General features: G+C 38.5%; 6 protein-coding genes, 1 long non-coding RNA gene and 3 pseudogenes across 8 annotated transcripts; 5 read left to right on the top strand and 5 right to left on the bottom strand.

The window, feature by feature from the left end:
• Positions 1-46,195: 46,195 nt before the first annotated feature.
• On the top strand, positions 46,196-47,672 carry LOC115932783 (sperm protein associated with the nucleus on the X chromosome A-like). Its single transcript, XM_031006350.3, has 2 exons — positions 46,196-46,745; positions 47,397-47,672. The coding sequence occupies exons 1-2, from the start codon at positions 46,674-46,676 to the stop codon at positions 47,616-47,618; spliced, it is 294 nt and encodes a 97-aa protein (XP_030862210.1). The 5' UTR covers positions 46,196-46,673; the 3' UTR covers positions 47,619-47,672.
• A 70,855-nt stretch (positions 47,673-118,527) lies between these two features.
• Positions 118,528-119,581, bottom strand: LOC101136669 (uncharacterized). The gene is made up of 2 exons (XM_004064964.3): positions 119,031-119,581; positions 118,528-118,841 (listed from the first exon to the last, which is right to left on the bottom strand). The coding sequence occupies exons 1-2, from the start codon at positions 119,328-119,330 to the stop codon at positions 118,686-118,688; spliced, it is 456 nt and encodes a 151-aa protein (XP_004065012.1). The 5' UTR covers positions 119,331-119,581; the 3' UTR covers positions 118,528-118,685.
• A 9,293-nt stretch (positions 119,582-128,874) lies between these two features.
• Positions 128,875-545,930, bottom strand: LOC129529681 (uncharacterized). 2 transcript variants are annotated; one of them, XR_010132549.1, is made up of 9 exons: positions 545,875-545,930; positions 539,961-540,068; positions 535,391-535,461; positions 236,622-238,720; positions 225,070-225,187; positions 219,380-219,427; positions 132,442-132,541; positions 130,735-130,873; positions 128,875-130,577 (listed from the first exon to the last, which is right to left on the bottom strand). It is a non-coding gene; the product is annotated as an uncharacterized lncRNA (long non-coding RNA). The 2 variants fall into 2 exon arrangements; XR_008675225.2 differs by having other exon boundaries at positions 545,765-545,929.
• On the bottom strand, positions 154,670-156,161 carry LOC115932784 (sperm protein associated with the nucleus on the X chromosome A-like). Its single transcript, XM_055375413.2, has 2 exons — positions 155,597-156,161; positions 154,670-154,945 (listed from the first exon to the last, which is right to left on the bottom strand). Exons 1-2 carry the CDS (start codon positions 155,666-155,668, stop codon positions 154,724-154,726), a joined length of 294 nt encoding a protein of 97 aa, XP_055231388.1. The 5' UTR covers positions 155,669-156,161; the 3' UTR covers positions 154,670-154,723.
• Positions 160,271-161,765, top strand: LOC129529678 (sperm protein associated with the nucleus on the X chromosome A-like). The gene is made up of 2 exons (XM_055375412.2): positions 160,271-160,838; positions 161,490-161,765. Exons 1-2 carry the CDS (start codon positions 160,767-160,769, stop codon positions 161,709-161,711), a joined length of 294 nt encoding a protein of 97 aa, XP_055231387.1. The 5' UTR covers positions 160,271-160,766; the 3' UTR covers positions 161,712-161,765.
• Positions 363,011-363,307, bottom strand: LOC109024723 (NADH dehydrogenase [ubiquinone] 1 beta subcomplex subunit 3-like; annotated as a pseudogene).
• Positions 479,515-480,398, top strand: LOC101135930 (RNA-binding motif protein, X-linked 2-like; annotated as a pseudogene).
• LOC115932385 (UAP56-interacting factor-like) lies at positions 500,789-504,196 on the bottom strand. Its single transcript, XM_055375411.2, has one exon. It carries the CDS (start codon positions 504,115-504,117, stop codon positions 503,161-503,163), a length of 957 nt encoding a protein of 318 aa, XP_055231386.1. The 5' UTR covers positions 504,118-504,196; the 3' UTR covers positions 500,789-503,160.
• LOC129530173 (uncharacterized) lies at positions 513,343-513,449 on the top strand (annotated as a pseudogene).
• A 94-nt stretch (positions 545,931-546,024) lies between the features above and the next one.
• Positions 546,025-547,477, top strand: LDOC1 (LDOC1 regulator of NFKB signaling). Its single transcript, XM_019019835.2, has one exon. The coding sequence runs from the start codon at positions 546,205-546,207 to the stop codon at positions 546,640-546,642; it is 438 nt and encodes a 145-aa protein (XP_018875380.1). The 5' UTR covers positions 546,025-546,204; the 3' UTR covers positions 546,643-547,477.
• The last annotated feature ends 29,239 nt before the right edge of the window (positions 547,478-576,716 follow it).

The following is a 576,716-nucleotide window of genomic DNA, read 5'->3' as shown; positions in this document are numbered from 1 at the left end:
ATGTCCTTTGTAGGGACATGGATGAAATTGGAAACCATCATTCTCAGTAAACTATCGCAAGGACAAAAAACCAAACACCGCATATTCTCACTCATAGGTGGGAACTGAACAATGAGAACACACGGACACAGGAAGGGGAACATCACACTCTGGGGACTGTTGTGGGGTGGGGGGAGGGGGGAGGGATAGCATTAGGAGATATAACTAATGCTAAATGACGAGTTAATGGGTGCAGCACACCAGCATGGCACATGTATACACATGTAACTAACCTGCACATTGTGCACATATACCCTAAAACTTAAAGTATAATAATAATAAAATAAAAAAATAAAATAAAAAAAGTAAAAAAAGAGAAAACAGTATCTAAACTACATAGATTAAAAAAAAGAAGTGTCTGTTCATATCTTTTGTCCACTTTTAATGAGGTTGTTTGTTTTTTCTTGTAAATTTGTTTAACTTTCTTGCAGTCTCTGGATATTAGACCACTGTCAGATGGATAAGTTGCAAAAATTTTCTCTCATTCTGTGGGCTGTATGTTCACTCTGATGATAGTTTCTTTTGCTGTGCAGAAGCTCTCTAGTTTAATTAGATCCCATTTGTCAATTTTTGCTTTTGTTGCAATTGCTTTTGGCGTTTTCATCATGAAATCTTTGCCCGTGCCTATGTCCTGAATGGTATTACCTAGATATTCTTGTAGGGTTGTCATAGTTTTGAGTTTTACATTTAAGCCTTTAATCCATCTTAATTTTTGCATGAGGTATAAGGAAGAAGTCCAGTTTTAATTTTCTGCATATGGCTGCCCACTTCTCCCAGCAACATTTATTAAATCCTTTCCCCATTGCTTGTTTTTGTCAGGTTTGTCAAAGATCAGATGGTTGTAGGTGTGCAGTCTTATTGGTGAGTTCTCTATTCTATTCCATTGATCTAATGTGTCTGTTTTTTGACCAGTACCATGCTGTTTTGTTTACTATAGCCTTGTAGTATATTTTGAAGTCCCATAGAGTGATACCTCCAGCTTTTTTCTTTTTGAGTAGCAGAAAAATATCGAGGCCCTGCCTATCTCCTTGGGTTAAGGGGATCAAATGGGCAAAAATGTGAAAGCGCTTTATAAATTAGAAAGTACTTACCAAATATTGTATTACTTTAAGTTTGATGTATTTGTTTTGACAAAGCATATTATTTCAGTAATTAAATTGTTGTCTCTTCTTTCCCCCTGTGTTTTGATGAAAAATCTGAATAATCATAACCACTGGTAATTATTTGTAGAGTTAGATATAATGATCAAATTAAAATCATAGTCTTATAATTAAGACTATTAACTGAATATTACAAGGAAGTTTTAAAAAATAAGTTTTAGATTAGATAAATGTCACTGCTCTAAGAACTTATACTATATACCACTAAATCTTTGTGCCACAAATTAAAACGGTTAAGTTTTATATATTTTTAAAATGTTAAGAACTTTTTATTTTAGCACAAATGTTGAAGAAAAAAAGGATTTTTGAAATCTACAAATTAAATTTAACTGTTTTTTAAAAACAGAAGACATTAAGAAAGATTAGTGTGAAATTGTTTTACCTATGATAGAGCTGCCCTTTCATTATTTACAACCTGGGGATTTCTTCTTAGAAGAGGTTGATGATATATATGGCATTCCAAAAGTTCCATGTCTTTGCCAAGGATATCCAACTATTTTTATTGGACAAGTGTCGCTTTTAAACTTGATGAATAGCAAACGTGGAGTAGTAATATCTAATACTGAAAAATGAAGCTACCCAAGGAGCAAGAAATGATAGATAACTTGGTGCTTTTTTAATATCATAAAAAGTTCATAAATGAGAAATATTTTTGATGATGCCTCAGTTTTGATTTGTGGCCTGTAACTCCACCACACCATTTCAGATTGACCCTTCTTTATAGTAGAATAAAAATAAAACATCTCATTTTCTCCTGAAAATACCCAATATGGCTACTTAAGTATATTTTTGTGGGTAATTGAAACACATTCCCTACTAATACACCATAACATTCTGCAGGGGTCTGCTGGGACCTGGGATTTTGCCTACAGAAATCTGCAATAGCAATTTTAAGCAGTTGTAGGATAATGAGAAAATTTAGGCATTTTCAATAATATCATCCAATGCAGTGTATCTTCATTTCTTTAATAATAAAGGAAAGTCCTGCTGATCCAGTATTACACAGCTTAAGGCTCATTCGGGGGCAAGTAATGGCAAAGCCTAATTTATGCCTTTAGGGTTCATCTCAATATTAACCTTTTATGATTCCAGTGGGGTTAGAGCTTAATAGAATGAGGTGAAGTTATTAAAACATATAACTCTATAATATACATTTTTTTCACTGTTCCCTCCAGAGTCTAAATGTTTCTCTCAATCTGAATGAGGCAGGCAACGATTTATCCATACAGTCTTCGTGGTTCACATTTATCCTTAATGAGAACTTTGCCAGTTAATTTATTTTTGTAATTAATAATACTGTGCTCCAGAAAGAAATGGATGTCAATCAATATTAACTAAAAGAGAGCCCATATAAGCTTAATTTATGTATACACACACACACACACACACACATATTTATATAAAGTCCTTTTATTTTTATATATAAAATATATAAGGAATCTGGATTGCTGACACACACACACACACACACATATATATATATATAAGTATTATTAAAATCTGTATGATCTTGAGAAAGTTACTTAAATTGAATTGCAATATCCTCACATGATTAAATGGAAAAATTCATTTCAGCAAATATTTGTTGAGCATCTACTATGTGTCAGTGTTTACAACAGATACTTTGCATACATCAGTCATCCTTATACCAGTACTATATAATAAGAGTGATTATAGCTCATATCTAAGGTGATGTGTGTGTGTGTGTGTGTGTGTGCAATCCAGAGTCCTCGGATATGTGTGTGTGAACTTTGTATGTAGTTTTAGAATCACAAAGTATAAGCTTCTTTTCCAATATTCCTTACTAAAGGAAGTTTTGCCAAAATGCTGCCTGATGCTTTCTGAAGGACAATTGAAAGTGAGTCTGTGGCATGGTCAGATAAGGGAACACTACCTGGAGCCATGCTATCCACATCATTAATCAGAAAGTGAAGAATTTAGAATGAGCCTGGAAATATGAGTTATGTGGGCTAGAGAAGAATGTATAATCCCGTTCAATAGAGTGTGAAAGTTTCCATATATCTGCTACTCCTAAATCCTTAATAGCTGAGGATGAAGCTTTATGAGCTTTTTAAACAAAATGCTATTCTTGATAATATATGCCAAATCTCTGAAGCAGTATGCAAGGACATAGTAAGTCACCACTCCAAATTTTTTTAGTAAGGGCATTATTTTGAATTTTGAGAGAACTGTATGTGTTATCATGTACTTTTTAAAGTTGGATAATTCATGAAAGAAGTACAATACCACCAAATATTTTATGTTCTTCTGACTTCTCAGACGTTAACTACTTAGGGTGTTGGGATGGTTTGGCAGGGACCAGAGACTAAGTAAAAATATACTGAAGTCCTAGTATATTCCACGTTGCTTTGTATATTATTTGATTTGCTCAGTACATGCACAGATGCACACACATATGAACTATTGAGGTAGGAGTTTTCATCATTTCCACTTTACAGTTGGAAAAACTGGGACTTGAAGTATAATAAATTGTCCCAGGTCAAAAAATATTTAGGTCACACAGTTGGGTCCATATTAGTGTGAAATTAATGTTCTTTTCCTTACACCATGAGGCCTCCCTTAGACTACACTAAGAAAATGTATGCTGTGCTATATTTTACTTTTGTAATATATATGTATTTATCTTAGTGAAATCTTTATCTCCTGTAGGGCATAAACTTCAACTAGTTAATCTTTGCTGCCTCACAACACTTGACTCAATGCTGTGCAACTATCTGGTGCTCAATGGAGGGGGATTAGTGAAATGAACTAGTGAATAATGACCTCAAGAATTGGCAATAAAAATCTAAATGTTTGCTGAGAATGATGGTTTCCAGCTTCATCCACATCCCTACATATGTAACAAACCTGCACTTTGTGCACATGTACCCTAAAACTTAAAGTATAATAAAAAAAATTAAATGTAATGTGAGCAATCAATGTATTTTGGAAAATTGATCTTAAGGTACAAATATGAAGATACTGATCCTCCCCTCAGTATTCTATACTCTGAACTATGTGTCTCTTGTAGTTGGAAGGAACCTGCAGTTGGTGTCTCATTCTAGCACCACTGGCAATATGAATAACAAGAAACAGAGATATGACCCTTACTACGGAAACTGAACTAAACTTACTGGCTGATGTGAGCATCACATAAAGTAGACACTGGTGGGAAAAATAAAATTATTATCTTCACACTCTACCTGTGCTTTTAATGACAGGAACATTATTATCTCTATATTCCTGGTACCTGGCACAGTTTAGGGTTCTATTTTTTCCTAAGGGTAAAGTGAAAGAGTTATATAATCTTTAAGATCACCTTTGGCTTTCACCAGACATCATGAATTTGAACAGGTTTTTCCCTGCACCTGCAATGTCTTTCTTGCTCTCCCCTTCTCTGTCTACCTTGGTTATTTTCATACGTCGAATGTTACATCCTCTGAGTAACTTTCCCTGACTCCTCTAGTGACACTGAAGTTCTCCTTTCCCTATACTCCCAGTGTGCTTTAATTATACCTCCAAATGATGTAGGAAAATGTTTCTACATGTGTAGGGAACAACTGAACTGGCTTTGAATTCTGGTTCCACGATTACCATTCAGAAAGTCTTATGACTTTCTATTAATATATTTCAGCATTCTCAATTGTAAAGGAGGGTTTGGGTAAGATACAATGTTGCTCAGCTGAGAACTGGGGTAATGGCTCATATCTACGGTGGGAACCATTGAAAGCTCTGGTCAGAGAATGACTTGCACTGGGTTCTGCTGGTGCACTTTCTGCCTTTTTTCTAGTTCATTCTCGTTCTACTGAGGGGTGATGCTTTTAATGATAGAAGATTCTCATAACCAATTTCCACGTTAGTAACTCTAACACTTTATTATCATCAACCCAGAGAACACACCCAGTTCACAGGAGAGAGAAAAATAATGGACAAAGCAAAACCATACAGCTATGATAAGGGTTGTCCTTCCCCATCTCTGGTCAGAGCACTATAGCTTTAAATTAGTGGTTAAGTAAAAGAAGCCATAAGATAAATTTGGAAGGCCTATAGTACCAGCAACCTTTTCTCTACTTTGTCAGGCTGCCCTACTTGCTCCAGAGGTTGTAGTGTCTATACTGATTTTATATAACTTACTCTTGAGAACAGGTATCTAAAAGTTCCTTCCCCCTCCCCTGCACAACTGCCTTCTAAGTTGTAGTCAGGTTTGGCATGACCTCTGAGTTTCAACATTCCATGAAGAAACCTACATAAGATACAGGCAATGTTTAAGACAAAAGTTTTAATTTTTTTAATAAAAGCTTTTGTAAGAGGAAAGATACAAGCTTATGGCAAAAGAGATTTCTTAACTATTTTACAGGCCAATCATAGAAAACTTCATTTTTATTGTTTGTTATATATTTTATACAGTATGAGAAAAAGAAATAGGCAATATATGAAATCTAGACTGAGAGAAAGAGGATCCACCTTTCTGGCCTTGGTTTTCCATATGTTCCACCATGCCAGAAAATATATGTACATGTCAGTGTGTGTACTCACCCAAGTAGCCTAAATACAAAAAGGGAAAAGTGCACATTAATAGCTATAACTGGTGTTTTTTTCATTCCTAGCTATATATTAAAATCATTTGTGGGGCTATATAAAACATTCTAATGTATGGACCCTACTCCTTACCAGTCGATGTATCTGAATTTACAGACACCAAGCTCTGATCATTAGTTTTTTGGTGGATCTTTTCAATCTGAAGTCCTGAGTCCCTAATCTCTGTACTACTCTCTCTTCGATAATTCCCGTCTCCCTATATTCTCTGTCTGCTCTTTCAATGTTTTTCCTACACTGTCTTGGGATTTCTGAAATGTCTGATCATCTCAGGGTTGCTTATTCACATTTAAGATTAAATCAGGCTGGGTGTGGTGGCTCATGCCTGTAATCCCAGCACTTTGGGAGGCCCAGGTGGGTGGATCATGAGGTCAGGAGTTCAAGACCAGCCTGGCCAATATGGTGAAACCCTGTCTCTACTGAAAATACGAAAATTAGCTGGTCCTGGTGGCACAAGCCTGTAGTCCCAGCTGCTCGGGAGGCTGAGGTAGGATAATTGCTTGAACTGCAGAGGTGGAGGTTGCAGTGAGCTGAGATTGAGCCACTGCACTGCAGCCTGGGTGACAGAGCGAGATTCCGTCTCAAAAAAAAAAAAAAAAAAGATTACATCAAACACATACTCGTTGAGAGCTCTGTTTGACTCTTCTTATTGAGGGACCACTGAATGTCAGTAACTGGAAATAATTTTTATGAGGTCAGTCAGTTTCTCAATAGAAAAATCCACCAATGTCATCTCAGGGTGCCATAACCTAGTGTTCTGGGAAGAAGAAATTGATAGACACATAGGAATCTCAGTATGCACGTCTTCACTTCATCCTTTTTTTTTTGTAATCCACTCTGGATCTTGCCACTGCCAGCCAATGTTAGGTGTCTCAAAGCCTAGAACTTCACAAGTTCAACTTTCAGAAAGAAAACATTTAGTCTCTTATCTGAGAGGAGCAGAAAGTGGAGGGCAGCAGGGGGAGACCTGGAACTCTACCACCTATAAACACAGACTTTCAACAACTCTCTCTGTTTTAATTCCAGCTTTCCATACCTGTCTTCTGCAGTATCTGATGCCTCAAGACCTGACCTATCCTGGGTTCTGTGTGGCAAATTGTCTCACCTCCTTTTATGTCTGCCCCATGTTGACATTTTTAACTTCCTCTACTTTGCTAAATCAATCGCTATCCTTCCATCACTTTCAGGCTCCTTTTGAAAATGTACTCTGGCCGCTAGAACATTGGATACATGATGGCAGGAATTTTTGTCTGTTCAGCTTACTGATTTGTTGTCAGTGTTGAGAAGAGTACCTGGCGCATAGCAAGGCATTCTGGACACAGTTTCAAAAATGAATGAATGTTGAAATCTCTTTTGGGTCAGTGACTTCTCTTATTTTCTTTATCCTTGGGTTTTACACAATTTTTATTCCTTTACAATCATTTAAACAATGTTTTTGAAGAGAAATGGTAAACATGAGAAGTTAATCCACCATATGAATAAGAAATAGAACTTTTTTTTTCATGGTAACTAAATCAGACCTTCTGAGTATCCTCTTAGAAGACATCAAAGGAGTTCATTTTCCTGACTCCTTAGGAGTTACATCCTTAGCCCAATCTGGCCCTTGCTGCTTTCCAGCCATTCCAGCTTCTATTCTTAATACTGTATTCATTCATTTATTTATTAACTTACCCATTCATTTACTCATTCCTTTACAGTTACTTACTCTTCTATTTTAGAAATACTTACTGAGCACCTACCTTGTCAAATATCTTTGCCAGGTGCCAGGTATATAATGATAGGTCCAGTAGAGGCCACACCATTGAAGTGTTCAAACTTCCAGAAAGGAAGCCAGCAAAGGGTTGAGAGGCCCTCCAACTCTGTATTTTTAGTGAGCCTGTGCTCTAAGGATAAAATTGAGATTGTGTCCAGGTCCTTGTTCGCAAGAGGACTCTCGGTGGTTAAATGGAAAGGATCTCTTCTAAATAAATGCACACACACACACACACACACACACAACCAAAACAACCTTCTTCCACCAGTATCGTTGACATACACTATTTTTAGACCAAGAACATACTGTTCCTCAACTTACTATACATTCTGATGGAAAAACAGCAAACAGAGACCATGCCAAGAAAACCAATTTGGTACAAAATAATGGATTGAAATTCTGGCAATTTACTTTAGAGAAAGAAAATAATAATGAGTGGTTCTTCCTAGTCATACACCCAAATAATCTCCTGCCTGTTCCCTTCAGGAGCCCATGAAGTTGAAATTTCCAGCAAAGTGAAAAAACTAACAGACTGTTTGGAAAACATCCTTGCTGCTGGAAGAATTAGAGAATAATGTGTAGAGAAATGAAAAAGGAAACGAGAGCAGTGCCTCTACAACAGTAGCTTTGTTTAAGGTATCTGTCTATTTGCAAGGCTGCTCGAAAAGACTCACAACCACAACAAACCACAGATTTTCTAGACCTTGTGCTGAGTATAGAATAGGTTCCGTGGAAAGAAGATGTTTAATATGAGAACGAAACCTGCTTAGGTAGCTCCACCCTAAATCTTGCACCACACAAATAAGAAGAACATCCAACAAAGTCACTAACACTGAAGCCAAAAACTCTGAGTACCTGTATCATCAATTATTCATTAATTTATTCATTATCAAACCATTATGTTTCATTTTAGTGAGACAGTGTGGAAAAATGAAAAAAGAAGGAATTTGGAGTCAAACAGAGTCAAATCGTCTCCCACCACTTGATGGTGTGTGATTTGTAGCTAATTATTTGAACTCTTTGAACCTTGATTCTTCCCTAAGTTAAAATGGAGATTATAGTAGCTTTGCTGTTTTCCTGGTTTGTTATGAAGTTTAAATGTGATAATGCATGTAAAAGTGGGCCAGTAGTACATATATTTGTAACTGACATTTTATATACATGGCTAGTACAATCAATCTGCAATAATAGTTCCCAAATGATTAAAATCCTAATAACTTAGGCCCTGCATTTGTCAGAGTTCTCCAGAAAAACAAAACAAATAAAAAACATATATAATAATATAAGATTCTTATATATGTAATATATATGTATTCTTATATATGTAATATAAGATATTTATATATCAGCCTCCAAAATCACATGAGTCAATTCCATATTTTATTGTAAGAAGTCTCACAATCTGCTCTCTGCAAGCTAGAAAACAAGGAGAACCAATGGTGTAAATTCGAGTCCATGTTTAAGATCTGAGAACCAGGAGTGCTGACTATGTAAGTCCCAGTACAAGGGCAGGAGAAGACTGATGCCCCAGCCCAATCAGCAAGGTGGAGAAACAATTCTCTTATTCTGTCTTTTTGTTTTATTCAGGCCCTCAATTGATTGGATGATGCCCATCCACATCAGGGAGGGCAATCTGCTTTACTCAGTCTACCCACTCAAATCCATCCAAAAACACCTTCACAGACAAACCAGCATAATATTAAACTAAATATATGGACACCCAGTGGCCCAGTCAAGTTGGCAATTAAAATGGACTATCATAGACCCCATCTAAGCTTCAGGTATAAACCTCAAGAATGGAATTGCTGTCTTTATAGTGTAGGTGCTTTGCAGGATGTATTAATTTGGAAAAGATGATCATTACTTTCTTATTACATCATTTATCATATTAGTGTTATAGGTCTGCTTAGCATTCACCTTGGCTCTGAACTCTGCTCATTGCTACTCATAGGAACTCCTCAGACTTCCTGTCATTGATGTCTTATGTCCTCCAGGCTCCCAAGCTTTATCTCTTCATTAGGGCTTTATTCCATGCTTTTTTTTTCCAACTGGTAGAATTCATGCAGTAAATTGAGCTTAGCAGTCAGTGAAAGTAGAAAGCTAAGGAAAGTAGCACTGACTAAGGAATGAGGTCAAAGATATGAAGGTAAAAAGAGATGTTTGTTACTTTGTAATAAAGTGAATCAAAATAAAGAACAGAGAGTCAATAAAATAAGGTAAATGATCAGTACTAGGATGTGCAAGGAGATTATAGAATATGTGTTAGGTGTAAGGAATGTGAGAGGCATTTACAGCCACTATCTAACTTAAAACTCACAATTGACCTATGAGGGATGTACTGGCATTATGTAGCTGCAGTCTTCCTACTTAGGAAATAACCTTCCATAACACAGTGTCAGTCTCTAGATAACTCAAAGGCAGGGCACAGACAGAGGCAGTGTAATAAAATGGAACAATGAACTTGCCTTGAGACCTGAGTTTTATTCCCAGGTGCATCATATTTGCTGCTAAGGGGTTATTTTGGACAATTTTCTAACCTCTCTGAATTTTCGGTTCCTCATGTGGAGAACCTGGATGCTATGTCATGCTTACCTTACACGGCTGCTGTCGATCTCACATGAGGTGACACGCTGCTATCATGGTTAAAGCTGTGAGCTCTATGGAATAGGGCTTGGCTTCCAACCTGGAGAACTAATTGTGTGACTTTGAGCAAATGTCAGCCACCTACGTCTTTCAGTCCCCTTTTCTCTAATATTACGATAATAATGGAAACTTCCACTAGATTGTGGAAGAATTAAATTAGATAATTTATGTAAAAGTGCTTCTGACAGGGCCTAGTTAACACTTTTCTATGAGTTCTTTTTTTTTTTTTTTTTTTTTGAGACAGAGTCTTGCTCTGTCACCCAGGCTGGAGTGCAGTGGCTCGATCTCAGCTCTCTGCATCCTCCACCTCTCGGGTTCAAGTGGTTCTCATGCCTCAGCCTCCCAAGCAGCTGGGATTACAGGTGCCTGCCATGACACTTGGCTAATTTTTTTTTTTTGTATTTTTACTAGAGACGGGGGGGTTACTAGAGACAAGACCAGGCTGGTCTTGAACTCCCGACCTCAGGTGATCCACCCACCTCAGCCTCCCAAAGTGCTGGGATTACAGGCGTGAGTCACCGCACCTGGCCCACTCTTCCTGTAATAACTCATTTAGCTAGTAGAGAAAGAACATTTTAAACAGGACACTATCCACTATACCAGTGTAAGAAATTATTCTTACTAAAACAATCTAACTTTTATGTATTTCGTTAATGGGTTGTATTCTTTACAGTAGTAGCTTATAAAGAAGGTTTATATACACAATGTTAATTAATTGGTTTACTAAGTGACCTAGCTTCCAAATTTCTATTGATGAGAAACCACTCACACAAATATGAATTTATTTAAATGTGTCATTACATAGATGTAGTTGACACTATCCCAAAGTCATTTCTGCCAAGCTGAATCTTGCCCATTATTTGGGACTGAATGGTGTACTGGTTAGCAGGGCAATTGAAAAAGACTAATCAAGGCCTCAAAACCTTCTCTAGAACTTCTGAGAAAGGAAGTGGCATAACTGCACACCAACAATGCTTCCTCTCTAACAGCCACCAAAACAAACAAAATAAATATACCTCCACAAAGACCAGGAAACGTCACAAGGACATACTAGAATCTCCAGATAATATTACTGGTCAAGAACAATACAGTTAGACCAAAAGGAGAGTGGATACAACAATTCAGACTCTGCAGGTTTTGAATGCCATATATTATAACTGATTTTCTTCAGTAAGTAAGTGGAAGAAGTTATTAATATTTCCAGTGATAGGTCTCAGCTTAGAAGGCTAGGGACAGGAAGCAAAAGCAAATCATAAGAAATAGCACACCCCGCTTGCTTTGTACTCCTTGACCTCAGCTCTCTACAGGGAAGGGAGGGCTAGAGGAACAGCCACATGACTAAATGCATCACCATGTTTTTCCTGGCCCAGCTTCCTAAACAGAGTCTTGAGGCAACTCTTTTAGAGCTACGAGTCAGGGGTTACTGTGTAGAAAACAATGTACTGACCCATAAAGCAACTGATGATTATAGAATATATGTACACACACACACACACCCTTGAAAAATGAGCAAAATAGTTTATAAATAATTACAATGTAATATGTTATAAATAATTACAGCATAATGGGGCCAATATCCCCAAAATTTCAGATAGAAAATGAGGAGACTGGGTATGAACACAGAGGAACAACTATGAATATCTGTGTAAGGGCAGCTATTCTTTCATCTTTTCTTCAGGTTATAATAGAAAAAACGGCCTTTCTTAAGCATGCACCGAATTCCTTTCATCTTTCATCTTCTAAGGGAATTAACTTTTTAAACATTCACCCTTTTTTATCTCCAGTTATGTCATTGATCTGTCACATCTCCATATAAATATGCTAACATATTTTTCATCTTAACCTTTGCTTCTCTCCAAATCCCACCAGCTACTGCCCTATATCTTTCCTCTGTCTTAACTGAAAATTGCTTCACAGACAACTTCCCACTGTAATTGGAATTCTGTTCCTTCCAGTCCTCTGAAACTATTCTCATAAGTTCATTAATAATATTTCTATATTTCTCAGTCTTTTGATCTATGGCCACTTCTCATTGGGCTATGAGCAAACTCAGCCACTCCAATGGATTCAGTTACCATTGATGAAATGTTCCAATAAAAGCCCATAGAGGAATTATCAAAGTATCTAGAAGTGCATGATAGGGGAGAATACGTAGTTTGAAAAACACATATTACAAGTAGCAATCATTTTTAATATAGAATATTGAATATAAACAGTAAAAATATGAGATAGTAGATAAATAAAGTAGATTAAGGAAGAGCGCAAGAGTTACTTATTTAGAAAGGGTGAAAAACAATAATACTAATGAAAAGAAGTTCCAAATCCAAATTACCATTTGGACCAATTTCTTAATCTCCAACTCTTATACTGAACTGCCTCGCAGACATCCACTTGAAAATCTCACTAGCACTTCCAACTCAACTGTTAAACACGAATTTATCTTCTCCCATGGATCTGGTTTCTCCTCCTGTGTTCGTCAATATAGTGAATTTCAAGACTGTAATCCCTGTTACTCAATCCAGAGCCTTGGGTATTATGGCAAAGTGTTTTCATTCCCCATTCTGTCACATGAAATCACCAAATCTATCGTTTCTTAATATTACTTGCATAAACTGTTTTCTATACTTTCTTGACTTTAACAGCTTTACTGAGGAATAACTGACATACCATAAAGGTTATGAATTATAAATTATGCAATTTAACGATATTTAGTTCATTTATGCAGTTGTGCAATCATCATAAGAATCCAGTTACAGAACATTTTCATTGCCCAAAAAGAGCCCTAAGTCAGTTGGGCTTAAGAGCCCTTAAATCATGGCTGGGGAGACCTCACAATCACGGCAGAAGGCGAAAGACACGTCTTACATGGTGTCAGACAAGAGAGAATATGAGAACCAAGAGAAAGGGGTTTCCCCTTATAAAACCATCAGCTCTCATGAGACTTATTCACTACCACAGGAACAGTATGGGGGAAACAACCCCTACGTTTCAATTGTCTCCCACCAGGACCCTCCCACAAGACACGGGAATTATGGGGGCTACAATCCAAGATGAGATATGGGTAGAGACACAGCCAAATCGTATCAATTATTATAACCATTTTATAAATGTAAAAACAAAGAGTAGGTAGAAGAGTAGGTAAATCCAGATTTTGAATCTTCGCCTCTCTCTCTCTCTCTCTCTCTCTCTCTCTCTCCCTCCCTCTCTCCCATTCTCTGGCTAGAGAGGTCATTCCTTTAACCAGTATAATTGCTACATATTTTAAACTGTTTCAGTGTGGAAAACAACAAAACTTTTGTAATTGTTTCATTAAAGAAGGATAATACTAATACCCAAATGAACCTAACGGCAATAATGAATGCAGAGAAATCTACTGAAAAATATATCTTAACACAAAAGTCTGAAATAAAGTATTTGAAAATATTTGTAAAAATAATCCAACAGTATATCAATAAAATAATATATAATGATGAAGTGGGAGACATTCTAAGAATGAAAAGCATTCAAAATCAGGAATCCTGTAAAGAATTACATAAATATAATTTACCATATTAATAAGCCAAAGGAGGGAAGAAATATGGTCATTCTGGTAGATGTCAATGAGGGAATTTATAAAGTTAAACCTTCATTTAAATATAAGTGCTTTCTTAAAATGTGTAACATATGACTCAAATTAAAAGCCTTATGTTTAATTGTAAAAATAATTGAAAAATTTAAAATTTATATATGAACAAAATTAGGATGTGGCTTTTGACAGTTATATAAAATTGCTTTAAAATTGATAGATTTTATGCTGTATATGTGTATCTTATAACATCACATTTTATACCTTGAATATATACAAAAAATACTTTTTAACAATTGCTACATAATACATTTAGAAAAGAAAAGAAAAAGCCCAGGCACAGTGGCTCGTGCCTGTAATCCCAGCACTTTGGGGGGCCGAGGTGGGTGGATCAGCTGAGGCCAGGGGTTCAAGACCTGCCTGGCCAACATAGTGAAATCCCGTCTCTACTAAAAATTACAAAAATTAGTTGGGCATGGTGATGTGTGCCTGTAATCCCAGCTACTTGGGAGGCTGAGGCACAAGGATCACTTGAACCTGGGAGGTAGAGGTTGCAGTGAGCTGAGATTACGCCACTGCACTCCAGCCTGGGCAACAGAGTGAGAGTGTGTCTCAAAAAAGAAAAAAAAAAAGAAAAGGGTAGAAAAATTTTACATGTTTGATATGGAAGTGACTGTAAAATTAATATATAATATCTAATATCTTCCTTTCATACCAACAAAAAGCTAAAATGAAATGAAAAAGCCCATTCACACAAGCAGTCAAAAGTAAAATGAAAAAACAAATAACAAGGAATAAATTAAATAAGGGATGCATGAGTACTAAATGAAGAAAACTACCATATAAAACTTTACTGGGAGAGATTAAAAGAAAAAGGCCTGAATCAAAGTAGAGAAACATAGAAAAGGCAGTGATTTAAAGATATCAGTTCTTCCTGTGTCTATAAAGAGATTAAAATGAGATATTTGACCTTTCAAATTGATAACAAAAACATTAGCAAAAAGGAAAGAACATAAGCAAATCTGCTGTCAGGGATGTCATGGAATGTGGGCATATTTATGCACACTGTTGCAAATGCAAATTTTTCTAGCTTTTTGGATGGGCAATTAGCATTGTGCTTTCTTAACAACTTAAATATGACTCAAACTAAAAACAGCATATTTAATCATAAAAAATAAAGAAAGTTCAAAATTAATTCCAGAAACAAGTGAAGGATGCTTACTGTTATTGAAAATTCTTTCAGTTGGGCGCGGTGGCTCACGTCTGTAATCCCAGCACTTTGGGAGGCCGAGGCGGGCGGATCACGAGGGCAGGAGATCGAGACCATCCTGGCTAACACGGTGAAACCCCATCTCTACAAAAAATACAAAAAATTAGCTGTAGTCCCAGCTACTCAGGAGGCTGAGGCAGGAGAATCGCTTGAACCGGGGAGGCAGAGGTTGCAGTGAGCCAAGATTGCACCACAGCACTCCAGCCTGGGCGACAGAGCAAGACTCCAACTCAAAAAACAACAAAAAAAAATATTTTGAGAGTACTCTAATGTTTTTGGAAAAGACAACATCATTTTTTTTACACATCAGAAATGAATGCAACTGACAGCAAAATTAATATATAATTATAATATCGTTCTTTCATTTAAAAAACAAGTTAAAAATATTACTGAATGGGATTCTATGTGTGTGTGAATCTCAACCCAATAGTTCCAAAGTGTACCTGGAGGGAAATAATATGGAAGAATATCTATACAAAGACCAAGTAAAGTAGAGTAATGGCAGGGACCTTGCCCACTAGACATTAAAAACCACCCTAAATGCTATTGTAATTGAAAAGACGTTACCCAGATGCACAGGCAGAACAACATAGCAGATTAGAGGGTTTAGACATTTAGACATATATCTAATCGTATATTGTAATTAAGTGTGTATTGAAGATAACATTTTCAATCTTTAGGTAAAAGGTAGACTAATCGATAAATCATTTGGGGAAAACTGTTTACTTACTTGGAATAGTAATAATAACAAGACAAAGTCCAGCTAACATTAATAATATGCTTAATATGTTCCAACATTTGCTCTAAATTCTGTGAACTATCATTTTCATCACAAACCTGTGAGTTAGGGAGTATGATTGTCCCTTTTCACAGATAAAAAAAAAAAAACAGGCTTCAAAAGGTTAAGTGATTTTTTTCAAGGTCACTTGGCAATTAAGTGATGGAGCTCAGACCTTAATACAAGTCTTTCTTATTATATAGCCTAACCACTAGTTACTAAGCTTGATTACAGTACCTCACTCCAAAGCTCTCAAATCAATTCCAGATAGATCAAATATTTAAATGTTAAAAATTAAATTATAGTTGACGGAGTTATGTATGAATGCTTTTTATAATCTTGATGTAGGTCATGGCTTTCTAAACCTCACTAGCATACCAAGAACTTCTAAAAAATGATAAATATGATGACATAAAAATGTAAGTTTCTTTTTAGCTAAAAAATACCATAATGAGAGTTAAAAGGCAATCTGGGAAACATATGTGTAATACATTTGACAGATTAATTTTCTTAATATTCAAAGAGCTTGTATAAATTAAAACTAAAAAGATGAGTAACATTTTTTAAAACTGAGCAACAAACATGAAAAGCCAATTAAGAATTGAAAATGCCAAAATAAGAATTGAATAAGCCAAAATAAGAACTGAAAATTGTTAGTAAAAATGAAAAGATGTTCACCTTCACTATTTATCAACAATTTAGATGAAAATGAAGGTTTTTTTACCTTTCATAGTGATAATTAACAAAATATTAACAAAGATGGAGGAGCCTGAGGTCTCCCGCTTTCAGGAAAGGTGTATGATGTGGGCATATCTGTGCACTGGTGGGAATGCAACTTGTCCCAGCCTTTCCAGAAGGTGAATTAGCATTGTGCTTCAAAACTGTTTAAATTAAATATTATTTGGCTTAACAGATCTTGCAGAAATATTTCTGAAGATGATAGCAAAAAATGCGTAAAGAGTTTGCACAAGCATGATCACTCCAGCATTGTTTTATCAGGGAACCTATGTTAACAAACCACCTAAATTCCAATCAAGAAAAGCATAGCTTAGTAAAGAACTGTAAAGCCATGAACCATTCATCAGCTATGAAAATAGTGATGTAAGTGGAAATAAAAAGGCATTTACGAGACATTCATGAGTAAAAGTAGCAAAGTAGCAGATAACATATACATTAATCTGTGTAAAGGCGTGTGTGTGCACTCCTGTGCACATATATGAATGTATGGCTAAAATAATCTTGACCCTCATGTTCTCTCATTAAAGTCTATTTCCAGTGTTTCTCATTCAAAGAAACAACAGTCGGCTGGGCACAGTGGCTCACACCTGTAATCCCAACAGTTCGGGAGGCCGAGGCAGGCGGATCACCTGAGGTCGGGAGTTCGAGACCAGCCTGACCAACACGGTGAAACCCCATCTTTACTAAAAAATACAAAAATAAGCCGGGCATAGGAGACTGAGGCAGGAGAATCGCTAGAACCCGGGAGGCGGAGGTTGCGGTGAGCCGAGATGGCGCCATTGCATTCCAGCCTGGGCAACAAGAGCGAAACTCCATCTCAAAAAAAAAAAAGAAAGAAAGAAAGAAAGACACAACAGTCTATCATTGCCAATATGCACAAAGCAACTTTATTTTTTATTTCCTACTTTTGAAAATGTGCCAGAGTGGAAAATACATTCATAATGCACAGAAGAGCTTATTACACAACTTCTTCCTCTTTTTGTTTATCTCTGTCTCCCTCTAGATCTTCAGTGCTTCTTCAATTCATGTAATCAAAAGTACGGCCTTAGAAATATCTGGTACATTGTGTATTATAGGTTTAGTCACCATAGGGAAAGAAAGAGAGAGTAGATTCTCACTCCCAATGTCTTTCCCCAAATTTCCAGGGTCAAAGCTTATATTGAATTAACATGGCAGCTCCTCTATTACTCAAGTATGGGTAGCAAAGAAACGGAATAGAATGACTGACAGCAATTAATAGAAAAAAAATGTTCTGTGCAGATATAACTACGAAGATAACTACAAACAAAAATATATATTCTTAATCAAATCCTCCTGGTCATTTCTCAAGGAAAAATATATTAATTTGGGTGCATTGTAAGACTCTCTACTTCGCAATTTTCTTAATATAAGAGTAGATTGAATACCATCAGAAATAAAGCTTCTAGCACTTTCCTGTAAAACTTTCCCATATGTACTTACTTATGGCATGTTAAAGATTTGTGCTATGATATAGAATTGCTTGAATTATCTGTGTACATTTTTACATGCTTTTAGACCAGACCTGAATTTTTTAGACCTGGACACTATTGGTAACTTGAACTGGATATTTTTTTTTTCCTTATTGGGGATGAGGGTCTGGACTGTGCATAGCAAGACTATTGGCAAAATCCCTGACATGTACCCATTAGATGCAACTAGTATCTCTCCCTGTCTCCTCTCACCCCAGGTTGTGAGAGCCACAAATGTCTCCAAACATTTCCAAATGTGTGACATGGGATAAAACTGCAACTCACTGAGAACCAGTGGAATTGACAGATTCTTTACACGGCACCAGGTTGTAATAACAAAATGGATCATGTCAAAAGTAAGCACAATAATGTTGAAGCTCATACAATAAATACATATGTATTTATAAAATTCATGAAAGGTTGATCAGATAAAAAATCATGAGAAAAATGTCATTATCAGAAAAAAAACAAACACGGATAAAAATGTTATCCAGAACTGAAAAATGCAGCTATCGGGGTAAGGAACTGACAGAATTCAATTAAATCTAATTAGAAATATTCTACAGGGCAAATAGAAGACTACTCAAATTTATGTTTTAATCATTTTTGGTGCGTTTTTTTTTTCATTCTTCAAGGCAGAATATGCTTAAGCTCATACTGGGCTTATTTCTGTATAATTCTAGAATGATGAAATGAATCAGAGAATTGCATAAACTCCCTGGTGAATTCACCATCTGCCCATGCCCTCTGAATATTTTCTATGACTGAAGTCACTGAGCAAGTGAAGTTGAAGGTATAGCAGAACAGAAAGAAACAATGAGAATAGAAAATAAAGAGAACATGCAAATATCAAAACACTTGCTGATTTAGGAGTCCATACTGCAGTCTTGCTTTGGGGATATTTGTCAATGTGCCCAAAGCTTCCTCCAGCTTCAGAAGTACTTCTTGCTGTGATGAAAACCTTTGGTGATACACATTGCCATCAGATTCATCTTTAGCACAAAGAGCTAGCTGAACTAAACAAAAGCAAAAGAAAAAGAAAGTTCTAAAGTAATGCTACCATTGTTGAACTGGCCAAGCCATACATAAAGAAAAACTTAGAGTACAGAGACCTAAAGTTATATTAATGTTCAAATGCTGGCTTTGACAGTGATTTCCAAGTCACTTTCCTGTGATGGTTGCTTAACCTAATCAAATACCTTTAACAGGCCATTTGTCCATCTACCATCTTCAGAAATACATGAAAATTCTTAATTCCCCTCTGTTCCCCATCCTTTGTGAAACATTCTCTTATAGCTAAGAAGCCTCATTAAAGATCTCTGTGCATTTCATAAAAGCAATATGTTTGATAACTTAAAATGCAATCCAATGTGTATTTTGATTGGTGTCAATATACTGGCTAGGATGCTGTGATAATGTAATCACACATAAAAATTGGAACAAATAGGTGAGAGTAGGATCTTAAATCTATCCAAATTCATAACTATCATATAACTTTTATTCATTAATGTTTTCTTCATTTCTGTCATGTTCATATGTAGAACATGATAGTATTCATGTATGCTTAAGATAGCCAATGCTGTTCTTAATAAGCTACAGCCAAAAACCTGTCTATTTACTTCTCAAAATTCTCAGCTTAATTCTGACTGAAACAAAAAAGATTGAAGCACATAAGTAAACTCCACTTCAACAGAGAGACACCTTTAGGCGAGGCATGAACAAAATTAGTTCTGACTATATTGATACAAACAGAAAAAGGAAGAGTGGAATTGGTCACACACAAAATTCTTCATTGCTCCATGGACCAGGGCTCATCAAACTAAGTTCTCTGGGCTAAATTCAGGCCACAATCTGTTTTGTAAGTAGAGTTTTACTCTAATGTAATCATGCCAATTAATTTACATATTATCTACAGCTGTCTTTGTTCTGTACAGATAGAGTTGAGTAGTTTTGACAGAGACATTATGGTCTGCAAAGCCTAAAATATTTACTATCTGGCCCTTTGTAGAAGATAGTTGCCAATTCCTGGCATAGAATATCAAAGGGAAGGGTTTGTAGAAATAATCCAATCCTCTCATTTTAAGAAGGCGGCAGAAAGTGAGCCCTAATGGGAGCACATAGCTTGTCTAAAGTCACACATCTTATCAACAACAAAGTAGTTACTAGATGCCAGGTTTCCTGATGTCCTTTGGGAGAAATGGATATTGCCTCTCAGAATTATAGCTAAGGTTCACAGTTATTCAGAGTTCATATTTCAGCCTCTTCTATTATTATAATTCACAAAAGTTTTTGGTTTTTTAGATAGAAGAGTGAAAAGACAAGTCTGTGCACTAATGGTTCTTTGCTTTTTTCTGGAGATTAGATGAGACAATGTACATACGTCTGTAGCCCAGCTACCAACCCAAGTTAATTTCCTTTCTACATTCATTTTTCCAGATGAGGAAACAGGTTTGACAGGTGGAGTGACTTGTACTGAGGACATATATGCAATAAGAGTTAAAGGTAGAATTCACCTTCCATGTTTAAGATTCCAAGTTCAGTCTTCATTCTATAATGCTAAATAAACAATTTGAATACAGATTATTAGGATTTAGGAATAAGTTGGATTAATGGTTTTTCTTTTTGCTGCTTATGAATGGTTTCTTAACTAGGAATGTCAAAAGTCCTCTCTCTTGCACTATAATGTCCCGTGATGAGAACAGGAAGCAGAGAAGCACCCACATAACTGTAAGTTGGGGTGAGCATCCACATTCCTGTGCTTTGCACTTGTTGTAGTTTCTAAAAGTAAAGTATCCTGTCTGTAAGCAATAGAAAGAGTCAGTTAATGCATAATGAATGATCTAAATAAAACAAATCTCACATGGAAACGGGGTAAAAAACCAACTTCCTTCATGCTGGTGGCTCTCGCTAAAGCACCTCTCTTCTACTTCTACATACTCCCCTGTGTCATTGCATGCATTTTAGAATGATGGATCACTTTGCACAAATGTGGACGAAGGCTTAAGTGTAGAAGGCAAGAAAACTAGCAAAGATAATACCACAAATATTCAGTGGAGAGAAAATGAGGTACTGAATTAAACGAAAATAAAGCTAGAAAAGATGAACTTTTTTGAAGATATTAACCCAGTAAGAACATTAAATCCTTTCTAAGACAACACGGTGGTGAGGGAGTGATAAACCAACAAAAATTAAAGATAAAATCCACACAAATTTTCATTATGACTTTGATAGAAATGGTGGAGAGGTACAAAGAAAAGTTAACGATGACTATCAGTTTCCTAGTGTTGCTGTAACAAATTACCACAAACTTAGTGGCTTAAAATAGCAACAACGTATTATCATACAATTCTGGGAGTCAGAAGTATTAATGGATCCCATTGGACAAAAATCAAAGTACACAGAGCTATATTCCTTTTGAAGACTGTAGGGGAAAATCTGGATTATTTGCCTTTTCCAACTTCCAGAGGCCACCCACATTTCCTGGCTCATGGCCCCATTTTCCATCTTCAAGCCAGCAATGTCGGACCATGGCCTCTCACAGTGCCATCTCTTTAATTATCTTTTATTCTGCATGCTTATTTCACTTTTAAGAACGCTTCTGATTACTTTGGCCATACCCAGATAATTTTCTGATCTATTGATTAGCAACATTAATTCCATCTGTAACCCTAATTCCTCTTTGCCATGTAACATAACAGATTTATAGATTACAGGGATTAGGACATAGATATCTGCAGGCAGGGTCCACTTTTCTGCCTACCAGAGTGACTTCTCAAATTCTTACTTGGGCAATTGAGATATCATTGTAGTATAAAATATACATTTCATGCTGAATCAAATCTAGAGTTCTGATAATGTTCTATATGGCTCTCTATGTAGTTAAGGACTATGACCCTGAATATAGACTGAATTTGAGTAATGTTACTGCCACTTAATAGTTTGGTAAATACAGATATATGTGTATACATATATATATATATACACATATATGTGTGTGTGTGTGTGTGTGTGTGTGTGTGTGTATATATATATATATCTCACAGCTTCGATTTCCTCATCTGTAAAATGTGAAAACCAGCTGTCTCTAACAAATAAGAGTTATGGTGAAGATCAAATATGATAATGATACAGTGCTTAGCCTAGTGTCCTACTCAAAGAATTTTAGATACTAATTAGCACCGAATAGTAATGTAGGTGAAGGAAAGTTGGGATTTAATTTTTAGTATATAGATTTCAGTTATATGAAAGACATCCAATCCCATCTCCTGTATCATTCCATTCGCACACTGCTATGAATAACTACCTGAGACAGGGTAATTTATAAAGAAAAGAGATGTAATTGACTCACAGTTCCGCATGGCTGGGGAGGCCTCAGGAAACTTATAATCATGGTGGGAGGCACCTCTTCACAGGGAGGCAGGACAGAGAATGAGTACAAATAGGGGAAATGCCAGACACTGATAAAACCATCAGATCCTGTGAGACTCACTCACTATCATGAGAACAGTACGAGGGAAACCTCCCCCATGATCCTATTACTTCCGCCTGGTCCTGCCCTTGACACATGTGGATTATGGAGATTACAATTCAAGATGAGATTTTGGGTGGGGACACAGCCAAACCATATCATCTCCCTAGAACATACTTTTCCACTCACCTAGAGGGCCATATTATACTTTCTTTTCTCTTTTCCATCTTTTAAAAGCTCTTTGCCCATGCTCATCCTCTGCAAAAGATAGAAACAGCCAAAATTTTCCAAAGCTCTTACTTCTTCATCTAGACACCCACCTGTGACTATGGCCATGTATTCTACCTTCTTTCTTGTTGCTATGTGTAATTGTCCATGATCCTGACTAACTACAGAGCTCACTGCCATTTACACGCTAGATTCCGTGCCTTATTGCCTATTCAAGCAATATCCCCTTTCTCGTCTGCATCATCAAATTCTTCCCTGCTGTCATTTGAATGTGTTCCCAAAGTTCATACGTGGAAAACTTGGTTCCCAGTGCAATAGTGTTGGGCGGTGGGGTGTAATAAGAGGTGATTGAGTCAGGAGGGCTCTGCTTTTATGAATAAATTAATGTCATTATTACTGGAGTCAGTTAGTTATCATGAGAGTGGCTTAACCTCACCTTATCTTGCCTTTCTGCCTTTCACCAGGAGATGACACAGCATGAAGCTCCCTGCCTAGATGCCAGGGCCATGGTCTTGGTCTTCCTAGCCTGCAGAACTGTAACACAAATACATTTTTATTATACATTTTCCAATCTATGGAAATTTATTATGGCAACATAAAACAGACCAAAAACAACACCTCTCTGCTAGATCATTGCCTTTAGCATACAAACATTTCAATATTGCTCTCATTGTGTTCACAAAAAAGCTCCAACTGTACCTCATTTTAACCTGCAACAAATGCCCCATTTTCTTTTTCTCTTTACAGAAAAACTCCTTGAAACAGCTGTCTGTATTCCTTGCCAAAATTGTATCTCTTCTTGTTTTCTGTTGAACTACCCAAATAAGCTTTTTACCACACCACTCCACTGAAACTGCTCTTATCCCAGGTTGCCAAATAGTATTTCTATTGCTAGATGCAGTGATTATTTCTGTCTTCATCTTATTTGAGCCATCAGCAGGATATGACACAGTGGATGACTCCTGATTTCTTAAAATACTCTTCTCACCTGGCTTCTAAGACATCACACTCATTTTGTTTTCCCTGCGTTTTTGACCAGTCTTGCATGTTTCTTTTCCTAGTTCTTCTTCATACTCTGCCCCCTACACATTAGAATATTTCAGTTCCAGTACTTGAATTATTTTGCTTTTCTGTCTAGTTTTACACACAAGCTGATTTTATTCAGTCACATGACTTTAGACATTTATCTGTTGATGACTTCCAGATTTATGTCTATAGTCTAAACTGAAACGCACATTCTTATATCCAACTACCTAATCAACACCACCACTTAAAGGTTTAACAAGCACCTTAAAACATCCAAAAATGAGTTTTTGACAATCTCCTCTAATCTGAGGATTAATGTAATGCAAGTATCAATCAAAATTTAGTCTGTTAGTCTTCCCTATCTACTCTTAGTCTTTTCTACAGTGGATGGTAATTCCAAATTTCCTGTTGCTTAGGCCGAAAACCTTGGACTATTTTTTTTTTTGAAATGGAGTCTCGCTCTGTTGCCCAAGCTGGAGTGCAGTGGCACGATCTCGGCTCACCACGACCTCCGCCTCCCTGGTTCAAGCGATTCTCCTGCCTCAGCCTTCCGAGTAGCTGGGACTACAGGTGTGCACCACCATGCCTGGCTACTTTTTTGTATTTTTAGTAGAGACGGGGTTTCACTATGTTGATCAGGCTGGTCTTGAACTCCTGACCTCATGATCCACCAACATCAGCCTCCCAAAGTGCTGGGATTACAGACTTGAGTCACAGTGCCCAGCCTGGACTAATTTTTAATTCCACTTTTCTTTTCAAAATGTACATTTAATCCATCAACAATCCTGTGGATTCTAACTTCAAAATATATGCAAGAGCTGACAACTTCTCGCTATCCCTACTCATACTATCCTGGTTTCAGCCACGATAGTCTATGACCTGGAATATTGCCAGTAGCCTCCTAGGTATTCCTATGCCTACAATTGTGCTCTCAGTCTGTCCTTAGCATGCAAGCTATAGTGATCCTGTTACATCCTGTTAAATCATAAGTTAAATTATGTTATTTCCTCTCCTAAAAACCCCCTCCATGCCTTCCTATCTCACAATAATTAAAATCCAGAATGTCACATAGGTTCTATGTCAATAGTGCACCAGCAATTCCTTAACAGCCAGTTTTATATTAAAACAAAAATACTGCATATGGGTGTGAGTGGTGTGACACCCACCAGTACACATATTTATATTTAAGGTTTATTGTTTTAAAGAAGTACTAGCATATAATTTACAAATATTACTCAAATATACAACACTTTTTTGAAAATATCGAAGAACCTATTGATTCTTACGAAATGCTTTTATTGAATTTTGCCAAACTCTTGTTTCCATAACCAAACTATGGCTGCAGCTGATGAATGTGTTTAGTTTCTTTTCTTTTCTTTTCTTTTCTTTTTTTTTTTTTTTATTTTTGGAGATGGAATCTTCTCACTCTGTCGCCCAGGCTGAAGTGTGGTGGCGGGATCTTCGCTCTCTGCAACCTGTGCCTCCCGGGTTCAAGCGATTCTTCTGCCTCAGCCTCCCGATAAGCTGGGATTGGATTACAGGCATGCACCACCAAGCCCAGCTAACTTTTGTATTTTCAGTAGAGATGGGGTTTCACCATGTTGACCAGGCTGGTCTCGAACTCCCGGCCTCAAATGATCCGCCCGCTTCGGCCTCCCAAAGTGCTGGGATTACAGACATGAGCCACCACGCCCAGCCATGTGTTTAGTTTCCACATAAATGTTGGTTGATATTTGTATGTGTTTTAATGAGTAAGATGAAAGTGAAACAACAAAGATACATGTTGGAACATCACTGGTTCATCAATGACAGGAATAGCTTCTTCATTGAATCAGATAGTAGTTTTCAAATAGTGGAAGGGTATTTTCTCAGTTTTTTACTATTCACAATGCAATGCCTACAGCCATGACACCCTTTTAGGTTTAATCTGCATTCTTAACATTTTCTCCATCATATTTTTAAGTGTAGATGATCAACAAAACAATAAACTAGCCCTTATTTGAAGCATTTTTAAATTTCCCTAGTGTAAATATTCCCACCATGGTTGATTTCAATGTGATGTCACTAAATGCAGAAATATTACTAGATTTTTTAAATGCTGCACTGCCATCACACAGATACAATAAATCTATACAAGCTGGAGTCATGGTTACCTGTTATAAGACACATGTTCAAGGTCATTCTTCTGTAGAGGAGTTGAACTGCTCCCTGAAAAATGGTAGCTGGGTAATACTAAGAGATTACAGATATAATTGCAAGGTGTCAGAATCAACCTAAGAACTTCCTGTGACTTTGATTGAAAGGTTTGAGGCTTAGGGGTATTAGAATATCTATAACTACAACACAATTTTACATATCTGGAATTTGAAACTTTTATGTTTTCTCCAAGCCTTTGTTAAAGTCTGGTTCAATTGTTTCAACACAGCCTCATCTTACGCTGTAGAGAACTGAAGAAAAGGCCTTTTTCTATACTTCTGGAAAAACAGTAAAGGGAAGAATGGCAGCTGAGCAATGGAAGCAAGTTAGGAGCTGGCAGTAAGGAGATAACAAGCTGGAATCAGACAACTGGTTGAGATAAAAAATGAGAACAAGCTGGATGCGTGAAACATGGACAGATTCCTTTGGGATTTCTAGAGTTACATGAGGAAAGGAACTTGGTAGAAGACAGAGCTAGTAAAATGTTGATAAATATTAACTGTATCATCTTGTGATGATAATGGTGCAGAGAAACTGGTACCTTTGAATACTGCTGGTAAATTTTCACAGGATTTTTTGAGAGGAAAATGATAATATTTATTAAAAGCTTAAGGAATTTATACCTCTGGACTCAGTAATTTCACTTATAAGAATTTATTTTAAGGAAATGTTCAGAGAGACACAGACTTCTGTACAATATTGTTGATAATAGCATTATTTATGAGCAAAAAACCATGAAAACAGCCAGGTGCGGTGGCTCACGACTATAATCCCAGCACTTTGGCATGCCAAGGCGGACGGATCACTTGAGGTCAGGAGTTTGAGACCAGCCTGGCCAACATGGTGAAACCCTGTCTCTACTAAAAATACAAAAAATAGTCGGGCATGGTGGTGCACATTTGTAATCCCAGCTACTTGAGAGGCTGAGGTGGGAGAATCGCTTGAACCCAGGAGGTGGAGGTCGCAGTGAGCCGAGATGGCGCCACTGCACTCCAGCCTGGGCGACAGAGCCAGACTCCATCTCAAAAAAAAAACACAAAACCAAGAAAACAACTTAAATTCTATGCAGATGAGACTAGTAAAATAAGATATGGCATATCCATATAATGCAATACTACATCGGTATTATAAATCATATTTTCAAAACATATTTCATGACATTCAGAATTTACGAAAAATAATATAAAGTATCAAAAGTAGGATACAATCCACATGTACCATGACTCTAGTTTTGTTTAAAACGAGTAATAATAGCAGAATAATAAAATAAAATGCCAGCACTGGCTATAATTTGGAGATAGAATTTTGGGTAATTTTTAGTTCTCTTTCTTTTTTCAACTATTCTAAAAAATATGTAATTATAATGTTTTTGCCATGATCCTGTATTTAAAAGTTTGTATTTAATATAGTACATATACAGAGAATCAAACACATTAGGAGGATTTATCTTGCTGAATTTTCACAAATTGAATGAACCCCATGTAACTTGCACCATGATTAAGAATAAGATATCACCATCACTGGTCCTCTTCATGCACCCCAGAGGTTTTCACTCACTAACCCTCCCAACACATACACGAACGTGCGCACACACACACACACACACACACACACATACACGCACACATACACAGCCTTTTCCACCTAGGGTCACAATTATTCTGACTCTAACAGATCATATTAGCTTTACCTGTTTATACAGTTTACACAAATACAATTATATAGCATGTAGTCTTCTTTTTCCCAACAATTTAAGTTGCATTTCTCTATCTATATTTCAATACCTGCTATGATTTGAGTATGTCCCTTCCAAAATTTTGGTGTTGCCAGTGTGATGGTTTTAAGAGGTGGAGCCTTTAAGATATAATTAGGCCTTGAGGGCTCCTCTCTCACGAATGGGACTAGGTGCCCTTTTAAAGGGGCTTGACAGAGGAAGTTCTTCCTCTCTTGCCCTTCTGCCTTCCACTATTGAGGACACAGCAAGAAGGTCCCCATCAGATGTTGGTGCCTTCATCTGGAATTTCCCAGCCTCCAGACCTGTGAGAAATAAATTTCTGTTCTTTATACATTACCCCGTCTCAGGTATTCTGTTATAGTAGCCCAGACAAAGACAATGAACTAAAAGGAAAGCATGAGGCTGGAAATAACAATGAACACTTCTTGTCTCATGCAATGTCCTTTGTGAATGAGTAGCTCACAACACAGCTACTCTTTCTGAAATGTCAGGGTTGTTTAGTTTCTGGACAATTCTCCAAATCATCATAAACTGACCAATTAAAATACTACTGTGGCACTATTCACAATAGCAAAGACTTGGAACCAACCCAAATGTCCATCAGTGATAGACTGGATTAAGAAAATGTGGCACATATACACCATGGAATACTATACAGCCATAAAAAAGGACGAGTTCATGTCCTTTGTAGGGACATGGATGAAGCTGGACACCATCATTCTCAGCAGACTATCGCAAGGACAAAAAACCGAACACCGCATGTTCTCACTCATAGGTGGAAATTGAACAATGAGAACACTTGGACACAGGAAGGGGAACATCACACACCGGGGCCTGTTGCGGGGTGAGGGGAGAGGGGAGGGATAACATTAGGAGATATACCTAATGTAAATGATGAGTTAATGGGTGCAGCACACCAACATGGCACATGGATACATATATAACAAACCTGCATGTTGTGCACATGTACCCTAGAACTTCAGGTATAATAAAAATAAATAAATTGTTAAAATAAAAAAGAAATAATAATTGTGATAGTAAAAATAATAAAACGTAAATTCGCAAGAGGAAAAGACAATCTGTGGGAATTTATTTTAAATTTATAGATTAGATTCTACATGAAGATAAATTAGTTGAGAATAAGGCAAATCAATAAATTTTATATAGTAGCTACTATTTGCATGTACCTGTTATATGCTAGGCATTTTACATATATTGTCTCATTGTTTAACCTTTACAATAAACTAAAGAATTAGAAGATAATATTCCTATACTACAAATAAGTAAGTCTCTGAGAGGTTTTCTGCTCAAGATTGCTAAAATGCAGAGAACAGTATTATAATCCAGGTTTCTCTGATTTTAGAGCCTGGACTATTTCTACTGTGATGCTTACTGGTAGTTATTTCAGGAAATTGTGTTTTTATTTCACTTCCTTTTGAGTTCACATAGTAGCATCTGATTTTGATTCAGAGTGTGATTAACCCAGGGAACTTTGAGCAGTAACAAAGTGCTGATTGTCAGGAAGGCCTGTTTATACCTTACCTGTTTTACTTTAATCAGCAATACACTTATAAATTATGCATCAATTTATACTGATGATAAAATTTGAATTTTTTAAACATCCTGGATTCCATAGAAACTGAATGCATTGTTGCTTTTCAGTTAGATGTGGCAAAAAAAATGCTCAGAATTATTGAAATGACTCTTTATTTCATCAGAAACCACCTTTCAATGTTCAATGAATAACACACCATTTCAGCTTTGTCATGCTCCCGGCATGCTGTGCAGGTCTGCTTGTTTCCTGAGGGCGTGGGGTAGCCATGCAGTTTTGGATGTCAAGGTCTCAGTCATTCAGTCTGGCCTAGGCTCTGGGCAGCTGGGGTCGTGATGCTGCAGGCAACCATATGCACCTGGTGCACGATGGTGGGACCTCTGAGATGAAGAGAGTCCGTTGCTACTGGTCCCCAGAGCAGGATGCACTGTATTAGTGGGTCCATTTCAAGATGGTGCTGAGTCATAGCAGTTTGGGTCGCTGGTGCGCAGGGTGCTCATGTTGAGCTCCTACTCTGAGGCAATGCAGCTACACAAACTCCTAGCTACTCTCCAAACTGGATTCAGAGACTGTGAGGACTGGGGGACTCTCTTGTAGCAAGGATTGTTAATGTTTGTGGCATAAATGAGGAGTACTGTGGATCTCTAGCTTACCTTTTAACTGTAAGATTAATTTCCTCCTGACTCTGAGCTGATCCCAATGGGGGAGACAGTGTTGCAAAGGCAGGCTTCCTCATTCCCCTCTCTATGGTGCTGTCCTGGATTTCATTGCTCTGTGGGGTTTTCACCACTCCCCTGGTGCTCTCCAGAGTGCTTCCTCGGTCACTGTACTCAAAATATAGTTGTTTATTTGTTTTTTGTCCCTTTTTATGGAGAAGATGGGCACCAGGTAACTCTTGTTAGCCATCTTGGTGACGTCACTCTGTACCCTGGTCTTTTAAGTGGCCATAGTTTGCCCATTTCTATTATGGAGGGAGAGAAATAACCCCAACTGTGTAACATTATTTATTCACATAATTATTTTGCTTTTTTTTCCTAGATTAGCCAACTGTCTTTATAGCCACTGCTTGTTCTACCACCCGGGTCAGGCTGGCAGAACAAGCAGGAACATTTCTCAGCAGACTGCCTGCCTTCTGACTTCCTCATTCACCAGAAGCCAGGAGACTCGCTTGTCCTACAATTTCACTTTGCTTCCCTAATAACCATCTCATTGAATCCTTTAGACATCTAAGTCATAGGACCACTAGTTATCTTTCCTTGTCACCAGCAGTCTTAAATCAACACTGTTAAAACCTACCTTTAGTGACAAATAGCAAATTCAATGTGCTTTCCAGAGGTGAGCTGATAAAACCACTCATGTAGGTATATAAATGACTGGCAGAGTTTAATTTATAAGCTTTCATAAGGGTTTACTCCCCCAAAATGTATATGTGGTGTGTGTGTGTGTGTGTGTGTGTGTGTGCGCGTGTTTCAGTGTTATTTTGGAGAATCATTTCATAGATGACTAACCCTGTCTCTGTTAGGTAATCATCCATTTTTAATACATTTTTTATATCGTAGAAGACTCGGACCTCTTCACCAATAGATATTCATTGTGTGAAATTAAGCTTTTAACATTATTTTTCTCATGAGGCCAAATGAGTGTGGTTTTAGAGGCAGGTTTACTGCACCTCCTGGGACAGATCAGGCACCTATGCACGGGCTTCCCAGTGGACTGCATTTTAGCTTCCTGGTTAATCAGAAATCTGCAGCTTGTTTTGTCCTGCCACCGCACTTTCCCACCACGAGAAGATGACTGATGCCTTGATCTCAACAGATGTAAGACTGTATAAGTGATGAGACACTTTCATATTCACTTAACATTGAAACTATAACATAGACAGCACCAACTTGATTTTAGTAGAGAAGGAAGGGAAAAGGGACAAGTTAAAAAAATCCTGTTTCTCAGAGAGAAAGAAGTAAAAGAAAAAGAAACTTTAAGGCAGGTGCCATTAATTGCCTCTTTCCCGGAAGGAAGTGTTTAGAGAGCTTGAAGCTAACAGGAGAGAAGATAGCTAGATAATGGCTACACATCTGTGGCTTCTTATTTAAAAAAATAATTGTTATGATATGTTGTAATCATTTTCTCACCAGCAACATTTTCTCATTGGCTACTATTGCACCAGGTGACTATTCCTTCACATTTCGGCATCCTCTCTTTCCCTAGCAATAATGGAAAAGACAAGGGAAATGGATTCTGCTGAGTTCTTCTTCAGCCAATCACCTTCTGACTGTCCCGGCCTTTAACATCTTTCCAATAGCCCCAACTATTCCCATTCAGATTTCTGTGTGTCCTACAAGCTCTGAGGTAATCTGTCCTACCCCAATAGCCCAACCTAAACTAAGACAAGGAAGGCTTCATCCTACACCAGAGTTTTCATCGTCAGCACTATTGTTTTAAGCCTGATAATTCTTTGCACAGAGACTCTCCTGTGCATTGCAGGATATTCAGAAGCATCTCTGGCCTTCACCCACTGTCAGTAGCACTCACCTCCCACCAGTTATAGCAACCAAAAATGTCTCCAGACATGGACGAATGTTCCCAGAAACAGGGAGGTGGAAATCACTCCCAGTTTGATAATGACACTGATGGGAAAACATAATTGTAGGAGAGCTTGGTGTGAGACAGTGGGTCTTTTGTCCTCCCCTTACATGGCACCAGGACATGCTCTGTGTCCAGGTGTGAGTGTACACTATGGATACAGCATGCCCAGAGCACTCAGCAATGGCTGTAGCTCCTATGAGCTTCTGAGAAGAGGCTAAGCCAAGGCCTGAGCTTTCTTGAGTGGTTGGCCCCACAGAACACAGATAAAACATAAAGGAGCAGCTGCTGATAAACACAGGTTGACTGACCTCCTCTGATCACTCCATGTCTCTCAATTAATATCTGCTCACTCATCAAAACTATGAAATAATTCCCCAATGTGGCATTCCAGCAAACAACAAAATTTCCACATTAATTTCATTTTGGTTGACAAATCGTGTTATACCCTTTTAGGCAAAATAAGCACATGCCTATGTATGGATGAAATGGAAAGCCTATTTTTTTAAAAATATGGCTAATTAAGAAATTGTCTATTGACTATCTCTCTGTAGAACACTACTGGAGTTTGGGGGGGCTTCTAACATCCTGCACAGGGAAAAGAGTCAATGTTTGGGGTAGCAGGTCTCTCCCTGGGCCTCTTAGCACCACTCCTGCTCTTGGCTGCTGAGCTCACAAAAACACTGGCCTCCTTTATTCTCACGGATCCCAGACCCTGGCCCTAACATTCTTTCAAAGCATCCATCCATCATGCAGTACTTAAAATCATGAACTCTGTAGCTGCACTGTCTCGGTTTGAATCTTGGATCCACTATTTACTAGCTGCATGGCATGGGCTAAGCTAGTTAACCTCTCTGTGCCTCAATTAGTAAATATTGAGTACTCATGTGTTCCAGGAATTATTTCGTCATTGTTTCTAAAAACTAAATTAGCTAATGCTTATTTAAAAGTTTACTAGTGTTGAATATGTATTAAGTGCAAATGCATTAGCTATTATTATTATTATGCTCAACTCCTCTCCTTTTTTTACCCCAAGTCCAACTCATCAGCAAATCCTGTATGCTCTTTTAAAATACTTTTCAAACTGGCCCACTTCTCACCATCTCTAACATTACAACTCTCAACCAAATCATCATTATCCCTCATCTGGATTACTGGAATAGACTCCTACTTGGTATTTCTGCGCCATCCTTATCAATCTATAGTTTATTCTGCACACAGCTTCTAGAAGGATCTTTTAAAAATTCATCACATCACTCCTTCACTCAAAACTGGCAATGGCTTTCCAGCTCACTCAAAGCAAAAAAAAAACAAAACACACTTTATGTCATTTGGAACCTGCTACCTCTGTGACTTTAGCCTCCATTATTGTGCCTGTTTCTTATTCTTCTTTGGTCAATATGACCTCCCCATGATTCTCTATATATGCCAAGCACATTTCTGCTTCAAGAATTCAGCCTTTGTTCTGAATGAAAAACAGTTCATTATTGTTTTGAACTGCTTTTCCTCAAATATCTACATTACTTGCTCCCTCATTTTCTCGTGGTTTTTTCTCAAATATCACCTTTTCAGTGAGGTTTTACTTGAACTCCCTATTTAAAACAACATCCCCTCAGCATTCCCTGAACTCCCATGTTCTACATTATTTCCTCCATTTCAATGTATACTATCTCAAATAGTATATATTTAGCATATTTATTTTCGCTTATTGCCTGGCCCCTCTCCCCAGAATATAAGCCACGTGAAGGAAAAAAAAATAAATGTTTGTTCACTACCATATCTCTAATATCTAAAGCAGTGCTTGATTCAAAATATGTGCTCAATCAATTAAAGTATGTATTGAACATAATAAATAATTATAAGCTAATTGATTGGTTTTCTTTCTGAGATGGAGTCTCGCTCTGTTGCCCAGGCTGGAATGCAGTGGCATGATCTCAGTTCACTGCAACCTCCACCTCCTGGGTTCAAGCGATTCTCCTGCCTCAGCCTCCCAAGTAGCTGGGATTACAAGCATGCACCACCATGCCCCAGCTAATTTTTGTATTTTTAGTAGAGACGGGGTTTCACCATGTTGGTCAGGCTGGTCTTGAACTCCTGACCTCGTGATCTGCCCGCCTTGGCCTCCCAAAGTGCTGGCATTACAGGCATGAGCCACCGTGCCCGGCCAGCTAATAGAATTATTGGTAACAGTGATGTTAATGTAGCTGGAGCATGTGATACAGGGCTAAGTAAATATAAAGATTTTATATGAGATGTGATCTTTGGAAATGCTCACGAATGTTTATTGAAAGCTTACCTATTATCTCATTTAATCCTTGAAGCAACCATATAAAATTGATAATCTAATTATTATTTCACAGACGCAGAAAATAAGGCCAAGGTGGTTAGGGTCACACAGTAAGTGGCTTAGAGAGGATTTTAACTCCAGGTGTTTGGCTTCAGAGCCCTTGTGCGTAACAACTAAGTGTTTTATTGTCCCTAAAATGCAGTTTGGGTAATAGTTTGAAAGATGAATATTTAATCAGAGAGCAAGAGAGTAGAGAAACTGGCTTTGAAACTACACTTCATTGAGGAATTATGTACTCATTCTTTTGAACAGCTAATATTGATCAAGCTCTGTACTAATCATGAATAATGTACAGAAGAAATAGCATATTTGCAGTCTTCCTAACCCACAGTTAAATGAGGAAACAAACACATAAATAATTTGTGAAAAAACATAAGATAAGCACTGTTCTACACATACACATGAGGATTTACAGAAATTTAGAGAAAGAATCAGTCAACCAGTCTCCAGGTAAGTGAAGGTGAGTTTACTAGAGGAGATGATATTTAAGTTATCTTTATAGTATAATTAAGAGTTCACATTGACCACGATGGAAAGAATATTCCAAGCAAAGGAACCCACAGCATGTGGAAGTATTAGAAATGACAAAGATCATAGCCCACTCAAAAACTCAGAGAAATTCAAATTTGCAATTAAGGTTTTCTGAGGGGAAAACGTAGCAGGTGAAGACATGAAGGAGAATGGGTTGCAAATCCTAAATAATTTATATATTTTTAAAAGCTTCAGAATTTTTGTGCAGATCATAAAAACTCTTGTTCCCCTTCTCCTCTATCCTCTCACGCATTTTTCCCAATAAATCTTTTGCACTTCTAATTATGCCTCGACATCTGCTTCCCATACGTCCAGAAATGACACATAATGTAGTATAGGGTGCTCTTTCACAAAATATTTTTAACTGTAATCCAATCAAGCCTTCAGATTGAACTACCAGTTTATAGAAAATACAATAGCTATCAAAAGAAAGTAAATTACACCATGAGTAAATAAGCACACAATTTCAGAATCCTGGGATCAAGATATCCGCCCATCTTGGTATTGCAAATGTTGAGATTACGGGCATGAGCCACTGTGCCTGGCCTTAGAAGATATTACTTTTGTTTACTATCTTAATAGTATTGCAGTTTATTTTTTTAATGTTGCTTTTTAGAGATACATACTAATATGGTTTGGCTGTGTTCCCACCCAAATCTCATCTTGAATTGTAGTTCCCATAATCCCCATGTGTCATGGAAAAAATAGGTGGAGATAATTGAATTATGGGGACAGATTCCCCTATATTGTTCTCATGATAGTGAGTTAGTTCTCACAAGATCTGGTGGTTTTATAAGGGGCTTCCCCCTTTGCTGGACACTGACATGGTTTGGCTGTGTCCCCACCCAAATCTCATCTTAAATTCCCACATGCTGTGGGAGGTACCCTGTGAGAGGTAATTAAATCATGAGGGCAGGTTTTTCCCATGCTGTTCTCTTAATAGTGAATAAGTCTCACGAGATCTGATGGCTTTATAAGGCAGAGTTTCCCTGCACAAGCTCTCTGTTTGCCTGCCACCATTCATGTAAGATGTCACGAACTCTCCCTTGCCTTCCGCCATGACTGTGAGGCCTCCCCAGCCACTTGGAACTGTAAGTCCAATAGGCTTCTTTCTTTTGTAAAATTGCCCAGATTCAGGTATGTCTTTATCAGTTGCCTGAAAACAAATGAATACAGTAAGTTGGTGCCAGGGGCATTGCTGAAATTATACCCAAAAATGTGGAAGTGACTTTGGAACTGAGTAACAGGAAGAGGTTGGAACAGTTTGGAGGGCTCAGAAGAAGACAGGAAAATATGGGAAAGTTTGGAACTCCACAGAGACTTCCTGAATGGCTTTACTAAAATGCTGATAATGATATGGACAATGAAATCCAGGCTGAGGTGGTCTCACATGGAGATGAGGAACTTGTTGGGAAATGGAGCAAAGGTGACTCTTGTTATGTTTTAGCAAAGAGACTGGTGACATTTTGCCCCTGCCCTAGAGATTTGTGGAACTTTGAACTTGAGAGAGATGATTTCGGGTATCTGGCAGAAGACATTTCTAAGCAGCAACACATTCAAGAGGTGACTTGGGTGCTGATAAAGGCATTCAGTTTTATAAGGGAAGCACAGCATAAAATTTTGGAAAATTTGTAGCCTGACAATCCAATAGAAGAGAAAATCCCATTTTCTGAAGAGTAATTCAAGTCAGTTGCAGAAATGTGCATGAGTAACCAGGAGCCAAATGTTAATCCCCAAGACAATGGGGAAAATGTCTCCAGAACATGTCAGAGGTCTTCACAGCAGCCCCTCCCAACACAGACCTGGAGGCCTAGAAGGAAAACATGGTTTCATGGGCCAGATCCAGGGCCCCTGTGCTGTGTGCAGTCTAGGGACTTGGTGTCCTGCATCCCAGCTACTCCAGCCATGACTAAAAGGGGTCAAGATGCAGCTCAGGCTGTGGCTTCAGAGGGTGCAAGCTCTAAGCCTTGGCAGCTTCCACATGGTGTTGAGCCTGTGGGTGCACAGAAGTCAAGAATAGAGGTTTGGGAACCTGTACCTAGATTTCAGAAGATGTAAGGAAATGCCTGGGTGTCCAGGCAGAAGTTTGCTGCAGGGGTGGGGCTCTCATGGAGAACCTCTACTAGGGCAGTGTGGAAGGGAAATGTGGGGTTGGAGCCCCCACACAGAGTCCCTATTGGGGCACCGCTTCGTGGAGCCGTGAAAGAAGGGGCACCATCTGCCAGACCCAAGAATGGCAGATCCACCGACAGCTTGCACCGTGTGCCTGGAAAAGCCACAGACACCCAACACCAGCCTGTGAAAGCAGCCGGGAGGGAGGCTGTACACCGCAAAGCCACAGGGGTGGAGCTGCCCAAGACCATGGGAACCCATCTCTTGCATCACCGTGACCCAGACGTGAGACATGGAGTAAAAGGAGATCATTTTGGAGCTTTAATATGTGACTCCCCTACTTGATTTTGGACTTTCATGGGGCCTGTAGCCCCTTGTTTTGGCTAATTTCTCCCCTTTAGAGTGACTATATTTACCCAATTCCTGTACTCCCATTGTGTCTAGGAAGTAACTAACTTGCTTTTGATTTTACAGGCTCATAGGTGAAAGAGACTTGCCTTGTCTCAGATGAGACTTTGGACTGTGGACTTTGAGTTTATGTTGAAATGAGTTAAGACTCTGGGGGACTGTTGGGAAGGCATGATTGGTTTTGACATCTGAAGACATGAGATTTGGAAGGGCCAGGGGCATAATGATACAGTTTGGCTGTGTTCCCACCCAAATCTCAACTTGAATTTCCACATACTGTGGGAGGCGCCTGGTGGGAGGTAATTGAATCATGGGGGCAGGTCTTTCCCATGCTGTTCTTTTGATAGTGAATAAGTCTCAAGAGATTTGAAGGCTTTATAAGGCAGAGTTTCCCTGCACAAGCTCTCTTTTTGTCTGCCGCCATTCACATAAGATGTGATTTGCTCCTCCTTGCCCTCTGCCATGATTGTGAGGCCTCCCCAGCCATGTGGAACTGTAAGTCCAACAAACCTCTTTTTTTAGTAAAATTGCGCAGTCTCAGGTATGTCTTTATCAGCAGCATGAAGATGGACTAACGCAACACTCATTTTTCTCCCTGCTGCCATGTGAAGAAGGATGTGTTTGCTTCCTCTTCTGTCATCATTTGTAAGTTTCCTGGGGCCTCTGCAGCCATGCTGAACTGGGAGTCAATTAAACCTCTTTCCTTTATAAATAACTCAGTCTTGGGTATGTCTTTATTAGCAGCATGAGAACGGACTAATACACATACCAATAAATTAAGTTACAAAACGTCAAAATGTCTATAAGTTTAAATACTTCATAATGTAAAAATATAGATGAAATAAACATGTAAAAGAAATCTCTAAAGGCTATCGTCCCTAAGATAAAGAGCAAAATAAAGATGTTTACTTACACCACTATTATTTCTCTTTTCTTTTGAAGTTGCGGCCAATAAAATAATATTAATAATGGCATCAGCAACAAAAAACCCTTTATAATGCTTATTATGTGATAGGCATTGTTCTAAGCATTTTGTCTAAATGAACTCATGTGATCCTTTGATGGTCCAAATCACCTTGTGTGGTAACTGTCCCTCGGTTTTAAAGAAAGTTGAGGTTAAGAGATGTAAAGCATCACAGCTGGTAAGTGGTGAAGCCATATTAAAATATATGAGCTCTAGTTCCTATAAATAAATAAACAAATGAATATACACATATGTGTAATAACAATGTGTAATTCCTTATAAGATATGTAATTATCTGTAGATTACATTCTTATATACCGAGAAAATCTGAGAAAATTCATTCTATATCTTTTTAGAACTAATTAGAGGTTCAGTATGGTAAAAAGTGGGCATATTTATTATAGTAAACAACAACAGAATGTATTTAGGAATAATCAAAGTAAAAATTTCTATTTTATGTAAATGTAATTATAATTTTTATTCTGTTCCAATCAAAATATTAATTAAAAATAAACTGGCAAAAGGACTCAAAGATATACCTGGAATAACAGGTGATACTAAGATACTTTTGATAAAGACGAATGAGGGAAGACCGGTCCCAACATCAATGCCATTATAAAGACAGAAAAAACAAAACAGTTGGTATTGGCAAAGAGCAATAGCTAAAAGGAACACAGTACAAAGTCTGGATTTAGACTCAAGAATATATAATTTAGTATATGATAAGGCAGCATTTAAAATAAACACAGTCATATCAAATTGGCATGTAATGTACCCCATCTTGAAACTTGCTACTATCTTGTCTTGTGTGTGGATAGCATATTATATTAACGCCGAACAAATTAGTAACGCCGAAGTAGCTGGTGCCTAAATGGCTTAAACGCGGAGAAACCACTTACTGATGATGGAACAAAAACTGACCAATCAGATTATAGAGCGGGCTTTTTAAAATTGAAGAAGCTTCTTTGTAGCTAAACCAACAAGAACAAAGACACAACATACCCGAATGTCTGAGACACATTCAAAGCAGTGCGTAGAGGGAAATTTATAGCACTAAATGCCTACAAGAGAAAGCAGGAAAGATCTAAAATTGACACCCTAACATTACAATTAAAAGAACTAGAGAAGCAAGAGCAAACACATTCAAAAGCTAGCAGAAGACAAGAAATTACTAAGATCAGAGCAGAACTGAAGGAGATAGAGACACAAAAAACGCTCCAAAAAACCAATGAATCCAGGAGCTGGTTTTCTTAAAAGATCAACACAATTGATAGACTGCTAGCAAGACTAATAAAAAAGAAAAGAGAGAAGAATCAAATACACGCAATAAAAAATGATAAAGAGGATATCACCACTGATGCCACAGAAATACAAACTACCATCAGAGAATACTATAAACACCTCTATGCAAATGAACTAGAAAATCTAGAAGAAATGGATAAATTCCTCGACACATACACCCTACGAAGACTAAACCAGGAAGAAGTTGAATCCCTGAATAGACCAATAACAGGCTCTGAAATTGAGGCAATAATTAATAGTGTACCAACCAAAAAAAGTCCAGGAATAGAAGGATTCACAGCCAAATTCTACCAGAGTTATAAGGAGGAGCTGGTACCATTCCTTCTGAAAATATTCCAATCAACAGAAAAAGAGGGAATCCTCCCTAACTCATTTGATGAGGCCAGCATCATCCTGATACCAAAGCCTGGCAGGGACACAACAAAAAAACAGAATTTTAGACCAATATCCCTGATGAACATAGATGCAAAAATCCTCAATAAAATACTGGCAAATGGAATCCAGCAGCACATCAAAAAGATTATCCACCATGATCAAGTTGGCTTCATTCCTGGAATGCAAGGCTGCTTCAACATACACAAATCAATAAACGTAATCCAGCATATAAACATTACCAAAGCCAAAAACCACATGATTATCTCAATAGATGCAGAAAAGGCCTTTGACAAAATTCAACAGCCCTTCATGCTAAAAACTCTCAATAAATTAGGTACTATTGGGATGTATCTCAAAATAATAAGAGCTATCTATGACAAACCCACAGCCAATATCCTGCTGAATGGGCAAAACCTGGAAGCATTCCCTTTGAAAACTGGCACAAGACAGGGATGCCCTCTCTCACCACTCCTATTCAACGTATTGTTGGAAGTTCTGGCCAGGGCAATCAGGCAGGAGAAAGAAATAAAGGGTATTCAATTAGGAAAAGAGGAAGTCAAATTGTCCCTGTTTGCAGATGACATGATTGTATATCTAGAATACCCCATCGTCTCAGCCCAAAATCTCCTTAAGCTGATAGGCAACTTCAGCAAAGTCTCAGGATACAAAATAAATGTGCAAAAATCACAAGCATTCCTATACACCAATAACAGACAGAGAGCCAAATCATGACTGAACTCCCATTCACAATTGCTTCAAAGAGAATAAAATACCTAGGAATCCAACTTCCAAGGGACGTGAAGGACCTCTTCAAGGAGAACTACAAACCACTGCTCAACGAAATAAAAGAGGACACAAACAAATGGAAGAACAGTCCATACTCATGGATAGGAAGAATCAATATTGTGAAAATGGCCATACTGCCCAAGGTAATTTATAGATTCAATGTCATCCCCATCAAGCTACCAATGACTTTCTTCACAGAATTGGAAAAAACTACTTTAAAGTTCAAATGGCACCAAAAAAGAGCCCGCATCGCCAAGTCAATCCTAAGCCAAAAGAATAAAGCTGGAGGCATCACGCTACCTGACTTCAAACTATACTACAAGGCTACAGTAACCAAAACACAGATATAGCATGGTACTGGTACCAAAACAGAGATATAGACCAATGGAACAGAACAGAGCCCTCAGAAATAATACCACACATCTACAACTATCTGATCTTTCACAAATCTGACAAAAACAAGAAATGGGGAAACGATTCCCTATTTAATAAATGGTGCTGGGAAAACTGGCTAGCCATATGGAGAAAGCTGAAACTGGATCCCTTCCTTACACCTTATACAAAAATTAATTCAAGATGGATTAAAGACGTAAATGTTACACCTAAAACAATAAAAACCCTAGAAGAAAACCTAGGCAATACCATTCAGGACATAGGCATGGGCAAGGACTTCATGTCTAAAACACCAAAAGCAATGGCAACAAAAGATAAAATTGACAAATGGGATCTAATTAAACTAAAGAGCTTCTGCACAGCAAAAGACACTACCCTCAGAGTGAACAGGCAACCTACAGAACAGGAGAAAATTTTTGCAACCTACTCATCTGACAAAGGGCTAATATCCAGAATCTACAATGAACTCAAACAAATTTACAAGAAAAAAACAAACAACCCCATCAAAAAGTAGGCGAAGGACATGAACAGACACTTCTCAAAAGAAGACATTTATGCAGCCAAAAGACACATGAAAAAATGCTCATCATCACTGGCCATCAGAGAAATGCAAATCAAAACCACAATGAGATACCATCTCACACCAGTTAGAATGGTGATCATTAAAAAGTCAGGAAACAACAGGTGCTGGAGAGGATGTGGAGAAATAGGAACATTTTCACACTGTTGGTGGGACTGAAAACTAGTTCAACCATTGTGGAAGTCAGTGTGGTGATTCCTCAGGGATCTAGAACTAGAAATACGATTTGACTCAGCCATCCCATTACTGGGTATATACGCAAAGGATTATGAATCATGCTGCTATAAAAACACATGCACACATATGTTTATTGTGGCACTATTCACAACAGCAAAGACTTGGAACCAACTCAAATGTCCAACAGTGATAGACTGGATTAAGAAAATGTGGCACATATACACCATGGAATACTATGCAGCCATAAAAATTGATGAATTCATGTCCTTTGTAGGGATATGGATGAAGCTGGACACCATCATTCTCAGCACACTACCGCAAGGACAAAAAACCAAACACCGCATGTTCTCACTCATAGGTGGGAATTGAACAATGAGAACACTTGCACACAGGAAGGGGAACATCACACACCGGGGCCTGTTGTGGAGTAGGGGGAGTGGGGAGGGATAGCATTAGGAGATACACCTAATGTAAATGACGAGTTAATGGGTGCAGCACACCAACATGGCACATGTATACATATGTAACAAACCTGCACGTTGTGCACATGTACCCTAGAACTTAAAATATAATAAAAAAAACTGTAAAAAAAAAGTAAAAAAATAAAATAAAATAAAATAAGCAGCAAGAATGTCAATTATTTAATTTCTTTGTGATTACTAGTTAACCATTTGTTAAAAACTAAAACGGTTTCTCAACTCAAATAAATGCAAGGATATATCAAATACTTTAAAACATTAAAGATGAAGTGTTAATATAAATAATTACTAGTGACTTAACTACTAAATATCTTTAGGTAGAGTGGTTATTTCTAAGCATATAATGAAAGCTAAGAAACATAAAAAAGGTTAATAGAATTAAATATAATATATAACCTTCATTTAAAAAAAGAACAAAATTTGTCAATGTATAAATAATAACTAAATGGGAGAGTATTTGCAATACCAGTAACAAAGGGCTAATATCTTGAAGGCAAAAAATCCCTTTCTACTAAAATATGATTACCCTCATAGAAAATTGCAAATATCAGTTAAAATATAGATGGACACTAAATAAGAAAATACTTTAAAATTGTAAGGTAATTAAAGATAATTCCTCATTTATCAAAAATTGTCGAGCACCTCATTGTATACAGATGCTGTTTCCTCTATCTGGGATGCTCTCTTCATAAATCCACTTGGCCAGCTCTTTCTCAAGATTAAATATCATCTCCTCATTGAAGTAGTTCCTGATCAAAAGCTTAATTTAAATATCTCCCTGAACAGTTTTCATTATAGCAACCATTACCATCTGACCTTATCTCACTCATTTAGTTGTGTTTTATTTGCCCCCTGAGGTTTCCCAAGGGTATGTGTAAATCCTCAGTGCCTAAAATAGAGCCTGATCCACAACAGACATTCAATAAACCTGTAAAAAATTGCCAAATGAATAATAGCTACCACGATTCCTTCCACCTTCAAGATGTGATAGTGATCATAAGTAGAAATAGGGAAGCCAGGAAAGGTAAACTTGGGTAAGATTTGCCCAATTGTCTATTATACACACAATTGCAGAGTACCCACAAAACCAAGAGCATTGGAAATCTCTTTGCAAAAGGAATTATTTTTCCAAAATGAGTAAAATATTAGAGAAAAGTAAATATTTTCAAATGATATATGTCATTTTTCTTATGTATTAGCCCCTCCTATGTGTCTAATTTAGCCTAATATTTATTATCTAAGCAACAATTCTGAACACTTGGTGGGAAATTTTTAGCAATATCTACAAACTCAGACCTACTCGACAGCTTAGGAAACAGAAGTTTCCATGGTTTTATAGGTGATCGTGTGGCTGCATTTTGCTATTTAAATTTAAAAAATGTCTTGGTGATAAACAGACACCTAGAGCTTTTGTCTGATCAACTGGAATAAAATGTGAAAACTTTCTATGGAAACCTCAGGGGAACGAAGGTGAGGTTCGTGATTTCACTGTGTTAGCAAATGGAAATGCACTCGGAGTGATGACGAATGTTATTGTCTGTGTTCCTGGGAGATAACACAATTGCATTCCAGTGGCTTTGAATGAGTTTTCACTTGAGATACACTGAGTACATTTGCATGTCAACCACAGAGACCAAAAATATATTTCTTGTCATCACTGCAGGAGGAGAAATCATTTCAGTGCTGTATAAAGTAGAAGGAAAGTAGGTTCACGTACTGCCTTTTGTATTAATGATAAATAATTGAGTTCACTTAGCTTGTTCTTACACAATCTGAGGAAGAAGAACTGAGTACAGTGGCTCCCATTTTGTAACAGTTTGTTATTTTTTTCTGGGATGACCTGAAGCTAAGAAGCTAAGAACATGGGGGTAGAGACATGTCTCATAATTTTTTTTTTTTTTTTTTTTTTTTTTTGAGACAGGGTCTTGCTCTGTCACCCAGGCTGAGAGTGCAGTGGCACAATATTGGCTCACTGCAACCTCCCCCTTCCAGGTTCAAGCAATTCTCCTGCCACCACGCCCGGCTAATTTTTGTATTTGTAGTAGAGACAGGGTTTCACCGTGTGGGCCAGGCTGGTCTCGAACTTCTGACCTCAAGTGATCCACCTGCTTCAGCCTCCCAAAATGCTGGGATAACAGGCATGAGCCACAATGACAGGCCCAAAATTTTTTCTTAAAGGTCTAAAAAAGTGTTTTCTTCCAACATAATATTCCGTACACTGCAGATGGTCTTTTATTTTGCTTATTGGTAACTGGCCTAAGAGATTTTACATTTTATTGAAATAAATCCTATGTCATTATTACAAACTTGTGGATTGCTTAGAAAAAAAAACATTAAAAATTTTTTACTTAAGCTTATTACATCTGTGTAACTTTCTGTATGTGCTTTTAAAGTCCTTGTGCCATTGAGCTATAGGGCTTTAACTTCTGGGTCTAAAAAGGACACCAAGTTCTGCTGTATCTTAAACACTGACAGCAATTACAGCCTTATCTTCAGGCCCAGTAGAAGATGCTAATCAAAGTAAACTGCGTTCATGAGATGCAGGGCCAGAAATTAAAACTATTCAACTCCTCAAGGCCCAAGGACTATTGTGGAAGAGGTGGGCACGTGAGATTGTAAGGGCTGATATTAAGAGAAAAGTAGCTCAGTTTCTCTAGGAATTAACCATTCATATCAAAGGCACACTAAAGCAAAACCAGTATCTAGGTTGCTGTGTCAGTTTAACAAGGCTTTCTTGGAGCATTAACTCACTCCTTCATGCAAAATGATAAAGGTTACAAGGTTTATAGAAATTATATTTTACAGTCAAGATGATTAAACTTTTATTATAAAATTTCAAAAAAACAAATTTAATTTGCCGCATCCCGTTTTTAATTAGGGCTTATTGTTTGGGATATTAAGTCTCCTCTCTCAAAGAATAAAGATTTTCACTTTTTTTTTTTTTTTTTCAAATCTTTGAGTTACTGCTTTGGTTAAATGAATGACTTATTTTACAATGACCCATGACCCTATTTCATGATATCAAGCATTTTAAACTTTTTATCTTTGATGAAATTTCCAAAGTCAAATTCTAACTTGATTCTTCATTAATTTTTTGATATGAGTCCTCTGAAGTCCAAAAGAGACATATTTGTCTTATTTGGTATAAAAATCATACAAGAAGCATCGTCAAATATAAAATGGTGTTTGACTTTCTTTGGGCTGTATTTATAGAAATGTTATTGATATGTGCTCCAAAATTATGGGAAACTCTTATAATTCTGAAATAACTTCTGTATGTTATTAATTATAAATTTTATGTTAAATTGTTGTATGCTACAGAAGTAACCAAAATTTACTTGTCAATGGTGGTTTTAATAATGGCCGTCCTGGCTGGGTGTGGTGGCTCACGCCTGTAATCCCAGCACTCTGGAGGCCAAGGCGGCTGGATCACGAGGTCAGGAGTTCAAGACCAGCTTGGCCAAGATGGTGAAACCCCGTCTCTCCTAAAAATACAAAAATTAGCCGGCCGTGGTGGCACAGGCCTGTAATCCCAGCTACTCAGGAGGCTGAGCCAGAGAATCACTTAAACCCAGGAGGCAGAGGTTGCAGTGAGCTGAGATCATGCCGTTGCACTCCAGCCTGGGCAACAAGAGTGAAACTCCATTTCAAAAAAAGAAAAAAATATACACCCCTGATTTGAAACAAGACTAGGATACACGGTAAAGAATGTTTATTCACTAAAGTTTTGACAGACTGAAGGCCATTATTTCAGATTGGAAATAGGAAACTTAAAAGAACTACATGGACATTGGGTAAAAGAACATGGGTTGAAATTTGCCTGGCAGTAGCCCAAAAGTAAATGGTCTTCGAGGTGCATGTGAAGGAAGTGTAGGAGGGAAATGGGATAATTCACATCTCCGCCAATAAATAAATGTAGCCACACTAGCTTGGGGGATTTGAGGTGAGACATCGAAAATACTAAGTCATGGTGAGGGCTGGAAGACAAAAGAATGAATCACTTCATAGGAATGGCTGTGGGGAAGTGCTTGAAGGAATCATCCTCTGACTTCCACGTGAACCATGAACATTAAACATGGAGAAATGAGGAGCGGCAGCAGATCGGTTTGGGATGCATCTTCAGGGGATGCTGAAACAACAACAGCATTTGGTTTGCTCTACACCCCTGTCACCCCTCGCCCGCAAGCCCAGGGAGTGGTCAGCAGTGGTGCTTTGTGATGTCGAAGCCACCCTAGGGCTGCCATTGGCTGGGACACTGCCTGTATGATCAAACAAAGCTCAAGGGTGTGGCCTTGCCTTGTCACCAGGAGGGTATATATAGGGAGGGCAAGAGCTCTGGACCACTGGGAAGATTCAAAACCTACACAAGCCCACTGCAGCCATTGAAGAACCAATATATACAATGAACGAACAACCCAGTGCCAGCGGGGTGAAGAGGAGCGTCCCCTGTGATTCCAACGAGGCCGACGAGACGGTAAGATTGTTAGGTTTTGAAGGGAAGGCGAGGGTGAAAGAAAGACACACAGAGCGGGGGCGGCTCAAACAACAACACAGGAATATTGCAGACAATTGTGGAAGTGGGGGACCCGCTTAATGCCAGAGCCCACCGCCGCTTACAGGCTGGGGTGCTTGTAGGTAGGGGTGGGAGGGGCCTGGGCAGTATGGCTTGCTGCCCGGCAGGATATTGGTAAGATGTTCTTATGATCAGGTGGTTTGGCCCTTTTTCTGGTGGAATATCATTGTGGTGTTCCTTAGAACGTTGCCAAGCAAGATATGATAGGGATCTTTCTTTAGTTGGGCCTTTGTCCGCCTTGCGGACAGGTGGTTAGGCAGGATGTTTCTCATGGCCTGAACCCCCATGGGATGTTTCACTTTGACCAAGGTCTGCAAAATAGCAAAGAACTTACAAAATGGTGCAGTTTGGACTAACAGATGACCCTACCCACGCTCCTCTTCTTCTTCTTCCCCATAGATCCCTACTCTGTGGTTCAACCTTGTTCTTCTCTGGATCAAACCCCTTCCTCAACCTGCATTCCTTCTTCTCATGAAGCCCCCCGTGCTATCCAGTCTCTATCCTGTTCACCCAAAATAATGTCCTCCTGGCCTCTCCCTGTTTTCTTAACAGATGCCGGAGACCCCAAATGGGGACTCAGACCCTCAACCTGCTCCTAACAAAAGGAAAACATCTGAGGCCTCCACCACAGTAGTGGTCCGCTACAGGAGGAACGTTAAAAGAACATCTCCAGGGGAATTGGTGAATGACCACTCCCGAGAGAACGGAATCAACCCCCTCCAAATGGAGGAGAAGGAATTCATGGAAATAAGGGTTGAAACACCTGCAAAGTAGCAAGAAGCTACATGCGTCAACCTTGGCCAATGAAAATAAAGTTTGAGAAGCTGATGGCTGTGTACATCTCTGCCTGTTTTCTGATGGTGGGGGGGGAAGGGAAGGGAAGAGGTAGGCATTTGAGAAGGGAGGGATATGAGGTCCTGTAGGGTTGGTGGACAGACCCACAGGTTGACAGTAAGCCAGACATCGTACATAAGGCCTGGGGGAGGACTGATTCCTAAAGAAAATTTTCTTCTTAAAATTTTATCTCACAGGAAGTGGAGATGTGTATATGTTCACGCAACTGTACCCGGCAGCACATAGTTCTGCTGAATGGACATATCAAACGTATTCCCATCCCCTTTCCATTGGATATTTTCCTAGGCTAGAAATATATGCTTTATAAAGAGTAAATGTTCTGTAAAACACAAAGCACAATACAAAAGAAGATAGTAGATGTAGGAGTAAGTAAACGGCAGGAAAGCCTTGCTTGTAATGAAATGATTGAAAAGCCAATTCTAAAACAAAATGTTCAATGCATCTTAAATATTTATGTCACTGTTTTAATGACCTCAGCAGTCTTTAATCAAGATAAGTATGCTTTAGAAATGTGTTGATATCCGCAAGTGTCAATAGTCAAAATCGCCGTGACTTGGGAAAAGGAAAGTAAAACACTCTTAAGTATGAGGAGCTTTTTTCCACGGAATGTGAACTGCAAGGTGGTGAGAAGGGTTAGGTGTGATGTGGTGAGATCATTTTTAGGAGAGTGTGTCTATTATCGGCTTCCTAACACTTCCATTTTGCATGATAATTTCCTGAAATTCATCATTTAATTAAGGCTATAGATTTTGATTACGATGTGTCTTAAAATGTCAAACAGTATAATATTTATAGTGAAAAAGAAAACTGCTTGGTGGATACACATCGGTTAGCGGGAAAAGACACCACAGGGATTCACCATGGAGTCACCCGTGGATGGGGTTTTAGTTTCTGTCTTTGAATTGACCTTCACATAGTGTCTACCTCTTGAGAGTTCAGGGGATGTTGGAGAGATAATTAGGTAAAACAAGAAGGTCTTCTCAGGATACATGAGGGAGTTAAATAAAAATGCAGGAGCGATTACAATTTTAGTTATTTGTAACTGTTGTTTGCTAAGTCATAACACTGTCATGGATAACATGAAAAAATAAAATATACTAAATATCAATAGACAAAAACCAGTTTGCTTTTCTCCAACCAAATACCTACATACCTAGCACTGATTTCCAGAACAAAATCCCCCACGTACCATCTTTGGAATAAAAGAATATTCTTTCAAGTTGTCGGACCACAAGGTAAAAACAAAAACTCCCAATGCTTTTTTTCTTACTCTTTGATAGGTACAATTGAAGGTATTCCTCATTGCAAACTAATATTTCCATCCAGCACGTGACATTAAAGAAGTTTTCATATTTAGGATAGTAATACGGGATCACATTCTTTAGCCTTAGGCATTGCAGAGGAAAAACAAACAAACAAAAACAAACCAAAACTAAGCTGAGAGAGGCGGAGCAAGAAAAGCAGAATAGAAGGCTGCACAGATCAGCCCCCTCGCAAGGACACAAATTTAACAGCTATCCACACAGTAGAAAACACCTCCATAAGAACCCAAAATCAGGGGAACTCTCATAGTACCTGGTGGTATCACTGAAAGAGGCACTGAAGAGTTAGAAGAAACAGTCTTAAATCGCTGACCCCACCCCTTCCCTATCCTAGGCAGTGGCAGTGTGGTGTAAAGAGCATCTCTGGAAGCTGGATAGAGCAAGAGCAAGAGCAGAGCAGTTGTGGGTCACTGAACTCAGTGCTGTCTCTTACAGGAGAAAGGAAAACCAGACCAAACTTAGCTGACTCCCATCTGGGAAGGGAGCATTGAAACCACCTCTAGCCAGAGGGAAATTACCCATCCCAGCAATCAGAACTTGAGTTTCTGCAAACCTTGCCACCAAGGGCTAAAAAACGGTTCCAGGTTTCTCAGACAACCTTAAAGGCAGTCTAGGCCATAAGACCTGTAACTCGTAGGTGAGTTCTAGCGTAGAATTGGGCCCAGAGGCAGTGGATTGTGGCGGGTATGTGGAGGGGTGCACATGACCTCCTGAGATACCAGCTGGGGCAGCCGAGTGAGTGCTGGTGTCACCCCTGCCCTAGCCCCAGACTGCCCGGCTAGCGGCTCCATAAAAGGCCCCCTCCTTCCACTTGAGGAGATGGAATAGTGAGGAGCGTTTTTTTTCTTGCATCTTGAATACCAGCTCAACTACAGCGGGACAGGGCACCGGTCGGGGTTGTGAAGCCCCTGCTCCAGGCACTAGCTCCTGGATAACATTTCTAGACACACCCTAGGCCAGAAAGAAACCTGCTGCCTTGAAAGAAAAGAAAAGAGAACACCTATACACTGTTTATGGGAATGTAACTTAGTTCAGCCATTGGAGAAAGCAGTTTGGTGATTTCTGCAAGAACTTAGAATTACCATTCATCTCAGCAATCACATTACTGGATATATACCCAAAGGATATATATCATTCTGCCATTAAGACATATGCATGCGTATGTTCTTGACGGCACTATTCACAATAGCAAAGATACTGAATCAACCTAAAGGCCCATCAGCAGCAGACAGGGTAAAGACGATGTGGTACATAAACAGCACGGAATACTATGCAGCCATAAAAAAACGAGATCATGTCTTTTGCAGCAACATGGATGGAGCTGGAGGCCATTACTCTAAGCGAACTCACGTGGGAACAGAAAATGGAATACCACCTTTTTCCATTTATAAGAAAGAGCTAAACATCGGTACGCATGGACACAAAGAAGGGAACAACAGACACCCGTGTCTACTTGGGGGTAAAGGATGGGGAGGAGGGTGAGGATTGAAAAGCTTCCTATCAGCTATTATGCTGATTACCTGGGTGATGAAATAATCTGTACACCAAACCCGTGTGACACACAATTTCCCTATATAACGAGCCTCCACATGTACCCCTGAACCTAAAATAAAAGTTAACAAAAATTTAAAAATAAAATAATAAAAAATTAAGAAGTCTCACAGAGGTAGAGAGTAGAATGGTGGTGACTAGGGGCTCGGTGGTGGTGGCTGGAAAGACATTGCTCAAAGGATACCAAATGTCCATTAGACCGAAGGAATAAGCTCCAGAGATACACTGTACAACACGGTGACTACAGGTGATCATAATATGTTGTATTATTGATAAATGCTAAGAGAGTAGATGGTAAGTGTTCTCAATACAAAATGATAACTTTGTGGGATGATGCATATGTTAATTAGCTATATTTATTCATTCTACAATGTATATACTTCAAACATTAGATACATGATAGATACATTCCATTTTATCTGTTCAGTTTAAAATAATAAAAATAAAGAAGAAAGACATGTCCAAGTGTTCTGCCTGGGAAGATGGGCCTGAGAGAGTCTTACATAGTTAATCATGTACTATGTTTTTCTGTGCAGTACAGCAGAGGGAGTGGGGCTACCTGAGAGCAGCACATAGTCAGTAAATGGCCTATAACAGCTCCACTTCCTTTCTTGAAGAATCAGAATGGTGAAAGAAACCATTTTAATGTTTCTCATGCCCCTAAGAAGGACACTAAAGTGTTTTAAAGAGAGTTGGATCTGAAGGTGCCCTGTGGTTGGGCTTGAGGGATGACATGAAAATGTTCTGCATGAATCAGCCATTTAGGGCCAGATGGGACGACACGCATCTCAGGAGATGTTCGATGGATACAACATTGGGAAATTCTGAGATTCTGAATTGATTAAGTGTGAGACTCATGCATATTAAGTGCAATTACATAAAATGGCATTGCATTTCTCATTCGGCCAAGCATTGTAACCAGGTATATTCATGTGCCAGCTATTTCAATAAAAAGTGGTATCTCTCACAACCGTTTGCACTCCAATACAATTTTCTGAATGTCAGAGAAAGAGATATAGTTACAAGCAAGGTGTTAATCCATGAGAATAGTTTGCATCTCATCTTCTCTATTCTGCAGAAAGGCCCTTGAAGAGCATATTGCATCATTTTCTTCATGGCCAAGAAAATCAAGAATCACTGATCTGGCCAGGCGCAGTGGCTCATGCCTGTAATCCCAGCACTTTGGGAGGCTGACGCGGGCGGATCACCTGAGGTCAGGAGTTTGAGACGAGCCTGGCCAACATGGTGAAACCCTGTCTCTGCTAAAATACAAAAAAGAATTAGCTGGGCGTGGTGGCGGGCGCCTGTAATCCCAGCTACTGGGGAGGCTGAGGCAGGAGAATTGCTTGAATCCAGGCAGTGGAGGTTGCAGTGAGCCGAGATCGTGCCACTGCACTCCGGCTTGGGTGACAGAGCCAGACTCTGTCTCAAAACAACAAAAACAAAAACAAGAAATCACCGATCCATTTGAAAGTCAGCAAACATTTTGTCATTGACTAAATATAGACCCTAGAGACTGATCCCCATACACCACACTACAACTTAAGACTGATTCTGTTTCTTAATCATCCTTTGCAGGTCATCACGTTTTTGAACTCTTGTAATAACAGGGGACTTGAACTCATTTCAGACAGCAAACCTCGTCCTGTGTTATCTTATGCTCTGGGAGGAATCTAAAAGACAAGGAAGTAAGGAAGAAAGAAAGGAAGGAAGGGAGGGAGGGAGGAAGGAAGGGAGGGAGGGAAGGAAGGAGGGAGGGAGGGAAGGAGGGAGGGAGGGAGGGAGGAAAGGAGAAGAGGAGAGAAGAGAGGAGACGATCTCTAAACCTAAATTGGTAGAAAAGTTCACAAGTCTGAATACTTAACAAGTTAAATTAAGTAGCTAAAGATGTTTTTGAAAAGCATCTGAGCAAACAACAAAATGATTCTGAAAAATATTTGGTAATGTAATAATGACAATGGGTTATTTCTTCTATCCTTGATCTCCTACAATATATTTTAAGCCAGATCATGTTTTTCCTTTGATGAAAACTCCACAGAGTTTTCATCTTGATTAAAATAAAATCCAAATTCCTAATAAGGCTGTACATGATGTGGGCACCTATTACCTCTCTGACATTAATACTTATTCTTCTCATGAATCACTCTGCTTCTATCACACTCCCCAATCTGTGACTCTTGTAACTCACCATGCATGTGATTCCTCTAACCTGCCATCCATATCAGGGTCTTTGCATACTTCTGCCTGGAAGGTTCTTCTCTAAAATATCCACTATGTATCCTAATTTTCTTTTCTTTTCTTCTTCTTTCCCTTTTTCTTTTTTTTTTTTTTTTTTTTTTTTTTTTTCAGATGGAGCCTTGCTTTGTCGGCTAGCCTGGAGTGCAGTGGTGCATTCTCGGCTCTCTGCAACTTCCGCCTCCTGGTTTCAAGCAATTCTCCTGCCTCAGCCTCGTGAGTAGCTGAGATTACAGGCGCCTGCTACCACGCCTGGCTAATGTTTGTATTTTTAGTATAGATGGGGTTTCATTGGTTGGCCAGGCTGGTCTTGAACTCCTGACCTCGTGATCCGCCTGCCTTCGCCTCCCAAAGTGCTGAGATTACAATCGTGAGCCACCACGCCCGGCCTGTGTATCCGAATTTTCTTAAGGTCACTAGTCAGAAGTCACTTTATTGGAAAGGCTATCCTCCATTTAACGGTGAAGACGTTAAACGGTACTTGTACTTCTTTCAAAAAAAATGATACTTTTATCAGTTATTTTACTACAGTACCTGGAACATGTAAACTTGCAAGAAATATTTGGTGAATGAATGCATGTTAATCTGAATTTAGTATTGCAGTCTTCATTGCTAGAAAGCATTTACATGTTTTAACTGTCAGGGAGCAACACTGGTAAGTGATTAATTCGCTATCAACAAAATGGATAGAGTACTATTCATGCTACATGTTCTCACAGTTGTGGCAAGGGGTATTAAATTGCCAACTGTAGTACTAAACTTATATTAATGTTGTACTCGTTAGTATTACTCTTGTTATGTTCAGAGGAAATATGGAATAAAAGTAAGATCATGGGCCTGGTTCAAATCTGAAATTCTGCTACGTCCTAGTTGGGTGATCTAGGTCAAGTTTCTTAACTCCTCTGAGTCTTAGATTCTTCGCATGAAAAATGGAAAAAATGCTAGCACCTACTTCTCAGGATTGTTTTGAAAAACAAATTAATATATTTAAGCTTTTAGCACAGAGCCTAGTACATACTGTGTGTGCAGTAATTACAAACTATTACTAGTGAGTATAATAGGATGTGAAAATTAATGACATCAAACAACTAGAACCGAGATTGATATACACACACACACACACACACGCAGACATATGTATACACACACACACACACGCAGACATATGTATACACACACACACACACACACACACATATTTTTGCAACAGAGTCTAGCTCTGTCACCCAGGCTGGAGTGCAGTGGCGTGATCTCGGCTCACTGCAACCTCTGTCTCCCGGGTTCAAGCAATTCTTCTGTCTCAGCCTCCTGAGCAGCTGGGACTACAGGCGCCTGCCACCATGCCCGGGTAATTTTTTGTGTTTTTAGTAGAGATGGGGTTTCACCATGTTCGCCAGGACGGTCTTGATCTCCTGACCGTGTGATCCACCTGCCTCACCCTCCCAAAGTGCTGGGATTACAGTGTGAGCCACCACGTCTGGCCAGATTTTTGCAATAGAGAAAGCATTGGACATCATTTTATCATAGAATATTCAAGCTGGAAGAGACCATAGGATCATAGGAACCCACAGTCTCTTGCAAGAATCCAGGTCTCCAAACTCAGAAACATGCTGATTGTTCCTTCCTGAAAATGCACATTCGGCATGGCACAGCTTTTGCAATCAGTGACGATACCAAGGCATCAGGGGCTAGAGGCTTAGGACATCACCGACAAAGCAGGAGTATTGCCATCTTGAACAAGCTCTGTCATTTTAAAATTCACCTTAATCAAAAACCGCCAAAAGCCAAAGGGCATCAGCCTAATGGCTAAGGTCAGCATGACCATAAACCACAAATAACATCTCCAACCAGAAACATTCCAGACTCCTCCCCGACCAGGGACAAGCTAGCCCCAAGATAACCCCACCCTGGCCAGGAAGATGCCAGCCCCAAGATAACCTCCTCCCCTCCACCCAGAGGCGTGGTCTCGGCTCACTGCAACCTCTGCCTCCTGGGTTCAAGCCATTCTCCTGTCTCAGCCTGCCAAGTAGCTGGGACTACAGGCGCTTGCCTCCGCACCCGGCTAATTTTTGTGTTTTTAGTAGAGGCAGGGTTTCACTATGTTGGCCCAGCTGGTCTCGGAACTCCTGACCTCAAGATCCGCCCACCTCGGCCTCCCAAAGTGCTGGGATTACAGGCGTGAGCCACCGTGCCCAGCCGCGTTTATGTTTTTCTCTTCAGAAATTTTGTTTTCCTGGAAAAGGTTTTTTCCTGGTCGACTAAATTACTTTTCTCCACTCTGTCTTGCCACTCTTGGTGCATGTATGAAAGACCCTGAAATGACTCCTGGTGGCCTGGGACTCCTTGGGAAAACAAAAAAGGTGCCGCAAATCCCGTTTTGGGAAAAACCTCTGTTTTCCTTATGAAACCCCTAGACTTAAAGATAAATAAGTACCTCTCAAAGATCTGTCTTTGTCTTCCAACTGTACTTGTTCATTAGGCCCTAGAAACTGTTTTCTTAGCCCTGTTCTTAAAAGGCCTCACCCGAAGGCCAATAATCCAATTGGAAAATTAGCAGAAAAAAAATCTTATAACTACTAAATCTTCTTCTGATTGTCTGTGGGGCTATATATGTTTTATGTGTGCGATGTCTATTAAAAGAACTCTTAATTAACTGGCCAAAAAAATAAGCACTTAAATATTTTTAAGGGAAAAGTAAAAGCTGTGGGACCTTTCAGTTCTCGTAATTTTAATCTTTAGAACTTGCTGGTACAGCAAAGTTAAAAGTTGAGTTGAAAGTCGTTAAGAGTTGCCAGCGTACGTTTTTATTTGCATTTATTAATCAAGCAATTTCATACTTATGGCTGCAAAATACTATAAGGTGTCAACATTTGGCACAGAGGCTACAAAACGACAACTCAGCCCAAACAAAATAATCTTTGCTTGTGTAATGTTTTAAATAAATAAAGCATGAATATTGGTTTAATGAAGATAGCTATATCTTAAACTATTTGGTAAAATATGCTAACTTCCAACCTTGTGGCCTTAGGCAGTCTAGTCCACAGACATGAAGGAAATTTGTTTTGGGAAAGAACTGTTATCATCTTTAATATTAAAGAAAAGATAATTGGTATAAGAAAGAATCTTACATGGTAAATTTTTGTCCTAAAGTAAATTAACTGTTGTTTTAAAAAAGGGATGACTTTACAACAAGTCAGAAAGGTAAGGCATGTCAGAAATTGTCTGTGAAAGTCGTGAAAAATTTTATACAAGGGAATCTGTGCAAGAAATGTCGCACAATTTAAAAGTAATTCGGCCTCCTGAATGCTGTATACAATTTCACTCTAACTCTTAGCTGTATAACTTGCCTGCTTTGCAGCTGAATAAAACCTAGGACACATGGAGTTAAATGCTGGAAGAAGCCAGACCTTCTCCGCACTTCCGTCTCGGTCCTAGGCCCTACACCTAGTGCGTAATTAGATTCCCAGACTTACCAAGGTTTTCATCAAAAGTAAAGGTTGCTAAAAGTTAGCCGTGTAACATGTATTTAAAACTACCGAAGAAATAGTTTATGAGCAAGGTGTGTAAGGAAAGTAAAATATACTTTTGGTAAAAAGATTATAAGGAGGCCTAAGAATGTGGATTTTTGCCTACATTAAAAGGTTAAAAAATTGTTTTAAAGGTTTAAGCAAGTTTTGGAAGGTTAATTGTAAAGAAAATTTCGTGTGTGTACATACTGGCTAAAGTTAAAGGGGTATCATTCAGGTTTTCTGTAAATGGAGCATTAAAATAAAAGCACAATGGGTTTCTGTTAAAGCACTAACCTGCTCTTTAACAAAAAGTATAAACGGTTAAAAAGGGTCTATAACACGCTTACCTTCTGGTCAAACATGAAAATTGGGTAAATGCATCTACAAGGTTTTATTAAAAATGGAGTTTAACATTAATAGCACACTAATACAATGGTAAAATTTGGCTGATTTGATATAAAATCATACAGGAAGCATTGTCAAATATGAAATGGTATTTGGCTTTCTTTGGGCTATAGTTGTATAAATATGCTATTGGGATGTGTTCCAAAGTTATGGCAGATTCCTATCATTCTAATATATCTTAGTGTACGTTATCAGTAATAAGTATAATTGTTTTGTTAAAATTATTGTGTGCCACAGAGGTAACGGATATCTTTGTCAGCTGTGTCTTTAACTATGGCTACCCTCAAACTTCTTGTCATCCATAAACAATTGTTGTCTTGTTTTAGTCTTCTTCAAAGGGTGGTTTTCTAATCAGCTATAAAGCTCTGAATGCAGGTTTCTGATAAAAAGCAGGACAGGAATTAACTGCATAAACCAAACTAATGGGAAGCTAATCTGTTTAACGTTTTGCTTAAAATATTGCTAACCCTTTGTTTTGCCTTTCAAAGTCAAAGAAACTCTTTTTAAGCGATTAACGGCTTTTAACTGTTAACTGTGAAGTGCTGACTCCCATATGTATGGGAGTTAACTGTTCACTTTTAACTGTTTAACTTTTAACTGTTAACTCCCATCAACAACATTTGGAGGATACTTGTTTCTCTCTACCTGATTCTCTCCAAAATTTGGAAACTATCTATGAGTATCCTTAAGTTATGGCAATATAGTTATTTGCATAAATACAGCAAGAATCTGTTTTCTTTTGTAACGGGACACGATTGGAAAAACTGGTTATTCTTACCAAGGCTTTAACTGGAATGGTCTGCTTCTCCTTTAAGGAATCCAGCTTTAACTTATAAAGCCAATAAAGCCCTTGAAAAACTGGCCTCATATTTTGTGTACACAGTCCCCGTACAGGGTTTGTGATCTGTGGTAAATAAAACATGTCACTTTCTAACAGGCCAGGAACCCTAAGTTATCTTGAAACATCAAGAGGAGAGGAATTCACCCAACTCATAGGTATTTAATGGTACAAATCCATGGCTGGGCTTGGCTTTAAAAAGTCTTTTATCTCAGATTGCTTCTACAAAACCAAATTCCACCAAAGCCCATTTAAAAGGCCTATGTAACAAATAATTATTCTTGCAGCACTGTATGCAAATAAGTAAGCCAAGTATCCTAAAGCAAACCTACCATAATTTGTCTTTTAATAAAAATGGGAAAGTGGAGAGAGGAAATTATATTTCCAAAACGATCACACACCTCTTGTTAAATCCTAGAGTTGCCTGATGTTTTTCAGTTATTATTTTCTACTGTTTAAATTCAATTCTGATTTTTCTGACTACAAGTCTTCAAAATAAGCTGTGCTTTCTTAAAGCCCCTATAAACTGGAAACTAGATGTTTGAGCAGGCACTGCCTCTAAGCCCCCTAACCCTCACAGGAGCAAATAAAGAAATAGGAAATCTTAAGCTAAAAATCATAAAAAATAAATAACCGAGAAAGAATTGCTCGTCTTACTCAGTCTCACCCCTACCTCACCAAACACTTTTGTCATTCCCACCTCTCCTTTCAAGCCAAATATTACAACTTTTTAATGGAAATTATTTACTACACCACCCTTGTGGAAACTGCTTTACTCACTCTACTATTTGCAGTAAAACTATATACTGTAGCACCCTCAGGGTAAAATGTCAGACAAAAACAATCTCAATTACTGTAGCATTTTGCTTAATTATTAGCCTCTTAGCAGGAATAACGCTTACTAACAGAAACTAACACATGGGCCTTTCCAAACATGTGCTTCTGCCTCTCATTAGGTAAGGAATATTGTTTCTTTATCAACCAATCAAGCCTAGTAAAAAAACGCTGCTAAAAAAAAAAACAAAGAAAAGGCTAAAAAGCTAAGGGAGTACCAAAACAACCAAATAAGTTCTTGGTTTGGGAACAAAATCATAGCATGGGTCATCCTATTTCTGGGCCCTCTCCTAATAATATGCCTGGGACTAATTTTCTTACCCTGCCTAATTAACCTTTTTCAGAAAATTTTAACTAACAGGATCACGGCCATTTCACAGACAACTACCCAAAAACATCTACAGACGGCATTGCTCCTACTGTCAACCCAAAGCCAAAAAACTCTCCGTCCCCTCGTCAGCAGGAAGTAATTTTCATTTCAGGGAGATTTTCCAATTTATTGACATACAGTTTCCCACGGTCACCACAATAGCCCTTTGAATTTTTGCAGCCTTAGCCTGTAATGTCTCCTTTTAATTTTGGAGTTTATTTATCTCGATCTTCTCTCCTTTTTCTTCCTTATTTAGATTGGTTACAGGTTTATCAATTTTGTATAGCTTTTTAAAAAAACCCAACTTTTTGTTTCCTTGATATTGTTTTGACTTTCTTCATTTTACTTTCATTTATTTCTGCTCTGGTCTTTTATTATTTCTTGTCTTCTACTGATTTGGGGTTCACTTTGAGCTTATTTTTCTGTTTTTTTAAGATGCGTCATGAATTATTTGCAGGTGTTCCCCTTTTCTCATGTAGGCACTTATAGCTATAAACTTCCCTCTTAATACTGCTTTTGCTGTATCCCATAGGTTGTAGTATGTTGTGTTTCCATGATGATTTATTTTCAGAAATTTTACAATTTAGTTTTTAATTTCTTCATTGACCTGTGGGTCATTCAGGAGCATATTTTTTTTAATTCTATGGATTTGTTTAATTTTCAAAGTTCCCCTTGTTATTTTCACGATTTTCTTTTTTTGTTTTTTGGTGGTCAGAGAAGGAGCTTGATATTATTTCAATTTATTTGAATGTTGATGTTTTAAGACTTGTTTTATGACCTAACATATATTCTAACCTTGAGAATGATCCACGTGCTGGGTAAAAGAAGCTGTATTTTGCAGTCCTTGGAAGAAGTGTTTTGTAAATGTCCGTTACATCCATTTGGTCTGTAATGTACATTAAGTGTGATCTTTCTGCGTTGATTTTATGTCTGGAAGAACTGTCCAATGCTGAAAGTAGGGTGTTGAAGCCCCCAGCCATTATGCTATTGGGACCTATCTCTCCCATTAGTTGTAATAATATTTCCTTTATATACCTTGGTGCTACAGGGTTGGGTGCACATATATGTAAAGTTCTTATAGCCTTTTGTTGAACTGATCCCTTCATTATTATATAGTGACTTTTTTTCCTCTTACATTTTTTGTCTTGAAATCTATTTTGTTTGCTAGGAATATAGCTAATCCTGCTTCTTTTTGGTTCCATTCGCATGGAGCATCTCTTTCTATCCCTTTATTTTCAGTCTATGTGTGTCTTTAGAAGTGAAGTGTGTTTCTGGAAGGCAACAGATCAATGTGTCTTGTTTTTTTCATACATTCAGCCAGTCTATGTCTTTTCATGGAAGAGTTTAGCCCATTTACATTCAATGTTACTGTTGATAAGTAGGAACTTACTCCTGTCATTTTGATTTTTATGTTCAGATGTTTTTGTGATCTTATCTTCCTTCTTTCTTTCCTTTCTGTCTTTTCTTAGTGAGGATGATTTTTCTGTGGGTAGATGATTTAGTTCCTTGCCTTTGAATTTTTGTGTATATATTGCATGTTCTTTAGTTTCAGGTTACCTTGAGGCTTGCAAATAATATCTTATAAACCATTATTTTTAATCTGATATTTACTTAAGACGATTTAGACAAACAAACAGCAAACAAAAATAAAATTAATAAAGCTGCATCTTAACTTTGTCCCGCCGCTTTCTAATTTTTTGTCATTTCTTTTTGTATCTCATTGTGTTGACTATGTCTTGAAAAGTTGTGCTTTTCCATTTTGATTGGTTTATACTTTAGTCTTTCTACTTAGAATAAGAGCGGTTTACACACTACAGTTACTTTTTTATAATATTCTCTTTTTCTGTGTACTTACAATGACCACTGAGTTTTGTACCTTCAGTTGATTACTTATTGTTCAGTACCATCCTTTTCTTTCTGATTGAAATACTCCTTCTAACATTTCTTGTAGGACAGGGCTAGTGATGATGAAATCCCTCAGGTTTTGATTCTCTGGGCCCATTTTTATTTCTCCTTCATGTTTGAAGGATAGTTGTTTCAGATATATCATTCTAAGGTTAAAATTTTTTTCTTTTGGCACTTTAAATATGTCATGCCACTCTCTCTGGGCCTGTAAGGTTTCCACTGAAAAGTCTGCTGCCAGACATATTGGAGCTCCATTGGATGTTATTTGTTTCTCTTCTCTTGCTGCTTTAAGAAAAATTCTTTATCCTTGATTTTTGGGAGTTTCATTACTGAATAACTTGAAGTACCCCTCTTTCAGTTAAGTCTCCTTGGTGTTCTATAACATTCTTGTACTTGGATATGTGTATCTTTCTCTAGGTTTGGGAAGTTCCCTATTATAATCTCTTTGGAGAAACTTTCTACTCATATGTGTTTCTGTACCTCCTCCTTAAGGCCAATAACTCTTAGATTTCTCCTTTTGAAGCTATCTTCTAGATCCTGTAGACATGCTTCATTGCTTTCTACTTGGTTTTTCTTTTCTCTTTTCTGACAAAAGACTATTTTCAAATAGCCTTTCTTCAAGCTTATTAATTCCATCTTCTGTTGATTGATTCTGCTATTAACAGAATTGGAGAGATTCTGCAGCCTATCACTTGCATTTTTCAGCTCTACAATCTCTGCTTGATTCATTTTAATTCTTTGAAACTTATTGTTAATTTTCTGTCTCGTTGATCTGTCTAATGTTGACAGTGGGTTGTTAAAGTCTCCCATTATTATTGTGTGGGAGTCTAGGTCCCTTTGTAGGTCTCTTAAGGACTTCCTTTATGAATCTGGGTGCTCCTCTATTGGGTGCGTATATATTTAGGATAGTTAGCTCTTCTTGTTGAACTGATCCCTTTACCATTATGTAATGGCCTTCTCTGTCTCCTTTGATCTTTATTGGTTTAAAGTCTGTTTTATCAGACACTAGGATTGCAACCCCTGCCTTGTTTTCTTTTCCACTGGCTTGGTAGATCTTCCTCCATCCCTTTATTTTGAGCCTATGTGTGTCTCTGCACGTGAGATGGGTTTCCTGAATACAGCACACTGATGGGTCGTGACTCTTTATCCAATTTGCCTGTCTGTGTCTTTTAATTGGAGCATTTAGCCCATTTACATTTAAGGTTAATATTGTTATGTGTGAATTTGATCCCGTCATTATGATGTTAGCTGGTTATTGTGCTCCTTAGTTGATGCAGTTTCTTCCTAGCCTCGATGGTCTTTACAATTTGGCATGTTTTTGCAGTGGCTGGTACTGGTTGTTCCTTTCCATGTTCAGTGCTTCCTTCAAGAGCTCTTTCAGGGCAGGCCTGGTGGTGACAAAATCTCTCAGCATTTGCTTGTCTATAAAGGATTTTATGTCTCCTTCACTTATGAAGCTTAGTTTGGCTGGATATGAAATTCTGGTGAAAATTCTTTTCTTTAAGAATGTTGAATATTGGCCCCCACTCTCTTCTGGCTTGTAGAGTTCCTGCCGAGAGATCCGCTGTTAGTCTGATGGGCTTCCCTTTGTGGGTAACCCGACCTTTCTCTCTGGCTGTCCTTTACATTTTTTCCTTCATTTCAACTTTGGTGAATCTGGCAATTATATGTCTTGGAGTTGCTCTTCTCGAGGAGTATCTTTGTGGCGTTCTCTGCATTTCCTGAATTTGAATGTCGGCGTGCCTTGCTAGATTGGGGAAGTTCTCCTGGATAATATCCTGCAGAGTGTTTTCCAGCTTGGTTCCATTCTCCCCATCACTTTCAGATACACCAATCAGACGCAGATTTGGTCTTTTCACATAATCCCGTATTTCGAGGAGGCTTTGTTCATTTCTTTTCATTCTTTTTCTCTAAACTGCTCTCCTCGCTTCAATTCACTCATTTGATCTTCCATCACTGATACCCTTTCTTCCAGTTGATCGAGTTGGCTACTTAGGCTTCTGCATTCGTCATGTAGTTCTTGTGCCTTGGTTTTCAGCTCCATCAGGTCCTTTAAGGACTTCTCTGCATTGGTTATTCTAGTTAGCCATTCATCTATTTTTTTTTTCAAGGATTTTAACTTCTCTGCCATTGGTTCGAACTTCCTCCTTTAGCTTGGAGTAGTTTGATCGTCTGAAGCATTCTTCCTTCAACTCGTCAAAGTCATTCTCCGTGCAGCTTTGTTCTGTTGCTGGTGAGGAGCAGCGTTCCTTTGGAGGAGGAGAGGCACTCTGATTTTCAGAGTTTCCAGTTTTTCTGCTCTGTTTTTTCCCCATCTTTGTGGTTTTATCTACCTTTGGTCTTTGATGATGGTGACAAACAGAAGGTGTTTGCGGGGGATGTCCTTTCTGTTTGTTAGTTTTCCTTCTGGAATTGAACTCAGCTCTGCACCAAGCGGACCTAATAGACATCTACAGAACTCTCCACCCCAAATCAACAGGATATACATTCTTCTCAGCACCACATCACTCTTATTCCAAAATTGACCACATAGTTGGAAGTCAAGCACTCCTCAGCAAATGGAAAAGAACAGAAATTATAACAAACTGTCTCTCAGACCACAGTGCAATCAAACTAGAACTCAGGATTAAGAAACTCACTCAAAACCGCTCAACTACATGGAAACTGAACAACCTGCTCCTGAATGACTACTGGGTACATAACGAAATGAAGTCAGAAAAAAAGATGTTCTTTGAAATCAACGAGAACAAAGACACAACATACCAGAATCTCTGGAACACATTCAAAGCAGTGTGTAGAGGGAAATTTATAGCACTAAATGCCCACAAGAGAAAGCAGGAAAGATCTAAAATTGACACCCTAATATCACAATTAAAAGCACTAGAGAAGCAACAGCAAACACATTCAAAAGCTAGCAGAAGGCAAGAAATAACTAAGATCAGAGCAGAACTGAAGGAAATAGACATACAAAAAACCCTTCAAAAAAACCAATGAATCCAGGAGCTGGTTTTTTGAAAAGATCAACAAAATTCATAGACCGCTAGCAAGATAAATAAGGAAGAAAAGAAAGAAGAATCAAATAGACACAATAAAAAATAATAAAGGGGATATCACCACCGATCCCACAGAAATACAAACTACCATCAGAGAATACTATAAACACCTCTATGCAAATAAACTAGAAAATCTAGAAGAAATGGATAAATTATTCGACACATACAGCATCCCAAGACTAAACCACGAAGTTGAATCTCTGAACAGACAAATAAAAGGATCTGAAATTGAGGCAATAATTAATAGCTTACAAACCAAAAAAAGTCCAGGACCAGATGGATTCACAACCGAACTCTACCTGAGGTACAAGAAGGAGCTGGTACCATTCCTTCTGAAACGATCCCAATCAACAGAAAAAGAGGGAATCCTCCCTAACTCATTTGATGAGGCCAGCATCATCCTGATACCAAAGCCGGGCAGACACACAACAAAAAAAGAGAATTTTAGACCAGTATCCCTGATGAACATCGATGCAAAAATCCTCAATAAAATACTAGCAAACCGAATCCCGCAGCACATCAAAAACCTTATCCACCATGATCAAGCGGGCTTCATCCCACAGATGCAAGGCCGCTTCAACATACGCAAATCAATAAATGTAATCCAGCATATAAACAGAACCAAAGACAAAAACCATATGATTATCTCAATAGATGCAGAAAAGGCCTTTGACAAAACTCAACAACCCTGCATGCTAAAAACTCTCAATAAATTAGGTATTGATGGGACATATCTCAAAATAGTAAGAGCTATCTATGACGAACCCACAGCCAATATCATACTGAATGGGCAAAAACCGGAAGCATTCCCTTTGAAAACTGGCACAAGACAGGGATGCCCTCTCTCACCACTCCTATTCAATATAGTGTTGGAAGTTCTGGCCAGGGCAATCAGGCAGAAGAAAGAAATAAAGGGTATTCAATTCGGAAAAGAGGAAGCCAAATCGTCCCTGTTTGCAGATGACATGATTGTATATCTAGAAAACCCCATCGTCTCAGCCCAAAATCTCCTTAAGCTGATAAGCAACTTCAGCAAAGTCTCAGGATACAAAATCAATGTGCAAAAACCACAAGCATTCTTATAACACCAATAACAGACAAACAGAGATCCAAATCATGAGTGAACTCCCATTCACAACTGCTTCAAAGAGAATAAAGTACCTAGGAATCCAACTCACAAGGGATGTGAACGACCTCTTCAGGGAGAACTACAAACCACTGCTCAATGAAATAAAAGAGGACACAAACAAATGGAAAAACATTACAGGCTCATGGATAGGAAGAATCAACATCGAGAAAATGGCCATACTGCCCAAGGTAATTTATAGATTCAATGCCATCCCCATCAAGCTACCAATGACTTTCTTCACAGAATTGGAAAAAACTACTTTAAAGTTCACATGGAACCAAAAAAGAGCCCGCATTGCCAAGTCAATCCTAAGTCAAAAGAACAAAGCTGGAGGCATCACGCTACCTGACTTCAAACTATACTACAAGATTACAGTAACCAAAATAGCATGGTATAGGTACCAAAACAGAGATATAGACCAATGGAACAGAACAGAGCCCTCAGAAATAATACCACACATCTACAACCATCTGATCTTTGACAAACCTGACAAAAAAGAAGAAATGGGGAAAGGATTCCCTATTTAATAAATGGTGCTGGGAAAACTGGCTAGCCATATGGAGAAAGCTGAAACTGGATCCCTTTCTTACACCGAATATGAAAATTAATTCAAGATGGATTAAAGACTTAAATGTTAGACCCAAAACCATAAAAACCCTAGAAGAAAACCTAGGCAATACCATTCAGGACATAGGTATGGGCGAAGACTTCATGACTAAAATACCAAAAGCAATGGCAACAAAAGCCAAACTTGACAAATGGGATCTAATTAAACTAAAGAGCTTCTCTTCTGCACAACAGAAGAAACTACCATCAGAGTGAACAGGCAACCTACAGAATGGGAGAAAATTTTTACAATCTACCCATCTGACAAAGGCCTAATATCCAGAATCTACAAAGAACTTAAACAAATTTACAATAAAAAAAGCAAACAACCCCATCAAAAAGGGGGCAATGGATATGAACAGACACTTCTCAAAAGAAGACATTTATGCAGCCAAAAGACACACAAAAAAATGCTCATCATCACTGGCCATCAGAGAAATGCAAATCAAAACCACAATGAGATACCATCTCACACCAGTTAGAATGGCGATCATTAAAAAGTCAGGGAACAACAGGTGCTGGAGAGGATGTGGAGAAATAGGAACACTTTTACACTGTTGGTGGGACTGTAAACTAGTTCAACCATTGTGGAAGACAGTGTGGCTATTCCTCAAGGATCTAGAACTAGAAATACCATTTGACCCAGCCATCCCATTACTGGGTGCATACCCAAAGGATTATAAATCATGCTATAAAGACACATGCACACGTATGTTTATTGCGGCATTATTCACAATAGCAAAGACTTGGAACCAACCCGAATGTCCATCGATGATAGACTGCATTAAGAAAATGTGGCACATATACACCATGGAATACTATGCAGCCATAAAAAACGATGCGTTCACGTCCTTTGTAGGGACATGGATGAAGCTCGAAACCATCATTCTCAGCAAACTGTCGCAAGGACAGAAAACCAAACACCACATGTTCTCACTCATAGGTGGGAACTGAACAATGAGAACACTTGGACACAGGATGGGGAACATCACACACTGGGGCCTGTCAGGGGGTGGGGAGAGGGGGAAGGGATAGCATTAGCAGATATACCTAATGTAAATGACGAGTTAATGGGTACAGCACACCAACATGGCTCATATATACATATGTAACACACTTGCACGTTGTGCACATGTACCCTAGAACTTAAAGTATAAGAAAATAATAATAATAAGTAGAGGAAGACACAAACACACACACAAAAAGAAAAAAAAACAAATACTAGTTGTTAATACCTTCAAAACACATTTCCTGTTTTTTTTTTTTTTTTTGAGACGGAGTTTCGCTCCTGTTGCCCAGGCTGGAGTGCAATGGCGCGATCTTGGCTCACCGCAACCTCTGCCTCCCGGGTTCACGTGTTTCTCCTGCCTCAGCCCCCTGAGTAGCTGGGATTACAGGCATGTGCCACCATGGCCGGCTAATTTTCTATTTTTAGTAGAGACGAGGTTTTTCCATGTTGGTCAGGCTGGTCTCAACTCCTGACCTCAGGTGATCCACCCGCCTCAGCCTCCCAAAGTGCTGGGATTACAGGCGTGAGCCACCACGCCCAGCCCAGAATACATTTTCAAATCAAATAATGTCCAATATCATTTTTTTTAAACAAGGTCTCCCTCTGTTGCTCACGCTGGCGTGCAGTGGTGCGATCTCAGCTCACTGCGGCCTCACCTCCAGGGCTTATGAAATCCTTCCACCTCAGTCTCTGAGCAGCTGAGGCTACAGGTGCATGCCACCATGCCCAGCTAATTATGTGTAGTGGTTATTATTATTATTATTATTATTTTTGTAGAAACAAGGTCTCACTATGTTGCCTAGGATCTTCTGGAACTTCTTAGCTCAAGAGATCCTCCTGCCTCAGCCTCCCAAAGTGCTGGGATTACAGGTGTGTGCCACCATCTCCAACCTAAGATAATTTTAGAAGAAGATTAATGAGAGGAAGTTATATCCTACCAGATATTAATACCTTATAATCATGTATTTAACGAGGTAATTACACAAGTATATGTAGATGTAAAGATGTGCCATAGGGAGTGATCACAAAGATTCGATGTGTTTCCCTATATTTTATAGCCTGTTTTATAATCAGATTGAGATGGTTTCAAAATTGACTAGCTCTGGGCCCTGAACCGGGTGCAGAAAACATACACATCATTTTAAGGTTGAGGCAGTTATGCCCTCATGTGGCTTTTTCATTCTTTTCTTCTGTCACAGTGACCTTGACAACCATGAGTTGACAAGGAAATGAACAAGATGGAGGAAGCCTGGCTCCATAAGGTATTGGATGGAAGAGTCTCTGCTCACCCACATAGAAGTTTCATTCATCAGAAAACAAACCTTTGTTATGTTAAATCACTGAGATTTTATTTTGTGATTGTCGTGGAGTCAGCACAGCCTAGCATTACTCTTACGAATACAAACGCCAATAAAAAGATATTAGTATTTATCTACTGTTAAAAATAAACTAGTAGAAAGAGAATGTACTATTCACTAAATGGAAAACTATTTTAACCATTTCCACAACAAATTGTAGGCAAACTAGGAAAATGTATAATTTTTAAAGTATGCATAAAAGAGCTATCAAAACTAGTAACTATATCGGAAAGATTTCTTTTTTAGTTCACTTTCTTTTTCTTCTAGCAACTTTGTGTCTTTTTCTTCTTTCCTTTTCTTTTTTCTTTTTGAGACGAATGCTCGCTCTGTCACCAGGCTGGAGTGCAGTGGTGCGATCTCAGCTCACTGCAACCTCTGCCTTCTGATTTCAAGCAATTCTCCTGCCTCAGCCTCCCGAGTAGCTGGGATTACAGGCACATGCCACCACGCCCAGCTAATTTTTGTATTTTCAGTAGAGACAGGGTTTCAGCATGTTGGCCAGGTTGGTCCCGAACTCTTGACCTCAGGTGATCCACCCGCCTCGGCATCCCAAAGTGCTAGGATTACAGGCGTGAGCCACCGTTATATCTTTTTATGCAATGATTGCTAATTCCTATGCACTTATGCAATGCCTTCCTATGGTAGATAGCAATGATGGCCATATTATTTTACCCCTTCCTGAATCTACCCTTACATGATTTTGCTTTCTAAAGAAAAATGTAAACTTTCTAAAGAAAAAGCACAAGGTCATCACAATTTTAATATAAACCTGATATTTGCTAATACTCTCTGTCATGCCATAGAATTCAGAATAAGATGGGCTCTTGGATTTAATCTAAGAGGATTTACTTTTTCAAGCATTACAAGGCCTTTTACTTGTTGTTTTCTTCCACCTGTGTGATGATATTTCAACAGGAATCCCAAAGTTACTGCTAAAGTTAGACTCTGGTATATTATGAGAACATAGCTGTGTCATCTTTGGGTTTCTCTTCAAATATTGAACATGTCCAGCAATGCACTTCAGCTACGTAGTCAGCTGTCGTCAGATTTACACGTTTGGCCCAAACAAGCAAGTAGCCCTTGGTGGAGACAAATGGAAATACTTCTGGGGAAAATATAATGACGTTTTATTACAAATAGAATTCCATATTATATTGTACCAGAAGAGATCTCAATTTCAAGGAAATCTGTTTCCTTAAAATGAAATATTATTGACTTGTTTTTTGTATTTAATTTTTGTTTGCATTGGGTTCATTAGAATTTTCTGAAACAAGGCCTCGATAGAATGTTACAAACAGCCTTCCATTCCACAACTTGTAATTATGCTTGATAGTTACGTTTAAGCAATTATGCAACAGCTCTGATTGAATCTCTTCGTTTCCCTCCCCCGATCCCCTGCATTACCTTCACTTATGAGGTAATACCAAATCCCTACGATCATTCCTGACCTCGTGCTTGCACACTTTTATGGCCTTATCTCGTGCCACTTTCTCCCTTGAAGCTACACACATACCAGCCAAACCAAGCTACTGCCCAATCCTTAGGTACTTCCCAAGTGTTTTTTTTTTCATGCCTCCCTTCATTTGCATAAACTTTCTCTTCTGCTTAGAGATCCAGTTCAAATGTTATCTCCTCAGCGAAAACCTTCCTAACCAACTATCCACCTGCACTTTGCAACAGGCAGTACTAGTTATTTTTCCTTCTGATGTCTCTAAATACTTTCCACATGTCTCAGCACTGCATTGCTCAAATTGTACTTTTAAGTTGTTAGCATATCTGTCTCTTCAAGCAAAATGTATGCACCTTAAATTTCAGGCAAAAATATATCTTAGCTATATTTTGATTCCCTAATGTGGCTGGCACACAACTGACACCAAATAGGAGCCCACTAACTGACAGACTGAATGAATAACTGCTGTTACATAACCCACTTGAATCCTGAGAGTAGGTCCTGGGGGTGGGGCCAAATGAGGAATTGTCTCTGGAAATTTACAAACATAATGGGATTTCATTTATCAAGAGGCAGAAAAGGGAAGGAAAAAAGTGTCTTGAAAAAAAAAAAAAAGAAAGCATACACTCATTCACCTGCAAACTATATGCCCCCTGACTCTAGAATAACTTCCTCATCATACACCCAGGCCTACTTTGGAAAACTATGGTGTTAATGCCTTAAACCAACGGTTTTCTCAACTGTTCTCATCAAATTTTTAACCATCTCAAGTTTTTGCCTTTGTTCAGTCTCATTCAGAGTTAATATCTTCTGCATTTCCAGAGCACTTCGGGATGGCTCTATCTTATTGCTCACATTCGCCTATATGTTATGAGCTTGGGATCCTCTTGAATGCAAGAATCATTCTTTCATCTTCTTTCGGTGTTCAAGACAGATGATTACACAATGTAAGGATGTATCACAGAAATGCTAATTACAATGAATAGTGTGATCTTCTTAGTATGTTAAGTAACAGTTTTGTTCAATTCCTTTGTGCTAAATTCCACTTTGCTGTGCTATCGACAGAAAAATGAGAGACTGCATGGATGAAGGTGAACTGTGGGTATGGGAACTACAATGGAAGAACCAAATTACATAGATCAATAACAAGGAACCATCTCCTTGGGAATAAGTGTGTACAGCTTACTAGTGACATACTAGATATTTGCATGTTACTCAGGATGCATGTCAATATGTGCATCATTTTTCTCTGGCCAAAGTGATTAATACAGAGGTGAGCACCTAACCTAACTTGATACAATCACATGAATCTTGCAACATTAAGATGGGAATGCTTGAATAAACATTTTTGTTTTTTCCCCACCAGATAAACATGTTGGAGTATGTAGATGTGGGAACTGATGAAAGCTACCTTGAAACTCCTTGATAATGGAGTCAACAAAGAGAAGCAGGGCACGTGGTGGGGGTGATTCTGAAGATATCATTTAATAGCCTTTATTTAGGTACACCAGAAGCAAGATATATCCCTTCATTGTTAAATTACTTGAGCCAGTAAGTCCTCATCTTTACTTAAATTTGAGACCAGATTTCAGTCACTCTTAGGAAAAGTGAATCCTAAGATGCAACTGAAAATAATTACAATATAAGCTACCATTGATTGTCTGCATATGTGACACATACTATGCTGAATACTTTGCTTTTAATATTTCATTTAATACCGATGACAACCCTATGAGTCAAATTCTAGTCTTCCTGTTTTACACATTAACAAATAATTTTATAAATGTTGCTGTTGCTCATAATAATAACAAGGCTATCACTTATTGAGCACATAGAGTTTTCCAGGCATTATACTAAGATTGATATACACGTTTATATATTCATTATCAAATAATATATTGAGGTAGGCACTGTCATTAGCCTTAAGGAAATGGAAACTCAGAGATTATAGGACTTGTCCAAGGTCACATATGTAGTAAGCAACAGATAGAATATTGAAATAATAACTTATTGACCTTTATTTGAAAGATATATTCATATTAAGGAGAATTGGATTCCATCCCTGCATCCAGCTCTTATTAAATTGGCAAGTCTATTTTCTTTGAGCCCTACTTTCTTCAAAGTAAAACGAAGACAGTAACTCCACACATTCTCTACCTTCCAGAGATATTAAGAGACTCAAATGGGAAAGTGAATATAAAAGTAAGGCATAATGCCCCACATAAATGTAAGTTACTATAATTATTATAATTCAGTAATAAAAATGGGGCCCACATTGTGATTATTAAACATATCAAATCAAGAATTGTATCTTAACACTGACATTTATTATTGTATGGATGTCTTAACTATTCAGCTACAAATTCAATTTCAAAAACCAGAAATTTATAGAGTATACCTTTTCTCATACTGCCATGTTGGTTATCAATAAGGGACTCCCATTCCATTACTTTCATTTTAGTGATATGTACAAATTTAAATTAGTGTTATTAAATTTATCACAGAAGGGTACTATATTATGTCACTTAGTGTCAATTATTTTCACCTTCAACATTTTTGTTGCACGATTTTTTAGTTCACTATCGCTACCAGGTTAGAATGCATTAGGACCTAGAAGCAAGATCATTGCTAAGAAAATTTGAAGCCTGAGCGCACTTAGTTATATCACTTATAAGCTGTGATCTTGATCAAAGTACAGAAAAATGATCAGCTCTTGTATACACTTTTAAATTTGACAATTGATGATAATGCATACTAAAGAGAAATCGGAGATTTTGCTAGAAAAAAAAAGTCTAATAGCCATAAATATGCTCTGAAGAAACAGAAGCAATGGAAGACATCCCATAGGAGACAGCTCAGAGGCCTGTCTCTGATTGCAGTTCTAATGGGTAGGGATAGAACTTGAACAACATTTACCTTGCATAAGAACAGAAAATGCAGAATCCTGGCTAGAGCAAAGATGCAGCAAGAATCATCTTGTAACAGTAATAGTCAAATGGGCAGTTGCCTCCCATGAAGGACAGACCTCTGATGTCAGCAGCTTTGGGGAGGAAGATGGGTAAGAAGATTACTCATTGCCTCGATGTTATAAAGCAGAAGTTCTAAGGGAAAGGAAACCATCTCCCAGCTTGTCTGTGCCTTCTATTCAACCCCTTTCTCTCTATTCAAGGGCAGAAAGGCCTCAGAGAGGTCAATGGGAAAACAAAGAACTGGACATGAAACAAAGGATGGGTTCAGTTGCCTATAGAGTAAGCAGATGACTGTCAGCCATCTATATTCATTATTAGGGCGATTTTTCTGAATCTGGACCAGAATGCCCTCAGCTATTCTCATGGCGCACTTTCTCACCTCCATTCCAAGCATTAACTCAAATGTCACCTTCTTAGTGAGGCCTGCCCTGACTGCCCTATATAAAACTGCAATTTTCCTCCCCTATACATTCTCCACTTCCTATCCTTTTGCAGTGCTCCATTATCTTTTATCCTTTCCCATAGCATTTTAATACACTATATAATTTACTTACTAAGTTTATTAATTTTTTTGTATCCCCTTCTCCCAATGAGAATGGATATATTGCCATCTGCTTTGTTTTCTAATGCTTCCACTGACGCACCACAATTGTCCAGCAGTGAGAAGGAGAAGAGCAGCCCTGACATCAGAGAGCTGACCTGGTCCCATCAGCTTGGCCTGGGTGTTGCCAGGAGCTGGCCTGTTGCTCATGGCAAGGTCTTGGTGTTCTCCTGTTGAACATGAACAATTTCACACAGTATCAACATCAAATAAGGCCACTCTGTTACCATGATGGATCAAGACAAAAACAAGACCACTCCATAATCACATCTAAACCCGTACATAATGGAAACATTGTTCAAGTCAGAAAAAAATGACCAAATATCCAACTATCCTGGCTAATGTGAATGATGACTTCTTCTTCACCAACTGCCACTTCAACGTTGCTCTATTTTCCCCTCCTTCTGCATAAGACTTATTGAAATACCCAGTCATAAAATATCTCCTGCTTCCGACACTGCCTTGCTTCCTTAAACCTTCCCCCAAATCTCCTAATATAAACCCAAATCCGATATTTTCTTTTATCTTACTAAGACATCTCATGGTGTGCATTCTCCTTTCTTGCTTCAGTGAGCAATAAACCCAAGTGGTTCAACCACAGAAGTGTTTCTGGTGGTCTTTGAATGGAGGGAATGGGAAGTGGGTAGAAAAATAATTTTCATTGAATCAGTATTCTGGATATCCCGCCTAAACACCAGTGGTTTAAAGTTATGGCTACTCCAGATATATGCAAAGTTCCAACTTTATGCTTTCGTGCACAAAGCAATGTTACAGCTCTCCTGCTTTGCAGATTACATTTCCTTATCTAGTGAATAAAGCAAATTAATGACAACGATCCTTTCCACTGTCTTAGGAGGATTTTTCAACTCTCCTGTGGTTGATACGTGAATCTCTAAGCCACGGTATGTGCCAGCTGACATACTGATTCTGGATATGAAAAAAAGATCCAAGCATCAAGCTGTCTTGTGGGCCAGGAGCCTTCAAGGCCTATGGGAAATGCTGAAGATCATAAACTCAGAAGGGCAAAGAAGAGGAAAATTGATGGAACAGGGAGAGTGTGGTTCAAAGGACAAAGAAGGATAGTTGCAATGGCAAAAGTGTTATTTCGATCTTTTAAAATAATTTTCTCCTCTACCTCCATTTTTTAAACATGGATTATTTAAGTACACAGTTGGGAGAGGGCTGATATGAAGAGAATATTGTAAAATATTATGCTGAAATACTTTTTGTGTCATAAAAATTATATCAAATATTTACAACTTGGAGTGAATGGATGAATGAATGAATGAACATTTGTACACAGATCTTATATTTTTCTAAAACTGTTATGATCTGATTTTTATTCCACCCCCTCACAAATTTATATGTTAAAAAACTAATCACTTACGTGGTGGTATCAGGATGTAAAGTCTGTAGAGGGTGATTAGGTCATGGAGGTGGAGCCCTCATAAATGAGATAAGTGTTCTTATAGAAGAAGCCCCAGAGAGCTGCCTTTCCCCTTCTACCATCTGAGGACACAGCTAGAAGACACCATGTATGAACCAGAAGGTGGGACCTCACCAGACATCTACTCCTCTGCCACCTTGTTCTTGAACTTCCCAGACTCCAGAGCTAGGAGAAATACATTTCTGTTTTATTATAAGCCACCGGTTTATGGCATTTTGTTATAACAGCCTGAATGAACTGAGACAAACATCAACTGTGATTCCCTCAAACAATACATTATGGAGTGGCTTCTGCAGACATGCAATGGGTTCCCAAATCTGAAAGTTCTTTAAGGGTATAGTAAATACCAAAAACAAATGCATCAGTGAGTCCACATTATCTGGATACTTACCTCAATATAAAAATATTAATTAGCTTATAATTGTCGCCAGGTGGAGAAAGAAAAACATCTGTGGAGGACGGGATGTGAGAACTTCCTTCCAGTAATAGATTGACTCTTATTTCACAAGAAAGAGGACACTAGTTCTATAAGGCCTCAAGAGGCAAGGTTAGGACATTAGCAAAGAAGATGTGAAGACAGATGTTGGCTCATCAAAGAAAAAGTTTTCTCACAGATACGTCTGTCTCAAACTGGTCTAGGCAGCTCTCTGGATATTGTGGGCTTCCTTACCCTGAAAGACATCAACTGAGACTGGATGACCACCTGGCAGGAGTTATCTAGAGGCCATTCAAACACTAGAACTCAAGTAGGAGAATATGGCATTTCCTATCCTCTCCCAGGCCCAGCAATCTGTGAGACTATTAAAAAGAACAAAATGAAAAGTGGCACCAATTGAACAGAAGTAAAGTGATTACACTTTACACTTGACCTCATGCAATTAAAAAGAATGACTTCAGGCAGAACAGCCAGTTTTTCAGTTTTTCTGGCAGTCCTCAAGCATCTTACGGCCAGAAGGCAAGGGCTATTACAATGTCCACTTCACTGTGGAGTTAAAAGAAACTTCTTAAAAATGAGTCACCACTCTAATGTCTTTTTGCCTGAGAACACAGCTGCTACTTGACAACTTTCCTTTTTACATTTTTTTTTTCATTTTTTGGGACTTAATTCAAAACCAGCACTTTAAAGTTAGTTTTAGAATTGTAGTATAGTAGTCAATACAGAAAAGCAAAAATATATGAGGAAAAGGACTCTTCAAATGAAGCAAGGAGGCATGGAAAGGGAGGAGTGATTTGGTGCAGAATGGGACTATTTACTGAATGTCTGTTTTATGCCAGACCCTGCGTTAGGCATTCTGCCTACATGATCTAGTTTTCATGGCAGCCCTGTGAAATCAATAAGCTTGACTCTATCTAACAGAAACATACATTGGGGTGATAATAATATAGCTCACATTTATGGCATTCTTATTACCTGCTCAACCCTATTCTGCGCACTTTGCATGCCTTATCATTTTTCATTCTCATTGCAACTCAGAGTTGGTAGATGCTTTCAATTATCTCATTCTACAGATGAGGAGACTAAGATCCAGAGAGACGTGGCAACCTGCTCATAAGCAGTGGAGCCAGGGTTTAAATCCAGACATTTTGATTCTCAACCATATTGAGCACTTAAAGACAATGGAATCGGAAGTTTAAATACTGCTATTTTAACGATTGCTATGTACGTGGTAAGAGGGGTCAGAAGGTGATAGGGAGGATAAAGTGGTGAATCAGAACTAAAGTACAAAGGCCAGTGCAGAAGGAAAGATGTTTTCAAATATACTCAGATTACCCACAGGCAAAAAGCAGACATGTGCCTGAGAATGATATCTTACATCTGGGTCCAAAGTGAACTTCAGAAAACATTTGTAAAGAGCACTTGAGCAATTGCAGTTTCTTTTTGATGACAGCTTGAGAACCAGAGAAAACTATTGAAAGACAAAGAGCAAATGGTAGAATTGAGGATGAAAAAGAGTCTGGTGAGGCCAGATTCCTTTCTGCCTCAGCGTTCAGGGAGGTAGACATAAGACATTAGGAAGGACCCAGTTCCCTGTCTTTGGTAGTGCCCAGATTACAGTTGGGAAGAAAATCCCACTCTGTACATTTGAAAAGCATGCGATCCTGTTCTTACATTGTTCTTTTAAAAATAGTCATAATAGAAATAATTCTGAATGATAACCTAGATTTAAAAGCTGGCTTTCTCAATTATATGGAAATTTGCGCACAGAGTAATCCTTATAACAACCATAGCTACAGATGGCAGGGCAGGAGAGGGGTTTTTAAGAGGCAGTGATCCAGCATGTGCTGTTAGTTGGCTAGAGAGTTTCTCCCACAGGTCACGTCCTGTGGGCGTGTAAGATATCTTCAGTAAAACCACGTGAACCACGTGGGGTTCTTGCTCCAGCACTTTCTCTACTGAAAAACAAAGGGACTTCAGTATAGTTAAGGTTCCAAGTAGAACAGTGAAAATTACAAAGGTTTCCATGGCTAAAGTGTCAAGATTCAAGCAGAGCTTTGATGTCCCAGCTCTCAAACAGCAGGAACAGTTGGAAAAAGCAAATCAAAATTTCAGGAGCCTTGTTGAACTGCAAATAAACAGGCTCCCAGGGACCAGAAAAGAGAACACAAGATAAGACAAGCCACAAAATTGAGTGAGCTACCTTGTCATTATAATCAGAAATAGAAACAGATTGTACTAGGTGAGGTTTTGACCTCAGGCTACACATTCCCATCTCTGGGCCTTGGTTTTATTATCAGTAAAATGATAATAACAACTCCCCTATATAGGATAATTGTCAGGCACAAATGAAAATGTGTGGTAAAACCCTTTAGAAATTTTAAAGTATGTTAACATGCCAATGAAAACACTTGATCCTTACATTTGGTCTGTTGATTTTTTCTCATAATAGTTAGAAGTCTTTGTTTCCCTTTTATATGCAGTAATATTTAAAGAAGAGCTAAAATTAATTGTTTGGATTATTTCTTTAATGTTGGGTTCCATAAATTCAGTAGTGGAGTGGTTAAATTTGTATTTGGAGGATTGCTCAGTAAAACTTCTGTCCTTGAATGCCAAGAGAGGGTAAGAGAAGAGCTGAAACATGGAGCAGATACTGAGATACTCAGGTTGACAATTGTGTTGCTTACTGAGGAGATTAGAAAAGTTGGTGAGAGAATTCAGGAAGTTTGATCCCTATGAAGGGATCAAAGCAATGGAGTGAGGGGAAAGGATTCTTACTAACCAAATCTGCATACCAACCGGTTCAACCTAACAAGAAGGAAGAAAGCTAAGATCTATGAGAAGCTATAAGTCAAAGAATATGTGACATTTTCATCGATCAGTACAAAAAGACCAATAGATCCAGAGTTATCAATCTATTCACAACTGAGCCCAGTATCAAGATCCCTGGAATAGATCTATACTAGTAATTCAATATGATAGGGTCAGAAGCAAGATGCAGTATCCAATTAACTAAAAATCATTTATAACACTTCCTTAGAAAAGTATTTCCTGAATTCTCACTCCCAACCAATCAGGTTCCCTTATAATCTTTCCTTGCAGCCTTTAGTATTTCTTCATATTGTCAATGAGTTGTAATGATATTTTCATGTAACTGTTTATTTAATATCTGCCCTCTTTCCCCATTAACCTATAAGCTCTTTAGAAGGCAGGAACTATAGAGCATGCTAGATGAATAAATGGAGTAATATAAAAAATAAAATATCAAGTGATGAGCAAGGGCTTTTTTTTTTTTTTTTTAGTCTTTGCATGTCTTTATTCTCTCTTCATATTTGATTTGGCTCGATAATTTCCTCTCAGAATTTTGGTAGGTTTTTTTCCACTTTTAGCTTCTGGTGTTGGTGTTAAGAAGCTCAATGCTATTTTGGTTTCTATTTCTGTTTTCTTTCCTTTCTTGAAAGATTTTAGGATTTTCTCTTTACCCTTCTTATAAAACTTCTCAGAATATGCTGTAGGTTGATGTCTTTCTGCACATTGTGCTGCGCCTTGTGAAACTTACGTCCAACAGATCTGGGAAATTTTTATTTCTTTTTTTTTTTTTTTTTCCTGAGATGGAGTCTCACTCTGTCACCCAGGCTGGAGTACGAGGGCACGATCTCAACTCACTGCAACCTCTGCCTGGGCTATCTTCTCGAACTGACAGTGGATGATTGACTGGTACTCCCCTTAGAAAATAGTTCAGTGCCTAACAATGCTTAAAGAAAGGGTATACAATCATCGAGTGCTGATTATTTGAATTGCAGGCATAGCTCCCCGTTAAACTGAGTATCCAGTCCAAAGTTTCCTAAACTTTTCTGAAGATAAAAATCACCCATGCATATTTACCAAAGTACACTTGCCAGGCCTACAACTCACTGATTTGTCAATCACCCAAGAATACTCTTAGCAGCAAGAAAATTTGAGCAAGCCTGATCTATAACAAAGTACCTTTAAGTCTGTTCCTTAGTTATTCTGCATGAGAATTACCTGGGGCAATTGTGAAGTGCACAGTGTCCTAGGATATACCCCAGGCTGACTAAATTAGAGTCCCTGGGAGGGGTACATAAAATAAATTTACATCAAAACAATATTTCCCCAATAAAATTCGATGGATCAAAATTTGATAAACTTTTTCTGCAAAGGGACAGATAGTAAATATTTTCACCTTTGCAGGCCATACAAATTCTATTACACTAATCAACTCTGTCATATCACTGCAAGGCAGTCAGAGATAATACCAATTAAGAGATGTGGCTAGGTTCCAATAAAATATTATTTAAAAAAGCAGGCATCAGGCTGCATTTAGACTTTGGGCTATAGTTTTCTGACCTCTCATCTAAATCATTTCAAACTTGTTTTATTGATGGTAATGTCTATACTTCCTTGATTCTAAGGCATCATCAATTTTAAGACATAATATCTAATTTTAAAACAGTGTTTACATACCTGGCTAGCCATATGCAGAAGAATTAAACTGGACCCCTCCCTTTGACCATATACAAAAATTAACTCAACCTGAATTAAAGATTTAAACGTACTATTTCAAATTATAAAACTCCTAGAAGAAAACCTAGGAAATACCCTTCTGGAACATTAGCTTTGGCAAAGAATTTCTGGCTAAGTCCCCCAAAGCAATTGCAACAAAAACAAAAATTGATAAATGAGACTTAATGAAACTAAAAAGCTTCTGCACAGCAAACAAAACTATCAATAGAGTAAACAGAAAACCTACAAAATGGGAGAATATATTCTCAAGCTATGCATCAGACAAAGGACTAATAGGTCTAATATACAAAATCTACACGGAAATTAAACAAATCAATAAGCACAAAACAAATAACCCCATTAAATAATGAGCAAAAGACATGAACAGACACTTCTCAAAAGATATGTACAAGTGGCCAACAAACATATGAAAAAAATGTTCAACATCACTAATCATCAGAGAAACACAAATAAAAACCACAACAAAATATCTCACACCAGTTAGAATGGCTGTTATTAAAAAGTCAAAAAACAACAGATGCAGGTTAAGTTACTGAGAAAAGAGAACACTTATACACCATTGGTGGGAATGTAAATTAGTCCATCCACTATTGAAAGTAGTTTGGAGATTTCTCAAAGTACTTATAACAAAACTATCATTTGATCCAGCAATCCCATTACTGAGTATATAACTCAAAGAAAAGAAATCATTCTACAAAAAAGATACATGTACTTGTTTTTTCATCACAGCACTATTCGCAATAGCAAAGACATAGAATCAACCTAGGTGCCCATCAATGGTAGATTGGATAAAGAAACTGTGGTATATAAACACCATGGAATGCTACACAGCCATAAGGAACAACAAAATCATTCCCTTTGCATTGACATAGATACAGCTAGAGGCCATAATCATAAGCAGATGAATGCAGGAAGAGAAAATCAAATACCACATGTTCTCACATGTAATTGGGAGCTAAATATTCAATACACATAGACATAAAGATGGAAACAATAGACACTGCAGACTACTAGATGCGGGAGAGAGGCAGGATGGGTTGAAAAACAAACTATTCGGTACTATCCTCACTACCTGGGTGAGAGGATCTATACCCCAAACTTCAGCATCACACAATATACCCATGTAACAAATGTGCACATGTACCCAATATATCTAAATAAAAGTTGAATTTTTTTAAATAAAGGCCTTTATGAAATGTTATTAAATACATATAAATTCTTACTGATTATAATACATCCTGAAACTTGCACCACAACAGGCCAAGACTCCCAGCTCATCCCCCATCTCCACAGTGTTCTAAGCCCAAAGAATCTTTCACTGTATACTTTGGAACTCACTGTCTATTATGAACCATATCTACTTTATTCTAAATCTCCTTTCATAATGTTTATCTTACATATATGCTCTAACTTGATTTTAGATAACCCTTCAGAACCCTGATTCCCCATTACCACTTAAGTGAAAGTTGTTTACTTTCTTACACTCCTCGTATCAGTAGGCTCAGAGGTTGGAGTGGATGTCTTCCTATTTCTATTGCCATTCGCAAACCATTCATCTCTCACTTCAAAATCCGCAGCTCCTGTGTAGTACAAGCCATCAAATCACACCAATTCTTGTTTTAATTATGGAGACTTCTCTATTCTGCTTACCATTTATTGAACGATTTGTCCCCTAAATGATTTTTATGCCTGTCACCATTTTTAGTGGTTTCAACACCCATATCTTAGACAATTCCTCAAAGAATATGATTTCTCTGATCTAATTTCAGTCCAAATGTCATCCATCTTACCTTAGTGATATGTGCCTATGGCTATTTCTTAGACGTTGTCATTACTTAAAATTTTACCTTCTCCAAAGTATCAATTTTATATGTCATTATCTGCCACCTCGTATTCTTCTAAGTCACTCCCTCTAGTGCCTTTAAAACAATTCTTTGACCACATTGGGACTACCAACACATTGACTTTTTCTATTAATTGCTCATCATGAATGTCCCTCACTCCCATGCATTCAACTCCAACTCTTTTTTTTACTCTATTCCTTCATTCAACCTGTTGCTCTTTAGAAAAAAACCCTTAAAAAAGGGCTGTCTATATTTTTGGTTTCAAATTACCTTTTTAGTCTACTCCAGTTAGACTGTGGATCTCATTATTCCATTTTTAAACAGTTTTTTTCAGGGAGACCATAACCTCCATCTTGCCATGTCCAATGGTCAAGTTTCTTTCCTCATTTTATTCAACTACCAGTCACATTTGACATCACAGATCACACCCTCTTTCTTGAAACACTTCCATCATTTGTCTTCTGGGCCACTACTCTGTTGATTTTCCTCCTACCTCACTGGCAACTCCTTCTAAGACTCTTGTTGGTTTCTTTCATAAACCTCAAAACAACTGGGTGACCCAGGACTCATCCCAGAAGGAATCCTCTTCTCTTTTCAGTTTATATTCACTCTTTAGACTATCTCAACAAGTCACATAGTTTTAAATACCATCTGCATACTAGTAGCTTTCAACTTGCAAATGTACAATTTTAGCCCAGAATTTTCTCCCAAATCTGGACATGTATATCGAGATGATACAAATCTCTATTTGGATGTCTAATAGGCTTCTAAATTCTAACATAATCCAAGCATGATCCTTTTGCAACTCCCCAGCAATACCCTGCTCTTCCCATCATCTTCCTTATCCCATTAAACTTCAACTCCATGCTTGCAAATGCCTCGGCTTAAAACTTGGAATCATTTTTTAGCTTTGTCTTACACTACACAATTAGTCCATCAGCATATGCAGTCTGGCACATTGTCAAAACACATTCATAATTCGATGACTTCCACTGACACCCACGTTCACGTCATCATTGTTTCTTATCTGAATTGCCTACGCTAAGAGCTGCCTGATTTGTCTTTTGGCTTCCACCGCCCCACGCCTCAATATATTCTATACACACTGTAATGAGACTTTTATTTTTAAACAAGTGCCATTATGATTCCCCCAGTGCTTAAAACCATCAAACGATTTCTTATCTTACTAAGAATAAAACTCAAAGTCCTCAATATGGTCTATAAGGTCTTGCATCATCTGGACTCTGGATAAATCCCTAGTTCTCATTTCCTACCACTCTCCTACTCACTTACTTTGTTTCTGTAGCAATAGACTCCCTGCTGTTCATTGAACAAGCCAAGCACATGCCTATATCAGAGACTATGCACTTGCTGTTCCCTCTGCCTGCAACTCCCTTTTCTCCAGATAACTACCTGACTTCCTCACATCACTCAGGCCCTCCCATCATTCAGGTGCCTGCTAAAATGTTATATTTTTAGAAAAACTTTTCCTAATCCCTCTGTATTAAATAGTATCCCACCCACCTTCTATCTTCTTAACTGCTTTATTTTTATTTCATAGCATTTATGGCCACCCAATCTAGTATTTTTTTTTTTTGCTTGTTTATTGTCTGTCAACTCTAAAAGAATGTAAACTCCATGAAGGCAGACATTTCTACCTACCTTGTTCACTGCTAGGTTCCCAATCCTTAGCAGCCATTCAATAAATGTTAATTAAATAAATGTGTAAGTAATCATTAAAAGGTCAAATAAGATTCCTTATAAGTCAGAAAATAGCTTCAGAAAAGGATTTAAATAAATAATAAAGCAGGGCGGGAGGCCAAGGTGGGCGAATTCCCTGAGGTCAGGAGTTCGAGAACAGCCTGGCCTACATGGTGAAACCTAGTCTATACAAAAATTACAAAAATTAGATGGGCGTGGTTGTGGTCACCTGTACTCCCAGCTACTCGGGAGGCTGAGGCAGGAGAATCGCTTGAACTCGGGAGTGCAGGTTGCAGTGAGCTGAGATCACGCCACTATACTCCAGCCTGGGCAACAGAGTGAGACTCCGTCTCAAATAATAATAATAATAAAATTATAGTACCTTAAAGATTTAAATAATAAATTAAATTAAATGCATCAAAAATTTTAAAAGAATCCAAGGGTGGCATTGTGGAGCTATTAGTCAAAAAATGTAAATAGTCATTAAAAATGCTAAAAGGATGATAGTTGGCATCTATAAGAAGAGTTTTCATGGAGATTCTAAAGCCAAAGAATGACAAATTTTACCCGCATATGGGGCAAGTTACTGTGACATTGACATCCCACTATATATAAGTTAACTGCTTTATTCAAGAAGACATAATATATTCATGAAAAGGGAATTTGCTTTACGTTAAGCTGATTAACATGACTGAGCTCTTCATAAATGTGAATAATTAATAATATGAACAATATATAACAAGCAGATATGTTATTTTCATTTTCAAAGTACCTTTACATAATCTTCAACTGGAGTTACCACGAAGTTGAGAAGCTGTTTTTGCCATGAATAGAGAATTGCCTTATAAAACAAGAAACGAAGACTAAGGGAAAATTGCTCTGGACAGAAAGTACAAATGGAGAAATCTCCCAGGGTTCAGCCTAAGCCGACAGTTTTTATAAGTGATTTGAAGGAAAGAATGCAATTGACACTAAGCTCTTCTGGAGACAGTGAGATGCCAAACTGCCAGGGACAGAATGCAAGAAAATTACATAAGGCTACATCAAAAAGAAACAAAATTATAGACAAGTTTCATTACTGACAAGGGCAAGAAAAAAATTCTCACGATTCTATTTCAAGCTATGAGCTATTACATTTTTACTCTAAGAAAACTTATATGTCTTTGGGCCCTGTTTTTTAGAAACAAAAAGTTCTAGAAAATATTAAGCTTTATTAGAAAATATATTGGAATAAGCCAAAATGCAGCATCCAATTGACATACAGGATTGTGGTGAGTGCATGCCAGGAGCATAGTGTTATCACATCTCAAATAAGATATAAATGAGATGAAAATTCAGAGGAAGGCAACAGAAATGATCAGTGAAAAGAAAGAAGTGCCTTCTAAGAATCAAAAGACTGTGTGTCTTCAACCTGAAAGATAAAAATACTGAACATATGTTATTGAAGTCTGAAAGATGTTAAACGGGGGTGGAGAAACAGGATGTAGCCATGTCCACCACATTGTATTATATCAAAACTAGTAGACCTCTCTTTAAGTATGAAAAAAAGTAATTTGAGGGCACAAAGAGGGGAATTCCACTATAGATAGCAAACCTATTCATCTATTTGCAGATTTCATGAGTGCCTTCCATGCACCAGATACTCCAAATTATGGAAAAATATTTTTCATTGAATATGCGTAGATGGGAATGAAAATTCAGTGATTAATATAACATAGATTATCCCTAAATGGGCGCCAGACTGAAAGGGAAGAAAGACAAGTAAACATATAATTATAATATTACCCAACCAGATATACCTGAAAATATCTCTTCAATTACTTCATTTAAATTTCTACCACCACTACTCTAAGCCACCTCCACATTTCTTGCTTGAACTACTTAAATATATCTTTATATTTAAAAACATCTTCCTTCTCCAACTCCTTCTCTTGAATTCATTCTCCTTACAATATTCAGAATAATTTTAAGAATCAAATCATATCATTACACACTTCTGCATAAAAGCTTTCACTATCATTCCACTTCTATGTCCTGAACTATAACAACCTGCATGAGCTAGGCTATTTCTCTCAAACTTCATCTCACGCCCATACCAATATCCCCTTTTTTTCCTGACATTGATCTTTTTATCTGCTCCTGTAACATACCAATAAGTGATTTGCACATGCTTTTTTGTTTGGTTTTGTTTGTTTTTTGAGATGGAGGCTCGCTCTGTCACCAGGCTGGAGTGCAGTGGCGTGATCTTGGCTCACTGCAACCTCTGCCTCCCAGGCTCAGAAAATTCTCCTACCTCAGCCTCCCGAGTAGCTGGGACTACAGGCGTGCACCACCACGCCCAGCTAATTTTTGTATTTTTCATAGAGACGGGGTTTCACCATGTTGGATAGGATGGTCTCGATCTCTTGACCTCGTGATCTGCCCGCCTCGGCCTCCCAAAGGGCTAGGATTACAGGGTGAGCCACCGCGCCCGGCCGTTGTTTCTTTTTATCTGGCATATTCTTGTGTGTGCTTTTTGAGTGACTAGCTCCTTCTCATCCTTCAGATCTCAGCTTAAGTTTCACCTCTTCGAAGAACACTTCTCTGTCCACTAATCTAAACTACTGTCCTGCCCCATGGGCTCTATTACCAAATACTATTTCCTTCCTTCATTGTTCTCAAAACAATCTACATGTTTATCTATTTGTAATTAGTCTATAAGTTTCACTGGGGCAGATACCATATCTGTCTTGCTTGTCTTTTTGTCTCCAATATACAGTTCCAGTACCTTGTACATAGAACTTCATAAATTGGAATTAAAAAACAAATACATGAATATGATAACTTCTACAAAAATGAGGTCAAATTTTTCAGCTACTTAGGAAAGATAGCATAATTCACACTATATTTCTATGTGTTCATGCATTAGGAATAGCATTTCACATAAATTAACCTTGAAGAGAGAAATACAAAAGAAGAAGGAAATTTTCCACCTTACAAAACTACATTACTTTAAGAGGTAATGGATACTGAAAAGATGCTTAACTAAGTTCACGGATAAGTCACTATGATGTGTTATTAATGAAAACTAAGATGTTTGGAATGACACTGTAGCCTCTGAGGTCTGTATTATTGAGACAGTCATACCCTTAAACATCATTCTTTTAGTTCTCCACGGGTCTGACCCAGGCAGAAACGGATGTTTATTTAAGATCTCATACTCTTATTATATTTGCTATTTTTCTTTTCAATTTTCCATAATTCCTGACATATACCCTTAAATATTTACATCCACAGCAAAGAACATGCTTATTTCAAAATAACTGTCAAGTCTAAGACTTTAAAGAGTTATACTTTCCATCAATATTTTTAATGAATTGAGTCATATTAAATTTTTATTTTTTATAATTTCGACTTTTATTATAGATAAAACGGTGTGTGTGCACAATTTTACCATAGATAAAATGGTGTGCGTGCAGCGGTGTACTTACATGGGTACATTGTGTGATGCTGAGGATTGGAGTACAAGTGATCCTGTCACCCAGGTAGTGAGTATAATACCCAACAGATGTTTTTATAGCTTATGCCCCCCTCCCTCCTTTCCCCATCTAGTAGTCCCCACTGTCTATGGTTCCCATCTTTATGTCTATGTGTATACGATGTTTACAATGTATACACACTATTATATACACATAGACATAAAGATGGGAAGAATAGACAGTGGACACTACTAGATGGGTCCAGTTTCACTCTTCTGCATATGGATCACCCGTTTATCCCAACACCATTTATTGAATAGGAAGTCAATTCCTCCTTGCTTATATTTATCGATTTTTTCAAAGATCAGATGCTTAATCAGATAGAATGCGTGGTATTTGGTTTTCTGTTCCTGCATTAATTTGCTTAAGACAATGGCCTTAAGAAAATGGCCTTCAGTCGCATCCATGTTGCTGGAAATGATGTGATTTTGTTCTTTGTTATGGCTGTGTATTATTCCATCGTGTAGGTGTACCACATTTTCTTTATCCACTCCACCATTAGTGGGCACCTAGGTTGATTCCATGTCTTTTTCTATTGTGAATAGTGCTGCAATCAACATGCCAGTGCATGTGTCTTTTCGGTAGAACAATTTGGTTTCTTTTAGGTATATACTCTGTATGAAACTGCTGAGTTGAATGGCAGTTTTGTTTTAAGTACTTTGAAAAATCTCAAAACTGCTTTCCACAGTGACTTAACTAATTTGTATTCCTACCAACATTGCATAAGCGTTCCCTTTTTCACTACAACCTCGCCAGCATGTGTTATCTTTTGATTTTTTAATAACAGCCATTCTGACTGGTGTGAGATCGTATCTCATTGTGAATTTGATTTCTATTTCTCTAATGCTTAGTGATCCTGAGCATTTTTTCTTATGTTTGTTGGCCACTTGTATGTCTCCTTTGAGAAGTGTTTGTTCATGTCTATTGCCTATTTTTAACTGGATTTTTTATTTTTTACTTTTTGACTTGTTTCTTTTAGTTTCTGGATATTAGACCCTTCTCAGATGTATAGTGTTTGTTTATGCTATTGACAGTTTATTTTGCTGTACAGAGGCTCATTAGTTTAATTATGTCCCTCTTGTCCATTTTTGGTTTTGTTGCAATTGCTTTTGGGGACCTAGCCAAAAATTATTTGCCAAAGCTGATGTCGAGAAGGGTATTTTCTAGGTTTTCTAGAATTTTTATACTTTGAGGTCTTACATTTAAATCTTTAATCCATCTTTAGTTACATTTTGTGTATAAGAAAGGAATCCAGTTTTACTCTTCTGAATATTGCTCACCAGTTTATCTCAGCACAATTTATTGAATAGGGAGTGATTTCCTCATTGCATATATATATATATATATACACACACACATGTATGCATATATATATACACATGTATGCATATATATACACACATGTATGCATATATATACATATATATACACATGTATGCATATATACACACATGTATATATACACATATATACACGTGTATATATATACACACATACATATGTATATATACATATATATACATACATACATATATATACACGTGTATATATACGTATATATATACGTGTGTGTATATATATACACGTATATATATACATGTGTGTGTATATATAGATAGATAGATAGATAGATTTTGTCAAAGATCTGATGCTTGTAGCTTTGTAGGTTTATTTCTGGGTTCTCTAACCTATTCTGTTAGTGTATATGTCTCTTTTTGTACCAGTACCATGCTGTTTTTCTTACTGTAGCCTTATAGTATAGTTTGAAGTCATGTAATGTGATGCCTCTGACTTTGTTCTTTTTGCTTAGGATTGCTTTGGCTATTTGGGCTCTTTTGTGGTTACATATGAATTTTAGAATAGATTTTTCTAATTCTATGAAAAATATTGTTGGTATTTTGACAGGGATAACATTGAATCTGTAAATTACTTTAGGCTGTGTGGACATTTTAACAATAATGATTTTTCCAATCCAAGAGCATAGAATGTTTTTTCTTTCATTTATGTCATCTCTCATTTCTTTCAGCAGTGTTTTGTAGTTCTCCTTGTAGAAGAACTATCCACCTTTTTGGTCAGATGAATTCCTAGGTGTTTTTTTTCTTTTTTTTTTTTCAGGTTATTGTAAATGGGATTGTTTTCTTGATTTGGTTCTCAGCATGAACATTATTGGTGTATAGAAATGCTACTAATTTTTATACATTGACTTTGTTTTCTGAAGCTTTACTGAAGTTGTTTAATAGTTCCAGGAGCCTTTTGGTGGAGTCTTTAGAGTTTTCTATGTATAGAATCATTATCACCACTAAAGAGAGATAGTTTGACTTCTCATCTTCCCATTTGAATGTCTTTATTTTTTCTTCCTTTGCATTGATTGCTCTGGCAAGGATTTCCAGAACTACCTATAATAGGAGTGGTAAGAGAGGGCATCCTTGTCTTGTGCCAGTTCCCAAGAGGAATGGTTCCATTTTTGCCTATTCAGTATGGTGTTGGCTGGGGGTTTGTCGTATATGGCTGTTATTATTTTGCATGTTGTTTCAACATTACACTAAAGAAGATAAGCTTTCCACAAAATTCAAGCCACAAGCTCTCTAAGTTAGATGCAAGTTCTTATTTTTTTGACTTCTCAATACATTTGCATATTCCTCTATTATATGAAGTACATTTGTTCATTTCTTCAGAAAGTGTTTATTAAGTCTATTTAACAAATAGATCTAATGTATCTACCATGTCCAGTTCTAACTTATATCATTACTGTGTAGATAACACCTTAGACCAATACTATGTAGACAGTCTAATGCTGAAGCCATCTTCCTTGAGACCAGAGTATGTAGCTAATTTTTTCTGCATATCTTCCTGGCAGATCTCCTAACTCAGTGATTGACACATATGAAATGCATGTTAATGAGAACTGATTGAATCAAAGCAGTCCCTCTAAGAAATCTCCCATGGATTTTGATTTCTACACATTGGCTCTAGACTTAAACTATAAAAAACACATAAAATCACTTCTGGTGAGCATCCTGTCTCACATTCAGCTCAATAAAATGAATGTAGAAGCAAATTTAATGAATATGGAATCTTCACACTAACATTTCAAGTTGGGGATTCAGCCAAGAAAACCATTATGATACCTTATAAAACTGTTATTCCAGAGAAGCAAAATTGCTATTCTGAATAACTGCTCTTAATCTAGGAGATGTGCTGGATCTAATTAGACTATATTAGCAAGATGAAATGGCAGAAAAAAGAAGAAACTTTTAAAGGTTCCTAATACATATTTGCATAATAGTTGTTAATGGCTCCTCAGATACTGTTAGAAACTTTCAAACACACTTTTATGCTTAAAATGACCCAAAAAGTGTATCTACATGATAAACTTAATGGATCATGTGGGGAAACTAAAATCCTATAGGTAAATAATGAGCAGTTGTAAAAGCCTCTTGTTACATGTTCATTAAATGCCAGAAAGGCATTTTAATTGCTGACATGGTGACTTGGACAACCATGTACTTTTTAACAAGTGCGGCTTAATTGTTCAATCTCTGCTATAATTTTTTAAATTTTAATATAAAAAAGATAATTTTAAAAATATTCTAAAGCTACTGAGTGCTCCCTGTTTTAGTAAATTAGATGAACAATTTCCAGTTACAGAGACACTGCGTTATGAAAGGAAACAAATACTTTTTTCTTTATCATTTAAAAAATATTATGTATATTCACCTATTTTCAGAAACAATTTTATGTAAATTAAGGTGACCAGATAATTAGGTATACCGAGATTTGATTCATTGACATTGTCTATAGAAAGCTGGTTTTTATTTAGGGGGTTATCTATCTTTCTCTTAACAATCTTGCTCGTTTTTTATTATCTTGGATGCTTTATCACAGCTGTAAAGTGAGTCTTTATACTTTCCCTCTCAAGAGCTACTAGTTCTCTTTTTAAAATAAAATCACCAGAACTTAGCTGTGTAGAAAAGACAGCATACTTTATCTTATATTTCCTGTTTTAAGGGTTATTATTCAAAATTTATTTACCTACTTTGAATGAAATTTACAGTCAATCAACCAGAGTAATGAGGTGAAGCATCCTTCTGTTTTAAGTACACAATCTCTGGTTACTTAATATTAAGCCACTTAAATTCACTGCGAACCAGGGCACCCAACTCTACCTAGAGATATCTTGTTTAGAAACATTAAATATCCAAAAGCTTTAACACAAGACTTGCACTTTAAAGCATTCTGTAAGATCAATTTGGAAACTCTGCTTTGTAAATAGAATTTCTTTGTGATAAGAAAAATTAGCATGAGATCTACCCTCTTAACAAGTCTGTACGTGTAAAATACAGAATTGTCAACTATAGGCACAATGTTGCACAGTGGATCTCTAAATGTATTCATCCTCAGTAACTGAAACTTTACACCCATTGATTAGCAGCTCCACATTTTCCCCTTCCCCTACCCGCTGGCAACCACCATTCTATAATCTGTTTCTATGAGTGTGACCATTTTATATTTCTCATGTAAGTAGAATCATGCAGTATTTCTTCTTCTGTAACTGGCTAATTTCATTTAGCATACTGATTTTGCTTCATTTTTAAAATACAAGTTGTAATAGATGTAGTATTGCATTTTGGAAGCCATTGAGCAAATAATAAGCTAGCCCAGGATTTTAATTGTAGACTAGGGAAGATATCCTTTTGTAAGATTCATGCTGAGGCTGGTTAAAATTCACTTTCCCTCTTTAAAGAAGCTACACAAACAAAACTCTGTCAACTACTCGAACAATTTTTCTGTGGGAAAAAAAAAAATTTAGACACTGTGGGAACTCTAAAAAACGTTCTCTGATAAGCATGCTGATTGGGCCAAAACATTATGAGACTGCATTCCTAACCAGTCCTGATTACTTCCTGAGAACAAAATATAAATAAGGAAATTGGTCATCACCTCATAGAAAGTCATTTTCATCTGTCTTCTCTTCAATTTTCACATCCCGAGGGATGTATTATGGGACACATAGAGGCTTGTCTCCTTCCAGTGTTCCGTTTGTGGTTTTGATAATTGTGATTTCAAAATGACGTCCAAACAAATGACTCTGTTCTGCCTTTAGCAATCTATCACTATCAGCGGTCCTTTCCTTCTACCTCTTCAAGTTTGTCTTATTTTCTTCTCCTTGCTCTTCCCTCTAGCCACTGTTGCTTTTCTCATGTCAACCAAACTTCCTTGGGCTTTGGAAAGAGTCACTCGTTCTCCAGGCATAGATGAAATAATCATGCTCTAAGGGCAGTAAGGGACAGTAGCACACTTGCTCCTGTAACGTGCCCGTGTAATGTAGACATCCGAAACTCATGCACTTGGCTCATGGGGCTCACCTCTTACCACAACTGCAAAGGCAAGTCCGTATCAGAAGAGACCAATTTAATAGCCTGCAAGTAAGCAGTTACACGACACAGAGCCGCTCACAAATATGGGAAGCAAGATAAATCAAATAATTTAATAATGCATGAAATTTCTACAGGAATCAGCCCAATTATGAAGAGACTGAAAATAAAAGAACACCAGGGAATTACAGTGAGTCAAAATGAGAAATGACTTTTAATAAATTGCACTCAGGATTACTTTAAAGTCATATATTGTGAAAGCTTGGGCTAAATAAATGCTGAGTTCCCTTTCATTTTTGTCATTTTGCAGATGAGGTCTTCAGTGGTGATTTCACCAAAGTTTGAGTTGTGTGATCCTGATCAAATAATTTAATCTCTCTAGGACTCTGGTTCCACATCTATAAGTGGGGAGAACTTTTGGGAAAAATAAAAGTGACAAATTGCAGTGCTTGACAGGTCATGTCGTGGGGTTGGTGACTGAATAGTCTATAAACAGGAAAAGGTTTAATGCTTTAGTAAAATATTGCTGAGTGACATTCAAGGGTAATAGTAATTAATTATTAATTCAATAAATAAGTGAATTTAAAATTATGCATGCTAGCTGTCTTCTAAATGCTAGTCACTTTGCAGCATTATAGAAATATGAAGATGGATAAAATAAAATCACAGGCCTCATCTGCCTCATTCACAGCCCTATTTTCATCCTAATTAACATATTTCCTACCTTCTTCTCACCTATTTCTTGTTATTTTGTTGTATAGCCTTTTAGTTGTCTTAAATTCTTGCCAAAATAAGGTCCAGCATAAAAAAAAAAGGAAAGTATTTAGTTCATTTATACATACATACACACATAAACCAGTCCTTACCCTTGTAGAACGCTTTTAGGAAGACACACCCATTAACAATTGCAACATAATGTGATACATAGTGCAATTGAGATGTGTGCCATAAAGCATATAGAGGAGGTTTAACTCACTTTGGAATTAGGGGGTGTCCATTGGAGATTTCCTAAAAGAGGTGACATTTGAATGGAGCCTTGATGAATGAGTAAGCATTAATCATGGGAAAGAAGGCACGCTGCCCTCAGGAAACAAAAAGAGGCAGGAATACGCCTAGGGAATGAAGAACTGTATCGTATAGCTAAAGCACAAAGGAGCAGGGCAGGGCACTAAAGTGTGGTATTCTGGTGGCTAGGACATGGTAAGCGGTGGGAGAAGACAATGCAAAATAAAACCATTAATCAAAGCACAGCACAACACTGTTTCAAGACAGTAAACTCAGAGCCATTTATCTTCAGTTGTCATTAGGTATACTGCAATGGCTTTCCCATGTCCACCTGAAACTGTGCACTAAGCAAGTACATTCTTTATCAAAGTAATTATCTAAAATGCCAAGTCCTTTTGTTGTTTAGGCATTAAACACTCAGATTTCCAGCAAGAATTTAGAGATTTCCCACTGAAATCTTTTCATAGTAAAATAGATAAAAGTTTTGCTTTATTGACCTTAAACAAGGACATTTTAAAGGAGCCTAAGCATGGTTAGAAGCACTTATGCTCTGACACCTTTCAGTCAGTTAAAATATAAGGGCTTCCTCTCACCACACAAAGCTGAACAAAAGGCTGTCGTAGTTGCTATTGTGGAAAAACTTGCTTAATCACACAAATGTTTATTTTTATTTCAAATAAAAATGACCTTTTAGTCCCTCAAATATCCATGTCAAAGTCAATCACAGAAGCATGCCATATTTTTCCTTTCCTGAATTTTTTAACAACCCTCTATCCCAAATTCCTCCTAAAAAGGTATTACAGTGATAAGGAGGTGCCTATTGACTCCTCCCCAGCATTAGGTTATCAGTGGCCTGCACTCTGACTTCACACAACCAAAAGTATGGCTCATCTCCAGTGGCTTACATTTGAAGGGAAATTCAAATTAACACCAGAAGAATTTCTGGTTCACCTTACACACTACAGAAATTGCCTGCCAAAATGATGATCAGTGCATTATTATGTAACTTTGGGGCTCTGAATAGCCAGTAAGAATGTCTTGGAATGCAAATGGATACATCTTTTGTTTAACTAACCTACGTAGGAATGAATGTGCTTCTCCAGTGAAAAATTATATATGAAAAAATATTATGGGGCTATGTAACCAGGTAACCAGTGGCGATTAAATTCCCATTTGCATGAACTTAAGTAAGTCACTTGCCTTATCTTTGTTTCAGTCTTCTCATCTATAAAATGGATGTTATAATAAATTCGGGGAATATTTTGTACAGTAGTTAAGGAAAGCACTTAACACTATGCTTGACACTTTGCCTGTGTCATCATAGATAATACATATTATTATTATTGTTATTATTTCTCTAGAGTGATCCTATAGAATCATCAATACTAAGGCCACTAGAATTCCTTAAAAATAAGTACTCAGTCACCATATACTGAAGTTTTTTGAACTGAGGTATTTTGAACATTACTTAACTCAATAAGCATCTACTGTTATTTTACAATATTCAGGGATCTGTGGTAATGACAGATAATTTAGACAGGTTTTATTCCCAAAGAGCTTCCAATTTAAGAGTAAATATAAATGCACGTGTGGACAATTTGGTACAGAATTGTCTGTGAAGGCAGCTATATTAGATGTGGAGAGGAGATTATAAGAATTTAGAAGCCATAGGACTTGTCTCTATTGGGCAGTGAGGGGGGTGGTGGTAAGATGTTGCCTCAGAACAAACATTTATTGAAAATCTTCTATAGGTCAGACTCCATAGGAGGCACCAATTATACACAGTAAGAGTAAGATATACATTATCCCTGCCCTCATGGGATTTACTCTAAAGTAAAAAATACGGGAGGATTTGGTTTGGTAGGGGGAGAGGAAGTCAGTTTTAAACACTTTGAGTTTGAGATCACTATGGAACATTGAGGCATAAATATTCATTTGGCACGTAGGATGATGGAAATGGAGCTCAAAAGAAAGCTAAAGACTGTAACCTCCTTGAGAGGAGGAACTTTGTCGTACTCACCATTTTACTCACAGCACCAAAAGGGCTTTGGCATGTAGCAGGCACTTGGTCAAATTTGTTGAATGAATTGATACACAAAGACAAAAAGTCACTATTCTTCCTATTATTATTCCTATCATTATCATTTTAATTATCATTCTTATTTCTGTATATTGACCAGACAAAATCACCCAGAAACAAAGCTACTAAAATTGGCCTTGGTAAAATCTTGAGATTCAATGAGATCATTGGGGATGTTCAATGCTTTGTGTATGTAAATCTATATAGCTACTGTTGGATTTGAAATTTTCTGGATAAAATATAGACATTCTTGGGGAATCATTTTAACCTATATTTTCTTCTTTATAGATTTAACTAACATTTCTTGAATACCTTCCTTTACCAGACGTCATGCTAACCGCTGGGAACACAAGCATAAACTAGTTATCTGTCTTCAAGAAGCTTGCAATTCTCAAATGGCATCGCTCACATCAAGAAAACAGTGGCAGAAAAGTGTAATCAAAATATATTATGTTGGTGCAAAAGTAATTGCACCAATCCAATAAAAAGAAGAAACAACATTGGGCAGTAGGATATCATACCAGAATTGTTAGATTACTGTTTATTTCCAAGAGCTGTGCTAGCGTATTTTCAAATACCAAGTATGAAATGTCTCTCTTTTTAAAATAAATCCCCAGTCTAATTTTTCCATCCAGATATCTAGATATAATAGAAAAGCATATTCCAATATGTCTTGGTATAACTTTGGGGAGGGCTGCTTTTCATCTTCCAGAACACAGCTTAATTCTTGAGGGGAGACTCAAGATTCATCACAATGAGGCTCAAGGAAATAGAACAATTCTTTCAGAAAAGGTAACAGCTTTGATTAATAAAAATGATGGCATGGTCTTATGTATTCAAACTATTTTGTTAAATGAGGAAAAGTGTCTATCCTCCAAAGTGGCCATGTATGCAAGCTTTTCCATTATCTGTAACATAGCAAAAATAAAGAATTTGTTCTATTCTAACAAAAGATTCCTGTTCATATAACTGGGGACATGAACAGAGGGTGGGAGAAATGAACACTTGCTATAATGAGTCCCATGAAATGGGCTAAACTTGTGGCTGCTCAAGATATTCAGGTAGTTAGCCTTAACAAATGAGGTCCTAAATATGGTATGATGATATATGGTCCAAAATATATTAAAATAGCATTTCATAATTACTTTTGTTTCTAGAATTTTTTTTAGAAATAGATGGTAATTACATAGATTTTGGAGTATAAACATATGTGTATCATGGGATTTAACACACCTGATTTCTAGTATAAATATGGTATGTAAATTATGATATGAATTAGCATACATAAAAATATGCATATATACACATCCTCATGGATAGTGTGACCAACTTGTCCCAGTTTGCTGGGGCTGTCCTGTTTTTAAAACTAAAATTTTCTTGTCCCAGAAACTCCTTTAGTCCTGAGGAAATGAGGAGAGTTGGTATCTATACTCAGGAAATACATCAGTGGAAATGACAATGCTATACTAAGTTGAAAGTCTAGCATGCTTTTGAAGTGTAAGCAGAACAAAGTACTATAGAAATCTCACAGAACTGCACAGATTTTCATCTTGATTCTCTTCTTGGGTGTCCAACAATTCAGGATTACTGGATGAACATCCCCTTGACACTGGTTCTTGCCAAGATCTGGGCTAAGGGATCGCTTTCTTTGGTGAACATATCAGAAGAGATTGCCAAAAAAAAAAAAAAATACACAGAGAAAATTATCGTCAAAAATTTGCTCAACAGTACCTAACACAGAGTTTAGGCTCTCAATAAATATTTTTGAATACAATAACTTAATATTCCCACTTCCAAGGATTCAATTTGTGACAACACTAACTTGCAAGATCACAGATTGGCTGATGTAACATAATCTTATTTATGATAAAAAATGCATTTTCCAATAGCTAGCATTAAGCTTTCTGTGTTAAAGCTTTCCTGATTATCCTTGGCATTTTGGTAATGCCAAGAATTACCACATTAATGGTAATAATTTTCTTCTTTAAGCACTTATAACACTATACAATATGTTTGAACTTTTCCATATACTCTTTAATTCATACAGAAACTCTGAGAGGATAAGTACTGTTATTATCCCAATTTTCCAAATGAGGAAACTGAGGTTCAGAAAAGTAACTTGTTCAAGTTCACTTAGAAGTTAAATTTATGTCAGCTATAATTACCTAACCACTTAGATATACTATCTCTTTAATGTATTTCTTAGATCCAATTACTCATTCATTCTATAAATATTGGTTGAGTACCTATGAAATTCCTAGCACTGTTATAAGCTGTGGGAATATAACATCGAGTCAAATAAAATGTCTCTATTCTAATGGAGACAACACTTTGGTAGGGAGACACAAGAAATTATTATTCCATATAATATCAGCAAATAATAGGGGTCACTGAGTGTTTTAAAGTGAGAGTTCTGGAAAAGAGGGGGGCTATTATAGATTAGGTGGTCAAGGAAAGCCTTTCAGTGAAAGTAATATTTGAACATAAGAGAGAGTTGAACAAACAAGGGAGTTAAAAGCATCCCAGGCACAGAGAAGGGCAAGTGTACAGTCCCAAAATATACACTGCAAAATGTACATCCAAAATGATCATGCTTCTCAAGCTCCAAGAAAAGGCCAGTGTAGCTAAAGCAAAGGGGTAGCGGGCAAAGTAAAAGGAGACAGAGTCAGAATATACATGGCAAAGCTAAAACAATGCTCTTCTTGGTAATGATATATTCCATTGGCACATACAGGCAATTTTACCCAGTAATGTGGACATGTGATAATTTAAATCAATTAATGTGTTCATTTGAACTACCTTATTTATGGGCACAAATGAGAATAATAAAAGAGGGGATATACAAGTGAGTTTGGAAGATACACATAAAATTTAACAAGATATGAATACTGGCCACTGAAGGTGGATGGAATTCTATCAGACAATGTAGATTAACAGTTTTTTGAGGGGATCACCAAACTTTTTTGTAAAAAGCCAGATAGTAATTTTTCTTTAGCTTTGTGGGCCATATAGTCTCTGTGCCAACTACTCATTTCCACTATCATAGCACAAAAGCAACCACAGAAAATACATAAATTAATGGGCGTATCTTCATGCTCAAAAAAGCTTTATTGACAAAAGCTGGTAGCAGACAAGATTTGGCCAATAGGCTATGGTTTGCTAACCACTGCTATAAGTAAAAGATATATTTTATTTCTTTCTGTGCTACATCAGATTTTTAATGTTCCCTCCTGAAAAAAAAAAAAAAGGAGAGAAGCATGCATGAAGATGAAAACGTAAAAGTGAAGGGCACCAAGAACGTCTTTTATGAGATCTTCCCAGGGGGGCAAAAATGTGTTCTCACCAAGTCTTGCACCCTCCCATTCAGCACAGAGCTTGCAGCCCAGTATGTATTCAGTCAATATTAGTGGAATTTGGCTGTTTCTGTCTTTAACTGGTCACTTGGTGATATTTCACTTTGTCTGGATCATCCCTACCATTATCACTATTGTCAAAAAAGGATTTAATGAGTGCGTGTCAAAGTACCGTACTATATGCTGTGCAAAGAATGATAATTTGAGAATTTTTGCCCTGGCTATTATATTAATTGTGAGAAGTCAAAGTCTTTTAATAAAGGGACTATTGATTATCTAGACTCTTTATCAGGTGGTCTCCCATTCTTAATCTTGCAGATATACACTACTGTTTTCTCCACAATTTCCTATGAGAAAAATATTATCTAATTTGTTAAAGTGTAACTATTCATCTGGGTTTGACCCACACCACTGAGGCTTTCCCCTTGCGGAGATTTATCTGAACAGCCTGGGTCTGAATAAAGTGGATTTCTCACTCACTCTACCTATTTATCACTAAGATAATCCCTTGAAAAATGGTATATTCCTACACCTAAATTCAGTTTCTTCTACCCTATAACATAATATTATCATTTCTTGAGGGTTGGAAGAAACAAAAAATTAAACAGTACATTCAGATTCTATGTATATAGTATAAAACTATGTTGATAAACATATTAAAGAAACATAAATTAAACTCAAAGCATTTCAGCTAATGATAGAAGTTATAATTAGTAGTTTAGCTTGAAGTTAGTCTGCATCCATTACTAGGAATTAAGACAAGTGACAGTTATGGTGATAAAACAGAAAATAGACTAAAGAGACATTAATATACTTATTTTATACAACGGCATTACTTATTGGCAGAAATAAGAGGGTAAAGTTTTGCTTTATTAATACAATTTTTTGAAAAGACTATGAAATAAGAAGTAAAGATAAGTCAAAACACTGAGAAGTACAAGGAGCCTCCAGTTGGTTAAATAAAAAAATGAACAAAAACTATTTAAAAACAACATCAAATTTTAATGGCAAAATGAAAACCTTTGCTTGAAGCAATAAAGAGACAAAATAAAAACATCACCAGTCAAGCTAGCAATGAGACTGACAAGCTTAAGAAACTTCACCACAATGTAGAGACAGAGAATGAAGAAATGAAAATGATGAGAGAGGATTGTAGATATGGACAGATCCAGGTATGCAGTGTCCAGAAGAAGAAACAAGAAGTCATGGAACTGAAGCTATCTAATCCAAGGCATCATTGTTTCTGAACTGGTGGAAAAGCTGAATAAATACTTTGAAGAGTATCATCATGTGATAAGAAAAGTCAATGAAAAGACAACCAGGGTTGGCCATAAACTGGCAAACTGTTTTTGAGGTATAAGCACAAAAATTTACAACCATCTGAGCAGGAATACAAGTTATCTTCGAAGGAAAATAAATTGGGCTTTTCTCAAATGTTTCATCTGGAACACAAAATGGAGACTGTAAATCATGATTTCAAGACCTGGTCTTAGCTTCCCTCTCTTTTCTCTGTACATTTTCTCCCTATATGATCTTGTCTATAATCACATTTTCCATACATTCAAAACAATTGCTAAAAGAAAACAATAATAAATTTTACTACATTACATATAAGAACTTCTTTTCTTGAAAAGACTTAATAAAGTGAAGAGGCAAATCACTAACTAGGAAAATATATTTTCAATGCATATACTAGACAAAGGATTACTATCCAGCATATAAAAATCTTCAATAAATCATTAAGAAAATGATAGACTACTCAATAAATGAGAAAACGGGTGAAAATTTTAACAAAAAAATAGAAATTAGCAAAGGGCTATGAATAATAAAATGATACATGCAACAATAAAATAATATATCCATAATGTGGAAGAATATGCAGAAAGTTGTTCAAGAATAAAGTCATATATACTAACATGGTTTGTTACTCAAGATTGAGAAGACATATAATATATTGTGGGTGTTCCGTAAAAAGAACCCACAAAACATAAAACATTATGTACTTTTTACATTGTGTGTTTGTGTGTAACAACTTTGTCCTTCTCTTCCTAATCATCATCCACAATGGCCTAAATTTATTCCTTAAACAAACCAATAAAACCATTTTTGTTATTCTTGTTTCCTGGAATATCTTTATTTCATTTACTCATCTTTCAGCTCTTATCTCAAAACTCACCTCCTCAGAAGGTCTTTCCTGGTAACCTAAAATAAAGTAACAACTCTCTTACTGCTATCATTTTCTAGCCCTTTGTTTTTCTGCCTTTACAGCACTCACACTTAAGACTCTTAACGATTGTGTTTTTTTATGTTTTACCCCTGAGTGGAAGACAACAGAATGGCAGAACATTATTCTTATGTTTTAAATGTCGAACAATCACACACATAACTGATCTTCAGAGAACAGGTGCCCTGTCCCTCCTTAGTCGTCCCTCTCCAGGTTAGATAGCCTCAGTTCCTTCCATCATGTTGGAAAATCATTCTACTCTGAATAGTCTTCATTTCTTATTATTCACTTTAAAAATTTTAACACCTCTCCAAACTGAATAGACTGTTAATTACTATTGGACAAAGTGAAGTTAAGTGTCTCTCTCATTTTAGTCACTATACTTTCATTTATGCAGTCTAAGATAGCATTCATTCATGCAGTCTAAGATAGCATTCATTCTTTTGGAAAATGACACAAATTATACTGTGATTCACACTGAGTTTACCACTGACACTAAACCGTCTTCTACAAGTGCTGCTATGAAATGATGCCCCCAAACACGAATATGTGTATTAGATTTTTGATCTCAAGGGTGTAGATTTATATCAATTTTTATTAAATTTCATTCTGATATATTTTATCTATCATCCCAGCTTGTCAATATGTTTTCAGATTCTAATTCCCTCATCAAAACTATTTGTTCTCCCTTACAACTTTGTCCATGAATTTGATGAGCAAACACTTAACTGCTTTATCTAACTCACTGAAAATAACCATAATCAAGACAAGGTTTGGGCTAGTGTCCTGTGGTATACAATTATAAATCTCTCTCTAGTTGTATTACAGCACAATCAGCTATAATGCGGCCAGTTAGAAACACAATCATGCTTATATTTCTTCATATTGTCTATATTATGAGAAATAGTTTCTAAATGAGCTGCCGAGGTCCATATGTATTTTATTACCTGCATAAACCTTATCTAATAAGCCACTAAACTACCTAATAATAATAAATATACCAAAATGACAGTACTAACAGTTAATATTTATTGAGTGATTATTACGCACTATACAGTATAAGAATTTTATATGAAAGAGCTCCTCTAATCCTCCCTATGAAACCAGAAATATATGCACTATGTTCACATTCTGAAGATGAAAAACTGAAGTCCAGAGAAATTAAGTTAGAAAAAAATATAATTACTCAGAAATAAGTTATTTTTGTACACTCAAAGAAGTTTTTATTTTTTTGTAAGCGAAGAGTGCACTTATTTTCTTCAAGGTATAGTATTTTGCCATGTAGCATATTCTCAAAATAATTTGAAAACATAATACTTTCTGAAACAACAGTATTAATCACATTTAAATATCAAATTGCTGAGGTATAAGAGAATGAAACACACAGACATTGTTAAATATGAGATATAACATTTCCTCATCCGGGAAGAAATTACTTGCCATTTGTAAAATCCCATAAAAAATTTGCTACCCAACTACCTCGGGAATTCTACAAAATAATCAATTGCCCATTCTAATTTGATGTTTATAATTCCACAAAACAGACGTTCTCTTCCCATGAGACTTCAGTGCAAATCTTAACTCCTCTTACCCATTTACTGTCACTGGCTAAGAATACTTAAAGGGCTTCATCTCTCTTCTCAGCTATCAGAATTGGGAGCTCTATCCACAGTTTATTGGTCCATGCAAAGCAGGAAGTAGGGACACGCTCCAGTTGAAATATGAGAAGAGTATGAGAACTCAGCCATGTGGAGCTAATGAGAACCGTCCTTTAAGAGCATAAAAAATGTACAAACGCTGCCCTCCTAAAACCTTGTTTTATTAACCTTTATCAACTGCTGAGAAACTGGAACATGATGGAATTTTTGAACTATCTTGTCAGCAGCAAAAGGGTAATGCTTTTTTGATTGCTGTTTGGCAAAAAACTGGCTTCTCATTCCAAAAGGTCTCAAATTAACTTCATTCTCAACTGATTAGAGAGCACAAGGATTACATGGTTTTATTTTTTCACTTTTGCCACCACTGTGTAATATGCAGGTGAGGAACATTTGTTGCTCTTGATGTAGAACAATTTATTAACATTTGTCAATAGCTGGCAAACTATTTACTACCACTGAGTTAATGCAGAAAGTTGCAGGGAAGTCACTGAGAATGTATTCGAGTTGAAATGAAAATGATGAAATTCCACTTTTTTCTTGTTTTACTCAATGGAAATTAAAAGCAGTTCTTATTAATAGTTGCTGGTTGCCAGGCACAGTGGCTCACGCCTGTAATCCCAGCACTTTGGGAGGCCAAGCCGGGCGGATTATCTGAGGTTGGGAGTTCGAGACCAGCCTGACCAACATGGAGAAACCCTGTCTCTACTAAAAATACAAAATTAGCCAGGCGTGGTGGTGCATGCCTGTAATCCCAGCTACTCAGGGAGGCTGAGGCAGGAGAATCGCTTGAACCCGGGAGGCAAAAGTTGCAGTGAGCCGAGATGGCACCATTGCGCTCCAGCCTGGGCAACAAAAGCGAAACTCTGTCAAAAAAAAAAAAAAAAAAAAAAAAAACAGTTTCTGGCATTTCCCTACAGTAGGATCACTTATCATTTGTTTTTCAATCCTGTCAATAAGAGCTGTTGTTTTCTCCCAATGATAACACACCCTAATATGTGACAGTGCAGAATAACATACTTGTCTGTGCCTATGCCTGAAAAAATATTTTTTTTAAAAGGTCAAAGACAAATTTCTATTTTACACTCTGAATCTCCCCAAGCAGCAGGTTTTAGCTTTTTGCATTTTAGTGTGGATTATGGCTGTGGACTTTGGAGTCAGTCTTCCAGGATTGAAATTTTTATTCTACTGACTGCTATTTATGCGCTCTCTGCCTCTATTTTCTCATCTGCCAAATGGAGATAATAGTCATATATCAACTACGTAATAAGCCTGTTGTAGAATTAAATTCATTAATTCATATTAAGTGTTTAGAACAGAGTCTACTACCTACTGAATGTATTTGCTGTTGCTGTCACTAATGAGAGACCACAGAAGTGTGTGATCTAGATCCAGGATCTGGCTCAGATTTACTATTTGTAACCTATATGACTTTAAGCAGTACATCCTACCTAACCTCACTGGTTCTCAGATTCCCCATCTGTAGCTTGGGGTTAAGGATGTGTATCTCAAAATGCTGTTTCACAATAACATGAAATAATTCAGGTAAAGTGTTTAGCATAGTATCTAGCACCAAACAAGTCAGGAGTGTCATTTACCGCTAATATTTCTTGCATGAGAATCATTTGTATATTTACAAACATGAATAAGAAAAACTTTGCATTTCCCAGGATACAAATGCAATTAACCTTTCTGTGTGTTTACTAGTTATCTGTATGCTTATCCTCTGAATCATTTCTTATTAAAGTTATTAAACACTTGCGTGATTTTTTATTAGCTCGTTTCTGTTTCTGTTTTCATCTCGATTTGTAGGAATCTGTACATATACGATGATGCATCACTTAACTATGGGAATGTGTTTTGAGAAATGTGTTGTTAGGCAGCTTTCATCATTGTGTAAACATCATAGAGTGTACATACACAAACCTAGATGGTATAGCATACTATACACCTAAGCTATACGGTACAGCCTATTTCTCCCAGGCCACGACGTGTACAGCATTTTACTGTACTAAATACTTAGGCAATTGTAAGACAATGGAAAGTATTTGTGTACCTAAACATAGAAAACTTAAAGTAAATGTATGGTATAAAAGATAAATATGGCACACTTGTATAGGGCACTTACCATGAATGGAGCTTACAGGACTGGAAATTAGTCTGGGTGAGTCTGTGAGCGAGTGGTGAATGGATGTGAAGGCCTTACTGTGAACTACTACAGACTTTATAACAATTGAACACTTAGACTACACTAAATATATTAAAACAGTTGTCTTCCTTCAATAATAACCTTATCTTGCTGTAACGTTTTTACGTTATACACTTTTAACTTTTTAAATCCTTCATAATAACATTTAGCTTAAAAACTAAACACATTACACAGCTGTACAAACATATCTTAATTATTTATATCCTTATTCTATAAGCTTTCCTCTATTTTTAAATTTATTGCACTTTTTAAACTTTTTCTTTAAAGACATAAACACACATTTGCCTAGGGCTACACAGGGTCAGGACTGTCAATATCACTGTTGTCCACCTCCACAACTTGTCCCACTGTAAGTTTTTCAGTGGCAATAACAGGAATGGAGCTGTCATCTTTTATGATAACAATGACTTCTTCTGAAATACCTCCTGAAGGACTGACCTCAGACTGTTTTATAGTTAACATTATTCCAGAAGAAGTACATTCTAAAACTGTGATGAAAATTACGGATAGCATGGTGAATACTGTGAACCCCAAATATCTGAAACAGGTCTCAGACAATTAGGAAGTTTATTTTGCCAAAGTTAAGGATGCACACCCATGACACAGCCTCAGGAGGTCCTGATGACATGTGCCTGAGGTGGTCGGGGTACAGTTGGTTTTATACATTTTAGGGAAACACAAAACATCCATCAATATATGTAAGATGAACAATGGTTCAGTTCAGAAAGGTGGGACAACTCAAAGCAAAGGAAGGGGCTTCCATGTCACAGGTAGATGAGACAAATTGTTGCATTCTTTTGAGTTTCTGATTAGCCTTTCCAAAGGAGGCAATCAGATACACATTTATCTCAGTGAGCAGAAAAATGACTTTGAATCGAATGGGAGGCAGTTTTGCCCTAAGCAGTTCCCAGCTTAACTTTTTTCTGTAGCTTAGTAATTTTGGGGTCCCAAGATTTATTTTCCTTTCACAATATACAACCAGCAACATATTTGTTTGTTGTCATCATCAAATATTATTTACTACACATAATTGTATGAGCTACACATTTATATTACTGGTAGTAGAGTAGGTTTGTTTATACCAGAATTATCACAAACATATGAGTATTGCATTCTGCTACAATGTTCCTAGGCAAAAGGAACTTTTCAGCTCTATTATAATCTTAGGGAAACACCATAGTATATGCAGTGCATCATTGACTGAAATATTGGTATGCAGCACATGACTCAGTATGCAGCACGGGAGATACAGACTATATATTTATGTCTTCCCAAAATCCATATGTGGAAGCCCTAATCCCCCTGATATGGTTTGGCTCTGTATCCCCACCCAAATACCATCTCGAATTGTAATCCGCAGATGTTGAGAGGGGAATCTGGTGGGGGATGATTTGGATAATGGGGGTGGTTTCTCTCATGCTGTTATCATGATAATGAGTGAATTCTCACGAGATCCGATGGTATTGTAAGTGTTTGGTAAGTTTCTCATTCGCTTGCTGGCTCTCTCAACTGCCACCATGTAAGATGTGCCTGCTTTCCCTTCCACCATGATTGTAAGTTTCCTGAGGTGTCCCGAGACATGCAGAACTGTGAGTTGATTAAACTTCCTTTGTTCATGAATTACCTAGTCTTCAGAATATCTTTATAGCAGTGTGAAAACGGACTAATTCAGTAAATGGATAGCACAGAGTGGGGCGCTGCTATAAAGATACTTGAAAATGTGAAAGTGACTTTGGAACTGGGTAATGGGCAGAGGTTGGAACAGTTTGGAGGGCTCAGAAGAAGGCAGGAAAATGTGAGAAAGTTCGGAGCTTCCTAGAGACTCGCTGTATGGTTTTGACCAAAATGTGGATAGTGATGTGAACAGTGAAGCCCAGGCTGAGGTGGTCTCGGGTGGAGATGAGAAACTTATTGGGAACTAAAGTAAAAATAACTCTTGCTATGTTTAGCAAAGAGACTGGTAGCATTTTGCCCCTGCCCTGGAGATCTGTGGAACTTTTAACTTGACAGAGATGATTTATGGTATCTGCCAGAAGAAATTTCTAAGTGGCAAAGTGTTCAAGAGGAAGCAGAGCATAGAAGTTTAGATTATTTGCAACCTGACAATGCAATAGAAAAAAAAAAACCCATTTTCCTGGGAGAAATTTAAGCCAGTTGCAGAAATTTGCATAAGTAATGAAAAGCCTATTGTTAATCACCAAGACAATGGGGAAAATGTCTCCATGGCATTTCAGAGATCTTGCTGGCAGCCCCTCCCATCACAGGCCCAGAGGCCAAGAAGAAAAAACTGGTTCACTGGGCAGGGGCCATGGCCCCCTGCTGTGTGCAGCATCAAGAATTGATGCCCTGTGTCCCAGCTGCTCCAGCTCCAGCCTTGGCTAAAAGGAGCCAAGGTACAGCTTGGGCCGTTGTTTCAGAGGGTGCAAGACCCAAGCTTTGGTGGCTTCCATGTGGTGTTGGGTCTGTGGGAGCACAGAACTCAAAAATTGAGGTTTAGGGACCTCTGCCTAGATTACAGAGGATTTATGGAAATACCTGATTGTCCAGGCAGAAATTTGCTGCACGGGTGGAGCCCACATGGAGAACCTCTGCTAGGGCAGTGCAGAAGGGAAATGTGGGGTTGGAGCCCCCACACAGAGTCCTCACTGAGGCACTGTCTACTAGAATGTAAGAAGGCGGCTACCATCCTCCAGACCCAAAAATGATAGATCCACAGACAGCTTGCACTGTGCACCTGGAAAAGCCACAGATACTCAATGCTAGCCTGTGAAAGCAGCTGAGAGTGGGGCTATACCCTGCAAAGCCACAGGGGCAGAGCTGCCCAAGATCATGGGAACCCACCTCTTGCGCCAGAGTGACCTGGATGTGAAACATGGATTCAAAGGAGATCATTTTGGAGCTTTAAAATATCATGACTGCCCTGTTGGATTCCGGACTTGTGTGGGGCCTGTAGCCACTTAGTTTTGGCCAATTTCTCCAATTTGCAATTAGAACATTTATCCAATGGCTTTACCCCCTTTGTGTCTTGGAAGTAACTAGCTTGCTTTTGATTTTGCAGGCTCATAGGTAGAAGGGACTTGCCTTGTCTCAGATGTGAGTTTGGACTGTGGACTTTTGAGTTACTGTTGAAATGAGTTAAGACTTTGGGGGGCTGTTGGAAAGGCATAATTTGTTTTGAAATGTGACAAGACATGAGATTTGGGAGGGACCAGTGGCAGAATGAAATGGTTTGTCTCTATGTCTCCACCCAAATCCCATCTCATATTGTAATTCCCAGGTGTTGAGGGAGGAAGCTGGTGAGAGATGATTAAATCAGTGGGGCAGTTTCACCCATGCTGTTCTCACGATTGTGAGTGAGTTCTCATGAGATCTGATGGTTTTGCAAGTTATTAGCAAGTTCCTTCTTCGCTCTCTGGCTCTCTCGCCTGCCGCCACGTAAGATGTGCCTGCTTCCACTTCTGCCATGATTGTAATTTTCCTAAAGCCTCCCCAGCCATGAGGAAATGTGAGTCACTTAAATCTCCTTAGTTTATGAATTATGTAGTCTCAGGTGGTATCTTTATAGCAGTATGAAAACTAATACACCCTCCATGGTTGTATTTGGAGATGGGGCCTCTAAGGAAGTAATTAAGATTAGACGAGTTCGTAAGGGTGGGGCCTTTATCTGATAGAATTAGTGCCCTTTTAACAGACACTAGAGAGCTTGCTCTCCCTTCCATGTGAGGATGCAATGAGAAGGCCACTGTCTATAACTAGGAAAAAAATCATCACCAGAACGCATCATACTGGCATGCTAATCTCAGATTTCTGGTCTCCAGACAATGAGAAATAAATTTCTGTTGTTTGAACAACCCATTCTGTGGTATCGTGTTATAGCAGCCAAAAAAGACCAATAAAGTGCAGTGGCCAAAAACTGGAATCAACCTGAATGCCTGCAATAGAGAAATGGCTTAATAAGTTTCATTTAAGCCATCCTCATTCACATGACTACATTTAAAAGTATGATAATTCTATACCAGAAAATGTGGATAGATTTTTATGTAGTGTTTCTAAGTTATATAACCAAGATGCATTAAAGAGTAAAATAGTGCTTCTATACAGGTGTACGTATATGTATATATGCTATATTACTATATGAAATTGGCAAAGATATGGAAAAATGCACAATCACCTTTTAACATTGGTTATCCAATTGGAGGAGAGAGTAAAGAAATGCAAAATTTTATAGAGATGGTCTTTCTAAACATTAAATATATACATATATGTATATATGTGTATACATAACTCTTACATAAATTCACATATGAGCGTTTATACGTATAAATCTATGTATATATGAAAAGACAGTTGCCAATATTGTACATATTGCTGGATATTTTTGGTTTTCAGTGTTTTATGTATTTTTAAACTTTCTTGTAACTTGAATTTTTTTTTTTTTTTTTTTTTTAGATGGAGGCTTGCTCTGTCACCCAGGCTGGAGTGCAGTGGTGCGATCTCGGTTCACTGCAACCTCCACCTCCCGAGTTCAAGCGATTCTCCTGCCTCAGCCTCCCGAGTAGTTGGGACTACATGCATGCACCACCACATCCAGGTAATTTTTGTATTTTTAGTAGAGATGGGGTTTCACCATATTGGTCAGGCTGGTCTTGAACTCCTGATCTCGTGATCCATTCGCCTCGGCCTGCCACAATGCTAGGATTACAAGCGAGAGCCACCACGCCCCACCCTGAATTTTTTTTAAATAAAATTTTTAAATGATTTTAAGCTTTAACCTTTGTCTTAATCCATTGTATCTTACTAAAATGTAATACTACATACCGGCTAAATTAAAAACAATAGGACTTTATGGCTGGGCGTGGTGGCTCACGCCTGTAATCCCACCACATTGGGAGACCAAGGTGGGCAGATCACAAGGTCAGGAGATTGAGACCATCCTGGCTAACATGGTGAAACCTCATCTCTACTAAAAATACAAAAAAAAAAAAAATTGCTGGGCATTGTGGCAGGAGCCTGTAGTCTCAGCTCCTCAGGAGACTGAGGCAGAAAAATTGCTTGAACCCCAGGAGGAGGTTGCAGTCAGCCAAGATCACAACACTGCACTACAGCCTGGGTGACAGAGCGAGAATCCATCTCAAAAACAAAAGCCAAAACAAAACAAAAAGTTTATTTAGCTCATTTTTCTAGAACTGGGAAGTCCAAGGGCATGGTGTTAGCATCTGGTGAGGGCCTTCTTCCTACATCATAAGATGAGAGATGGCATCACATGGTGAGAGGGCAACAGCATTGGAGTCAGCCCAGGTATCTCTACCTCTTCCTATAAAGCTACTATTCCCATATCATAGGGGCTCCATCCTGATGAACTTACCCAATCCAAATTACTTCCCAAATACCTCACCTCCTATTGACATATGAATCTGAGGATTATATTTTCAATACATGCAATTTTGGGGACACATTCAAACCATAGCAACATTTCTAAATAAAACATTATACAGCAGATTGAGAAAATAACCTAACATGTATAAAATTGATGATTGTTTTGTCATCCATTTATTCATCAAACATACATTGAGCAGCCACCATGATGTTGTGATAAGTGTACTAAGGTGGTTGCAATTACAAAAATGAATGAAATATGCTTCTTCCTGGTGTATATTGTATAATGAGGGTGACAAAGTTGTAAATCAATGATTTTAATACAACATGGTAAGTGCTCTAATACAAGTAGTAGTAGGACAACAGGAGCCACTAACTCTGCTGGGGTTGGTGGTGGGGAGACATCAGAGTGGGAGCAACATTTGATCTTAGCCTTGAAGAATGATTAAGCTTTCATCACTCATCAGACATAGGTGGGGAAGAGAAAGCAATTAATTCAAAGAGGAAGGAAAAACACGTAGCACTATTTTACTTGCTCATCAGTGACATGTAAGGAGCAGTAAAAAGCTTGGTTTTTTGTTTGTTTATTTGTGTCTGTGTGTGTGTTTTTGAGATGGAGTCTCACTCTGTCGCCCAGGCTGGAGTGCAGTGGCATGGTCTCGGCTCACTGCAATCTCCGCCTCCTGGATTCAAAAGAGTTCTTCTGCCTCAGCCTCCCGAATAGCTGAAACTACAGGTGCATGCCACCACGCCCAGCTAATTTTCGTATTTTTATTAGAGATTCGGTGTCACCATATTGGCCAGGCTGGTCTCGAACTCCTGACCTCGTGATCTGCCCACCACACCTTCCAAAGTGCTGGAATAATAGGCGTGAGCCACCATGCCCAGCCTACAGCTTGTTAATTATAGTTCTAAATGACAATAATGTGGAAAGATAGTGTATTAGTTTGTTCTTATACTACTAATAAAGACATAACTGAGACTGGGTAATTTATGAAGGAAAGAGGTTTAATGGACTCACAATTCCACATGACTGGGGAGGCCTCACAATCATTGCAGAAGGCAAATGAGCAGCAAAGTCACATCTTACGTGGCAGCAGGCAAGAGAGCTTGCGCAGGTTAATTCCCATTTATAAAACCATCAGATCTCCTGAGATGTATTCACTACCATGGCAACAGTAGGGCAGAAGTCACCACCATCATTCAATTATCTCCACCTGGCCCAACCCTTGACATGGGAATTATTACAATTCGAGGTGAGATTTGGATGGGGACACAGCCAATCATATCATTCTGCCACCGGCCCCTCCCAAATCTCATGTCCTCACATTTCAAAACCAATCATGCCTTCCCAAAAGTCCCCCAAAGGCTTAAATCATTTCAGCATTAACTCAAAAGTCCACAGGACAAGGTCTCATCTGAGACAAGGTAAGTCCCTTCTGCCTATGAGCCTGTAAAATCAAAAGCAAGTTAGTTACTTCCGAGACACAATGCAAGTATAGGCACTGGGTAAAGACGCCCATTCCACATGGGAGAAATTGGCCAAAACAAAGGGGCTACAGGCCCCATTCAAGTCCAAAATCCAACAGGGCAGTCATTAAACCTTAAAGTTCCAACATGATCTCCTTTGACTCCATGTATCACATCCAGTTCACGCTGATGCAAGTAGTGGACTCCCATGGCCTTGGGCAGCTCTGCCCCTGTGGCTTTGCAGGGTACAGCCCCTCTCCCAGCTGTTTTCACAGGCTGGCATTGAGTGTCTGCAGCTTTTTTAGGTGCACGGTGCAAGCTGTCAGTGGATCTACCTTTCTGGGGTCTGGAGGACAGTGGCCCTCTTCCCACAGCTACACTAGGCAGTGCCCCAGTGGGGACTCTGTGTGGGGTTTCTGACCCCACATTTCCCTTCCACACAGGCCAAGCAGAGGTTCTCCATGAGGGGTCCACCCCTGCAGCACACCTCTGCCTGGACAGCCATGTGTTTCTATATATCCCCTGAAATCTAGTAGTAAGAGGTTCCCAAATCTCAATTTTTGTCTTCCACATACCCACGGGACCAACATCATGTGGAAGCTACCAAGGATTAGGACTTGAATCCTCTGAAGCAATGGCCTGAGATACACCTTGGCCACTTTTAACCTTAGACTGAAGTGCCTAGGAAGCAGGCACCAAGTCAAGAGGCTACACACAGCAGAGGGTCCCTGGATCTGGCACAAGAAACCGTTTTTCTCTTCTAGGCCTCCAGGCCTGTGATGGAAGGGGCTGCAATGAAGGTCTCTGACATGCCCTGGAGTCATTTTCCCCATTGTTTTAACAATTAGTATTTGGTTCCTCATTACTTATGCAAATTTTTGGAGCTGGCTTGAAGGTCTCCCCAGAAAATAGGTTTTTCTTTTCTATTGCATTATCAGGCTGCAAACTTTTCGAAGTTTTATGCTCTGTTTCCTCTTGAACACTTTGCTGCTTAGAAATTTCTTCTGCCAGATACCCTAAATTATCTCTCTCAAGTTCAAAGTTCCACAGATCTCTAGGGCAGAGGCAAAATGCCATAAGTCTCTTTCTATGGCAAGAATGACCTTTACTCCAGTTCCCAAGTTCCTCATCTCCATCTGAGACCACCTCAGCCTGGACTTTATTGTCTATGTCACTATCGGCCTTTTGGTCAAGGCCATTCAACAAGTCTCTAGGAAGTTCCAAAGTTCTCCATATCTTCCTGTCCTCTCCTGAGACCTCCAAACCTCTGTTCCAACCTATGCCTGTTACCCAGGTCCAAAGACGCTTCCACATGTTTGGATATCTTTACAGCAGTGCTCCACTCTCTGCGGTACCAATTTGCTGTATTAGTCTGTTGCTGTATTAGTTTGCTGCTAATAAAGACAAACCCAAGACTGGGTAATTTATAAAGGAAAGAGTTTAATTGACTCATAGTTCCACATTGCTGGAGATGCCTCACAATCATGGCAAAAGGCAAATGAGGAGCAAAATCACATGTTACATGGAGGCAGGCAAGAAATCTTATGCAGGGGAACTCCCATTTATAAAACCATCATATCTCATGAGGTATCAGATGTCCAGGATAAAAGCATGGGGGAAACAACTAAAAGCACCAAGGGATAAAGATATTTAGAGAAAGTTCTGGTTTGAAAGTAATAAAATGAGAACTGGCTTCAAAAAAATGCAAACATTGTTTTCCGGATGAAGAAACACTCAAATATGCATTTAACAGAAAAAAAAAAAAACACCAAAGAAATCTGGCTAAGTTAAGCAACTTGTCTGCAGTTAGGTTAGAAATATGGGTTGCTGCTCATTTACGCCTGTGGAAAGAGGTTGGAGAGGAGAGATGTTCAAATGATGACTCATCAGGTACAAAGAGAAAATGTCATAGATCAGCCACTACCACAACTTCATTTTATAAATTAATCATAAGCCATATATGACCAGTTATTATGAAGTATCTAAGGTGATATGGATTGGCTGTGTCCCCACCCAAATCTCTTTTTAAATTGTAGTTCCCATAATCCCCACATGTTGTGGGAGGGACCTGCTTGGAAGTAATTGAATCATGGGGTCAGTTATCCTCATGCTGTTCTCATGATAGTGAGTTCTCAGGAGAGCTGATGGTTTTATAAGGGACTTTTTTCCCTTTTGCTCAGTACCTCTCTCTTGTTGCCTTGTGAAGAAGGATGTGTTTGCTTTCCCTTCCACCACGATTGAAAATTTCCTGAGACTTTCCCAGCCATGCGGAACTGTGAGTCAATTAACACTTGTTTCTTTACAAATTACCCAGTCTTGGGTATTTCTTCATAGCAGCGTGAGAATGAACTAATACATAAGAGTACCAGAATGCCTAGCTATTGAGCACAGGTGACCAAAGATAATTGTGTCTTCAATAAAAACAAATAAGGGCTCAGTAATCATGAGTTAACAGCAGCTTATACATGACATGCTAGCACTTGGAGAGTTGGCAAAGAAAAGCAAGAAGTAGCTTGCTTTTATTTATGTATTTATTTATATTATGGTTGTTAATAACAGTAGCCATTTTATCAAATGCCTATTATGTGTCTAATATAGTACCAGGTTTTTTACATAAATTACTTCATTCAATTCCAGAGTGACCCTAGGACAAAGAGGCATACCATTATCATCTCATTTTACACATCAGGGAATTAATCCTTACAGAGTTTAAGGAACTTGCTCAGGGACAAATAGCCTTTAGGTGGTGATACTTTAAAATGAGGTCAAACTTCAAAGCCTATCCTCTAAACTGCTATGTTAGATACTAAGTTATATTCTTCCTGCTACAAGCCTAGTCTTAGCCAATATTATCTTATACATGCATTGTTGCTACAATCTGTCACATCTGTGGTCTTATCAAATCCGCAACATCCAGTGATCTTTCTAAAAATTAAATCAATCTACATCACTGTCATGCATCAAAGCCAAAATGGCTTCCACTACATGTAAAATAAAACCCAAGTTCTTAACACTACGAGTCTCTACGTGTCTTTATCTTTGCCAAGCTCTCTAGTCTCAGTTGTCTATTTCCATTCTTCCTCCTCTCACTCTACTCCAGGCATACTTGCCTATTTGCTGCTCCTCAACACTTTGTCCTTATTCTTACTTCATGACATGGCTACTTGCTCTTCTTTATATCTAAGATGTTGTTTATAAAGTCTTCACACAGCAGATTCTATCTCATTGTTTAGTTCTGAATTCAAAAGTCAACACCTCAGAGATTTTCCCACATCTCCTAAGTAAAATGTTGGCCTCTGTCCAACTACCACCATTCTCACCCTTCCCTTTGACCATGTAAATATAAATTAAACAACTGCATAACTATAGACTATACATTCTTAACTGTAAGCCCAGGACCTAGAACAGGTCTGACACATATCAGGCACTCCATAAAATATTTGTTTCCTGAGACATTGGTACAATAAAATGTCATATTCATATGACCACTAATGCATATATTAGATAAATGCATAATATGCATAAATATATATGCATATATATATATATATATATAGTATGCAGTATATGAGCTTCTTATAGTCATCCTGAAGAAGTGGAATTTATACCCAACACTCAAAATTTGGTTTCAAAGTCAAGACTAATGGTGCCACACATGCACCAAGAGGGTACAATAAGGATTATTATTTACATGAGTCAAACAACAAAAATGGAGTAAGACTGTATGAAACTTCAGCCCTGATGCTTGACTGACAACTGAAATTTGCCATGTTGTATTTATTTTGAACTAGTTTAAATAACATTCTATGAGGCCTCCTACCTAAAATCAACAAGGAAGGTAAAAGTTCCATTGCCTTATTCAAGAGCTGAATGTTGTTTATTTTAAGAAGTGAAATGAGTATCTTGGTCACTATCAATGATGTCTGGAACTCAAAAGTCTACAACACCAAACACAAAGGAGTGCCTTGGTAAGAACATGGTATTGAGGTTTTCATATGTACAGAGAAATGCATAATCTTAATTTATATTTGGGGCATCTATGAGTCAAAATAACTCAAGAGTTCTTTAACTCAAATGGGGCAAACTTGGATAAAGAATTGTTTTCTCAATGGCCAGACTAATAGGTAATCTGCCCCAATATTCACGTAGGTTCTTTTCTATTTTCCTCAAGCGTCGGCCAGCTTGAGAAATAAAGGGACAGAGTACAAAAGAGAGAAATTTTAAAGCTGGGCATCCGGGGGAGACATCACGTGTCTGTAGGTTCTGTGGTGCCCCACAAGCCACAAAAACCAGCAAGTTTTTATTAGGGAGTTTCAAAAGGGGAGGGAGTGTGGAAACAGGTGTGGATCACAGACATCAAGTACTTTACAAGGTAATAGAATATCACAAGGCAAGTGGAGGCAGGGTGAGATGATAGGACCACAGGACCGAGGCGAAATTAAAATTGCTAATGAAGTTTCGGGCACCATTGTCATTGATAACATCTTATCAGGAAACAGGGTTTTGAGATCAACCGGTCTGACCAAAATTTATTAGGTGGGAATTTCCTCTTCCTAATAAGCCTGGGAGCACTATGGGAGACTGGATTCTATTTCACCTCTGCAGTCTCGACCAAAAGAGACAACCACGCCCAGTGGGGGCAGTTCAGAAACCCACCCCCAGGTATGCATTCTCTTTCTCAGGGATGTTCCATGCTGAGAAAAAGAATTCAGCAATATTTCTCCCATTTGCTTTTGAAAGAAGAGAAATATGGCTCTGTTTCAACCGGCTTACCAGCGGTCAGAATTTAAGGTTATCTCTCTTATTCCCTGAACAACTGCTGTTATCCTGTTCTTTTTTTAAGGTGCCCACATTTCATATTGCTCAAACACACATGCTGTACAATTTGTGCAGTTAATGCAATTATTACAGGGTCCTGAGGCGATATACATCCTCATCAGCTGACAGGATTAAGAGATTAAAGTAAAGACGGCATAGGAAATCACAAGGGTATTGATTGGGGAAGTGATAAGTGTCCATGAAATCTTTACAAGTTATGTTTAGAGACTGCAGTAAAGACAGGCATAAGAAATTACAAAAGTATTAATTTGGGGAACTAATAAATGTCCATGAAATCTTCACAATTCATGTTCTTCTGCCATGGCTTCAGCCGTTCCGTCCATTTGGGGTCCCTGACTTCCCACAACACCAGACCAAATAGTCAGACCATTGACAATAGCTCAAAGGTCTCTAAAAACGTTCAGATGAGGTCAATTAATGGCCACGACATCCAGTGTTAAGATGATTGTTTAGTTTGGCCGACTGAATCTTGGGTTTTGTCCTTTATCAGGGAAATCTTGGTTAAGATATGAAAAGCAGCAGTTCCCAAGCAACCTCTATTAGGGGTGAGGGTGGTAATGCCATTGGTAATAGTGAATGATAATCCTTCGGTAGTCACTCTGTTGATTCTAAGGGACTCCCTGGTTATCCAAGGAGTCTGAGAGAGCAATGTCCTCTTACAGAACTGTGGAATCTAGTGAGGGACTGAGAACAGAGGAGTTACTGTCTCCTGTAGGTGGGAACATACAGAAAAATCAGGTGTGGCTCCATGCTGTAGTGAGGAAGTTTCACTAGCCATGATGAGCTAACTGGTTGCTAATTCCAGGACCCAGGCATAATGAACACCTAGATGTTGAGGGTCACAGGTACAGGGCCTGAGAGAACTTATATTTCTGGTCAAAACCCAGTAGGTTGCCACCAGTTGCCACACTAATGGCATATAGCATAAAGGCAAACAGAGCAGTTCCTTGTATCAGAAGCCCATGGGCAACTAAAGGCTATCATCGCGGGTCTGGTGACTTCAGTAAGTATGAAAAGAGGTTGCTAAAATCTCTACAGTGCATAAGTCTCTGGGGAGACCTGACACAAGGGCCTGTTGCATAGCAATTTAGACAAATTCCAGAGCCTTTTGTTGCAGGTGGCTTCATTCAAGATGGACCAATTTACAAGTGACAGAACAAATACACTTAAATAAATTTGTATGTAGGGAATATATTACCTCCAGGATCCAAAAATGTCTAAATGATATTAGACTTGTTTTAAAAATGTGGGTGCTGAGACTAAAAGCTTTTTCTTGACATTGTTGCATTGGAGCAGCCCTCAGATTACCAAATAATTTTCAGAAACTTAACTGATGTAGTGTGGCTTTGTACTATGTGTGAGGGCAATGGCTGATTTCCTTTCTGTGATCTCTTTTGCTAACATTTTTATGTCCTGAAGAAGTGTCTCATAGGAAACTCCTCAGAAGAGGTTGTCATCAGTGTAATGTCATACCTGAGCATCTAGGAAAATCTAGATGTAGTTAATATTCTGCCTGTGAAGATTATATGAGATGACGGAAGTGGAAAGATACCCCACCAAGTACCCTGGTAGAGTTGTATTGTGTCCCTTTGAAGGTGAAGGTAAGTACACTGCAAGTGAGAGGCTGTTGAAACAGGAAGTGAACAGGACATTTAGCAAAATACTTTGCTATTACTGCAAATTATTTACCAGATACGTATTGGACGGAATCAGTAATTTGAATAATATTAGGTATGAAGACCTGATGAGCGGAACCATGGCATTAAGGTTACAGTAATATACACTGAGGCACCATTTATATTTTCCAGATTTAAGAACAATCCAAATTTGGCTGTTAAATGCATAAGCAGTGAGGGTAATCATCTATACAGGTCTAATTCTCTAAATAGGTCTTATATAATGGGTTTCAGTTATTGAAGATTCTATTTTAATTTAGATTGGGCTTTTTTAAAAAGCAATGGAGGAAGATGTTAATTATTAACTTATTTTATCTGCGTGAGGCAGTCCATAGGGTCCCATTTTTCAAGCTGATCACAAGTACCAAAGACTTAATTTTAATTTATTACTCATTAGGTTAGATTGTCCATGATCAGTAGGGGATATTTGGAAAGAATTGATGCCATGGATATGGGGATTTTAGGCAAGGGAATAATTAAAATAGTTGAGGCTGGGCATATCTGTTCATTTCCATTTTAAATTCAGTAACTCTCCAGTTGTTTTTATCAGCTTGATCAGATGTGGGGTAGTAGAAGGGAATGAGATGAAGCTTAAAATCTGGTGGCAGACAAACATCAAAAACGGAATCAAACCCATTGTTGCATACTACCACCCCGCACACATCACAACTCTCCCTATCTACACCCTCCCACACACACAGAAACACCAATTCCTTTTCCTCTTTTACTGTGGAATAAATTATTAAGCAGGAAATTTGTCTTCAGTGCTCGTTCCTCATCTAGTCCTTAATCCCAATGTCTGGCTAACTGTGGCTGCCAGCCTGTCTCACAACCTGGAAGGTTCTCAACTCCCTCCCTCCTCATACACATGCTCTTCCCCTTCTTTCCCTACCTCTCCATTATTAGAAAACACCACAGAGATATACAGAACTTTTCAAAATCTTTTGGTTGAATTTTAATCACCAACATCCAAGAATCTTGGTGCAATATGTAGTTTCTCTGCACAGGAGACCATTTCTAGAGGTTAACCTAGAGATGAGATAGGTCTTGGTCTTCTGATGAGCTCTCAGAATCACTTGAGGTGGGAGATTACTCGTGGCTGTCTTCATCCTCATTTGGCTGATTTTCATCCCTTTTTTTATTACTGTGGTAATAAAAAATTAATACAGTTGACTTTTTCCCCGCTTTACGTCTTTCTGAATTCTGCTGAACAAATGATCTTATCTTCTTTGCTGCCTTCAACAACTGGAAGAAAAACAGAGTGAGCCAAAAGAGACATTAATTTGGAGAAGTGGATGGGGAATGTGTGGAAAGGGAGATTTTGTGATGATGTGTACAGGTTGAGGAAAGATTTTGTGCCAGATAAGGACAAGGTGGGAATCTTGGGTTAGGTATCAATGGGGAGGAAGAGTCACATAATTAGGGATATCTGACCTCCTCAATTTCACCTTCTTCAGCTTCACAAGTAGTTTTCTTTCTCCATTTCATGCTGGGATTTTCTTGGCTTGTGCTTGTGGATGGTTCAGGCATGTCTGAACTAGCTTCTCCTACTTCTTTGGTAACCTTTGGGATAATGTAGCAATGGTGGCCTATATTCCCTTCTGGCTCCTTGTTAATCTCCGCCATCTTAGAGCAAAAGTAGGCTATAGCCTCTTTTATTTCTTCAGGAACATCTTCTATCGTAGAACAACAGTAGCGTACAGTGTCTTCCTCTTCTTCACTAAACTCTGCCATCCTAGATGAACAGTAGCCTACAGCCTCTCCTGATTTTTCCCTAACCTCTGCCACCCTAGAGCAACAGTAGCCTACTCCAGGCCTCCTGATCTCTCTCTATATATACTCCTCAAGACAATGAGATTCCACATTCTTCAGTTTGATTGGCCAGCAAGAAATTATTCTGCCAATGGTAGCCCTGGGGTGGCTTAGACATCACCAGGCAACACTCCTGACAATTTCATGGCTTACACATCACAAAGCACCACTCCTGACAATCCCATGCGGGGAGGGACAGGGTACAGAGGAGTCTAAACGGTCTGGTTAGAGAAAAAGGAGAGCTTCCTCAACACCAATAAGGGTCATTCCAAAGTGACCTCTCACCCTTCTTCATCTCTCCTAGTTTAATAGTGGTGTGTCATATGGCTTAGAAGGGTGTTTCCCCCAAGCCATTCCCCATGGCTACCCCAATCAGTCATTCATTCTGTTGTCTCCCAGCCTTCACCAATACTGGATATTTTGTATGTCTTATCGAAAATCCTTCTGAGCCAGTGTACCCATATTTAAGTCTAAATACAGATGTGAGTTATCTCACTTTTCTCCAACAACACGTGCCTCTACCAGGCAACTTTCCCAAGGGGTGTGTGCGTGTGTGTGTGTGTGTGTGTGGTTACTGCATACAATTCATGGACATTCCTCTCTACCTTATTCATATAAGTTTCTTCTTTCAGAGAACCTCATATCAAGTCAATATCATCAGGATTATGGGACTCCTTCATGAAAATGGTTGAATGAATCCCTTGTTTTTTTCCACAAGGGTGTCATGGATGTTTCTCCCTAAAACTCTGATGATCAAAATCTTTTTTGTGACACTGACCTAAACAGTATCGCAAGAAGCATTTTTAAAGCTCCTAGTGAGTTATCTGCTTTTAGGAGTGTGTTCTCAGCATTTCAAATAGTAACTGCTCTCCCTCCATATGAGTGACCACCCAGTGGGCCTATATATTGAAGAGACTCTCAGTCTTTCTCCTCAACTGTCTAAAGAAAGAATACTAACACCTGGTTTAGAAACAACTAATGGTAAAAACGGAAGAGTTTATCCTTGAGCCTAGTTTCAGTCATATCTTATATTGGAATTGAGACACATGATTCAATCTGAATTCACAGATCCAGGCTGAAACACAAGATTCAGGGCTACATTAAGAAGGGCTCCAACCCAATATTCCTGTCAATAAATGTCAATTAGTTAAACTGCTGACTTACGTTGTTGAAATCTTTAGCATAGGCTTGGTAGAACCCTACCAATGCTGCACAAAGCAGTACAGTTTAAAGTACAAGCTAGGCCGCAGGCAGTAGCTCAAACTGCATGTCACCAGCAGGTAGCAGTGCCAGTTAGGAAGCTAAAGCAAGAGAAAAAAGACCCCTGGTGATAGTGAAGAGTGCCTAGATATCCTGTTCACAGATTCAATGTGACAGGATGGATTCCACACCAAAAATTTGGTTTGGATGTCAAAACTGATGAAACATGCACCAAAAGGGAATGGAAAATTTTATTACTCACATAATGAGGCTTTCTGGGGAGATCAGGACAGGTTTCCAAGCAGGTAAAAGAATGCTTGAGAGAACAGAGAGAAAAAAAAAAAAAACTGGCTTGGCTTTTATGATGGTTAGGGGGTAAAGCTGGTATGAGTGTCCCACACACAGACTAGGGCTTGCAAGGTTTGACCTTCACACTAGCCCTAAAGAAGGAATCACCTGGGCTTTGTCATCAGATCTAGATAAGAAGAGGAAGAGGAAGTGGTGAGTCTTGAAAATTGTTAGCCGTCAAATGCAAAACATGGAGTCAGATTCTATTACAGAGCTATTTTACAGAAGTGTTGTGTAAATGAAAAACGTTCTAGCAAAATTTAGAATTTTCAAAACCACGGTAACCAAGCTTCTCATATTGTTTTTGGTTTAAGCTGCATTTCATTACATTAGCATAACCAAAATTATGGTCCTTTAAATATTCTTTAAGAAAGCTTAGGATTATCTTGGTTCATCAACAGAGAAACTGTGCAGAAAGACAAAGCTGTTACCATCAGCAAGTCTGCTACTCTGTCTACAGGAGTGCAGACCTAATTTCACTATCTGCTGAATTATGTGAGGCTTTTTACCTTCTTCCTATCTCAGATCATTAAAGACTGTAATCATAATTACAGAAGCCAACATTTATTGACCACTAAATATATGCTGAAATTAAGCTAAATAATTGTCATACCTGAGACTGGGTAAGTTAGAAAAATCAGAAATTTATTTCTCACAATTCCAGATGCTGAGAAGTCCAAGATCAAGGTGCCAGCAGGTTTGGTTGTCTGGTAAGGGCTTGCTCTCTGCTTCCAAGATGGTACCTTTTTACTGCATCCTCTGGCGGGGAGGAACACTGTGTCTTCACATGGAAGGTGGTAGAAGGAAAAGCCAGTCTAAAGTTGCAAGAAGACTCTTTTTAAGGGCCCTGATCCTATTCATGAGCAAGGAGCCCTCATACCCTAATCACCTCTTAATGACCCTGCCTCTTAATGCTATCACATTGGCAACATCTGAATTTTGGAGGAGACACATTGAAAGCAGAGCTATGACCACATCCATATTCAATGCTTGTCACAACCCTATTGGGGTAATTTGCAAAATAACACTTTTTGCCACCTCCATTCCAATTGTGGAAGCAGAAAAGATCGTTGAGGAAAGTACATGGGAATATTTATAGGCCAGGTTGAAAGGGACATGTATCACTCCCACTAACATTTCATTGGCAAGAGCTCACATAGCCACATTTAACTGCAAGACAGATGGATAAATGGAATCTACCAAGAAGAGGATTATTTGAGTGTTGGTGATCAGCTAGCTATCTGCTACGACTGTCCCATCATCACTTTATTCCTAGTGCATAGAGTAGGGACTGGTATGTAGTAAGTGGTCACAAATATATCTGTTGAGTGAATGAGTTTGAATATATGGTCAGAGTTACATATAGAAACATATAGAACTAGGTCTGAAACACGTAAAACTTGGTTAGGTAATTTTTTAGATCTGCCACCAAATGCACAAGCAACAAAGAAAGATTAAACTGGACTATATCAAATTTTAAAATCCGCTGCAAAAAATATACAAAAAAATGAAAAGGCAACCCAAAGAAAAGGAGAAACATATTTGCAAATCACGTATTTGGCAAAGATCTAGTAGGCAGAATATTCTTACAACTCAAAAACAAAAAAATAAAACACCCAATTAAAAGTTAGGTAAAGAACTCAAGCTGACATTTATCTAAGGAAGATGTATAAATAACCAACAAATACATGAAAAGATGCTTAATATCATCAGTCATTAGGGAAAATGCAAATCAAAACCACAAGATACCACTTCACACCTACTAAGATAATTATATTAAATATTTTTTTTTTTTTGAGACGGAGTCTTGCTTTGTCACCCAGGCTGGAGTGCAGTAGCCCAAGCTCGGCTCACTGCAACCTCCACCTCCCAGGTTCAAGTGATTCTCCTGCCTCTACCTCACAAGTAGCTGGCACTACAGGCGCGTGCCACCACGCCCAGCTAATTTTTTTTGTATTTTTAGTACAGATGGGGTTTCACCATGTTGGCCAGGCTGGTCTCGCACTCCTGACCTCAGGTGATCCGCTCGCCTTGGCCTCCCAAAGTGCTGGGATTACAGGTGTGAGCCACTGTGCCTGGCCTATATAAATAATTTTTTAGATGGAAAATAACAAGCGTCGGTGAGGATGTGGATAAACTGGAACCCTCATACACTTCTGGAGGAAATGTATAATGGTGCAGTCTCCATGTAAAACAGTTTGGCAATTCCTCAGAAAGTTAAACATAAACTTACTATATGACCCAACATAAGACTCCCAGGTATATAACCAAAATAATTGAAAACAGAAAAAAACAGTTGAGTGGAGCATTACAACAGCCAAAGGCAAATGATGTTTTAAGAAGAAAAAATAGTCAGTTTCATGAAATGCTTCTCACAGGTAATATGGGGCAACACAAGTGACCATTGAACTTGATAGTATGGAAGTTATTGGTAATCTTGAAAAAAAAGGAGAATAAAAGAATGGAAAATATTTAGTGTAAACCTGAATGATGTATATTAAGAACACAATATGAGGTGAGTAAGTGAGAGGTTTGATGCTAAGAAAAGGAAAAACCATGGAGTTGGACATTGATTTGGTGTCCCGAGAGTGGTTTTTTTTGTTTGTGTGGTTTTTTGTTTGTTTGTTTGTTTGAGACAGAGTCTCACTCTGTCGCCTGGCTGGAGTACAGTGGCGTGATCTCAGCTCACTGCAACCTCTGCCTCCCGGGTTCAAGTGTTTCTCCGGCCTCAGCCTCCTGAGTAGCTGAGATTACAGGCATGCACCACCACGCCCAGCTAATTTTTGTATTTTTAGTAGAGACAGAGTTTCACCATGTTGGTCAGCCTGGTCTCGAACTCCTGACATCATGATCGCTTGCCTCAGCCTCCCAAAGTGCTGGGATTACAGGCATGAGCCACAATGCCCAGCCGAGAGTGTATTTTTAAGAGGGTAGATTTAGAGCATACCTTTATGCTGATGTGAATGATTAAGTGAAATCAATGATTGTAAAGAGCAAGAGGATAACTGCAGAAGAAAAAAAAATATTGATAATGCAAGAGGAGTATCAGAGCACTAGTAGATGGGACCTATACTAAAAGTAGAAGATCTGGCCTTACATGAGAACAGGTTATTTTATACATTGTACAGAAGAAAAGGAAAGGATTATGACATGGTTACAAATGCAGGTAAGATGGTGAATTTGGTGGTAAAGATATAAGGGAATAAATCTCTGTTGATTCTTCTATTCTCTCAGTGAAGGAAGAGGAAAGGTCATAAAATGATAGGCATGAGAGGCTGGGTTTCTGAAGAACTCAGAAGAGAATAAGGTGTTGAATAGTCGGTTTTAATAGTAGAAAAGGACACATAACATGGAAAGCTTGCTCATTTGAGATATGCGGTCAAGAATTTCAGGTGACATCAGTCAGTCTACTCTTGAAAATTTCTATACTTCAAATGAGCTCTGGATTTTGAACAAGAAACAGAAATGATTTGTAAGTGACAAAAAGGAGCAAAGTGGCCACTTACTCCACCTCTAGTCTCTGGGGTAGGTGAGGGAAACTGGTGTTCACATGAAACAACAGCTACATTCCAGTTATAACTAGAGGAAGGGAAGAGTTTGAAGCTACTGGGGAGTTTCTTAATGGCAGACTATGAGTTACAGAGGGCAGAAAAGAAGGGCTAATGATGATGGAGAGAGAGCTGGGTTTACTTTTGTTATGTATATAACAATATGTGGATAAGTGACCAGGCAATGAATAATCTGCAGGTAGGTGACTTAAAAGTGATGAGACAAGATGGAATTAATCCTGATGGTCTCAGAAGAAGGACACTAATCAGATAAGCTACAGTCCAGAGTATTTATCCGGAATATGAGATATACTTAAGACTATTCTTTTCTGTACCTTGTATGGCAGTCTGGGAAGTGAGTAAAGACCTGCCTGTTGACTGCTTAATTAAGAGTGACCTAGAGCTCAGAGGAATCCGAAAACATCAATAAAAAAACCTTTCCCTAAATACCATGTATTCTGCTTTCTGATCCAGCCTTCCAAAGATAAACTATTGAGAACATTTGAGAGGGAAGATTTGAAAAGAGAGGAGTGTGTATGTTTAGGAGTGTGGGTGTGAATAACAAAGACCAGCCCTGGGTTGCTATTATAGGCATATGAAGCACTGCATTATTCTTGAACAACCCAACATGCCTGTACATCCAGGGCCCAGATATAGACACCAACACTTACTGGGCACCTGCAAAGCCGAAGCTGGGGATGCAGAGAGGCTGAAGGGAAGCGTATTAGCTCAATGTAGGAATGTATTTACTTGGGCTTTCTAAATGGCAGATGGGAAAAAAAATGAAAGAAAGGTAAGTGAGGTTTTTTATCTAACTTCTCTCCTCAGGAAGCAGCACTTAAAGTTCTATTTCCTACATAAATTCACCTGCTAAAACCCCAGGGAGCTCATCAGTGGGCAGATGTTCTCACATAAGTATAGTTACTAGCAAACATTTAATCAAAATCATGACTGCATCTGGCTCCCATTAAAAGGTTTATCTTTGTTATTGTCTTTTAAGAGAACAATTCCCCATGCTTATAAATCCTGACTCAGAATATGAATTCAACCTGCCTCAAGTGCTTTGTGGTTACACCTTCCTGCTAGAAATCAGCAAAGTCCACAGAGAATAAATTTGGGGAGTATTGCCAAAGTGTTGTTTTTGTATGTTTTTCAATGTGTATACACTGGAATGTCTAGGAGTTACGCACAGTCAGGGGAATGCATTCCTAAGATTTAATTGTTTTTGGTCAAATGCTTACAACGTATGTGAGCATCATGGCAGGAGAAGGGAAGCATTCATTGAATCCCCAACAGAGATATGAGCTCAAACCCAGGAATCCCTTAGTCACATTTTGAGTTAAGTGCTTACCCACTCAGTCTACTTTTGCATTTCTAAAAAAATTTTAAAAGCTGGAGATGAGTGGATAATTCCTTATGAGGCTATTGTAAAGATTAAGGGATCCATAAAAAGAGTGTAGCACCACAATCCACAGATGAGAGAAAATAATTTTAAATTATATACCTGATAAGGGATTTGTATCCAAAATATATAACATACATATACAAATCAATGAAGAAAAGATAAGTAACCCAGTTTAAAATGGGCAAAGGATATGAACAGACATTTCTCCCAAGGAAGATATGCAAATGGCTAACAAACACATTAGAAAATCCTTGACATCATCAGTCATCATGGAATTGCAAATCAAAACCACAAAGATATTACCTCACACTCACGAGGATGACTAGAATCCAAAAGTCAGATATTCACAAGTGTTGATGAGGATGTAGAGAAATAATAGCCCTCATACAGGGATAGTGGGAGTGTAAAATGGTGCGGCTGCTTTGGAAAATAGTTCAGAAGTTCCCAAAAAAGTTAAACATGAAATTAGCATATAGTCCAGAGATTCCTCTCCTAGGTATATATCCAAGAAATTGAAAATATTTTCACACAAAAACTTTTAAATAAATTGTCATAGAAACAATATTTACAATAACCAAAAGGTGAAAACAACCCAAATGCTCATCAACTGATGAATGCATTAAAAAATTGACAATCCATGTAATAGAATATTACTTAACCATCAAAAGGGATGAAGTACTGGTACATACTACAGCATGCATGAGCCTTGAAAACATTATCTTCAGTGAAATAAGCCAGTCACAAAAGACCACATACCATATGATTTCATTTATATCCAATAACAAGAACAGAAAATCAATAGACAGAAAGTACTTTAAGAATTGCTTAGGGCTGGGGATGGGAGTTGGTGGCATGGGGAGTGATAGCTAAAGGGCACAGGGTTTCTTTATAAAGTGATAAAAATGTTCTAAAATTGACCGTTTTGATGATTGCACATACCTCTGAAATAGTAACCAACATTTAATTATACATTTCAAATGGATACATCCTATGGTATGTTAATTATATCTCAATAAAGCTGCTTTTAAAAGCCTGTGTGCTAGCAGGGGATAGCGGAGCAGAGTTTCAGTGACTCAAGAAAGAAATAGTGTGTAGCACAGTAACCCAGAACACAACAAATGCTAATTAAGTATCACCCATTATTATTCTACCATCATTTACTATATTCCTCAGACCAATTCAGTTTGTCTGTCTCAAAATCAATCCATAGCAAATGATTAAGTTAGTAGTAAGAAACTAAATGTGACCCATAGATGATAATTATTGAGAAAATGATCTTTGGAACCAGACAATTATGGATCTACCATCTGTAACATATGAGCATATTAAGTTCCCATTTTCCTCATCTATAAGATGGAGATATTAATGGTGCCCGCCCCGTATAATTATTATTAGAAGTAAATAAAATATGTGCTGAGAGCAATACAGTGACTGGCACTCATCAAAAATTACTTTCCCCTGTTTGGAGCCAACATCCAACATCTTCAAATGCCCACAAAAGATCTTTCCAATCTTTATATGTTAATAATTTTATTTAAAATGTAAAACTTTTCCTGGAAATTGCTTCTAATAACAATGTTTTGCTGCTTAAATATTGTCAGCTGCCGAAATGTAAAGTATACCAAAAGGCTGCATTTTTTTTGTTTGTTTTTTTGAGACGGAGTCTCATTGTCACCCAGGCTGGAGTGCAGTGGCGTGATAGCGGCTCACTGCAACCTCCCCTTCCCGGGTTCAAGCGATTCTCCTGCCTCAGCCTCCTGAGTAGCTGGGACTACAGGCGCCTACCACCATGCCTGGCAAATTTTTTTGTACTTTTAGTAGAGATGAAGTTTCACCATATTGGTCAAGCTGGCCTTGAACTCCTGATCTTGTGATCTGCCCACCTCGGCCTCCCGAAGTGCTGGGATTACAGGCTGGCTAATTTTTTTGTATTTTTAGTAGAGACGGGGTTTCACCATATTGGTTAGGCTGGTCTTGAACTCCTGACCTTGTGATCCGCCCACCTCGGCCTCCCAAAGTGCTGGGATTACAGGCGTGAGCCATGGTGCCCGGCCAAAGCTGCATTTTTATACTCATTGTCCTCTATAGGTAACTAGTAGATAGAAAAAAGTCACTGATGCTCATTGAGTTAGAAGATACTCTTTTTTTTTCTTTTTAATTTTGTGAGTACATAGCAGGTGTATATATTTACGGGGTACATGAGATATTTTGATACAGGCATACAATGTGTAATAATTACATCAGGGTCAATGAGGTAGACATCATCTCAAGCACTTGTCATTTTTTTGTGTTATGAACATTCTGACTGTACTCTTTTAGTCATTTTAAATTGTACAATAAATTATTATTTATTGTAGCCATGCTTTTGGGCTACCAAATACAAGATTTTATTTCTTTGGTTTAATAAGCCACTGGTGTTCCTTTGCTGCACTCTTTGGCTACCTATAAGAAAATCGTTCATTGAAAAGTCAATGAAATAAACGTGATTTAATGAATATGGTTGCTAACATCAGAAGTGAAAACTCTTACGAGCTGATTCAAGATTGTACTATTGTGAAGTCTTTTAGTTTTTGTTTTTGTTTTTTTTTTTGAGACAGAGTTTCACTCCATCGCCCAGGCTGGAGTGCAATGGCGCGAACTCAGCTCACTGCAACCTCCGCCTCCCGGGTTCAAGAGATTCTCCTGCCTGAGCCCCCCAAGTAGCTGTAACTACAGGCACCCGCCACCACGCCCGCCTAATTTTTGTATTTTTAGTAGAGACGGGTTTTCACCATGTTGGTCAGGCTGGTCTCAAACTCCTGACCTCGTGATCCACCCACCTCAGCCTCCCAAAGTGCTGGGATTACAGGTGTGAGCCACCGCGCCCGGCCCAGATGTGTGACTTTTTACAAAATCTATGAAGCCTTCCACATTTCATTCTATACAGTAGAAATACATTCACTGAATTTAAAAATAACCATATGTACTTTTGTAATCAAGCTTAAATTTTTCTACAGTGGAATAAAACACATTTTTATACCTTATAACTTTATTCAGAAATGTAGCAGAAATACATTCACTGAATTTAAAAATAACCATATGTACTTTTGTAATCAAGCTTAAATTTTTCTACAGTGGAATAAAACACATTTTTATACCTTATAACTTTATTCAGAAATGTAGCAAAGAATTGTCTATAAAAGTCTCAGTCTTCATATATAGCTCCAACATTATGCTTTAGCTCTGAAATTTTAGCTGTTTTAAACTAACTTAACAGAAACATTAACAAAAGCAAAACATACATTACAAGCTGTCTGGGGGAAAGTTGTGCCCAGCAGCAAGTCTCTACACCGAGAATGGCATATGTCAAATGTATTGTCTTCTCAAGATGTAAGCAAGTGACAGGCCAATGTGAAAATTTTAATCCTCGGAAGAAATGGCACGATGCTGCTTCTGAGAACAGGATGACCTGAAGGTCACAGAGATTGTCCCTGAGATGAAAATCTCTTTATAGATTCACTGTGGTCTGGTAGCATTATTTATGTTCACTCCTTGCACCTACTGTGTTAATTCATTGGGCTCACTTGTGCTTATGGAATCAGATGCACTTTACTATCTTTTTGGCTTTGTCTCCTCTGAAATGCCTCTTGTCCATACTCTTGCTGGGCCATACCAATGTCACTCCCATGCTGCCAGCTTCACTATCAGATTCCTCAAAGCCACCTCATCTTGCCCTACCACCTTGCCACTATCCTGAACAATTTCTTCACATTAATTAGTAATCATGTCATTAGAGCTAGCATTCAACAAGCTGTTACCATGTCCCAGACACTGTTGTAAGCACTTTACATGCACTGCTTTAACTGATCCTTCTAACAACCCTATGAAGTAGGTTTGATTATTAGTTTTACTTTACCAATAAGGAAACTGAGGCTCAGAGAGGTTACATTGCTTGCTGAAGGACACAAAAGAAGAAGGCAGCAGAATTGGTATTTGTAGCCAAAACTGGTGACTCTAAATGTTATACACTACTGTCTCATTCATTTTTTGTCTTTTGCTAAATTCTAGATGAAAACTATAATATCTTAATTTACATTCCTTGATTTCTACTACAGCACATATAGAATGCCCCAAAATACATAAGGCATGATATATTGTTAATGTTTTCTTTGCTTTGTTATTTTTAAATAATATCAAACCTGGAACCTTAGAAAGTAGAATTTGGGACAACAAAGGTGACGTTATTGGATAATGAAACTGATCTTGACAAATATCATGGCATTTTTTGCTGTCCAGCAGCACCGTTAGATTATAGTTCTCCATAATTTCTAGGAACTGTTGCTTCTGTTGACTATAGAGATCTCCTTCCCAATAATGACTCTCAGGATCTCAGCGGTGTGGCTCCCCCACCAATGTTCTCCAAACCACAGCTGTCCCACCTCCTCCAGTCATTGGCATACAAAGCCCTGCCACCTTGAGGCACAGCTTGTAAAGCCAATATAAATGTCTGACATCAGAACTTACTATTCCTTGTCTTTTCTCCTAGTCTGAGTGTGCCAACCTTTCTTGATGGTATACTTTCTTCTTGAGCTCCTCAAACCATATAGCCTTCAAATCTCCTCAATAAGGGTTGGTCAGATCAATCTCCATTCTTTCTTGGGCCTAGACTAAAGATTGCAAACTTTCGCCCTATGAATCAAATGCAGAGCTACATGTCAAATTTAAGTTCTACAAGACAAATGAAGATGCACTTTTGAAATCCCTCACATGGTTCTTTATATATATATATATATATAAACATTAGTGTCCAACAATTAAGAGCTTTTACTTAAAATTGCACACTTACCAGATCTTTCAGTTGTGGTCTCCATGTCAATGACACACATCCTACCAAATTTTTTCCAAATATCTTTCCCTAAAGTAGAATTAACTTGACCAGGAGATTCTCTACTTCAAATTACTCTTTGAGAGCCAGCAAACTTTTTCTGCAAAGGACCAGACAGTAGTTTAGCCTTTGTGAGCCACAGGGTTTCTGTTACTCCTTCTATTCTTCCTCCTTTTTTTGGTCTTTTTCTTCTTCACCACACATTAAAATTATGTTTAATAAATATTGTTAGCTCAATGGCCATGCAAAAGCAGATCACAGGCCATAAATTGTCAACTTCCACATTTTTAAATTTACTTGTATTTTTTCTTTATGTAATTACATCAGCTTAGAGAATAAAACATGAACAAAAGCATAAACATTATTTCAGTAATAGGCATTTTTTTTTTACCCTAGGACCACCTACCTGTTCACTGCTTTTATAGGCATCCCAGATTAGGCATGATCTGCTGATTCGAACCAGCCTCAGAGAGTTGTTTGTGTATGTCTCTTCATATCATCTTTCCTCTACATGTGTCTGTTTCTTTTCACATGGCATTCTTTTTATAGGGACACCAGTTATATTGGATTAAGGGCTCACCCTACCCCTTTATGACCTCATTTTAACTTAATAATTACATCTGCCATGACTTTATTTCCAAATTCTGAGGTACTGAGGTTGGGACTTCAACATATACATTTTGCATGGTACACAGCTCACCCCTTAACACCAGGGCTTTACTTTTGCAGAGAGCCAGTTGTTAAACATTTACCAGGACACTACTGCACACAACCCTGAGATTGTTCTCTTTCTCAATTAGGATACTGCAGAAGGATGAGAGGCAAGCAATTTCAAGCAGAAAGGCACAGAACTGATGAATATAAGTTACTAGTAAGAACTAGTGGTACTATGACTATGAACCCAGTGTTTCTCTTAACCTAAGATACTTAAGAAATGTAGAACAAGTAGATAAAACTCCCCCACAAGATAAGAAAGTATTACCTAGCAATACATTGTATGTGTCTTGTCATAAGGCTTCAAAAAGGGTGACTACAGTATTTGTGACACTAAAACAGTCAGTGACCTTTCAAACATACCTGACTTCAGTTTAGAAAGTATAATAATTTGGCTGGGTGCAGTGGCTCACGCCTATAATCCCAGCACTTTGGGAGGCCTAGGCAGGTGGATCGCTTGAGGTCAGGAGTTTGATACCAGCCTGGCCAACATAGTGAAACCCTGTGTCTACTAAAAATACAAAAATTAGCCAGGCTTGGTGGCGCATGTCTGTAATCCCAGCTACTCGGGAGGCTGAGGCAAGAGAATCACTTGAACCCTGGAGGCGGAGGTTGCAGTGAGCCGAGATCGTGCACTCCAGCCTGGGTGACAGAGCGAGACTCCATCTCAAAAAAAAAAAAAAGAAAAGAAAAGAAAAGAAAAGAAAAGAAAGTACAATAATTTAATACACATCGTTCAGTTATCCCTAAAACATGATTTTACTAAATGTGAATAGCAACAATACCATTGCAGCAGTATATCCGCCTGAGTCTAAAACAGGTCAATCTATCAATGAATTTAAATGAAGTTTTTGGTACTGTATGATTCTATTTATATAAAATTGTAGAAAACGCAAAACTATAATGACAGAAAGCATATCAGTGGTTGGCGGGGGTAGGGGCTGGGGAACTCACCTTCAAAGGGCAGGAGGAAGATTTCAGGATGAAGGAACTCTTTTATGTCTTGATTGTGGTTACATACTGTATACAATCACCAAATTCATCAAATGCTACCCTTAAAATGAATGAATATTATTATATATAAATAATACCTCGATTTTTTTTTTAAGTGAAAACATGGAGCTAAGAAAAAAGATTTAGGAGGCAGAATCAATGGAACTTGGTATGTGTATACTTTGCTTTACATGGCGGCTGTGTTTCTAGAAAAGATGTATAAAAATGAAATTGAAAATGCCCTAAGGGAACTATCCAAACTAGTATTCAAACTAATTTCTAATAGAGAATTTCAAACATACACTGAAGTTGACAGAATGACTTAATGAAACGCAATATACTGACCATCCAGCTTTAACAACTGTCAATTTATGGCCAATTTTGTTTCATTTATATCTCATTCTATTTTTACCCTGCTACTCAGTTATTCTGAAGCAAATGCTAGACATTATATAATTTTAACCATTAAACTTTTAGTATAAATCTCTAATAGGTAGAGTTTTTTTTAATGTAGCCAAAATACCATTATCACACCTAAAAAATTAATAGTAATTCTTGAATGTCATCTAATATTCAGCCATAGTTCAAATATCTGATTATCTCACAAAGTTATAAATTTTCATTTTTACAGTTTGTTTGAATTAAAATCCAAATAAGGACCATGCATTGCAATTGATATACCTTTTAACTCCATTTAAAAAATTATAATTATGGCCAGGCATGGTGGCTCATGCATGTAATCTCAGCACTTTGGGTAGATTGAGCCTAGGCAACATAGCAAGCCCCCACCTCTACAAAATAATCAGTGAAACTGGTAAATTAATACCTATCAATGGAATTTTCTGCCTTTTAACCAACTAATTATTTTGAAATCACATTGGCCACAAGGTAAAACTCCAAAGCATGCTAGCTTAGTAGACTGAAATAGAGTAAAACTGACAAGGGGCATGAACAGACCCATTCAGAACTACACTGATTTTTATCAGAAATAGGGACTGAGCAAAGGCATGTAAGCTTTCTGTGGCAACAGAGAGCCTAATAACTTTTCTGAATGAAATCACAGTTTCAGTTTGCCCCTCCAGAGTCACAGGGCATTTTTGTTTCTCAAAGCAGCCCCTAAGGTATAAGGCGGGCACACTATGAGAGCTCTGGAGTCATATTTATATAACTATCAACACTTTATCTTTTTCCATTGTATTGTTTAGAAACACATAGTGACTCTGATTTTTTTTCTGTAGTCCCATTTGTTTGGTCCACCAATTCATTAGCATATTTTAGTGAAATTATTTACCTCGTGTTAAAAGCGAAGGCAACAGCATTCATGGTCAAATAGATGTGATGTTTGTCATCATAGTGGGCTGGCCATATTTGATGGTATGACTACACTTGTTAAAATTGGCCCAACTATACTCAATGTGATTTTTGATTATTTTTCTTCTTGGAGGACTGCAAGCCTCACAAAGAAGCAAACCGGGATTATATGATTATGTCTTTTTCCTCTTTCATTTTGCCTTTCTTACCTAGTGCTAAGCAGTTAGTTAATAACCAATACAAAACTTGAAAAAATGAATCAATCAGTGAATCAGGCAATCAGTAATCACAGACTTAATATTTGCTTTGGTCCTGCCATCATGGGAAAGCTCTATTATCTCTGGAGTCATTACTGAGCCCAAGTTCCTTTGATTATATAGAGGAGACAAAAAATAATAATAATAAGGAGGTAGGCATTTTCCATATAATAGGAACATTCAGTATAATAAAGTAAATTATAACATAAACTGAGAATTTTTCCTTATCATAACATATTACGTAAACCAAAATATACAATTAGTTCACCAAAATAAACTTAAATTTTATAGCATTTACAGATAAAGTTAAATGCAATTTATTTCTTTGATAGGATAAATTAATAGGGTAATGTCTTATTCAAATTTTTTCCTGTTTATTCAGGCCTTACTGATAAGCAATTTCAACTTCCATGTCCAAAGAAATTAATCACATTTAATGTGTTCATTGGTGCAATGACATGCCTAAAATAAGTAGGTGGAAACTGATTTTGCCAGTGTCATTGGAATGTGTTTTTCCCCAGCTCTGAATGATCATACTTAATGGCAATGCTAAGACAGATGATACATGCGTTTTTGTTGAAGGAATTTCTTTTACTAAAAATAATTAAATGTGTAGTTAATTCTGTTTCCACATGCATTTAGTAAGTTACTTAAAATCTTATATCTATTCTGAACCAGCTGTGCTTCGCCACATTTTTTTCATAGATATGAGACTTTATAAGTATGTTATATTAATCCCTTTTTAGTGACTATGTAGAGAGAATAATGACTGCCCAAACATTTCTAAACTTTAATGATCAGAAATTGCAAATATATTACCTTACATGGTAAAAGGAACTTTGTAAATATGATTAAAGATCTTGAGATGAAGGGATTATCCCCGCTTATCCAGGTGGGATCAATGTAATTGCAAAGATCCTTCCTTAAATGAGGGGGAGAAAGACAGATGAGTCAGAACTAGAGAGATGGCATCATAAGAAAGACTACACTGGCCATTGCTTGCTTTAAATATGAAAGGGAGCTACAGGTCAAGGAATGTGGGAACCTCTAGAAGCTGGAAAGGGGCAACAGAACAGATTTTCCCCTAGAGCCTCAAGAAAAGAACACAGCCCCAAAGACTCTCTGCAGAATTTAGCCACTTGATATCCATTTTCAACGTCTGATAGCCACAATGGTAAGATAATAAATTTATGTTGTTTTAAGCTGTAAAGTTCATAATCCTTTGTTAAAGCAGCCACAAGACACTAATACAGTTGTTACAGTAGGTAGCTAGTCAGGCATGAACAGGGCAGGAGAGGGCTCCACCTTCCTCCCCCCGCCACACACCAGGAATGTCAAGCGATCATCAGATGATAGTCAGGCAGTTGTTAACTGTCTCTCTAAAATAATAATTGGTTACAGCCAGTGCCAGAGAAAGGCAGTCTCCTGATAGATAGAAAATACCTGAAACTGGTGATCAGCAGCTTCCTGATAAGATCTCAGAAATTGGGCTAGTGGCCTCAAGCATGCACTCTTAGGGTCCCAATTTGTATATCTTAACATTGATAGCGATTAAAATAAATTGAAAAAAGTTACATGCTTCCACTAGCTTCTCTTCCAACTAAGGCAGATACTCACAATGGTTCACTGCACCCTTTTCCCTGAATCCAGATAGTTCACAATCCTAAACCCAACAATCCAGGCAGCTGCTACCAGACTATCAGAGTTAACATGTCAAGGTGAAACTTTTTCATCTTTCTTGGAAATGATCTCTAAAATGGCTTCCAGTTCCAAGAACTTAAGTTTCTGTGTTTTTCCAAATTAGTGATTCTGCCCCAGCTATTTAAAAATGACTTGATAAGAGTGAATCTCCTGCAGTTTCATTGACTCACTTCTGAGAGTTCCTTTACAAGTTTTCATGAAATTGAGGAGGACACAAAGTTTTTGCAGTATAATAAACCTGATTTAGAGAGTTGTTTCTTGTGCTGACAAAAAAAAGACAAGCTACAGAGAATAATAGGACAGGTGATTTATGCTGGTGCATTTGACCTTAATCTGTCCCTGTTGTTCTACTGAAAGTTGATAGCAGTTGAACAGTAAGCATAATGATGACCTGAGAAAGAAACAAAATAAGTCTGGAAGGCTGACATTTAGTTAAACTATAAAGTTAACTAGAAGGAAGAAAGCAACTGCCCCCAAATAAGGAGGCAGTGTTATGTAGTGGAAAGAGCACAGGATTTGTAATCACGCAGGCCTCGATTCAAAAAAGAACTTGAAACCTGTGTGAACTTAGGGAAGTCACTGAACTTCTCGGAATCTGGGTCTTTACATGTAAAAATGAGGCATACCTCAAGGGGTTGTGATGAAAGTCAAATGAGCTGAGTTTATTAAGGTCAGTGAAAACGTCCAGTACATGATTTGATAGGTAGTAAGTGTTTGATACATGTCAGTTTCTTACCTTCTTTCCTTCCTTCCTTCTAAAGGGAAAACATGATCTGAGGCACCTTCCCTTATGGAAAATTCTATCTACAAAGACTGCTGCATGCTTTCTTCCTGAGGTGAATCTTTTAAATTTAGAAATAATTTTAGAAACTATTTTTTGATGTAAAGAAATCACTGTAAGGTTAACTGCTGCCTATAGACCCTTTCTGCATATTTCTCTCAAGGTGGAGATTAAAAACTAGAATAGGAGGACATTTTGTAACTCTGCTCTGAGAAAGTCTGATTGAACTGGGATTTTCTGATTAGGTTGGTAACATAAAAATGTTATTTGGTGGAATATAAAATCACTGGTAGTAATTCTATATAGGGCTGAATTTAAAAGGCAAATATTAGTGTCTGTTAACTGACTGAGCTGGGGAAGAGGTTTGAAAATGTGGCTTGCAGGCCTTATAGGTCAGATGGTCAGAGAAAGTGGACAAAGAAACTGTCCCTAGAAAAACAGCCTTGTCACAGGATACGTTGCAGTGTTGGCCAGCAGGACCACTGGGAGCTTCCAAGAGATACCATGCTGTCTTCAACATCACCATGCAAATACAGGAACACAATTAAAGCATATAAAGTAATGCAAAATCATGAAATCTTTCACCTCTTGAAAAGAATGGGAATGAAAATGTGCAATATTGGGACCTTTGAATTCCACATGCAAGCTGTTTCCAGCACAACATGGACTGTATTGAATTAAGAATCTCATCAAGATACCTAGGGAAGTATGATTGCTATTTGCACCCTTGCTCCCATCTCAATTGGCTTTGTCTGTGGCATCTGTATTTGCACAGCCAAATATTTCAGTGCAATTTGAAGAGCTGAATATATTTGCTGAAAAGTTAATGGGGTTTTTAATCTCTTAGAAACTCGATAGTTTCAAAAAAAATTATTTCTGTTTATGGATAAAGAACAGAGGCTTGTCATTTGAAAGATTTTATATGCATAAATGTAAAGTTCAACAAGGCTTTAAAAAAATCTTTAATGCAATTCATAATGTACAGCAGCTTTCACTAAGTTACACTTGCACAACTTATGAAGAGCTGCAAGTAAAACATGGCTGATGGGGAACACAGGAGTGGTGCTCTTCCAGTTAAAACTTTTTTTTCTTACCCTACATCTAATTAAAGATACTTTCCTGGCACCATTTTATTCCCTTCAAATTGCTACAAGAACTGTGTGAACGAAAGGGAGAAATGTTTCTGGGCTATGAGGCAGGTATACAGCATAAAGTGAACAAAATGTATTTCCCAAAGACACTGATTTCACCTCACCCTGGGGCATAAAACTATATAACCCATATAAAGGTCACCTTCTGGCCTCAAGGTCCAGTCGCACAGAAGACTGCATTCAAAGAAACAATTGTATGTTGATCAAAAAAAGTTAAAAATTGAAATTCTTTTTTTTCTTCTCTTCTTGACTTCAAAAATGCTTATTGGGTCCTTCCCTCCACTTGGGGTGGCTGAGGCCTACAGGGCCTGTGGGCCTGGGGCCACTGGACACTAATGGGCCAGGCCTGAGAAGGTAGTTGGGGTCAATGAGGCAGAGTGGGAAAAAGAGCTGAAAGATAAGGGACAAATAGGAGGTTAAATCCAAGAGGCAGCTAAAGCTAAGGAAGTAATTGGGGCTGAGTTTTTGGCCGGGGCTGAGGGGGCAGCAGGTTACATTGGGGCCCACAGAGCCAGGATGAAAAATGCAGTCAGGGCAAGAGAAGGTACCTGGAGCAGGGTGGAGCTGGGGATGATATTGCAATTAGGGCCTCTAATTGACTACCATTGAACTGGGTCACTCTATTTATGCAGATTTTAGACAGCTTCTTCCTTCCTGGAATAAACGTATTAGAAGTGCTTCCACTTGGCTCTTCTTCAGACAGTCATATTTTTATTCTGTCCCTGCCTTCCAACCTCAGCCCAACAATCCCAACTACCTGTGTTTCTGTGGCCCACAGGTCCTAAACAGGCCTGACTCCACCTGTCCAATCCCTTGGTGCTTAAGCCTGAGTCTAGGTGAGGTCACCAGGAATGTGATGGGAGAGCTTGTCGTGGAGTCGTGGGTCTTTTGTCCTCTACACTCAGGGCAACAGATCTCCTCCGTGTCCAGATGTGAGTGCACAATCTGGAAGCAGTGTGCACAGAGAACTTAGCAATGAATGCATTTCAGGTGAAGGAGGCTAAGCCAATGCCTCGGCTTTCTCGAGTGCTTGGGCCCCACAGAACACAGATGGGACTTAAAAGGGCAGATGATGGTAAAGGCAAAATGCTGAGACATGTTGAGTGGCCCTCTCTGATCACTCCATGTTTCTTAATTAAGATTTGTCCACTTATATCAGAAGGTAACATTCCTACATAAAGTTCATGTCAACTGGCAAATTATGCTATCCTCTTTCAAGCAAAACAACTGTATACACAGGTATGGATGCAATAAGATCTAAAAGGCTTTACTTAATATAACAGATCACAGTTTTAAGTGCTTACATGCATAATATAATAAACTTATAAGGTTTAAAATATAACCAAAAACAAAGGGACAATTCTAGTCTCCCAATGCTATTACTTTAAGATACTTTTTCTAAAACAGGGCCCATTTCTAGCAGGTAATTATTAAGGGATTATGACAATGAAACATTATACATCTCAGTAAATTCCAGAGCATAGTTTAGGCATCCTAGCTTTTGTCTAGAATTGTAATTACTCATTCCAGAAAAGAGAAAATACAGGAGCTGACAATGATAGCACAAAATATTTTTTCCATGTTAAGGCCTGTTGTGGAGATGATGGTCCATTTTGTTATTTCTTCAGGAAACACAGTTCAAAAGGCAATGGGCTATTTCAATACATAGGTAGCCATCTTCTCTTTGTACCCACGTGACCAAACATGCTGGTTATAGCTCTCATTGCATCCTATCGATTTTACTTACTTATTAGACCTACAAGGTTCTATATGCTACTTATCACAGATATAATCAAATCTTCTTTCTTTCCTACTGTCTGTTTTAAAATGTCTACCCTGATCGATTTTAAACTTCATGAAGACAACAAATACATTTGATTTGCCATATTTTCTCTAGTGCCTGGCATAATGCATGACTCCTAGTAAATCCTCCATAAATATGTGGAGAGAGAGAGAGAGGAAAGAAGGAAGGATAAAATGAAGTAAAAATGGAAGGAAGGAAGAAAGGAAAGAAAATGAAGGAAGATACAGATGTAACAAAAGAAGAAAGAAGATGGAGGAAAGGAGATAAATATAAAAGTTTTGTGGCCAGGCACGGTGGCTCACGCCTGTAATCCCAGTACTTTGGGAGGCCGAGGCCAGCAGATCACCTGAGGTCGGGAGTTCAAGACCAGCCTGACCAACATGGAGAAACCCCTTCTCTACTAAAACCACAAAATTAGCCGGGCGTGGTGGCACATGCCTGTAATCCCAGCTACTCGGGAGGCTGAGGCAGGAGAATCACTTGAACCTGGGAGGCGGAGCTTGTGGTGAGCCATATCGCGCCACTGCACTCCAGCCTGGGCAAAAAAAGCGACACTCCATCTCAAAAAAAAAGTTTTTTTCTACAGTGCAATCAACGTGACTTATGAATAAATAGGTTAATAATGATTAACGATTTTAACCTACAAGACAATTCACTTGGCAATGCATGACATTTACAAGATAGCAACATTTTAGTCCTTTCGTACAGCAGATATGTGGACTATAAATTACTTGTAGAATTTTGGAACGGTCTTGGTTTCCTTATACTATGACCTCTGTTTCCAAATGAATTCTGATCCTTTTTTTAAAATAGAAGTGTCCTATCCAGAAGTCTTTAATGTCTCTGTATCATTCCCATTAAGTAGTGCTACTCAAAAACCTCAGTCATTCTTGAAACCTTTTCTTGCCACACATTTCCAATCCATTATCAAGTCTGTCAAGGTTCCCTCCTTGATAATTTTTTAACCTGTCTTTCCCTTTGTCTCCACTGTTACAAGTCTAACCAAAGCTACCATTATTTTTCCCTTAGTCAACTGAAATAACCTCCTAACTGATCTCCTTGCGTCTACTCTGGATACTTCAATCTACTTACCCTCCTGCAACCAGAGTGTTTCAAAACACAAAATTGAGCATGCCAAACTGCATGCATAAAAGTCATCAGTTTCTCACTTCTCATGAACAAATAACTAAAATTCTTAACATGACCTACAAGGCTCTGTATGGTATGACCTCCCCATACATTTCCAGCGATGTCTAGCAGCATTCTCATCCTCACCCTCTACACTCCAGTCCCTCTAGCCTGATTTTGGTGCCTTTAAAGTACCAGTCTCTCCTGCTATACAGTTATTATACATACTGCTTTCTTCTGGCATGTTCTCATACATCTATGCCCTTTACCTAATTAAAGCCTACTGATATTCTCGGTCTCAGCTCAAGTAACGATCCTGCAGAAAATTTCCCCTGGACAACCTTTCTCCCTAGTCTAGGTTAGGGTCCTTTATAATATGTTCCATGTAATCATGTTCTCGGCCTTAATAAAATTTGTTTTAGATTATAATACTTATGTAATTGACTAATTAATATCTATTTTAACAATTATAAGAAGTATGAGAACCACGTCTATTTTGTTCAACATTGTATACATATTTTCTAGCATAATGAGTACCACATAATTGATAATCAATACATATTGCTGAAGAAGTTTATACTCAAATGTGTATGGTTTTTTAAATGATCTCATACACATAGGGGACATTTTTAGAAACCCATTTGTAACCCAAAATGAAAACTCAGATTTGGTATTTTAATAAACCACTTCTATGATTAAAAAGGAACAGTAACATCAATATTGTACTTGGTGACACTTTTTTTATGAAAAAATGTTGAAACATTGGGTTTTCATATAACTTTGTGATGAAACCAAATTAATATGCTGTACATTTCGATCTCATCATCAAATCACCTTGAATTTGAATAATAAAATTTCTCCACTGAGCCAAAGTTTTACTCTCATTTCAAATGTCTGCCTATGAGAGAATGGTACAAGTGTCTATTCAAATGATATCAAAGAATTAGGTGGTATTATGGACTTCTACACAGAAATTTATTCACCGATGTTTTGATAGAAAAATATCCTCAAAGACTTTTTTACATTAAAAGTTTCGAGTCAGTCGTTGCAGCTACAAGTCATCTGAATTGCTATCACTGAAAAATTCCAGGCTCCTTTGGCTAGAACAACAACAACAAAGAAAATAGTTTTCTTTATTTAATTGCACATATTGTATCTTGTTCTTATTCTTAAATGATGGAAAACATGAAGGTTAGATGAGGATTATACAATGAAGGTATGCATACTACTAGTGTTGAATGATTATAGTCTAGGTTTAGGCCAAAAGAGAGCCAAATCAAATTAAATTGCAAGGTAGGATATAAAATTCATACAAGGCACAACATTCATAAGAAAAAAAATAATAATTATGGGAAAATGGTGGACGCTCTGCGTGTAAAGTAAAAGTGTTGACAATAAGAAAAATAAGAAATAAGAACTTTTCTGACACTTTTTGTAACCAAGTGCCCCCATTTTTCTAAGAGATAGTTTAATGGCTTTCTTTTCTCTTTTGCCCTTTCCCTTTACTTCCTACTTAGTGCTTTTTGAAATGCAAAATAAACTCTCACCTCTCCCTCATCAGACATTCTCTGCAGGGCAAGTTCATCTGTGTGCTATGGATCTCTCTTCCAGAGTTTACAGCCTATTTGCAGATCAAAGCATGTCCCCTTGGAACTCCCATCTCCAGGGTTTCACCTCGAGAAGATATGCCAAAAGCATGTCCACATGGACAACTGCACAGTAGATAACTGCCCAGTAGCAGGGAGGCCCCTCCCCTTGCTCATTTCTCCCTTACCTTATAAAAGTGTCTGCTTTTTGACACATGAAAAAATGCTCATCATCACTGGCCATCAGAGAAATGCAAACCAAAACCACAATGAGACACCATCTCACACCAGTTACAATGGCGATCATTCAAAAGTAAGGAAACAACAGGTGCTGGAAAGGATGTGGAGAAATAGGAACACTTTTACACTGCTGGTGGGACTGTAAACTAGTACAACCATTGTGGGAGACAGTGTGGCGATTCCTCAGGGATCTAGAACTAGAAATATAACTACTTTCTCACAGTTATATTTCATTTGACTCAGCGATCCCATTACTGGGTATATACCCAAAGGATTATAAATCATGCTGCTATAAAGACACATGCACACGTAAGTTTATTGCAGCACTATTCACAATAGCAAAGACTTGGAACCAACCCGAATGTCCATCAATGATAGACTGGATTAAGAAAATGTGACACATATACACCATGGAATACTATGCAGCCATAAAAAATGGTAAGTTAATGCCATTTGTAGGGACATGGATGAAGCTGGAAACCATCATTCTCAGCAAACTATCACAAGCACAAAAAACCAAACATCACATTTTCTCATTCATAGGTAGGAATTGAACAATGAGAACACTTCGACACAGGGTGGGGAACATCACACACCGGGACCTGTCGTGGGGTAGGAGCAGGGGCAGGGACAGCATTACGAGATATACCTAATGTAAACGACGACTTAATGGGTGCAGCACACCAACATGTCACATGTATACATATGTAACAAACCCACACGTTGCACAAGTGTACCCTAGAACATAAACTATGAAAAAAAAAGTGTCTGCTTTTTGCTCCAAAAGCCAGACAGCACATTTAAATTTTGGGGCCAGCATATCTCGGGTCGCGGAGGAGTTTGGAATATTTACGATTGGAGATATTATTTGTGGTTTATGCTCATGCTGACCTTAGCCATTAGAGGCTGATGCTCTTTGGATTTAGGCAGTTTTCGATTAAGGTGACTTTTAAAATGACAGTGCTTGTTCAAGATGGCGATACTCCTGCTTTGTCAATCCAGACCATATAGTTATAAAAAGGACAAGGGGCAGCGTGTTTTTTTGGCTACTTCCTGCTGACGAGGGGACGGAGAGTTTTTTGGCTTTGGGTTGACAGTAGGAGCAATGCCGTCTGTAGATGTTTTTGGGTAGTTGTCTGTGAAATGGCCGTGATCCTGTTAGTTAAAATTTTCTGAAAAAGGTTAATTAGCCAGGGTAAGAAAATTAGTCCCAGGCATATTATTAGGAGAGGGCCCAGAAATAGGATGACCCATGCTATGATTTTGTTCCCAAACCAAGAACTTATTTGGTTGTTTTGGTACTCCCTTAGCTTTTTAGCCTTTTCTTAAGTTTTTTTAGCAGTGTTTTTTTTACTAGGCCTGATTGGTTGATAAAGAAACAATATTCCTTACCTAATGAGAGGTAGAAGCACATGTTTGGAAAGGCCCATGTGTTAGTTTCTGTTAGTAAGCGTTATTCCTGCTAAGAGGCTAATAATTAAGCAAAATGCTACAGTAATTGAGATTGTTTTTGTCTGACATTTTACCCTGAGGGTGCTACAGTATATAGTTTTACTGCAAATAGTAGAGTGAGTAAAGCAGTTTCCACAAGGGTGGTGTAGTAAATAATTTCCATTAAAAAGTTGTAATATTTGGCTTGAAAGGAGAGGTGGGAATGACAAAAGTGTTTGGTGAGGTAGGGGTGAGACTGAGTAAGACGAGCAGTTCCTTCTCGGTTATTTATTTTTTATGATTTTTAGCTTAAGATTTCCTATTTCTTTATTTGCTCCTGTGAGGGTTAGGGGGCTTAGAGGCAGTGCCTGCTGAAACATCTAGTTTCCAGTTTATAGGGGCTTTAAGAAAGCACAGCTTATTTTGAAGACTTGTAGTCAGAAAAATTAGAATTGAATTTAAACAGTAGAAAATAATAACTGAAAAACATCAGGCAACTCTAGGATTTAACAAGAGGTGTGTCATCGTTTTGGAAACATAATTTCCTCTCTCCACTTTCCCATTTTTATTAAAAGACAAATTATGGTAGGTTTGCTTTAGGATACTTGGCTTACTTATTTGCATACAGTGCTGCAAGAATAATTATTTGTTACATAGGCCTTTTAAATGGGCTTTGATGGAATTTGGTTTTGTAGAAGCAATCTGAGATAAAAGACTTTTTAAAGCCAAGCCCAGCCATGGATTTGTACCATTAAATACCTATGAGTTGGGTGAATTCCTCTCCTCTTGATGTTTCAAGATAACTTAGGGTTCCTGGCCTGTTAGAAAGTGACATGTTTTATTTACCACAGATCACAAACCCTGTACGGGGACTGTGTACACAAAATATGAGGCCAGTTTTTCAAGGGCTTTATTGGCTTTATAAGTTAAAGCTGGATTCCTTAAAGGAGAAGCAGACCATTCCAGTTAAAGCCTTGGTAAGAATAACCAGTTTTTCCAATCGTGTCCCGTTACAAAAGAAAACAGATTCTTGCTGTATTTATGCAAATAACTATATTGCCATAACTTAAGGATACTCATAGATAGTTTCCAAATTTTGGAGAGAATCAGGTAGAGAGAAACAAGTATCCTCCAAATGTTGTTGATGGGCGTTAACAGTTAAAAGTTAAACAGTTAAAAGTGAACAGTTAACTCCCATACATATGGGAGTCAGCACTTCACAGTTAACAGTTAAAAGCCGTTAATCGCTTAAAAAGAGTTTCTTTGACTTTGAAAGGCAAAACAAAGGGTTAGCAATATTTTAAGCAAAACGTTAAACAGATTAGCTTCCCATTAGTTTGGTTTATGCAGTTAATTCCTGTCCTGCTTTTTATCAGAAACCTGCATTCAGAGCTTTATAGCTGATTAGAAAACCACCCTTTGAAGAAGACTAAAACAAGACAACAATTGTTTATGGATGACAAAAAGTTTGAGGGTAGCCATAGTTAAAGACACAGCTGACAAAGATATCCGTTACCTCTGTGGCACACAATAATTTTAACAAAACAATTATACTTATTACTGATAACGTACACTAAGATATATTAGAATGATAGGAATCTGCCATAACTTTGGAACACATCCCAATAGCATATTTATACAACTATAGCCCAAAGAAAGCCAAATACCATTTCATATTTGACACTGCTTCCTGTATGATTTTATATCAAATAAGCCAAATTTTACCATTGTATTGGTGTGCTATTAATGTTAAGCTCCATTTTTAATAAAACCTTGTAGACGCATTTACCCAATTTTCATGTTTGACCAGAAGGTAAGCGTGTTATAGACCCTTTTTAACCGTTTATACTTTTTGTTAAAGAGCAGGTTAGTGCTTTAACAGAAACCCATTGTGCTTTTATTTTAATGCTCGATTTACAGAAAACCTGAATGATACCCCTTTAACTTTAGCCAGTATGTACACACACGAAATTTTCTTTACAATTAACCTTCCAAAACTTGCTTAAACCTTTAAAATAATTTTTTAACCTTTTAATGTAGGCAAAAATCCACATTCTTAGGCCTCCTTATAATCTTTTTACCAAAAGTATATTTTACTTTCCTTACACACCTTGCTCATAAACTATTTCTTCAGTAGTTTTAAATATATGTTACACGGCTAACTTTTAGCAACCTTTACTTTTGATGAAAACCTTGGTAAGTCTGGGAATCTAATTACGCACTAGGTGTAGGGCCTAGGACCGAGACGGAAGTGCGGAGAAGGTCTGGCTTCTTCCAGCATTTAACTCCATGTGTCCTAGGTTTTATTCAGCTGCAAAGCAGGCAAGTTATACAGCTAAGAGTTAGAGTGAAATTGTATACAGCATTCAGGAGGCCGAATTACTTTTAAATTGTGCGACATTTCTTGCACAAATTCCCTTGTATAAAATTTTTCACGACTTTCACAGACAATTTCTGACACGCCTTACCTTTCTGACTTGTTGTAAAGTCATCCCTTTTTTAAAACAACAGTTAATTTACTTTGGGACAAAAATTTACCATGTAAGATTCTTTCTTATACCAATTATCTTTTCTTTAATATTAAAGATGATAACAGTTCTTTCCCAAAACAAATTTCCTTCATGTCTGTGGACTAGACTGCCTAAGGCCACAAGGTTGGAAGTTAGCATATTTTACCAAATAGTTTAAGATATAGCTATCTTCATTAAACCAATATTCATGCTTTATTTATTTAAAACATTACACAAGCAAAGATTATTTTGTTTGGGCTGAGTTGTCGTTTTGTAGCCTCTGTGCCAAATGTTGACACCTTATAGTATTTTGCAGCCATAAGTATGAAATTGCTTGATTAATAAATGCAAATAAAAACGTACGCTGGCAACTCTTAACGACTTTCAACTCAACTTTTAACTTTGCTGTACCAGCAAGTTCTAAAGATTAAAATAACGAGAACTGAAAGGTCCCACAGCTTTTGCTTTTCCCTTAAAAATATTTGATTTAAGTGCTCATTTTTTTGGCCAGTTAATTAGAGTTCTTTTAATGGACATCGCACACATAAAACATATATAGCCACACAGACAATCAGAAGAAGATTTAGTAGTTATAAGATTTTTTTTCTGCTAATTTTCCAATTGGATTATTGGCCTTCGGGTGAGGCCTTTTAAGAACAGGGCTAAGAAAACAGTTTCTAGGGCCTAATGAACAAGTACAGTTGGAAGACAAAGACAGATCTTTGAGAGGTACTTATTTATCTTTAAGTCTAGGGGTTTCATAAGGAAAACAGAGGTTTTTCCCAAAACGGGATTTGCGGCACCTTTTTTGTTTTCCCAAGGAGTCCCAGGCCACCAGGAGTCATTTCAGGGTCTTTCATACATGCACCAAGAGTGGCAAGACAGAGTGGAGAAAAGTAATTTAGTCGACCAGGAAAAAACCTTTTCCAGGAAAACAAAATTTATGAAGAGAAAAACATAAACGCGGCTGGGCACGGTGGCTCACGCCTGTAATCCCAGCACTTTGGGAGGCCGAGGTGGGCGGATCTTGAGGTCAGGAGTTCCGAGACCAGCTGGGCCAACATAGTGAAACCCTGCCTCTACTAAAAATACAACAATTAGCCGGGTGCGGAGGCAAGCGCCTGTAGTCCCAGCTACTTGGCAGGCTGAGACAGGAGAATGGCTTGAACCCAGGAGGCAGAGGTTGCAGTGAGCCGAGACCACGCCTCTGGGTGGAGGGGAGGAGGTTATCTTGGGGCTGGCATCTTCCTGGCCAGGGTGGGGTTATCTTGGGGCTAGCTTGTCCCTGGTCGGGGAGGAGTCTGGAATGCTTCTGGTTGGAGATGTTATTTGTGGTTTATGGTCATGCTGACCTTAGCCATTAGGCTGATGCCCTTTGGCTTTTGGCGGTTTTTGATTAAGGTGAATTTTAAAATGACAGAGCTTGTTCAAGATGGCAATACTCCTGCTTTGTCGGTGATGTCCTAAGCCTCTAGCCCCTGATGCCTTGGTATCGTCACTGATTGCAAAAGCTGTGCCATGCCGAATGTGCATTTTCAGGAAGGAACAATCAGCATGTTTCTGAGTTTGGAGACCTGGATTCCTGCAAGAGACTGTGGGTTCCTATGATCCTATGGTCTCTTCCAGCTTTAATATTCTATGATAAAATGATGTCCAATGCTTTCTCTATTGCAAAAATCTGGCCAGACGTGGTGGCTCACACTGTAATCCCAGCACTTTGGGAGGGTGAGGCAGGTGGATCACACGGTCAGGAGATCAAGACCGTCCTGGCGAACATGGTGAAACCCCATCTCTACTAAAAACACAAAAAATTACCCGGGCATGGTGGCAGGCGCCTGTAGTCCCAGCTGCTCAGGAGGCTGAGACAGAAGAATTGCTTGAACCCGGGAGACAGAGGTTGCAGTGAGCCGAGATCACGCCACTGCACTCCAGCCTGGGTGACAGAGCTAGACTCTGTTGCAAAAAAAAATGTGTGTGTGTGTGGTGTGTGTGTGTGTTGTGTGTGTGTGTGTGTGTGTGTGTGTATACATATGTCTGTGTGTGTGTGTGTGTGTGTGTATATAAATCTCGGTTCTAGTTGTTTGATGTCATGAATTTTCACATCCTATTATACTCACTAGTAATAGTTTGTAATTACTGCACACCCAGTATGTACTAGGCTCTGTGCTAAAAGCTTAAATATATTAATTTGTTTTTCAAAACAATCCTGAGAAGTAGGTGCTAGCATTTTTTCCATTTTTCATGCGAAGAATCTAAGACTCAGAGGAGTTAAGAAACTTGACCTAGATCACCCAACTAGGACGTAGCAGAATTTCAGATTTGAACCAGGCCCATAATCTTACTTTTATTCCATATTTCCTCTGAACATAACAAGAGTAATACTAACGAGTACAACATTAATATAAGTTTAGTACTACAGTTGGCAATTTAATACCCCTTGCCACAACTGTGAGAACATGTAGCATGAATAGTACTCTATCCATTTTGTTGATAGGGAATTAATCACTTACCAGTGTTGCTCCCTGACAGTTAAAACATGTAAATGCTTTCTGGTAATGAAGACTGCAATACTAAATTCAGATTAACATGCATTCATTCACCAAATATTTCTTGCAAGTTTACATGTTCCAGGTACTGTAGTAAAATAACTGATAAAAGTATCATTTTTTTTGAAAGAAGTACAAGTACCGTTTAACGTCTTCACCATTAAATGGAGGATAGCCTTTCCAATAAAGTGACTTCTGACTAGTGACCTTAAGAAAATTCGGATACACAGGCCGGGCGTGGTGGCTCACGATTGTAATCTCAGCACTTTGGGAGGCGAAGGCAGGCGGATCACGAGGTCAGGAGCTCAAGACCAGCCTGGCCAACCAATGAAACCCCATCTATACTAAAAATACAAACATTAGCCAGGCGTGGTAGCAGGCGCCTGTAATCTCAGCTACTCACGAGGCTGAGGCAGGAGAATTGCTTGAAACCAGGAGGCGGAAGTTGCAGAGAGCCGAGAATGCACCACTGCACTCCAGGCTAGCCGACAAAGCAAGGCTCCATCTCAAAAAAAAAAAGAAAAGAAAGAAGGAAAGAAGAAAAGAAAAGAAAAGAAAATTAGGATACATAGTGGATATTTTAGAGAAGAACCTTCCAGGCGGAAGTATGCAAAGACCCTGATATGGATGGCAGGTTAGAGGAATCACATGCATGCTGAGTTACAAGAGTCACAGATTGGGGAGTGTGATAGAAGCAGAGTGATTCATGAGAAGAATAAGTATTAATGTCAGAGAGGTAATAGGTGCCCACATCATGTACAGCCTTATTAGGAATTTGGATTTTATTTTAATCAAGATGAAAAGTCTGGAGTTTTCATCAAAGGAAAAACATGATCTGGCTTAAAATATATTGTAGGAGATCAAGGATAGAAGAAATAACCCATTGTCATTATTACATTACCAAATATTTTTCAGAATCATGTTTTGTTTGCTCAGATGCTTTTCAAAAACATCTTTAGCTACTTAATTTAACTTGTTAAGTATTCAGACTTGTGAACTTTTCTACCAATTTAGGTTTAGAGATCGTCTCCTCTCTTCTCTCCTCTTCTCCTTTCCTCCCTCCCTCCCTCCCTCCTTCCCTCCCTCCCTCCCTCCTTCCTTCCCTCCCTCCCTTCCTTCCTCCCTCCCTCCCTTCCTTCCTTTCTTTCTTCCTTACTTCCTTGTCTTTTAGATTCCTCCCAGAGCATAAGATAACACAGGACGAGGTTTGCTGTCTGAAATGAGTTCAAGTCCCCTGTTATTACAAGAGTTCAAAAACGTGATGACCTGCAAAGGATGATTAAGAAACAGAATCAGTCTTAAGTTGTAGTGTGGTGTATGGGGATCACTCTCTAGGGTCTATATTTAGTCAATGACAAAATATTTGCTGACTTTCAAATGGATCGGTGATTTCTTGTTTTTGTTTTTGTTGTTTTGAGACAGAGTCTGGCTCTGTCACCTAAGCCGGAGTGCAGTGGCACGATCTCGGCTCACTGCAACCTCCACTGCCTGGATTCAAGCAATTCTCCTGCCTCAGCCTCCCCAGTAGCTGGGATTACAGGCGCCCGCCACCACGCCCAGCTAATTTTTTTTTGTATTTTAGCAGAGACAGGGTTTCACCATGTTGGCCAGGCTCGTCTCAAACTCCTGACCTCGGGTGATCCGCCCGCCTCGGCCTCCCAAAGTGCTGGGATTACAGGCATGAGCCACTGCGCCTGGCCAGATCAGTGATTCTTGGTTTTCTTGGCCATGAAGAAAACGATGCAATATGCTCTTCAAGGGCCTTTCTGCAGAATAGAGAAGATGAGATGCAAACTATTCTCATGGATTAACACCTTGGTTATAACTATATCTCTTTCTCTTACATTCAGAAAATTGTATTGGAATGCAAACGGTTGTGAGAGATACCACTTTTTATTGAAATAGCTGGCACATGATTATACCTGGTTACAATGCTTGGCCGAATGAGAAATGCAATGCCATTTTATGTAATTGCACTTAATATGCATGAGTCTCACACTTAATCAATTCAGAATCTCAGAATTTCCCAATGTTGTATCCATCGAACATCTCCTGAGATGCGTGTCGTCCCATCTGGCCCTAAATGGCTGATTCATGCAGAACATTTTCATGTCATCCCTCAAGCCCAACCACAGGGCACCTTCAGATCCAACTCTCTTTAAAACACTTTAGTGTCCTTCTTAGGGCCATGAGAAACATTAAACTGGTTTCTTTCACCATTCTGATTCTTCAAGAAAGGAAGTGGAGCTGTTATAGGCCATTTACTGACTATGTGCTGCTGTCAGGTAGCCCCACTCCCTCTGCTGTACTGCACAGAAAAACATAGTACGTGATTAACTATGTAAGACTCTCTCAGGCCCATCTTCCCAGGCAGAACACTTGGACATGTCTTTCTTCTTTATTTTTATTATTTTAAACTGAACAGATAAAATGGAATGTATCTATCATGTATCTAATGTTTGAAGTATATACATTGTAGAATGAATAAATATAGCTAATCAACATATGCATCATCCCACAAAGTTATCATTTTGTATTGAGAACACTTACCATCTACTCTCTTAGCATTTATCAATAATACAACATGTTATGATCACCTGTAGTCACCGTGTTGTACAATGTATCTCTGCAGCTTATTCCTTCAGTCTAACAGAAATTTGGTATCCTTTGAGCAATGTCTTTGCAGCCACCACCACCGAGCCCCTAGTCACCACCATTCTACTCTCTACCTCTGTGAGACTTCTTAATTTTTTATTATTTTATTTTTAAATTTTTGTTAACTTTTATTTTAGGTTCAGGAGTACATGTGGAGGCTCGTTATATAGGGAAATTGTGTGTCACACGGGTTTGGTGTACAGATTATTTCATCACCCAGGTAATCAGCATAATAGCTGATAGGTAGCTTTTCAATCCTCACCCTCCTCCCCATCCTTTACCCCCAAGTAGACACGGGTGTCTGTTGTTCCCTTCTTTGTGTCCATGCGTACCGATGTTTAGCTCTTGCTTATAAATGGAAAAAGGTGGTAGTCCATTTTCTGTTCCCACGTGAGTTCGCTTAGAGTAATGGCCTCCAGCTCCATCCATGTTGCTGCAAAAGACATGATCTCGTTTTTTTATGGCTGCATAGTATTCCGTGCTGTTTATGTACCACATCGTCTTTACCCTGTCTGCTGCTGATGGGCCTTTAGGTTGATTCAGTATCTTTGCTATTGTGAATAGTGCCGTCAAGAACATACGCATGCATATGTCTTAATGGCAGAATGATATATATCCTTTGGGTATATATCCAGTAATGTGATTGCTGAGATGAATGGTAATTCTAAGTTCTTGCAGAAATCACCAAACTGCTTTCTCCAATGGCTGAACTAAGTTACATTCCCATAAACAGTGTATAGGTGTTCTCTTTTCATTTCTTTCAAGGCAGCAGGTTTCTTTCTGGCCTAGGGTGTGTCTAGAAATGTTATCCAGGAGCTAGTGCCTGGAGCAGGGGCTTCACAACCCCGACCGGTGCCCTGTCCCGCTGTAGTTGAGCTGGTATTCAAGATGCAAGAAAAAAACGCTCCTCACTATTCCATCTCCTCAAGTGGAAGGAGGGGGCCTTTTATGGAGCCGCTAGCCGGGCAGTCTGGGGCTAGGGCAGGGGTGACACCAGCACTCACTCGGCTGCCCCAGCTGGTATCTCAGGAGGTCATGTGCACCCCTCCACATACCCGCCACAATCCACTGCCTCTGGGCCCAATTCTACGCTAGAACTCACCTACGAGTTACAGGTCTTATGGCCTAGACTGCCTTTAAGGTTGTCTGAGAAACCTGGAACCGTTTTTTAGCCCTTGGTGGCAAGGTTTGCAGAAACTCAAGTTCTGATTGCTGGGATGGGTAATTTCCCTCTGGCTAGAGGTGGTTTCAATGCTCCCTTCCCAGATGGGAGTCAGCTAAGTTTGGTCTGGTTTTCCTTTCTCCTGTAAGAGACAGCACTGAGTTCAGTGACCCACAACTGCTCTGCTCTTGCTCTTGCTCTATCCAGCTTCCAGAGATGCTCTTTACACCACACTGCCACTGCCTAGGATAGGGAAGGGGTGCGGTCAGCGATTTAAGACTGTTTCTTCTAACTCTTCAGTGCCTCTTTCAGTGATACCACCAGGTACTATGAGAGTTCCCCTGATTTTGGGTTCTTATGGAGGTGTTTTCTACTGTGTGGATAGCTGTTAAATTTGTGTCCTTGCGAGGGGGCTGATCTGTGCAGCCTTCTATTCTGCTTTTCTTGCTCCGCCTCTCTCAGCTTAGTTTTGGTTTGTTTTTGTTTGTTTGTTTTTCCTCTGCAATGCCTAAGGCTAAAGAATGTGATCCCGTATTACTATCCTAAATATGAAAACTTCTTTAATGTCACGTGCTGGATGGAAATATTAGTTTGCAATGAGGAATGCCTTCAATTGTACCTATCAAAGAGTAAGAAAAAAAGCATTGGGAGTTTTTGTTTTTACCTTGTGGTCCGACAACTTGAAAGAATATTCTTTTATTCCAAAGATGGTACGTGGGGGATTTTGTTCTGGAAATCAGTGCTAGGTATGTAGGTATTTGGTTGGAGAAAAGCAAACTGGTTTTTGTCTATTGATATTTAGTATATTTTATTTTTTCATGTTATCCATGACAGTGTTATGACTTAGCAAACAACAGTTACAAATAACTAAAATTGTAATCGCTCCTGCATTTTTATTTAACTCCCTCATGTATCCTGAGAAGACCTTCTTGTTTTACCTAATTATCTCTCCAACATCCCCTGAACTCTCAAGAGGTAGACACTATGTGAAGGTCAATTCAAAGACAGAAACTAAAACCCCATCCACGGGTGACTCCATGGTGAATCCCTGTGGTGTCTTTTCCCGCTAACCGATGTGTATCCACCAAGCAGTTTTCTTTTTCACTATAAATATTATACTGTTTGACATTTTAAGACACATCGTAATCAAAATCTATAGCCTTAATTAAATGATGAATTTCAGGAAATTATCATGCAAAATGGAAGTGTTAGGAAGCCGATAATAGACACACTCTCCTAAAAATGATCTCACCACATCACACCTAACCCTTCTCACCACCTTGCAGTTCACATTCCGTGGAAAAAAGCTCCTCATACTTAAGAGTGTTTTACTTTCCTTTTCCCAAGTCACGGCGATTTTGACTATTGACACTTGCGGATATCAACACATTTCTAAAGCATACTTATCTTGATTAAAGACTGCTGAGGTCATTACAACAGTGACATAAATATTTAAGATGCATTGAACATTTTGTTTTAGAATTGGCTTTTCAATCATTTCATTACAAGCAAGGCTTTCCTGCCGTTTACTTACTCCTACATCTACTATCTTCTTTTGTATTGTGCTTTGTGTTTTACAGAACATTTACTCTTTATAAAGCATATATTTCTAGCCTAGGAAAATATCCAATGGAAAGGGGATGGGAATACGTTTGATATGTCCATTCAGCAGAACTATGTGCTGCCGGGTACAGTTGCGTGAACATATACACATCTCCACTTCCTGTGAGATAAAATTTTAAGAAGAAAATTTTCTTTAGGAATCAGTCCTCCCCCAGGCCTTATGTACGATGTCTGGCTTACTGTCAACCTGTGGGTCTGTCCACCAACCCTACAGGACCTCATATCCCTCCCTTCTCAAATGCCTACCTCTTCCCTTCCCTTCCCCCCCCACCATCAGAAAACAGGCAGAGATATACACAGCCATCAGCTTCTCAAACTTTATTTTCATTGGCCAAGGTTGACGCATGTAGCTTCTTGCTACTTTGCAGGTGTTTCAACCCTTATTTCCATGAATTCCTTCTCCTCCATTTGGAGGGGGTTGATTCCGTTCTCTCGGGAGTGGTCATTCACCAATTCCCCTGGAGATGTTCTTTTAACGTTCCTCCTGTAGCGGACCACTACTGTGGTGGAGGCCTCAGATGTTTTCCTTTTGTTAGGAGCAGGTTGAGGGTCTGAGTCCCCATTTGGGGTCTCCGGCATCTGTTAAGAAAACAGGGAGAGGCCAGGAGGACATTATTTTGGGTGAACAGGATAGAGACTGGATAGCACGGGGGGCTTCATGAGAAGAAGGAATGCAGGTTGAGGAAGGGGTTTGATCCAGAGAAGAACAAGGTTGAACCACAGAGTAGGGATCTATGGGGAAGAAGAAGAAGAGGAGCGTGGGTAGGGTCATCTGTTAGTCCAAACTGCACCATTTTGTAAGTTCTTTGCTATTTTGCAGACCTTGGTCAAAGTGAAACATCCCATGGGGGTTCAGGCCATGAGAAACATCCTGCCTAACCACCTGTCCGCAAGGCGGACAAAGGCCCAACTAAAGAAACATCCCTATCATATCTTGCTTGGCAACGTTCTAAGGAACACCACAATGATATTCCACCAGAAAAAGGGCCAAACCACCTGATCATAAGAACATCTTATCAATATCCTGCCGGGCAGCAAGCCATACTGCCCAGGCCCCTCCCACCCCTACCTACAAGCACCCCAGCCTGTAAGCGGCGGTGGGCTCTGGCATTAAGCGGGTCCCCCACTTCCACAATTGTCTGCAATATTCCTGTGTTGTTGTTTGAGCCGCCCCCGCTCTGTGTGTCTTTCTTTCACCCTCGCCTTCGCTTCAAAACCTAACAATCTTACCGTCTCGCCGGCCTCGTTGGAATCACAGGGGACGCTCCTCTTCACCCCGCTGGCACTGGGTTGTTCGTTCATTGTATATATTGGTTCTTCAATGGCTGCAGTGGGCTTGTGTAGGTTTTGAATCTTCCCAGTGGTCCAGAGCTCTTGCCCTCCCTATATATACCCTCCTGGTGACAAGGCAAGGCCACACCCTTGAGCTTTGTTTGATCATACAGGCAGTGTCCCAGCCAATGGCAGCCCTAGGGTGGCTTCGACATCACAAAGCACCACTGCTGACCACTCCCTGGGCTTGCGGGCGAGGGGTGACAGGGGTGTAGAGCAAACCAAATGCTGTTGTTGTTTCAGCATCCCCTGAAGATGCATCCCAAACCGATCTGCTGCCGCTCCTCATTTCTCCATGTTTAATGTTCATGGTTCACGTGGAAGTCAGAGGATGATTCCTTCAAGCACTTCCCCACAGCCATTCCTATGAAGTGATTCATTCTTTTGTCTTCCAGCCCTCACCATGACTTAGTATTTTCGATGTCTCACCTCAAATCCCCCAAGCTAGTGTGGCTACATTTATTTATTGGCGGAGATGTGAATTATCCCATTTCCCTCCTACACTTCCTTCACATGCACCTCGAAGACCATTTACTTTTGGGCTACTGCCAGGCAAATTTCAACCCATGTTCTTTTACCCAATGTCCATGTAGTTCTTTTAAGTTTCCTATTTCCAATCTGAAATAATGGCCTTCAGTCTGTCAAAACTTTAGTGAATAAACATTCTTTACCGTGTATCCTAGTCTTGTTTCAAATCAGGGGTGTATATTTTTTTCTTTTTTTGAAATGGAGTTTCACTCTTGTTGCCCAGGCTGGAGTGCAACGGCATGATCTCAGCTGACTGCAACCTCTGCCTCCTGGGTTTAAGTGATTCTCTGGCTCAGCCTCCTGAGTAGCTGGGATTACAGGCCTGTGCCACCACGGCCGGCTAATTTTTGTATTTTTAGGAGAGACGGGGTTTCACCATCTTGGCCAAGCTGGTGTTGAACTCCTGACCTCGTGATCCAGCCGCCTTGGCCTCCAGAGTGCTGGGATTACAGGCGTGAGCCACCACACCCAGCCAGGACGGCCATTATTAAAACCACCATTGACAAGGAAATTTTGGTTACTTCTGTAGCATACAACAATTTAACATAAAATTTATAATTAATAACATACAGAAGTTATTTCAGAATTATAAGAGTTTCCCATAATTTTGGAGCACATATCAATAACATTTCTATAAATACAGCCCAAAGAAAGTGAAACACCATTTTATATTTGACGATGCTTCTTGTATGATTTTTATACCAAATAAGACAAATATGTCTCTTTTGGACTTCAGAGGACTCATATCAAAAAATTAATGAAGAATCAAGTTAGAATTTGACTTTGGAAATTTCGTCAAAGATAAAAAGTTTAAAATGCGTGATATCATGAAATAGGGTCATGGGTCATTGTAAAATAAGTCATTCATTTAACCAAAGCAGTAACTCAAAGATTTCAAAAAAAAAGAAAAAAAAAAGTGAAAATCTTTATTCTTTGAGAGAGGAGACTTAATATCCCAAACAATAAGCCCTAATTAAAAACAGGATGCGGCAAATTAAATTTGTTTTTTTGAAATTTTATAATACAAGTTTAATCATCTTGACTGTAAAATATAATTTCTATAAACCTTGTAACCTTTATCATTTTGCATGAAGGAGTGAGTTAATGCTCCAAGAAAGCCTTGTTAAACTGGCAGAGCAACGTAGATACTGGTTTTGCTTTAGTGTGCCTTTGATATGAATGGTTAATTCCTAGAGAAACTGAGCTACTTTTCTCTTAATATCAGCCCTTACAATCTCACATGCCCACCTCTTCCACAATAGTCCTTGGGCCTTGAGGAGTTGAATAGTTTTAATTTCTGGCCCTGCATCTCATGAACGCAGTTTACTTTGATTAGCATCTTCTACTGCGCCTGAAGATAAGGCTGTAATTGCTGTCAGTGTTTAAGATACAGCAGAACTTGGTGTCCTTTTTAGACCCAGAAGTTAAAGCCCTATAGCTCAATGGCACAAGGACTTTAAAAGCACATACAGAAAGTTACACAGATGGAAGAAAACACTTTTTTAGACCTTGAAGAAAAAATTTTTGGCCTGTCATAGTGGCTCATGCCTGTAATCCTAGCACTTTGGGAGGCTGAAGCAGGTGGATCACTTGAGGTCAGAAGTTCGAGACCAGCCTGGCCAACACGGTGAAACCCTGTCTCTACTACAAATACAAAAATTAGCCGGGCGTGGTGGCAGGAGAATTGCTTGAACCTGGAAGGGGGAGGTTGCAGTGAGCCAAGATTGTGCCACTGCACTCTCAGCCTGGGTGACAGAGTGAGACCCCACCTCAAAAAAAAAAAAAAAAAAAGAAAAAGAAAAAGAAAACATTTTTAGCATCAGGCCACAACAAACAGAACACAAGAGAAAAAAAGAAAAAACTTATATGAGCTGAAAATGAGTTGAAAGAGAGAGTTATTCTTTTGCACCTTTTAAAAGAGGAGAGTAAACCGAAAATGGTGAGATGTGATAAAAGTTAAACTTTGGGTTTAAAAAATTAAAATCTTTTAATTTATTAAGAGTAAATCAACTCCTTAAGAAAATTTTATTGTTCTGATGAATCTTTTTAGTGTTTTTTTAATATCATAAGCTAAATCTGGAAAGACTATTATAAATAATTTCCCTTTAATTATAGACAACTTTATACAAATCATTTATGACAGCTTGGACTTTCTGTTTTATCCCTTCCTCTTTCTTTATTCCTTTGAGATACAGTCTTGCTCCGTCGCCCAGGCTAGAGTCGTGCAGTGGCGCCATCTCGGCTCCCTGCAACCTCCCCCTCCCGTGTACAAGCAATTCTCCTGCCTCAGCCTCCGGAGTAGCTGGGACTACAGGCACGTGCCACCACACCTGGCTAATTTTTGTATTTTTAGTAGAGACAGGGATTTGCCATGTTGGCCAGGCTGGTCTCGAACTCCTGACCTCAGGTGATCCATCCACCTCGGCTTCTGAAAATGCTGGAATTAACAAGCATGAGCCACCATACCCAGGCTTCCTTTTTCTTAAATAACCAGTTATTTTATTTTAGAACAAAAATTTACCATACAAGATTCTTTCTCAGATAAAATTATTTTCCTTTTAACCTTTTGTGCCAAAAATGCCTGTTCATAACTTCCTTCACATCGTTCTTATTCACTGATTAGCTAATTTCATAAATAACTTTTAAATAAGCTTCAAATTAGACAAAAAGTATTTTCCTTTAAGATCACATTTCTTTTTTACAGAAAAATGTTATCCTATAATTGAAAAAATTGGAAATGACCCAGACGTGTAATATCTTTTAGCTTAATATAAATTTAGATTTTAAATTATATGACAAGATAATCTACAAGAACTTATTCTGTTACATTTGTGTAATTAATTAATTTTCTAATAGTTTACCCAGATTACTTATGAAAACTGTGATAGTTACCATTTAAAGTTATGTCCTTGTTAACCATTTTTATAAGCTGTGAATTTCAGGTTGTCCTGAGTATGAACATTAAGGTTAGATAAAGCGTCGTTTTTTTGTTTGTTTGTTTGTTTGTTTTTGTTTTTTTGGCAATCACTCAGGATTTAGCTATTTTCGTTAACGAAACAATATTAAATTCTTTACTTGCTAAATTTTACATAAACAAAGATAATTCTCATTTGAGCTGCATTCATAGCTTTAGAACCCTCATGCCAAATGTTGACATCTAGCAGAGATAAATAATGTATGTTGGGAATTCCAAAGCCATTTCTAATTCAATTTCACTAAAATTTTTAAAACCAGCTTGTTTATTGAAGATTTGCTTAAGTCACATGAACTTGAAAAAGCATTTGGCTTAAAGTCTATTTTTCTGAAAAGCATTAGATTTAAGTGCGTTTGTTAAGCCAATTAATTAGAGCTCTTTTCTACATTTTTAGTAGTGAAATGTCATATCCATGACACATAAATACATAGATGTATTAGACATGTAGATAGAAGTAGATCTTATAAATTCCTAAGGACTTTATTTTTTCCTTGTATTTTAGATTTACAATTTCTTCATAACCTATTTTATTGCCCTAGGCAATTGTCAGCTAGATAGCCCTAAATGTGCATATTAAAGGAACCCTTAGGTAAAAAAAAATCAGAGAGTGAAATTTGCATCTGAAAGCACAGAGAGAAAGAGTCTGGTGATGTTAGAGGGAGATTAAAGATGGATGCCCAATCAAACACAAAATTGTAGAAATATATTATAGGATTGTATAAGGAGACCGGTTGTATTTAGATAGGGACTACCTGTCTTTTAACTGGATCTCTGAGCTCTGGGCAGAGCCCACACTGAATCCTAGGTCTCCAAAAAGGGAGAATTACTATGAGGCTACACCAGGTGACGGTTTTACAGTGTACTTTTTTTTTTTTTTTAACGAAGACATTTCTAAGTGTCCGAGCTACTTCCTTCCTTAAAAATCCAAGAATACTCTCTGTTGTAATAACTGTTTTAGTCAAAAACTTAGAATTACCATTCATCTCAGCAGTAGCCCAAAAGTAAATGGTCTTCGAGGTGCATGTGAAGGAAGTGTAGGAGGGAAATGGGATAATTCACATCTCCGCCAATAAATAAATGTAGCCACACTAGCTTGGGGGATTTGAGGTGAGACATCGAAAATACTAAGTCATGGTGAGGGCTGGAAGACAAAAGAATGAATCACTTCATAGGAATGGCTGTGGGGAAGTGCTTGAAGGAATCATCCTCTGACTTCCACGTGAACCATGAACATTAAACATGGAGAAATGAGGAGCGGCAGCAGATCGGTTTGGGATGCATCTTCAGGGGATGCTGAAACAACAACAGCATTTGGTTTGCTCTACACCCCTGTCACCCCTCGCCCGCAAGCCCAGGGAGTGGTCAGCAGTGGTGCTTTGTGATGTCGAAGCCACCCTAGGGCTGCCATTGGCTGGGACACTGCCTGTATGATCAAACAAAGCTCAAGGGTGTGGCCTTGCCTTGTCACCAGGAGGGTATATATAGGGAGGGCAAGAGCTCTGGACCACTGGGAAGATTCAAAACCTACACAAGCCCACTGCAGCCATTGAAGAACCAATATATACAATGAACGAACAACCCAGTGCCAGCGGGGTGAAGAGGAGCGTCCCCTGTGATTCCAACGAGGCCGGCGAGACGGTAAGATTGTTAGGTTTTGAAGCGAAGGCGAGGGTGAAAGAAAGACACACAGAGCGGGGGCGGCTCAAACAACAACACAGGAATATTGCAGACAATTGTGGAAGTGGGGGACCCGCTTAATGCCAGAGCCCACCGCCGCTTACAGGCTGGGGTGCTTGTAGGTAGGGGTGGGAGGGGCCTGGGCAGTATGGCTTGCTGCCCGGCAGGATATTGATAAGATGTTCTTATGATCAGGTGGTTTGGCCCTTTTTCTGGTGGAATATCATTGTGGTGTTCCTTAGAACGTTGCCAAGCAAGATATGATAGGGATGTTTCTTTAGTTGGGCCTTTGTCCGCCTTGCGGACAGGTGGTTAGGCAGGATGTTTCTCATGGCCTGAACCCCCATGGGATGTTTCACTTTGACCAAGGTCTGCAAAATAGCAAAGAACTTACAAAATGGTGCAGTTTGGACTAACAGATGACCCTACCCACGCTCCTCTTCTTCTTCTTCCCCATAGATCCCTACTCTGTGGTTCAACCTTGTTCTTCTCTGGATCAAACCCCTTCCTCAACCTGCATTCCTTCTTCTCATGAAGCCCCCCGTGCTATCCAGTCTCTATCCTGTTCACCCAAAATAATGTCCTCCTGGCCTCTCCCTGTTTTCTTAACAGATGCCGGAGACCCCAAATGGGGACTCAGACCCTCAACCTGCTCCTAACAAAAGGAAAACATCTGAGGCCTCCACCACAGTAGTGGTCCGCTACAGGAGGAACGTTAAAAGAACATCTCCAGGGGAATTGGTGAATGACCACTCCCGAGAGAACGGAATCAACCCCCTCCAAATGGAGGAGAAGGAATTCATGGAAATAAGGGTTGAAACACCTGCAAAGTAGCAAGAAGCTACATGCGTCAACCTTGGCCAATGAAAATAAAGTTTGAGAAGCTGATGGCTGTGTATATCTCTGCCTGTTTTCTGATGGTGGGGGGGGAAGGGAAGGGAAGAGGTAGGCATTTGAGAAGGGAGGGATATGAGGTCCTGTAGGGTTGGTGGACAGACCCACAGGTTGACAGTAAGCCAGACATCGTACATAAGGCCTGGGGGAGGACTGATTCCTAAAGAAAATTTTCTTCTTAAAATTTTATCTCACAGGAAGTGGAGATGTGTATATGTTCACGCAACTGTACCCGGCAGCACATAGTTCTGCTGAATGGACATATCAAACGTATTCCCATCCCCTTTCCATTGGATATTTTCCTAGGCTAGAAATATATGCTTTATAAAGAGTAAATGTTCTGTAAAACACAAAGCACAATACAAAAGAAGATAGTAGATGTAGGAGTAAGTAAACGGCAGGAAAGCCTTGCTTGTAATGAAATGATTGAAAAGCCAATTCTAAAACAAAATGTTCAATGCATCTTAAATATTTATGTCACTGTTGTAATGACCTCAGCAGTCTTTAATCAAGATAAGTATGCTTTAGAAATGTGTTGATATCCGCAAGTGTCAATAGTCAAAATCGCCGTGACTTGGGAAAAGGAAAGTAAAACACTCTTAAGTATGAGGAGCTTTTTTCCACGGAATGTGAACTGCAAGGTGGTGAGAAGGGTTAGGTGTGATGTGGTGAGATCATTTTTAGGAGAGTGTGTCTATTATCGGCTTCCTAACACTTCCATTTTGCATGATAATTTCCTGAAATTCATCATTTAATTAAGGCTATAGATTTTGATTACGATGTGTCTTAAAATGTCAAACAGTATAATATTTATAGTGAAAAAGAAAACTGCTTGGTGGATACACATCGGTTAGCGGGAAAAGACACCACAGGGATTCACCATGGAGTCACCCGTGGATGGGGTTTTAGTTTCTGTCTTTGAATTGACCTTCACATAGTGTCTACCTCTTGAGAGTTCAGGGGATGTTGGAGAGATAATTAGGTAAAACAAGAAGGTCTTCTCAGGATACATGAGGGAGTTAAATAAAAATGCAGGAGCGATTACAATTTTAGTTATTTGTAACTGTTGTTTGCTAAGTCATAACACTGTCATGGATAACATGAAAAAATAAAATATACTAAATATCAATAGACAAAAACCAGTTTGCTTTTCTCCAACCAAATACCTACATACCTAGCACTGATTTCCAGAACAAAATCCCCCACGTACCATCTTTGGAATAAAAGAATATTCTTTCAAGTTGTCGGACCACAAGGTAAAAACAAAAACTCCCAATGCTTTTTTTCTTACTCTTTGATAGGTACAATTGAAGGCATTCCTCATTGCAAACTAATATTTCCATCCAGCACGTGACATTAAAGAAGTTTTCATATTTAGGATAGTAATACGGGATCACATTCTTTAGCCTTAGGCATTGCAGAGGAAAAACAAACAAACAAAAACAAACCAAAACTAAGCTGAGAGAGGCGGAGCAAGAAAAGCAGAATAGAAGGCTGCACAGATCAGCCCCCTCGCAAGGACACAAATTTAACAGCTATCCACACAGTAGAAAACACCTCCATAAGAACCCAAAATCAGGGGAACTCTCATAGTACCTGGTGGTATCACTGAAAGAGGCACTGAAGAGTTAGAAGAAACAGTCTTAAATCGCTGACCGCACCCCTTCCCTATCCTAGGCAGTGGCAGTGTGGTGTAAAGAGCATCTCTGGAAGCTGGATAGAGCAAGAGCAAGAGCAGAGCAGTTGTGGGTCACTGAACTCAGTGCTGTCTCTTACAGGAGAAAGGAAAACCAGACCAAACTTAGCTGACTCCCATCTGGGAAGGGAGCATTGAAACCACCTCTAGCCAGAGGGAAATTACCCATCCCAGCAATCAGAACTTGAGTTTCTGCAAACCTTGCCACCAAGGGCTAAAAAACGGTTCCAGGTTTCTCAGACAACCTTAAAGGCAGTCTAGGCCATAAGACCTGTAACTCGTAGGTGAGTTCTAGCGTAGAATTGGGCCCAGAGGCAGTGGATTGTGGCGGGTATGTGGAGGGGTGCACATGACCTCCTGAGATACCAGCTGGGGCAGCCGAGTGAGTGCTGGTGTCACCCCTGCCCTAGCCCCAGACTGCCCGGCTAGCGGCTCCATAAAAGGCCCCCTCCTTCCACTTGAGGAGATGGAATAGTGAGGAGCGTTTTTTTCTTGCATCTTGAATACCAGCTCAACTACAGCGGGACAGGGCACCGGTCGGGGTTGTGAAGCCCCTGCTCCAGGCACTAGCTCCTGGATAACATTTCTAGACACACCCTAGGCCAGAAAGAAACCTGCTGCCTTGAAAGAAATGAAAAGAGAACACCTATACACTGTTTATGGGAATGTAACTTAGTTCAGCCATTGGAGAAAGCAGTTTGGTGATTTCTGCAAGAACTTAGAATTACCATTCATCTCAGCAATCACATTACTGGATATATACCCAAAGGATATATATCATTCTGCCATTAAGACATATGCATGCGTATGTTCTTGACGGCACTATTCACAATAGCAAAGATACTGAATCAACCTAAAGGCCCATCAGCAGCAGACAGGGTAAAGACGATGTGGTACATAAACAGCACGGAATACTATGCAGCCATAAAAAAACGAGATCATGTCTTTTGCAGCAACATGGATGGAGCTGGAGGCCATTACTCTAAGCGAACTCACGTGGGAACAGAAAATGGACTACCACCTTTTTCCATTTATAAGCAAGAGCTAAACATCGGTACGCATGGACACAAAGAAGGGAACAACAGACACCCGTGTCTACTTGGGGGTAAAGGATGGGGAGGAGGGTGAGGATTGAAAAGCTACCTATCAGCTATTATGCTGATTACCTGGGTGATGAAATAATCTGTACACCAAACCCGTGTGACACACAATTTCCCTATATAACGAGCCTCCACATGTACTCCTGAACCTAAAATAAAAGTTAACAAAAATTTAAAAATAAAATAATAAAAAATTAAGAAGTCTCACAGAGGTAGAGAGTAGAATGGTGGTGACTAGGGGCTCGGTGGTGGTGGCTGCAAAGACATTGCTCAAAGGATACCAAATTTCTGTTAGACTGAAGGAATAAGCTGCAGAGATACATTGTACAACACGGTGACTACAGGTGATCATAACATGTTGTATTATTGATAAATGCTAAGAGAGTAGATGGTAAGTGTTCTCAATACAAAATGATAACTTTGTGGGATGATGCATATGTTGATTAGCTATATTTATTCATTCTACAATGTATATACTTCAAACATTAGATACATGATAGATACATTCCATTTTATCTGTTCAGTTTAAAATAATAAAAATAAAGAAGAAAGACATGTCCAAGTGTTCTGCCTGGGAAGATGGGCCTGAGAGAGTCTTACATAGTTAATCACGTACTATGTTTTTCTGTGCAGTACAGCAGAGGGAGTGGGGCTACCTGACAGCAGCACATAGTCAGTAAATGGCCTATAACAGCTCCACTTCCTTTCTTGAAGAATCAGAATGGTGAAAGAAACCAGTTTAATGTTTCTCATGGCCCTAAGAAGGACACTAAAGTGTTTTAAAGAGAGTTGGATCTGAAGGTGCCCTGTGGTTGGGCTTGAGGGATGACATGAAAATGTTCTGCATGAATCAGCCATTTAGGGCCAGATGGGACGACACGCATCTCAGGAGATGTTCGATGGATACAACATTGGGAAATTCTGAGATTCTGAATTGATTAAGTGTGAGACTCATGCATATTAAGTGCAATTACATAAAATGGCATTGCATTTCTCATTCGGCCAAGCATTGTAACCAGGTATAATCATGTGCCAGCTATTTCAATAAAAAGTGGTATCTCTCACAACCGTTTGCATTCCAATACAATTTTCTGAATGTAAGAGAAAGAGATATAGTTATAACCAAGGTGTTAATCCATGAGAATAGTTTGCATCTCATCTTCTCTATTCTGCAGAAAGGCCCTTGAAGAGCATATTGCATCGTTTTCTTCATGGCCAAGAAAACCAAGAATCACTGATCTGGCCAGGCGCAGTGGCTCATGCCTGTAATCCCAGCACTTTGGGAGGCCGAGGCGGGCGGATCACCCGAGGTCAGGAGTTTGAGACGAGCCTGGCCAACATGGTGAAACCCTGTCTCTGCTAAAATACAAAAAAAAATTAGCTGGGCGTGGTGGCGGGCGCCTGTAATCCCAGCTACTGGGGAGGCTGAGGCAGGAGAATTGCTTGAATCCAGGCAGTGGAGGTTGCAGTGAGCCGAGATCGTGCCACTGCACTCCGGCTTAGGTGACAGAGCCAGACTCTGTCTCAAAACAACAAAAACAAAAACAAGAAATCACCGATCCATTTGAAAGTCAGCAAATATTTTGTCATTGACTAAATATAGACCCTAGAGAGTGATCCCCATACACCACACTACAACTTAAGACTGATTCTGTTTCTTAATCATCCTTTGCAGGTCATCACGTTTTTGAACTCTTGTAATAACAGGGGACTTGAACTCATTTCAGACAGCAAACCTCGTCCTGTGTTATCTTATGCTCTGGGAGGAATCTAAAAGACAAGGAAGTAAGGAAGAAAGAAAGGAAGGAAGGGAGGGAGGGAGGAAGGAAGGGAGGGAGGGAAGGAAGGAGGGAGGGAGGGAGGGAAGGAGGGAGGGAGGGAGGGAGGAAAGGAGAAGAGGAGAGAAGAGAGGAGACGATCTCTAAACCTAAATTGGTAGAAAAGTTCACAAGTCTGAATACTTAACAAGTTAAATTAAGTAGCTAAAGATGTTTTTGAAAAGCATCTGAGCAAACAAAACATGATTCTGAAAAATATTTGGTAATGTAATAATGACAATGGGTTATTTCTTCTATCCTTGATCTCCTACAATATATTTTAAGCCAGATCATGTTTTTCCTTTGATGAAAACTCCAGACTTTTCATCTTGATTAAAATAAAATCCAAATTCCTAATAAGGCTGTACATGATGTGGGCACCTATTACCTCTCTGACATTAATACTTATTCTTCTCATGAATCACTCTGCTTCTATCACACTCCCCAATCTGTGACTCTTGTAACTCAGCATGCATGTGATTCCTCTAACCTGCCATCCATATCAGGGTCTTTGCATACTTCCGCCTGGAAGGTTCTTCTCTAAAATATCCACTATGTATCCTAATTTTCTTTTCTTTTCTTTTCTTCTTTCCTTCTTTCTTTTCTTTTTTTTTTTGAGATGGAGCCTTGCTTTGTCGGCTAGCCTGGAGTGCAGTGGTGCATTCTCGGCTCTCTGCAACTTCCGCCTCCTGGTTTCAAGCAATTCTCCTGCCTCAGCCTCGTGAGTAGCTGAGATTACAGGCGCCTGCTACCACGCCTGGCTAATGTTTGTATTTTTAGTATAGATGGGGTTTCATTGGTTGGCCAGGCTGGTCTTGAGCTCCTGACCTCGTGATCCGCCTGCCTTCGCCTCCCAAAGTGCTGAGATTACAATCGTGAGCCACCACGCCCGGCCTGTGTATCCGAATTTTCTTAAGGTCACTAGTCAGAAGTCACTTTATTGGAAAGGCTATCCTCCATTTAATGGTGAAGACGTTAAACGGTACTTGTACTTCTTTCAAAAAAAATGATACTTTTATCAGTTATTTTACTACAGTACCTGGAACATGTAAACTTGCAAGAAATATTTGGTGAATGAATGCATGTTAATCTGAATTTAGTATTGCAGTCTTCATTACCAGAAAGCATTTACATGTTTTAACTGTCAGGGAGCAACACTGGTAAGTGATTAATTCCCTATCAACAAAATGGATAGAGTACTATTCATGCTACATGTTCTCACAGTTGTGGCAAGGGGTATTAAATTGCCAACTGTAGTACTAAACTTATATTAATGTTGTACTCGTTAGTATTACTCTTGTTATGTTCAGAGGAAATATGGAATAAAAGTAAGATTATGGGCCTGGTTCAAATCTGAAATTCTGCTACGTCCTAGTTGGGTGATCTAGGTCAAGTTTCTTAACTCCTCTGAGTCTTAGATTCTTCGCATGAAAAATGGAAAAAATGCTAGCACCTACTTCTCAGGATTGTTTTGAAAAACAAATTAATATATTTAAGCTTTTAGCACAGAGCCTAGTACATACTGGGTGTGCAGTAATTACAAACTATTACTAGTGAGTATAATAGGATGTGAAAATTCATGACATCAAACAACTAGAACCGAGATTTATATACACACACACACACACACACACAGACATATGTATACACACACACACACACACACACACACAACACACACACACACCACACACACACACATTTTTTTTTGCAACAGAGTCTAGCTCTGTCACCCAGGCTGGAGTGCAGTGGCGTGATCTCGGCTCACTGCAACCTCTGTCTCCCGGGTTCAAGCAATTCTTCTGTCTCAGCCTCCTGAGCAGCTGGGACTACAGGCGCCTGCCACCATGCCCGGGTAATTTTTTGTGTTTTTAGTAGAGATGGGGTTTCACCATGTTCGCCAGGACGGTCTTGATCTCCTGACCGTGTGATCCACCTGCCTCACCCTCCCAAAGTGCTGGGATTACAGTGTGAGCCACCACGTCTGGCCAGATTTTTGCAATAGAGAAAGCATTGGACATCATTTTATCATAGAATATTAAAGCTGGAAGAGACCATAGGATCATAGGAACCCACAGTCTCTTGCAGGAATCCAGGTCTCCAAACTCAGAAACATGCTGATTGTTCCTTCCTGAAAATGCACATTCGGCATGGCACAGCTTTTGCAATCAGTGACGATACCAAGGCATCAGGGGCTAGAGGCTTAGGACATCACCGACAAAGCAGGAGTATTGCCATCTTGAACAAGCTCTGTCATTTTAAAATTCACCTTAATCAAAAACCGCCAAAAGCCAAAGGGCATCAGCCTAATGGCTAAGGTCAGCATGACCATAAACCACAAATAACATCTCCAACCAGAAGCATTCCAGACTCCTCCCCGACCAGGGACAAGCTAGCCCCAAGATAACCCCACCCTGGCCAGGAAGATGCCAGCCCCAAGATAACCTCCTCCCCTCCACCCAGAGGCGTGGTCTCGGCTCACTGCAACCTCTGCCTCCTGGGTTCAAGCCATTCTCCTGTCTCAGCCTGCCAAGTAGCTGGGACTACAGGCGCTTGCCTCCGCACCCGGCTAATTGTTGTATTTTTAGTAGAGGCAGGGTTTCACTATGTTGGCCCAGCTGGTCTCGGAACTCCTGACCTCAAGATCCGCCCACCTCGGCCTCCCAAAGTGCTGGGATTACAGGCGTGAGCCACCGTGCCCAGCCGCGTTTATGTTTTTCTCTTCATAAATTTTGTTTTCCTGGAAAAGGTTTTTTCCTGGTCGACTAAATTACTTTTCTCCACTCTGTCTTGCCACTCTTGGTGCATGTATGAAAGACCCTGAAATGACTCCTGGTGGCCTGGGACTCCTTGGGAAAACAAAAAAGGTGCCGCAAATCCCGTTTTGGGAAAAACCTCTGTTTTCCTTATGAAACCCCTAGACTTAAAGATAAATAAGTACCTCTCAAAGATCTGTCTTTGTCTTCCAACTGTACTTGTTCATTAGGCCCTAGAAACTGTTTTCTTAGCCCTGTTCTTAAAAGGCCTCACCCGAAGGCCAATAATCCAATTGGAAAATTAGCAGAAAAAAAATCTTATAACTACTAAATCTTCTTCTGATTGTCTGTGTGGCTATATATGTTTTATGTGTGCGATGTCCATTAAAAGAACTCTAATTAACTGGCCAAAAAAATGAGCACTTAAATCAAATATTTTTAAGGGAAAAGCAAAAGCTGTGGGACCTTTCAGTTCTCGTTATTTTAATCTTTAGAACTTGCTGGTACAGCAAAGTTAAAAGTTGAGTTGAAAGTCGTTAAGAGTTGCCAGCGTACGTTTTTATTTGCATTTATTAATCAAGCAATTTCATACTTATGGCTGCAAAATACTATAAGGTGTCAACATTTGGCACAGAGGCTACAAAACGACAACTCAGCCCAAACAAAATAATCTTTGCTTGTGTAATGTTTTAAATAAATAAAGCATGAATATTGGTTTAATGAAGATAGCTATATCTTAAACTATTTGGTAAAATATGCTAACTTCCAACCTTGTGGCCTTAGGCAGTCTAGTCCACAGACATGAAGGAAATTTGTTTTGGGAAAGAACTGTTATCATCTTTAATATTAAAGAAAAGATAATTGGTATAAGAAAGAATCTTACATGGTAAATTTTTGTCCCAAAGTAAATTAACTGTTGTTTTAAAAAAGGGATGACTTTACAACAAGTCAGAAAGGTAAGGCGTGTCAGAAATTGTCTGTGAAAGTCGTGAAAAATTTTATACAAGGGAATTTGTGCAAGAAATGTCGCACAATTTAAAAGTAATTCGGCCTCCTGAATGCTGTATACAATTTCACTCTAACTCTTAGCTGTATAACTTGCCTGCTTTGCAGCTGAATAAAACCTAGGACACATGGAGTTAAATGCTGGAAGAAGCCAGACCTTCTCCGCACTTCCGTCTCGGTCCTAGGCCCTACACCTAGTGCGTAATTAGATTCCCAGACTTACCAAGGTTTTCATCAAAAGTAAAGGTTGCTAAAAGTTAGCCGTGTAACATGTATTTAAAACTACCGAAGAAATAGTTTATGAGCAAGGTGTGTAAGGAAAGTAAAATATACTTTTGGTAAAAAGATTATAAGGAGGCCTAAGAATGTGGATTTTTGCCTACATTAAAAGGTTAAAAAATTATTTTAAAGGTTTAAGCAAGTTTTGGAAGGTTAATTGTAAAGAAAATTTCGTGTGTGTACATACTGGCTAAAGTTAAAGGGGTATCATTCAGGTTTTCTGTAAATCGAGCATTAAAATAAAAGCACAATGGGTTTCTGTTAAAGCACTAACCTGCTCTTTAACAAAAAGTATAAACGGTTAAAAAGGGTCTATAACACGCTTACCTTCTGGTCAAACATGAAAATTGGGTAAATGCGTCTACAAGGTTTTATTAAAAATGGAGCTTAACATTAATAGCACACCAATACAATGGTAAAATTTGGCTTATTTGATACAAAATCATACAGGAAGCATTGTCAAATATAAAATGGTATTTGGCTTTCTTTGGGCTATAGTTGTATAAATATGCTATTGGGATGTGTTCCAAAGTTATGGCAGATTCCTATCATTCTAATATATCTTAGTGTACGTTATCAGTAATAAGTATAATTGTTTTGTTAAAATTATTGTGTGCCACAGAGGCAACGGATATCTTTGTCAACTGTGTCTTTAACTATGGCTACCCTCAAACTTTTTGTCATCCATAAACAATTGTTGTCTTGTTTTAGTCTTCTTCAAAGGGTGGTTTTCTAATCAGCTATAAAGCTCTGAATGCAGGTTTCTGATAAAAAGCAGGACAGGAATTAACTGCATAAACCAAACTAATGGGAAGCTAATCTGTTTAACGTTTTGCTTAAAATATTGCTAACCCTTTGTTTTGCCTTTCAAAGTCAAAGAAACTCTTTTTAAGCGATTAACGGCTTTTAACTGTTAACTGTGAACTGCTGACTCCCATATGTATGGGAGTTAACTGTTCACTTTTAACTGTTTAACTTTTAACTGTTAACTCCCATCAACAACATTTGGAGGATACTTGTTTCTCTCTACCTGATTCTCTCCAAAATTTGGAAACTATCTATGAGTATCCTTAAGTTATGGCAATATAGTTATTTGCATAAATACAGCAAGAATCTGTTTTCTTTTGTAACGGGACACGATTGGAAAAACTGGTTATTCTTACCAAGGCTTTAACTGGAATGGTCTGCTTCTCCTTTAAGGAATCCAGCTTTAACTTATAAAGCCAATAAAGCCCTTGAAAAACTGGCCTCATATTTTGTGTACACAGTCCCCGTACAGGGTTTGTGATCTGTGGTAAATAAAACATGTCACTTTCTAACAGGCCAGGAACCCTAAGTTATCTTGAAACATCAAGAGGAGAGGAATTCACCCAACTCATAGGTATTTAATGGTACAAATCCATGGCTGGGCTTGGCTTTAAAAAGTCTTTTATCTCAGATTGCTTCTACAAAACCAAATTCCATCAAAGCCCATTTAAAAGGCCTATGTAACAAATAATTATTCTTGCAGCACTGTATGCAAATAAGTAAGCCAAGTATCCTAAAGCAAACCTACCATAATTTGTCTTTTAATAAAAATGGGAAAGTGGAGAGAGGAAATTATGTTTCCAAAACGATCACACACCTCTTGTTAAATCCTAGAGTTGCCTGATGTTTTTCAGTTATTATTTTCTACTGTTTAAATTCAATTCTGATTTTTCTGACTACAAGTCTTCAAAATAAGCTGTGCTTTCTTAAAGTCCTATAAACTGGAAACTAGATGTTTCAGCAGGCACTGCCTCTAAGCCCCCTAACCCTCACAGGAGCAAATAAAGAAATAGGAAATCTTAAGCTAAAAATCATAAAAAATAAATAACCGAGAAGGAACTGCTCGTCTTACTCAGTCTCACCCCTACCTCACCAAACACTTTTGTCATTCCCACCTCTCCTTTCAAGCCAAATATTACAACTTTTTAATGGAAATTATTTACTACACCACCCTTGTGGAAACTGCTTTACTCACTCTACTATTTGCAGTAAAACTATATACTGTAGCACCCTCAGGGTAAAATGTCAGACAAAAACAATCTCAATTACTGTAGCATTTTGCTTAATTATTAGCCTCTTAGCAGGAATAACGCTTACTAACAGAAACTAACACATGGGCCTTTCCAAACATGTGCTTCTAACCTCTCATTAGGTAAGGAATATTGTTTCTTTATCAACCAATCAGGCCTAGTAAAAAAACGCTGCTAAAAAAAACAAAGAAAAGGCTAAAAAGCTAAGGGAGTACCAAAACAACCAAATAAGTTCTTGGTTTGGGAACAAAATCATAGCATGGGTCATCCTATTTCTGGGCCCTCTCCTAATAATATGCCTGGGACTAATTTTCTTACCCTGCCTAATTAACCTTTTTCAGAATATTTTAACTAACAGGATCACGGCCATTTCACAGACAACTACCCAAAAACATCTACAGACGGCATTGCTCCTACTGTCAACCCAAAGCCAAAAAACTCTCCGTCCCCTCGTCAGCAGGAAGTAATTTTCATTTCAGGGAGATTTTCCAATTTATTGACATACAGTTTCCCACGGTCACCACAATAGCCCTTTGAATTTTTGCAGCCTTAGCCTGTAATGTCTCCTTTTAATTTTGGAGTTTATTTATCTCGATCTTCTCTCCTTTTTCTTCCTTAGATTGGCTACAGGTTTATCAATTTTGTATAGCTTTTTAAAAAAACCCAACTTTTTGTTTCCTTGATATTGTTTTGACTTTCTTCATTTTACTTTCATTTATTTCTGCTCTGGTCTTTTATTATTTCTTGTCTTCTACTGATTTGGGGTTCACTTTGAGCTTATTTTTCTGTTTTTTTAAGATGCGTCATGAATTATTTGCAGGTGTTCCTCTTTTCTCATGTAGGCACTTATAGCTATAAACTTCCCTCTTAATACTGCTTTTGCTGTATCCCATAGGTTGTAGTATGTGGTGTTTCCATGATCATTTATTTTCAGAAATTTTACAATTTAGTTTTCAATTTCTTCATTGACCTGTGGGTCATTCAGGAGCATATTTTTTTTAATTCTATGGATTTGTATAATTTTCAAAGTTCCCCTTGTTATTTTCAGGATTTTCTTTTTTTGTTTTTTGGCGGTCAGAGAAGGAGCTTGATATTATTTCAATTTATTTGAATGTTGATGTTGTAAGACTTGTTTTATGACCTAACATATATTCTAACCTTGAGAATGATCCACGTGCTGGGTAAAAGAAGCTGTATTTTGCAGTCCTTGGAAGAAGTGTTTTCTAAATGTCTGTTACATCCATTTGGTCTGTAATGTACATTAAGTGTGATGTTTCTGTGTTGGTTTTATGTCTGGAAGAACTGTCCAATGCTGAAAGTAGGGTGTTGAAGCCCCCAGCCATTATGCTATTGGGACCTATCTCTCCCATTAGTTGTAATAATATTTCCTTTATATACCTTGGTGCTACAGGGTTGGGTGCACATATATGTAAAGTTCTTATAGCCTTTTGTTGAACTGATCCCTTCATTATTATATAGTGACTTTTTTTCCTCTTACATTTTTTGTCTTGAAATCTATTTTGTTTGCTAGGAATATAGCTAATCCTGCTTCTTTTTGGTTCCATTCGCATGGAGCATCTCTTTCTATCCCTTTATTTTCAGTCTATGTGTGTCTTTAGAAGTGAAGTGTGTTTCTGGCAGGCAACAGATCAATGTGTCTTGTTTTTTTCATACATTCAGCCAGTCTATGTCTTTTCATGGAAGAGTTTAGCCCATTTACATTCAATGTTACTATTGATAAATAGGAACTTACTCCTGTCATTTTGATTTTTATGTTCAGATGTTTTTGTGATCTTATCTTCTTTCTTTCCTTTCTGTCTTTTCTTAGTGAGGATGATTTTTCTGTGGGTAGATGATTTAGTTCCTTGCCTTTGAATTTTTGTGTATATATTGCATGTTCTTTAGTTTCAGGTTACCTTGAGGCTTGCAAATAATATCTTATAAACCATTATTTTTAATCTGATATTTACTTAAGACTATTTTGACAAACAAACAGCAAACAAAAATAAAATTAATAAAGCTGCATCTTAACTTTGTCCCGCCGCTTTCTAATTTTTTGTCATTTCTTTTTGTATCTCATTGTGTTGACTATGTCCTGAAAAGTTGTGCTTTTCCATTTTAATTGGTTTATCCTTTAGTCTTTCTACTTAGAATAAGAGCGGTTTACACACTACAGTTTCTTTTTTATAATATTCTGTTTTTCTGTGTACTTACAATGACCACTGAGTTTTGTACCTTCAGTTGATTACTTATTGTTCAGTACCATCCTTTTCTTTCTGATTAAAATACTCCTTGTCACATTTCTTGTAGGACAGGGCTAGTGATGATGAAATCCCTCAGGTTTTGATTCTCTGGGCCCATTTTTATTTCTCCTTCATGTTTGAAGGATAGTTGTTTCAGATATATCATTCTAAGGTTAAAATTTTTTTCTTTTGGCACTTTAAATATGTCATGCCACTCTCTCTGGGCCTGTAAGGTTTCCACTGAAAAGTCTGCTGCCAGACATATTGGAGCTCCATTGGATGTTATTTGTTTCTCTTCTCTTGCTGCTTTAAGAAAAATTCTTTATCCTTGATTTTTGGGAGTTTCATTACTGAATAACTTGAAGTACCCCTCTTTCAGTTAAGTCTCCTTGGTGTTCTATAACATTCTTGTACTTGGATATGTGTATCTTTCTCTAGGTTTGGGAAGTTCCCTATTATAATCTCTTTGGAGAAACTTTCTACTCATATGTGTTTCTGTACCTCCTCCTTAAGGCCAATAACTCTTAGATTTCTCCTTTTGAAGCTATCTTCTAGATCCTGTAGACATGCTTCATTGCTTTCTACTTGGTTTTTCTTTTCTCTTTTCTGACAAAAGACTATTTTCAAATAGCCTTTCTTCAAGCTTATTAATTCCATCTTCTGTTGATTGATTCTGCTATTAACAGAATTGGAGAGATTCTGCAGCCTATCACTTGCATTTTTCAGCTCTACAATCTCTGCTTGATTCATTTTAATTCTTTGAAACTTATTGTTAATTTTCTGTCTCGTTGATCTGTCTAATGTTGACAGTGGGTTGTTAAAGTCTCCCATTATTATTGTGTGGGAGTCTAGGTCCCTTTGTAGGTCTCTTAAGGACTTCCTTTATGAATCTGGGTGCTCCTCTATTGGGTGCGTATATATTTAGGATAGTTAGCTCTTCTTGTTGAACTGATCCCTTTACCATTATGTAATGGCCTTCTCTGTCTCCTTTGATCTTTATTGGTTTAAAGTCTGTTTTATCAGACACTAGGATTGCAACCCCTGCCTTGTTTTCTTTTCCACTGGCTTGGTAGATCTTCCTCCATCCCTTTATTTTGAGCCTATGTGTGTCTCTGCACGTGAGATGGGTTTCCTGAATACAGCACACTGATGGGTCGTGACTCTTTATCCAATTTGCCTGTCTGTGTCTTTTAATTGGAGCATTTAGCCCATTTACATTTAAGGTTAATATTGTTATGTGTGAATTTGATCCCGTCATTATGATGTTAGCTGGTTATTGTGCTCCTTAGTTGATGCAGTTTCTTCCTAGCCTCGATGGTCTTTACACTTTGGCATGTTTTTGCAGTGGCTGGGACCGGTTGTTCCTTTCCATGTTCAGTGCTTCCTTCAAGAGCTCTTTCAGGGCAGGCCTGGTGGTGACAAAATCTCTCAGCATTTGCTTGTCTATAAAGGATTTTATGTCTCCTTCACTTATGAAGCTTAGTTTGGCTGGATATGAAATTCTGGTGAAAATTCTTTTCTTTAAGAATGTTGAATATTGGCCCCCACTCTCTTCTGGCTTGTAGAGTTCCTGCCGAGAGATCCGCTGTTAGTCTGATGGGCTTCCCTTTGTGGGTAACCCGACCTTTCTCTCTGGCTGCCCTTAACATTTTTTCCTTCATTTCAACTTTGGTGAATCTGACAATTATATGTCCTGGAGTTGCTCTTCTCGAGGAGTATCTTTGTGGCGTTCTCTGCATTTCCTGAATTTGAATGTTGGCGTGCCTTGCTAGATTGGGGAAGTTCTCCTGGATAATATCCTGCAGAGTGTTTTCCAGCTTGGTTCCATTCTCCCCATCACTTTCAGGTACACCAATCAGACGCAGATTTGGTCTTTTCACATAATCCCGTATTTCGAGGAGGCTTTGTTCATTTCTTTTCATTCTTTTTCTCTAAACTGCTCTCCTCGCTTCATTTCACTCATTTGATCTTCCATCACTGATACCCTTTCTTCCAGTTGATCGAATTGGCTACTGAGGCTTCTGCATTCGTCATGTAGTTCTTGTGCCTTGGTTTTCAGCTCCATCAGGTCCTTTTCGGACTTCTCTGCATTGGTTATTCTAGTTAGCCATTCATCTATTTTTTTTTCAAGGATTTTAACTTCTCTGCCATTGGTTCGAACTTCCTCCTTTAGCTCAGAGTAGTCTGATCGTCTGAAGCATTCTTCCTTTAACTCGTCAAAGTCATTCTCCGTGCAGCTTTGTTCTGTTGCTGGTGAGGAGCAGCGTTCCTTTGGAGGAGGAGAGGCACTCTGATTTTCAGAGTTTCCAGTTTTTCTGCTCTGTTTTTTCCCCATCTTTGTGGTTTTATCTACCTTTGGTCTTTGATGATGGTGACGAACAGAAGGTGTTTGGGGGGGATGTCCTTTCTGTTTGTTAGTTTTCCTTCTGGAATTGAACTCAGCTCTGCACCAAGCGGACCAAATAGACATCTACAGAACTCTCCACCCCAAATCAACAGGATATACATTCTTCTCAGCACCACATCGCACTTATTCCAAAATTGACCACATAGTTGGAAGTCAAGCACTCCTCAGCAAATGGAAAAGAACAGAAATTATAACAAACTGTCTCTCAGACCACAGTGCAATCAAACTAGAACTCAGGATTAAGAAACTCACTCAAAACCGCTCAACTACAGGGAATCTGAACAACCTGCCCCTGAATGACTACTGGGTACATAACGAAATGAAGTCAGAAATAAAGATGTTCTTTGAAATCAACGAGAACAAAGACACAACATACCAGAATCTCTGGAACACATTCAAAGCAGTGTGTAGAGGGAAATTTATAGCACTAAATGCCCACAAGAGAACGCAGGAAAGATCTAAAATTCACACCCTAACATCACAATTAAAAACACTAGAGAAGCAACAGCAAACACATTCAAAAGCTAGCAGAAGGCAAGAAATAACTAAGATCAGAGCAGAACTGAAGGAAACAGACATGCAAAAAACCCTTCAAAAAAACCAATGAATCCAGGAGCTGGTTTTTTGAAAAGATCAACAAAATTCACAGACCGCTAGCAAGACAAATAAGGAAGGAAAGAAAGAAGAATCAAATAAGACACAATAAAAAATAATAAAGGGGATATCACCACCGATCCCACAGAAATACAAAGTACCATCAGAGAATACTATAAACACCTCTACGCAAATAAACTAGAAAATCTAGAAGAAATGGATAAATTCTTCGACACATACAACATCCCAAGACTAAACCAGGAAGTTGAATCTCTGAATACACAAATAAAAGGATCTGAAATTGAGGCAATAATTAATAGCTTACCAACCAAAGAAAGTCCAGGACCAGATGGATTCACAACCGAATTCTACCAGAGGTACAAGAAGGAGCTGGTACCATTCCTTCTGAAATGATCCAAATCAACAGAAAAACAGTGAATCCTCCCTAACTCATTTGATGAGGGCAGCATAATCCTGATACCAAAGCCTGGCAGACACACAACAAAAAAAGAGAATTTTAGACCAGTATCCCTGATGAAGATCGATGCAAAAATCCTCAATAAAATACTAGCAAACCGAATCCAACAGCACATCAAAAAGCTTATCCACATGATCAAGCGGGCTTCATCCCACGGATGCAAGGCTGCTTCAACATATGCAAATCAAGAAATGTAATCCAGCAGATAAACAGAACTGACGACACAAACCATATGCTTATCTCAAAAGATGCAGAAAAGGCCTTTGACAAAACTCAACAACGCTGCATGCTAAAAACTCTCAATAAATTAGGTATTGATGGGATGTATCTCAAAATAGTAACAGCTATCTATGACAAACCCACAGCCAATATCATACTGAATGGGCAAAAACTGGAAGCATTCCCTTTGAAAAATGGCACAAGACAGGGATGCCCTCTCTCACCACTCTCATTCAATACAGTGTTGGAAGTTCTGGCCAGGGCAATCGGACAGGAGAAAGAAATAAAGGGTATTCAATTCGGAAAAGAGAAAGCCAAATCGTCCCTGTTTGCAGATGACATGATTGTATATCTAGAATACCCCATCGTCTCAGCCCAAAATCTCCTTAAGCTGATAGGCAACTTCAGCAAAGTCTCAGGATACAAAATCAATGTGCAAAAACCACAAGCATTCTTATAACACCACTAAGAGACAAACAGAGAGCGAAATCATGAGTGAACTCCCATTCACAATTGCTTCAAAGAGAATAAAATACTTAGGAATCCAACTTACAAGGGATGTGAAGGACCTCTTCGAAGAGAACTACAAACCACTGCTCAAGGAAATAAAAGAGGATACAAACAAATGGAAGAACATTTCAAGTTCATGGGTAGGAAGAATCAATATCGTCAAAATGGCCATACTGCCCAAGGTAATTTACAGATTCAATGCCATCCCCATCAAGCTACCAATGACTTTCTTCACAGAATTGGAAAAAACTACTTTAAAGTTCATATGGCACCAAAAAAGAGCCCGCATCGCCAAGTCAATCCTAAGTCAAAAGAACAAAGCTGGAGGCATCACGCTACCTGACTTCAAACTATACTACAAGGCTACAGTAACCAAAACAGCATGGTACTGGTACTAAAACAGAGATATAGACCAATGGAACAGAACAGAGCCCTCAGAAATAACGTCACATATCTACAACCATCTGATCTTTGACAAACCTGACAAAAACAAGAAATGGGGAAAGGATTCCCTATTTAATAAATGGTGCTGGGAAAAATGGCTAGCCATATGGAGAAAGCTGAAACTGGATCCCTTCCTTACACCTTATACAAAAATTAATTCAAGATGGATTAAAGACGTAAATGTTAGACCTAAAACAATAAAAACCCTAGAAGAAAACCTAGGCATTACCATTCAGGACATAGGCATGGGCAAGGACTTCACGACTAAAACACCAAAAGCAATGGCAACAAAAGCCAAACTTGACAAATGGGATCTAATTAAACTACAGAGCTTCTGCACAGCAAAAGAAACTACCATCAGAGTGAACAGGCAACCTACAGAATGGGAGAAAATTTTTACAATCTACCCATCTGACAAAGGGCTAATACCCAGAATCTACAATGAACTCAAACGAATTTCCAAGAAAAAAACAAACAACCCCATCAACAAGTGGGCGAAGGATATGAACAGACACTTCTCAAAAGAAGACATTTATGCAGCCAAAAGACACATGAAAAAATGCTCATCATCACTGGCCATCAGAGAAATGCAAATCAAAACTGCAATGAGATACCATCTCACACCAGTTAGAATGGCGATCATTGAAAAGTCAGGAAACAACAGGTGCTGGAGAGGATGTGGAGAAATAGGAACACTTTTACACTGTTGGTGGGACTGTAAACTAGTTCAACCATTATGGAAGTCAGTGTGACGATTCCTCAGGGATCTAGAACTAGAAATACCATTTGACCCAGCCATCCCATTACTGGGTATATACCCAACGGATTATAAATCATGCTGCTATCAAGACACACGCACACGTATGTTTATTGCGGCACTATTCACAAGAGCAAAGACTTGAACCCAAGCCAAATGTCCAACAACGATAGACTGCATTAAGAAAATGTGGCACATATACACCATGGAATACTAGGCAGCCATAAAAAAATGATGAGTTCACGTCCTTTGTAGGGACATGGATGAAGCTGGAAACCATCATTCTCAGCAAACTATCGCAAGGACAGAAAACCAAACACCGCATGTTCCCACTCATACGTGGGAATTGAGCAATGAGAACACATGGACACAGGAAGGGGAACATCACACACCGGGGCCTGTTGTGGGGTGGGGGGGAGGGGGGAGGGACAGCATTTGGAGATATACCTAATGTTAAATGACGAGTTACTGGGTTCAGCTCACCAACATGGCACATATATACATATGTATCTAACCTGCACGTTGTGCACATGTACTCTAAAACTTAAAGTACAATAAGAAAAAAAAAAGGTGAATCTATTTGCACCTAGAAATATGCTTCTTGGGAGTATGACCGATGTCTTGACATTGTGCCCACAAAGGAAGAAATTTAATTAAGCACACTATTTTTTCAGAGTGAATAATATTTATATAATCATAATAACATACACACTCATGGTTTTCTACCCATACAATCAACTAGCTATAGATTTTAAAAAGTACTTGAGAGTTACATAAATTTAGTGCTTACAGAGCCTCGGTGCTAGCAGAAGGCAAGGATGGGTACAGGAAGGACATAAAGAAAGAAGAAGGAAAGAAATCCTGATACTTCATCCTACAAACTAGGGAGTTAAGAAAATCCGTTTCTTGTTGGTAGACAAGAAATGGAAGAAACAGAGCCATACATCAGCAAAATTTTTATATACTTTAAAAACCAAATTGTCACTAATTGAAGCTAGATACTACAAATTAATATGTTCATTGCAATCCCCTGAGATACCACAAATAAAATAATATACGTAAAGAAACATCAAAATGGTACATTATAAAATGTCTATTTAACACAGAAGAAAAAAGTAGTGAATCAAGACAGACACAAAAGAGACACCATGCAAACAGAAAGAAAATTTTTAAAATGGCAGACATAGATTCTATCTTATCAGCAATTTCCTTAAAGGTAAATGGATTAAGTAACTCAATTAAGAGGCAGAGGTTTCTAGAACATATTTTAAATAGTCCAACTATATGCTGTGGACAACAGAGACACCTTAGATTCAAAGACACAAATGGATTGAAAGTAAAAGGATGGAAAATGATATTCCACGCAAACAGTAACACAAGAACCATGAAGTGGCCATTGACAAAACAGATTAAAAGGCAAAATTTGTGGCTAGGGACAAATAAGGACATTTTATAAAGGTAAATGTGTTAATCTGTCAAGAATATGTGACAATTATGAAAATATTTGGACCTGGCCACAGAGCCCAAAAATAAATAAACCAAACACTGACAAAATTGAAGATGGATATAGGACAACTCAGCTGTCATAACTGGAAACTTTAATGTACCACTGTCAATAATGTATAGACAAACAAAAATTTGTTGATTGCCTTCCTTATGTGAAGCACTATTCTAAGCCCTAGGAATACAACAGTAAAAAAAAATCAGAAAAAATAACATTTTTTGCTTTCAAAAAGCTTAAATCCTCATGGTGCTGTGCTATGGTTTTACTATTCATAGCACTTAACATCACTATACCACCTAGCTTAGATTTCATTTCTCTGGTTTGTTTTCTATCGCCCTTCATTGATTTTCTGTTGCTTATAACGTAATACTGAAAACGTGGTAATTTATAACGACAATGACTTTCTTTCTTACAGTTATGGAGGCTTGGAAGTCCGAGTTGAGGGGCACATCTGGTGGGAGCCTTCTTGCTAGTGTGTTCTCTTTAACGAGTCCTGAGATGACCAAGGGCATTGCACGGCAAGAGGACTGAGTATGCTAACATGCTATACTCAGGTCTCTCTTCCTCTTACAAAGCTACCAGTTCCCCTCCCGTGATAAGCCAATCATCCATTAACACATTAATCCATGAATGGATTAATCAATTCATGAGGCCGGAAGCCTCAGAATCCAATCATATTAAAGAGGCCCCACCTCTCACCACCTTTCAATACTGCCACATTGGGGATAAAGTTTCTTTTTTATTTATTTATTTATTTTATTGGGGATAAAGTTTCAACATGGATTTATGGAGGTGACATTCAAACCATATCACAGCACCATGAGAATTTAAGCTTTTTCAAAGGAAAAAATGTTATGTTTTCTTTTTTTTTTTTTACCGTTGTATTGCCAGGGCATAGAATAATGCTTCACGTAAAGAAGGCAATCAACAGATTTTTGTTAACTAAATACTATGGAATGAACTAATAAAACACAAGAAACAATTCCCAAAGTTTTACAGTGTTTTGTTTTTGGAAAACACATCAGTCTATATTAAATAAAGCAATTGAGTATTTTATGATCATAAACATAGGACAAAATACTATTGAGTAAAAAACTAAGAATGAGAATAAAAGAATTAGGAAAACCGGCAATATTTTTTACACATAATGCAAAATATTTATTATAAAGAAGCTGAGGTTATCCATCATACTTTCTGATTCACCAAGATTGTGGAAAGAGAGTCACCTGTTCTGGTAAAAAAAAAAATTTAAAAAAAAATTCTTAAAAAAAATAACTGTGCTGAAAAATAATTTCTAGAGTGCAGCTGTGTATGTTAACGTGCCCTTGAGGCACTTACTTGACTGTTGGACGATTGGATTTCAGGACGCTTGCTTGAAGTCCAGCATGTTTTTATCCTGGCTTTGGCATAAGATAAAAAACAAGAGCTTTAGTCAGGAAAAGCTGACTAAGCTATGCACCTCCTAACTATGCAAAATTGGAAGACTGACTTAATTTTGCTGAGCCTCACTTTCTTATTTATTAAATGGGCCATACTACCTATCCGTGAGAGTTTTGAAAAATAAAGTATCATTTAAAAATCTATGGCTGGGTGCAGTGGCTCACGCCTGTAATTCCAACACTGGGAGGCCGACGTGGGTGGATCACGAGGTCAAGAGATCAAGACCATCCTGGCCAACTTGGTGAAACCCCATCTCTACTAAAAATACAAAAATTAGCTGGGCATACTGGCTCATGCCTGTAGTCCCAGCTACTCAGGAGGCTGAGGCAGGAGAATCACTTGAACCCAGGAGGCGGAGATTGCAGTGAGCTGAGATCGTGCCACTGCACTCCAGCCTGGGCGACACAGCAAGACTCTGTCGCAAAAAACTAAATACATAAATATCGGTCCTAGTTGAGACTCTGTCTCAAAAAATAAACAAACAAAACCTAAATTTAGTAGGTGTCCATTAAACGACAGCCATTATGATTAGTTTTACATGATTATTTCATTGCTCACGATTATACACATGACTGGTTTCGGAGTATGCAGTATTATTCCCTTAATGGATTTGCATCTGTTATAATTAAGAAATGTTAGTTATCTAGCTACCAACACATACAAGTTATTTCATGAATAAGGACTGTTACCACTGTGGGGGAAGGCAGTTTTAAGTTTAAGTCACCAGGTGACAACTTGAACAAGGTAATTATCGTCGTGTCTAGGGATGTGGTATAAGATTTTCAAAAGGACAATTCTGTCTTGCTAAAACTTTTGATAGTCTATTGACAGATTGGCAAAGTTAGTGATCTGAATTTCCTACTTTGTATTTGAATTGAGATGCAGTTTAATTTAAATGTCATCCAAAATAAATTTTTTTTTTTTTTTTGAGACGGAGTCTCACTCTGTTGCTCAGGCCGGAGTGCAGTGGTGCGATCTCGGCTCACTGCGACCTCTGCCTCCCTGGCTCAAGCGATTCTCCTGCCTCAGCCTCCCGAGTAGCTGGAATTACAGGCACCCACCACCACGCCCAGCTAATTTTTGTATTTTTAGTAGAGATTGGGTTTCACCATGTGGGCCAGGCTGGTCTCCAACTCCTGACCTCAGGTGATCTGCCTGACTCGGCTTCCCAACAAAACAAATTCTTAAAAAGAGAACGACTTGCAATGATCCTATTTTGGCACATTATAATTACATCTTTCATATTACTCCTTCATTTCGATCTTCTCTCAGGTAGAAAAGTATAATTTATAAGTTTTCTGTCTTTTAAACGAAGACACAGTAATCACAAAGGGGGAAAAATTTGAATCAAGGAATTAGCCAACTTACACCCCAAATAAAACTTATTTTTACTTTGTCAGACTACTGTCTTACTGCTCCCTTCACAGTAGCTCTCAGAGCAACAGTGTAAATGCAAAATAGGGTGTCATCAAAGAGTGTGGGGTCCTGCTTAGAGTCTTTTACCACATGAGATATAGTGCCATCAAATGCCACGATCTTGCAGAAAAAGTCAATACAATCTGTTCCTCAAACATGCATCTTTTACAACCAAAACCACAGAGGGTATACGTGGTAAACAACCTAATTCTAATGTGGCAAAATGAAGATTTGGGGACAAACACCAGAATAAGCTGTCTTCAGTACTGCTCAGCAGGTTATTTTTATCCTAATTCAAAAAATTTAATTCACTTAACATTGACTGAGTTTGTCATGTACCAGGCAATATGCTAAGTAGGTGCATAGGGAGGATTTGGATAGGACAGAGGTGGGCAGGACTTGACCCTGGTTATCAAGAGACTTTCAGTCTATTCAAAGATAGAAGCTTATCTTTTGGTGAACCGCTAAACATATTTGACATATTCCAAGTTGTGTGTTATGCATTTATTCATAAATTAACTAATCAGACTTTCAAAACAACACCAAGGAGTGGTTACTGCCCACGTTTTGTTTATGAGAAGATTGAGGACCCTGTGGCTAAAGCTTGATGCCACAGGTAACAGATCTAGTAAATGACACAGCTGGAGTGTGCATCCTGACCTTCACATTCTAAGTCCAAAAGCTATTTCCACTTTACCACACTTTCCTCCTTACATTTCATGTGTGAAGTGCTATAGGAGAATGATAACGCAATCTAAGAGTTTAAATAAACCAATCTTTAATCAGAAGTTTGGCCCATCCTTCCTGGGAGAGTTATTTCAACTAGAACTTGTCGGGTAGGCATAATTTCAATAAACAGATGTGAGATGGAACAGAGGGGAGAAAACAGGCCTGTCAACTTGGGAATATCGAAAATCACAGCCGACTTTCGAGCGCAGAGACCCGTAAGGACGATGCCACCATTAACCAGAATGGGAAACCCAACCAGGATAAGGCATAAAGCACTTGATATTTGTCAGGACTGCAGGATACCTGGTCCTCTATTGAAAAGATTAAATAATTCAAAGTCCCGTATTATCACATTTGTGCTAGACCCTACGGTATGGAGCTGGGAAAGAGATGAATAAATAGAACTTGCCTTTTACCTTTTAATTGTGTCTCTATCTTATTTATTAACTTTCAAAAGTAATGCATGCTTACTGTTTTTGAAAAAATAAACATTACAAGATGAGAAAGTTTCAAAAAATTACATTCCTCGACCCCACGTCTACAGCGCAAACGTAATCAAATAGCCTAGTATGCACTCCTGCACTTCATTCGCCACCTCTTACAGACACATGCCAAAATACACACACATACATATGTAAACACTGAAAATCAAGTGCATTGAGTTATACTTTATGTACAATAGAATGGAACTATTTAAGTGTACAGTTTCTCATTTTAACAGATTTTTACACCCATGCATTCACGCTGACAATCAAGATATAGAATATTTTCTTTACCTTAAAAATATTTTTGTGGCCCTTTGCTAGAAGTCCTCGCTATTTTCAGCCATATCATTGATCTATTTTTTCCAATAGATTAGTTTTACTTCTTGTACAATCTCATAAATAGGATTATACTACTTGTATACTTTTTTCCTCTGGCTTCTTTTACTTAGCATAATGTGTTTGATATCCATCTATATGTTGTACATATCAGTAGTTAGTTCCTTTGGATTCCTGAGTTGTACTCTACTGTATGAATATACCCCGATGATCTATTACCAGTTGATGGGCATTTGAGTTTCTTCTAGATTATTAGCTATTGCAAATGAAATTCCTTGGAACATACATGTGCATGTATAGATGTTGCCGTATATTTTCATTTATGTTGGTGAGCCATAAAGTGAATGTATGTTTATTTTAATTTAAAATGCTAAACTTTTCTTAAAGCTATTATAAATTTTTACTTTCTCACCAGCAATTTATGGGCATTCTGGTTTGCTGCATATCCTCACCAATACTTGTAATTTTCTATCATCTGCCAGTTAGCAATACTACCAGGTGTGAAATAGTATCTCATTGCAAGTATAATGTGTATTTCTTCGATGATTAAAGACTGATAATTACACTTAATGTGTGCCTTGGCCATCTGCATATCTTCTTTTGTGAAGTCACAAGTGTTTTCTCAGATAAGTGTATTGTGAATATTTTCTCCCAATGTGCCATTTCATTTTCTTAATAGTGTCTTCTCAAAAGCAGGAACTTTTAATACGGATAAAACTAGTTTAACATTTTTCTTTTCTTGTAGAGTTCACAATGTTGGTGTCCCACATTAGAAATCTTTGCCCTTTACAATGTCATAAACATTTATATTTCCTTCTAGGTCTATTTTTGGACCATCTCTTATCTTCCACTAATTTGTCTATCCTTATGTTAATACCATGCTGTCCTGATTATTTTAGCTTCATATTAAATCTTCAAATCATGTTGTACATGTCCTGAAACTTTTCTTTTTTTCAGAATAATTTTGAATCGTTAAGTTCTTTTTATTTCCATATGAATTTTTTATCTCAGTTTCTCAATTTCAATTAAAAAAAAAAGAACCTGCTGACATCTTAATAGAGATTGTATGGATCAATTTTAAGAAAACTTACATATTAACAATATTGACTTTTTCAATCCATGAACACGGTATAGCTGTCTATGTATTTAGTATTCATAAGTTTATTTCAGCAGTGTTTAATAATTTTACATGTACAGGTCTTACAAGCACATTTTAGTATATTTACCCATATATATATTTCATACTGTTATAAATGGCATTTTAAAATTTCTAATTTCTAATTCTCCATGCCTAGGATACAGGAATACATCTAATCTTACACACGGTGGCCTTTTGTCCTGTCATGTTGGTAAATTTACTTACCAGTTCTAGTAATTTTTTAAAGATAATTTAGGATAATCTATCTATCTATCTATCTATCTGTCTATCTATCTGTCTATCTAGAGAGATGTATTCTGTGAATACAGTTTTAATGTTCCTTTCAAAGCTGTATATATCTTATTTTTTTTCTCTTAACCAGAAGGAATTCAGTGTTAAATCATGAGCATAATGTTAGTTTGTTAGTTGGAGTAGTTTTTTCACAGATACAAGTTATCTGACTGAGAGTTTACTTTTCTGCCCAGTTTTCTGAGAATTTTTATCATGAATATATAGTGAATTTTCTCACAAGCTTTTGCTGCATTTATTGAGATTTTTTTCTTCCTTCATTGGTTAATGAAGTACAAAGTTTGTTTTTCAAATGATAAATCAATCTCACATGACTGAGATAAAAAACATTTTGACAAGATGGATTATTCAGTTTGGAGATATTTTGAAGGACTTTTGTATTTGTGCTCATAAGGGAAGCTGTATTGTGATTTTCTTATCTGGTTATGTTTCTGTTTAGATTGTGTATCATGGTGTATTCGTTTCCTATTGCTGCTTTGAAAAATTACCACAAACTCAATGGCTTAAACCAATAAAATTATATTATTTTACAGTTCTGGAAGTCAGAAATCTAAAATGTGCCTTATAGGGCTAAAGGAGAGGTATCTGAAGGACTGCACTCCTCTGGAGGCTTTAGTGGGGAAGCCTTTTATGGGAGAAAGCTTTTTACAGATTCTAAAGATTGTCTGCAATTTTTGGCTGTGGTCTTCTTCCAGCAATTACATCACTCCGCTCTCTGCTTCAGTTATCACATCTCTTCTGACTCTCCTGCTTCCCTTTTCCCTTTAAAATAACCCTTATGATTACAGCGACCCCACAATCCAGGATAAATATTCCATTATAAGCATCTTAACTAATCACATCAGAAAAATTATTTTGATGTGTAAGGTAACATAGTCACAGGTTCTGGAGGTTAGGGCTTCGAAATTTTTGTGGAAGAAGCAAGCATTATTCTTCATACCACACTGATTGATGCTAGCTGATATGGTTTGGCTGTGTCCCCACCCAAATCTCATCCTGAAGTTCCATGTATTGTGGGAGGGACCTGGTGGGAGGTAACTGAATCATGGGAGCAGGTATTTCCTGTGCTCTTCTTTTGACAGTGAATAAGTCTCATGACATCTCTGATGGTTTTATTTTTTATTTTTTTGACAGAGTCTCACTCTGTCGCCCAGGCTGGGGCGCAGTGGCGCAATCTCGGGTCACTGCAACCTCCGCCTTCCGGGTTCAAGCGATTCTCCTGCCTCAGCCTCCCTAGTAGCTGGAATTACAGGAACCCACCACCATGCCTGCCTAATTTTTATATTTTTAATAGAGACGGGGTTTCACCATGTTGGCCAGGCTGGTCTCGATCTCTTGACCTCGTCATCTGCCCGCCTCAGCCTCCCCAAGTGCTGGGATTATGGGCGTGAGCCACCGTGCCTGGCCTGTTAATATTTAATAAACATTTCAGAATAGTTTCAGATTTACTGCAAAGATATGAATATAGTATAGTAACTTCTCACATCAGAAAATCTCATACCTCGTTTTTTTATTATTAACATCTTACACTAGTATAGTGCATTTCCCAATACTAATAGCCAATATTCATACAATATTATTAACTAAAGTCCTTGTATTACTCAGTATGCCTTAGGTTTTACCTGTTGCTGCTTTCTGATCCTGTGCAAGATACCATATTACATCTACTCCTCAAGTCTCCTTAGGCTCCTCTGGGCTGTGACAGTTTTTCAGATTGTCCTTACTTTTTATGACCCTGACAGCTATGAGAGGTACTAGTGAGGTCTTTTACAGAGCATCCTTCAGTTGGGATATGTCTGGTGATACTCGTATTATTAGACTAACATTATGAGATTTGGGGCAGAATCTCACAGAGGCAAACTATTTTCCTTGTCCTATTATATCAGGGTTACATGATATCGCATGACAAATTGCTGAGGATATTAGGCTTAATCACGTCGTCAAACCAGCGTATGACAGGTTTCTCCACTGTAAAGGTACTCCTTGTTTTCCATACATTGCTTTCTCAAAGCAAATCATTAAGTGAAGCCAATACTAAAAAGAAAGGGGCATTAAACACCACTTGTTGGATTAGGGAGTATCAATATAAAATATCTGAAATTCTTCTATATGGATTTCTCTAGTCTCCATTATTTGTTTTTTTTCCCAATAATTAATTTATATCACTATAAAATCCCAGATACTTATTGTATGCTTTGGAGTAAAATTTAATATTGCCTCATTAATTTTCTTCCTCAAATTATTTCAACTTTGGCCATTGTGTGCTCTTTCAGTTGGCTCCTGTGTCCTTTTGATATGCTCTCATTTTTCTGTCTTTAAAATTTTCTTTACTTTCTGGTACCATAAGAAGCTTCAGGCTCATCTTATGTACTTCCTGCCCTAGTTCTAGAAACAGCCATTTCTTCAGGCATTCCTATTTTGTTTTTCTCTTTAATTAGATAATGATATTAGAAACCTAGACCTGGGTCCTAGCTTTGTTGGTTGTCAATGGGTTGCCATTGTTTTTAGGCTCTCGCAGTTGACAAAGCAAGAAAATATAGGTATGTGTACTAGGCTGTGTGTATCAGCCTATCTATAAATATTTCTGTATGTATGTTACGTTAAACATGACTTTATATTGATGTCTTCAGCTCTAATCCATTACTACATGCATCATTCTAGTTTTCTGCCTCATTTGTCTACAACCTTTCATTCTAACTGTGAGAAACTAGGCTCCCACAGTCCATCATTTATTTGCTCACTTGGTTAGTTGCAGTGTCAATGTATACTGGTTTCAGAATTGTTAACCCATGTTCCCATGGGAAACAATGTCATACTACAGAATGCAGTGTTTATGTGAGCTCCTTTTACATTTAATCTCCTAAGCTCATTTCCACCTTTTCTCCTAACCTCCCCGGTAAGATGATTTAATAGATTTGTAAATCAGTCATATTCTATTGTCACAGTCTGAATTTTCTATCTTTGCTTCAGTTGAAATAATTCCCATATCTTGTATTTTGCAGTGTCTACCGTGATAGTAATTACACACACTTCGCTTTCAGTATCAGATGGCATATGTTTCAGCTCAAAAATCCCATGTTTTGTCTTCCATTACTCTCATTACAGTATTTTAATAACTATTTTAGGCTGGGCCTGGTGGCTCACGCCTGTAATCCCAGCACTTTGAGAGGCCAAGGCAGGTGGATCACCAGAGGTCAAGAGTTGGAGACCAGCCTGCCCAACATGGCAAAACCCCGTCTCTACTAAAAATACAAAAAAATAGCTGGCCTGGTAGCAGGCACCTGCAATCCCAGCTACTTGGGAGACTGAGGCAGGAGACTAGCTTGAACCCGGGAGGCAGAGGTTGCAGTGAGCCGAGATCGGGCCACTGTAGTCCAGCCTGGGTGACCAGAGCCAAACTCCATCTCAAAAACAAAAACAAAAACAAAAAAAAAACTATTTTAAAGCTTTGCCAGCCAATTTAATTATCTCTGATTTCCTCCAGGTTATGGGTCACAATTTGCTGTTGCGCTGGTTGTTTTTTTGTTTGTTTGTTTGTTTTGTTTCGTTGTTGTTGTTGCTAGGCAATAAACTGAAGATCAGCTTAATCTTTTTGGATACTAATTTTAAAGTTTGTTTATAAGCGTCACTAGGCTATACCTAGAATAGCCTTTACTCTTGGGATACTTTAGCCTTCTGGTGCCTACTGAGTGCTTAGAGCATTAAGTGACGTTTCTCTATTTCAATGGTAGGGTATTAAAGATGTTTCAGTCCTATGTGGTAGGAAATTTTGAAAAGCAGTCTTTGACAGCCAGCAACTGGTCAGACACTCATAGCTAGGCCTCAGTGCTATTAGAAGCTGGGCTGCCACTCACAGCTAAGCCATATTATTCTCTTGGTGAAGACGGACAATTTCACAGAACACCAATTTCAGACCATGATAAACTAAGATAAAATAAGGTCATCTCATAATTTTGTCTGAGGACAGACACAAATAAGATCGCTGTGCAATGCAAAAACTGCAAAATATCCCACTTACCTGCTAATTTGAGTGACTGCTACTTGTTTTCCCAATTACAGCTTTATATTTGTTCTAGCCTGCCCTCCTTTTATACAAATTCTACTCAGATACCCAGTTGTAGAATTGCTCCTGTTTCCTGACAGGAGTTGATCTAGACAAAACTCCCTCTTCCTCAGACCCTTTACCAAATTACCCAGCCAAAGCCCAAATCCTATAAGAAGTTCTTTCTAAGACTCTATATCTGAGTTGTCAGGTACTTACACAACTTTTCCTCCCAATATAAACAACCAGAAAACATATTGGAAACAACTTATTTTCTAATCTAGACAAAGGGCAGTGCAGGATTATGATCACTAAAAGAAGGAAAACAAACGAGACGGTGTTTATTCTCCTTCACCGCAACGAGGGAGTAATAAACCCAACTTCTTTAACAACAACTGTGTTCTTGTAGGGCAGTGACAGAGAGCTCTGAAAAATTTTCAATTGATGATTCCCAGGCACTCGTTCTTTCTCTTGCCTCACGGGACTCACCCTGCAAATGTGCTGATTAGTAGTGAAGGATTCAAAGGGCCCACAGAAAGATTTCTGGAGCTTTTTTTCTGCATAGCTCCCTCCTCTCTATTATTCTGCTATAAAATTCCAATTCATTTCAAATACCTAAATTCTGATTTCTATCTTTTCAATTTCGTGAAACAAAAGTCTCTCTTACTTGAATTCTTTCTGTGTCATCGTTCTAAAATTCCTTCCTGATAGGAAGCTGGAGTGATTGTAGAGCTCACCTCTTTGTTTCTCTTAGTGAACACAGTGCTATACTGTCCATTATCCTGATTAATGAAAACATCTGTTTCAAATATTTTTTCTCATTTTCTGGTTGTTCACGTTGGGAGAGAACATGGACAGAAGTGGAAGTTAGTAAACAATAATGTATTACATAGCTTCCAACAACTCAAAAGAGGTCATTGAACGTTCCTAACACAAATAAATGATAAATGTTGGAGATGATGGATATGCTAATTACCCGAATCTGATCACTACACATTGTACCTATCAAAGCATCACTATGTACTGCATAAATACGTACAGGTATTATTTATCAATTACAAAAATTAATTTAAAAATTTAATCATACCATATATATTTCTTTGCTATTTTCAATCCCCACCTCACCCCTTTGTAAACATATCAAAGATATACTATAGATGAAATTCTACTTTACTTTATTTAATATCTGGTTAATATTTTAGAGGTTATATTCACTAATATGTATATAATCGACGCATTTTTAATGAACATTTCTTCCAATATATATGTCTGTGCCTGTGGTATCTTGTTATCCCTATACATAATGTTGCATTATTTTATTAATTCTTATGTCCATATGCTCAACAAAATTATTGAGATGCTACTATATGCTAGGCACTATGTATTAAAATGGTTATGGCTTCTGTTGCTGTAGCTATGAAATGAAAAGAAAAAAAGCAATGACTTTGGCTACTTCTGAGAAATGTACTTTAATTTTCCAGAGTGGAATTTCTTAACGCTTATCAGAATCCTAGTTTATAGAATCAGGTAGATCCACTTTACATATCTGCAAAATATCTTATTTATTTCTCTCACAAATGCATTTTTAAAGTTTATATGCAAGCTGTGATTGTATAAGTGTAATTTTAAATAACTTTTTTGATGACAAGATTATAATCAGGTGAGTCAAAGCCGCTTGCTACATACATTTCATTTTCTAATATGCTATTTAAGGCAGGGTACTGATGTAACCAATGGGCTAGAGATAGTTTTAGGCAGCAGGTGGTATGTGGTTACATTTTAAAAATGAACAAAAACAGAAGTAAAAATCCTTAAAATGTTTGATTGAAGAAATAAAATCATAGAGTTTCTTACTAGTCAATAGCTTCGCACTTTGGGATGAGAACAGGATATAAAGAACCAGAAAAGAGTTATAGCCTTTTCTTCCCTCTTGGTAATTTCTTGTCTGTGCTACCTAAGGAGGGGAGAAGGTAGGCTTGCCGGAAGGGTGTATTAGTCCATTCTCATGCTGCTATAAAGGACTGTCTGAGACTGGGTAATTTATAAAGAAAATAGGTTTCATTGACTCACAGTTCTACGTGGCTGGGGAGGTCTCAGGAACCTGACAATCATGGCAGAAGGGGAAGCGAACATTTCCTTCTTCACATGATGGCAGGAAGAAGTGCCCAACAAAAGGGGGAAACGCCTCTTATAAAACCATCAAATATCATGAGAACTCGCTCACTATCAGGAGAACAGCAGCATGGGGGTAACGGGCACTATGATTAAATTACCTCCCACCGGGTCTCTCCGACAACACATGGGGATTATGGGAACTACTACAATTCACGATGAGATTTCGGTGGGAACTCAGCAAAACCATATCAAAGGGTAACTAAAACCTGTTATTATTGGGAAACATTTTTTTTTCTACCTAGAAAAGGAAGAGCAAAGGCAAAGGTATTTAATGTGAAACTGGTTTTGAATCATGAACAACAATCATAATATAGTGTTTACTGTATTCGAAATGCTACTCTTTATGACTTCTCTTTTCACTCATTATGGTTTTTACTTTTTCTAGTAATAAGAAAATCAGGACTTTAGAAAAAAATGGAAAGAAGAATATTTGAGTAGAACAATATTAGATTTCCTTTTCGGTTAACTTTTTGCAATCCGATTTCCTTTCTAATTTATTAAATCCTTATTATGTACTGTTTGTTATATATTGGGAGTGAAAATATGTTTTAAAATGAAGGGAGGCAACAAGTAGAGAAGAAATTAGTAAAATCCATTCTTGGCTCAGGCATCTTAAAATACCAAGTCAGCAATCCAAATAGGCTTTCATTTTCAAGCATTTACCAAGCTATCCATAGCTTTTTAAGTACTATTATATTTCATCCTAAAGAGGGTTCTATGAGGTTAAGTACTTTCATTATTCCTGATTCACACATGAGGAAATTGAGGCTTAGAGAAGTCAGGTAGCTTGCCTAAGGTTACACAGCTAGTAAAAGGTAAAGCTAAGTTTCAAACCCAGGTCGGTGTGAATACTTCATTTTCATTTTTTCCTATGATTTTCTACTGTTTTAATTATACAGAGTTCTTTGTAAAGTCCTTAACCTTTTCAGAGGTAATTTTTTTTTCTTATGGTTAGCTTCAATTGGACGTTCATAGGTAAGACATTTTACAAAATATGTATGACTTTTGGCCCTATAACAATGCTTTGACTCCATGACTTTAGAGGATGTCTCCCTAGCCTTCCTGTTTTCTCACAAAGTTAATGAGATGAGGTGGGCAAGGCACGTGGTAGGAGCCAGAAGATTTCCCTTAATCTAAGCTCTGCCTCCGATTGCCCTGGTGCTCTTGCTTGATATTCGACTTTACTCTGCCGAGGGGCAAGGAACAAGCACTTATCACACAAAGATAAATGATCAGACGTTTCTCAAAGTCTGACTTTGGATCATTTCCAGACTTCTGAAGAGGTTTGTTTATTCTGACTATTTTTGCCAGTGTTCTTACCGCTTTCACGGAGGAAATGATTTCAAAAGTCCTTGTTTTGCCATTTTACTTAACACAGTTAACAGATTTGTTACTTTTCAAATTTAAAGAAAAAATACTCTCACTTATAAATATTACCGTAACAATGTTAAATAAAATATTAGAAATTGAATTATGCAGAGTTTTAAAATAAATAATACACTAGGGCCATGTAATGTTTGATGAGGAAATTAAAATAATCATCCTATGTTTGAAAATTAAAAATAGAATCAACCATATTCACGTGACTGTGGTAGGTAGTTTTTTAAACGTCCTCCAGTGGTCCCTATCTCTTAGTATCTATGCCCTTGCGTAATCCCCTTCTGCGATAGTTAATTTAAAGGTCAACTTGACTCGGTTAAGGGATGCCCAGAAAGCTGGTAAAACATTATTTCTGAGTATGTCTGCGAGGGTGTTTCCTGAAGTGATTAGTATTTCAATCAGTAGACTGAGTAAAGAAGATCTTCACTCACCGATGTGGGTAGACATCATTTAATATGTTGAGAGATAAAACAGAATCAAAAGGCAGAGGAATGGAGAAGTCTTTCTGCTTGAGCTGAAACATCCATCTTCTCCTACCCTTAGAAATTGGAGCTCCTTGTTCTTGGGCCTTTAGACTCAGACTAAATTACACCACTAGCTTTCCTGGTTCTCCAACTTTCGGACATCAGATGGTGAAACTTAGCCTTCACAAATGCATGACTAAGTTCCCATTCTCCGTCTCCCTCTCTCTCTCCCTCTCTCTCTCTCTCTCTCTCGCTTTCTCTTTCTCTCTCTCAATCTCTGTCTGTCCATCCATCCTACTGGTTCTGTTTCTCTGGAGAACCCTGACTAATTACAAGTCTCTTTCTGTGTGAGCTGAACCCATGGATTTCCTTCTAATAAGTAGAATAAGGCATGAGTGACGGCGTATCAGTTGCAAATCACATGACAAAAGACTTTGCCTGTTATGTTACTGGTACTCTTACTGACACTCTACTTTGCCCTCTCACCTGCACGTACTGATGAAACCAGCTGCCTTGATGTATGCTGAACAATGGAAAAACCCACTTCCCAACAAGCACAGAATTATTTCCTCCCCCAGCTCATCCATAAAATGACTGCAACCTTGACTGGATCCTGTCAAAATCCCTGAGTCAGAGGAACCACATAAGCCACATGCAGATTGTTGACCTACAGAAACTGTTAAGGTAATTCAGGTTTTCCTTTTAAGCCTAAATATTAGAGTAATTGTTTACGCAGCGATATATAATGCAATGATAACTGGAAAATTATATAATGATATTTACTGCTGTCATCACTGCATTGAGTTTTAACTGAAAGAACATAGTAAATTAAGACTAGGATACATACTTCCTCAATGACAATGACAATCCCAAATCAACAGCTGAAACTATATTTAAAAGTAAACTCTATAGGATCCTCAATTGACATCAGGACATGAATTATTCAAGGTACTGGGTGAAATAGAACACCATTTGAAAAGAAAAGAATGTCACATCATGCACCGAAAGAAATAAAAATAGGTTAAATAATTTCTGAAAATAAAATTATAAAAGTGGGAAAAGGAAATACTGGTAAATATTCATACAATCTTGAGTTTGGAAACTCTTTTAAATACAACACCAACCAAAGTCAAAAACCTTAAAGAAAAATATTAATATATCTGGCTACACAAAATTATAAATTTTAGGATGTCATAAAATTACATTAAAATTTTAAGAGAAAATTAATCAATTGTAAAAAATTTGTTGAAAATGCTAGGTGTGAAGGTTCCAAGATGGCCGAATAGGAACAGCTACAGTCTACAGCTCCCAGCACGAGTGACTCAGAAGACGGGTGATTTCTGCATTTCCAACTGAGATATCGGGTTCATCTCTCTGGGGCGTGTCAGACTGTGGGTGCAGCCCACGGAGCATGAGCCCAAGCAGGGCAGGGCATCGCCTCACCCGGGAAGCGCAAGGGGTCGGGGGATTCCCTTTCCTATCCAAGGGATGCCATGACAGACGGTACCTGGAAAACCGGGACACGCTCGCCCTAATACTACGCTTTTCCAACAGTCATAGCAAACAGCACACCAGGAGATTATATCCTACGCCTGGCTTGGAGGGTCCCACGCCCACGGAGCCTCACTCACTCATAGCACAGTAGTCTGAGATCGAACTGCAAGGCAGCAGCGAGGCTAGGGGAAGGGCGTCCACCATTCCTGAGGCTTGAGTAGGTAAACAAAGCAGCTGGGAAGAGCTCGAACTGGGTGGAGCCCACCGCAGCTCAAGGAGGCCTACCTGCCTCTGTAGACTCCACCTCTGGGGGCAGGGCATAGCAGAACAAAAGGCAGCAGAAATTTCTACAGACTTAAACGTCCCTGTCTGACAGCTTTGAAGAGAGTAGTGGTGCTCCCAGCATGGAATTTGAGATCTGAGAATGGACAGACTGCCTCCTCAAGTGGGTCCCTGACCCCCGAGTAGACTAACTGGGACGCACCTCCCAGTAGGGGCCAACTGACACCTCATACGGCTGGGTGCCCCTCTAAGACAAAACTTCCAGGGGAAGGATCAGGCAGCAACATTTGCCGTTCTGCAATATTTGGTGTTCTGCGGCCTCGGCTGGTGATACCCAGGCAAACAGGGTCTGGAGTGGACCTCCAGGAAACTCCAACAGACCTGCAGGTCAGGGTCCTGACTGTTAGAAGGAAAACTAACAAACACAAAGGACATCCACACCAAAACCCCATCTGTACGTCACCATCATCAAAGACCAAACGTAGATAAAACCACAAAGATGGGGAGAAACCAGAGCAGAAAAGCTGAAAATTCTAAAACTCAGAGAGAACCTCTTCTCCTCCAAAGGAATGCAGCTCTTCGCCAGCAACAGAACACGGCTGGACGGAGAATGTGCATGCACAAGCTTCAGTAGCTGATTCGATCAAGTGGAAGAAATGGTGTCAGCGACTGAAGATCAAATGCATGAAAGGAAGCGAGAAGAGAACTTTAGAGAAGAAAGAGTAAAAAGAAACAAACAAAGCCTCCAAGAAATATGGGACTATGTGAAAAGACCAAATCTACGTCTGATTGGTGTACCTGAAAGTGACGGGGAGAATGGAACCAAGTTGGAAAACACTCTGCAGGATATTACCCAGGAGAACCTCCCCAACCTAGCAAGTCAGGCCAACATTCAAATTCAGGAAATACAGAGAACGCCACAAAGATACTCCTCGAGAAGAGCAACTCCAAGACACATAATTGTCAGATTCACCAAAGCTGAAATGAAGGAAAAAATATTAAGGGCAGCCAGAGGGAAAGGTCTGCTTACCCACAAAGGGAAGCCCATCAGACTAACAGCGGATCTCTCGGCAGAAACTCTACAAAAGCCAGAAGAGAGTGGGGGCCGATATTCAACACTCTTAAAGAAAAAATTTTCAACCCAGTATTTCATATCCAGCCAAACTAAGCTTCATAAGTAAAGGAGAAACAAAATCCTTTACAGACAAGGAAATGCTAAGAGATTTTGTCACCACCAGGCCTCCCTTACAAGAGCTCCTGAAGCAAACACTGAACATGGAAAGGAACGACCGGTACCAGCCACTGCAAAAATATGCCAAACTGTAAAGACCTTCGAGGCTAGGAAGAAACTGCATCAACTAACGAGCAAAATAACCAGCTAGCATCATAATGACAGGATCAAATTCACACATAACAATATTAACCTTAAATGGAAACGGGCTAAATGCTGCAATTCAAAGACACAGACTGACAAATTGGATGAAGAGTCAAGACCCATCACTGTGCTGTATGCAGAAGACACACCTCACGTGCAGAGACACACATAGGCTCAAAAGAAAGGGATGGAGGAAGATCTACCAAGAAAATGGAAAGCAAAAAAAAACCAGGGGTTGCAATCCTAGTCTCTGATAAAACAGACTTTAAACCAACAAAGATCAAAAGAGACAAACAAGGCCATTACATAACGGTAAAGGGATCAATTCAACGAGAAGAGCTAACTATCCTAAATATATATGCACCCAATACAAGAACGCCCAGATTCATAAAGCAAGCCCTTAGAGACCTACAAAGAGACTTAGACTCCCACACAATAATAATGGAAGACTTTAATACCCCACTGTCAACATTAGACAGATCAATGAGACAGAAAGTTAACAAGGATATCCAGGAATTGAACTCAGCTCTGCACCAAGCAGACCGAATAGACATCTACAGAACTCTCCACGCCAAATCAACAGGATATACATTCTGCTCAGCACCACATCACACTTATTCCAAAATTGACCACATAGTTAGAAGTCAAGCACTCCTAGGCAAATGTAAAACAACAGAAATTATAACAAACTGTCTCTCAGACCACAGTGCAATCAAACTGGAACTCGGGTTGAGAAACTCACTCAAAACCGCTCAACTACATGGAAACTGAACAACCTGCTCCTGAATGACTACTGGGGGTACATAACGAAATGAAGGCAGAAATAAAGATGTTCTTTGAAATCAACGAGAACAAAGACACAACATACCAGAATCTCTGGGACACATTCAAAGCAGTGTGTAGAGGAAAATTTATAGCACTAAATGCCCACAAGAGAAAGCACGAAAGATCTAAAATTGACACCCTAACATCACAATTACAAGAACTAGAGAAGCAACAGCAAACACATTCAAAAGCTAGCAGGAGGCAAGAAATAACTAAGATCACAGCAGAAGTGAAGGAGATAGAGACACAAAAAACCCTTCAATAAATCAATGAATCCAGCACCTGGTTTTCTGAAAAGATCAACAAAATTGATAGACCGCTAGCAAGACTAATAAAGAAGAAAAGAGACAAGAATCAAATAGACGCAATCAAAAATGATAAAGGGGATATCACCACTGATCCCACAGAAATGCAAACTACCATCAGAGAATACTATAAACACCTCTACACAAATAAACGAGACAATCTAGAAGAAATGGATAAATTACTGGACATATACAACCTCCTAAGACTAGACCAGGAAGAAGTTGAATACCTAAATAGACGAATAACAGGCTGTGAAATTGAGGCAATAATTAACAGCCTACCAGCTAAAAAAGTCCAGAACCAGACAGACTCACAGCTGAATTCTACCAGAGGTACAAAGAGGAGCTGGTACCATTCCTTCTGAAAATATTCCAATTAACAGAAAAAGACGGAATCCTCCCTAACTCATTTTATGAGGCCAGCATCATCCTGATACCAAAGCCGGGCAGAGACTCAACAAAAAAAAAGAGAATTTTAGACCAATATGCCTGAGGAACATAGATGCAAAAATCCTCAATAAAATATTGGCAAATGGAATCCAGCAGCACATCAAAAAGCTTATCCACCATCATCAAGTTGGCTTCGTCCCTGGGATGCAAGGCTGCTTCAATATACCCAAATCAATAAACGTAATCCAAAGACAAAAACCACATGATTATCTCAATAGATGCAGAAAAGGCCTTTGACAAAATTCAGCAACCCTTCATGCTAAAAACTCTCAATAAACTAGGTATTGATGGGACGTATCTCAAAATAATAAGAGCTATTTATGACAAACCCACAGCCAATATAATACTGAATGGGGAAAACCTGGAAGCATTCCCTTTGAAAACTGGCACAAGACAGGGATGCCCTCTCTCACCACTCCTATTCAACATAGTATTGGAAGTTCTGGCCAGGGCGATCAGGCAGCAGATAGAAATAAAGGGTATTCAATTAGGAAAAGAGGAAGTCAAATTGTCCTTGTTTGCAGAGGACATGATTGTATATTTAGAAAACCCCATCGTCTCAGCCTCAAATCTCCCTAAGCTGATAAGCAACTTCAGCAAAATCTCAGGATACAAAATCAATTTGCAAAAATCACAAGCACGCCTATACACCAATAACAGGCAGAGAGCCAAATCATGAGTGAACTCCCATTCACAACTGCTTCAAAGAGAATAAAATACCTACGAATCCAACTTACAAGGGAGGTGAAGGACCTCTTCAAGGAGAACTACAAACCACTGCTCAATGAAATAAAAGAGGACACAAACAAATGGAAAAACATTACAGGCTCATGGATAGGAAGAATCAACATCGAGAAAATGGCCATACTGCCCAAGGTAATTTATAGATTCAATGCCATCCCCATCAAGCTACCAATGACCTTCTTCACAGAATTGGAAAAAACTACTTTAAAGTTCACATGGAACCAAAAAAGAGCCCGCATTGCCAAGTCAATCCTAAGTCAAAAGAACAAAGCTGGAGGCATCACGCTACCTGACTTCAAACTATATTACAAGATTACAGTAACCAAAATAACATGGTACAGGTACCAAAACAGAGATACAGACCAATGGAACAGAACAGAGCCCTCAGAAATAATACCACACATCTACAACCATCTGATCTTTGACAAACCTGACACAAAACAAGAAATGGGGAAAGGATTCCCTATTTAATAAATGGTGCTGGGAAAACTGGCTAGCCATATGGAGAAAGCTGAAACTGGATCCCTTTCTTACACCGAATATGAAAATTAATTCAAGATGGATTAAAGACTTAAATGTCAGACCCAAAAACCATAAAAACCCTAGAAGAAAACCTAGGCTATACCATTCAGGACATAGGTATGGGCAAGGACTTCATGACTAAAATACCAAAAGCAATGGCAACAAAAGACAAACTTGACAAATGGGATCTAATTAAACTAAAGAGCTTCTCTTCTGCACAACAGAAGAAACTACCATCAGAGTGAACAGGCAACCTACAGAATGGGAGAAAATTTTTACAATCTACCCATCTGACAAAGGCCTAATATCCAGAATCTACAAAGAACTTAAACAAATTTACAATAAAAAAAGCAAACAACCCCATCAAAAAGGGGGCAATGGATATGAACAGACACTTCTCAAAAGAAGACATTTATGCAGCCAAAAGACACATGAAAAAATGCTCATCATCACTGGCCATCAGAGAAATGCAAATCAGAACCACAATGAGATACCATCTCACACCAGTTAGCATGGCGATCATTCAAAAGTCAGGGAACAACAGGTGCTGGAGAGGATGTGGAGAAACAGGAACACTTTCACACTGTTGGTGGGACTGTAAACTAGTTCAACCGTTGTGGAAGACAGTGTGGCTATTCCTCAAGGATCTAGAACTAGAAATACCATTTGACCCAGCCATCCCATTACTGGGTGCATACCCAAAGGATTATAAATCATGCTATAAAGACACATGCACACGTATGTTTATTGCGGCATTATTCACAATAGCAAAGACTTGGAACCAACCCCAATGTCCATCGATGATAGACTGCATTAAGAAAATGTGGCACATATACACCATGGAATACTATGCAGCCATAAAAAACGATGCGTTCATGTCCTTTGTAGGGACATGAATGAAGCTGGAAACCATCATTCTCAGCAAACTGTCACAAGAACAGAAAACCAAACACCACATGTTCTCACTCATAGGTGGGAACTGAACAATGAGAACACTTGGACACAGGATGGGGAACATCACACACTGGGGCCTGTCAGGGGGTGGGGAGAGGGGGAAGGGATAGCATTAGCAGATATACCTAATGTAAATGACGAGTTAATGGGTACAGCACACCAACATGGCTCATGTATACATATGTAACACACCTGCACGTTGTGCACATGTACCCTAGAACTTAAAGTATAAGAAAATAATAAGTAGAGGAAGACACAAACACACACACACAAAAAGAAAAAAAAAAACAAATACTAGTTGTTAATACCTTCAAAACACATTTCCTGTTTTTTTTTTTTTTTTTTTTTGAGACGGAGTTTCGCTCCTGTTGCCCAGGCTGGAGTGCAATGGCGGGATCTTGGCTCACCGCAACCTCTGCCTCCCGGGTTCACGTGTTTCTCCTGCCTCAGCCCCGAGTAGCTGGGATTACAGGCATGTGCCACCATGGCAGGCTAATTTTCTATTTTTAGTAGAGATGAGGTTTTTCCATGTTGGTCAGGCTGGTCTCAACTCCTGACCTCAGGTGATCCACCCGCCTCAGCCTCCCAAAGTGCTGGGATTACAGGCGTGAGCCACCACGCCCAGCCCAGAATACATTTTCAAATCAAATAATGTCCAATATCATTTTTTTTAAACAAGGTCTCCCTCTGTTGCTCACGCTGGCGTGCAGTGGTGCGATCTCAGCTCACTGCGGCCTCACCTCCAGGGCTTATGAAATCCTTCCACCTCAGTCTCTGAGCAGCTGAGGCTACAGGTGCATGCCACCATGCCCAGCTAATTATGTGTAGTGGTTATTATTATTATTATTATTATTATTATTATTATTTTTGTAGAAACAAGGTCTCACTATGTTGCCTAGGTTCTTCTGGAACTTCTTAGCTCAAGAGATCCTCCTGCCTCAGCCTCCCAAAGTGCTGGGATCACAGGTGTGTGCCACCATCTCCAACCTAAGATAACTTTAGAAGAAGATTAATGAGAGGAAGTTATATCCTACCAGATATTAATACCTTATAATCATGTATTTAACGAGGTAATTACACAAGTATATGTAGATGTAAAGATGTGCCATAGGGAGTGATCACAAAGATTCTATGTGTTTCCCTATATTTTATAGCCTGTTTTATAATCAGATTGAGATGGTTTCAAAATTGACTAGCTCTGGGCACTGAACCGGGTGCAGAAAACATGCACATCATTTTAAGGTTGAGGCAGTTATGCCCTCATGTGGCTTTTTCATTCTTTTCTTCTGTCACAGTGACCTTGACAACCATGAGTTGACAAGGAAATGAACAAGATGGAGGAAGCCTGGCTCCATAAGGTATTGGATGGAAGAGTCTCTGCTCACCCACATAGAAGTTTCATTCATCAGAAAACAAACCTTTGTTATGTTAAATCACTGAGATTTTATTTTGTGATTGTCGTGGAGTCAGCACAGCCTAGCATTACTCTTACGAATACAAACGCCAATAAAAAGATATTAGTATTTATCTACTGTTAAAAATAAACTAGTAGAAAGAGAATGTACTATTCACTAAATGGAAAACTATTTTAACCATTTCCACAACAAACTGTAGGCAAACTAGGAAAATGTATAATTTTTAAAGTACGCATAAAAGAGCTATCAAAACTAGTAACTATATCGGAAAGATTTCTTTTTTAGTTCACTTTCTTTTTCTTCTAGCAACTTTGTGTCTTTTTCTTCTTTCCTTTTCTTTTTTCTTTTTGAGACGAATGCTCGCTCTGTCACCAGGCTGGAGCGCAGTGGCGCGATCTCGGCTCACTGCAACCTCTGCCTCCCAGGTTCAAGCAATTCTCCTGCCTCAGCCTTCCGAGTAGCTGGGATTACAGGCACATGCCACCACGCCCAACTAATTTTTGCATTTTTAGTAGAGACAGGGTTTCAGCATGTTGGCCAGGTTGGTCCCGAACTCTTGACCTCAGGTGATCCACCCTCCTCGGCATCCCAAAGTGCTAGGATTACAGGCGTGAGCCACCGTTATATCTTTTTATGCAATGATTGCTAATTCCTATGCATTTATGCAATGCCTTCCTATGGTAGATAGCAATGATGGCCATATTATTTTACCCCTGCCTGAATCTACCCTTACATGATTTTGCTTTTCCTCTTATGACTTGCTTTGGACAACAGAATGCAAGAGTTTCAACGTGTCCATTCCAAGCCTAGTTTTCCATGACTCGTTGTGTGCATCCTCTTGCTTGCTGTTGCCCTCTGCTGTTAACTTGAAAACATGCCCAAGCTAACACACTTGTCTCAGAAAAAGAATAAGAGACGAGGAGCAGAGCCCGTCATCAGGTATGTGAGCAAGCTCAGGTAAACCCAGAGTACATCAACTGAACCTCACAGACACATGAGAAATTATTGGGTATTGTTACATGCCACTGGTTTTACAGTAGTTTGTTACACAGCAATATTGTGGAAGTAGATAATTGATACTTATTCCACAAGAAAACCTGGGCACAATGATACTTTATAGGGATTATACTCTTACAATACATGTACAAAGAGATAATTTTATGTGTATTATCCGTTCATTGGAGGAAGGAGGATGTGAGCCAGAGTGAGATTTTATTGCCATAGCCTCTTCAGAATGCAATTTCAGAATATACAGAATCAATTTCTCAGTTTACTGACTGCTGAGTAAGACCTTGGGACAAATTAAGACTAGAAATGAGGGCGGGATAAATATTTCACTTCAGGCTGGTGGGTTTCTCAAGCAGCAAAGTGTTTCAAATCTGCTGCCAATACCAATTTTTTTTCAGTACTGTTAGTAGAAACTCTTCCCATCTTCTGGCAAAAGGTTGGATGTTAGCTTTACTTTGAATTATGTTAAGGATTCCATCCCCTCTCTGAATCTCTCTTGTATTTTGGTGAGAACATAGGAGATGCTGAGAATGCAGGATAACTGCCTTAAATTGGAAGCCTCAGATTATGGCACTCATGAGGAAACGGTTGAATAAAAATAATTTAGATGGGAGGGACTGGGCAAGAATCTTCTCTAGATGGAGGGTGCAAAAACGGGAAGACGGGAATCTACATGGAAACTACAAAGAAAATAAGGGAACAGAAATACATCTGCTCTTCAGGATAAACAACAAATCAAAGAATATGAAATAATACTGTTTTAATCACAAGATATTCATAATGGAGGACCTGAACTCATCCGTATTTGGCTACATCCCAAACTTAGGAACTCAGTCCAAGGAACACCATAGAAATGCAATTAATATAACTGCATTTCTCTATTTTTTAAATTGGTATTCAAAACATTCTTTTCAATGATCCTGCAACTGTGCGATTTTCAATCCCCATGTCTGACCATGCCATGTCCTTGCTCAAAATCATTCGTTTCCTCCAGTGCTTATAAAATAATGCCCACAACTCTTTTTTTTAAATGTTTTCCAGTTTTTTTATATTTTGGTGGGTACACAGTAGTTGTGTATATTTATAGAGTACATGAGATGTTTTGATACAGGCATGCAATGTGAAATCAGCACATCATGGAGAACAGGGCACATCACGGAGACTAGGGTATCGATCGTCTGAAACATTTAGACCTTGAGCTACAAATGATCCAATTACACTCCTTAACTTATTTCAAAATGTGCAATTAAATTATTATTGACTATAGTCATCCTATCACGCTATCAAATAGTAGGTTTTATTTACTTTTCGTCTTTTGTGTACCCATTAACAATCCCAGCCTCCACCATCATCCCCCACTACCCTTTCCAGCCTCTCTTAACCACCTTTCTACTCTCTATGCCCATGATTTTAATTCATTTGACTTTTAGATCCCACAAATCAGTGAGAACATGCAATGTCTGTCTTTCTGTGCCTAGCTTATTTTGCTGAACATAATGATCTCCAGTTCCATCAATGTTGTTCCAAATGACTGGATCTCATTCTTTTTTATGGCTGAATAGTACTCCCCTGTGTCTATGTACCACATTTTCTTTCTCCATTCATCTGTTGATGGACACAGGTTGCTTCCAAATCTTAGCTATTGTAAATAGTGTTGCAACAAACATAGTAGTGCAGATATCTCTTCAATAGACTGATCTCCCTTTTTTTGGGTGTGTATACCCAGCAGTGGGACTGCTGGATCATATGGTACCTCATTTTAGTTTTTTGAGAAACCTCCAAACTGTTCTCCATAGTGATTGTGCTAATTTATATTCCCACCAATAGTGTGGAAGGGTTCCCTTTTCTCCATATCCTCGCCAGCATTTGTTACTGCCTGTCCTTTTGATGTAAGTCATTTTAACTGGGGTGAGAAATCTCACTGTAGATTTGATTTGCATTTCTCTGATGATCAATGATGTTCAGCACCTTTTCAAATGCCTATTTGCCATAGTATGTCTTATGAGAAATGTCTATTCAAATATTTTGCCCATTCTTTGATCAAATTATTACATTTTTTCCCCTATAGAGTTATTTGAGCATCTTACATATTCTGGATATTAATCCCTTGTCAGACGGGTACTTTGAAAATCATTTCTCCCAGTCTGTGGGTTGTTTCTTTACTTTTTTTACTGTATCCATGTTGCCCAGGACAGGTCTGGAAATGCCATTCAAGAGTCAAGTCCCAGGCCAGGCACAGTGGCTCATGCCTATAATCCCAGCACTTTGGAAGGCTGAGGCAGGTGGATTGCTTGAGCTCAGGAGTTCAAGATCAGCCTGGGCAACATGGTGAAACCCCGTCTCTACCAAAAATACAAAAACTTAGCCGGGTGAGGTGGTGCGCATCTGTGGTCCCAGCTACTTGGGAGGCTGAAGTTGGAGGATCGCTTGAGCCCGGGGCAGAGGTTGCAGTAAGCTGAGATCATATCACTACACTCCAGCCTGGGTGATAGAGTGAGACTCTACCTCAAAAAAAAAAAAAAAAAAATTCAAAGATTCAAGTCCTGGAATTGGGGACCCTAGGAGCCCACTTGGCTCTCTAACCCCCTATGATGGTGCTGGTACCTAAAGTGCAAGACAAGGTCCCCTCTGCCTTTCCCTCTGCACTTCTCAAGCAGAAGGAGTTTTGTCCCATAGCCACCACAACTAGTAATATGCTGAGTCTTACCTAAAGCCAGCAAGTCTCAGAGGCTCACCAAGGCCCTAAACATAGTACCTGGGTATCACTGTTCATTATTCAGGGCCCAAGGGCTCTTCAATTAGCAAATAATGAATGCTGTCAGGACCGGGTCCTTCCTTTCAAGGTAGCTTGTTCCCTTCCGGTCCAAGTGTGCTTAGAAATGTCATCTGGGGCTAGAGCCTGGAACAGGGGCCTCTTGATTCTGACCATTGCCCTATCTTGCTGTGGCTGAGCTGGTATCCCAGATGCAAGCCAAAGTCCTACTCACTCTTCCTTATCTTCTCTTCAAGTGGAAGGAAGCGGTCTCTTTCGAAGTTGTGGGCTGTGCAGCCTGGGGTCAGGGGAGTGGCGATGCCAACACCCCCTTGCCTGCCCCAGCTGATGTCTTGGTATGCTGCGTGCCTCTCTAGTCCACAGTCTCTGGGCCTCATTCAAGACTACGACTTGGCTATGAGTTGCAGACCTTATGGATTAGACTGCCTTTCATGTTTACTTAGGGACCAAGAGCAGTTTGGCTTTCAGCGGTGAGGCTTCCGAGCACTCGAGTTCAGATAGCTGGGATTGGCGATTCCCCTCTGGCTAGAGCTAGTTTAAATGCTCCTTCTGGTCTAGTTTTCCTTCCCGATTTAACAGGATGCCACTTAGTTCAATGCCTCACAGTTGCTGTGTTCTCCTTCTCAGCTCCCAGAAAGTCTCTCTGTACCACGCAGCTGCTACCCAGGGTGGAAGAGGGGTCGCGTAGGCGATTCTGGACATTTTTTTCTATCTCTTCATTGCCTCTTTCAGCCATATGAAGTTAAGCCAGGTACTATGAGTGCCCATCTAATTTTTGTTCTTATAAAGGTGTTTTTATCTGTGTAGTAGTGGTTAACCTGATGTCCTTGTGCAGGGGACGAATGGTGGAGCCTTCTGTTCTGCAATCTTGCTCCACCTCTCCCTGTCGACAGCTCTTGCCATCACACTGTGGATCTTTCACATCTGCAGTATTTCCCATTAGAGTTCCCTTGAAACTCTAAAGTAATTTTACAAAGTTCATTTTACTAATCCTGACTGAGTATCAATTCAAATGGGAGTAGCAGCTGTTCCACTAACTTGGCTCCTACTTCTGCCTTATTCCCTTTCTTACATTCTTCCTTCTGCCTTTCATGCTTTACTCGCTTCTCTTTCTTCCCATGTTCAAGTATTTCCTGAAGCTTTCCTTCATGCCTCTAGCCTGTCTTCTCTGAATTCTACTGGCACTTCTTATACGTTCTTTGTTTTGAAGCTCTTATTTGTATCTGTATGTGGCATCTACTCCTGAACTATCAGCTTCTTTCCAGTTTTGCTCTTGTTGCCCGGGCTGGAATATAATGTCACGATCTTGGCTCACCATGACCTCTGCCTCCCGGATTCAAGTGATTCTCCTGCCTCAGCCTCCCGAGTAGCTGGGATTACAGGCGCCCACCACCACACCACGCCCAGCTAATTTTTGTATTTTTAGTAGAGACGGGGTTTCACCATGTTGGCCAGGCTGGTCTCAAACTCCTGACCTCGTGATCCACCCACCTTGGCCTCCCAAAGTTCTGGGATTACAGGCTTGAGCCACCGAGCCCGGCCTATTAGCTTCTTAGTGAAAGGAACTAAGTGTGAAAAAGTCAAAGAATTCGTTAATGTACAGAAACAAGCAATTTGTACTCCTTGAGGAGCTCAAAGTACTCAACGGCGTTTCCAGTCCTCTCCATCGTTACGGGAAATAGATGAGAGAACGTGGCTTTGGGGAACATGCATAGGCGAATAAACATAATGGGGCTTGAAACACGAATGAAGAGGAAAAATAAAGCGTGTTGAACGATCTCCTTAAAAGACTCCTTTCTTTCTTGGTACCTTCTACCCAGCCTAGTTCCTCTTTATCTCCCATTTGAAAGCATGGGTGCCAGATTAGAACTTTCTCTCACATAGGTCAGCAGAAACACATAGAGTATTATTATATGGATTCTATGGAGTAATAAACTAAGGCCCCAAGTTATGACAGGTTCTCCATGTCACCTGGTAATATTGTAACCGAGCGAGTTATAGAGAAATGCCACACTACGAGATTAATTCACGAGTCCTTTATTGCCGGCGACTGAGACACGGCTAGAGCTCAAAATTCTCTCGGCCCCGAAGAAGGAGCTAGATTTCTTTTGATACCTTGGTCTAAATAGGGGAGGGGGAGTTTAGCCGAAGCGATTTTTACAGAAGCAGAACAGGCAAAAAGTTAAAAAGATTAATGGTTACAGAAACAGTTACAGAAAAATAAACAGTTCCAGGTGCAGGGGCTTAAACTCTCACAGAGAGATAATGCAGGGGCTTTGGGTACCACCCACCGAGCGCATCCCCAGGAGCTGCTGGTTCAGTTTGCCTCTATGTCTTATCAGTAAGTGCATTCCCGGACGTGCTTGGAGTCAGCTTGCACTAGTTATGTCCTTGAGGGAGGGGGATAAGGGGGACTGCGAGTGAAGAAACAAAAATGGAGTCTGTCCAGCTCTCTCAGCTAAGAGAGACAATCAGGTTAAAATAAGGTAAGGCATCACAGTAAGCCATCACTATGCCTCAAAGCCCTCATCTTCTCATCTGAACCGAGACTCTTCATGTGAGAAGCTGGGTATATTCTAATGCAAAATCAAAGTTAAAATTCCAAGAAGGGTGATAATCAAAGAGTTTAATTTTGTAGACAGGGGAGAGAGAAAACTGAGAGATGAGAATATTTTATTTATTAGATAAGGATGACAGAAGAGTGGTTCTTTGCAGGTTCCAGAAACCTATGTTAGCATATTCAAGAAAAAGAATAATCAGTATCAGAGGGTAGACACATGCAAAATAAAATCCTGACTAAAGCAGAAGCTTATTTGCCACTTTAGAAATGGACATTCTAACTGCCTAGTAGACCAGCAACACAGAGTCGCATAACACTACCACAGTATGTCTGAGTTGAAAATTATTCAGTCATCACATTAAACCTTCTCATTTTATGATGGAAAAAAAAAATGAGATAAGGAGGCCGAGCGCAGTGCGGTGGCCCACGCCTCTAATCCCAGCACTTTGGGAGGCCGAGGCGGGCAGATCACCTGAGGTCAGGAGTTCGAGATCAGCCTGGCCAACATGGCAAAACCCCATCTCTACTAAAAATACAAAAATTAGCCAGGTGTGGTGGTGGCCGCCTGTAATCTCACCTACTGGGGAGGCTGAGGCAGGGAGAATTGCTTGAACCCGGGAGGCGGAGGTTGCGGTGAGCCGAGACCACACCATTGCACTCCAGCCTGGGCGAGAGAGCAAGATTCTGTCCCCCCCCCACCCCCAAAAAACAACAATGACATAAGGAAAGAGGATGTGTTTTGTGCAAGATCGCAGAGCTAGTTGGGGCGCAGTTGGAAATAAAACTCATTATTTCTGAATCTCAAGCCAATGAATTACAACGGTAAGTCATTACTAATTCAATAAACATTTACGGAGCACTAAATATGAGTCAAACACAATAAGTCACAAATAGTAAAATGTGACCTGGGGCCTGTCTACAGCACACTGACACTGGCATTTTTCTGATGGAGGACCAGCAGCTGACTAGCTTTTCTGGAGTAGCCCAAGTCTTTCTTGAAATCCTCTCTAACAGAGATAATAACAGCAAAAAGCTTCTTATCAACTGGTCCTTTAAATCATTTAAAAATCTATTTTCTCTATCCAAGTGCTGATTAATAGAAATATAACATAAGCTAGTTATTTCATTTAGAGTTTCCTAATAGCCATAATAAAAACATAAAATAGTTGAGATTATTTTAATTCATGTTTGATTTCACCCAATATATCTAACATATTGTCATTTCCTATGTATTTGATATAAAATGTATTAACGTCATATTATCCATTATCTTATTTCTACTAAGTCTTCAAAATCCAGCATGCATTTTACATTTGCAGCACATTCCTATTTCAACTGGCCACATGACAAATGTGCAATCGTTTGTGGCCAGTTGCTACTATAGTGGACGACACAGCTTCATATCATCTATTACGTTAGTCCCTGATGTATTTCTGAACAAGCAATTAAAATGCAACCAAAACATGTTATATTTATAAAACATATTATATTTAACACAGTAAATTACAACAGGTGGAAAATTCCTTTTCAGACAGATTCTTATGAACTTCAATTAAGTGTACTTCTTTCTTTAGTTATTCTATGTCATGCCTGAACATGCTAGGTCACTGGAAAGCTTAAATGAAAAGAAGCAAAAAGAACATTAAAGTAAAATGTTATATTAAACCCCGGAAGTTTTTAGTGATTTGTGGTCTTCACTTATTCCAAGTCTTTAGAATTCAGATTAAACATTATCTTCTCAGTGGTAAGTCAGAACAGAGAACAACAGGAATGGAGCCACTTCTCTGGTAACACATTAGGGAATTATCTGTCCATTTAAATTACGGGTTTTTTTCCATATCACTGTCAAGACCAGATTTTCATAAAAGGAAGATCATTTTACATGGAAGGAATTGCTAAACAGGCTAGAGGTTCGAAATCCATTACCTATTCATCACCTAGTTAATAGATGTTCATCCTCTATAACCTTCAAGAAACTCTGCCACAAAATTCAAAGGCAACATACAGGTCGTATTTCTGAACCTAGTGCTACAAAATATGGCTGGACAATATTACAGAATCCTCCAAATTAAAATTTTCTAGAAAATCCAAAATCTATGGTCACACTAGCTGTAAGTCAATGAAATGCTACAGTAAATTTTGGATCCCAGGAAAAAGCGGCCTAACATTATAGTAGCTACCAGAAGGTACTTTCTGCAAAATTGTTAAACACCGTCCTCCTAGGGGTCCATTTTTCTATCACTCTAAAGAATAAATGCTTTGGGGAAAATGAGCTATTTTTATGGTTTGGCTGTGTCTCCACCCAAATCTCATCTTGAATTGTAGCTCCCACACTTTTTTTTTCTTTTTTTTCTTTGAGATGGAGTCTCGCTCTGTCACCCAGGTTGGAGTGCAGTGGCACAATCTCAGCTCACTGCAACATCCGTCTCCCAGGTTCAAGCGATTCTCCTGCCTCCGCCTACTGAGTAGCTGGGATTACAGGCATGTGCCACCACACCTGGCTAACTTTTGTATTTTTAGTAGAGACGGAATTTTGCCACGTTGGCCAGGCTGGTCTCGAACTCCTGACCTCAGGTGATCCGCCCGCCTTGGCCTCCCAAAGTGCTGGGGTGAGCCACCGCACCCAGCCAGCTTCCATAATTTCTACGTGTTGTGGGAGGGAGCCAGTGGGAGATACCTGAATCACGGGGGCTGTTTCCCCCATACTGTTCCCATAGAGATCTGACGGTTTCATAAGGGGTCTTCCCTTTTGCTTGATTCTCATATGCTCTTTGCCTGCCACCATGGAAGATGTCCCTTTGCTCTTCCTTCATCTTCCACCATGATTGTGAGGCCTCCCCAGCCATGTGGAGCTGTGAGTCCATTCAACCTCTTTCCTTTATAAATTACCAAGTCTCAGGTCTGTCTTTATTAAAAAGATGAGAACAGACTAATACTGGTATGAACACTGGATATTTCATTATTTTTTGTTTTCATTTATGTTGCTTCCTGCATTGACACTTGACAAAGTATCACTTTTCTTTTCCTGAAGAGTTGTAAAATATTTTATTTCATTTCCAGGTCTCTGGGGGTAAAAAAAATATTACTTTACCTCTATTTTGCCTGCAATTTAAAACTTTCCTGCTCTAATTATTAAGAAGATAAACAATCAAAATTTATATGTAATTTAGTTTATGATAACTGAAATCATATGGGTTTTAAGGAAATGTCAGGAAATTTATTTTCTCAGAAGTTTATTTAATTTATTTATTTTTAGATGGAGTCTCCATCTGCTTCCCAGGCTGCAGTGCAGTGGCACAATCTCGGCTCACCACAACCTCCGCTTCCCGGGTTCAAGCGATTCCTGCCTCAGCCTCCCGAGTAGCTGGGATTACAGGCACCCGCCACCATGCCCAACTAATTTTTGTATTTTTAGTAGAGATTAAAATTTCTACTATGTTGTTTCACCATGTTGGCCAGGCTGGTCTCGAACTCCTGACCTCAGGTGATCCGTCCGCCTCGGCTGCCCAAAGTGCTGGGATTACAGGCATGAGCCACCACGCCTGGCCCCAGAAGTTTACTTTCAAATAGAGTTATCTTCAAGTTTCCAAATATGAGTGTCTGCAGTTGTTTGGGGGCAGAAAACTGTCAATCACAAATTCTACAAATACTTACTACTATGACCTGGAGGCATTTACAAATTGGAGGGGTTATGTGAGGAATTGTTGATGGAATCAGGAAAAAGGCTGTGGGAAGATGCCGCCTTTAACATATATCTGTGCAACCCTCACCTCCCAATTCTAATCCAACTACAAGTCTACTCTATTTACGAGATCGCCGCTGAGGCAGAAAGATCTATGAAGCTCCAAGACTATAAAAACTAAGCCCCGTGTGTGCTGGGGTCCTCACAAAATTAGAGGATGACTGTGTAGCTATCTGCTGAGACTAGAGCTTCATGATCTGCCAGTCAGGGGTGAGAAGCTGCTAGAAAGAGTTTAGCCAGAGAATATCTGTGAGTCCTCCTGCAGGATGGGAAGTGGTGTCCCTAGCTCCCACTGTGCTACGGAAGTTTATAAGATGCTTTGAGCCTTCTCTACGCCTAATGGGACAGAGTGGAAATTTTTGCAACTGAGACCAGAGGGCAGAAATACATTATACGAGTATCGCCACAGAGGACTAGTGACCTGCACAGGGATAAAGACTACCATGCCACATGACACAATCATGATTACCAGTGCTTAAGGTACCGTATAGCTTGATCTGAGCTCTGATAATAAATATATCCATGACTAAGCAAAGGAAAGTAAGAATTCCTTTAAGACGACCCATTGTCAAGTAAAGAACGAAAAAGCAAGAGAACAAGTTACAAGTGAAATGAAGCTGCTGGCAGAGATGGATGACAACAAAAATACGTTAATAAAAAAACACTTAAAGAAATTCAGCCAGGCACAGTGGCTCATGCCTGTAATCCCAACACGTTGGGAGGCCGAGGTGGGCGGATCACAAGGTCAGGAGTTCGAGACCAGCCTGGCCAACATGGTGAAACCTCGTCTCTACTAACGAAATGCAAAAATTAGCCCGGCATGGTAGCGTGTGCCTGTAATCCCACCTACTCGGGAGGCTGAGGCAGGAGAATTGCTTGAACCCGGGAGGCAGAGGTTGCAGTGAGCCGAGATCACACCACTGCACTCCAGCCTGGGCAACAGAGCAAGACTCTGTCCCCCCCCCCCCCCCCCAAAAAAAAAACAAAGAAATTCAATTACGGCATTAAAAGATTCTGAAAAATAAAAATATCGGTTGTGAATTAAAACATTTAAATGATCAAATGAGACGGGATAATACTTCCCAAACACAAATTACATCCTTGGAAGATCAAGTAGAAGAAAAATCTCAAAAGATAAATGATGATGGGAAAACTTCATCTCCACATGCAAAAAAATAAGACTAGGTCCCTACATCTCATCATATACAAAAATCAACTCAAAATGGATTAAAGGCTTAAATGCAAGACCTGAAACTATGAAACTACTATAAGAAAACAGTGAAAATGCTTCAGGACATTGGTCTAGGCAAGGATTTTTTGGATAAGAACTCAAAAGCACAGGCAACAACAGCAAAAATAGACTAATGGGATTAAGTCAAACTCAAAAGCTTCTGCACAGGAAAAGAAACAATCAACAGGGCAAAGCTACAACCTACAGAATGGGAGAAATACTTGCAAACAATGTGCTGATAAGGGATATAATGTATATCTGGAATTTATAAGGAATTCAAAGAATTCAATAACAAAAAAATAAATACTTTCATTTAAAAATGGGCAAAATATCTGAATAGACATTTCTCACAAGAAAACATACAAATGACCAACAGGTATATGAAAAAATGCTGAACGTTACACTAATTATTAGGGAAATGCAAATCAAAATCACAATAAGATCATCTCGCACCTTTTAGAATGGCTATTATGAAAAAGACCAAAAAACCCATGAAAAAGACCAAAAAACCCCACAAGTGTTGGTGTCTATGTGGTGAAAGGCGAACTTTTATATGCTGCTGATGAGCGTGTAAATTAGTACAGCCATTACGGCCAATAGTATAAAGGTTCTCCAAAATGTTACAAATGGAACTACTGTATGATCCAGCAATCCCAGTACTGGGTATATATCCAAAGGAGATAGAATCATTATGTCCAAGACATATCTGCATTCTCATGTTTATTGCAGTACCATTTACAGTAGCCAAGATATAGAATCAACCTAAGTGTTCATCAGTGAATGAATGCATAAAGAAAATGTGGTGCATGTACACAATGGAATACTATTCAACCATAACAAATAACAAAAACCTGTCTTTTGCAACAACACGGATGAACCTAGAGGACATTATTTTAAGTGAAATAAGCCAGACACAGATGGACAAATGCTGCATAACCTCACTTATATGTGGAATCTTAAAAACGCTGATCTCATAAAAGTAGAGAGCAGTTACCAGTTGCTGAGGAGGGTACTGGGGAGGAGAGATAGGGTGAGGTTGGTCAGTGAGTATGTCACACTCAGCCAGGAGAAAAACGTTCTGGTACTTTATAGTGCACAATGGTGAATATAGTTAGCAATAACGTGTTGTATATTTCAAAATAGCTAGAAAAGAGGATTTTGAATATTCTTATCACCAAAAAAATGGTTAAGATTACGGATATGCTAATTACCCTGATTTTACTTCTTTTATTTCCTTTTGTCTTTTCTTTTTTTTTTTGAGACAGTCTCTCGCTCTGTCGCCAGGCTGGAGGGCAGTGGTGCAATCTTGGCTGACTGTAACCTCTGCGTCCCGGGTTCAAGTGATTCTCCTGCCTCAGCCTCCCGAGTAACTGGGACTACAGGCGCGTGCCACCACGCCCAGCTGATTTTTGTATTTTCAGTAGAGACGGGGTTTCACCATGTTGGCCAGGATGGTCTCAATCTCTTGACCTCCTGATCTGCCTGCCTTGGCCTCCCAAAATGCTGGGATTACAGGAGTGAGCCACCGGGCTCGGCCCCCGATTTGATTTCTAAATAATGTATACATGTATTGAAACATTACGTTGTACTTCACAAATATGTACAATTATATGTCCATTAAAAATAAAATAAAACTAAAATAAGATACGTAAATCTGGCTAGAAAAGCTGAGCAACTTTGAGCATAGACCCTGAAATTAATACGGGTTCCAGAAAGAGAAAAATCAACAGATGAAGAAGTAATCATTAAGGAAATAATTGAACAGAGTGTACCCATTGAAAATAACATGGGGGTTTCCAGAAGGGACTCATTAAGGAATATACAGCTAGGTATATCCTGATCTTAAAAAAAAATAGAAAATGAGTATAGCATCTGGAGAGGGAAGTAACTTTTTAAAAAGTTAAATTAATACTGGACTTGTCATCTGTAATACCAAAAACTAGAAGTTGTAGGCTAAGGGGCAAACCACTGTGAAAAAAACAAAGTGTGACCCCCAAATCCAGGCAAGATATACATAGTGCCCATAGATCGCTTTGAGTAATATTTTCAAGAAAAGACTAATGGACACCGATCAAACATCTAATAAACTCTGCCGAAGCCTTAACAGAGGAAACAATGATGAAAGGAAAGAAACAGAGGTGACAATAAATACTGAAATATATATAAGTAAATCTAAATGCAATATGCCATTGTGACTGTGAATGTGTAGTATACATGAAAGAGAAAAGATATACTACAAAAGAAATCTAATCACAATCTGGAACTAAAAATATTATCGCAGGAAAGTTGAAGGGAGGATAACAATAGGAGCAAAATCCAAATTCCAAACCAGGTGAAAGATGGGAAAGAAGGAAAAAAATAAACAAAAATAGAAGGATAAATAGAAAACATAGACTATGATGACAGATATAAGTCCCAATATGACACTAACGATAATAAATGTAAATAGATTAAACTCTAGAACCAGTTTCCACAAACTGTGACCTGAGGGCCCAACAGAATATAAAATTTCATAGGGACCCCACCTGTTTACATATTGTCTATAAATGTTTTTATCCTATAATGGCAGAGTTGAGTAGTTGGAAAACATACCATATGGCCCACAATGCTGAAAATATTTCACTATCTGGCCTTGTACAGAGGAAGCTTACAACATCTGTTTTAGAATCATAAAAAGAGATTCAATGATTGGATTATTTTAAGAAACACATATACGCCAAGATATTATCTAGAGCAAATGCATTTAGAGCAAAAAGATATAGTGATTCAAAAATAAAAATACAGGAAAATGTAAACTGAGCAAATGTGAACCAGAAAAAAAAGCAGAGGTAAAAACTTTTCATTTCAAGAAAAGGTCATTATGTACCAGTAAATGGTCGAGAGATCGAGGAAAATATACAATGACTATGAGCACGTATGCACTCAATAATACAGCTTTGAAATAAAGCATGTGGCTGAACTATGCAGCCAAATAATTCAGTTGATAAATGTACTTGGGAGATTTTAATGCACCCCTCTCAGACACTGGTAGTTCAAGCAGATAAAATTTAAACGAGTGTAATCAACTGTAGATTTGTTTACATTTAAAATTTATATTCGGCAAACGAAATACATACTTCATTTTATTTTTTCAATTTTAAGACGGAGTTTCGCTCCTGTTGCCCAGGCTGAAATGCAATGGTGCGATCTCGGCTCACTGAAACCTCCGCCTCCCAGGTTGAAGCGATTCTCCTGCCTCAGCCTCCCAAGTAGCTGGAATTACAGACACGCGCCACCACGGCCGGCTAATTTTTTTATTTTTAGTAGACATGGGGTTTTCACCATGTTGATCAGGCTGGATGGTCTTGAACTCCTGACCTCAGGTCATCCACCCATCTCAGCCTCTCAAAGTTCTGGGATTACAGGTTTGAGCCACCGTGCCCGGTCTCATTTTCAAGCACACAAGGCATATTCTCATTAACTATATTAGGCTGTTTCACAGTATGTATCAAATACCTTAAAATTACACAAATCCTTTAAACCAGCAACTTCTCTTTCAGGCATTTACCTTAGGGGACTAATCAGACTTGCACATAAATATATTTTCACATAACGTTCATTGCAACATTGTTTATATTAGAAATAGATTGGTAATAACCCACGGTCACACAACGGAGCAGTGATTAGATAAATCACTGGTGCACTCACGTGCAGTTGTAACAGCCAGGAATGCCCTTTCTTGGACATGAATAAAAAATTGCTAGTTCCCATATAGGCACAGACAAAGGGCCATTGTATAACCTGATGCACAGACCCAGATGAATGAAAATGCTATGCTTGCGAATCAATGTGAAAGAACAACTATTTTAGGACCCGGAATTGTAACGCTAAGCCTTAGTAATGAACGGTACTTCTTGAGTCGCAAAAGTATTCACTTTTGGGCTAGTATATGATGCTTTGGGGCACTTATGTGACCCTTTAAGCGGAGGCCAAAATAAAAGCCTACAAACTCTTTTGCTCAGGACACCACGGATCTAACAAATTCCTGCCAATGGACAGAAAAGGGACATTCAGAAGCTACCCTACCTCAGATATGTCCTGTGCGTATCTGTTCTCTTACCTTTTTTAGCTTGACAAAACTTAGGAGTAGAAGTCACAGGTATCCATACCTTTCCTTTTCAGCATTCCTCACATCTGGTCTGATCTTTGTCCAGCACCTAAGGCATAATTACACCAAAAATGATAAATCCATTAAGAGTAATGTTAGACAAATCTTGAATTCTTATAGCAAAAGTTTATTATGATATATCCAAAAAGCTATCACTAAATAGCATTACAGAATGAGACACCATTAAATTATAGCTATCCTTTGGACACATACATCGAAAAAATAACTAGAAAATGTATACCAGCCTGTTCACAGTTCTCCAGAACTGAGATTATAATTAGTTCACTTCTTTTTAGTCTTATGTACTTGCTACATGGAGAGCAATTAATATGTATTACTTTGGTAATCAGAAAAATTGATGTTATTTCACAAATTAAACAAAAATGAATGCCATAAAATTAATGTGTAATATTTCATATGGTAGTTCTTAATTAGCCCACTTTTTTCAACAATACGCTGGAAAATTCCCACTGAGTTTGATGGGAATCATAAAGCCCGTGGGCGAGGGGAAGAACTGATTCAATTTCTGTTTCTAATGCTAGTGTAATAGATAACTTCTAATTTTGGATTCTAAAACTAAGATACATTGAATTTATATCTAGGAATGTAATTCATATAAATCTTTACATACATAAAATTAAAACTCTAATTTTAAACACATAAATAATTAACAATAATTTAGGACAGCTCATTTAAAATCCTTAGGATTAAATCTCTGAACTTAAATAAAGAAAATATTATTTCCATGATTATATTGTTTTCCTGGGAAATACAACATAGTTCCTACAATGGGAAAAAACAGGGACCTGGATCTGTTAAATATCTCACTGTGAGTTGGACAAGTCAGATTTATCTCTAAATCCTGCATCTGAATACAATTATGCATTTATATCTTTATATATACATTATCTATTTCTTTATGTTTCTACAGAGCAGTCTTCTAAAATACACCACTATTTCAAACTTTATTCACTGAGCAGGTTCTATTTTCTTCATGTATGACGCGAGACAGTCGGAATAAATGATCTCTCATGATTGCTTAAATGGGGCAATTGTCACCCTACAGACACAGCAGCTCTATGAAGGAATCTGTGTTGATATAAAGCCATCCCGGTTTTATACAGAGATTCACAGATCTAACTTAAGAACAAATTTGTCCCCATAAAGAAACCTTCTTTGCCAATCTGACCCAATGACCACATTGAAACGTCCCGGCAATGATAAAGCACACCCAGGCTTACCCATAGGAATGCCTCCTGCTCCACAGAAACTGAATTCCTTTAAAGAATTCCTATAATCTCCTGCCATTTGTAATCTCTCCAATATGTGAAAGGGTTTCTCAGTCACCATGCAATTAAAGGTCCTCCTACACATCCAGATGTACTCATTCACATCATCATTTCACATTTTGGTTTTATAGGTTAATTTATACAAAGGTCTCACTTGCAAGTAAAGGAATGCATTCTTCTGGTTTTCAGAAGTATCTAAAGGCTGCAACTACTTACCGCTTTCCATAATGCTATCAAAACACACTACGTTTATTTATTATTTCTGCAAAGCAAATCTAAAACTGAAATCCACAAAAATGCAGCCAGTTCATTTAAATAGCATTCAAATTCCTCGTTGTATCTAGGTGAATACTACAATGGTTAATCCTATACTATCACTGTGACAGCAACACAATTAACATTTTTTTCATTTAAAATGTTTTCGAGAACAAAAGATGAATGCTTCCAAGTTAATTAATGCTCAAATAATTATTTTAAAAATTAAATCAGAATTTCTAACACTGCATCTCAGTCACATTATCATTTAGTGAATTCAACATGAGTTACAGCACCCCTATGACTATTCGATGAACTAATAAATGATCATCTACTTTAGTTTTTTTTACCATGAAAGCTAAAATGTATATTTTTATCCCTTTTGCATGTGATTTTTCTTTTAGCTCATTCCAATAAATGAACTCTTTAATCCACCCTTGTTTCACACATAATCTAATTTGGGTAATATAGTTCTCTATTTCTTTATCTTACGACTCATACTACCACATTATTTCTTTAATTGTGTAACTGACTGTAATGCATTTATTACAAGAGTTAAATGTTACTATAATGATAGTTACTGCATTATTAGATGATTTCTAATACTTACGTAAAACATTTCTTGATTGCCAAACATTAATTTTATTAGGAATGTACATTTTTCTAGTGTAATCATTTACTGATACAGCTTTAAAGGCACCAACATGTCTCTGGCAAATATTGGAACACATACGGTCATGGACTTTAGCTATTGGTAAAAGTCAAGTACCACAGAGTACTATAAAATAACCCTTTGAAGCCAAGTCCTTGATGCTGTTTCACGGACTCTATGAAATAACATCAGACTATAGTTAGATATCTTGCTCTGCTATGTAATTTTATGGGTTGATAAGTCTTGCGCCTCGTTCTTTGCGTGTAATTCCTCATGACCTGGCCAGCGACAAAGAAACACTGTAATGCTAAGTCATTATCACTGGCTAGATAGCTTAGATTCAGCCTTCAGTAGGCCAGATGCTGTTGCGATAGCCACCATTACAGGGAAAATCTCTTTAAACCAAAAATCAAAGCTTCATCCAAACCCTACTTGTTTCAAATAATCTGTGTAAAATCAAATATAATATTTATCGAATGCTAGGAGTGTGGCAGACACAAAATCTACTGCCCAGCTCCCACTTCAAGGAAGGACTTGCTGCCCATCTGCAGGAAGTGTGGTTCAGCACACAGCCTCTAGCTGTCAATTCCTTCAGGGTCTGCCTCAGCCGCAGAGTCACCTGGCTCAAGGTAACACCCACAGAAGCCTACATCTGGCATCTGAACAGGTGGCTTTATAGCCATAAAGCCTAGACCATGCCAGGCCAATGCCCGGTATCGCTGATGCACAATGCTTTCTCAAGAACTGCCAGTAAGGCTGAATGAGGCTTTGTTGCGCCTGCATAGAAGTTCGGCCTCTTTCTCTGCCCGATCCTGCTTCAGCCTCCTCCCTCTCACAGCTGTTGATCCTTAATAAATATTTGACACCCCATACACTCAACCTCAACGTCTGTTTTTGAGATCCCAACCTCCAGCAACATATCAGGTGGTATATATTTGTATGTGTTTGTGCATTGTAAATGTCAAATTCTGTTAATGGCATCAAGGCAAACTAAACTTCCCTTCACTGCAAAGCAACTAAAAACCATGTATAACCTATTTTTAAAACTTTTCAAATGTATCACCCATCCAAAAAATGAGGAAAATCCTTAGAGGCCAAAAAATGAAGCTAAAATCTAAGTACTGCTCCACGTAGAGCACCTAATAGGAACTAACATGACTCAGCCAAGGAATTTATAACTGGCCAAGTCCCTGTGTAAAGACGTCAGGAACAGGTACATATACTGTGGTAGCCTCTGTAACTATTCACTAAATGTTCCAGTGTTTCTCCTTTAGTCTTCTTCCCTGTAGAAGGATACATCCCAGTCCAAATGAAATCAGGAGAGCCCATGGGACTCGCTTGGGCTAGTGAAATGTGGAAGTGATATGTGTCTTTTCTGGGCAGAAGGTTTAAGAGAGTGGTTCACTTTGTCTCCTTTCTCTCTGCCATGAAGACTGACAGTATTCCAGAAAGAAGATACTCCCTCAGCTTGTTTTCTGAAGTAAAGATGACATAGCATAGCAGCTGGGCGCGGTGGTTCACGCCTGTAATCCCAGCACTTTGGGTGGCTGAGGTGGGCGGATCACCTGAGGTCAGGAGTTCAAAACCAGCCTGACCAACTTGGTCAAACCCTGTCTGTATTAAAAATACAAAAATTAGCCAGCCATGGTGGTGGGCGTCTGTAATCCCAGCTACTTGGGAGGCTGAGGCAGGAGAATCACTTTAACTACAGCTACTTTAACTTCAGCTACTTGGGAGGCAGAGGTTGTAGTGACCCTAGATCGCACTACTGCACTCCAGCCTGGGCGACAGAACGAGACTTCGTCTCAAAAAAATGACATAGCACCGAGAAATAGCCAATCCACAGTAGACTTGTAGCATGAGTGAAAAGTAGATATTTATAATTAGATGTATCCAAAATGTAGGATACATTTGTTACTCAAGCAAAACCTTGTGAATCTTACATTTAATTTTATTCAGCATCTACTTAAATGTTATCTCATCTAGTCCTCAAATCAACCTTATTAGGCAAATAATTATTCTAGTTGGTGCTTTCATTTGCGAACAACAGACACCAACTCTGGTAATATAAGCAGAAAAACAATTCGTTAGAGAGATAACACATTGTTCTTAGAGTCCATGAGAAGAGCAGAGAGTCAGGTGAAGAATATATGGCAATAGTCAAGGGAGGAAGAGCTCACCCAGAATCACCCCAGAGAAGCAGTTTTCTTAGGGTCCCACTGGAAGCACTGTCACTTCTCAATACTCTCTGTCACACTACTGGACTCTAGCCTCTGCCACAAACACTGCAAACAAGTGTTGACTTTCTCTACATCTTAGTATACCTCCTAAAGTGTCAGAGCTCCTGGCAGAAGCGTCCACATGGCTATGCTCGTCCCCTGGGTCTATGCCAACAACTTGAAGTTAAGAATATCTGCCCCTCATTCAGTTTCCAAGTAAAAGGTAAGGCCCTGACTCACATTTCTCTTTGGATTACCCCCAATGTTATTTAGATACTATGAAGACAAAAGTGATTGATATAGTATTTTCAGGAAAAAAAAGTTGAGAAAATTGAACCTTGGAAAATTTAAGTCACCAATTCAAAATCACACACCAAAAATGACTTGTATCAGTCAGAATGCTTACAGCTGCAAGTAACCAAAATCCACAACTCAAGCAATGAGGCGTATGCTATCACACACAAAAGGTATTTCGAGTGAAGTGAAGGCTTCTGGGTGGACTGGATCAACTCTTTAATGATGTAATTAGTTCATGTAATTTCTTAGCCCTCCTGTCCACATTTTCAGCTTCGTATTAATAATGCTAGTACCCCTCATGGTTATACGATACCTGCAAGAGCCATCAAAGCTATGCACGTCTTTGTTCATTTTCTACCAGAGAAATTCTATCACCCTATTTATACCTTCTTTCTTGCTGAGCCAAGTTACATCACATCTTCATCCCTAGACATTGCCACATACTGATTAGCTTAAGCTTGGCTTCCTGAAATAATTGCTGGCAAGAGGAAAGGCATTATTATGATTGATTAGTTTATCATTTCTTCTGAAGCTGAAGATAAGGGCACCTTTTTTTCAATTACATGAGCTTCATGAAGGAAGGTAAATGCCTTAAGAAAATTACGGTTCTCTTAAGAAGAAAGAAGGGGGAAATGGATAATCTGTAGGCAAACAACAACCATGTTCTGCGTCCTTCTAATACATACATTTTTAAAAGTGTCCACACCTACATGAAATTCCTTCAAGTGTCCCTAAAGACAGGCTCCCTAAAGTTTCTTCTGGGTAATGCACTCAACTCAAGTCCATCATCTCTAAGTGATGCATCAGTGATCCAAGACTAAGTAGTATTATACTAACCCCAAACACATTCATGTATCCATGATGGAGGAAAAACAAGGCAACATTAATAAAAGTTATTATTTTAGACCATCCTGGCCAACATGGTGAAACCCCGTCTCTACTAGAAACACAAAAATTAGCTGTGCATGACGGCACCCACCTGTAGTTCCAGCTACTCGGGAGGCTGAGGCAGGAGAATCGCTTGAACCCGGGAGGCAGAGGTTGCAGTGAGCCAAGATCGCGCCAATGCACTCCAGCCTGGTGACAAGAGTGAGACTCTGTCTCAATAAAAAAAAAAGTTATTATTTTTGGAAAACGACAGGAGGGAAAATAAAGTGATAATGCTTTACAATACAATATAATCTGTTGGACAGCAATAGAGAGGATGTTCTGTCCTAGAAGTGAATTGAGTTTCCTCATCACCCAAGCTGGCTTCCCCTGGTTCTGTTCTGGGAAAATATCCCTCATCAGTATTTCCCCAAAGTCAGAGGCAGGATAATCATTTTCCAGATTATTCCTCATAAGAGGCTTCACTGCTTTAGTAGTCTACTTTGTACTGGTATAAGCATACAGACAAAGGGATCAAGGTTGTTGGCTAGGATTTTTGTTTCTTTGGCAGTAAAGCACACATAAATTAACAGCCTATTTACTTTTAATCCATTCTACTGGCGAGGAACTCCAGCCAGAGATCTTGTCAAACCATGGGCTTGGAATCTGACAATATCACGTTCCTTGCTAGAGCTTTCAAAGTGCTACATTCAGCTTCTGTTTAGCTATTAGACGACATTTATGAAGACAGGAAGAAGAGCTACCACACTCCAACATCCAAAATTTCCTCTACTAATACATTCTATATAGGAACATGATGATTCCCAGTGTAAAATGCCTACTAGTTTAACAAAATGCTTTTTAATCGTACGAAGCAACATGTGCCAAATATTTACAACTCATTTCATTCATTTAATGATAACCTATTGAACACTTAGAGCCTAAAGCAGCTATTGGTACAGTAAGGCTACATAACAAATAAGTATAATATCTCAGAGGTAGACAAAAATACTCATTTTTCTCATCCATGTGTCTTCAAAGTCAATGAGGGCAGAATAAATTCAGGCTGAAAGTTGAATATAGGTGTGCTTCACTATGTGTCTCATTCTGGTATATAGGTTGAAGCAGTCGCAACTAGACAGGGCATCTTTTTTTTTTTTCTCACAGCAATGGCAGTAGACGAGACAAGCCCAGCTTTAAAGGTACTTCAAAGGTACATTTCAACTCTCTTCTCAGATCATGATAATCTCCTCTAGAAACACTTTCAAAGACATACCCAGAAGTAATGTTTAATTCGAGATCTCGGTACCAGGTGACCCAATCAACTTGACATATAAAATTAACCATTACATCATCCAACTATCATAAGGCCATGGCAGGGAAATGTATGTATAATACCAGTACTACAAGTGACTGAATAATTATGACAATTTAATCTACCACATCTGCTGCATCCCAAGAGTTGTTACGAACACTGAGGATAGAGCAGTGCTCAAAACAGGCAAAGCCACAACGCTGCTGGGTTTTAACTTGCAGTTGTGGAAACACGAAAACAACGAGCACAACCCCAGGTGTATTTATAAAATGTTACACAATGTTAAAAATGTTCATAGTAGACCAGGTGCAATGGCTGACGCTTGTAACCCCAGCACTGTGGGAGGCCGAGGCGGGTGGAACACCTGAGGTCAGGAAGTCGAGACCAGCCTGAACGACGTGGAGAAACCCCATCTCTACTTAAAATACAAAATTAGCCGGGCATGGTGGCGCATGCCTGTAATCCCAGCTACTCGGGAGGCTGAGGCAGGAGAATCACTTGAACCCGGGAGCCGGAGGTTGCAGTGAGCCGATATCGCACCACTGCACTCCAGCCTGGGCAACAGGAGCGAAACTCCATCTCAAAAAAAAAAAAAAAATGTTAATGGTAGAATCGATGGTGGGTAGACAGTGAAACGTTTGAAAAAGCGACGCAGGTTAAGGGGTTTATAAAGTGGATGTGTTTTTGACATTTTGGATGGGGTGGTCAGGGAAGCATCTATGAAGAGCTTACATTTGAGCAGAGATCTGACAGATGGGAGGGATGGATCCAAACTGAAATCTGGGAGGAAAGATTTCCAAGCAGTTGGTAGAGCAAGCTGAAAGGGCTTTAAGATGAAAACATGACCTGCTGTGTTTTAGGACAGCAAGAAAGCCAGCACAGCTTAGAAGACTGGTGGTGGATGAGCCCAGAGCGTTAAGCAGTTGTGTGATCACACAGGGCCTTGCGGCAATAAAAAGAACTTTGAATTTCATTTAAAATAGCATGGGTAATATGACAATGTTTTAATATAAATAGATGTGAACATTTTAATTTATTAATAAGGGAACCAATAGGGAAGAAAGAAAAGTGAGTTCCAAGAGTATTTGACAAGCAAGAATTTATATAGTCAAGGCGAAAAAAAAATGCCTATGTAAGACTTCTAAGTTAGATATATGGTTGTATGCTTTTCTACAGGAAAAGAAAACCATAGCAGTTTGGGTATTAACTTTTCCAGCAGACTACACAATTCTAACACCTTATCAATTTCTTGGTTAACCTCTAACTTCACAGGGTTCCAAACTGACTTCACTGTTAACAGCTGTGGATGATCATTAGCCAAATTTTGACAAGGCTGCCATCAGATGAGAATGTGTGTCAGAGGAATGTCAGATGAGAATCGATCAGGCTTCTTAGGACATATTATAACATGATATTAACACATATCAGGTCATTCATATTTTGTGATTTTTCCAAGTTTTGGATAAAGCTTTCTTTCACAAAGACACTGGAGGGAGTATGATATAGTTTGGATGTTTGTCCCCTCCAAATTTCACATTGAAATGTGACCCCCAGTGTTGGAGATGGGGCCTGGTGGGAGGTGTTTGGGTCATAAGAGTGGATCCCTCATGAATGGCTTGGTACCCTACCCATGGTTCTCATTCTATCAATTCACGTGAGAGCTAGCTGCTTAAAAAGAGCCCAGAACCTTCTCCTCTCTCTCTCTTGCTCCCTCTCTCACCACGTGGCATGCCGATTTCCACTTCACCTTCTGCCATGAAGAAAAGTTTCCTGATGCCTCATCAGAAGCTGAGGGTGCTGATGTGATGCTTGTACAGTCTGCAGAATTGGGAGCCAAATAAACCTCTTTTATTTACCAATTACCCAGTCTCGGGTATTCCTTTTTAGCAACACAAAACAGACTAATACAGAACAGAATGTTGATATTATATGACTGCTTTTTTAAAATAATTTCTTTTGCTGTTATGTGGTGAAGAGATTGCAAGATGCAACCATCACAGTAGAATCACCACTTAGGAGCGTCTTACAGGAATTCTGATGAGAAACGATGGCAACTTGGACTAAGACACTGTCGGTTCAGATGGAAAAAAGCATAGAGATTCATAACAAATTTGGTTGTTGAGTCTGCAGGAATTGATGATATGTGCCTTTTTCAACACATCCCCTCTTCAGACCATAAACATTACTAGTAGTTTATAAGGCTTATCACTAGTGGGGAGAGAGGCAAGCTCTAAAACAACCCCTTTCCCTGATTTGTTTGCAACGTTACTGGTAATTTGTCTTTCCAAGTTCAATGTCAGTACTCCATTTTTCCTGTTACATAGCTAGTCTTCAGGGACAGCGAAAAGCAATGTCTTCTCTCCAGTAATGTCGAGAAACATGTCTTAATCGCATCACTCCAGCAATTCTCCCCTCTATCTAGCATTGCTCTTTTCCCACTCTTCTAGGTCAATATCATCAGATACAACTGCGCTATTATTTCTCTATTATTTCTATCATCTTAAGAAAAACTTGACTTGATCCCACTTCTTTGTTCAGCTTCACCCCCATTTCTGTCCTTCTCTGAAAAACAAAAGTCTTAGAAAGTATTGTCTATATTCTGTTTCTAATTCATTTTAAACCCAAATAAAGCTTGAGCTCCCACCATTCCAATAAAACTGCTCTTGTCAAAGTCACAAGTAAATAAATTGAATTGAAATAAAATGAATTAAAACCTACTCTTTCTATTCTGAGGCCTCATGTTATTAAAGTTAGCAACAGCATTTCAACAAGTTGGTCATATTCCCTTCTCTGATAGGCTTTCTTCATGTAGCTTCCAGAATACCACACACTTGGATTTCTTCCCAACACTCTTTCCACTGCTTCTTGGTTCCCTTTCAAGGTTCCTTGTTATTTCCGAGGCTTCTAAATGGCAGAGCGTTTCTGGCCCTTAAAGAGTCTCTCTACATTCATATATTTGATAGTCTCTTTGTATCCTGGCCAAAATACCATCTACATGCTGCTGTCTCCAAAATATATGTTTCCAAACTAGATCCCTTCTCTGAACTTTATATGTATACCTTTATATTTTATATATAACAATATTCTTATATATAAATATTCTTATATATTCTTGGCTGGGCGCGGTGGCTCACGCCTGTAATCTCAGCACTTTGGGAGGCCGAGGCAGGTGATCATGAGGTCAGGAGATCGAGACCATCCTGGCTAACACGGTGAAACCCTGTCTCTACTAAAAATACAAAAAATTAGCTGGGCACGGTAGCACACTCCTATAATCCCAGCTACTCGAGAAGCTAAAGGAGGAGAATCGCTTGAACCCGGAAGGCGGAGGTTGCAGTGAGCCGAGATTGTGCCACTGCACTCCAGCCTTCCAGCCTGGGCAACAGAGGGAGACTCCATCTCAAAAAAAAAAAAAAAGTGGTCAATAGACATGAACAGATATTTTTCAGAAGAAGACATACAAATGGCCAACAAACATGAAAAAAGGCTCACCACCACTAATCATCAGAGAAATGCAAATTCAAATAACAATGAGTTGCCATCTCACAACAGTCTGAATGGCTATTACTAAAAAGTCAAAAAACAACAGACGTTGGTGTGGATGTATAGAAAATGGAACACGTACTCTGTTGGCGAGAATGCAAATTTGTACAGCTTCTTTGGGAAACAGTATGGATATTTCTCAAAGAACTAATAATAGAACTACCATTCAATCTAGCAATCCCACTACTTGGTACCTACCCAAAGGAAAAGAAACAGTGATATCAAAAAGATTCCTGCACTCGAATGTTTATCGCAGCCCTATTTGCAACAGCAAAGTCATGGAATCAGCGAGTGCCCATCAATGGATGATTGGATAAAGCAAATGTGAGAGAGATATACATGTGCGTTATATGTATATATATCTATGTGTGTATATATGTATGTGTGTGTGTGTGTATATGGAGCACTACTCAGCTATAAAAAAGAATGAAATGGCCAGGCGTGGTGGCTCACGCCTGTAATCCCAGCACTTGGGGAGGCTGAGGCAGGTGAATCACCTGAGGTTAGGAGTTCGAGAACAGCCTGGCCAACATAGTGAAACCCGTCTCTACTAAAAATACAAAACATTAGCTGGGTGTGGTGGCAGGTGCCTGTAATCCCAGCTACTCGGGAGGCTGAGGCAAGATAAATCGCTTGAACACGGGAGACAGAGGTTGCAGTGAGCCGAGATCGCACCACTGCACTGCAGCCTGGGCAACAAGAGCGAAACTCTTGAAAGAAAGAAAGAAAAGAAAATGAAATCATGTCTCTTGCAGCAACATGAATGAAACTGAAAATTTATTATCTTAAGTGAAATAACTCAGAAACAAATAAAATATTGCATGTTCTCACTTATAAGTGGGAGCTAAATAATGTGTACACATAGATATGGAGGGTGGAATAATAGATATCGGAAACTTGGAAAGGTAGGAGGCTTTGAGGGAGATGAGAAACTACGTAATGGGTACAATGTACATTATTAGGGTGATGGTTACATTAAAAGCCCAGACCTCACCACTATACAATATAGTAAGATAACAATACCACATTAGTACCCCCTAAATATGTACAAATTTTTAAAAGGCCTAGTTAACATCTCAACTAAAATATCTAATAGTAATAATAACAATAGTAACAACCGATGCTTGTATGGTGCCATTAATGACTGAGTCTTCCTGTTCTCTCAGAATTAATATGTTGAGATCCTAACCCCTGATGTGATGCTATTAAAAGAGACTTTTCAGATGTAATTAGGTCATGAAGACACACTCATCAATGAGATTTATGCCTTTACATAAAGATGCAAAACAGTTGCTTTTTCTCTCTCTGCTCTCTGCCATCTGCATATTCAGTGAGAAGTTGACAGTCTGCAACAGGAAAGAGGGCCCTCACCAGAACCTGACCATGCCAGCACCTTGATCTTGGACCTTCAGCTTCCAGAAATGTGAAATAAAAGTCTATTGTTTATAAACTGCCCAGCGTGTGCTAAGTTCTTATAGTTAAGCTAGGTTCTTCTTATTTGCCAGACTTTATCATAAGCACTTTAAAAAATATATTAATTCAATTCTCACAAAAACCTATGATGTGTTGCATTAGCTCGTTTTCACACTGCTGATAGACATACCCGAGACTGCGAAGAAAAAGAGGTTTCATTGAACTTAACAGTTCCACATGGCCAGGGAGACCACACCTGTATTCCCAGCACTTTCTGAGGCCGAGGCAGGTGGATTACCTGAGGTCAGGAGTTCCAGACCAGCCTGGCTAACATGGTGAATCCCCGTTTCTATTAAAAATACAAAAAAAATTAGCCGGGCGTGGTGGTGTGCGCCTGTAATCCCAGGTACTCGGGAGGCTGAGGCAGAAGAATCGCTTGAACCCGGAAGGCAGAGGTTGCAGTGAGCCGAGATTGCACCACTGCACTCCAGCTTGGGCAACAAGAGCGAAACTCCGTCTCTCTCTCTATATATACACACATATATATATATACACATACATATATATGTATATACAACACACATATATATACATATATATAGACATACACACACACACACACACACACAATTAGAGTCACCATTTACTCCCTACCACCTCACAAAACCCACATGTGGTTCATCAACAAATCTGACATTTCCACAACCTCCACATTTCCACAACCTCCACTGCTGCCATTTTGATCCCAAAGACCTCAGCTTTCATCTAGAACACTGCAATAGTATCCTAACTTTTCCACTCCCCCTCCTTCCATTTTGCCTCTCCTGCATCAAACTCTCCAGTGGATTTTCATCTCACTCACCGTAGAAGTTCCAGTCCTTACAATAGTCTATAAGGTTCTACATGATCTTCCTCTATATATTTCTCATTTCATTTCATCCTACTCTCCTGCTCACTCATTATGATCCAGCCATACTAGCCTCCTAGCTATTCCTTAAAAACATCAGGCTTGCTCGTGCTTCAAGGTTGTTGCAATTGCTGTTCCTTCCGCATGCCTAAAATGCTATCGTTTAGATATCTGCATAGTTCACTTCCTCACTTCCTTCAGGCCTTTACTCAAATGTCGTTTTCCTAGTGAAGTTTCCTTGGCCACCCTATCTAAACTTAAACTCCGCCCAACCGCTGCACAATCTCTCCTCATGCTTTTTTTTTTTTAATTTTTCTGTTTCTCATTTATTGCCTATATCCTTCTATTAAAAGGTAAGTTCTATGAGAGTAAGGATTTCTATTTGTTTTCTTTGCTGCTGTATCCTCCGTGTCTAGAACAGTATTTGGCACATAGCTGGCACCCAATAAATATTTGTTGAAACAAATAAATGAATGAAATCAACTAAGTAATTTTTAACAGGGAATCTCAGGTGAGGTAAGGTATCCCTTGGTTGATGGGTATGTATTATCCAAGGTGTCTTTCTCTTAAACAATCTTCAGATTCCTCTCTCATTTCAGCCATGTGAATCACACTTCTATAGGCCCTCACTGACATGGAAGTAAATTTATGAAGTAGACTGCCATCACCAATAGGCGAAATTTGATCTGCATAGAGTTAACTGGTGTAAGTAATCGTAGTTATTACATAACTTGGTTAAGTTTTTTCTTTTTTTTTGAGGCAGAGTCTCACTCTGTCGCCAGGCTGGACTGCGGTGGCGTGATCTCGGCTCACTGCAACCTCCACCTCCCGGGTTCAGGCGATTCTCCTGCCTCAGCCTCCCGAGTAGCTGGCACTACAGGCGCGCACCACCATGCCCAGCTAATTTTTGTATTTTTAGTAGAGACGGGTTTCACCATGTTGGCCAGGATGGTCTCCATCCCCTGACCTCGTGATGCACCCACCTCAGCCTCCCAAAGTGCCGGGATTACAGCGTGAGCTACCGTGCCTGGCTAAGTCTTTTTCTTATAAGGACTTTCCCAGCAAATATCCTTGTAGCTTCTAGATTGGAAAAACACAGGCCTCAGATACATACCAGTGAGTTTCTTGTACCCTGTGGTAGGTATTCTTTTAAAATTCACAGTCAACTAGTGTTGAGTACCCTAAGGGGAATGCTCCTTTCTTTTAAAGTTTTTAAACCTCTGCATTTAAAAAAAAATTAACTTAAGGAAAAATCCTCGTTAAACTTTAACTATTAACATTGAGTACTGATAAAAAAGGAATGAAAAAATATTCTCTTCTTATCAATCCCTTAATTCTATGAAGAGATTTCCAGCTGAAACCCTTTCTGGCACCTGAGCTTCATGGGTAGAGGAACTTTAATTGAACTCTAAAAGATGGAGCCTCTATAGAAAGTATGAATATTTTGGTACACATCTTCATGAGCCATTTGCTCAACAGTATTTTTCTTAATGGAGACATTCAAATATTACATTTGCTATTAACATCAATGGAATTCAGTTATACCTTTTAAATAAATACATGTTATAGAGTACCTAGTTTAACTAGGAATTGGCATGAAAGAAAATCTGTTGCAATTTTAAGACCGGTGTTCCGAGCATTTTACAGAAATATCTGTATTAAGACACTGCATTGCCCCATTATTTGAGCTGGCACTTTGGTCTTACCTGGAAGACACATAACTGACACAGAGATCATTCTGTGATTATCAGACAGTGACTGCTGTAAAACAGTAAGTGAGGTATTTTTTTCTCAGCTCCAGCGTTATTAGCCTTAGACAACTCAGATACAGCAGTAACTGCTGATCCAGCTATAAAGTGTGAAGGGAAATGAAGCCTGTGATCTCTGGGAGAGTCTGATTCTCCCATTTCCTGCCATTAGCAAAAGTAAGTTTTATTAAATACAGAGTTATTTAGTAAATGGGGACACCAAGTAGGCTTTAAAGTTGCTTCTAAAGTGTGCTTATACTGGTTATTAATTTCAAAGTAAGTTGGAAGAACCGAGGGGAAAATAGTATTCCAGAAACTTTTACCTCCATCTACATGACTTTGGATTGACTGGACACATTTTGCATACAAATGGAGATTCCTAATATTCTTACCCCAGAGGATCAAGCCCAAACCCATATGGTACAGAAGGAATTGTAAGTAGAAAATATAAAATAAGATGACATAATTCCAAATATATAAAATGAAAATAAATGTTGATTATATTTGCCTATTTAACAAGAAAGATAGTAATATTTGAATCTAAAAATCTAGCTATTTACTACTTACAAGAAATTCACTTTAAAAAAAAAAAAAGCAACAAACACCAGAAAGTTTGAAATAATTAAAACGACATAAAAAGATATATGAGGCAAGAGATCGTGCCACTGCACTCCAGCCTGGGCAACAGAGTGAGACTTCGTCTCAAAAACAAAAAAGAAAAAGATATATGAGGCAAATAATTAAGTTGGTACATCAACAATCAATATTAATATGAAAATAAGTTGAATTCAAAGAAAAAAATACTAAATATATGAAGAAGTATACTTCATCATGATAGAAAGGATAATCCACCTAGCCCACCTAGCTCGAATTTGTGAAAACTGAACAGCATGACCCAAAAACACATGAAACAAAACTTGAAGAAAACACAAAAAGAAACCACTAAGGTAGTTTTAACATGAATTTCTTTTCAAAACTCAACAATTAAAATATCAAATTATAAAAATTATGTGAACAATGCCATTAATATGCTTGATCTAACGTGTGTTCATGCATGTATGTGCATGTGTGTAGAAAAAGAGACGAAAAGGAGAAAATAGAGACATAAGAAGAAAAGTTCTTTTTTTTTTTCATGCACACAGTGAACATTCACAAAAATTGACTGTGCTCTGGGTCAGGGGTCTGCGAATTTTTTCTGTATAGAATCAGATACGTGGCTGGGCGCGGTGGCTCACGCCTGTAATCCCAGCACTTTGGAAGGCCAAGGCAGACAGAACACGACATCAGGAGATCAAGACCATCCTGGCTAACCCGGTGAAACCCCGGACTCTACTAAAAACACAAAAAATTAGCCGGGTGTGGTGGCACATGCCTGTAATCCCAGCTACTCGAGAGGCTGAGGCAGGAGAATCGCTTGAACCGGGGAGGTGGAGGTTGCAGTGAGCCAAGATGGCGCCACTGCACTCCAGCCTGGGAGACAGAGCGAGACTCTGTCGCAGGAAAAAAAAAAAAAAAAAATCAGATATGTAGTAGGCTCTGTGGGTTATAAGGTCTCTGTTACAAATATTCAACTCTGCCAATACAGTACAAAAGCAGCCATAGATAATACCTACACGAATGAGCGTGGCTGTGTGCCAAAAAACTTTACTTATAAAAATTTGCCAATGTGACTGTTTCACCTCATAAAAAATTTTCAGCTTGGTCACAATGGCTCACGCCTGTTATCCCAACACTTTGGGAGGCCAAGAAAGATGGATTGCTTGAGCTCAGGAGTTGAGACCAACCTGGGCACCATGGCGAAACCCCATCTCTACCAAAAAAAAGAACAAAAATTAAAGATTAGCTGGGCATGGTGGCATGTGCCTGTAGTCCCAGCTACTCACAAGGCTGAGGCAGGAGAATTGCTTGAGCCTTGGAGATGGAGGCTACAGTGAGCTGTGGTCACACCACTGCACTCCAGCTGTGGCAACTGAGTAAGACCCTGTCTCAAAAAAAAAATCTAAATAAATTTAAAGAATTTACATCTTAGGCCTCATTTACACACACACACAATACACACACACACACACACACACAAAGAAAGTAGAAATCAGAAATTAAAAGATCAGTTTACATTTTTGGAAATTAGCAAATTGCTCTCATATTACTCACATATTAGAAAAAGCATCATACTGGAATTTGCAAAATATTTTAAACTAAATAATAAAAACCCACACATAAAATGTGTGGCTCTTTTCTTTCAATTAGATGTAAAAGGATGGAAGAAGTTTTTTCAAGAGATTAATAAATTTGTTAATCTCCCAATAAAACTGAAAACAAAATAAGAGAACATACAAATTCCCAATGTCACGAAACAAAGAGGAACAGCACTAAGAGACAGGACTAGCTGGATTTCCTAGACCGACTAAGAGTTCCTACGCCTAGCTGACGAAGGTGACTGCACTCACCTTTAAACACGGGGCTTGTAACTCAGCTCACACCCGACCAATCAGGTAGTAAAGAGAGCTCACTAAAGTACCAATTAGGCTAAAAACAGGAGGTAAAGAAATACCAAATCATCTATCGCCTGAGAGCACTGCGGGAGGGACAATGATTGGGATATAAACCCCAGGGATTCAAGCCGGGAGTGGGCAACCCCCTTTGGGTCCCCTCCCGTTGTATGGGAACTCTGTTTTCACTCTATTAAACCTTGCAACTGCACACTCTTCTGGTCCATATTTGTTCCGGCTTTCGCTCACCGTTCACCACCGCTGAAGGCCGTCCGTCCACCACCGCCAAAGGCCGTCTGTCCACCACCGCCGAAGGCCGTCCACCACCGCTCAACGCCCTCCGTCCACCACCGCTCAACGCCCTCCGTCCACCACCGCTCAACGCCGCCCTCGCAGACCCGCCATTGACTTCCGCTCCTCCAGATCCAGCAGGGTGTCCTCTGCCCTTCTGATCCAGTGAGGCGCCCAGAGAGGCTCGCCATTGTTCCTGTGCAGCTAAGTGCCGGGGTTGGTCCTAATCTAACTGAACGCTAGTAGCTGGTTTCCACGCTTCTCTTCCGTAACCCAGGGCTTCTAACAGAACTGTACGGATCACCGCGTGGCCCAAGGTTCCCTTCCTTGGAATCCGTGAGGCCAAGAACCCCAGGTCAGAGAGCAAGAGGCTTGCCGCCATCTTGGGAGCTCTGGACGCAAAGACACGCCCATAACAGCACTACCGGCCCTACTGAAAGTGAAATAATACTAATAGAAAATGAGAGCAAGCTGGTCATGCACGGTGACTCACGCCTGTAATCCCAGCACTTTGGGAGACCAAGGCGAGCGGATCACCTGAGGTCAGGAGTCTGAGACCAGCCTGACCAACATGGTAAAACCCCGTCTCTGCTAAAAATACAAAAGTAGCCAGGCGTGGTAGCGCGCACCTGTAATCCCAGCTACTTGGGAGGCTGAGGCAGGAGAATCACTTGACCCAGGGTGGTGGAGGTTGCAGTGAGCAGAGATCATGCCACTGCACTGTAGCCTGGGCAACGAGAGTGAAACTGTCTCAAAAAAAAGAAAAAAAAATGAGAGCAACTTTATGCCAATAAATTTGAAAATTCAGACTCAATAAAAAAATTACTTGAAAAATACAACTTACAAAAACTAATATAAGAATGAATTGAGATATACAAACATACAAACAGCCCAAAATCTGTTAAAAATTGAACTTTTAAAGGTTATATGTTATATTATGTATATGTAATTTAACTCCCCTCCACAAAAAGACTCCAATGTTTTCACTAGTGACTTCTGACATAGTTAAAGAAATAATACCTAATTTACATAAATTCTTTCAAAAACAGGAGAAAGAAATGTTCCTCAACTCATTTTATGAGACTAGCAAATCCCTGATATCAAAATCTATCAAAGATATTATTAGAAAAGAAAACTAAAGATCAATATACCTCATGAATGCAGGCACGAAAATCATTAAAACATTAGCCAACAAAATCAAGTAAATAAAATCAAGTAAACAAAAGGGTAATTTATCATGACTGTGCTAAGTGTCCCCAAGTCCAAAAACCAGCCTTGGTGATTCACTAGAAGGACTTACAGGACTGACTCAGGATATAGACGTTGTATTCATGGCTAAGATGTAATAAAATGAAATGATATAAAGCAAAATCAGCAAAGAGAAAAGGTATGGAGGGAACCAGGAATAAGTTTCCAAGTCTTCTCCTGGGAGAGTCACATAGGATGCACGCACTTCTTGCAGCAACAAGCTGTAACAAAATGTGTGAAATGTTTTCTACCAGACAATTTCTTTAAAGACTCAGTGTTTATTAGAGGTTGATTATGTGGTGACTTTCTGCCTAGGGCATACCAAAATTCCAGTCCCCCGAAAGTAAAGTAGGTGTTCAGTATAAACCAGTTTAAGCACAGTAAGCCACTCTTATCAGTTAGTCTGGGGAGAAGTCTCCCAAAATCCAAGTTACCAGACACCATCCAATGGCCAAACTTGCAAGCAAGCCTTTCTAATATCTAGGCCTACGATATTAACATTTTTCTCAACAATGACCAACTGAGTTTTATTCTGAGAATAAAAAGAAAATGTTTTAACAATTAAAGTCCAACCAGTGTATTTCACCATCTTAACAAAATAATCCAAATAAAGAACATCTCATTGTTTGAATAGATGCAGTAAAACTACTTGGCAAAATTCAACATTCTTGATAATCTAGTTATAGACAATAATTTCCTCATTCCAATAAAAATCATCTGTAAAAACTTATGGCTAGTATCATACTTACTGTGAAATTACTTACAGTTTGCATAAGGCTTCCAAAGAGGAAATGGTTTTACAAGCAGTCCTAGACAGAGCAATAAAGCAAGAATATTAAATAAAAGGTCGACATTTTAGTATGAAAAGAGTTAAAACTTTATTAGCAGACGACATGGTCATTTGCACAGAAAATTCTATGTAATATACAAAACAACTAGTAAAATTAAAAAGTTAATCTAGCAAATTTACAGCATACAAAGTTGACATAAAAAAACTATCGTTTATGTACCAGCAACCAAAATTGCAAAATAAACTTAAAATACCACTTTGATAATATTCAAAAGCAGAAGATGCTTAGAAATGAATTTAATAAGTATCTAAAACTTCCACACTAAAAACTGTAAGACATCATTGAGAGAAATTAAAGAAGACCTAAATAAAAAGAGACATGTACTATGTTCATCAACTGGATTACTTAATATTGTTTACATGCCTGTTCTCTCTAATTTAATTTATACATTCGTCATGATCTCAGTGAAATCACAGCAGAATTTTTTAGTGGAAAACGAAAAGTTGGGGAGCAAGATGGCAGAATAGACAGTTCTACCAGTCATCCACCTCACAAAGACATCAGGTAAATAATTATCTACACACAAAAAAAGCACATTCAGAAGAACCAAAAATCAAGTAAGCACTCACTACGAAAGGAAAATAAATCTTGGAACCCCCAAATCACTACACTAAAGGGAAAAGTCAAGCTGGGGACTGCTTCCGGCAAACCTACCTCCCATTCTATTCAAAGTCATCCCTCTGCTCACTGAGATAAACGCATATCTGATTTCCTTCTTTGGAAAGGCTTATCAGAAACTCAAAAGAATGCAACCATTTGTCTCTCACATACCTATGACCTGGAAGCCTCGTCCCCACTTCGAGTTGTCTTACCTTTCCAGGCAAAACCAGTGGACATCTTACATATATTAGTTGATGTCTCATGTCTCCCTAAAAATATATGAAACCAAACTGTAGCCGGGCGTGGTGGCTCACGCCTGTAATCCCAGCACTGTGGGAGGGCTGAGGTGGGCGGATCACGAGGTCAGGAATTCGAGACCAGCCTGACCAACATGGTGAAACCCTGTCTCTACTAAATATACAATAATAAGCTGGGCGTGGTGGCGTGTGCCTGTAATCCCAGCTAGTCAGGAGACTGAGGCAGGAGAATCGCTTGAACCCGGGAGGTGGAGATTGCAGTGAGCCAAGATCACACCACTGCACTCCAGCCTGGGCGACAAGAGCAAAACTCCGTCTCAAAAAAAAAAAAAAAACACACAACAGAAAAACCAAGCTGTGCCCCGACCACCTTGGGCACATGGGCACATGTTGCCAGGACCTCCTGAGGCTGTGTCACGGGCGCACGTCCTTAACTTTGACAAGATAAACTTGCTAAATTGACTGAGACTTGTCTCAGATACTTGGGGTTTACACAGAATACATGGTTTTAATTTCAAATTGCTGAAAGAGTCACTGAAGAGGTAAGAAAAAGTGCCTGGAATCACCAATGCCACTTCTCCCTCATCCCTCAGCAGCACTGGTGTGGTGTGGGGAGCATTTCCGTGTGTAGGAGAGATGGATAGTGCAGCAATTGTGAAGCACTGTAACTCCTGCCCTGTAATAGCATAACATAAAACCAGACCAAATTCAGCTGATGCCTGCCCACAGAGGGAGCATTTAAACCAGCCCAGCCAGAGGGAAATCACTGATTCTTTTGTTACCAGAAAGGGGCCACGATCCAGACTCCAAGAGAGGGTTCTTGGATCTGGTGCAAGAAATAATTCAGGCCGAGTCCATAGAGTACAGTGAAAGCAAGTTGAAGAAAGTGAAGGAATAAAAGAATGGCTACTCCATAGACAGAGCAGCCCGGAGCAACCGGGCTCTGGTTGCCCATTTTTACGGTTATTTCATGACTATATGCTAAGCAAGGGGTGGCTTATTCATGCCTCCCCTTTTAGACCATATAGGGTAACTTCCTGACGTTGCCATGGCATTTGTAAACTGTCATGGCGCTGTCGGAAGTGTAGCAGTGAGGACGACAAGACGTTACTCTATCGACATCTTGGTATTGGTGGGTTTGGTTGGCTTCTTTAAAACTGCAACCTGTTTTATCAGCGAGGCGTTTATGACCTGTATCTTGTGCCGACCTCCTAGCTCATCCTGTGACTTAGAATGCCTAACCATCTGGAAATGCAGCCCGGTAGGTTTCAGCCTCATTTTACCCAGCTCCTACTCAAGATAGAATTGCTGTGGTTCAAACGCCTCTGACACCAGCGGTCTAAACATGAGTTCCTGCAAGCCTCATCACTGCGGGACAAAGTGCCCTGGGGCTCTAAGTAAATTTGAATGGTAGTTTAGACCACAAGGACTGCAACTTTTCCGTGAAACCTAGTGCTGAACTGGGCCCAGAACCAGTGGACATGACCCACCCAGCAAACAGCTGGAGCTTCTTTCTTTCTTTTTTTTTTTTTTTGAGACGGAGTTTCACTCTTGTTGCCCAGGGTGGAATGCAATGGCGCGACTTCGGCCCAGTGCAACCTCCGCCTCCCAGGTACAAACAATTCTCCTGTCTCAGCCTTCCAAGTAGCTCGCATTACAGGCATGTGTCACCACGCCTGGCTAATTATTTTGTATTTAGTAGAGACGGGGTTTCACCATGTTAGGCTGGTTGTGAACTCCTGACCTCAGGTGATCCACCTGCCTCGGCCTCCCAAAGTGCTGGAATGGCAGGCGTACACCACCCCATACGGCCTTCAACTACAGTTTCTAAGGAAGTGCTGGCATCACTGCTCCCCTAACCCCAAGCTGCACAGCTCATGGCTCTGAAATACACCCCTTCCTTCCACTAAAGGGGAGGAGAGGAAATAGTTGGGAGGACTTTGTTTTGCATCTTGGAAACCAGCTCAGCCATAGCAGGATAGGGCACCAGTCAGAATCATGAGACTCCCTTTCCAGGCACTAGCTCCTAGATGATATTTCTAGATGCACCCTGGGCCAGAAGGGAACCTGCTGGCTTGAAGGAAAGAACGCAGTCCTGGCAGCATTCATCATCTGCTAACTGATGAGCCAAAAGTGCAAGCAGGTGAAGCAAAATTAAACAAGTGGTGCTACATCAAACTGAAAAGCTTGATGTAGAAAGGACACAATCAACAGAGTGAAAGACAACCTACATAATGGAAGAAAATGTTTCCAAACCATACTCCTGACAAACGATTAATGTCCAAATATATTAGGAACTCCTACAACTCAATAGCAAAAGAAAAAAAAAACACACACACACACGAAAAAAAACCTGGACAGTGGAGTTGAATAGGCATTTCTTCAAAGAAGACATACAAATGGCCAAAAAATGGATTAAAAGATCCTTAATATCACTAATCATAAAAGCAATGCAAATCAAGACCACAACGAGATATTAACTCATGCTTTTCGGATAGCTGTAATTAAAAAATCAAAAGATAACAAGTGGGGCAATGATGTTGAGAAATTGAGAACCTGTAAACTCTTGGTGGGAATGTGAAATAGGGCAGCCACTATGGAAAGCAGTGTGATGGTTCCTCAAAAAAATTAATAATAGAAAAACCTAAATGTCTGTCAGTAGATGAATGAATAAGAAAAATATATATGCATTCAGTGGAATATATTATTTAGCCATGAAATCCTGCCATATGCTACGACATAAATAATCCTGAAGGATGTTATGCTAAGTGAAATACATCAGTCACAGAAGGGCAGTTACTTCGTGTTTCTACTTATATGAGATATCTAAGATAATCAAACCCATAAAAACAAAGAGGGCCAGGCGCGGTGGCTCACGCCTGTAATCCCAGCACTTTGGGAGGCCGAGGCGGGCAGATCAAGATGTCAGGAGATCAAGACCATCCTGGCTAACATGGTGAAACCCCGTCTGTACTAAAAATACAGAAATTAGCTGGGTGAGGTGGTGCGTGCCTGTAGTCCCAGCTACTCGGGAGGCTGAGGCAGGAGAATTGCTTGAACCCAGGAGGCGGAGGTTGCAGTGAGCCAAGATTGCACCACTGCACTCCAGCCTGGCAACAGAGCAAGACTCCACCTCAAAAAATAAAAAAAATAATAAAACAAAGAGTAGAATGGTGGTTTCCAGGGTCTGCTGGAAGGAAAAAAATGTCTGGTCACTGGTATACTTTCTCAGATTCCTCTCTCAATTTTATTTAAATCTATACTTCTTTGGGGCAGCTCTTTCTTCTACCTTGGGTTGGTACATTAAAATGTTTCTTAGATTTTGCTAATATCGAACTTGGCTATCTTAAGTTTCCTCTGCTATATTTGGGTTATTTCAGAGTGGAGAAGGTAGAAATGCCCATTACTCTCCCAATTTCAAGCATCAAGTCCCTTTAAAAAATGTATTTAATGATATAAACCTAACTAGACGTTCTGGTTCTTTTACAACAAAATGAGGAACCATTTTAAGATGTATACAGTTTGGTGGTGTTATCATATTCAGAGTTGCGCAGCTAACAACACTAATTCCAAAATATTTTAATCACTCTAAAAGGAAACTCCATACTCATCAGGAGACACTCATTATTCTTCACCTTACCTCCTCCTGGCAACCACTAATCCATTTTGTGCCTCTGTGGATTTGCCTGTTGGAATATTTCATATCAATGGAATCAGACAATTCATACAATTTGTGGCCTTATGTGTCGGGGGGCTGTTTTCATTTAGCATGATGTTCTTGAAGTTCCTGCATGTTGTAGCAAAATTAATACAATTAATTGTATTAATTAATTAGATTGTATTAATACAATTAATTTTTTTATTGTGTTAAGAACACTTAACATGAGATCTACCATCTTAACAAATATTAAAGTGCACAGTACAATATTATTAACTGTGGGCACCATGCTGTAAGCAGAGGTTTAGAACTTACTCACTTTGCTAACTGAAACATTATACCCATTGAACAGCAACTTCCATTCATCTGCTGCTCAGCTGCAGCTTACAAATGTTGCAGAATTAATGTCCCGAGCACCTAACTTCCAAGGATGGTGGGAGGGAGTAAGAAGGTAATTGCCCCAGCCACCTTATCTTTCAGAGGGACAATTCTGAGGTATGCCCTACACAATTCCTTTAAAGATTCCCAGTGAGACTCAGTCTCAGTCGCCCACACCAACAACCAGCTCAATAATGCACCCTCCATTCACTTTTCTTCTCTGTCTTACTCTCCCTGCTCCCATACTCGGAAGACCAATGATCACCTCTCAAACTTCCTGCACCCGTTCTTGCACTCATTCTTAGAATGAAAAGAAAAGGACAAATACTCTGCGTCGTAAATATCCCTAGAGCAGCCAATGTCTTTATTGACATAGGGGAAAATGAAGCTTCAAAAGAAAAAAAAAATACACTCATACACATCAACACACATAGACATACATGCACACACGTGCAAAATTCTGAATATTAAGGAAAATTCCTACCATCCCCAAACTCTTCCCATGCACTTTCCGTAGATAGATAGATGGAAATTATTTGGCCCAGAAAAGCCTTTTTTCAATCAAAAAGGTGCTCAAAACAGGGCAGGCACAAATAAATAAAAAGTACCCTATGAGGGCCGGGAGGGGTGGCTCACACCTGTAATCCCAGCACTTCAGGAGGCCGAGGCGGGTGAATCACCTGAGGTCAGGAGTTCAAGACCAGCCTGACCAACATGGTGAAACCCCGTCTCTACTAAAAATACAAAAAGTTAGCTGGATGTGATGATGAATGCCTGTAATCTCAGCTACTCAGGAGGCTGAGGCAGGAGAATCGCTTGAACCTGGGAGGTAGAGGTTGCGGTGAGCCAAGATCGTGCCACTGCACTCCAGCCTGGGGTACAGAACGAGACTCCGTCTCAAAAAAAGGTACCCTATGAGAAACAAAGGTGAAGAGAACAGAAAAAAAAATGTCAGAAAAATAATACCCACTGCTAAAGTTTGCCACAGGAAAGATGAAAAATTTCACCAATTTCCACGTTCTATAACGGAAGCCAAGGTTATTTGGACCAACCTGTATTAGTTCATTTTCACGCTGCTGATAAAGACATACCCGAAACTGGGAAGAAAAGGAGGTTTAATTGGACTTACAGTTCCACATGGCTGGGGAGGCCTCAGATTCATGGCGTAGGACCAAAGGCTCTTCTTACGTGGCGGTGCCAAGAGGGAATGAGGAAGAAGCAAAAGCGGAAACCCCTGATAAACCCATCAGATCTCCTGAGACTTATGCATTATCACAAGAATAGCACGAGAAAGACCAGCCCCCATGATTCAATTACCTCCCCCTGGGTCCCCCTCCCACAACACGTAGGAATTCTGGGAGATACAATTGAAGTTGAGATTTGAATGGAGACACAGCCAAACCGTATCACCTCCCAAACAATTGAAAATTCGGAATGGAAGAAACATTAATTGTATCCAAAACTGATGGGCCAGGAAGGAACTATCAGCCTCCTATCTCTAGAGAGACAGTAGTCAAGGCCCAGGGCGTACTTATGAAAAGAGTTTAATAGCCGACTCTCTCCAGATGGATCTGGGATTCCATAGGACTGTATCTTCATGTTAAGGGTGAAACAGAAGGAAACCCGTCCCTATTTCCAAACTCAAGGAACTTTGGCGAAAGTTATCTTGGAGCTCAGCAGAACAAGGAGGAAAACAGAAAAAAATTTGTGTCCCTGAGAAGTCATGACACAGGCTGGCTATCACACAGATTGTCAAGCCAGCTCCGTATTGCTTGGGTATTACGGAAAATCTCAAAACATAAATTTGTGTGTGTGTTGTCCCAGAGTAGCAGGATCTGGCAGAAACAAATTTCAACCCAACCCTCAAAGAATCCACATGAATCTTTTTACATTTGGGATTTTACCATTTGTTTTATGAATGAGAATGGACTTTAGTTTTAATATCTTTTTATATACTCAATTTCTGTGGTGTTGGTATCAAAGTTCTACTCGCCTCATAGAATAAGTTTAGGATTTTCCCTTTTTTATTTTATAGAATCCTTCATATATATTGAAATGCTCTGTCTGGGGAAAAAAATCTGGGCCTACTGTTTTATCTGTAGGAACAATCCTTTATTTCCTTTAACATTTATGAGACTATTCAGATTACATACTTATTTCAATTTTAATAAGTTATATATTTATAAAAATCTGTGTATTTGATCTAGGCTTTCAAATTTGTAGCATAAAGTGTTAATCATATTTTCTTATCAGCTTCTTAGTCTATACTCTATCTGTAGTTATGTGTCTTTTTAATTCTTAGTTTTATTTGTGCTTTCTCTCTCTTTTTCTTAACTTCCCTGAGGTTTGCGCCTTTTATTATATTTCTCCAACAACCAAATTTTAGCTTTGTATGTTTTACTAATTTTCTCTACATCATTATCCCCTCACTTTAGTTTTTCAGAATTAATTCTGTTGTTTCTTTTCTAATTCTTTAAATACGTAGTACATTAATTTTCAAGTTGTAGAAACATTTAAGTCTATAAACTCCTATTGTAATATCACTTTTACTGCTACTCACACATTTATTCTGTAATATTTTCAATATCATTAAGTTCTAAGTACTTTTAAATTTATATTATGGTAATCCATGAATTGCCGAGAAATATTTATGTTATTGATTTTGTTGTTGAATTTCAACTTAATTTTATTTTAGTTTGTGCTAACTCAATTGAAAATTCTTTACTAATTTTTTAAATCTCATATCAAGACTTTTATTCACATCAATTGTTGTGTAAACGCTCTCACCTTGAAGAACACTCTCCTGTAAGCTGCTTCCCTGCAACAGTCTTGACTGGTGGCCCTCTAGGCCTGATTCAATTTTCTCATCCTAGGATTTTCCATCACTACACTTTTAAGAATTTATCTCTCTCTTGTGTTGTGTCTCCTATTTTCCGCATTCCACATCTTCATCTTTCTTGGTTTACTTCTTCCTTTTGGTAGGAAAAAAATCTCTAGTAGCTTCCTAAGAAAAGGTTCACAGGGAGACAAAATTTTAGAGATCTCATATGTCTGAAAAGTGTGTGTTTCCTACTTGTACGTTTGATTTTAGTCTATGTGGGAATACAAACGTATGCCAGAAATCATTTTCCTTTAGAATTTTCAAAGCATAACTCCATTGCGTTCTGGTTTAGTGATGGTGTCAAATTATTATTATTATTATTTTTTGAGACGGTGTTTCACTCTCGTTGCCCAGGCTGGAGTGCAGTGGCGCGACCTTGGCTCACCACAAACTCCGCCTCCCGGGTTCAAGTGATTCTCCTGCCTCAGCCTCCCGAATAGCTGGGATTACAGGCAAACGCCACCACACCCTGCTAATTTTGTGTTTTTGGCAGAGACAGGGTTTCTCTATGTTGGTCAGGCTGGTCTCGAACTGACCTCAGGTGATCCGCCCACTTCGGCCTCCCAAAGTGCTGGGATTACAGGCATGAGGCACCACGCCTGGCTGGTGTTGAAAATTTTTAAGCCATCTGATTCCTCGTTCGTTGTACCTTACCTATTTTTACCCCTCTGGAAACTTATACAATTTTCTCTTTGTTGTCAGTGTCCTGAAATTTTACATTGATATATCTTCACACAAGTCTATTTTCGTCTATTTCGCGAGGTGCTGGCCCTTTAATCTATAAATAAGCATCCTTAAATTCTGAGACTTTTTACTGAATTATTTCACCAACGATTTAGTCCCCTTTGTTTTACTTATTTATTTTCTTTCTATGACTCATATAATTAAAATGTTGGAAGAAATTATCTTGGAGAAGAAGATAGCGCCACACTGATTCTATCTGTGTCAAACTATCACAGCTCAAGATTTTCATATTTTATTAAGGAGAAATGTTGTATTTCTTGGTATTCACATTGTTACCTAAGGAAGGGCAATGACTGGTTAGAAATTGAAATGCATGAGTACTAGTTAGAAGATGCAAGCACCGTATCCTCCAGAACTTAGGCATATGAAAACCTTTAAATTCCAGGCAAGTGGATTTAAGCTTCAACATTCTCCCAGCTAAAATGAATCTATTTGTGCTACGTTCTGAGATCAAAGGTGAATAAGACATTGTTTCTGCCTTCGGTGATATCTCACTCCAAAGGGAGACAAGTAAAAATGATATAAAAAGAGAGATATCTAGGCCGGGCGCGGTGGCTCACGTCTGTAATCCCAGCACTTTGGGAGGCCAAGGTGGGCGGATCGTGAGGTCAGGAGATCGAGGCCATCCTGGCTAACACGGTAAAACCCCGTTTCTACTAAAAATACAAAAAATTAGCTGGGCGTGGTGGTACACGCCTGTAGTCCCAGCTACTTGGGAGGCTGAGGCAGGAGAATCGCTTGAACCTGAGAGGCAGAGGTTGCAGTGAGCCGAGATCACGCCACTGCACTCCAGCTTGGGCGACAGAACGAGCCTCCATCTCAAAAAAAAAAAAAAGAGAGACAGAGATATGTAAAGTTCTATAAAAACTGAGAAGAGGGACAGAATATCTGTGACAGATAACTTGCTTGGGGCAGTTGGAAACACGGAGGTCTCAGTGTATGCTTTCACTGTGTCACATTTGATTATAGGCAGAAACAAATGAATCTTAACATTTAAGGGTCACAGACCCTTTTAAGGATGTAATGAAATTTATAATGATTCTTTCAATAAAAAATTATATAACAAACATACACATATATTTTGCTTACTAACTCAGAATGTGCATCATCAAGAACTCTGGGTATACGAGAATGAGTAGGAATGTTTCAGGCAGAGAAGAAGGGAAGGGGAGTCCAAACAGAGGAAACAGCACGTGCAGGAGCCTGGAGACACAAAAGCTTGTGCATTATTGGAATCAAGGTGACTATAACATAATTCAGGGTGATTGGAGCATAAGCTGGAAGATTAACCAGTCATGGTATAAGATGAAAATAGAAGGCTGGGCCTGGTGGCTCATGCCTATAATCCTACACTTTGGGAGGCCGAGGCCTCCCTCAGGTAGATCCCTCAGGTAGGCCTCCCTCAGGTAGATCACCTGAGGTCAGGAGTTTGAGACCAGCCTGGCCAAAATGGTGAAACTCAGTCTCTACTAAAAATACAAAAATTAGCCGGGCATGGTGGCAGGCGCCTGTAATGCCAGCTACTCAGGAGGCTGAGGCAAGAGAATCACTTGAACCCGGGAGGCGGAGGTTGTGGTGAGCTGAGATGGCGCCATTGCCCTCCAGCCTGGACAAAAGAGTGAAACTCCGTCTAAAAAAACACACAAAAAAACGCCCGCATGCGGTGGCTCACGCCTATATTCCCAGCACCTTGGGAGGCTGAGGTGGGCGGATTACCTGAGGTCAGGAGTTCGAGACCAGCCTGACCAACACGGAGAAACCCTGTCTCTACTAAAAATACAAAATTAGCCAGGCGTGGTGGCACATGCCTGTAATCCCAGCTACTCGGGAGGCTGAAGCAGGAGAAGCGCTTGAACCCGGAAGGCGGAGGTTGCGGAAAGCCGAGATCGCACCATTGCACTCCAGCCTGGGCAACAAGAGCAAAACTCCATCTCAGAAAAAAAAAAAAAAGTAGAAAATATAAGATAAGAAGATAGCCAGGGATAAAGCAGGAACTATCTCAAATGTCAGTCATGCACTTTGTTTACTCAGAGACAAGACCATGATTGATTACAATTATACACATCATGTCAACCCTTTTCTAACTGTTAACAAATATAACTGGAACAGCTAGTACCCAATGGAATACTAATTAACATTCTGACTGTAGGGTTTCACTGGCATTCACTACAGGTGTTGAGTGTGGAGTGCTCAAACCTCAAGCTTACAGCTTCATGAAAGAAAAATCAATGTTAGAATGAAACAAAAAGCCCCTCAACAACTACATCAATTATTTTATTCCTGAATAACTTACAGCAGAATGGCAATCTTCAATGAGTAGAAACGGTTCGCAACCATAGAAACAACTTAGATTTACCTGGGGAGTTTACAAAAAGCATACTACATGTGAGATCTATCCCAGACCAATTAAATCAGAATTTATGGGGATCGATGGATCCTAGACATCTGAATTTTGGAAAGCTTGACAGATAACTTTAATGCGCATTCAAAATTGAGAGCTTCTATGTCAAGAAAAATAATCCATGAAAGTAAGTTCCTATCTACTCATCTGCCCTTAATTATACTACACTGTTCTCATGCAGCATGATACAAGTCAAAATTATTAATTTTTTTTTGAGATGGAGTCTAGCTCTGTCGCCCAGACTGGAGTGCAGTGGCACCATCTTAGCTCACTGCAACCTCAGCCTCCCGGGTTCAAGGGATTCTTCTGCCTCAGCCTCCTAAGTAGTTGGGATTATAGGCGCCCACCCCCATGCCCAGCTAATTTTTGTATTTTTAGTAGAGACAGGGTTTCACTGTGTTGGCCAGGCTGGTCTCGAGCTCCTGACCTCGTGATCTGCCCGCCTTGGCCTCTCAAAATGCTGGGATTACAGGCGTGAGCCACCGCACTCGGCCAAAATTTGTATTTTTAAATATTTAAAAATATATGTGGTAAGGCGCAGTGGCTCATGCCTGTAATCCCATCGCTTTGGGAGGCCGAGGTGGGTGGATCACTTGAACTGAGGAGTTCAAGACCAGCTTGAAAATATGGTGAAACCCTGTCTCTACAAACACTACAAACATTAGCCGGGCCTGGCGGTGCGTGCCTGTGGGCCCAGCTACTCAGGAAGGTAAGGCGAGAGGACTGCTGGGGAGGATCACTTGAGCTCAGGAAGCTGAGGCTGCAGTGCACAGAGATGGAGCCACTGCACTCCAGTCCAGTCTGGGCAACAAAGTGAGTATATATATATATATATATATATATATATACATACATTTGGCCACTTTAATTCCTCTGCAATGGAAGTCTGAGCAGCATGCTTGAGGGTCAATATCAGGACCTGCAGGCAGCCAGCCTGTGCTAGAAATGTTCAGAGTGGGTTTTTTCACATACAGTTTCATCTGCTGAGTGTACTGCCTGAGGCTATTGTTCTCTTCATATCTGGCAGATCTTTCTGGGGAAAAGGCCACATGCATCAGCAGTTTTTTTGCTAAGGGTCTTGTAATTAATTGGATGACCTTTCAGTCAAAGAATTTCTAAGGACAAGATTTTTCCTATTTTGGCTCAGGAAACTGCAGGCATCAGTTGCACAACAATATTTAACATCAGCACAGCTAATAAGTCATATCCGTTGCATTAAACAAAATGTACAGAACTTAATATTTTTAGTTACACCCAAACACTAGATAGGGTTTGCAATTAATCATTTTTATATTCTATATTCTGTTTGACACTGATTGTACAACTTCAAGAAGAGGGTCACACAATGATTTATTCAGTAAATATGTATAGAGCTTGTGTGTATCAAAAACTGTGCTAAGTGCTGAAATTAGAAAACATACCATGTACCTGCCCTCAACATGTTGTCATTCTATTAAATGGTGTAATAACACAACACTGAGTCATAAAAGTTTCGAAAGAGAAGTTCACACAAAAAAAGAGCTAGGCAAATACGTGTGACATTATATATCACTTATAGCTGGTATCAGTTAAAGCCAGGTCTTCAAGGCCCATGAATGCCGGGATAGAAAACTTAGAACAAACTGTCTACACAAAGGGGAGTTTGTTTTATTTGGTTTTGTTTTTCATAGGAAAATAAGATCAGAGTTTCAGGAAGGGTATAAGACTAACTGCAATATATAGGATGGATTGAAGATCAACAAGAGAAGACAGAAGGTGAGTTATGAGTTTTATTAAATGGTTAAACTAATAGATGATGGTGGCCTGGGCAAGGAAAGCGGAAGCAAGGACTGGAAGAAAGAGACAGATGCGAGAATCATTGCAAAGATAAAGTATAAAAGTCTTGGCATGAGTTTTCAAGTTGGGGCTAGTAAAAAATATTGTGGGATTCTTGGCATTCATCTATCCATCAAATTATTCAACGAGTCTTTATTAAAAAAACTACCATGCAACAAGCACTGTGTTGGGTTCTGGAGGTACAGCAATGAATATGGGATTCATAGTCCCTGACTTCATAAAGCTTTATGTACAGGGAGAGACAGATAATAAATAAAAGACACAAGCAGTTGTAAATGCTGTGAAGGAAATTTTGGGATGCTGCAAGAGAGTAACAGACAGCAGTGATGGTTAGTGTAATGGACAGAACTACTCTATATTGGGTACTAAGTGAAGCTTTCTCCAAGGAAGTCTTATTTGATATATCAGAAAGAGGAAGCATTGAAAAAGAGGAAAAAAAAAAACAGTTGCCAAGGCTCAAAAACAGGACAATTTTGGCATAGTTCTGTGTTTGAAGAACAGAGAGTTGCCAATGTGCAGAATAATGCCGAGAATTTGAGTAAGAGGAAAATGATAAAGTAACCAGTGGTTTTAATAGTGCAGATGGTAATGCTGACCTTGATAAAAGCAGTTCCAGTGGAATGAGAACAAAACCAAATTGAACTGAACTGAAAAGTAAGTGGGAAGAAATGAGGGAAGTGGGTACAGTGTGTTTAGTGGAGAAAACAAACGAGGGGGTAGGTGGCAGGGGGATACACAACGGGGAAAATTCTAGTTTGTAAAAGTGATATAAGAATTTAGATCACAATTGTACATGTATACTGAGCTGGCAGAGAGGGAGAGATTAACGTACATGAGAAAATAAAATTGAGAGCAGTGGATTGTGGTTTCTAGCACCAACAGTTCACTCTCACCTTGCCTTTGAGTTGGATAAATGGCTGAAAGCTGATTCTTTTTCAAGGTTGGTTTCTATTTGGGAGAGAAGGGAGTACGGAACAAAATGAAATTGTAAACTGCATAGAAAAATAAGGATATTGAGTACCGTAGAGGAAGAAAAGAGCTCAGGAACAAGAAGATCCTGGTCCTCAAACCGAATGCTGCCTACTTTCTAATCTAGCTTCACATCACCCCTACTCCAGTTCCCAAAAGGACAATGATTGTTTCATTTAATCTAACCAAGAGCACTTTATACATCCCACCATATACATCTGTCATCTCAAAGAAGAAAGAGTATTTTAGGACTAAAAATAAAAAGAATGTAATATTAAGATTAAAATCAAATAACAAATCTAGCTTCATTGAAAACCTGTCTATACTGTTTTCTTATTTTTCTTTTAATTCTGCCATGGATTAGTGAAAATATTATCCCAGTCTTGTGTCTGTCTAGAAATCAGTATTGGGAAATCGCTAGACTGATTGCCTTATGAAATCTCTTCCAATTCAAATTCTATGATTCAGTTAATAATTACAAAACATATCATATTTGAAGTAAAATAATTTCCTTTTTATCTTCCATTCAATGATCTTATAAATAACTCTTCGCCAAGTCACCTTTGCAGTTCTCTCAGCTCTAGGGATCTAAAGCAACATTTTGACACCCTCATCAGTTTCAAGGGCCTATTCTCCCAACTTTTCAGAGAGCCGAGAGCATTTACCATAAACATATCTCTCAGCACAAAAGATAATAGCTGGTTCAACTGTTCTCTGTCAGCCTGAATGTTGGTGAAGACCTCAGTAATCACACTCCACTCTGCACAAATCCAAAATCACAAATGCAGATTAATTTATGAGAACAGAAGGAAGGAATTGAAAGAAAAAAAAGGCTGTCTTGCTGGAAGAAAGAAAAACACCAAAGAAGTCCCACTGGCTAGCTCATTTGGATATTTTTATTTCTAAAGTGTTCAAGCATCCGGATATTTTTTCAGCACTCTTAAAGAGACAATTAAATATTATATCAAATAGGATATTTAAAAAGATGACTTAAGTTATAACAAGTGGACTCCAAATACCAGAATGACCACTGGCTTACTAAGACCTCTATCTGCAGGCATGCGCCTGATGATGCCTTTCTAATTGCAACAGCATGGGCCTGGAGCAAAGTTTATTTCACTGCAAGGTCTACTTTATTGAATTTACTGCCTGTCCTAATTATCTGTATTTCCGATTAGCTGGCCTTCAAAGCTGATGTTAGTAGAAGGAAACTGTTTTCTGACATGCTAACATTTTAAAGCTAATAGGTTTTTAATAAGCAATTGAGTTTGCAGCATTCTGCTCCTGTTATGTTTTATTGGTTTTTGTGCTTTAATTTGGTATGTGTGTTTTGGCATAACTCCAATGGCAGGTGCAATTTTAAAAATGGAATCAATTAGATTCACTGTGATGTCTGATAAAAACATTCCAAGCTTAGCTTTTCAAACAAAATGCTAGGCTTGCCTCTTTCCAGAGTCCTGCAAAGAAAATGTATTGATTCCATAGGGCTTTCTCTACTGTAGCTTTTTGAAATTTTGTTCTCACTCGTCAAATGTCCAAATCCACAATCCCTTAAACAGCTTTTCTTGAGAACCACAACCTCATCTCCTCCTTTTTTGAAGCGATTAAGTCCATCTAGCAGGAGAGCCCGAGTACAGTTTATTTTCCTCTTTAAAATCTCTCTCTAGTGCTTTCTACAGTACTGCCAATTAATAGGGGCTTAATAAATCTTTGTTAAATGATAGGTTGAATGAATTTGTCGTCTCTTCTCTTTTCTCTGACTTGCAGTAAGAGAAATTTCTTTTTTTCTAAGACTAAACCTTGTCAATGATGTAGAATTTATCTGATTCTTTCCACTCATGCCTTCTTCAAGACTTTGATTCATATGATGTATTTCTTCTTAGTTTGTCTTTGGTCTTCATTTCTTCATTGGCCACTTAGTGGCTTCCTATTAACACAGGCAAATGTCTTAGTTTTGTTAAACGGCCTAAAGGGAATGGTGACTGGGACAAGGTATCTGCGTTGGAATACTAGGTTGGGTAGCAATATTCTGTTGCTTGATATCTGCGTGGCGGAAATAAAACCATACACTTTTGTCGTGTGCTTTCCATATCTGAGTTTTATCTTAAAATAAAAAGGTAAAAATAAAAACAACAAAAAAGAAACACATTGAGGACAAGAGGTTGATTAAGGCTGAACCAAATTAAAATAGAGACGAGACTTGAAGAGTCTCTTAGAAGAAAAACACAGGCCTCAGAAGTGACTTCAACCTTGCTTGACTTGCAAACATAAGCAAAACTTAACTTGAGCTATTTCTCAATGTTTATATCACAGAGAAACAGAATGTAAACTCAACCAATCAGAAGCAGTTAACAAACTTATATAATTAGGACTTTCCAATGGGATAGATCAAATGAGGCAACTGTATAACTGTAACCAATCAAACACCATCTGCTTTACTTCCGTGTCTGTTTTATAAAATTCTCCCCATTGTTTTCCCTTGATGGAGCTCCGGAATGGCTTCTAGTTTGGAGCTGTACAATTCAGGGAATATTTTTTGCTCAAACTCTTTAAAAATGGTATTGTGCCTCAGTTTACCTTTTAACATTAGGAATATTACTCATTGACTTGACAAGGTGAACGATTTCTAAAGACTAGATAGCAACTCCTTTTGTAAGTCAAGCACTTTCCAATGCTTTGTTTTCAACAAAATTGAATGACTTGCAATTGTCATGTACATAGTTTTTGGTATGTAATTCATGAAGAATTCAAAGAATTGAGTGAAATTGCTGTAAAAAAAAAAATCCTTCTTCCATTCCTATATACATATTCATGGAAACAAAGTCTATTTTTGACAAAGAAAAAAATCAAAATAGAATTAATAATGAACCCTCTCTTATTCTAGCAATTAGTAATAGTTATCTATGTCTACAAGAATGAATGGGAGTAAATGAGAGGGGAACAGGAACAATATGGGCCATCTCATTAAGAAATGTAGTTGTTTTTTTTTTTTTGAGACGGAGTTTTGCTCTTGTTGCCCAGGCTGGAGTGCAATGGCGCGATCTTGGCTCACTGCAACCTCCGCCTCCCAGGTTCAAGCGATTCTCCTGCCTCAGCCTCCCGAGTAGCTGGGATTACAGGCATGTGCCATCACGCCCAGCTAATTTTGTGTTTTTAGTAGAGATGGGGTTTCTCCATGTTGGTCGGGCTGGTCTCGAAATCCCGACCTCAGGTGATCTGCCCGCCTCAGTCTCCCAAAGTGCTGGGATCACAGGCATGAGCCACCACGCCCGGCCAAGAAATGTATTTTCAATAAATATTAACATTGTATGTTTAGCAATTATTTTCAAAAAAAACCTAACATACTCTTTTCAATCAATTTTATGTTGCTCTTAATTGAAACCTGCAAGTATGAAAATTATCAAAACAATAAGGGTGGTTATTTTTCTGTATTGTTGCATTACATGTGGTTTTTTTACTTTCTTCTTTGTACTTTTTGTATTTTTAAATCTTACAATAGGCACATATCATTTTTCACTGAATAAAGCAATAACCTATTAAAGGTATTAAAAAATACTTTCCCTTGAAAACGCCTCCCTAAAGCTATTTATCTTCTTTCTTTTTTGCTTATCTCCTTTTCATCATTATTCAGTCATCTCATTTTCTCCAAGAATCCTGCCCCTACTACTCCACAGAAAATATACTCTTCAAGGTCAACCTTATCATTACAAAATCTTCAGTCTTTACTTCCCTTGACAGCTCTTCCAACATTCGGTATAGTCAACTTCTTTGAGCCTTGCGAAATGTGTCCCTTGGCTATTCATTCCCTCTTTTTTTTCCCTTTCTGCTCGCATGTTCTCTCTCTCTTTGGCTTTATTATGTCACCTGCTAGTTGCGAAATGTAAACCCCAGCCTAAATATTTAGGACACTACTAGCTATGTGTCTCCAGGCCATTATATCATGGTTGAATGACGTTCCAGTCTGCATTCACCATTCAGAGTGTTTTTTGACCTTGAGCCATAGTTCTGTAACTGCCATTTTCACTAGGATATCTTGACACCACCTTAAACCCAACATGTCTAAAACCACATCTGTTGCTCCAAGTCAGGTTTCCCTGTAGACCATACTTGTTCTGCCACAGAACTAGGTCATAACTTCATTGCTTTTGCAAAAGCCTTTGGCCAAAAACAAGAAAAAGCCACAAAGTGATCTTTAGCTACAGTAAAAAGATGAAAACAGAACACACAGAAAGTCTGAATACAAGAATATTTATTTTTAGAGCTGATTTCATAAAAGAAATCAGACCAATATATCATTATGTCAGTTTAAGCACAGCCATAAAAGTAAATTTGGCTTCAAATTTGGAGTCAGTCAGTCTCTGGAGAGAAATGTGTTCATTACCAGTATTAGCAGCACTTTATCCTCCAAGTCATTTGGATTAAAAACCATGGGGAGGTACAATTCTCTGTTTTTTAACCCTCATATTCAGCCGTTTGCCTACTCTTGTCAAGTATTTTTGAATGTCTTTTGTTGTTCATTACATTTGCACTCCCACAAAATACCTAATTCAGGTCATGTTCACCTTACGTTAAGATGTTACAACACTCAAACTCTTTTAACTGACAGACTTCACCTCCATTGTCTTCCATGTTCCGTTCCTGTTTGTATAAATTCAACCTGCTTTAAAAATTATATTTGGTACTTGATGATTATAAGATAGAGACTGTAAACCTGAGTATTCAAGGCGTATAAAATCTGATCAGAAACCCCCTCCAATCTAAACCTCAACTATATTCCTTCACAAACTATGTCTAATCAGCTTTTGATAAACGCTATGTATGAAGTGTGGGATATGATGAAGTTTCTCTTCAAATAACCTGATCAATCTTTTATTCTTTAATTCATAGTACCCTCCTCCCTTCTTTTTTCTTTTTTCTCCTTATTTCCTTTTTGCCTTTATTAGATGCCCAGGCACGCCACAGTACCAGGCGTTATCAGTACCAGCTCACATTCCTTTCCTTATTTGGAAAGAGGACTAACTTTCTAGCTCATTACAGCCACCCCTTCCCCTTTCCTCTCTGCTTTCTTTTACCTGCCCACCTTGTCTAAAAAAAAATCAAATGTTTAGCCAACCGGGATTAGTTGGAAGCAAAAAAAATGCATATTGGAAGCAGAGGTGAGGTGGAATCTAGTGAAAGTAGCAAATAAGTAGAGAGCCTAAGACAAATGTTTAGGGGTTGAATAAAGTAGGAGCCAGTAAAGGAGAGTGAGAAAGATAATTCAGTGAGGTAGGAAGAAAACAAAGTTCAGTGTGAAGTTATAAAAGACAGGGGAAGATGATGTTCAAACAAAGAGAGAATGACCAACTGTTTAAGAGTGGTAGGTCACCGTTAAATTGGAAATATGGAAGTCGCTGATGACCTTGACAAAAGCAAGGTCAATGGAGTGGACAGATTGAAATCTGGAGTGGTTTAAGGAGCGATAGGAATTTCGAGAAAAAGAAACAGTGAGTATCAACAACTCTTTTTTTTTTTTCTTTTTTTTAGATGGAGTCTCACTCTGTAGCCCAGGCTGGAGTGCAATGGCACGATCTCAGCTCATTGTAGACTCTGCCTCTCAGGTTCAAGCAATTCTCCTGCCTCAGCCTCCTGAGTAGCTGGGACTACAGGCACGCGCCACCATGCCTGGCTATTTTTTTTTTTTTTTTTTTGTATTTTTAGTAGAGACAGGGTTTCACCATGTTGGTCAGGATGGTCTTGATCTCCTGACCTCGTGATACGCCCACCTCGGCCTCCCAAAGTGCTGGAATTACAGGCGTGAGCCACCGCCCCCAGCCAACAACTCTTATAACAGGTTTTGCAGTGAGGAGAGCAGATAAATTAGACTACAGATGAGATTTAGGGTGAATAAAGTTTTTCATTATTTTATTTTGAAGATAGTAGTTATTTTAACACATTTGGGTGTTAACAGACATGATCCAATAGAGGAGAAACTGATGTTGCAAGAGAAAGATGGTATAACTGAAAGAGCAAAATCCTCGGGGAGGTGAAAGAGAATGGGACCTAGTGCAATTGTGGAGGGACTGACTGCCCCTTCATAGGAACAGGGACACTTTTTTGGTTTGAAATAAAGAAAAGGGGTATATTAACATGAGGCTTGGAGATATCACACTCAAAGGATGGAGCAGACCTCTTTCCATGGCTTCCTTTGATTTTCTCAGTGAGGTATACAACTGGAAATAAGGGGATTGGGACAGGTGGGTATATGAAGTTTAAGGAAAGGGAACATATGAAAATGAGTTCTCAGACAGTGAAAAAGTGAACTTGCTATAGAAAAACAGTTGAAATTCCAGGAAGTATTGAGACCTGACTTGAGTTTTGAGAGCATTAAAGTTAAACCAGGGTGCCTGATGATTTGATTTTCTCCAGCTATGAAGAAATGGTAATTAATGTGCAAGGCAAAAATGGGACCCAACTTCATGATTTCCGACTCTAAGACCAATATTCTTTGTACTATACTATATTAATGGTATTTTATTTTAAATTCACTAGAAAAATCACAGCTCAGGTTACAATTGAGTAAGATATTTTCTTCAAATTAAAAAATATATATCCAAGTGGAGTATCAGCAACCATACCTATGGAAATACATTGAAGAAGCTTACAACAGGAAGCCATTTGCAGCCTGTATGCCGATCAGCATACATTTCCTCCTGTAAATATTGCAAAACGTCCATATGCTCATGTTGCAAAAGCCCTCTTGGAGCCTTGTAATCAGGCCAGTGGACCATATTGTTAGGCACAATCTAACCTCTTTCATTCTTGGCCCCAAACAAAGGACAGCAGGCTGATAGAGCTAGAGCTAATTAGCACCCCATTCATCTTGCCTTATGCTTAGAATGCCTAAAGGAAGCTTCCTGTTTCTGGCTGATGATAAAACAGAATCAGTCTCTTTTGCTTTCTGATTTGAGTCATTTATCAATCATCATTCCGCAGACACACTGAGAAGCAAAGAATGTATACACATATACATGCTTATGTTTAAAATGTTTTATAGGGGGGTGTATATGTCTTTTAGCAGGTGTGTATGTGTGTGCTTGGCACCACAATAGAATGAAAAGAAAAGTGGGAGGGGTTGAGGGAAGTGAAGTCTGGAAACTGAGTACAGCTATTCCTGAAGAGACAGAATGGTGTAAACTTAAAAGCATCGACTCTGGAGTCAAACTTCTTGGCCTGAATCCTGGCTCTGACACTTGTTAGCCACAGGGCCCTGGCCAAGTTACTTACCTTTTCTGGACCTCAGTCACCAATTTGTAACATATAAATAATAGTCGTACTTAAAATAAAAGGTTGTTGAAAGAATTAAATGAGTTGATGTTTGGAACTCTAGTATTTACCAGCTGGTGATCCCGGGAACATCATTTAAACTCTTAAGGTTCAATTTCCTTTTCAGTAAAACTTACCTCCAAAGTGTCCTCTGCTTTTGCAATTTTTTTCCTATCACAAGATTTTACATTTTCTGGTATTTTGGCAACAGATTCATGGTTAAATAAATATTGTATTAGTTACAAAATTTCCTCAAAATTCTGTTACCTATACCAATGTCCTCATCAGCGGCCAGATACATTTATGACCATTAATGTTTGATTCAAGAATGTCATATGTTGGCCGGGCGCAGTGGCTCACGCCTGTAATTCTAGCACTTTGGGAGGCCGAGGCAGGCAGATCACGAGGTCAGGAGTTCAAGACCAGCCTGGCCAATATGGTGAAACCCCGTCTCTACTAAAGATACAAAAACAACAACAACAAAAATTAGCCGGGTGTGGTGGTGCGCGCCTGTAATCCCAGCTACTCAAGAGGCTGAGGCAGGAGAATGGCTTGAACCCGGGAGGCGGAGGTTGCAGTGAGCCAAGATCGCGCCATTGCACTCCAGCCTGGGCGACAGAGTGAGACTCTGTCTCAAAAAAAAAAAAAAAAAGTCATATGTTAACCTGAAAAGCAGATGTGTCTTCCTAAGAATATATCTACATTAATATCCAATTTGATTTGCAGTTCTTGAGGCCTTATCAATGGAATCCAAAAAGGCGTACGACTAATGAAGCTCAGTGTATGTAGTGGAGTGCATAGAAGATGCCTCATCTACAAAGCTCAGAGGAATTATAGAATTGTCACTATCAACAGGCAGCTCTTTGTCTCCCTGTCATGTGTCTCCCTATACTTACTTCATAATAAGGGTAGTCCTATGTCTTGCTCACTCTGCATTCTCATGCCCAGAACAGAGTCTCTGACACTAAATGGAAACCATCATTCTCAGCAAACTATCGCAAGGACAAAAAACCGAACACTGCATGTTCTCACTCATAGGTGGGAATTGAACAATGAGAACACATGGACACAGGAAGGGGATCATCACACACCGGAGCCTGTTGTGGGGTTGGGGGAGAGGGGAGGGATAGCATTAGGAGATATACCTAATGTAAATGACGAGTTAATGGGTGCAGCACACCAACATGGCACATGTATACATATGTAACAAAGCTGCACGTTGTGCACATGTACCCTAGAACTTAAAGTATAATAAAAAATATATACACATAAAAAAATTGTGTGAAAAGTGAATGAGGAAATGAATGAAGAAAAGGCTCACTTGACTATTTGTCTCATCTTTCATCTACCTTGCAGCCAATTCTCATTATCCAAAACCTTTTAAGTAATGCTATAATAAACATTTATTCTGACAACATAGAAGAAGAATAATGGATATGCTTGAGTAATCAATTCCTGAGCAATATTCAGAAGGCTCACAAGAAATACCTGATTATTTACAATGCCTAAAGAAGCATCTTTGCCTACGGCATAAACTGTTGCTTCTTATAACAATTTTGGTGCCCCCCCCATCACTCACTTCATACACAATACACGGGGGCATGTGCGCGCGCACACACACACACACACAATTTCTTCAGTAAAGACTTCACTTCCGTAGTGATAAAAGACACATTGCTAAAATGGTAAGGAAGAAAGCAAAACAACAAAATGCGGTTTCATACTTAAGGTTCTGGGCTTTTGTGTTCCATATGGTAACTGAGCTTGCAACATAGCAAATACAGATTCCAAAAGATCTTTTTATCCCTCTATTTTGTGATTTGTGCAGCCAAGCATGTTAGAAAGAATAAGTAACCAGAACAAAGAGCTGACAGGCAAACAGAGAGCAATCTGCCATCAGTGAAGAGAACACTTTCCTCAGGCTCCAAGATTATTATTATTTTTTTCTTTTTTAAACCTATACTGCTGGGCAGAACAAACATAAGAACACAGAACCCAATCACAACAGGTGAAATCATGATGAAATAAGACCCTGAATCTTGCTTAGAAAGAAGATGGTCAACATACTATAAACAAGGGTGGGAGGTAAATCCACAAGAATAATTTGGATATGAAAAGTCTGGAAATTATTTTTTAATAGACTTTTGTGGCTTCACTTCACTTAACCATAATCTCATAAATACCCAGGAGTCATTAACTTTGCAAATTGTTTGGAGGACTCTGACGAGTTAATCCCGGAAGATAGCATGATGTACCAAAAAATCATTTACTAGAATTTTTTATTATTACAAAGAAGCAAAAAGAAATAAAATAGAAAACAGTTTCCATGAAGTATAGAGGATGCTAGACTAGGAGTCAAAAAACCTGGAGTCCATCTCCACCTAAAGTAAAAGAATTCTCCTTCTCTGTGCTTTCTGTTTTCCATGAATAAATAAGGGGTGATGAAAGGAGATGTGAGTTCAGTCAGTTCCATCCAAGCTCAACCATTACTATTTTGAAAGTCTTTCCTATTTACAGAACTTTAGCTTTAGTTTACAAAAAGCTCCCTCACTGAATCCTTACAACAATAGTGTTAAGATAAGAGTTGTTATCTCCATTTACAAATAAGGAAGCAAAAACTTAGAGTGATTAACACATTTCCCCAAAATCCTCCCTCTAGAATGTTGTAAATCCAGTTCTCATATCAAATACAATGCTCTTCAAGGATCCTATACTGACTCCCTGATACAATTTATCCTAATATACATAGTATCTCTCAAAACTTAAACTAGTATGTGACCTACACGGAATGGGGCTTTAAAACAGTAATGGATTTCATCGGACTGGAAATGACTCATTCTAATAAAATATAAGGGTCGGGAAGATGTTGATCAAAGGATACAAAATTTCAGCTAGATAGGAAGGATTAGTTTAAGAGATCTATTTTGCAGATAGCATGGTGACTGTGGTTAATAAAAACATTATATTCTTGCACGTTGCTAAGAAAATAGATTTTAAATGTTCTTACCACAAAAAAGATAAATATGTGAAGCAATGTATATGTGAATTAGCTAGATTTAGCCATCCTACAATATATACATGTTTCAAAACAATATGATGTACACAATAAATATATACAATTTTTACTCATCAATTAAAATAAATAAATGTTTAAAAATGAAATAAAATAAAAATAAAAAGCAGTTGGACTATATACCACAATGTTTTCATATTATTATTTGAAAGCCCTCTAGCTAAAGACTATCAGGAACACACTATAGTTGAACAAATCGGGTTTATTACTCATTACAGTAGGAGAGAATATACATCATAGAGAACTATTTTTATCACTTATGGGGGCATCTCAGTAAGAAGATAATAAAAGGATTTGTTATAGTGTTTGGATTTGTATTAGGTGATTTGGGGGAGATTTTGAGGAAGCAGAATTTTTCTCTGGGTTGAATACTCTCGGGAAGTCGGGGTAATATGATGATTAGGTATCTTAATACATCTTATCTATTGTGAGGGCAGTCTAAAGCAAGGGTAGACTTGTAATTGGTAAAAGAAAAAAAAACAGTAACTTATATTAGTCAGAATAGTGAGACATCTGGTCATTTTTGTGACTTGCACAATGTCCATGTTCTGTCTGTGTTCAGACATGATTGCAGAGTGGTCTTGTTTTCGCCTTCATCCGTCATGGTCACACAGCGGCCTCATTTAATGCTGATGTTCCTGATAGAGTAATACCAAGGCCTAGCTGTGAGTGCCAAGCCAGCTCCTAGCAACAACTGGGCATAGCTTGTGAATGTCAGAAGCTGTTTTTCTCTTTCTCAAAACGAGTCAAACATTTTAGTTCAGTGATTTGTCCTGCAGCTGGTGTATGAGAAGGAATTTTCAAAAGTGGAAAAAAATAGAACAAGGTATGTTCTTTCTCAAAAGACATGTTTTCCAGCACTATTTCTATATGGCAAATTATTTCTTATACAAAGTTAAAATATAAAGAAGAGATTAGGAGAAAATACTTGTGATATGTCTAACAAACAAATGACTATACAAATTTTTTCTATAAATAAAAAATCAAACAACCCAACAGAAAAATATGGCAACAATTCACAGATTAATAACTACAAATAGATAACAAAAGATATTCAACTTTACTATTCGTAAAGTAAATATAAATTAAAACAAAGAAGCAATTTTCTTACATTGGATTGACAAAAAAAATGATGAGGGAATAGGAAATCCTAACACTGTTAGAACAAAGTACAAGTACTTTGAAGGATATTTTGGCAATTTCTAGCAAACTTTAAAATGCTCATTAAAGTTTTAAGAACTTTCCTTTTAGAAATGCTACACATGTGCACAAAAACATACGATTCAAAAATGTTCATTGTAACATTTGTTAAACAGAAAAATTGGTGAAAAACATTTGTACATCAATAGAGAAATACCTACATTTGAAAATGATGTATCCATACTATGAAGTTATATGCAGACAATTAAAATATTGACATAGATATGTATGGCAAATATAGAGGAAAAACAAAGATACAGAATTAGGAAAATTAATTTACAAAAGTACTTAATATCTCATTTATGTCAAAATATTTATGTAGGCCAAACGCAGCAGCTCGTGCCTGCAATCCCAACATTTTGGGAGGCTGAGGCAGGAGGATTGCTTGAGTCCAGGAATTCGAGACCAGCCAGGGCAACATAGTGAGAACTCTTCTCTACAAAAAAAAAAAAAAAAAAAAAAAGAGCCAGGTGTGGTGACTCATGCCTGTAGTCCCAGCTACTCAGGAGGCTGAGGTGGGAGAATTGCTTGAGCCTGGGAGGCTGAGGCTGCAGAGAGCTGAGAGCATGCCACTGCACTCCAGCCTGGGCGACAGAGCAAGACCCTGTTTAAAAAATATATAATTATGTATTTTTAATATTTGCATATATGTATATGACTATATTATGAATCTTTCTATATATATTTAAATGAATATAAAATTATCTGTAAGTGAGCATACCAATTGCAAGCTGTTTCCTTTGAGGACCAGTAATTCAGTTGAATTTTGGGAGAATAGAAGGTGGAGAGAATGGTAGAAATGCAAGTTTTTCTGTATATACATCTGCACTGCTTGAAATTTTTATAAGAAAATATTATTTTCATAATAAAAAGTTATATAATAATATATTCTTTTTTTTTTTTTTTTGAGACGGAGTTTCGCTCTTGTTGCCCAGGCTGGAGTGCAATGGCGTGATCTCGGCTCACCACAACCTCCGCCTCCCAGGTTCGAGTGATTCTCCTCCCTCAGCCTCCTGAGTAGCTGGGATTACAGGCATGTGTCACCACGCCCAGCTAATTTTGTATTTTTAGTAGAGACGGAGTTTCTCCATGTTGGTCAGGCTGGTCTCGAACTCCTGACCTCAGGTGATCCACCTGCCTTGGCCTCCCAAAGTGCTGGGATTACAGGCATGAGCCACCACGCCCGGCCAATAATGTATTCTCTTAGGAACTGTGTAGCTGAGATGGGGTAACTTGTAATGGAGTTATCTTCCTGGCAGAAACAACTAAAAACACTGGAATATATATATATATATATGTATATATAAAAGTTTTTTAAGCGTTAGAAATTAGGTAGTGTGAGAAAATAATTCCTTACAGAGGGAAAACAAAGTGAACCCTTATGATTGTCCCGGCTTACTGTCTGAAAGGAGACTTCAGGCTACATCATAGAAAGGGAGAATTCAGGCCGGCCGCAGTGGCTCACACCTGTAATCCCATAGCACTTTGGGAGGCCGAGGTGGGGGGATCACAAGGTCAGGAGAGTGAGACAATCCTGCCTAACACGGTGAAACCCCGTCTCCCCCAAAAATCCAAAAATTAGCCAGGTGTGGTGGCACACGCCTGTAGTCCCAGCTACTCAGGAGGCTGAGGCAGGAGAATTGCTTGAACCCTAGAGACGGAGGCTGCAGTGAGCTGAGATCTGGCCACTGCACTCCAGCCTGGGTGACAGAGCAAGACTCCATCTCAAAATAAATAAATAAGTAAATAAATAAAATAAAAAGAAAGGGAGAACCTAAATGGAATCCAGTGGCCTCCCTAAGTTGAGAAGACAGAGCTAGGAGTCCAAAAAGGGAAATACAGCTACAATTTTCAGGGAAGAATACAAGAGAAAAGAAAGCTGCACAAAAAATAAGACAACTGCAGAGATTTGTTGAAGGTCCTTCTCAGCTTTAGTTGAGCATGAATCAGTGCATGAATGTGAGGAAACTAACTGAAGCTGGAGAAACAACTATCTATAAACAGCAGAAAAAAACAATTCTTAGAGCTCAAACATTTCTTGTTCCCATAAGTCAGAGTGAAAAGCCTTGTATTTCACATGATATTAGGTAGGTCCCTCAGAGGGTATCGCCACAGTAGTGGAAGAAAAATAGTCCTAGATTAATAGCTAGTCTGGTTCTGTCTAATGAAGTTTACAAACAAACCTTGAAAGAATCAATGTTTTTTTTTCCAAGTAATTTTAAAGCATCTCAGATTTAAGTGTGAAAATAATATTAGGAGAAGAAAAACACCATCAAAAAGGTAAAATCCACATTGTCTGACATCAAATAAAAAGTTACCAATCACGCATGAAGGAAAGAAAATAAGAGCAGAAAAGCCATTCAATAGAAAGAGACCAGAAAATGGCACCTATAGAATGAGTAGACAAGAACATTAAGACAGCTACAGATGGCTGGGTGCAGTGGCTCATGCCTGTAATCCCAGCACTTTGGGAGGCTGAGGCGGGCAGATCACGAGGTCAGGAGATCGAGACCATCCGGGCTAACGCGGTGAAACCCCGTCTCTACTAAAAATACAAAACATTAGCCGGGCGTGGTGGCACAGGCCTGTAATCCCAGCTACTCAGGAGGCTGAGCCAGAGAATCACTTAAACCCGGCAGGCAGAGGTTGCAGTGAACTGAGATCATGCCATCGCACTCCAGCCTGGGCAACAAGAGTGAAACTCCATTTCAAAATAAAAAAATAAAAAAATAAAAAATAAACCAGCAACAATTACAATAGCATCTTTCTCTATTTGTCCTGAAACGACTACTTTAATAATCAATTGTTTGCTTGCTTTAAGGGTTGTGTCCACACAGTATATATATTTTCAAATGTAAGTGTTAAATTATTGAATAAAGCCTGCAACTCTCTGGATTTGTAAATTAAAACAATTCATATGCTTACACATTATTATTACTGACACATTGTATGAGGGCATTTTGATATCGTGCTGTTATAGAAATTAATCAGTTGTTATGGAAGTTATCAACACCTTCAACAATCATAATTTTGTACTTTTCTGATAAATCGCTCTTCAAATAAGGTGTCAAGGGCCAAAACACTTGTTAAGAAATAGAACTGTATGTCTTAACTAGGTAATTTTTGTAAAAAGTCCCTTTGACATTATTTAAAAAGATGTTCTTGATCTTGAATTTTCTTCCTAAAGTATCTAATTCCTGTTGATGAATGTAGCCCCACTTTACAAGATTGTTTGCATTTACCTTAAATCTTCATAACAAAATTGTTACTTGAAAAGCTAATGTGCAACTTATTTTGGACATATATATCTCATTTAAAAATATTTTAGCATGAGAACCTGAATAAAATATAACACTGGGTATAGATAATTCATATTTTATTGATGTAAAAATGGGCTGTCTACATATACTCAGAACAGTACATATTGTAATGTAAGCAAATGCATCATCTTAACAGAAATTTCCAAAGAGGCTTAGCTTAGTGTTTAGTATAGGTTAGCAGGTGAAGATAACTTAAGGAAAAGGGATTTTATGTATATCGATCTTTGAGTCTGGGACTCTGTTCTAAAGTATTTGCCTTATTTTTGAATTTTTAATCAATTATGAGATTAATCATCAACTCTATGCTTCAAGGCCTTTATTCCATAGAAGATGTTAATTATACAGCACATTCATGCAATTTAAACCTCTATGTCTTCTTTGTGCTATGCAAAATGTATCTTTATGATTTGCTGTGTCTGTCTATGCAAACCAGTAGACAAATTTTTGCCCAGACTATAATGTGCACCCAGTCAGCCCAGAAGAGCTATTATCATCACCTCTTCAGTGAAAAATATTGTGGCTACCTGCCAGCTAGTTTATGATTTTTATTTCACTGGATTATACAAACATCTACTGAGTACCTAAGATATCCCAGGTTCCGTTGAGGATCAAAGGTGAACAAGACAATGCTGTGGCCCTCAAGATTTCATACTCAAGCAAGGGAGATGAGAAATTGGTCAAAATTATTCTATCAGAAATAATGTGCTAGAATATACCATTGAATGAACTACAAAGTGCTACAGAGGTTTGAAGAAGGGAGTAGCTGCACCAGGAAGGCTTTGTAAATGAGATATTCCTTCAAGGACAGACTGAGCACAGAAAGGCATTGCAGGCAGTGGGAATTTTAGCAAAAGCACTAACAGTGAAGAGGAATATTTGTTGTATACAGGTTGAACACACCAACTCTGTAACATTCCAAAATCTGAAACTTTTTGAGTACCAGCATGGTGCTCAAAGAAAATGCTTTTTGGATTTCAGATATTTGCATTAGGTATGCTTGACTGGTAAATATAATGGAAATATTCCAAAATCCAAAAAAATCAAAAAATTGAAACACTTCTGGTCCCAAGCATTTAAGATAAGGGATAATCAACATGTATTACTCTGTGTCTGGGTCTGTACTGGGCCTTTACATTTGCTTGCTCATTTAATCCACACAAGCACCCTGTAATGTGCATGATACTATTTCTATTTTGCAGATAGCACCAAGGCCCAGAGCTGGTAAATAAGTGGCAGATCTGGTATTGAACTCAGGCTGGGGTCACATGAAAGACCGTGTTCTTTCCTCACAGGGGTGAGAGAAAGCACAATCTGTTTGGGAAAAAGGAGTCGAGTTACTTAGAACATAGAATGCTGGAAAGGTAGCAAAATGAACAAGATCATCGGTGGAGTTCACGTAGAACCAAATGTGCTCTAGTAGACATTAACAAGTATTCTGGACAACGTCCCATGGTCGAATATATGGAAAATATTGCATGCTACATTCTAGTCCTGCCATGTAGAGGTTGTACACTACATAAATGAGTGTCATATAATAGGCTACAATGTGAATATTTACCTCTAGAGTTGTACAGTGCACAACTTGCACAACCATATGTTGCCAATCAGCTCTATCTTATTTTTTTGGAAATTCACAAATCACATTAGGATGTGAAAGAGTTCAGAAACTCTTATAGTAATGAAATACGTTTAACCCACTAAATCTCAAAATTATTTGACTACAGAAGGGAAATTTCTTTAGTGTCTAATAATATCTCGTGGAATACTAGCATTCTATGAAACACAGTTTGGAAAGTGCTGGGCTAGCCAGTCATACTTGACAAGTCAGTATAAAGTGGAGTGACTTGGCCATATAGCCTTTGTCTGGAAATTCTGCCAAAGACACTCATCCATTAGTCTGGATGATGTGACTTCCATTTTCTAATGGAAAACATTTTCCTTGACCAATTCTTTCTTTCTTTTTTTTTTTGAGACGGAGTCTCTGTTGCCCAGGCTGGAGTGCAGTGGCACGATCTCGGTTCGCTACAAACTCCACCTCCCAGGTTTAAGCAATTCTCCTGCCTCAGCCTCCTGAGTAACTGGGATTACAGGCGCGTGCCACACGCCCAGCTAATTTTTGTATTTTTAGTAGAGACAGGGTTTCACCATGTTGGTCAGGCTGGTCTCAAAATCCTGACCTCATGATCTGCCCGCCTCAGCCTCCCAAAGTGCTGGGATTACAGGTGTGAGCCACCACACCTGGCCCGTTCCTTCACCAATTCTAAGTTCAGAGGAACAGGGTCATCATGAGCAGAGCTTGTGTGCTTAGTGAAAATGGCTGTGGGTGTAATGAAATATTTATTCCCCAAGCGTTGAGATGGTTTGATGGGACCTGAGGCAGCTGGAGTCCCTGGGCCAGTCATTTCCTGCCCAAGCAGCCTCATCTATTTACCTCAGTATGCTGTACAAACATTATTTTTAAGGTATGCTACGATGCGGCAACGGTTGAGAAGCAATGATTTTGAAAATGCCAAGTTACTTGTTAAAGACTCCAGTCTAGATTTATAAGATAGCTTTTTCTTGTCCCATTTTGTTTAGCAGCTCCAGAAATAGTAATTGGTACAAGCAGTGTTAGAAGAAAACATCATTATTACAAAATATACTACAAGGAAAGAAGAATTAGATATTTGAGAATTATCTTTTTTTGCTATTTTGCTTTTCTAGTTGGGAACATCACATTAATCTGTTTTCCCCTCATGATTAAAACTTTTTGGGATAACAGCAATTACTCATTTATGTGCAAATATCTAGAAGATGAGCAATGTGAATCTATAACAGTAAAGGAGGCATTCAGGATGAGGTGGCAGAATTCCTTAAATAGTCATACTTCATTTCAATTGAAAAACTTTGCACAACTGAAAGAATGACAAAAATGCTATTGTTAAAAAAAAAAAAACTTTGGAAAGTTATGAATGTCTAAAATTTCCTGCAGTTATTTTTGCAAGGATTGATTCATATTCAGATTAGCTTCCTGCCAGATGGAAGAAACACACAGTAAATCAGCTTTTGCAGGAGAGAAATCAAAAAGAAGCATAAGCTGCTATTTAAAGGGGTTTCTTCCTTTTCTGCCATATTAATAGCACATTAACCCTTAGGGAGTGTTATTGCAAGAAGCCAAACCACGGAGGCTACCATTCCATCCTTCAGGAAGAATAAATATTTTTCAGCCCACTAGGTTGGGGAAAAATAGCTCCTTGGATTGCACACTCAAAAAAGTGTTTCTGTTTAATGATGGTCAAGTTTCATGCACTCCAAAGCAGTAATGAAAGAGTAAATGTATGGAAATAGGGAATGAATTCCTCCTCTTGCACCCAGTGAAACCCCGCTTTAGGTAATTGGTCCTGGGATGCATTAAGGATACAGTAGATGAGATGGATCCATGTGCTTGGGGATCTTCTAAACCAGGTGTGTGTTTTTTGGGGGGTGGGGAGCGGTGCTGGCGGAGCCCATACAGTACCTTTAAGGAGCTCCCTTTATCATTCTGGCCATGTGATCCAAGTGCATCAGAACACAATCATACCACATGGTTGTACCGGTGCTGGAGACTAGGTTTTCTCTCTGAACCAGCAGTCACTCTTCCTGCTTAGTTCTCTCTTTGTCCTTCCTTCTAATCTTCAACTTGTTCTTGTCCTGATGTCTTTGCCTCACAATTTCAACTTTATGCCCTTTTTGTTTCACATGTGATCTAAGCATTCCTTGTGATAATACTCTGCTCTCCACTGTAGTTGAATAAAGTATTTGGGCTGTGACCCTCCAGACTTGAGCCATCCTCAAGTGCCCTCTTTCCCCTATATGCTGACTTCATGGGGATAGCTTTTCACCTGGCCTGTTTCAGCCTTGACACTTTGATGATAATGGTAGCAATGTAGCTATAACATTTGTTTTCTGAGCACCTACTGTGTGTCTATCTTCTCAACAGCCCTGTGAGAGAGGTATTATTATTATTCCAATTTTATAGATGAGGAAATCAGGCACGGATAGTTAAGAAAACTGCTCAAAGATTACAGAGCTTATAATTGACAGAACTTCGCTTCTGATGCAAATGAGTCTGAATTCAAAGCCTGTGCTCTTAACCACTATGCTATATCAGAGTCTTAAACTAAAATGCACCAATTAATCACCTGGGAATCCTGTTAAAATGCAGATTCTGATTCAAATGGTCTGGGATGGGACTTGAGAATTTTCATTTTTTTACTAGCTCCCAGGAGAGGCCAATGTTGTTGGTTTAATGTACCAGACTTTGAAGAGCAAGAAACTATATAGGGTGCAGCATTTCAAGAAAACAGATGCTTCGGAAATCTCTTCCACCCGAATTTCCAGAAGAGATGCTACAAATTCACCATACCACACCTGTGCATTTTTCATGTATTGGAGGGATAAGAATGCTGGCTCTTCCACGCAGTACCAAAAGCTGCCACCATTTAGTAAGCGCTTTCTCACTTCTAGTCACTGTTGTAAGTGCATTTCAGAAACCAACTCACTTAATCCCTACAATAGACTTAAGCAAAAAGTCATACAACTAATAAAAGTGATGGAACTGGATTCATACCTAAAGAATCTAGCTCTAGAGCCCACATATAACCAATATACGCTTTTTAAGTATAGCAGAGTGGTCTGAGATCAGCTTAGGGCAGTGGTTGACAGTGGGCTCTGACATTAGTTTTGAGTCTGGATTCACTACTTCTTAGGTGTATAACCTTGGATATGTCCTTAACATTATTCTGTTCATTTTAATTTCTACCACTTCTGGTGTCTGGTCCAACATGTAAGGCACTTGGAAGTTGTTACTCCTTCCTATCAACATGTGAAGAGCTGAACAAAAGGGAAAATCAACAACTATTCTTAGGCTTTAGACTCATCAAGAAGTGAGGTCACAGAGTAAATTGCTGCCCCCAAAACTGGAGACAGAAACAGGCAGACAAAGGGAATCACAGCTTACTAGAGCAGAAACCCCAAAGCAGAAACCTCCACAAGAACCAATGCCATAGTAAGAAAACGTAAACTGTAATTGGTGAAATGCTGGAGGCTCAGAGTGGACAACTCTGAAAGTTAAAAACTTCTGTTATATGGCTGCACTTACATTTTGTGAGTTTTTACCTTTTGGAGCTCTATTGGGTCTTCATAATGAGCATCAGAAAGTCCCCTCATGCTTTAGAAAAGTAAACATTCTGAAATACACCAAAGCATTTTGTTCTTCTTCAGAAGACATGTCCTTAGGAGAAACTACAGTATTTTACAAGAGTCTAACCTGCTGGGACTATTTCAGAACCTACTTGTGGGAAGGAAAATACCCAATTCCAGCTCCCTCTAGCCTTTCATGTGAGGAAAGGGAGATGCTCAACTCTCGCCACTACAAACATTCTGTCCTATCCAAGGGGGAAGAAGCTGAGAAGTACTGGCTAAGTTCACAGTTTAGGGGCACAGGTTCACCAAAAGACAAAGCTAATCACGCGGCGCGGTGGCTCACACCTATAATCCCAGAACTTTGGGAGGCCAAGGCGGGTGGATCACGAGGTCAGGAGATCGAGACCATCCTGGCTAACATGGTGAAACCCTGTCTCTACCAAAAATACAAAAAATTAGCCAGGCATGGCGGCGTGTGCCTGTAGTCCTAGCTACTTGGGAGGCTGAGGCAGGAGAATCGTTTGAACCCAGGAGGTGGAGGTTGCAGTGAGCCGAGATCACCCCATTGCACTCCAGCCTGGTGACAGAGTGAGACTCCGTCTCAAAAAAAAAAAGACAAAGCTAATCATAAAGCTATAGAACACTTCACATGCCACCTTCAAACACATACCACTACATCATTCAGGGCCTCTTCATTGCAGTTTCTCTCACCCAGTATACTATGTTCATCCTTCAACAAAATATTACAAGGACATTACTGGCAAAACATATAGTTTGAAGAGATTGAACAAACATCAGAACAAAATTCAAATATATCAGGAATGGTGGCATTATCAGACGAGGACTTTTTTTGAAAATATGTATTATTGTACTAAGAGCTTTAATGGAAAAAGTAGACAACATGCAAGAACAGATAGATAATGTAAGCAAAGAGATGGAAATTCTGAGATAGCATTTAAAAGAAATGCTAGAGATCAAAGACACTGCAACAGAAATGAAGACTGCCTGTGATGGGCACATTAGTAGACTGGATGCAGCTAAGGAAAGAATCTCTGAGCTTGAGGGTATGGAATAGACACTTTCAAAACTAAAAAGAAAAAAGAAAAAAAATACTGAAAACCCCCAGAACAGAATATCCAGGAACTGTGGGGCAACTATGAGAGGTATAACATACACATAATGAGGATATCAGAAGGAAAAGAAAGAGAGACAGGGACAGAAGAAATGTGTGACAGAATAATAACTGAGAATTTCCCCAGATTAATGTCAGACAAGAAACCACATATCCAGTAAGCTTGGAGAACCAAGCAGGATAAAAGCCAAAAAAAAAAAACAACAAAGAGATACACATAGGCATACCATTTTTTATTTTTTTTTTGGAGACAGAGTCTCAGTCTGTCACCCAGGCTGGAGTGCAGTGGCATGATCTCAGCTCACTGCAAACTCTGCCTCCCGAGTTCAAGTGATTCTCCTGCTTCAGCCTCCCGAGTAGCTGGGATTACAGGTGCCCGCTCCACGCCCAGCTAATTTTTGCATTTTTACTAGAGATGAGGTTTCACCATGTTGGCCAGGCTGGTCTCAAACTTTTGACCTCAGGTGATCCACCCGCCTTGGCCTCCCAAAGTGCTGGGATTATAGGCGTGAGCCACCACGCCCAGCCAGGCATACCATTTTCAAACTGCAGAAAATCAAAGATAAGAAAAGAGTCTTGAAACAAGCCATAAGAAACAAAAAACACCTATATAGGATCAAAGACAAGAATTACAATTGACTTGTCAGAAACCAGGCAAGCAAGAAAAAAGTGGAGTGAAATATTTAAAGTTTTGGTAGAAAAACAACTTCACCAACCTAGAATTTTGAATCCTATAAAATTATCCTCCACAAGTGAAGGAGAAATAGAGTCTTTCTTGAATAAACAAAAATTGAGAGAATTTATTGCCAGAAGACTTGCTTTGAAAGAAATATTAAAAGTTATTCAGAGAGAAGGAAAGTAATATAGATCAGACACCTGGATCTACATAAAGAAATTAGAGAATGAATGAGTAAAAGCTTTTATTTTTCTTATTTGTAATTGATATAACATATAATGGTTTGTTTAAAAAATAATAGCAACAATGTATTCAATATATATACTTCTGTATTTATATGCTTATGTATAAGTAAAATAAATGATAGCAATGTTGCAAAAGACAGGATGGAGGAATTCGGATCATTTTGTTATTTTAAATTACTTTCATTACCCATGAAGTGGTATAGTGTTATTTGAAAGTGGACCTGGATTGGTTTTAAACATATATTGCAACTTTAGGGAAACCACCAAGAAAAGATTAAGAAGGAATATGACTGATATATTAATAAAGGAGAGAAAATGAAATCATATGAATATTTACTTATAACTACAAAAGGCAGAAAAAGTGTGAGAGACAAAAATAGAAACAGAACATGGGCAACAAATAGAAAACAGTTGCAAATGTGTTCAATGTTACCCCCTGTATCAATAATCACTTAAACATCAATGGTCTAAATATCGCAATTAAAAGACAGATATTGTCATAGTGTATCAAAACACAAAACCCAGCCATATGCTTTTTACAAGAAACTCACATTAAATATAAAGACACTTGTAGGTTAAAACTAAACAGATATAGAAAGATATGCCAGCCAGGTGCGGTGGCTCATGCCTGTAATCCCAGCACTTTGGGAGGCCGAGGCGGGCAGATCACCTGAGGTCAGGAGTTTGAGACCAGTCTGGCCAACATGGTGAAACCCTGTCTCTACTAAAAATACAAAAAACATTAGCTGTGCATGGTGGCGGGCACCTGTAATCCCATCTACTCGGGAGGCTGAGGCAGGAGAATCACTTGAACCCAGGAGGCAGAGGTTGCAGTGAGCTGAGAATGAGCCATTGCACTCCAGCCTGGGCGACAAGAGTGAAACTCTATCTCAAAAAAAAAAAAAAAAATAATAATAATAAAATAAAACTAAAAATAAAGATATGCCATGCTACCACTAATCAAAAGAAAGTGGGACTATCTCTATTAATTTCAGACAGAGCAGACCACCGGGCAAGGTAAGGTATCATGGATAAATTGAGTAATTACATAATGATAACGGAGTCAGTCATCCAAGAAGACATAACAATCTGCTATGGTCTGAATGTTTGTGTCCCTACCCCACCCTCCCCCTAACACACAATTTAAATGTTGTAATCCTAATCCCCAAAAAGAGGGTATTAGGAAGTGTGGCCTTTGATGGGTGATTAGGTCAGGAGGACTGAGGCTTCATAAATGGGATTAGCGGCCTTATAAGAAGACCCAACGAGATTGCTTCCCCCTTCCACCACTTGAGGACACAGCTGAAAGTCAGGGGCCAACAAACCAGGAAGAGGCCCTCTCTGGACACTGAATTTATCAGCACCTTGATCTTGGACTTCCCAGTCTCCAGAAGTATGAAATTAATGCCTGCTTATAAATCATCCAATGTATGCTTTTGTTATAGCAGCCTGAATGGACTAAGAGACAATCCTTAATGTGTATGCACCTACAAACAGAGCATCAAAATGCATGATTCAACAACTGATAAAGTTACAAGGAGAAATAGATAAATCCAATGTTATAGTCAGAGACATTTTTTCTTTTCTTTAAAATACGAATAATACTAGTGCCTACTCAACAGAATTTGTGTGAAGATTCAATGAGTTAATGGGTGTAAGGGCCTTAGAATAATACCTGACACATTCTAAAAGCCTGAAAAATGCTGGCCATTATTGTTACTATTACTATTATTATTATAGTCTACATGGAACCATTATTTTTTATGTTTGACACACAAATCACTATACTAATCTGTCACCTTTGCTTTTCTTCTGTAAATCTAGTAAAAAAGGGAGGAAGAAAGAGGAGTCCAGAGATGTTATAAAACACAGATCACAGAGAGAAGCCATTTATTTTTCCACCGCTACCCTTGACATGACTGCTGCCGAACTGAAGGAAGAAAATTGCGGAGGGAAGAGATCAATAAAAATTATTCTTTTCCACCTTCTTTCCCTGCTGTTGGAATTCAACCTTTAGGCTAACATTATGGCAAGATTTAGGATGCAGAGGAAATGGGATTCTTCCCTAGTACCTCACTCATGTTGCCCTTTGTCCAGTCTTGGCAGAAATATTGCAGAGTAGTAGTTGAGGTGCCACAGTAATTCGTGAGGAAATTAGAAAGGTGATATGGTTTGGCTCTGTGGTGCCACCCAAATCCCATGACAAACTGTAATTCACAGAGTTGGAGGAGGGGCCAGGTAGAAGGTGATTTAATCATGGGAGCCAACTTCCTTTTTGCTGTCCTTGTGATAGTGAGTGAGTTCTCACAGGATCTGGTTGTTGTAAAAGTGTGTAGCACCTCCCCCTGTCTCTTATTTTCCTGCCGGCCATGTGAAGACACGCCTCCTTCCTCTTCACCTTCTGCCATGATTGTAAGTTTCCTGAGGCCTCGCCAGCTATGCCTCGTGTGCCGCTTGTAGAACTGTGCATCAATTAAACCCCTTTTCACTATACACTACCCAGTCTCAGGTATGTTGTTATACTAGTGCAAGAACTAACTAATACAGAGGGTAAAGATAAATTTGAAGTAAGAAAGATGAAAAAAAGAGGGGTGCAATACATATTTGTTTATAATAAAGACAGTATTTTGTTACTCTTAAGGGAAACAAAATTCACACCTGGAGGAAGCTTTTGTTATTGTTATTGTTGTTGTTGTTGCTCTCTAATTTTTGTGCATGAAGGTTCATTTTGTAGATAGCAGTGCCCTTGTGATAAGAAGTAGGGAGGAGCTAACACTTACTGAGCACCTACTATGGGAAAGATGCCTAAGCTTAGCCATCCCCTGAACAAACCAGCAAGGTAAATTTTGTCCATTTCATAGATGATAAAACTGAAGTGCACCCAGGTTTAAGTCAATTGCTGAAATATGCATAGTAAGTAAATTGCGTATCTGGGATTCAAATCCAAACCTGTCTGATTTCCAAACTCTGATGTTCCCATACTACCTACATTAAAAAAAAAATGTGTGCCCCAAAGAGAAATATAGAGTTCCCCTAGAAAGCCAGTGGGTGATATAAATTGCACTTCTTCATACATGATCAGCCATAGAATATGAGTTCTGGTCCCTGGTGCCTGGAGACTTCTGTGCTTTTCAGAGCTCATCTCCATTCAGAACTCTTCAGGAATGTCAGGTTGACTCCTCTGAGACCATACAGATTGATACAGCAAAAAGAACACGGAGTTGGAATCAGACAGTCCTGAATTCCAGTCATTGTTTCATAATTTCCTTGTCCACAACTTTGGGCAAGTTTCTTGGGCTCTCCGAGCTTCAATCCCCTCCTTATAATTCTCTTTTCTAACTTCCTTCTTCCTAATCTCATGTGGGATACATAAGAGGCATCTTCTTCTTATCTTTGGTCAGTTCTCTTGTGTGAGTTAAATATTGCCACAATAATTATGTGTAACAATCCTCCAAATTCTACGGCTTATAGTTGTCTATTATTTTCATCAATCTGTTAATTGGCTGATGTCTCTGCTTCAGTGGTACAGCAGCTGGGGATATGTATCTCCAGATCTGTTTTTCTTGGGCTCAGATTGAAAAGTGAACAGCTATTGCAGGGATTTTCTTCTCATGGTCATTGCAGAGGCATAGGAAGGCAAGCGGAAACATGTGAATCCTCTTAAGTTATTGAATCAGAACTGGCATACTGTTATTTATGCCCTATTCTATTGACCAATGCAATTCACAAGGCCAAGCCCCCAGTTAAGGGAGACAATGTACATTTTCTGCTCATCAATGGCGTGGCCAAAGTGTAGTTGCAGGGGAGGGTGAAGAATTGAGGTTGACAAGTCAATCCCTCTTAGAAACTACTACTACTAAGTTTCTAAGTAGTTTCCTTTATTGTTCTCAGGCTTACTATTCTATTTTACCAGGAATAGAATTCTTCAGTTTCCTGACTTCTTACATAAAGCTTTCTGTATCCACATTTACCAACGATTTTCTCTTTTCTTTCAGTCCCAGATATGCCATTCAACCTGTCTTCTGAATTGTATTCCCTTCTTGCTGCTCTGGAAATTATCAATTATCTTCACTGCCTCCCATATACTCAACTTATACTTCTCTGTTGTCCTCATCTTTTGAAATACTGTAGTTCCCGCCCCCTTCGCTTAAACAAAATATAATAAAAAACAAAGCAAAAAGTTTATTTATTTTTTAAATTTTATTTTATTTTATTTTTTTTTTAATTGATCATTCTTGGGTGTTTCTCACAGAGGGGGATTTGGCAGGGTCACAGGACAATAGTGGAGGGAAGGTCAGCAGATAAACAAGTGAACAAAGGTCTCTGGTTTTCCTAGGCGGAGGACCCTGCGGCCTTCCGCAGTGTTTGTGTCCCTGGGTACTTGAGATTAGGGAGTGGTGATGACTCTTAACGAGCATGCTGCCTTCAAGCATCTGTTTAACAAAGCACATCTTGCACCACCCTTAATCCATTTAACCCTGAGTGGACACAGCACATGTTTCAGAGAGCACAGGGTTGGGGGTAAGGTCACAGATCAACAGGATCCCAAGGCAGAAGAATTTTTCTTAGTACAGAACAAGATGAAAAGTCTCCCATGTCTACCTCCTTCTACACAAACACGGCAACCATCCGATTTCTCAATCTTTTCCCCACCTCTCCCCCCTTTCTACTTCACAAAACCGCCATTGTCATCATGGCGCGTTCTCAATGAGCTGCCGGGCACACCTCCCAGACGGGGTGGTGGCCGGGCAGAGGGGTTCCTCACCTCCCAGTAGGGGCGGCCGGGCAGAGGCGCCCCTCACCTCCCAGACGGGGCGGCTGGCCGGGCAGAGGGCTGACCCCCCCACCTCCCTCCCGGACGGGGCGGCTGGCCGGGCGGGGGGCTGACCCCCCCACCTCCCTCCCAGACGGGGCGGCTGGGCGGGCAGAGGGGCTCCTCACTTCCCAGTAGGGGCGGCTGGGCAGAGGCGCCCCTCACCTCCCAGACGGGGCGGCTGGCCGGGCAGAGGGCTGACCCCCCCACCTCCCTCCTGGACGGGGCGGCTGGCCGGGCGGGGGGCTGACCCCCACCTCCTTCCCGGACGGGGTGGCTGCCCGGCGGAGACGTTCCTCACTTCTCAGACGGGGCGGCTACCAGGCGGAGGGGCTCCTCATTTCTCAGATGGGGCGGCCGGGCAGAGACACTCCTCACCTCCCAGACGGGGTCGCGGCCGGGTAGAGGCGCTCCTAACATCCCAGACGGGGCAGCGGGGCAGAGGCGCTCCCCACATCTCAGACGATGGGCGGCCGGGCAGAGACGCTCCTCACTTCCTAGATGGGATGGCGGCCGGGAAGAGGCACTCCTCACTTCCTAGATGGGATGGCGGCCGGGCAGACACGCTCCTCACTTTCCAGACTGGGCAGCCAGGCAGAGGGGCTCCTCACATCCCAGACGATGGGCGGCCAGGCAGAGACGCTCCTCACTTCCCAGACCGGGTGGCGGCCGGGCAGAGGCTGCAATCTCGGCACTTTGGGAGGCCAAGGCAGGCGGCTGGGAGGTGGAGGTTGTAGCGAGCCGAGATCATGCCACTGCACTCCAGCCTGGGCACCATTGAGCACTGAGTGAACCAGACTCCGTCTGCAATCCCGGCACCTCGGGAGGCCGAGGCTGGCAGATCACTCGCAGTTAGGAGCTGGAGACCAGCCCGGCCAACACAGCAAAACCCCATCTCCACCAAAAAAACACGAAAACCAGTCAGGCGTGGCGGCGTGCGCCTGCAATCGCAGGCACTTGGCAGGCTGAGGCAGGAGAATCAGGCAGGGAGGTTGCAGTGAGCCGAGATGGCAGCAGTACAGTCCAGCTTCGGCTCGGTATCAGAGGGAGACTGTGGAGAGGCAGAGGGCAGAGGGCAGGAGGCAGAGAGGCGGAGGCGGAGGCGGAGGCAGAGGCAGAAGTTTATTTGACCCAACACCTTGCCTTTAGCAACTCCCCTACACCTCTCTTTCTTTCCTCAGTCAAGATTCTAGTTATGCCATTTTCCTAAATTTCATTTATTCCTCAATATATTTAAATCTGGCTTCTGCTCCCCTCAATTTGCTGATAGTGTTCTCTAAAATATCACTGTAGATCATTCCTTTCCTGAAATGCCCTTATTGTGCTTTACATGATTTTACGCTTTTCCTGTGCTCTTCTTACATCACTGTATGTTGTTCCTCAATTTCTTTCACTGAATTCTTTCCCATGTTTGATTTTTAAAATGTTGTTTCCTGGGGTCTTCATCTTATTCATTATATTTTCTACAAATTTTCTAATCTTTTCCCTTGGTTTTAATTATGTGTAAATGCCTCCAAAGGCTTTATCTCTTCTTTTCTTTTCTTTGTTTCTTTTTTTTTTTTGAGATGGAGTCTCGTTCTGTTGCCCAGGCTAGAGCGCAATGGCGCAATCTCGGCTCACCACAACCTCTCCCTCCCAGGTTCAAGCGATTCTCCTGCCTCAGCCTCCCAAGTAGCTGGGACTATAGGTGTGCGCCACCATGCCCAGCTAATTTTTGTATTTTTAGTAGAGACGGGTTTTCACTACATTGACCAGCCTGGTCTTGAACTCCTCACCTTATGATCCACCCGCCTCTGCCTCCCAAAGTGCTGGGATTACAGGCGTGAGCCACGGTGCCTGGTCTGCCTTTATCTTAATTTAAGATAACTCTCTTGACCTCCAGATACCTCCGAACAGGTATCACACAGATATAAACCCAACTTGCTCAATTATAAATCCACTAACTCCTACACAATACACACAAATTCTTTTAGTTCATAAAGAATTAATATTGCCAGCTATTCTCACCCAATCTTCCAAGTAAAACCTTACACCTATCCTTGCTTCTTCTTTTTTCATCTTTACACGTCCAACTAACTACCAAGTTAGATTGAATTGAAACAAATCCTTCACTACCACTGTCATTTGTTGCTTTATTGTTTTGCTTGGTTGTTTGGGGCAGGAATCATTTCAGTAGCTTCCTAGTTGGCCTTTTTTCCTTTGCCCTTTAGGGGTAACACTTTTTTAAAAAATCAAGTGCCTACCACAATACTTAATACACCAAGCTTAGGTGCTCAGTGTCAGTTTAGTCTCCCCTTCTCTCTCATCCTTAAGGCAAACCCATAGAAGTGGGTTTGGCACAAAATGAAACTCATCTGATGACTTGATGAGTTGATTCTTCTTTTAAGGTTTTTCTTTGAGCCTTAACATGTAAGGATTTATTCTCAAGATCCTTCTATGTTGCTTTTTGTTCATATACAATTAGTATTGCCATTAATTAATTAATAGAAATACTAATTATCAAATTATAATCCATTAATTATAATTCTTATAAATTAATTATATTCAATATTCAAAACAATATTCCTATGTTTCGAAGCCATCATGGTTTTCATCTTTAAGGTCACCCAAGATGCTGCAGAAACATCTCTGTTTTGTTGCGGCCAATCAACAAACAGTTGAATAAACTCCCTTCAAGCAAACATCAAGGATATTTTATACAGTGTGCTCCTTTGTATCTCTCTGTGTAGAACTCAATCACACCTCCTGCAAGGCAGACTGGGAAATGGCAGCAAATAACACTGTCATCTTCATTTTCTCAAATGAAAAAATAATTGGGAAGCCAGCCAGTAGTTTTAACTTTGGGTGGTAATGTACCCAGCTTGCAACTGGGGTTCTGTGACTAAGGAAGAAGAAAAGAAATACTGAGAGGCAACCAGCAATCTCTGTATATGCCCAGTACCTTGCAAGGTGTCTGGCCTATTGACAGGGCACAGCAAATGTTCAAAGATTGAAGGTTTCTTAATGTATTTTATAAAAATAACTGATCCTTATTTGCCAAAAGTGTCTTTGAACCACCAACCTTCCCTTTGTGACTTTTAAATCTGACCTGTCTTCCATATGTTGCTACTTAACGAAGCCTTAGCTTACTTTCTAAAAGGGTTTTGTTTTAGTTTGTTTTCTAAGTGAAAATTAGGCTTGTTTCTGGAATCTCTGGCCTTCCACTTACTTTTTGCCTGGATCTCACTGTACTCACAGTTTTTCCACTTCTCTTTCTCTAGTCCTGCTCTCAGGATAGGATATGATGAACATCATCAGCACATTAAGCTTAGAGTATGACTTCACTCAGACTTAATGTTTTAATAGGCTCCAAAGCCTTAAATTAAAGACATCCTCCAAAAGCAGAATTTCAGGACTACATAATTGGTTAATGGAGGTGTTTGTGGATGGGGTTGGGGCTACTCTGAAATCACAGCCTTCACCCTGGCCTGCTCCTATTCTCAGGATGGGTCTGTACCTTGTTATGGCATTACTATTATAAACAGTGATTATTTAACAGTCTTTTCTTCTGTTTGGAAATGCAAGGTACATTGCACTGGTAGCCCAAGTGACTTCTGCTATGATGTTCAGATGGAGTTGAGTTTCCTTCAGTGGCTCCCAAATTGTTATTTTAATTAGTCAATTCATATGCCTATTACTGTTGGTAGATTACAATAAAATATCTTGTTGACTAAAAAAATTCTGAAACAAATTGGAATCGGAAAGTAAATTTGTTTATAAATCTAGTCTAAATTTGAATTAATTTGAAAAATGAAAATGTTTAGGACAACAACATGAATTTTGAATATATAATAATGAAATTAAACAACCATGAACAAAGGTGATGTTAGAAAAAAATAGGTTACATGAAAAAATAATAATGGCTAGCGGATAAAATTCATGAGAGACATGCTGCTAATTTCAACTACTGATCTAAAATTTGAAATGGCAGCAAATAACATTATCTTCATTTTCTCGAATGAAAAAAATAATTGAGGAGCCAGTTTCATTTATAAAGCATGCTGAGATTATGTCTAGTAGACTGCTTATACTGTTTTCTTAGAAGTCAGGAGAAAAGGTCTCCTCGGTTAAATATTTAAAAGAATTAATGCCACTCGGTTCTGTATGCTATTTTTCCATTAAGTTTTTATGAAAGACTCTTCTTTTGTTCCATCCTTGGCCTTTTCTTGTTGGCAGAGGTTGAAAAGAGAGTCTTTATTAAAGAAAAAAGGCTACATAAAAGAGATTCTAGATGTAGTATTAGGCAAAATATATTCTTGGGTTCCTTCCTTTTGTTAAAAAATGACTGATGAAGTATTAATTTCAGATTTACAATGCTTCAATTGGCATAACCTGGAGATATACCCTCAAAGTGAAGAGTAACAAGAAAAAATACTCAATTACAAAGACTTGATGGGCGGCATAATTTTAGGTCAGTAAATTTCTCATTATTTTTATATGTGAGCCAGATACACATGGATTTGAATCTCAACATTGCTACTTACTCTAAGTTGTTTGGGCTAAATCTTTGATCACGGTTCCCCATTTATAATATAAAAATGGTCTGACTTAACTTATGGAGATGTTCTGATGGTTAAATTTGATACTTTTTGTAAAATATAGGTATTCCGTAAATACTAACCCCCTTAAAGCTCCCGTCTTCAACCAGGCCTTCCTTTCCTCACAGATAAGCAATATTCCTGATATTTAAACAAATAAATGTGATCTTATATAGTTAAAAGCATGTTATCCACACCAAACTAGGTCTTTCGGCAGTCAACTCACTTTCTAGTGATATATACAACGTTCAAACGGTATCTTTAGCTGCTCTTTGAAAATTCATTTCAAGTCATTCTCTGCACAAGTAAACCAGTTTTATTACTTCAAAACTGTAACATTTTTAGCAGGAAGCAGAGAGTAAAATTATGTAACCAAGTTTCTTCACCTGCTTTACATATTTTTTTGTGTGTATTCCCATCTCTTCTTTTTCCCTTGGACTCCAAAGATACATGTATTATAAGACTTGATAATGCCCCCAACTCATTATGATTTCATTTTTTCAGTCTTTTTTTTCCCCCTCTGTGTTTTGGTTTGGTTAGTTTCTATTTCTATCCCTTCTAATTTACTGATCTTTTTTTTCTGTAGTTTCCAATCAATTATTAATGCCATCCAGTGTATCTTTTATTACATATATTGCACTTTCACTTCTGGAAGTTCCATTTGGTTCTCATTTCTAGTTTTGTCTCTACTACTCTCAAAGACATAGGATTACCTATATAATTTAATGTTACAACTTAAGCTTTAGTTTCAATTATTTTCTACTCTTATTGGAATTGGTTACTCTTCTTTGAGTACTGATCTTAGTAATTGTTTTACCAAGAGAGCCCTTTAGACCTTCCTTATTAGTAAAAATCCTGTCTGGAAGAAGTACTGCCTCTTCATATTATCTACCAGTGCTGTAGTAATACACGTTTGGATGCAATTTTATTAATGTCTGTCTTGTGTAGTGGATTGTACATTCCATTTGGATAGGGAATTACGTTTATTTTTGACCAGTGATACATCTTCAATATGTAGCATATTGTAGTGCCTGGCATATTGTTGGCACTCAAATATTTCAACAATGCTTCCAAGAAACTGAAACACCTAAAAACGTATACTCAAATGATGTCCATGTGAAGCCTTCAGATTTTTTTTTAAAAGCTCCAGAGTTAATTGTGAGCAGCCTCACATGGAATGATCATGACCATCATGGATCATGATGCCTGATTTTATAATTTTTCAGAGCTTGAAAGTTGTAATTTGTAAAAGTCCTATAAGGCATATATCCAATTTATTCACAGATTTTGCTGTTTGTGAAGTACATTTCTCTCAATTAAAAAAGCAGACAGCTATAACAAACTGTATAATGTATGTATAATCACATTTTCATGTAGTCTTTTAGGAATACACAGAATTTTAACTTTCTCTCATGTTAAACTGAGAAAAGTAAAACTTTCTGCACAGGAAATCGAGAAAGGTATTATGCTACTTAATTAGTTTTTGTTTTAGTTGACCAAGCTAAATTTTAGACTTTAGAATTGCCAGTAAAGACCATGATGTACCATGCCATTACATTACGTCATAAAATGCCGTTACAACCATCAGTATTACCAATACCCCACCAACACTGCCACGTACTGAGTATCTGTTAATGCTCAGGTCAGTACTGTATCCGTATATACTATTTGGAATCATTAGAAAATTCCCACATGGTTGGTATTATCCCCATTTTGTAGTCTTGGACAGTGAGACATAGAGTGGCTAGTAACTTGCCTAAGATCACGCAGCTAACAAGTGTCCAAGTTGGTATTTAAATCTATCAATAAAGATCAGAAGGAATAGGTTTTATTTACCCTGGTAGCATGCACATAACATAAAATTTACCTTTTTAACCAACTTAAAATGTGAAATTTAGTGATATTTAGTATATCACAATATTGTGCAACCATCACCACTGTCTAGTTCTAGAATACGTTCATCACCCTAAAAGGAAACTGTATACCCATTAATCAGTCATACCCCATTTCCCCATTTGATTTTTATTAATTTTGTACACTGCAATTTTTTATTCTTATAGATTAAGGGGGTACATGTGCAGGCTTGTTACACGGATATACTGTGTAATGGTGAGATTTGGGCTTCCGGTGTACCTATCGCCTGAATAGGAAACATTGTACACACTAGGTAATTTTCAATCTCCATCCTTTTCCCTCGCTCCCTTTGGCGTCTCCATGTGTCTATTACTTCTATCTTTACATTCACACGTACACACTGTTTAGCGTCCACTTGTAACTGGGAATATGCAGAATTTGATTTTCTGTTTTGAGTTATTTCACTTATGATAGTGGCCTCCAGCTCCATCCATGTTGCTCTGAAAGACATGCTTTTCTTCATTTTTATGGCTACATTGTATTCCATGGTGTACATGTACCACTTTTTTTTTTCTCTCTTTTTTTTTTTTTTGAGAATCTCGCTCTGTCGCCCAGGCTGGAGTGCAGTGGCGCGATCTCGCCTCACTGCAAGCCCCGCCTCCCGGGTTCACGCCATTCTCCTGCCTCAGCTTCCGGAGTAGCTGGGATTACAGGTCCCCACCACCACGCCCAGCTAATTTTCTGTATTCTTAGTAGAGACGGGGTTTCACCATGTTAGCCAGGATGGTCCCGATCTCCTGACCTCCTGATCTGCCCGCCTCGGCCTCCCAAAGTGCCACATTTTTTATGCAGCTATCTGTTGACAGGCACCTAGATTGACACCATGACTTTGATAGTACGAATAGTGCTGAAATAAACATAGGGGTGCATGCGTCTTTTTGGAGAATGATTTTTTTTTTTGGTGGGGGGGTACATACCCAGTAGTGAGTGGGATTGCTGGGTTGAATAGTGGTTCTACTTTTAGTTCTTTATGAAATCTCCATACTGTTTTCCATAGGAGTTGTACTAATTTACATTCCGACCAACAGTATACATGTGTTCCCTTTTCTCTACATCCCCACCAGCAGCTGTTGTTTTTTCATTTTTTAATAATCGCCATTCTGACTGGTGTGAGATGGTGTCTTACGGTGGTTTTAATTTGCATTTCTCTGGTGATTACTGATGTTAAGCATTTTAAATATGTTTGTTGCTCATTTGTATGTCTTCTTTTCAAAAATGTCTGCTCATGTCTTTTGCCTATTTTTTTTTATTTATTTATTTTTTAAATTATACTTTAAGTTCTAGGGTACATGTGCACAATGTGCAGCTTTGTTACATATGTACCCATGTGCCATGTTGGTGCACTGCACCCATTAACTCATCATTTACATTAGGTATTTCTCCTAATGCTATCCCTCCCCGCTACCCCCACCCCACAACAGGCCCCAGTGTGTGATGTTCCCCTTCCTGTGTCCAAGTGTTTTCATTGTTCAATTCCCGCCTATGAGCGAGAACACGCTATGTTTGGTTTTCTGTCCTTGCAATAGTTTGCTGAGAATGATGGTTTCCAGCTTTATCCATGTCCCTACAAAGGACATGAACTCATCCTTTTTTATGGCTGCATAGTATTCCATGGTGTATATGCACAACATTTTCTTAATCCAGTCTATCATTGATGGATGTTTGGGTTGGTTCCAAGTCCTTGCTATTGTGAATAGTGCTGCAGTAAACATATGTGTGCATGTGTCTTTATAGTAGCATGATTTATAATCCTTTGGGTATATACCCAGTAATGGGATGGCTGGGTCAAATGGTATTTCTAGTTCTAGATCCTTGAGGAATTCCCACACTGTCTTCCACAATGGTTGAACTAGTTTACACTCCCATCAACAGTGTAAAAGTGTTCCCATTTCTCCACATCCTTTCCAGCACCTGTTGTTTCCTGACATTTTAATGATTGCCATTGTAACTGGTGTGAGATGGAATCTCATTGTGTTTTGATTTGCATTTCTCTGATGGCCAGTGATGATGAGCATTTTTTTCATGTGTCTGTTGGCTGCATAAATGTCTTCTTTTGAGAAGTGTCTTCACATCCTTGGCCCACTTTTCGATGGGGTTGTTTGATTTTTTTCTTGTAAATTTGTTTAAGTTCTTTGTAGATTCTGGATATTAGCCATTTGTCAGATGGGTAGATTGCAAAAATTTTCACCCGTTCTGTAGGTTGCCTGTTCACTCTGATGGTAGTTTCTGTTGCTGTGCAGAAGCTCTTTAGTTTAATTAGATCTCATTTGTCTATTTTGGCTTTTGTTGCCATTGCTTTTGGTGTTTTAGTCACGAAGTCCTTGCCCATGCCTATGTCCTCAATGGTATTGCCTAGGTTTTCTTCTAGGGTTTTTATGGTTTTAAGTCTAACATTTAAGTCTTTAATCCACCTTGAATTAATTTTTGTATAAGGTGTAAGGAAGGGATCCAGTTTCAGCTTTCCACATATGGCTAGCCAGTTTCCCCAGCACCATTTATTAAATAGGGAATCCTTTCCCCATTTCTTGTTTTTGTCATGTTTGTCAAAGATCAGATGGTTGTAGATGTGTGGTATTATTTCTGAGGGCTCTGTTCTGTTCCATTGGTCTATATCTCTGTTTTGGTACCAGTACCATGCTGTTTTGGTTACTGTAGCCCTGTAGTATAGTTTCAAGTCAGGTAGCGTGGTGCCTCCAGCTTTGTTCTTTTGCTTAGGATTGTCTGAGCAATGCGGGCTCTTTTTTGGTTCCATATGAACTTTAAAGTAGTTTTTTCCAATTCTGTGAAGAAAGTCATTGGTAGCTTGATGGGGATGGCATTGAGTCTATAAATTACCTTGGAACAGTATGGCCATTTTCAGGATATTGATTCTTCCTATCCATGAGCATGAAATGTTCTTCTATTTCTTTGTGTCCTCTTTTATTTCGTTGAGCAGTGGTTTGTACTCCTCCTTGAAGAGGTCCTTCACATCCCTTTTAAGCTGGATTCCTAGGTATTTTATTCTCTTTGAAGCAATCGTGAATGGGAGTTCACTCATGATTTAGCTCTCTGTTTGTCTGTTATTGGTGTATAGGGATGCTTGTGATTTTTGCACATTGATATTGTATCCTGAGACTTTGCTGAAGTTGCTTATCAGCTTAAGGAGATTTTGGGCTCAGATGACGGGGTTTTCTAAATATACAATCATGTCATCTGCAAACAGGGACAATTTGACTTCCTCTTTTCCTAATTGAATACCCTTTATTTCTTTCTCCTGCCTGATTGCCCTGGCCAGAGATTCCAGCACTATGTTGAACAGGAATAGTGAGAGATGGAACCCCTGTCTTGTGCCAGTTTTCAAAGGGAATGCTTCCAGTTTTTGCCCATTTAGTATGATATTGGCTCTGGGTCTGTCATAAATAGCACTTATTATTTTGAGATACGTCCCATCAATACCTAGTTTATTGAGAGTTTGTAGCCTGAAGGGTTGTTGAATTTTGTCAAAGGCCTTTTCTGCATCTATTGAGATAATCATGTGGTTTTGTCTTTGGTTCTGTTTATATGCTGGATTACGTTTATTGATTTGCATATGTTTAACCAGCCTTGCATCCCAGGGATGAAGCCCACTTGATCTTAGTGGATAAGCTTTTTGATGTGCTGCTGGATTCGGTTTGCCAGTATTTTATTGAGGATTTTTGCATCTATGTTCCTCAGGAATATTGGTCTAAAATTCTTTTTTGTTGTTGTTGTGTCTCTGCCAGGCTTTGGTATCAGGATGACGCTGGCCTCATAAAATGAGTTAGGGAGGATTCCCTCTTTTTCTATTGACTGGAATAGTTTCAGAAGGAATGGTACCAGCTCCTCCTCGTACCTCTGGTAGAATTCAGTTGTGAATCCATCCAGTCCTGGACTTTTTTTGGTTGGTAGGCTATTTATTATTGCCTCAATTTCAGAACCTGTTATTCATCTATTCAGTGATTCAGCTTCTTCCTGGTTCAGTCTTGGTAGGGTGTATGTGCCGAGGAATTTATCCATTTCTTCTAGATTTTCTAATTTATTTGCATAGAGGTGTTTATAGTATTATCTGATGGTAGTTCATAACTCTGTAGGATCGGTGGTGATATCCCCTTTATCATTTTTTATTGCATCTATTTGATTCTTCTCTCTTTTCATCTTTATTAGTCTTGCTAGCGGTCTATCAATTGTGTTGATCTTTTCAAAAAACCAGCTCCTGGACTCATTGATTTTTTTAAGGGTTTTTTGTGTCTCTGTCTCCTTCAGTTCTGCTCTGATCTTAGTTATTTCTTGCCTTCTGCTAGCTTTTGAATGTGTTTGTTCTTGCTTCTCTAGTTCTTTTAATTGTGATGTTAGGGTGTCCATTTTAGATCTTTCCTGCTTTCTCTTGTGGGCATTTAGTGCTATAAATTTCCCTCTACACACTGCTTTAAATGTGTCCCAGAGATTCTGGTATGTTGTATCTTTGTTCTCATTGGTTTCAAAGAACATCTTTATTTCTGCCTTCATTTCGTTATTTACCCAGTAGTCATTCAGGAGCAGGTTGTTCAGTTTCCATGTAGTTGTGCGGTTTTGAGTGAGTTTCTTAATCCTGAGTTCTAGTTTGATTGCACTGTGGTCTGAGAGACAGTTTGTTATAATTTCTGTTCTTTTACATTTGCTGAGGAGTGTTTTACTTCCAACTGTGTGGTCAATTTTGGAATAGGTGTGGTGTGGTGCTGAGAAGAATGTACATTCTGTTGATTTAGGGTGGAGAGTTCTGTAGATGTCTATTAGGTCCACTTGGTGCAGAGCTGAGTTCAATTCCTGGATATCCTTGTTAACTTTCTGTCTCGTTGATCTGTCTAATGTTGACGGTGTGGTGTTAAAGTCTCCCATTATTATTGTGTGGGAGTCTAAGTCTCTTTGTAGGTCTCTAAGGACTTGCTCTATGAGTCTGGGTGCTCCTGTATTGGGTGCATATATATTTAGGATAGTTAGCTCCTCTTGTTGAATTGATCCCTTTGCCACTATGTAATGGCCTTCTTTGTCTCTTTTGATCTTTGTTGGTTTCAAGTCTGTTTTATCAGAAACTAGGATTGCAACCCCTGCCTTTTTTTGTTTTCCATTTGCTTGGTAGATCTTCCTCCATCCCTTTATTTTGAGCCTATGTGTGTCTCTGCATGTGAGATGGGTCTCCTGAATACAGCACACTGATGGGTCTTGACTCTTTATCCAATTTGCCAGTCTGTGTCTTTTAATTGCAGCATTTAGCCCATTTACATTTAAGGTTAATATTGTTATGTGTGAATTTGGTCCATCATTATGATGTTAGCTGGTTATTTTGCTCGTTAGTTGATGCAGTTTCTTCCTAGCATCGATGGTCTTTACAATTTGGCATGTTTTTGCAGTGGCTGGTACCAGTTGTTCCTTTCCATGTTTAGTGCTTCCTTCAGGAGCTCTTGTAAGGCAGGCCTGGTGGTAACACAATCTCTCAGCATTTGCTTGTCTGCAAAGGATTTCATTTCTCCTTCACTTATGAAGCTTAGTTTGGCTGGATATGAAATTCTGGATTGAAAATTCTTTTCTTTAAGGATGTTGACTATTAGCCCCTACTCTCTTCTGGCTTGTAGAGTTTCTGCCAAGAGATCCGCTGTTCATGCTGTTAGTCTGATGGGCTTCCCTTTGTGGGTAACCTCACCTTTCTCTCTTGCTGCCCTTAACATTTTTTCCTTCATTTCAACCTCGGTGAATCTGACAATTATGTATCTTGGGGTTGCTCTTCTCTAGGAGTATTTTTGTGGTGTTCTCCGTATTTACTGAATTTGATTTTTGGCCTGCCTTGCTAGGTTGGGGAAGTTCTCCTGGATAATATCCTGCAGAGTGTTTTCCAACTTGGTTCCATTCTCCCTGTCACTTTCAGGTACAACAATCAAATGCAGATTTGGTCTTTTCACATAGTCCCATATTTCTTGGAGGCTTTGTTCATTTCTTTTTACTCTTTTTTTCTCTAAACTTCTCGTCTGACTTCATTTCATTCATTTGATCTTCAATCATTGATATCCTTTCTTCCAGTTGATTGAATCAGCTACTGAAGCTTGTGCATGCGTCACGTAGTTCTCGTGCCGTGGTTTTCAGCTCCATCAGGTCATTTAAGGTCTTCTCTATGCTGTTTATTCTAGTTAGCCATTCTTCTAATCTATTTTCAAGGTTTTTAGCTTCCTTGCGATGGGTTCGAATATCCTCCTTTAGCTCAGAGAAGTTTGTTATTACTGATCTTCTGAAGCCTCCTTCTGTCAACTCTTCAAAGTCATTCTCCATCCAGCTATGTTCCATTACTGGTGAGGAGTTGCGATCCTTTGGAGGAGAAGAGGTGCTCTGGTTTGTAGAATTTTCAGCTTATCTTCTATGGTTTCTCCCCATCTTTGTGGTTTTATCTAACTTTGGTCTTTGATGATGGTGACCTACAGATGGGGTTTTGGTGTGGATGTCCTTTTTGTTGATGTTGATGCTATTCCTTTCCATTTGTTAGTTTTCCTTCTAACAGTCAGGACCCTGAGCTGCAGGTCTGTTGGAGTTTGCTGGTGGTCCACTCCAGACCCTGTTTGCCTGGGTATCACTGGCAGAGGCTGCAGAACAACAATTATTGCAGAACAGCAAATGTTGCTGCCCGATCCTTCCTCTGGAAGCTTCACTTCAGAGGGGCACCTGGCTGTATAAGGTGTCAGTCGGCTCCTACTGGGAGGTGTCTCCCCATTAGGCTACTCGGGGGTCAGGGACCCACTTGAGGAGGCAGTCTGTCTGTTCTCAGATCTCAAACTCCATGCTGGGAGAACCACTGCTCTCTTCAAAGCTCAGCTGGAAATGCAGAAATCACCCATCTTCCGCGTCGCTCACACTGGGAGCTGTAGACTGGAGCTGTTCCTATTCGCCATCTTGGAACAAAAACCAATACTATTTCTATATATCAGCAATGTCCAAGCTTAGTGCCAATCAATAATGCAATTCCATTCTCAATAATCACAAAAGGAATGTAATACCTAGGAATACAGGTAACCACGGAAGTGGAAGATCTCTATGAGAAATATAAAACACTGCTAAAATAAATCAGGGATAACATAAACAAATGGAAAAACATTCCATGTTCATGTAAAGGAAATGGCCACACTGCACAAAACAGTTCAAAGATTCAATGTTATTCCTGTCTAACTACCAATGACATTCTTCACAGAATTAGGAAAACCTATTCAAAATTTTATATGGAACAAAAAAGAACCCAAATAGTCAAAGCAATCCTAAACAAAAAGAACAAAGCTAGTGGCATCACATTACCTGACTGCAAACTATATTACCAGGATACAGTAAACAAAACAGCATGGTACTGGGACAAAATCAGACACATAGACATATAGAACAGAATAGACAGCATAGAAATAAGGCCGCATACCTATGATCATTTGATCTTTGACAAAGCTGACAAAAACAAGCAATGAGGAAAAGACTCCCTATTCAATAAATGATGTTAGGGGAGCTGCCTAGCCATATGCAGAAGATTGAAACTGGATCCCTTTCTTAGGCCATATACAAAAATCAACTGAACATGGATGAAAGGTTTAAATGTGTTAAAATAAAAACTTCAGCGAAATTAAATTTAAAAGAATTTAATTGAGCAGTGATGGATTCGCGAATCGTGCAGCCCCCAAAATCACAGTAGATTCACAGAGACTCCAGGAGTGCCTTGTCGTCAGAACAAATACATAGACAGAAAAGGTAAAGTGACGTACAGGAATCAGAAATGAGGTACAGAAACAGCGAAATTGGTTACAGCTTGGCCTTTGCCTTATTTGAAGGCAGTTTGAACATTCAGCAGCCTATAAGTAGTTGAAGTATGGCCTCTGGGATTGGCCAACACTCAGCTATTGATACAGGCTTATACTATTAAATTAGGTTTTCTATTTTGTCTGACTGTCCACAAGGTTAAAGTTCATCCACAAGGACTCAAATATAGAAGTACAGAATCCTTTTCAGGACATATTTAGTTTGCCTTAACAAATGTAAAACCTAAAACTATAAAAACCCTTTTAGAAAATCTAAGAAATACCATTCTACACACAGGCCTTGGAAAATATTTCATGACAAAGATGCCAAAAGCAATTGCAACAAAAGCAAAAATTGACAAGTGGAATCTAATTAAACTAAAGAGTTCCTGCACAGCAAAAGAAACTATCAAACGAGTAAACAGACAACCTACAGAATGGGAGAAACTATTTGCAACCTTTGCATCTGCCAAATGTCTAATTTCCAGAATTTATAATGAACTTAAATATTTAAGCAAAAAATAAAACAACCCCATTGAAAAGTAGGCAAAAGACATGAACAGACACTTCTCAAAAGAAAACATACATGCAGCCAACAAGCAAATGAAAAAAAAAAAAATTCAACCTCACTCATTATTGGATAAATGGGAATCAAAACCATCTCACACCAGGCAGAATGGTTATTATTAAAAAGTTCAAAACAACAGATGCTTGTGAGTTTTCAAAGAAAGGGCTACGCTTATACACTACTGGTGAGAATGTAAATTACTTCAGCCACTGTGGATGGTGATTTGGCAGTTTCTCAAAGAACTTTGGAGAACTACCATTCAACCCAAAAATGTCATTATTGGGTAAATACCCAAAGAATATAAATTATTCTACCATAAAGAGACATGGGTGTGTATGTTCATTGCAGTAATAGTCACAATAGCATAGACATGGAATCCACCTAAATGCCCATCAACGGTAGACTGGATAAAGAAAATATGGTACATATCATGGAATACTATGCAGCCATAAGAAAGAACAAGATTCTGTCCTTCTCAGCAACATGGATGGAGCTGGAGGTCATTATCCAAAGCAAATGAACACAGGAACAGAAGACCAAATACTGCATGTGTTCACTTATAAGTGAGAGTTAAGTATTGAGTACACGCAGACACATAGAGGGGAACAACACATACTGGGGCCTACTTGAGGGTAGAGGATGGAAGGAGGGTGAGGATTGAAAAACTACCTATTGGCACTATGCTTATCACCTGTGTGATGAAATAATCAAATCCCAGTGACATGCAATTTACCTACATAACAAATCTGCACATGTACCCCCTGAAAGGAAATAAAAGTTTAAAATTTATATATATATAATTTGTTGAATTTCTGCTCTCATGAAATTAATGACTTTGTTGGGCCCTACACCTTGCTATTAATGTATCCCCCATAGTATTGTAATACAATATGTATCTTCTGTTTACTGGTAAAAATACTGTTCATTTATCTCTAATTAATTAACTTTCTAATAAAGTTATTTAGCATTAAAAGATATGAATTTAATTTCTCTAATTGATTTAGGATTTACCAAGTTTACTGTTTTGTCTAGGGTCTTTTGTTTTTTGGTTTTTTTTGAGATGGAGTCTCACTCTGTCACCCAGGCTGGAGTGCAGTGGTGGATCTCGACTCACTGCAACCTCCACCTCCTGGATTCAAGCCATTCTCCTGCCTTAGCCTCCTGAGTAGCTGAGATTACAGGCGTGTGTCACCATGGCTAATTTTTATATTTTTAGTAGAGATGGGGTTTCACCATCTTGGCCAGGCTAGTCTTGAACTCCTGACCTCGTGATCCACCCACCTCGGCCTCCCAAAGTGCTGGGATTACAGGCGTGAGCCACTGCGCCCAGACTGTCTAGCGTCATTTTTAATAATTACTGCTTTCTAAGAAATTTGTCAATTTCATCTAATTTTTCAATTTCATTGGCATAAAATTATTCACAGCATTTTTTGTTAGCTTTTTAATAATATAGGACACTCTTTTGGACCTGATAATGGTAATTTACATTTTCTTTTTTTTATCTTTTTCAATCTAGTAAGAGACTTACCAAAATTATTATTTTCAAAGAACCAGACTACAGTGACATCGATTTTTTTCTCTATTATTTTTCCAATTAATACTTCATTTATTTTGTTATTACCTCTATTATCTCCTTCCACTTTTTCCTTTGGCTTTGATTTACTCGTTTTTTGCTTATTCTTTTGTGATGCAAATTCATATCACTTATATTAGATCTTTCCTATTCTTAACATAATAATTCAAATCTATAATTTCCCTGTAAGTATTGCTTTAGATATATACCAACAATTTTTTTTGTTATTCCTTTCAAAATAGTGCCTAAATCACCTTGGTATTTCTTGTCTCTTGTATTGCTTTTGCTCATTATTAATTTAACCAGTATTTAGTGTTTGTCTAGTTATATTATTGATTTCTAGTGTGATTTATTTGTGGTGAGAAAAGACTGTGTTATTTAAATCTTTCTAAAATTATTTAGACTTGTTTTATCACTGAACATATGATCTTAATATAACATATGCCACTGAAAAGAATGTGCTGTTCTACCATTGTTAGGTGCAGTGTTCTGTAAATATCAATTAAGCTGCTGTGGTTGATAGTGTTATTCAGAATTTCTATGTTGAACCACAGTATTTCAGAATGTGAATGTATTTTCAGATAGGGTCTTTAAAAAGGTAATTAAAAGAAAATGAGTTCATTAGGATGGGTCCTAATGCAATATGTCTGATGTCCTTTTAAGAAGAGGAAATTAGGCCAGGCATGGTGGCTCACGCCTGTAATCCCAGCACTGTGGGAGGCTGAGGTGGGCGGATCACCTGAGGTCAGGAGTTCAAGACCAGCCTGGCCAACATGACAAAACCCTGTCTCCACTGAAAATACAAAAATAAGCCGGGTGTGGTGGCACAGGCCTGTAATCCCAGCTACTCAGGAGGCCAAGGTAGGAGAATTGCTTGAACCAGGGAGACGGAGGTTGCAGTGAGCCGAGATCATGCCACTGCACTCCAGTCTGGGTGACAGAGCAAGACTGTCTAAAAAAAAAAAAAAGAAAGGAGAAAATTAGGATACAGACACTTACAGAAGAAAGACCATGTGAAGACATAGGAAGGAGACCACAATCGTCCAGCCAAGGAAAGAGACCTCAGAAGAAACCAATCCTGCTGACTCTTTGATCTCAGACTTTTAGACTCCGGAATTGTGAGAAAATAAATTTTTGTTGTTTAAGGCATCTTGTTCATGGTACTTTGTTATGGCAGCCCTAGCAAACTAAAACAGTAGGTTTCAGCCTACCTTTTAACTATTTGCTTTTATTTATTTATTTATTTATTTATTTATTTATTTTGTTTTACGTCCCTGTTACTTTTTTCCTGCCTTTTAATAAGATTTTTTACTTTATTTTCAGAATTGTATTTTATTTTTCTTATTGAGATTTTAGCTATACTTTGCAGTTCTAAAAATTCTCCTGTAGAGATTCTTATATACATCCTTTACTTTTTATAGTTAATTTTCAGTTAATACCACATTACTTCACATAAAATGTACAAACCTTGCAACAGTCTAGGATCATATGCCCCATTTCTTCTATTATTCTACAGTTGTTGCTATATCTATTAAATGTACTTACATTATAACACTACAAAGCAATATTATACATTTACCTTTAAATAGTCACACATATTGCTAACAAACAAAGAGGAAAGGAAGCCAAAATAATAGTGATTTGCATGTACTATGGCACTTATCATTAATTATATTCTTTATATTCACACCAATTTATGTACCACACAATCAACTGCAATCGATCCTAGGATACAATCCACCAATGCAGAAACTTCTTCATGGAACTACCTACCTGCCCTCTTCTGAGTATGTGCTCCTACCAGAGTCTTTTGCTTCCATTGACAATCCAGTACCTGCAAGTATTTGGTTTTTATATTAGGTTAACATTTTATAATTATTTTCTGCAAGTGACTTCCATCTGGTAGGGTCTTAGTGTGTCATTACAGAAATCCTCCAGACAGCTTTATTTGGATGAAGTGTTCGGTTTGAGTAGACAGTTGTAATAAACTGGGAGTATATAGTTAATTTTTTGTTGTTGTTTTTTGGATTCGGAGTCTTGCTCTTGTTGCCCAGGCTGGAGTGTAATGGCGTGATCTCGGCTCACTGCACCCTCCGCCTCCTGGGTTCAAGCAATTCTCCTGCCTCAGCCTCCCAAGTAGCTGGGATTACAGGCGCTTGCCACCATGCCTGGCTAATTTTTTGTATTTTTAGTAGAGACGGGGTTTCACTGTGTTGGCCAGGCTGGTTTCGAACACCTGACCTCGTGATCCACCCGCCTCGGCCTCCCAAAGTGCTGGGATTACAGGCATGAGCCAAGTGCCTGGCCGATTTTTTATGTGAACGTTTATTAAATATCAGGCTGGTGGGGGAGGTTGTGCTAAATTTATAAGGTGATGAAGAGTAACCGTAGAATGGCAAGCTATTGTTACATTCTTTAAATATACCTGTATGATTAACTTAATTAAAGTAGTATACAAAAAGTCACTTGTAAAAATAGATATGTTTGAATAGAATCTGTATTGATATGTATTCCTCTCCCCAGAGTCTATGGAAAAACTTCATGGAGAAACACAAAGGAATTACCAAACACACTTTCCTTCTTCCTGTAGCAACCAACACTCAGGCAAGAGCAGCAGGTAGCTAGCACATTGAAATTCAGTAACTGATTTTCTATTTCACAGACCATAATTCTGAACTGACAGGAAGCAATGGGACTCAAACTAAAGCCCTTTAGTGAAGAGGGACCAGTATTTATGTGGAGTGTTGCATGTTCTACTTTTGTTTGTTAAATAATAGGATACTCTAGGGTGCTGTCATAATTACTTCATAGTCATTCACACAGTGCAGTCCACTAGCTACTGACCTTGAGCATTTTGAGTTGTTTCTAGCCAGGTAAATGAAAATGATGGAAGAAAATAATAACCCTCAATTTTATAAAGCCCTTAGGAAAAATGAGTTTTATTAACCTGATGTCTGACTCATCACAGGTACTGATTTTGAAAGATGTTCTGTAATTTAGTTTTATATAAGAGCCTTCTTTTTGTTGTTTTTAAATTAGCATCAGGGTAACCAATGGTGGGTAGCAAAGGGACACTAAAGAAAGAGATTTGGGAAAAAGAGTAATTTTATCATTATGCTTTTATTCTTCCTAATCACCTTTTCCATTAGTAAAACTCCCAAGGATAGCAATGGCACACAAGCTTTTGAAGTGTCAGTGAAAGCTGAAATCAGCTAAAATAACAGTTGGCTGCATTTAAGATATAACAGAGGCAGCAGTGCATCAAGGTTACTGTGAAGGTGAAAATAATTGGATACAATTGAAAAATAGATTTATTTGTGGTTACCACCCTGGAATGGGAACAATTACTAACTTGCAAAGAGATCTTTATCACTTCTGTTCACCTTAGGGAACTATGAGGCAGCATAACATGGCCCATAAGGCCTCAGAAAAGCATTTGTAATCATGAGATTGCATTGACTTTTATATAAGTTAGACCTTGTTTTATCCTGGATTCAGTTATCCTCCACTATAGCTTTGAAAATCTAAAATGTTTCTCTTATACTTGTCCTCCTCTTAAACACCATCACAGTATCACAGTCTTCTATTGAAATTTTACTCCTGTCAGCGTTTCAAAGGTATTTCATAGCACAACAGGGTGACTGTAGCCAATAATAACTTAATTGTATATTTGAAAATAACTAAAAGAGTATAATTGGGTTGTTTGTAACTCAAAGGATAAATGCTTGAGGGGATGGAAACCCCATTCACCAAGATGTGATTATTTCACATTTCATGTCTGTATCAAAACAACTCATGTACCTCATAAATGTATATGCCTGCAAGGTACCCACAAAAATTAAAGAAAATAATAAAGAAATAGCTTTATAATTGTTTGCAGAAGTGGTATATCATATATTTTGTAGCAGATAAATCTTAATTTGAATGTTAATGCGGTCTTTATATGCTAATTGTTTGTCTAATAGGGAGCCATATTGGAGAAATACCATCCTTAAAATATACTGATGCCTAAATGTGAAGTATGGATGATGGTGCTTTTATAAATAGAGTGATCAACAATATACTTCATTGTGCAAGCTGGGAAGCATAGGGGAGTATAATGGGGCTTTTTTTTTCTTTTTTAGATGGAATCTCGCTCTGTCGCCAGGCTAGAGAGCAGTGGCGTAATCTCGATTCACTGCAACCTTCGCCTCCCGGGTTCAAGCCATTCTCCTGTCTCAGCCTCCCGAGTAGCTGAGACTACAGGCATGCACCACCACGCCCAGTTAATTTTTGTATTTTTAGTATCGATGAGGTTTCACTATGTTGGCCAGGATGGTCTCAATCTCCTGACCTCATGATCCACCCACCTCAGCCTCCCAAAGCTGCTGGGATTACAGCCATGAGCCACTGCACCTGGCCAATGGGGCATTATTAATAATGATACCAGGAAAATGGGTATGAAGGAGGACTAACCACGAATTATACGGGAATATATATATCTCTATACACACACACACACACACACACATACATACATCCCCATATGTGTGTGTGTGTGTGTGTGTGTGTGTGTGTGTGTATCTCCCCATAGTAATGGAATAGAGCCCAGAGAAAGAATTTCTTGATGAGAGAGAATGAACAATTATTTAAAACTAATAATGTTCATTTTTTGTTACTTACACAGAAATAATGCATGCTAATTTTATAAACTTTAAAAAATATAAAGGCAAAAATATATATTACTTTCACTACTGTTGATATGTCTCTTCAACTTGCAGCAGTGTCACACTGTTTAAATTTGTCTATTAAAATAAAATTTTAATGTCTAGTTGAATTCCTTAAACTCTGTTACATCACTTTAAAAATTATATATAAATGTTGGGCATTTATTCTGCCTAATAAACTTCAAAAAGTTCCACTTCTTTAAACTTACAAATTAGTGTGAAAGGGATTAAACAGATTTACAATATTGAATCTTTCCATCCAGGAGCATGATGCATATCACTAATTTTACAGAATGTCTTTTGTTTTCTTCCATAAAGTTTTGTAGTTCACCTCATATATATCCTACACATTTCTTGTGTATTTGTAAGCATTTTATAGTTTTATTATTGTTGCAAACCAACTATATTTTTCATTAACTTCCAAATTGATTTTTGCTGATATACATATATATATATACACACACACACATACACACACATATATAAATTTTTCATTGCATTTTCTTCTCTTGTGTTTCACAGGGGACATATTGTCCTGTCATTTATGAAAGTTGCCAAATAATTCTCTAAAACTTTCTTTGGATCCTGTAGTAGATAATATTCAGTAGCATAATATTCCTCTGAGTCATTATTTCTTTTCTTTTCTTCAACGGTTTTTCATAAGTCTCTATTTTGTTTCCCTTGGAATAAGAAGTAATCCCATCAGAACTAGTGTTTACCAAACACAGGCCAGAAGCAACTTTCTCTTGCCATCAACCATCTGAGCTGTCTTATTTCAGGAGGAAAGCATCTATAAGTCACTAATTGGGCTTTTTCTTTCAAAAGCAATGACCTTGTACTTATTATGAATTGCAATGCAATTCCCATCAAAACACCACAATCATTCTTCACAGAACTAGAAAAAACAATTCCAAAATTCATATGGAACCAAAAATAAGAGCCCACATAGCCACAGCAAGACTAAGCAAAAAGAACAAATCTGGAGGCATCACACTACCTGATTTCAAACTATACTATAAGGCCATAGCCACTAAAACAGCATGGTACTGTTATAACAATAGGCATGTACACCAACAGAACAGAATAGATAACCCAGAAATAAACCCAAATACTTACAGTCAACTGATCTTTGACAAAACAAATCAAAACATAAAATGGGGAAAGGGCATCCTATTCAACAAATAGTGCTGGGATAATTGGCTAGCCACATATAGGAGAATGAAACTGGATCCTCATCTCTCACCTTATACAAAAATCAACTCAAGATGGATCAAGGACTTTAATCTAAGACCTGAAACTATAAAAATTTTAGAAGATTACATCAGAAAAACCCTTCTAGACATTGGCTTAGGCAAAGATTTTATGATCAAGAACTCAGAAGCAAATGCAACAAAAAACAAGGATAAATAGGTGGGACTTAAAGAGCTATTGCAAAAGGAACAGTCAGCAGAGCAAATAGACAGCCCACAGAATGGGAGAAAATCTTCACAATCTATACATCAGACAAAGGACTAACATCCAGAATCTACAATAAACTCAAACAAATTTGCAAGAAAAAAAAATCCAATCAAAAAAATGGGCTAAGGACATGAATAGACAATTCTCAAAAAAAGGTATACAAATGGTCAACAAACATATGAAAAAATGCTCAACATCACTAATGATCAGGGAAATGCAAATCAAAACCACAATGTGATACCATCTTATGCTCACAAGAATGGCCATAATCGAAAAATTTTTTTAAAAATTAGACGTTGGCATGAATGTGGTGAACAGGGAACGCTTCTACACTGCTGGCGGGAATGTAAACTAGTACAACCACTATGAAAAACAGTGTGGAGATTCCTTAAAGAACTAAAAGTAGAACTACCATTTCATCCAGCAATCCCACTACTGTGTATCTCCTCTGAGGAAAAGAAGTCTTTATACAAAAAAGATATTTGCACATGCATGTTTATAGCAGCACAATTCACAATTGCAAAAATGTGGAACCAACCCAAAAGCCCATCAATCAATGAGTGGAAAAGAAACTGTTCTGTATATATATGTGATAGAATACTACTCGGCCATAAAAAGGAAAGAATTAATGGCATTCACAGCAACCTGGATGGGATTGCAGGCTATTATTCTAAGCGAAGTAACTCAGGAACGGAAAAGTAAACATCGTATGTTCACACTCACAAATAGGAGCTAAGCTATGAGGATGCAAAGGCATAAGAATAATACAATGGACTTTGGGGACTAGGGAAAGTATGGGGAGGAGGCTGACGGATAAAAGACCACAAATTGGGTTCAGTGTATATGGCTCGGGTGATGGGTGATGCACCAAAATCTCATAAATCACCACTAAAGAACTTACTCATATAACCAAATACCACTTGTTCCCCAAAAACCTATGGAAATAAAAAGTTTTTTAAAAAAAGAGTTGCAAGCATTGTGGCTCATGCCTACAATCCCAGCACTTTGGGAGGCTGAGGTGGGAGAAACACTTGAGCCCAGGAGTTCAAAACCAACCTGAGCAACATAGTGAGACCATATCTCTACGAAGTAACTTTAAAAATAGCCTGGCATGGTGGTGTACACCTGTGGTCCCAAGCTACTTGGGAGGCTGAGGTGGGAGGATTGCTTGAGCCCAGGAGGTGGAGGCTGCAGTGAGCCATGATTGTGCCACTGCACTCCAGCCTAGGCGACAGACAGAGTGAGGCCTTGTCTCTAAATAAATAAATAAATAATTACATGCGGTTTCTTATGATTGTTTATTTTTAGTTTCTCTTCTATGTCTCCCTTAGTATTTTAGTGGGAATTTGGCAGAGACACTTTCAAAAGATTCTGAAAACAAGTAATTCAAAACCTAAGGTGTTGGAACTCTAAATTATTTTGAGCCTTAAAGGTACGTGATTATGGGGCCTGAGTCATGTGACAAGCAGCTATAACCTAGACAGTTGTCACCTTTCTTTCTGTGATTATAGATTAAATCTTCTTCCTTACCTGCATTGTTTTGTAAAATGTTGTAAATGACTTAAGAATGCCAGGAAAGACCCTTTCCCTCTTCACTTAATTTTCATTATAGATTAACTTCCCTCTTATCTTTCTCACACAGGGCTTCATGACTATCACATTGTCTTCAGATGAAATGTTAAATACACTGTTTTAAATTGGAAAGGAAATGAAAACCAGCCGTAATGAAAAGAAAACAAGCCTTATGGGAAGAAAGCAAACTGTTACTTTTTGTAATTCTTAAACCAGCCTTGTACAGAAAGTGTTTCAGTCTTATTAAATTTCTTTGTTTTCTGCCAATATAAGCAAGAACTCAACTTTTAATTTTGGAGAACTGATCCCTTTTCTCTGGGGTCTGTGTGTACCAAATGGTCATTTCTAGGTTTTCAATTGAATAAACTCTTTAGAACTGGATTCTGATCTTTTTGATTACTTAAAGTTGACAAGGTATATAAATGGGTAACATTTTGAACAAAATGTGAGAAATAGGCTGTTAAATGTTCTCCTCAAGTTCTCCGATGTTTTTACTCTCAAATAACACACTCTATTCCTCCAAGGGAGTTTGAGAAAAATAGATGCATTAAAATTTAAGCTTTAGATAACTTTTACGGAAGAATTAAGAACTTCTTCTTAAATATAAGAAAATATAAGAGAAATATCAAATGGTAGCACTTCATTCTGATTTACCTCCTATTTCCTTTACCTTTCCTATTACCTATTACCTATTTCCTATTACCTTTCAAATTTATTCATGTGATCTTTTTTATCTGAGTTAATAAATGTTCAATTTGCTTTAGTGAATAGATTCTATTGAGTTCATTACTGAAAACTGTACTTAAAAAACTGATATATTAATTAAAACTTTTTGGTTTATAGATGGCAAAGAAGCAACTTGAATTAGTTTAGGCTGTAAATATACTACATTGAAAGAAAATAGAGGAATTTCTGAGAGCTAATAAAAGCATATATTAATTAAACCATGGTAGCAACAAGGCTTCAGAACAACTGGCAGCAGAAGTTTTGTTCTGGCTGTCATTTGATTTTCTCTCTACATCTGGTTATCGTTTTCTACCTTATACTGGCTTGCTTTATTTATATAGTGGAGAGCACAGTATCTCAAATTTGGGATCTCAGACCCCAAATTTCACATATTATAGTTCCTATTATCCAAGAGGGACTAAATCATTATTCAGGTTGGAAATATTCTAGAGAAGGACTATCATCTTATGGAGTTGGTGGGGCATGTGAATTCAATATTTCCAATTAATCATCAATCATCGTTATTTAGGATAAAGCAGAATTGTAGGAGTTCTCTTAATTATGTATTTTTTGACCTCACAGACTTAGAAACACAGGATTCTGTTTTGGCAGAACACAGTAGTAAACACCAAAGTTGGGGTACAACTCTGTGCAGAAGTGTCTTGTAAATAAAGAACTTAAGTCATTTTTTTAAAATCTGGAGTGGCAACAAATCAAGCCTGTGAAATATTGTTTTTTTCTTTTTTGCAAAACTTGACCTGTCAAGAGCTGAATTTGAAGCTAATCATCAATGATGCTACTATATTGTGCCCCAATAATAGTCAATTATAACAGATTTCAGGAGATGTTACATATTGATGACATGATAGTCATGATAACTTGACATAAACACTTCAGGAAATTTTACATCGTACTGTTCCCTAATAAATATAAGCTATTACTGTCAATAGTGATCAAGGAGAAATAGAAAATGAGAACTTTCAGTTTCTCTTTTTTAGATGATGGTATTCTTGATGTAGAGATTTTGTTTAGTCACATTACCTGCTATGTTTTATTCAGCCGTCTGTACCCCACATTGTACTATGTACTAAGGACCCTAGGTATAATATCTAATAAAACATAGTTTTAGAATTCAAGGTCTTTAAAATCCAGTGTGGGTTATTGGGCAGCTCCTTGGGAAAAGTTGGTACATAAGGAGTTTATGGTTGAATGTTCTATTGCATGTATTTTTATTGTTCACCAGAAATTCATGGGAAACATTGTATTTTCTAGATTCCCTTTCAGTTAGGTTACAGTTACATGACTGGACTCTGGCCAATGGAATGTGTATGGAATTGACATAAGCCTATTTTAGGACTGGCCCTTTAAATTTTCAGAAGAAGATGACTTGACTTAATTTGAACTGTATGTTAATGATGAATATAGTTTCATTTTGTTAAAACACTGCCTATGCCAGAAGATCACAAAGTGTGTCCAAAGAACATTGGTATGGGGTCCCCAAGATCCTTTAACAAGACCCACAAAACAACAATTATTTTCATCAAAATTCTAAAATAGTCTTTGCTTTTTCCATTAATTTTGTCATGAGTTTACAGAGAATGCTCCAGAGGCTACATGACCTGTAATAACACCAGTGCCCTTAAGGCTACTGGAATGTGTGCTTGTGTATTCTGTTTTCTAGAACTTTAGAATGTGGTATGTTTAAGATGTAAATATGCACTTCAGAGATAAATTCCATTTGTTCTTGATGCTTCTTTTCTATTACTACATATCTTTGGGTTATACGTGCTCTAATCTCTGTAATTTCAGAATCGTGCATTAAATTAAATTTTAAAAAAATTTTCATTTCTCTTGGGCCTAAGGAGAAACACAACTGGAAATGGATATATATTATTGGGTTTTTTTGGCAATATATTAAAATTTTTTTTTAATTACTTTTTAAATTTTGTCTAAAGTTGTTACTTTATAACTTAAACCATATGTTTTACTAAAACAAAATATATTTATAATTTCTTATATTTAAAGATACACTCTTGCCTTAAAAAGAAAGACTAGAATTCCTTTCTCAGCTTACAATGTAATATGTACACATAAAGATGCTGAAAAAAATATTAAGCTGACATTCTAGATAATTGCCTGTTTTAGGGAAGAGAATAATCTACTCCAAAGAAACTGTGAAAAACTAATAAGACAAAATATATGATGAAAATTTATTTTCTTCAATCTTATATGTGGCAATAAATTATCTTAGTTTTTCATATGCAAAACATTTTGAATAGTATTATGGAGTCTGCTAAGTTGGGGCATGATTTTGAAATCAATAATTTAAAATTTTTATAAAGAAGTATGTTGTAGTCATTTATGATGGATAAGGTCTAATTTACATCACCAGGGCTATAGTTAATACTTTTGTACTGTGTCTAGGAAATCTGAAAAGAGATAACATTTTAGGTGCTCTTACTACACCTACATACACGCACTCTCAGACAAAGGTTACACTATGTGAGAAGACAGATACGCTAATTGGCTTGACTGTAGTAATCTTTTCACCATGTATATGTATATCAAAACATTATATTGTACACCTTAAATATATACGATAAACATAAAGTTAAAAATAAATAAGGCATTGTATATTTTAACATAGACATGACAAACTAAAAGTCAAAAATTGCTTATTACAGACTTTTAAAACATAAATGGAAAAGCCACTAAAGGATTTTATAGGGAAGTTCATTGTGTTTTATTGTCTGGAGAGGTACACACAATTTTTTACATTTCACTTTGCCTAATACCTGCTCAATGAAAAGTCAGTAAAAACAATCATGGTGCTGCCACTTTCCAAACACATAGTCACTCATTGTCTTAAATATTTAGTTGCAAACATTAAGACTGAGTTAATATCTTATCTTCAGAAGTGTACTTTTGCCTTACAAATGAACAAATCTACAGATGTAACTGGGCTTCCTGTTTTGCTTATGTTCATCTGGTATGAGCATGGACTAATCAGCAAAGTATATCTTCTTTCATTTGAACGCTGGGCAATAAACACAATGGTGATAAATATTAAAATAGAATAATATTTTTGACTTTCAGGTTCTATCCTGAAACAAGTGTGTTTACGGTTGCACTGATGGTGCTAGAGCAGTTGTGGGTAAAACTGCTGGTGGATTGGTACAAATCAAGGCAATGGTTCCTGCTTGTACTATTGGTCCTTGATTTTCTTTTCACACCATACACTCAGAATGAAAAGAAAAAATTACCAGTTTCACCTGAGAATATCCTTTGTAAAACTATAATAGTATTAATTTTATGAGATTAATATTCTGTGTGAAGAAATGGGAAGTATGCATAAAGCACTTTTTTCTGCATGGCATAAGACAATGGTCATCTCAAGGAAAAGTGCTTTTGCAATTGTTTGAGTTGTGAGATCGTTTTACATGAAAGAGAAACTATTGGGATTTATGGTTTTTTTGACTTGGGTATTTGGCAGAACATTTTTTCTGAAGTTAAAGTGAGCTGTTACTTCAAGGAAAACAATGGATGATATCTGTTACTCATTGTAAAATTTGAAATTTCAAGTAAATATTAGAATTTTGAAAAACTTGTATCCCTTGCCTTGAATTTAATAGCTACCCAATACTTAGACTTTTCTGATAAGATTGATGGTGATATGAACAAATGTGATGTTTTTGATATTGTGTAATAAAGATCTGCTTAACTTGTGAATTAATGGTTTCAAAGTGACTGTCGAATGATGTTACAAAATCATGCATGGGTAAAAGATTCATTCAACTAGTTTACAGTCCCACCAACAGTGTAAAAGTGTTCCTATTTCTCCACATCCTCTCCAGCACCTGTTGTTTCCTGACTTTTTAATGATCGCCATTCTAACTGGTGTGAGATGGTATCTCATAGTGGTTTTGATTTGCATTTCTCTGATGGCCAGGGATGATGAGCATTTTTTCATGTGTTTTTTGGCTGCATAAATGTCTTCTTTTGAGAAGTGTCTGTTCATGTCCTTCGCCCACTTTTTGATGGGGTTGTTTGTTTTTTTCTTGTAAATTTGTTTGAGTTCATTGTAGATTCTGGATATTAGCCCTTTGTCAGATGAGTAGGTTGCGAAAATTTTCTCCCATGTTGTAGGTTGCCTGTTCACTCTGATGGTAGTTTCTTTTGCTGTGCAGAAGCTCTTTAGTTTAATTAGATCCCATTTGTCAATTTTGTCTTTTGTTGCCATTGCTTTTGGTGTTTTAGACATGAAGTCCCTGCCCATGCCTATGTCCTGAATGGTACTGCCTAGGTTTTCTTCTAGGGTTTTTATGGTTTTAGGTCTAACGTTTAAATCTTTAATCCATCTTGAATTGATTTTTGTATAAGGTGTAAGGAAGGGATCCAGTTTCAGCTTTCTACATATGGCTAGCCAGTTTTCCCAGCACCATTTATTAAATAGGGAATCCTTTCCCCATTGCTTGTTTTTCTCAGGTTTGTCAAAGATCAGATAGTTGTAGGTATGCAGCGTTATTTCTGAGGGCTCTGTTCTGTTCCATTGATCTATATCTCTGTTTTGGTACCAGTACCATGCTGTTTTGGTTACTGTAGCCTTGTAGTATAGTTTGAAGTCAGGTAGTGTGATGCCTCCAGCTTTGTTCTTTTGGCTTAGGATTGACTTGGCGATGCGGGCTCTTTTTTGGTTCCATATAAATTTTAAAGTAGTTTTTTCCAATTCTGTGAAGAAAGTCATTGGTAGCTTGATGGGGATGGCATTGAATCTGTAAATTACCTTGGGCAGTATGGCCATTTTCACAGAAGTCAGTGTGGCGATTCCTCAGGGATCTAGAACTAGAAATACCATTTGACCCAGCCATCCTATTACTGGGTATATACCCAAAGGAATATAAATCATGCTGCTATAAAGACACATGCACACGTATGTTTATTGCGGCATTATTCACAATAGCAAAGACTTGGAACCAACCCAAATGTCCAACGATGATAGACTGGATTAAGAAAATGTGGCACATATACACCATGGAATACTATGCAGCCATAAAAAATGATGAGTTCATGTCCTTTGTAGGGACATGGATGAAATTGGAAATCATCATTCTCAGTAAACTATCGCAAGAACAAAAAACCAAACACCGCATATTCTCACTCATAGGTGGGAATTGAACAATGAGATCACATGGACACAGGAAGGGGAATATCTCACTCTGGGGACTGTGGTGGGGTGGGGGGAGGGGGGAGGGATAGCATCGGGAGATATACCTAATGCTAGATGACGAGTTAGTGGGTGCAGTGCACCAGCATGGCACATGTATACATATGTAACTAACCTGCACAATGTGCACATGTACCCTAAAACTTAAAGTATAATAAAAAAAAAAGAAATTGGCAAATTAAAAAAAAAAAAAAAAGATTCATTCAAGATGCAAAGTAGACCAAAGAATTTTACTGTAAACGAATAGTTTACTGATATATTTTTAGATTCCACATTCAAACTAACTTTTAAGAAACCACTCCTTGCCGAGTTTTGGTACAGTGTCAATGAACATAGGCAATTATTTTTAAAGGCTATGAAACCGCTCCTCACTTTTCTAATTACATATACATGTGAGGCCACATTTTCTTCATATACTTCAACCAAAACGACATGTTAAAACAGATTAAACACAGAAGCAAATTAGGCACTTCGCCAGTGTTTTATCAGGTCAGATATTAAAAGATTTGTAAAAATGAAAACAATGTGAGTATTCAACGCATTTATTGTTTTGGAAAACATGTCAACTTTTCATAAAAATAAATTGTTAGCATGTAATGAGTTTGTCCCTTTCAAAAATGAACTGATAAAGTAATTTTTTTTTTTTTTTTTTTGACGTGGAGTCTCGCTCTGTCCACCAGGCTGGAGTGTAGTGGCGTGATCTCGGCTCACTGCAAGCTCCACCTCCCGGGTTCACGCCATTCTCCTGCCTCAGCCTCCCGAATAGCTGGGACTACAGGCGCCCGCCACCACGCCCGGCTAATTTTTTGTATTTTTTAGTAGAGACGGGGTTTCACCATGTTAGCCAGGATGGTCTCGATCTCCTGACCTTGTGATCCACCCACCTCAGCCTCCCAAAGTGCTGGGATTACAGTAAAGGAATATTTTTAAAAGTTTCAGTTTTATTTTAAAAAGTGGTAAGGTTAAGTAGATAGAATCCAGTAAAAAATGTCTTTTGGGTCCTCAGTAACTTTTATGAATATAAAAGGTCATAAAAAATGAGAGTCACTGACTTACATTATCTTGATTAATATGTAGTTTGGTAGAAGTTCTAGGAATATTGTGTAGCCATGTTTTCAAATAAATGATTTTAGAGTGTGCTGTGTATAACGTGATTACCTTTCTATACTCATCTTACTATATGCAGTAAAATATGCATAATCTATGGAGTGGCCTAAGGTGCTAAAGCTATTCACAAAGACCAGTAGGCCCTTTCTGTTCACAAGTAATGCTCTTCTTTTTCTGTGGAAATGGAATTGTTTTTATTAGAAGACGATCATCACTACATCTTGCCCATGCCTCATTCAACAAGCTATTTTTGTATGACTCTTTCCAGATAAGATCATCTTGATTATGGTCAATGCTTTTTCAAAGTGGCTTAGAGTGGTACTTACTTGATTTCAAATCTCTGCAGAACAACTTTTGCTCTGATAAAGTTGATTGCATAAGATGTCAGCATTATTTTTACAAAAATTTTGCATTTATTTTAGTTGAGTTTAAGGAATTTGTGGATGGAAATGTTATCCAGTTTGTCACCATCTTGTGTAATCAAGCAAAAACCATGATGCAGGTGAACTTGTCTGATCCCAGATACTGTTTGACTTTTCAGGAAGTGAATTCGGACACCTTTGCATGTTTGTGGAAATTTTATCTCGTGGCTAGAAGAATTTATTAAAAGGAACAATATATTTTCAAGAATAATCTTAATTATACCTTTAATATTACTCTTCAACAAACATACATCAATCTCCTGCCATGTTCAAGGAATTGTGCTAGGTCCTGTCCTTACAGACACGGCCGAAGGTGGTAAGTGCCAAAATAGAAGTTTAGTTGTCAGGATATAGTATGACAGAGATCACCATTTTTTACAAGAAGATTGTATCATGAAACGAGGTAGATTATGTGTACATAGAAGCCAGCTACTGATAGCTCATCATGCTTAAAGAGAATATGGGATTTTAAAAAAGATTTTAAGGAGATGAGATTTGAACTTGACTTTGAAAGACTGTAATTAACAGAGATGTTGCAGGGGAGTGTGTGAGTGGGGGTGGGGTGAAGAATCTCTAGGTGAAGGGAAATGCATAACGGGCCATGAGAAAATATCAAGCCTTTGGAGGGCTTCCTGGTGGAGCATAAGAATCTGGGAGTGGAGGTGCAGGGCCTGCTGTTATATAAAGCGAGCAGGTGGACTGTGACCAGGTCCGGACCTGGGTTGCAGAGGAGGAAAAAAAATATGAAAAGAGAGTGAAAGGGAAACATCTAATTAAGGATGGCATTATAAGACCAGAACAGATGTATTGACACGCCCTATGCTATTGCCTGTTGTGCTACTCTTGAACTTTTGTCTGAAGGCATTTTGGTGCTACTAATCACAAGAAGCCCAGAGAGGCTATTTTAGACATTCAGGTGCCCATGTTATTAAAGAGGCAATTGTAAGGCTGGGTGCAGTGGCTCATGCCTGTAATCCCAGCACTTTGGAAAGCCAAAGTGGGAGGATCGCTTGAGCCCAGTAGTTTGAGACCAGCCTGGGAAACATAGTGAGACCCTGTCTCTACAAAAAATTAAAAACCAAAATTAGCCGAGCACAGTGGCAAGCATCTTTAGTCCCAGCTACTTGGGAGGCTGAGTTGGGAGGATTGTTTGAGCCCAAGAGGGCGAGGCTGCAGTGAGCCATGATGGCACCACTGCCCTTCAGTAGCCTGGGTGACAGAGAAAGACTGTCTCCAAAAAAAAGAAAAGGGAAATTTGATAAATAAATCTCAACCTTACAGAAAAATTTAAGCTTTTTTTCATAAAGAATTAATTTGTATTTTTTCAGGTTCATGTTAATTTAATGCTAATTTTATGTAAACCAAGCCATTTTCGTCTGCATTATTTTCTGTTCTTCATGTGTACCAATGTAATGATGCCATCTGTGACATAATATATATATTTGGTCTCTGCCAACCACCCCCCTTTCCTGGCACACAGCTTCTAAAACCCTTGGAATCCACCAACTGATAAGTGTCTTTTGTCTGCTAATGAGATGACTGGTGACTGGGGGTTCCTGTATAGTTTAATGATGGGGACTTGTTTCTAGGGGAACCAAACATGTGATTAGATGGTTGGAATTTTCAGCCCCACTACCTGATCACTGAAGAGGGGAGAGAGACTGGAGATTGACATAATCACCAACGGCCAACGATTTAATCAATCTTGCCTAGTACGTGAACCTCCATAAAAATCCCAGAAGTGTGGAATGCAGGGTTTGGAAAGCTGAGCTGGTGAATGCAACCACGTGCTGGGAAGATGGTGCAAACCCAGGGGAACAGAAGCTTCTCAACTTGGGACCCTTCTGGACCTCACCCTATCTACTCCTTCGTCTGGCTACTTATCTATGTCCCTTATCTTATCCTTTATAATAAACCAGTAAACAAAAATGTTTCTCCAAGTTCTGTGAGCTGTCATAGCCAACCTGAAGGGGGAATCATGAAAATCTGATTTGTAGCCATGTTGGACAGAAATGTGGGTAACTGAGGACCTAATAATTGGGATTGGTGTTTAAAATGGGCAACAGTTTTGTGATATCGAGCCCTTAACTTGTAGGATCTGCACTAACTCCAGATAGTATCAGAATTGAATTGTAGGTTACCCAGTTAGTGTCTAGAGACTAGAATTGGTCAATGTGTGGAAAAACCCACACATGAGGACCCAGAAGTGTTGAGTTTGTAGAGAAAAATAGTGAGTTTTTCCTATAAACATCATGCCCAGGAATGCCTCTGAAATTGACGCTTACTTTTTCCCTTGCTTCAGGTACATTGTTTTGTATAACGTACTAAAAATAAGTATAATATGTGATTTATTTTGTTAAAAGTAGTTAATAAGATAGTTAAGGGTTCGTGATTCTGTTCATTATTTCTTGTGGGTAATAAGTATATCATGGAATCTACTTGAATCCCTCATTCATCTACCACGTGTATGGTGCTATTTCTTTCTTTTTCTTTTTTTTTTTTTTTTTTTTTTTGAGACGGAGTCTCCTTTTGTCACCCAGGCTGGAGTGCAGTGGCATGATCTCAGCTGACTGCAACCTCCCCCTCCTGGGTTCAAGCGATTCTCCTGCCTTAGGCTCCTGAGTAGCTGAGATTACAGGCGTGTGTCACCACACCTGGCTAATTTTTGTATTTTTAGTAGAGACGGGGTTTCACCATGTTGGTCAGGCTTGTCTCGAACTCCTGACCTTGTGATCCACCTGCCTCGGCCTCCCAAAGTGCTGGGATTACAGGCATGAGCCACCGCCCTGGGCCTGTGGTGCTATTTCTTAAGTCTTCTGTTCATGTACACCATTTTGGTCTGATTTTATGACAAAATTCTAAAATATACAGGAAGTCTGTCTTCTTGAATCTATTCTGATATAAATTCTAAATAGCTAAATAAATTCAAATAGCTTCACATTGATTCCAGAAAAATACTCAGTATCTCGTTTAGACCTTCTAACTAGACTTCGTCCTCAGGAAGAAAAAGCTACCATTCACTGATTGCCAAACTGTGTCAGAAGATAGGCTAGGTATATAATTTAATTTAATTCACATAACAACCTTATAAAGCTCATTATTATTATTGCTGTGTTTTACAAGTGAGGTAATTCTAGGCAACAGGGTTCAATAGAAGGCTCTCGATAGAGGAGTATGGACTAAAGGAATCAAATAAGTTATTTAGCAAGGATACCTCATGCAGGATACAGGATGCCTTGGAGGGGGTGACAGACTGGGTGGCAGTGGACCAGGGAAGAAGACACTGTGCTTGTTTGGTGTGACATGATGGAGGCCTCACCTAGGGCTATGGTAAAGTGGTAAATCACAGAAAACAAGAACCAAGAGTGTTTTCAAAGGAAAAATGGACAGAGTTTAGAAATTAATTGGTCATGGGGCATGGAGAAAGGGAGAAGTATCTACTGAACAGAAAGACTTCTGCTGCATACGCCAGTGTAAAAAGATGCGGTTTTATTTTCCTACTGTAACTTATTTTTATTGATGTAAAATTCATATAACACAAAATTTGCCATTTTAACATATACAATTCAGTAGCAGTTAGTACATTCACAATGCTGTGCCACCATCACCTCTATTTCTAAAATATTTTCGTTACCCCAAAGGGAAATCTTATACCCATTAAGAAGTTAGTCTCATTATTAATTCCCACAGGCCCTGGAAACCACTAACATGCTTTCTGTGTCTTTGGACTTATCCATTTCTGGATATTTCATATGATGAAATATGATAATATGTGATGTTTTGTGTCTGGCTTCTCTCACTTGGCATGTTGTTATCATCCATGTTGTAAAATGTAACAATACTTTATTCGTTTTTATAGCTGAATGATGTTCCATTGTATGGATATATGACATTTCGTTTATCAGTTTATCCACTGAAAAACATTTGGGCAGTTTTTCACTTTTTGGCCATTGTGAATAGTGCTGCTATGAACATTCACGTGCAATTATTTGTCTGAGTATCTGCTAGCAATTCATTTAAATACACACTTAGGAGTACGATTGCCAGGGAATTAAACATAGAATGACCATTTTATGTTTAACATTTTGAGGAACCATCAGACTGTTTTCCTAGCAGCTGCATTATTTTCTATTCATACCAGCAATGTGCAAGGGTTCAAATTTCTCCACATCTTTGATAATCTAGACATCCTAGTGGATGTGAAGTGATATCTTATTATGGTTTTGATTTGCATTTCCCTAATAACTAATGACGTCGAGCATCTTTTCTTGTACTTATTGGCCATTTGTTTTTCTTCTTTGGAGACTTATCTATTCAAATTCTTGCCTATTTTTATTTACTTTTATTCTTTTTGCTGTAGAGTTGTAAGTGTTCTTTGTACATTATAAATACTGGACCTTCATCAGATATATGATCTGGAAATAGGTACTCTGATTATGTAGGTTGTTTTTTCAATCTCTTGATAATATCCTTTGGATTACAAAGTTTTAAATTTAGATTAGTCCAATTTATTTATTTTTTATTTCTGTTGCTTGTGTTTTTTTGTGTCATATCTAAGTAAATATTGCCCAATTTAAGGTCACAAAGGTTGACACCTGTTTTATTCTAAGTATGTTAAAATTTTAGCTGTTACATTTAGGTTTTTGATTATGAGTTAATGTTTGTATGTGGTGTGAGGTAGGTATACCACTTTATTTTTTTCACATAAAAGCTCAACTGTCCTAGCACGATTTGTACAAAAGATCATATGTTTCCCATTGAAATATTTTGGAACCCTTGTTGAAGATAAATTAATAATAAATATGAGGGCTTATTCTGGACCATCTGTTCTATTCCATTGACTTATATGTCTTTTCACATGCCAGTCCCACCTCATCTTGATTAATGTTCCTTTGTAGTAAACTTTGAAAGTTGAATCACCCAACTTTGATTTCCTTTTTAAAAATTGTTGTGGTTATTCAGAGACCATTGAAATTGCATACAATTTTGAGGATCAGCTTTTCCATTTCTGCAACAAAGGCCATTGGAATTTTCACAGAGATTGCATTGGCTCTGTAGATGCCTGGGTAGTATCACCATTTTAACAATCTTAAATCTTCCAGTCTATCAATGAAGAATGTGTTTCCATTTATTTGTGTCTTCTTTAATTTCTCTCAGACATGTTTTCTAATTTTTAGTATGCAAGTCTTATATAGTTTTGGTTAAATACTTTCTTATAATTTACTGTTTTTGTTTTTTTAAAATTTCCATTTCAGATTGTCTATTGCTCGTGTATAAAAACGCACTAATTTTTATATGTTCATCTTATATCCTGTAATTTTGCTGAATTGCTTTATTATCTCTAATATTTTCTTGAGAGAGTCTTTTTCTTTTTTCATTTCTTTTTCTTTTTAGAGACAGACCCTCTCTGCATCACCAAGCTGGAGTGCAGTGGCATAATCATAGCTCACTACAGCCTCAAACTCCTGGCCTCAAGCTATCCTGCTACCTTGGCCTCCCAAAATGATGGGAATATGGGCCTGAGCCACTGCATCTGGCAACTGAAAGAGTCTTTAGGATTTTTTCTATATAAGATCATCTCATTTCTGAATAGAGATATTAATAATTATATTTCTCCCATTCTGATAGAAGCATTTTCTTTCTTTTTCTTGCCTCATCATTCTGGTTGGAAATTTCAATATAAGGTTGAATAGAAGTAGACATGCTTTTCTTATTTCTGATGTTAGGAGGAAAGTATTCAGTCTTTCACAACTGAGTATAATATTAATGTGGGGCTTTTTTTCATAACTGTAATTTATCATGTTGAAACCTTTCCATTTTATTCCTAGTTAATTGTTTTTATCATGAAGCAGTGTTGAATTTTGTTACATTTTTGTGTACATCAATTGGGATAATCACGAGCTTTTTTCCTTGTGTTAAAGTAGCATATTATAAAGCTTGATCTTTGCATGTTGACCCACCTTAGTATTCCTAAAATAAATCCCTCTTGGCCATGATATATAATCTTCTAAATGTGCTACTGAAATATTTGCTAGTATTTTGTTGAAGATTTTTGCATCTACGTCCATAACAGATATTGGTCTATGGTTTTTTTGTTTATTTTATTTTATTTTATTTTGAGACAGAGTTTTGCTCTTGTTGCCCAGGCTGGATTGCAACGGCATGATCTTGGCTCACTGAAACCTTCACCTCCCGGGTTCAAGCAATTCTCCTACCTAAGCATCCCAAATAGCTGGAATTACAGGCATGGACCACCACATCCAGCTAATTTTGTATTTTTAGTAGAGACGCGGTTTCACCATGTTGGTCAGACTGGTCTTGAACTTTTGACCTCAGGTGATTCACCCACCTCGGCCTCCCAAAGTGCTGGGACTACAGGTATGAGCCACCATGGCTGGCCTATAGTTTTGTTTTCTTATGATGTCTTTATCTGGTTTTGGTATACAGGTAATATTGTTCTCATAGAATGAGTTAGGAAGTGTCTTCTCTTCTATTTTTAGAAAATTTTGGAAGAATTAGTGTTAATACTTCCTTAAATGTTTGGTTGTGAAACATTGTGGTTCTGGACTTTTCCTTAGGAGATTTTTGATTATAGATTCAATATCTTTACTTTGTAAAAGTGTACTTAGATTTTCTATTTTTTCTTGTGTCAGTTTTGGCAGTTTTATTCTCCTGACAATTTGCTCATTTCATCTAGGTTATCTAGTGTGTTGGGGTGCAGTTTTTCATACTATTCTTTTATCTGTTTATTTCTGTAAGGTTTGTCCTAAGTTATACTTCTGATTTCAGTCCTGTCAGTTTTTATTTCTCTTTTTTCGTGGTCAGTCTAGATACAGGTTTGTGAGATTTTTTTTTTTTTTTTAAAGAGTCAACTTTTGGTTTAACTGATTCTCTTTATTGTTTTATATTCTATATTTCTTTTATCCAGTCTGACCATCTTTGCCTATTGGATTAGATTATAAAGTTAATCTACATCCAATGTTATTGTTGATATAGTTGAATTTATGGTGGATATCGTTTTACTTTTTCTTTTTCTTTTTTCTTTCTTTTTTTTTTTTTTTTGAGACAGAGTTTCACTCTTGTTGCCCAGGCCCAGGTGTAATGGCAAAATTTCAGCTCACTGCAACCTCTGCCTCCCAGGTTCAAGCAATTCTCCTGCCTCAACCTACCAAGTAGCTGGGACTACAGGCATGTGCCACCACACCCGGCGAATTTTTTGTATTTTTAGTAGAGACGGGATTTCACTATGTTGGTCAGGTTGGTCTTGAACTCCTGACCTCAGGTGATCCACCCACCTTGGCCTCCCAAAGTGCAGGGATTACAGGCGCCCAGCCTACTTTTAATTTTCTATATTTCTTATGTTTTTCTGGTTCTTCTAATTCTTTTCCTCTGTCTTTCGAATCAAGTGAATATATTGTAATGCAGTATTTTAATTTATTTAATTATATTTTTACTATATTTGGGTTTTTTTTTTAGTAGTTCCTCTGGGGTTTACCATATACATCCTTGTAAAATTACGGTGATAAAAAATACATGAGACCTATCTTCTTCACAAATTTCTAAATGTATAGTAAAGCATTGTTAAGTATAAGAACAATGATGTATATAGATCTCTAGAACATATTCATTTGCATATCTAAAATTTTATATGTGTTGAATAGCAATTCATCATTTACCTCTCTCCCCAGCCCTTGATAACAACCATTGTATTCTCTGCTTCCATGAGTTTGACTATTTACATACCTCATATAAGCAGAATCATAAAGTATTTGTCCTTCTTTGGTTGGTTTATTTCACTTAGGGTAATGTCCTCCAGGTTCATCCATGTTGTCACATTTGGAAGTAATTCCTTCCTTTTATAGGCTTAATAATATTCCATTGTGCGTGTAGATGGATAGATAGATAGATAGATAGATAAACAGATACCACGTTTTCTTTATCTGTTCATCAATCCAAGGACATTTAGCTTGTTTCCACATCTTGGTTATTGTGAATAATGCTGAAATGAGCATGGAAGTTCAAATGTCTCCTCAAGATCCTGATTTCTATTCTTTTGGTTAAGCACTCAAAAGTGGGATCATTGGATTATATAGTAGTTCTATTTTTAATGTTTTAAGGAACCTCCATACTGTTTCTTATAGCGGCTGCCCCATTTTTTACGTTCACACTGTATTTCATTCTCACACTCTTATAAAGAACTACCTGACACTGGGTAATATATGAAGAAAGTAGGTTTAATTGACTCACAGTTCTGCAGGCTGTACAGAAAGCATGGCTGAGGATGCCTCAGGAAACTTACAGTCATGGCAGGGGGTGAAGGGGAAGCAAGTACCTTCTTCACATGGTGGCAGGAGAGAGACAGAGTAAAGAGAGGTGCTACAAACATTTAAACAAGCAAATCTTGTAGAGGTGGGTTCTTGCTATGTTGCCTAGGCTGGTCTTGAACTCCCAGCCTCAAATAATTCTCTTGCCTTGGACTCCCAAAGTGTTGAAATTACAGACCACTGCGCCCAACCAAAATATTTCTGATGACTATAGAATTCTTGGTTGATTTCTTTGATATTCTTGAAATTTTTATTTTCTTTGATCACTTTAAATATGTTATCTCACTGCCTTCTAACTTTCATTGTTTCTGATAAGAAGTTAACTGTCAATTATATGGAAGTTTCCTTGTATGTGATGAGTCACTTTTCTCTCGCCAATTTTAATATTTTTTTTCTGTCTTATATATTGAACATTTTTACTATGGGTCTGTGTGCATCTCTTTGAGCTTATTGTTCAAAATTTGTTGAGCTTCTTGGATGTGAAGATTGATGTTTCCCAAAAACTTCAGGAAGTTTTCAGCCATTCTTTTTATTTTCTTCTCACTTGTTTTTCCTCTTCTTCTGGTACTCTCACTACATATCTGTTGGTGTGCTTAAAAATGTGCCACATTTCACTTTAGGTCTATTTATTTTCTTCATTCTAGTTTATCTTTGTTCTTTAGATTGTATAATCTCTATTTATAGTCAAGTTTCTGATTCTCTCTACTTTCAGTTCAAACGCACTGTTGAATCCCTCTATTACATATTTTTTATTTGGATTATTATAATTTTTAACTCCATAATTTTCATTTACTTCTTTTAAAATAATTTCTCTCTCTCTCTCTTTGAAGAGATTTTTTTCTCATAGCTTCTTTTAACTCTTTAAACATGGCTTCTATTAGTTCTTTGAACACATTTATAATGGCTACTTTGAAGTGTTAATTATAACATTTTGTCTTTCTCTTAGTTATTTTCTGTTGCCTGCTTTTCTTTTCTTCTGTGTGAGCGACTTGTTCCAGTTTCTTTGCAACATATCATAACATTTTGCTGAAAAATGAACATTAGAGATAATTTCTTTTGGCAATTCTGTACACTGATTCCACTTCTTCAATACTAGAGCTTATTTACGTTTTCATTTGCTTATTTGTTTTGTTGCTGGAGTAGGGTATTTTTGTGAATTTTTGTGAACTCAATTTCTCCTGCAGTGTTGTTCCTCAGAAGGTGCAACCTTGGGCATGCACATAGTCACCAGGAATGACAGTGGTTTTAGAAGGTTTCTGTTTCCGATCTCTTTTTTAACCTGTCTGCTTCAATTCTATTCTACCCCACTTTTAGGCTCTGCTAATTATTCTTATTTCTTTTTTAATTTTTTTTTTTACTGTTTTACTTGTTTATTGTTTTGACAGTGCTCTGGGGCATAAATTGCTCCACTGTCTGATCCAATTATACCTAGGCAGGGATAATTTTTGAGGTTTATTTTCATCTCAGTACGGCTCTATGTAGGTGTCTCTTTTCCTGGTTCTCTCTGGTGAATTAGCTTGCCTACGGTTTAAACTTGCTGCTTTTAATTATAATGTTTTCTTGTTGTTGTTTTTGAGAGTGCTCTTAAACTTGAATACACACTGTGTCAAATAAAATTATCTTCTTTGTGACTTACTCAGAGCTTTCTTTTTATGCGGACTGCTGCTACCCCTGGAAAAACTCTGATTGACCACATTCAGCACTATGTGGGGTAGTAGCTGCTGGTTGTTTCAGCTTGTGTCTCCAAGCATGGAATCCACGCCCTAAGAGAAAGGTGCAGTGAGAGTCACTGGGGCGCAGGTATTCTTTATCTCTGCCCTTCGAATAAAGATTGAGTGAAGGAAGGGATTAGTTACTTAAGCTTTATACTGTACTCACCAGGAATTTAACTTCTTCTACTCTGTCCTATGAACTCTAGTTTTCTCATACTTCTTGGGTTTCCAGCTCTTTCTCCTTACCTCAGGGATATTGTTGGTCTCTGCCCAAGTTCCCCCTCTCAGAGCCATAAATTGGAAAATCTCTTCAGGCAGTAAGCTGGGGTAACTGTAGGACTCACTTCAATTTTTCTTTCTCTTTCTAGCATCACTGCCCTGCATTGCCAGATATCCAGTGCCAGAAAGCCTTTCTTTAATTGACTTTGTTCTCTTCTTTATGAGCTGTGTTGAGGAGGTAGGTAAATTGGGTTCCTGTTGCTTCATTTTGGCTGCAAATGAGTCACTTTTGGTCTGCATTTTTAACAAATTATAGCATGTACATACCCCGGAAAACTCTGTAGCATAAATCCTTTTTTTTCTAATGCATATTTCTTTGAAACACATCTGCATTTTAGGTTGTGAAAACATGTAAACAAGCAGATTCTTTACTGAGGTAAATATTAAATACCATGTCTACTTAATGTTAAGGTGACTGGTCATTTTTGTGTAAAAAGCATCCAAAATGATTGGCATTGTAAAACAAAGATCTCAAGTTGATTAACTGTGTTCTAGGTATTTCTATCAGTTTTTAATGTGTTTAAGATTTATATGACTGTTGAACTTCACAAACAATTTTTCTCAAGTACATATTACAGAACAGTATTTTTAAGAATTGTAATTATCGGCTCGGCGTGGTGGCTCATGCCTGTAATCCCAGCACTTTGAGGAGCCGAGGCGGGCGGATCACAAGGTTAGGAGTTCGAGACCAGCCTGACCAACATGGGGAAACCCCGTCTCTACTGAAAATACAAAAAAATTATCCAGGCATGGTGGTACATGCCTGTAATCTCAGTTACTCAGGAGGCTGGGGCAGGAGAATCACTTGAACCTGGGAGGTGGAGGTTGCGGTGAGCCGAGATTGCACCATTGCACTCCAGCTTGGGCAACAAGAGTGAAACTCCATCTCAAAAAAAAAATTGTAATTATCATATTTTTAAATTTTTTTAGAAGACCATTATAATCAGGTCATCCTCTGGCTTTAAAAATACTGAAGATTTTTTTCCCCACATATGTTCTTTCAGATATTGTAAACATTAGGAAAATAGTCGGTAATTTTGAACACTATTCTCAGTCAGACAAATTTTCAAAAGGAGAAATAATCCTGAAAAATAAGATACCATTGAGGTATGTAACATCCATACTGTCTAAAAATTTAAATTTTGTACATTCCAGTTATGGGTTCATTGGGTTACTTGGAGTGACAGTCTGTTTCTTGCACCCTATTGTACCAAGAACAAAGCACCAAAAGATGATAGAGCTGCCTCAACTGGCATAGTTGCTTGTAATTTTAAACTTTTAATTATTTTAATTCAATTCAATTTTACTCTTTTGTCTCACTGGATAGGTGGAGGGTAAAGCAGAAAGACAGACAAATTGGAGTTTTATAGGCTTTTGTTGCAGAACACGTTTCGGGAACCACCATTTCCGATTTCAGAGGTTTTGGTAGGAAAAGCTAATATATAAGATAAAAAAAATACAAATATGACTGTGTGGTGGACTGAAAATAGCACTACACTTTAGATTCAGATCTACTCCTCTCCTGTGACCGTGAACAAGTTGCCACCTCTCTCTGATCCTCAGTTTTCTTATCTGTAAAGTAAGGTTTGAAATACATAATCTCTAAAGGAAATGCCTTTGCAATGCTGCAAGCAGATGCTTCCCTGAAATGCTTCATTTTAGTGTGCAAAGATACAGGTAGTTTAGACATGAATGGATATTACCCCTGGCTAATTGGGCAGTTACATATGAGAGAAGCTTCAGGAGACTGAGTAACTTTTCATTTTCATTGTTTCATATTCTTAGGGAAGGTTTGGCTTATAACCCACAAAGACATTATGAAAATGACCCTACTCATTTTGCCTATGCCATGTGCTTTTAAATAATGATGACTTTTCCCATTTAATTATGTAGCTAGATATGCTTTCAATTGCATATTAACTCCTTCTGCTCATGTAATAATTTTCTCTGTAATATTCCTGCACTATATTATGTGTACTTATAGAACAGTAACATTTCTATATATTACTCTTCCCACATAACTATTTTAAATATACTTTTTTCATTGGAAATTCTTTCACAATGCTTTATTAATTACCCAAAATGCTATCTTTATTTTTAAATCTGCAAAAGCCATTTTACGGGATATATCTAGCTTGTTCTCGTTTCCAGGGTTTCAAGAGAAAGAGCACCATAAATGAGGTAACTCCTGTGATGTGAGGCACTAGGTAGTGGTGGGACAAAAAATAAATTTCTTCCTAATAGATCCAGTAAATGGGATGCTTCTTACCCTGGGTGACTTTAGAAGGGTGGCTACACTTTGAAGTTTGTAATACAAATATACTCCAATTCATATTTCTTGGTTCTGATTTGATCTTTTTTCAACTTTTACAAATAAGGTGGTTAAAAGATAAAATATATTTCACCACTTGGAGTCCCTGTATACGAATAACTCTCAGATCTTTATCATTCAAACTGATTTTGTTTTTTTAGCAGCTTGTCCCCAGTGTCCACTTGTGTATTAAACATTCATAAACATATGCCAATTATTCCCATTTGTATACCACGTTGTAGTTTACAGCACATTTTCATCTCTATCTACTTAAATCTTTACAATGACTCTCTGAGATAGGCTAGGCTATAATTTTCAACCACCTTTAATTATATTTACTATTATAAATTCAATTTTACATGGTGCTTTACTTTCACAGTTGAATTTTTTAAAATAATCTTTTATCTTCCTATTCTATTAACTGCAAAATAGCTGCGCATGTAATAAACATATATGCCCAACACCAACAACTCAAATGCAACCTGTCTAAAACGGAATATACTTTCTCCCTTCCCTCCCCATCTTCTGCTTACCATCCATTTCACATACACCAAAGATGATCAATCATCCTCCTTTTGGTGTTACTTCAGTTCCTAATGACCACAATTTCCCAGTTCTTCAAATCCAGAAATCCCTTTCTTTACCTTGCCCTTCTGAGTCGCATTAGCTCTCTGGTTCTACAGCAGCAATTTCAGCAACAACTACAGTACATTTCCCTTCTTCTCCACTGCCACTGCCATAATTCTATTGCAACAGCCTTATAATTGGACTCCCAATCTCTAATCAAGGAATCCTTCATTTTTCATGCTGCCAAACATGTGCTTTTCTTAAAACACAGCTGAGAATCCATCACACCCCTTATCAAATATTCTGTGGTGAGCTGTAAACTTACTGCTATGAAGCACAATGCCCTTAAATTTATTTTTTTTCTCTGCCACTTAGTAGTTGCATGATCTTGGGAAAATCACTCAACATCTCCAAAACTTCTTTTCATCATCTTTTAAAAGGGGGTTAAAAATAGTATTTTGCTCTCAGCATTGAGGATTAAAAGACAGTGCTTGTAAAGAGGTTAGCACAGTGGCTGGCACATAGTTTTTGCTTAGGAAGTGTTAGTTGTATCATATGTGTAACATTGGATAGAACACACTGTAAACAGTACTGGCTTTGGGTCAGACAGCTAGTAGAGTGAATATTCCAAACTGTGTGTGTCTGAATGAAAAGCATAATTCTCTCCAGTATATTATGCTTATATTTTGACCTTCAGTTTGAGCAGGGAATATAAAATTGGGCCTTAAAGTGGGGAATCAACATCCATAGTCTTTATATTAGTGTCCTCTAGTGCTGCTTGCTAGATTAGTCCTTGCCCATCTCTGTGAATCTTTGTCTTACCCTGTGGCTAAGAGCTCTTGATAGTCAAAGTAAGAGTTCTTGCTCTAACTAAATTCCCCATCTTGATTTATCTTGCCTATTTCTGTCCATTTCCTTAGATAAGGCGTGATAAATCTTACCCCAAAATCTTTTTACTTAGCTTAGTATTGAGGATGGTGTACAAGTGAGTTTGCTTAGTGCTATTTGCTTTTCCCTATCTGTGTACAAAACTTCACAAGAAACTATCACCATTGTTTGCTTAGAGGTTGTGTGATATAGTGAACATATACGGGCTTGGAATCACACAGACCTAAGCGGGAATACTAGGTCCTCTACTAGCTAGCTGCATAATTTGGAAGCAGGTCATTTTTATCTCCCTAAGCCTCAGTTTTCTCTTCCCAACATAAAGTAGGTATGTGTTACTATCTAATGACTGGGAAAATAACCAATGATTAAAATGCTGTCCAGAATTAAATAATACTTCTAAATACATTTACATTTTATTACATAACAGTATGTATATCTAGGAGATAAATTGTTTGTTCAATCTCTAGTTAATATTTGGTATACGCGTGAATTTGTGGTCTGTTTTACATAACTGTCTGATCACTTGAGCTCCACAGACCACTTGTTGTGATAGAGCCTGCTGATTGGCTTTCAATACCCATTCTCATCTTCTTATGTGATCAAATAACTTTTAGTTGGCCACAGAGCTACCTAATGATTTCACTCTGTGGCCTGTCCCCAAATTATGCAGCTAGCTAATGGAGAACTTAGGATTCCTACTTAGGTCTGTGTGATTCCAAAGGCTACCTACGTCCCATACAACTATAAGTGGTCATGTGTCTAAATTATGACGAATGGAATGTAAACATAAGTGAAATGTGCAACATCTGGGAATGCTTATTAAGAAAAAGCTTTTTAAAACTTTTTTTATTCTTTTTTTTCTTGAGATGAAGCCTTGCTCTGTCGCCCAGGCTGGAGTTCAGTGGCACAATCTGGGCTCACTGCAACCTCCGCCTCCCGGGTTCAAGCTATTCTCCTGCCTCAGCCTCCATGGTAGCTGGGATTACAGGAGCCCACCACCATGCCCGGCGAATTCTGTGTATTTTTAGTAGAGGCAGGGTTTCACCATGTTGGCTAGGCTGGTCTCGAACTCCTGACCTCAAGCGATCAACTTTGGCCTCCCAAAGTGCTGGGATTACAGGTGTGAGCCACGGCACCCAGCTGGACTCTATATATTTTGTCCCTTTGGCTACTGACTGGAATGCAGAAGTTGTGTGGAATCCGGAGCAGCCATTTTGGATCATGAATGGAAAAGCCATGTTGTGAAAGGGAGAGCGATAAGACACTATGATCCTGGACCCCTTATTGTGGAGTATCCATACTAGTCTGATCCACCAAACTGGACCGTTATGTGAAAGAAATCAATTTTAAGCCACTATTATACTATTTTTTTAATAACAGCTGAAGAAAATTCTAATTAATACAGTTGAAAACCATTGAAATAATGTATATGAAATAACTGATCCATGTTAATTCATTCTTATAATTGCATTGATCAGTTCCTTCCTTTGTTGAGCAATCTTTCATTGTGTTTGTTTTATCACCCTAAAATAATGTTGGGTTATGGACTCATGGGCCTCTGCAAGACCTAAAATACTTCCCTTTCCCTGAACAGACATATTTTGTGCTATATTAATTATTTTGACCTTCATGAACAGTCATGCATAGCAATTTTCTGAGATGCTCTCTGAAGTCTCTGAAGCTATAATATGCAGTACTTTTTATAAGAGGCACTTTTGATTATTAACTTCACTGAAAGTAATAGGCAGGAAGATTTGTGGTGCTGTCTGTTTCCATGTATTCAAGATTGCATTGCCACTTCATAATGCTTCTTGTTATCGCAAGCTGATTAGATAGAGTGTAGAAACCAAATGGAAAATGACACAACTTAATACCTTTACAGAGTAAATTATAAAAGTATTATAAACAATAAAAAATTCTTCAGAATTAATTGAACATAAAGCACCCTTTTTTTTCTCAGTATAAAATTATAGGTGGAATTGGATCGCATCTGGATAGTAACGAAAAATCCTGTTAGCTTTCAGTTATGGTCCTGAACAGCAACTCTTGCTCTCATGCTCTCTTGCTCTCTCCTTTTTGCTCTCTTTCACTTGGTTTCTCTTTCTCTTTATCCTCTTTCTCCCCTTTTCTCTGTTTTTTTTTCTGTTCATTGGTGAGCTAATCTGGGACTCTGTGTTCAGGACTCTCAATTCAATAGATATCAAAGTTTTAGACCAGAAGATAATACGACTGACTGAACATTAAATGCATTACATGATAATAATTGTAATTTTATACTTATTATGCACATGCAAATGTACTAAATTATTACAAAAGAAAAAAACTCATTCAAACCAAAAGTTTAATTACAATGGAAAGAGGCATATTGGTTGGGCAACAGATAATAAAATATTACATTCCCTTGTTTTTATGTGATGCATTGTTCCCTCAACTTTACAGTGTTGGTTTGGGGTATTTAATGCTATTAACTGTTGCAATGAGATACTGAGAAATTTTATTCTTTTTCATTAGGATTGAGGATATATGCCTACAACTAAATACTTAAAGAACTCCATGCCTAATGTTCTGCTCCTAACTACAACAGTGCATCACTGCGGCACCTCCATTAACTTGTTCAATATTCTAGAGACTGCTGTGCCTGGCAGTCGGAGAGCATCAAGAAGATAAACTATGAGAGCTATTTTTCACTCATATGTAGAGCACATCTGTTGACATCTCAAATGCTAATTAATAAATAAAAAACTTGGGCCTCATTCAGAATTGATATAAGATGAATTATTTCATTTTCTCTCTCCAAATATAGAACATGAATGGGAACTGAAGCAGAGTTCTCCCTTCAGTAAATTGGTTGTGCTGATTTACACATACCTACTTTATGTTGGGAAGAGAAAACTGAAGCTTACAGAGGTAAAATGACCTGCCTCCAAATTATGCAGCTAGCCAGTAGAGGACCTAGTATTTCTACTCAGATCTGTGTGATTCCAAGCCTATATATGTTCACTGTATCACAGAACCTCTAAGCAAACAATGGTGATAGTTTTCAGAGTAAGAATAACAATTCTCACAGCTCAGGTTACTTTCAGAGAAAGAGAGAAAAGAGTTTTTTTTTTAAATGGCATTTGTCTGTCTCTGTAGGAAAATGCATATTGATTTTTAGGCTATGCCAAGAGAAACAGGGATACTTTGAGGGTCACGTAGGCCCCTTTGCTAATTAGAATGTTGTCTGTGAGCTGTTTCTATTGGTTTCAGGGCTTATATTGACCAATCCTATCAAAGAGCTTTAAGGAAAGGCCATTATCATGCACAGTAGAAAAAAATACACTGAACATTGAATACCTGCATGGCTATGACTTATTATTATTATTTTTTTAAAACACCATTAAATGGCAGCCTTGTAAAAACCAGAAAGAGTTCCACTCACTTATGTGATAGAAAATACTTCATGGCAATATGTTTTAGTGACATGAGCCATTTTTCTCTCTTTAGATTTTTGGGATAAAGAAAATTATTGTTCTGTAAAGTCGTAATATAGGCATACACTATTACTGGAGCAGAGAGTGTGATTAATCCATATTCTGCGACACTTTTTCAGTAAGCTATATTTTATGTAAAAAGACAGGTCTTAGGCTTCTTTGTGCAGTTGTAGTTGCTTGACTAGAACTGAATCCGTAGGTGTACTGATCCATTTATGAGAGAGAAAAAGTGATTCTATATTATATTAAATTATAAGGGAGTTTGTTCTGGTATCTCATAGTGGCTCATGCTCTGGTCTTTTTTTCTTATTATTTTGTAAAGAAGACAGTGAGATGAGTGATTTGTCAGAGTTGTAGATTTTTATCTAGTTAAAGGTCAGGTGCTGAGCAATTGATTTGATTACTGAGCCATTGGGTCATTAAGTTGTCCAAAATAGCCTTGCTGCAAATGCTCATTGGTGAGCTAATCTGGGACTCTGTATTGAGGGCTTGCATTACTGTCTATGGAAAATACTAAGATAAAATTGTGAAAAAAATTGTAGTCAGAGATGGGTATGTCACAGAAGTACAAGATTAGTACATGAAACCATTTGTGATTCGAGGATATACATTCACTTCTTTTCCAAGCTCTTTTCTAAGGCCTGAAATTCCACTATTGAAGTTTTTTTTTCATTAAAATCTGTGGCAACCTTAAGGAGTGGAATGACGAAGGTCTGGAATATGCAACATTGCCCAGAAGGATTGGACTGTGTGGAGTGCAGCACTTCTGAGCTTGCGAACAAAATGAAAATGCTGTGGGAAGCCAAGACCAAACTGAGCCTCCCTCCTTCAAAATGTTTTCAAGGAACATACTTTTCTGATCCCATTTTACAAAATCTAAAGAAACCTAAATTATAGCTAATAAAAAGAAGAGTGCTGGACTTGGAGTTCTGGGTACTAGCTCCAGTTGTGCTTACTTACCGTGTGCCCTAGGACTAATCAGTGAACCCCTATGTGGAAACTCTGCTTCCTCATGTAAAGCCTGAAAATTTCAGATGACGCTCTCTAAGCTCTAACATTCTACATTTTATAACGTACATAGGTAAATTTGATTCAGTTTTCAGGGAAATGCATAACACTTAGCAAACAGATGAATTATGTTTCCATTTCAACTACCATTGTCCAAATTAATTGTTTAAACCATAGAGTCTTAATTATCGTTGAGAGTGACTTTCAAGTTATGATTCTGGTTTGGAATTTGGGGAGGGGCATTGTAGAATGTATTTCTACATACATTACTGTAAAAAGGGCATCCAGTTTTAACTGTGCCACTGTTTCAGTAAATTCCATTTTACTCTTTCTAGTTTAGTTTCTTTATTTCTAAGTCCTTTTGAACTACTCTATTTTATCCTTTTCTATTTGCTCCACATAACAGCTCATCATAGATGTATACATTTTAGCTTTTATATTTTTTCAAGGAAAATCAGAATTTAATCATTCTAAATAATTGTTATATAATCATGATTTAAAAGGACAACTTTTTACATTCCCTGAAATATTTCTAATGTAGCCATATTTAGAAGCTTCCACAATCCTGCTCATAAAATACATAGTGGAGTTTTATAGTCTCTAAGAGCGTATATCCTCATGCTAGATAGTTTAAGTGTCCAAGTCATAGCATTTTGGTGACTCTTAGTCATTTCCTTGTGAGTCAACCATCTCAGGCTGCTTACATGCTTTTATGTTCTTCCAACTTCCATGACAAGAGGATGGATTAATTTCCTGTAAATATATACTTATACACATGTCCACTTGTTCCAAAGTGACATCAAATACCCCTTATCAATAGCAGTGTCAGAGCAAGCTTTCATTAAAGCACAGGAGAAGAGCTACTTTAAGTGTTGCTGAGAACAGGATCATAGGTCTATGAAATAGAGAGAGAGAGAGAGAAAGAGAGAGAGACTGCTGAGGCAACCTCTGTTTGCTCCCTGAGGTCACTCCTCTGCAGGTGTGGGAGAGCTGCATTTACACAATACTGCATACCACTGGATTGAGGATGGTAGCTAATGTTTATGGAACAAATAAATCTCTCAGTAGCATAAGTAGAAAATGACTCATGAAAATATAATCTGCTTCAGTGCTGTGTTTTCTACTGGAAAAAGGATGAAAGCAAGTTATTAAAGGCAGTTTTCCAAAGGAATCTCACCAATAATCTGTTTACCTTAATGTACAAAAAAATGTTGTTTTTTGTATGTCTCAATCCTTGTCCCAGCTTCCTTATTAGCTGTGTGACCTTAGGCAAGTTTCCCTTGGTTTCCTTATCTTTAAAACAGAGATACTAACAGTACTTATTTTATAGTCTCATTGTAAAGATTAAGTGAAATAAAGTATTTTTAAATGGTTTAGCACAGCACTGAGGTGATAGTAAGTGCATAGTAAATGTTATCGTTTTTAGTTGTCTACAACTTTGGGTGACTCATGAGCTCCTGGAGAGTGGAAAATGCTTTTGATGTATTATTCATCCTTGTATTTGATTGACATTGCTTTAGTGAGGTAAGATAAGCAATAGGTTTGGAGTCCTGGCTTTGCCATTTACTATCTCTGTGCCTTTGAGAGAGTTCCGCTCTTCTTCTCTTCCCATCCTTGCCTTAACCAGTGAGCTTCAGTAATAACTGTAATTACATTACACGTTTGATATAGGAATTCAATCAGATGAAGTACATGGTGCTATTAGAGACCTCAATAAATTATAGCTATTATTTATTTATGTGTGCTCCTCTAATGGTAGATATTATTATTATATGCATTACATTATTAAGTACAGAAGTTATTTTCCATTCTGCTGCTTTAGGTTAATTTATCATCAATAGTTTCCATGTTTTTTCTCATTGTAATAATTTTATTGAAAAATGTCTTAGTCCATTCCTGCTGCTATAACAAAATACCTTAGTCCAAGCAATTTATAAATAATAGAAACTTATATCTCACAGTTATAGAGATTGAGAAATCTAAGATCAAAGCACTAGCAGATTCATTGTCTGGTAAGGGCTCACTCTCTGTTTCCAGGATGGTGATTTGTTGCTGAATCCTCTGGAGGGAATAAACACTGTGTCCTCACATGGTGGAAGGGACAAAAGGGAAAAAAAGGACTAGGGTGCCCCTTTCAACGTATTTTACAAGATCACTTATCCTATTCATGAACACTCATGACTTAATCACTTTCCCAATGGCTCCACCTCTTAATATTATCACAGTGGGTATAAGGTTCCAACATATAAATTTTGGAAGGACACTGCTATGGTCTAAATGTATCCATCCAAATTTATACGTTGGAAATTAAATCCCCAGTGCAACAGTTTTGGTAGGTGGGGCCTTTTGGGACGTATTTAGGTCTTGATAACTCTGCTCTGATGAATAGATTAATACTGTGACAAAAGGGCTTGATTGAGGTGTCTTTTTTTGCCTTTCTGCCTTCTGCTGTGTGAGGACACACTGTTTTTCCCCTCCTGAGGACACACTATCAAGGTGTTGTCTTGGAAGCAGGGACTGAACACTTACCGGACACTAGATAACTGTGCCTTGATCTTGGACTTAACAGCCTCCAGAACTGTAAGAAATGCATTTATGTTCTTTATAAACTACCCAGTATCAGGTATTCTGTTATAGCCACATAAGTTACTTAGACAGACACATACATTCAAATCATAGAAAAGGGCTTTATAATTATGTCCTTCTTATATTGTTCAGGAGGGTTAGCATGTAGGGATCTAACAAAATTGAACCTTATGAAAGCAGGAATTTTATCTGTTTTGTTTACTCATATATCCTATAAGTATTTGTGCCAGCCACCCAACAGGTGATCATAAAGTATTTTTGAATGGACATATAAACATAACAAAGAATTTTAGTTTAAGCATACTACTGGATTACAGTTTTAGAAAACACAGTGATAACTGAATAGAACACTATAATTAAAAGAGGGAGGAAAAAATTTTAATTGTCTAATTTATTACCATTATTATATAGGAGTCAAGAAAATCTGCATCAATTCATAGGCCTGAGACCTATCAAGTTTTATCAACAAAATAAGAAGATTCAGTTGAAGATTCGAAGATAGTTGACTATATGCAGCCATATGGTATAGCTGCCACTGAGGGATCAAGATGACAGGTGCACTCCTAACAGATCTTCAGAAGGAAGGCACTGAGGTGGATGGAGGGAAGGCACAGAAGATGGGCTGAAGAGAGAGGAAGCTGGGAACTCTGCACGGGGCTACTGTACCCTGGGACTCATTCCTGGTCCCGAATGGTACAAATGAGTGAGTTGAACTGGCAAGGAGCAACCTGGGCCTCTGGAATCCTGGCAGGAGGAAATCCCTAGACCACCATGGACACTTGAGTTGGCAGGGACAGCTTCTTCCAGAAGTGCTAAGGTGAGCACACCAGCCTATGCGGAGCCCAGAGGGTTTGGTTTGGGAGTGTCTGTAGTGGAGCACAGCCACGGATGCCCATCCTTTCAGCCTTGACTTGCTCCCATAGGAGACTTCAGCCTTAGGGGAGCTGTCAGACCTGAACTCTGCAGGGCAGTCTTGCCCATCAAATGGGGCTGGTCCAACCTGAGCACTCCTTGGTTTGCTGGCCTCTCTCAGGACCCCATCCTGGTTGTACTTGCCTGCAATGCAGCGTTGGGTGCCCCAAGGCACGGCATCATAGCTCCTGCACTAGTGGACTGTGTCTGATGGATGGGAGCTTCGGTGGGGCAGCCCCCATGGCCAGGCACCATCCTGCCTACTCCCTCCTGCCACTGTAGCTTCCCCAGGCCTATGGCTGCCCTTCACATCTGTCAGCACGTGTGTCTGTGAGTAGATTTTGCCTTACCTGCCCTGCCAGTGAACGTTTGTATGCACAACCTGCCCTGCTTCTGCTGCTGGTGGGAGTGCACTCTGCCCCCACTCCCCTGCCTTATCACCATTTCATTCAGAGTTTTGACAGGCACAGATGCTGCTAGCCCTGCCCCCATCAGCGCCCTGCCCCTGTGCCAACACTGCTGCTGGAGTGAAACTAGGCATGCAGAACAGCAAGCCCTCCGCAACCCTGAGCAGCCAGAGGGTGCACACAGACCTGTGCCCACCAATGCTCTGCCCCTGTGCTAACACCACAAGTGTGACAGCATGCACAACCACCAACAGGCCCCCCTCCTACTCCCCCTATACCAGCTGTGCTGCCTCTGCCACTGCTGTGAATGCTCACAAGAAGATAGGCACCCTGGCACCCACTAACACCCTGCTGCAGCCAGTTAGCATGCACCCGTCCATGTTGTTGCTTACATGCACCCCTTCATACTGTCACTGCCACTGCTGCTCGGATGTGCAGATGAGAAAAGATCCCGCTACCATTGCCCTAAGAAACGCTTTGGCTGGCACCAACCATCAGAGTGTAGTGACCACTGGTCCAAAAGCATTTTGGTCCCCTAGTGCAGTGGGTTGATAACCTCAAGAAGCCAGAGAATAACACTGGGGTCTGATACAAGTCCCTCAGAGTTGGAGCACGCAGTACAAAAGTTGAGAACTGAGCCTTGGCCCCTAAAATTTCCAAAAATGAAGATAGTTAACTGAACCCACCTGTGATAGTTAAAACTGAGTGTCAACTTGATTGGATTGAAGGACACAAAATATTGATCCTGGATGCGTCTGTGAGGGTGTTGCCAAAGGAGATTAACATTTGAGTTAATGGGCTGGGAAAGGTAGATCCACCCTTAATCTGGGAGGGCACAATCTAATCAACTGTCAGTGTGGCTAGAATATAAGCAGGCAGAAAAATGTGAAAAGAGAGACTGGCTTAGCTTCCCAGCCTACATCTTTCTCTTGTGTGGATGCTTCTTGCCCTCGAACATCAGACTCCAAGTTCTTCAGTTTTGGAACTCACACTGGCTCTCCTTGCTCCTCAGCCTGCAAATGGCCTATTATGGGACCTTGATTGTGTGAGTTAATATTTAATAAACTCCCCTTTATACATACATATATATATATATATATACACACACACACACACACACACACATACATATATATATATATATACCATTAGTTCTGTCCCTCTAGAGAACCCTGACTAATAAACCACCTTATACAACCATCAAACCCTCAAGGTCATCAAACAAGATTAAAGAAAAAAAAAAAGCCCTCCCAAAGGACAGTAACTTCAAAGACTGAAGGAACACCAGCCAACAAAGATGAGAAACAACCAGTGTCAGACCTCTGACAACTCAAAAACCCAGAGTGCCTTCTTTCCTCCAAACGATTGTGCTACCTTTTCGGTAAGTGTTCTGAACTGGACTGAGATGGTTGAAATGACAGAAATAGAATTAAGAATATGGATAGGAACAAAGATCATTGAGATGCAGGAGTACATTGAAACCCAATCCAAGGATGCCACGAATCACAACAAATGATATAGGAACTGACAGACAAAATAACCAGTATAGAAAAGAATGTAACTGACCTGATAGAGCTGAAAAACAGACTACAAGAATTTTATAATGCAATTGCAAGTATTAATAGCAGAATAGACCAAGTGAAAAAAGAATCCCAGAGCTCAAATACTGGGTTTCTGAAAAAAGACTGTGAAAGAAGAATAGGGAAAAAGAATGAAAAGGAAAGAATGAAACCTCTGAGAAATATGGAATTATTTAAAGAGTCAAAATCTATGACTCATTACTGTCCCTGAAAGAGATGGGGAGAATAAAAGCAATTTAGAAAACATATTTTGGGATATCATCCAGGAGAATTTTCCCATTCTAGCTAGAGGGGTTAACATTCAAATTCAGGAAATACAGAGAAGCCCTACAAAAAATATTCACAAGAAGACTATCCCAAGGCACATAATCATTGTCAATTTTTTTAACCATTATCATAAAGGAATCAAGAATCTCTGCATTAGTCTATAGGCCTGAGACCTATACAAGTCTTGTCGACAAAATAAGAACACTCAGTTGGGGATTCAAAGGTAGCTGCCTGGACACAGCCAAGTGGTACAGCTGCCACTCAGGGACCAGGAAGACTGTCAGGGTTCTTGCGCAGATTCTCCAAGGTCAAAATGAAACAAAACACGTTAAAGGCAGCTAGAGAGAAAGGCCGGGTCACCAGCAAAGGGAAACCCATGAAACTAACAGTGGACCTCGCAGCAGAAAGCCTACAAATCAGAAGAGGTTGGAGCCAATATTTAACATTCTAAAAGAAAAGAAACTCCAATTCAGAATTTTGTATCTGGCCAAACTAGGCTTCATAAGCAAAGAAGAAATAAGATCCTTTTTTGGACCAGCAAATGCTGAGTGAATTTGTTCCCACTAGATCTGTCACTAGAGCTCCTGAAGGGAGCACTAAATATGGAAAGGAAGGACTGTTACCAGCCATTCCAAAAACACACTTAAGTACAGAGAGTGATACCATAAAGCAACCACACAAACAAGTCTGCAAAATAATCAGCTAACATCGTGCTGACAGGATCAAATCCACACATATCAATACTAACCTTGGATGTAAACAAGCTAAATGTTCCAAGTAAAAGGCACAGAGTGGCAATATAGGTTAAAAAAAATCAAACAAACAAACAAAAAAAACCAAACCCCATTGGTATGCTGTCTTCAAGAGACCCATCTCACATGTAATGACACCCATATGCTCAAAATAAAGGGATGGACAAAAATATGCCAAGCAAATGGAAAAAAAAAGGAGAGGTTGGAAACCTAATTTCAGACAAAATAGACATTTAACCATCAAAGATCAAAAAAAGAAAGAAAGGCATTACATAATAATAAAGGCTTCAATTCAACAAGACCTAACTATCCTAAATATATAGGCACCCAAAAGAGGAGCACACAGATTCATAAAACAAGCTCTTAGAGACCTTCAAAGAGACTTAGACTCCCATCCAATAAAACAGTGGAGATTTAAACACTCTACTGACAATATTAGACAGATCATCAAGGCAAAAAATTAACAAAGACATTCAGGACCTGAACTCAACACGGGCTCAAATGGAGTTGACAGACATCTACAGAACTCTCCACCCCAAAACAACAGAATATACATTCTTCTCATCTGCACAGGGCACATACTCTAAAATTGACCACATATTCAGATATAAAACAGTCCTCAGCAAATGCAAAAGAACTGAAAACATAACAACCACTCTCTCAGACCACAGTGCAATCAAATAAGAAATCAATACTAAGAAATTCACTCAAAATTATACAATTCCCGGGAAATTGAATAACCTGCTCCTGAATGACTTCTGGGTAAGTAATGAAATTAAGGGAGAAATCAAAAAGTTCTTTGAAGCTAAAGAGGACAAAGATACAATATTTCAGAATCCCTAGGACACAGCTAATACAGTGTTAAGAGGAAAAATTATAGCACTATTTGCCAAAATCAAAAAGTTAGAAATACCTCAAATTAGAAACCTAACATCACAACTAGAGGGAAAAGAGAAGCAATAGAAAATCAACCCCAAACCTAGCAGAAGACAAGAAATAACCAAAATCAGAGCTGAACTGAAGGAGATTGAGACATGAAGAACCATTCAAAAGATCAACAAATTTAGCAGTTGGTTTTTTGAAAAAATTAATAAAATGGACTGCTAGCTAGAATAATAAAGAAGAAAACAAAGAAGATACAAATAAATAAAATTACAAATAACAAAGGGAATACTAACACTGACCCCATAAAAATACAAATAACCACTATAGAATATTATGAAAACCTCCATGCACAGAAACTAAAAAATCTAAAAGAACTAGATAAATTCCTGGACAAATACACCCTCCAAAGACTGAGTCAGGAAGAAATTGAATCCCTGAACTGACCAAAAACAAGCTTGAAAATTGAGTCAGTAATAAATAGCCTACCAAGTGAAAAAAAGCCCAGGACAAGAGAGATACACAGCCAGATTCTACTAGATATACAAAGAAGACCTGGTGTCATTTCTACTGAAACTATTCCAACAAAAATGGAGGAGAGATTCCTCCCTAACTCATTCTGTGAGGTCAGCATAATTCTGATACGAAAACCTGGCAGAGACACAATAAAAAAACTAAAATTCAGGCCATATCCTTGATGGATATAAATGCACAAATCCTCAGCAAAACACTGGCAAACCATATCCAGCAGCACATCAAAAAGCTAACCCATCACAATCAAACCAGCTCTATATCTAGGATGCAAGGTTAGTTCAACATATGCAAATCAATAGATGTGATTCATCACATAAACAGAACTAAAAGCAAAAACCAAATAATCACCTCAATAGATGAAGAAAAGGCTTTTGATAAAATTCAACACCCCTTCATGTTAAAAACTCTCAATAAAGGAAATGTTGAAGGAACATAACCAAAAGTAGTAAGAGCCATCTATGGCAAATCCACAACCAACATCATACTGAATGGCAAAAGCTGGAAGCATTCCCCTTGAGAGCCAGAACGAGACAAACAAGGATGCCCTCTCTTACCACTCCTATTCAATGTAATATTGGAAGTCCTCGCCAGAACAATCAGTCAAGAAAAAGAAATAAACGGCATCCAAATAGGAAGAGAGGAATTCAAACTATCTGTTTGCAGAAGACATGATTTTGTGTCTAGTAAACCCCATGGTCTTGGCCCAAAAGCTCCTTGATCTAATAAACAACTTCAGTGATGCCTTAGAATACAAAATCAATGTACAAAAGTCACTAGCATTCCTATAAACAAACAACCGTTAAGCTGAGATTTTAAACTTCCTCTATAAAACTAAATCTCCTTGGATGCATACAATGGCATAGCATCTATTCTAGACTATCGTGGGAATTAAAAACAAAAGCCAGAGTTGATTCCAGACTCTGGAATCCTATGTAATTAGCATTGGTTAAACAGTTCCACATAGAACCACATCTCAAAGGAACTATATTATTTCTTCCAACGATGATCATAGAATAATATTTCAGTTCAAATTTAGAATGGACCAAGAACTCACACCTCTCAGTCTTAAAGCATCTTTACAGTTTTATTTATATTATTGATGTCTATAGTTGATGTAACCTGAATCAAATCCAGGACATTTTGTCTCCAGTCCATGCTGTTGATTACAGTCATATATTTCCTGTTCTGTCATTCAAAAGTGTAAATTTTGTCTATAGAATTTATGAAAACAAATATAATCAGGATAGCCAGGGTTAGACTATTATTTTGATTAAGCCCTATCAACTAGCTGTAGCTGTCATTACTTAATACTCTCAAATAGGACTTCTACAATGTTTGAAAAATTCAAATTTATCACTGAAAATGTGCCATTTTGAACAACCATTTTTATGAAATAGTTCATACATGCACAAAAGTATATGTAACATATAAAGAATAAAAGGTAGTAAATCCCTAGGTACTCACCAACCATCTTAAACGGAGCCATTATCCTAAATTATATTTTCAAACGTTTTACCCTATGTATATGACTTGTGCGACTTATTATACCATCAAATTTTGCATTATCTTCAAATCTGGTATATGCTTGCTTACCTTTTTTTCAATATCATATTTAGCAGCAGACATTCCATGAATGAGATATGAACCTTTGCTTTATTAAGCCACTGAGATTTTAAGATTGTCTATTCCTACAGCATAACCTAGCATATCCTGAGTGATAAATATAGCCACTTTCATTTTCTTAAAAGATGATGTTAAGAGCATATAAGAAAAAGAGCATAGGTAATAGGCCAAGGTAAATGAATTTAAGCCTGCAATTGACTGAATCTTTATACTTGATAATTATAGTGATGTAATTCAACCAAGTTTAGCATTCAGTCTCATATAAATACACGGTGTCAGATTTACAAATGAAACTTTTTTGACTAATGGAAGGTTATACCTGTAGCAACTCAGGAAAAAGAGATTCTAAAATTGAACTCAGACTGAATCAAACCACTGAAGAAAAATAGCTTTTAACACCATCAGTTTGCATCCCTTTGAGGCAGTTGGGTGGGATGGCTACCTTGTTGTGCAGGCACCATCTAATGTTCTTTTTTGTTTTTGTTGGGTATGCTGAATTTCAGATCTAAACCATTTTGGGGGGCTTATCATAATACTGAGTCTCCTGGCTTCACAAGTCATTTCCTTTATAATATGAGGACTCTAGGGAAATCTGGCAGCCATTTCACTTTGTCTCTAATACCGAAGTAGAACACATTGAAGCCATATGGTGGCATGTGGTTTGTGAAAAACAACAAAAAATCAAAACAAAAAAACCCTAAGTTCATAAACATTTTTGAAATAAATTTGGATGGGGGTTTCAGAAACTTTTGCCACAATAGTAATATTGAAAGGGGAACTCTCTTGCTCCAGATTTCTTGGAAATAATTTTAATTCAAAAATTTTTTTGTTTGCTTTTTGTTTTTAATACTAGGACGTGCCACTAGAGAAAGAAAATATGGAATATTCAACAGCTTAACAAGTTACTGTTTGCCAAGGCTTAAGGAGGGATGGGGCAGGACAAAAATGGGTGTGGCTATAAAAGGACTATATGAAGGATTTTTGTGGTGATGAAAGTGTTTTCTTACATGACTATATCAATGTCAATATCCCGGTTGTGATATTGTATTACGATTCGGCAAGATATTACCATTTTGAAAACTGGAGTATATGGGACCTCCCTGCATTATTTCTTACAATTGCATGTAAATCTACAATTATCTCAAAATAAAAAATTTAATTAAAAAAGACAAGAAATAGAAAGAAAGGAAAATAGGTATAAACATGTATCTGATAAGGTATTTGTATCTAGAATGTTCAAAAACCTCTTACACCTCAATTGCAAATAAACAATCCAATCAAAACATAGGCAAAAGATTTTTTAAAATGCTTCACCATCTTATGCCACCCTCTACCTCTCCCCAACTATCTCCACCACACTATCAATCTCACTCTCTCCTAGCCGTTTCTAATCCTGCTTTAACAAGCAGTTGCTGACTTTGCATTTCTTCTTCCTCCAAAATCGCAGAGGCCCTGACTTACTCACTGCTAAAAAAAAAAAGCGGGGGGCGGGGGGGACTCTGTATATTTTTAAATGAAGAGTGTTGTTTTTACCTAAATCAATCTGGCCTGGTATATGACAACATAAAAAACTCAAGGATACAGCCCAAAAACTCGCCAACCAAGCAAATAATTACACTGAACCCCCTTGGACACTCTGTAATTAGATGTCCTGGGTACTCCCAATTCTTAGTCCTTTAATACCTATTTTTCTCCTTCTATTCGGACATTGTGTCTTTCGTTTAGTTTCTCAATTCACACAAAACCACATCCAGGCCATCACCAATAATTCTATATGACAAATGCTCCTTCTAACAACCCGACAATATCACCCCTTACCCCAAAATCTTTCTTCAGTTGAATTTCTTCCACTGTAGGTTCCCACGCTGCCCCTAATCCCACTCAAAGCAGCCCTGAGAAACATCGCCCATTATCTCTCCATACCACCCCCCAAAATTTTCGCCGCCCCAACACTTCACCACTATTTTGTTTTATTTTTCTTATTAATATAAGAAGACAGGAATGTCAGGCCTCCGAGCCCAAGCTAAGCCATCATATCCCCTGTGATCTGCACATATACATACAGATGTCCTGGAGAAACTGAAGATCCACAGAAGTGAAAATAGCCTTAACTGATGACATTCCACCACTGTGATTTGTTTCTGCCCCACCCTAACTGATCAATGTACTTTATAATCTCCCCCACCCTTAAGAAGGTTCTTTATAATCTCCCCCACCCTTAAGAAGTTTCTTTGTAATTCTCCCCACCCTTGAGAATGTACTTTGTGAGACCCACCCCCTGCCCCCAAAACATTGCTCTTAACTCCACTGCCTATCCCAAAACATATAAGAACCAATGATAATCCCACCACCCTTTGCTGACTCCTTTTTCGGACTCAACGCACCTGAACCCAGGTGAAATAAATAGCCATGTTGCTCACAAAAAAAAAAAAAAAAAGCTTCACCAAAGAAAATATTCAAATAACTACTAAGCACACAAAAGGATCCTCAACATCACTAGTCATTAGCAGAATGCAAAAATAAACCACAATAAGATACTCCTTCACATCCATTAGAATGCTTTAATCAAATGACAGACAATAATGTGTGTTGAGAAATTGGAACCTAAATATAATCCTGGTCGAAATGTAAAATGGTACAGTTGCTTTGGAATACAGATTGTTAGTTTCTCAAAAGTTAAACACAGAATTGCCATATGATCCAGCAATTTCACTCCTAAGTACATACCCAAGAAAATTGAAAATATATGTCCACAGGAAAACTTATACACAAATGTTCAAAGTAGCACTACTCGTAATAACCAAAAGATGGAAACCATCCAAAAGCCCATCAATTTGTGAATGAACAGACAAAATATGGCTCATATTTACAATGGAATATTCAGCCATAAAAAGAAAGACATGCTATCACATCTCAAAAACATTACGGTGGTGGGGTGCAGTGGCTCACATGTATGATCCCAGCACTTTAAGAAGCTAAGGCACAAGGATCCCTTGAGTTCACAAGTTTGAGATCAGCCTGAACAAAATGGCAAAACCCCATCTCTACCAAAATACCAAAAAAATTAGCTGGGTGTCATGGCCCATGTCTGTAGTCACAGATACTTGGGAGGCTGAGGCAGGAGGATTGCTTGATCCTGGGAAGTGGAGGTTGCAGTGAGCCAAGATCCCACCAATGCACTCAAGCCTAGGTTGCAGAACAAGATTCTCTGTCAAAAATAAATAAATAAAATAAAAACATTATGCTTAGTGAAAGAATCCAAACTGCAGACCATATATTTTATTATTCTACTTATATAAAATATCCAACAAACTAAAACTTTAAAGATAGAAAGTAGATAAAGGGTTGTCTGGTGATATGGTTTGGCTCTGTGTCCCCACCCAAATTTCATCTCATAACTCCCATAATTCCAATGTGTTATGGGAAGGACCCGGTCAGAGATAACTGAATCATGGGGTTGGGTCTTTTCTGTGTGGTTCTTGTTATAGGCAATAAGTCTCATGAGATCTGATGGTTTTTAAAATGGGAGTTTCCTTGCACAAGCTCTCTCTCTTTGCCTGCTGCCCTCCATATAAGATGTGACTTGCTCCTCCTTGTCTTCTGCCATGATTGTGAGACTTCTCCAGCCACTTGGAACTGTAAATCCATTAAACCTCTTTCTTTCGTAAATTGCCCAGTCTCCAGTATGTCTTTATTGGCAGCATGAAAATGGACTAATACACCTGGTGTGATGGTGGTGGGTAATAGGGATTAGTAGTAAATGTGCATGAGGGTTTACGTTGAATGATGAAAATGTTCTAATACTGATTCATGGAGATGGCTTTGATAATTTTACCAAACGTGGTAAATTTACCAAAAAAAAAAATATTGTAAACTTGAAAAAGGAGAAATATGTATGCTAATATACCTCCATAAAATTATTTCAAAACAGTGATAAAATTCTACATATTGACAATTGTATTAGTCGGTTCTCCCATTGCTAATAAAGACATACTCAAGACTGGGTAATTTATGAAAAAAAAAGATTTAATGGACTCACAGTTCCACATGGCTGGAGAGGCCTCACAATCATGGCAGAAAGCAAGGAGGAGCAAGCACACGTCTTACATGGTAGCAGGCAAGCGAGCAGGGGAACTGCCCTTTATAAAATCATCACATCTCATGAGGCTTATTCACTACCATGAGAACAGCATGGGAAAACTTGCTCCCATGATTAAATTACCTCCCACCAGGTCCCTCCCATAACACGTGGGGATTATGGGAGCTACAATTCAAGGTGAGATTTGGGTGGCAACACAACCAAACCATATCATTCCACCCCTGGCCCCTCCCAAATATCATATTCTCACATTTCAAACACAATCATGTCTCCCCAACAGTTCCCCAAAGTCTTAACTCATTCCAGCATTAACCCAGAAGTCCAAGTCCAAAGTGACATCTGAGACAAAGCAAGTCTCTTCCACCTATGAGCCTGTAAAATCAAAAGCAAGTGAGTTACTTTCTAGATACAATGGGGGTATAGGCATTGGATAAATGCTCCCATTCCAAATGGGAGAAATTACAGGCCCTATGGAAGTCTGAAGTCCAATAGAGCAGTCATTAAACCTTAAAGTTCCAAAATGATATCCATTGACTCCATGTCTCACATCCAGGTCACATTGATACAAGAAGTGAGCTCACACAGCCTTGGGTAACTCTGCCCCTGTGGCTTTGCAGGGTACAGCCCCCCTCCCAATGGCTTTCATGGCTGACGTTGAGTGTCTGTGGCTTTTCCAGGCACACAGTGCAAGCTGTCAGTGGATCTACCATTCCGGAGGCTGGAGGATGGTGTTCCTCTTCTCAGAGGTTCACTAGGCAGTGCCCCAGTGGGGACTCTGTGTGGGGGGCTTCAACCCCACATTTCCCTTCTGCACTGCCCTAGCAGAGGTTCTCCACGAGGGTTCCACCCCTGCAGCAAACTTCTGCCTGAACATCCAGGCATTTCCATTCATCCTCTGAAATCTAGGTGGAAGTCCCCAAACCTCAATTCTTGACTTCTTTGCACCCGCAGACCCAACACCATGTGTAAGCTGCCAAGGCTTGGGTCTTGCACCCTCTGAAGCAACAGCTTGAGCTGTACCTTGGCCCCTTTTAGCCACTGCTGGAGCTGAAGCAGCTGGGATGCAGGGCACCATATCCTGAGGCTGCATGGAGCAGGAGGGCCCTATGCCCAGCACACAAAACCATTTTTCCCTCCTAGGCCTCCAGGCCAATGATGGGAGGGGCTGCCATGAAGGTCTCTGATATGCCCTGGAGATATTTTCCCCATTGTCTTGGGGATTAAGATTTGGCTTCTTGTTACTTATGCAAATTTCTACAGCAGGCTTGAATTTCTGCCCAGAAAATAGGTTTTTCTTTTCTATTGCATCATCAGGCTGCAAATTTTCCAAACTTTTATGCTCTGCTTCCTCTTGAATGCTTTGCTGCTTAGAAATTTCTTCCACCAGATACCTTAAATAATCTCTCTCAAGTTCAAAGTTCCATAGATCTCTAGGGGAGGGGCAAAATGCTGCCAGTTTCTTTGCTAAAGCATAACAAGAGCTACCTTTGGTCCTGTTCCCAACAAGTTCCTCACCTCCATCTGAGACCACCTCAGCGTGGACTTCATTATCCATATCACTATCAGCATTTTGGTCAAAGCAATTTGACAAGTCTCTAGGAAGTTTCAAACTTTCCCACATTTTCCTATCTTCTTCTGAGCCCACCAGCCTGTTCCAACCTCTGCCTGTTGCCCAGTTCCAAAGTTGCTTCCACATTTTCTGATACTCTTTTAGCAGCACCCCACTCTTGGTACCAATTTACTGTATTAGTCCATTCTCACACTGCTAATACAGACATACCTGAGACTGGGTAATTTGTAAAGAAGAAGAGGTTTAGTGGACTCACGGTTTCACATGGCTGGGAGGCCTCACAATCATGGCGGAAGGCAAAGGAGGAGCAAAGGCACGTCTTACATTGTGGCAAGCAAGAGTGTATATGCGGAGAAGTGGCTTTTATAAAACCATCAACTCTCATGGGGCTTACTCACTATCACAAAAACAGCATGGAACAACCGCCCCATGATTCAATTACCTCCCACCAGGTCCCTCCAATGACATATGGGGATTATGAGAGCTACAATTCAAGATGATATTTGGGTGGGAACACAGCCACACCGTATCAATAATCTATCAGAGGTTACTGGGTAGTGTAGGTTTACTCGTAAAAATACTGATTATTTGGTTCTTTTTCCTCATGATCGTTCTCTCAGTTGAAATCCATCAGGAACTCTAATCAGATGCAGAATTTGTAGTGCCGTTAGTATCTTGAGAATTGTTAGGTGATGAGTTATTGAATCTTCCCTTGGTGTAAATGATGGAAACAGGTACGAATATGTTTTTTAAGAAATAAATCAGCTACAGATGCTAAATAGATTGATTTTGCCATTCCACAATATATACATACATCAAAAGCATCATGGCTAACATACACTTATTTAATTTTTACTTGTCAATTAAAAGAAAAAAATCTCAATTATGATGTTTTAATTGCATTTCAAAATTGAGTAAAATTCTTCCTCAGATGCATTAAGCAAGTGCTGTGCTTTCATTGTTTCAATAGTCTCTCACTGAAAATCTACAGAATATGTGAAAAAAGTAATTAGTTTTAACTAACAGTTCCAAAGTGCTTTTATGGATGTGTTTTAAGCATTTGATTTATTGCAGGCATACACCAAAGATGACTTTGTTTTCTACATGTAGCCAATAATTGTCATTTAAAAATATACTCTATGAAAGGAATTCACAGTAACAAAAATTCATTATGCAGATAACTTTCAAATATTCTCACCTTTGTTACTTAATGAAATAGAAACATTCCTTCAAGGTCTGCTGGAACTGATTGTGTATGTGTGTGTGAGAGTGTGTCTGTGTGCATGTGCACACAGATTGGAAAGGAACAAATAAATGTCTCTACTCACAAACTGTCTATATAGAAAAATCCCAAGAAATATGTATATATACAACCTTGCAGAGAAAGTAAATGAATTAAGGTTTTGCAGTATAAGATCAACTCACAAATATCAATCATAATTCTATATACTGGTAATAAATAATTGGAAACTACAATTTAAAACAAAATTCAATTTATAATCACTCAGCCACATTACATATTTATTGATAAATCTAATAATATATAAATAAGATATTTTTAAAATGTTATTGACTTTTTTAGTGAAGTTTTAGGTTTACAGAAAAATGAGTAAGCAAAATGTATAGCACTTGACATATTTCCGACTTATGCCCCCATTTTCCTCTTTCATTACCATTGTACATTTGTTTCAGTTGATGAAAGAATACAAAAAGATTATTAATTAACGTTCACAGTTAATATTACAGTTCATTCTTTGTGTTGCCCATTCTATGGGTTTTGACAAATACATAACATTACATATACACCATTATAGCATCATGCCAAATAATTTTCCTGTCCCAAAAATCCCCTGTGCTCCATATATTCATTCTTTCCTCCCTCAAGTATAAACCTCTGGAAACTACTAATGTTATAGTTCTATAAGAATTATAGTTGTTATTTGTAGTTCTATAGAACAAAATCTCTATAGTTACACATTTTTTCCAGAATGTCATAGAGTTGGAATTACATAATATGTAGCCTTTACAGATTGGCTTCTGTCATTTAGTATTATACATGTAAGATTCTTACTTTTTTTTGTAGCTATGTAGCTAATTTCTTTTTTATAAGTTTTTTTGCTTTTAACTGACACATAATATTTGTACATATTAATGGTAAACAGTGTGATGTTTTGATATATGCATATTTATTTTTTACTTTGCCCTAAATTTATCTTTATTTTTTATATTTAATTTTTATGAGTACACATTAGGTTTATATATTTATGGGGTACATGAAATTTTTTATTGCTGAATAATTTTTCATTGTATACATGTACCACAGTTTATCTATATTTTATAATATTTATCATATACAGAAGGATATCTTGACTGCTTCTGTGTTTGGCAATATGAATAAAGCTGTTATAAACCTCTGTGTGCAAGGTTTTGTGTGAACAGAATTTGCTTTTAACTAATTTAGGTAAAAACCTAGAAGAAAAATTGCTGGAATATATGGTAAGACTATATTTAGCTTTGTAAGAAATTGCCAGACTTCCTTTCAAATTGGCTGTACCATTTTGCCTTCCCACCAGAAAAGAATGAAAATTCACATTGCTCTCCATCTTCGGCAGAATTTGGTGCTACCCATGTTTTGGATTTTGGCCATTCTATTAGGTATACTGTACTATCACTGCTGTTTTAATTTTTTATTCCTTAATAATATATGATGTGGAACGCCTTTCCATGTGCTTATTTTCTATTTATATACCTTCTTTGGTAAGGTTTCTGTTCAGGTCTTTTGCCCATTTCTTAATGAGGTTGTTTGTTTTCTTACTGTTGAACGTTAAGAGTTTTTTGTATGTTTTGGATGCCAGTTCTTTATCAGATATGTGCTTTTGCAAAGATTTTCTTCCAGTGTTTGGCTTGTATTTTACTTCTTTTTAAATGTCTTTTGCAGAACAGCAATTTTTTTATTTTAATAATTTATCACTTTTTTCTTTCACAAATTGTGCTTTTGGAGTTGTATCTAAAAAGTCATATCTGAACCCAAAGTCACCTAGACTTCCTCCTATGTAATTTTCCAGCAGTTTTATATTTTGCATTCTACATTTGGGTGTGATTTATTTTAAGTTAATTTTTGTGAGAGGTATGATGTCTATGTCCACATTCATTTTCCTTTTGAACATGAATTTCTACTTCTTCCTGTACCATCTCTTGAAAATACTATCCTTTTTCCATTGAATCATGTTTGCTTTTTTGTCAAAGATCAGTTGATTATTTTTGTGAGGGTTCATTTCTTGACTCGCTGTTCCATTGATTTGTTTGTCTATTTGTTTGCCGGTACCACATTGTCATAATTTCTGTAGCTTCATAATGTATTAGAGTCTGGTAATTCAGTGCTCCCAATTTGTTATTCTCTTTTAATATCTTCTTGGCTATTCTAGGTCTTTTGAATTCTACATAAACTTTAAAATTTGTATGTTGACATACAAAATAACTTGCTGGGATTTTGACTAGGATTGCATTGAATCTGTATATCATGTTTGGTACATCTGATGTCTTAAGGATATTGAGTCTTTTTATCTGCCAACGTGGACTATTTTTCCATTTATTTAGAACTTCTTTGATTTTTTTCTTCAACAGTTGGAAGAATTTTTGTTTTTCTTATGTATAGACCTTATACATATTTTGTTAGATTTATATATTTGTTAGAATTTTGTACATATATTTGTTAAAATTTTATTTTTTGTGCTAATGTAAAGACCATCATGACTTAATTTCAAATTCCCAATGTTCATTGATAGTATTAAGATAGTAATTGACTTTTGAATAGTAACTTTGTATTCTGCAACCTTCTCATAGCCAGTTATTAGTTCCAGGAGTTTTTGTTGTTGTTGTTGTTGATTCTTTTGGATTTTATTCTTAAACAATCATGTCATCTGAGAATAAAAGCGGCTTTATTTTTTTCTTGCCAAACCATACATCTTTTATTTCTTTCTATTGTCTTTTTGCATTAGCTAGGACTTCCAGTATGATGTTGAATAGAAGACATGAGATGAAACATCCATGTTAGTGATCTTGCCTTGACCCTGGTTATATGGGGAAATCATCCAGTTTCTCACTATGAAATATGGTGTTAGTTCTAGGCTGTTTATAAATATTGTTTATCAAGTTGAGGAAGTTTCCCTCTATTCCTAGTTTGCTGAGAGATTTTTTTATCATGGATATTTGTTGGATTTTGTCAAGTACATTTTCTGCATTTGTATGATCATATGATATTCTTGTTCAGCCTGTTGATGTGACGGATTACATTAATTGATTATTGAAACTTAAACCAGCCTTGCATAGCTGAAATAAATCTCAGTTGTAATATAATTGTTTTTATACATTGTTGAGTTTTATTTGGTAGTATTTTGTTGAAGATTTCTGCAACTATGTTTATGGGAGATGTTGTAGTTGACCTTTCTTGTAATATCTTTGTCTGGTTTTGTTACTAAGGCATAAACAGGATCTTTATGCTGAAAACCACCAAATGCAGCTGGGACATATTGAGGAAAATTGAAATAAATCATGTGGCTTTGGATTGGAAGACTCAACATAATAAAAACAGTCAATCTTTTTCAAACTTTATCTGTATGATTAATGCAATTTCTACAAAAACACAACAGGATTAATCGTTTATATATATAATACAAGCTTATTTTAAAATGTATAAGAAAAGGCAGATAAACTAGATTAACTAAAACAATTTTAAATATGGAAAATAATGTTGGAGGAACCACACTACCTAATTTTAAAACTTTCTATATAGCTACAGTTATCAGTATTAAGACTGTGGAATTGGTGGAGGGATAGGCATGTAGGTCAATGGAATAGAAAACAGAGTTCATCAATACACCTACGAAGTACTACTGACTGACAGCTGACAAACTTGCAAAGGCAATTTGAAGGAGATAGGATACTCTTTTCAACAAATATATTGCAACAATTGGACAGTCATAGACATACAACGAACACTGACTTAAATCTCCCATTTTACTCAAAAATGAACCTAAAATAGATGAATCATGGATCTAAATGTAAAATGACAAATGATAAAATCTTTAAAAGAAAAATGTAAGATTTTTGTTAGTATCTGAGGGTTTCATGAAAAGCTTAGAAATGCCATTGAAAACAAGATCCATAAAAGAAAAGTGTTAATATGTCCCTCATCAAAATTAAAAAAGCTTCAATCTGTGAAAAACCCTGTTAAGAGAATGTAAAGACAGGCATACTGTATACCCAAAAAAGGACTGGTATCTAGAGTACATAAAGAACTCTCAGAACTCAGTGGTTAAAAAATAGGCAATCTAATTAGAAAATGGGCAAAAGAGTAGAATTTACACTTCACCAAAGAGGATATGTGAATGGCAAACAGACACATGAAGAAATGTTTAAAATTGTTTGCCATTAGTGAAATGCAAATGAAAACCACAATTAAATAGCATTACACACTAATTAAAGTGAATAAAATAAAAAAATACCTATAACATCAAGCACTTAAAAGTAAGCTGAGGAACTGGACCTCTCGTACATTGTTGATGGAAATGCAAAATTTTACAGTTATTTGGAAGAGTTTTGCAGTTTCTTTTAAAGTGGAACACATACTTACTGTACATCCTGGCAATTGTACTCCCAGGAGTGCAATTTAACCTGGAATAATGAAGTCCTATTAAATTAGCTTCTTTTGGCTGCTATAACAAATTATCACAAACTCAGTGGCTTAAAACAACAGAAATATATTCTCTCACAGTTCTGCAGAGGATAATAGGAATGTAAAATCAATTTCACTGGGTTGAAATCAAAGTGTTGGTAGAGCTTTACTTCCACCAGAAGCTCCATTGGAGAATCTGTTCTTCGATTCTTCCAGCTTTTGGTGGTTGCTGGCATTACTTGGATTTTAGCAACATCACTCCACTATCCGCCTCCATGGTCATACCTACTCCTCTTCTTTCTGGGGCAATTTTTACTCTGCTTCCCTCTTATAAGGATGGTTGTGATTAGACCTAGGGCCTACCAGGATAATTCAGGATAATCTTCCCATCTCGAGGTCTTGAACTTAATCACATCTGCAAAGTATGTTTTGCCATATAAGGTAACATATTTAGTGGTTCTGGGGATTAAAACATAGATACCTTTGGGGACTGTTATTCAGCCTGCCAAATTTATGTTCACACAAACTCTTGAATATGAAAGTTCATAGCAGTTTTATTCACAATATACCAAAGTGGAAACAATCCAAATGCCCTTCAATGGATAACAATCAATAAACTGTGGTATATTCATACAATTAAATACTACTCAGTAATAAAAGAAATTAAACTACTGATTCCACAATAGTTGGCTAGTTGGCATTAATATCAAACCATTATGCCAAGTGGAAGAAGCCAATCTCAAAATATATGATATTGTCTGATTCCATTTCTGTAACGTTCTTGGAAAGGCAAGACGATGTGACACAGACGACATCGGTGGTTTGTCTAGGTGTTAGAGGGGTGGGGAAGGTGTGACTCTAAAGTGATGGTGCCAAGAAGTATTGGGAGCGATGGAACTGTTTCCTCTCCTGATTGTGGTCATTTTTACATGTATCTATACATGTGCTAAAATTCACAGAACTAAGTATCAAAAATAAGTCAATTTGTTAATTTGAACAAATTTGGGCAGAAAGAATTTCTTCACAGAAACAGTGTGTACAAAGGACTAGAGGTTAAAGAGACTGTCACATTTATGTGACTTAGTAATGCTTTAATTTTGACTGACAGAGGCATAGAGCACAGGGATGTGGATGCAAAGAGAGGGAAAATGCTGTGATTTCAGTGGCTTTTTAATAATCATGGGATCAAGAGTGCAGAACATTGATACTAAAATTGTGTCTGACAAATCTAATGACTGACAATAATAAATTAATATTCTCATCTCCCATGCTGATTTCCTTCAATAACTGAAAGCTGGTGTCTGTAATAGGACAACCTGTACCACGCCGCCACCACCACTACCACTGCAAACATCTGCAAGGAGACTGGTACCCCTGTGCCCACCAGCACCCCAACTCATTCAATAAATGTGCACCTCACTGTGCTGCCACTGCTGCTGGCACATGTGAATGAGCATGGATACCACCACCATAGCCTGAAAAAGTGCTTTAGCAGGTGCCACCCATCAGAGTGCTGTGACCAGCAGTCCGAAAACACTTTGGTCCCTTTGATGCAGAAGGTTCATAACCTTGAGAGGTCAAATAACAAAGCCAGGTGCTCAAGAATAGAGAATAGAGAACCCAGAAATAATTCTGCACACCTAACCTATACACAGCCGATCTTCCATAAAGTCGGAAGGAGTGCGGAAAGGACACCCTATTCAATAAATGATGCTGGGATAACTGGCTAACCATAGGCAGAAGATCGAAACTAAACCTACTCCTTACACTATATATACAAATCAACTCAAGATGGATTAAAGACTTATATGCAAAACCTAAAACTAAACTATCCTGGAAATAACCAAATATTTCATAATGAAGATGCCAAAGGCAATTGAAACAAAAACAAAAACTGACAAATGGAACCTAATTAAACTAAAGACCTTCTGCACAGAATGAAAAACTATCAGCAGAGTAAACAGACAACAACAGTATGTGAAAAACATTTGCAAACTTTGTGTTAAGTCAATTTGCAAGCAAAAAACAAGTAACCCCATTAAAAAGTGGGCAAAGGACATGAACAGATACTTTCCAAAAGAAGATATTCATGCATCCAACAAGCATATGAAATAAAACTCAACATCAGTGATCATTACAGAAATGCAAATCAAAACCACAATGAGATATCATCTCACACCAGCCATAATGGGTAATATTAAAAAGCCAATAAATAACAGGTGCTGGTGAGGTTCAGGAGAAAAGGTAACACTTATACACTGTTAGTGGAAATGTAAATTAGTCCACCCATTGTGGAAAGCAGTGTGGTTATTCCTCAAAGACCTCAAGACAGAAATACCATTCGACCCAGCAATCTCATTACTGGGTATACACCCAAAGGAACAGAAATCATTTTATTATAAAGGCACATGCACATAAATGTTCTTTGAGCACTATTCACAATAGCAAGCACATGGAATTAACCTAGGTGCCCATCAGCAGTGGATTGGATAAAAACAATGCGGTACATATACACTATGGAATACTATGCAGCCAAAGAAAATAATGAGATTATGTCCTTTGCAGCAACGTGGATGGAGTTGGAGGCCTTATCTTAAGCAAATAAACACAGGAGAAGACCAAATACTGCATGTTTTCACTAATAAGTGGGAGCTAAACATTGAGTACATATGGACACAAAGAAGGCAACAACAGATACTGAGACCTAATTTGGAGTGGAAGGTGGGAAGAGGGTAAGGTAAAGAACTACCTATGGGGTACTAAGCTGATTACCTGGATGATGAAATAATCTACACACCAAACCCCTGCAACATGCCATTTACCTGTATAAGACCCCTGTACATATATCCCTGAACCTAAAGTAAAAGTGAAAATTAATATATGATGGCAGCTGTCTTAGGAAGTGCAATTGGTATTGTGCTCCCTACTCAATGAAAGTTGGGTTTATGTTTAAGTTAGGATTAAGAAAAAAATGGTAATGTTGAGCCTGCCTAAAGAGCAAAAATTTTCTGATAGAATTAAATTACTAGTATTTTATTTCATTCTGTTCATTCATGAATGGCGTACATAAGGAAATGTGTTTTCTGCCTCTATCATCACGGAATATAGAGAATCACTCAATGTGTCCTCTTCATGGACTTATATTATCTCAATATTTTCTCATTCAGCCTGCCTCCCCAGGCATCTACTTAAACAATTTCCTTATTTCCTACTTAGGATTAATTTTATAGTATTACACATAGATTTGCATAAAATTTCAAAAAATAAATGATGATATAAATGTATTAGAATAAATTATTGATAGATCATGAAAAGTTCTTCTGCCTTGTAGTAATAAGGAGCAACTGCATAGGATAGAAAAATAAAATAGGTCATTTTGCACATATTCTTTTGATATCTTATGTAGGTATTGCACAAACCAAGGCCCTGTCATCAGTTTATTTGGTTACATACTTCTTTCATATATAACATGCTTTAGTTATATTGAGCTATAGCTTAAGATTAAATGGTTAGAGTTCTATATAAGTTTATTCTTGATGTTATCATACCAATTTCTCAAAAATAAATATTTTTGGTGGTGTGTTGTATTGATTACTATGTTAAATACCAGAGTATGTTGAAAATATTTGTATTATTTTGAGTAGCTTCTGTCATTTTTCCATTTATTAGTAGAAATCAGTTTTTATTTGACATTTCTATTAAATCATTTCTTTACTACCAGTAAAGATATATTCCCATTTCTTGATTATCGTGTATAAGGTACAACTTAACAAGGTATAATATAATATATAAATAAATATAAAAAACAATCCCTACATTTTAATAGCTTACAGTCTAAGGAGACAAAGCAGGTGTGCCTGTGTGCACATGTATACACCTACATGAAGATCAATAGTAAAACAAAGATATGTCATGGCAAAGCACAGATCTGAGTTGGAAGACTAAAACTTAATATTTGGCTCTGCCTCTTGTGTAACCATGAATAAGTTACTTAACCATATCAAGTGTCTGGTTGTTTTATCCTTAATATAGCAGTAATAATGCACAGTGATATTGTTATTACTGATATTTAGTGAATTGTTCAAAGAATAGGCAACAGATGTTTGGGGAAGCTGGCTGAGTGGGAAAATATTGAGGAAATATAGGTCCATGAACAGGACTTTCCACTCCATTGTCATAAAGTGATTCTCTTGATTCTGAGATGATAGTGGCAGTAAACACATTTATTTCCTTAGGCCCATCATTTCTGACTAAGCAGACAGGGAAATTATATGGAATAATGTGTATGAAAACATAAAGGGTCTCATACCCAAATAGATGTAGTCCTTTTATTCTATTCAAATAGAACATCAGGACAATGACTGCAACCATTTAATGGACCTTCAGGTCAGATATTGTTTTATAGTACTTGAAGTTACCATGCTATTCTGGAAAGATTATAGGTTTTGAAGTCAGATCTATTGGATTTTGAATCATTACTTGAATAATGGATGATTGTATAACACAGTGTACATGACAATCTGATTCTTAATTTTATCATTTTCAATGAGGATATCATTATCCATTTACCTCAGAGAGGCATTGTGAGGATTAAAATATTATTTAAAACATGTGATGTGGAACATATTTGTATTAAAATGCACTCTCTTCTCAGGACTTCACAAGGACCACAGAAGTCTCAGTTGAGAAGTGTGAAATCCAACCTTTGAAATAGATTATGAAACATTAGTAAGTTTATCTGTGTATGTTAGAGTGTGTGTGCAATTATAAATTGGTTTATAGCAAATCACAAGAACACAAAGGCATAACTATGATGCCCTTTTGTTGTTAGCCAACAATACCTACTCATTAGCAAAGAGAGGGTATGGGTAGAGCGGTGCTTGTCCTTATCCAAATCTTACTGTTCCATTATACTGGCAGCTACTGTGGCAGACAGGCCGACGAGGAAAGAGAAAGTCACCAGTGAAAAGGAGCCATTTGATGGTCCTTCTTGTCCTCTCCTAAGTCAGGGTGTTTCCTGCAATCTGTTTTCAAGAATATTTAAAGGTCAGTGGCTTGTTGTAATTCTGATTTATTATTTTGTCATTTTGAGCAAAACTCCAATAATTTTGTTATTGTTTTTCTGTGTATCCTTCCTTCCACTATTTAGAGATTGTAAATGTTTTTCTTGTAAGAAAACGGACGAAATACCAATGACTCGGGTTATATTGCATTTGTTACGCAAGCTTTTTGGCAGGCACCTGCCTCTGAAAGAGAAAGAGCCAAGCACCACTTTACTGGACTTACTAATTTTAGGGTTGCCATGGCTTTAATTGGATTGTTATTTATTGAGCATTCAAACTGTGTTAGGCAGCATAAAGAACACATAGAAAGCATGATGTGGATATTAAGGATGTTATGCCCTAAAAAAGGAAGTCTATTAACTCAAATACAGAATGTATCCAATTCTGTAATTACTTGCAAAATCTTGATTGGGGAATTCATTTAGCTAGCTTTATATTTAGAAGGTATTTTTTATGTCTTTCTAGTTTAAAACTGTATTGCTCCAAATAGCATTTCAAGACACTAGTGTGCTGATGTTCACATATATGAAGTTATTGGTCCTCTCTTGTAACTTAATCAACAAATATCTCATGAAGTACAGAATACTTGGCAGATACAAAAGACCCTCAGTAAACTAAGTCCTCAGAGAATAAAGCTATATTCATTCTGGATTAGTGTTGGAAAAGTTATTAGGTAAGGATAATGAACACCATAAGAATAATGAGGCTCGGGGGGAGTTGAAGGAGGAGGGGTAAATTTGAGGTTGTCAGAAGAAACAATTCAAGGTTATACTGCAGCTTGATACAGAGGAATATGAAAGATTGCCCAGCTCTGCTCTACCAATCTCAACTGAGCACCAAGAATGTCTTAGGTCCCCTCCAAAGCACTGTAGATATAATAGTGAAGACAGATATGCTCTTTTGGTTTTGAGAAATTCACAGTCTAGCTGCACAGATAGACAGGGAAATGTAATTATTCCTTTGTTCAGCAAATATTTATTGAGTTCTCTTTTCAGACACTGTTCCTGGGGATGGAAAGACAGTGAATAAAAGACACAAAAATTTCTGCCCTCATGACCACATTATAAGTTAGACAGACTAATACAAAGGAGTATGTGTGTGTACATATATCATCTATGTTTGTATCTATATCTAAGTAGATATAATTTTATATGTAATACAAAGAAGAGGAAGGGCATGTGCTGCTTCTATAGGAAGGTAGAGGAAGGCCTCAGTAGTAAGGTGACATTGCAGCATTTCATCTGAAGACATACTTACTCTATGCAAACATGAAAAAGTAAGCAATGTAGATATGGGTGTGAGGTGAAACAGCATTCAAAACAGAGGGATTAGAAAATTTAAATACTTTAAAGAACATGGGCATTTTGTCTGTTGGAGATATAGCAAAAAGTCAGTAGGGCTGGAGGGGGCTGATAGGAAGATAACATAGGGCATGTCCCATATCTTTTTTATTTTTGCATTCTCAATGCCTACCACTAACGAATGATTCCACTGAATGATTGACAAACTAAGAAGTGGACAAAAGAGAAATTGATTCTGAAGTTTGGGGCAATGGAGAGTGAATAAATACTACAGAAATATATAGATTCTATACCTAGGAAACCCTAAATACTCCAGCAAAAGGCTCCTGGAGCTGATAAACCACTTCAGTAAAGTTTCAGGATACAAAATCAATGTGTAAAAATCAGTAGCATTTCCATACATCTATAATGTTTAAGCTAAGGGCCACATCAAAAATGCAATCCCATTTACAATAGCCATAAAAATTACATATGAATACATCTAACCAAGCAGGAGAATGATCTCTACAAGAACTACAAACACTGCTCAAAGAAATCATAAATTACAGAAACAAAAAAAAATTCCATGCTCATGGATTGGAAGAATCAATATAGTTAAAATGGACATGCTGCCCAAAGAAAGCTACTAATTCAATGCTATTCCTATCAAACTACCAACGTCATTATTTGCAGAACTAGAAAAACTGTTTCAAAATTCATATAGGACAGAAAAACAGCCTGAATAGCTAAAGCAATCCTAAGCAAATAGGACAAAGCCAGAGGCAACTCATTACCTGACTTCAAACTATACTATAAGACTACTATAACCAAAACAACATACTACTGGTATAAAAACAGAGAAGAACAGACAAAAATAGACCAATGGAACAGAATAGAGAAACCAGAAATCAAGCTGCCATTAGACATTTTATCTTCAACAAAGTCAACAAAAATAAGGATAGGGAAAGGACAGTTTTTTTAATAAACGGTGCTGGGATAATTGGCTAGCCATATTCGGAAGAATAAAACTGAACCCCTACCAGTCACCATATAAAAAATTAACTCAAGGTGGATTAAAGATTTAAATGTACGACCTCAAACTATAAGAACCCTAGAAGAAAACCTAGGAAACACCATTCTGGACATTGGCTTCGGGAAAGAATTTATGACTAAGTCCTCAAAGGCAATTGCAACAGAATAATAAATTGACAAGTGAAACTAATTAAAGTAAAGGGCTTCTGTACAGCAAAAGAAGCTAGCAACAGAGTAAGCTGACACCCTACAGAATGGGAGAAAATATTCACAAACTATGCATTTAACAAAGGCCTAATACCCAGAATCTGTGAGGAACAACTCAACAAACAAGAAACAAAGAGCCCCATTAAAAAACGAGCAAAGGACATGAACAGACACTCCTGGAAAAAGACATACAAGCACCCAATAAACATATGAAAAAATGTTCCACACCACTAATCATCAGAGAAATGCAAATCAAAATGTCAATAAGATATCACCTTACACTAGTCAGAATGGCTATTATTTAAAAGTCAAACAATAACAGATGCTGTGGAGGCTGTGGAGAAAGGGAATGCTTATACAATATTTGTGGGAATGTAAATTAATTCAGCCACTATCGAAAACAATTTAGAGATTTCTTAAAGAACTTAGAACTATCACTTGACCCAGGAATCTTACTACTGAGTATATATCCAAAAGAAAACAGATCGTTCTACCAAAAAGACACATGTACTCACATGTTCATTGTAGCACCATTCACCATTGCAAAGACATGGAATCAACTTAGGTGCCCAAAAATGGTGGATTGCATAAAGAAAATGCGGCACAAATACACCATGGATTACTACGCAGCCATAAAAAATAATAAAATCATGTCCTTTGCAGCAACAACGAGGCAGCTGGAGGCCATTATCACAACTGAATTAACACAAAAACAGAAAACCGAATACTTCATCCTCTCACTTACAAGTGGGAGCTAAACATTGGGTACTCATGGACATAAAGATGGGAAAAATAGACACTGGGGACTACTATAGGTAGGAGGGAGGACAGGGGCAAGGGTTGAAAAACTGATGGTTACTATGCTCAGTACTTGGGTGACAGAAAAATCTGCATCCCAAACCTCACCATCACCTAATATGCCCAGGAAAGAAACCTGCACGTATACACTCTGAATCTAAATAGAAACTCTAAGAATAAACCAGAAGTAAGCTAAGAGAGTTGTGCACAAATGTGCTCTGTTTGGTATTATATTGGGAGGCTATGGGGATTGGGAACTGCTTCTTAGAGGAGATAACCTTTCAAAACCCTGAAAACATGTAGATGTGCTTTAGGCTTCTTATCTGCCATCTAGCTACTGTGTGTTACCTCATCTTGTCATGTCTAAAATGGGACTAACATTAAAAATCCTGTCTAGCATGGTCTTCTTTTAAATTTCTTATTGTAAATGACAATTTATAATTGCATCTATTTATGGGGTACAAAGTGATGTTTTGCTTTATGAATAGAATGTGAAATAATTAAATTAACTAGTTAACATATCCATCACCTCAAATAGTTAACATATTTATGCAGTGGGAGCATTTGAAATTTACTCTTTTATCACTTTAAAAACGTACAATCCTCTATTATTAACTATATTTACCATCCTGTGCAATAGATCTCAAAAACATATTTCTCCTGCCTGAGATTTTGTACCCTTTGGCCATTATCTTCCCTTTCCCCTCACCCTCCAGCCTCTATAACAACCATTCTACTCTCTGCTTCTATAAGTTCAATTATTTAAGGTTTTACAATTAAGTGAGAACAGGTAGTATTTGTCTTTTTGTGCCTGGCTTATTTCACTTAGCATAATGTTCTCCAGGTTTATTCATGTTGTCACAAATGACAGATTTTTCTTATTTTAAAGGCTAAATAATATTCAATTGTCTATACATTCCACATAATCTCTATCCATTAGCCTGTTGATGGGCACTTAGGTTGATTCCATAATTTGACTACTGTGAATAGTGCTGAAATGAACATGTTTGTGTAGATATCACCTCCACAAAATGTTTTCAAACCTTTTGGGCAAATATTCAACACTCAAAAGTGAGATTGCTGGATTATATGGTACTTCTATTCTTACTTTTTTGAGGAATCTCCATGAATTTTTCCAGAAAAGCTGTCCAAATTTATATCCCCCATCAAAAGTGTACAAGGGTTTCTTTTCTCCACATTCTCGCCAACACTTTTTATCTTTCAACTTTTTGATAATATCCATTCTGGTAGACATGAGGTGAAGGCTCATTGTGGTTTTAATATGATTTTTAAATGATTAGCAATATTGAGCATTTTGCTCATATCTGTTGGCCATTTGTATGTCTCCTTTAGAGAAATGTCTATTCAGGTCCCTTGCCCATTTTTAAATTGGGTATTTTGTTTACTTGCTATTGAGCTGTTTGAATTCCTTGTATATTTTGAATATTAACCCTTTATCAGGTATATTGCTTGCATATATTTCCTTCCTACCTGTAAGTATGTTGTCTCTGCACACTGTTATTTGCTTCTTTTAGGTTTGATGTAATCCCAATTGTCTATTTTTGCTTTTCTTGCCTTTACTTTTGGGTTCAAATCAAAAATATCTTTGCCTAGACAAATATGTATTATTCCCCCTACACATTTTTCAAGTAGTTTTATAGTTTCTGGTGTTATGTTTAAGTCCTAAATCCATTTACAGTTGATTTTTGTATATGGTGTTGAATAAAAATCTAATTTCATTCTTCTGCATATGAATATCTCATTTTCCCAATGCCACTTATGGAACAGACTGTTCTTTTTGCATTGCGTATTCTTGTCACCTTTATTGAAAATCAGTTGAATGTACACGCATGGGTTCATTTCTGTTACATTGGTTGATGTGCCTATTTTTTTTCTTTTGCCAGTACCATATTGTTTTTATTACTATAGCTTTTTAGTGTAGTTTGAAATCAGGTAATGTGATACCTTCAGCTTTTTTCTTTTGCTTATGGATGCTTTGGATATTTGATTTTTGTGTTCCATATAAATTTTAGGATTGTTTTTCTATGAAAAATCACATTGTATTTTTGTCTTTATTTCAATAGTTTTAGTAGTACAAGTGGTTTTTGGTTACATGGATAAGTTCTTTAGTGGTAGTTTCTGACATTTTGGTGCACTCAACACCCGAGCAGTGTACACTATATCCAATATGTAGTCTTTTATCCCTTACCCCCCCCACCCTTCCCCCCAAGTCCCCAAAGTCCATTATATTTATTGTTCTTATGTCTTTGCATTCTCTTAGCTTAGCTCTCACTTATAAGTGAGAACATATGATATTTGGTTGGCTATTCCTGAGTTATTTCACTTAGAATAATGGCCTCCAGTTCCATCCAAGTGGGTGCAAAGGCCATAATTTCATTCCTTTTATGGCTGAGTAGTATTTCATTGTGTATATGTACCACATTTTCTTTATCCACTCATTGGTTGATGGTCATTTAGGTTGGCTCCATATTTTTGCATTTGGGAATTGGGCTGCTATAAACATGAATGTGCATGTGTCTTTTTCATATGATGACTTCTTTACCTTTGGGGAGATACCCAGTGGTGGGATTGCTGAATCAAATGGTAGTTCTACTTTTGGTTCTTTAAGAAATCTCCATACTACTTTCCATAGTGGTTACATTAGTTTACATTCTCACCAGCAGTGTAAAAGGGTTCCCTTTTCACTACATCCATTACAATATCTATTATTTTTTGACTTGTTAATTATGGCCATTCTTGCAGGAGTAAGGTAGTATCTAACTGTGGTTTTAATTTGCATTTCCCTGATAATTAGTGTTGTTGAACATTTTTTCTTATGTTTGTTTTCATATGTTTGTGTATCTTCTATTGAGAATGTTCTATTCACATGTTTTGCCCAATTTCTGATGGGATTATTGGTTCATTTCTAGCTAATTTGTTTGAGTTCCTTGTATATTCTGAATATTGGTCCTTTGTCGAATGTAAAGATTGTGAAGGTTTTCTCCCACTCTGTGGGTTGTCTGTTGTACTCTGTTGACTTATTATTGTTATTATTTTGCTGTTCAAAGACTTTTTAGTTTAATTAGGTCCCATTTATTTATTTTTATTTTTGTTGCATTTGCTTTTGGGTACTTGGTCATGAAATCTTTGCCTAAGCTAATGCCTAGAAGGGTTTGTCTGATGTTATCTTCTCGCATTTTTATGGATTCAGGTCTTAGATTTAAATCTTTAATCCATCTTGAGTTAATTTTGTATAAGGTGAGAAATGAGGATCCAGTTTCAGTCTTCTACATGTGGCTTGCCAGTTTTCCCAGCACCATTTATTGAATACAGTGTCCTTTCCCCACTTTATGTTTTTGTTTCCTTTGTTGAAGATCAGTTGGCTGTAAGTATTAGATTTGACTTTATTTCTGAGTTCCCTATTCTATTTCACTGGTCTATGTGCCTGTTTTTATACCATGACCATGCTGCTTTGGTAACTATTGATTTGTAGCATAGTTTGAAGTCAGGTAATGTGATGCCTCCAGATTTGTTCTTTTTGCTTAGTCTTGCTTTGGCTATGCAGACTCTTTATTGGTTTCCTATGAATTTTATAATTTTTTCTAGTTCTGTAAAGAATGTCGATGGTACTTTGATGGGCATTACATTGAATCTGTAGATTGCTTTGGGCAGTATGGTCATTTTTGCAATATTGATTCTAACCATCCATAAACATGGGATGTGTTTTCATTTTGTGTCATCTATTATTTCTTTCAGCAGTGTTTTTTTAGCTTTCCTTGTAAGATATTTCACTTCCTTAGTTAAGTATATTTCTAAGTATTTTATTATTTTTTTGCAGCTGTTGTAAAAGGGATTCAGTTCTTGATTTGATTCTCAACTTGGTGGTTGGTGTATAACAGTGCTACTAATCTGTGTACATTGATTTTGTATCCTGAGACTTTACTATATTTGTTTATCAGATATAGGAGCTTTTTGGATGAATCGTTAGGATTTTCTTTTTTTTTACTTTTTTTTTTACTTTATGAAATCTTACTAGCATGTTTTAAGGGACAAACTCAAATGAGTAGGCTACAGTAAAAAACTCTTATTTTGGAGAGTTAAAAACCAACTAACATACTTCTATATATTATCTTCAGTGATGCTTCTTATTTTTATTCTGGGACTCCAGGTAATATTCAGCCCCTACAGCTACCACAAATGCAGCAAATCCTCATTTGAATGCTTTTAATAAGACACCAACAAAGGAAACATTGTTTGCAAAGCCACCCATGTATCTCCAAGTTTCATTGCAGCCCCATGGATACCTTAGCCCTTATGCAGCCAGCATCTGGACAGTTTCTAATGGTGTCCCTTCTATTTTCCATTGTTTATAATCTGGAAGTTCCATTTTACTTTCTTCATGTTCATGTCCATGTCCACAGTCCATGTCTGACAACAATCTGACCTCTCAGGACACTCAACTCAGGATTTTCTAGATATACGTTCATATCATGGGCAAACAGTGACAGTTTGACTTCCGCTTTCCCAATTTAGATTTCCTTTATTTTTATCTCTTTTCTGATTGCTCTGGCTAAGACTTCTAGTACTATGTTGAATAGAACTGGTGAACCTGGGCATTCTTGTGTTGCTCCAGTTCTCAGGGGGAATGCTTTCAACGTTTCCCCATTCAGAGTGATGTTGGCTGTGAGTTTATCATAGATGGCTTTTATTACTTTGAAGTATGTTTTTTTTTTTGTTTTGTTTTGAGATGGAGTCTCACTCTGTCACCCCAGGCTGGAGTGCAGTGGTGTGATCTCGGCTTACTGCAACCTCTGCCTCCCGGGTTCAAGTGATTCTGGTGCCTCAGCCTCCCGAGTAGCTGGACAATGGGCACGTGCCACTGCGCCCGGCTAATTTTTTTTGGATTTTTAGTAGAGATAGGGTTTTGCCATGTTGGCCAGGCTGTTCTCGAACTCCTGACCTCAGGTGATCCACTCACCTCGGCCTCCCAACGTGCTGGGATTACAGGTGTGAGCCGCCACGCCCAGCAAAGTATGTGTCTTCTATGCCAATTTTGTTGACGGTTTTTAACATGAGGGATGCTGGATTTTATCAAATACTTTTTTCTGCATCTATTTAGAAGATCACATAATTTTTTAAATTCTGTGTATCACATTGCAATTTTCATACGGATTGTACTGCATCTGTAGATGGGGTAGTATAAACATTTTAACAATATTTCTTCTTCCACTCAATAAACATGGGATATCTTTCCATTTATTCATATCTTACTCAATTTCTTCCATCAGTGTGTTGTAGTTTTCAGTGTACAAGCCTTTCACCACCTGGGTTCAATTCATTGCTATTTTTTTTTTTTTTTTTTGTAGCACGTGAATATAAAATTGTTCTCTTGATCTTTTTTGGATAGTTTATTGTTAAGCATACAGAAATGCCACTCATTTCTGTGTGTTCATTTTATATTCTGCAGGATTACTGTATTTGTTTATTAGTTCTAACAGTGTTTTTGGTGGAGTCTGTAAAGTTTCTATATATAAAATTATATCATCAGCAAGCAGTGACAATTTCACTTCTTTCTTTCTTTTTTAAATGCCTTTTATTTCTTTCTTTTGCCAAATTGCCCTGGAAAGGACTTCCAATACTATGATGAACGAAGTGGCCAGAGTGAGCATTCTTGTCTTGTTTCAGATCTTAAAAGAAAGGCTTTCAATTTTTCACCATTGAGCATAATATTAGCTGTGGGCTTCTATGTGGCCTTCCTGTGTTCAGGTACATTTCTTCTACACCTAATTTGGTGAGCATTTGTAATGATGAAAATATGTTGAGTTTAGTCAAATGCTCTTTCTGCATCAAATGAGATGATCATATTAATTTGTCCTTCATTCTGCTAATGTGATGGATCACATGTACTGATTTGCCAATGTTGAACCAACTTTGCATGCCAGGGTTAAATCCCACTTGATAATAGTGGATGACCCTTTTAGTGTGTTGTTGAATTTGGTTTGCTATAATAGTATGTTGTTGAGTATTTTTGCGTTTATATTCATCAAGGTTATTGACCTGTAATTTCTTTTCTTATAATGTCCTTGTTTGGCTTTGGTATCAGGGTAATGCTGACCTTGACAAAAAGAGTTTGTAAATATTTCCTCCTCTTGAAATTTTTAGAAGAGGTTTGAGAAGGATTGGTATTATTTCTTTTTTAGATGTTTGATGTAACTCAGCAGTGAAGCCATCAGGTCCTGAGCTTTACTTTGATGGAAAACCTCTTATTACTGATTTAATATCTTTACTTGTTATTGGACTATTCAAATTTTCTACTTTTTTATAATTCAGTCTTGGTAGGTTGTATATGTCTATAAATTTATCTATTTCTTCTAGGTTCTCAAATTTCTTGGCATATAACTGTTCATAGTAATCTGTTACAATCTTTTGTATTTCTGTGGTATCAGTTGTAACATCTCTTTCATTTCTGATTTTATTTGAGACATCTCTTTTTTCTTAGGTAATGAAGATAAAAGTTTATCATTTTTGTTTGTCTTTTCAAAAAATAACTTTTTCTTTTGTTGATCTTTCATATTGTTTTTCCAGACTTTGTTTCATTTAATTCTGCTCTGATCTTTATTTCCTTCCTTCTGCTTTTTGTGTTTCTTCTCCTTCTGCAGCTCCTCTTAGGTGATGTTTGGTCTCTTGATGATATTTCATAATTCCTGTAGGCTTTCCTTATTATATTTTATTCTTTTGCCTTTTTGTTCCTTTGACTGGATACTTTCAAATGTCTCTCTTCTAGTTCAGTGGTCCTTTCTACTGCTTGAGAGAGTCTGCTGTTGAAGCTTTCTACTGAAACTTTGTAATTTTCTTTTGGAGGAGTCAAGTTTCTCTATTTTTTTTTAGTAAACTTTGTGTTCTTACATTGTTGTCTGCACATCTGAGGGGACAACATCTTTTCTGGACTTTATAGGTGTTCTTTGAAGGGATAGTCCTTCATTATTTAGTCTAGCCTGTGCTTCTGTTATGACCAGACAGTGACAACCTTGAACAGGCAGAGTTTCTTGTAAGTTCTGTAGTTGGCTAAGCTGCTTCCGCTGTTCTGATTTTGAGTGGGGCTGCTTGTTGGGCTGTGCTATCGGTGAGAACACTGGCTGGGCTCTACTATCAGACAGAGCTGCTGGCTGGGTATAGTGATGACTTCTGTTGAGGCTGGTCACAACACGTATACTTTGGCTGGGTAATTTTACTACTTGGGCTCTGCAGTTGGGCAGGAATTCTGGCTAGGCTTTGAGGTTAGGTAGAGTTGCTGCTCAGGATAGGCAGCATGGGAAGCTATACTCCTTAGAAATGCACAGTTTCAGATTGCCTCCCTTCAGGGTGGAGCAGTGGGGTGGGCTTTTGGTTGAGTTAAACAGTTGTTAGATGTTCCTGGTCAAGCAGTTACATCCCCTGTACTTCTATGAAATGCACAGAAGTGAGAGTCTCCCTGCCTGGGCAGGGACACTGAATGAGCTTTCGGCTAAGTGAAGCCACTGCCTGACTTCCTGGGTCAAGCCGTCTAATCACTTTGCTTCTCTGAAACGTGTGAAGGTGGGATTCTCCTCACTTGGGCAGGGTCATTGAGGTGGGATCTGAAGCTGGGCATGGAGACTAGCTATCTAGAAATTCAAGCTAGATTGAACTTTCTACCATGTTTTTGATGCAACCAGCTCATCTTTAAATATGTGCTATGTTAGCTAGTATCTCTGATCTGGCACCACAGCTGACAGAAGCACAGAGGTACCACCAATAACTGCATGCTGTTCACTATGACCTCTGCCTCCTTTCTTTGTTTCTATCTAACATGCAGTGGTCTAACCATAACGTTTCCCCTAGTATTCCCTATCCGGTAAGAACAGAGTGATCCTTGGAAGTGTCTCTTGTTCTCTTTCCCTTCTGTAGAAACCTTGGGACCAGGGAAATCCTCTTTGTGGTGTGTCAACTTGAGGGAGCGGGAGGGGTGACATGGTTGGAATAAGGGCATCCTTTTTACCTTCCAATTTGGATTTCATTCAGTTTTTCAACCACACCTATGTCTTAGGATTGTTTTCATGTAGAGGAGTTTTCAAAAAATGTTCTGGTCTGTGGGTAGTTGCTAGTTGAACTTTCTGTGGCAGCAATGGAGACAAAGATTTTTCTATTCTGCCATCTTGCTGATGTCATTCCCTAGCATGTCTCTCTTGAAATGTTACCCCACATTGTGGCAGTCTGAGTTTACATTAAAGGGGCATTCTATAACATTGTTAAGGTTTGCAGATACCAACATTTCTGAATCAATTAGATTCATCCACTTTTCACCCTTATTCTTTGACCCAGTACCTCAATTTCCTTGGTCTACAACTCCTTATCTTCCTACTGTCTTCATGGCCCTTGGATATATAATTTCGTTTGTTCTTGCTTGTGGCCTTCAGTTTCTCCAAGCCCCATTTGGAAAGTCCTCCTTGATTTGGTGTGTTTCCATAGAATACTTAGTTTAATGACCCTTCCTAATCTCTAGCTTCTCTCTGTCTACCCAAATACCTTTTTGGAGAGTCATAGATAGTATCTACCTCATAAATGTATTGTGAGACCCAAAGGTAATAATATATGTGTAAGCGCTTTATAAACTCTGATTTCTTTATACTTGTAATGAAATCTTTAGTTTTAAGGCCATGAGTTCCCAAACAAAAAGATTACAGCAAAAGTAGGGAAAGGGAAAAAGAGTAGGTAGGTAGAAAGTTTATCTCTGTCAGTGGTAAGATAAATCAAAAGCATGAAATACAGTGGCCTTTGGAAGAGTCAGGGCAGCTAGGTTGGGTTGTCCTCATCAGTCTGATAGAGAGCACTGCACAATTCATCTTCATCTCTGCCCCTCTATCTCAAACAATCTGTAGATCCCTCTTCCATTTTTCTCATGCCAGATTTTTTCTTCTTAATTTTTCCCCATGCTAGATTTTTTCCTACCCTTAGTTTAGGACATTTTATCCCATTATTTCTCTCCTTATATTACTTTCCTGCTTCTTCTGCCTTATGATTTTCTGGTTATTGCTCTTTATCCTTAAAGTGGGTTTTGTTATGGTTTCTGGGGCAGCTGCTCTAGAAGCTTGTAGTACATGTCATACTAGGAGTCAACCTGACCACTTTGCCTGCTTGGAGAATATTCTTTGCTACAGTAAAGAGATAAGAAAGAGAAGCTGAAAAGCATGGTGAAGAGAGTGATGCATAAGGAGTCAGGAAGTCTGGATTATACCGTGCATATGCTGGGTAAACGTTGGTAAGTCCCTAGCCTCATGGAGGTCTCAGGTTTACCTAATTATACATAGAAGGTGCTAAACTAGATAACGTCTAAGAGGTCTGATGTGCTGGATTCTGAAAATGTCATCTTAACTTGCAACACAGAGAATTATTTTTTGTGTGTGGGGATAGAGGATAGTAGGACTTGAGCTAGTGATTGACCGATTGGAATAAATTAGCTCTCTTGTTTCCTAGCACATTGCATCATGTTTCTATTCTTAGAGTCTCTAATCAATGCCTGAAAATACAGATTGGAGACCCTGCTTCCCAAAATAACTTTCTACTGTGTCAGCATATAGTGTCTGCACACTGAAAATAATTGACTGTATTGTGAGCTGAAAAACTCTGAATAAACTTTTTATTTCCAAAACATGCAGTTGGCAGGTTTCCTAGGATGTGATGAAAGGGGATAAAGAGCTTCCAGGTTGCTTAGGAAAATGGCCCGGGAGTTTTACAGTCCACTAAGCTCTAGATTAATCAGAATCAAATATCATTGATTCTACCTTCAATTTTATCAAAGATTATGGGACCTTTTTCTCTAAAGCAAACCATTCTGTAGCCACTGAAATAAAAATAATTTCCAGAGAATTTGGAATTGCTTTCAGCAAATTAGATTGTGAGATGAAAACAAGTACTTACTGACTTAATTTCTCTAACACATGCTTCGTGAACACATATTTTGAATGTTATAATAACTTGTGCAAGAGTATATGCAGCAATGACTTATAACTAGGGAGTCTGAGTCAAGGTCTAAGCTGGATGTTTGAATTTGTAGAACTGATTACGATAATCTTTTATGCCCCTGAGTTCTTTTCCCTTGCATAGCTAAATCAGAAATTTTGACATCTTTCCAAATCCCAAACTCTCAACCTCTCTGCATCTGTATCAAAACTCCTTTAAATTAACTCTCAACCTCCCTGCATCTGTATTAAAACTCCTTTAAATTCTTCCTGCTACTGTGAAAGTAGCACTTTATAACTATCTAAGACCAACCCCTCAACTGCGTTTTGGATTTCATATCCTCTCACCCTGTTGAAGAAATCACTGCTGCAATAAATGTTTCCTTCTCTCTTGTGTATCAAACATTCCTCCCTTTCTACTATGTCATTTCCATCAGAAATAAAAATAGAAGGACAAACAACTTTTAAAAAACTAAGTATCTTTTCTATTATTAGAAGCAAAAATAAAAAATGTATTTTACTCTATATCACCCTCCAGCTACAGCTGAATTTCTCAGTTGCCTTTTACAAAAAAGCAATACTTTTTCAAAGATGCCTTTTCATCTAAAATCTTTCAACTCCCCTTTAGAAGGCCCACTCCATTCTTCTTAAAACATTTTTAATTTATTTTGGCTTCCAAGATGCCACTTTCATCTGTTTATTTCTTATATTACTGGGCACATGGTTTCAGGCTTCTTTCATTGTCTGCTTGCTTCTTCTCTGCACGATCTCTAAATACTAGAGTATCTGCAATCTGCCCCTGGCCCTCTACCAACCTACATTCTTGCCTAACCAATCTCAATCTATTCCATAGCTCTACACATGCCCCAAGTACAGATCTTTCTCTTCAGTTTTAGACATATATGAAACTGCCTAATCAATATCTCTACTTGAATGTTCAGTAGGCATCTGTATTAGTCCGTTCCCATGCTGCTGATAAAGACATACAAGAAACTGAGAAGAAAAAGAAGTTTAATTGGACTTACAGTTCCACATGGCTAGGAGGTCTCAGAATGATCGCAGGAGGTGAAAGGCACTTCTTACATGGCAGCGGCAAGAGAAAATGAGGGGGATGCAAAAGCAGAAACCCCTGATAAAATTATCAGATCTCATGAGACTTATTCACTAACATGAGAACAGTATGGGGGAAACTACCCCCATAATTCAAATGAGCTCCCACTGGGTCCCTCCCACAATATGTGGGAATTATGGGAGTACAATCCAAAATGAGATTTGGGTGGGGACACAGAGCCAAACCTATCAGCATCTCAATCCTAAAATTTGTAAATAGGACTCTTAATCCATGCCTATCGCATAGGCAACCTGGTCCTCCACAGACTTTTTCTTTACAGTGTCATCCACCCATCTTCTCAGTTCAAATACCTAGCTGTATCCTCATCTCTTCTAACTCCCCCAATCCCCACATCCAATCTATCAGTAAATCCCAGGAGGCTCTATCTCCAAAATATTTCCTGAATTCAACCTCTTACTGTGTTCTGTACTACAAACCTAGTTTCAATCACAATCATCTCTCTCCTGAACCCTTGCAATAGCTTCTGAATTGATCTACCTGCTTCTTCCCTTGCCCTTTTTTGGCCGATTTGCCACAAAGCAGACAGGATGATCCTTTCAGAAGTTAGTCAGATCATGTAATTCTCCTGCACAAAACACTCCTTTGTGTTTTCATTACCTTTAGAATAAAATCTAGACTCCTTACCATGTCCTTCAATACGCTGTAGGATCTGGACCTCTGGCCACCACTTTTATCTCATCTTCCACTCCTTGTCTACTGTCCTTGGGCTATATCATATTATTTTTCCTGAAACATGCTAAGCTTGTTGCTATACTAAGACTTTTGCACTAGTTCCCTTTCATATTTGTCAGCTACTTTTATCATTATTAAACCCAATGTGTGTGGAGGTAGAACTGTAATTTGCATGTGAGATTTGATGAGATCAATCTACAGACTTTGCAGCTGCAGTACAAAAGATGCACGCAGTGAGACTTGGAAAGAAAATCAAATATATTAAACTGCCAATTCACTCAAAAATAATCCCCTAATATTCTTTTATGAAGAGAAGCTTGTTGAATTATATGTTACTCTTAGTTCTCTATCATATAATTACTTTAGAAAAGAATTTTGTACTGCAATTAAAAATATGGTAAAATCATATTTATAAAAATAATTTTCCTGCCATTAAGACACTTAGATTGGTTTTTTCTTCAGTAGAAATACTGTAATATAATTGACCTTTTGTGCAATCCTTGATTTCCTTAAATTAAAAAGAGAATATAAGATGAAAAAAGTAAATATTATAAGGAAATAGAATATTTCTATAATTTTTAGAAATTTTCATTTTATAAAGCTTTTTGTTGAATATTTCTGGGTTAGGATTGATAGACATAAAACCTGATTTGATTGCTTTGCAAAATCCATTTACTGAGAATAACTTTTTTCTGTTATCAGAATTGATTAAATCTAGCTATTCATTTGGGATGACACAATTAGGCAAAGAACGAGCCTGTCTGTGTGACTAAATTGGGACCACCACAACCAATGCATCCAGTGACCTTTCTTAATTCTTTTACCCTGAACAATAAACTGAATTGAATTTTAGAAAGAACTTATAATCTCGAGACCAGTTGTTTTTAAAGTGTCCTTTAAGAAAGCTACAATATCAGTCAAGATTAGTTCCTCTAGCATTATGCTGCTGCAATATGCAATCAGTCAACTATCTCATGATGACATTTAGCCAGGAGAATTTGCAGGACTATACTTAGGATCTGCAATGAAAATTGATTCATTAACATATGAGCCATACATTATTGACTTTTGCTTAGGAAAAAATCATCAGTTTTAAAATCAGTTTATTTGAGTAGTCTAAATATAATTTTCTTTTCTGAATGAAGGAAAATTTCCAAGAGTATATCTACATCTCCTGTCCTTTTAAATGTTCTTCACATACTAAGACATGTTATCTGTTACCCACCTACTTTTGTCATAATGAAAATTGTTATTACAAAGAAACTTTTTTAAAACATATATTTTTATGTGGATGAAGGCAAATGTGCACCCTAAGACATATCGTTTGAAATGTGTTTCTGGCTTTTGGGGTTGGTGTGGGTATTCTTAAAAACAGGCCTTTTCTACAGATTATCATCAAGGTGTAGGCTTGGTAGGTTTAGATCCTGCTAACAGTGTGTTCCAGTACTGGGAAGTTGATGTTGGAGTAAAAGGAATACAAACTCTCAAGAAGTTACATAGATTTTTTCTGCAAGCAACTCTTGCAGCAAGAATTTATGAAGTGATGCTGGTCCTGAGAGAGTAAGAATGGAATGACAATAAGTCAAATAGAGTGTGAGCTTAAAGAAAAGCTGAAACCATATCATGGTGTATCCAACTCAAAAAGTGTTATGGGAATAAGGAACATATTCTTGTCAGTACAGCTGTCTTTTAACAGTATTTTGAAAATAACAGAATTTCAGTTATTTAAAATATACTTTGTTGCAATGTTTAGTTCTCTTATAATAAGATACTACTACACACTTATTAAATGGCTTTTTAAAATTTTACTTTAAGTTCCAGGATACATGTGCAGAACGTGTAGGTTTGTTAGATACGTATATATATGCCATTGTGGTTTGCTGCACCTATTGACTCCTCCTCTAAGTTCCCTCCCCTCGCCGCATACCCCATAAGAGACCCTGGTGTTTGTTGGTCCCCCTCTGTGTCCATGTGTTCTCATTTCTCAACTCCCACTGATGAGTGAGAACATGCGATGTTTGGTTTTCTGTTCCCATGTTAGTTTGCTGAGAATGATGGCTTCCGGCTTCATCGATGTTCCTGAAAAGGACATGATCTCATTCCTTTTCCTGGTTGCATAGTATTCCATTATGTATATGTACCACATTTTCTTTATCCAGTCTATCATTGATGGGCATTTGGGTTGGCTCTATGACTTTGCTATTGTAAATAGTGCTGCAATAAACATACATGTGTGCATGTGTCTTTATAGTAGAATGATTTATATTCCTTTGGGTATATACCCAGAAATGGGATTGCTGGGTCAAACGGTATTTCTGGTTCCAGATCCTTGAGGAATCACCATACTGTCTTCTACAAACGTTGAACTAATATGACATTCCCACCAACAGTGTTAAAGTGTTCCTATTTCTACACAGCCTTGCCAGCATCAATTGTTTCTTGGCTTTTTAATAATCACCATTTTGACTGGTGTGAGATGTTATCTCACTGTGGTTTTGATTTGCATTTTTCTAATGATCAGTGATGTTGAGCTGTTTTGCATATGTTTGTAGGCTGAGTAAATGTGTTCTTTTGAGAAGTGTCTGTACATATCCTTTGCCCACTTTTTGATGGGGTTGTTTGTTTTATTCTCGTAAATATGTCTAAGTTCCTTGTAAATCCTGAATATTAGGTGTTTGTTGGATGGGTAGATTGCAAAAATTTTCCCCATTCTGTAGGTTGCCTGTTCACTCTGATGATAGTTCCTTTTGTTGTGCAGAATCTCTTTTGTTTCATTAGATCCCACTCATCAGTTTTGGATTTTGTTGCAATTGCTTTTGGCATTTTCGTCATGAAGTCGTTGCCCATGCCTATGTCCTCAATGTCTATTGCCTAGGTTTTCTTCTAGGGTTTTTATGGTTTTGGGTTTTATATTTAAGCCTTTAATCCATCTTGAGTTAATTTTTGTATGAGGTGTAAAAAGGGGGTCCAGTTTCGGTTTTCTGCATATGGCTAACCAGTTTTCCTAGCACCATTTATTGAATAGGATACCTTTCCCCATTGCTTGTTTTTGTCAGGTTTGTCGAAGATCAGACGGTTGTAGATGTGTGGCGTTATTTCTGAGGGCTCTGTTCTGTTCTATTGGTCTGTATGTCTGTTTTGTTACCAGTGCCATGCTGTTTTGGTGACTGTAGCCTTGTAGTACAGTTTGAAGTCAGGTAGCGTGATGCCTCCAGCTTTGTTCTTTTTCTTTAGGATTGTCTTGGCTATATAGGGTCTTCTTTGATTCCATATGAAATGTAAAGTAGTTTTTTATAATTCTGTGAAGAATGTCAATGGTAGTTTGATGGGAATAGTACTGAATCTATAAATTAATTTGAGCAGTATGGCCATTTTCACAAGAGTGACTCTTCCTATCCATGAGGATGGAATGTTTTTCCATTTGTTTGAGTCCTCTCTTATTTCCTTGAGCAGTGGTTTGTAGTGCTTCTTGAAGAGGTCCTTTACATTCTTTGTTAGCTGTATTCCTAGGTATTTTATTGTCTTCGTACCAGTTGTGAATGGGAGTTCATTCACGATTTGGCTCTCTGCTTGTCTATTGTTGGTGTAAAGGAATGATTTTTGAACACTGATTTTGTATCCTGAGACTTGCTAAAGTTACCTATCAGCTTAAGGAGTTTTGGGGCTGAGATGATGGGGTTTTCTAAACAGAGACAATTTGACTTCCTCTCTTCCTATTTGAATACCCTTTATTTCTTTCTCCTACCTGTTTGCCCTGGCCAGAATGTCCAATACTATGTTGAATAGGAGTAGTGAGAGGGGGCATCCTTGTACAGGTTTTCAAAGGGAATGCTTCCAGTTTTTGCCCATTCAATATGATATTGGCTGTGGGTTTGTCATAAATAACTCTTCTTATTTTGAGATATGTTCCATCAATGCCTAGTTTATTGAGAGTTTTTAATATGAAGGGATGTTGAATTTCATCAAATGCCTTTTCTGTATCTACGGCGATAATAGTGTGATTTCTGTCTTTGGTTCTCTTTATGTGATGGATTATGTTTATTGATTTGCACATGTTGAACCAGCCTTGCATCCCAGGGATGATGCCAACTTGATCGTGGTAGATAAGTTTTTTGATGTGCAGCTGGATTCGGTTTGCCAGTATGTTAGTAACGATTTCTGCATCAGTGCTCATCAGGGATATTGGCCTGAAGTTTACCTTTTTTGTGTGTCTCTGACAGGTTTTGGTATCAGGATGATGCTGGCTTCATAAAATGAGTTAGGGAGGAGTCCCTCTTTTTCAACTGTTTGGAATAGTTTCAGAAGGAATAGTACCAGCTCCTGTTTGTATTTCTGGTAGAATTTGGCTGTGAATCCATCTGGTCCTGGGATTTTTTTGGTTCATAGGCTATAAATTAATGCCTCAATTTCAGCACTTGTTATTGGTCTATTCAGGGATTCAACTTCTTCTTGGTTTAGTCTTGGGAGGGTGTATTTGTCCAGTAATTGATCCATTTTTTCTAGATTTTCAAGTTTGTTGGCATAAAGGTGTTTATAGTATTCCCTGATGGTAGTTTCTATTTCTGTGGGGTCAGTGGTGATATCCCCTTTATCATCTCTTATTGTGTCTATTTGATTCTTATCTCTTTTCTTCTTTATTAGTCTAACTAGCCATTAATTTTGTTCATTTAAAAAAAAAAACAGCTCCTGGATTGATTTTTTTGGAGGGATTTTTGTGTCTCTATCTCCTTCAATTCTGCTGTGATCTTAGAAATTTCTTGTCTTATGCTAGCATTTGGATTAGTTTGCTCTTGCCTCTCCTGCTCTTTTAATTGTGATGTCAGGGTGTCAATTTGAGGTCTTTCTAGATTTCTGATGAGGGCATTTAGTGCTATAAATTTCCCTCTCAATACTGCTTTAGCTGTGTCCCACAGATTCTGGTACATTGTCTCTTTGTTCTCATTGGTTTCAAAGAACTTCTTGATTTCTGCCTTAATTTCATTGTTTATCCAGTAGTCACTCAGGAGCAGGTTGTTCAATTTCCATGTAATTTTGTGGTTTTGAGTGAGTTTCCTAATCCTGAGTTCTAATTTGATTGCACTGTGGTCTGAGAGACCGTTTGCTATGATTTCAGTTCTACTGCATTTGCTGAGGAATGTTTGGCTTCCAATTATATGGTTGATTTTAGAATAAGTGTCATGTGGCACTGAGAAGAATGTATATTCTGTTGATTTGGGGTAGAGAGTTCTTAGGTCCACTTGATCCAGAGCTGAGTTTAAGTCCTGAATATCCTTGTTAATTTTATGTCTCGTTGATCTGTCTAATATTTACAGTGGGGTGTTGAAGTAACCCACTATTATTGTGTGGGAGTCTAAACCTCTTTGTAGGTCTTTAAGAACTTTTTTTTATGAATCTGGGTGTTCCTGTATTTGGTGCATATATACTTAGAATAGTTAGCTCTTCTTGTTGAATTGTTCCCTTTACCATTATATAATGCTCTTCTTTGTCTTTTTTGATCTTTGTTGGTTTAAAGTCTGTTTTGACAGAGACTAGGATTGCAAATCCTTTTTGTTTTTTTTTTAGCTTTCCATTTGCTTTGTAAATTTTCCTCCATCCCTTTACTTTGAGCCTATGTGTGTCTTTGCACGTGAGATGAGTCTTCTGCATACAGCACACCAATGGGTCTTGACTCTTTATCCAGCTTGCCATTCTATGTCTTTTAATTAGGGCATTTAGCCCATTTACATTTAAGGTTACTAATATTATGTGTGAATTTGATCCTGTCATCCTGATGTTATCTGGATATTTTTCACACTAGTTGATGCAGTTTCTTCATAGTGTCATTGGTCTTCATATTTTGGTGTGTATTTACAGTAACTGGTACCGGTTTTTTCTTTCCATATTTAGTGCTTCTTTCAGGAGCTCTTGCAAGGCAGTCCTGGTGGTAATGAAATCCCTCAGCATTTGTTTGTCTGGAAAGGATTTTATTTCCCTCTTGCTTATGAAGCTTAGTTTGGCTGGATATGAAATTCTGGGTTGAAATTTTTTTTTCTTTAAGAATGTTGAATATTGGCCCCTGATCTCTTCTGGCTTGTAGAGTTTCTTCTGAGAGGTCTGCTGTTAGTCTGATGGGCTTCCCTTTGTAGGTGACCTGGCCTTTCTCTCTGGCTGCCCTTAACATTTTTTCCTTCATTTCAACCTTGGAAAATCTGATGATTATATATCTTGGGGTTGATCTTCTCATGGAGTACCTTAGTGGTGTTCTCTGTATTTCCTGAATTTGCATGTTGGCCTGTCTTGCTAGATTGGGGAAGTTCTCCTGGATAATATCCCAAAGTGTGTTTTCCAGCTTGTTTCTCTTCTCCCCATCTCCTTCAGGTACTCCAATCAATTGCAGGTTCAGTCTTTTTACAAAGTCCCATATTTCCTGGAGGCTTTGTTCATTCCTTTTCATTCTTTTTTCTCTAGTCTTGTCTCTATGCCTTATTTCAGCAAGGTGGTCTCAAACCTCTGATACCCTTTCTTCTGCTTGGTTGATTTGGCTATCTGTACTTGTGTATGCTTCACGAAGTTGTTGAGCTGTGTTTTTCAGCTCTATCAGGTCATTTATGTTCCTCTCTAAACTGGTTATTCTAGTTAGGATATCCTCTAAACTTTTTTTTTTTTTTTGACAGAGTCTCACTGTGTGACCCAGGCTGGAGTGCAGTGGCACGATCTCAGCTCACTGCAACCTCCACCTCCCAGGTTCAAGCAATTCTCCTGTCTCAGCCTCCTGAGTAGCTGGGATTACAGGCATGCACCACCATGCCTGGCTAATTTTTGCATTTTTAGTAGAAACAGGGTTTCGCCATGTTGGTCAGGCTGGTCTCGAACTCCTGACCTTGTGATCCGCCCCCTCCTCGGCCTCCCAAAGTGCTGGGATTACAGGCTTGAGCCACCGCACCCAGCTCCTCTAACCTTTTATGAAGGTTCTTATATTCTTTGCATTAGGTTAGAACACACTCCTTTAGCTCAGCATAGTTTTTTATTACCCATCTTTTGAAGGCTACTTCTGTCAATTGGTTTATCTCATCCTACATCCAGTTCTGTACCCTTGCTGTAGAGATGTTGTGATAATTTGCAGGAGAAGAGGCACTCCGGCCTTTTGTATATGTATATATATATCTATTTAATTTATCTATTGACTTCTTGGCTATATCTCTTCATATTATTGTTAATATTTAGTATTTGCTCAATGGATTAGAATATACATACTTAACCATTCACAGTCAACTTAACATTTACCAACCTCCAGTGAAATATAGGCCTTTCAACCACATATTTTTATTTACCTTCCCCCTTTAAGTTATAGTTATCATATTTACTGCATCTATATACATCGAAAACTCTACTACATAATATTTTTTGCTTTCAACAGTGAGAAATATTTTTTAAAAATTTAAGAGGAGAAAAATATTATATTTTTCCACATATTGGCAATTTCTTTTATATTTATTCAGATATTAGCCATTTCTGCAAAGCCAATGGACAGTTCTTGAGTCAACGTTGCCTATTAGAGGATTTATGTGTCTAACAATACTGGGCCTAACTTAGTATTTTTGCTGCATTCAGTCATAGGCTGTGAGCAGCACATGGGAAGTGTGGCATGAATATGATGAATTTTACAGCATGGCAGCTGGGGACTTTGTTCAATTATGTTTACTGCACTCAGAGATTTAAGAGGCAGGTTTTTAAGGACATCACAGTAGGATTTTTGTAGATAGCTCATAGTAGGGTCTTGCTTTTATATGCAGTCTAATAGTGTTTTCCTTTTACTTGTGTTTAGACAATTCACTTTCTATGTGATTTTTGATAGGGTTAAGTTTCATTCTACCATCTTAGTATATGTTTTCTACTTGTTTCAACTATTCTTTGTTCATCCATTCCTTTATTCTTGCCTTTTTCTTGTATTTTATGTCCAATATTAACTTTTTAGGTATACTTTTTGTTCAGTGTTTTCAGTGGTTGCTGTAGAGTTTAAAACATACCCCATTTAACTTATGCCCATCTATCTTAAAGTCATATAGCACTATAGCATATATATATGTATGCCATATATAGATATAGTGTTATGTAAGATCCTTACAATGGCGTACTTCCAGTTATCTCCTCAAATCCCTTGTTTTTGTCATGCATTTTAAATCTACATATGTTAAATCCCAAGATATATTATTATTTTTACTTGCTATAGTCAATTATTTTTAAAATAAATTTAACTTTTCTCAATGAGGAAAGAATTCTGAATATCTTTGCACATACTTATTATTTCTGTTGCTCTAATCTTTTTATGTTGATCCAGGGTTTTCTGTGGTATCCTTGTGTTCTCACTTGAAGAACTTTCTTTCACATATTTAGTATTACATATTTGCTGGATAAATTCAGTTTTGTCTGTCTGAGAAATCTTATTTCTCTTGATGTTAAAAGGAGTTTCTTTCTGTATATTGAATTCTAGGTTGCACTTTTCTATCAGTAATTTATAGATGTCATATCACCTACTGGCTTGCATAGTTTCTGATGAGAAGTGAATGTTTATTTTTACCTTCATTCCTTTGTATGAAAGCTATTATTTTCCCCCCTTTGGCTGCTTTATAATTTTTTTCTATCATTGGTTTTCAACTATTTTGTTACAATGTATCTTGATGTGTTTTGTTGTTGCTGTTATTGTTTATAGTCTTTTATGTTTGTTAAACTTTGTGGGTCTATGGTTTTATAGTTTTCATGAAATTAAGAAAAATAAATCAACTTCAAATATATTTTCTGTCTTCTCTAAGTGCATTTAATATGATTACACACGTTAAACCTGCTTTATATTGTCTTGCAGATTTCTAAGATTCTGATTTTTTAAGTTCTTTTTCTTTCTCAAGTGCAGTTTGGAGAGTCATCTATTGTTGCATCTTCGTCTTTTATTCTGCAGTAACTAAACTGCTTTTAAACCCATCTTGTAAATATTTTGTTTCAGATACTGTATTCTTAATCTCTACAACTTCTTTTTGTTTCCAATTTAAACCTCCCATTTACCTCTTCATAGTGTGCGTGACTTCCTTCAAATATTTGAACATATATATAATAATTATTTAAAATTCATTGTTTTTTAATACAGTAATTTTTGTCATTTCTGAACATTTCCATTGGCTGATTTCTCTCCTGGTTATGTATTTCTTCTTTTACTGCTTTGCATGGTGAAGAATATTTGATTGAATACTGAACATTTTATATTGTTAAATATCAGAATCCCACTGTGTATCTTTAAGAAATGTTGCACTTAGTTTTGTCAGACAGTTAAATAACTTTTACATCAATTTTGTTAGGGTGGATCTAAAGTATCCTGTACTTTAAGTCTAGTTTCACCTCTACTAAAATGTGATTTTCCAGAAGTTGCCTGAATGCTCCAGTTTTTCAACAAAGTATCTCCACTTTGACTGGTTAGAATTTGAATGACTTCCAGCCCTGTTGTATGCTGTAGGAATAGTTCAGTTTACAGCTCTCCATAAGTGCTTTACCCAGCATCATGACGTTTCAGCTTACACATGCACATTTTAGTATTCAGCAACATTCTCAGCAAAACTTCTGTGAAGATTTCTCAAATTCATTCTCTCTGTAGCTCAACAATCTTGTCTCCTGAACCATTTCCTATAAATTCCATATGCATCTGCTTCTTCAAACTTTAACATCTGTATTTCCAACTGATAAAGATTGTTATGTTTTGCTTCTTGTCTTCCATTCTGTGCCACAGTCTGAAAGTACCTGTGATATGATTTGGCTGTGTCCCCACCCAATTCTCATCTTGAATTGTAACTCCCAGAATTCCCATATGTCATGGGAGGAACTTGGCGGGAGATGATTAAATCATGGCGATGGGTCTTTTCTATGCTGTTCTCATGATAGTGAATGAGTCTCAAAAAATCTGATGGTTTTAAAAACAGGAGTTTCCCTGCACAAGCTCTGTTTGTGCTTGCCACCATCCACATAAGATGTGAGTTGCTCCTCCTTGCCTTCCACCATGATTGTGAGGCCTCCCCAGCCATGTGGAACTGTATGTCCATTAAATCTCTTGTAAATTGCCCAGTCTCAGGTATGTATTTATCAGCAGTATGAAAACGGACAAATACAGTAAATTGGTACCAAAAGAGTGGGGCATTGCTGAAAAGCTACCTGAAAACATGGAAGTGACTTTGGAGCAAGGTAACAGGCAGAGGCTGGAACAGTTTGTAGGGCTCAGAAGACAGGAAAATGTGGGAAAGTTTGCAACTCCCTGGAGACTTGTTGAATGGCTTTAACCAAAATGTTGATAATGATATGGACAATGAAATCCAGACTGAGGTGGTCTCAGATGGAGATGAGGAACTTGTTGGGAACTGGAGCAAAGGTGACTCTTGTTATGTTTTAGCAAAAAGACTAGTGGCATTTTGCCCCTGCCCTAGTGATTTGTGGAACTTTGAACTTGAGAGAGACAATTCAGGGTATCTGGCAGATGAAATTTCTAAGCAGCAAAGCATTCAAGAGGTGACTTGGGTGCTGTTAAAGGCATTCAGTTTTAAAAGGGAAACAGAGCATAAAACTTTGGAAAATTTGCAGCCTGACAATGCAATAGAAAAGAAAATCCCATTTCCTAAGGAGAAATTCGAGCAGGCTACAGAAATTTGCATAAGTAACAAGGGGGCAAATGGTAATCCCCAAAACAATGGGGAAAATGTCTCCAGGGCATGTCAGGACCTTTGCCACAACTTCTCCCATCACAGGCCCAGAGGTATAGAAGGAAGAAGTCATTTTGTGGGCCTGGCCCAGGGTCTCTCTCCCTTGTGCAATCTAGGGATTTGGTGGCCTGTGTCCCAGCTGCTCCAGCCATGACTAAAAGGGGCCAAGGTACAGCTCAGGCTGTTTCTTCAGAGAGTGGAAGTCCCAAACCTTGACAGCTTCCATGTGGTGTTGAGCCTGCAGGTGCACAGAAGTCAATAATTGAGGTTTGGAAACTTCCACCAAGATTTCAGAGGATATATGGAAACATCTGGATGCCCAGGTAGAAGTTTGCTGCAGGGGCAGGGTCCTCATAGAGAACCTCTGCTAGGGTAGTGCAGAAGACAAATGTAGAGTTGGAGCCCTCACACAGAATCCCTACTCAGGCACTGCCTAGTGGAGCTGTGAGAAGAGGGTCACTGTCCTCCAGACCCCAGAACAGTAGGTCCACTAACAGCTTGCACCATGTGCCTGGAAAAGCCACAGAGAATCAGCACCAGCCCGTGAAAGAAGCCAGGAGGGGGGATATACCCTGCAAAGCCACAGGGGCAGATCTGCCAAAGGCTGTGGAAGCCCACCTTTTGCATCAGTGCATCCTGAATGTGAGATATGAAGTCAAAGGAAATCATTTTGAAGCTTTAAGATTTGACTGCCCTCCTGGATTTCAGACTTGCATGTGGCCTCTAGCCCCTTTGTTTTGGCCAATTTCTCCCATTTGGAATGGCTGTATTTACCCAATGCCTGTACCCACATTGTATCTAGGAAGTAACTAACTTGCTTTTGATTTTACAGGCTCATAGGCAGAAATAACTTGCCTTGTCTCAGATGAGACTTTAGATTGTGGACTTTTGAGTTAATGCTGAAATGAGTTAAGACTTTGGGGGACTGTTGAGAAGGCATGATTGGTTTTGAAATGTTAGGACATGAGATTTGGGAGTGGCCAGGGGCAGAATGATACGGTTTGGCTGTGTCTCCACCCAAATCTCATCTTGAATTGTAACTCTCAGAATTCCCATCTGTCATGGGAGGAACCAAGTGAGAGATTATTGAATTATGGGGCCGGGTCTTTCCTCCACTGTTCTTGTGATAGTAAATGAGTCTCACAAGATCTGATGGTTTTAAAAACAGGAGTTTCCCTGCACAAGCTCTCTTTTTGCCTGCCACCATCCACATAAGATGTGACTTGCTCCTCCTTGCCTTCTGCCATGATTGTGAGGCCTCCTTAACCATGTGGAACTGTAAGTCCATTAAATCTCTTTCTTTTGTAAATTGCCCAGTCTCCAGTATGTCTTTATCAGCAGCATGAAAATGGACTAATACAACCTCTGAACAGAATGTTGAGGCAATTGTATACCTCACCACATTTATTTATCTTATGCCCTGGGTCAAAGTCCTCTATTGTCTATTATCTAATATCTGAAACAGCTGTTTGATATTTCATCTTTTTTTTTTTTTTCAGTTTTCTAGTTGTTTATGGCTGGGTGGCAAATCTGAAATCAGTCATTTCACCAGGGCTGGAAGGTGAAGTCTAATACTGACATTTTGAACAATTTTTATATTTCTTTTATTCTTATTTTTTTCTGATTATAAAAATAAATATGCTCACATAGGAAAAGTACAGATGAATAAATAAAAGAAATTTAAATCACCCAAACATAACTAAAATATAATTTTAATCCTTGTCTAATTTATTTCTATGTCCGAACCTAGGGTAGTTAGATTATATGCAGAACTGTTTTATTCATTGTTAATCCTGCAATCAGCTACCCAGCTGCCTGCCAGAGACACCTGTTTTTACAACAGTGAAGGAATTTTTCTGAAGGAAGTGTCTCCTTGTGGTCACTATTGCCATTACAAATGAGGGAGGGATTGTGGGAGAGAAATGTTGTCAGGGGCAATCTGTCCTTTCTGTTTCTGTGTTTTTTGAAAGCTCTTCTATTCCCTGTCATTTCTCTTGTATGGAATTGCCCACTGATTTTTATCTCAGAATCTGGGGATGTAGTGTATTCAATAATAGATTGTAAAAGAAGTATATCCTCTGTCACCTCTGTATTTCTGCACAATTAAGAAGTAGAATAGAATTATTCAATAATATATATCAAATTGCATGAAGGCATTATGCTCCCTTAAAAGAGAAAACTGTTGTTTCTTCAGATAACTTGTATCAGTGGTTCCTAAATATGGGTACAGATACTATCCACTAAAGAAGTAAATTTCTGTTCCCTACCCTCATCCCTTGCCTGAAAGATTCTGAGCAAGATACAAACATCTCTCAAATTTTCAAGTCATATTACATTCAATTGAAATTAATTTTAAGACTTGAAGATCAAGGTCACATTTAGTGTAATTTTCAAAGAAAGTTATCAAACCGAATAGGACGACAATGGCAATATTTATACTGTCATAGGTGACTACATAAACAAGATCAACACTTCAAGAGGCAAGTTTAACAGTGGGGTTTTATATAAATTTGGTGAAGATTTTGAAGCTGCCAGTATACAATGTGAGGTCTTAAAGTATATATACCAGACAGCAAATAATATGCTTTATCTGAAATTAATTATGAATAAATGCTCAGGATCAAATGTAAATTTTTCCCACAATACCTAATGTACAGAATTGTTGTGTTTCTTTGTTTTTTGAAATCAAATCAAATGTGGCTCCAAGAACTCCACTTGTCAAATATGGTGAATAGTTTATTGAATCTCTATTTTTATTCATGTCTTTCTCCTCATTTCGTTGCACCAGGATTGAACAGCACAGGGCAGTAGATTAGAGGCCTTTCTGGTAATCATTCCATAGTCACTGCTGAGGATGTTGCCTAAACTTAAATGCCTAAACTTAAATGCTCTTAAAGGTATGTGGTGCTACTGGTGCTATAGTTCCTCTAAGTCAGAATGATCTGAAGGACCCTTAGCATTTAACATGGTCTTTGGTGTCATCCAGACAGGTATACTCATTTCAATACATCAATACCTCTAGGATGCTTCATGGGATTTTGGCACAAGTCTCAATCACTTTGCCAACTCACCTTTCTCCTTTCCACTCCTAAAAGATTCACCTTTCAGGCCAGGCACGGTGGGCTCATGCCTGTAATCCCAGAACTTTGGGAGGCTGAGGCAGGCGGATCACCAGAGATTGGGAGTTCAAGACCAGCCTGACCAACATGGAGAAACACTGTCTCTACTAAAAATACAAAATTAGCCAGGCGTGGTGGCGCATGCCTGTAATCCCAGCTACTCGGGAGGCTGAGGCAGGAGAATCACTTGAACCCAGGAGGCGGAGGTTGCAGTGAGCCGAGATGGTGCCATTGCACTCCAGCCTGGGCAACAAGAGTAAAATTCTGTCTCAAAAACAAAACAAAACAAAGATTCACCTTTCCCTCTCAGTCTCCTGTTAAGCCATGTCTCTCTGCTACCTCTAAAGAAAGAAAAAGAAACACTTACCCAGTTTCCATCCAGGATGATCCAGATTATTTGCTCTCAATGGGACCTAGACCTTTGAAAGTATGTGTCATTATGCTTATGTGTCATTAATATGTGTAATTATTATGCAAATACCACAATAAATGTATTTGCCGTTATACTGTCGTTCATTTATTTAATATTTACTAGAGATGTCCTTTATGCTAGGCACTGTGTTACAAAATGCCTGCCTTGATGTTTATAAGGGCTGCCATTTGCTCAATATACTCTCTCCTAATTTTAGAACATCAGAGAGATACTTTTGTAACTACACCAGCTTTCTTTAATACCTCTGCTTTACCCCTGCTATTATGATTATTTATAATTACAGTATTGGCCTGTTCAATAGTAGCTTCAGAATTGCTATAACATGGGCTTAAGTCGAGGACTGCTAGGGCATTTTCAATCTCAGTGCTTTTACCAAGACTGCAGATGTGTTTAGGGTGGTTTGGGAAGTGGCTGATAGAGAAGGGCAGAGGTAAAACCTATTTATCATTCATCGCTTAGTGATGTCACTGCTTTATCAAACTTCTTGAGTCACTTTTTCTCCTGATTCTAAAACCATGAAATTATACTCATGTCTTTTTTTGTCAGAAATAAAATGAATCACAATATGGCACTTCCCAAAGTGTATCATTAATACACTTCATTCCATTGTATGTCCATGGCTATTTATATACTTTAAAAATATTCTGAAGCTACAATGAAATAAAAGAGGATACAAACAAATGGAAGAACATTCCATGCTCATGGGTAGGAAGAATCAATATCATGAAAATGGCCATACTGCGCAAGGTAATTTATAGATTCAATGTCATCCCCATCAAGCTACCAATGACTTTCTTCACAGAATTGGAAAAAACTACTTTAAAGTTCATATGGAACCAAAAAAGAGCCCGCATTGCCAAGTCAATCCTAAGACAAAAGAACAAAGCTGGAGGCATCATGCTACCTGACTTCAAACTATACTACAAGGCTACAGTAACCAAAACAGCATAGTACTGGTACCAAAACAGAGATATAGATCAATGGAACAGAACAGAGCCCTCAGAAATAACACCGCATATCTACAACTATCTGATCTTTGACAAACCTGACAAAAACCAGCAATGGAGAAAGGATTCCCTATTTAATAAATGGTGCTGGGAAAACTGGCTAGCCATATGGAGAAAGCTGAAACTGGATCCCTTCCTTACACCTTACACAAAAATTAATTCAAGATGGATTAAAGACTTAAATGTTAGACCTAAAACCATAAAAACCCTAGAAGAAAACCTAGGCATTACCCTTCAGGACATAGGCATGGGCAAGGACTTCATGTCTAAAACACCAAAAGCAATGGCAACAAAAGCCAAAATTGACAAATGAGATCTAATTAAACTAAACAGCTTCTGCACAGCAAAAGAAACCACCATCAGAGTGAACAGGCAACCTACAAAATCAGAGAAAATTTTCACAACCTACTCATCTGACAAAGGGCTAATAGCCAGAATCTACAATGAACTCAAACAAATTTACAAGAAAAAAACAAACAACCCCATCAAAAAGTGGGCAAAGGACATGAACAGACACTTCTCAAAAGAAGACATTTATGCAGCCAAAAAACACATGAAAAAATGCTCACCATCACTGGCCATCAGAGAAATGCAAATCAAAACCACAATGAGATACCATCTCACACCAGTTAGAATGGCGATCATTAAAAAGTCAGGAAACAACAGGTGCTGGAGAGGATGTGGAGAAATAGGAACACTTTTACACTGTTGGTGGGACTGTAAACTAGTTCAACCATTGTGGAAGTCAGTGTGGCAATTCCTCAGGGATCTAGAACTAGAAATACCATTTGACCCAGCCATCCTATTACTGGGTATATACCCAAAGGACTATAAATCATGCTGCTATAAAGACACATGTACACGTATGTTTACTGCAGCACTATTCACAATAGCAAAGACTTGGAACCAACCCAAATGTCCAACAATGATAGACTGGATTAAGAAAATGTGGCACATATACAACATGGAATACTATGCAGTCATAAAAAATGATGAGTTCATGTCCTTTGTAGGGACATGGATGAAATTGGAAATCATCATTCTCAGTAAACTATTGCAAGGACAAAAAAACAAACACCGCATGTTCTCACTCATAGGTGGGAATCGAACAATGAGAACACATGGACACAGGAAGGGGAACATCACACTCTGGGGACTGTTGTGGGGTGGGGGGAGGGGGGAGGGATAACATTAGGAGATATACGTAATGCTAAATGATGAATTAATGGGTGCAGCACACCAGCATGGCACATGTATACATATGTAACTAACCTGCACATTGTGCACATGTACCCTAAAACTTAGAGTATAATAATAATAAAAAAAAAGAAAAAAAAATATTCTGAAGCTAAATAAGTTAGGAAACATCAGGTTAAATGAAGGTAAGGAAAAAAAAACGAAGGTAAGGTTCTTGGAGCCTTTAGTACATATAAGTACATCATGTGTATTTTGAATCTTCAAGAGGAGAAAACAGTATGAGTCTCGCTCTCATATTTTGTGTGTGTGTGTGTGTGGTTTGTTGTTGTTGTTGTTGTTGTTGTTGAGACAGAGTCTCACTCTGTTGCCCAGGCTGGAGTGCAGTGGTGTGATCTCAGCTTACCACAACCTCTACCTCCAGAGTTCAAGCAATTCTCCTGCCTCAGCCTCCCAAGTAGCTGGGATTACAGGTGTGTGCCACCACGCCTGGCTAATTTTGTATTTTTAGTAGAGACGAGGTTTCACCATGTTGGTTACGTTGGTCTCAAACTCCTGACCTCTGGTGATCCGCCCACCTAGGCCTCTCAAAGTGCTGGGATTACAGGTGTGAGCAACTGCACCCGGCCTCACTTTCATATTTGAGACTGCAGAACTCTTTTTGCAAGGAGCATCTCTTAGGCCTTATATTTCATAAAACTGTCTTTGGGAAACGCTGGTCATGGATGTATTAATTATTAGTATTAGTGTTCTATTCTTGACTTGAATGAGCCAGAGAGAACATGGAGTTTTTCTCTGATGGTTTGTGGATTTCTCCAAGCCCTCTATTTTGTTCAGAATTAGGTCCAGAATAGTAGCAAGTCCCCTAGCTGCACCTAGATCTGTTTTGGAGGCGAATTTCTTAGCACAGCAAGTCAAAACCTTGTCAGATATTCTGATCTTTGCTGAATTGTACTTCCAATTGTTTTCCAGAAAAGTGAAAGGTTATATCTGAAATATATTTAATTTCTGGGTAAGCTTTGGAACCTGGGCCAGGAAGGCATCATCTGCATCTGCCAGCTGGTCTGTGCTAAACCTTATTGCAGTGTTTCCTAAACTCCAGCTATCAATTCATATAGCAGAATCACGAAAATATTTCACAGAACAAATCATGTGCAGAGAAAATGCAACTCTTTTATTTTCTCTGTATCTAGCTTGGCCTTTCTCTAAAGCTCTCTCCCCACTTTCTGGTGGGGAAAAGAAGTTTTAGTCTTCTCTGTTTAAACCTCATTGAAATATAATAATTTAAAGAGTTATTTTCAACTAATGCCCAGTCCCTTTAAGAAAAAAAAATCTCATCATCTCAGATTTCTCATTCTTTCACATCTCCACTTCAGCTTATTTTAAAAATGATAGCTGGGCCAGGCGCAGTGGCTCATGCCTGTAATCCCAGCACTTTGGGAGGCCAAGGCAGGCGGATCACGAGGTCAGGAGATCGAGACCACGGTGAAACCCCGTCTCTACTAAAAGCACACAAAAAAATTAACTGGGCATGGTGGTGGACGCCTGTAGTCCCAGCTACTCGGGAGGCTGAGGCAGGAGAATGGCGTGAACCCGGGAGGCGGAGCTTGCAGTGAGCTGAGATTGCGCCACTGCACTCCAGCCTGGGCAATAGAGAGAGACTCCGTCTCAAAAAAAAAAAAAAATGTTATCTGGGTAAGGTGGTGTGTGTGTGTGTGTGTGTGTGTGCGTGCGCACGCGCGTGTGTGTGTGCGCGCGTGCTGTGATTTCATGTGCCTAATACAAGGAGCAGAATATTAGAATCCTCTGCTCTTGTCACATGGTGATATCTCTGGTCCGCCTTGGTGATAACTCTGGCAGCTGCTTGCTCTGCTGGCATTTATGTTGAAGGCTACCTATAGCCTGCACCTTGATCTCTCTTGGCTTGTTCAAAGCCTGAGAATCCTCCCTGGCATGTTCAGTTGGCTAAATATTACTCAGATTTCCCTGGGTACATAGTCTTGAGGTCTCTGTCATGTCCTCTTTGTGCCTCTATTGCCTAGTGTAGTTTGCTCCCACCTCCGTCATGGTGGGATTAACTTGTCCTACCATAATGGTTCCCACGGCAGGCCCCTTCAGTGTGCATGCCACCTACAAATCAAGGAAAGCTTGGAGACACCTCAGAGCCTCCATTTGCCTGACCGTACTGCATGGCCAGGTGTGTTTTGATGCAGATAGCCCCTAATTGAATGCATACTAGAGTGTCACACTGGAAGTGAGGGCAAGAGACCCTCTTTATTTTATTTTTTATTTTATTATTATTATACTTTAAGTTTTAGGGTACATGTGCACAATGTGCAGGTTAGTTACATATGTATACATGTGCCATGCTGGTGCGCTGCACCCATTATCTCGTCATTTAGCATTAGGTATATCTCCTAAAGCTATCCCTCCCCCCTCCTCCCACCCCACAACAGTCCCCAGAGTGTGATGTTCCCCTTCCTGTGTCCATGTGTTCTCATTGTCATCATTCTCAGTAAACTATCGCAAGAACAAAAAACCAAACACCGCATATTCTCACTCATAGGTGGAAGAGACCCTCTTTATGCTCAGTGTTCCTCTTCCTAGTTGGGACACAAGTCTGACTGCTGTGCCCTTGTCCTTTATACCTTTTCTTTATCTCTCATTTCCCCTATGTCATATACATTTTCCAGACTCCAGCTAATCCAGGAAATATTTTCTACACTGCAAAAATGTTAACTGAGTCCTAAAGGTTAAAAAAGGAGAGTAAGGAACTTAAAAGTTCCCATTTTAAACCTTCAGTTTGGTTTATAAAGATACTGGCTCACTGCGCCAAAAGCAATGTGATATATTCTTGGTTCGTTCCTTCTACAACAAATCTTTACCTCCTTCCAGGAAAATGGATGCTTCAGGCCACTTAAGAAAAAAGGCTTATACTCAGAAAGGCAAGTGGAAGAAAAATCTACCGTATTTTTAAAAAATCACCTCAATTATACTTAACCATCTTCCCATTATCTATTATTCTTACAAATTATAGTTATTCAGTACTTTTCTTTATTCTCTCCCCCTTTTTAAGCTTATTTTAAAAAAAACAAAACATATCAAGCATAGGTAAAGAGCTTTCCCTAATTGTTCCTCAAGCCAAATTTCTCCTTAACTGCATTTAAGTGACCTGAAAGCTGAGGCTCCTCAAATCCCAGGAACAGGCAATAGAAACAATTTTTTCCATCTTGGAAGAACTGTGTGCCACCACCAACTTATTCATCTGCACTTTTAGCTCTCTCTGCTCAACTGTTTCTTCATTCCTTTCTCCTTTCCTGCTCCGAAACCAAGGGCTATGAATGCCCCTGCCCCAAGTGGTAAACACGGCCAGCTTCCTGGCCCTGATCAAGGACCAATTACTCCTGGATTGTGCTGCTGGATTTGTTTGGGGAGAGAAGAATTATCTACACATCATTAAAATCTTTTTTGCATTTGATTATTAGGAATTTTTTCACACCCTTGGAAACTGTACATATTAATACCACTTCTCTCATTTCACCATTTCATGAATGCTCTCCTGGTGAGTGCCACAAAAATATCAAGTGCATAGAGAATACCTTTTATCATGAATTCTACTGTAGATTCTCATTCTACTAAAAGTTGATGCTACATATGAGACCATTTTCATCACATTATTTGTATAAACTCAGGTTCATCCTGTTTGTTATTTTTGTGTGATATGTTGGCATCTACATATTTGAAGCCCTATATTCACTCAGATTTTTTTCATGTTAACCCCTAGTACCTCTCACATGAATTTTTTAAATTTTATTTTACTTATTTATTTATGTTTTGGAAATGTTCTTTTATCCCTTTAGTAACTGGTTTCATGTGTTTATCAGGTCATATTATTTTCCTCTTTTCTCACATTCAATCCACACAAGTATATTTATTCTGATACCTTTGTGATGTATTCTAGCTCTAACAAAGAACGCACTCGTCTGGTATCTAAAGTTATAGTTCCAAAACTCATACCTTTTTTCCCAACTGGCAAGCATTACTGAGTATCCACTGGGCTTGCCAGGCACTCTTCTGGGCCCTAGAGATACAGTGCTAAAAAGCGCAGGTGAAGCCGTTGACCTCACAAAGCTTACATTCTGAAAGCAGGAGACCAACATACAAACAAATAAATATCACAGAGTAATTAATGTTGGGCAGATAGTAAAATAAGGGAAGGGGATAATGTTGTACCTGACAGGGGCATCTTACTTCTTGTCAGGAAAGGAATCTCTGATAAAGTGGTGCTGGAGCTGGATCTGAACGTAAGGAGCCAGCCACGTGAAGATCTTAGAGAAGAGCTTTCTAGAGAGAGTGCTCAGCTACTGCAAACGTCTTAATGTGGGAATGAGATTGAACTTATTTAATAAATATAAAAAAGGACAGTAGAGCAAGAGCAAAGTAGGAAACAGGAGGAAGAAAGGTAAGTTTTAAGAGGTCAATAGCAGCCAGATTATAATGGGCTGTGGCAGTCATTGCAAGGACTGTGGATTTTATTCTAGGTCCATAAGAAGCCAATGGATAGCTGTAGACAGGAAATGGGGTGGGGGGCATTGATGTAATCTGATTTAGGTTTTAGGAAGTTTGACTTTCCTGGAAGCCTTTCACCAACCAAAGCCATCTCTCTTTTCAGGTCTCAAGGGGCAACAGAAAAGAGAGAAAAAAACACAACTTGTGTTACCAAGTAATATGGTTTGGCTATGTCCCCACTGAAATCTCATCTTGAACTGTAGTTCCCATGATCCCCAAGTGTGGTAGGAGAGACCCAGTGGGAGATAATTGAATCATGGGGGTGGTTACCTCCATGCTGTTCTTGTGACAGTGACCGAGTTCTCATGAGATCTGACGGTTTTATTAGGGGCTTTTGCCCTGCTTCACTCTACACTTCTCCTTGCTGCCACCACGTGAAGAAGGATGTGTTTGCTTCCCCTTCCACAATGATTGTAAGTTTCTTGAGGCCTCCCCAGCCCTGCAGAAATGTGAGTCAATTAAACCTCTTTCCCTTATAAATTACCCAGTCTTGAGTATTTCTTCATAGCAGAGTGAGAAAGAACTAATACACCAAGACTTTTAGTTTCTTACCTAAGCCTGATGTATCCTTGGTCTTTGCTGATAATCATAGGATGCCATGCAAATAAGCAGGAGAGAATATTGGACAGGGTGTTTGGTAAAATATTCTGTGCCCTCCATCTTTGATATATGCTCTGGGATAATGACACATTTTCCTGCAAGGAGGCAGGTCTGTCAAGGTTCTAATCTATAGAGGTGTGATCTCAGGAATGCTAGACAGCTCACAGCATAAAAGCTGAGTACCAAGTTACAACGATTTAGTGAGAAAGATAATTTATTCAGGAATACAGAATTAAAATGGAGATCCAAATGTCACCTCCAGTTTGTTTGGCATCTGTGTCACCAACTGCTATTATTTTCTGTTCTTTCTCTTTGGTTCTGAAATTTGTCTTTCGGAAACAGTGACCTGAGTTGCACACAACCTGTAATTTAGAAATGTTCTATGTTGTAAATTGTACTTTGCTTTCAGTAAAAGCCTTTATGTGTCAAGTAGCAAAACAAAACTGTCATGAAAGAAGTTGAAGTTCCCCATTACAGAAAGAATAATTGGGTAGAAACCTGTTAATGTGTAATGCAGAAAATAAAAGAAATGCTGATATGAACATGCCCATCAACTTACATTTATAATATGATGATTTTCAAATGATAGAGGAACATTTGTGAGCCTGTGTTGTCACAGTGCGACAGTGCCAGAGGATGCTGTTTTCAGCAGGTCAGAGTCCCACAGCTGCTCAATCAATATGTTGAGAATTGATCTTTAATCTTCAGACTTCTTTTAGTGGTTCTGACATCGTATCATTTCTGTTTTCCTACGATGGAAACATCCCTGAGGCAAATAGTGTTTCTGGTTGTACTGTGACACTGACCCTCTTCTCTTAATAATAATGACAATAATAACAATAATAATAACAGCAGCTACTATTTATAGAGCACTAGGCATGTTGCATCATGATTTTACCTAATCTTCAAGAGTCCTGCAAGTCAGGAGTTGGGCTCAGTTTCCAGAGGAAGAAAATAAGGCTACTTTCATGCTATGACAGTAAGGCCATATTCAAGAAGAGCTTAGAAAATGGGAGCCTCTAGTAATTTTCCCTCCTTTTCAGCACCATAGAGCTGACCAAGTGTGTCCAGCTTGGTACCCTCTACAAGAGCTTTATTGGTATTAAAAAGAAAATTCAATTCTCGCTGTCATTCAAGTGGGGACCTTTATTTATTTATTTATTTATATTTATTTATTTATTATTTTCAAATTTTATTTTAAGTTCAGGGTTATATGTACAATATGTGCAAGTTTTGTTATATAGACAAATGTGTGCCGTGGTGGTTTACTGCACCGATCATCCTATCACCTAGGTATTAAGCCCAGCATCCACTAGCCATTCTTCTTGATGCTCTCCCTCTTCCCAACCCCCACCCTCTGACAGGCATCAGTGTGTGTTGTTCCACTTCATGTGTCCATGTGTTCTCATCATTCAGCTCCCACTTATAAGTGAGAACACATGGTATTTGATTCTCTGTTCCTGGGTTAGTTTGCTAAAGATAATGGCCTCCAGCTCTATTCATGTCCCTGCAAAAGACATGATCTCATTCCTTTTTATGGCTGCATAGTATTTCATCATGTATAAGTACCACATTTATTTTTTTTATCCAATCCACTGTTGATAGGCACCTAGGTTGATTCCATGTCTTTGCTATTGTGAATAGTGCTGCAATGAACATACACGTGCATGTGTCTTTATAGTAGAACAGTTTATATTCCTTTGGGTATATATCCAGTAATGAGATTACTGAGTTAAATGGTCTTTCTGCCTCTAGGTCTTTGAGGAATCAACACACTGTCTTCCACAATGGTTGAACTAATTTACACTCCCACCAACAGTGTAAAAGTGTTCCTGTTTTATCCACAACCTCACCAGCATCTGTTGTTTTTTGACTTTTAATAGCAGCCATTCTGACTGGTGTGAGATGGTATCTCACTGTGGTTTTCACTTGCATTTCTCTGATGATCAGTGATGTTGAGCTTTTTTTCATATGTCTGTTGGCCACATGCATGTCTTCTATTGAGAAGTGTTTGTTCATGTCCTTGGCCCACTCTTTGATGGGGCTGTTCATTTTTTTCTTGTAAATTTAAGTTCCTTATAGATGACGGATATTGGACCTTTGTCAGAGAGATTGCAAGCATTTTCTCCCATTGTGTAGGTTGTCTATTTACGCTGTTGATAGTTTCCTTTCCTGTGCCAAAGCTCTTCAATTTAATTAGATCCCATCTGTCAATTTTTGCTTTTGTCAAAACTGCTTTTGGTATCTTCATCATGAAATCTTTACCTGTGCCTATGTCCTGAATGTATTGCCTAGGTTTTCTTCTAGGGTTTTTATAGTTTTGGGTTTTATGTTTAAGTCTTTAATCCATCTTGAGTAATTTTTATATATGGTGTAAGGAAGGGGTCTGGCTTCAATTTTTTGCATATGGCTAGCCAGCTCTCCCAGCACCATTTATTGAATAAGGAGTCTTTTCCCCATTCCTTGTTTTTGTCAGGTTTGTCAAAGATCAGATGGTTGTACGTGTGCAGTCTTATTTCTGGGTTCTCTATTATGTTCCATTGGTCTATGTGTCTGTTCTTATACCAATACCATGCTGTTTTGGTTACTGTAGCCTTGTAATATAGTTTGAAGTTGGGTAGCCTGATGCCTCCAGCTTTGTTGTTTTTGCTTAGGATCACCTTGTCTATTCAGGCTTTTTTTTGGTTTCATAAAAATTTTTAAATATTTTTTTTTTTCTAATTCTGTGAAGAATGTCAATGGTACTTTAATGGGAATAGCATTGAATACATAAATTGCTTCGGGCAGTATGGCCATTTTTATTATATTGATTCTTCCTATTCATGAACAAGGAATGTTTTTCCATTTGTGTCGTCTCTGATTTTCTTGAGCAGTGGCTTGTAGTTCTCCTTGAAGAGGTCCTTCACTTCCCTTGTTAGCTGTATTCCTAGGTATTTTATTCGTTTGTGCCAATTGTGAATAGGAGTTCATTTGTGATTTGGCTCTTGGCTTACCTGTTGTTGGTGTATAGGAATGCTAGCAATTTTTGCACATTGATTTTATATCCTGAGACTTTCCTGAAATTGCCTATCAGCTTAAGAAGCTTTTGGGCTGAGACAATGGGGTTATCTAGATATAGGATCATGTCATCTGCAAACAAAGATAGTTTGACTTCCTTTCTTCCTATTTGAACATCCTTTATCTCTTTCTCTTTCCTGATTTCCCTGGCCAGAACTTACAATACTATGTTGAATAGGAGTGGTGAGAGAGGACAAACTTGTCTTGTGCTGGTTTTCAAAGGGAATGCTTCCAGGTTTTGCCCATTCAGTACGATATTGGCTGTGGGTTTGTCATATATGGCTTATTAATTTGAGTTATGTTCCTTCAATACCTAATTTATTGAGAGTTTTTAACATGGAGGGGTGTTGAATTTTATCGAAGGCCTCTTCTGCATCTATTGAGACAACCATGTGGTTTTTGTCTTTAGTTCTTTTTATGTGATGAATCACATTTATTAATTTGTATATGTTGAACCAGATTTCCATCCCTGGGATGAAGCCTATTTGATTGTGATGGATAGGTCTTTTGATATGCTGTTGGATTTGTTTTGCTTCAATGTTCATTAAGGATATTGGCCTGAAGTTTTCTCTCTTTTTTGCTGTATCTTTGCCAGGTTTTGGTATCAGGATTCTGCTGGCCCCATAAAATGAGTTAGAGAGGAGTTCCTCCTCTTCGATTTTTTGGAATAGTTTCAGTAGGAATGCTGCCAGCTCTTTTTTGTACCTCTGGTAGAATTTAGCTGTGAACCTGTCTGGTCCTGGGATTTTTTTTCATTTGGTAGGCTATTTATTAATGTCTCAATTTTAGAACAAATTATTGGTCTATTCAGAGATTCCATTTCTTTCTGGTTCGGTCTTGGGTGGGTGTATGTGTCTAGGAATTTATTAGTTTTTTCTAGATTTTCCAGTTTATGCACATAGAAGTGTTTATAGTATTCTCTGATGGTTGTTTGTATTTCTTTGGGGTCCGTGGCGATATCTCCCTTAACATTTCTGATTGTGCTTATTTGAATCTTCTCTTATTTTCTTCTTTATTAGCTTAGTTAGTGGTCTGTATTAATTCTTTTTTTTTTTTTTTTTTCAAAAGCCAGCTCTTGGATTTGATGATTTTTTTGAAGTGTCTTTTTGTGTCTCTATCTCCTTCAGTTCAGCTTTGATCTTGGTTATTTCTTTTATTCTGCTAGCCTTCGGTTTGTTCGCTCTTGGTTCTCTAGTTCTTTTAGTTGTGACGTTAAATTTTTAACTTGAGATCTTTCTAGCTTTTTGATGAGGGCATATAATGATATAAATTTCCCTCTTTCACACTGTTTCAGCTATGTGTCCCAAAGATTGTGGTACATTGTATCTTTCTTCTCACTAATTCCAAAGAACTTCTTGATTTCTGCCTTTATTATTTACCCAGAAGTTATTCAGGAGCAGGTTGTTCAATTTCCATGTAGTTGTGTGGATTTGAATGAATTTCTTAACCTTGTGTTCTAATTTGATTGTGCTGTGATTCGAGAGACTGTTATGATTTCAATTCTTTTGCATTTGCTGAGGAGTATTTAACTTTCAATAATGTGATCAGTTTTAGAAAAAGTGCCATGTGGTGATGAGAAAAATATATATTCTGTTGTGTTTGGGTGGAGAGTCCTGTAGATATCTATCAGGTCCACTTGATCCAGCACTGAGTTCAGGTCCTGAATGTCTTTGTTAGTTTCTGTCTCGATGGTCTGTCTAATATTGACAGTGCAGTGTTAAAGTCTCCCACTATTATTGTGTGTGAGTCTAAGTCTCTTTGAAGGTCTCTAAGAATTTGCTTTATGAATCTGTGTGCTTCTGTATTGGGTGCAGAGACATTTAAAATGGTTAAATCTTTTTGTTGAATTGAACCCTTTACCACTATGTAATGTTCTTCTTTGTCTTTTTTGATATTTATTGGTTTAAAGTCCGTTTTTCAGGAACTAGGAATGCAACCCTAAGTAGGAACCTTTAAAACCTCTGGTCCTATTCAGCTTGTCATATTCATATTCCCTATCTGGCAAGAAGTAGATTCTCCCAATTTTCAAATTGTTCATATATAAAAAGCTTCCCCATAAACAGAAGACATATCACACGTAATTAATTCCCAACAGCGATGATTTAAATAGAGTAATCTTGTATATTAAGTTTTTTCTGTTGCCTCTCACTATACTAAAGTCAGCTGGAAGGTTGCACTTCTGGTAAAAATTATAGCTTTTCCTTCAGTGAGAATACTTGGTGCTCAAGCACTTATAACTAGAATTTCTAAGAAGGAAATTTGTAAAGAGAGAAGTGCAGTTGTTGGTACTAATGGGACGGAAGCAGTGCTTTTATCTCTACCTTCTTTTCACTTGAGAAGGGAACGGAGGCAATGGAAGGGTACAACTCTTTTTTTGTTTTGGTGACATTAGAAGACATGAGAAAAGTAATGACTGGGCTCCCTGAAGTGGTTTGCAGTTGCATCCTGTCTCAGATATGTGTGAACACAACAAAAATACTGATGCCTTCACTCTTGAGATAAGGCCACATTACTTTCAATTTAATCCTGACTATTTAATCTCAGGAACTCTCAGAAAAACAATGTGTCTCTATTTTGTGTGAGAAAAATGTGTATATAACAGTGGGAGGTATGATGTATACTATATATTTGAAAGCCACCAGCCTTAGCATAGTCTCTGCTGTCAGTGGAATCAATTTCTTCATTCTTGTTGACACACAGAATATTCCTTCTGATCTTGCAAAATCACTTCTGTTTATTACGAGGTCTGTATCTTGTCTATGTTCCCCACTGTTTATATACTACTTTTCTTGAAGCCACTACAGAGCTTTATACTTATATTCCAAACTGCATCCAGTACGGAAGTGCTTGGCAACATTACAACCTGGAATAAATAGTATTCATTATGACAGACTCCTCAGGATTCATTCATCTGATAAACGTTAGAGACATTACATAGAACTAATTTGACACTTTGTCTCTAAATCGTATTAAGACTCTTTGATGCTGAAAACTGCATTTGCAGAAGTGATTATTTGAAGTTACTGCAAGGCTCTGAGACAATGCCGTGTCCAGGTCTCAAAGGAAGAAAAGTGAAATTCCTTCAGGGTGATTACTGAGGCCTCCCTGCCCAAGGTTTAATTCTGGCCTGAGAGATAGCAAGCTTGGCTTCTTGTCTCTTCTACTCAGCAGCCTCCATAGCTTTTTATATTGACTCCCCCAGGTCCAGAGATGAAATAGTAGCCAAGAGTCTGACCAAAAACCACCTAGTGAATTATGCGGTCAAATGTCTCCTGGGGAAGCAGATGTATTGTTTTACCTGAATGGAGATCCCAGTGGTGTTATGAAGACAACATGCCAGCCAGGGTTCAAGTCTCAGCCCCGCCACTTATTGGATGTGTTTGTCTCCTAACTTATCTGCCCCTCAGTGTCCTTGTTTATGAAATGAGAATGATTAAACATATCTTTTGGAGTTATTGTAAGAATTAAATGTGATAATCTGTGAAAGCACTTCACATAGTACCCGGATAGGCACTTAATACATGTTAGTGTAGTTTTCTCACCCATGAATTAGGAAGAATACTATTTTTCCTGCTTATCTCAAGCCTATTATCCACTTCAATGGTCATTTTTCCCCTCTAGGTTTGTTCAGAGATAACAGTGATGTACTGTAGTCAATTAAAAATGTTTCCTTGAATCTGGACTTGATTGTCAGAGCAAAAACAGCAGCAGCCACTTAAGGAGAGATAGATTGTGAGCATAGCCTGAAATGTATCTACCTACTGATACACAGCTTTTTCTGCCTTAGTCCATGCTGGTACATATGGCACAATTTTCTTCCTAGAGACATATTTTCTTCCTAGAGACATACATATGGGCCCCTCATGTATCAATGTTCTTATTTGTCAGGAACAATTATTTTACATGTAAAAACATGGGTTGACCCACATGACCCATTTTCTTTAATATATATGAAGTAATATAACAGTATTTTATTATGTAGTTTCCTACAACGCTGTTGGCTATGACAGTGATAAGTATTAAGATTTCTTTCATCCTCTGCACCCTGCCCCGCAGCAGTACCTGCCACTGTGTAGTGCAGGCTCTCCTGATCCCTTGTTTGGAATACTGCAAAACTGTTTACCCTTCTTTGCATTCTCTCTTCTCTTCAATGCACCCCTACACTACAGCCTTTATGATGTCTCTGAAACAAAAACAAGGCCACGTTAACTCTTATTTATAAACCCTTCCATGGTTTCCCATTGTCCTTAGGGCAAAACCTAAGCTTCTTAACCTGGTTGACAAGAATTTTTTTGATCAGGCATAAATCCTAGCTCAGGATACATTAATGTGGACAGAGGTGTGGTGGTAGAGTGCGGGCGAAATGGACATAACAGATTTTACCTACATTATGGGCACTCTCCACAGTGCCAATTTTTCCTCATTTTCATTTTATTTTTGGGCTCTTTTTAGGCCCTCTTATCGTTCCTGATAACAATTGCTGTGTCCCTGAGTTTTCCTTGGAAACTTTTAAGAGCTGGGCATGCTCAGTAGCCATAGCCAGGGTTGTCTCTCATTTTTAAAACATCACTAAGGCTGCAGTGTGAAGGATGGACACACTTTGGGGCCTGTTGCGGGGTGGGGGGCAAGGGGAGGGAGAGCATTAGGACAAACACCTAATGCATGCAGCGCTTAAAACCTAGATGGGGGGTTGATGGGTGCAGCAAATCACCGTGGCACGTGTATACGTATGTAACAAACCTGCACGTTCAGCACATGTATTCCAGAACTTAAAATAAAATAAAATAGAAAAAAATGCATCAGTGAGAGCCTTTAAAAAACCAAGAAAGAATCAAAATTTCCTTTATCACAACTCTACACATATTCCATTGAATGGGTTTAATTAAGCAGTATGAAATGTAGAGTAAGTTGGAGAGTGTCACCAAATTTCCCATTTTATTCAGAAAAATAACCTAGGGCCATGTGGTAGCCTATGGTCCATACATGAACTGCCAGCTGACTGAATCTCTGACCTCTCCTCCTCTTTTACTCCCCCGCCACTCTTTTTTTTTTTTTTTTTTTTTTTTTTGAGTCAGAATCTTGCTCTGTCGCCCAGGCTGGAGTGCAGTGGCGCTATCTCGGCTCACTGCAAGCTCTGCCTCCCGGGTTCACGCCATTCTCCTGCCTCGGCCTCCTGAGTAGCTAGGACTACAGGCGCCCGCCACCACACCCAGCTAATTTTTTGTATTTTTAGTAGAGACGGGGTTTCACCGTATTAGCCAGGATGGTCTCGATCTCCTGACCTCATGATCCGCCCGCCTTGGCCTCCCAAAGTGCTGGGATTACAGGCTAGAGCCACCGTGCCCAGCCTACATTTTCCCTTTTGTGGTGGGCCAAAAAATGACCCTCCTAAAGATATCCATGTGAAATTCCTAACACCTGTGAATGGCATCTCATATGGCAAAGGATTTGATTAAGTTAAGGATCTTGAGATGAGGCACTTCTGGATTATTCATGTGGGCCCAATATCATCACAGACTTCCTGTGATTAGGTAGACGCAGAGAGAGACATATGAAGGAAAGGTGGGGGTGTGAAGATGAAGGCAGAAGACAAGGCAAGGAAAGCTGCCAGTTACCAAAAGCTAGAAGAAGCAAAGTACAGATTCTCCCCTAAAGCTTCTGCAGGGAGCATGGCCCTGCCAACAAATTGATTTGGGATTTCTGGACTTCAGACCCTTGAAAGGGTAAACTTTCGTTGCTTCAAGCCACCCAGTTTGGAGTACTTTGTTATAGCAGCCCTAGAAATGAATTCACCTTTCTTCTAACCTCACTGGCTTCCTTGATTTTCCTCAAATAGGCCACATGTGCTGCACTTAAGGACTTCTGTGCTCACTTCTCACTTGACTCGAAAGCTCTCCCACTAGATAGCTTCCTACTGAGAGAGCTCCATGGCTTTCTCCTTCGATTCCATCAAGTCTTGTGCAGAAGTCACTTTTTCACTAATGATTTTCATGATCCCATTATTTGAAATAGGCCCCTTGGCATTCCCTAACATTCTTGCCCTATTTTCTCTTCATAGTACTTATCTCTCATCTGACATACTAATCTTTTCATGTTTACTATTTACTCATTTCTTATTGCCTGCATTTGGTTGTCCATACATGCAGCAGAAGATAATCTCCATACTGTCAGAGATTATCGTCTGTATCATGTATTGCTGTGTTTCCAGTGCATAGAACCATGCCTCAGCACCTAGGACAAGGCCCAGTATACATAAGCATTAGATGAACACTTAAAGGAAAGATCACATAACATCAGAAATTTTTTAAAAAGTTAATAATAAACAAAGCATTTTATAACTTACGAGTCATGCTCCCCAAACTGCCATTGTCATTAACCATGCAACTTCTGTAATCCCAACAAATCACTTAAATTTCCCATTTTCAAATGTTGAAGTCTGAGGAAAAGACTTTGAGACATTTTACGTATTGTAGTTGACTAGAGCTACTTTTATTCAGTCACATATTTAGTCAACAATGTTTTAAAAATCAAAGTGAAGTTCTCAAGCATTTTCTGCTGTATCATGCTGAAATCCTAAACGCAGTGTATCCTAATTGAATACACAAAAATTGTGCAGATACGACCAAAAATATGTGCATGTTTATTTTTATGGGCTTGTACCTTTCTTTGGGAAGAGGGAAGGTGACGACAGATGTCAGCAAAAGCACAAAAAGAAATCCCCCAGGAGCTCCCATATGTTTCTACCTTGCTGAGTCCATGTAAGATAGATTACCTTCATGGCTGTTTCCAGTTAGGTGGATAAAGGGAGGAGACAGAAAAGCAGAATGTCATCTCTGCATCTAGCAAGATACGCATGCAAAGGTCAGCCAGAGGCCGGTTTTCTGAGTGACCATGGTTGGGAAATCAAACAGACTTTCAATTTGATCTGAGAGTAAAGCACGCTATTGTTTGAGCTTCTTGGTTCCATTTATCAGAGGAAATTTGTGCCAGAGATAGCAGAAGGGAATTCGAAGACATCCGAGAAAGGATTCCAAGATTGTAAACTGCACTCCAGCCCAAGCACTATTGCTGCCAATTCTAAGAATTTCTTCATGATTAGTCACAGTACTTAATGTTGCTATTATAAAATGTCAAGTGGAAGAGTCAGAGTCAGGCTATTGATGACTTAGAAGCTTGCTTTGCTGAAATAAAGTTTCTCTTAAAATGGAAAAGGTGAATTTACGCGAGTAAAATGAGTTGGAATAACTTGTGAAAATCTTGTGTTTTGATGTTACAAAAGTCCACGTAAATTATTGCCTTAAGCATTCAAAAAATGCTTAGAACACTTGTGGCTAATTACTAAAAATATTTATGACTAAATTGGGCTACTTGGGAAGAGAAATGATGGAAATAATTGTTGTAATTGTTAGAGTAATGTTCGTTTTAAGTAAAATTGGTTAACTGAAAAAATGATATGCATACAAAAAAGAACACTTATCGTAATTGTGCAGCTTGATGGCTTATCCCACAGTAAAATTATTCTACAACTACTACTCAGATTAAAAAAAAAATACTAACTATACCCTGAGAAGTTCCCCTGCTGCTGCCCCATCCCAGGCACTATCGCCTTCCATCCTGAAGTTATCTTCTCTTTTTGATTAGTTTTAAATGGTTTTGAATTTGACATAAATGGAGTTATACAGTATGTTCTTTTTAGTATTTGATTTCTTTTCATTAAATTTATGTTTGGAAGATTCAGCCATGTTTTTGCCTGTAACAGTAGTTCGTTAATTTTCACTGTTGTGTAGTTTGCTGTTTATCAATATGCCACAATTTATTCAGCCATTTTCTTATTCATGAATGTTTGGATTGTTTCTCATTTATGCCACTACAAATAGCACTAATATCAACATTTCTTAGAAGTAAACATACGTATACATGTATGTTAAGTATATATGTTGGAGCGAAATTGCTGCACCATAGGATATGAGTACATTTAATATGGCAAATACTGCCAAAGAGTTTTCCAATATGGTTGCATCAATTTGCATTCACACTAGCAACGCATGAGGGTTTCCGTTGCTCTACATCATTCTCAACACATTGTACGGTCATTTGTTTTAACTTGAGCCATTCTGGTATATGTATAGTGGTATTTCATTGTGATTTTGTTTCTACTTCTCTTATGACTAATCATGTTGACCATTTTTTCATGTGCTTATTTTTTCATTTGTTCATGTCCTTCATTGACCATATAGGTATCTTCCTTTTTGAGCTATCTGTTCAACTTTTTTGCCTGTTTTCTATTGGATTTTGTCTTTTTTTTTTTTTTTTAGTGATTTATAGGAAGAGTCTGGCTATGAGGTTGTTTGTATTCATACATTTATGTGTGATATATATCACACACATATGAGATAGAGCACACAAATATCTCCTTTTATGTTTTATTTTTAAAATCGAATGTATTGAGATTTGTGTGCCATAAAATTAACCAATGGTAAGTACACAATATTTTTCAGTAAATTCCAGAGTTGTACAGCAATCATCAAAATTCTATTTTAAAGCATTTCCATTATTCCATAAGGATTCTTCTTGCCTTTTTTCTATATTCCCAATCACCAACCCTAGCTTCAGGTAACATACTCACCTGATATCATCTCTTATAATTTGCCTTTTCTAGAATGCCAAGAAAGCAAACAATACACTGTGTATGCTTCTTTTCTGGCTTTCCTCACTTAGTGTAATTATTTTGAGACTCATTGTTATTTTTTGATATATCCTTAGTTCCTCCTTCCTTTTTATTACCAAGTAATATTCGATCATAAGGGGTGTACCACATCTGTTTACCCGTTCACCAGATGAAGGACATTTGGTTTCTTTTTAGTTTTTGGTGGTTAGGAATAAAGCCAATATAAAATTGTGCATGCAGCCTTTGTGTGACTATAGGTTTTCATTTTATTTGGATAAATACCTTGGAGTGGGGTTCTTAAGTCATATGGTAAGTGCAGGTCTAACTATTTAAGAAACTGACAAAGTGCTTTTAAAAAAGTGTTTGATACTATTTCCCTGGTATGAAACCCACTTGATTATGTTGGATTATCTTTTGGATATGTTGTTGATTTTGCTTAGCCAGTATTTTGTCAAGGATTTTAGCATCCATGTCCATCAAGGATATTGGTCTGTAGTTTTCTTTTTTAGTTATATCCTTCCTTGGTTTTGGTATTAGGGTGATGTTGGCTTCATTAGGGAGGGTTTCACATCCCCACCAGAAGTGTAGGACTTCTAGATGCTGCATATCTTTGTAAGCACTTAGTGTCTTCATGTTTTTTCTTATTTTGTAATTATTCTCACATGAGTGTAGTGATATCTCATTGTAGTTTTAATTTTTTTCCCTAATGACTAATGATGTTTGGCATCTTTTCCTGTGTTTAACTGCCATTTGTATATAATATTTGTTAAAGTATTTGCCCAAATTTTTTGCCCATTAAAAATTAGTGGGGGACTTCAATACACCACTGACAGCACTAGACAGGTCATCAAGACAGAAAGTCAACAAAGAAACAATGGACTTAAACTATACCTTGGAACAAATGGACTTAACAGATATATAAAGAACATTTCATCCAACAACCACAGAATACACATTCTATTCAACAGCCCATGGAACTTTCTCCAACATAGACCATATCTTGGAGATATGAGCCTCAATTGTATGAGCCTCAATAAATTTAAGAAAATTGAAATTATATCAAGCACTCTCTCAGACCACAGTGGAATAAAACTGGAATGAACTCCAAAAGGAACCTTCAAATCCATGCAAATACATGGAAATTAAATAACCTGCTCATGAATAAGCATTGGGTCAAAAACGAAATCAAGACGGAAATTAAAATAATTCTTCAAACTGAATGACAATAATGACACAACCTATCAAAACCTCTGGGATAGAGCAAAGGTGGTGCTAAGAGGAAAGTTCATAGCCCTAGATGCCTACATCAAAAGACTGAAAGAGCACAAACTGACACTCTAAGGTCACACCTCAAGGAACTAGAGAAACAAGAACAAACCAAACCCAGACCCAGCAGAAGAAAGGAAATAACTAAGATCAGAGCAAAACTAAATTAAATTGAAACACATAAAAAGTACAAAAAATAAATGAAACAAAAAGCTGGTTCTTTAAAAAGATAAGTAAAATTGATGGACCGTTGGCAAGATTAACCAAGAAAAGAAGAGAGAAAATCCAAATAAATGTAGTTATAAAATTAATAAGTTATGTACACCTAATGTACAAACTTGCAGTTATAAGATGAATAAATTCTGGAGACCTAAAATTTCTGCACAGCAAAAAAAAATTATAAACAAAATCACAGAATGAGAGACAACACTTACCAACCATATATCTGATAAGATTAATATTCAAAATGTATAAGGTGCTTCTACAACTCACTAACAGTAAACAAATAACCTGATTCAAAAATGGGCAAGGGATCTGAACAGATTTTTTTTTTATACAAATGGCAAACAAATATATGAAAAAATGCTCAACATCACTAAGCACCAGGGAAATGCAAATGAAAACCACAAGGAGATATCATCTTACTCCAGTTAGAATGGCTATTAGTAAAAAGACAAAAAAACAACAGATATTGGTGAAGATGTGGAGAAAGGGAACTCTTATACACTATTGGTGGAAATGTAATTGGTGCAGTCATTTTGGCAAACAGTATGGAGGTTTTTTAAAATATTGAAAGAATTACCATTTGATCCAACAATCCTACTCCTGGGTATCCACCCAAAAGAAAAGAAATCAATACATCTAAGGGATACCTGCACTTTCATGTTTATTGCAGTACTATTCACAATAGCAAAAATACGGGATCAACCTAAAAGTCCATCAATGGATTAACAGATGAAGAAAATTTGGTACATATACACAATGGAATACTATTCAGCCTTTTAAAAGAAGGGAATTTTGTCATTTACACCAAACCTGGAGGACATTATGCTAAGTGAAATAATCCAGAGACAGAAAGACAAACACTGCATAATCTCACTTATATATATAATCTAAAAATGTCAAATATATAGAAACAGAGAGTAGAGGGTAATTATCATAGGTTACGGTATGGGAAAAATGGAGAGATGCTGGCCAAATGGTACGAACTTGTGAGTTATAAGCTAAGTTCTGGAGACTAATGTACAGCATGGTGACTACACTTAATGTATACTTGAAATTTGCTAAGAGAGTAGAGCTTAAGTACTCTACACAAAAATAATTATGTGAGGAGATGGATACATTCATAACCTTAATTGTGGTAATCATTTCACAATGTATATGCATATCAAAACATCATGTTGTTTACCTTGAATATATACAACTTTTTATTTTTTAATTATATCTTAATAAAGCTGAAAGTGAAAATAAGTTGTGTTTGAATTTTGTCAAAAGCTTTTTTATTATTTAATATTTGTAGGCTGTGTAGTGATATCTGGTTGTTCATTCCCAATATGTAAAATTTGTGTCACCTCTTTCTTAGTAAGTATATTTAAAGCTTTATAAATATTTAATTTTCATCCAATAATCAGATTTGGTTTCATTGATCTCCTGTATTGATTTTCCGCTCTCAATTTCATTGATTTTCACTCTTACCTTTATAATATCCTTTATTATATATGATTTGGGTTTAATTTCTCTTTTTTCCCCATTTTTCTTAAGGTAGAAGCTTATATCATTGATTTGAGCACTTTCTTCTTTTCTAATGTAAACATTTAATAGTATGCTATAAACTTCTAAGTACTACTTTAAAGACATCCCACAAATTTTGATATGTTGTATTTTCATTATTTTCTGTTCAAAATATTTTTCAATTTCCCCTGTGATTTCTTCTTTGATCTATGCATTGTGGAGCATGTTTTTAATTTCAAAATATTTGGATATTTTCCTGATTTTATTCACTGATTTCTAGTTTAATTCTATTATATTCCAAGAATCTGCTTCTTACTATCTCTTTTTGAAATTGTTATAGTTTGGTATATAGTGCATATTATAGTCTCTTTTAGTGGATTATTTTTACATGCAGTGCAGTAAAAAAGAGGTATATTCTTCTGCTGTTGTTTGGGGGTGTTCTATAAATCTCATTGTGTCAAGCTGGTTGATAGCATTGTTCTGATGTTCTATATAACCTTACTTATTTTCTGTTTATTTGATTAGTGAGAGAGGAATGTGGGGGTCTATGAGTGAAAAATGTTGATTCATTGATGTCTGTGTTCAATTCTAGCAATTGTTTCCTCATGCAATTTGAAGCTTTGTTATTAAGTGCATATGCATTTAAGATTGTTGTGTCAAAGTGACTCCTTTATAAATAGTGAGACAGTAAACTATCTAAACATACACTGATACTGTTTTAAGTCTGTGCTTTGGAATTTTTATTCTGTTTATTTGCATAACCTGCAGGAAAAAAATGTAATTCCATCTTTTGTCTCTTCTTATAATCCTGAGAGATTAATCTTGAAACTCCAAAGTGATCAAGTCATCTATGACTTTAAAAAAAAAACAAGAAAAAACTTTGACTCCAATATTGCCTATTGAGTTGGTATATAACACCTTCTTCAGTGTGACCCTAAATGGCCTTAATCTTTCACCACTTATTCTCTATCCAAATTAGATGGACTTCAATTGACTAGAAAATAGATCCCTTACCTACTGATTCAGCATTTATTGGGAAACGATTATTTTCCTAAATGCTATACCATTACTTTTAAAAAGTGTTCCCTATTCTTGAGATGATTATAATCCAATGTAAACAAAAAAATGGAATTGAGGATGGACTAGCAGGTAGAGAAACGCTACAATCATGAAAATAATTGAATAAGGCAGAGAGGCAGAATACCATTCTGTAAAATGTGTAGGAGTCTCAACAGGAAATGACTAAGGGATATGATTGTCAGGGCCTAAAGGTACTTTGTGATCATTAGTTCCATGAAACAAAGGGTAAAGAAAAAACTAAAATCAGAAGGTATTATCGTTGTCTATAATACCAAGAAAGACATCAGCAAAGAATGCAGTAATTGGCTTTGGGGGCATTGACCCTAAATAACGCTATAGCAGAATAACTTACATGTTTGCGGACTAGAAGCTTCTGGGGTTTCAAATAGCATTACTACTAAACATTCTTGTTCACAGATGAATTTGGCTTAGATTCTAGTTGGTATTAAAGACTGAATATTAATTTTTTTAATTATGTATTTGGAGAATAATTTATTCATATGAAATCCAGACCCAAATATGAAATTCAGCACAAATATTAATAATAGAAACCCAAGGAACCTGATGCTTCAGGCATTTAGCATCTGATATAATTTTACATTCTTATAAAGTGCACTGAAACGACACTGAATACACAGTGTGTGGGTGCAGTATATCACTCTGTAATTAGAATATCAGGTATATGAGAGCATTTTTTAAATAGAAAAAGGAAACATATATTTTAAAAATACGTGTATATTTTGAAAGTTTTTCATTTTTTTCTTAATCTTATCAATGATGATCGGGTTGACCTCATAACCTTTGATTACTTATCTGCCAGATGGGCTATTAATGAAGACTATTATAAGTAATATATAGTCTCTAAAGGCCAGGCCATACTACCTCCAAAAGGAGGTAGTATGATGTTTCTCTCTAATTCCAGCATAAGTCTTTTTTTTTTAAAGCACCAAAATGATAGACTACCTGTTCACAATAGAGGAAAGGGTGTATGTGTGTGTATGTGTGTTTGTGTGTGTATGTGTGTGTCTTAGTCCATTCCAGCAGCTATAACACAATACCATAATCCAGGTGGCTTATAAACAAGAGAAATTTATTTCTTAAAGTTCTGGAGGTGGGGAAGCCCAAGATCAAGGTGCAGACAGATTCAGTGTTTAGTGAGGGCCGTTTTACTTGTTCATAAGTAACCATCTTCTCATTTTGTCCTCACATGGTAGAAAGGGCAAGAGAGCTCTCTGGGGCCTCTTTTATAAGGGCACTAGTGCAATTCCTGAAGGCTCTGTTCTCATAACCTAAGCACCTCCCAAGTCCCTCATCTTCTAATACTGTCACATTGGGCATTAGAATGTCAACATTTTTTGGGGGGCAGGGGGACTAAAAACATTCAGTACATACCTGTGTGTGTGTAATGTGTATGCATATGTGATTTTGTTGTTGATTTGGTATTTGAATTGCATTTCTTAAAAGTAACTAGAAATTCTTTCGGTAAAGTGCTGAGTATTGAAGAGAACCAGCACCCAGTGGATTGTTAGCCTTGGTTGTTCACATTTATTCTTCCCCAAAACAAGTGGTTTTCATGTTGAATATTGGTTAGGAGCACAGGCTTTGGCTTCAGGCCCACTTTCATCTGAAGCCACGTTCCCTCAATTATAAGTCCTGTGATCTTTGAGCAGTTCTTCAAATGTCTGTGCCTGATTTCCTCAGCTATGAAATTGGAATAATAATACCTCCTCACAGGGCTGTTGAGAAGACTGGCACATAGTAGGTGCTCAGTAAACAAATGTTATAGCTACATTGCTACCATTATCATCAAAGTGTCAAGGCTGAAACAGGCCAGGTAAAAAGCTATCCCCATGAAGTCAGCATATAGGGGAAAGAGAGCACTTGAGGATGGCTCAAGTCTGGAGGGTCACAGCCCAGATACTTTATTCAACTACAGTGGAGAGCAGAGTATTATCACAAGGAATGCTTAGATCACATGTGAAACAAAAAGGGCGTAAAGTTGAAATTGTGAGGCAAAGACATCAGGACAAGAACAAGTTGAAGATTAGAAGGAAGGACAAAGAGAGAACTAAGCAGGAAGAGTGACTGCTGGTTCAGAGAGAAAACCTAGTCTCCAGCACTGGTACAACCATGTGGTATGATTGTGTTCTGATGCACTTGGATCACATGGCCAGAATGATAAAGGGAGCTCCTTAAAGGTACTGTATGGGCTCCGCCAGCACCGCTCCCCACCCCCCAAAAAACACACACCTGGTTTAGAAGACACCCAAGCACATGGATCCATCTCATCTACTGTATCCTTAATGCATCCCAGGACCAATTACCTAAAGCGGGAGCTCACTGGGTGTAAGACGAGGAATTTATCACCAACTTCCACACATTTACCACTTTATTTCTGCTTTGGAGGGCATGAGACTTGACCTCATTAAACAAAGACACTGGGTGCAAGAGGAGAGAACTTTTTACCCTAATTTGGTAAGTGTCTTCAGAGAGCTTTCTGTTCTCGCCTAATCTAAGTAGCACCCTCTCCATCTCTATCTCAATTATCTCAGATAATTATTTTAATTATCTGCATATTATTTATGATTGCTGACTGTCTTCCTTTTTTTTTTTTTAACTTTTTGGTGAATATTTCCTCTGATTTAAATGTACAAGTTCCATGTCAGATTATGTCAGATCTTTAGACATTTTGTTTGCAGCTCTGTCCTCCAGGAGTAGAAGAATGTCTAGTATATGGTACATTCTCAGTATAGTTCTCAGTATAGGTATCTGTTGAATGAGCTAATACATTTCCTGACTTTTTTTTTCTTTTTTTTGGAGACGGAGTCTCGCTCTGTGGCCCAGGCTGGAGTGCAGTGGCGTGATCTCAGCTCACTGCAAGCTCCGCCTCCCAGGTTCACGCCATTCTCCTGCCTCAGCCTCTCGAGTAGCTGGGACTACAGGCACCCGCCACCACGCCCGGCTAATTTTTTTTTTATTTTTAGTAGAGACGGGGTTTCACCGTGGTAGCCAGGATAGTCTCGATCTCCTGACCTCGTGATCCGCCCACCACAGCCTCCCAAAGTGCTGGGATTACAGGCATGAGCCACCACGCCCGGCTGAATTTTTTCTTTCTATAGTCTCATTTCCGTGTCTTATTTCTTGTTCCCTCTTTCTGTAACTTTCCCCCTCGTATTTTTCTGTAGGTGTCCTTTCCATTCTTGAAAATCTAGCTCAAATATCACTTCCTCCATAAGTCTTCCCGTATTATCCAGTCAGAAACAATGTGTTAAACTGTGTGTGTGTGTGTGTGTGTGTGTGTGTGTGTGTGTGTGTGTGCGTGTGTGTGTGTATCTCCATTGTTGTTCCAGGAGAACAGTTAGGCGTAGAAAAGGGAATAATTCCTGGAAATTATTGCATTCTGCTTTGAGCCAGAAATATTGATGCCAGAATTTCTCAAAACCTACCAAATTCAGAGTTCTTGGAGAGACATAAGGTGTCACCTCAGTTTTCTCTGTAGAGGAGGTGGTACCATATGCTATGTAAGCATTTAGTGCATGGATCAGACAGCATGCAGTCAAATCCCACTTGGTAGATGGATAATCTTGCATAAAATATTTAACTTTAGTTTCTTCCTTTGGAAAAATGGAGATAGGTGATGGTACCTGCCTCATAGGGTTAGAGTGAAGAAAAAATATGATCATGCATATGAAGCATTTAGTATGGTGTCTTTTACTATAACAGGCACTTCATAAATGTTAGCTATTATTATCATAATGACTATTAATAATACTGTTAGAGGCTCAAGTGGTTGTTTTTATTCTATCGTAATAAAACTAAGCCTTACAATGTATCAGTTTTGTTTCAATGCATATATTAAGTTCAATCATTAATCTGAATGTTTGTGATAATTATCATATTTGAAAAAAACTTTATCACCTAGGCAACATGCATGTGCTTTTTCCTGGTGATTAACAAATGGAGCAAACACAAAAAGAGAAAGTACTTTATAAAACTGAGATGTCTAGATACAATGTAATTAACTGCATTTGGGCACCAGAGTATTTATATTTATTATCCTTTGAAAATAAATACAAAATACTTTTGCATCCTGTAGCATCTTTAAAGCCTATTTTTGTAGCAATTATTGAAATATTTTTTGTAGTGAGAACATTTGAAATGTACTTTCTTAGCAATTTTGAAATATATAACTCACTATTAACTGCAGTTACCACAGCTGTTCAATAGATCTCAAAAAATTTATTCCCCTGTCTAACTGAAACTTTGTGCCCTTTGATCAACATCTTTCCATTCATCCCAGCCCCTTGGCTCCGGTAACCACCATTCTACTCTCCAGTTTTATGATTTAAATTGTTTTAGATTCCATACATAAATGAGATCATGTGGTATTTGTCTTTCTTTGTCTGGTTTATTTAACTTGGCATAGTGTCCTCCAGGTTCATACATTTTGTCACAAATGACAAAATTTCCTTCTTTTTGAAGGCTGAATAGTATTTCATTATGTATATATGCCACAGTTTCTTTATTCAGTCATCTGTCAATGAGCACTTAGTTGGTTCCATATCTTGGCTATTGTGAATAATGCTGCAATGAACATGAAAATGCAGATATTTCTTTGATACACTGATTTCAAATTATTTGGATATATGTGCAGAAGTGGAATTGCTGGATTATATGGTAGTTGTATTTTCAGTTTTTTGAGGACCCTTCAAAGTTTTCCATGATGGCTATACTACTTTATATTCCCACCACCAACATACAAATATTCCCTTTTCTCCACATCTTCGCCAACACTTTTTCTTTCATCTTTTTCATAATAGCTATCCTAACAGGTGTGAGGTGGCAACTCATTGTGGTTTTAATTTGCATTCCCCTGATAATTAGTGATATTGAGCATTTTTAAATATATCTGTTGGCCATTTGAATGTATTTTTTGAGATATGTCCATTTAGGTGCTTTGCCCATTGTTAACTGGGTTATTTCTTTCCTAGCTAATGAGATGTTTGAGTTCCTTCTGTATTTTGGATATTAACCCCTTAACAGATATATGGTTAGCAAATATTTCCTCCTAATTCTATTAATTGGGAGAAATTGTCCCAACTGTCTCTTTCATTCTGTTGATTCTTTCCTTTACTGTGCAGAAGCTTTTTAGCTTGATACAATCCTATTTGTCTGTTTTTATATTAGTTGCCTGTATTTTAGGAGTCAAATAAAATAAATAGTTGCCCAGACAAATGACATGTAGCTTTTTTCCTGTGTTTCTGCTAGTAGTTTTAGTTTCTTGTCTTACATTTAAGTCTTTAATCCATTTTGAATTGACTTTTTTTTAACATGCTGTGGGGTTAAGGTCCAATTTTTGTCTCCTGCACTTCGATATCCAGTTTTCCCAACACCCTTATTTGAAGAGATTGTCCTTTTACCAATGTATTTTCTTGTCAACTTTGTCAAAAATCCATTGGCCATAAGTGTGAGGATTCATTTATGGGCTCTTTTCTGTTTGATTGGACAACATGTCCAATTTTAAGCCAGTATTATGCTGTTTTGATTACTATAGCCTTGTAATGTAGTTTTAAGTCAAGTAGTGTGATGACTGTGGCTTTCTTCTTTTTGCTCAAGATTATCTTGGCTATTCAGGTTCTTTTATAGGTCCATATGAATTTTGGAATTGTTTTTCTATTTCTGTAAAAATGACATTGGAATTTTGACAGGGAATAAATTGGATCTATAAATTGCTTTGAGTAGTACTGACATTTAATAATGCGAATTTTGATTCATGAACAAGGAATATTTTTCCATTTATTTGTATCTCTTTCAATTTCTTTCATCATTGTTTCAGTTTTAACTATACAGGTCTTTTACCTTCCTAGTTAAATTTATTTTTAAATATTTTATTTTCGTGATGCTATTGTAAACGGGATTTTCTTAAAAGTTTTTTTCAGGTAGATTTTATTTTAATTTTTTTTACCTTTATTTTAAGTTTAGGGAAAGATGTGCAAGTTTGTTACATAGGTAAATTGTGTTATGAGGGTTTGTAGTACAGATTATTTCATCACCCACGAATTAAGCATAGTACCCAGTAGTTATTTTTTCTGACCCTCTCCCTCCTCCCACCTTCCACCCTCCAATAGGTCCAGTGTGTGTTGTTCCTCTCTATGTGTCCATGTGTTCTCATAATTTGGCTTCTACTTATAAGTGAGAACAAGTCATATTTGGTTTTCTGTTCCTGTGTTAATTTGCTAAGAATGAAAGTCCAACAAAAGTCCTAATCTTGTTCCTTTTATGGCTGCATAGTATTCCATGGTGTATATGTGCCACATTTTCTTTATCCAGTCTCTTACTGATGGGCATTTAGGTTGATTCCATGTCTTTGCTATTGTGAATAGTGCTGCAGTGAACATACACGTGCAAGTATCTTTATAACAGAATGATTTATATTCCTTTGGGTATATACTCAGTAATGAGATTGCTGAGACAAATGGTATTTCTGCCTCTAGGTCTTTGAGGAATCACGACACTGCCTTTCACAATGGTTTGAACTAATTTACCCTCCCACCAACAGTGTATCAGCATTTCTTTTCTCTCTGCAACCTCAACATCACTTCTTATTTTTAAAACTTTTAATAGTAGCCATTCTGACTGGTGTGAGATGGTATCTCATTGTGGTTTTGATTTGCATTTCTCTAATGATCAGTGATGTTGAGCTTTTTTTCATATGCTTGTTGGCTGCATGTATGTCTTCTTTTGCAAAGTGTCTGTTCATGTCCTTTGTCCACTTTTTAATAGGGTTGTTTGCTTTTTTCCGTAAATTGTTTAAAGTTCCTTATAGATGCTGGGTATAACACCTTTGTCAGATGCATAGTTTGGAAAAAAATTATTCCACTCTTTAGATTGCCTGTTTACTGTGTTGATAGTTCCTTTTTGCTGTGCAGAAGTTCTTTAGTTTAATTAGATCCCATTTGTCAATTTTTGCTTCTGTTGCAATTGCTTTTGGTGTCTTTGTCATGAAATCTTTACCCATTTCTATGTCCTGAGTGATATTGTCTGGGTTGTCTTTCACGGTTTGTATAGTTTTGAGTTTTACATGTAAGTCTTTAATCCATCTTTGGTTAATTTTTGTATATGGTGTAAGGAAGGGGTCCAGTTTCAATCTTCTGCATATGGCTAGTCAGTTATCCCAGCATCATTTATTGAGCAGGGAATACTTTCCCCATTGCTTGTTTTTGTCAGGTTTGTCAAAGATCAGATAGTGGTAGGTGTGTGGTCTTCTTTCTCAGTTCTCTGTTCTGTTCCATTGGTCTACATGTTTCTTTTTGTACCAGTACCATGCTATTTTGGTTACTGCAGCTCTGCAGTATAATTTGAAGTCAGGTAGTGTGATGCCTCCAGCTTTTTTCTTTTTTGGTTAGGATTGCTTTGGCTATTTGGACTCTTTTCCGATTCTATATGAATTTCAAAATAGTTTTATCTAGTTCTGTGAAGAATTTCAGTGATAGTTATTAGAAATAGCATTTAATTTATAGATTGCTTTAGGCAGTATGGCCATCTTTATGATATTGGTTCTTTTTATCCATAAACACGGAATGATTTTCCATTTGCTTGTATCATCTCTGATTTCTTTGGCAGTGCTTTGTAGTTCTCATTGTAGAGATCTTTCACCTCCCTGGTTAATTGTATTCCTAGGTATTTTATTCTTTTGTGGTAATTGTGAATGGTATTGCATTCCTGATTTGGCTCTTGACTTGACTACTTTTGGTGTATAGAAATGTTAGTGATTTTTGCATATTGATTTTGTATCTTGATATTTTGCTGAAGTTGCTTATCAGCTTCAGCAGCTTTTGGGCTGAGATTATGGAGTTTTATAGATATAGGATCATGTTGTCTGTAAACAGTAATAGTTTGACTTCCTCTCTTCTTATTTGGATTCCCTTTGTTTCTTTCTCTTGCTTGATTGCCTTGGCCAGGACTTCCAATACTATGTTGAGTAGGTATGGTGAGAGAGGGCATCCTTGTCTTGTGCCGATTTTCAAGGGAAATACTCTCAGCTTTTGCCCATCCAATATGATGCTGGCTATGGGTTTGTCTTAGATAGCTCTTAGTATTTTGAGGTATGTTCCTTCAATACCTAGTTTATTGAGAGTCTAACGTGAAAGGGTGTTGAATTTTATCGAAATCCTCTTCTGCATCTATTGGGAAGCTGCAGTATGGGGAGGGAGCAGGTGGGCTGGTGCATGGCCATAGGGCCACCTCACTGGAGCTGTCCACTGGTCAGGCATGGTCCGCCAGTGCAGAAGCTAAGGTGCAGGCTTCCAGGGTGCCCAAGACTGTCCTGTAAGCAAGTCTGGCCAGGTTGGAGCTCTGGAAGAGGCCAGCCAACCAAGGGGTGCTTGGGTCAGATCAGCCCCATATGATGGGCAAGATAATCGGTTCCAACAGTTCCCATAGGACTTGTCTCCTATGGGAGCAAGTTGAGCCTAGGGGGATGGCCGTCCATGGCTGTGCTCTACTACAGATGCTCCCACATCAAACTCTCAGGAATCCACATCACCTGGCTTGCTGCCCCTACCACTTCTCCGAGCAGCATTCCCTACCAACTGGAGTGTCCATGGTGGTCGAGTGGTCTCCTCCTGCCAGGGTTCCAGAGGCTTGTGGCAAGAACGGGTTGCTCCCTGCCAGTTTAACTCACCCATTTCCTCGGAGCTGTTGTGGCCTCAAAATGAGTTCCAGTGCTCGGTAGCCCCATGCAGGGTTCCCAGCTTTCTCCGCCTTCAGTCCAGCTTCTGTGTCTTCCCTCCATCCACTCTTGGTGCCTTCCCTCTAAAGATCTGTTAAAAGCACACCTATTGTCTTAGTGCCTCGGTGAGAGCCTTTTCACCTGGCTGTGCTTAGTCAGCCATCTTGCCCTCATAAACCTTCCTGGCAAGGTTTTATATTATCAAGACATGTTTTGCTTATTTTCTAAATTAACAACAATCTGGAAAGCTACCCACCATTGTCCAATGTTAGAGATAACTGTCCGGATTGTTGTTTGTGTATAGAAATGCCACAGATTTGTGTATATTGATTTTATATTCTGCAGCTGTACTGAATACATTTATTATACATACAGTTTTTTGGCAGAATCTTTAGGATTATCTATATAAAGGATTATGTAATCTGCAAAAACAGATAGTTTTACCTCTTCGTTTCTGATTTGTAGACCTTTTATTTCTTTTTCTTGCCTAATTGCTCTGGCTAGAACTTCCAGTACTATGTTGAATAGAAGTGGTGAAAATGAACATCCTTGCACTGTAGATCTCAGATGGAAAACTTCCAGTTTCTCCTCATTGATTATAATGTTAGCTGTGTGTTTTCCATAAATGTCCCTGATTATGTTGAGGAACTTTCCTTCTATACATAGAGTGCTAGGAGATTTTATTAAGAAAGTATGTTGAACTTTGTCAAATACTTCTTTTGCATTAATCGATATGATCATATGATTGTCTCTCAGTCTGTTAATGTAATGCATCACATTGATTTATTTACATATGTTTAACAAATTTGCATACCAAGAATAAATCCTATTTGATCATGATATGTAATTTTTTTCATAAAATAACTTAGTTTTGACTTTTTAAATGATTATTCTTTATTTTATTTATTTCTACTCTGATCTTTATTTTTTTCCCTCTGCTAGGTTTGGGTTTAGTTCTTCTATTTCTAGTTTCTTGAGGTGTAATATTAGACCATTTGGGATATTTCTTCTTTTTTAATCTAGGCATTTTTTTGCTATAAACTTACCTCTTAGAACTGCTTTTGCTGCATCCCACAGGTTTAGGCATGTTGTGTTTTCATTTGATTTGTCTCAAGTTATTTTTTAATTTCCCTTTTAATTTCTTCTTTGAGACACTGGCTATTCAGGAGCATGTCATTTAATTTCCACCTATTTGTGAATTTTCAAACATTTCTCTTGTTATTGATTTCTAGTTTCATATCATTTTTGTTGGAAACAATACTTCATATGATTTTAATCTTCCTAAATTTGAAAAGAGTTGTTTTGTGGCCTCTCGTATGGTCTGTCCTAAATAAAGTTCCATGTGCAGTAGAGAAGAATGTGTATTTTGCTGTTGTTAGAAGGAAAGTTCTGTATATATCTTTAAGGTCCATTTTGCCTAAAGTACAATTCAATTCCAGTATTTCCTTACTAATTTTGTGTCTGGATGATCTGTCCATTGTTGATAGTGGAATACTGAAGTCCTCTACTATTATCATATTGCTATTTATTTCTCCATTTGTCTGTTCATATTTGCTTTGTATATTTAGGTGCTATGATGACTGCATATATATATATATTTATGTAACAACTTTATATATATACATATTAAATATATATACAATTAATCAGGAGGATGTAACAACTTAAATATACATATATTTAATGTAATATATATATATTTAATATCTATATGCTTCCTATAATATATTCATTTTAGCCTGAAGGAAACAGGTAGACTGAAAGTAAAAGGATAGAAGAGGATAGTCCATGCAAATGGTAACTAAAAGAAAGCAAGAGTGGCTAGACTTAGATAAAATATACTTCAAATCAAAAACTATTAAAAGAGACAAAGTAGGTTATTATTTAATGAGAAAGGGCTCAATTAATCAGGATGATGTAACAACTTAAAATATATATATGTGTATATATATATATATATATATATGTCTTTAAGAAGCTACAAACTAGCTGTTCATTCCTAAATTGAGAAATCATTACAGTTTTTGCATAGCAAATTATTTTAGGTGTTTCATCCACTGATAACAGTTATGATTACCTGACTCTTCTATCATACCATTAAACTTTGTGACATGGCTATAGGCCTCCTGAAATTTATTAGTAGTAGTCTGTTCTAAAATCGGCATTAGTTTTTTAGGTATTTGAAGGAAGAATATTCTTCAGAAATCTTGGCTTTAATTCTTAAAACTGTCTTATAATGGAAATTTCATAATGTCCACAACAGTCCAATTTTGGCTGCCTTAAATAGATGCTATGAGATGAGTGTGTGTGTGCATACACGTGTATGTGCACTTGTGCATTTGTGTGTTTGTTTATGTGCTCCTGAATGTCTGAATGTAAAGTCACACATTAAGTTTGAGTTTAGAAGAAGCATCCTTTTGCAAATAAATAAGCATGCATATAAAACATAACATATTCCCAACTCATGAAGACATGCTTACAAGCAACTAATATAGTTATGCACTGCATAATGACATATTGGTCAATGACAGACCATAAATACAATGGTGGTTCTATAAGGTAATAAACAGAACTGAAAATTCCTATCAGTTAGTAATGCCGTAGTTGTCATAAGATTGTAGTGCAAAACATTAGTCACATGTTTGTTGTGATGCTGGTGTAAGCAAACCTACTGAGCTGCCAGTCCTATAAAAGTACATCACATGCCATTATGTAGAATACATAATACCTGGTGATGATGATAAATGAATATGTTACTGGTTTATGTATTTAATATACTATATTTTTACTGTTATTTTGGAGTATACTTCCACTCATAAAGAAAAGTTAACTGGGCCAGATGCGGCGGCTCACGCCTGTAATCCCAGAACTTTGGAGGCTGAGGTGGGCGGATCACCTGAGGTCGGGAGTTCAAGACCAGCCTGACCAACATGGAGATACCCCATCTCTACTAAAAATACAAAATTAGCCAGGCATGGTGGTGCATGCCTGTAATCCCAGCTACTCGGAAGGCTGAGGCAGGAGAATCACTTGAACCGGGGAGGCAGAGGTTGCGGTGAGCCGAGATTGCACCATTGCACTCCAGCCTGGGTAAAAAGAGTGGAACTCTGTCTCAAAAAAAAAAAGAAAAGAAAAAAGAAAAGTTAACTGTAAAACAGCCTCAGGCAGATCCTTCAGGAGGTAGTCCAGAAGAAGGAATTGTTATCATAGGAGATGACAGCTCCGTGTATGTTATTTCCCCTGAAGACGTTCCAGTGAACAAGATTTGGAGGTGGGAGACAGTGATGCTGATGATCCTGACCCTCTGTAGGCTTAGGCTAATGTGTGTGTTTGCGTTTTATTTTTTAACAAAATATTTAAAAAGAAAAAATAAAAATAGAATGAAAAGCTTAAAGTAAAAGGCTATAAAAAAGAATACTATTTTTGTACAGCTGTAAAACGTGTTTGTGCTTTAAGCTAAGTGTTATTACAAAGGAATCAAAAGTTAAAGAAAATTTAAAAGTAAAATGTTACAGGAAGCTAAGGTTAATTTATTATCGAAGGAAGAAAAATATTTTTAATATATTTAATGTCGCCTAAGTGTACAGTGTTTGTAAAGTCTACAGGAATGTATAGCAACGTCTTAGGCCTTCACATTCACTCACCACTAACTCACTGACTCACCCAGAGAAACCTTCAGTTCTGCAAGCTTTATTCATTTTAAGTGCCCTATACAGGTGTACCATGTTTTATCTTGAATAGTGCATTCTCACTATACCACTTCTATGTTTAGATATATTTAGATACACAGATACCATCATGTGACAGTTGCTTACAGTATTCAGTACAGCAACATGCCGTACAGGCTTGTAGCTTAGAAGCAATAGGCTATATCATATAGCCTAGGTGTGTACTAGGCTATAGGTTTGTGTAAGTACACTATAATATTCACATCATGGCCGGGTGCAGTGGCTCACGCCTGTAATCCCAACACTTTGGAAGGCCGAGGTGGGCAGATCACGAGGTCAGGAGATCGAGATCATCCTGGCTAACACAGTGAAACCCAGTCTCTACTAAAAATACAAAACATTAGCTGGGCGTGGTGACACGCGCCTGTAGTCCCAGCTACTCAGGACGCTGAGTCAGGAGAATTGCTCGAACCTGGGAGGCGGAGGTTGCAGTCAGCCGAGGTCGCGCCATTGCACACCAGCCTGGGCGACAGAGCGAGACTCTGCCTCAAAAAAAAAAAAAAAAAAAAATTCACACCATGACAAAAACTGCATAGTGATGTATTTCTCAGAGCATTTCCTCACCGTTAAGCGGTTCATGACTGTATATATGACCACCATTTGATCATTCCTTCCTTCCCTTGCTTCTTTCTTAGTCATTACCTTCTCTCGAAAGCCATTACAAGCCACCTGATCTAGAGTAACTCCCTCTGCTTCTCCCCTTAGCCAGTCCCATGCCATGAGATATTCTCTTCTTTTAAGGAAACGCTTCCCAAGAATGTAAGAAGATTGTCTGTTTTTCTTACATTTTTTTCTTGTTTTCTGTTAAATGCTATATAATAGATGCTCAATGATGATTTGATAAATGAGGAAATATTTGCTGCTCACTGATAAAATTTAGGAGGCACTATACTGGCCCAGTTCTTCCTAAACCCAGCTGTGTATCAAAAATTACCCAGGAAGCTTTCAAAAATCTCAGTTATCAGGAACCCAATCCTGGAGATTTGATTCAGGTAGGTACGGTTTATTCACTGCTATTTCCATAGAACAGCAGGTGGCATATAACTAGGCTTCAATAAATAATAAGTATTTGTATAATCATTACTCATTACGAGTAATTTTCTTGTGGTAACCTTCAACCTGGTTTCCTGCCTCCCGTTGCTCCCCTATCCTGAAATGCTCTTACCCCTCCATTTCACCTTCCATCTCACCTGTGGAATGCTTTTCTGAATCAGAAAGCTGAACACGACACTATCCTGAATAAAATTTGTCCATTATTCTCTGTTTTCTTCAGGATGAAGTCCAAAAGCCTTATCAAGTAAGCAGAACCTTTTAAAATCTGGCCCAGGTTACCTTTCCAACACTGAATTTCTCCCAGTACACCATGCTTGTTTATTCTTCCATTCCTTTGCACATGTTACTTCTTTGGCCTAGAATGTTCTTTCCATTTTTATATGTCAAAATCCTTTTACTTCTTTTTAGACATAAGTCTAATGTCACCTTCTCCAGGAAGCCCTTTCTGAATTTCTCAGGCTTAGTCAGCACTTAGCACAAAACCTGTTTTACATTAAGAATTAAAGGCAAGTATTATTATTATTTATCCATTTATGGTATGAATTGTGATTATTTTGGAGACTTGTTTAATTATTATTCTCTAATGAGAAACTAGAGGCAAAAGCTGAGTAAACTGAAGGTTAAACTGTAACTACTTAGCTAAGGAATTTGCTTTGCTATCCTATCTTTCTTTCTTTCTTTCTTTTTTTATTGTACTTTAAGTTCTGGGATACATGTGCAGAATGTGCAGGTTTGTTACATAGGGATACACGTGCCATGGTGGTTTGCTGCACCCATCATCTACATTAGGTATTTCTCCTAATGCTATCCCTCCCCTTGCCCCCCACCCCCCGACAGGCCCCAGTGTGTGATGTTCCCCTCCCTGTGTCCATGTGTTCTCATTTTTCAGCTCCCACTTATGAGTGAGAACATGCAGTGTTTGGTTTCCTGTTCTTGCATTAGTTTGCTGAGAATGATGGTTTCTAGCTTCATCCATGTCCCTGCAAAGGACATGAACTCATCCCTTTTCATGGCTGCATAGTATTCCATGGCTTATCCTACCTTTCTATTGACTCTCCAACAAAAACGTGAAACCTTGAGGAAATTTTTCTCTCAGAGACATACTCTGTGACTGTCAGGTCAGTGTATTCTCATAAACAGTATCATGACGTATCATATGAAGATGAAAGTGAGGTATTTGAAAGGTTCCTAACTAGCTGTGATCTTGCCATGAGACAGCACATTTGGCATGTGCCATTTCCTGAAAATTAGCATGCTGTGGGGCAAAACTTTTCCTGAAATAATCTAGGTTTGAGTCATAGTTCTTATGCTTCCTAGCTTTGTGCTCTTGGGCAGGCCATTTTCTATCTCTGAGCCTGCTTTATCATCTGTAAAATTAAGATAATGACTAAATAACTGCCCTCCCTGCCTACAGTGGGTTTTGCTTCTAGCCTCCAAATTCTTTAGTTTTTTGAATCACATTTTAGAGAAGGCTTTGTTACAAAAGTATTCTGATATAAGTTGAAACAATGTAAAATTGTATGGCTTAAAAACCCAGAAAAATTCTTGGAGTTAGGGAATTAGATTCATCGCAGCGATTTGAAAATTCTTCCAAGTAAAAGTTTCCAATGGCAGAGGAATGTGAATGTATACTCCTGATGGAGTTAGGTACGGCATGAAGCAGCAGATGCAAGCCCTGAAATTTCTGAAGACTTCTCATTATCTTAAAAAATACATGATTTAAAAAATTTACCCCACAATATATTCATTTTTATTCCATATAAAATGTCTTTCCACTTCACACCTTCAAGTTAATGTAATATTCTAGGAAGATATTTCATGTTTACCTTGGAGGGGCACATCCAGTGATACAGAGGTATGAGAGGCCTGATTTTCATGTATTATCATTAGTGGGTGATGCAGAGAGGAAAGCAGTTATATGTAGTACCTTAAAATTGATTTGAGAAGATTGTGTATTTTTAGAATGTGTCTTATGTTTTTCTTCACTCATCCATTTTATCACTTCATTTAAGCATCTAAATAGCTCTCTTATTTCCCTTAATGGGGGGAAAAAAGCATGACACTATGGTTACTTGTGTTCTTATATGGACAATGCTGCATGTTTTGTTAAATTTGGTTTTCTAGCTGGTTTTATGATCTGAAAAATCAACATGAACTTTTATTTCCTTGGGCTAGGACTTTAGCTGGCAATGTTAAACCTTCAAAGTGAAGGCCTACATTCATCGTTGCGGGGGATATTTGGAGGAGTTTTTCCCATATTCCTTCTCTGCCTCAGGCCTACCCTTGCCAATGCCTTGAATGGCAGGACAGAGAATTTTGGGAAAATAATTTCCCAGTTTCAAGGTACCAAAATATAAAGGCTGATGTTTCCCACGCAAAGACTTTCCAGTTCTTTCAGTAAAGCAAAGACCAACTGCCACCTTTTTGAAAAACTGTGGCAAACATGTAAAAAAGCTTCATAATGTAAAAGCAAGTAATCAATTTCACTTTGCCAAGGTCAAGGCAAAGCAGGTTCCAGAGAGGTATCTGGGCTGCCAATAGTACATTGCTTTGTACATGAACATTTATCTACCATTGGTGCCAACATCTCTACACCTGGCTGAGGGTCTGGGATGCAAAGCTAATAAAGAAAAGCACCAGCGAGCATCTTTGCACTAATGGGATGCAGGATTTCATTCTTGGAAACTCCCTTTCAAGTTAACATGAAACAAACAACTACTAGGCTCTGGAGCTGGCTTTTAGAGGTTCTGCATATTCAGTGGCACGTGTTTCTACATGTGGCTCATGGAGGCAGGTGTGCCAGTCTCTATAGTGTAACCAGCCATCTATTAGGTACATTTTTGGAGGCAGTGTGAGGAAGCAGCTATGTGACAGCTGATCATCTTGCTGATTGGAATGCTGTGCTTCTACTATTTGACTGTATCTAAAAGACTCTCAATCATGCTAGGCCAAGTCTGCCACTGAGGTATGACTCCCTGCTCTGTTGCGTCCCCACAGCCTGTCAAGAAGCTCATTTGAGGACTGTACAAAGACTTTGGATTTCCAGATGAGCTTTTCAAATATGGCCTACCTGCAAAGGTGATGACTCCTCACTCCATAAACACAGCTTTATGTGGGAGCACTGAAAAATGAATAAATATTGGCTATGAAGACTTAGAGACCTCATTTCCTTCCCTAAATGCTATTCAGAGATTGTCCCTTTTAGGAACAACCATTTTTTCATCACTGATGTAACAAGACCAGGGGACCAGACATAAAGAGATGAGGAGCAATGGAAAATGCTGGGTTAGGTGTGCAGCCTGGATCCTCTTGGCATAGATGCGAAGTTTGTAGTCAGGGCCAACTGTGCTAGTCTAAGTAAACTACACATGATGACTTTTCCACATGAATTTTAACAAGCAATCCATGCGACACACAGACACACACACACACACACACACACACGCACACACGGTTTTATTTCTAATTAAAACTAATTTCATCTTACATTCAAGGTTCTGTCTTTTTTTTTTTCTTAAGAATTTCCAGGTTCCTTTAACCCCATGCTAATGCAAGAGCATTCTGTATATACTACTGTTTCCTTTGCCTCTTCTCATCACTTGGCAAGAAAATTTACCTTCATCAACAGCAATTCTCACTAAAAGCTGAGTTTGGTATTTGTGAACACAGCTGGTTGGCTCCAACCTATCTTCCTTGCCTCATTCTTTTAATCTTCTTCACTCAGTGACACTTTGTAAATTCCTACCTCTAGTCCTTCACTCATCATCTTTGAGAAAGTAACACGGGAAAGTGCATGGCAGGGTGCCTGGCAAATAGTTGGCATTGTGTGAATGGTCCCTGGATGTTTTCCCCTCACCTTGGCCCTTGCCCATTTGGCCCATCTGTCAGTTTCTCATTCAATGGCCACCTTGTTTATGAGGACCTGCTATTACTAATAAAACCTTTATAGCTCCTCAGGTTAGAAAGTATAATGACATCCATTTTATCCTCAAAACAATTTTAAAGGTAGGCTTGCTTTCTCTATTTCACATAAGGGGAAACTGAGGTTCAAGGAGTGAAGTAACTGGCCATGCCCATATAGCTAATAAATTACAGAGCTGAAAATTGACCATGACTTTGCATAACTGTAAAAGAAAAAAAAGTTTAGAACCAACCTTACCAAGTACTACTCAGAACTTGGGGATAAAGATTCAACTTCTAAGTTTTGTTTCTTTTCTTTCTCACTGAAGTGAATGTGTTGAATATTTGTAAAATTTTAACAAACTTCCAGATAATTTTTAATGAAAAATGAAAATAAGCCTTTGCCTTTTTCTCTCTGACTAGATAACTGAAGTCTAGACTGTAAAAACCAAAGAATAGGTCACATCCTATCACGTGACTTGATTTCTGACTTTATTTTTTCTATCTTTTCATCTGCTCGTTCTTCTTCTAGATTGCCAGTCAGCCCGGTTGCCGTGTCAGTGAAGTATGGCATATTTTTGCTACTGTTATCAAACAAGAATTAAAGATTTTAAGAAAAAGGAGCTTTTTCTGTGTACTTAACAGTCTCTCTTCAAAAAGGAAAAAAAATGTGAATGTGTATCAAGATTGCCACAGGACAAAAGATGTGTCAGGTAAGCTTCAGTAATGCTGGTGACGAGCATGAGTGACCCATTCTAGAGATCAAGATATCTGCCCAAGATGACATGATCCCATATCTAGAAAACCCCATCGTCTCAGCCCAAAAGCTTCTTAAGCTGACAAACAACTTCAGCAAAATCTCAGGATACAAAATCAATGTGCAAAAGTCACTAGCATTTCTATATACCAACAACAGGCAAGCTGACAGCCAAATCACGAATGAACTCCCATTCACGATTACCGCAAAAAGAATAAAATACCTAGGAATACAGCTTACAAGGGAAGTGAAAGACCTCTTCAAGGAGAACTACAAACCACTGCCCAAAGAAATCAGAGATGACACAAATGGAAAAACATTCCATGTTCACGAATAGGAAGAATCAATATATGAAAATGGCCATACTGCCCAAAGCAATTTATAGATTCAATGCTATTCCCATTAAACTACTATTGACATTCTTCACACAATTTGAAGAAAAAAAACTATTTTAAAATTCACATGGAACCAAAAAAAGAGCCCAAATAGCCAAGGAAATCCTAAGCAAAAAGAACAAAGCTGGAGGCATCACGCTACTTAATTTCAAATTATAGTACTATAGGGCTACAGTAATCAAAACTGCATGGTACTGGTACAAGAACAGACACACAGACCAATGGAACAGAATAGAGAACCCAGAAATAAGACCACACACCTACAACCACCTGATCTTCTACAAACCTGACAAAAACAAGCAATGGGGAAAGGATTTTCCATTTAATAAATGGTGCTGGGGGAATTGGTTATCCATATGCAGAAAATTGAAGCTGGACTGCTTCCTTACACCACATACAAAAATTAACTCAAGATGGATTAAAGACTTAAATGTAAAATCCCAAACTATAAAATCCCTAGAAGAAAGCCTCGGCAGTACCATTCAGGACATAGGAATGGGCAAAGATTTCATTACAAAGACAGCAAAAGTAATTTTGACAAAAGCAAAAATCGAAAAATGAGATCTAATTAAACTAAAGAGCTTCTTCTGCACAGCAAAGGAAACTATCAACAGAGTAAACAGACAACCTACAGAATGGGAGAAAATGTTTGCAATCTATGCATCTGACAAAGGTCTAATATCCAACATCTATAAGGAACTTAAACAAATTTACAAAAAAAAAACAACCCAAACCCCATTAAATGTGGGCAAAGGAGATGAACAGACATTTCTCAAGAGAAGACACACATGCGGCCAACAAGCATATGTAAACAATCTCAACATAACTGATCATTAGAAAAATGCAAATCAAAACCACAATGAGATACCATCTCACACCAGTCAGAATGGCTATTATTAAAAAGTCAAGAGACAAGAGATGCTGGCGAGGTGGTGGAGAAAAAGGAATACTTATACACTGTTGGTGGGAGTGTAAATTAGTTCAACCATTGTGGAAGATGGTGTGGCAATTCCTCAAAGACTTAAAGGCAGAAATACTATTCAACCCAGCAATCCCATTTCTGGGTATATACCCAAAGGAATGTAAATTACTCTGTTATAAAGATACATGTGTATGTTGATTGTAGTACTATTTACAATAGCAAAGGCATGGAATCAACCCAAGTGCTCATCAACGATAGACTGGATCAAGAAAATGTGGTACACATGGAATACTATGCAGCCATAAAAAGGAACAAGACCATGTTTTTTACAGGGACATGGATGGAGCTGGAGACCATTATCCCTAGCAAACTAACACAGGAGCAGAAAACCAAGTACTGTGTGTTCTCACTTATAAGTGGAAGCTGAATGATCAGAACACGTGCACACATGAGGGAGTAACACATGTGGTGAGTCGGAAGGTGTGGGTTGGCAGGAGGGAGAGCATCAGGAAGAACAGCTAATGGATGCTGGGCTTAATACCTGGGTGGTGGGATAATTTGTGCAGTAAACCACATTGGCACACGTTTACCTATGTAACAAACCTGCACATCCTGCACATGTATTCCTGAACTTAAAAGTTGGGAAAAAAATCTGCTCAGTCTGATCATTATCTTTCTTCCTAGCTGGGAAGCTATACAATACAAACTCGTCAAGGGAAGATGAATAGATGAATGAAATAGATATTATTCCACTGCAAAATATGGATGAAGTAAAGTTACAACTTCAGGAAAAAATGATGCCAATTTCTAGATTCAGAAGGAGAATATAAAGCAAGTCATTAATGTGCAAAACAGATTTGTAAGAGATAACTGAGCATTTCAAAGTACAATTGAGGTGCTAGAAAATCAGAGGGAAATTTTTACCACTCATTTTCTGAATGTTCAAGGGAGAGCTGATGATAAAAATATGACACAATTCTTTCTGAAATTTCTGAAAACGTTGAGACTGAAGATGGCTTTTTTAAGTCGGAAAAGGATTTAGCAGAACAGCTATGGAAAGGAACTCAGCCCAAGGTTACTGGTCATGATTGCTTTTCATCACCAGGCACTTTAATGATGAAAGAATTTAATGAGTCAAAACACTTATTTCCAGTCCAGAAATTTAAGATTTGTGGGTGATGGATGTAGGGGTGGAAATAAGTAACTCCAGAATTTAAACAGAGTTGCATTTTGATGTAATAACCAGGTGTCACTGAGGGGACTTGGAATGTGCGCATACTTATGGAAACTAAATAATACAAAAGTATTTTGACATCTTTATTGACATTGATTTGATTTGTTTACTTAATGTTGTTAAGGTAGTTTCCCTTGGGAAACAAGGAGCTAGGATTTGGTCTGATTTATTATTCACAACAACCTCTTGTGGTTAAAGAAACTGTTACTAATGTATTTATTTCACAATTAAAGGTACTGGAGCTCAGAGAGGGCAAGTTATTTGCTTAAGTTCCATTTTTTATTAAATAAGCATTTTTGAGCCCATAATATATGCAAGAAACTGTGATATGAAGATATGAACATGACTAATCCTAAAATGACTAAGCTAAATGTTTGTTCTCAAGGCAATTATCTTCTACTACAAAAGACACACAAGTAGAAAAATAGCTGCAGTGCAATAGATGCTAAAATAAATACATTATACGAAGGGAGTGAAGAGAAGTGAGGCTATTTAGCTCTATGTTTTGGAGAAATTGAGGGGGAGCTCTTTAAAAAGGTTTCACAGAAGAAATAAAACCTTAGCTAACTTTTATAGAGTAACAAGGCGATTGTTAGGAAAACATAATAGGAAATGGTATGATAGATGGAATAGCTCTAGAGATCTATTGCTTTTTTTTTTTTTTTTTTTTGAGACGGAGTTTCACTCTTGTTGTCCAGGTTGGAGTGCAATGGCGTGATCTCAGCTCACCACAACCTCTGCCTCCCGGGTTCAAGCGATTCCCCTGCCTCAGCCTCCCCAGTAGCTGGGATTACAGGCATGCGCCACCAAGCTCAGCTAATTTTGTATTTTTAGTAGAGACGAGGTTTCTCCACATTGGTCAGGCTGGTCTCGAACCTCTGACCTCAGGTGATCTGCCCACTTCAGCCTCCCACAGTGCTGGGATTACAGGCATGAGCCACCACGCCCTGTGCTTCTTAGTGCATATAAGTAGCCTGGAGATCTTGTCAAAAAACTGATTTTGAGTCAGTGAGTGTGGTGTGGAGCCTGTGATTGTGGATTTCTAACAAAGTTCTCAGGTGATGCTGATGCTCTCTGTCTTGGGCACCCACTTGGAATAGCAATGTGTTAAAGCACAGAGGTAGATATGAGAAGTCCTCAGCAGGTTTCAGCCTGAGGTCCACCAGTGTTAGACCTCTGGATAAAGACAGCCCCAAGGAAAACTAAAATGTAAAGTTTGGGGAAAGGGAAAAAGACACTAAGAAGCAGTAGAAAGATAGGAGGGAAACCAAAAAAGAATGGTATTTTAGAACACAAAGTTCTAAGATAGAAGCAGTCAATTGAGTTAACTGTTCTAGAAAGTTCAAGTTAGTAAGAGTTAAAAATACTCATTGAATTTAGCATGTAAATGATCAATGTTTTCCATCCCAAATAGTTACTATGTAACGTCCTTGGACTATGCTATTGAGTATGATAGTGACTAGACATACGTGGCTACTGACTACTTAAAATGTGGCAATTGTATATTAATTGAGCTGTAAAAGACACGGTGTATTTTGAAAACTTAGTAAAAAAATAATATGTAATATTTTCCTTGTAATTTTTATATTGATAACTTATTCAAATTATAATATTTTTGCTACACTGTACTAAAATATGTTATTAATCTTAACCTTAATTGTATCTGTTCTTTTCCTACTTTTAAAATGTGGCTACTAGAAATTTTTAAAGTACCTATGTGGCTCACACAGTGGCTCACATTACAATTCTATTGGACAGTGGTGATCTAGGCAGATAAAAATTGGGCCGGGAGGGAAAGGAAGCAAGAAGGTACATACAGTGACTTGAGGGAAATTTAGGATCAATGTAGGAAAGGATTTTCAGATGGCAGAGATGGGAGCGTATTTATATATTAAAGGTAAAGAGCCAATACAGGGAACATGTTAAAGACAAAGAAGAAACAGGTCAAAACTGATAAATTATGGAGTGGTTATTGAAAACCATGCCTGATGCAAGAGCCAGGACTTTTAATTCATTATACAACATAAATTACTCAGATTTGAGGAGAAAACATACATCTATTCATATGCTTTAGAAAAATTTAACAGCATAGAAATTACTTATTTATTTATTTATTTTTGAGACAGAGTTTCACTCTTGTCACCCAGGCTAGAGTGCAGTGGTGCAATCTTGGCTCACTGCAACCTCTGCCTCCTGGGTTCAAGCGATTCTCCTGCCTCAGCCTCCTGAGTAGCTGGGATTGCAGGTACCCGCCACCACACCCAGATAATTTTTGTATTTTTAGTAAAGATGGGGTTTCACCATGTTGGCCAGGCTGCTTTCAAACTCCTGACCTCAGGTGAACGACCTGCCTCGGCCTCCCAAAGTGCTGGGATTACAGGCGTGAGGCACTGTGCCCAGCTGAAATTACACATTTATTAAAGATTTAAACAAATTGTAAAACAACAGGGATCTGGTGCTTTTATTGAGATGGTTTTGATAACTTTTTGAACTCCTCCACATTTATTACAAATTTTCTACTTCTTGAGCCAGTTTTAATAATTTTTAAATAAATTTTACCTATTTCCTTAAGAAATTTGTACCATTTAACATTATATTATAACTACTATTTTTACAAAATAATGTGGTACAGTGGCTATAGCCTGTCCTCCAACCACGTTATTGCTGATCCTGAATGGATTAAACTTGGCAGATATTTGTCCATTTTATTAGTATTTTGAAATAACCAGTTCTTGGATTTTGTACTTTCTGCTGCTCATCTCTGTATCCCAATTGCTGTTCTTCACTTTTATCATTATTGGCTCCTTCCTCCTGCCTTTGATTTTGTTTTTGTGTTAAACCGTGTAATTTTTATTTCTAGAGTCTTTTTTTTTTTGAGACGGAGTCTCGCTCTGTCCCCCAGGCTGGAGTGCAGTGGTGCAATCTCTGCTCACTGCAACCTCCGCCTCCCAGGTTCAAGCAATTCTCTGCCTCAGCCTCCCGAGTAGCTGGGATTACAGGTGCCCACCACCACACCCGGCTACCATTTTTTTTTTTTTTTGTATTTTTAGTAGAGACGCGGTTTCACCATCTTGGCCAGGCTGGTCTTGAACTCCTGACCTCGTGATCCACCCGCCTCGGCCTCCCAAAGTGGTGGGATTACAGGCGTGAGCCACTGCGCGAGCCACCCAGCCTATTTCTAGATTCTTTAGTATTGATTTTATTTTTAGCTTTGTGAATAGAATGCTGAGTGAAAGTTTTAAGAAAAAAAATTGGTATTTATAATAAAACTATTTAAAGCTGTAAGTTTTTCTTTAAATATATCTTTAATGGCAGCTCAAATGAGTTAGCATGCAGTCATTTTATCATTATGTACCAAATAGCATGTATTTGGCATTTTGATTTTCTTTCTTCAAGAGTTATTTTAGAAGGGCCTTATAACATCTTTCAAGAGATTTTGTGCTTTATTTTTTTAAATTTAGCTTCTCATTTTATTTCATGTAATTTAAGTATTTGGTTTGTAATATTACTACTTTGACTATATATATTTATATATATAAATATAAATATATAATTTATTTAATTAAATTATATATATATTATATATATATATATATATTTTTTTTGAGACAAGGTCTCACTTTGTTGCCCAATCTGGAGTGCAGTGACATGGTCATGGCTCACTGCAGCCTCAACCTCCCCGGGTTCAAATGACCCTCTCACATCAGCCTCCCAAGTAGCTGGACTATAGGCATGCACCACCATGCCTGGCTAATTCTTTTATATTTTTTGTACAGACGGAGTCTCACCATGTTGTCTAGGCTGGTCTAAAACTTCTGGGCTCAAGTGATCTGACTGGCTCAGCCTCCCAAAGTGCTGGGATGACAGGTGTGAGCCACTGTGCCTGGCCTGATCTACATATATTTAATGTTTGAAAATATTTAATAGACTTGGAAAAAACATCTCAGGGTAAATATGAAAAGGTTCCTGTTTGTCTTTTGTTAATCTTTAAATCATTTGATTATCTTTTTGTCATCTCCAAGAAGTACAGACATACCTCATTTTATTGCGTTTTGCTTTACTGTGCTTTGCATATATTGCATTTCTTACAAATTGAAGGTTTGTGGCAACTTTGCATCAAGCAAGTCTATTGGCACCATTTTTCCAACAGCATGTCTTCGCTTTGTTTCTCTGTGACACACGTTGTTAATTCTCAAAATATTTCCAATTTTTTCATTATTATTATATCTACTATGGTGATTTGTGGTCAGTGATCTTTAATGTTACTATTGTAATTGTTTTGGAGCACCAAGAACTGCACCCAAATAAGATGGCAAAGTTAATAAATGTGAGTGTTCTGACTGCTCCACTGCTCAGCCGTCCCCTGAATGTATGTTCCTGTCCTTACGCCTTCCTATTTCCTGAGACAGAACAGTATTGAACCTAAGCCAGTTAATAACCCTACAATGGTTTCTAAGTGTTCAAGTGAGAGGAAGAGTTGTGTATCTCTCACTTCAATCAAAGCTAGAAATGATTAAGCTTAGGGAAGAAGGCATGTCAAAAGCTGATATTGGCCAAAAGCTAGGGCTCTTGCACTAAACAGCCAAGTGGTGAATGCAAAGGAAAAGTTATTGAAGGAAATTTAAAGTGCTTCTCCAGAAAGAAAGAAGGGTAGCGTTATTGCTGATATGAAGAAAGTTTTAACGATCTGAATAAAAAATGAAATCAGCTACAACATTCCCTCAGACTAAAGCCTAATCCAGAGCAAGACCCTAACACTCTTTACTTCTACGAAGGCTGATAGAGGTGAGGAAGCTGCAGAAGAAAAGTTTGAAACTAGAATAAATTGGTTTTTGAGACTGAAGAAAAGAAGCCATCTCCATAACATAAAAGCACAAAATAAAGTGTCCAGTGCCTATGTAGAAGATCCAGTAAGTGATCCAGATGATCTAGCTAAGATCATTGATGAAGATGGCTACACTACAAAACAGATTTTCAATGTAGATGAAACATCTAATTCTGTTAGAAGAAGGTATCATCTAAGACTTTCATAGCTAGAGAGAAGTCAATCCCTGGCTTCAAAGCCTCAAAGAATAGGCTGACTCCCTTGTTAGAGGCTAATACAGCTGGTGACTAAGTTAAAGGCAATGCTCATTTACCATTTCAAAAATCCTAGGTCCCTAAAGAATTATGCTAAATCTATTCTGCTAGTACACTATAAGGGGATCAACAGAGCCTGAAAGACAGCCCATCTATTTACAGCATGGTTTACTAAATATTCTATGGTTTACTAAATATTCTAGGCTCACTGTTGAGACCTACTGCTCAAAAAAAGAGATTCCTTTGAAAATACTACAGCTGATTGACAATGCACTTAGTTACCTAGAAGATCTGATGGAGATCTACAATATGATTCATGTTGTTTTCATTCCTGCTAATACAACATTCATTTTGCAGCCCATGAATAATGGAATAATTTTGAAGTTTGAGTCTTATTATTTAAAAATTATATTTTATAAGGCTAAAATAATGATTCCTCTGATAAATGGGTCTAAACAAAGTAAGTTGAAAACCTTCTGACTAGGTTTCATCATTCTACATGGCATTAAGAACATTTGTGAAGCTGGGCACGGTGGCTCACACCTGTAATTCCAGCACTTTGGGAGAGTGAGGCAGGCAGATCACGAGGTCAGGAGTTTGAGACCAGCCTGGCCAACATAGTGAAGCCGCATCTCTACTAAAAATACAAAAATTTAGCTAGGCATGATGGCAGATGCCTATAATCCCAGCTACTCGGGAGGTTGAGGCAGGAGAATGGCTTGAACCTGGGAGGCAGAGGTTGCAGTGAGCCAAGATCACGCCATTGCACTTCAGCCCAGGCGACAGTGTGAGACTCTGTCTCAAAAAAAAGAAAAAAAAGAACATTTGTGATTCATGGGAGAAGTTCAAAATATAAACATTAATAGGAGTTTTGAAGAAGTTGATTCCAGCCCTCATGAATGACTTTGAAGAGTTCAAGATTTCAGGGTAGGAAGTAACTGCAGATGTGGTGGAAAACAAAAACAAAAACTAGAATTAGAAGTGGAGTCTGAAGATGTGACTGAATTGCTACAATAAAACTTTGATGGATGAAGAGCTGCTTTTTGTGGATGAGCAAAGAAAGTGGTTTCTTTAGATGAAATGATGAAATCTGCTTTTGGTGAAGGTTAAACATTGTTGAAATGACCATCGAGGACTTAGAATATTTCATAAACTTAATCGATAAAGCAGTGACAAGGTTTGAGATTTTTGACTCCAAATTTGAAAGTAGTTCAACAGTGGGTAACACGCTATCAATCAGCATCACATGCTAAAGGAAAATCTTTAGTGAAAGGAAGAGTCAATCGATGAAGCAAACTTCATTGCTGTCTTGTTTTAAGAAATTGCCACATCCGTTCCAACCTTCAGCAACTATCACTCTTATCAGTCAGTAGCCATCCATATCAAGGCAAGATCCTTTACCAGGAAAAAATTATGACTGGCTGAAGACTAAGATGATTGCTAGCATTTTTTATCAATAAAGTATTTTTAAAATTAATGTATGTACATTGTTTTGTTTTAGATAAAATTCCATTGCATATTTAATAGACTACAGTATAGTGTAAACCTAACTTTTATGTTGATATGGTTTGGTTGTGTCCCCACTCAAATCTCATCTTGAATTGTCACTCCCGTAATTCCCATGTGTAGTGGGAGGGAACCAGTGGGAGGTGACTGAATCATGTGGGCGGGTTTTCTCTATGCTGCTCTCATGATAGTGAATAAGTCTCACAAGATCTGATGGTTTTAAAAACCAGAGTTTCCCTGCACACACTCTCTTGCCTGCTGCCATGTAAGACGGGCCTTTGCTCCTCCTTCACCTCCTCCATGATTGTGAGGCTTCCTCAGTTATGTGGAACTGTGAGTCCATTAAACCTTTTTTTCTTTACAAATTACCCAGTCTTGGGTATTTCTTCATAGCAGTATGAAAATTAACTAATATGCATTGGGAAACCAAAAAATTTGTGTGCCTTGTTTTATTGCCATATTCATTTTATTAAAGTTTCTGGAACTGAACTCACAATGTCTCTGAGGTATGTTTTTATTAATTACTGCCACTTAAAAATTAGCAATCTTGCGTTTGTCTTTCAAAATACTTTTTAGTCTTAGATTATCATCATATTTGTCTGCTTTTGTTATTTTATAATTGCATTTATTAAAAACTAAAATTACATGTACAAGACTTAATAATTCAGAGCTCTTTCCATTCAGTCAGTACATGGACTTAATATTAGGTGGAAAGAATAGATCAGAAAGGAAAAGTATGGACTAGGAGGAAAGAAAAGCATTTCGATTAGTTAATAGAAATAGGAGTGAAATTAGTAAATTGAGGACTAATTATTTAGGTCAACTGGAACTTGAGGCAACACAGAGACCTCCGGGGGAAAAAGACAAACATACAGAGTAAACAGAGCTGAGGAACGGCTTGCATTCTTCTAATGACAAGAATGCTGATGGACAAGAGGAGAATAAGAATCTGAATACATGAGGTTGTAGGTCTTGGTCAAAGCTGCACAGCCCATATTTCATTCTCCGTTGTTTTAGCACTAGATCTTCCTTTTTATGTTAATAGCATCAAAATAAGAAAACTGCATGTAAATAAAATAAACGATAGTTGGGGCTGGAGTGACACATGTTCTATTGAGTTCCTCTTTGAGGAAAGGAGTTTGGGAGAGGTACATGCTGAAGAAAAAAAAAGTGTCACGAAAGGGATTTAAGTATAAAAGAGTCAACTTGAGCCTATATTCCTGAGAGGACTTCCAGGTACTTACTGCGTTGTTGCGCCTCTCTCTGATTTTGGTGGAATCAGTGTTAGCTAAAACTAATGGAGTTAGAAATCCCTGTTGTGTCCCTGGTTTACTCTGGCAACGGTACTTGGAAAGAAACCCCAGAGACTAGTGAAATGGGAGAAGTTCCCTTATCCCACTTGCAGGGTGTGCAACAGGGGTGTGGTTCGCCTCTTCAGTGCCCCACTGCTCAAATCCCTAGGGGGAGCATGCAGATGAGCAGGTTGTGGGGAGCATTCTGGGGCTCCAACCCCATAGCAGTGCTAAAGGTTAAGTGTTCACAGCTCCCAAAGCACCAGTGAGCGTGTGTTATAGTGTGCTCTTTTAGCTTTGCTGTCTGCGGGTGGCTTGTGTTAATCAGCTCAATTGGGTGGCTTGTATTAATCAGCTCAATTAGACCCTCTGCCTTATTACAAGGACAGAGGGCTTTCTGTATCCCGGGTTCTTGCCCTAGTGTCACACCTGGGCTTGGAGGATGGGTGCAAGGATTTTTTGAGTGGTGGAGGTAGCTCTCAGTGAGGTGGATGGGGAGCCAGAAAGGAGATGGCATGGGAAGGTGGTCTTCCCCTGGAGTCAGGCCGCTCAGCAGCCAGACTCTACACCAATCTCCCCCAGCCAAGTTCCATGCCATCCCACCATTGATGGCCTGCGATGTGTGCTGGTGTCTGTTGGTGTGTTATTCTGTTCCTCTCAACGTCCAGCCACGCGTGTCTGTGCCTGCTAGGGTGTTGGGTTTTTATGGGCACAGGATGGGAGGCATGACAGACAAGAGTGGTCTTGGAAAATGCAGCATTTGGGCATGAAAACAGGAGTGACTGTTCTCATTTAGGTCCGTCAGCACAGGCCCAAGGGTGGAGCCCTCGCCAGAGACCCTGCCCTACTCTACTCAGCACTTCCTGTCCCCCTCCCTTATCACTAGGAAACCTGGGTTGGAAAAAGAGATGCTCACTGGCCTGATACATTGTATGCAGCTCACAATGACTGAGACAGCCTGCTATTTGGATTGCTCTCCATGCCTACCATCACCCTGAGGCAGGCCAACCAGGCAGAGGAGTAGAGAGTAGCACAGTAAATCTACACTTACATCTTTCAACTGATTTTTGTGAGACTGGATTATTCAAGTAACAGCTGAAATGTATGCACGCAGATCCAATTTTGGAAGAAAAAAATAACTGGAAAAGACTAAAGCATAGCATACATAGATAAACGACCAAATATAAGAATCCAAAATAAAATGTACTGGGGTTCTGCCTCAAGATGTTAAAACAATATTGCTATTGTAGGTACAGATTCCTAAAACTAACAAGCTATAAGCAAATGATCACATGTGCATTCCTTACAAACCATATCACAAGACACTGAATGAATAGTATTGCTTTATCTCTTTGTGTTCGGCATTGATTTTTTGAGAGTTGAATACCCCATCTATACATAATGATTATTATGAATTTGGGAGCAAACCTAACTTACAAACAGGAAGGGTAAAGATAAAAGAAGTTGTTAATATTAAAAGAGGATGCGATTTTTAAAATATTTTTTAAATGTGGATATTTGAGAGTTACCTTTAAAAGGAATATGTAAATCTTAGGATAGAAATGTTGTAATATTTCCTAGCCTCAAGAAAGAGTTAGATATTTGGATTTTATTTGTACTTCTAAATTTCCCCAGGCTGGGGTAAGGTTTAGCTTTTCATCCAACTGTATATCTCAGTAATGTACAAGGTAGAGGTAAAAGAGAGAGTGATGATGGCATAGTAGTATCTTTGATGGAAGAAAGAAAGAAGTCTTCTTTCCTTATCCTGAAGTATGCTTCGAGAATAAATAAGACCAATACCTGGATTAAGGTACAGTGGCCTCACTGCATCACATAACTTTAAATTAAATAATCAAATTATTAAGTACAGTCATGCTCTGCATAATGATGTTTTGGTCAACAATGGACCACATCTATCATGGTAGTCCCATAAGATTATAATGGAGCTGAAAACTTCCTGTCACCAAGTGATATGTTGATAATTCTGACCCTATGTAGACCTAGGCTAATGTGTCTTTGTGTCTTAGATTTTAAGAAAAAGGTGTGAAAAGCAAAGAAATGTATTAAAATTTTAAAAATAGATAAAACCTATAAAATGAGGACAGAAGAAAGATATTTTTGTACAGCTGTACCACGTGTTTTAATCTATGTTTTATTACAAAACAGTCAAAAATTTAAGTTTATAAAGTTAAAAAGTTACAGTAAGCTAATTTATTATTGAAGAAAAAAGGTTTTAAATAAATGTAGTGTAGCCTAAGTGTACAGTGTTTATAAAATCTACAGTAGTGTACAGTGATGTTCTAGGTCTTCACACTCATTCACTCCTCACTCACTGACTCACCCAGAGCAACTTCCAGTCCTGTGAGCACCATTCATAATGAGTACCCTCCTTATACAATGGTACCATTTTTAATCATCTATATTGTATTTTTACTGTATCTTTTCTATTTAGATACATACCATTATGCTCTAATTGCCTTCAGTGTTCAGTACAGTCACATGCTGTACAGGTTTGTAGCCTGGAGCAATAGGCTGTACCACAGAGTCTAGTTATGTAGTAGGTTACACCATGTAGGTTTGTGTAAATACACTCTATGATGTTCACACAATGACAAAACTGCCTAATGAAGCATTTCTCAGAATATATCCCTGTTGATAAGTGACACATGACTGTATTTAATAATATTTTGTTTGACTAAAGCCTCCTGATTGTCTGACCTTCAAACAATTATTTATGTAGATGGAGAGGTAAAAAGCTTCTACCTCCTTTGATCCAAAAGAAAGTTTAAAAAGGGTGTAAGGCAATTTTTTTTGAGTGATGCCTAATTTTAGCTAAATTGTACACATATTTAGATACAACTCTTCCAGTTTCACTAAGTGTAGGTATTTTTCCAAGCAAAATCTCAGGAAGAGAGAAACAAGATTTAAAGAACTTCCTCTTCTGAAAGACCCATAAGTGTCATATGGACAGGTATCTATTTGTACTTTTTGATTCAGTTTTGTAGTGTGTCAGATAAATTGAGTAACAAGGGGTGTCATTTGAGGATCATGCTGCACAATATGTGGCTTGCATGGTACCCTACACTGATCCTGCCCTGTACTTACACGATCACATTTTATGCTGATTGAGCCTCCAAGTTTAATACTCAGGGTATAAAGTCTGTTACCTTTTCTGCATATTTTATTAGCAAAAAGTTATATTACGCTGATCCAATTTCATATTTCAGAGATCCAGCTGCAATGTTGCTGATGAAGCTACATAACCTATTTGCTTAGCCAAATGCATAAACAAGCATTTAATCAATAATCAGGTTGCATATTTTAATGGAACCAGTGCGATGACTGTAATCATTTAAAAATACACATCAAACAAATTTATGTTCATAATTTATTCTCAAGGGCAGGTTAATGCTATTTAGGCTATTATTTTCCCATCCTGGCCAACATGGTGAAACCCATATCTACTAAAAATACAAAAATTAGCTGGCCGTGGTGGCGCGTGCCTGTAGTCCCAGCTACTTGGGAGGCTGAGGCAGGAGAATCGCTTGAACCCAGGAGGCGGAGGTTGCAATAAGGCGAGATCGCACCATTGCATTACAGCCTGGTGACAGAGTGAGACTCCATCTCAAAAAAAAAGAAAAAAGAAATAGATATTTCTAAACTTAAAAACAGAAAAATACCAGAATTTTTCTTTTGCAGTTTTTGTTGTTTACTCCCCTCCTCCCCCTAGAAAAGTCTTCGGAAGTTATGGATTGCCTTCTTTTAACACAGAAGTCCTGTTTACCAGATGGGCAGGAGAACAATCCCCAAACCTATTCAACTATGAAGCTGTCAAACATAACAGCTGGGGACCTTCTGGAAGAATATGATTGACAGAGACTCAGGAAGGTAGACCCCTAGGTTTATACTGCTGCATGGTCGCACCATGGCTGATTGGTTTCTGACTAATAGGGTCAGTCGAATTGTTAAAAAATAGTTTCTTCGATACACATGTTGACACAATAAGTCTTCAAACTATTACCGCAAAAATGTCAGAATGATTGGCTTAAAGAAGATTTTAAATTCTGGTATCTAATTCAATAAGCCTCTATTAAATACTGCTATGTGTCAGAAACTATTCTAGATATTGGAGGTGGGGTAAGGATCCGGGTCCCTGTCTTTCAGGACCTTCTGATTTACTAGGGAAGACAGATGAATCCTTGAGTAGCTAACAGAATGTAGGATGATAATCACTAGACAATAACCCAGGGTTATAGAAAGCAAGGGGAGGGAAAATTCACTGTGACAGGAGTTGAAGAAAAAGGTGAAATTTGAGATGACCTTGAAGGCTAGAAAGGATGCTGACGTGGAAAGTTGGAAATAAAAAGCATTCTGGGCAGACGGGAGAATTTTATAGCAGTATTCTTTATATTCCTTGAACATTGGAATCCTTTTTCATTGAAATGAGGAAAAAACTCTTTTTGTCAAGGTTAAATATTGTATGTTTAGCACTACTTTCATTATATATATTTTTTACTTTTAAGAAAACAAAGCTGGCTGCTGCTAGAAATCAGTCTTGACATACTTCTGTTTTACTGATGGTTTTTGGAGGGCATTGTTGCCTATATTGCGTGCTTCAGCTCAAACCAGGAACCAGGCCTCAGCCATGTAGACAAGAGTAGAATAAATGAGGCAGATGTTTTACTGACTTCTTCTCATTTGAATCTACTCAGTGCAGAAGGGAGACGTTGTTTGCCTCAAATTATTTAAGTACCAGCATTTGTCACTCCTGTAATTCACTTACCACTACCAGATATGCAATTACTTTAACTGCAAACCACTTACATCTCAGTCAGTTCTACTGTCTAAAAATATGTCTGCTTTCATTTGAAGAGCTAAGACTGAAACTGTACTTGGGACCATTCCAAAACTTTGCTAGTTGTGCACTTCAAGTGGAGCAATATTTAAATTAATTTTCCTTTTGAATTGTAAGAAAAATGATTACACATATCATTGTTAAATTTAACATTATCATTTTACAGTATTTATTTAAGAATAAGAATTGAAAATTGATGGGCCTGAAAGGCTACAAAGCTTATTCTGTTGTCGGGCCTTGAGTTACAACTTTGACATATCTAAATGTATTCTTTCTTGATGATTGGGTTCCCAAGGATTTGATCAACTTCAGTTTACACTGTAATCCTCACAGGTCAGCACTGTGTTGACTCCCCTATTGTTGAAGGCACAGAGGCTCAGAAAACAATAATTATTCAGTGATTTATGCCTATTTGATATTAAATGTGGCCCTGTGAGATTGCATTTCACCATTCATGACCAAATAGAGAATGTACAGAGAAGAGTTTATTAACCTAGGAACTGAGTGGGCTGACCCTTCTAGATTTAGTTCAGGTGATGGATACTCAGAGTAGATTGAAAAATAGACGATTGAGGTGGGTGGATCATGAGGTCAGGAGATCAAGACCATCCTGGCCAACATGGTGAAATCCCATCTCTACTAAAAATACAAAAATCAGCCAGGTGTGGTGGCATGTTCCTGTATTCTCAGCTACTCAGGAGGCTGAGGCAGGAGAATTGCTTGAACCCAGAGGCAGAGGTTACAGTGAGCCAAGATCAAGCCATTGAACTCCAGCCTGGGCGACAGAGCAAGATTCCGTCTCAAAAGAAAAAAAGAAAAATAGACATGATAAGAAGGAAGCTGGGCAGCTTTTATTAGAAAATACTGGGATACAGCCTTGATGTTCCCTGGAATCACAGAATGGTTTTGATGATTCACAGATGAAGGGCCTGGAATTCTTTGTCATGTTGGGTTAGTTTCCAGGGTAAATGAACTGTGGCATGTACCCACTTTCTTGGTCATCTTACCAGCTATCTCAGTTTTCTTTGCAACTGAGTGTAGGCATATTCTTCACCTTAGGTGGCTGGACCCAGTGCTAACTTGGAGTAGCTTAGCAATGCAGAGGTAGAGGACAAAGACAAAGAATGCAAATATTTGTCCAGTTCCTACCTTTGTCTGCCTTTTGTTTCCCCTTTTAGTTCCACTAAAATTCCATGTTCTCTCCTGCCTGCAAGGACTTTCACATGCTTTTCTCACTGTCTGTAATGCACTCTCTATCCTCCTTTGCCTACTCAGCTCTGTCATCCTCCAGATCTTACCATAAAAGTACCACCTTGAATTCACACACATACAAGCTCAGACATCAATCTCTTTCATTCAAAAGTTTTGTCTCATGATGGATTTTTATTATTGTTCTTACTACTAGTAAAAAATTATCAGCTCCAAGGCATATGATGCAGTTGGTTAAGTAGAAAATGTATAGTCTTGGTGGCTGTCAGACTTGGATTTCAATCTTCACTCTTCCACTATTGAGTGGTAGTGAGAAATATCCTTAATATCCTTTTGTTCTCATTGTAAAAATTTCTAAAGTGGAAATAGATATCATAGCTGCATTGTCTTCACATCTACTGGGACAGAAATACCTATATTGTTGGGTTACAATCAGGATGTTGAAGGAGATCAAGGGAACATTAATTGACTTCTTCCCCACCCTTTTCCTTTTATTCCAAAACACTTTTCAGTGTGAAACAAGTTAAAGTTTAATATTCACAAGAAGACATCTAAAGGCATCAATTTTCAAATCTGAAACAGTATTTATGCTTCCTAAATGGTGGCCTATGAATCATGAAGACTTGAAGCTAATTATTTTTTTCAGAATTATCAAATACTAAAATAAATGATGGATTTCATTCAACCATGTGATCAAGAACTGACAGTGGGAAGCCATATATGGTGAAATCCATGTCACATGTTGTTTGCAGCCTTTGCCGAATAAAAGAAACCATTTTTAGGTTGCTGATCAAATAAGATTTCACGGCCTTTGCAAAAGAACATCATGTCTATGGCCAGTTATTAATACATTAACTAAATGTTGAGCACGTACTATGTGGCAGTCACTGTTTCAGGTAAAGACCAGAATATGTGATGTTGAGTAACTACTGGCACCCTCAATTAACTATGAAGTTAAACTCACAGCATGTTAATCACAACAGCTGGGATGGGGTACAGAGAGACAAGTTGTGCACTGGGAGAAAGACTTCGAAGATGTATCTAATTTTGCCATGTGGAGTAAGTGAATTTTATGGAGATGAAGCAGCATGCATAGAAGTCAGGAGGTAGGACAGGGAAGGATTGCCATGGATCAGCGCACAGAAGAGTTTGGTTGGAATCTGGGTGGTTTAAGGAGTGCAACTGAGTTCTGGTCAATATTTGCAGAGCACCTATTATATGTGAGACACTCTGAGTATGGAGATTATTAACTGGAATTATCAGGGTTAATGATATTAAGTCATTACTATTAAGGGTCCCTGCCTTTGAAAACTTTGCAGCCTATGAGAGGGTGGAGTAGTGAATGGAGGTGGGTAGAGGAGATGTATAAATAAATAAGAGAAATACAGTGTTTCTGAGATAAATGCAATAACAAAATTAGGTACACAACAAGCATAGAGAGCAATTAACTCTGGGGACTGTGTGGTTGTTTGTGTGTGTGTGTGTGTGTGTGTGTGTGTGTGTGTGAGTGAGTGTATTTGTGTATGTAAAGGCTTTACAGGGTTGGTACAGGACATTTGGGCAGAGTTTTGAAGAATGGGCATTCACCAGGGAAACAGGGAATAGGCAGAAACACGGAATCTTGTGACAGTATAGTAGGTATAGAAAACTACCAGCAATTGGGTATTAGTGGATCAACAGGGAACAGTAAAAGATGAAGGTGGACAAGCAGATAGGAGCTAGGTCCTGGAAGACCATGCAAGCTGCTTTAAGTAGTTTGGACTTATTAAACCAAAACGTTAATGAGCAATTGGAAGTTTTAAAGCAGGCAAGTGAGGTGGTCAGATTTGAATTTTAGGAAGAGCCCAGCTGCTGTCCAGAACAATGGTTTTTGAACTTAAGTGTTTCTCAGAATAACATGGGAAGCTTGTAAGATGCAGATTCTTGGCTCTTACCTCCAGAGAAGAGGGTATGGAGCTCATGCATGCGCACTTTTAGAACACATAATTTTTTTCAGATTCAAGTGGTCCTCAGATGGACTTGGTGGTAGTGATTAGGGTGGGGGAAATTCCAGAGTCAGGGACAGCAGATAGGATGCTATTGCTGCAGATAACAGAATCACAAACTCTAGATTGAGGATCAGAGTTCGGACTCTGCTTCCAGGTGTTGGATAGAACAAGACAGGGACCTCTGAGAGGGTTGGAGTACTTCACACATTATTAATACATAGCTCCAGGCACAAAGGAAACAAAGATCCATTTAAGAGAGACAGCTGTGCAAAAAGTTATGAGTGTACTCACGATGAGGTACATGACTGAAATGTTTACCTTCCCTTACTTGAGGTCAGATTTGGTTTAAAAGGCTGAGTTTGTAGGTAGAGGAGCTGGTGGCCCCAGGTGTGGGGAGCAGAGGTCAGAAGAAGCTGGAAGCCAGGCAGGGTTCTCTAGGGATGGATGATAACACGGTTGCTAAGTAGGGATAGAGGCCCTGTTGTAGAGCTGTGGTTTAACACCATGAAATTTTCAACTGTTTCCAGGCATGAAAGATTCATTCCTCAGGAGATCAAATTAGAACCACAACACAACAAGGTAATTCACTGTTTTAGTCACTCACTACATCAACACTCACAATTGACTATACCAGTCATGACAACAAAGACGCCAGGTACAGCACACAGGTCTACTGAACTAGTGTGGAAGAGGGGAGAGGGAATTTAGGACGCATTTATTCATAGGTTCATACATAGTCTGCTGCCACAAAGTCTGTTTCTTATAGATGTTGCTGCAATACAACCTTAAAAACATGTTTTTTTCTCTCCAAATTAGGCAAATATTTTAGAAATATTAATGGCTTAATAGAACCAGTGTTTCATTAAAACACTGTCACTGTGGCTTTTAATTTTTTTTACTTTTAAAATTTTTGTGGATACATAGTAGGTGTATATATTTATGGGGTACATGAGATGTTTGGATACAGGCATGCAAGGTGAAATAAACACATCACAGAGAATGGGGTATCCATACCCTCAAGCATCTATCCTTTGAGTTACAAATAACCCAATTATACCCTTTAAGTTATTTTAAAATGTACAATTAAGTTATTATGGAGTGTAATAACCTATTGTGCTATTGAATACTAGGTCTTATTCATTCTTTCTATTTTTTTGTATTCATTAACCATCTCCACTTCCACCCCAATCCCACTACCCTTCCTAGCCTCTGGTAACCATCCTACTCTCTGTGTCCATGAGTTCAACTGTTTTGATTTTTAGATACCGCCAATAAGTGAGAACTTGTGATGTTTGTCTTTCTGTGCCTGGCTTATTTCACTTAAAATCATGATCTCAAGTTCCATACATGTTGAAGCAAATGACTGGATCTCATTCTTTTTTATGGTTGAACAGTACTCCATTGTGTCTATGTACATTTTATTTACCATTCATCTGTTGATGCACATTTACATTGCTTCCAAATCTTGGCTCTCATGAACAGTGTTGCAACACACATAGGAGTGAAGATATCTTTTCAATATTACTGATTTTCTTTCTTTGGGGTATATATGCAGAATTTGGATTACTGGATCATATGGTAGTTCAATTTTTACTCTCTTTGAGGAGCCTCCAAACTGTTCTCCCTATTGGTTGTACTAATTTCTATTCTTCCCAACAGTGCAGAAGGGTTTCCTTTTCTCCGCATCCTCACCAGCATTTATTATTGCCTGTCTTTTGGATATAAGCCATTCTAAGTAGGATGAGATGATATCTCATTGTAGTTTTTATTTGTATTTCTCTGATGATCAATGAAGTTGACACCTTTTCACATGCCTGTTTGCTATCGTAACGTCTTCTTTTGAGAAATGTCTATTAAAATCTTTTGCCCATTTTTTGATCAGATTATTAGACTTTTTCCTATGGAGTTGTTTGAGCACCTGATATATTCTGGTTATTAATCCCTTGTCAGATGAGTAGTTGGCAAATATTTTCTCCCATTCTGTGGGTTGTTTCTTTACTTTGTTGATTGCATCCTTTGCAGTGTAGAAGGTTTTTAACTTAATGTAATATCATTTGTCCATTTTTGCTTTGGTTGCCTGTGTTTGTAGGGTACTGCTCAAGAAAAGTTTGCCCAGACCAATGTCCTGGAGATTTTTTCCCCAATGTTTTCTTGCAGTAGTTTCATACTTTGAGGTCTTAGATTTAAGTCTTTAATCCATTTTTATTTGACTTTTGTATACAGTGAGAGACAGGGGTCTATTTGCATTCTTTTGCATATTGATATCCAGTTCTCCCAGCATCATTTATTGAAGAGACTGTCCTATCCCCAGTGTATGTTCTTGGCACCTTTGTTGAAGATTAGTTCACTGCAGCTGTATGGATTTGTTTCTGGGTTCTTCATTCTGTTCCACTGATCTATGTGTCTGTTTTTATGCCAGTACCATGCTGTTTTCATTACTATAGCTCTGTAGTATAATTTGAAGTCAGGTAATGTCATTCCTCCAGTTTTACTCTTTTTTCTCAGGATAGCTTTGGCTATTCTAAGTCTATTGTGGTTCCATACAAATTTTAGGATTTTTTTTTCTATTTCTGTGAAGAATGCCATTGGTATTTTGATATGGATTGCATTGTATCTGTAGATTGCTTTGGGTAGTAGTGACATTTCAACAATATTGATTCTTCTAATCTAAGAACATGGATTCTGCCAGGCAGAAGTTTGCTGCAGGAGCGGAGCCCTCATGGAGAACCTCTGCTAGGGAAGTGAGGAAGGGAAATGTGGGGTCAGAGCACCCACACAGAGTCCTCACTGGGGCACTGCCTAGTGCAGCTGTGAGAAGAGGTCCACCATCCTTCACAACCCAGTGTGGTAGATCCACAGATGGCTTGCACTGTGCACCCAGAAAAGCCACAGACACTCAACACCAACCAGTGAAAGCAGCTGGGAGCGGGGGCTGTAGCCTGCAAAGCCACAGGGGTGGAGCTGCCCGAGGCCATGTGAGCCCACCTTTTGCATCTGCGTGACCTGGACATGAGACATGGAGTCAAAGGTGATCCTTTTGGAGCGTTAAGATTTTACTGCCTCTCTGGAGTTCTCACTTTCATGGGGCCTTTAGCACCTTCATTTTGGCCAATTTCTTCAATTTGGAATAGGTATATTTATCCAATGCCCGTACCCCCATTGTATCTAGAAGTAATTACCTGGCTTTTAGTTTTACAGACTCATAGGTGGAAGGGACTTGTCTTGTCTCAGATGAGACTTTGGACTTGGACTTTTGGGTTAATGCTGGAATAAATTAACACTTTGAGTGACTGTTGGAAAGGCATGATTGGTTTTGAAATGTGAAAGGGACATTAGATTTAGGAGGTGCCAGGGGCAGAATGATGTGGTTAGGCTTTGTGTCCCCACCCAAATCTCATCTTGAATTGTAATCCTCATAATCCCCATGATCCCCATGTGTTAAGGGAGAGACCAGGTGGAGGTAAATGAATCATGGGTCTCACTCAAGGCGCTCTACATAGTACCTGGGTATCGCTGCTGGTTATTCAGGGCTCAAGGTCTCTTCAGTTAACAGGTGATGAATGCTGCCAACACTAGGTCTTTTTGTTCAAGGCAGTGGGTTCCCTTGTGGTCCAGGATGTGTCTAGAAATGTGATCCAAAAGCTGTGGCCTGGAACAGTGGTCTCACGACTCTGACCAGTGCCCTATCTTGCTGTGGCTGAGCTGGTATCCAAGATGCAAGACAAATTCCTCCCCACTCTTTGCTCTCCTCAAGTGGAAGGATGGGGTCTCTTTTGAAGTGCGTTTTAGGGGTGGGGTGATGCTAGCACTCCCTTGGCTGCCTCAGCTGATGTCTCAGTATGTTGTGTGCTTCCCCAAGTCCACTGTCTCTGGGCCTTGTTCAGCACTGGGCCATGCCTAAGAGTTGCTGTCCTCCTGGCCTAGACTGCCTTTCAAGTTTACTTGGAGAATCACAGTGCTGTAGCCCATGGCAGTGAGGTTTGTGAGGACTTAAGTTCTCACTGCTGGGATCCATGATTCCCCTCCGGCCAGGGGATTTAATGCTCCCTCTGTGTATGGGGGTCAGCTGGTTTTCATTTCTGCTCTATCAGGACAGCACTGAGTTTAATGTCTCACAATTGCTGTGTTCTCCCTTCCTCTGTACCCAGAGATGTTCTCTGCACCATGTGGCTGCTGCTAGGGGGTGGGTGGAGGGGGGATGGCAATGTCAATTCAGGAATGTTTATTCTATCTCTTCAGTGCCTCTTTCAGCAATATTAAGTTAAAACAAGGTACTATGAGTGATCACTTGATTTTTAGTTCTTGTGAAGGTGTCTTTTTCTATGTAGATGGTTGTTAATTTGGTGTCCTTACTGGGGAGTGGGGGATCAGTAGAACTTTCTATTCAGCCATCTTGCTCTACCCTCCTGTGGCTTTTTTTTAAACTGGATAAATATAGCTATCAAAATACTTCACAAGGTAAAGGAATAACCCATATCCCTCTACCATAATTAAATAGCACATTTTGGTTTTGCATATTCACTTTTTGTCTTTATTGCTGTGTGTGTGTGCATATATACATGGATATATATATACATACACAAATAGTTAGAATGCATTCACCATCTTGATATTTGCCTCACATTGGTTTGCTAGGGCTGCCATAACAAAATACTACAGAGATTTATGTTCTTACAGTTTTAGAGGCTGCAAGTCTGAGATCAAGGTGTTGGTAGGTTTGGGTTGTTTTCTCCTTGTCTTGTAGCTGGTTGCCTTCTTGCTGTGTCTTAACATGTTCATTCCTCTGAGTGTACGTGTGTCTTGTGTCGCTCTGTGCCTACATCTCCTCTTCTTAGAAGGACACCAGTCATATAGGATTAGGGCTCACCCTTAAAACCTCATTTTACCTTATTACCTTTTTAAAGACCTAATCTCCTTTTAAAGACTCTTAGGACCTAAGAGATTAGGTCTTTAAAAAGGTACTCGGGGTTAGAATTTCAACACATGCATTTTGGGTTACGAGCACATTTCAGTCCGTAACAGCCTCTTTCAATTTTTGCTCTTCACCATTTAATATCTGAAAGATTTTTTTGTGGTCACCATTGTAGAAAGCATGTTTTATTTTATTTTTTATTTTTTATTTTTATTTATTTTTTTTTTTTGAGACAGAGTCTTGCTCAGTCGCCCAGGCTGGAGTGCAGTGGCATGATCTTGGCTCACTGCAAGCTCCACCTCCCTAGGGTTCACGCCATTCTCCTGCCTCAGCCTCCCTAGTAGCTGGGACTACAGGCGCCTGCCACCATGCCAGGCTATTTTTTTTGCATTTTTAGTAGAGATGGGGTTTCACTGTGTTAGCCAGGATGGTCTCGCTCTCCTGACCTCATGATCCGCCTGCCTCGGCCTCCCAAAGTGCTGGGATTACAGAAAGCATGTTTTGATGAGAGGAAGAGGGTTCCATCTGTTTGATGTACAGAAATGTGCTTAACCAGTTCTCCATTATTGGGCATTTTTGGTTATTTCCAGTGTTGCTGTTGCAAATAATGCTTCATTGAGCATCTTTGTGCACATGGCATTTTGTTTCTTCTCAATTATTTCCTTAGGATAAATCCCCAAGAGTGAAATTATTGGGTCATTTTTATGACTCTTGATATATTTTGCCATATTATTTTTCAAATGGGCTATGACAATTTATACCGCTACCAGCAGTATGTAAGCATATAGCTTTATTAGAATATAGGCATTTGTTGTTTTGGTTTAAATTTGCTAATTTAATATGTGTAAAACGTTATATATTATTGCTGTCTTAATTTGCATTCTTTAAATTACTACTGAGGTTATACACAGTTGGTTTTTGTCACAAATTCTAATGGTTCATATAAAATATCAGAGACCCTTTATGCAAGCGTTAATTTCAGAGGGCAAATTAATTCAAACTAATTTATTCATTTACAAAATTATTTCAGCACACTTTTGTTAAGCTCCATTTCTGTGCCAGGCACTATGTTAGGAGTGAAAGATACAAAGGCAAGTAGGATCCTTGTGTCTAGAATAGGAGGTGCATGTTGGCTCTTACAGTCACTTAGAAATTTTAAGGAAAGGCCGGGCGCAGTGGCTCATGCCTGTAATCCTAGCACTCTGGGGGGCCGAGGCGGGTGGATCACAAGGTCAGGAGATCGAGACCATCCTGGCTAACACGGTGAAACCCCATCTCTACTAAAAATACAAAAAATTAGCTGGGCATGGTGGCGGGCGCCTGTAGTCCCAGCTACTTGGGAGGCTGAGGCAGGAGAACGGCGTGAACCCGGGAGGCCGAGCTTGCAGTGGACCGAGATCATGCCACTGCACTCCAGCCTGGGCGACAGAGCAAGACTCCGTCTCAAAAAAAAAAAAAGAAAAGAAAAAGAAATTTTAAGGAAAAAAGAGAAGTTTATAGGTATCCAACAGTGACACAGTGAAGTTAAAATTGATTAAGCCCTTGTGTCAGGATCCCACTAGAAATATATGGCACATTTGAAAAGAGTATTTATTAAGAGAGGTTAGGAAAGGAACTATATAAAGGCAAGGTAACCAATAAGGATAGAATTATCCATGGTGGAAGCCTTGAAAACTATTATCACCCCTAGGTCTAAAGGGAAAATGGGAGGCAACCATTACTGGAATGAAGTGAGAGCTGAATAAGACAGGCCTTCACCCAGGCTTAGCAGCTTTAGGTAGAGAAATATAGCCACTGCCCGACAATAGCCACTGCTGACTCTCCAGTATTTTGCCAGAGGTCCCAATAACGAAACCCAAATAAGAGCCAGAGGATAAGGGCCTGGATCGGCTGCCCAATAAGTCAGTCTTCCAGAGATTAAAACAAGCTAGAGAAAGGTAGAGGATGTATCTAGATGGGCAAACAGAGAATATCTGACACATCCTCTTTAACCTCCCTCCGTCACACCAAATAGGAACAAAACCATTTCATATCCAAATAGGTAAGTTTAAAACATCTATTTGAAAAATCATCTAAAACAACTTGTTTGAAACTAGTGATGCGCAGCATCTCTTAGGGCAGATTCCCTTGATTCTGCAAGCCTCCAGTATGTTTGCTGTTGCTAAATAAATGTTCAGATTTGGCAAGAAGTGAGAAAGGCAAGATAGAGAAATCTCATCAGAATCCATCAGGACCCATGTAGATATCTTAATAGTATAAACCAAGTTGGAATAATTTTAATTAGAAAGTGACAGTTTCACTCAATTTACCCTAAATCATGGAGTTGTTGTACTTTGCCATAGTAACTCTGCTCTGATGCTGTTTCTCTGGGCTACCAAGGTGTTACTAGTGATGCTGCACTTTCTCTCACAGTATCTTGGCTTCTCTCTCTTCACTTCCCAATATTTCCTTCTGCTACTGCTAGAATCTGAATGTTTGTGTCCCTCCAGAATTCACATGTTGAAACCTGCATCCCAAGGTGATGGCATTAAGAGGTGGGGCCTTGGGAGGCCAAGGTGGGCAAGTCACAAGGTTAGGAGATCGAGACCATCCTGGCCAACATGGTGAAACCCCGTCTTTACTAAAAATACAAAAATTAGCTGGGCATGGTGGCACATGCCTGTAGTCCCAGCTACTTGGGGGGCTGAGGCAGGAGAATCGCTTGAACCTGGAGGCGGAGGCTGCAGTGAGCCAACATCGCGCCACTGCACTCCAGCCTGGGTGACAGAGCAAGACTCCATCACAAAAAGAAAAAAAAAAAAAGAGGTGGGGCCTTTGGGAGGTGATTGAGTCATGAGAGTAGAGTCCTCCTGAATTGAATTAGTGACCTTACAAAGGAGAACTGAGAGAGCATGTTTGCCCCTTCCACCATGTGAAGATGCAGTGAGAAGGTGCATTCAATGAGAAATGAGCCCTTGCCAGACACCAAATCTGCCAGCATGTTGGTCTTTGACTTCCCATCCTCCAAAACTGTGAGAAATAAATTTCTGTTATTTATAAGACACACAGTTGATGGTATTTTTTGTAATAACAACCCAGGCAGACTAAGACAGCTACCAACAAGAAGATTTTCTTATTATTTATTCAGTTTCTAGCTGGAAATAATTTGATTGGTCTAGCTTGTTATTCAATGAGATTAACCATCCTTGAGTTAGGTGTTCCACTATTGATACAATCAATGGTATTTCTTTCTTAAAAAACAGCCCGATAATGTGTTAGCACAAAGCTAACTGCAAAACCATAAAATTTTCTCATCTGAAACAAATCTCACTCATATTCATACCAGCTGGGATAATTTGTTACTACTTTTTCTGGGATTCCATAGAATTTTCTACAACTTTATTGAGATTTAACTTATGTACATGCTTAAAGTACAAAAGTTGATGATTTTTGACATATGTATACACATATGAGATCATCACCATAATTAAGATAATGAACACTTACATCAATGTCAAAAACTTTCTCTGTTATCCTATAGAGAGATATATGACAAAGATCCTGCCTTCAAGGAAATTAATATCTAATGAGAGACATGCAAACAGCTCACATTAGATGAGTAAGGCAGAATGAAATAGGGACTTGACACTGTACCACATACAATGCACTGTGCTTTTTTGTTCTAGATTTTAAATTCATGAGACAAAGAATCTCATTTACCTGGTTAGGATCCTGTGCCCACCCCTGGATCAACAAACATGGCCAAGAGACCAAGATCCCATACTATAAACATGACCACTTGTTGCCTATTCACCTATGCATATTGAGGCCATTCTCAGATTCAGAATTTTAAGTTGGGGTGCCACTCTAAGAGGTGTTTATCATAGGATAATATAGGTTAAGAGACTTAGCCAACATCTAACAAAATATGAACCTCGTTCCCTTTTCTCCACTCTTTCACATCTGCCTTATACTATTGAACCTTCTGGCTGGTAGGAATTCTTACTGATAGTCATTTGCCTTTCTCTAGGAATGTGAAAACCCAATTTTTTTTATTATCAATGTTATCTCTAAATTAGTTGCCCTTAATTTATCATCCATTTTTCAGTTGTTCACTTTAGAGTTAATGCCACAAACTTTGCATGTCTACTTAATTCTAACCCTTCATGAAACACACACACACACACACACACACACACACACACACACACACACACATACACCTTCTCTCTTTAGGATTCTTTGTATACCCGTTTTTTGGTTTTCGTTTTGTTTTGTTTTGTTTATTTTACTAGGTAATTACCATGAGCAATTGTGGATATGACACAATGACTTTTTGGTGAAAGATTCAGTATGTATCAGTCTTCAGTAGTTCTGAGGACTAGGAACAGAGAAAGTAGGTTCCAGGGCTGTTCCTATTTGGGTCCTTAAAGAAAATTGAAGAAAGAAAAATAAGAGACTGAGCATAAAATAAATTAGATTTTGTTTAGTCTGAAGATTATGAGGATTGGAGTCATCTTATTCATGGTTTTGAAAGGCATGAAGAATTTCTAAAAAGAGAATAGAGATTAGTTATTCTCTTTGTAGCAAATACACAATACAAGGAACTGTACTTACATCAAAGCAAGAAAGCTGTTCAGTTATAGGAAGGAACTTCTTGCTTGTTGTTGTAATAAATTGCCAGAAAGGTAACTGAAGGTTATGTGGCATATCAGTTTCTTGGAAAGCTCCAGAAAAAGGAAAATAACCACTAATCCTTGCTGGATTATATATTGTACCAAAGCCAAGAAAATCAGGCAATCTCTCAAGCTTCTTACAAGTCTTCAATCTACTATTCCTCTGATGGCTTCTAGATGCTACCCCACCAATAGTGAGTATCACACAAAGCCTTCTCTGGAAAGAGATCTCATACTCTGCTATTCAGATCTTTTGTAGTTTAGCTGTGTCTCAAGTCAAGAAAACATTGACTCAATGAAATTTTTTTGTATTCATTTATTTGCATGATGTACAAAAATTAGAGATGTTTTCAAATATATTTTATGTCATTTGTAGGGCTAAGTTAACCTAAAGTTTGAAGTAATAATACCACCTTTTTACAACTCTCACCCTAGTTACTGAAATAATTATTACTAGAAAAAAAGAATTACCACAGTGGAGATAGTGGTTTAATAATAACTTATAGTTCTTTACAGAGACTGAGAGAGTCCTCAGAGGCTCTCTCTCTCTGCCTCCCCAAAGTCATTAAACGACACTAGGAAAAGAATTTGAATGTAAAAGCATTTAAATTGTCCTTTGGTGAAAAGCAGAAATATAATCGTGAGTCGAAGTTTTCATAGTGCTCCTCCACCAAACAACAACAACAAAATAACAATAATAAAATAAAACCAAGATATTTGAGGAAGAAGAAGCCTACTCTCTCCCATATTCAGATGTTTCTCAAAAGACACAGACAGGAACAACCAGTACCAGCCACTGCAAAAACATGCCAAATTGTAAAGACCATCGATGCTAGGAAGAAACTGCATCAACTAATGAGCAAAATAACCAGCTAACATCATAATGACAGGATCAAAATCACACATAACAATATTAACCTTAAATGTAAATGGGCTAAATGCTCCAATTAAAAGAAACAGACTGGCAAATTGGATAAAGAGTCAAGACCCATCAGTGTGCTGTATTCAGGAAACCCATCTCACGTGCAGAGACACACAGAGACTCAAAATAAAGGGATGGAGGAAGATCTACCAAGCAAATGGAAAACAAAACAAAGCAAGGGTTGCAATCCTAGTCTCTGATAAAATAGACTTTAAGCCAACAAAGATCAAAAGAGACAAAGAGGGCCATTACATAATGGTAAAGGGATCAATTCAACAAGAAGAGCTAACTATCCTAAATATATATGCACCCAATACAGGAGCACCCAGATTCATAAAGCAAGTCCTTAGAGACCTACAAAGAGACTTAGATTCCCACACAATAATAATGGGAGACTTTAACACCCCACTGAAAACATTAGAAAGATTAATGAGACAGAAAGTTAACAAGGATATCCAGGAATTGAACTCAGCTCTGCACCAAGTGGACCTAATAGACATCTACAGAACTCTCCACCCCAAATCAACAGAATATACATTCTTTTCAGCACCACACCACACCTATTCCAAAATTGACCACATAGTAGGAAATAAAGCACTCCTCAGCAAATGTAAAAGAACAGAAATTATAACAAACGATCTCTCAGACCACAGTGCAATCAAATAGAACTCAGGATTAAGAAACTCACTCAAAACCACTCAACTACATGGAAACTGAACAACCTGCTTCTGAATGACTACTGGGTAAATAACGAAATGAAGGCAGAAATAAAGATGTTCTTTGAAATCAACGAGAACAAAGAAACAAACATACCAGAATCTCTGTGTAGAGGGAAATTTCAAAGCAGTGTGTAGAGGGAAATTTATAGCACTAAATGCCCACAAGAGAAAGCAGGAAAGATCCAAAATTGACACCCTAACATCACAATTAAAAGACCTAGAAAAGCAAGAGCAATCATATTCAAAAGCTAGCAGAAAGCAAGAAATAACTAACATCAGAGCAGAACTGAAGGAAATAGAGACACAAAAAACCCTTCAAAAAATCAATGAATCCAGGAGCTGGTTTTTTGAAAAGATCAACAAAATTGATAGACCGCTAGCAAGACTAATAAAGAAGAAAAGAGAGAAGAATCAAATAGACACAATAAAAAATGATAAAGGGGATATCACCACTGATCCCACAGAAATACAAACTACCATCAGAGAATACTATAAACACCTCTACGCAAATAAACTAGAAAATCTAGAAGAAATGGACAAATTCCTCGACACATACACCATCCCAAGACTAAACCAGGAAGAAGTTGAATCTCTGAATAGACCAATAACAGGATCTGAAGTTGAGACAATAATTAATAGCTTACCAACCAAAAAAAGTCCAGGACCAGATGGATTCACGGCCGAATTCTACCAGAGGTACAAGAAGGAGCTGGTACCATTCCTTCTGAAACTATTCCAGTCAATAGAAAAAGAGGGAATCCTCCCTAACTCATTTGATGAGGCCTGCATTATCCTGATACCAAAGCCTGGAAGAGACAACAACAACAACAAAAAAGAGAATTTTAGACCAATATGCTTGATGAACATTGATGCAAAAATCCTCAATAAAATACTGGCAAAACGAATCCAGCAGCACATCAAAAAGCTTATACACCATGATCAAGTGGGCTTCATCCCTGGGATGCAAGGCTGGTTCAACATATGCAAATCAATAAACGTAATCCAGCATATAAACAGAACCAAAGACAAAAACCACATGATTATTTCAATAGATGCAGAAAAGGCCTTCGACAAAATTCAACAACCCTTCATGCTAAAAACTCTCAATAAATTAGGTATTGATGGGACGTATCTCAAAATAATAAGAGTGATCTATGACAAACCCACAGCCAATATCATACTGAATGGGCAAAAACTAGAAGCATTCCCTTTGAAAACTGGCACAAGACAGGGATGCCCTCTCTCACCACTCCTATTCAACATAGTGTTGGAAGTTCTGGCCAGGGCAATCAGGCATGAGAAGGGAATAAAGGGTATTCAATTAGGAAAAGAGGAAGTCAAATTGTCCCTGTTTGCAGATGACATGATTGTATATCTAGAAAACCCCATCGTCTCAGCCCAAAATCTCCTTAAGCTGATAGGCAACTTCAGCAAAGTCTCAGGATACAAAATCAATGTGCAAAAATCACAAGCATTCTTATACACCAATAACAAACAGAGGGCCAAATCATGAGTGAACTCCCATTCACAATTGCTACAAAGAGAATAAAATACCTAGGAATCCAACTTACAAGGGATGTGAAGGACCTCTTCAAGGAGAACTACAAACCACTGCTCAACGAAATAAAAGAGGATACAAACAAATGGAAGAACATTCCATGCTCATGGGTAGGAAGAATCAATATTGTGAAAATGGCCATACTGCCCAAGGTAATTTATAGATTCAATGCCATCCCCATCAAGCTACCAATGAAAAGTCAATTCACAGAATTGGAAAAAACTACTTTAAAGTTCATATGGAACCAAAAAAGAGCCCGCATTGCCAAGTCAATCCTAAGACAAAAGAACAAAGCTGGAGGCATCATGCTACCTGACTTCAAACTATACTACAAGGCTACAGTAACCAAAACAGCATGGTCCTGGTACCAAAACAGAGATATAGATCAACGGAACAGAACAGAGCCCTCAGAAATAATGCCACATATCTACAACCATCTGATCTTTGACAAACCTGATAAAAACAAGAAATGGGGAAACGATTCCCTATTTAATAAATGGTGCTGGGAAAACTGGCTAGCCATATGGAGAAAGCTGAAACTGGATCCCTTCCTTACACCTTATACAAAAATTAATTCAAGATGGATTAAAGACGTAAATGTTACACCTAAAACCATAAAAACCCTAGAAGAAAACCTAGGCAATACCATTCAGGACATAGGCATGGGCAAGGACTTCATGTCTAAAACACCAAAAGCAATAGCAACAAAAGCCAAACTTGACAAATGGGATCTAATTAAACTAAAGAGCTTCTGCACAGCAAAAGAAACTACCATCAGAGTGAACAGGCAACCTACAGAATGGGAGAAAATTTTGGCAATCTACCCATCTGACAAAGGGCTAATATCCAGAATCTACAATGAACTCAAACAAATTTACAAGAAGAAAACAACCCCATCAAAAAGTGGGTGAAGGATATGAACAGATACTTCTCAAAAGAAGACATTTATGTAGCCAACAGACACATGAAAAAATGCTCATCATCACTGGCCATCAGAGAAATGCAAATCAAAACCACAATGAGATACCATCTCACACCAGTTGGCGTGGCGATCATTCAAAAGTCAGGAAACAACATTTGCTGGAGAGGATGTGGAGAAATAGGAACACTTTTACACTGTTGGTGGGACCGTAAACTTGTTCAACCATTGTGGAAGTCAGTGTGGCGATTCCTCAGGGATTTAGAACTAGAAATACCATTTGACCCAGTCATCCCATTACTGGGTATATACCCAAAGGATTATAAATCATGCTGCTATAAAGACACATGCACATGTATGTTTATTGCGGTACTGTTCACAATAGCAAGGACTTGGAAGCAACCCAAATGTCCAACAATGATAGACTGGATTAAGAAACTGTGGCACATATACACCACGGAATACTATGGAGCCATAAAAAATGATGAGTTCACGTCCTTTGTAGGGACATGGATGAAGCTGGAAACCATCATTCTCAGTAAACTATCACGAGGACAAAAAAGCAAACACTGCATGTTCTCACTCATAGGTGGGAATTGAACAAGGAGAACACATGGACACAGGAAGGGGAACATCACACACGGGGGCCTGTTGTGGGGTGGGGGGAGTGGGGAGGGATAGCATTAGGAGATATACCTAGTGTTAAATGAAGAGTTAATGGGTGCAGCACACCAACATGGCACATGTATACATATGTAACTAACCTGCACGTTGTGCACATGTACCCTAAAACTTAAAGTATAATAATAAAAAAAAAAGACATTAGTAGCCCATGGACCAACGTATTTGTCCTCTGAGATACCATCCTTATAGCGTTTGAGAGAGCTTTCTAATCTTAAAGACAATGGCACACATGAAAGAAAAAGGGAATATGGCAACTGCTGACAAAGCACTCGGAACGGAGTCTACCACGAGGCCTTCAGAAACGTTAACATTAGACAGAGCTCTGTTAGACTGTGGGGTCCTCAAGGGCGGAGAAGTTATTTGGTTTCCCTTACCAGAGAGGATTATGGGAAAGCAACATAATGCTTAAATTACAGCCAGAGAAAAATCCTAATTTGTGAGATATGACCATAGCTAACATGGATGCACTAGTGTTTTCCAAAGGCAAATGGCTTCATTCATCTATCACTTCCTAAGCACCTACTTCTGTGCCATATAGTGTACCAAGATCTAGGGATTCACTTCTGATGAAGACATTGTTCCTGTGTTATTAGGGGAAGGGGGCAAGGACTGACTATAAACAGAGCATTAAACTGCAGCTGGTTAGGTGTTGTGGGATGAGAAATATGGGGGCCATGGGATGGAGTGCGGGGGGCAGGGGGGCAGGCACTTTGCCAGGGCTGGGCAGAGGGAAATGGATTTTGGAGAATTTGCTCTTTTATATGATTCATGCCATAAGCTCTCTCTGTTAGAATGACTAAGAAGTATTGAATAAATTTTAATTTTCTTTAATGTTTCAATTCTTTTTTATATTTAAGTTAAAATTATTTTTATAATGCACCATTGCAAAATAAAAAAGGCAGATTCCTCAAACTCCTTATTTAATAGGTAATTTCCTACATGAATGAGATAGTGTCAAATGTAACACGTTCGTGCATTTGAAAAAACATTACATGTTAATGCTTAAGGAGAATTAAAGGAAGAATTCACCGGACAAAACTTGGAAAATACTCCACGGAGGCCCACTGAGCTGCCCTTGCCAAGGCAAAGGACAGGTAGTTTGCTGTGACTAACTGAAAAACATAAAGAACATTAATATGAAAAATGAAAGCATAATCCATGGTATAACAGGCAGTGAAACCATTCGCATAATTGATTACTCTTCAAGGTAACATGTTCCTTCCTTCCTTTCAGTAATCTTTTCCTTTTGCCCAGTCTGTCTTAAAAGCCTGCTAAAGTGATTTCACTTGAAAGGCCATAGGTGCAGCTGTTTCTATCCCAGTGGTCCAGATAGTGATACTAGGATGCTCATAATTTAGGAAAATAATTATTAAAGAAAATATTTTGAGATCTTGGTGTTGTTACAGTCTGCATCTGAATAACCTGAAATATTAAGACACAATGATTGTAACATTAGTGGCTTTTGATTTGAAAATTATTAGCGAGCCATCAAAAGACCCGGGGCTCAATCTCAGCTCCACTGCATACTAGCTCTGTAAACCTGATAAGTCACTTACCTCCACTTAATTTTCAGTTTCTTCATCAGTCAAATGGGGATAATAGCATCTTCTCTGCTTATTGTACAAGGTTGTGAAAACCAAATGAAAGAGCACTGGTGAAACCATATTGAAGATCATAAAGATTAAACACAAAAGTATTATTAGGATAATTCTGAATAATTGAATAATTTATTTGTTGTTAGGTTAATCCATAACAGCTTATCAAAATGAATCATTTTGCATATACTGTTCTTCCTGAAGTTCCAAGCAGAATAGAGCAAGTGGTGCCACTTTATAATACGGAAGCCTTTGATCTTCTGAAGACACCAATTCCATGGAAATTCTAAGTCAGCTGTGGGAACTTCTGAATTGCTCATTTTCCCAACCCCTAGCTTTAAGTGATAAACATAGACATAGATCCAGGGAATGTTCTGGGGGTGTGAAAGCACATTAGTGACTTACCAGTGTCTTTACCTCACCCCCTGCAACCATGCAGGGATAATCTACCTTAAAGTCTAGAAGGTGAAGCCAGGCGCAGTGGCTCACGCCTGTAATCCCAGCACTTTGGGAGGCTGGGGTGGGTGGATCACCTCAGGTCAGGAGTTCGAGACCAGACTGGGAACATGGCGAAACCCCATCTCTACCAAAAATACAAAAATTAGCCAGGCGTGGTGGCCGAGCGCCTGTAATCCCAGCTACCTGGGAGGCTGAGGCAGGAAAATCACTTGAACTTGGGAGGTGGAGGGCGCAGTGAGCCGAGATCGCGCCACTGCACTCCATCCTGGGTGACAGAATGAGACTCCTATCTAAAACAAACAAACAAACAAAAAAAGTCTAGAAGGTGGCATGTTGTAGTAGTTAAGAGCAGGAAATTTAGTGGCAGGCAATTTTGGCTTTAGATCCTGGCTCTGTCATTTAATAGCTGTATGATCTAGAGCGAGTTACTTAAAGGATCTGAGACTGAGTTTCTGCATCAGTAAAATGGAGATGATAATAGTACAAAACTTATTTGGAGCTGTTGTGAGAATTGAATGAACTAATGTATGTAAAGAGCCTATGCGCTTTAGTGCTCAACAAATATTAACTATTTTTATTAGTTAGCCCTCAACAGCTGGGAGGGAAGAGAATAGTAGTAGGTTGTTTTAGTTGAGAACCATTACAGAGCACTGTGCAGATAACAGTAATGGAGCTACAAAGATAAATAGAAACAGTGATTCAAAGCATAGCTCTGGCATCATAGAGTCTAGTTTCAGACTCCAGGTCCTCCAGCTCTACATGACCTTAGATAAGTAAGTTACCTCTCAATGCTTCACTTTAAAGCATGGGGATCGTATTAATTGTGATTTCACAGGGTTGTTTAGAAGGATTAGTAATGTGATGCTTATAAAGTAGAGACGAGGATTGCCCCAATCTTGTGTGCCTGTTATAATTAACTATCCTAAGTAGTCTCTTGTTATTTCACCCTCCTTCTCCCCTGGGAACAACTGTGATGTCCTAGACAGTCAGACCTCATGAGTTGAGCTTCACTGAGCTGGAATTAGTGCAAATGTGTTTGTAAACTTGTGTCTTCCTTTGCATTGTCTTTGAAGTGTAGGTCTAGGTCTGCCCACAAGCCAAAAGTGTTACACATATATGATCAATTTATCAAAGGTACCAAGGTAATTAAATGGGGAAAATGACCTTTTCAACCAATACTGCTGTACCAACTGTATACCCATACGGGAAAAAAGCCAACACTAACTTTTAACTTATGTCATATACAAAAATCAGCTCAAAATAGATAATAAATGTGCATAGCTTCTAAATGGACCTAAATGTAAAACCTCAAACTCTGAAACATCTAGAAGAAAGTGTAAAAGAAAATATTTGTGGCCAGGCACGGTGGCTCATGCCTGTAATCCTGGCACTTTGGGAGGCCGAGGTGGGTGGATCACCTGAGGTCAGGAGTTTGAAACCAGCCTGGCCCACATGGCAAAACCCAGTCTCTACTAAAAAACACAAAACATTAGCCAAGCGCGGTGGTGGGTGCCTGTAATGCCAGCTACTTGGAAGGCTGAGGCAGGAGAATCGCTTGAACCCGGGAGGTGGAGGTTGCAGTGAGTCGAGATCACACCATTGCACTCCAACCTGGGCAACAGAGAGAGCCTCCGTCTCAAAAATACAAAAAAATAAAAATAAAAAATAAAGAAATGTGTGACTTTAGGATAAGCAAAAGTTTTGTATACAGAACACAATAAACAGAAACATTAAAAAAAGATACATTTGATGTCAAAATTAAAAATGTTTGCCATTTGAAAGATACGGTCAAGAAAATGGGAAAGGAAGTCTTGGACCGCAGAAACTATTTACAGCACTTATATCAAAGTACTTGTATCCTCAACCTACAAATCCTGCTTACAATTCATTAACAAGTAAATGACCAGTACAAATCGACAAAAGATTTGAACTAAGGCTTCACAAAAGAATAAAAGGAATGATGTGAACACAACTGAATTGAAAAGGGACATTGTCTGTGCTCCATAACATGCTGCTAGTTATGCTGTCAGTTGAGGGCATGAGCAGGGAGAGAGGGTAGCCCTGTTTCTTACCCCCATCTCTTACCATACATTTCTCCATTTTATCCTCTACTTTTGCTTCTCCTTATTCCATTTTTCCATGATGAAAAGGCTATGGAGGGCTCAAGCCAAGTGGCCTTCGTCCCAAAGTCATACAGCTAGTCCTAGGCAGAACCAGAAGCCAATGCTAGTCTTCCTGGTTCCGTGGATGCAGGCTCCTTCACTGGACCATGCAAACTGACCGACGAGAGTGTGAAATGGGGTGCCTTAGACCTAGTCGGATTTCTTTCTTCCCACTTTCAGATCAAAGTTGTATGCTACTTTGAAACTGGAAACACAACTGAAGCAGAACCACATTTACATTTGAGATTTGTTTTCAAAGCAGATGTACAGTGTCATTTGCTGAGATCTCATAGGCGTTTCTATTCCACCTTGAGCAGCAGAATTATACCTCAGCAGGTTGAACAAAGCTGGGTAATCACCATTGGCTTTTGGCTTCCAGAGTCAAAGTCTACCTTTATATCACTGTAATACAATTATGCTCTCAAGTTGATGCTCCCGGCTACCTGAAAAGTTTTGTGAAAGTTCTTCCTCTTATCAGTCTGAAAAACAAGTTGTGTTCCCCAGGAACTGTCTGGAATCATCTGCCACTAGCTAGCTGTGTGACCTTGGGCAGTCACATCCCTCTCTGGGCTTTGGTTTCCTTATGAGTAAAACTGGGGATTAAACTAGTTGATCTCTGAGGGCTTTGACATTTTCTGCATTCTCCAGTTCCACAATTCTAAGTCAGCCTTAATACTGAAATGCTGCCAACATATATTTAGATTTTTTTTGCTGTTAATTTGCAGTCTCTGGGATTCCTCTGCCTTGTTTATAGCTCTCTCGGAGCCGCCTTGCTGGTTTGAGTTTAAGATGCTATGTCTCATGCATAATTTGCCTGCTTACAATTGTGTTGTTCCCTAAGGATGGTGTCATATTTGAAAGGTGAAGGTGAGAGTATTCAGTACAGCAACAGAGCCACAGAGCCATCCCTTCCTGACACTAAAGTCATGTGTTTCTCTAGTTCCTCATCCTCTGCCCCTCTTCCACTTTGTTTCATTGCTACATTTGGGTTTTATGATTACATCTGCAATAGCAGGCACAGATGTTTTTCTCACTCAATTGTATGGTTAATGGTAAAATGAATTTTTCCAGCAGATGCTCGCATGTGGGTGCTATCTTTTTCTCTCCTGACATATTTTCTACACAAACAGCAGATTGTGTGTCTGATGTGCCTTGAGCCTAGCAAGAGAAGAATTCAAGCTGAATAACACTGGGCTGATTTTCAAGCTCCTAAAAAAATAATGCGGCCATTAAGTTTGACAAACTCTTCATAGCACTCCTGCAGCTCCGATCCAGACCTGCATCCCCAGCCTTTGCCAGTTGTACTTGAGAAGGCTGAGAGCAAGCATGTATCCTCAAAAGGGCCACGATATGAAGAGAAAACAATATCAATTTTAGAAGAGCTGGACTCAATTACTCTTGTTACTTTGGATTCTGAAACCCAAGGCATGTAATTTAACCTCTATTTCCTCATCTATGAGGCGAAGGGATAATACAAAGCTGATGAAGATCACTGAGATAATTGCAAAGTAGCAGAGGTCCCTGCTTAAATCTAATCCATTTCCACTACTGAGTAAAAATGGCTAATTAGAGCTGATTGGCCAGAAGTCCATTTGCATGAGGGACTGAGAAGCCTCCAGGTAATGAGGCAGAACCGTGGGAAGATTAGGAGCTTGGTGTGGGGTTTCTCAACTTTGGCACTATTTAAATTTTTGAAATGATTATATCAAATATACATATACACATACATAAACATATATGTGGCCAGAATAAAAAATTAAGAAATAAATTGAAAACAAATCTCCAAAAGCTGAAGAAAAAGATATCTTCGGCCAGATAATCATTTCATGTGGACCCCTGTCCTGTGCACTGCGGAATGCTTAACAGCAGGCCTGGCCTCTACCCACTAGATGGCAGTAGTTCATCCCTCCACTTGTGCCAACTAAAAATGTCTCCAGATATTGCCAAATGTGCCTAGGGAGGGTAGAGTGTGAGGGATAGCCTCCAATGGAGAAGTACTACCTTAGAAGCACTGAATGTTGGCTTTACATTTTAGTTCTACTACTTATCCAAGGTCATGCAGCTAGTAACCATTTGTGCCTCAATATACTCATCTGTAAAAGGAGAATCCTAGCTAAACTGTAGAAAGGATGGTTGAGAGGACGAAAGTGATGGGTGGATACAAACTTTGATACTCCCTCCTTACTACCATCAGGCCTTTGCTTATTCCTTTGCCCTTGTTTAAAATACACTGTTTCTCACACCCCATCTTTCTGTCTAGTTAACTTCAACTCATTCTTTAGATCTCAGCTCAAGCATCGTTTTCACAAGGGAGGCTTCCTTGAACCCTCAGACTGTATCAGAGTCCAAGACCCTCACAGCACTTGTTTATATTATACACTCTAACACTCAGGTGACCATTTCAATTACGTTTGTTGGGCTACCAGACTGTAAGCTTTATGAGGAGAGGTGCTATTTCTGTCTTGCTCACTGTTGCATTGTCAGAGGTCAGGACAGTGCCTGGAAAAGAAAAGCCATCACTAAACACTTGTTGAAGGAAAGGAGGAGGGAAGAAATGAAGGACTGAACCCAAAGTTAAAAATATCATTATAATTTAATTCCCCTAAGGAAGAGATCTAGACTGCTAACCTTAGGCAAGTGAAAGAAATACAGTGGCATCTAGGGAATGGTTTTGAGGACAGTCTGTCAGTGAAAACTCTCTTTAGCCTAGTCCCCACAGACTTTGTGGGATTCAGTGGGCCCAATACATGGCACTGTTCTTTTCACCTGAGTTTGCAATTAACCGAGTCAGACAGATGGAGATCAACACTAGCATCTTTATTACTAAAAACAGCTGGGTTTGGAGAATATGTTTCAGCTGTGCAGGAAAAAGTGAACCTCCTAATTCTACATCCCACAATTAGCTAGACTTACCTAGTCATAAGCACCACTGAACAAATGTGGTACATCTCCTCCAATGAAGACCTGCACCTGAGAAACTCGTGGTGTGCGGAACTAAGACTATGTGCTTCCTCACTGTAGGCTTATCCTAAAAAGAGAAGTAGCATGTATTGAACTAAATGAAGACTTGCCTCCTCCTGTGGAGAAAGGCTGTGCGTATTGCTCTAGCATAGGTTCTTCTGTTTAGGAACACGATGCCAAGGGAAAGGATGTTGCTCTACCCCCACCACTGCCAACAGACTTATGCCTGGGTCCAAAGAAAATAGAGAATTGTGAGCAAAATATCTGACATAGATATTTCACTAAATAACCTGTAATATGTTGAGACCCAAGATGATTTGCTCTGGGGCTTTGATTATGACACCAAAAGATAAAGAGATGATCACCCCCATTTTGTCACAGAACTCTGCAGATTTGCACCTTGAGGGCTCCAGTTCATTTATCTCAGCAATAATTTTTGAGGGAAATGGAAGCCCTTGTGAAAATGTACGTGGAGCCACCAGAGGTGGGCATGTATAGTGAGCAAAGTGGTATTCTTTGCAGGGCTTCCAGATCAGGAGAAGAGGCCATCCTTAGTTGGCAATTTGTAGAGGCTGTTACTATAAAGACCAATGAAATAGTGCATGCACCCATGTTTTATACTCTGGTCTATGTAATTCAGGAAAATTTGTATATAAGTGCAAAAGCTTTGTAAACTGAAAGTCTTTTCAAATTTAAAGGGCTATTAAAATTTTCCCGTTCATGGTTTCCTTTGTTGTATTTCAAACCTCATGTACTTTTAGGGACCTCAGGTGTTCACAGTATTTTGTTGCCTATTTTCTGTTTAGTGACTACTTTTCAGGATCAAGACAGACGGGTAACTTGGTATGGTGGCTTGGGGACAAAATAGAATGATCCATGCCAGTATCTTTGGAGTGAAGCCTTGGTAGTCCTATACAGTTTGATACGTTAAAATATTAACTCATTTATTCATTAAGCCTTGACTTACTACTTGGCATGTGAGAGGCTTGCTTTCTCCAACTGTAAATTGGGAATAATACCAGTATCTCCTTGCATTCATTATGTGATTTAAATCCACATAACTGTGTCAAGCACAGTTTCATTTTCCCTGTCATAACACTTATCACTACCTTTATATTTTACAATATATTTCTTTGTATATGGGCTGTCTTCCGCTACCAGAATATGAGCTCTGAGGAAAGGGACTTGGTCTTGTAAATTTCTGAATCTCCGGAGCCTATAAGAGCAGAGGTGCTCAATAATTATTGGTTGAGTGAATTAATGAATACTTAATAAACAACACTGGCCCTAACTCCAGACTAATGCTTATCATATTCTATCATATTCTAATTTTCATTTCTAATCTTTCTGCTTGAATGACCAATAGCTACCTTAACCTGATGTCCAAACCCGAACTCTCCATTTCCACTGCATTCCCATTTCCCCAGGGACAAACAGGCTATTCTTTGTATCCTTCATTCTATTATAGTAAATGGCAGCTCTATGTTTCAAGTTGCTCCAATCAACAACTTTGAAATCATCCTTAAGTCCTCTCTTTCTCTCGACTCATTTCCAATTCGTTAGCAAATTGTTCCCTCTATGCTCAAAATATATCTAGAATACCACTCTTTCTTAGCGCTTCCACTGCTATCCACCTATTCTAACTCAGCATCATTTCTATTCCATGACACCATCATCTCCTGACCAGAAAATTGTTTCCACCATTATCACCTAATTATTTTTCCATAGTATGTATTTACTTTTTAAAACACAAATATGACCACAGCCTGTCTCTACTCAAATGTTCTGAAAACCTCCCAGACTGCTGTACTTAATATATCACCCCCGCACTTTATTCTTTTATCCTAGTCAACTTGTCATCATAACATGAATCACTGCTTGATATTATATCATTTGTTTAGTTATCTATCATTACCCAGTAGAATATAAACTCCAAAGGATTTTTGTATTTTTATTTAAATATTCTCACTGCTAGAATAGCCATGGCAACAATGACAACTGATATGTCTTTCACGTCTGTGAGTTCGTGTCTGTGTGAATGTGTGGCTGTTTCAGTGTGAGACTATGTGTAAGTGTGAGTGTATGTGATTATGTGAGTATATGCAGGAGTGTGTGTTTGAAAGTATGTATGTGTGAGAATGTGACTGTGTGAATCTGAAAGTGTGTGAGAGTTTTAGTGTTAGAGAGCATGTAAGAGAATTTGTGAGTGTATTTGAGCATAGGAATGTCTATGTATGAGTGTGTGAGACTTGTGAAAATGTGTGTGATTGAATGTGTGAGTGTGTGTTACTGAGTATGTGTTTTTCAGCATGTGTAAGAGATGAGAGTGTGATGCTGTGTGTGTTTATAAGTGTGTGAAGGTATGTACAGATGTATATGAATGTTTACAAGTGATATAGTTTGGCTGTGTCCCCACCCGAACGACATCTTGAACTGTAATTCCCATAATCCCCATGTGTCATGGAAGGGACACAGTGGGAAGTGATTGGATCATGATGGCAATTTCCCCCATGCTGTTCTCATGATAGTAAGTTCTCGTGAGATCTGATGGTTTTATAAGCATCTGGGATGTCTCCTGCTTGCACTCATTCTCTCTCCTGCTGCCCTGTGAAGAGGTGCCTTCCACCATGATTGTAAGTTTCCTGATGCCTCCCCAGCCATATCATATAGAACTGCAAGCAAATTAAACTTCCTTTCTTTATAAATTACCCAGTCTCAGGCAGCTTTTCATAGCAGTGTGAGAATAGACTAATACAGTAAATTGGCACCAAGGTAATAGGGTGCTGCTATAAGGATACCCGAAAATGTGGATGCAACTTTAGAACTGGGTAACAGGCAGAGGTTGGAACAGTTTGGAGAGCTCAGAAGACAGGAATATGTGGGAAAGGGTGGAACTTCCTAGAGACTTGTTGAATGGCTTTGACCAAAATACTGATAGTGATACAGAAGATGAAGTCCAGGCTGAGGTGGTCTCAGATGGAGATGATGAACTTGTTGGGAATCGGAGCAGAGGTCACTCATGCTATGCTTTATCGAAGAGACTGGGGCATTTCGCCCTTGCCCTGCAGATTTGTGAAACTTTGAACTTAAGAGAGATGATTTAAAGTATCTGGTGGAAGAAATTTCTAAACAGCAAAGCGTTCAAGAGGTGACAGTGCATAAACATTTGGAAAATTTGCAGCCTGACGATGTGGTAGAAAAGAAAATCCCATTTTCTGGGGAGAAATTCATACCAACTGCAGAAATTTGCATAAGTAACAAGGAGCCAAATGCTAATCACCAAGATGATGAGGAAAATGTCTCCAGGGCATGTCAGAGACCTTTGCAACAGCCCCTCCCATCAAAAGCCTGGAACTCTACTTGAGTTCTGTATCTCTTTACCTCTCCCTTTTTTTTTTTTTTTTTGAGACAGAGTCTTGCTCTGTCTCCAGGCTGGAGTGCAATGGCGCGATCTCGGCTCACGGCAACCTCCGACTCCCTGGTTCAAGGGATTCTCCTGCCTCAGCCTCCCGAGTAGCTGGGATTACAGGCACGTGCCACTACGTCCAGCTAATTTTTTGTATTTTCAGTAGAGATGGGGTTTCACCATGTTAGCCAGGATTGTCTTGATCTCCTGACCTCATGATCTGCCTGCCTCAGCCTCCCAGAGTGCTGGGATTACAGGCGTGAGCCACCGCGCCCAGCCTACCTCTCTCTTTTCAAGGGCTGATAGTGATTTAGATTTCTTTCCCTGCCCAAATCTCATGTTGAATTGTAATCCCCAGTGTTTGAGGTGGGGCTTGGTGGGAGGTGATTGGATCACAGGGGTGGACTTCCCCTTTCGCTGCTGTTCTTGTGATAGAGTTCTCATGAGATCTAGTTCTTGAAAAGTGTGCGGCAGCACCCCCAACCCTGCTCCTGCCATGTAAGATGTGCCTGCTTCCCTGTCGCCTTCCACCATGATTGTAAGTTTCCTGAGGCCTCCACAGTGATGTTTTCTGTGCAGCCTGTGGGACTGTGACACAATTAAACCTCTTTTCTTTATAAATTACCCAGTCTCAGATATTTCGTTATGGCAGTGCAAGAACAGACTAATACAAGTACCTACCATGTATTTCCTTCTTTCTTGAATCATTACTAGGTCAGCATATAAATATGCTGTGATATTTTTAATCTTAAAACTGACCACAGAATTCCTTGACATCTGAAATACTCTAGAAACCTCCTCATTTCTTGGTTCCCCTTCACAGGAAAATACATTAAAAGAGTTGTGTATAATCACTTTAATTCCTGACCTTCCATTATCTCATCAACATTTTATATCAGACTGTTATGCTCACCACTCAACTGAGACACTCTTAAGATCACTGTGACCTAAAACTTACAAAAACCAAGAGTCAATTTTTTATCCTCAATGACTTGACCTCTTAGCTGGTTGCTTACTCCTTGCATGTCCAAGGACATCTGGAATCATGATCGACCCCTTGGTCAGCCCTTGGAAATGTGACCCTTAGAATATAACTGATGTCAGTGATTAAGGGTTTCATTTGTGTCCACCTGGAGCTATGGACTGTTCCATATCAGTTTCTCAGGTTGCTTTGCACAAACACCAAGACTAATCATGTGCACCTGGTTCCATTGTTGGACTCTCATGTTTCTATTGCTATGGATGATATGCCTTTCTAATCAACTCTCAATAAAAGCCTTGGACCCAAAGATTCAAATGGGCTTCCCTGGTCCAATCTATCCCACAACAGCTCTTACAGTTGGCTTCTAGAAATAAAGGGGGCCCCAGATTGGGAAGGACTTGGAAAACTGTGTCTAGCCTCTCTGTACTATGCCCAATGCATATATGTTCCTGTTGCTTTTGCACTTTATCCTTTGCTGTAATAAATTTCAGTTATTAAAACAATCTGCTATTGAGTCAGGTGAGTCCTTGTAGCGAATCTGCAAATTTGAAGGTGGTCTTAAGGCCACTGAAACACTCTACCTTCAAAATATACCCAGGACTTAGCCACTTCATACCTTCTTTGCAGCTCCCACTCTGGTCCAAACAATCATAATCTCGCATCTGGGATAATGTAATTATGATTTTACCAGTACTACCCTATAGTCAATTTTCTAAATAGCTGACAAAGTGATAAAAATATAAATCTTAGTATTGTCTCTTTTATATCTGTGAAAAATGACATTGGAATGTGAACAGGGATTGTGCTGAATCTGTAGATCCCTTTGGACAGTATGAATATTTCAACAATATTAATTCTTTGGGGAAAGGAATATATCTTGGGCCCCCAAAATCACTAAGGAAAACTCAGGCTGGAAACTGCTTAGGGTCAACCTGCCTCCTATTCTACTCAAAGTCACCCCTCAGCTCACTGAGATAGATGCATAATTGATTGCCTCCCTTGGAGAGGCTAAACAGAAACTCAAAAGAATGTAACCATTTGTGTATCCCTTATATCTGTGACCTGGAAGCTCCCTCCCCGGCTTCGAGTCTTCCTGCCTTTGCTTCAAGTTGTCCCACCTTTCCAGACTGAACCAATGTACTTCTTAATATATTGATTGATGTCTCTTGTCTCCCTAAAATGTATAAAACCAACCGGTGCCCTGACCACTTTGGGCACATGTCCTCAGGACTTCCTGAGGCTGTGTCACAGGCTCGTCCTCAACCTTGGCAAAATAAACTTTCTAAATTAACTGAGACCTGTCTAAGATTTTCTGGATTCACACTTCCAAGCCATTTATTTGTGTCTTCTTCAATTTCTTTCATCAATGTTTTATAGTTTTCAGTGTACAGATTGTTCACCTCCTGGTTAAATTTATTCCTGTGCATTTTATTTTTTAGTGCTATTATAAATGAGATTGATTTCTTAATTTATTTTTCAAATAATTTGCTGTTAGTATATAGAAATGCGGCTGAATTTTGCATGTTGATTTTGTATCTTGCAACATTAGTAGATTTGTTTATGAGTTTTAAAAGTTTTTACATGGAGTCTTTAGGGTTTTCTTATATAAGGTCATTTCATCTGCAAACAGAGACAAACTAGAATGGCTACTATCAAAGAGACAAAAGATAACAAGTGTTAGTGAGAATGTGGAGAAGAGGGAACCCTTGAACACTATTGGTAGAAATGATTTGTATAGCCATTATGGAAAACAGTATGAAAATTTCTCAAAAAGCTAAAAATAAAACTACCATGTGATCCAGCAATTCTAATTCTAGGTATATGTCCAAAGAAATTGAAATAAGTAAGTCAAAAAGATATCTGGACACTCATGTACATTGCATCACTATTAAAAATAGCCAAGATATAGAATCAACCTAGATGTCCTTCCATGATGAATGGATAAAGAAAATGTGGCATATATATATATTTCATACCTTACATTTATACAATACATTTATTTTATATATATATATATATATATATATATATATATATATATATAAAAACCCAAAGAAGCAAAGAGGCAAAAAAGCAAAAGCAAAGAGCACAATGCTAGATATATATATGTGTATATATATATGTGTGTGTATATATATATGTGTATATATATATGTGTATATATATATGTGTATATATATATGTGTATATATATATGTGTATATATATATATATGTAATATAGATGCCCCACAGTAGCCACTGGAGAAACATAAGTGAATAATATTCCACTCCATATATATTCCACTCCATTTAGCCCTAAAAAATAAGTAAACCTTATCATTAGAGTCAACATGAATGAACCTGGAGGACATTATGCTAAGTGAAATAAGCAAGGTACAGAAAGACAAATACTGCATCATCTCACTTATATGTGGATTCTATTAAAAAGGTGAACTCAAAGAAGCAAAGAGGACAATGCTGGTTACCAGGGGCAGGGATATGGGGGGAAATAGGGAAATATTAGTCAAAAGGTACAGAGTTTCAGTTATGCAGAATGAGTCAGTTCTGGAAATCTAATGTAGATCATGGTGACTATAATCAATAATACTATATTGTATACTTAAAATTAGCTAAGAAAATACATCTTAAATCTTCTCACCACAAAAAAAGGTAACTATGTGAGGTGATGGACATGCTAATTAACTTGACTATGGTAATCATTTCACAATATATACATTTATAAAAACATGTTTCATACTTTACATTTATACAATTTTTATTTGTCAATTATATCTCAATAAAGCTGGAAGAAATAAATATTGGGTTTTCAAAAAGAAAGTAAATCTTATTTTAACACTACTCTATTCGACACCTTCTAGTGACTGTCCACTGTATACAGAATAAAAATTACGCTCTTTAGCCTAGCCTACAAGGTCAAAAATTATCTGGTCTCCTGCCACTTCTCTGAACTCATCTCTTATCAATCACTTCCACTCTTGATCACTCTGCTCTTCTCTGTTCTTAGAACATCTCAAGTTTATTCTTCTGGAAGAGCTGTTCTTTCTGTCTGGAAAGCTCTTCATATTGATCTTTCCATGGCTGGCTCCCTCTAGTCATTCGGGTTTTGTTTTATATGTCACTTCTACAGAGTGGCCTTCCAAATCACCCTAGCTTTTAAAGCCTTTTCCTCCCAATTACTTTTATCATACAGCCCTCTGCATTTTATTCATGACACTTACCAATATCTAAAATTATTTTGTATTTTGTTTATTTCTAGAACACAATCTTCTTGAGGGCAAAGACTTTGTCTTTTTTGTTTGCTGATGTTTCTCCAATGCCTAGAGCAGTGCCTGGCTCATAATAGTAGGCATTTCAGTAAATGTGTGGCTTGAATGAAGAAATCGAAAACAAGTTGCAGCTTTTGAAGAAGTCCCTGTGGGGAGGTTTTTGTTTTTCTGAAATAGGCTGAAAAAACCTTTAAGTAGATGCTGTTAGTAGAAGGTCTAGGCTAGGGAATTCCCAATACTGTGTAAACTTTATCATCTCTATTATTCACTGTTGTGTGTCCTATGTTCTTGAAATAGTGCCTGGCTTATCGTAGGTGCTCAGTAAAGATTTGTTGAATAAATGAATGGTGCCTGACACAAAGTGTGAACTGAAAATATTTGGAGAAAAAAATTAGAAATTAAGACATGCGACAGATACCTGGGTGACTGGTTTATGTCTTTCCCCTTCCCATGTTCAAATTACTCCCCTCAATCAAGAATATTAGTTTATTTATTCAAATATATTTATTGAAGACTTAATTTGTACAACTGACATTGTAATATGACCAATTATCCAAATTAACTTACTGAAAGCATTACTAAACAGAACTTCTTTAATAGTTGAGTTGATCTTATATCTTTGTCAGCTGGGCAGTAAGAAAGTTGGTGGAAGATCAGGATCATACTATACCATGCAGTGTATGCAGTAACAATGTTACAGACTGAACAATATTTTTGTCTACCCTTAATGCTCATGTCAACTGTTGGGATTTTAAGAAAATGTTTCTATGAAGTTCCATGTATTTCCAGAAATTTCACAAAAGGATTAACTGTGTTGGTCAAAGTGGTTTTCTCATGTGCAAGTCTCATAGCATTATTTGGATGCCTGCTTTTTGGATAAAAATTTAAATGTCAATTATCTTGGCTCAGAAAGACAACTGATTTCAATTGTTTTCGGACAATGAAGAGCTTTGCAATGTCGAGGACACTGAGGGGTGCTATAATGAGCCTCCATGCACGTATATCCATTTAACCTAATGAGGTAAATTCCTACAAGTGCAATAGCTGCATCAAAGTTTATGCGTTCTTAAAATGTTCATACTCATTGCCAAATTACTTTCCCAAATGGTTAGAGCAAATCTATATTCCTGCCAAATATCTGTGCAATATTGCTGTTGTCTCATTTCTCTTCTAGAAGTAGATATTCTCACACTTTCTTAACCTTCTAAATTTTGCATATAATTTTCAAAATATTATATCCTTTTGATAATTCAATTTTTATTTCCTTGACAGTTATTGAGGTTGCACATATTCTCATATGGTTATTATTATTTTAATTATGTGAATAGTGTGTTTATATTCTTTGCCCATTTTAAATTTTATTAATCATATTTTGTATAATCAATTACTAATTACCGAGTTGAAGGATTTTGTTGTGTATTAGAGCTGTAAACGTTTTATCTCTGCCTTATATTTTAAAAATGTATTCTCCTGGGTTTTGTCATTTTAGTGTATTTGTAGAACCTTTGGATGTGTAGGAGATTTTAATATTTACATGATTAAATTGATCAAGTTTATATTTTATCCCTTCTTGATTTTTTATACGATGTGTATACTCAGACTGAATTTACAAAATATTGTCCTATATTTCCTCGTATGATATCCATTTCACCTCATTTCATTTTTTAAACTATGTGATTCCATTTATATTAAGTTCAGATAATCATTCAAAATATTTACAAATAAGAAACTAAATTTATTTTTTCCAAGTGTGTATTCAATGGACCCAATTACATTGAATAATCCTTCATTCCCTCACCTCTTTGATATATTCATTTTAATATAGTTCATCCCTCTGTATACTTGGAAGTATTTCTTGACTCTTTTTTCTATTCCACTAATTCATTTGTCTATTCTTTTGTCAACAGCATGCTCCTTCGATTACAGTGGCTTTATTCAAGATGGATTAAAGACTTAAACGTTAGACCTAAAACCATAAAAACCCTAGAAGAAAACCTAGGCATTACCCTTCAGGACATAGGCATGGGCAAGGACTTCATGTCTAAAACACCAAAAGCAATGGCAACAAAAGCCAAAATTGACAAATGGGATCTAATTAAACTAAAGAGCTTCTGCACAGCAAAAGAAACTACCATCAGAGTGAAAAGGCAACCTACAAAATGGGAGAAAATTTTCGCAACCTACTCATCTGACAAAGGGCTAATAGCCAGAATCTACAATGAACTCAAACAAATTTACAAGAAAAAAACAAACAACCCCATCAAAAAGTGGGCGAAAGACATGAACAGACACTTCTCAAAAGAAGACATTTATGCAGCCAAAACACACATGAAAAAATGCTCACCATCACTGGCCATCAGAGAAATGCAAATCAAAACCACAATGAGATACCATCTCACGCCAGTTAGAATGGCAATCATTAAAAAGTCAGGAAACAACATTTGCTGGAGAGGATGTGGAGAGATAGGAACACTTTTACACTGTTGGTGGGACTGTAAACTAGTTCAACCATTGTGGAAGTCAGTGTGGTGATTCCTCAGGGATCTAGAACTAGAAATACCATTTGACCCAGCCATCCCATTACTGGGTATATACCCAAAGGACTATAAATCATGCTGCTATAAAGACACATGCACACGAATGTTTATTGCGGCACTATTCACAATAGCAAAGACTTGGAACCAACCCAAATGTCCAACAATGATAGACTGGATTAAGAAAATGTGGCACATATACACCATGGAATACTATGCAGCCATAAAAAATGATGAGTTCATGTTCTCTGTAGGGACATGGATCAAACTGGAAATCATCATTCTCAGTAAACTATCGCAAGAACAGAAAACCAAACACCACATATTCTCACTCATAGGTGGGAATTGAACAATGAGAACACATGGACACAGGAAGGGGAACATCACACTCTGGGGACTGTTGTGGGGTGGGGGGAGGGGGGAGGGATAGCATTGGGAGATATACCTAATGCTAGATGACGAGTTAGTGGGTGCAGCGCACCAGCATGGCACATGTATACATATGTAACTAACCTGCACATTGTGCACATGTACCCTAAAACTTAAAGTATAATAATAATTTTTTAAAATGTAAAAAAAATAAAATAAAATAAAATGTACTTTGCTATCTGATAGGTCAATTCCCTTCATAGTATTCTTCTTAAAAAATATCTGGGTGCTTCTTGTACATTTCTTCTGTCATCTAACTTTAAATTTATTTGTTATATTGCAAAAAAATCCACTTGGATTTTGATTGAAACATTAATACATTAACTAATTCTATAGCTGAGAATTAGCATTGTCAACTATCAGTAAATAAATAAATCGTAGCTTTTTAACCTTAGATTGCTATTCAAGTAGTAAACCATTTTGATTGCAATTCAAAATATGCAATTCATTATGTCTAATTCTGTGATTTGCTGCTCATGTGCTTTTTCTATGGCCTTCAACATTTCATTAAAGATCAGCATTCACATGGATGTCTTGTGCTTCAGTGTCAACTGTTCTGGAGGGCACCTTACGCCTAGAGGTGACCCCCAGAGCCCTCAAATATGATTTTCATAAAAACCAACATAGTCTCATTTTATCTCATGTCATATTAAACATATTATATATTTGAAAATTCAATCCAAACAACAGAAAATTACTTTATATTTTGGAATACATTACATCTTTATAGTATTTTCTTCCTTCCAAGGACAATGCTATGTCTGTTCATTTATTCAGGTATGGCTTCAATATGTTCTTTTATAATTTTTCATTATAAAGTGTATTTCTTGGCCGGGCGTGGTGGCTCATGCCTGTAATCCCAGCACTTTGGGAGGCCGAGGCAGGCGGATCACTTGAGGTCAGGAGTTTGAGATCAGCCTGGCCAACATGGTGAAACCCTGTCTCTACTAAAAATACAAAAATTAGCTGAGCATGGTGGCACACGCCTGTAGTCCCAGCTACTCGGGAGGCTGAGGCAGGAGAATCACTTGAACCCGGGAGGCAGAGGTTGCAGTAAGCCAAGATTGTGCCACTACACTCCAGCCTGGGTGACAGAGCGAGACTCAAACAAACAAACAAACAAACACAAACTGTATTTCTTGTTATTTTATCATTTTTGTGGAAATTGGAAGTGTGATTTCTTTTTCCTTCCATTTCAAATTCTAATTGTATATTGTAAATATAAAACAAAACTAATCTTTTTTCTAGCTAACTTACTAAATTTTCTCACCCTGATAGCTAATTTACTGGGTTACTTTGTGTTTTTCTAGGTATAAAATAATAATATTCTCAAATAATATTAATTTTGTCCCACATTCAAAAATGTATACTGCCTGCCTCGGCCTCCCAAAGTGCTGGGATTACAGGAGTTTGAGACCAGCCTGGCCAACATGGTGAAACCCCGTCTCTACTAAAAAATACCAATATTAGCCGGGTGTGGTGGCAGGTGCCTGTAATCCCAGCTACTCGGGAGGCTGAGGCAGGAGAATGGCTTGAACCTGGGAGGTGGAGGTTCCAGTGAGCTGAGATTGTGCCACTGCACTCCAGCCTGGGCAACACAGCGATACTCCCTTTCAAAAAAAAATAATAATGTATACCACATATTTAATTTTCCTATTTCATTGCATTAGCTATTGCAAGTAATAATTACAGAGAGAGAAAAATGTTTCATATACTAATGCTTAACAGTTATACAGAAAACCTGAACACTATGCAGTCATTAACAATGAAATTTTGAAGAATATTTAATGACATGGGAAATGTTCCTCATGTATTAAGTGAAAAAAGAGATGTGTTTTTGGAATATGATATCGATTTTAAAACACACACACACACACACAGCCATATACATCATTCTCAGTGGAAGAAAAGGCTGGGTGAATACACGTCAGTACACAAGCTATTATCACTGGATGATAGAATGTTCCCTTTTTTAATATTTTGAGGTATTTTTCAAATTTCCATGATAAGCACATATAATTCTTATGATCAGAATAAATGCTTTTATTGCAATATATAGAGATTTGTAGGGGAAGTGCTGCCAGACAGTGAGAGGGATCTCCTTAGTTAGTCTATAGTGTCTACCCATTAAGTTCCAAAATATTAACTGCAAAGAGTTTTTTCATATAATGGCAGTTGCTCAACCTCCTGTCTTTATATTTCTATGACTCTAGTTGCTATCTTCGCAGATTTGTGGAATGCTGGCACTGCAACTCTCTTTAGTGCAAACTGGCTCTGGTAACGCTGTCTGCAAAATACATTTGCTGGAAAATATATTTGCAATATGGCTACCCTGTTGGATATAAGTAGGAGAAAGGAACAATTTCTGCTGAGTTCTGTCCAAAAGACTCTCTCCCCTGTTACTTAGAGTCCCTATGCCCCCTCACCCCATAGATACTTTTCTGTTTTCCCAACCATCAGTTACCTCCTTAACTGACACAGTTACAGTTAAAACTTGTCCCCTTGCAGGTTTGCTGGTGCTTTACTCTATTTCATAAAGGTTATAAAAGTGATTGTTCTGATACCTGAATGCTGAGTGCGAGCCCGCAGAGATGAACCCTTTAAGATGAAGCTGATCAACTAGCTGAATGAGCGAGAGGTCCAGCTTGGGGTGGCCGATGAGATGTCCTGGCCTTCCAAGTACAAGGACAGTGCCTGGATCTTCCTGGGAGGGCTTCCTTATGAACTGACTGAAGGGGACATCATCTGTGTGTTCTCACAATATGGGAGATTGTTAACATCAATCTCATGCAGGACAAGAAGACTGGGAAATCCAAAGGGTTCTGTTTCCTCTGCTATGAAGGCCAGAGGAGCACAATTCTGGCCATTGACAATTTTAATGGGATCAAGATCAAAGGAAGAACTATCCGAGTGGATCATGTGTCTAACTATTGGACTCCTAAGGACTCAGAAGAAATGGATAATGTGACCAAAGAGCTCCAGGAGAAGGGCTGTGGGGCTTGTACTCCCTCACCAAGTTTGTCTGAGCTCTGAAAATGAAAAACCAACAAAAAAGCACAAAAATGACAAAAAGGAAAAAAAAAAAGAAAGAAAAAGAGAAAATTGGCTGGGAGGTACAGGCAGAGCAACCATCCTCTTCCATCACCCAGAAGCAAGACAGTGAAAGAAAAGGATGACCCTGGCCCTGAGAAGCACAGCAGCAAGAACTCAGAGAGAGCTCAGAAGTCAGAGCCCAGGGAGGGGACAAAGCTCCCTAAGGCCAGGACTGCCTACTCTGATGGAGCAGAGGACCTAGAGAGGGACCTGAAGAAAGAGAAACCCAAGCATGAGCACAAGTCCTCAAGCAGGAGGGAGGCAAGAGAAGAACAGACCAGGAATAGGGACAGAGGGCGGAGCTCAGACACACCTTCTAGCCAGTACAATGGGCGTTCTGAAGGGCGTAGTCATAGAAGTAAAAGTAGGAGCCGAATTTCTTTAAGTTCTTTGTAGATTCTGGATATTAGCCTTTTGTCAGATGGATAGACTGCAAAAATTTTCTCCCATTCTGTAGGGTGCCTGTTCACTCTGATGATAGTTTCCTTTGCTGTGCAGAAGCTCTTTAGTTTAATTAGATCTGATTTGTCAATTTTGGCTTTTGTTGCCATTGCTTTTGCTGTTTTAGTCAAGAAGTCTTTGCCCATGCCTATATCCTGAATGGTATTGCCTAGGTTTTCTTCTAGGGTTTTTATGATTTTAGGTCTTATGTTTAAGTCTTTTTTCCATCTTGAGTTAATTTTTGTATAAGGTGTAAGGAAGGGATCCAGTTTCAGTTTTCTGCATATGGCTAGCCAGTACTCCCAACACCATTTATTAAATACGGAATCTTTTCCCCATTGCTCTTTTTTGTCAGGTTTGTCAAAGATCAGATGGTTGTAGGTGTGTGGTGTTATTTCTGAGGCCTCTGTTCTGTTCCATTGGTCTACATATCTGTTTTGGTACCACTACCATGCTATTTTGGTTACGGTAGCCTTTTAGTATAGTTTGAAGTCAGGTAGCATGATGCCTCCAGCTTTGTTCTTTCTGCTTAGGATTGTCTTGGCTATACGGGCTCTTTTTTGGTTCCATGTGAAATTTAAAGTAGTTATTCTAATTCTGTAAAGAAAGTCAATGTTCGCTTGATGGGGATAGCACTGAATCTATAAATTACTTTGGGCAGTATGGCCATTTTCACGATATTGACCCTTCCTATCCATGAGCATGGAATATTTTTCCATTTGTTTGTACCCTCTCTTATTTCCTGGAGCAGTGGTTTGTAGTTCTCCTTGAAGAGGTCCTTCACATCCCTTGTAATTTGTATTCCTAGGTATTTTATTCTCTTTGTAGCAATTGCTAATGGGAATTCACTCATGATTTGGCTCTCTGTTTGACTATTATTGGTGTATAGGAATGCCTGTGATTTTTGCACACTGATTTTGTATCCTGAGACTTTGCTGAAGTTGCTTATCAGCTTAAGGAGATTTTGGGCTGAGACGATGGGGTTTTCTAAATATACAATCATGTCATCTGCAAACAGGGACACTTTGACTTCCTCTCTTCCTATCTGAATACCTTTATTTCTTTCCCTTGCCTGATTGCCCTGGCCAGAACTTCCAATACAATGTTGAATAGGAGTGGTGAGAGAGGGTATCCTTGTCTTGTGCTGGTTTTCAAAGGGAATGCTTCCAGTTTTTGCCCACTCAGTAAGCAAATTTACAAGAAAAAAACAACTCCATCAAAACGTGGGGGGAAGGATATGAACAGACACTTCTAAAAAGAAGACATTTATGCAGTCAACAAACATATGAAAAAAAGCTCATCATCACTGGTCATTAGACAAATGCAAATCAAAGCCACAATGAGATATCATCTCATGCCAATTTGAATGGTGACCATTAAAAAGTCAGGAAACAACAGATGCTGGAGAGGATGTGGAGAAATAGGAATGCTTTTACACTGTTGGTGGGAGTGTAAATTAGTTCAACCATTGTGGAAGACAGTGTGGCAATTCCTCAAGGATCTAGAAGCAGAAATACCATTTGACTGAGCAATCCCATTACTGGGTATATACCCAAAGGACTATAAATCATTCTACTATAAAAACACATGGACACGTATGTTTATTGTAGCACTGTTCACAATAGCAAAGATGTGGAACCAACCCAAATGGCCATCAATGATAGACTGGATAAAGAAAATGTGGCACATATACACCATGGAATACTATGCAGTCATAAAAAAGATGAGTTCATGTCCTTTGCATGGACATGGATGAAGCTGGAAACCATCATTCTCAGCAAACTAACACAAGAACAGAAAACCAAACACCACATGTTCTCACTCATAAGTGGGAGTTGAACAATAAGAACACATGCACACAGGGAGGGGAACATCACACACTGGGGCCTGTCGGGGGGTGGGGGGCTAGGGGAGGGATAGCATTAGGAGAAATACCTAATGTAGATGACAGGTTGATGGGTGCAGCAAACCACCATGGCACATGTATACCTATGTAACAAACCCGCACGTTCTGCACATGTACCTCAGAACTTAAAGCATAATAATTTTTTTTTTTAAAGACGTAGGAGCCGAGATAAATCCCATAGGCATAAAAGGGCACGGCACTCCCCAGAGCAGGAGTCTTCGAATCCCAGTTGACAGTAGGCATCACTGAAGACTGTTCAGCTGCTCAGCAGATTTGGAAATAATTATTTTTTTTAATGCAGTCAAATTTAGTTGGGTTGTTACTATTTTTGTATGTAAAACTTCTGGGGCTGTGCTTTTAATCCCTCGAGTATTAGAGTCATTGGGAGGGCTGCAGTTTCAACAGCTAGATATCCTAGATATTTTTCACACCATCCATTGTCCCTGTACCAGAATATGTGTCCTAAATTTTGGTTCATAAATATGGCTCTTGAGCCCATAGACCCCAGTTGAAGATGGAATTTTCAGGAAAGGGAAAATACCAGATAATTCTGTAACTCTAGTCTTTGTTTTCGATGTTTAGAGCCCAGCATCATGGGACCTTTCCAGTTACTAGGTTTGGACAGCTTGATGTGAATGAATGGAGTAGGATTTTTAAGATCAACCAGCCCCATGCCCAAACCCTACTGTTTAAAAAAATTGTTAATGTCTTTTCTTTTTCATTACAACTTTTTTGTTTGGGAAAAAAAAAATTGTAACTTTTGTACTCCAGTGGAATTAAAGAACTTTCAGTGTCATCTTTAATACCCTTTGTCTATTCTTCCTACACAGATTTTATTTAAGGAAGATGTTCACCTGAATTTACTTTTAGTTATGAGTCAGCCAATCTAAGCCACAGAAACATCTTAAATATTGAGAATGGAGGTCCCTAATGCTTTGTTGTCTGTAACTTTTGTTTTCTTTTTCTCCTGGTGGAAATAGAGTAGGGGGTGATGGAGGTTAAGGAAATTACAGTCAAGGCTGTCAAAGGCCCATTAGGTGAAATCTAAGACAAGTCTGACACTATACTTTCCTTCAAACACTTAGGCTGTGGATATACCCCTTACGCCATTTGATTTTATGTTAAAACATCTGAATTGCTTTATTGGTTAAAGAAGATTTTCATGGAATTGTTAATTATTTATTTTAATGGACTGCTGTATACCGAGTGTGTGCCCTTAGTTTGAGGAAATCAGGAAATCCATCATCTTGATACAATTTGGATTTGTAAAATATTTTCTTCCTTTCTTTTATTTCCAAACAGAAATGCCACAATTTAAGAGCAAACTGTTGCTTTGTCAAAGCCCATATTCTGTTACTCATTGCTATTTATACAGACTCTAATAAAACATAATGCTACCAATCAAAGGTGATAGATACAAAGCATTGTTTTGTCTTCTGGCATTATGGATTATGCTAATGGCCATCTGCCCATAATTGATATTTTGTTCTTCAGTCATAGAAAAAGAAACATAATCAACTATAAAAGACTATTTTGTTGTGAATAAATGCTTACGCAATTGTCTTTTATTCTCCATTATGTTTTTTCATAATTTCCTAGTTAATTATTTAGTAGTATACTACTTTTATAGCAATAGAACTGTCATTGCATTCCAAAAAGGGATTTGAAATATATTGTATACACACAGTGATGTCATCCCTAATATCCTCATGCAGCTGGGAAAAACAAATCAACTCAATGACATTTAACACATATTTGGGCTGATTTTTTGTTTGTTTTTCTACATGCTGGAGGGTAACTCATACTTTAGTTTTCTGTATAGTAAGAATTATATATATAAAAAAATCAATCCAGAAAAATATAGACTTAATGGTTATGGTGGATAACCAATTAAGCCAAGTCTCCTTGGATTTTGTATATACATTCCTAAATTAAAGGAAAACTCATTTTCTATAAAGAATTTGTCGGCAACTCCACTCTCCATTACAATAAAAGACTCCCTTTTGCAGGTGTGCCTGAAAGTCGTCGTGGACATACGAAGTCAAAACAAAACATTCATGGTGTGTGTGAAGAGAACTCCACTAAATACTACTAAATGCTAGAAGCAAACACAAAAGAAGTTAAAGATGTGGAACTTGCCCTGGAAGAATTTATGATTCAGCTGGGAGCTGTACTCTACAACTTAGGAACATTTATAAGCAAGACATCCAGGGTGAATTGATAGAGGTTGTAAGTGCTGAAAAGTAAGGATTCATGTGATAGAACTGCCAGCAAAAATTGCTCACTATTTTTAAAGGTCTAATGTCACTAAGAAGACAAATTAAATTTTTTCTGAGATCTCTGGAATCTGCATGCATAAAGTAAGTAGATGTCATTTGAAGATGGTAACAAAAAAGCCCTACATTGATAACTGAAATGTCATCACTGGGGATTTATGTCTTTGAATTAGGCACTTCCTTCCCCATGAATTAGGTATGATTAGTATCTCAGAGAGGCTAAGTAGTGAAATGCACCTATATCCATTTATACTGATGAGGTAAATTCCTATGTATAGAGTATACGTGAACATGATCTACCTCAGCATTCATGCTTGTCTGTATATAATTCAACGATGTATTATAGATGTTTTTCTTCTCAAAAAAAAGTTTTAAAGAACTAAATTTGAAGTAATTTTTATCCATCTTTTGCTTGTATTTATGACACTTTTCAACTTATTCTACTCTCAACAAATGTATTCAAGAGGAGTCTGTAAAGTTCCGAATGTCTATCAATATCCATGACACCATTCCCACGATTTTCTCTTTATAAATAGGAACCGCATGAGTCCAATATGCTGACCACAACTAACCAGGGATTAGGGCCAGCTATATAGAGAACAAGAACTAAAGCAATCTAATCATCGCTCTCTTGGGGAATTTTAATTTGGAGATATAGAAAAGAGCAGAAACAGAATGAGACAAAACAAGAAGTAGGAGAATGAGGCAGTAGAATCCAGGATTATTCAGAAGCTGTCACATGAGAGGAGACTACAAAGAAGTCAGTGGGCAATAATCAAAATGGAACAGAAGAAGCAGATAAACAGAAATGCTGAGTCAGGAATGTGGTAGAGTTGCTAGAATAGGGAGCAATTAACATATGTTGGTGAGGGGATAGGAGTAAAACTGGGTTTCTTCTTGGAGAATCTCTCCTGTCCTCCACTTGTCTGTGTATCTTTCCAATGAACACTTTTGAACTTGAACTCAGTCAACCTGAACACAACTCTGTTCCTCGCACACTGAAAGATCCCAATAACACAGTGTCTCATCTAAATTTGAGAACCTCCTGCTGAATTCCATTCCAAATTTCTTCTCCCTGCTTCTGTCTCTCCTATAAAAAAAAGTTCCCAAGTCACCGGGCGCAGTGGCTCACGCCTGTAATCCCAGCACTTTGGAAGGCCGAGGTGGGTGGATCACCTGAGGTCGGGAGGTCGAGAGCAGCCTGACCAACATGGAAAAACACGCTCTCTACTAAAAGTACAAAATTAGCCAGGTGTGGTGGCGCATATTTGTAATCCCAGCTACTCGAGAGGCTGAGACAGGAGAATCGCTTTAACCTAGAGGAGGAGGCTGTGGTGAGCCGAGATCGCGCCACTGCATTCCAGCCTGAGCAACAAAAGCAAAAACTTCATCTCAAAAAAAAAAAAAAAAAATTCCCAAGTCACGACTCCATTTCCTTTTGTTTGTAAGTACAAAGAAAGAATGGGTGCTTACTTAAGAAGGCCTTTGTCTATCAGAGGATACTAGCACTGGTTTGCAAAAGTTGTCTACTTACTGTCTTCTATTCTTCCCCTTCCATTTCTTCTTGATCTCATTCCAATTAGGCTTTTGACTCTACCATTCCACCACAACTACTTTTATGTATGCCAGGAATCATCTTCACACTGTTAAATCCAGTGTCAAATCCTCCATCCTCATCTTATTTAACATATAGCAGCATTCGAAATAGTTGCTGACTCCCTTTTTCCCAAAAACTTCCTTCATTTGGCTGCTGACATTATACTTCCAATTTTCCTTCCACCCCACTGGCCACTCCTTCTCAGTCTTCCTTCCTAGTTCAATCTCATCTGCCCAGACTCGTAATGTTGTCATGCCACAGGGCTTAGTCTTCGAACTCTTTTAAAAATCTACACTCACTTTCTAGGTGATGCCATGCAGCCTTAGGCCTTCACAATCTATTAGCTGATGATTTCCCAATTTTTGCACTCGTTCTAAGCTATCCTCTCTATTTCAAACTCATATATTTAATTGCCAAATCAAGATCTCCATTTGGCTAAGTATCGTAATACTATTAGGTACCCAACTGAATTCCCAATTTTTTCTTCTTCTCATAATTTTCTGTTCCTTTTAAGTTCTGAGTTAATGTTAATTCCATCCTTCTAGTTGCTCAACTCAAAATTTCTGGAGTCACCCTTGATTTCTCCCTCCTCTCAATCTTAAAACCATCCAGAAATGCTCTGAGTAATATCTTTAACATATATACAGAATCTGTCCACTTCTCACCCACTCCCATTGCTACAAACTCGATTCAAGACACGTATTCTCCTGTCTTGATTATTTTAAGAGTTTCCCTGTTTACAAACCTGGTCCCATAAATCTGTTCTTGACACATCAACCAGGGTGCTAAGAGTTTCCCTGTTTACAAACTTGGCCTCATAGGTCTGTTCTTAACACATCAACCCGGGTGATCTTGTTGAAACAGAAATCAGATCTTGGCATTCCTCTGCTAAAACATAATTTTTGGCTTGAGATCTCACTCAGAGTGATAGCATTTAAAACTTGCCACCTGGCAGGGCGCAGTGGCTCATGCCTGTAATCCCAGCACTTTGGGATGCCGAGGTGGGTGGAACACTTGAGGTCAGGGGTTTGAGACCAGCCTGGCCAACGTGGTGAAACACCGTCTCTACTGAAAATACAAAACAAACAAACAAACAAACAAAAACCAAATAGCTGGGCATGGTGGCGCGCATCTGTAGTCCCAGCTACTACGAAGGCTGAGGCAGGAGAATTGCTTGAACCCGGGAGGCAGAGGTTGCAGTGAACCAAGACCATGCCATTGCACTCCAGCCTGGGTGACAGAGTGAGACTCTGTCTCAAAAAAAAAATGCCACCTTTTCTTTCCATCTGACACTGCCCATTTAATTCTCCCTATTGCCCTCCCCTGCTTTTTTTTCCTCTGTAACACTTTGACTCTTCTAAAATACTATTTGTTTTACGTATATATATTGTTTATTGCCTGATTCTGCTCATGAGACTATACATTTTTTCTTTCTTCTGCATGACTCGAATATATAAAATAAGTATTTGCTAAGTGAATTAGTTAAGTCATTGACGTGCCCTAACACTAGAACAAGAAGGAGTCACCTGAATACAAATAAAAAGGCAAAAATATTAGGAATCTGTATTAGTCCATTTTCACACTGCTATAAATATACTATCTGAGACTAGGTAATTTATAAATAAAATAAATTTAATGACTCACAGATCCCCATGGCTGGGGAGGCCTCAGGAAACTTAGAATCATGGTAGAAGGCAAAGGGGAAGCAAGACTCGTCTTACATGGCGGCAGGAGAGAGAAAGAGAGAGCAAACGTGGAAGTGCCACACTTTAAAGCCACCAACTTCCATGAGAACTCACTCACTATCATGAGAACAGCATGGGGGAAAATGTCCCCATGATTCAATCACTTCCCACAAGGTCCCTTCCTTGACACGTGGGGATTACAATTTGAGATGAGATTTGGCTGGGGACACACAGCCAGACCATATCAAAAACCTTCCCTATATCCCGTCACAAGCTAGCTGAGTCTTTGTTAATTGCCCCTTCAATGTATTTTCACAGCAAGCTGTGAATACTCTATCAGAACCCTTTTTGTACTATTATAACCATCTGTTTATTTGTCAGTATTTTAAACTATTGACAGTGGGCTCCTATGTGGCATGGATGGTTTAATATTTACTTATGCTTTGAATTGATTGAGCATAGAACCATCTAAAAATAAGTATTTAGTACAGTTTGCTGAATATATGAATAACTCCGTAAATAGGGGTTCTTGCGAGTCCTGGAGACTGCCTTACCCACACATTGTCAATGTTGACATTGTCTTCTTCTTGGAAGAATTAGAAGTCTTTCTCAGCTATGTATTTAGGATAAGTCCTTTTCCTTATCTAGTTCAGATTCCTCACCAGAAACCTTTATTGGCTTACTCCAAAGAGGTGGGCTAAACAAAGCTGACAAAGCCACAATGAGTGATGGCTTTCTTATTCCCCTAGAAAGACTGGGTGAGACTTAAAGCTCCCAAGATTCCTGTCCCAGAATGAATGAAGCATCAGAAAATAAACAACTGTTGAGTGAAAAAAAATTGTATCTTCAGTCTCAGCACACATAAAGACACCCCTCACTCTGAGGTATTATCTTGCCCTTTGGAAAAACAGACAAGAAGTACAAACTATCTCTGCTTATATTTGATGGCTTTTCTCAGGTAAATACAATTTGAGCTCTGAAACAGCAGATATTTCCCATCATTGTTCAAAGAGACCCAGTGCTCCCTTCTCTTAGTCTACTCTCTCACTCCAAAGTTACACTGTGTTAGACACGGCTCAGGCGTGGTTAAAATGTTGGTTTTACCATTAGATGAAGCAGTGTAAAATTAATTTCATTATTCGGCTGGTTTCAAAAATACCTTCCTTTGCTGGCTGTGATGGCATCCTTACAGATGTCCCTGTCAACCCGTTGACTAAATTGTCTCAGTAACTGGTACTAGGGAATGTGATGCTTTATGGATTTGAAATAAAGCTATGAAAAAATATAAATTGTCAGGGTGATTTTGTTGTTGTTTGTTTGTTTTTGTTTTCCAGCCAGGCCTATTTCTTCTAAGACAAGGTTTAGCATCTCCTCTTTCTTTGCTTTTTTTTTTCCTTTTCCTTTTTGATAGACCTTAAAGGAAATATGCCAAGGCAGCTGCAGTGTGAAACCAATAGGGAAAAGGCTTATGTCCAATCATTCCTCAACCCTGAAAAATCACACATTCTCCATTTCTAAACAATGAACAGATGGGTCCGGGAATGCAAGAGAGTAGAATGTAGTAGAGTGGTATGTTGTAGACAGTAGCAGGTTGTTTCATCTACTTTCCACCCTTTGACAATTCCAATGTGTTAGGAGTATTCAAAACTTGACCTATTATCAACCAACCCCCTAATAATCAGTTAGCACCTTAATTATCAGCTAACTGGTAACTAATATTAGTGTTATCAGTGGAACTTTTGGCATAGATTACATGGTAGTCAGCATTTAAACATTTTCCTGAGGAAATTCTGGTCATTTCCTTGTGAAAAGCACATTTTACATTTAAAAAATAATCCCACAGCAGAGTGTCAGGTGAAACATCATTCTTGATATCATTTTCTATTAAAAATCCATGTAAATAGTAAGCACTCAATAAATGCTTTGTGAATTAAGTCTGAGCCCACACTCAGACCTAAGACAGTGGCAATCCATTCAAAGAAAAAAAAATAGAGACTCAATAAATAGTCAAGAAGCTAGGCCGGATTGCCCAATTCCCAATCCAATCTTCCTCCCACTAAGCAACCTGCTGTCATGAAGTAGGAATTATATTAAATACTCTGATTCTCAAGCCTGGAATTCTGTAGGACAGTAAACTGGAAGGAGCCTAGTGATAGTTGGTATCTAGATGCTAAATGTAATTTATATTTTTACTTTTTGCATTTTTATGAGGTAGAAAATAAAAATACACAGTTTGAAGACAAACTGAGCAATCATCTACCAGTTAAACAAAATGTTAACTTATTTTCGTGCCAAATTCAGGATTCTAATTATACTCAACTATAATCATTGTTCTATTCATTCTACTTTAATGTCTTGAGAGCTGCTCAAAAGTAGGGACAATATTCCATTCTCAGTCCATGTGGATAGCACTCCAGCCCAAGGAAGCTGCTCTCTAAGAACCGAACTAATTAATAAACTGTTATTAATAAAAGAAATGGCTTAATGGCAGTAAAGGGCCATTCACACACACAGTGGAGCGCACACACCCACACACACACACACACACACAATTTAAGATTAGTCATTGGCTGGGCGAGGTTGCTCACACCTGTAACCCCAGCACTTTGGGAGGCCAAGGCATGAGAATCATCTAAGAACAGCAGTTTGAAACCAGCCTGGCCAACATGGTGAAACCCCGTCTGTACTAAAAAACACAAAAATTAGCCCAGGGTGGTGGCAGGTGCCTATAATCCCAGCTACTTGGGAGGCTGAGGCAGGAGAATCTCTTGAACCCAGGAGGCAGAGGTTGCAGTGAGCCGAGATTGTGTCACTGCACTGCAGCCTGGGCAACAGAGTGAGGCTTCTACTCAAAAAAACAAACAAACAAACAAAAAAAGCAGGGGTTACAATCCTAGTCTCTGATAAAACAGACTTTAAACCAACAAAGATCAAAAAAAGACAAAGAAGGGCATTACATAATGGTAAAGGGATCAATTCAACAAGAAGAGCTAACTATATATGCACCCAATACAGGAGCACCCAGATTCATAAAGCAAGTTCTTAGAGACCTACAAAGAGACTTAGACTCCTGCATAATAATTGTGGGAGACTATAAGACCCCATTGTCAATATTAGACAGACTGACAAGACAGAGAATTAACAAGGATAATCAGGACTTGAACTCAGCTCTGGACCAAGCGGACCCAAGAGATATCTACAGAACTCTCCACCCCAAATCAACAGAATATACATTCTTCTCAGCACCACATCAAACTTATTCTAAAATTGACCACATAATTGGAAGTAAAACACTCCTCAGCAAATGCAAAAGAATGGAAATCATAACAAACTGTCTCTCAGACCACAGTGCAATCAAATTAGAACTCAGGATTAAGAAACTCACTCAAAACCACACAACTACATGGAAACTGAACAACCTGCTCCTGAATGACTACTAGGTAAGTAACGAAATTAAGGCAGAAATAAATAAGTTCTTTGAAACCAATGAGAATAAAGACACAACGTACCAGAATCTCTGGGACACAGCTAAAGCAGTGTTTAGAGGGAAATTTACAGCACTAAATGCCCAAAGAAGAAAGCGGGAAAGATCTAAAATCGACATCCTAACATCACGATTAAAAGAACTAGAGAAGCAAGAGCAAACGAATTCAAAAGCTAGCAGAAGACAAGAAATAACTAAGATCAGAGCAGAACTGAAGGAGATAGAGACATGAAAACCCTTCAAAAAATCAATGAATCCAGGATCTGGTTTTTTCAAAAGATTAATAAATAGACCGCTGGCCAGAATAATAAAGAAGAAAAGAGAGAAGAATCAAATAGACACAATAAAAAAAATGATAAAGGGGGCTGGGCATGGTGGCTCATGTCTGTAATCCCAGCATTTTGGGAGGCTGAGGTGGGCAGAACACAAGAGGTCAGGAGTTCAAGATCAACCTGGCCAAAATGGTGAAACCCCATCTCTACTAAAAACACAAAAATTAGCCAGGCGTGTTGGCAGGTGCCTGTAATCCCAGATACTTGGGAGGCTGAGGCAGGAGAATCACTTGAACCTGGGAGGCGGAGGTTACGGTGAGCCAAGATTACGCCACTGCACTCCAGCCTGGATGACAGAGCAAGACTCCGTCACACACACACACACACAAAAAAAAAACAGATAAAGGGGATATCACCACTGTTCCCACAGAAATACAAACTACCCTCAGAGAATACTATAAACATCTCTACAAAAATAAACTAGAAAATCTAGAAGAAATGGATAAATTCCTGGACACATACACCCTCCCAAGACTAAACAAGGAAGAAGTCGAAACCCTGAATAAACCAATAAGTTCTGAAATTGAGGCAGTAATTAATAGTCTACCAAGCAAAAAAAGCCCCGGACCAGATGGACTCACAGCCAAATTCTACCAGAGGTACAAAGAGGAGCTGGTACCATTCCTTCTGAAACTATTCCAAACAATAGAAAAAGTTGTCCTTTGGGTATATACCCAGTAATGGGATTGCTGAGTCAAATGATATTTCTGGTTCTAGATCCTTGAGGAATAGCCACACTGTCTTCCACAATGGTTAAACTAATTTACACTCCCTAACTCATTTTATAAGGGCAGCATCATCCTGATACCAAAACCTGGCAGAGACACAGCAAAAACAGAAAATTTTAGGCCAACATTCCTGATGAACATTGATGCAAAAATCCTCAATAAAATATTGGCAAACAATCTACCAGCACATCAAAAAGCTTATCCACCACGATCAAGTCAGCTTCACCCCTGGGATGCAAGGCTGGTTCAACATACGCAAATCAATAAACGTAATCCATCACATAAACAGAACCAATGACAAAAACCACATGATTATCACAATAGATATAGAAAAGGCCTTTGATAAAATTCAACACCCCTTCAAAATAAAAACTCTCAAAGGAACGTATCTCAAAATAATAAGAGCTATTTATGATAAATCTAAAGCCAATAACATACTGAATGGGCAAAAGCTGGAAGCATTCCCTGTGAAAACTGGCACAAGACAAGGAAGCCCTCTCTCTCCACTGCTATTCAACATAGTATTGCAAGTTCTGGCCAAGGCAATCAGGCAAGAGAAAGAAATAAAGGTATTCAAATAGGAAGAGAGGAAGTCAAATAGTCTCTATTTGCAGATGATATGATTGTATATTTAGAAAACCCCATCATCTGAGCCCAAAATCTCCTTAAGCTGATAAGCAACTTCAGCAAAGTCTCAGGATGCAAAATCAATGTGCAAAAATCACAAGCATTCCTATACACCAATAATAGACAAACAGAGAGCCAAATCATGAGTGAACTCCCATTCACAATTGCTACAAAGAGAATAAAACACCTAGGAATACAAATTACAAGGGATGTGAAGGACCTCTTCAAGGAGAACTACAAACCACTACTCAAGCAAATAACGAGGACATAAACAAATGGAAAAACATTCCATGCTTATGGATAGGAAGAATCAATATTGAGAAAATGGCCATACTGCCCAAAGTAATTTATAGATGCAATGCTATCCCCATCAAGCTACCATTGACTTTCTTCACAGAATTAGAAAAAACTACTTTGAATTTCATATGGAACCAAAAAAGAGCCCGTATAGCCAAGACAATCCTAAGCAAAAAGAACAAAGCAGGAGGCATCATGCTACCTGACTGCGAACTATATATACTACAAGGCTACAAGGCTACAGTAACCAAAACAGCATAGCACTGGTACCAAAACAGAGATATCGACCAATGGAACAGAACAGAGGCCTCAGAAATAATGCCACACATCTACAACCATCTGATCTTTGACAAACCTGACAAAAACAAGCAATGAGGAAAGGATTCCCTATTTAATAAATGATGATGGGAAAACTGGCTAGCCATATGCAGAAAGCTGAAACTGGATCCCTTCCTTACACCTTATACAAAAATTAACTCAAGATGGATTAAAGACTTAAACGTAAGACCTGAAATCATAAAAACCCTAGAAGAAAACCTAGGCAATACCATTCAGGATATAGGCATGGGCAAAGACTTCATGACTAAAACACCAAAAGCAATGGCAACAAAAGCCAAAATTGACAAATGGGATCTAATTAAACTAAGGAGCTTCTGCATAGCAAAATAAACTATCATCAGTGAACAGGCAACCTACAAAATGGATGAAAATTTTTGCAATCTATCCATCTGGCAAAGGGCTAATATCCAGAATCTACAAGGAACTTAAACAAATTCACAAGAAAAAAAAAACAAACAACCCCATCAAAAAGTCGGCGAAGGATATGAACAGACACTTCTCAAAAGAAGATATTTATGTAGCCAACAAACACGAAAAAAAGCTCATCATCACTGGTCATTAGAGAATTGGAAATCAAAACCACAATTAGATAACCTCTCATGCCAGTTAGAATGGCAATCATTAAAAAGTCAGGAAACAACAGATGCTGGAGGGGATGTGGAGAAATAGGAACACTTTTACACTGTTGGTGGGAGTGTAAATTAGTTTAACCATTGTGGAAGACAGTGTGGCTATTCCTCAAGGATCTAGAACCAGAAATATCATTTGACTCAGCAATCCCATTACTGGGTATATACCGAATGGACAATAAATCATTCTACTATAAAGACACATGCACATGTGTGTTTATTGCGGCACTATTCACAACAGCAAAGACTTGGGACCAACCCAAATACCCATCAATGATAGGCTGGATAAAGAAAATGTGGCACATATACACCATGGAATACTATGCAGCCATAAAAAAGGATGAATTCATGTCCTTTGCAGGGACATGGATGAAGCTGGAAACCATCACTTGCAGCAAACTAACACAGGAACAAAACCAAACACTGCATGTTCTCACTCATAAGTGGGAGCTGAACAATGAGAACACATGGACAAGGGAGGGGAACATCACACACCAGGGCCTATTGGGGGTTGGGAGCTAGGAGAGGGATAGCATTAGGAGAAATACCTAATGTAGATGACGGGTTGATGGGTGCAGCAAACCACCATGGCAGGCGTATACGTATGTAACAAACCTGCATGTTCTGCACATGTATCCCAGAGCTTAAAGCATAATTAAAAAAATAAAAATAAAAAATAAGCAATTCATACTTGTTTAAATTAAATGTAAATTTCTTTAAATTTCTATATAACATGTCAGAAGCATGATACCATCTTTAAATGACTGTACTATATATTACTTTAAGTGTTTGTGAATTCCCATGTCATGGAGAAATAAATTATGAAATACAAATATGCTGTCATATTTTTTTGCAATAATGAAAATTTATCAAATGCACTGTATTACACCATTTGAATGTGGTATATAAAATCTATGGTTTATTAGTTAATTTAAATACTGCATTAACAATGTCTTATACAATAAAATTTACCACAATCTTATTTGCAACTTCAATTGCCACAGCTCCCACTGAAAACAGAAATTGCCACAGATTGACCCACAGGTACTGGACTTTTCTTCACAATCGCCATTACCAGCTGAGTGTGCCATGTTCTTTCTTCCAGGAAAATCACAGCTCAGCATGACTGGTGCAGTATTCTTAAGAGGACCTTCCTGTTCCTAACACAGTATCCGTATCTAAAAGCAATAAGGTCATCATTCTCAATCAAAAAAAGATGAATTATTTATGAACCTTAGAAATCATGAGTGGGATAAATAAGGATGATAAAAGGAAAGAGTATCTTTCTTCTCAACAGAATTAAAAATTTTAAAAATCAGACTATTCTTAGTTAAATAAACAGCATATGGATAGTGTCATGAGTAGCCTGCTTATTCATTCTTAATCCCTTATCAATCTCTTATTTCTATGGATTAGCTTCTTAGCACAGCTCATTTATGCAGAAGAACCTTGTCCAAATAAGGGAGAGAAATACTCTTGAAATGTTTGGCAGGCCACAAGTGCAGAATATTTGAAAGAAAATGTCATGTCGTGTCCACCTGGGTATATTTACATGTCTGTTCTTGATTTGTGAACCAAACAGTGTAGACTCCACTTGTCTTCAGTGGCTGTTTGAAGAATTTAAAAGAGTGAGACACCACTAGATCTCTGTGCCATCAGACAACCTAGGGTATTGGTTGAGACAGGTAAGCCTGAGTGTATGCTGAAAGGTATTCACTAGAGGATAGATGGGAGTGAGTTTCAGAAAACAGACTGATCTTGACAGTGAGCCTCTCTCCTGCAGAAATCATTCATTGTGGGTAACTTTCGGAAGACAATGAGTTTTTATGTAAAGAAGGATGTTTTTGCTTTGGTTTTTGTTTTGTTTTGTTTTGTTTTAGTTCTTGTAGTAAACTGATGGGAGGGAGAATGCTGGAACCCTTGTCAAGTCACTGATAGAAGGGGCTAACTGACCATACAAGCAATTGGTTTAGTGATATAATGTGCCAGAAAAGCTACACAGCTGAGCTGACATCTCCAGAATGAAACAATCATCATTCCCACAGATAAGCATACAGCTGCTTTTCTGGCTTAGGTAGGGTCACGAATTTCATTATCTTTTATTTATTTTAAACTTCATTTTATTTTCATGACATTGGAAAGATAAATATGATTCATACAGCTTGATGTTGTAGCTCAGGTGAGGCTATGGAATAGTAGCTGGCTTGCTGAGTCAATTAAGCAATAATTAATCACTTATTGACTGCAGAAACATACCAAGTTTATTTAAAGTTTGGTGATAGTGGTAGGGTATGTGTGTACAAATGTGTGTACGCGTCTGTAAAGTGTCTTCTCTGGTCTCCAGAAACCTAGAGATGAAATTGTGTTCCTGAAAATAGCCTGATTAAAATGCACTCTTTCCTGAACTCTTGTGGTTGTCTCATTGGTTTCCCACATCCACTTTTACTTATGCTCATATCAGCCTGAGCAATTGGAGCCATTGGCCTGGAACACAAATCTGATTATGACATTCCACTGTTTAAACTCTCCAATGGCTTCAATTTTGTTGGAAAATAAAACTAAATTCTTTATGATGACATGAAATGACCATCACCATTGGCACTTGTCATAGCTTCCTTTACGTACCCTCACATAACCAAAAGATATACTACACTGGACTGTTCCCAGAAAACACCATAGGGTGTTTAATTCCATGCTTTTGAACATTCTCTTTTATTGCCTAGAATGCTGCTACTACCACACTCCATGAAGTCTTAACTCCAGTTTTAGCCTGGAGAAGCGTGAGTCTACTTTGAAAGACAGATACCCAAAATAGACAATTAGTCTTCTGCAGCAAAGCAGCAGATAAAGAGAATTGAAAATACCCTTGCAATGAACACCTAGTTAGTGCTGAACTAGATGTAAAAAAAATTCTTTCGTGTACTTAGTTGAGATCGTAATTTCTGGTGTCCGAAATTAAGAAAAAACTGCTAAGTAAGAAGTATATGAGTTAATAGTAGTGCTGTAACTATTACAGGGATAAGAATGATAAGGGGTTGTGGGTATCAGTAATATAAGAATTGGAGCTTTTGACATCCATCTGAGAACAGATTAGGCCTTTGGCTTATGGAGGAAAACAATCTGAAGTAAAATCCTGGCTTAAAGACAGGAACCTTGAAGGTCTGCATCTTTGGCTAAATGATGAGGTATGGGGGAATAAAAGAAATGACAAATTAAGATTCCTAACAATCCAGGGATACGACAAGTGAGAAATTTTGTGTTTTCATGTCTCTGGGTAGGAAAAAACCGTCAAAATATCTCTTCTAAAAATTCAAAGCTCTAGGTCTGTGCCACATGTGGATATGAAACTACACTCCACCTGTGTGATGCAGGAAACCTCAAGCCAAGAAGTTGGCATAAAATTGGAAATAAACTGCCTTTATCCCTGGACATTGGCAAACATGAAATCATCCTGAAAGAATTTGCCTCCAGTCCAGATGACTCACAGCTTCCTGAAACTACTGGTAGACATATAATAGTGAAACCGCAGACCAACAACAGGGGAACAATCCTTTCTTTTTTTTTTTATTATACTTTAAGTTTTAGGGTACATGTGCACAATGTGCAGGTTAGTTACATATGTATACATGTGCCATGTTGGTGTGCTGCACCCAGTAATTCGTCATTTAACATTAGGTATATCTCCATTTGGGGAACAATCCTAAGAGCTACCAAGAGAGGGAGAAGTTTACCTAACAAGAAGTAATATACCATTACATGGGTGTAAGTTTCTCAAAAGCAGTAAAAGAAGCCAAAAGACAATGAAATCATTACTTCAGGCAATGGAAGAAAGTAATTGCAAACCTAGCAATCTGTAACTGACTGATTATAATGTAAAAATGAACATACATTCAGATAAAGAAAGACTGAGAGGTCACCAGATTATAGATTTTGCTATAATGTTAATGGAACTACCATATAAAAATAAAAACTACACTCAGAGGAAGGACTGAGATGTAACAAGCAATGGTGAAAAAGAAGCTGATAAATACGTGGGTAATTTAAGCATGAGCTACATAAAACAATAACTGTAGCTTAACTTTAGATGGGCATAAAATGAAATGGAATTAAAATACTAGACATCTAAGAATGGAAGAGGATGATCTCTGTAAAAAGTGATCTAAGAACTTTATTGTGCAAAAGGGGAGTAGAGGCACTGATAAGTTTAGAGTTTAAGTCACTTCTTTAAAATCTCAAAATTGATGACTAAAACATTAGAAATAAAATGTGAAAAAAAGGAAAACAGAAATGAATGAAATGTATTATTTATATGCTAATGGAGGAAAATGTAACAAAGATGAGCAGATTAGTAAACAGAATGCAAGAAAGGAGGGAGGTAAACTGAAGCAAAGAGAGAATCTAGAAAGAAATGCAAAAAGAAAATGGTACAAATATATTGAAATATATCTGTCATCACAATAAATGTAAATGTCCTTAATTGTCAGTTAAAATCAATGGTCATATTGCATATAAAACATGTAGCCATACGTTGTTTATAAGAGAGATGATTAAAATGTAAAGACCTTGAGACGTTTAAGATAAAGGAATGGAAGAAAACAAATCAGGATTAATGTGCCATGGGTATATTAATATCAATATTAAGCAAAACAGAATTTAGACAAAAGAGCATTTTTAGTTATATGATAATGCTAAAATGTACACTAAAGAGATATTAGTGGGAATTTATAAGCACCTAACACATAACATCAAAACATGTAAAACCAAAAATATTAGAATTATAAAGAGAAAAATCATAAATATATGATCATGGTGGAAGATTTTAATACCTCTTGCTCAGAAACTAATGAATCAATCAGTAATATATATAAAGACTATAAAATATTTGTATATCAAAATTAGCAAGCTTTATTTAATGGACATATAGAATCTCACACGTAGCAATTAGATAATAAAATTTTTTTCAAAGCACCGATGGGGCTTTATTAAAAAATTAACCACATTTTTTGTGGCACATAAACACCATGGAATATTATGCAGCCATAAAAAAGGATGAGTTCATGTCCTTTGCACAGACATGGATGAAGCTGGAAACCATCATTCTCAGCAAACTAACACAAGAACAGAAAACCAAACACCGCATGCTCTCACTCATAAGTGGGAGCTGAACAGTGAGAACACATGGACACAGGAAGGGGAACATCACACACCGGGGCCTGTCAGGGGGTGGGGGACTAGGGGAGGGATAGCATTAGGAGAAATACCTAATGTAGATGACGGGTTGATGGGTGCAGCAAACCACCATGGCACGTGTATACCTGTGTAACAAACCTGCACATTCTGCACATGTATTCCAGAACTTAAGGTATAATTACAAAAAATAATTTTAATCCACAAAGAAAATCTTAACAAATACCAATCAATATCATATGGACTATCCATATGGTTTGAGATGAAATGAAATAACAGAAATAAAAAGCTAAAAGAAAACAAATTCCTTGCTACTTAGAAAGATTAAAATATATTTATAATAACTTATGGAACAAAGAGAAAGCCATAATAGAAATTAAATCATATTTTGAAATGAATGACAATGAAAACATTTCATGTCAACAGTTGTGATACACAGCCAAAGCAGTAATGACAGGGAAAGGTTTAGACCCAACTGCATACATCAGAAAAGATGAAAAGCTTAAAACGAGGGAGCCAAATGTGCTACACAAAAACCTAAAACAAAAAATAGCAGCACAAAAGCAAATAAAGTAGAAAAGGAGCATGTAAATATAAAAACCGAAGTAAAGAAAAAACAAAGAAATAATAGGAGCAATAATACAAAATGTATGTTTTTTTAAAAAAAGTCAAATAGATAAAAACTCTAGAAATAAAGATTAAAAGGGTAAACAAAAGAGCCAAATAAACAATATTATAAGTGAAAGTATGAATGTAACTGCAAATATACTTATAAAATTGTAAAAGTATAAAGGAATATTATTAACAACTTTCTGCCAGTATACACTTAAACATGTATAAGATGGACAATTTCCTAGCAAAACTTCTCAGAAGTGTGTCACAAAAACACTGAAAACCTGAATAAACTTATAACCAGTAAATATATTAAATCAGTAGATAAAAATCTGCCTGTGAAAATATGTCAACACGCACACACATAAACATGTATGCACATATCCAGGAAATTTTCTAGTCAAGTTCTATCAAACCTTTAAGGAAGAGAGACCCCCGTATCATACAAAGTGTTCTTGGGGCCCAGTGTGATTGAAAAGCATCTTGGAAAGTTACGATGTACAGTAGCCAAGGATGAGAATCACTGATCTGGACCTACCCCTTCATTTTGTAGCTGAGAAAGGTGAGACTTAGCCAGGTAAAGTGATTCAGCTCACGGAGCCAGTTATGTTCCTTGAATTGCAGGTGATATTTTTTTTTTCATGTGAAACCTGTAACATTTTATTTGTTAAAAATGAACAGCTTCAGAATAGATCTAAATGTAACTTTTCCAAAAAACACCAAAAAGTACAGTGTAAAGCACCTCCTCATTAAATACAAACTTTCATTTGGTGATGCACGGCACCAATGTTTTGCATATACCTTGATGCAAAGAAAAGTTTAAGTTGCATCCTGTTTTTTAAAAAAACTGAAACTTAAGAACTGAACAAGGATTACAACCACATTCCAATAAAGAAAATTTTCCTTCAACAAAGCATATTGTTTTGTTTATATACAATATGTGACCACCAAGAGTTTTAATTTAGTTGTACCAAAGGCAAAACATTATACTTAAATTACAGATGCATGAAGAATAAAAGTTTAATATACCAAAGATAATTTGTTATTTAATGCACTCAATGTCAGTATTTGGGGCAATTTTTAAGGTTTTCCCAAAAAATGGCATGAATAGCTCTATACAATATAGGTAAGAACAGGAAAATGAAAACACCTTTATACCATATTTTCACAAACCATTCTAAAGACAGCAAACTTGAGCTCAGCTGCTTTTCCTTGCTTTAAAATAAGCTACCAGTCATTCTAAATCAGACTAAAATGTACTGTTCCTAGACCAAATACAGGCATTCATCCTTGCAAAAATGTTTTGCAATGAGTTCTTGGCCTATATGAAAAGCATCAAATAGCTAAGGAGAGACTAGAATTTATTTCCAAATTCTGTGACTGACTTCCAATAATCCCTTATCAGTACAAGTACCAGGAAAATATCAGATATTAAAGATCAGATTTAATTCTTTGGTATAAGCATGAAACTGTTACTGATAGCTTTCCATGGTGAGCATAAACCATGAAGCAACTCAAGAAGCATGAGAGACAACAACGAAATCTAGTATACAACGCAGGGCAGGCCAAGAACGATGTCTGCTTTACAGGAAAAGTCAACACTAACAATCTACTCCTGAGAAACTAACACCTATTTAGATGTTTTTAACATAACGGCAAACTAAAATGTCAAGCTTCAAAATGACCAAACTTGTAATGTACAGCTAGAAGATTTTGCTGCATTTGGCATTATACCGTAATTTACAGTATACAACATCTGAGGACTCAGTACTATCTTGGCACAGACTAACTTCTCCCACTCCGTCAGAGGTGGCAGGTGGCGGGTCGGTGGGGAGGGCCTTTTCTCCCCATAAATGCCTGAACTTTAATTTATACCATATAAGAAATCAGTGAAAGGTAAACAACAAGGTTAATGTAACTCTATTATAAATTTTGCATTTTTTCTCTCTGTGACATATACAAGTATATTTTTGTTTTTGGAGCTATAAATTATTTAATTTAGCAATCTTCAAAGCTCATAAATTTCAACTTTTCAAATAAGAAATTTTAACTTCAAATAAGAAGTCTAGGACTTTATGGCTATTAATTTTACTATCAAAATATCCAAGGGACTCCATTCAATGTAATAGTTATAATTCTTCTAAATATTATTTGAATAATTCTTTGTGGACGCTAGACTCAAGACTATGCTACATCCAAACAGTACACCTATAACCAGGGTTTTGAAGTGTTTCATCTCAACTACCTGTCCTTCAACTTGCTACTTACTTCCTCTCATGCCTTCATTTATTAAACACAAACTGTCATTTTTTAAAACTGGACCTTCTCCTCCAAGGCCCTATCAGATAACTTTGTGAATATGCATTTACAGTCTCTAAACACCAACATTTTAAACTAAGACTAATACCTAGGGCCACATTTCCTGTTAAAAGCTCAGCACTAAAGCTGTGTAATTCCAGGAGACTTTACACCGTCTGAAAGAGGAAGCACGTTCTGGATGTCCCCCTAAGTCTTCAAACCCACAGCTGGAAATTCTAATACATTGTTCTGTGTCTCTAATGAAGAAAAGGCAACGGCACTGACTACGTCAACACTATTAAAGGGCAAGTGACAGCAACCAAGGGACCTACTCATGTTTATGAAGACCAGGATTTACCATGACAAAGTCTAAAACACGGGCAAAGGTGATGAGATCCTGAATACCACTATCATAAAAATAATCAATTTCTATCTTTCTGTCTTCCTTCTGCTGCATGAGGAACCAAAGAAGTCAAAAAGATGATTGTTCTGTCTGAGCCAACCATGAAATCTTTAAGAACAGATAGGTATAATCCCTATTATTCTTTCAGGGCATTATTTTATACTTTTTTTTTTAAAAAAAAAACCTTCAAAAATAAAAATAAGAGTTATTTAGCCTTGTGAATATTTTGAAGTAAAGTTTCTCGAATTTCCATGATGAACTCTTCAAGCAATTCAACTTCTCAGAGTCATCACTCAAAAGTTCCTTTGACATGGGACCTATCCCACGGTGACAAAGCGGCTTCCCCCTTTGTTGTATGTGAGAGTGGCTCTTTGTTCCTTCAGGATCCCAAACCGCTCATTCAACGTCATCCCTGTCTGTTTTCCGACACTGTTTATGTCAAACTGTAGGGGAACACCTTTAGGAACTTTCTTGACGTCACTTTGCTCCCGCTTTGTTAAAAATGAAGGTACAGCAGTACGAGTTAATCGTGGTTTCTGAGTTACTGGGCATTGCACTGCTCCAGGATTGTCAATAGATACAGTCAAAATCCCTCCATTTGTGGTGGAAGTCCGCCATTGACGAGTTCTCTTTGCTACTACATCGTCTAGCAGTTGTTCTGTACTCAACTGGGCCTGAACCTTCAGGCCTCTTCTGAAAAGAAAAGTTGCCTGACGAGTATCTTTCTGATGATTTAATTTATTTCCACTCCTGGTAAAATTAGCTGGAATGTTATTTTTTCTGCTTAGCTGGCTAGGTCTCTTGAGAGCTGCTACTGGTTTCCTCTGCCCTTCATTTTGTCTCAGAAGGTTTGCCTTCCTTTTTAACACTGGAAAATATTGTTCTATATTCTTGTCACTTAGAGGTGGACGATTCATAGGACTAATTCCTTTTCGAATTCCAGTTGTTTTCCTAGCTGCAAGGCCAGTGATAACTCCATTAGGACGTCTCTTTCCAGGCATTACTCGTCCTCTACGATTCAGACTAGTCTTACCAAAACCAGAATTCTGTTGCATTCCCCATCGCACTCTCATCCTGAATTGCTGGGCACCACTTTGCTGGAGGAGTCTTCTATTTAGTCTTGGAAAATTCTGCTTCTTCCCTTCCCTTCGATTCAACTTGATGATATCATCCAAAGACATATCTATTTTGTCGAGGTTTTCATTGCTGCGGGCCTTCGGCGGCGGCGAAGAAGTCGCCGTGGCTCCCACCAACCGGGTACCAAACCGGTTCATGGCTGGAGACGTCGCGCTGAGAGCGGGCGCGGGCAAGGCCGGAGTCGCAGGCCTGCCACCTCCCACTCGCGCACGCAGCCCGCCGCACCCGCAGGTGATATTTTTATTGGCACGGGAAGATCTCGTGAAAATCTCACTTGGACATTTTTCTCATACTGACCTGCAAATCTTACACTTTTCATACCTTTTCTCTTTTGGGAATGGTTATCAGTAGTAGAAAGTTGTGTTTTTGATGAGCCCATGATGGGAAGTAATACGTGGTTACTGAGCACCATTTCACTTTGGAGCAGTTTTGAAATTGAAATCAAATTTTTCAGGAGGAGTAAAGCAGCAGAAAACAAATTTCCCACTTGACCAGCTCAACATTAGGTTTTCACAACATAGAAAATGAAATAGAAGTATTTCCTACTTTTTTTTTTTTTTTTTTTTTTTTTAAGACAGAATCTCACTCTGTTGCCCACGCTAGAGTGCAGTGGCGCAATCTCGGCTCACTGAAACCTCTGCCTCCCGGGTTCAAGCAATTCTCCTGCCTCAGCCTCTGAGGTAACTGGGATTATAGGCACATGCCACCACGCCTAGCTAATTTTTGTATTTTTAGTAGAGACGGGGTTTCGCCATGTTGGCCAGGATGGTCTCGAACTCCCCACCTCAGATGATCCGCTCGCCTCAGCCTCCCAATGTGCTGGGATTACAGGTGTGAGCCACCACGCCCGGCCCCTTCTGTGTTTCTTATACTTAATCTCAAGAAAAGGCTATCCCCAGTTTCTTCCTGGCTAAAGAACAAACAACGAGAAAAAAACTAACTTCTTGTTAATTTTGGCCAAGTTGTGAAAAATTAGGATTTTCAAAATGATTTTACTAAAGCTAGAGGAAAAGCAAAATGAAAACAAACTAAAAGAAAGGGAGGATCAGAAAAATAGTCATATCTCAACTGCAGTTTTCTAACCTGAGGAGATACCAATATGGTAAGAAGGTCCCCATGCATAATAAGAACCCTGCCCAGAAAGATCCCCATTTCATTCAGAAGGTCTTTTCATACAGAACTTGAATCAGCTGAATTCGATCAAGGGTGATCAGAGTGTCGATGGCCCAGCTCCAAGTGCATCGAGCAAACCTACACTTTTCCTGGTACATAGTAGCAAGATCATAAAGCACTAAAACTCAAAACCATCCTCCAACCACCTTCCCTTTGTCCTGTGGTTATCTCCTCACAAGTGCCTACAACATCTTACTCTTTGTCAATACTTTCACCTTTTACTTTTGTCAATGGAACAAGTCTACAACCTCCAGGCCTTAGAATTAGTGGCCTCCAAGGTCCATCCATGAGATAATGAGGTAAGATGTTTCCAAATCATTTCAATAATCTGAGAGCACTTCTTCATCAGAACTCTGGCAAAACTCAGTGCTAACTTCAGTGACTTTGTTTTCACTTCTTACTAATGTTCAGTCAAATCATAAAGGTCCTTTTGCCATTGAGGTGTTCAAATGAGATAGCAGGTCTCATCACAACAGTAGCGACACACAGGTTTTGTCTTGAAACTGCCTATCAAAAATGGGCTTCCATAGAGTGCTACTATATTTTCAGAGGTAGGCAGCTTAGTGGATTAAATAAAAGTTAACAGTAATCCAAACTTTAATTTTACCTTTAAGTATCCATTCTATTTTCTCTGCAAACCTAGGAATTTGCTATTGGAATGTGATAATTTATGCATTTTCTGCAGTGCTTTCTTCCAAATGTCTGACAAGAGTTAGTGTTATTTTAAAAATCAGTATCAGTTTCTACAATTGTCATATTTTTTCTCTTTCTTTATAATGAATTTATTGTCTAAACACATACTTGTATGTGCAGCAACATGGATGCAGCTGGAGGTCATTTTCCTAAGTGAATTAACGCAGGAACAGAAAATCAGATACCACGAGTTCTCACTTATAAGCAGGGGCTAGACATTGGGTATTTATGGACACAGGATGGTAACAACAGACACTGGGGACTAATCGGGGGGGTTGTTTTTCAATCCAATGAGTACTATGCTTACCACTTGGGTGACAGGATCATTCATATCCCAAACCTTAGCATCACGCAATATGCCCATATTACAAACCGGCACATGTACCCTCTGAATCTAAAATAAAGAATAATTTTTTTTTTTGAGATGGAGTTTCACTTTTGTTGCCCAGGCTGGAGTGCAATGGCATGATCTCGGCTCACTGCAACCTCTGCCTCCCGGGTTCAAGCGATTCTCCTGCCTCAGTCTCCCGAGTAGCTGGGATTACAGGTGCCCGCCACCACAACCGGCTAGCTTTTTGTAATTTTAGTAGAGACAGGGTTTCACCATGTTGGCCACGCTGGTCTCGAACTTCTGACCTTAGGTGAGCCACCCGCCTCGGCCTCCCAAAGTGCTGGGATTACAGGCATGAGCCACCGTGCCAGGCCAGGATGAAATTATTTTTTTAAAAAGCACTGAAGCAGTTTTTTATGAAAATAATGTACATATCTAGTTTAATTTATTATATGAACAATTACTGCTAAATTTTTAACATTGAAATTTTGTTTTACTTTGCTCACAAAATAGGGCCAACTAACTAAAGAGTTCACTGGACATTGTCTTTGAAAGCATAAAAAGACTAGGCTCTCAAAAACAGAGAAACTGAGTGCTTTTGGCTTTATTTTGACTGTTTCTTCCTCTAAACTATGATTTCCTATCATCTTTGAAACCAAGCAAAATAACAGCTCTTAAATGAAAGAAGAAACCATATCTCAAAGGAGATTAGCTTAAACCACAGTGTAATCTCTCCATTTTCTCCTACATCTAAGGATTGCGTTGATCATTTCTAAGAGTCACTACCAGACTGACAAAATAAATCTTTCCAAAAGTAGCAAAGAAATTGCCAGATTTTCACTGGTGTGAGAATCTATAAGTATGGACATTGATATTCTCCCATCCTTACCCTGCCTCAGGACATAGTCTAGTGTTTCTTAATGAAAAGCAATTTATATAAAAAATTCTCTTTTCAAATAGAAAGTTACTAGGTTGAGACATCTTACAAGACTGAGCAGAAGACAAACGGAGTACAAAAATGATTCTGGATAATGCACATATTTTTAATCAATAAAATAATTGTGTTTTCATATTGCTATCCTGGGATCAAACGATTGTAGAACAGCTTTATCATTTTGAGACTGTTACCCAAATTGTATCTAAAATTTTACCTCTAAAAAGGAGTCAACTAGTGCAGGTGACTCTGTTAACTACAGCTAGGCAAGTTCTCAGCGCACCCTCCCACCTCCCTTATTTTTGCTCCGCTGGAGAATGCCCACTTCGTGTGGTCATGACAGTGGCATCTAAAATGGTGTCTCCTCCCAATTACCCACCTCCTGCTCTCTGCCACAGGGGAATGGACCTGATTTAGGCTGAGTCATTCAAAGTAGAACATCCTTTTTGTCACAGTGATTGGTCCAAGGGAGACATAATTAAAGCATGTCCTGTCAGAGTCCTCCCCTGGAAGACTTTCAGAAGAAAGTTATTTTTCTACTGGAGTTGTTCAACTGGGAACATACGAAGCCTAGTTGTTGCCAGAAACTCCACAGTCTTGTGGGAAAACCACATCTGCAGCTGATGAGAATAAGGCCAATGTATAGTCAGGGACAGAGTTAAAATGTGTGATGAGCAGGGGAGAGAAATCGAAAAAGTATATGGGAGAGCCCACTGACATGCTTTCTACAGGAAGAAACCAAATCAAGTCCATTCACAGTTACGCATATTAGCGTCATTGTTTTCATAGTAACATCTCTGTGCCTCAGTTTTTTCATTTGTGAAATAGGCAAAACTATATTGATCATGCAAGGTTTTTAGTAGTAAATGAGAGGATGTGATAAGCATAATGTAGAAGCTCATTCAATGTTAGTTTCCCAAAATATAGCTTATCTGACTATCTTGAGATAGGTAAGTTTGAGTCATGCTTTAATCCTTTAGATTACATTTGCAGTGAGGTTATAGTAACACCTTAATTAACTGCTTGGCAAAGACAGAAATGTTGTCTATAGCTACAAATTCCAAATTATATCACCGAGCACAATAAAGCATAACACTGATGTGAAGAAGATGGGAGGGGCAAAATGTGATTTAAGGGAGTAGCTAAGGTGTAATCTGTTGTTTTGAGATAATATTGTCAGAAGATAAAAGTTGGAAAGGCTGTCTGGGACAGCTTTTATTGTCTGGGACAACTGCATGTAGATTTGCCACGTGGGGAATCTATGCAGGCAATAATATTGTTCAGGCTGATAAGATGTAAGAGACTATCTGGAAACATTATGAAACCAGACATGTATCACAATTGCAACAGAACCACTATGAGTAATATAGAATAAAGCGTTTATTATAGGCATTATTTGATTATATGCTATTGTAGGAAGTGGTAAAGAAATCTATATTTTCCCATTACTTCTGAGTCTTGTGTTTATGCTGAAGATAGCAGGACAGGCAGTAAGGAAGGAAAGATGCCTGCAAAATGGTGGAGAAAAGGGATAACCAGAATTCCCAAAGATGAGCAGAAATCCACATCAGTTTCCCGCGACCTCTAAACCTTCAACTTGGATGATGCAGATGAAGTGCAAGAGAAGTCAATGTCCTTCATCGGGAAGCTAAACACACACCTGGCCCAACAGTCAGAGAAGATGAAGCCGAAGATACCGCAGGAGCTGAAGGAGTTACAAGTCTGTCTGTAATACCTACATCAAAAAGGTGAGGCAGCAGATCAGTGACAACGTGCATGGATTGTCACACTGCAAAACCCTACACTAATCTTCTCTGTGTAAACATGGGTGCTGTTTCTCAGTGTAAACATATGTGTACGTGTGTGTGTATGATATTGATTTTGATTACTTACATGCCATACAATTTGCCATTTAAAAGTGTATAATCTAGCACACTTTTAGTATATTCGCAAGGTTGTAAAATTATTGCCACAACCAATTTTAGAACATGTTCACCCAAAAAGGCACTCCATTCCCTTTAGCCCTTTAGCAGTCATGCCCATTTCCTCCATTCCCCAGTGCTAAGCAATTTCTACTCTATTTTTGTATCCGTGAATTTGCTTATTCCAGAGATTTAATGTAAATGGAATCGTGTGTTCCTTTGCGACTGGCTTCTTGCACTTAGCATTTTGTTTAAGGTTCATCCATATTGTAGTATGTATCAATACTTCATCTTTTGCATTGCAGAATCATATTTATTTGCATGGATGCACCTCATTTTATGTATTGAACCAGTGGATGGACATTTGAGTTGATTCAATTTTGCTGTTATAAATAATGATACTATAAATAATCATGTTCATGTTTCTGGGTGGACATACGTCTTCATTTCTCACAAGTATATACCCAGAAATAGAATTGCTGGATGAAATGGTAACTCTATGGTTAACCATTTGAGAACAATGCCAGGCTTTTTTTAGCAGCTGCACCATTTTACATTCCCACCAGCAATGATTGAGGGTTCCAATTTCTCCACATTCTCAGCAACACTTTTTATTGTTTTTTAAAATTAATATTATAGCCATACCAATTGGTATGCAGTAGCTCATTGTGGTTTTGATTTGCATTTTCCTGATGATTAACGATCTTGAATTTTTTTTCATGTGCTTATTGATCAACTGTATACCTACTTTGGAAAAATGTCTATTCAAGACCTTTGCACACTTTTTATTTGGGTGTTTTCTCTTTTTCATGCTGAGCTGGAGGAGTTCTTTACATATTTTACATATTAGTCACTTATGTGATATACAGTTTGAAAATAGTTTATCTCATTCTCTGGGATGTCCATTCATTTTATTGATAGTGTCTTTTGAGGCACTAAAGCTTTTAAGTTTTATGAGGTCCGGTGTTTCTACTTTTTTTGTCACTTGTGTGTTTGGTGTCACATCTAAGAAGCCATTGCCAAATCCAAAGTCATGAAGACTAAAACCTATGTTTTCTCTTAAGAGTTTTATAGTTTTAGCTATTGCTGTAGGGCCTTTGTTTTATTTCAAGTTATTCGTGTATGGCCTGAGGTATAAGTCTGACATCATTCTTTTGCATATAATTTAATATAAATGAAAATCATAGTTTCAGGGGCAAGAAAACAGCATACTGGGAATCTGAGAACCTTAAATTTAGTCCTTTTCCTGACATTAATATGGTTGGTTCAATATTTGTCAATTACATACACTTTACTAATTAGGATATTGAGATCTATGTAGGGATTTTTTGTCCTCTGGGATCTATTATGGACTGAGAGAGATGTATTAAAACCCTTCACTACTAATATGATTTTATTCTTCTCTTTTTACTCTTGAAATGCTTGCCTTATGAAAATTAATGCTACATTATTTAGCACATGGATTTTCATAATTGTTGGATCTCTGATGGGAATTGCAACCTTTATCATTATAAAGTGTTCCACTAAGCTTAAACAAATTTACAAGAAAAAAAAACATTAAAAAGTGGGCAAAGGACACGAACAGAAACTTCTCAAAAGAAGACATTCATGCAGTCAACAACATGAAAAAAAGCTCAACATCACTGATCATTAGAGAAATGCAAATCAAAACCACAATGAAATATCATCTTATGCCAGTCAGAACGGCAATTATTAAAAAGTCAAGAAACAACAGATGCTGGTGAGGTTGCAAGGAAAACAGAAGGCTTTTACACGGTTGGTGGGGATGTAAATTAGTTCAACTACCATGGAAGACAGTGTGGAGATTCTCTAAAGATCTAGAAGCAGAAATACCATTTGACCCAGCAATCCCATTACTGGGTATAAAACCAAAGGAATATAAATCATTCTATTATAAAGATACATGCATGTGTATGTTCATTGCAGCACTATTCATAATAGCAAAGACATGAAATCAACCCAAATGCCCATCAATGATAGACTGGATAAAGAAAATGTGGTATATATACACCATGGAATACTATGCAGCCATAAAAAGGAATGAGTTCATGTCCTTTGCAGGGACATGGATGGAGCTGGAAGCTATTATCCTCAGCAAACTAATGAAAGAACAGAAAACCAAACACCACGTGTTCTCACTTATAAGTGGGAAAGTGGGAGCTAAATGATAACACATGGACACATGGCTGGGGAACAACACACACTGAGGGCTGTCAGGAGGGTACGGGGAGGGAGAGCATCAGGAAGGATAGCTAATCCATGCAGAGTTTAACACCTAGGTGACGGTTTGATCTGCGCAGCAAACCACCATGGCACACATTTACCTATGTAACAAACCTGCATATCCTGCACATGTACCCCAGGAACTTAAAATAAAAGTTGAAGAAAAAAAACCAACAAAGTGTTTCACTATTTTTTCTATTATAATGCTTTTTGCGATAAATTCAACATGTCCAATTTTAAAAGTATGAATCCTGATTTATTTTTGTTTGCATTTGCATGGTTTAACTCTCTCCATCATTTAATGTTAGTGTTTCTGAGTCATTTTTAAGTACAGGGGTTTTGCTATGTAATGAGATCTGAAAACATACCCTTTAAAAAGTGACTTTAGCTGATTTTATTTAAATGGTAGGCACTTATGGGCTTAGTTTGTCAAGTTATTTCATGTTATGTTTTCTGTTTTAAATGTCTTTAATATATTTTCTTTACTTTTTTGTGTATTTCTTCTGAAGCTTGGGAAGGGCTATATTTTTAATCTGCTAGTTTTGCTTTAATTATAAAAAACACATTTAATCCTCTCTTCTTTAGATAGTATTCTTTGCTTATAATGAACAATGGTGGAATTAGTATATTTCCACTTTCTCCACCTTTCCCTTCTACTTCTCTACTACCCAAATTTTGGTTAATTATTTTATTTCTCCAATGTTTATCTTTATCGTTAAAAGTATCTGAGTTTTTATATTATTTTATCTAGTTACAATGATGGTTTGATCTCAGTTATGAAAGATGAACTTACTACCACAGAAATAGCTAGCCATTTTCCTCTAGTTCTTCTCTTCCTTAATTACTTAATTTCTATATTATCAGAATTTACAGAATTTATATTTTTAAAATTTGTACTCATAATCTCTACATTTATTTTAATTGTAGCCCTACATTTCAATGGGTTCAATCCTTACTGCTAGACTTTTTGACCGAGTTTCCACTTATGTCCTCGTTATTTCTAGAGGCCTGTTATGAACTCAGCATGACCATTGTATTAGTTTCCCATTGCTGCAGTAGCAAATTACTACAAACTCAGTAGCTTGAACAACATAACTTGATTATCCTTCAGTTCTCTAGGGCAAAAGTCAGATGAATTTCTCACCAAGCAGAAATCAAGGAGTCAGTAGAGCTCTGTTCCTTTCTAAAGGCTCTAAGTGAGAATTGTTTTTTTTGTTTTGTCGTTTTGTTTTGAGATGAAGTTTTGCTCTTTTTGCCCAGGCTGGAATGCAACGGCAAGATTGTGGCTCACCACAATCTCTGCCTCCCGGGTTCAAGCAATTCTCCTGCCTCAGACTCCCGAGTAGCTGGGATTACAGGTGTGCACCACCACGCCCAGCTAATTTTGTATTTTTAGTAGAGATGGGTTTCTCCATGTTGGCCAGGCTGGTCTTGAACTCCCGACCTCAGGTGATCCACCTGCTTCGACCTCCCAAAGTGCCGGGATTACAAGCATGAGCCACTGTGCCCGGTCGAGAATTGTTTTATTGTACATTCAGGTTGTTGCAGTTGTAGCACTAGCATTCCTGTTTCCTTTTAGGCTGTCAGAAGAAGGTGATATCTAGCTTGTAGATGCTGCCTCCATGCCTTGGCTTCTGGCCCCTTTTCTCCATCTTTCACACCAGCAATGGTGGGTAGGAGTCCCTCTCACACTTTGAATTTTCTTGCATCTCTCTGACTCAGTCTTCTGTCTCCCTCTTCCAGTTTTAATAAGGACCCATGTGATCACACTAGGATCACGTGAATAATCCAGGATATTTTCTCTATTTTTAAAGTAAACTTAATACCATCTCTGAAGTTTCTTTTCGCATATAAAGTAACATATTCACAGGCTGCAGGGATCGAACATCTTTGGAAGGCAATTTTTCTGCCTACCACAACGACCAAGCTGCTTTAAGATCCTCTTTTTGTATCACAGAAGAGAAGCCAGTGAACAGTTTCCCAGAATCCTCTCCCCGAAATGATTCTGGATTACAGTTTTCCAGTAAGAGGCACTTGCATGAATGAGATTTAAAAGGTGGAAGAGAAGACTATACTTTCAGGGATCATTTCTATAGTTTGTGACTAGAGAAGTTTCTCTGAACGTGTAGAGCTAGACCTAAAACCATAAAAACCCTAGAAGAAAACCTAGGCATTACCATTCAGGACATAGGCGTGGGCAAGGACTTCATGTCCAAAACACCAAAAGCAATGGCAACAAAAGACAAAATTGACAAATGGGATCTAATTAAACTAAAGAGCTTCTGCACAGCAAAAGAAACTACCATCAGAGTGAACAGGCAACCTACAACATGGGAGAAAATTTTCGCAACCTACTCATCTGACAAAGGGCTAATATCCAGAATCTACAATGAACTCAAACAAATTTACAAGAAAAAAACAAACAACCCCATCAAAAAGTGGGCGAAGGATATGAACAGACACTTCTCAAAAGAAGACATTTATGCAGCCAAAAAACACATGAAAAAATGCTCATCATCACTGGCCATCAGAGAAATGCAAATCAAAACCACTATGAGATAGCATCTCACACCAGTTAGAATGGCAATCATTAAAAAGTCAGGAAACAACAGGTGCTGGAGAGGATGTGGAGAAATAGGAACACTTTTACACTGTTGGTGGGACTGTAAACTAGTTCAACCCTTGTGGAAGTCAGTGTGGCGATTCCTCAGGGATCTAGAACTAGAAATACCATTTGACCCAGCCATCCCATTACTGGGTATATACCCAAAGGACTATAAATCATGCTGCTATAAAGACACATGCACACGTATGTTTATTGCGGCATTATTCACAATAGCAAAGACTTGGAACCAACCCAAATGTCCAACAATGATAGACTGGATTAAGAAAATGTGGCACATATACACCATGGAATACTATGCAGCCATAAAAAATGATGAGTTCATGTCCTTTGTAGAGACATGGATGAAATTGGAAACCATCATTCTCAGTAAACTATCGCAAGAACAAACAACCAAACACCGCATATTCTCACTCATAGGTGGGAATTGAACAATGAGATCACATGGACACAGGAAGGGGAATATCACACTCTGGGGACTGTTGTGGGGTGGGGGGAGGGGGGAGGGATAGCATTGGGAGATATACCACCAGCATGGCACATGTATACATATGTAACTAACCTGCACAATGTGCACATGTACCCTAAAACTTAAAGTATAATAAAAAAAAAAAAAAAAAAAGGTGGAAGAGAACAGTCCATTATACTCTGGGGTAGTTGCAGACAGGTGCATAGGCAGATGTGAAAGTCACACGGGCTTCTTAGTAAGCACTTAAGAGATATCTGCTTTGTTGTGGCAGAATGAGATAGCTATTGGGAGCTTCCTCGAGATTCTTGAAAATCACAACAGCTTCTTAGCACATAAATTATGTAATTTATGATATGAAGTAAGCATCTTTCTTTGCTTTAGTGAATTGTCATATTCCTTTCTAAGTATGGATTGCTTCCAGTGTTTTATCCTTTGTATTTAAATTTGTAAAATTTCCCCAAAAGTTTCTTTAATGTGAAAGTTTTTGCCAGTGTTACTTCCTTTGGGACATCTTCATCCTTCCCATTACAACCACTTTCCAATTTCACGTTCAGTGTTTTGTTTGCTGATTTATTTCTTCCCTGCATTTTCATTCTTTGTCCAATTCCATCTTTCTATTGTCCATTTATCTAAAATGTCACATAGCTTTATCACTGAAAGGAAAGGAGGCAACACAATTAACATGCTTTGCTATGTATGCATTAAATATTAGATGTGCAGTGACCAATTACTGACAGTCTTTATAGAAAGTGATGTGATTGGCCATTTATGATGCATGTCTGTTATTTATATAATGAAATGTGGACTGAAGAGTTAGCAGCAAAATACGTACTTTATGGAATAACCAGTGGGTATACAGTGGTACCCGACATCTGAACTACGTTTTGTGGGAGTAGTGTTAGTTAACTAAGCCATTATGTACTTGTTTTTTAGGGCTGCTATAACAAAGAAGCACAGACTGGGTGGCTTAAACAACAGAAATTTATTTATTTTTAACAGCTCTGGAGGTTAGAAGTAAAAGATCGAGGTGTTCGCAGGGTTGCTTCCTTCTGGGGGTTGTGAGGGAAGGATCTGTTCTAGGCCCCTCTCCTTAGCTTGTAGATGGCAGTCTTTTCTCTGTATTTTCACATTGTTCTCCCTTTGGGTGTGTGCACCCAAATTTCCTCTTTTTACAGGGACACCAGTCAGAATAGATCGTACCCTAATGAATTCATTTTAACCAAATTATCTCTGCAAAGACTCTATCCCCAAATAAGGTCACATTCTGAGGTACTGGGGAACTGGACTTCAAAACAGCAATTTCAAGACGGGTAACTGAAATGTTGGTATAAAGACATACGCTTTTGGCAGTTTGGAAAATCAAATAGAATATATTTCCCATGTGTCATTTTTGAAGATGCTACTAAAGTTCACATTTAGCTATATCTCTCCTAGGGCCCTTTCAGGTAAATGGAAGCTACTCTCTCTTGGTACAAAAGCGTTCTGTGTCTTTATACTAGAATGACAGTTTTGTTATGTTTAGAATTTTTGTATCATCAGTTTTTCTTTTGTTGAGGTCTTTGAAGTTAATATTCCAGTCTTTTTTCTTTTAATTTAGGTATATTTATATAAATTAGAAGCATAAACAGTATGTGTTCAGTTTGACTAGTTTTAGCAATTGTATAGAGCCATATAACCACCACCATAGTCAAATATAGAGCATTGTCATCACCCCCCAAATTTCTCTGTGTCTCTTTGCAGTCAGTCTCCCTTGTACACCCAGCCCCAGCCAATCTCCCTTCTCATTTCTATAACCAGGAAGCAGTTTCCCCTGTTCTTGGATTGTATATAAATTGAACCATACAGGTATGCTACTCTTATGTGTCTGCATTTCATTCAAAATAATGCTTTTGAGATTAATCTTTGTCTTGTGTGTATTAGTAGTTTTCTGAGTGGTATTGATTATAGGAATGTGCTACAATGCATTTTAAACATTCTTCTGTCGATGGGCATTTGAGTTGTTTCCAGTGGTTTATGTACATTCTAGTAGAAAATTTTTGTGAACATGTTTTTATTCTAGAAACCGATAGTGGGCCGTGGTGTAGGTGTACCTTTAACTGTTTAAAAAACTACCTGTAATCCCAGCACTTTGGGAGGCCAAGGCGGACGGATCATTTGAAATCAGGAGTTTGAGACCAGCCTGACCAACATGGTGAAAACCCATCTCTACTAAAAACACACAAAAATTAGCCAAGTGTGGTGGCACATGCCTGTAGTCCCAGCTACTCGGGAGGCTGAGGCAGAAGAATTGCTTGAACCCAGGAGACAGAGGTTGCTCTGAGCCGAGATCACGCCACTGCACTCCAGCCTTGGAGACAGAGTAAGACTCTGTCTCAAAAAAAGAAAAAAAAGAAAAAAAAAGAAACTACGAAACAGTTCTACAAAGTGGATGCACCATTTTATATTCCTACCAGCAGTGTGTGAGAATTCCGGTGATTTTGCATTTTCAATATCATTAAGGGAATTATGCATTTAAAAAATTTTAGCCATCCAAATTTTAGTATAAAATGGTATCTTATTGTATTTCCTTTACAATAATGATGTTAAGAACCTTTTCATATATCTATTTGCCATTCTCATATCTTCTTTTGTGAATTAGTTTATTCAAGACTTTTGCCCATTAGAAAAACCTGGGTTGTTTGCCTTTTGTTTATAATTAATAAACCATTTTTAGAGAAGTTTTAAGTTTACAGAAAAATTGGGCAGAAAGTAGATTTTTCCCATTTACCCCAATACCCTCCCACACAGTTTCTCCTATTAATAACATCTTGCATTAGTGTAATACATTTGTTACAATTGATAAGCCAATGTCAATACATTATTATTGACTAAAGTCTATAGTTTACATTAGGGTTCACTTTCTCTGCTGTACATTCTGTGGCTACTGAAAAATATATAATAACATATATCCACCATTATAGTATTGTAAAAAATAGTTTCAGCTGGGCGTGGTGGCTTACACCTATAATCTCAGCACTTTGGGAGGCGGAGGCGGGTGGATCACCTGAGGTCAGGAGTGTGAGACCAGCCTGACCAATATGATTAACCCTCATCTCTACTAAAAATACAAAAATCAGATGGGTGTGGTGGCATGTGCCTGTAATCCCAGCTACTTGGGAGGCTCAGACAGGAGAAACGCTTGAGCCTGGGACTCGGAGGTTGCAGTGAGCCAAGGTCGTATCATTGCACTCCAGCCTGGGCAACAACGGAGAAACTCCGTCTCAAAAAAAATAAATAAATAAAATAAGAATAGCTTGATTGACCTAAAAATCGTCTGTCCACCACCTATTCATTTCACTCTCTCCCCAAACCTGGAAACCACTGATCTTTTTACTGTTTCCATTGTCTTTACCAGAATGTCATATAGTTGGAATCATACAGTATGTAGTCTTCTCATATTAGCTTCTTTCACTTAGCACTATGTGTGTCTTTTCACTCAGCTATATGCGCACATGTCTGTTAATATGGTTTGGATGTTTGCACCCTCAAAATCTCATCTTGAAATGTGATTCCCAGTGTTGGAGGTGGGGCCTGGTGAGAGGTATTGGAGAATAGGGGTGGATCCCTCATTAATCCTTTAGCACCATCCGCTTGGTGATAAGTGAATTCTCACTCAGTTCACATGAGATCTGGTTGTTCAAAAAGTATGAGACTTCCCACTTCTCTCTATCTTACTGCTGCCTTCACCACATGGCACACTGGCTCCCCTTTGCCTTCTTCTGTGATTGTAAGCTTCCTGAAACCCTCACCAGAAGCAGATGCTGTCATGCTTCTTTACAGCCTGCAGAACCACGAGTCAATTAAACCTTTTTTCTTTATAGATTACTCAGTCTCAGGCATTTCTATATAGCAATGCAAGAATGGACTAATACCAAAAATTGGTACCAAAGAATGGGCTATTGTTATAACAATATCTAAAAATGTAGAAACAGCTTTGGAGCTGGTTAATGGGCAGAGGTTGGAAGAGTTTGGAGGACTTAGAAGAAGACAGGAAGATGAGGTTAAGTTTGGAATTTCTTAGAGACTAAATGATTGTATGCAAAAATGCTGATAAGAATACGAACAGTGAAGTCCAGACTAATGAGGTCTCCGATGGAAATGAGGAAGTTATTGGAAACTGGAATAAAGGTCACTCATATTATACTCTAGCAAAGTGCTTTGCTGCATTGTGTTTACGTCCTAGGGATCTCTGGAAGTTTGAACTTAAGAGTAAATGACTTATGGTATGTGGCAGAAGAAATTTCTAAGCAGCAAAACATCTAAGATTTGGGCTGGATGCTTTCAACACTCTGTGATCAGATATGAGAGAAAAGAAATAAATTTGGAACTTATATTTAAAAGGGAAGCAGGGTATAAAAATTTGGAAATGGGCAGCCTGGCCAATTTTGGTAAACGAAAGAGCATTTTCAAAAGAGGAATTCAAGAGGGCTGTGGAGCAACCACGTGCTAGGGAGACTAGCATGACTAAAAGCCAGCCAGCTACTTATAGCCAAGACAATGGGAAAAAGGCCTCAAAGGCATTTCAAAAATTTTGAAGACAGTTTCTCCCCTCACAGGCCCAGAGCCCTGGGAAGAAAGAATGGTTTCACGGGCCAGGCCCAGGGCCCTGCTGCCCCAAAGAAGCCTCAAGACACTGCTTCCTGCATACAGGCAACCCCAGTTCCAGCCTCAGATCAAAAGGTCCCAGGTACAGCTTGGGATGCTTTGGAGGGCACAAACCATAACCCATGGTGGCCTCCACAGGACAATAAGCCTGCAGGTGCACAGAATGCAAAAATGAAGGAGGCTTGGCAGCTTCGACCAAAATTTCAGAGGATGTATCGGAAAGTCTGGGTACCCAGACAGAAACCTGCCACAGGGGCACAGCACCACAGAGAAATGCTACTAGGTCAGTACTGAGGGGAAATGTGGGGTTGAAGCCCCAACACAGAGTCTCCAATGAGGCATTGTCCAGTTGAGCTGTGGGAAGGGGGCCACCACCCTCTGGACTCTAGAATGATAGAGCCATGGGCAGATGGCATACTGAATCTGGAAAAGCCACAGGTGTTCAACTCCAACTTGTGAGAGCAGCCACAGAGGCTTCACCCTGCAAAATCACAAGGGCAGAGTTGCCCAAGGTCTTGGGAGCCCACTCCTTGCACTGGTGTGCCCTGGATGTGAGACATGGAATCAGGGATTATTTTGAAGCTTTAAGGTTTAATGACTGCCCTGCTGGTTTCAGACTTGTGTGGGGCCTGTAGCCCATGTATTTTGGCTAAGTTCTCCTGTTTGAAATGAAAATGTATACCCGATGCCTGTACCACCATTATATCTTGGGAATAAGCAACATGCTTTTTATCTCATAGGCTCACAGTTGGAAGGAACTCTTCTCCACATGAGACTATGGACTTGGGACTTGGAACTTATGAGTTAATAACACAGAACAAGTTAAGACTTTGGGAGACTATTGCAAAGGCATGATTGTATTTTGCAATGTGAGACAAACACAAAATTTGGGGGACCAGGGGCAGAATGATATGATTTGGATATTTTTAGTATTAGTCCATTCTCACACTGCTATAAAGAAATACCAGAGGCTGGGCACAGTGGCTCACACCTGTAATCCCAGCACTTTGGGAGGCCGAGGTGGGTGGATCATGAGGTCAGGAGTTCAAGACCAGCCTGGTCAACATGGTGAAACCCCGTCTCTACTAAAAATACAAAAATTAGCTGGGCGTGGTGGCACGCACCTGTAGTCCCAGCTACTCAGGAGGCTGAGGCAGGAGAATTGCTTGATGCCGGGAGACAGAGGTTGCAGTGAGCCGAGATCGCACCACTGTACTCCAGCCTGGGAGACAAAGCGAGACTCTGTCTCAAAAAAAAAAAAGATAAAGAAAAAAAGAAATACCAGAGACTGGGTAATTCATAAAGAAAAGAGGTTTAATTGGCTCGTGCTTCCACAGGCTGTATAGGTAGAAAGATGAGGGACACATTAGGAAACTTTCGATCATGGTGGAAGGTGACAGGGAAGCAGCCTCACCTTACATGGCCAGAGCAGGAGGAACAGAGCAAAGGGAGAGATGGTGTATATTTAAAACAACCAAATCACATGAGAACTCACTATCATGAGAACAGCAAGGGAGAAATCCACCCCCATGATTCAATAACCTCCCACCAGGTCCCTCCTCCAACCCTGGGGATTACAATTCAACCTGAGATTTGGGCAGTGACACAAATTCAAACTATATCATTCTGCCCCTGACCCCTCCTAAATGTCATGTCCTTCTGACGCTGCAAAATACAATCATCCATCTCAATAGTCCCCCACATCTTAACTCATTTCACCATTAACTCAGAAAGTCCGCAGTTCAGTCTCATCTAAGACAAGGCAAATCTCTTCTGCCTATAAGCCCATAAAATCAAAACCAAGTCAGTTACTTCCAAGATACAACAGGGGTATAGGCATTTGGTAAATACTCCTTTTCCAAAAGGGAGAAATAGGCCAAAAGACAGGGGCTACAACCGCCACATAAGTCTGAAACCCAGCAGGGCAGTCATTAAAGTTCCAAAATAATCTTTTTTGACTCCATGTCCCAAATTCAGGTCACACTGATATAAGGGGTGGGCTCCCAAGCCTTCAGCAGCCCCACTCCTGTGGCTCTGCAGGGCTCATCCCCAACAGCTGCTTTCCTGGGCTGGCACTGAGTGCCTGTGGCTTTTCCAGGTACACAGTGCAAACTATTTCTGGAGATACCATTCTGGGGTCTGCAGGATGGTGGCCCTCTTCTCAAAGCTCCACTAGACAGTGCCCTGGTGGGAACATTTGTGGGTGCTCCAATCCCACACTTCCCCTCCACATGCCCTAGTAGAGGTTCCCCATGAGGGATCCACCCCTGCAGCAGACTTCTGCCTAGACATCCAGGCATTTCCATTTATCCTCTGAAATCTAAGCAGAGACTCCCAAACTCAACTCTTGCTCTCTGTGTACCTGCAGCCTTAACACCACATGGAAGCCACCAAGGCTTGTGGCTTGCACCCTCTGGAGCAGCGGCCTGAGATGTATCTCGGGCCCTTTTATCCACAGCTGGAGCTGGAGTGGCTGGGACACAGGGAGAAGGGTCCCAACATTGTGCAGGGCAGCAGGGCCCTAGGCCTGATCCACAAAACCATTTTTCTCCCCTAGGCCTCAGGGCATGTAACGGAAGGCGCTGCCTCAAAGGTCTCTGAAATGCCTTTGAGGCATTTTCCCATTGTCTTGGCTATTAACATTTAGCTCTTCTTTACTTAAGCAAACCTCCTCAGGAAATGGGTTTTTCTTGACTACCACATGGTTAGGCTGCAAATTTTCCAAACTTTTATGCTCTGCTTCTCTTTTAAATATAAGTTCCAACTTCATAACATCTGTGTGCTCATGCATACGAGAATATGCTTTTGGAAGCAGCCAGACTACATCTTGAATGCTTTGCAACTTAGACATTTCTTCTTGCAGATACCCTAAATCATCTCTCTCAAATTTAAAGTTCCACAGATCCCTATAGCAGGGGCACAATGCTACCAGTCTCTTTGCTAAAGCATAGCAACAGTGAGCTTTACTCCGTTCCCAATAAGTTCCTCATCTCTACCTGAGGCCTCTTCAGACTGGACTTCACTGTTCATATCACTATTAGCATTTTGGTCACAACCATTCAACAAGTCTCCAGGAAGTTCCAAACTTTCCCTCATCTTCCTGTCTTCTTCTGAACCCTCCAATCTATTCCAACCTCTGCTCGTTCCCCAGTTCCAAACCTACTTCCACATTTTCAGTATCTTTATAGCAATGCCCCAATTCCTGGTACCATTTTTCTGTTTTAGTCCATTCTTGCACTGCTATAAAGAAATACCTAAGACGGGGTAATTTATAAATAAAAGGGATATAATTGGCTCACAGTTTTGCATAGCTGTGGAGGCCACAGGAAACTTTTTTTTTTTTTTTTGAGACGGAGTCTTGCTCTGTCACCTAGGCTGGAGTGCAGTGGCGCAATCTCATCTCACTGCAAGCTCCGCCTCCTGGGTTCACGCCATTCTCCTGCCTCAGCCTTCCGAGTAGCTGGGACTACAGGTGCCCACCACCATGCCCGGCTAATTATTTGTAATTTTAGTAGAGATGGGGTTTCACCGTGTTAGCCAGGATGGTCTCGATCTCCTGACCTCGTGATCCACCTGCCTCGGCCTCCCAAAGTGCTGGGATTACAGGCGTGAGCCACTGTGCCCAGCCAGCCACAAGAAACTTTCAATCATGGCACAAGGGGAAGGGGAAGCAGGCACATCTTCACGGGGCCCGAGCAGGAGAGAGAGAAGGGGGAGATGCTACACACTTTTAAGCAACCAGATCTCCTGAGAATTCACTCACTATCATGAGAACAACAAGGGGAAAATCCATTCCCATGATTCAATCACCTCCAACCAGGCCACTCCTCCAACACTAGGGATTACAATTCGACATGTGATTTCAGTGGGGATACAAATCCAAACCACGTCACTTTGCCTCCTTCAAATCTCATGTTGTTAGGTGATTCCCAGTGTTGGAGCTGGGACCTAGTGAGAGGTGACTCAATCATGAGGCAGATCCTTCATAAAGGGTTTAACATCATCCACTTGATTATAAAGGAATAGTCACTCTTAATTCACCTGAGACCTGATTGTTAAAGTTTCTGGGACCACCTCTCTCTCTCTTGCTCTTGCTCTTGCCATGGAACATACTGGCTCCCCTTCACCTTCCACCATGATTGTAAGCTTCCTGAGGCTGCACCAGAAGCAGCTGTTGGCACCACACTTCCTGTATAGCCAGCAGAACCATGAGCTAATTAATCCTCTTTTCTTTATAAATTACCCAGTCTCGAGTATTGTTTTATAGCAATGCAAGAATGGATTAATACATATACCTTGTTTTTTCAAGGTTTGACAGCTAACTTCTTTTATTTCTGAATAATATTCCATTTGATGTACTACAGTTTATTCATTGTTGAAGGATGTCTTGGTTGCTTTCAAGTTTTGGCAACTATAAATAAAGCTGCTAAAACCATTCATGTGCAGGCTTTTATGTGGATATGTTTTCAAGTCACTTCATTAAATACTAAGGAATGCAATTGCTAAATAGTAAGAGTATGTTAAGCCTGTGTATGAAACTGTCCAATTATTTTCTAAGGATGTTTTTCTTTAATTGTTGATTTTAGGAGTAATTTATATGTTTATATATTCTAAAATTTTTATATGTTCTAGGTAGTATTCCTTTGAGGGTGTGTATGTTTATATATTCAGTGGTTTGTACATTCATTTTCTTAGCGGTATCTTTTTTTTTTTTTTTGAGACAGAGTTTTGCTCTTGTGTTATAGGGCAAGAAAATGGGGGTCATGACCAACTCAGTATACCACTGGAGGCTATATGAGCAAACAGCAAACTGCTGTCATGAAAGCAAGATGTTGGAAAACTAACAACTGCATCTGCCGCCAGAAGGGGTGCTGAGGGCAGTCATGCCTCAAGCACAGTGTTCCTTGTGATTATCTATAGGAACATCTGAAGCCTGTTGTACAAAGAAAGCAATTATGTGTACCTGTGATAAATCAAGCAGCTAACCAACCATTACCTCTTCCTCCCTGCTCTTTCTACCTAATAAATATGAAGGGCTGTAGAAGCTCAGGGCTGCCTTTCCTCACTAGAAGCAAGGAGCCCCCTGACCCCTTCTTTTAAAACAGATCCTCTTGTTTTTGTCTCTATTTCTGCGTTCGTCCCCCTTTGTTCACTACCGTAGAAACCGTCAGCGACAAGTGGCGCCTTGAACACAGACAGTGAGCAAAGAAGGTCTGCTGGAGGAGAGAATGTGAAACTGACAAGACAAACGAGAAACCCCGGGAGGAGTGTGGCGGCAGCAGATACAAGGTCAGTGCCCTAAAGAGGGACTGGGAACAGGACATTTTCTTAATCAGGGTAACATGGGGCAGAATTTGTCTATTGAGGAGCAACATTATGTGCAGTTTCTTAAAGTTTTACTTAAACAATCTGGTGCTCAGGTTAGTTCTCAAACACTAAGATGCTGCAGGAGGTTATCACGCATAACCCATGCTTTCCACAGATAGGCACTCTTGATGTGGAAAATTGGGACAGAGCAGGAGAAGGATTAAAACGAGCTCATCAAAAAGGTCTTAAAGTTGATCCTTGTGTTTTTTCTGCTTAGAGTTTAGTTCGTACTGTCCTTCTGCCATTATCTCCTTCTTATTCTGCTAGACAGCAGGAGTCATGTTCTGAGTCAAAAAATTTAAAAGAATCTTTTGTCCCACCCACAGTACCAATTAAAAATAATAAACAGGGGAGGAAGGATGAAAATTGGCCTGTGTCACCCCCTCCAGTAGCAGAAACATCTGTACCACCTCCTTCAGTAGCAGAACTAGAGACCCCAATACAAAGAATTTTACGCTCTGCTGCTATAGCTGGAGAGCCCTTAGGACCTTGCACTTTTCCCATTTCCATAAGGCCCAATCCAAATAATCCACAGCAGTTTATTCATGAACACACCACACTAGAGTTTAAGTTGCTGAAAGAATTGAAAGCTAGTGCAGTGAATAATGGAGTCCAAAGCCCATTCACTTTAGGATTGTTAGAATCTATATTTGGTGCCATGTGTCTTCCACCATTTGATGTAAAGCATTTGGCTCGCACTTGTTTGTCTGCTAGTGTGTACCTGACATGGAATTTAAATTGGCAAGAACTGTGTGCAGACCAGGCTAGAAAGAATCGTGCTGCTGGACACGGAGACATTACAGAGGATATGCTATTAGGTAATCGCCCTTATTCAGACCCGCAACATCAAATGGCACTCCCAGATGCTGCTTATAAGCAGTGTGCCTTGGATGCTAAACGCACCTGGGCCACAATTCCAGATGAAGGGGTCCCCGTAAAATCATTTTTATGTATCATGCAAGAATTGCAGGAACCCTATGCACATTTTCTTGCAAGACTACAAGAGGCAGTGAAGCAACAGATTCCTCATACCACTGCTGCAGAAATGCTAACCTTAACTCTAGCTTTTGAGAATGCAAATGTGGATTGTAAACGTGCACTGGCACCTGTGAGATGTACAAAAAACTTGGGAAATTTTCTTAAAGCTTGTCCAGATGTGGGAACTGAGCTTTATCGCTCTGCAATGATGGCTCAAGCAATGGCTAATTTAGTAATGGACAAATCTAAAAAGGGCCAAGAGGCGATTCTTAAAATGAGAAAATGTAATTGTTGAAAAATCGGACATTTCAAAAAAGAATGCCGTCAGACCTCTGGGCAGAAGGGATCTTATAATGCAGTTCTCCACCCCCAAAAGAAAAAACGCCAGGACTTTGCCTTCTTGCAATAAAGGAAATCATTGGGCTAGTCAATGCCATTCCAAATTTCATCAGAATGGCACCCCCATGTCGGGAAACGAGAAGGGGGCCTGAACCCAGGCCCCACAAACAATGAGGGCATTCCCAATCCAGGCCACAGCCCTGTCTCAGGGATGGGTTCCCGGAGGCACATTGATTCCCTCTCCCCAGGAACACCCGGAAGCTCAGGATTAGATCTCCCAGTCAGAAAACGGGTTATATTAGTTGGAGGAGACAAACCCACCAAGATTCCCACTGGTATTTGGGGACCTTTGCCAACAGGATATATGGGATTAATTTTGGCAAAAAGCTGTCTTAACTTACAGGGCGTTACTATAGTCCCAAGAGTTATTGATTCTGATTATGAAGGAGAAATTCAAGTAGTGGTAATGTCACAAGATCTTTGGGTTTTTGAACTGGAAGAATATACTGCTCAGCTATTGCTTATTCCTTGCAAGTTACACCCTTCTCCACGTAAGGAGAAACAAGGGAATCAAGGACTTAAGAGTAAAACTAGGAGGGAAATTTACCTATCCCAACTCATAGCTTCTAATCGACTTACCTGTACAGTGCAAATTACAGGAAAGACATTTTATGGGCTTATGGATACAGGAGCTGATGTGTCAGTAATATCTAAAGACAATTGGCCCCCATCCTGGCCCTTGCAATTAACTTCTACATCCTTAGTCGGAGTGGGAACAGCTCAAAGTGTTCAACAGAGTGCTGAGATTTTACCCTGTCTCAGACTAGATGGACAGTCATGTACTTTTCAACCTTATGTTGCAACTGTAGCTGTTAACCTATGGGGTTGAGACTTACAGCATGGGATATGAGACTTACAAATGAAACTATTGAGAATCCAGGATTTAAAATGTTACAGAAAATGGGATATCAGAGCGAAAAAGGCTTAGGAAAGTCCCTACAGGGAAAGCCTGATCCTATATTAATAACTGGGCAAACATACAGAATTATGTAATATTATTCTGCTGATCACCAGTGCTTTTTTGTTTTTGTTGTTGTTGTTGTTGTTATTTATTTATTTATTTTTTGCTCTGTCGCCAGGCTGGATTGCAGTGGCACAATCTTGGCTCACTGCAACCTTTGCCTCCTGGGTTCAAGCAATTCTCCTGTCTCAGCCTCCTGAGTAGCTGGGATTACAGGCGCATGCCACCACACTCAGCTAATTTTTGTATTTTTAGTAGAGACAGGGTTTCATCATATTGGTCAGGCTGGTCTCAAACTCCTGACCTCAGGTGATCCACCCACCTCAGCCTCCCAAAGTGCTGGGATTACAGGTGTGAGCCACCGCACCTGGCCTTTACCAGTGTCTTAATGAGCAAAATAATTTTCTTTGTATGAAATCCAATTTGTAATTATTTTCTTTTATATAAAAAAGATAGAAACTTTGTAGTTGTCACTTTTATGTTAAGTCTATGATTAATGTTTGTACATGGAATAAGGTAAGGTTTGAGGTTGACTTTCTTTTCCAAATGGCTGAATGGTTGTTCCAAAAGTGAGAAATCAATATCAACAGCAATTTGCACTCCTAACCTTGAGATGTTTATTTCTGAAAACCAATCACTACTGAAGTTAATGAGTATTCCTTGGAGAAATGGATGATTCCAGAGCTGGGGCGAGAAAAGTACAAGATGGGCCAGGAATATCATATTGTACAGGAAAGAAAGAAGTGCTCAAAGAATGAGATAAGCATGACAATAAGACACATAATCTAGCTTAAAGGGGTCTCAACTGGGCAAATCTGGAAAATGGAAGCTTTGACATGAATAATGATAGTAATGGATTATAATCCAGTGCATTAAATAGGAATTCAGAGGTCCATACTAATATATATTTTGTATGTAAATGTATATATATATATATATATTTTACATATATATATAGATACGTAAGAGAATGGAAAACATTCCTATAGAGTAGAATGTAATTACTATTAAATACTTCCTAAAACTTGCAAAATAATTATTTTACCTTTGGGGAGAAATCTGGCAGAAACCACCTTAAACAAGTGATAAAAGTTACCACCAACAGTGATAGAAAAAATTGAAATCATGTGCTTTCTGATATGAGGCACTCAGAAAAAACACTATACTTTTTTTTTTTTTTTTTTTTTTGAGACAGAGTCTCCTTGCTCTGCCGCCCAGGCTGGAGTGCAGTGGCACGATCTAGGCTCACTGCAACCTCCACCTTCCAGGTTCATGCCATTCTCCTGCCTCAGCCTCCCAAGTAGCTGGGATTACAGGTGCCCACCACCATGCCCGGCCTATTTTTTGTATTTTTAGTAGAGATGGGGTTTCACTGGAAAAACACTACACTAGTAAAGAAAATGCATAATATTTATCTAATAATGAATAAATACCAGGAATTGAGGGACATTTTTAGTTACTAGCCTGCACTTTTCAAAACTGCCAAGGACATGGCAAGGAAAAGACTGAAGAATGGATCCAGACTGTGGAGACTGAAGAGACATGATAACTGTATTAGTCCATTTTCATATTGCTATGAAAAAATACCTGAGATTGGGTAATTTATAGAGAAAAAGAGGTTTAATGAACTCACAGTTCCACATGGCTAAGAAGGCCTCACAATCATGGCAGAAGGTGAAGGAGGAGCAAAAGGCATGTCTTACATGGCAGCAAGCAAGACTGCATGCGCAGGGGAACAGCTCTTTATAAAATAATCAGATCTCATAAGACTTAATCACTATCACAAGAAAAGCACAAGAAAAAAACGTGCCTCCATGATACAATTACCTCCCACTTGGTCCCTCCCATGACACGGTGATTATGGGAACTACAATTCAAGATGAGATTTGGGTGGGGACACAGCCAATTTCATTCCATCCCTGACCCCTCCCAAATCTCATGTCCTCATATTTCAAAACCAATCATGCCTTCCCAACAGTCCCCCAAAGTCTTAACTCATTTCAGCATTAACTCAAAAGCCCAAGTCTAAAGTCTCATCTGAGATAAGGCAAGTCCCTTCCGCCTATGAGCCTGTAAAATCAAAAGCAAGTTAGTTACCTCCTAGATACAATGGGGATACAGGCATCAAGTAAATACACCCATTACAAATGAGAGAAATTGGCCAAAGGGGCTACAGATTCCATACAAGCCCAAAATCCAGTGGGGCCATCAATCAAAATGATCTCCTTTGACTCGATCTCCATCTCCTTTGATCATGTCTCACATCCAGGTCACACTGATGCAAGAAGTGGGCTCCCTTGGGGAGCTCTGCTTCTGTGGCTTTGCAGGGTACAGCCCCCCCCCCCCCCCCCACCGGTGGCTGCTGTCATGGCTGGCATTGAGTGTCTGTGGCTTTTCCAGGAACACAGTGCAAGCTGTAAGTGGGTCTACCATTCTGGGGTCTGAAGGATGGTGGCCCTCTTCTCACATCTTCACTAGGGAGTGCCCCAGTGGGGACTCTAAGTGGGAGCTCCGACCCCAGATTTCCCTTCTGTACTGCCCTAGCAGAGGTCCTCCATGAGGGCCCTGCCCCTGGAGCAAACTTTTGCCTGAACATCCAGGCATTTCCACACATCATCTGAAGTCTTGGCGGAGGTTCCCAAACCTCAATTCTTGGCTTCTGTGCACCTGCAGGCTCAACACCATGTGGAAGCTGCCAAGGCTTGGGGCTTGCACTCTCTGAAGCCACAGCCCGAGGTGTACCTTGGCCCCTTTACCCTCAGCTGGAGTTGCTGGAGCACAGGGCACAAAGTCTTTAGGCTGCACACAGAAGGGGGGCCCTAGATTTAGCCCAGGAAACCATTTTTCACTCCTAGGCCTCTGGGCCTGTGATGGGAGGGGCTGTGTCTCTGACATGTCCTGGAGATATTTTCCCCATTGTCTTGGCTATTAGCATTTGGCTCCTCCTTACTTATGCAAATTTCTGCAGCTGGCTTTAATTTCTCCCCAGAAAAAGGGTTTTTCTTTTCTATTGCATCATCGGGCTGCAAATTTTCCAAACTTTTATACTCTGCTTCCTCTTGAGTGCTTTGCTGCTTAGAAATTTCTTCTGCCAGATACCCTAAATTATCTCTCTCAAGTTCAAAGTTCTACTGATCTCTACAGCAGGGGCAAAATGCCACCAGTCTCTTTATATTGCAAGAGTGACCTTTGCTCCAGTTACCAAAAAGTTCCTCATGTCCATCTGAGACCACCTCGGCCTGGACTTTATTGTCCACAGCAGTAGCAGCATTTTAGTCAAAGCCATTCAACAAGTCTCTAGGAAGTTCCAAACTCCCACATCTTCCTGTCTTCTGAGCCCTTCAAGTGTCTAGGAAGTTCCAAACTTTCCTACGTTTTCCTATCTTCTTCTGAGCCCTCTAAACTGTTCCAACTTCTGCCCGTTATCCACTTCCAAAGTTGCTTCCACATTATTGGGTATCTTAATAGCAGTACCCCAGTCTATCCATACCAAATTACTGTATTAGTCCATTTTCATACTGCTATGAAGAAATATCTGAGACTAGGAAATTTGTAAAAGAAAATAGGTTTAATGGACTCACAGTTCCACATGGCTGGGGAGGCCTCACAATCATGTCAGAAGGCGGAGGAGGAGCAAAGGCACATCTTACATGGCAGCAGGCCAGAGAGCATCTGCAGGGGAACTGCCCTTTATAAAACCATCAGATCTCATGAGACTTATTCACTATCATGAGAACAGGATTGGAAAAACCCACCCCGATGTTTCAATCACCTCCCACCAGGTCCCTCCCATAACACGTGGGGATTATGCAAGCTACAACTCAAGATGAAATTTGGGTGGGGACACAGCTAAACCATATCAATAACTAAATATAATACATGCTCCAGGCTTGGAACTTGGATCTAAAAATTTCATTTTGGGCACAGTTGAAGGAAATCTTAATGGGGTAAGTGGAAGCATTATATTAATTTTAAGCTCCTTGATTTTGATAGACTGTGGTTTTGTAGGATAGTGTACTTGTTTTTCGAAAATGCTCACTGAAATACCAAGTGGTAATGAGCCTTTCTGTTTGCAACTCAAAAATGGTTCAGAAAAAGGATTATGTAAGCACATACACATATATACATATAAATACTGACATAGAGAACAAGAGTAAGTCAAACTTGGTAAAAAGATAGCAATTGGTGGCTGGGCACAGTGGCTCATGCCTGTAATCCCAGAACTTTGGGAGGTCGAGGCAGGCAGATCACGAGGTCAGGAGATCGAGACCATCCTGGCTAACATGGTGAAACCCCGTCTACAAAAACTTAGCCGGGCGTGGTGGCAGGCACCTGTAGTCTCAGCTACTCGGGAGGCTGAGGCAGGAGAATGGCGTGAACCCAGGAGGCAGAGCTTGCAGTGAGCCGAGATCACGCCACTGCACTCCAGCCTGGGTGACAGAGTGAGACTCCATCTCAAAAAAAAAAAAAAAAAAAAAAAGCAGATACCAATTGGCTCACCTGGGGGTTAGAATATCTAGGAATTCATAAAATTCTTACAAGATATTTTATAAATCTGAAATGATTTCAAGACAACTTTAGAAAGAATGGATAAGAATTAATGTGTCAAAAACAATTTACACTTTAAAACTTACTGTGATACTATTTTTTTAATTTGAAACACATCAAACATCAATTCTGTGAGAAAGCATTTTTTACTCACTTTTTATAAATGAATAAAAATAAGGAAATTGAGATTTAGAGAATCTGGAATTTTGTCCATGATATAAAATGTCATATGTAGAATCTGCACCAGGTTTTATCACCTCCAAGTCCAGTGTTCTTTTTATAGTTTCATGCTGTCCTTGAAGATGATGTCTTAATGTTTGCCTTGTATAAGTTGTTCATCTCTGGACCTTTGCTTTTTCATTTAATCTGTTTTCATTGGTGGGCCATTCTGCAGGTCCTTTTCTCATTTAGAAACACTGAAACTCTTATAGTACATGACTGAAACTGTCCCCTGCAACAGTAAACTTCTGTGATTCCATTCCCATTTTTCCCAAACAGTGATGTACTGGCAGGAACCAGCATGAAATTTGAGAAAAAGGCTGGGAATTATCCTTATACAGCTCAAACCTCCACTTAATGAGAATTTTTCTTCAAATAATCCATTTCCTGAATTGAGATAAATTATCACTGAGTATTGTTTGTTTGTTTGTTTTTGCAATTAGAGTTAAGTTATCATCAGTTTAAAATAATGGATTAAAAGATGTTAATTGCAAGCCACATGGTAGTCTCAAATCAAAAAACCTACATCAGATACACACAAAAAAAATTAAAAGTAAGAAATTAAAACATACCACCAGAAAAAAAAAATACTTTCACAAAAGGGAAGAGAGAAAAAAAAAAGAGGGAAGGAAGACCACAAAACAAGTAGATAAACAAATTTTAAAATGGCAGGAGTAAGTCCTTACTTATCAATAATAACATTGCACGTAAATGAAATAAACTCTACAAACCAAAGAAACAGAGTGACAGAATGGATTTTTAAAAAGACAAAATTGGTCAGGCACAGTGGCTCACATCTGTAATCCCAGCACTTTGGGAGGCTGAGATGGGTGGATCACCTGAGGTCAGGAGTTCGAGACCAGCCTAACCAACAAGCAGAAACCCTGTCTCTACTAAAAATACACAGCGGGAATACTAAAGCAGACAAGCTTCTGGGACACTTAAAACTCGGCCAGGCGCGGTGGCTCACGCCCAGCACTTTGGGAGGCCAAGGCGGGCAGATCACAAGGTCAGGAGTTCAAGACCAGCCTGGTCAATATGGTGAAACCCCGTCTCTACTAAAAAAAAAAAAATAACAATAATAATAATAATACAAAAATTAGCTCTAATGCCTACAAAAAGACATTTCACATAGACATACATAGATGCAAAACAAAGAGGTGGAAAAAGATATTCCATGTGAACAGAAACCAAAAAAGAGCGGGAATAGTTATACTTATCTCAGAAAAAATAGATTTTAACACAAAAACTATAGCTATAAAGAAGCTTGTTATCTAATTAAAAAGCAGTCAATTCAGAAAGAGGATATAATAATTTTAAAAGTATATGCATGCAACACTGGAGCACCTCAATATATAAAGCAAACATTCTTAGAGCTAAAGAGAGAGATAGACCCCAATACAATAACAGCTGGGGACTTCAACACCTCATTTTCAGGATTGAACAGATTATCCAGACAGAAAATCAACAAAGAAACATCAGACCTAATCTGCACTATAGACCAAATGGATCTAATAGATATTTACAGAACATTTCATCCAATGGCTGCAGAAAACACACTCTTTTCCTCAGCTCATGGATTATCCTCAAGGATAGCCCGTAGGTTAGGTCACAAATTAGTCTTAAAACATTCAAAAATTGAAATAATATCAAGTATCTTATTTGATCACAATGGAATAAAACTAGAAATCAGTAACAAGAGAAAATTTGGAATCTACACAAATACATGGAAATTAAACAATATTTTCCTAAATGAGAAGTGAAACAGTAAGGAAATTTAAAAGAAAATTAAAATATTTCATGATACAAATGAAAATGAAAACACAACATATCAAAACCTATGGGGTACAGCAAAAGCAGTACTAAGAAGTAAGTTTGAACTATAAGTGCCTACATCAAAAAAGAAGAAAAACTTCAAAATATACAACTTAAGAATGCATCTTAAAGAACTAGAAAAGCAAGAGGAAATCAAACCCAAGGTTGGTAGAAGAAAAGAAATAATGAAAATCACAGCAGAAATAAACAAAATTTAAAACCAAAAATAGAAAAGATCAACAAAATGAAAAGTCGATTTTTTGAAAACATAAAGAAAATTGACAAACTTTTAGTCACACCAAGAAAAAATGAGAGAAGAACCAAATAAATAAATCAGAGATAAAAAAGGAGACATTGCAACTGACACCACAGAGATTCACAGGATCATTAGAGACTACATTGAGCAACTATATGCCAACAAATTGGAAAACCTAGGAGAAAGGGATAAATTCCTAGACACATGCAACCTACTTAGATTGAACCATGAAGAAATTCAAAACCTGAATAGACCAATAACAAGTAATGAAGTTGAAACCATAAGTAAAAGTCCTGCAGCAAAGAAAATCCTGTGACCCGATGGCTTCACAGATGAATTTTACCAAATGTTTAAAGAAAAACTCTTATCAAGCTCACTCAAACTACTCCAAATGACAGAGGAGAAGGGAATACTTGTAAACTCATTCTATGAGGCAACTATAACCCTGATACCAAAACCAGACAAAGACAGATCAAAAAAAGACTACTACAGGCCCACAACCCTGATGAACATTGATGCAAAAATTCTCAACAAAATACTAGTAATCCAAATTCAACAACACAATAAACACATCATTCATCATTACCATATGAGATTTATCCCTTGGATGCAAGGATGGTTCAACACACAGAAATCAATTATTGTGATACATCATATTGAGAAGTGACAGCGTGCTGGCAGTCCTCACAGCCCTCGCTCACTCTTGGCGCCTCCTCTGCCTGGGCTCCCACTTTGGTGGCACTCGAGGAGCCCTTCAGCCCACCGCTGCACTATGGGAGCCCCTTTCTGGGCTGGCCAAGGCCGGAGCCGGCTCCCTCAGCTTGCCGGGAGGTGTGGAGGGAGAGGCGCGGGCGGGAACCAGGGCTGCGCGCACTGCTTGCGGGCCAATGCGAGTTGCAGGTGGGCATGGGCTCAGCGGACCCCACACTCGGAGCGGCCCCCGGCTAGCGGCTGCGGAGGGTGTGCTGGGTCCCCCAGCAGTGCCGGCCCACCGGTGCTGCGCTCGATTTCTGGCCAGGCCTTAGCTGCCTTCCCGCAGGGCAGGGCTTGAGACCTGCAGCCTGCCATGCCTGAGCCTCCCCCTCGCCTCCGTGGGCTCCTGTGCAGCCCGAGCCTCCCCGACGAGCGCCGCCCCCTGATCCATGGCGCCCAGTCCCATCAACCACCCAAGGGCTGACGAGTGTGGGTGCACTGCACGGGACTGGCAGGCAGCTCCACCTGCAGCCCCAGTGCGAGATCCACTGGGTGAAGCCAGCTGGGCTCCTGAGTCTAGTGGGAACTTGGAGAACCTTTATGTCTAGCTAAAGGACTGTAAATACACCAATCAGCACTCTGTATCTAGCTCAAGGTTTGTAAACACACCAATCAGCACCCTGTGTCTAGCTCAGGGTTTGTAAATGCACCAATTCACACTCTGTATCTAGCTACTCTGGTGGGGAGGTAGAGAACCTTTGCGTCTAGCTCAGGGATTGTAAACACACCAATCAGCGCCCTGTCAAAACAGACCACTCGGCTCTACCAATCAGCAGGATGTGGGTGGGGCCAGATAAGAGAATAAAAGCAGGCTGCCCCAGCCGGCAGTGGCAACCTGCTCGGGTTCCCTTCCACAATGTGGAAGCTTTGTTCTTTCGCTCTTTGCAATAAATCCTGCTGCTGCTCACTCTTTGGGTCCACACTGCCTTTATGAGCTGTAACTCACCGCGAAGGTCTGCAGCTTCACTCCTGCCTGAGCCAGCGAGACCACAAACCCACCAGAAGGAAGAAACTCCGAACACATCCGAACATCAGAAGGAACAAACTCCAGACGCGCCACCTTAAGAGCTGTAACACTCACCGTGAGGGTCCGCAGCTTCATTCTTGAAGTCAGTGAGACCAAGAACCCACCAATTCTGGACACAATATCAACTGTATGAAAGACAAAAATTACAACCATTTCACTGATGTGGAAATAGCATGTGATAAAATTCAACATCCCTGTAAGATAAAAACCCTAAAGAAAACTGGGTATAGAAGGAACAAAAGTCATATGCAACATACTCACAACTAGTGTCATACTGAACAGGGAAATATTGAAAGCCTTTTGTCTAAGATCTGGAATACAACAAGGATGCCCACTTTCATCATTGTTATTCAATATAGCACTGGAAATCCTGGCTAGATAAATTAGACAAGAGAAAGAAATAAAGGGCGTCCAAATTGGAAAGGAAGAATTCATATTATACTTGCTTGCAAATGATGATTGTATATTTGGAAAAAACTAAAGACTCCATAAAAAACTATTAGAATTGAACAAACTCAGTAAAGTTGCAATGTACAAAAATCAGTAACATTTCTATATGCCAACAGCAAATAATCTGAAAAAGAAATCAAGAAAGTAATCCCATTTACAATAGCCAAATATAAAACAAAATACCTGGGAATTAACCAAAGCGAATGATCTCTGCAATGAAAACTATAAAACATTAATACAAGAAAATGAAGACACAAAAAAATGGAAAGATATTTTATGATCAGACATTGGAAAAATCAATACTGTCAAAATGTCCATACTATTCAAGGCAATCTATAGATTCAATGCAATCTCTATCAAAATACCATTGACATTCTTTACAGAAATAGGAAAAATAATCCTAAAATTTATATGGAATCATAAAAGACCCAGAACATCCAAAGCCACTGTGAGCAAAAGAAGAAAACTGCAGGAATCACATGAACATGACTTCAAATTATACTACAGAGTTATAGCAACCAAACCAACATGGTATTAGTATAAAAGCAGATACAAAGACCAATGAAACAGAATAAAGAACACAGAAACAAATGTACTTATTTACACCCAACTGATTTTCAACACAGGTGCCAAGTACATATCCTGGAAAAAGGACACTCTGTTCAATATATAGGGCCAGGAAAATTATATATCCATCCATATGCAGAAGAAAGAAACTAGACCCCTATCTCTTGCCATATACAAAAATGAAATCAAAATGGATTAAAGACTTAAATCTAAGATCTCAAACCATAAAGTTACTAAAAGAAAACATTCAGGAAGCCCTGGTGCGGTGGCTCATGCCTGTAATCTCAGCACTTTGGGAGGCCGAGGTGGGTGGATCGCCTGAGGTCAGGAGTTCAAGACCAGCCTGGCCAATATGGTGAAACCCCCATCTCTACTAAAAATACAAAAATTAGCCAGACATGGTAACATGTGCCTGTAATCCCAGCTACTCTGGAGGCTGAGGCAGGAGAATCACTTGAATCTGGGAGGTGGAGGTTGCAATGAGCTGAGATCATGCCATTGCACTCCAGCCTGGGTAACAGAGTGAGACTCCACCTCAAAAAAAAAGAAGAAACATTGGGGAAAATCTCTAGGACATTGGTCTGGGCAAAAATTTCTTGAGCAGTACCCCACAAACACAAGCAACCAAGGTAATCACGGACAGATGGAATCACATCAAGTTAAAAAGGTTCTGTACAACAAAGAAATGAATCAACAAAGTGGAGAGACAACCAACAGAAAGGGAAAGAATATTAGCAAACAATCCATCTGACAAGGGATTAATAACCACAATATGTAAGGAGCTTAAACAACTCTATAGGAAAAAATCTAATAGTCCTTTGAAAAATTGGGCATAAGATCTGAATAGACATTTCTCAGAAGAATACATACAAATGGCAAACAAGCATATGAAAAGGTGCTCAACATCACTGATCAGAGTAACGCAATTATGAACTACAATGAGATATCATCTCACACCAGTTTAAATGGCTTATATCCGAAAGTCAGGAAATAACAAATGCTGGCAAGGATGTGGAGAAAAGGGAACCCTTCTACACTGCTGGTAGGAATGTAAATTAGTCAGCCACTAAGGAGAACAGTTTGGTGGTTCCTCAAGAAAATAAAAGTTGAGACACCATATGATCCAGTAATCCCACTGCTGGGAATATACCCAAAAGAAAGGAAATCAGTGTATTGATTTCCTCATACTGATGGGTATCTGCAATCTCGTGTTTGTTGCATCACTGTTCACAATAGCCAAGATTTGGAAGCAATGTAAGTGTCCATCAACAGATGAATGGATACAGAAAATGTGCTACATAGACACGATGCAGTACTATTCAGCCACAGAAAATAATGAGATCCTGTCATTTGCAAACACATACAACGGAACTGGAGGACATTATGTTCGGTGAAACAAGCCAGTCCTAGAAAGACAAACTTTGCATGTTTTGATTCGTTTGTGGGAAATAAAAATTAATACAATTGAACACATGGAGATAGAGAGTAGAATGATAGTTACCAGAGGCTGGGAAGGGTAGTGGGGGCCTAGGGGGGAAGTGGGGGTGGTTAATGAGTCCAAAAATATAGTTAGAAAATAGAAAGTATAAGCAAGGCTGGGCGCAGTGGCTCACGCCTGTAATCCCAGCACTTTGGGAGGCTGAAGCAGGCGGATCATTTGAGGTCAGGAGTTCGAGACCAGCCTGGCCAACATGGTGAAACTCCGTCTCTACTAAAAATACAAATATTAGCTGGGAGTGGTCGTGGGTGCCTGTAATCCCAGGTACTCAGGAGGCTGAAGCAGGAGAATTGCTTGAACCTGGGAGGCAGAGGTTGCAATGAGCCAAGATCCTGCCACTGCACTCCAGCCTTAGCAACAGACTGAGACTCCGTTTCAAAAAAAAAAGAATAAATAAGACATAGTATTTGGTAGCACACACGGTGACTATAGTCAATAATAATTTATTGTACATTTAAAAACAACTAAAAGAGTAAAATTAGAATGTTTGTAACACAAAGAAATGATAAATTCTTGAGGCGACAGGTATCCCATTTGCCCTGATGTGTTTATTACGTATTGTATGCCTGTACCAAAATATCTCATGTACCCCACAAAAAATACATCTACTATGTACCCACAAAAATTAAAAATTAAAAACAAAAATAATCACTGAGTGTTTAGGAGATGCCAAGGGCCATGAAGGAGGCTAGCAGGAAAGCCCAGAGAACCTGAGAGGAGAGGATGCTGCCTCAGGCGATGCAGGCCAGAGAAACTTCTAAGGCCGAGAGAAACCCTGTTTTCTCTTTTTCGTATGTCCCTGGAACTGCTGTCCTCTCCAAGGAAGACCACCGTGGTCTACAGTGATGAAAAGTTTCTGGAGATATAATTGCCTCTTTACTCTGAGAGGAGATTGTGTATCCATATCCCAGATGTCGTATGGATTTTTTCCAGATTGATAGGACAAAATAGAAAATGTAAATGATGAGTTAATGGGTGCAGCACACCAACATGGCACATGTATACATAAGTAACAAACCTGCACACTGTGCACATGTACCCTAGAACTTGAAGTATAATAAAATATATATATATAAAAGAGAAAAAAAAAGAATCTATGCTTTCAACAAAGCAAGAGGCTTATGTAAGAGAAAACCACCACAAAATACAAGATTTTCAAGGTGATCATCATTGCTACTGTTAACTAGAAATTACCCAGTAAATGTACTGTGAACTGCCAAAAAAAACAAAACAAAAAAAGAAAAGAAAATGTAACATGTAGGTCTTTGAACTATAGTAATAAATGCCTTTTTTCCCCTAAAAAACTTATAAGAGCAGAATGCTTTGAATTGACAAAAAGCAAGATCCTGATATAACCTTATTTTATTCTTCCAGCTAGTTATTCAAAGGTATACTTTATACTTTTAAACTTCATGGGTAAACTCATGGATACTAGGTTAACATAAGAGAACTACCTACCTATTAAACTTAACATGCAGTTAATATGAGTCACTGCAACGCTACTAAATCTCAACTGTCTAGTGAACAATAATATGTAATCTGTGCACAAAAGTTTTTTGTAGTTTGCCAGATACTTTTATATTTTATTTTTTGATATTCACTGCAGCCTTATGATATAGATATTAGTAGGATGCACTTTATTGATAAGGAAACAGAAGCTCAGAAAAAAGAATAAATGACTTACTCAAGCCACAAAGGTTGCAAGCAACAGTATGAAGACAGAACTCCTCTTTCCAAAAATTATTTTTTTTCCATAATGTTTCCCTGGAATGTGCTTCACTGCTTTTACATAGGCATACAGATTCCCTGGAGTAAACACGGCTGCTTTTGATTCTATCTTTGTCATACCATGACACTGCCAGTTTTCCCTACATGCAGCATCCTTGATGTTACAGGGCAGCAATATGCTTATGTCTGCTTGACTACAGACACTCACACAAGGAAAGAGAGGCACTCAGGCACTCATGCACAAGCACACGCTTCAGAGTTCCTCACAGGAGAGGATTACTTTTCATGTGTCCCAATTGTACCTGCAGGATTTTAATTTATGGAGATGACTGAGTGATGACATAGATAGGCCAATGTAATTGAAAGATTTTTGTTACTTACATTTCCCAGTGTAAGTAGGAGGAGGCTCACCACATCATGCAGGGACACGTGGGTAAACACCAGGAGGCAGAAAGGAGTGAGTGGAAGCCATAGTCTTCACTGGCTTATCTGTGGGAAAGGCAAGGCAGGGCAGGCCAAACGGTTTAGAATGGGGTAGTTCAAATAATTCCAGCTGGTTTAGGGGGATAGGGCTGATCCCTAGTTGTCTGATACCTGGCTTCAGGTTAATTTAGAGCAGGGAAAATATTGGCTTGGTACATGAGAACTAGATAAAGGAAGTAGTTTAAGAGTATGGGCTCTGGATGGCAAGGAGGATGCAAAGAACTTTGGCCATTAGTTTGGCCTTGTGATTAATGGATGCCAAATAGACAAATATAAATCTAAGCACACGGAACAGGGCAGTAGATTCAGAAATTGTGTTTTTTTAATATGGGGCTCCTGCTTTTATCTGCAGCATACCCTAAGTTTCTCCATGTTTAAGTCCTCTACTGCCAGGTAACAAACTATCTCAAAACTTAGTGGCTTACAGCAACTGGCATTCTATTTATTCATGGTTCTGTGGATCATAAATTCAGTTAGGGCTCAGCTGGATGGTTCTTTTGTTTGTTTGTTTGTTTGTTTTGTTTTGTTTTGTTTTTTGCTTTATATATGGTCAGTTGGAGTTAATCACTCAGCTGCATTCAGGTGGTGGCTCTGCTAGGCTGGAAAGTCCAAGAAAGGAGCTTCAGTCTCATGTTTGTTTACTGTCTTGCTGCTCCTCCACATGATCTCTCTTTCTCTACGTGGCTAGATTCAGCTTCTTCACAGTATAATGATCCCATGGTAGTTAGACTTCTTACATATGGTGGGTGGCTCTTAATAGGAAGTGTACCAAGTGACAAAGGCAGAATCTTCAGTTATTTAAGGCCTTGTCTCATAAACTTTAAGGCACTGCATCACACTGTGTTTGTCAAATCAAGTCACAGGGCCACCCCAGATTAATGAGGCAGGGAAAATTATTTCTACCTCTCTGCTGAATGGCAAATAATTTGTGGTTACCTTCAATTCACCACACCCATTCTGCCTCGTGAAAAACTGAGTCTAGATCAAAGTAACTAGCCAATCTAAAAGAGAGGCTATTAAACAGTAAAAACAAAACAGGCAAACACAGACGATAACAGATCACTTTCTGGAGATCCATAAGAACAAATTCAACATGATGCCAGATATTTTCTAAAATGTACAAAAATGGCAGAAACAAAACACGTGTATAAACTCTTGTATAATCACTGTGACCAATTATATTAAAATAACTAGGCAAGAGAAAAACTAACAACTATCTAGTGCAGCACACTGCAGGCAATTAATTCTATATTATGGCAATACAAAAGCCTATACATGAAGAATACAAAATACTTAATATAAAACATTAATTCATAAAAATCTTTCAGTTATAGAAAGCTGATTTTCCAGTTCTATATCTGGAACTATGACTTCATTTGCACCATGCTTTTTCTATATCATCTAAGAAACTGAAGCGTTGAGTCTCCTTAGAGAGAGAGAACAAGAGAGGGCAAAATTTGAATTTTCAACAATCTTATTAAGTGATATTTTGTGAGAAGGAGAGGTCTTAAGAATGTTCCTTTTTTATTTTAAGACATCAATATTATTTAAGGTATTTCAACCATAAGAATACATCAATTTAGTACATTAATAAACATGTAAAAATGTTTCCAGCACTTTAGTAAGCCGGAGAGGGCAAAGACAGGAGGGAGGAAGTTGTGCCTCTTCATTCCTCTCTCTGGGCCAGAGGTCTCTATTGCCCTCCAAATGCGGTTTCTGTAAAAAGCAGTCCCAGGTGCACCTGGCTAAGAAGGGGGATGGGGGAAGTCTATGTGGGAAGAGATCTGGCTCTTGGCAGCATTCATCCAGTCCTCTCACAAATATTCTTTCCGAAGCTGTTTCTGTTCCTGGCTGTATATTTGAGTGCTGAGTTAGTTTACCCAGTCAATGTGTGCACACTCATCTGGTGGCTCAAGAATCATGGGAAATTTTCATGTTCATTTCAAGAGAATTTTACAGTCTGGATGCTTGATGTGTACCAGGGCACGGTTTGGAGCCAGAAACATGGTGGTAGTGAGTGCCTTGGGCTTGTGCTCTTGCCAAACGGTGGAGTCTAAGCCACCCTTAGGGCGTTCCAACCCAGAGCTGTCCTGATAAATTGTACTGGCCCGAGACAAGTACTCCCTATGAGTACTTGTCACAGGGAGTACTTGTGTCTGCCCCCAGCATATTCACGTTAAGTGGAAAGGAACATTTAAGGGCCACTCAAGAGGGGGAAAGAAAATGAGGAAGGCGACATGCAGCTGTGAGCAGGGTGAATGGAGAAGGAAGTGCTGATATGCATTGGCACTGGTGGGGGAGCCTCACAGGCACCTGGAAGCTGGTTAAAATGAGCATTAAGATTCTACATCTTCTATCAACTGATACTACATACCTCTTCCTGACTGCTTCCCTTGTGAGTCAGTGCTAAGCTGCTTGTCTCCATTCCCTTTCTCCAACCAGGGAAGCACCTCCCAAAGTCACTGCTCAGTTCTGGGCACAGTTTTGGGCAGGACATTTCCTGTCTTCCAGGGTCTCAGAGCACACTCAGAGGGAACACTAGTGGTTGCCTCGTCTGGTTTCCTCCCTGAATCCCTCTGCTGTGGGGTTGTAGGGAGAAAATTAGGGCAGCATCTGCCTAATCATCTCTGGTTCCCCACTAGACCTGCCTGGGCCCACTGAAGTCACAAGGGTCCAGCACATATTAATTATTCAGAGCAAGGGCATGGGCGGGCTTTAGAGTTAGAGAGGTTGGCATGATGGTATAGCACCATCAACCTATTGCTTTATTAGGTTTAGGTATTTACCTCCTGGGTCTCTGGCTCTAAAATGCCCATTCCCATGTCTGGTCCTTGTGTATGAGTCATTGTGACAGCCCTGCCAATCACCTGGCCCAGTGTCTGCTACAGAAAGTGTGCTCTAGGCCGGGCGCGGTGGCTCACGCCTGTAATCCCAGCATTTTGGAAGGCCGAGGCGGGCGGATCACCTGAGGTCGGGAGTTTAAGACCAGCCTGACCAACATGGAAAAACTCTGTCTCTACTAAAAATATAAAATTAGCTGGGCATGGTGGCGCATGCCTGTAATCCCAGCTACTCCGGAGGCTGAAGCAGGAGAATCGCTTGAACCCGGGAGGCGGAGGTTGCAGTGAGTCGAGATCGTGCCATTGCACTCCAGCCTGGGCAACAAGAGCAAAACTCTGTCTAAAAAAAAGAAAAAGAAAGAAAGAAAGTGTGCTCCTAGGAGTGGAACCCTGAGTACTCTTCCTGTATTAGGGCCTGGATATGAAAGGTGAAGCTGGACACTACCTCTGTCCCAGTCAGGCCCATCCTGTACTCTGAACTATAAATGGGCATGATGGCCAGAGACCTACTTTCCACATTTCACATCCCTCCCCTCAATCCTTACACTGAATATTTATGGAGCAGCTAGTAAACACTGCCAGGTGCTGAAGATAAAATTAAGAGTGAGAGTGGATCCCTGCCTGCCAACTTCTCAGGTGGCGGAGCTCATAGCACAGGAGAGGCCAAAAGCTCACATTCCTCCTATCTCTTTTTTTCACTGCTCATCCTTTCACCACTGTGATCTTCCCCGTGTCCCTGCTTGGGGCTTGGCCCTGTTTCTCTGCTCTTTCCCAGCCTCCTACTTCCATGGATGATCATTCAATTCTATCCTAAAGGACCAAATCGAATTTCTTTAAAAATCTATTCAGCCAGTTTTATTACATCAGTCATTGTTTCACAATCGAGACTGATTCATGGTCAGAGATAAAATACACTGAACAATTTTTTTTCTTTTTTTTTTTTTCTTTTTGAGATGGTGTTTTGCTCTTATTGCCCAGGCTGGAGCACAATGGCGCGATCTCGGCTCACGCAACCTCTACCTCCCAGGTTCAAGTGATTCTCCTGCCTCAGCCTCCCAAGTAGCTGGGATTACAGGCGCCCACCACCACACCTGGCTAATTTTGTATTTTTTGGAAAGATAGGGTTTCTCCATGTTGGTCAGCCTGGTCTTAACTCCTGACCTCAGGTGGTCTGCCCCCCTCAGCCTCCCAAAGTGCTGGGATTACAGGCATGAGCCACCACACCCAACCTTACACTTAACAATTTGAAGAGTATTTTTTGACTCTTTGTGCAGCCACAACTTCTAATTTTCATCTCAGCATCTTCACTCTTAGATTATTTTACTCGCCAAACATTAATGAAGCCTCTACTCTGGGCCAGAACTTTTCTAGGCATTAGGGATAGACCAGATAGCAAAAGCAGTGTTTCTTTGACTTATATATTCTAAAATGGAAGCAGATGATGAGCAAAGTACTATATATACGTACGACATGGTGGCCGGTAGCACAATAAATGTTATGTAGATAAATGAAGCAGAGTAAAGGGTTACAGATTGGGGGCAGAGAACAGGGTGCTCTGATAGGTCCGGTGGTCAGAAAAGTTCTCTCTGAAAGCAGTAGGAGGAGTCAGGCAGGCTGGGATGACAGCCTTGCAAGGGAGAAGGAATAGAAGATGCAAAGGCTATGAAGCCAGAACTGCTTGATGGGTGTGAGAATCAGCAAGGAGGACAGTGATTAGAGCACAGCAGAAAATGGGAAGAGGCACAGGATAGAAGGAGGGGCCTTGTAGGCCTTGGCTGCAACTTTGCTCTTTATTCTCAGGTGAAACTGTTGGAGGATTTTGAGCAGGAGAGTGAAGGGATCTTTTTTTTTTCTCTTTTGAGACGGAGTCTCGCCCTGTAGCCCAGGCTGGAGTGCAGTGGCGCTATCTCGGCTCACTGCAACCTCCGCCTCCCGGGTTCAAGCGATTCCCCTGCCTCAGCCTCCCGAGTAGCTGGGATTACAGGCATGCACCACCACGCCCTGCTAATTTTTTGTATTTTTAGTAGAGACAGGGTTTCACCCTGTTAGCCAGGATGGTCTCGATCTCCTGACCTCGTGATCCGCCCGCCTCGGCCTCCCAAAGTGCTGGGATTACAGGCATGAGCCACCGCGCCCGGCCCTAATTTTTGTTTTAAAGGATTCCCGTGGCTACTCTATGGAGAATATACTATAGGAAGAAAAGAGTGAAAGCTAAGTGATTAGTTGCAGCAGTCTGGGTGAGAAAGAAAGGCTAGGGATCAGGGTGGCAGTGGTAGAAATGACAAGACGTGATTGAATTGGCAATATATTTGAAAGCAGAGCCAACAATTCATGTTGGCTCTAGAATCAGGGATCCATTCAAAGTAGAAAAACAAAATTATTTAAAAACACAAACATCTTAACAGTTCATTTTTAAGTACAGAATAATACCCAGTGGCCAACGGCACTAATAGCAAGACAAGAAATAGAGAATCAAAGATATGTGGGATGCCTGCAATTGATTATTGGATGCTGATTTTGCACAACTTTTTTATATCTTGCTACTTAGGTTTTGTGTGTGTGTGTGTGTGTGTGTGTGTGTGTGTTATTTCCCTACTAAAGAAGTCACTGTTTAAATACTACCTTTTTCATGAAAGGCAGGACCCCCTGAGGGTCTTCATGATCCTAAAAGGAAGTGTGACTCCCACAGGGCAGCCAGCAGTGTCAATACTTCTCTGAGTGAGATTTAAATAAGAAAGAAAATGTGTTAATAAAACATCACGCCAAGAGAATCTAGTGGCCACAGACCCACGAAGGAACACTGAGTTGTGCAAGCTACCTAGGTAGAAGGGTGGCTAATCCTTTCAGTTTGAACAAATTTACCTTCTCTGAGACCGGACTCAGCGCTCGCCAGGTCCTCTGCTAACGCAGGCCCCACAACCAGGAGCTAGGGGAGCCTATATCAGCCTTTAACAGCCCGCCGAGAGACCTACCACAAAGCCGGTGGTTCAGCCACCCAGCGCATCCTTTTCCTGGCCACGCCCTCTTTGTCTACACCCTTCCCATCCCGGCCACGCCCCCACGCCGCCGCGGCCCCCCCCCCAGCCTGGCCACGCCCCTCCCCCGTCGCGCCGGCGCACCGTCCGTCCGAATGGCCTCGTGGGCGGAGCTTGCGTAGCCTCCCGGACCTCGGCGCGCACCGCCCCCCGTCCCCCGCCCCTGGCCACCGAGCGCCTCCGTGGACACGCACTTCCTGCGAGGCCTCCGTGCGCACCTTGGCCGAGCCGAACCGAGCCGAGTCCTGTCCTTCCAGGCCGTTCGCAATGGTGGATGAGTTGGTGCTGCTGCTGCACGCGCTCCTGATGCGGCACCGCGCCCTGAGCATCGAGAACAGCCAGCTCATGGAACAGCTGCGGCTGCTGGTGTGCGAGAGGGCCAGCCTGCTGCGCCAGGTACGTCCGCCGAGCTGCCCGGTGCCCTTCCCCGAAACGTTTAATGGCGAGAGCTCCCGGCTCCCCGAGTTTATCGTGCAGACGGCGTCTTACATGCTCGTGAACGAGAACCGATTCTGCAACGACGCCATGAAGGTGGCATTCCTAATCAGCCTCCTCACCGGGGAAGCCGAGGAGTGGGTGGTGCCCTACATCGAGATGGATAGCCCCATCCTAGGTGATTACCGGGCCTTCCTCGATGAGATGAAACAGTGCTTTGGCTGGGATGACGACGAAGACGACGACGACGAAGAAGAGGATGATTATTAGGCCCTCGACCCTCGGGCCTCGGGGGGAGGGCCCTGCACGCCGCCACCCCCTCCCCGCAGCCCTCACCCCGCCAGGAGCCACTGCTCTCCCCCTTGCCCTCCGGTCCCCTTACCTACCCGCGCCCGTCTGCTCTCTCTCTTCATTTCTCCGTAGTGCTTGTCTTTGTTCCAGGAATAGCGCTCCAGTTACCTGCTGCTGGGTTCGGGGCTGGAGCCTCACTCACTCGGAAGTGCTTGGAAGTGTCATCTACCCTGACCATCCCCGGGATCCCTCCCCTGCTAATCTGAACTGTGTCCTGAACCCCAGCTATTGGCCAGGCCCCTGTTACAAACTGCGCAGACCACCCATAGCCCTGCTGCTGCCACCTGCCCTGCTGCCAGGCTTACATCTTCCCAGAGAACTATGCTGCCACTTCACATCCACTCACCACATCCCACCTACAGACTACCACCTTTCGAGATCAGGACCAACCTGGAAAATGCCAGAGTTGGCTATGCCTTTTCAGACATTGATTTGGACAGCTCACCAACCCCTGAAGGGGCCGTTCAGCCTGGTTAGTTTTCTACCTACTCCGAGTGTCCTCCCCTGCCCCACCAGATTGCTGCAGGGGCGCGGTGTGCCTGGCAGCCAAATTGTTGACACTTCTTTTTTCCTATGCACTGGTTTTACACAGCTGTCATTTTTCTTTCAAAATTGCAGCAGTCCCACAGATGTGTGCATTTGGACAAATAGTACTTAAAAACAAAACAAACAAGCACTCAGCCCAGCTCCTCAATACTACCTGGAAAAAGCATTGGCATTATTTTCAATAAATATCAAGCACTAAAAAAAGAAATGATTGTCTTTTAATGGTTAAGTGCTATCACTGGCCTCTACCACTGTCACTCTGACTACCATTATTCCCATGGAAATCAGGGAATACAACCAATCCTAGTATTCCCCGCTGTCATCTCCAGGCTGCTGGGGACAGCTACCTCAGGGCTTTGTCAGGGTTCTGATGCTCCCTTCACCAACGCATTTCTTAAAGCCCTGGCAAAGGGTGTGTTCTCTGGGTCCTCCAGGGTGGCATGGTTAAGGGTTGGCTGAGCAGACGGCAAAGAGAGCAGTATTAATAATTAGACCATAACAATAGGCGTAAACCTGGACATATATATGTAATGCTCCTAATTCTCTGAGCTTTTGGATTCCTTGACACTGTGCCAGGGAAGTTCTGCCCCTTAATCCTTATAGCCTATGTGCAGCTGTTGAGTTCAGACTCCAGAGAGCCAACATAGTAGATTGTCACTTTCAAACTCCAAATAGCCAACATGTCACTTTCAGGTGCTCCAGCTAACATTAAGTCCCGGATCCTGGGCAAGTGCACCCATAAAGATATAGCCTGATCTTAACAAACATTTCGTTCTCCTTGGACAGACATCTTTAGAATTCCCACTCATAGATGTGTCCCAGATTCCTCCCTATGGAAATTAGCAAGATGCTTGGTTATCTCTTAAATCAGACCTTGTACTGCTATCTGGGGGCTATGCTGAGATCTCTGGGCCTGGAGGGTTCAGAGCAGTGAAGGGAGTGGCTGCTGAGAAGAAGCTGCATACCTGTGTGAGGCCATTGCCCCAGGTTAAGTCATTGAAATGTTTAATGCAGAGCAGCTTGGTTGGGGATTTGAGAGGACTGCCTCTTAGAAAGGTTTAGGAGGATGTGAGGGGTTCAGAGTTCTCTTTTATATCTGTCCAGATGTCCTCATTGTACCATGTCTGGAGCCAACTTGACTTTATAACCTTTAATTAATTTAGATAACACATTTCCGTACTGTTTAAGGCCTTTTGAGGCAAGGTATTGTATTTGTACTGGTAAACCTCAGTGTTGATTAAATGAGATATGGGTCTTCATATTAATCACCTCATAGGTGTGGGTTAAATGAGATCATACCCATGAAGCATTTAGAACTTTCCCTGCTACATGGTGAGCACTCAGCAAACCATGGGCTGTTACTCTTGGGCCAGGGAACAGAAGTCTCAGAAAGCAAGTCTCTGACTCTGAGCCTGGCTTTAGTAGGAAAATGTCAGCGTGAAGAGGAGCAGAGCAGGTTCAGGGAGAATGGAAATGAGAGCATGATAAGACCCCATTTACTTTTTGGAGTCTTATATGAAGCAAGAAACAAAGCTGTTTTACGTGGTGGACAGGCAAAGTTCAGGGTAGGAGTTATATCTCACCCCTAGGATAGCTGTTTCTGGAGGGTGGGGACAGGGTTGGGTATGACTTAATTAAAGAGGCCAAGGCTTGGGTGGAAATGAGATCTGGGGCTCTTCAGGGAGCTGCTGCCTCCAAATCTGAATCAAGGAGACACCTGCTTATTTAGAATTCATTGATCACTTCTCCCAGTCTCCTTGGAAAATATACAAAAACCCTTGGAAGAGAGAGATTATATTTGAGACATAATATGTGTCAGGCCAGATAATTACACTTTCTTCCTAACTAGAAAGGCCTTGAATTGGGGATAAATGTGGAAAAGTGAGCAAGATCTAAAAGGTAAAGGATCCAGTGAGACCAAAAATCATTTATTCCAAACTGATTATAGCCCAGTTATGCTGAGTGGAGTTACAGAAACATCTTTGAATAAAATGTGATCTCTGCCTTCATAGCGAGTCCAGTCTGCTGCTTTTACTGTGCCCTGGGTCAGAACTTTGATGATTAGTTACAGGAAAGGGCCAGGAAGAGAATCTGGGCTGTGATTAGATCTGGGAATGACCTTTCTGGGGTGGAAGTTGAGGACATATGAGTAGGTGTTCTGTGGAGGAAGGGAGGTTCAGTAAGGATGCCATGCCAAGGCAGCATCTGAATGGCATCTGGGAGAACTAGGCCAGGGAGCTTCTGTGATCTGAAGTGTACATTTCCTGAGTATGTGTGCATGTGCACATGAGCTTGCTGTGACCCAGTATGTGTGTGCTCTGTGTGTGTGTGTGTGTGTGTGTGTGTGTTAAGTGATGTCCTTCTTACATCATGGACAAACAGGTTATGCTGTGAGATGCAGAAAAGGGATTCTGGTTACTTTGGGGGCAGATTCTGCAATAAAAGTGCAGATACTGGCAAGGGCTCCACCACCCAGGGAGGAATTCATGATAATGGCATAAAGCATGGCAAAAAAGAAGGAAGAAGTAGAAGTATGTCTAAGGATAAAAGTGCCACTTTGATCAAAACTATTAAAAATAGGTAGGAATGCTGAATAAATATGAACTTCAGACCCTGAATTCTCATTTTGGGCATAATAGACTTGAAATGGCCGCTGAAATTATACTATCAATGAAATGAAATTAGTCATATTAAAGGTCGTAATCATTTAATCATATTAAATATACCAATATATCTTTGGACTCTTCTATTCATTTGAATAGATAAGCACTGCCATCTATTAAGTCCGTGTTGCTGTATCCTGCAGAATGGTATATAAAGCTAGAGGTACTTTATGCACATGTATATTTGATTATTTTCTGCTATTAAAGCATGGCTAAAACCTCAGTAATTTGGAAGTAGGCAGATTAGAGGGAGAAGTCTTGTTGAAGTTAGTGGGATATTTGCATAAAAAATGCGCTTAAATTTTTTTCTTGTTTTTTTGTTTTATTTTGTTCTGTTTGTTTTGTTTTGTTTTTTGTTGTTGTGTTTTTGTTGTTGTTGTTGTTGTTTTGAAACAGAGTCTCGCTCTGTCGCCCAGGCTGGAGTGCAGTAGCACAATCTCGGCTCACTGCAACCTCTGTCTCCTGGGTTCAAGCGATTCTCCTGCCTCAGCCTCCCGAGTAGCTGGGATGACAAATGCCCGCCACAGTGCCTGGCTAATTTTTGTATTTTTAGCAGAGATGGGGTTTTGCCATGTTGGCCAAGCTGACCTCGAACTCCTGACCTCATGATTCACCCGCCTCGGCCTCCCAAAGTGCTGGGATTACAGGTGTGAGCCACCGCACCCAGCCTCTTGGTTCTTAAAGTGAGTAAAGCAAAGCTAATAAAGCTGTATTAATTAAAGGTTCTGAGAATGTTTTCCTTGATGGTAAGGGTGGGATAATTGTATGAAGAATATTTATTATTTGCTTTGAAATATGGATTTTGCTAAGTCAGGGTTTAGTGTCTGGCAGCAGTTTGCATTACTGAATAGCTCAAGTATATTCCCTGCAGTCTTAGCCCACGTAGTTCTAAGGGTAGGTACAATGGTGTCCTTTGACAGTGCTGGTGACCCCCTATCTCCCTTCATGAACATCTGATCATCTACCTTGAATTTTTTTCTCTTGCCTAAAATGCCTGTTAGAATGTGTTCCTTTGTCTTCAAATGTTCTATTGTACACAGAATGTTCTATTTTTTTTATTTTGTTTTGTTTTGTTTTGTTTTTGAGAGGGAGTCTCACTCTGTCGCCCAGGCTGGAGTGCAGTGGCACAATTTCGGCTCACTGCAACCTCTGCCTCCCGGATTCAAGCGATTCTCCTGCCTCAGCCTCCGAAGTAGCTGGGATTACAGGCGCCGCCACTACGCCCAGCTAATTTTTTGTATTTTTGGTAGAGACGGGGTTTCACCATGTTGGCCAGGCTGGTCTCGAACTCCTGACCTCATGATTCACCCACCTCGGCCTCCCACAGTGCTGGGATTACAGGTGTGAGCCACCACACCCAGCCTAGTGTCTTTTTTTTTTTTTTTTTTTTAACCCTGGGATAGATTGAAGGAATGGCTTGCTTGAAGAAATTATGAACACCATAGCAGGTTTGTTCATAGAGCAAAAACTGTCCCATGGATGAGTTGGGAGGAGGAGTGGTGTATTAATCCCATCTCCAAAGAAATACTTGAGACTGGGTAATTTAAGAGAAAAGAGGTTTAATTGCCTCATGGTTCCCCAGGCTGTACAGGAAGCATAATGACTTCTGGGGAGGCCTCAGGAAACTTCCAGTCATGGAGGAAGGCTAAGGAGAAGCAGCATGTCTTACATGATGGAGCAGGAGGAAGACAGAATGAGGGAGTAGGTGCTACACACTTATTAAATAACCAACTCTCCTAAGAATTCGCTCATTATGCAGTACCAAGGGGGATGATATGAAGCCATTCATGAGAAACTGCCCCCCATGATCCAATCATCTCCCACCAGGCCTCACCTCCAGCATTGGAGTTACAATTCAACATGAGATTTAGGTCAGAACATGGAACCAAACCATATAAAATGGAGAGGTGCTGAAAAGGGTGTTTCAGAATAGGTAGATATAGCAACATTGTTGTACCTCCCTTTTTCCCCTCAGAGGCTGGTATCTGACATATGGTCAGTAATACATTATATTTCTTATTATTCTAGCCACAAAATTTACACACCTCCACTCCCCTCTCTAAATGACCAAGGATTTCATCAGCAAAATTGCAGTAATGTAATTCTTACATTTTAGCCAAAGTTCCTATACAGTCGGTGTAATTGAACGGACCAGTCAGTTCAGAATCAGTCAGTTAAAGATATAAAACTGTTGCCGGGGCTATTTTTATATGCCCCACTTTAAAGCTTCAGATTTAAAACAAATAACATCAGTAAAAAGAAAGTAAAGGGATTTGTATTTCAATGGTAACTGAAGTAATTGTGATGTTCCAGATTTATATGTTCTCTAGACACAGATAATTACACTGCCATATAGGATTTTTAGAAACTGCTTATTTGAATGTACACAATAAAAATTTTAACATATACAAAGTTAGAGAGAATACTATGATGAACCCCCACAGACTCATCTCCTGGATTAAAAAATTATCGACATTTTTGCTTTATTTATCCCTTAAATTTCTTGCAATTTTTATGGCATGCTGTGAAACAAATCCCAGGTAACACTTCAATTCACCCTTCAATACTTCAGTATGTTTCTCTAACAGATAAGGCCTTAAAAAACGTAATCCACCATATCATTAACAGACCTACTAAAATTAACAGTCTCCTTAATATTTAATATTCAATTCAGAGTCAGATATCCCCAGTGTCTTAAAAATGTCTTTTTAATTGTTTGCTTGAATTTCCTTAAAATGTCAGCACATTTGGTCTATCTATCTCTTAACCTTCTTTTAATTAATAACAGCTCCTCCCACTCTTTTTTTTTCTCTGCAATGTATTCTTTGAGGAAACCTGGTTATTTGTCTATAAAATTTCCTATATTCTAGATTTGCTTTATTATTTTCATATCCTTGCCCAGTTTTCTCTTGGGTTGTTAGTGTTACTCTCTCAATTTTTTAGAAGCTCTTTGTTTATTAGGGATCTGTGATATATGTCGCAAATATTTATGCCCAGTTTGTCATTTGCCTATTTACTTTATGATAGTTCAGGCTGTTGAGAAAATATTTAGTATATTTTCCTTTTTTTCCACTCTCCTCCCATCTCTGCGCTCCTCAGTTTAATTGCTTGTATCATTTCTGTTAGTGTTTATGCCTTTCAATAGTCCAGACACTATTATTTTTCAGATATGAATTATAAATTTTGATTTAGCCATGAAAGATGAGGAATTCAATACACTAATACTCTTTATCAACTTTATAAGTGGCATCATTATGTTATCATAACATTTACATATTTTTCCTATGACCATAATCTTCCCATTTGTTTTAACATAGCACATAAATGGGTTAAATAATTACTATTCTGTCCATATTTTCAATTTACCTCTTTATGTGAGTAATTTTTTTGCTGTTCTTTTTAGTTGTTTCTTAGGAATGAAAAAACAACTGGGGATTATATACCCTGAGTTTCTGAGGGTGAATGACAGTTTCATTATGTGTAGAGTTTGTGGGTCCCCCTTTCTCATTTCTCCGCTATTTGTTAGCATTGAATGCTATTTTGTAGAAGTCTGAGACCACTCTAATATTTTCCACTCATATTGTTGAGAGTTCTACTTAGTTCTCAGAGAATTTTTCTTTATATTTGAATAGAATATATCCCAATGTTATTCACTCTGTCCCAATGTTATTCTGTCATTTTTTCTGAAACCCAGTGTCACTATCTGTTATGTAGAATCAAAGCTTATTTCCTTTATGCAAAGCTTTCCTTATTTTTTGAGTATATATAATATATGCTAACATATACTTATGTTTACTCTCGTTTACCTGTCCTCCATATTTTAAAATTTCCCAGACTTTTACATGTTTTCTTCATTTCCATTTCATTCTGCTTACTTCTCTCCATCTTGTTGTCTATGTCCTTTACAATGTTTTCAGCATTAATTGTCAATCTTTGCATTGCTTTCAATTTGGCTTTCATTTCTGTGATAATTTTATTTGTTTTTCTTCTACTTCTTTGACAAGTGCTTCTGGGTCATGTTTAGCTTCTATTGACTTCTACATATTCCTGAATCTCATAACTTTGATTTGTTGTCTTGTTGTTTAGCTGTGATTCCTTCATATTAAAAAATTGGTTCAACACCAGCCTGGCCAACATGATGAAACCCTGTCTCTATTGAAAATACAAAAAAATTAGCTGGGCATGGTGGCAGGTGCCTGTAATCCCAGCTACTTGGGAGGCTGAGGCAGGAGAATTGCTTGAACCCAGGAGGCGGAGGTTGCAGTGAGCCGAGATCATGCCACTACTCTCCAGCTTGGGCAACAGAGCAAGACTCCGTCTCAAAAAAAAAAAAAATTTGATGGTGATATGATATGATATATGGTCATATGATAGGTCACATGTGTTTCTTGGCAATATTTTTCCAGGGAGTGCTATTTGCTGTTTTTTTCTGTCCTTCTCCCTCTATGGCAGTGTTCCTGGAAACCTTTTGGGATCTTATCTACTTCCTAGTAATGCCACTCTTCTGCAGTAAGGATAATTATGAGGCAGCCTCTTTTAGTCCTGTGTCAACAGAATTTTTCTGGCAGAAATAACTCAATGCTAGTGGCTTCTACATGACATACTTCTTGTTTGCCAGGGATGAGCTAGGTCTGAGAACACTCTCCCTCCTTTTTTAACAAATCATGGTCATTTCAATAGTACTCTCCTGTTTTCATTATACCTGGATGTACCTAGAAGATTTCTGACATTATTTTCAGAGGCAACAGTCTCTACTTACTGTTCTAGCCCCTGCTGCTCAGTAGTTTTGATGTCTGAATAACCTGAGATAGTCTATGTTCCAGGAAAGTGTCAAGCTAACTTATGACTGGGACTGAATAAGACTCAGCTTTGGGGATAGGAGAAACTGAAAGCTAAATAACAAAATATTAATGGCTTAGAGTACTTTTTCACTGCTGTGTGTGTGTGTGTGTGTTTCAAAAATAAGATAATAATTTTACTATTAATTTTCGGAATAACTTTTTATTGCCCTGTGTAGCAAGAGGACAAGTGGAAGGATTTTAGTCATCTGTGGAGAAGGCGAGCCACATACGTAGGAGACTTGATCAATATGTATATGGGATACATAAATTTGTGATTCATTGGAATGAAAAGTGGAGGGGGCTGAAATTAGCATCAGAAAATGGACCTTAGAAGAGCATATATGGAAAGACTGGTTTGTTGTGAGCTGAGAATGGATTGTTCTTTGCACAAAGTCTGAGTTCAATTAGAATGGGTTTGGTGATCAGAAGGACTTTGATCCCCGTCCTGGCGTTGCCATAGGCTCACTCTGGAAACCAGAGACAACTGAGTTGATTTATCTGATTCTAAACTTCTGCACCTATATCATGGGAATAATTATATCTCAGGAATAATGTAAGAAAAAAATCTAACTAATATCTTGTTTGGTAGTTAAGTGTTAGCCCTATTCTTCTTTTCCTTAGTAGATATTACTTAGCAAAATAAGAATGTAAGATTGACTTTTATGATAGACTTGAGTGTCCTGATAGAAAGACACTAATATTGGGGGACTTGGAATGTCATAGGAGAAAAGGTGGTCAACACATTAAAGTATACAGAGGGACATTCACAAGAATAGATATTAAATATTAATTAACATATGAAGAGCATTTGACATTTATAACTTATTTTCATATTCATTTTCTTACTTGATACAACAAGTTGGTGAGGAGATATTGTATTCGTATTTTACACATTGCAATATTTAGACTCAGCAATGCTCAGGGGCTTGTTCATGATAGAAAATGACAGAAACTGGGCCAGGAATTCCTACCACAAGTCCAGTGCTCAGTTTACAATTTCATGTTGCCTTTGAAAATGCCTTTTGCAAATTACTTATCTCCTTTGGGCCTTCATTTCCTCATTTGTAATGTGAAATATTTTCATTAGCAGACCATTGCAGGTCTTTCTTGCCTTTAACAACATTAGGGCCTTTAGAATGAGTACTTGGCGCTGTCCTTCCAACTCTGTGATTCTCTGATTCCATCCTCATTTTTCACCATCACTGGTGTACTGGCAAGAACCAGTATGAGATTTGAGGAAAAATACTTGGATTACTCTTTTTTAAAAAAAATTATTTAGATATAATTCCCATACCCTACAACTTACCTTTTTATGTGTATAATTCAGTATTTTTAGTATATTCACAAAGTTGTGCTACCATCACCACTATCCGATTCCAGAGCTTGTCATCATACAAAAAAGAAACTGTACCCATTAGTTACTCCCCTCATTGTTCCATCTCCCTCCCTGCCCCTATAACTCTCTAGTCCTTGGAAACTACTAATCTAATTTCTGTTTCTATGGGTTTGCCTATTCTGGACATTTTATACAAATAGAATCATACAATACATGCTCTTTTGTTACTTCTTTCACCTTAGCATATTTTCAAGCTTCACTGATGTTGCAGCATATATCAGAACTTCAATCCTTTTCATGGCTGAATTATTTTCCATTGTATGGATAAACTTTTCATTACCTGTTCATCATTTGATGGACATTTGGTTTGTTTCCAATTTTTGGCTATTATGAATACTGCTGCCATGACAATCCTTGTATAAATTTTTGTCTCAACACCTGTTTTCAATTATAGTGGGTATATCTATAGGAATGGAATTGCTCAGTCATATGTAATTTTTTTATTTAATTTTTTGAGGAACTGCCAGATTGTTTTCCAAAGTAGCTGTGCCATTTGCATTCTTACCAGTAGTATATGGATTTTCCACTGTTTCCACTTTCTCAGCAACTCCTTTTATTGTCTGTTTTTTATTATAGTCATCCTAGTTGGTGCGAAGTGTTATATCATGATTTTTACCCACATTTCACTAATGTTTAATGATGGTGAGCATTTTGTCATGTGCTTATGGGACATTTGTATATCTTTTGTTGGAGAAATACCTACTTTTAAAAAATGGACTGTCTTTTCATTGTTGAGTTATAGGAGTTCCTTATATATTTTGGATACTAGACAATTATCAGATACATGATTTACAAATATTTTCTCCCATTAATGGATTGGCTTTACACATTCTTCATAGTATCCTTTGATGCACAAAAATGTTTAATTTTGATGTAGTCCAATTTATCTGTTTTTTTCATTGATTGTGCTTTTCATGTCATGTTTAAGAAATCATTGCCTAATCCAGGGTCACAACAATTAACACCTATGTTTTCACAGATTTCATGTTTTACATTTATGTTTTCATGGTTCATAGAGTTTTACAGTTTTAGCTCTTACATGTAGGTCTTTGGTCCATTTTGAACTAATTTTCATATACAGTATGAGGTAGTAGTTCAACTTCATTATTTTGTATATGGATATCTAGTTGTCCTGACACCATTTGTTGAGAAGACTATTATTTTCTCCTCGAAGTCTCTTGGGGCCCTTATTGAAATGCAATTCACAAATGTATAGGTTTATTTTTGGAATCTCAATTTTATTCTTTTAATCTATATGTCTATATGACAGTATCAAACTATCTTGTTCATAGTAGCTTTGTAGTAGCTTTTGAAATTGGGGATTGTGAGTCTTCCAACTTTATTCTTTTTTCAAGATTGTTTTGGTTGTTTGGGGTCCCTTGCATTTTCATGTGAGTCTTATGATCAGATTCTCAGTTTCTTCAAAAGCTACATCTGGAATTTAATTGGGATTGCATAGAACCTGTAGATCAATTTGGGGAGTGTTGCAATCTTAACAATATTAAATCTTATAGTTGATGAACATGGATGTCTTTCCATTTAATTTAAGTATTGTATAATTCATTTCATTGGTGTTTTGTTGATTTTATTATGTTTTCCATTTATTTTTGCTAAATGTTTTCTAAGTATTTTATTCTTTTTATATTATTCTAAGTGGAATTTTTAAAGTTTTGTCTTCAGATTATCCATTGTTTGTGCATAGAAATACAATTGATTTTTGTTTATTGATCTTAATCTTGCAGCCCTATTGAACTTATTAGATCTAGTAGTTTGTTTTGTGGATTGCTTAGGATTTTCTATATACAAGATTATGTCCTATACATGTAGAGATAGTTTTACTTCTTCCTTTTCGATCTGAACTACTTTTATTTCTTTCTCTTACCTAATTTTTCTAGCTATACCTTTAAGTCCAATGTTGAATAGAAGTGGCATGAGCAGTCTTGTTCATGATCTTAGAGGGAAAGGATTCAGTCCTTCCATCATTAAGTATGAGGTTAGCTGTGCAGTTTTCATAGATGCTCTTTATTGGTTGAGGAAATTCCCTCTACTCCTAGTTTATGGGATATTTTTTTTTATCATGAAAGGTTGTTGGATTTTGTCCAATGCTGTTTCTGCATCTATCGAGATAATAATATGGTTTCTGTTTTATATTCTACTAATATGGGGTTATTACATTGACTGGTTTTCAAATGTTGAATGAATCTTGACTTCCTAGAATAAATCATGCTTGTTCATGTTGTATAATACATTTTATATGTTGCTAAATTTCTTTTGCTAGTATTTTGTTGAGGATTTTTGTCTCTATTCATAAGGAGTAATTATATGTATTTTTTTATGATGTCTTTGTCTGGTTTTGGTATGAGGGCAATACTGCCCTCCTAGAATGAGTTGGGAACTTTTCCACACACATTAATTTGCACCTGCTTTGGTCACTTAACTGTAAATTCAGAAGTAACTGTGTCAGTTCATAGATGTTTTCTACATTTCTGTGCAGGAGCATAGTTAATTCCATGGATTTGTCATAGTTATTAAAAATTTTCCTATGTATGGGAAATTATTTTGTTATTACGAATAAGTTTCACCATGAATAAATTTGGACATACTTTGTTTTATATTTGTGGAAGTATACATTTACAATAAGTTTTTAGAAGAATGTTTCCTTGATCAAAGACTAAACACATATGTAATTTGTCAGATATTGCTAAAATACCTCCCATAGTGGTTTTACCATTTTATACATCCACTAAAAATGCAGAAGGCTGCCTGTTTTCTTACGCAATTTCCAAGATAAGGGCTATTTTGATTTTCTGAATATCTGATAGATTTTTTGAAATATCTCAGTGTAATATTACTTTGCATTTCTCTTATTATGAGTGAAGTATTTTTCATATGTTCAGGGCCATTTGTGTTTCTTTTTCCATGAATTATCTGTTAATGTCTTTTGATCATTTATCTTGTTTATTATATTTTTTATTATTATTTAAAAGCTTTTGTTTACCAGGAAAATTAGTCTTTTGTCTATGATACGACTTACATAGATTTTCTCCCAGTTTGCCATTTGTGTTTCATCCTCTTTATGACATGTATATTTTGCAATGCAAAAGTTTTTTTTTGTTTTCATGCAGATAGATTTATCAGTGCTCTCTTTTATTGCTTCTAGATTTTGAGTTATAGTTAGAAGACTTTCTCCACATCTAGGTTATAAAGGAATGCCCCCAATGTTTTCTTTCAGTACTTCTGTGGTCTCAGTTTTTTAACATTTATATCTCTCTTCTATTTGAAGTTTATTCTGGGGTATGGTGTGAAGTAAGTATTCAATTAATTTTTTTCCAAAGGGCTATTGAGGTGTCCCAAGCCATTTGTTAAACACTCATCATGTCTTCCATGTGATATGATTATCATATATACTAAATTACCATAAGTCCCTGTATTTATTTGTGTACTTTCTATTCAGTTAAATGTTCTGTAGACCTTATTTATGTCATTACCTCACAATCTATAGAAGCTTTAGAGTATGTTTTAATATCTGGTAGCATTAGTCTTCCTTTTATTGTTATTCTTTCTCAGAGTTCTTACATGTTTTGTTTTCTATATGAATGTTATAATTCACATGTTTAACATTAGAAAAAATAACTTATATTTGTTGAAATAGCCCTAAATTTGTATATTAATTTGGGGAGTATTGACATTATTGTGAAGTTAACATATGCTATCCAAGAACAATAAATGCCCTTTTAATTGTTCAAATTTACTTTTGAGCCTCTCAGGAATGTTTTAATGTTTTCTTATATAGGTTTTAGATACTGTATTCCTAAGTAGCTTTTGACCGATTTATCTGTGTGTGTATATGTCTGTATAATATTATTTTTGTGTGAAAATTTTAAATCATGCCAAAAACTTAATTTTTAAATGTTATTTAATTTAATTTTGATATTTATTGTCTTTGGTTTTCCAAATATATTATATGCAAAAACTTCTAATTCTTATGCCTCCAACTGTTTTCTCTCACTATGAAGTTATAATGGACATAGATGGAATATTTCCATTGTTCGTCTCCGTATTGACAATGTTCATAAAGAATCCCAAACAACTTATCTATAAACACATACATTTATATTTGTGTATTTTGTGTGTGATATATAATGTTACATTATGGCATTAAATTTTGTACAACCTGTTTTCAGCATCTGTGTAAAAAAGCTTGTGATTTTTTTTTAGATTTATTTAAGTGGCAAATAATAGATTTCCTAATATAATATCATCCCTCTAATTCCAGAATAAATCTCATTTTGCAATAATGGCTTTCTTTCTTTTTACTTTTAATGTTCAGTTGGAGTCTGCTTCGTGTTATGATTTGAAAATTTTCTTCGATATTTATGAGATTGGTCTGTAGTTTTTTGTTTGTATAATTTTATTAGGTTTGTGATCAATATTATCCTTCCTTCATTAGCAGAATGAAAGTTTTTCTTTTATTAGGCTCTGGAACAATTTGAGTGTCAGTGAGATTAAGCCATATCCAGTTTCAATTTAAAATCTCTATGAAGGCCAGGGGCAGTGGCTCACACCTGTAATCCCAGCATTTTGGGAGGCCGAGGCAGGTGGATCACCTGAGGTTAGGAGTTCGAGACCAGCCTGACCAACAAGGTGAAACCCCATCTGTACTAAAAATACAAAAATTAGCCGGGCATGGTGGCAGACGCCTGTAGTCCTAGCTACTTGGGAAGCTGAGACAGGAGAATTGCTTGAACCCGGGAGGCAGAGGTTGCAGTGAGCTGAGATTGCACCACTGCACTCCAGCCTGGGCAATGCAGCGACAAAAAAAAAAAAAAAACCTATGAAATAAATAGTCTTTACAAAATTAGTACATCAGAATTCTCTAGTGAAAAATAATATGTGCTATTTCAGACTAATAGTTTCATAAATGTTTTACTAAAAGTTTAGTAATAGTTAACCTTGCTTAATATTTGATAATAGTTAATAAGTTAACAAAAATATTCAATAAATAATTTGATATTATATAATTTGACCTTCTCTTCAATCTCATAAACCTATTATTGTACCCATTTTATGGACAAGAAAACCAGAGGTCAGAAGAATAAAGTGGCTTCCCAAGCCACACACTTAATGAGCAGCAATGTGGTAATTTAACTGGCTTTCATTAATTTCAGAACTGCCAGAATTTTTCCTTCCATAAGGACTTCCACATTCTCTTTCTCTGCCTGGGAAAATTTCCCCCACCTCTTTTTACCTAGCTAACTCCAACATTCTCTTCTAATGTTATCTTAAATATAATTTTCCCATGGTGGCCTTATCTAGCCAATGCCCCACCCCCTCACCCCCTACCTCTGCTCCCAAAGGATACCTGTTATAAACTCTCAACAGGCTATACTTATTCGTTGGAGCTTGTATTAAATAATCATTTATTTAATTAGCTTTTTTTTTGGTGGGGGGGATGTCCTATTAGAATTCAAGCTCTGTAAGGTCGGAGTCCTTGCTTTCCTCATTCTCCATTATATGCGTAATACCTAGAATAATGCTGAGCACCTAGTAGGCACTAGTAAATATTTGTTGTATAGATGAATAAATGAATGATTTTAAACAAACAATGTGGAAGCGGTTGCTGCATGAGATACTCAGAGTCTGAAGGATATCAGAAAATTCAGGCATCATTACCTTAATGGATAGGAAGGAGACTGGCATAAACATGCCCTAAGAAGGAAAGTAGGCATTTCTGTGAAAGAAAGACAATGCAGAGCTCTTTTTGTAGGGTTTCAAGTACTTTATGAGGTATTGTCATTTCCTTCCCACCCCCGCCCCCAGACGGAGTCTTGCCCTGTTACCCAGGATGGAGTGCAGTGGCGCAATCTCAGCTCACTGCAACCTCTGCCTCCCGGCTTCAAGCAGTTCTGCCTCAGCCTCTCAAGTAGCTGGGATTACAGGCACCCGCCACCACACCTGGCTAATTTTTGTATTTTTAGTAGAGACAGGGTTTCACTATGTTGGCCAGGCTGGTCTCAAACTCCTGACCTCGTGATCCGCCCTCCTCAGCCTCCCAAAGTGCTGAGATTACAGGCATGAGCCGCTGCTCCCAGCCCTATCTTTTCCTTTCTTAATTTATCAAAGAAAAGTAGTGAATAAGGACAGCTGGGAATGGAAATTTTTCTTAAGTTTACTAAATAATGTACACAGCTTCTGCTCTCCGTATCACTTTATTGTCAATGATAACATTAAATTCTTAGGCTGTGCTGGAGATTTTAGTATGTTTGAAAAAAAAAAAATCATTATCATTGAAAACAGTGGACCCATGCTTCCTCCCCAAGGAAATTAGGAAATATCACTGATTTCAGTTTGAGGTTAAAAGGTACTTTTGGAGAAAGATAATGGGTTTTTAAAAAAATGTCAACACAAGGACATGTCTATATGAGCACAGTAGTTTGACTATTTTGAAGTTATTTTTCTTCTTTTGTACCTTTCTATTTCCATACCCTTTTCTTTTTTGTCTGCATTTCACCCTTCCCTTGACTGATCAGCCAACAATGGAACAATTAAAGTAGTTTCTGTAAATTCACTCAGACTATATTTTCAGGTCTAAAATTTCTAAAAGTGCAATAAGAAGAGTTCCGAATGCAACATTCCACTCTGTGGCGAGCTTGTTGTAACTGCCTCTGAGATGGCGGCTACCGTCATACATATGAATGAGACAAAGGAACTTGAGAGAACATTTTGAGTGTTTTTGTCTTTTAAGCATTTCATATTCAATACTTTTTGGTTATTTCCAAAACTCCTGCTCTCAGAACTGCACATGGCAAATATAAACATAGTTGATGGTGATTTCTAAATTTTCAATTGAAAATTGAAATCTAGCATTTGCATGACATTCTACTCTATGCATGCTGCTGGTCTTGTTCAAATGTTTACTTTCTCAGTGAAGCCTTCCCATGTCTCAGCCTCCTTGCCCTGAAGACACATGTACATACATGAGACTCTTATCTTTCCCTTTCCTTATATTATTTTAGCATTTAAATTGGATTATTTCAGAAGACTTGAGGGAAATGTTTTGATCACTTGCACGGCAGCAGACATATTTTTAGGAGTTAGAGAGATGAGGAAAGAGAGTGTATATTTTATGAGCCTTGCTTTGCCCTTTCTCTAATAACATCAATAGCAGAGCCCTGTCCCTGAGAGATACAGTTGCATGGACATGTGTTCCTGAAGCTAACATAATGCTGAACAATCTCCTGCCCTTCATGGCAGTTATCTCAGTAAATAATATCTCAACGTCCTCTTATGTAGAGATATTACTAAGTGAAACCTGAAAAATGCCTATAGAGGCCAGGCGCAGTGGCTCACGCCTGTAATCCCAGCACTTTGGGAGGCCAAGGCGGGCAGATCACTTGAGGTCAGGACTTTGAGACCAGCCTGGCAAACATGGTGAAACCCCATCTCTACTAAAAATACAAAAATTAGCCGGGCGTGGTGGTGGGCACCTGTAATCCCAACTACTCGGGAGGCTGAGGCAGGAGAATCGCTTGAACCCAGGAGGTGGAGGTTGCAGAGGGCCAAGATAGCGCCACTGCACTCCAGCCTTGGTGACAGAGTGAGACTACATCTCAAAAGAAAAAAAAAGAAAAAAAAAGAAAAATGCCTACAGAATGTAAATAAACTCCTCAAAATTGTTGAATGATAGGCCATTACTAATTATAATTTATATTCAATACTTTAAAAATACCTGCAGAGGCACTTGAAGAGGCCAGCGATATTCCAAAATCCATTTTGGTACAATCTCTTGGGACACTAAGAACCTCTGGCTATACACTACAGGAGAGATTCTCTTGTAGAGATGTCTCTGGAAAGCAGATATACAATATCTGGCTTTGGATTTGCTGGCACAATGTTTGGCCGATGCTGAAGTAGATTTTAAATCCCTGGGGTAAATTATTCAGTTTTGCAAAAAGTAATCATTTGAATAGAGGTCTAGTGCCACTGCTTTGATGGCTCAATGATGACACGGTTCACATCAGGGATGGAAATATTTGTGCTTTCCTATTTGTTTATAGATCTTTGCATATCTCAGGAGGCATATTAAGCCTTTTGGTAGAGGCTGAAATTTAGGTAGAGGCTGAAATTTAGGTAGAAGCTGAAATTTAGGTAGATAAAGACTGTTGGAAGTACGCAGGATCACCCTCCCAAGGATCACCCTTAGTGTTAAGTGTTAGGATTAGAATTTAGAACCCCTTGGTTCTTGCTTTTGTTAAGAAATATTGCTAAAGGGAAGTGTAGATGGGAGCAGTTTTCAGGAAGGACAGTTGTGTGCTAGGACTGGGGTGGACTTATTTAAGGAGATATGGTGATCAATTAAATATTTGGACATTTTAATGTTAGCTGTCACGAATGTGGTCCCATGGAGCACATGACAGCATATTCTCCATGGAGAGCCTAATAACATTTCTGAATGCCCATTTATGCCAAGCTCTGTGCTATGTACACCATACACATTATCTCTAACCTTATCACAACCTTTCAAAATATTACTATCCTTATTCAACAGGAAACTGAGGCTCAGTGAGATATAAATACCTGCCCAAATTTTATAACTAATGAGTGCCTAAGCCAGGATTCAAACCCAAGTCTATGTGATTCCAAAGACACCAACAAAATGTTTTCATGTGAATAATCACATACATCAAGTAACTATATCATATAATAGAGGAGTGAGTATATATGAGACAGAAGTGACATTTGAAGGATGTTACTCGTTTCCTGTGGCTACTGTAACACGTTACCACAAACCGCGTGAATCTAACCAGCAGAAATTTTTTTCTCTCACAGTTTTAGAGTCCAGAAATCCAAAATTGAGTCTGCAGAATTGCCCTCCTCTGGAGGTTCTAGGAGAGTCTGTTCTTTTCCTTTTCCAGATTCCAGTGGCTTGTGGCAGCATCACTACAATTTCTACCTCAGTGGTCACGTTGCCTCCTCCTCTTCTGCCTGTCAAATCTCTCTCAGCCTCGCTCTTTTTTTTATTTGTGGTTTTAATAGAACTACATGATTTTCTCAAATTCATGTCTTAATTTGAATAGTCAATCTCTAACTGCTTATGTTTGATTTCTTTCTATTTATTTATTTACAGGCAGGGTCTTACTCTGCCACCCAGGCTGGAGTGCAGTGGTGTGATCATAGCTCACTGCAGCCTCAGACTCCTGGGCTCAAGCAATCCTCCCACCTCAGCCTCCTGAGTAGCTGGGACTACAGGTGTATATCACCAGGTCCAGCTAATTTTTAAATTTTGTTTTGTACAGTGGGGTCTTGCTATGTTGCCCAGGCTGGTCTTGAACTCCTGGATTCAAGCTATCCTCCCACCTCAGCCTTCCAAAGTGCTGGGAATACAGGTGTGAGCCACCACACTCTGTCAGTGTTTTACATTGCTTCCAGTTTCTCACTGTTAAAAATTATGCTACTATAAAAATAACTGGTTTTTATTCTCATAAATTATTTATTTAGGGCAAATTCTCTATGGTTTTCTGCCATAGAGGAATATGATTTAATAATCTTTTTCCTTGTGAGAGCTTATGCTCTGAAGAACGAAAGATAACTCCTACTTTTTTTTTTTAATTATACTTTAAGTTCTGGGATACATGTGCAGAACATGCAGGTTTGTTACATAGGTATACACATGCCATGGTGGTTTGCTGCACCCATTGACCCATCATCTACATTAGGTATTTCTCCTAATGCTATCCCTTCCCTAACCCTCCACCCCCTGACAGGCCCCGGTGTGTGATGTTACCCTCCCTGTGTCCATGTGTTCTCATTGTGTTCCCACTTATATGTGAGAACATGCGGTGTTTGGTTTTCTGTTCCTGTGTTAGTTTGCTGAGAATGATGGTTTCCAGCTTCATCCATGTCCCTGCGAAGGACATGAACTCATCCTTTTTTATGTCAGCCTCGCTCCTATAAGGACACTTGTCATAGGATTTAGGGTTCATCTGGATAATCCAAGATGATCTCCCCATCTCAACATCCTTAATTATATCTGCAGATACCCATTTTCCAAATAAAGCAACATTCATAGGTTCTGGAGATTATGATGTAGACATGCATTTTGGCGTCGCTACCATTCAGCCCACTACAGTACGTAATGAATTTGTATTAGTCAGGGTTCTCTAGAGGGACAGGACTAATAGTATAGATGTATATATGACAGGGAATATATTAAGGAGTATCGATGCACATGATCATAAGGTGAAGTCCCACAATAGGTTGTCTGCAAGCTGAGGAGCAAGGAAGCCAGTCCGAGTCCCAAAATCTCAAAAGTAGGGAAGCCGACAGTGCAGCCTTCAGTCTGTGGTCAAAGGCCCGAGAGCCCCTGGCAAACCACTGGTGTAGGTCCAAGAGTCAAAAAGCTGAAGAACTTGAGTCCAGTGTTCGAGGACAGGAAGCATCCAGCACGGGAGAAAGATGGAGGCTGGAAGACTTAGCCAGCCTAGTCTTTCCACATTCCTCTGCCTGCTTCTTTTCCTATCTGTGCTGGCAACTGATAGATGGGCCTACCCAGATTGAGGGTGGGTCTGCCTCTCCCAGTTCACTGACTCAAATGTTAATGTCCTCTGGTAACACCTTCACAGACATACCTAGGAACAATACTTTGCATCCTTCAATCCAGTCAAGTTGACACTTAATATTAACCATCACATTTCTATGGTCAGACTGAGTTGGACTAGGGTCTTTGCCCCATTCTCCCAATTATGGCTTCCTGGAGGAGATGGAAGTGTTGGAGTTCTCCCAAAGGCCTGAGGAGATGGTTAGGTCTGATGAAAAGTTGAACAGACAAAGGGTACACAGAGCACATAGCAGGCTTATTCCTGTGGGCTCAAACCAGCCAACATGAAATCCTTAATAGAAAGTTTAAACATTCTATGGGATAAATTAGTTTTAGAGTGAATATTCACAGTGTAGACCCTGTCTTCAAGGAACTTGCATTCTAAGTGGTGTTATAAATAGTTTCAGTGCTGCAAAAGAAATAGCACTCGAATATAAAATTTTCTTTTTTTCTTCTCAGCAAGGCAATTTACTTCTATAGAAGGGTGCGCCCTCAGCTGGGCGTGGTGGCTCACACCTGTAATCCCAGCACTTTTGGAGTCCAAGGCAGGCGGATCACGAGATCAGGAGATCAAGACCATCCTGGCTAACATGGTGAAACCCTGTCTACTAAAAATACAAAAAATTAGCCAAGCATGGTGGCAGGCACCTGTAGTCCCAGTTACTTGGGAGGCTGAGGCAGGAGAATGGTGTGAACCCGGTAGGTGGAGCTTGCAGTGAGCCGAGATCATGCCACTGCACTCCAGCCTGGGTGACAGAATGACACTCCATCTCAAAAAAAAAAAAAAAAAAAAAGAAGGGTGCACCCTCACAGATGGAGCAATGATGAGCGCACACCTGGACAAGGGATGGGAAGGGGTTCTTATTCCTGATGCATGTGGCCCCTGCTGCCATGTCATTCCCCTATTGGTTAAGGTTAGACTGCACAGGCTAAACTAATTCCAATTGGCTAATTTAAAGAGAGTGATGGGGTGGGTGAGTGGTTTGGCCAGAAAAATGGTTATGACAGAGCAGGAAATCAGAATGAGTCAGGGTGGAGCAGGAAATCAGAATGAGTCAGGGTGGAGCAGGTAATCGAAAAAGGTTGCTTTATGAGGAAGTTAAGTTTAAAAGTAGAAGGCAAAAAATTGAACACACTGACACTGATTCTTTGAAGAGAAATTTAGAACTCATATCTAACAGTGGCATGACAGTTAATTGAATAAAACATGAGTGTATCCTAAACAGTCAATCAGAGCCTGTTTTTCTTATCTCATTGTAAAAATAAAATCTATAGCAAAAAATAAATGTTAAGAGAAGAAACCCCCATATTAAGGGGAAAACACAAAGTTTGCAGAGCAGAATAACACCCAAACAAACCTGCTCTCAGACAAAACTACTACCCTTCCTTTCTGAACAATGATGATTAGAGTCATACCATCACTATTTTGACTTAGGGCCATTAGGATTAATCCTCAAATATCCCAGGTCTCCTCATCTTTATATTTGCCTTGTATATCTTTGTTTTAATCCTGTCTCTCAACTCTTGTAAACCTTATACTTTGTCCTCTGGAAATCAGAGTTGGTATTCGAGAAAATCCCACTTACCTTCAACAACTTGTCTTAATGTTTCCTTCGTCTACTTATTTTAACTTAAATCTGGTTCTACCCTAATCTGTGGCTCCCACTAAAGTTGTTTTTTTTTTTTTTTAGATGGAGTTTTGCTCTTGTTGCCCAGGCTGGAGTGCAATGGCACAATTTTGGATCACTGTAACCTCTGCCTCCCGGGTTCAAGCGATTCTCCTGCCTCAGCTTCCCGAGCAGCTGGGATTACAGGCACATGCCACCATGCCTGGCAATTTTTTTTTGTATTTTTAGTAGAGACAGAGTTTCACCATGTTGGCCAGGCTGACCTCGAACTCCTGACCTCAGGTGATCCACCCGCCTCGGCATCCCAAAGTGCTGGGATTACAGGCGTGAGCCACCGCACCTGGCCTAAAGGCTTTTTAAATGGTGATTTTTCTTTCTCTGACACACTGCAATTACTATTGATCCTGGAGTTAACATAGTGTTCTCCTTGCTCCTCCTTGCTAGTGGAGGACTATTCTCCTATCCTCCTCCTTCCAGCTTGGAAACTTAGGTCCTTAGATTATACTTCCCATTACCCCTTGTGATGATAAAATTTACATGTAACCTTGACTGGGCCAAGGGTTGCCCAGATAATTGATCAAACACTAATCTGTGTGTTTCTGTGAGGGTGTTTTTGTATGAGACTAGCAGTTGAATCAGTAGATTGAGTAAAGCAGATTGTCTTCTCTAATGTGTGTGAACTTCATCCAATCAGCTGAAGACCTGACTAGAAGAAAAAGGCTGATCTTCTCCTGAATAAGAGGGAATTCCTCCTGCCTGACTGCCTTCAAACTGGGACATTGGCTTTTTCCTGCCTTCGAACTTCTACTGAGACATCAGCTCTTCCTGGATCTCAAGCATGCTGGCCTTTGGATGGGAACTACACCATAGGCTCTAAGTGGTTCTCAGGCCTTCAGACTCAAACTGGAACTACACCATCAACTCTCCTGGGTCTTCAGCTTGCTGCCTACAGATTTTGGATCCTGTTAGCTTCCAGAATCATTTGAGTCAATTTTGTATAATCTCTTTCTCTATGTATATTGCTCTCTCTCTCTATACATACACACACACACCCTATTTGCTCTGTTTCTCCAGAGAACCCTGACTAATAAACCTCCTTGTTACAGTAATCTACTGACTTTCAGTTTATTCCCTCTCAATTATTGAGGATGTTTTACTTTGTGGCATAATATTGCTCTTACCAATATCATTTATGTTTCAATTCTTGTTGATATCAATATCCAGGTGTATGATGATCCTTTCAACACCCTGGCCTCTCATTTCCTTTACCCCATCTTCAGTGTTATTTTCCTCATCAACTTTACCACTTGTTCCTATGGCCATAACTTATCTTGTCATTATCAATAACTGCAATCCCTCCATAACGTCAATTTCAAACATCCCACTTGACCACTAACTCACTCCTTTTGGTACTCTGATAATTATTTTACCCAATGGAGACCTCCAATCTCATAACTCTTCTAACTTTTCTCTTTCACGTCTCTTCCCCTTCACAACCCAAATATATCCTCACTTTCCTCCACACTGGGCTTAGAGTCCATGGTCCACCATTAAAATTACTCTCTCATATTATCTTCAACTCCCTTGGCTCTCTCTCTTGGTAATTATACCCATTTGACAAAATCCTAAGTCTAATTAAGTTGAACATGATCAAAGAAAATCATACAGTCCTTCTAACTGGTCTCACTTTAAACTCAATATCGCTAGCCCCAAGTGAGTCCTTAATGCTGCCTGTCAATTGTGCTATATTTGCCAATTCCATTAACATTCTCAGTAACTATTCCATGCCTTCTCCCTTTTCAAAATTCAAATATCCACTAACTCCACCTTGCTTCCTGTTTACATGAGAAAATAAAAACAATCAAAAGAGATTTTCCTCCATCCACTCTCCCCATATCTTTTCACCAACCAGTTTCTATGCCCATATATTCAGCATTTTTCCTGTTAATAACGGTGAACTACACATACTTCTAGCTAAAGCAGTTGAACTTAACCTCATCCCTACTCACCAGCACCAAGATAGCCCTCCTATAATTTTCTTCTTCCTATCCCATATTATTAAATTTTCCCTTTCTAGTGGGTCTTTCTCATAAACATAACCTGCTGATATTTCTCCCATCTCAAAAAAAAAAAACAAAAACGAACCAAATCAAATAGCTCTCTTGATTTCACTTTCTTCTCTGGCTGCTGTCCCATTTCTCTCTCCTCTTTACAGCAAAAGTCCTCAAAAATATAGTCTACATTTGTTGATTTTGAGTTTTCTCCAACTTTTTTGTTAAAGGCTTTAAATCTTCCCACTTTTCCCACCACCTTTTATAAAGGTTACTGTTATGGGCTGAATTGTGTCCCCCCAATTTCCTATGTTGAAGTCCTAATCCCTTGTACCTCAGAATGTGACTGTATTTGGAGATAGGCATTTTAAAGGAGTGTTAGGTTAAAATGAGGCTATTAAGGTGGGCTCTAATCCAATATGATTGGTGTCCTTACAAGGTAAGAAGTTGGGCACACAGAGACACAAGGGTGCAGAGTCACAGGGGAAAGGACATGTGTGGACTCAGTAAGAAAACAGCTTGTCTGCCAGCCAAGGAGAGAGGCCCCAGAAGGACCCAAACCTATCAACATCTTGACCTCACAATTTCAGCATCCAGAAGTGTGAGCAAATAAATTTATTTTGTTTAAGCCACCCAGTCTGTGGTATAGTGTTATGGCAGCCCTAGAAAACTAATATACTTACCGGTGACCTCCATGTTGCTAACCCTAAGGCCCATTCTCAGTCTTCATGTAACTTGACGTATCAGCAGTATTTAATATAGTTAATTATTTCCTCTCCCTTCATATAATATCTTCATTTTGCTTTAAGGGCACTATAATTTCTTCGTTTTCTTCATACCTCACTGGTTTTTCCTCCTCAGCGTCCTTTGATGACTTCCTCCTTCACTTCCCCAATTCTAAACTTTGGACTACTCCAGGGATCAGCCTTTGGACCTTCAATACATTATTCATCATTTCCATTAATGCCACTCTGCTCTGAGACACCATTCTTTGCCTGGATAATAGCAATATTTTCCTAAATTGATTCCCTGCCTCCACACTTGCCTGTTTACACTCTATTAGCCACATAGCAGCCACAGTAATCTTTTTAAAGGATTGTGTTAAGTTTCTACTCAAAGCTCTCCAGTGATTCCTCTCTCTATCAGGATAAAAGCTTTCTCACAAGGTCCTTGTGATCTTGCTCCTACCTACCTCTTTAACTTATGCCACAACTCTCCTTTCCCTTCATTCTACTCAGCTCCATTGGCCTCTTTGCTTTTCCTTGACCATACCACACATGCTTCCAACAGAAGATACTTAGGTTTGCTTCATTTTGCCTGGAATAAACTTTGCCCAGACATTTGCATGTCTCTCTCCCTAACCTCTTTCAGGATCGTGCTCAAATGTCACCTGCACAGTTAGGTCTTCCCTGGCTATCCTGTTTAAAATCTGAATGCCCCTAGCAGCACTCATGACTCTAGTTCCCTGCTTTCCCCTATAGCACTTAACATCATCTAGCATAAATCGTGCTTTACTTACTGTACCTACTTACCACACACACTGAATAGAAGCTTCATGAAGACATGAATTTTTGTCTGTTTTGTTCACCATTGTGTGCCTAGCTCCTAAGACAGGGCCTGACAGAAATTTGGGGCTAATGATAGTATTTGTTGAATGAATCACCAAATTATAGTATGAGCTCAAAATTTCATGGTTTTTCTTTCAATAGCACTTGATGAAAGAGTAAGTTATTGAGAAATTAAAAAAAAACTTTCAAAAACATTTGGGATTCAAGGGAAGAGGATGTTGGAAACCATAGATAGAAGTCAAGTCCTATAATTGCTTATTTCTGACTGTGATCATATTTCTGAATGTGTCTTAGTTTTTATATTAAAAGCACACTGGTTTGAATAGTTTCCACTTTGGTGAAAATTTTGGAGTTTCTTGAGTTTTTTACAGCTAAAAAGGATACTGAATATTGTATGCGTGAAAACTGTACTGTGAAATGTGTGAGGAAAGGGGGCTGCTGGAGGTTGAGACATTAAAATATTGCCCACTGAAACAGGATATTTTGCCAGCTGCTTATTACTAACATGATTTTTCTGTATCCTTAAAAGCATTTGTTTTGAAGTACACATGCCATTATAATTGCCCAGTGTCCAAATAAAGCCTTCCAAAGCATAACTGTTACTAAGGAAAGTCCATGAAACCTGTTAAAAAATATAAATATGAAAGCTTCTTTCTTTTTGTCTAGGCGTTATGTTACCAGTAAAACCAAAGTCTTAGAAACAATTTCTTTGTCTTTCTAGATTGTTTACTTCATCCCTTTGTCTTATATGCTTTGTGAGATTTAGGATATTTCCTTCCTGTTGTATCAGTGAGGTTTCTTTCCTTTTTCAGTTTTTATGAGGTCTTGTCAAATGATTCTTTGGCTTAGTACCTAGCATAGTGGTTGGCATATTGTAGAACCACAATAAATTTTGAATGACTATAAAAGTATTCAATTTTTAAAATTCAGTCCCCTTTGCCTGAGTTTCTCAAAGGGCAATTTGTGAAACACTTGCATCAGTATCACCAGGATGCTTATTTTTTTTTTTAATGCTGACTGTTATAGTCTGTTCACCATTTACTAAACAGCATGGAATCACTGAAATTTGAGAAAAGTTATTTTAAGCTGCTACTGTTTGTCACACTGTGATATGTGCTACAATAGACAACTGAGCTACTCTATATCTTGCGAAGGAGTGCACCATCCAGTGAGGAACAGTGAACAGACAACAATTAAACACATACAGAAATACAGCATATGGTTAATGCCATGAAGTGAATCGATATGGTGCTTTAATAAACAATAATAGGATAACTTACTTTCAAATTGGCAGTCAGGAAAGGTCTCTGGATAGTGACATTTAAGTTGTGACATGAAGGTATTTAAAGCCATATGACACTCCTGCATTTACAGGTTGAGAAGAAGGGGAGGAAGATGATCCAGTAAAAGAGACTGTTTAGGAGCCACCAGGGAGAAAGGAGGAAAATTAGACGGATGTGGTATCCAGAAGTCAGAGGAATGTGTTTCGAGAGAGAGAGTCAGCAAGTGTTTCAAATACTTCTGATAGATCTAACAAGTTAAGAAAAAAATATTAATTGGATTTTACAATAGGGAATTCTCTGTGATCTTAACAAAAGCAGTTTCATTGTAGGTGGTGAGTATCAAAAGCAGATTTGGGGGATATGGAAATATAAGCAGAAGGTAAGGAGTTGGACTCAGCAGATATAGACAACATGGCTGCAAATGCAGAGAGAAATACAAATTTGGTGTTAGAATGGTGTGTAAATTCTCTGATGGCTTCTATTTTCTTAGAAGTTTGAAAGGGAAGTCGATGGTATGATTCAGTCGTTCCACAAAGTGGACAAAGGTCAATAAGAGAAGTATAGTAGGATTGCTGCCTCAACATGTTTTTTCTTACAATTTGTCACTAGAAATTCAAATTGAATTTAGTAGAACTGGTCATTAGATTTCTGCAGCAATGTTTAACTGCTTGCATGTAGGCATAGAGAAGTCAGATAATTTGATTCAACGGTGGTGAAGCTGGAAGCAGAGCTGGAGTGGGAGGAAGAGTGAACGCAAGGCAAAAAAGTTGCAACAGAGAGAAAGGACAACTCTTTTGACAAGAAATATCAGTGTGAATGGAAATGAAGAAATGCAACAGTAATTGGATAGGGGTGTTGGGTCAGTGCAAGGCGAACACCTACATTTGATTGGTTGGTTGGTGGATTTAATGAGAGAGCTACTTCAGCATGCTTACAGTCTTGTGGGAAAGAGCCAGCTGAGAGGGAGAAAGAAAAGCAGAGAGTTTAGAGATTGGAAAGGAAGAAAACATTGAGGAATTAGTCAAATTCATAAATATACAAAGTACTGATATGATAGACCAGATAATGATGGAAGACTCCAAAGTTACGGACATTTTAGAGATCACTGAGATGGTTATTCCCAGGAGCTATGCAAAAGAGAGTGAAAGCTGCTGCAGCTGCTGGCACGTGAGAGCGAGCCCAGATCCTGCTGCCACTGCCCCAACAAAGCATTTTGGCCAGTACCTGCTATCAGAGTGTTGTGGCCAGCAGTCTGGGAATGCCTTGGTCCCTCTAGCACAGAAGGTTGCTATCACTGAGGGGCCAGCAAACAAAGCTGGGAGAATGGTACTAGCTTCTCCCCAGAGTTAGAGCACGCAGCCCAGGGTACTGAGCTGAGCCTTAGCCCCCTTAAAATCTTCCAGAAATGAAGTCAGTCAACTAACCTCACTTTAAGCCACAAATAAACCCCCAAGGGCAACAAAGAAGATAAAACAAAAAAAACAACAGCAACAATAACAAAACCCGTCCAATGAACAGCAACTTCAAAGACTAAAGGAGTGTCAGCCCACACAGATGAAAAAGAACCAGTGCACGAACTCTGCCAACTCACAAAGCCAGAGTGCCCTTTTACTTCCAAAAGCTCACACTAGTTTCCCAGCAATGATTCTTTTTTTTTTTTTTTTTTTTTTTTTTGAGACGGAGTCTCACTCTGTCGCCCAGGCTGGAGTGCAGTGGCACGGTCTCGGCTCACTGCAAGCTCTGCCTCCTGGGTTCACGCCATTCTCCTGCCTCAGCCTCCCGAGTAGCTGGGACTGCAGGCGCCCGCCACCACGCCCAGCTAATTTTTTTTTTGTATTTTTAGTAGAGACGGGGTTTTACCGCGTTAGCCAGGATGGTCTCGATCTCCTAGTGATCCGCCCGTCTTAGCCTCCCAAAGTGCTGGGATTAGAGGCATGAGCCACCGCGCCCGGCCTTTTTTTTTTTTTTTAATTTGAGACAGAGTCTCACTTTGTCACTTAGTATGGGGCACAGTGGTGTGATCATGGCTCACTGCAGCCTCGACCTCCCAGGCCCAAATGATCCTCCCACCTCAGCCTTCCAAGTAGCTGGGAACACAGGCATGCACCACCATGCCTGGCTAAATGTTTTTTGTACTTTTTGTAGAGACAGGATTATACCATGTTGCCCAGGCTGGTCTTGAACCCCTGAGCTCAAGCAATCTGCCTGCCTCAGCCTCCAAAAGTGCTGGGATTACAGGCATGAGCCACCATGCCCAGCCAGCAATGGTTCTTAACCAGGCTCAAATGGCTGAACTAACAGACATGGGATTCAGAATATGGAGAGGAATGAAGATCACTGACATTCAGGAGAAAGTCGAAACCCAATCCAAGGAATCTAAGGAATATAATAAAAATGATACAGGAGCTGAAAGACAAAGTGGCCATTTTAAGAAAAAACAAACTGGCCTGATAGAGCTGAAAAACTGACTACAAGAATTTGATAATACAATTTCAAGTATTAACAGCAGAATAGACCAAGCTGAGAAAAGAATCTCGGAACTCAAAGACACATTCTCCAAATTAAGTCAGCCAGACAAAAATGAAGAAAAAAGAATGAACAAAACCTCCAAGAAATGTGGGATTATGTAAAGAGACCAAGTTTATGACTTCTTGGTATCTCTGAAAGAGAGGGAGAGTGAGCAAGCAACTTGGAACACATATTTCATATTGTCCATGGAAATTTCCCCAACTGCGCTAGAGAGGCCAGCATTCAAATTCAGGAAATACAGAAAACCCCTGCAAGATACTATACAAGATGACCATCCCCAAGACATATAGTCATTAGATTCTCCAAGGTTGAAATGAAAGAAAAAAATGTTAAAGCCAGCTAGAGAGAAGGGCCAGGTCACCTACAAAGGGAATCCCATAAGGACAACAGCAGACCTGTCAGCAGAAACCCTATAAGCCAGAAGAGATTAAGGACCTATATACAGCATTCTTAAAGAAAATAAATTCCAACCAAGAATTACATATCCAGCCAAACTAAGCTTTATAGGCAAAGGAAAAATAAGATCCTTTTTAGACAAGCAAATGCTAAGGGAATTCATTACCAACAGACCTGCCTTAAGAGAGGTCCTTAAGAGAGTGCTAAATAGGAAAATGAAATACCATTACTAGCCTTCACAAAAACACATATAAGTACATAGAGCATTGACACTATAAAGCAACCACATAATCAACCAGCTAATAACACGATGTCAGGATCAAATACACATATATCAATATTAACCTTGAATGCAAATGGGCAAAACCTCCACCTCCCTGGTTCAAACGATTCTCTTGCCTCAGCCTCCTGAGTAGCTGGGATTACAGGTGTCCCCAACCTCACCTGGCTAATTTTTGTATTTTTAATGGAGATAGGTTTTCACCACGTTGGCCA

This window comes from Gorilla gorilla, chromosome X (genome assembly GCF_029281585.2).
Source record: "Gorilla gorilla gorilla isolate KB3781 chromosome X, NHGRI_mGorGor1-v2.1_pri, whole genome shotgun sequence".
NCBI classification, from domain to species: Eukaryota; Metazoa; Chordata; class Mammalia; order Primates; family Hominidae; genus Gorilla; species Gorilla gorilla.
This window is presented reverse-complemented; position numbering and strand designations above follow the sequence as displayed.

Excerpts from the sequence above, each read along its gene's own strand:
- LOC101136669 (XM_004064964.3), bottom strand. The coding sequence starts at position 119,330 with ATGGCAGAGTTTAGTGAAGAAGAGGAAGACACTGTACGCTACTGTTGT. Across the intron at positions 118,842-119,030 it reads AAGAAGGTGAAATTGAGGAG|TTGTTGAAGGCAGCAAAGAA; the intron begins GTCAGATATCCC and ends TTTTTCTTCCAG.
- LDOC1 (XM_019019835.2), top strand. The coding sequence starts at position 546,205 with ATGGTGGATGAGTTGGTGCTGCTGCTGCACGCGCTCCTGATGCGGCAC.
- LOC115932783 (XM_031006350.3), top strand. The coding sequence starts at position 46,674 with ATGAACGAACAACCCAGTGCCAGCGGGGTGAAGAGGAGCGTCCCCTGT. Across the intron at positions 46,746-47,396 it reads CCAACGAGGCCGACGAGACG|ATGCCGGAGACCCCAAATGG; the intron begins GTAAGATTGTTA and ends TTTTCTTAACAG.
- LOC129529678 (XM_055375412.2), top strand. The coding sequence starts at position 160,767 with ATGAACGAACAACCCAGTGCCAGCGGGGTGAAGAGGAGCGTCCCCTGT. Across the intron at positions 160,839-161,489 it reads CCAACGAGGCCGGCGAGACG|ATGCCGGAGACCCCAAATGG; the intron begins GTAAGATTGTTA and ends TTTTCTTAACAG.
- LOC115932385 (XM_055375411.2), bottom strand. The coding sequence starts at position 504,117 with ATGAACCGGTTTGGTACCCGGTTGGTGGGAGCCACGGCGACTTCTTCG.
- LOC115932784 (XM_055375413.2), bottom strand. The coding sequence starts at position 155,668 with ATGAACGAACAACCCAGTGCCAGCGGGGTGAAGAGGAGCGTCCCCTGT. Across the intron at positions 154,946-155,596 it reads CCAACGAGGCCGGCGAGACG|ATGCCGGAGACCCCAAATGG; the intron begins GTAAGATTGTTA and ends TTTTCTTAACAG.